The sequence below is a fragment of the Aquarana catesbeiana genome, linkage group LG04 (assembly GCF_042186555.1).
Source record: "Aquarana catesbeiana isolate 2022-GZ linkage group LG04, ASM4218655v1, whole genome shotgun sequence".
In the NCBI taxonomy this organism is placed as follows: Eukaryota; Metazoa; Chordata; class Amphibia; order Anura; family Ranidae; genus Aquarana; species Aquarana catesbeiana.
The window spans coordinates 74,976,891-75,553,606 of NC_133327.1; the positions used below are offsets into that span (position 1 = coordinate 74,976,891).

General features: G+C 42.7%; 2 protein-coding genes across 2 annotated transcripts; one reads left to right on the forward strand and one right to left on the reverse strand.

The window, feature by feature from the left end:
- Positions 1–32,134: 32,134 nt before the first annotated feature.
- Positions 32,135–408,237, forward strand: LDAH (lipid droplet associated hydrolase). Its single transcript, XM_073625332.1, has 7 exons — positions 32,135–32,240; positions 73,520–73,668; positions 116,979–117,113; positions 177,641–177,804; positions 284,311–284,551; positions 341,428–341,510; positions 401,550–408,237. The coding sequence occupies exons 1-7, from the start codon at positions 32,182–32,184 to the stop codon at positions 401,730–401,732; spliced, it is 1,014 nt and encodes a 337-aa protein (XP_073481433.1). The 5' UTR covers positions 32,135–32,181; the 3' UTR covers positions 401,733–408,237.
- Positions 408,238–451,912: 43,675 nt separating this feature from the next.
- On the reverse strand, positions 451,913–480,182 carry GDF7 (growth differentiation factor 7). The gene is made up of 2 exons (XM_073625333.1): positions 479,826–480,182; positions 451,913–454,253 (listed from the first exon to the last, which is right to left on the reverse strand). The coding sequence occupies exons 1-2, from the start codon at positions 480,157–480,159 to the stop codon at positions 453,340–453,342; spliced, it is 1,248 nt and encodes a 415-aa protein (XP_073481434.1). The 5' UTR covers positions 480,160–480,182; the 3' UTR covers positions 451,913–453,339.
- Positions 480,183–576,716: the final 96,534 nt, after the last annotated feature.

The window sequence follows — 576,716 nt, forward strand, 5'->3', positions numbered from 1 at the left end:
ATCCCTCAAAGATAAAGTGGCACCCAATATTTTTGACCCTCCTATTTCAAGACCTAGTTTCTTCTCTGAACTGACAGGATATTTCCAATGTAGGAGGTGCCAGGTGTGCTCGCTAAACGGCTGTAGGAGTAGAAGATCGGTGAATTTCACTTCTACCAGTACACGCAAATCTTTCACTATAGAGCCCTTTATCACGTGTTCTACCACGGGGGTCGTCTACCTGCTGCAGTGCCCCTGTGGCCTGCAGTATGTGGGCCGTACTAAAAGACCCCTTCAGGTAAGATTAAATGAACACATTAATAACATCAGGAGAGGATTCACCAAACACTCTGTATCAAATCATTACCTGACAGCTCACAGCAGAGACCCCACAGGGACCATTTTTTTGGGGATAGACAAATTCAGGCCCCATTGGAGGGGAAGTGTTTTGGTTCGAACCATCTCTAGATTAGAGATGGCCTGGGTCCATAAATTGAAGACTTATACTCCTTTTGGATGTCGATGTTAATTCCTTTATAGACAATTCCTAGGAAGTGAGGGTTAATATGTCACCATTAGTTCCTCTCCTATTTACACATCTTTATTTTTCATTTTGATCTTTCATTACGTACATTTTGATCTATACAGTGCATGTGAGGTTTGATATCTGTCTGTATAACTTAGAAAGGTGCTCTATGAATTTTTGTACTGTAAGTGCCCTCTCATTTCAGGGAAACAGTGTTTTATAATTAATTTTCTTTTATTTAATTATATCTAATTTTTTATTTAATTCACCATTTTTTTCATTAATTTTTTATACTTATCCTTTTGTGTGGCCGATTAATGGATAGGGGTTTGTCCATGATGACCCCCGACACTCTGGTCACTCAATGGATTATTTGAAACCCTGGAATATATTTATTGAGATCAATCAGGATACACACCGAAGACTCTGGCAGAGTTATGTGTGTGTGTTATATAATAACAGAAATATTTTATATATACATTAGTCTTTTAGTGATAGCAATTTATTATTTGATTACATGGAGTTTTTTTCTCCTCCATAAGTGACTTCTTTTACACTTCACATTACGTAATTCCTTTCATAGGGGTAATGTTTTGTATTTGCCCACAGTGTTTCCCTCAGATGAGATGGCGCTTCAATTGCTTCCTCTGTAATGAGATGCTGGCAATATGTTTATTTAAGAGGTGCGTCAGGGCGTTGCTCGTATCCCGTGACCACGTCCTGTTGTGACGAAACGACGTTGGGAGGAGGAGCTACGTCCCGACGACACCGCGATCTGTACACCCGGAAGACACGGGGAGTTCTCTAGCCGGCCGGAGTTCCTGTTATGCTTGTTTTTACAACTACTTTGTAAGTGCAACCTTTACTCTTTTATTCAATAAAAGCAGTGGATTTTATGCTATGTGGAGCCTTTATCTTTTTTATGGGGACCTAATCATTTTGATGTGATTGACGGAGTGAGTTCCGGGATTCGGATGACAACCAGTGTTTGCTGTACAGATCCCTGGCTGGGGTTGCAGCCATTCGCCCTATAGGTCTCTTTATTCCAGAGACCAACTTTTTCTGGTAAGAGGCAGCATTTTTGAACAGTGGAGGTTTGCCCACGCACCTTTTAGTCACTACAGCAAGTTTTGTTTCCACATTCACTCAGCACTGGGGGATATCCATCCATACGTCTCTTATAACATGCATGAACTTTATTAATCATTGTTCCTTTGGAAATGGACTTTTGGTTGATTATACAAGTTTGTTCTCAATTTTACACTGCATAATTTACGTTTTTCACAGGGTATATGTCTATTGTCTTTGCACAGTTCCTATATACTGTTGCATTTGGCATTAGTGTTCTGGAAAACATTTTTACTGTTCACATTTAACCACTCAATTTATTTGTTATTCATTAATTTTATTTTTTCTTGCATAGTAAACATCATTTGTTTTTTATATATCTAACATTTATTCTCATTTCACTGTGGTGTTTATAGACACTAGTATAAATCTTTTTTAACCATTTGTATTGAATTTACCTTTGTGATGCTATAGGCACTAGGTTGTTGCCACTTTCATTTCTTTAGCGCGACTTCTTGAATTATATATGATTTACAGTTTACTACCTTTAGTCGCAGCTCATTTTATTGTGTTAGCGCAGTATATATTTTTTTCACATCTGCAGTCTCTGATATCTGGGTAAGATGACTGTTTCAGGGGGTACGCACAGCAGATGCTCTCTTTTACATTAAACTAAACTCTAGTATGTTCATCATAAGTAATGTTTTCGGGTTTAACTAACGCATGTCTCCTTTATCACATAATTATATGATAATCGTCTCTTAATCTTCATCTATATGTACAATAAAGCTCCTGAAGAAACGGTGAATGTGACCCGCGAAACATGTTGAGCAATTATTATACAGATGATGTAAATGATTCAGTTGTTACACTTCGATGTGATTTCAGAACTAAGAGTCTTTGTTGATTATCATTGGAGTTTTTAATAATAAAGTGTTTTTTTTATATCTATCTATCTATCTATCTATCTAAGAGCGGGTCACTGACGATCCGCTGTACCCTCATCATCTGACTCTTTGGGATAGATAAAAAAACATTGGGAGGATGAAAACTATTGAAATGTAACAATTGGTTACGATCAGTGGGTTTCACATACAGATCAGTAGTGATCTGTATGCAAGGATAGCAAGGCATAAGTATTCTATACGAGATAAACTAACACAATTACCGCTGGCTAGACACTTTTTAGAATTTGGACATAATGTATCACAATTAAAATATATGGTCCTAGAAGGAATAGAGAAAAATAGGAGGGGAGGAAACCGTGAAATGATTTTGAAGAAAAGAGAGGTATACTGAATACATTTTTTGAATACTATTGCCCCATATGGTTTAAATTTGGATTTGGATCTTTATTTATTTGTTTGAATCCGTGATGACCATTTACTTGGACAAAAAATTTTCCTCAAAGAACTACATATGTGGGTATGTTTATTTTATACATGTGTGTATTTCTTACCGATTTATGAAACTCTTTGAAGAAAACGAATGGGGAGATAAAGTTATTGGCCGCTATTTGCTATATTTTGTGTTCATGGTAGATAACATACAGATACATAAGTACTTAATATAAAACGGATTTAACTAATTAACCATAATGATTCCATGTGTGATGTTTTCTACAAATCGGTATTTAAATGAATGATTGCAGTGAAACCTTCAGATGTGTTTTGACGGATCTTAGGAAGGGCGTAAGCATACTAGCCCGAAACGTAATCCATTCATATCTGAAATATATAGGCATGTGTTGCCACTATTTGTCTGGAATGATTATGCTTGCTTTATAATTTTCCTTCAAGACTATGTGAAATAAAGCAACAGAATTTTTAAGTGCAGCAACCTCTTGGACTTTTTCTTTATACAGTATATAAGGTCAGTGGGAGGACCTGATTGCTAGCACTAAATCGCAAGCTGGGTGCGGTTCTCCTCTGTGATTGAATATATATATATATATATATATATATATATATATATATATATATATATATATATATATATATATATATATATATATATATATTTTTTTTTTCAATCACAGAGGATAACTAGATAGATAGATAGATAGATATAGATATAGATATATTTTTTGTAATGAAAACCATTAATTATTTTACTCGTTCTGCACACTGCTCTGCCAACACAACACCATTTGCAAAAAGGCCACAATTTATTAGCCTCAAGAAGCAATCCTCAAACACCCTGCAGTATGTAAGTCTTCCATTATTGTATGGGATTGTGGAGGATGTGTACAAGTGTCTTATGCCACGTACACACGAGCGGACTTTCCGGCAGACTTGGTCCGGCGGACCGGACTCCGTCAGACAATTCGATCGTGTGTGGGTTCCAGCAAACTTTTTTCCCCAAAAGTCCGATGGACCTAGAAATAAAACATGTTTCAAATCTTTCCGACAGACTCAAGTCCAGCCGAAAAATCTGCTCGTCTGTATGCTAGACCGACGGACTAAAACTGACGCTAGGGCAGATATTGGCTACTGACTATCAACTTCCTTATTTTAGTCCGGTCGTACGTCATCACGTACGAATCCATCGGACTTTGGTGTGATTGTGTGTAGGCAAGTCCGTTCATTCGGAAAGTCCGTTGAAAGTCCGTCGGATAGTCCGTCGGACCAGTCCGGTCGAAAAGTCCGCTCGTGTGTACGCGGCATTACTGTTCATAGTTCAACTTTGGGGAAGCAAACACATTGTTGTAACTACTGACTATTACATAAAGAAGAATATCTAACAAAAGTTGTCCCATCTGTTCTCGTTAAGTGACAGCATTACGGCTAGCCCCACCTACACACTGGCACAAAATAAGAGTTCTTGTTTCACTGTCAGTTAATCACAAAATACCTACAGAAGTAAAAGGAAGGATAAGGATGATGTCCAAGGAGAACACACCTTTCAAAATAGGTCAGCAATGACAGGTCTCAAATTTGCATCCTGATCATTTATCAGCAACTGTCAAATGTGCACATACCTCGGCTTGAGACAGTTGAGAAACACGCTTTGCTATACGAGAGAGGTGAAAAAGTGGGAGAGAAGGTGTGATCGCATGGATTATGCACAGAAGAAAAAAAAATGGAAAACCTGTCTGTGTTTTTTTTTTTTTAAAGGAAGTTTCCAGGTTCATTAAATAATTGATGTAATATATATAATTACTACACAAGCCATTTTGTAATTTAATGTTATTAAAAATTACCTTTCCACTTCAATCTGCAGCCAGCTAGAATTTTGTAAAGCTGCCAAAGTTTTTCTTTTCCTTGTAGCCATGACAGCTGTGACCTATTTGTGTACAAAACATCTCCGAAATCTCATTCCCTGTTCTTTACAAAATTCTATACAGAAAGAGTGAGGTAATGAATCCCCATTACTGTCCTTTTGCTTATTGCAGTAAGCCTATTATCTATGGGGATATGTCTACAGGGTTACTGGAGGTGCTCCATTGTTACAGCACTGGGGCAAAACTTGTCATTTCTGCAGGTAGACGTACCCACTATGGGGAAGTTATTGCAGTCACTTGTCTTGGTACCTACAAAACTGAAACGGGTAACATCTGCAATTGGGCTTGAAAAACTATTTTATTACTAACTTCAAGTGGATTTTGTTCTCCAAAAAACTCCAAACTGATGATGATGATTGTTAACGTGACTTTTTTGCAAAATAAAAAAGAAAGAATCCCTACAAAAATGTCATACTTAAAGTAGAAGTCCACCCTAACACTAAAATCTCGAAATCTACAGGCATCCACAATCTAAGACTAACCTATCTAACCCTGTAAAGAAGAAATCACGATATATATACCTTTTTTTAATCTGCTCAGGTCCAGTTTTTAGTGACAGAAGCTCTGCAGAGGAGACAGCCGACAATGGCTGTGAAATGAATGGGAAGTGACGTCATCCATGAAGTTACTATGGGGCTTTCGTTGTCGGCTGCCTCCTCTGCACATGCCTCCACAGTAAAGCCGCAGCTGACAGCTCAGTGTGGGACCTGGAACAGAGCAGCTTCAAAAAAGGTATGTGTAACAATTTCTTCTTTACAGGGCTAGATAGGTTAGTCTTAGATCGTGGATGCCTGTAGATTTAGAGATTTTAGTGTTAGGGCGGACTTCTACTTTAATTGCCCTGTCCTGGTGTAACAATAGCCATAGTAACCCATGCAGATGATATAGGGACTAGGTTTGAAAGGGCCCCATTGGGGGGGGGGGGGGGGGGGCTGTTGAGGCAACTTAAACATATCCATCACAGTAATATTAAGGATTGCAAATGTTGCCGTTGACACTGACTGTACCCCTTGTGACATTTCCAATCAAGAATAGCTGGGGTCAATCCTACAAGAGAAGACTTCAATTCATTGTCGCGGGAGTCTGCCGCATTTGGCTGCAGGCTCACGGACATCCGTGAACGCCGGGCGATTTCTCGACTGAGCCTGTCACTCAGCCACCGCCAGAAGACAGAGCAGCTCGAGAGGACGAATGGAGTATGGCCGCAGCGACCGCTCAGGCTGCTCTGTCTTCTGTTGGTGGCTGAGTGACAGGCGAATGTGATGACGTCCCCGTCTGTTCGAGGTGGAGGACTGTAACAAAGTCCCGCCTCCTAGATAGACAGAACATTGATCCGATGATACATTGAATCAGTGTGATGTGTATCATAGGAGGCGGGAATTTGTTACAGTTCCCACCGTGATATTCAAATCCATTTCAGAGTTCTGTGTGATTAGGCTGTATTTCATGGGCACCTGTATAGCTTCTTTTAATTGGCACTGATCAGGCTGCATTTAATTGGTACTGGTATAGCTGCATTTAATTGGAACTGGTAAGGCTGCATTTCATCGGCACTGATCAGGCTGCATTTAATTGGCATGATCAGGCTGCATTTAAATTGGCACTGATCAGGCTGCATTTAATTGGTACTGGTATAGCTGCATTTAATTGGCACTGGTAAGGCTGTATTTCATTGGCACTGGTAAGGCTGTGTTAAATTGGCACTGGTACTAAGGCTGCGTTTAATTGGGGGGGGTCAGCGCTGGAGCAAAGCGTCACCTTCCTGAAATTAGTTTGCCACCTCCCTGAAATTAGTTTTTGCAGGTTGGGATATCTGGTAAGACACCCCCCCCCCCCCTGGCAGGCTGTGCAGTAGCTATCTTTGTAGTGTAGATATTTTGTCCTCTGAGTTTTTGGTCATCCTGGCCAGCACTGAAATTAACCTTGTATGCCTAACGCAGTCTTCCTCAGGCTGTAAAGTCTAATGTCCCGTATAGGGATGAGCCGAACACCCCCCCGGTTCGGTTCGCACCAGAACCTGCGAACGGACCGAAAGTTCGCACGAACGTTAGAACCCCATTGACGTCTATGGGACTCGAACGTTCGAAATCAAAAGTGCTCATTTTAATTTGCATGGTATTGTCCTAAAAAGGGTTTGGGGACCCGGGTCCTACCCCAGGGGACATGTATCAATGCAAAAAAAACTTTTAAAAACGGCCGTTTTTTCGGGAGCAGTGATTTTAATGATGCTTAAAGTAAAAAAAAAAAAAAGTGAAATATTCCTTTAAATATCGTACCTGAGGGGTGTCTATAGTATGCCTGTAAAGTGACGCGTGTTTCCCATGTTTAGAACAGTCCCTGCACCAAATGTCATTTTTAAAGGAAAAAATCTCATTTAAAACTGCTTGCGGGTTTAATGTAATGTCGGGTCCTGGCAATATGGATGAAAATCAGTGAGACAAACGGCATGGGTACCCCCCAGTCCATTACCAGGCCCTTTGGGTCTTGTATGGATATTAAGGGGAACCCCGCACCCAAATTAAAATAAGGAAAGGTGTGGGGCCACCAGGCCCTATATACTCTGAACAGCAGTATACAGGCTGTAGGTTTGTTGTTAAGTAGAATCTCTTTGTAATTTTGAACGGGTACATTTTTAACGTGTTTAGCTCCAGCCAAAAAATCTTTTTTAAGCTTTTTGGAAAACATAGGGAAGGGTTATCACCCCTGTGACATTTGTTTTGCTGTCTTTCCTCCTCTTCAGAAGATTTCACCTCACTTTTTGTCCCAATGGATTGGAAAGCATCAGTGGAAAGGAGAAATGTTTTTCCCATATTAACTCTTACAGGAGAGAATTTCCCTTCCTAGGGGTAGATTTATTCTCACTTCCTGTTGTCTCCTTCCGTTTGCAAGTAGGAGTTGTTTGTAAGTTAGTTGTTTGAAAGTAGGGTCCTGCCCTATATACTCAGCAGAAATTTGGGCCTTAGGTGTTGCTGTGGCCACAACACTGTAAGCCCTCACAGGGCTCTGCTGTGAAATATTAGATCAAGAATTGTAATTACATGCCCCTGTTGAACAGGAGCTGAAAAATTAGGCCTTAGGCACTGGTGCTGGTGCCACAACAATGCAACCCCTCACAGACACTCTAGTTGGAATGCAGGAACGAGCCCTGCTGCAAAGTATTGCATCAAAAATTGTAATTACACGCCCCTGTTAAACAAGGGCTGAAAAATTGGGCCTTAGGCACTGGTGCTGGTGCCACAACACTGCAACCCCTCACAGACACTCTAGTTGGAATGCAGGAACGAGCCCTGCTGCAAAGTATTACATCAAAAATCGTAATTACACGCCCCTGTTAAACAGGGGCTGAAAAATTGTGCCTTAGGCACTGGTGGTGGCACCCAGAACCAAAAATGTTCTTACAAGCTATCAGCGTGATGATTGAGGAGGAAGAGGATAATTACTCAGGGATAGTCACTCAGCATCAGCATAGGCAGTCTTTGAAGGGATCTGAGATTTCAAAAAAAATTATTCGGTTACATCAGCATCAGGTGCTTGGTAGCTGGTGGTGATCCAAGACTCATTCATTTTTATGAAGGTCAGTCGATCGACCGAGTCAGTGGACAGACGCACCCTGTGATCGGTTACCACGCCTCCAGCAGCACTGAATGTGCGTTCCGAAAGAACGCTGGATGCAGGACAGGCCAGTAGCTCAATTGCATACTGTGCAAGCTCTGGCCAGTGATCCATCCTCAAGACCCAGTAACCCAGAGTATTTTCGGTGGGAAAGGTGTCCAAGTCTGATCTTGCCCCTAGGTATTCCTGCACCATGTAAAACAGACGCTGGCGATGGTTGTTGGAACCGATCATACCTTGGGGCTGCGGACCAAAAAATTGTCTGAACGCATCGGTCAGACGGCCACCTTCTCCACCGCTCCTTCTTTGACTGACCGAAGCCTCAGCAACACGTTGTCCAGAAACAGGAGTTTGTAACCTCCCAGTCTCTGGGAACGCATTGCACAGACCTTTCTGCAAGGCCTCCCGAAGATGTTTCATCCTCTGCTCCCTCTGCGATGGCAAGATAAGGTCCGCAACCTTACCCTTGTAACGTGGATCAAGGAGGGTTGCCAGCCAGTATTGGTCCTTCTCCTTGATACCACGAATACGAGGATCCTTACGCAGGCTTTGCAGGATCAGGGAGGCCATGCAGCGTAGGTTTGCTGAGGCATTCGGTCCGAAGTCCTCTGGGTCACTAAGGACGACATGGTCCGCAGCCACCTCCTCCCAGCCACGTACAAGTCCATGTGTTTCTTGGGACTGATCCCTTAAAGACTGCTGCTGATGCTGAGTGCCAGGCTCCACCTCCATACTGACACAATCTTCCTCCTCCTCCTCCTCCTCTTCCTCCTCGTCCTCTTCCTGTGTGATCGGCGGGCACGCAGGAACACTGTCTGGATAAAGGGGGCCTTGAGAGCTAAGGAAGTCCTCCTCTTCCTGCCTCTGTTCTGCCTCAAGTGCCCTGTCTATTATTCCACGCAGCGTGTGCTCCAACAGGTGGACAAGGGGGACAGTGTCACTGATGCATGCACTGTCACTGCTCACCATCCTCGTGGCCTCCTCAAATGGTGACAGGACAGTGCATGCATCCCTGATCATGGCCCACTGGCGTGGGGAAAAAAAACCAAGCTCCCCTGACCCTGTCCTGGTGCCATAGTCGCACAGGTACTCATTGATGGCCCTCTGCTGCGTGTGCAGCCGCTGCAGCATGGCCAACGTTGAGTTCCACCTGGTGGGCATGTCACAGATTAGGCGGTTCTTGGGCAGGTTAAACTCCTTTTGGAGGTCCGTCAGCCGAGCACTGGCATTATATGACTGGCGGAAATGCACACAGACTTTCCTGGCCTGCCTCAGGACATCCTGTAAGCCCGGGTACCTGCCCAAGAACCGCTGCACCACCAAGTTAAGGACGTGAGCCAAACAGGGCACATGGGTCATTTGTCCCTGTCGGAGGGCAGAGAGGAGGTTGGTGCCATTGTCGCAAACCACCATTCCTGCCTTAAGTTGGCGTGGCTTCAACCACCTCTGAACCTGCCCCTGCAGAGCTGACAGAACCTCTGCCCCAGTGTGGCTCCTGTCCCCCAAGCACACCAGCTCAAGCACCGCATGGCATCTTTTGGCCTGCATACTTGCGTAGCCCCTTGAACGACTACGGAGCACCGCTGGTTCCGAGGAAGAGGCCATGGAGGAAGAAGAAGAGGAGGGGGTGGAGGAGAGAGGTGTGTCACAATCATTAGCATTTTGGAGGCGTGGTGGCGGAACAACCTCCAACACTACTGCACCTTGTCCTGCATCCTTCCCAGCTGCCAGCAGAGTCACCCAATGCGCCGTGAAACTTAGGTAACGTCCCTGTCCATGCCTGCTGGACCATGAGTCAGCGGTAATATGCACCTTACCGCTGACCGCCCTGTCCAGCGAGGCATGGACATTGCCCTCCACATGCTGGTAGAGAGCCGGAATCGCCTTCCGTGAGAAAAAGTGGCGTTTGGGTACCTGCCACTGAGGAACCGCACATTCCACAAACTCACGGAAGGGGGCAGAGTCTACCAACTGAAAAGGCAGCAGTTGAAGTGCTAGCAATTTTGCCAAGCTAGCATTCAGCCGTTGGGCATGTGGATGGCTGGGAGCAAACTTCTTTCGGCGGTGCAGCAGCTGGGGCAGGGAAATTTGCCTGGTACAATCTGACGTCGGTGTACCAAAATCAGATTGCCCACAAGTACGTGGCTGTGACACACCTAATTCTACACCATTACTCTCAGTGCAGGTCTCAGAGAGGACTGAAGGTCTAGTGGGGTTGGAAATCTCAGCTGATGAGGAGCAAGCAGAGGTCCTCTTTGTTCTTTGGTGTGGGTCTTTTAGATACGCTTGCCAACGAACTGCATGGCAGGTCAACATATGTCTGGTCAAGCATGTGGTACCCAAGCGGGAGATGTTTTGGCCACGCGAGATACGCTTGAGACATATGTTGCAAATAGCAGCGGTGCGATCTGATGCACTCGTCTCAAAAAAGGCCCACACCAAAGAACTTTTTGAATAACGCGCAGAGACTGCAGCGCCCTGCACATGTGGAGCTTTGGGGTGTGATGCAGTCAATGTGCTGCCCTTAGGCTGGCCCCTGGAGGGCATCCTGCCTCGTTGGTGATGTGCCGCCTCCTCCTCCTCCTCCTCTCTCCTATCAGGCACCCACGTTGAGTCAGTGACCTCATCATCCCCTCCCTCCTCATCACTGGAGCAAACCTGGCAGTATGCTGCAGCAGGGGGAGCATGACTGCCAGATTGCTGTCCTTCTTGGGCACCCCCTCTGTCCGTGCTCGTGTTACTGCCTTCATCGAGCTCAGTAACATCATCAGAGCCTTCCAAACGCTGGGCATCCTCCTGGAGCATGTACCCAACACTGTGGTCAAACAGTTCGAGGGACTCCTCAGGAGGACATGGTGGGGCTAGGGAAGGAGTCACTGATGACATTGAGCCGAGGGAAGAGGCCGCTGCTTTGCCAGACAAAGTACCCTGGGCATGGGTGAGATGAGGAGGATGAGGACGGCTTGGTCATCCACTCGACCAAGTCTTCCGCATGTTGCGGCTCAACATGGCCAGCTGCCGAAAAAAAGGCCAAGCGTGTCCCATGGCCACGTGCTGATGAGGATGCACCGTCTCCACGACCAGCACTAGACACAGAGCCTGCTTGCCCTCTCTTATTGGCTTATGACTGTCTGCCTCTCCTTCTTGGCCTTCCAGACATACTAATGGCCTGTAGCTGCACTAAGCTGGGATATATATATATATATATATATATATATATATATATATATATATACACAGTATATATATATATATATATATATATATATATATATATATATATATATATATATATATATATATATGTACTGATACTGCAGCTAGCAAAATCAACTGCCTGCCTGTAGTATGAGAACACCACCAACAGGTAGCTTTAGCTGAACACTGTGAGGTGGACGCACCCCACTAACTTGTAGGTTTAGCAGAACACTGTGAGCAGGACGCACTGCACTAACTGTAAATAGTCTAGCTGCCTGACTGTGGTACTAATAGGATCAAAAGAACACCAGCAATTTTCTTCAGGTAGCTGTATTTACTGTAACAAGACAAGCCTGCCAGTAAGAAGATAACAGAAACGGATCTAGCTGAACACTGTGAGCAGGACGCACCCCACTAGCTTGTAGGTTTAGCTGAACACTGTGAGGTGGACGCACCCCACTAACTTGTAGGTTTAGCTGAACACTGTGAGCAGGACGCACCCCACTTACTTGTAGGTTTAGCAGAACACTGTGGGCAGGACGCACTGCACTAACTGTAAATAGTCTAGCTGCCTGACTGTGGTACTAATAGGATCAAAAGAACACCAGTAATTTTCTTTAAAATACTGTAACAAGACAAGCCTGCCTGTCAGTAAGAAGATAACAGATAGCTGAACACTGTGAGCAGGACGCACTGCACTAAATGTAAATAGTCTAGCTGCCTGACTGTGGTACTAATAGGATCAAAAGAACACCAGTAATTTTCTTCAAAATGCTGTAACAAGACAAGCCTGCCTGTCAGTAGGAATATAACAGGAACGGATCTAGCTGAACACTGTGAGCAGGACGCACTGCACTAAATGTAAATAGTCTAGAAGATAACAGGAATGGATCTAGCTAAACTGAATACAGTGTAAATATATATATATATATATATGCAACACCTGTGATGCATATATATATATACACAATACACTTTAAGTGCAGCTAACTGACTGACTGTCCTGCCTAATCTAGCTAACTCAAATGAAATGACACTGTCTCTCTCTCTCTCTAAGCACACCGGAACACACTGCACAGGGCCGCCGTGCAGGCGGCCTTATATAGTGTGGGGCGTGTACTAAATCCCCTGAGCCATAATTGGCCAAAGCCTCCTTGGCTTTGGCCAATTATGGCTCTCTGTTAAGGCGGCGCTGTGATTGGCCAAGCATGCGGGTCATAGTGCATGCTTGGCCAATCATCAGCAAGCAATGCACTGCGATGCCGCAGTGAATTATGGGCCGTGACGCGCCACACGAATTTGGCGCGAACGGCCCATATCGTTCGCAATTCGACGAACGATCGAACAGCCGATGTTCGAGTCGAACATGGGTTCGACTCGAACACGAAGCTCATCCCTAGTCCCATACACATGATCTGATTTTCCAATGGGAAATGTTGGATGTGAGCTTGCTGGCGGTAAGTCCGGCGATATGTATGCTCCATCAGACTTTTGTTGTCGGACTTTCCGCCAACAAATGTTGGCTAGCATGCTCTCAAATTTTCCACCAACAAATGTGTGTTGTCTGACTTTCCGATCATGTGTACACAAGTCCGCCGGACAAAAGTCCAAAGTACAAACACGCATGCTCGGAAGCAGAAGTGGTCGGTCTTGTAAACTAGCGTTCGTAATGGAGAATTAACATTCGTGATGTGGCAAATTATGAAATCTCCAAATGCAGCGCACAATTCTCTTCTTCTTTGATGGGATATAATGAAGCTGCTTTGCTGGTGATAGTGATGGAGTTATTGCAAACGAATTTTCAAAAGCTTTTTTTTCTAGTGATATCAAGAATAATATTATTGTTTTTTTTTTTTTATATATATGTGCAAGTTACCATAACACCATTATCCCCTACTTTTTAAGAACAAAGATACAACTATGTTGGTGTCCCTTGTCAATTTTACATTGTATTTTTTTAAATGTAACTGCCTACTCCCAAACTGTCATTTGAAGTAAAACACATAGCCAAGTATTATTCTCCACAATTTTTTTTATTGTGCATTAAAAAAAATAAAACAAAATAAAATTAGACATGCTATCTGCCAATAGAACTTAACCAAAAAGTGCATTCTATGCATCCAAAAATATAGAAAATATACCAAATCAAATCATTATTCACCCAAAAAAATAATGTTAAAGTAATAACTCCAAGGCCAATAATAAATAACACGTTATCTCCTCCGATTCCGCATCATGGCTGGTTGACGAACGGCCGTTCAGAAAAGCAGAATCAACACTCACCAAACTTCTACTAACAAGAAATTAGCAGAAGGAGCCCAAAGGGTGGCGCTAAAGAGCTGAAAAACCACGTTGTACGTCACTACGTTCGTAATTGTTGGCCAACATTTGTGTGACCATGTGTATGCAAGACAAGTTTGAGCCAAACACACTTCGAACAAAATTCCACGGGTTTGTTGTTGGAAAGTCTGATCCTGTGTACGAGGCATAAGGGTATCTCCTCAGTAAAAAACTGACAGAAGTTTGTAGTTCTTTAAACCCAAATTTGTATTAGGGCTATAAAGTAATCATGTCCAAGAATTCTACAATGTCATGATAAAAAATATTGTGATGATCATTATTATTGCTAATGCAACTCTGGTGTTTTTTTTTTTCTTTTTACTGCCTTCTACACTACTGTTTTCAGCACTTGCTTGCTGTAGCAGTGAAAGAGTGGGAGGCCATAGACTTTAGTAAAAGTTAATTCCCTGCACTGGTGCCCCTTTCTTCCCTGACAATTTCCATGGCTCTGGTTACTAGTACTGTACAGTGCTGACTATGCTAAGAGCTAGGGGTGCAACGGATCAAAAAACTCACAGTTCGGATCGTCCCTCGGATCAGGAGTCACGGTTCGGAGCATTTTTGGATCAACAAAAAAAAAATCTCCCCCACTGTAATATCCACGTCATCTCCCCCACTGTAATAATATCCACAATCTGCCCCACTGTAATAATATCCACAATCTCCCCCACTATAATAATATCCACAATCTCCCCCACTGTAATATCCACAATCTCCCCCACTGCTGTAATATCCACAGACTCCCCCACTGTATATACAGTATGAGTATAGGAATTAGGAAGGAAGACTAGTGTTGTTTAGTCTTACCTTACAGAATAGAAGCCGCCAAGCCAGCCAGATCAGATCCACGAGTTGAGGGGTGATGACGTCAGCTCGCACCGAGGCAGCGGCGCACTCTGAGGAGCGCATGTATGCCGATCCGAACAGGTTGGACCGTTCGGATCACGGATTGGTGACGATCTGTTGCACCCCTAGTATTGGCAGGGTATGGCCGAGTATTGGCAGAGTATTGGCAGGGTATTGCAGAGTATTGGCAGGGTATGGCAGAGTATTGGCAGGGTATTGGCAGAGTATTGGCAGGGTATGGCAGAGTATTGGCAGGGTATGGCAGAGTATTGGCAGGGTATGGCAGAGTATTGGCAGGGTATGGCAGAGTATTGGCAGAGTATGGCAGAGTATTAGCAGGGTATTGCAGAGTATGGCAGAGTATGGCAGAGTATGGAGGGATGGCTGAGCATGGATGGATGGATCCATGGATGTGACTGCAATTTCACAGAGCAGCGCTGTGGGCACTACATATCCAGCCCACAGCGCTGCTGCCATCCGATCTCTCCTCTCCACTGTACAGATCAGTACACAGAAGGGAGAGAGGAACCGGCGTCATGACATTTGTTTGCTTACAAGTGATCGCTCCCTCATTTGACGGAGTGATCACGTGGTAAACGGCCGCCGGGTGTATCAAGGTGGCCGCCGCTCTGGAGCTAGGCCGAAGCCGCGGCCTTTCCTAAGGCCGAGGCAGCGGCGCGCTCCGCGGAGCACATGTGTGCAGATCCAAACAGGTTGAACCGTTTGGATCACAGATCCGTGACGATCCCTTGCACCCCTACTAACAGCTCTGTTGTTACCTGTCCTTTATATAGACTTACTTTATGCTAAGATCAGTGACAGTAGGGAAGTTGCTGGAGTCATCAACATTTTGCTATGCCATGATCCAAAGCTATGCCCTCAACACTGTGTAAAATGACCAGTTACACTTACTAACGGTGTTTCTGGGAAGTCTTCCAGGACGGCACACCTAAAAGGTGACTGGTCTCACCTGACTCACCTGACTCATGGCTCTGCGGATGACCTCTCTGGGCTCTAGGAGGGCCGATACTGCCCTCATCATATTGTCTACCTTTCCCTGTGGGAGTAACAGCTTTTGGGCTACAGAGCTGACCAGGAACCCCAGGTAGACCTTAGCCTGAGACGGAACTAACAAGTACTTTTCCTGGCTGATTACCCATCCCAAGGATTCTAGGGTGGTCACTACCCTGTCCAGGTTGGATAGTAAGAGTTATCGAAACTGGTTGAAGACTAGTAGGTCGTCCAAGTAGGGGATCAAGGCAATCCCCTGGAGGTGGAGATGAGAGACCACCTCCATGAGGACCTTTGTTAGAACTCTCGGGCTGGCAGAAAGGCAGGGCCCTGAACTGCCAATGTTGGGCGCCCTGTTCCATGAGAATTGTGAAACGCAACTGGCTCTGATGTTCCGGAAGGATGGGGACATGGAGGTATGCGTCTTTTAGGTCTATCGTGACCATAAAGACCTCTTTTAAGAGATGCTTCCTGACGCTGTATACGCTTTCCATGCGGAACTTCTTGTACCGCAGGTACTTGTTTAATTTTCGCAAGTTTATTATTAGGCAAAATTTTCCAGAGGGTTTTGGAACCACAAAATTGTGAGAATAGAACCTCCGTCCTCGTTGCTCTGTCGGGACCGGGATAATGACCTCCTACTCTGCCAGCTGTCTGATGCTTTCTAGAAGGCCGGTTGCATTCTGTTGGTCTCTGGATAGGTGGATTAGTTAATTTTGAGGGGTTGTGGAAAGTAGCTCCAACCTGTAGCCTTCTTTTATCAGCTGTAGGATGTAGGGTCTTCGAGTGATTTTCTCCCACTGGGTGAGAAAATGTGAGAGCCTCCCCCCTACCCTAGCATTGGCTGGTTCCTTGTTGGCCGCTCTTGGGCCAGAAAAAGGGAGGCCTCGTTTTTGCTTACCCTTTCCGAACCCTCATTTCTTGCCTGTGTCCTTTTTCTTCTTGAATAAGTTATTAGTCTGGGGGCCTCGAAAAAAACTTCCCTTTGTCTTTTTTGGGTTTCACCGGGAATTTTTTCCCCTTTACCGTGGACCTAGATAGGGCCTGATCTAACCCTGTCCCAAAGAGTAGAGAGCCCTCGAATGGCAGGCCACAGTCGTGCATTCGACGTGTGATCACCGCTGTCTCTACCGCTGTGTCCGCCAAGTATGCAAGTATGCCACAAGTATGCCACTGCCCTGCCGATCACCTCTAAGGAGTCTATAATCTGCATGGACTTGGCACCTCACGACACGTGATCAACTAGCTTGCTCACCCACATGTCAGCGTTCCTGATCATGCAGGCGGACGCCAAGGCTGGACTCATGGCTGCCGCGTTTGCCTCCCAGGCTCTGCATAGCAGGGTCTCGGAACTGCGATCCATTTTATTCCTGATATTGCCAGCATCCTTGAAGGAGAGATCAGATTGTTTTGACACCTGTGCTAGCGAAGTGACTAGCTTAGGGGTCTTAAAAAAAAAAAATCTTTCTTCCTCCTCTTCCCTGAAGGGGCACCTGCGTTTCCATGTCTTGAACTTCAGAACTTTCCTCTGAGATTCCTTTTATCCTCTCAAGATGATATCTTTGAGAGCCTTCAACTGACCAGGCCCCTATACATCCTGTCCTGGGCTGAGACTTGTGTCGTTAGTTCCTGGATCTCCTCTGAAGCATAAATTGCTCTGAGGAGTTATACCATATCATCAGCTGAAAAAATGTGCATGCCTGGCCTGGAATCCTCCCCATCCTGGCTATCATGGTCCAGATGCTCTCCTTCATTAGGTGATCTTTGCTCTGAGACCTCTGCCTCCTTCTCCTCCGAGTCCCGAGGGGCTGGGGCTCCTACGGGTACAGGTCGCCTACCCTGACTGTCCCACCTGTGAGGAGGAGCCCTCTGCTGGAGAGGGGTCCAGCCTCCTGCCTAGACCCTCAGGTTGCTTGGAAGGATTTGAGGGTTGCGAGCATTTGAGACTGCATGGAGAAGAAATCCTTCATGACCTGTGAGGTCTCTTTTCCGGACAACTTATGGGCCCCCTTCCCTTTACCCCTGCCAGGTGGGTAGACTCACCCCTGTGGTCTCCTCCTGTGCTGTATCTGTTCCTGCCCCCCCCTCTCTCTACATATTCAGGGAAAATGAAGGCTTCGCTGCCTAATGGCCACTGGCTGGGAGAAGAGAAGGATGCGGACTGTCTGCCCAACCTCTGCTCCACGAGAGAGACGCCGCCGCCATTTTCCTGGAGACCACCGTCCCTGGAAATGCCTCGTTCTTGCTAACCGTGGCCAGTGGCATCATTTCCGGTGTGAGGGGGAAATGCGTCACATGCGCGTCCCCCCTGCAGAGTGGACTCAGCCCAGAGCTATGGCCCTGCACACACGGGGCATCCAAGCCCCAGCGTGCGCGCAGGAAACTACTCCGCTAGCACGGCGCACGACCTGTGAATGGTCCGGCTGTCAGCCTCCTCACTTGCTGACACCCAGTCAGGTAAGAGGAGGGAACAGGAAAAGTGCTACCTGAAGTTCTGGGTACACCCCCTATGCGCAGGGTTCTTCAGCTCTCAGGGGGGCTCTTACAAGCTCTGCTGCCCCCCTGAGAAATGGGGAAAAAAAGAGCCCCCTGGGAAGGGAAAGCCCTACCAGAACCCATTAGCTTCCTTAGCCTGCAGTCTGGTTCCTAGGGGGAGACCTTTAGCCCTCGGCCTCTGGTCTAAATTAAAATAACAAACTGTTTCGCTGCACTTTGGGGAAACACGATCAAGAACTGAGGAGCACAGGGAGGGGTGGGGGTTTCCTGTCAGGTGAGACCAGTCATCTCTCAGGTGTGCCATCCTCGAAGACAACTGGAGAAAGAAAGCTACAACATCTGACACACTTCTGAGGTTGTAGCATTCCTGGTCTTATACTGAGCCATATACAGTTCCACCACCAACCATTATGAGGTTGATTTACTTAGACGGCTTTCACACCGAGCCTCGGGGGCGTCGGCAGTAAAGCGGCAATATTTTTAGCACCGCTTTACTGTCGTTTTAGCAGCGCTATTCGGCCGCTAGCGGGGCAGTTTTAACCCCCCCGCTAGTGGCCGAAAAGGGGTTAAATATGCCCACAAAACGCCGTCAGAGTGGCATTTTGCCGGCGGTATCGCAGTGCTGCCCCATTGATTTCTATGGGGAGGATCAGTGAGTTCAACACGCCTAAGAAGCTGCTGGCAGGACTTTTTGTGACGCCCTGCCAGTGCACCGCTCCAGTGTGAAAGCCCTCGGGCTTTCACACTGGAGTGAAAGGAGCCGCTTTTTTCAGGCGCTATTTTTAGTGCTGTAGCGCCTGAAAAACGTTGGCAGTGTGAAAGGGGTCTTAAGGCAAACAGACTGTGCACTTTGCTCCAGAGCTTAGTAAATGAGGTAAGGTTTCACTTTGCAAAGAGTACCCAATGTGCAAAATATTTTTTTTTTTAAAAACAGCATTTTTGCTTGCACATAAGCTTCTTCAGAGCTTCTGCTTATTTACTAGGCCCTGGAGCAACTGCACTTTGCAAAGTGTACAGTCTTTTTCCCTTTAGTAAACCAACCCTTTTGTTGCTATAGGGTACTGTAGTTATTTTGCAGTAGTCATGTCTTATAATACTTCCTCTATAAGAGATGGAGAAAAAAGGGACTAAAATATAGAAAACAATTATATGTACCTTTTCCTCACTCCAACTGGCTTCCACCAGGCTGTGTGACTGGTCCTCTGAAGCCACTTTCCTTCACGGTTCCACCAGTTCTTACTGAAAAATCTGGTGGGTACACACCAGCGATTAAAGGTATCCCACCAAATTTTAAAGTGCAATCAGTGGGTTAGGATAGATCTACTTTAAGTCTGCATATGCAGACAATTTAATAATGGTAACAGAAAAAAAAACATCTGTTACACAATATCCCTTTACTTATGATTCAAGGCTCTTTTTATTTCTTGTTTGCTTCAAAGTTGCAACCAGACAAATCAGATAAGCTCTGCAGTGATACATCTGTGTACAAACAAAAGAACCTGCTCTATTATAAGCCCCATTTCCAGGAATGGCGGCTATAGTCCAAGCTTTCACACCTGCAAACAAACACATCACATCCTCCAGTCGTGTTTGCTCACATTAAGCCCACTTATAACTCCAAATGTTCTGCCCCCCTGAGAGCTGATCCAGAGGACGTACTTTCACATTCTAAACTGCCCATGCCAAATTTAAACCATTTCCTGAGCTTTCATGGCAGACCATGGCACTCGCAAACTCATACCCACAGCAGCTTCAACATGTTCGAAGAAAAATAAACAGCTTGAAAAAAAATAAGTAAATCTCCCAGGCTTGAACTTTTACATTTTGTGCTAAAGAGGTACTTACAGGAAAAACCTTCCAACGAGAGTGACTGAATATTTGTTTTGGCTGGAATGGCATCTCTAAGCGGCATTTTGGAATTGGTTGGTAAATGAGCAATAATTCAGAGATTACATGAATAAGAAGAGAGAATAATGTTAGCCTCACTAAGGAATATGCATGAATAAACATTTGGGATTCATGTAACATTCTCAAAAAACAAAGAATCCATTTCATAAATACTCTTACATAATGTGCATCAGCTAGGATCATTACACTGGAGGATAGCTCCTGGTTGTCACGTTTTTGGGGAACATTCCACCAGAGTTTGCAAATCCTTTTTTCCACTTTAGATTTCTTTTAGATCTTAAATATCTAAAAAATAAAAACCACCAAAACAACATTGTGTTAAAGAAATATCGGCTTGTGCGTGAATGGTCTAGGTAGGGAACCAAAACGAGACTTTTATGCTCTGTTCTCATTTTCTCTAATGACCCAACCCTGATCCAGTATCCTACGAAGCTTTTCTATCACTATTAGACCAGAGAGTCCCCCTTCGCTTATAAAGGCCTACTGGACATAATAAGACCTTTGTTCAGTGCTCTAATTTTTCTACTTTGGAAACAAGAAAGGGGGAAATGTATACAACTAATACACTTGGACTTTAAATGAGATGCACAAGGGGAGATGCACCCCCATTCCTAATCTAAATTAAATATAAAGGGTTTGGGACTTTAAATGAGGCAGTTAATAACACAATTGTAAAAAGGTAAATGACACGTTTATTAACATGGGCAATGAAGACCCATAACAACAAGTAGGTACATAGAAGATAATATCCTGAACATGCGGAACACAGCAATTTAGCAAAATAAAAAACAATTACACATAAAATGGGACCATATAGGACAGTATAAACCATGTCGGAAACCACATATGCAATAAGGTAAGTATGGTAGGTTAACCATAGTAGATGGAAATTAAATATGGTAGTGCCATGTATAGGGTGGAGGCTGCATCATGTAAAGTTTGCTGCGTTTCATTGATAAATCAGACTCATCAGGAGAGGATGCTGCATAATCTATAAAATTACTGTATATACAGTGGGGACGTAAAGTATTCAGACCCCCTTAAATTTGTCACTCTTTGTTATATTGAAGCCATTTGCTAAAATCATTTAAGTTCATTTTTTTCCTCATTAATGTACACACAGCACCCCATATTGACAGAAAAACACAGAATTGTTGACATTTTTGCAGATTTATTAAAAAAGGAAAACTGAAATATGACATGGTCCCAAGTATTCAGACCCTTTGCTGTGACACTCATATATTTAACTCAGGTGCTGTCCATTTCTTCTGATCATCCTTGAGATGGTTCTACACCTTCATTTGAGTCCAGCTGTGTTTGATTATACTGATTGGACTTGATTAGGAAAGCCACACACCTGTCTATATAAGACCTTACAGCTCACAGTGCATGTCAGAGCAAATGAGAATCATGAGGTCAAAAGAACTGCCTAAAGACCTCAGAGACAGAATTGTGGCAAGGCACAGATCTGGCCAAGGTTACAAAAAAATGTCTGCTGCACTTAAGGTTCCTAAGAGCACAGTGGCCTCCATAATCCTTAAATGGAAGACGTTTGGGACGACCAGAACCCTTCCTAGAGTTGGCCGTCCAGCCAAACTGAGAGCGGTAAAAAAGAACCCAAAGATCACTGTGGCTGAGCTCCAGAGATGCAGTCGGGAGATGGGAGAAAGTTGTAGAAAGTCAACCATCACTGCAGCCCTCCACCAGTCGGGTCTTTATGGCAGAGTGGCCCGACGGAAGCCTCTCAGTGCAAGACACATGAAAGCCTGCATGGAGTTTGCGAAAAAACACCTGAAGGACTCCAAGATGGTGAGAAATAAGATTCTTTGGTCTGATGAGACCAAGATAGAACTTTTTGGCCTTAATTCTAAGTGGTATGTGTGGAGAAAACCAGGCACTGTTCATCACCTGTCCAATACAGTCCAAACAGTGAAGCATGGTGGTGGCAGCATCATGCTGTGGGGGTATTTTTCAGCTGCAGGGACAGGATGGCTGGTTGCAATCGAGGGAAAGATGAATGCGGCCAAGTACAGGGATATCCTGGACGAAAACCTTCTCCAGAGTGCTCAGGACCTCAGACTGGGCCGAAGGTTTACCTTCCAACAAGACAATGACCCTAAGCCCACAGCTAAAATAAGGAAGGAGTGGTTTCACAACAACTCCATGACTGTTCTTGAATGGCCCAGCCAGAGCCCTGACTTAAACCCAATTGAGCATCTCTGGAGAGACCTAAAAATGGCTGTCCACCAACATTAACCATCCAACCTGACAGAACTGGAGAGGATCTGCAAGGAGGAATGGCAGAGGATCCCCAAATCCAGGTGTGAAAAACTTGTTGCATCTTTCCCAAAAAGACTCATGGCTGTATTAGATCAAAAGGGTGCTTCTACTAAATACTGAGCAAAGGGTCTGAATACTTAGGACCATGTGATATTTCAGTTTTTCTTTTTTAATAAATCTGCAAAAATGTCAACAATTCTGTGTTTTTCTGTCAATATGGGGTGCTGTGTGTACATTAATGAGGAAAAAAAATGAACTTAAATGATTTTAGCAAATGGCTGCAATATAACAAAGAGTGAATAATGTAAGGGCATCTGAATACTTTCCATCCCCACTGTGTATATATATATATATATATGTATATATATATATATATATATATATATATATATATATATAAAGTAAAGGAGGTATCTGTAATGGTCTAAATGGAAAAACATGTTGTAAAAAATATAAAAGAAAATGAATGGTCTAACTCAAAAGACTTACATCCCATTAGAGGTTCAACCTGAGCGGTACTGGTGTGAGAGGGTCACCATATGTGCATCTGCAAATAAACCTTGAGATATGGTTGCACACCCACCTAAATTTTTTTAGGTCTTCACGGTCATCACTTTGCATGTATTCAATGCACATGTTTCACTCTTTATTTCACCATACTATATTCACTATATTCTAATGTCGACTTACTCTACTCTCTGGGTTTCCATGTACCCCCATTGGATATTGGTTTGCCTATACTTTCTAAAGCAGTGTCACCTGATTGGCTATATACAACAAATTTTCTACTTGCTTCCCATACCATAAAAGGTTCCCCTGGCCAGGGCCCTTCCCACTGATACAAGGACTCTTGTTGTGGGGCCCTTTAATATAGTCCCACAGTTGGAGCCTTTCACATGTTCTGCAGCGCGCCCCCTTCTTGCCATCTTGGGACCCCCACACAGTGGCGGAAAACACCAGGGCCCAGTTGCAAGCATGACCTTTGGGACTTTGGTAGTTCCGCCACCGGTGTCAGTTGTTTTTTTGCTGTACAATTTTTTAAAATTATTTTTTACAATTATTTTAGGAGCCCCATTGGGGGACTTTGGTGAAATATCAGAGATTTAAACAGACCTCTTATGTTTCACCTTTGAGACAAAGGAAGGAGATTGAGGACACCACCCCGAGTCTCCATCTCTTTAGCCTCAGCTGCACAGAGTAAATGAATGAACAAGAATAGCTCTGTACAGAGCTTCCTGTTCATTCACAAACCAAAGCATGTCAGTTATGAATGAACAGAATAAGTGATCGGTAGCGATCACTCACTCAGAAAAGTAAGGGGCCAGTAAATGGCTTAGTAACCTGGATAGGAGGGGCGGTGGGGGGCGGCATATAGAGGAACCGTTGCTCTCTATTTTCCTCCTGCAGACACTCAATGCCTGTGGGAGGGAGAAGAGGAGAAGCTGGCTTTCAAAGGCTACAGGAGGAAATGGTACAGGAGAGCCGCACATACGCCCTGGAGCATGGGGCCGGGTCACAATTGCGACCCCTACAGTTAAGCCCCTGCTCTACTCATAGAGTCCAGTGCTGCATCTACTACTCTAACTCTAAGCCCGGGTTCACACATATGCCTTGCGAACTGAAGCTCCGGTTTCACTGCGAAGATAAAAATCAGTTGTTCAGAGGTTCCTCTGTGTTTTAGCTGCGGATCAGTGAGCAGGGAGAGGGGGAGTTGTACTGAGAAGGAGAGAATTCATGTTCAGAACGGAATGCATCTGCGAATCAGATGCGTTCCCATAGAAGATAATGGGCTTGTGATTCGCACCACAATGCCCAGAAAACGCACACTTTTTTGTGCAATGCGCAGTGCAAATGCAACGCACATATGTGAACCAGATGCATTCAAATGAATGTAATTTAAAATGTCCTGCGAATTGAATGCGGTGTAAGCCGCATAGGTGTGAACGGGGGCTTAAACTACATTGAGGGATTGCTAAAGGCCCTTGGGAAGGTGGCTTTAGCCCTTTGCCTTAAAAACAGACTTACTTACACATGATCCTAAAGTTCAAGCTTCATGCACTCTTAGCTCATGGCACAGGATCATAATACATGTGTAGCTAATGTGACCTTCATGATTTTTATGTCAGACATAAAGAGACATAATATTGTCTCCTTTAAAATCACATACTCTTCCTGACTTTTCTGGAAAAGCAAAGAAAATGTGTTCCTTAAATCCTTGAACCTGCTGTCGGTCTACATCTCTCGGGGTACGCCTATCATCTCATGTGGGGAACCCTGTACACTTTAGTTAAAAAGTTCACATTGGAGTGATGCCTTGTTGACACATACAATATGTAGTACATCTCTGCAATATATGCACATTCATGTATTATGCATTTAAACGCCCTACTAGTACTACAAAAATTACTTGGGTTTCTGAGTCCTGTTATGGACTGACAACACACAGCTTTTTTGTGAATTCAGTATTGTCAGCCCTGCCTAGTTTTCTTTTGCCAAACTACTCGGACCCACCAACTCTCCTATCTACACAACATAAAGGCTAATCATTTTGTAGTTCTAGGAGGGCTAATGAATCTCTTTGAGATAACACAGGACATGCACACAACTCTTTCAACAGTTTATTTCAAAGACCAAAAAGGAGCAAATAAGAGAAGTTTATTAGTAGGGTTTACATGCACTTTAAGCAATGACAAAGTGAGAGTCGAATATACAAGGCTATAGCACAAATGTTTAAAATTGCTTTGGTCCATAGAAGTATACAGGTGCTGAAGTGGTTGAAGTACTCTATTAACCTGGGCATAGATGGAACAAAATTCGGCCAGTTCAGCAGAGACCGGACGAATTTCGATCTGTGTGTGGCCCTCCCTGTTTGACAGAAGTTATTTGTTACAATGACTTCTGTCAAATGGACTTGCTGGAAAACTTTTGTCAATAAGTTGCTTCAACTGCTGCCATCCCAACAATTGTAGGAGTCACTATTAGAATACAATGTCCCGGTGGGGGGCGGATTCCTCTATCCAGCCTTCTTGTAAGGATGGAGGAATCTGTCTGTTTCTATTGTTCAGCCCACTGGCATCTGTTTGGATCTATGCAACCTAAAGTCTCAGCAACTTTAAAAAAGGTTCCTGCACTACTTTGATGGGACTTGAGTGCCAGAAAGTGTAAAGCTGCATCAAAGTTGCATTAAAAGTCACACTCCAAAATCGTATTGGAAATTGTGCGACTTTAGAGTTGCACAAGTGTGAACAGAGCCTAACTGTCTATGATTTAGTATTTTAAAAATACATTAACCACTTGCCGATCAGCCGCCATACTTATACTATGGCAGGTCAGCTTTCCTGCGCAAACTGATGTACCTGTATGTCGGTCCGTGCATGTGAGATTGCAAGTGCGCGCCTGCCTCCGGCAACACACACCCACTGCGCGCTCCCGCTGGTCCGGCGGATTTGATGTCCACCGGCCGCCCACGATCACTGTATATAGAGGCAGAACGTTCTGACAGGAGACATCTCAGAGATCTGCTGTTCCCAGTGATCGGGAACAGCTATCTCTGTCATGTCCCAGGCAGCCCATCCCCCCTACATTTAGAACACATTTAACCCCTTGATCGACCCCAGTCTTAACCTCTTCCCTGCCAGTGTCATTTATACAGTAATCAGTGCATTTTTATACCCTGATCAATGTAATAATATCACTGGTCCCCAAAAAGTGTCATTTGGGGTCAGACTTGTCCACGGCAATGTCGCAGTCCCGCTACAAATCGCAGCTCACCGCCATTACCAGTAAAAACAATAAAAAAAAAATAAGTCCCTAAATCTATCCCATAGTAGCCACGATAACTTTTGCACAAACCAATCAATATACACCTATTGTGATTTTTTTTTTTTTACCAAAAATATGTAGAAGAATACATATTAGCCTAAACTGATGACAAATTTGTTTTTTATATATATTTTTTTGGATATGTATTATAGCAGAAAGTAAAAAAAAATATTTTTTTTTTCAAAGTCACTCTTGTTTACAGCGCAAAAAATAAAAACCACACAGGTGATCAAATACCACCAAAAGAAAGCTCTATTTGTGGGAAAAAAAGGACATCAATTTGTGTACAACGTCGCACGACCGCGCAATTGTCAGTTAAAGCTGCGCAGTGCCGTATCGCAAAAAATGGCCTGGTCATTATCCTTCCGGGGCTGAAGTAGTTAAAGCGGAGTTCCGCTAACCCCCCCCCCCCAGCAAAAAATTAGAAGTCAGCAGCTACACATACTGTAGCTGCTGACTTTTAATATTAGAACACTTACCTGCCATGGAATCCAGCAATGTCGGCACCCCAGCCAATGTTTCCATCGGCTCTCGGGTGCTGTCGCCGCCATTCGTAGTAAGGGAACACGGCAGTGAAGCCTTTCACCTTCACAGCCGGTTCCCTACTGCACGAAGCACGCTGCTCTTTCTGAATGACCCGGCGGCGGGGGAAGGAGGGGCCAAACTTCCGTGTGATCGTGCCGCGGTGCGATCTCCTGGAAGTGGGGACAGGTACCTGTCCTCCCCCCCCCCTCCAGTGGGGGGAGGAGTCAGATAAGTGGAGCTTCCACTTTTGGGTGGAACTCTGTTTTAAATACAATATTTAAAAAATATATTCATCAAAACAGGACTATTCCTCCCACCTGATTGGATGATTGAAGTCAGCACACTTTCACCTCATTCGCTAAGCTCTTTCCAAAGTGAATTTTCTCTTAGTTTAGTGAACGAGTTGAAAGGGGTGCTGACTTCAGTCATGCACCTCAAACATATTATGTATGAAGCGAGAGAGTATTTGCTGCGCAATGACTGCACTGAAAACTCGCTGTCACTACGAACATTTACTAAGCTTGATTGATTTGCCTCTCAAGCCCGAGAAAGTATACAGATGTAGAGCATGTTCTAATCATTGTTCTCTGTGAGTTCACACTGAGTCAACACATCAGTCAGGAAGCATACACCAGATTGCCAAACAGTTAAAGGATTTTTGAAGCACACAAGAGCAGAAGGTCCCAATGAATGAGGCTGAAGCTGCAGCCCCTGCTTCATGTCTACATCCTCTCCAGTGTCACATGTGGTTTATCGCTGCAGGATTTTCATCAGATGTGAAAAATGATTTTACAAATGGACATTATACATGAAATGTTATCCGTCCAAGGGGAAATGACTGAGTACGATTGTTTGAGTAGCCTTTTTTCTTCCTTTTCTTAAAAAAGATAAATGTTCTCTGGGAAGGATGAAACAGCAAGATACAATGACACAGTAGCAAATTACAATGTGACCGTATTTAAAGTAACTCTGGAGTGTTTTATAGCTAGTACAATTAAAGTGTTACTAAACCCAGGACCCTGCATCCACTATATCTGGTCTCCCAAAGTACACAGAACATGGAAAACAAATTATTTTAGTAAATATAAACTGCTAAATACCTTTTCTCATCAGCAGTATATAGCAGGTTTGTGACTTCTAGCAGTGTCCAGCCAAGCACTGGTTAAAGCTTGTAGGAGGAGTTTTCTGACAATCCTATGAGACTGCAAGACCCCTGTCTGGACAGTGCTGATTGGCCCTGTGCTGATCACATGTACGCTCCCAAGAAAAAAAAAAAAAAAACTCTCTAGCAACACACACCAAACTGAGCATGTGCAGCCTGACTCCATAGCCTCTGCATTATCAGAAAATTATCAGGGGACAGTGGAAGGAAGAGAGGATCTGTGCATACAAGATCAAAACTCCCTTTTACACAATGCAGAGGATTTAAGTGATTTTAAAGTTTGTTTTTATTTTCTATAGAAAATAATACATACCTGCTCTGTTGCAGTGGATTTGCACAGGGCAGCCCAGACCCTCCTCTTCTCGGGTCCCTCTTCTGTGCTCCTGCCCCCTCCCTCCTGTTCAGTGTCCCCACAGCAAGCAGCATGCTATGGGGGCACCCGAGCAGAGTCACAGCTCCGTGTGTCCATTCAGACACAGAGCTGTGACCCGCCCCCCCGCCTGATTGGCTGACTGACTTTGATTGACAGCAGCGGGAGCCAAAGGCACCATTGCTTTGTCCCAGCCAATCAGGAGGGAGAGTCTCGGATGGCCAAGACACTTGCAGACAGAGATGGGGCTCAGGAAAGTATTGGGGGGCGGAGGGCAGCTGCTACACACAGAATGTTTTTTTTTATCTTAATGCATAGAATGCATTAAGATAAAAAAAACCTTCTGACTTTACAACCACTTTAACCCCTTAGGTTCCACAGTGAGTATAACAAGCATGCTTTACTGCATATACAGACTGATTTTATTGTTGTGGGTTTAGTAAAACTTTAAAACTGAAATTCAGCCTTAAAGGGTAACTTCATGTTAGTGAAAAAAATAGAGCAAACAAGGACAAAAATAATATAGCATATACAAGCTATGTTGAAAAATTACCTTTTCCTTTTCAAATCTGCAGCCGCTGTAATTTTTGTAAAATTCAATGCAATATGGCTACCTGGAGGTGTTCTGTACACCATTGAGACCCCCAGAAATGTAATTTCCTGCATATGTGATTGGCTCACTGAAGAGACTAGTAGATATAGGGTGTTCTGGGAAAAATGATCAACAAGAACTACACCACAATGTGGGGAGGGGGGGAGAGAACAGGCAAGTAGTCCTGGAAAAAGCACTTCAACAGCACTCCAAGAAGAGGGAAGCAACTCTCTGGCAAGGACAAAATCACAAGCAGATGGCGCTTCTAAGCCGGTGATTGTCGGGGGTCTGCGGGCAGGGGGGGCTTATCGGAACCTGGAAGCCCCCTTTAACAAGGGGACCCCCAGATCCCGCCCCCCCTACATCTTACCCCAACCCATTTACCATAAAAGCAGTCAAAATTTACAAAAAAAAAAAAAAAACATGAGGCAGTTTTTGACAAATCCTTTATTAGTAAAATAGCTCTGAGCCGCCGTCTCTCCCGGCGTCGGCTCTCCCTCTGCCGTCTTTTTCCGCCACTGTTTTCTCTCTGTCATCTCCTAATGTCAAATACTGTAGCTGCTGAATTTTAATATAAGGATATTTACCTGTCCAGGGAGCCAGCAATGTCGGTACACAAAGCCAACCACTCCATTGGCTTTGGGTGCAGGCGCCGGCATCCTTACTAAGGGAAACAGGAAGTGAAGCCTTCAGGCCCGGAAGGATTTGCCCCCTTCCTGACCAGGCCATTTTTTGCAATACGGCACTGCATCGCTTTAACTGACAATTGCGTGGTCATGCGATGTTATACTCAAACAAAATTTATGCCTTTTTTTTTCCCCACAAATAGAGCTTTCTTGTGGTAGTATTTGATCACCTTTACGGTTTTTATTTTTTGAGCTATAAACAAGCAAAAAATAAAAATAAAGAGAGACAATTTTGAAAAAAAACACAATATTTTTTAATTTTTGCTATAATAAATATCCCCCCAAAAAATGTAAAAAAACAAAATTTCCTCATCAGTTTAGGCCGATATGTATTCTTCTACATACTTTTGGTAAACAAAATCGCAACAAGCGTATATTGATTGGTTTGCGCAAAAGTTATAGTGTCTACAAAATAGGGGATAGCTTTATGTCAATTTTATTATTATTTTTTTTTTTTTTTACTAGCAATGGCGGTGATCTGCGATTTTTATCGGGACTGCAACATTGCGATGGACACTTGACACTTTTTTGGGACAGTGACATTGATACAGCGATCAGAGCTAAAAATAGCCACTGATTACTGTATAAATGTCACTCGCAGGGAAGGGCTTAACACTAGGGGGCGATCAAGGGGTTAACTGTGTTCCCTAGGTGTGTTTCTAACTGTGGGGGGAATGTGGCTGACTAGAGGAGGAGAGAGGTCGTTGTTCCTACTTTGTAGGAACACACAATCTCTCTCCTCTCCCCTGACAGAACCGGGATTTGTGTGTTTACACACACAGATCCCGGTTCTCGCTCTGTCACGAGCGATCGCGGGTGCCTGGCGGTCATCACGCCCGCTGGGCACGCGCATTGGCTCCGGGGACACGCTTATAAAGCACATATAAACATTTTTATCTCTAAGGATTTACTGTTAAAAATACATGGTTTAGGGTATATCTGTTTTATTTTAAATCAGTAAGAACTATAAATCACTGATGCATTATGAGAAAAATGAAACGTATGCAAATAAAAATTCTTTTGTAAATAACTAACATACTTTGTACCAAAAATGTAATTTTAATGTTGGAGTAAATAGAACAAGCAGCAGAATAAAATGTATGTTTTCGTCACATTAATGGTACTTGTGTTCAAAATATTACTGATCAAACTTAAAAAAAATATTTTTTTCTCTTTTTCCCCTTGAAATGCAAATAAATTAAAACAATTCTAGGAGGACTTTAGGGTCATGAGAAAGCCCCGTTTGCCCCCCCCCCCCCCCAAATATATTTATCAATTCTTTATCATAAGTAATTACACAATTATAGACTCATGAACAGACACATAGCAGAATTGTGAAATATGGTCTGGTCCATAGGGGGGAAACCAGGTGTGAGAGCCGAAGCGGTTAAGGCCTCGTTAAGTTTTACAGAAACGCACTACAGTCCATTTAAAGTGGTTGTAAAACCTGTTACACCACTTTTCACTACAGGTAAGCCTATAATAAGGCTTACCTGCAGGTATCGTGAATATCTCCTAAACTTGCATTGTTTAGGAGATATTCACTGTATCCGCATGTCCCGACGTCATTGGAACATGCACACTGAAGAAACGGCCTGCTCATGCCATTTCTTCAGTAGCCGTGCCGTTACCGGAGGCTTCTGTGCGCATGCGCGGGAGTGATGTCACCGCGGCTCCGACCAATCACAGCACCGGAGCCCACAAACCTGGAAATAACTCCAGGAGACATGTCGCCGGACACAGCGTTGTGCAGGGACCGCTGCAACAGCTTCGATCTAAGGTATTTTATAATAAACTATTATGCGATGCATGCTAGCTCATTATGCCTTTGTCTTGCAGGTTTATTTTATTTTTTTTTGAGTTTACAAACACTTTAACATGGTTTCCTATGGGTTGCATTTTCCACCGATGCGTTTTTTGGAAAGGGTCAGGGACTTTTTTTCCCAACAGCAATATTGTGTTCTTGGTTCCATAGACTTTAATGTAAATGCATGAAAATAAAGTAAAAATACTGACGGTCAGCAACACTGGGTGTATACAACGGAGTGCATACATTTGCTTTACGCAAACCCTGATGCACGATTGCAGGCAAGTCGCCTCTTCTGATGCAATGTACAATGGCAGTGGGTCTGGGGAATGTGCAGGTTCTGCCCCTTGTGCAGCCATGCATGAGGACAAAAAGAGACAACTGAAGACAAAAGATGAAAAAGAGCTTCCAAAAGAGAATCAGTTATGATCTATGGTACAATAATTGTCCTAAGAAAACTAATTTGACTGTTATAGCCGTGAATGTCTGTAAGTGAAGACAATACAAACATATAAACATTGCAGGCAGCACACACAGCAGAGCACAGCACACACACACACATGTATCACCAGCAACCTAAGCTCCGCCCCTTCACCTGCTTTCGGTTTCGGTCTCGTCCCGACGTCACGACGTTGAGCCAGGTAGGCGTGTCTTGGAGGCGGCTGGAGGAATGTTCTATTCCAGTGTGCCAGGAGCTACATCCGGGGCACAGCGGGCGGAGAGTGACAGGTACTGTTATAATCCCTATTCTACACAATGTGTACAATGCATGGCTCTCATCCTCTCCTCAGCTGGCATGGGATCGCCCGCCTGTCATTGGTGCAGCCTGTGATTGACAGCTGTCATATGCGCAGCCTGAGGCTCCGCCTCCAGTGTTAGACTGACTGCTTTAACTATGGCAGTATGGAGATGATCTGATTGCACTGTGTGTATATTGTATTAGTATGTGGAAGTCATTCTGCGTGTAATAAGGGGCAGGCACCCTTTACCAATGCTCAGGAAGTCAAGCGGTGCAAATTGCTTTTGGCAAAAAAAGATTAGCCCCTGCCCTCCCCCTAATCCCTATAACAGAACTCAACCCACCAATACTCACCCTCCTCTTGTATCTGCTGCTGCCACCTATGACCCATCCATTCATTCATTCATTCATTCATTCATTGCCTATAACCCATTCATTGCCTATAATCCATTCATTCATTCATTGCCTATAACCCATTCATCCATTGCCTATAACCCATTCATTGCCTATAATCCATTCATTCATTCATTGCCTATAACCCATTCATTCATTCATTGCCTATAAACTATTCATTGCCTATAACCCATTCATTCATTGTCTATAACCTATTCATCCATTTATTGTATATAACCCATTCATCCATTCATTGCCTGTAACCTATCCATCCATTCATTGTATATAACCCATTCATTCATGCATTGCCTATAACCTATTCATTCATTCATTGCCTATAAACTATTCATCCATTCATTGCCTATAACCTATTCATTCATTGCCTATAACCTATTCATCCATTCATTGTATATAACCCATTCATTCATTCCATATAACCTATTCATTGCATATAACCCATTCATCCATTCATTGCCTATAACCCATTCATTGCATATAACCCATTCATCCATTCATTCCCTATAACCTATAATTCATTCATTCATTGCCTGTTGGGAGGAAGAGTGCCCCATTGTTGGTGTCAATAGGAGAATTGTGCCCCATTGTTGATATCAGTTGGCAAAAGTTTTCTATAGTACTGTAGAGGCCGGTGGAGGGAACCACAGCGCACAGTAGGGGAGCAGGCATCAAAATTACCCAGAAAGATATCACTGTAAGGCTGTTTCACACGGGGCTTCAGCTTGTATAAGAGCAGTGTGAACAGCAAGCTTTCACAAAGCATTTGCAGAGCTTTCAGCAAGCTTTTGTTGAAGCTTTTAACCACCTCTTGCCTGCCATATTGTGAATTGACAGACGGGTGGTGGCTCTCTCCTTCTGGGAAGATGTCAGATGACGTTGTTCCACTCTCGCCACACTTGCGTGCCCGCAGGGGCATGCAGCGTGGCGATCGGTGGTGCGCTCTGTCCCTGGGACACAGCTCATTGTCGATCTTGGTAAAGAGCCGATAACAAGGCTATTTATCCAATGACAGCTGATCACATGTAAACAAGGAATGCCGGTTATTGGATTTCTTCTCCTCACACTAACAGCGTGTGAGGAGAGGAGAGATAATCAACGACGTTTGCTCACAGGGGAGACCTACAAAGATAATTAGTGCAGCCCCAGCACTGATGCCAGTCAGTGCCACCTATCAGTGCTCTCCAGTGCTGCATATTAGTGCCGTCTCATCAGTGGCCATCAGTGAAGAAGAAAACGTACTTATTTACAAAATTTTATAACAGAAACTAAGAAAAACTTTTTTTTTTCTCAAAATTTTCGTTTTTTTTTTTTTTTTTTTTTTTAGCAAAACATCAAAAACCCAGTGGTGATTAATACCACCAAAAGAAAGCTCTACCTGTCTACCTGGCGCATGTCAGGACAAGTCTGATGATTGGAGGAGAGCAGGCTGGTTTCCCAGCATAGCTAGAGAACTGACTGTGGTGTGTTCTCCTGCTTAGTGTGGTCAGTTGTTAATAGCAAAGCAGAGGGACTGACAGGAACACCAGGGATTTCACACAAAGGAAGCAATACAAGGAGAACAGGATACTTTTTCTTACAAGTACATGATACAGCAGGCACATATCAGGAATATGAAATGATGGGATAACAAACGCTTTAAGCAAGCTACTAGCAGGCTTCAGAACTTGAAGCCTGCTAGCAGCTTGCTTAAAGTGGCAATCAGCACTCCCTTTGAGTTCTGTGTTCAGCATTTACAAACTAGACCTAAATGGTACTTTAAAGGCTTCAACAAAGCTTGCTGTTCACGCTGCTCTTATATAAGATGAAACCCATGTGAAACAGGCCTTATAGAGAGAGTCACCTCTCTCACAGCCCGCAGTGCCCAATACTGCTCTGATGTAGAGAAAACTTCTTTAGAAATTTGCTGAGAAATGAACACTTCTGATGTCCCTGTTGCACTCAGTTGTTCCCTCCACCAACCCCATGTCAATACTGTGTCCTGTATGGACCTGGGGAGCACAGAAATTTGACAATACTAGAAGTGACAGTTTCTTTTAATGGAATGACATACGGCAGCTCTGGCTGTGGAGGAAGTAATTATTTACTCTCTAGTTTACATTTAAAATGGAGCTTCAGGCTCCCCAAAAATAAAAAAAGTCAGCAGCTACAAATGCTGTAGCTGCTGACTTTTAATATGACACTTGCCTGTCAAGGCATCCAGCAATGTCCTCACCCAATCCGATTCTTCAGTTGGCTTCAGATGCAAGAGCCGGCATCTGTAGTATGGGAAACAGGCAGTGAAGCCTTGCGGCTTCATAGCCGGTTTGCTACTGTGGTTTCCTACTGCGCATGCGCGAGTCGCACTGCGCCTTGTGAATAGTCCTGTAGTCTTCTGGGACCTGTGATATGTTCCAGAAGACTTTCTTCTTCCAAATACGGCTAGTCGAGTTAATACCAAAGAGCTCAATTTTGGTCTCATTTGACCACAGCACTTTCTCCTAATCCTTCTCTCAATCATTTAGATGTTCACTGGCAAACTTCAGATGGACCTGTACATGTGTATTCTTGAGGAGTTGGACCTTGCGGGTGCTGCAGGATTTCCATCCATGGCAGCGTATTGAAGCTCCTTGATATAAATATGGATATTCAAAATCTCCATCACAGGTGACTGTGGTCCCAACTGCCTTGAGATCATTCACAAGCTCCTCCTGGGTAGTTCTGGGCTGATCCCTCACTTTTCTCATGATCATCCTTACTGCATGAGATGAAATCTTGCATGGTTCTCCAGACCGAGGGTGATCATTGGTTATTTTGTATTTCTTTCATTTGGGAATAATTATCCCAACAGTTGTCTCCTTCTCACCAAGCTTCTTGCTGATGGTCTTGTAGCCCATTCCAGCCTTGTGCAGGTCTACAATCTTGTCCCTGATGTCCTTTGAAAGCTCTTTGGTCTTGCCCATGATGGTTGGGTTTGAATGGAAGAAAGAGATTCTGTGGACAGGTGTCTTTTATACACATAACGAGTTGTCGTTAGGAGCACCTTCTTAAATTGACAGGACTAATATATGTACCACATGAGCACCTACTGTAGCCACTAGCCAGTCTGTGGGGGGCAGAATTATTGTTGGTTGGTAGGGGATCAAATACTTATTTTTCTCACTGAACTGCAACTCAATTTATAACATTTGTATCACGTGTTTTTTATGGATTTTTTATTGATATTCTGTCTCTATCATTTAATATACACCTATGATAAAAAATTATAGACCCTCCATTTCTTTGTAAGTGGTCAAACTTACAAAATCTGCAGAGGATCAAATAATTATTTTCCCCACTGTAGAGGCAGGAAAAAAAATTTCTTGAAACGCCATTAGAAGTGGTGTTGGTGATGCCCAGTGTGCATGGGGCCCAAACCTGTTAAGCTTGCTATAAGTCTTATGGAGTGACAAAACTGGCTTTCTTTTGTTGTTGTTGTAGTATGGCATGTTCATAGAGCAGGCCGCTGCCAGGACTAATCTCTGTAACCTCTAATGCCTCATACACACGATAAGAATATTGAACACATTTTTTTTTTACATGCTAGTCTCATATTGATAACCAATAGGTTACAAAAATTCTTGGACACAAAATACAACTTCAGAAATTATGTTTTGCAGTGTGGTCTTGGTCATGCAGTTTTTTTTGTACAAATACCATACTAATTACATGAAAATCGTTAGTTCTGTTATTGTACGAGAACATTTTTAGTGTTTGTCCCTTCTAATATTTTCACATGAACTGTCCTGATCGGCTCTCAAAAGCTATGTACTAATGATCAGATTATCGTACGATCGCTCCCAAAATGGTATTTTTCGTCCAGTTTTCTCATTGTGTGTACTAGACATAACTCAGAGATAGTTACTTGCTTGGTTATCAGAATGCTGCTTTCTGAATGGACTTTGCGCATTTGTTTTAGATATATCTTATCTCCTTTGTGTGTTAGAATATTATGTTCTCTTTGAATTAGTTCCATTATGTTCTTTTAACATATGTCTCAGCATGCAAAATTCTGCACTTTCTTGGTCTTAGGCCCCTTTCACACTGGGGCGGTAGGGGGCGTCGGCGGTAAAACAGCACTATTTTTAGCGCTGTTTTACCGCGGTATTCGGCCGCTAGCGGTGCAGTTTTAACCCCCCGCTGGCGGCCGAAAAAGGGTTAAAACCACTCGTACAGCGCTATTGCCGCGGTATAGCCGCGGTATAGCCGCGCTGTCCCATTGATTTCAATGGGCAGGAGCGGTGAATACACCGTTCCTTCACTGCTCCAAAGATGCGGCTCGCAGGACTTTTTTTACCGTCCTGCCAGCGCACCGATTCAGTGTGAAAGCCCTCGGGCTTTCACACTGAACAAACAGCGGAGGCTGTTTAGGGGCGGTTTGCAGGCGGTATTTTTAGCGCAATAACGCCTGCAAACTGCCCCCGTGTGAAAGGGGCCTTATAGATGTACCATTCAGCACCCTGTTGTGCTGAGGTTTTTGGTCCACACCCAGCCTTTCCACCTCTGGGAAATGTAGGCTGTAAAATAGTTGCCAACATAATAAAACCAAACTCCAGGTTTCCGTCACTTTAAAAGCTTGTTCACACAAGTGGTTGAGCTGCACTTATACTGCACCCAAATGCTACCCCCTTTAGCTGCAGAGGCTGGGGAGGTACACATATCGCAGCCGCAATGCTTTGCTTTGTGGCCTTGGCAGGAATGATACCTTTCTATTTTGACTGGCGCTATTGTCCTCTGGTCGTGACCCATGAATGGGGCCACTCTGCAACTGCCCCATAACCATGTGCATTGCACATGGTTGCAGTGCGCTAGTGCAGGGTTCAAGGGGTTAAAGCAAGCGGCAATACAACTCCCACTCACCGCCTGTCAGATGCTCTCTGAAGAGCATTTCAAATGCGGATGATTCTTCAGAGAGCAAAGGTAGTGTGAACAAGCCCTGAAATAGTTTTGTTTGGACCAAGCTGGCCCAAATGAACTATTACCTTCTATAACAGCTGCACCCGCTGTGAGTGATGTATGAACTGTATGTAGCATCAGCTGGGCTTCGGGAGCAAGACGGGAACTTTCTGTTCTACTCCTGGAACAAAATCAAGTCGGACTGAACTCTGCTCAGCCATTCACAGGAAGCTTTGTATTTTCAAAATTAATACAAGGCTTCTGTTGATTGAATGAGGTGGAGATTACAGTGTCATCCGTCTGCCTCTCCACCACAGCAGAGAAAGCCTTGTATTCATTCAGAAAATACAAAGCTTCCTCTGACGTCGAGATGACGTCACTATTTCAGTCATCTTTGCATCTTCAGTCACATCTTCAGCCTGGTGGCTTCCAGGTATGGATCCCTAGCCATTTCTATTGGCCGGGTCAGTAGTTTAGTCATAATGATATATTCAGTAATCTCTTCAGCCCGGTGACTTCCAGATATGGCTCTCCAACAATTTCCATTGGCCAGGCCGAGATGACATTACTAGTTCAGTCATATTGACATCTTCAGCCACATCTTCAGCCCAGCGGCTTCCGTGTATGGATCTCTGCCCGTTTCCATTGTTTTGGCCGAGATGGCGCCGCTAGTTCAGTCATCTTGGCATGCTCAGTCATATCTTCAGCACAGCGGCTTCCGGGTTATTGATCTCAAGCCGTTTCCATTGGCTAGGTCAAGATGACTTCACTAATTAACTCATATTGACATTTTCAGTCACATCGTCAGCCAGGCGGCTCTGGGTATGGACCCCCGGCCGTTGTCATTGGCAAGGCCGAGATGACGTCAATAGTTTAGTCATCTCGGCATTGCCGCAATTCTTACTTTGAGCTGCGTGTGCAAAGATCAGTGTGCGGTCAGGCCAGATGGGTAAGTAACTTTGATGCAGAAAAAAAAGCATCCCTTTTCGGCATTAAAAATCCTACCTGTTTGTATTTTTTCAAGGTAAAGTTCCACTTTAACTTGGCTTAGTGCGCAAATATGCACGTAGCATGTAGTAAATAGCTTTTTGTCTCGGTTTTTAGGTGGGAGGAGGGCTAATAGGTAGAGGTTAGTTCATTTTTGATGAAAGGTCCACTTTAAAGTGTATTTAAAGCCAAAAATTTAAATAAAATGATTTGGATGAGAAAAAGAACCATCTGTGAGTTTTTTTTTCAATTGCTGTCTGTCTCTGTCTCTGTCTTGGAAAAATATGTAGAATAATACTGCACTAGAGCTTCAAGTGTATATAGCTGCAACAAAAACTATCCAATATCTCCATAGTGCAAAAATGTGTATATATAAATAAGGTGCGCTGATAACATAAGTGATTCTAGTGTAACAAGTGAGAAAACACAAGAAATGCACTCTTGCGATAAAACCAAAACATAAGTAAAATCTATATATAGAAAATATATATGAAGAACTGTTGTAATTCCTACACCGTTCACCTGATTTGGATGTAAATACCCTCAAATTAAAGCTGAAAGTCTGCAGTTAAAGCACATCTTGTTTGTTCCATTGCAAATCCATTGTGGTGGTGTATAGAGCCAAAAAGATTAGAATTGTGTCGATGTCCCAATATTTATGGACCTGACTGTAGTTTTTTGTTCAACCTGTGGGCTATACAGCATGGATGGAGGAATCTCTTGCTGTAGCTATTGTACTCTGACAGCCGCAGGTGGCACCTGACACCCAAACAGTGGCTAATTGGATGCAACCACTGATCGGCAGACACTTTTGCGCCCAGCTTCTTTTGATCTTTGGAGGGATGTGGGGCGGGAGGTGGCTGACAGGGCTGCCAACATAGCGAATTTTATCTGGTACCTCAAATACCGGATGAAATTCATATGGTGTGTACCCAGTGTACAAGGGGCGGACTCCAGTTAGGTCAGCAGGGGATCTGTCTACTAACCCCCTGCCGATCAGTGCGGATGACAGGTCCATGTCTGCCAAGTTTATGCAGAGCGGACACGGACAGAGCACGTTCTGCTCTATGGGCAGCCGGATGTAAACGCACTCCGCTATTCATTTACACCCAACTGTCCTCCAGTCCCATCCACCTAGAGAGAAGGATCCCTTCAGTTTTCTTTTTCTTCTTTTAAGAGGACTGGATCAGATTGGAGGTAGGTGGGTGATAACAGACACAAGTCTATTTACAACTATCGGTCCATAGGGATGAATGAGGGGGTCTGATCAGGTCCGCCTGAAAAACTGACAGGCGGACTTGATCGGAGCCTTCACGTGAAAGGGGCCTTATACTTGCTTTATGTTGTTTCTCTGGGACAGGAAGTAAAGGGAAATCTCCACAAACAAAAAAAAAAACAGGTTTTAACCATTGCTGTCATATTTAAGGTTCATATTAAATACAAATGTAATAAAAGCATAATGTTCATGCTTGACCGCATTATAATGGTATTATGATAAAAACATGGGGTAATATTAAAATAGGTTGTATATCTTAATAAAAAAAAAATTCAGCCCTTGAGAATTGGGGTGAAAAGGTGGTGGTTTCACAGTTCTGTAATACAGACGATTTTAAAGCACTTCTGTAAAAATACGCGCATGATGAATTTGCCATGGTGCAAAGTTTTCCTTGAAGTTATTGACAGTTGCACGCGTGTTTTCGTTTGAACGGGGTTTCATCGTAGCTTGTTACGTAATGCCTGCAAATGTGATGACTGCTCCTTTCTCATAAACATAACAACTATTCCCCAATCTCAGACCATGAGAACAGCGGCCGCTGCGATCTGCCGCGAGATCTGGACGTCTTGGCACAGAGACGAGCTTTTAATGAGGAATGGAAAAAATGACTAGCTGTTTCTGTGCAGGTGGAAAAAGGTTAACACAACTCGCCTGTCAGATCTCGTTATAAAAATGTCCATAGAATGGAGGAGAAAACATACAAGACAGAAAAGAATGACCGAAAAGTAAGTGCTAATAGGGGCTTTCAGTCCCCCGGCATACCTGTGATATATTATCCTGCTTCTGTCACCAGGCTGTACAGAGACCTAGGCTGCCTCTGGGACTGACTGGTCATAAGGGCAGCGGTTGTCTTTGAAGAGAAATTTAGGGTTTCTCCATGTACACTATAGGACTATTCAACTTTGTGTTCTTTTTAAACAATAAAACAGTACCAACACGACCATTTTCATTTACATCTTGGTTAAAGGCCCACTCCAGAAACTAGAAAAAAATCTACACTTGCTTTGGGACCCCCCGAACTGCAAGGGTTAAATGCTCCTTGTGTCTAGGGGATAGAGTAACGGGCATGATTACTTACCCTTTTTCTGGCCAGCTTCGGTGTTGTCCTCTATTCCCTGAGGTGCTGGTCTGTAGGCAGTCCACATAGAATGCAGAACTATTAACTTTGCATTTTGTATGCACTTGGCCCTGTTACATATAACTGCGACAAAGGGTATTTCCCCATTATGGCAACCCTAGACATGACGTGCATTTAAAGAGGCCCTCACAACAAGGGTATTTTATTTGTTCTGCCAGAAGTCAGGCTTTAGCCCTGGTTCACACTGATGCCATTTCTAATACGAGTTGAAGCGCATGCCAAGTGAAATAACATATGTTTCTATGGAGCCCAATTCACATAAATGCAGTGCGACTTCGATCCGACTTTAAAAGGGTCCTTTGCATGTTTGGTGCAATGCAGTGCGATTTTGAGGTCCAATGACTTCAATGGACATGCATCAAAATCGCATTTGCATTTTTTTTTAACTGTTTTACAGTGCGATTTGTGCTGGTTGTTAGGAGTCGGCACCCACCGACGTCCTACCAACAAGTGACTCTTCCCTGCTGTCAGCAGCAGTCATGAGTCATAGGTTTTTAAGAAACCCGCCAGCTTCCTAACAATGATGAACCATCTGTGCTCTCAGTGGGGGATTCCCCGCTGATAGCAGAATGTAAACAAAAGAGCCAGCATAAGAAAAAAAAACAGTGCGGCCCTTAGGGACTGGTATGGATTTTATGGGGGGACCCACACCAAAAAAATAAAACAGAATGTATGGGCCTCGCCCCAAAAATCCATACCAGGCCCTTAGGTCTAGTATGAATTTTAAGGGGAACCCCAAGCCAAACAAAATGGCATGAGATTCCTCCAAATTCCATACCAGACCCCCCCAGGCAAGGCACCTTGTTCCCCATGTTGAGGAGGACAAGGGCTTTGGCCATCTGATATGGGATACGGATGCTTGTCAAACTGGTGATACACTGAATGACCAGTTTGAAGGTGGATGCAGGACCAAAGCCTATGGAAGTAATCAGCAGGCTCTGCCAGGCAGTGCCAGCAGTAGGAAGGATAGGTTGGATATATTCTATGTAGTCTGCAGGGTGTCAAATAGAATCTATGCAGTATTTTGAATTGAATCAATCTATCTCTAGTAGAGACAAGTTGTGGAAAGAGGTAATCCCAGATGTCCTCATCATCCAGCTCCACCAGCCAGGAGGATTGCAATTTATCCAAGCCATGATGCACAGTGGGCTGCAAGGCCTTATATATGTTCAAGAGGGTTTTTCGTAAGGGATTCGTCCCATAGGATCGATTCCATGTCAAATGGTCCTATTGTTAAGGGAGAACTCCCAAATTGTGTAAAAAAAAAAAAAAAAAAAAAAAAAAAAAAACATAGCAAAGGTGGAAGAACCAGAAGAAATGGGAGTTTGGGTAACTTGAATTTCCATGTAAGGCTAGGATCAGACATTGTCCGGCTACGGTTTGCAATCAGTTTTTAAAAGGAGTCCAGTGCAATTTTCTTCACCATTCTCAAAGTTTTGGCTTAGATATTGCATATCCCTAGTAACCCAAAGGAAGGCGTCCAGGATGGAGTGAAATTCAAGAAGATTAGGATTCATTCATAGGGGAGTATCGGGGGGAATACCACCTAAAGGAATTCTCAACAGAAGGGACCACCTGAACCCATGCCTTCACCACTGCATTCATGAAAATAGTGAGGGGGGGGGGGACCCTCATATTTAAACAAATATTTGAAATCAAGGCTATGCCAGTTGAAGAGTGCCTTTTAACCCAAAGTGTTGCTGCTGGGAGTGCCCGAAAACCATGTGTTTGCTTTTTTAAACATTCATTAGACTTTGGCAGGTTTTTCATTCACCTGTTTAAAGGTGTACTATATTGCGCTAATTTCTGAAAGTTCTAACTTTAAGGCCTCATGCGCAATGGACGTTGAACGTTTTTACAGCTGCTGTTTTTGGCTTCAGACGTTTTTTTCTACAGTCAATAAACTCTCCAGCATGTTATCCTATGTGTCCATGCACAGATAGGCTGTTATCAACTGTTTTTGGCTATAAAAAAACCCCCAAACTAGGGGTTGCTCTACCGTCAAAAAACGGCAAAAAACGCCAATAAACGTTCAAAACGCAGCTCACCAGCGGTTTTTAAAATGATTGATTCCATTGAAAAAATATGCTTAACCACTTCCCGCCCGGCCTATAACAGAATGACGGCTGGGCGGTGGTTTCGTTATCCTGACTGGGCGTCACGGGGGAACGAAGCGCGGCGACCAGGGACAGCGTGTGTGCCTCGGACATAGTCCGTTCCCAATCATGGTAAACAGCCAATGAAATTGGCTGTTTACCACGTGATCGGCTGTGTCCAATCACAGCCGGTCATGTTTCTCAACAATAGAGGATGCGTGCCTGATGCGCGCCCCCGGAAGTGTGTACTGCGGTGATCGGGGATGGCGCGTGTCCCTCGGACATAACCCATCCCCGATCAGGGCTGTTTACCACGTGATCGACTGTATCCAATCACAGCTAGTCGTAAGTATAAACACTACTGCGGTTTCAAGGGATCTCTCCTTTTTTTCTCCTCACACACAGATCGCGTGAGGAGAGAGAAGAGGAGATCTGAGATCTGTGAGTTACAATTTACTGTTTTTACTGTCTGCATAACACGGGCCCCCCTCCCCAATAAAGAGAACCTGTCACACAGCCCATCTGGATATGTCACAGCCCATCTGGACCTGTCACAGCCCTTCTGTCACACAGGCTGCTACCAGTACCGCCATAGGTACCCCCATCAGTATCATCTGGATCTGTCACAGCCCATTTGCATCTGTCACTGCCCATCTGTCAAATAGGCCTGCTATCGGTACCTCCATTAGTACCGCCACACAGGCCTGTCATCAGTACTGCCATCAGTACTGCCACACAGTCCTGCCATAAAGTACCGTCACACAGGCCTGCCATCATTAACCTGTCAGTATGGTCACACAGGCCTGCCGTCAGTACTGCAATCATTACCATCAGACAGGCCCACCAATAAGTACCACCATCATGTCTCAAAGGGTTTACACACCTGAGGAGGCATATGTCATCCTTACCATGTCGGATGATGAGAGCAGCGAGGAGCTCCCATCATCCGATTCTGGTTTGGAATACGAGCCAGTAGAGGGTAGTGGATCGGAGTCTGAGTCAGAGGAGGAAACCGTCCCTCCTAAAAGAATAAGGAGATCAGGACCAAGATCTGAAGACCTGTCTACCACCAGCAGCGCCAGACCCCAGGAAGAGGAGCCCAGTACCAGTATTGGAAGTACACACCCAACCCGAAGAATCCAGGCCCAGTGGTACCTTCTCGATGCCCTGGCAAACCCCTTATGGTTGCCTGCCAACATTTTCCACAATTGGATTATTTTTATTTATTTTTCCCACAAGATTTGTTGCAGAATATGGTGGACCAAACCAATTTGTATGCAGAGCAATTTATTGCTACCAACCCCAATTCATCCTACTCCTGCGTGTTCCAGTGGCGACGTCTCACACTGAGCGAATTTAAATTGTTTTTTGAGCCTTACGTTCAATATGGGGCTTACAAAGAAGAACGAACTTTATGCCTACTGGTCCACTAACCCCATCCGCCACATGCCGATATTTTTTGCTGTCATGTCCAGGACACGCTACGACATGATTATGTGTTTTCTGCACTTTAACGATAATTCGCATTGCCCTCCCTGAGATCATCCCAACCACGACAAATTGTACAAGATACGCCCCATAATAATTTCATTTTCCCAGCGATTTGCTGAAGTGTTTATCCCAGACCAAAACATTTGTGTGGACGAATCCCTTATACATTTACTGTCCGACTGCACTTCAAGCAGTATATCCCAAGTAAGAGAGCCAGGTACGGGTTAAAATTGAACAAACTGTGTGATTGAGCCACTGGATATGTGTATACCTTCCGGATTTATATGTGGACAATTACTATACTAGCTTGTCCCTTTTTCGACACCTTTACCGTAAACAAACACTGGTCTGCGGTACCTTAAAAAAAACGGAAGGGCTTACCACAAATTCTATTGACAAAAAAATTACAAAACGGGGAAACTGCTTATATGAGAAATGACGAAGTGTTGGCCATGAAGTGGAAGGACAAGAAAGATGTCCACATTCTGTCTACCATCCACAATGACACCTTGGTGGAGATCCAGAGAAGACGCTGCCCCGTTGTAAAGCCTGAATGTATCCACGACTACAATCTGTACATGGGGGGGTGGATTTAAATTATCAGATGCTACAACCCTGTTTCTCAACCCAAAAGTCCCGTTACTGGTAAAAGAAAGTTTCATTTAATCTGTTTCATATGGCCCTGTTTAATTGGTTTGTCTGCTACCAAAAAAGCAACTGAAAACCAACAAATCACCTACCTCAAGTATATTAAAGACATCATCACTGCCCTGATTTGCCAACAAGGACATGCCCCAGGAGGCATCAAAAGAAATGTCATGTATGCAGCAGAGGAGGAGTTAGAAGAGATACAAGTTATTATTGCCCCAATGACCCTCTGAACCTGGCCTGTGCATCTGAGATTGCTTCAGAAGTTACCACATATTCATTAGATATTAGTCCCCCTTCTTTTTAACAGACTGCAATTACCCCATTTCAAATACCTTTGTGGCTCATTTGCCTGCTACCATGTTTCTACCTTCCACTTTAACTGACCCTGGCCTGTTTACCGACAATGTCTTTGCCTGCCGTTTTAAACTACATTTCTGACTTCCACATGCACCAACCTCAGCCTGCTTATCGACGATGCCTCTGCCTGTCGTTTTAAACCACGTTTATGACTTCCACGTTCACCGACCTCGGCCTGTTCATCGACCATATTTTTGCCTGCCACTTGGACTGATCTTTTGGCCTTCTACTTTAGTACACAGGGTTCTGACATATGTGAGGGGCTTCAGAATAGCGTTCTGGGTAGAGAAAAACAGTTTTTGGTTTTCTGTGCTCCCAGAACAGGGTCTGGTTGCCTGGGGGCTTCAAAGAGATTTGGGTGGGAGAAGCCTCTACCCCTGTCCCCCTGGCCCTAAGCTTGATATTCCTTCCTGCTGCCTGGACCAATACTTTGGCTGTGTTGACCATATCGCTGCCTGTAATGACCCAGGACTTTATGGTCCATGTTTCTTCCTCCTGCCTGGACCAATACTTTGGCTGTGCTGACCATATCGCTGCCTGCTGCCTCTACTGACTAGACAGTAATTCTGCCTAGACATCTCTGCCTGCTACCTAGACCAATGCTTTGGCTGTGCTGACAGTATCTCTGCCTGTACTAACTATGGACAGTATTCCTGCCTGCTGCCTGGGCGATTGCTTTTGCTGTTGCTGACCACATCCCTGCCTGCTGCCTGGACCAATGCTCTCCTATGTGGACCACTGCACTACTAAAACCACAGGTAATCTTTTGTTATTTGATATGTACATGCTATGTGTTATGCCCTGTACACACGATAGGATTTTTCAATGGAAAAATGTGCGATAGGACCTTGTTGTCGGAAATTCCGACCCTGTGTAGGCTCCATCACACACTTTCCATAGGAATTTCCGACACACAAAGTTTGAGAGCTGGCTATAAAATTTTCCGACAACAAAATCTGTTGTCGGAAATTCCGATCTTGTGTACACAATTCCGACGCACAAAGTGCCACGCATGCTCGGAATCAAGCAGAAGAGCAGCACTAGCTATTGAATTTAATTTTTCTCGGTTCGTCGTACGTGTTGTACGTCACCGCGTTCTTGAAGCTCGGAATTTCCGACCAACTTCCGACCGTGTGTGTGCAAGACAAGTTTGAGCCAACATCCGTCGGAAAAAATCCCATGGATTTTGTTGTCGAAAAATCCTATCGTGTGTACAGGGCATAAGAGATATGAAAGGCCTTCAAAAATGTGATCGGTAGTCTGAAAATTATATGTGTAATTTATGCTCCTAGAACACCTGGAGGTGCTACTTTGATGTTGGACCTCTGTATGTGGCCAAGCTGTGTAAAAGTCTCAGACATGTGGTATCGCTATACTCAGGTGGAGTAGCAGAATGTATTTTGTGGTGTCATTTTTGCAATGTACATGCTATGTGTTGGAAATATCTTATAAATGGACAACTTTGTGTAAAAAAAAAAATGCGTTTTAATTTTTTTTCCAAATACGTCTGGAAAAAAATGAACCGTTCAAAAGACTCATTATGCCTCATAGATTATATGTTGGGGTGTTTGCTTTCCAAAATGGGGTCATTTTGTGGGCAATTCTATTGTCCTGGTGCTCCAGGGCCTTCAAAAGTGTAATAGGTGGTTGAGAAATGAGATGTGTAATTTATGCTTCTAGAACGCCTGAAGGTGCTACTTCAATGTTGCGCCTCTGTATGTGGCCAGGATGTGTAAATATTTCACACATGTGGTATTGCCATACTCAGGAGGAGTAGCAGAATGTATTTTGGGGTGTAGTTGCAAGTACGCATATGCTGTTTGTGAGAAATAACCTGTTAACCTCCCTGCCGGTATGATTATTTCGGATTTTAGATGCTGAAAGCGGTACAATTATTTTGCATGGAAATTTGGTGTTTTATATTGTAGGCCTGTAATTCTTAACAATAACACACTTAAATCTGTCCACCAAGAGTCTAGTAGATATCCCGGGTATGATGAAGTTTGAAAAAAACAAAAATTATAATATAATAAATAAATATAAATAATTAAAAAAAATAATAATATAATAATAATAAAATACATTTCCCCACGATTCACTATTGCTCAATTCTGCAAGTGTTCTAATTTACTATCTCTGTTTTCCAGCTGGTCTAAAGCCACTTTTGACGTAAAGGGACACTTTTTGGTTGCAATGGACAAGCTCAAGTTTCCAGGCAGAAAGAACAGTATATATAATATAAAACTGCATGCAGGGCATTGGACAAAGCACTGGGGACAAAAGTGATGAGAAATAATTTCATACAGTACTGTAATCTGTACAGATCTGTAATCTGTACAGTATGTGTTATGTTTTTTACTTTTTTTTTTAATTTGCCACCAGGCTCCGCCCCCATGCGTGCGACGCTCGCAGCGAACGGAGCCTGGCACAGAGAGGCTTCGGAGGTGACAGAGCCCGCAGACACAGCAGGGGACATCGCAGGATCCTGGGGACAAGGTGAGTAACACCGCACCAGGATCCTGCAATGTAATCCCGAGTGTGGCTCCGGGTTACCGCTAATGGTGCTGAAATTTAACCCCGAGCCACACTCGGGAAAACCGTCAGGGAGGTTAATATGACAAGTTTGTGTAGAAAAAGAAAAAAAAATTCTTAATTTTCCCAAGAATTGTGGGAGAAAGTTTACAACTTCAAAAAACTCACCATGCTTCTTGCTAAATACCTTGGACTGTCTACTTTCCAAAAAGGGGTCATTTGGGGGTATTTGTACTTTCCTGGCTTGTTAGGGTCTCAAGAAATTAGATAGGTCATCAGTACATCAGGTGTGATCAGATATGATCAATTTTCAGTGATTGGCACCATTGCTTGTAGACGCTATAACTTTCACAGAGACTAAATAATGTCCACTAATTTGGGTTATTTTTACCAAAGATATGTAGCAGTATAAATTTTGGCCCAAATTTATGAAGAATGGTGACTTATTTGCAACATTTTACAATAGAAACTAAAAAAAAGTGATTTTTTTTTTTCAAAATTTTCGCTCCTTTTTCGCTTATATCGCAAAGAATAAAAAAACTCAGCGGTGATTAAATACCTCCAAAAGAAAGCTCTATTTGTGAGAAAAAAATGATAAAAAATGTGTTTGGATACAGTGTAGCATGACTGAGTAATTGTCATTCAAAGTGTGAGAGCGCTGAAAATTGGTCCGGGCAGGAAGGTGCATAAGTGCCTGGTATTGAAGTGGTTAAAAACATTAAGGCTAAAAAACACTGAAAAATGCTTAAAAACATTAACACTAAAAAACACTATTGCAAACGCTAAAAAAGGTTGAAAAAACATAACTGAAAAGCTACTGCCGTTTTTATAACGTAATAATAACTTCCAGTGTGCATGAGGCCTAATGCCGTGTACACATGAGCAGACTTCTCGTTGGACTGAACTCCGAAGGACTTTTCAACGGAGTTCCGACGAAACAGACTTGCCTACACATGATCCCACCAAAGTCCGATCGTTTAGAACGTGATGACGTATGACCGGACTAGAATAAGGAAGTTCATAGCCAGTAGCTGCCCTTGCATCGTTTTTGGTCCGTCGGACTAGCATACAGCATTCGATAGGAGTCCTTCGGAAAGATTTGAAACAAGTTCTATTTCTAAGGTCCAAAAGGTTTTTCGACAGAAAAGATGCCATGAAGCCCACACACGATTGGAATGTCCGACGGATTCGTTCTGTCGGACCTTTGATGCCGAAAAGTCCGGTAGTGTGTACACGGCGTTAGGCCTCATGCACACTGGATGTTTTCACAGCTGCTGTTTTTGGCTTCAGGTGTTTTTTTTTTTTTTACAGCCAGTAAACTCCCCAGCATGTTATCCTATGTGTCCATGGACACATAGGCTGTTATCAGCGTTTTTTGGCAGGGGCATTTTCTGGCTGGGAAAAAACCACCAGAACTAGTGGGTTTGAAGAGGAGTTTTTCAGCTGTAAAAACGCTGAAAAAAAGCTTGCGTTTTTAATGCAGCATTCTAAAACTAAAGCCACTGGTGTTTTTATAAAGTCCAGTGTGAAAACTGGCCTGTCATTACCATGAGTTCAGGACAGACATTAGTGATCGAATTTCACTCAAGCTGATAGGAAACCTTTAAATCTGGCAAGGTCCAAACCGCTTGAAGAAGCCGTGACAACCAACCTGAAAAAGAAAGAAGGGGGGCGGGCAGGCAACACTTCTTTTGAGTCTCCCAGCAGGAACACTGTAGAAATTGAAGGGCACCTTCTAGTGCCTGTTGGTGCACTGATTCATTTGGAGATGCTTAAAGCAGACCTTCACCTGAAAACGAAAGTCGGCATTATTCTCTTCCAACCCCCAGCCCCTAACGAAACTGCAGTTTGTTTTAATTTCTTTCGGATAGCAAGTACTTTTTTTTTATACATGCTACCATTTCCTCAATCTTCTCCTGTCTGATTTTTTTTTCCGCCATCTGTTTCCCATTGTGGAGATTTCCCTTCACTTCTTGACCCATAGCCAAAACAGGAAGTACAAGGAAATCCCTGCAAATTCCTTGGGGACCTCCAGGTCACCAGAACTAGTGTATCCATTAGAAGATTTCCCCTCTATTACTTTTATGGGGACAACTCAAAATGTCTGGTCTTCAGATATCAACCCTGTTTGAAACACATCTCTGCATGTGAAATGCGTTAGCGTTTCTCCTGTCTGTATTTGATGACTCTTGTTGATTTTATCATGGAATAAAGATGATTGTTCTTCGGAGTGCAGCAGTCCGGGATTTTCTTGGTTACAACCCTGTTTGAGAGCCTGGAACAACCATCTTCAAAGTCTCACTATTAGTAAATTGGGCTGTCAATCAGAGTGATGTGCCAATAGCAGGTGGTGCAAAAGCAGGACCCAGGACAAAGAAGCTGGGTCCATACTTGCATATCAAAATAAGGAGGCATTTGAGGTACCTAGGGTGCTCATTGAGAATAACAGCATTTTTGTGTTGCATTTCTTACGTTTTCTAATTTTTTGTGTTGTCCAACCTGCATACAGCTCAGAATGAGCTTCCAGAGTCTGTGGGGTTGATTTACTAAAAGCAAATAGACTGTGCAAGAGCAGTTTCGCCAAAACTTAGTAAATGAGGTGAAGCTTCACTTTGCAAAGAGTACCCAATCACGTGCAAGGAAAATAAAAAAAAACAGCATTTTTGCTTGGATGATAGAAGTCAGCAGAGCTTCTGCTCATTCATGCTCAGTTCACACTTGTGCGATGCGGGAATCCTGCAAATCCACTGTGGGTTTCCGCATCGCACCCGACTCGCACGGCAGTTCACACTGCCATATGCGTACTGCCGCGAGTATCAATACATTGTTAATGACACCCCCATTTCAACTCGCATATTGCACTGCGAACTGTCAGTTTGGACATGAATTGGATCTCATGGGTGTGAACACCCAATGCGATCCGATTCTGGTGCGGACCAAAAAAAGGGTCCTGTGCGAGTTTGGTCCAAATGCAATGCAATATCAGCCATACTATCTATATGGCTGAAATTGCATCGCACGGACATCGCATGTGATTTGCACTGCAGTGCGTATCACATCTGATCGCGCACAGCTCAGTAGTGTGAACCGCCATTTACTAAGCTCTGGAGCAGCTGCTCTTGTGAGTGTGACTGGACTTTGCAAAGTGCACAGTTTATTCGGCTTTAGTAAAAAAAGAAAAACCCATGGTGTCTTCCCAAAGAGCGTATGGGAGTGCCCATTGCTGCTACATTGTCTGCAGTGCAAGGCAGGCTGCTTCAACTGACAGGCGTTTGGATTTTTTACAAGCCAATTTCTAGGGAAGAAATGTGTATTTTCTGCCAAACTTCATCGTAAAACAAAAAGCAGACCCAGGTAAACACTTATTAAGAGACCAGTTTTATTGCTGAAGCTTGTGATCTGAGAGGAGTCCTGTGAATTCCAAGTTCAACATACATTCTCTACCTGTGACATATTTGCTGCAAATTCTTAAAGTGGAGATATGCTAAAAAATTAAAGTGAGCCTCTGGTGTTACAGGGACACAAAGTGAGGGGGAATCTACCTATCCCCCCATGAACAGCAATAAAATCTTCTCCTTGGTTCAAAATCTTCTCAATTCCTCATTAAAGAAGTTTGGCTGGAGTTACACTTTAAGGCCGGTTTCACACATATGCAAACTGGATGCGGGTTTCCCCTCAGCATCCAATTCGCATGACAGGAGAGTGTGGCCGGCTTTCAATGAAGCCGGTTCGCAGAACTCCGGGGCAGCCGCGGCCCGCATTTAAAATGGGGCCTGTGCGTCTTCTGGTCCAATTCAGGTGCAAATTCATGCAAAAATTCGGACCTGATTCACGCCTGAATCAGTGAACAGAAACGCACTGGACACCGTGCTTTGAACTGAGGTCGCAGCGTATGTGAATGGAGTCTTAGGCTGAACTCTAGTATAAAATTCAGTTCACACCACAATTTTTGCATTCCAGCTGCATTTCTGCATGTGCATTTGGGATGCTTTCCTGTGCATTTTTTCCCGTCTTTTTTCATCTCAATTCAGGACATGTATGTTACTGCGTATTTGATGCAGAGAAAATGCAGCATGGTATACTTTTGTTGACTGCACTGGTGTGAACTAGGTCCATTGGAATACATGGAAAACGCTATGCATGTGTTTTTGATGAAGATTAAAATCGCACTGGACTGCATCTGGTGTGAACCAGTCCTAAGTAAATATAGTCTAAATGCAAGAGGCATGTGTATTCTTGATGTGTTTTGACTATTTCTTCAAGATCTGTGCAGCAATCCAGTGTGAAACGATACCTTGCAGGAGCTTCCTGTAATAAAGACCGCTCACTGCTGGTTTTTTTCCTTGTGCAGGGTGACTGGTCTGGTCTCTCCCCTATTCCATAGTTTTCTGTAGGCAGATTGTAGTGGGTGGAGTCTGCTGAGCCCCTCCCACAGTGATGGTGTCACTGCTACTTTTACAAAGTAATATCTGGTTTTGTAAAGGCATCTGGTGGATATTTTTGGGTGGCATCCCAATTGGTCTCTGAGTAAGAAGAAAAAGTTCTGGTTCTCAGAAAGCTGGGCAAGTACACTACTGCTAGAAAAGGAGCCCAAGGCACAGGGCACCAGTGGCAGATTTGCCAATAATGGTGTTCAATGGCAAATGCCAATTGAGCTTCACGGTGCAGTGAGCACAGGGCCTGACGTCCTCTAGTTGGTCCTGTGCTCACTGCCCGGCACCGTGGAGCATGATTGGCATTTGCCATTGAGCACCAGAATTGGCAGGTCCGCTACTGGCGCCCTGTGCTTTTCACAGATGACAGCAGGTTCACCCTGAGCACATATGACAGGCATCAAATGGTCTTGAGAAGCCTTGGAGAACGTTATGCTGCCTGTAACATCGTTCAGCATGACCGGTTTGGTGGTGGGTCAGTGATAATCTGCGGAGGCATATCCATGGAAGGACACACACAGACCTCTACAGGCTAGATAATGGCACCCTGACTGCCATCAGGTATTGGGATGAAATCCTTGGACCCATTGTCAGACCCTACGCTGGTGCAGTGGGTCCTGGGTTCTTCCTGGTACATGACAATGCCTGGCCTCATGTTACATAGTTACATAGTAGGTGGGGTTGAAAAAAGACACAAGTCCATCAAGTCCAACCCATGTGTGTGATTATATGTCAGTATTACATTGTATATCCCTGTATGTTGTGGTCGTTCAGGTGCTTATCTAATAGATTTTTGAAACTATCAATACTCCCCGCTGATACCACTGCCTGTGGAAAGGAATTCCACATCCTTGCTACTCTTATGCCGTGTACACAGGAGCGGACTTTACGGCAGACTTTGCCCGGCGGACTTTTCAACGTACTTTACGACGGACTTTCTGAATGAACGGACTTGCCTACACACAATCCACCAAAGTCCGTCGAATCCGTACGTGATGACGTACGACTGGACTAAAACAAGGAAGTTCATAGCCAGTAGCCAATAGCTGCCCTAGCGTGGCTTTATGTCCGTCGAACTAGCATACAGACGGCGGACTTTTGGACCGGACTCGATTTCGACGGATTCATTTAAAACATGTTTCAAATCTAAGTCCGTCCAACTTTTGAGAAAACAAAGTCCGCTGGAGCCCACACACGATCGAATTGTCCGACCAAATCCCGTCCGCCGGGCAAAGTCTGCCGTAAAGTCCGCTCGTGTGTACGCAGCATTACAGCAAAGAACCCTCTACGCAGTTTAAGGTTAAACGTCTTTTCTTCTAGTTTTAATGAGTGGCCACATGTCTTGTTAAACTCCCTGCTGCGGAAAAGTTTTATCCCTATTGTGGGGTCACCAGTACAGTATTTGTAAATTTAAATCATATCCCCTCTCAAGCGTCTCTTCTCCAGAGAGAATAAGTTCAGTGCTCGCAACCTTTCCACGTAACTAACATCCTCCAGACCCTTTATTAGCTTTGTTGCCCTTCTTTGTACTCGCTCCATTTCCAGTACATCCTTCCTGAGGACTGGTGCCCAGAACTGGACATCATACTCTAAGTGCGGGCGGACCACAGTCTTGTAGAGCGGGAGAATTATCATTTTATCTCTGGAGTTAATCCCCTTTTAGTGCATGCCAATATTCTGTTTGCTTTATTAGCAACTGTTTGGCATTGCATGCCATTGCTGAGCCTATCATCTACTAGGACCCCCAGGTCCTTTTCCATCCTAGATTCCCCCAGAGGTTCTCCCCCTAGTGAGTAGATTGCATTCATGTTTTTGCCTCCCAAATGCTTTATTTACATTTTTCTACATTAAATCTCATTTGCCATGTAGCTGCCCACTCCATTAATTTGTTCAGGTCTTTTTGCAAAGTTTCCACATCTTGCGGAGAAGTTATTGCCCTGCTTAGCTTAGTATCGTCCGCAAATACAAAGATTGAACTGTTTACCCCATCCTCCAGGTCGTTTATGAACAAATTAAATAGGGTTGGTCCCAGCACAGAACCCTGGGGGATCCCACTACCCACCCCTGACCATTCTGAGTATTCCCCATTTATCACCACCCTCTGAACTCACCCTTGTAGACAGTTTTCAATCCACGTACTCACCCTATGGTCCATGCCAACGGACCTTATTTTGTACAGAAAACGTTTATGGGGAACTGTGTCATATGCTTTTGCAAAATCCAGATACACCACGTCTACGGGCCTTCCTTTATCTAGATGGCAACTCACCTCCTCATAGAAGGTTAATAGATTGGTTTGGCAAGAACGATTCTTCATGAATCCATGCTGATTACTGTTAATGATACCGTTCTCATTACTAAAATCATGTATATAGTCCCTTATCATCCCCTCCAAGAGCTTGCATATTATTGATGTTAGCCTAACTGGTCTGTAATTCCCAGGGATGCATTTTGGGCCCTTTTTAAATATTGGTGCTACGTTGGCTTTTCTCCAATCAGCTGGTACCATTCCAGTCAGTAAAAATTAGGAACAATGGTCTGGCAATTACTTGACTGAGTTCCCTAAGTACCCTCGAGTGCAAGCCATCTGGTCCTGGTGATTTATTAATGTTAAGTTTCCCAAATCTAATTTTAATTCTGTCCTCTGTTAACCATTGAGGTGCTTCCTGTGATGTGTCATGAGGATAAACACTGCAGTTTTGGTTACTGAAGCCCCCTGATTCCCTTGTGAAGACTGAGGAGAAGAATAAATTCATGTGGCGAGAGTATGCAGCCAGTTGAATTGATACCATTGAATGACCCCCACGGTTGCCTGACCTAAATCCAATACAACGCCTCTGGAGCATTATGTTTCGGTCCATCCGGCACCGCCATGTTGCACCTCAGTCTGTTCAGGAGCTCAGTGATGCCCAAATCTGTGAGGAAATACCCCGGGACACCATCCGTCATCTCATTAGGAGCATGCTCCGATGTTGTCAGGCATGCATACAAGCACGTGGCGGCCATACAAACTACTGAGTACCATTTTGGATTGCTGCAATGAAATTTCAGCAAAATGGAGTAGCCTGCTGCATTATTTTTTCATTTAGATTTTCGGGGTGTCTTTGAATTTAGCCCTCTGTAGGCTGGTAATTTTCATTTCCATCAAACGATGTGGCATCCTTTCATTTGTAACATTACCCAGTCCATATCAGTATAGATATCCAGCATGATATTTTTCCCTATTGAGATCTGATGTGTTTTCAAAGTGTTCCTTTAATTTTTTTGAGCAGTGTGTATTCAGACCCCCTTAAATTTTTCACTCTTTGTTATATTGCAGCTATTTGCTAAAATCATTTAAGTTCATTTTTTTTTTATCTCATTAATGTACACACAGCACCCCATATTGACAGAAAAACACAGAATTGTTGACATTTTTGCAGATTTATTAAAAAAGAAAAACTGAAATATCACATGGTCCTAAGTATTCAGACCCTTTGCTCAGTATTTAGTAGAAGCACCTTTTTGATCTAATACAGCCATGAGTCTTTTTGGGAAAGATGCAACAAGTTTTTCACACCTGGATTTGGAGATCCTCTGCCATTCCTCCTTGCAGATCCTCTCCAGTTCTGTCAGGTTGGATGGTAAACGTTGGTGGACAGCCATTTTTAGGTCTCTCCAGAGATGCTCAATTGGGTTTAAGTCAGGGCTCTGGCTGGGCCATTCAAGAACAGTCACTGAGTTGTTGTGAAGCCACTCCTTCGTTATTTTAGCTGTGTGCTTAGGGTCATTGTCTTGTTGGAAGGTAAACCTTCGGCCCAGTCTGAGGTCCTGAGCACTCTGGAGAAGGTTTTCGTCCAGGATATCCCTGTACTTGGCCGCATTCATCTTTCCCTCGATTGCAAACAGTCGTCCTGTCCCTGCAGCTGAAAAACGCCCCCACAGCATGATGCTGCCACCACCATGCTTCACTGTTGGGACTGTATTGGACAGGTGATGAGCAGTGCCTGGTTTTCTCCACACATACCGCTTAGAATTAAGGCCAAAAAGTCCTATCTTGGTCTCATCAGACCAGAGAATCTTATTTCTAACCATCTTGGAGTGCTTCAGGGGTTTTTTAGCATACTACATGTAGGCTTTCATGTGTCTTGCACTGAGGAGAGGCTTCCGTCGGGCCACTCTGCCATAAAGCCCCGACTGGTGGAGGGCTGCAGTGATGGTTGACTTTCTACAACTTTCTCCCATCTCCCGACTGCATCTCTGGAGCTCAGCCACAGTGATCTTTGGGTTCTTCTTTTCCTCTCTCACCAAGGCTCTTCTCCCCCGATAGCTCAGTTTGGCCGGACCAAACCCAAACGTCTTCCATTTAAGGATTATGGAGGCCACTCTGCTCTTAGGAACCTTAAGTGCAGCAGAAATTTTTTGGTAACCTTGGCCAGATCTGTGCCTTGCCACAATTCTGTCTCTGAGCTCTTCAGGCAGTTCCTTTGACCTCATGATTCTCATTTGCTCTGACATGCACTGTGAGCTGTAAGGTCTTATATAGACAGGTGTGTGGCTTTCCTAATCAAGTCCAATCAGTATAATCAAACACAGCTGGACTCAAATGAAGGCGTAGAACCATCTCAAGGATGATCAGAAGAAATGGACAGCACCTGAGTTAAATATATGAGTGTCACAGCAAAGGGTCTGAATACTTAGAACCATGTGATATTTCAGTTTTTCTTTTTTAATAAATCTGCAAAAATGTCAACAAAACTGTGTTTTTCTGTCAATATGGGGTGCTGTGTGTACATTAATGAGAAAAAAAATGAACTTAAATGATTTTAGCAAATGGCTGCAATATAACAAAGAGTGAAAAATGCAAGGGGGTCTGAATACTTTCCGTCCCCACTGTGTATATATATATATATATATATATATATATATATACACACACACACATTATATATATATATCTGTTTATGTAGCTGTGTGCCTGGAGTTCATATTTAAATCTATACTTTTGTTCTGGAACATAACTTTAAACTTAATTTATACATTATATTGTTGCACAGCGGCATCAGCATGCAGTACGGGCACACGATACGTAATGCAGACACCTCCCCCCTAGAAAACCTTCGATCCCTCTCAATTTTCATTCTAATTATTTAGCATAAGAGGGGAAATCTATATTTACTGTAAGTGCATCCTTGCATCCACGGCTTTTATAATGCAGATGGCGTATGGCATAAAGAGGACCTTTGTGAAAGTAAACTTGGGATGACCAAGGCCTGGAAAAAATCTGCACTTTTTCTTTGACGACTTAATGTAAAAACAGCTGTATAGGCAGCAACGCGAAGCTTGAACGGCCTCCAAATGTGTTGTCTGGCGTCATGACAACACTTCTATAATTACAGATAGTCATGTGATCGGTTCGGACTTCAGAAAAGGTAAACTTTTTTTTTTTCTTCCCTCTTTTAATGAGGTTAGTGATGTAATAAAGACACCTGTTACCATTTCCAGTCTTGTTGAAAGGTCCCGTAAAGAAAAGCAGATTTGTCATCATTTATCTAGGTGACATTTATGCTTTTGATTATGTACCGGGATGGCTAGAAATATTAATATGTCTTCCATAGAAAACGAATTGTTTCCCAGCATTGTATATAATGTAAGCTGAATGCTCCACGGGATGCGAGTGATTGAAGTCTGAACAATGATTTGCCTGTACTGATTTGATTTCAGTATGACTGAAAGCAAGTTTCACCCTCCATATAAAAATTTCAGTCTTTTTCCCCCTTACCTTTGGTGCTTTGATATGCTGGAATAATATATCATCAAGCCCTGGCAGATCCAGCATGTTGCTTCTCTCTGGCACCGCTTTCCTACTTGAGGTCCTGTGTTGCGCCACCATCTTCCTTTTTACATCACAGGGAGCCGGCTGCCTCTTTGTGTGGCTAGGAGGCAGTAAAAGAGGCAGTTGAGCTATGGTTTTATTGTCCCCTACCACCCATCTGAACCAGGGCATGCAGCCACTAAGGGCTATGTAAAAATTAAACAGCATATCACATTTGGCAGGCTTTGCCCCTGCTGCTTGCAACCAATGTGAGTCTAAGGGTTTGCTGCATTCGTTGCATTGCATGTAATTGCAGCTCTGTGGTTCGGCATTTACAAGGTTACAGTGGGTATAAAAAAGTACCCCCCCTTTAAAATAATCACATCTTGTAGCTTTGCAGCCTGAAATGAAGACAGACTACGTTTTTGTTTTGGCCTGCTGTATTTACTATTATAACATCCAAATGAAAGATATAACACCAACATGTCAGAAAGAAATAAACAAAATTCAAAAACAGAATAACCGAGTTGGAAAAAGGATCACCCCTCTCAAAAAAATGACTTGTAAACTCAATCAGATGTAGCTAATCACCTTTTATAATGGCACACAAAGCCATTTGACTTTTAAGTGTGATCAGTTGTGGTAATTTTGATTAGCTCAGCATGAAAAGAGCTTTCCTGGAGCATTTCAGCCCCTGGAACGACGTTCATTTGATGGGGCCCCCATACAGTGGGCTCTTTCTACTGTGCAGGGGAATATAATCCCCAGGACTTTGGGAAAGCTTGAGGCGCACAGATCCATCAGAGATTCAGAGCTGTAAGTTTCAGGGAGGCCGATGATTCGCAGGTTGTTCCTGCTTCAGCGATTTTCTAAATTGTCCAATTTATCTGTATTGCTGGATTTGAGAGGCTTGGTGTGCTGCAGTGTCAGATTTTAAGATTTCTTCTTCCATCTCTGAGATGTGGTGCTCAGCCTCAGATATCCTGCCTGCATGATCCCTCAGCTCTTTGCGTATCTGATCATTGTCTGTTGACACTGCCCTATCTACCGCTGCTGTAATGGTGGGTAATAGCAGAGCCGCTACAGCCTGAACAATTCTGCTATATTCCTCCTCTGAGAGCGCGGGAGCTGAGCTGACAGGCAGGGCCGTGAAGCTTGTGTTGTGTGAGACTGTGCCATCGGCCATCTTGGGCGGCTGTGACTCTGCTGCCAGCCTGTCAGGGAGAGTACCTGGAGCGGAACCGGGGCCGCTGGGTATTAGAAAATGGTCCATACTCACTCGGTATGTGTGGGAGGCGGTGTTCTGCTGTGATTTTGTGTGGTATTAGCAGGCTTTGTAAGCTATCCCCTCTGGAGCCGCTGCCTTGCGTTCTTGTCACATGTGGCGCCGGAACCGTAAGTCAATTTACTGCCCCATTTCTTTTTTGATGGATTTTGTGCTTGAGAGGGCCATTTGTTGTTCAGCCACAGTTTGCCCTGAGAGAGAGCAGAACATACGACTGCTCTTATACCTCCATCTGTGTCTTCCTCCCCATCCATGTATGGTAAATAAGTGTTTGTACTTTGACATAAATGAATTATTGGGGAACAAAAACTGTTGTTGCACAGGGGTCCCCTGCTAGCTAAGTTCTCCATAGGCTTTAACTTCCTCTTTCAGTATTATCTTTGGTCAGAGATCCTGAAAACAGTTTCAGAATGTGATGCAAGTTACAACTTGTGATCTGCAGGTTTTGTTCCTGGTCATGGAAAGCATGGAAACTAGAAGCTCAGCCAAGTAGTTAGCATTTTCAGAGGACTGGCAGCAATGTACGCCTATTTTTATTTCCCTGTGCAATTTTTTTCAAAATGAAAAATGTTCCTGTTTGGAGTATACCTTTAAATCAACTGAAGAAAGCCGTTAAGAAAATCACAGCCATAGTTAGCGGCCCAACTACAAAGTGTTCGTGTGAGTTGAATAATCAGATATGCTTATTCACCATACTCTTATTACAATACTGTACAAGGGACCAATAAAGTCTTCTACAAACAAGCTTCACATTAAGCATGGGGTGAGAGGTGTTTGATTGATGGATAAAGCTCATTAGGGTCTCTAACATCGGCCTTTTTGAGGAGAAGAAAACCATTCTAAACCATTTGGGTTTGAGGTGTTAAAAACATCTCCAGGTGTTAAAATGTCATTTGGCAGTTAATGGCTGATAAAGTTTTCTCCATAAAAACAGGGGAGAGAATTCTGGAAGCCAAACTAAACTGAATGCTCAAGCGACAGGCGATAGAAGAGACTGCCATTGCCTTAAGATATGTTGTAGATGGCTGTGAAAACTGAATTCTGACTTTTTTGGGAGTAGAAAAGGGTATTGTGAAAAAAATCTGATCTAAATGATGATTTGTGTAGACGGCAATGAAAGAACAGTTTAGAGCTCTAAATACAGTTCCTTGCAAAAGTATTCACCCCCCCCCCCCTTGGCTTTTTACGTATTTTTTTTACATTACAGTAGGGTGACCAGACATCCCCGGTTTCTGGGGACAGTCCCCGGATTCAGGACACTGTTCCCGGACCAAGTCTGTCCCCAGTTTTGTCCCCGGATTGGATTTGAATAGGGGCTGGGGCAATTTCAAAGACAGCCCGTGCAGAATAAAAAGAAAAAATCTGAATTGCACCCCCCCTCCCCACCCGCCGCTCCTACTAGCTTATGGGGGTTTATTTTTTTCCATTATTTGTGCCCCTTTCTGATGATCATGTGCTGGGCGGAGCGGAGGGACTATTTCTTCAGTTTCGGGCGCATGCCCATTCAGCTCCACTCATGTTTTTCTGCCTTGGCTCAAGTCCCGGCCAGCCGCCTGCCTGCTTATCTCCTTGCTTTCCCTGGTGGAGTGATCTTCCTCTGCTCCCCACCCAATAGTAGCCGGGGCCGAAGAGTAAAGCCCCATACACACTATCAGATTTTCTGCTGATTTTTGTTTTTAGATTTACCAAAACCATGTAGTGCAAGGGCCGGCCTGATTGCATACAAATTGAAACTCCTAATTGGTTTGACCCCATATTATATGGTTTTGGTAAATCTGAAGGAAAAAATCAGCAGAAAATCTGATTGTGTGTCTGGGGCTTTAGACTTGACAGGCTGTAAGGCGGGCGGCGGAGACGGGCAAAGAGTCGTCGATTGCTGCCATTACAAGTAAAAAAAAAAAATACGTCCCCGGATTTCATTTTAAAAATCTGGTCACCTTACATTACAGCCTTTAGTTCAATGTTTTTTAATCAGAATTATATGTGATGGATCAGAAGACAATAGTCTAAGTTGGTGAAGTAAAACTAGAAAAATATATACATAAAACTATTTTTCAGAAATAAAAAAATGCCGCGTACACACGATCAGAAATGCCGCCAGCATAGCTCCGATGAGAAAATCGGAAGAACGTGACTGTGTGTATGCTCCATTGGTCTTTTGCTAGTTCTCTATTTTTCGGTCGGGAAAAGTTCCTATCTGAAAATGCGTTCGTCTGTATGCAATTCGGACACGCAAAAAAAATCACGCATGCTCGGAAGCAATGAACTCGCCGTAGTGTTGTACGTCACCGCGTTCTTGACGGTCGAAAGTTCAGAGAACTTTTGTGTGACCATGTGTATGCAAGGCAAGCTTGAGCGGAATTCCGTCGAAAAAAACATCCAAGTTTTTTCTGACGGAAATTCTGATCGTGTGTACGCGGCATAAGTGTCACATGATATGTCATTACATATACACACCTTTTTGAAAGGCCCCAGAGGCTGCAAAACCTAAGCAAGGGGCACCACTAACCAAACACTGCCATGAAGACCAAGGAACTCTCCAAACAAGTAAGGGACAATTTTGTTGAAAAGTACAAGTCAGGGTTAGGTTATAAAAAAAAAAATCCAAATCTTTGATGATCCCTAGGAGCACCATCAAATCTATCATAACCAAATGGAAAGAACATGGCACAACATCAAACCTGCCAAGAGACGGCCACACACCAAAACTCACGGACCGGGCAAAGAGGGCATTAATCAGAGAGGCAGCACAGAGACCTAAGGTAACCCTTGAGGAACAGCAGAGTTCTACAGCAGAGACTGAAGTATCTCTACATAGGACGACAATAAGCTGTACGCTCCATAGAGTTGGGCTTTATGGCAGAGTGGCCAAAAGAAAGCCATTACTTTCAGCAAAAAAAAAAAAAGTCACGTTTTGGGTTTGCGAAAAGGCATGTGGGAGACTCCTAAAATGTATGGAGGAAGGTGCTCTGGTCTTTTTGGCCATCAAAGAAAACGCTATGTCTGGTGCAAACCCAACACATCACATCACCCAAAGAACACCATCCCCACTGTGAAACATGGTGGTGGCAGCATCATGCTGTGGGGATGTTTTTCAGCAGTCAGGACTGGGAAACTGTCAGAGTTGAGGGAAAGATGGATGGTGCTAAATACAGGGATAGTATTCAAAACCTGTACCACTCTGTGTGTGATTTGAGGCTAGGACAGAGGTTCACCTTCTAGCAGGACAATGACCCCAAACACACTGCTAAAGCAACACTTGAGTGGTTTAAGGGGAAACATGTAAATGTGTTGGAATGGCCTAGTCAAAGCCCAGACCTCAATCCAATCGAAAATATGTGGTCAGACTTATGCCGCGTACACACGGTCGGACTTTTCATCTACAAAAGTCCAACGGACGCTGACGGACTAAAGCTGGCTGGTAATCCGATCGTGTGTGGGCTTCTCCGGACTTTCAACGGACTTTTTCAGCCTCAAATCCGACGGACTTTAGATTTGAAACATGCTTCAAATCTTTCCGACGGACTCGAGTCCGGTCGAAAAATCCGCTCGTCTGTATGCTAGTCTGACGGACAAAAACCCACGCTAGGGCAGCTATTGGCTACTGGCTATCAACTTCCTTATTTTAGTCCGGTGTACGTCATCACGTAAGAATTCGACGGACTTTTGTGTGATCGTGTGTAGGCAAGTCTGTTCGTTAGAAAGTCCGCCGCAAGTCCGTCGAAAGTCCGTCGAAAGTCTGTCGGACAGGCTGTCGGACTTTTGTAGCTGAAAAGTCCGACCGTGTGTACGCCCCATTAAAGATTGCTGTTCACAAACACAAACCATCCAACCTGAAGGAGCTGGAGCAGTTTTGCAAGGGGGATTGGTCAAAAATCCCAGGGGTAAGATGTGGCAAGCTCATAGAGACTTATCCAAAGTGACTTGGAGCTAGGATAACTGCAAAAGGTGGCTCTACAAAGTATTGACTTTAGGGGGGTGAATAGTTATGCACATTGACTTTTTCTGTTATTTTGTCCTATTTGTTGTTTGCTTCACAATAAAAAAAAAAAAAAAAAAAACATCTTCAAAGTTGTGGGCATGTTCTTTTGTTCTTTAGAGCTCTAAATACAGTGCCTTGCAAAAGTATTCACCCCCTTGGCTTTTTACGTATTTTGTTACATTACAGCCTTTAGCTCAATGTTTTTTAATCTGAATTATATGTGATGACGAATGACGATCATAACAAATAATCCCATAAACAAGAAAAAAACTAATGAACTGAAAACTAAATTAAACAAATTTTTCGGTAGTGCACATCAGGTTCTAAGGAGGCACTGTGTCTGCGCTCTAATGAGCCAGGCTGCATGCATCCATAGACACACATAGTGCTGGTAAGCCACACTCCAACTCCCCCCTCACAGAATGCAAATCCTCAAACAATCCATGGTAATTCCAGGTCGTGAGGCAACAAAACATGAAAAATGCTAAGGGGGTGAATACTTTTGCAAGGCACTGTACATAAAGGCCGTCATACTCAAAATTTCATCTGTCTCTCTCCCGATTGACTAACTGACTTAGATTGACAGCAGTGGGAGCCAGTGGCGCCTCTGCTGTGTCTCAGCCAATCAGGAGGGGAGTCCAGGATGGCCGAGGCACACATGCATATCGCTGGATAGAGATGGGGCTTAGGTTAGTATTAGGGGGCTGAGGGGGGGCTGCTACACACAGAAGGTTTTTTTATCTCAACGCATAGAATGCATTAAGATAAAAACCTTTGGCCTTTACAACCACTTTAAATTAACCAAAAATGTCTACCTAAACAATACAATCAGGTATATAGACCCTTGCAATACATAGTTGTTGGTAGATCTAAAGGAGATTGTAGTGTGTGTGGTTGAACTCCGGGCAGATAAAACAAAAATAAAGCGAAATACATATGCGTTATAAGCAGTGTTAAATTCATTACCAAAAATATTTATGTAGACAAAATGAACACTACTAAATTAAACTTTTTTTTTTTTTGCTGTGGTAGAAACATTTAATTTACAATATCTAATCCGTTTGTGTTTTGTGTTCACACTTTTAATATGCATTCTTTGTTTTAAATCGTTTTTATTGAAAAAAAATTACATTAAAAAACACACAAACAAGCAAGGACTGACATAACCAACATCTATGCAGTCCTTGTATTTACCTAATTTTTACAATAGTCCACAGCATGGTAAAGAAAAAAACAAACAAAACATAAATAGTCCACACTCCTTCAACAGAGGGATGTTTCCAAATTTTCTAATTTTTCCCTTTTTTCCCTTTCCCCCACCACTAAACCCCCGCCCAGCTTCCTTCCCCCCAGTCCTCCCATACCACATTCACCCCACCCATCATTCATACTATGCTCCTCCCACATCATCCATAACTTCCATATTTTTTCAAATTTTTTATAATTACTCCTTTTCTTATGTATATACTTCTCTCTACTGATTTCCTCCTTTACTTCTTTCACCCATTCTTCGATCGTCGGGGGTTCTTTTCTCTGCCAGTTCTTAGCTATGATCTTTTTCCCTTGAAACAGGCACCTAACTATTGCGGTCTGTGTGTCCCTTGCGATCTGTTGTTCCTCCATCAAGCCCAATAGACAGGTCTTAACACCCATGCCCAGCGATGTCTCAAATATGGTGTCTATTTAATCCACTATGCCTTTCCAATATCTATACAACTTGGGACATCGCCAGAACATATGCAGCAGATCTCCTCTCTCTCCTCCACACCTTTGGCACCTCGCATCTAACCTTTTACCGATCCTAAACAGTTTTAATGGTGTTAAATACACCCTATATATCAAATATAGATGAGAGACTGCCTGTGATGGAGAGAGGGAGACCCTGGATCCAGAAGACAAAACACACTCCCATTGACTATCTGACAATGGCCCAACCTCCTCCTCCCATTTTATCCTATTTTTGTCTTCCCCCCTGTCCCCCTGGACTAGTACACTCAAATTACTATATATATCAGAAATTAAACCTTTCGTAGATTCTGCGTCAACCAGTTTTCTCAGAGAGGCCATATCGCTCCATAGTAGCTCCTTTCCATTAAATTGTGCGTCTAGGGCATGCCTTATTTGCAGATACCTATAGAATGATCGGTTGGGGATCGCATATTCATTCACTAGCTCCTGGAATGTTTTCAGTCTCCCTGCCTTATACAGCTGCGGCAAACAATGGATGCCCTGGCGGTCCCACTCCTCGATCTTCCCCCTTGTTTTAAGTTCATTGAGCTTATTATTTTCCCATATTGGGGAGAACTCCAAAAAGTCCACAAACCCCATTTTTTTTTTTACCTTAACCCAGCTCTTAACCATCATCCGAGTGGTGGGACATCTAGTGACAAAAGAGTCCGCCTCCAGCGCTTCTACTATGGTATCATGATTGGTGTCATTTAGTAATACATTATTCCCTGCTACCCAATTCCCGGGCCTATTACTCCCTCCTACATGCTGGATTTGAGACCTCAGAAAGTAGCACCCCGGATCCGGCACTCCCAACCCACCCTTCTCACCTGGTCGCCGAAGCACCTGCAGGCCAATCCTTGCTACCCCACCCTTCCAAATCAACTCTCTAAAAATGCTATCCATTTTATTAAACCAGCGTTTGGGAATCCAAACTGGTGAGTTGTGTAGGACATATAGAATCTGCGTCATCCAAACCATTTTTATCAGGTTGCAGCGCCCTGCGACCGAAAGAGGAAGCCGACCCCACACCCGACATTTCTGTTTAAGTTTTTTCATAAGTGGAACTAGGTTTTCTGTATTATATTGTTCCGGATCCCTTGAAATATTAATCCCCAGATATTTCAACTGACTCACTACTTTAATTTGGGGAATTTGGTGTGGGAGGGGCTCCATCAGCGGGTCTATTGGCAATAATGCTGACTTTTCCCAATTAATTTTTAACCCGGAAAAATGTCCAAAGTCCTCAATTATCCCCATAGCCGTCCTCAATGAGTCCTGTGTGTCCCCCAGGAATAACAAACGGCTCCATTGCTAGGGCAAATAGGAGGGGTGACAAAGGGCACCCCTGCCTAATGCCCCTACTTAATTGAAACCACTCTGAGCACTCCCCATTGACTCTGATCTTAGCTCTTATCTTGTCATATAATAAACTCAGCCAATGGACAAAACTGGGGCCAAATTGGAGTTCTGCAAGTACCTTCCAGATATATTGCCATTCCAGGCAGTCAAATGCCTTGGTTGCATCTAGTGAGAGAAGAGCTCTCTTACCACTATTTACTATGGGGATCTGCATATTTAAATAAACTTGTCTTATGTTCGTGTTTGTAGATCTGTCCGGGATGAACCCGGTTTGATCTATATGGATTAACTTTGGAAATATTTTCTTTAGCCTTGTTGCCAGGGCTTTTGCCAGAATCTTCACGTCCGAACATAATAATGATATTGGCCTATATGATGTCACATCTAACGGATTTTTCCCCTCATCAACAACATTATTATAATGGCTTCTGTCATAGACGCAGATAGACTACTGTCCTTCATAGTCCCATTAAACACCTCCAAGAGCATGGGAAGTAAGATCTCCCCATATTTTTAAAATATTTCTATGGGTAGGCCATCGGGCCCTGGGGCTTTCTGATTTGCCATATCTGCCACAACTCTTTGTAACTCTTCAAGTGTTAATGGGGCCTCTAGCATTTCCTGATCTTCTTTCGCAAGAGGGGTTAACCTTAGCTGCCCAAAGAAATCCCCCATTGCCCCATCCACGTCTCTCTGCGCCAAGCTATATAGGTTTTTAAAGTATTCACTAAATTCTACTAAAATTTCCAGGTTAGTTTTTTTTAGTATTCCCTCTTTCCCTTCTATCGCTGGAATGGTGTTTGGGAGACCGTCAGCTCTAATAATCAGGGCCAAAGTCCTCCCAACACACTCCCCCTCACAGTCAAACCTCCGTTTTTGAAATAATTTTTTCCTCTCCATCTTTTCCAAAACCAATCTACCATACTCATTTTGACTCTCCACCCACGCCTCGTATTTAGGTGGGGTTGGTGACTCAACGTACTGTTCTTCCGCTCTTCTAACCCTCTCCTTTACTTTTAGTTCTTCTGTTTGTGATTGTTTCTTACTATGGGAAATTTTTTGGATTAGAACTCCCCGAAGGAAGGGCTTCAGGGAATCCCAAACTATCCCTAATGGAGCAGTGCCTAAATTTAAATTTACAAATTCCGCCAACCTTTCCTTAATGGTACTCATATCCTCAATAATCTCGAGCCAAAAGGGATTAACTTTCCAGTCACCCCTATTGAAACATCTCTCTCCCTCATCTTTTAACTCGATTGTCACTGGTGAGTGGTCCGAAATCCCCCTTGGCTCGTAGACTATATCTTCCACTACATTCAGAGCTTCTTAATTGCCCAACACTAGGTCTATTCTGGACAGAGTGGCATGTGTCCTGAAGTGACAAGAATATTGTCTCACCTCAGGATGCCTCCTTCTTCAGATGTCCACCAAACCCACCTCAACGCAATATTGTGAAAGAGGACTCTTGGGTGCTCCTCTACCGATGTTTTTTGATGGAAACCTACCTATTCCATTATCCATAGCCATGTTGAAATCTCCGACCGCTATAACCGGGACCCCTGAAAAACCCGCCAACATCCAGTCAAATCATCCAAAAACCTCCCTCCCAAATGGGGGAGGAATATAGATGTTAGCTAATACACATTTCCTGTTCTCAATTGAACAATAGAGAAAAATGTACCGTCCAAATACATCCACCTTACTCTGGCTGCAGGAGAAAGCCAGCCCTGACTTTATCAAAATACCCCCCCCCCCTTGAAAAAGAGGAGTGAGTAGAGTGATACTGTATCTGAAATTTCTTGTGATCCATTATCTTGATTGAATCCTTATCTAAGTGTGTCTCCTGCAGGCAGAGTATTTTGACTCTCCCCTTATCTGCCATAGAGAGAATCGCCTGCCTTTTAAAGTTATCTTTTACTCCCCGAACGTTCCAAGAGCATATAGTGATCTGTTTTTTTAAATTTCGGGGTCTGTTACAGCCACCTCCATCGTGCGTCATACAGTAAATCCCATGTCCTTATATCCCTTAGCAAAATTAAACCACCTCTTATTGTGACCCTTGTGAGTCTTATGGGTTAAGCTTCCACCTACCACTCTCACCCTTACCTCAACCTCAACCACATTTTTTGCATACATTCATGAAGTTGCTTTTTCATAACTGAGACATCTTGTCTCAAAGGAAAAACATCATCCTCCATCTGGCTAATCCTGTCTTCCAGGGCTGCTGTCCGGGTACAAACCACCTGCATTTCATTTTTTACCGCCAACAATTCAACTTTAATACTTTTCAATTGTACGGATAAGTCGGTGATAGATAATTTGCAGCTATTAACTACTAGGAAAATGTCTTTCAATGATGGCTCCTTCTCGACTGCTGGTACTACTGCACCATCACCTAACTCCACACCAGAATCCCCCTCCAACGTTCCACTCGCCCCTGGATCCAATGGTAAGCCCACAGCTGCACCCCCAATGGGGGCTAGGCTTCTCCTCCCAGACTGGCTAGGTTGGTGCTGCGACCCCCCTGCATGGCTGCTCTTTTTTGGTGTCGAGTTTGCAGACTGGTTTGGTGTATGGGCGAACCGTTCTAGTTTAGCGGCCGCCTGGCTTCCTTTTTCTTTGGGGTTTCGCTGTGCTAGGGCCCCTGTGCCTTCCTGCACTGACACTTCCTCCTGCCCCTTCTTTCTGGTCATGATGACCCAACTGCTTCAGCGTGTGCCACCCGGCAAAGTTACCACAGCCTCCCTCCCACTAAAAAACATTGCTTTTTCTTCACTGGCTGGGCGGTTAATAATGTCCTGACCGTGAGGGGGGGTTCACATTGCTATGTGGGATAACACCAACACTCCCTGTGTGTCCCCCAGCTCCCTCTGATGTGGGTCACCCCTCCAGTCCAGGGCTGAAGAAACGCAGATCTGCTCGGTTCACACAGCTGCCACCGCCGCTCACCCTCAATCCCGGGCAGGCGCGCTCCCCTCTCTTACACAGGCTACGCGCAGCTGTCAGTCCTCCCGGGAGAGCTTCGAGCGCATGGATTCTTCCGACACTGAGACCGGCTCTCCTGCCCTCCTTCCACCACGTCTGTCACATTGGGAGCAGCAAGGTCTGGGAGATCCAGACATACGGCATCTCCCTCTCCGCTCTACCCTGTAGTATCCAGCATGGGAGCGGGGATTGAGCAGGGACTGGGTCCGGCTGCACCGCTCTCCCTCACCTCAGCATCCGGTCACGCCCCCCCCCAATATGACTAAATTAAACTTTAATGTCAGAATTAACACTGGTTATAAGTGTGCCGCTCCTTGACTGCCCAATTACAGCCTGGGGGTGGGAGGTCAAGCAGGTGACCAGGCTATATTGCTTAGCTGCAGTAGAAAAAAAAAATCAGGTTGGCTGTGCATTCTGGCAGGTTTTGTTACTTTCAAGACCAGATGGACAGAAATACAAATCATTTGGCAGGTAAGACAGTTCCCATATATGTACCATATTTACCGTTATTTATACTTTTTTTCCCCTGAAAATCGGGGGCAAAGCAGGGGTGCGTGATATACGCCAACAGCGTACCTCACCGAGCCGTCATCTCCTCTCCACTCGGCTCCTCGGCTTTCACTCGGGTCTCACGTCACACACACACAGTCCCACCTCTGTCATCGGCATTGGACCAGTGTTCTGCCTATCACAGGAGCCGGTCCAATGCCGATGGCGGAGGCGGGACTGTGTGTGTGACGTGAGAGTCGAGTGGAGAGGAGATGACGGCTCGGTGATTTCCTGATTCAGGCTGCTGGTGAGGGAGATGCTGAGGCTGCAAATGACGGTACTTTAAAAAAGGCATTAATCAGGCTGCATAAAAAGGCATTAATCAGGCTGCATTGAGGACAATAACCAGGCTGCATTGATGCATTGATCAGGCTGCGTTGAGGACTTTATTTGGGCTGCGTTGAGGACAATAATCAGGCTGCACTGATGCATTGATCAGACTGCATTGAAGACTATATTTAGGCTGCATTGATGCATTGATCAGGCTGCCTTGAGGACTTTATTTGGGCTGCATTGAGGACATTAATCAGGCTGCAGATGCATATTGATGGGCACTGACCCTTAATTTGCTTCAAAATTGTTTATTTTAAAAATATATTTTTTCCTGAAACTTCCCTCTTAAAATTAGGGCACATATTATCCCCGATAAATATGTATTTAAACTGTGTATTGAGAGGTTTTCCTGGAGCATAGCTGTAGATGTGTTTCAATCCTCTTTGGTTCCTATAGCTGAGAGAAAGTGAAATGCAAACAAGATTCTCCCTGACTCCCAAAACTGTGACAGATTTAGTGCCTGTGCTACCCTTTATGAAAGATTGACAGCACCTGAGTGAAGCATACAACAGATCAGAGGAGGCTGCCTTTGTGAAACCTGAGTCCATCAGTGTCTCTGTAAGGCCTATTTCACACGATCAGTCTGATCGAGTCTGCCGGTCCCGATTGGACCCTCAATTCTCCTCTATGGGCAGCTGACTTTACACCCAGCTACCTCCAATCCGATTCGGCAAAAACAAATGATAGATCGGAGCGCAGTTGGGTGTGAATGGACAGCCAGTCCATATACATCCAGCTGCTCATAAAGCAGAGCGGGCTGTGTCCACGTCCGCTCTGCATAAGCTAAGTGGACACGGACCAGTCATCCATCTGCTCAGCTCAGCAGGGGATCTGTGGACATATCCCCCACTTATCAAACCGGATAAAAATGAATTCCGCCCCGTGTGAAGTGTGCCTTAAAGGGGTTGTAAAGGTATACATTTTTTCACCTTAATGCATTCTATGCATTAAGGTGAAAAAACTTTTGAAAATACCGCCGCCCCCAGCCCCCCCGTTTTACTTACCTGACACCTCGAAACTCGGCCGCTCGCTCCCGACCTCCATTCAGCCGATCAGCCTGGTCGCTGATTGGCTATAGTGGATGGATTGAAAGCAGCGCAGCCATTGGCTCGCGCTGCTGTCAATCACAGCCAATGACACGGCGGGCCGGGGCCGAGTGATACAGCGAGCGGCTATAGCCGCCGGCTATATCACGGGAGCGCGCCCGCATTAACTAACCACCATGCAAGAGAGCTTGCATTAAGGTGGTTAGTTATTGCGGGGAGGAGCTGAGACAGCTGCCGAGGGACCCCAGAAGAGCAGGTTCGGGGCCACTCTGTGCAGAACGAGCTGCACAGTGAAGGTAAGTATAACATGTTTGTTATTTTAAAAAAAAAAAAAATTTACCTTTACAACCCCTTTAAGTCTTGTTCAAACTTATGTCCAGGGGTAGTAAAAATAGACATCTTAGCCACGGTTTGATTGCGCCCCTGAACCCAACACAACAGCCGGAGGGGGTTGTACTGTATATATGCCACAGCCACAATGCTTTGATTTGTGGCTGTGGCAAAAATTATACCCCCTTTCGCGCTTGGTGGGCAGTGCCACCACCAAACAGAATTCATTCAAGTAAATGGGGCTGCACCGCAATGGTAATAATATGTGAATAAGCACACTTAAATGTGTTTAGAAATTTTTGTAAGAACAAAAGAAGTTTGCAAAGCCCAGAAACAACTGATCATCAAAACTTTAATTTTTTTAATTACAAGATCTATATGCTATTTTTTATTATATGGTTTTTACAATCTTTGGAGTGCTGCGGATGTTTAATTTTAGAAGACTCCGTACCAGAGCCTTTACCTTTTACAAGAATGGAAGCGGTGCAGAAAACTGTTAAGGAGTTCAGAAAATTCAGACTTGCCCATATGCTCCTGGGTGAGAATTGGGGACACTTTTGTACATAAGACCAATGATAAATGTCACAACCAGGGGTATATCTACCACGAGGTTAACTAGGTGTTTTCCCTGGCTGGCATTTTTCAGGGGGGGGCACATGTACCGGGATGATGCCTGCAGCTAGGTAAATTAGGTGGTCGTCTGAGGCCTTGCGCTCACAGGGGCCTCGCGGACACCTAATTTACCTAAAGAGCCGCCTCTGCTCCTAAACAGTCAAGATAGCTCTGTCCTCTTCCAGTGTCCCAGTGCACCTGCCTGTGATTGTAGGCCCCTGTCTCCCTGACCGCTCCCTCCACCCCACCCACCTAGGGCTCCACTGCAGGTGTCCCGGCTCAGTCCAGTGCCGATCCTTAGCCATGGTGGGCCAAGTGCTCCGTATTCTGCACTGACACTGCCTGCTGATCGGCTTCTCTGCTGCTATCTCCCACCAGGAGCTCCTCTCCTATGGAGAGTCCTGGGGGGACCACGCTAAAGCGGCGTTGAGGACAGCTGGATCTAGAGGGTGGTGCCCCTCCTTCCATGGATGCTGTGCCAGGATCTGTAAGTTCCACCACACAGGACATAAAGCAGAGCTGCTCTTACCCCCACTGCACATGGCTGGGGTGGGGCAAATTTAGATGGGGGGTGGGGGGGAGCGTACAATTTTAGTCTTGCCAAGGGCAGCACAAAACCAAAAAACACAACGGGCCATAACAAGTCTTTTGTCAAGGCTGTTTACTTGCACACATGGCAACCTTGTGTCAGACTACTTGCACTTGTAATACTTTTCAGCTGGGCAAAGAAAAAAAAAGTTATTCGATTATATAAGTCCACAGGTCTTTGAGCTGCAAAGCTATGTCAGAAGTATATTTCAAATAGTATACTAGATGTTTTTTTTCTCAGAGGAGGCAGTATTAATGTCACATCAGCCTTCATACCTCCAATGGACAGATCTGTAGCTTGTGCTGGTCTTGAAGTACTTTTTTGCTTGTTTCATTGATACTGGATTTTATTTCCTCCAGTAACCATCCATTTTTTTTTTCTTCTATTTTAGCAAAATGTTTGATGACCACATTCCCATTCATGATGAGTTCATCTACTGCCTTGGAGCTGCTACACAAGTTCTTAAATTTGGACCATGGAAGGACTTGAAGAAAACCACAGATGATTGCCCTCCGGAAATTCTGTTTCTTGTCATTCCTGGTGGGTGTCCTACAATACTATTTCATAAAAGGCATAAAAGTGCGATATTAGGAGTATTCTGAGTATTTCAAGTTGTCAAAGTGCACCAATTAGTGTTTGTGTTTATATTTTTTGTCCTTGTGTGACCACCTCTGAATGCATTTGGGTAAAGCAGACAGAAGTGATGGTTATATATGCATCGCCAACGAGTCATCTGACTTTTTTTGTAGCTCAAGCAACAATAATTACTTTTTTTTCCTACCAGTCTCCGATTTTTTAACTGTATATTTTCAGCGTTTATAAACCAGGCAGCCTGCAGAATCTGCTGCGAATCTGCTACTTCATACTACTTGGCCATGTCCGCCAGAATTGGAGAATTAAAATAGGGATCTGAGAATGATAGCTTTCCTGTATAGAATTGCTAAATCTTCTCACCTGGACAAATTAGACATGATTTCACAATAGTTCTTAATGGTTTTAGTAGAACTACAGTCCTTAAGAGCAGTGGTCACCAAACTTTGCACTTCACGGACCACTAAACTCACAATTTTGAATCCCGTGGACCACTAACATGAATTTTACATGCCTTATACACAAAATTCTCTGGCTCTGCCCCCCTCCCCCTGGATCACACTGCTGCCTTATACACACAATTCTACGTCTCTCTGCCCCCCTCCCCCTGGATCACACTGCTGCCTTATTCACACAATACTATGACTCTCTGCCCCCTCCCCCTGGATCACACTGCTTCCTTATACACACAATGCGCTGGCTCTCTGCCCCCCTCACTCTGCATCACACTGCTGCCTTACACAGACTCATCATTGGATCTCACCTCCTTATCCAGTGCTCAAACTCCGTTCTCTCTCCCACATCCTGCACTCTGCACTACTCCCAGTGCCTCCCCCTGAGCTCACAGGAGCCAGAACTATATAGGAGGCATTGGGTATCAATGCATGCTGACAGTATTGACTGTCAGCTTGCATTGAGAACAATACTGGGAACAACATTGGGAGGTATACATCCGCTACAATGTTGATTTGCGGCAGAACCCCTGGGGGCCACCAAAATTTTCTCATGGACCAACATTGGTCCACGGTCCACTGGTTGTCAACTGCTGCTAAAGAGGCTCTGAAAACACAGATAAATATGATTATTGCACTTAAAAAAAAACACTTATTTCCTATTGATATATTTGTTCAAAGGGCAGAAATTAGAAAAATAGAGAAATCAAAGGATCAGTATGACATCCAGGGAACTAAATTTTTTTTAATAAGAATTAACAACGCCAGCCTTAATTTTTTCTATGACCATTCTGGCAAGGCACTCTTAGAGTCTGCACTCAAGGCACCCCATTCTAAAATGTAAAAAAACTAAACTAATAGTTTTATATAATGCGGCGGCATCCACACATGTAGGACCTGTGGCTTTGTGTAACGAAAAAAGTCAGGCTTGATCCACCTGCTGGATTGTTGACAATTTTTGGGCAATTGGTGTATTAGGTTCTGTTCATACTCACTATGAGATTAGTTTTGTATATTCTGCTAAAAACCTGGTTGATGCTGCTGTTCTCTATCTCCACCCACTGTCCATGTCCCCAATGCAGGGATGTCCAAACTACGGCCCTCCAGCTGTTGTGGAACTACACTTCCCATGAGGCATTGTAAAACTCTGACATTCACAGACATGACTAGGCATGATGGGAGTTGTAGTTCCTTAACAACTGGAGGGCCATAGTTTGGACACCACTGAGCTAGGGATTTTGCAGAGCAGTGTTGGCAGCTCTGCACACGCTTAGTTTTCAGTGAGTTGAGCTGAGCATTTTCTTCCTATCACATCTGAGCAGCCCATGTGAATATAGAGTCACACGTCTGGGCGTATACACAGTGGTAAATTACAGAGCACTCCATCCCTCCTCCTCCATGCCCACTAATCATCTAAACACAATGGGGGAGGGATATTACATGTAAAGATTGTAGACCTACACAAGGCTGGAATGAAAGGGTGACAACAGTTGGTGCGATTTTTTGCAAATGGAAGAAACACAAAATAACTGTCAATCTCCCTTGGCCTGGGGCTCCATGCAAGATCTCACCTCGTGGAGGTCCAATGATCATAGGAAAGGTGAGGAATCATCCCAGAACTACACGGGAGAATCTTGTCAATGATCCCAAGGCAGCTGGGACCGTAATCGGCAAGAAAACAATTGGTAACACACTACGCCGTGAAGGACTGAAATCCTGCAGCACCTGCAAGGTCCCCCTGCTCTAGAAAGCACATGCACAGGCCTGTCTGAAGTTTGCTAATGAACATCTGAATGATTCAGAGGAAAACTGGGTGAAATTGTTGTGGTCAGATGAGACCAAAATCATGCTCTTTGGCATCAACTCAACTCGCCATGTTTTGAGGAGGAGGAATTCTGCCTATGAACCCAAGAACACCATCCCCACCGTCAAACATGGAGGGTAAACATTATGCTTTGGGGGTGTTTTTCTGCTAATGGGACAGGACAACTTCACTGCATCAAAGGGACAATGGATGGGGCCATGTAGCGTCAAATCTTGGGTGAGAACCTCCTTCCTTCAGCCAGGGCATTGAAAATGCATTGAAAATGGGTCGTGGATGGGTATTCCAGCATGACAATGACCGAAAACACATGGACAAGGCAACAAAGGAGTGGATCAAGAAGAAGCACATTAAGGTCTCCAGACCTTAATCTCATAGAAAATATGTGGAGGGAGCTGAAGGTTTGAGTTACCAAATGTCAGCTTTGAAACTTTAATGACTTGGAGAGGATCTGCAAAGAGGAGTGGGACAAAATCCCTCCTAAGATGTGTGCAAACCTGGTGGCCAACTACAAGAAACGTCTGACTCTGATCTCTGTGATTGCCAACAAGGGTTTTGCCACCAAGTACTAAGTCATGTTTTGCGAAGGGGTCAAATACTTATTTCACTCATTAAAATGCAAATCAATTTATAACTTTTTTTATATTGTTTTTCTGGATTTTTCATTTGTTGTTATTTTGTCTCTCACTGTTAAAATAAACGTACCATTAAATTTATAGACTGATCATTTCTTTGTTAGTGGGCAAACGTATAAAATCAGTAGGGGATCAAATACTTTTTTCCCTCACTGTAGATATATATATATATTTTTTATTAATATAAATACAGTGCCATCATCCACATACAGGAAGAGAAGGGACATTGTAAATTAAATAGTGTGTGTTTAGTATCTTTTTTCTTTATTACCTATTAATAATCTAAAAGACAGTTAATATATTCATCCCCATGACATAAATTAATAAAGTTCTCTCCTATGGTTCTGTATGGGTGTTGTGTTTGTCGCTGTTATTTTTGGGGAAAAAAGTAATATGATTTTCTGCTCTCACTTTGAAATTGAAATAACCTCACCAATGTTTTTCTTACATTCAGACCTCAGAAGTCGGCAGTATCACAATATCTCACCACATTTTCTTTATTTCTGAGATGTAAACAAGCTTCATTTTGTCATGATTTTCTTGTGTTTTTTTTAAACCAGAATGTTTAATCTCTGTGTGATAATGTGTGATGCAGAACATAAAGTTTTTGTCTGTCTTTTAAGGTTCTTTTTTTTCCTTTTTTATAATAATAATAATAATAAATTCAATCTGTCATGTTTTTTTTTTTCCTTTATGGTCGTCTGGCAGTATTTTTCAGCTTTCTTTAGCAGACCAAGTGGTCCAGCAAAAAGTAGAAGTTAGAGGGCCGAGGGTTGTGGGTGGCACTAAGGTACATACTGGACATGATGTCTTCAGTGCAGCTCAGTAATGCTGATCCTGATAAAGCCACAATCTCAGCGTTACTGGTAGATGCAGTGGCAAAGCCTCTTCAGTGTCACAGAGCCTGTTAACGGGGGTGAGTGGTGGGGTGGCGGTGAAGTTCCTCTTTAACATAAACTTGCTGCAATATCCTGTAAGAGCTGTAAGCTTGTGCCTTTTTTTGGTGTTGTCCCCCTGCATCACTGTCCAGAGCCCATTATGTATACCATCTCTTGGCCGTTAAAGGGTATATGGCCCTGGCAATATCCCATGGGTGGAGTTTGTGCCTATTGGTATGCAAATAGCGACTTTATTATTATTATTATTATTATTATTATACAGGGTTTATATAGCGCCAACAGTTTACAACTTGAGGGTAGACAGTACAAATACAATATACTTTAATACAGTAGGAATCAGAGGGCCCTCCCTCTCTTATAGTCTAAGAGAGGGAGGGAGGGTCAAGAGGTACAATAGGTAATACAGTGCATCCAGAAAGTATTCACAGCGCTTCACTTTTTCCATATTTTGTTATGTTACAGCCTTATTCCAAAATGAATTAAATTCATTATTTTCCTCAAAATTCTACAAACAATACCCCATAATGACAATGTGAAAGAAGTTTGTTTGACATCTTTGCAAATTTATTAAAAAATAAAAACGAAAAAAATCACATGTACATAAGTATTCACAGCCTTTGCCATGACACTCAAAATTGAGCTCAGGTGCATCCTGTTTCCACCGATCATCCTTGAGATGTTTCTACAACTTGATTGGAGTCCACCTGTGGTAAATTCAGTTGATTGGACATGATTTGGAAAGGCACACACCTGTCTATTAAGGTCCCACAATTAACAGTGCATGTCAAAGTGCAAACTAAGCCATGAAGTCCAAGGAATTGTCTGTAGACCTCCGAGACAGGATTGTATCGAGGCACAGATCTGGGGAAGGGTACAGAAACATTTTTGCAGCATTGAAGGCCCCTATGAGCACAGTGGCCTCCATCACCCGTAAATGGAAGAGGTTTGGAACCACCAGGACTCTTCCTAGAGCGGGCCGCCTGGCCAAACTGAGAAGGGTCTTAGTCAGGGAGGTGACCAAGAACCCAATGGTGACTCTGACAGAGCTCCAGTGTTTCTCTGTTGAGAGAGGAGAACCGTCCAGAAGAACAACCATCTCTGCAGCACTCCACCAATCAGGTCTGTATGGTAGAGTGGCCAGACAGAAGCCACTCCTCAGTAAAAGGCACATGACAGCCCGCCTGGAGTTTGCCAAAAGGCACCTGAAGGACACTCAGACCATGAGAAACAAAATTATCTGGCCTGGTGAAACAAAGATTAAACTCTTTGGCCTGAGTGGCAAGCGTCATGTCTGGAGAAAAACAGACACCGCTCATTACCTGGCCAAAACCATTCCTACAGTGAAGCATGGTGGTGGCAGCATCATGCTGTGGGGATGTTTTTCAGAGGCGGGAACAGGGAGACTAGTCAGGATCGAGGGAAAGATGAATGCAGCAATGTACAGAGACATCCTTGATGAAAACCTGCTCCAGAGCACTCTGGACCTCAGACTGGGGCGAAGGTTCATCTTCCAACAGGACAATGACCCTAAGCACACAGCCAGGATAACAAAGGAGTGGCTACGGGACAACTCTGTGAATGTCCTTGAGTGAGCCAGCCAGAGCTCAGATTTGAACCTGATTGAACATTTCTGGAGAGATCCGAAAATGGCTTTGCACCGACGCTCCCCATCCAACCTGATGGAGCTTGAGAGGTCCTGTAAAGAAGAATGGGAGAAACTGCACAAAAATAGGTGTGCCAATCTTGTAGCATCATACTCAAGAAAACTAGAGGCTGTAATTGGTGCCAAAGGTGCTTCAAAAAGTATTGAGCAAAGGCTGTGAATACTTATGTCCTGTATGTGTGAGTTTTTTTATTTTTCTGTTTAATAAATTTTCTAAGATTTCAAACAAACTTCTTTCCTGTTGTCATTATGGGGTATTTGTAGAATTTTGAGAAAAATAATGAATTTGATCCATTTTGGAATAAGGCTGTAGCTTAACAAAATGTGGAAAAAGTGAAGAGCTGGGAGAACATTCCTGTAACTGTGAGAGATGTGCTGAAGGAGAAAATAAATGTACAGTTGTTAGGTAGGGGCCAGATAGACTTCTCTGAAGAGATGAGTTTTCAGGGATCGTCTGAAAGTACACAAAGTAGGAGATAGTCGGACAGATTGGGGTAGAGCATTCCAGAGAATTGGAGAGGCTCAGAAGAAGTCCTGGAGGCAAGCATGGAATGAGGTGACAAGGTAGCTAGAGAGCAGGAGGTCTTGGGAGGAGGGAAGAGGACGATTTGGTTGATATTTTGAGACCAAGTTAGTGATATAGCGGGGGGCCAGGTTGTGGATGGCTTTGTAAGTTATTGTTAGTATCTTGAATTTAATTTGTTAAGTAGCAGCCAATGGAGGGATTGGCAGAGAGGAGTAGCAGACGGCAAGAGGATTGTAAGGTGGATGAGCATGTCAGCAGAGTTCATGATGGACTGAATGGGGGATAGCCTATTTAGAGGTAAACCAATGAGGAGGGAGTTGCAATAGTTAAGTTGAGAGATTACCAGGGAGTGGATTAGAAGCTTTGTGGTGACATTGGTTAGGAAGAGGCGTATTTTGGAGATTTTGCGGAAGTTGAAGCGGCAAGTTTTGGACACCGATTGGATGTGGGGCCGAAAAGATAGTTTAAAGTCGAGGATTATACCCAGGACCTTGGCATGGGGGGACAGGTTGATTGTTGAAACGTTGATTTTAATAGAGAAATCGGGAAAATGGTGGCACGTGGGGGGGGGGGGGGGGCGGTTTATCATGAGCTCAGTTTTGGATAGGTTGAATTCGAGGAAGTTATGTGACATCCAGGCTGATATGTCTGTTAGTAAGTTGGTGATACCTGAAGAGACAGATGGAGTAAATTGGGGGGTAGAGAGGTAGATTTCGGTGTCGTCAGCATAGAGATGATATTGAAAGCCATGGAAGGCAATCAACTGACCCAGGGAAGAGGTGTAGATTGAGAAAAGGAGAGGTCCAAGAACAGAACCTTGGGGGACTCTATAGTATTCCCCTTTGATCCTCCCCCAGCATAAAGGTTATGTTAAAAGGGCCCTATCAGTGCCCAGCAGTGCCATATCGGTGCCCAACAGTGCCCAATCCGTGCCATGTCAGTGCCCAGCAGTGCACCAATCTGTGCCATATCATTGCCCAGCAGTGCCATATCAGTGCCCAGCAATACCCCAATCCGTGCCATATCAGTGCCCCAATCCGTGCCATATTAGTGGCCAGCAGTGCCATATCAGTGCCCCATCCATGCCATATCAGTGCCCAGCAGTGCTCTATTCGTGCCATATCAGTGCCACCTCTGAGCCCCATCAGTGATCTACAGTGCCAGGTCATGGGAAATATATGTCCCTAGAATGCCTAAAGGTGCTCCCTGCATGTTGGGCCTCTGTATGTGGCCAGGCTGTGAAAAAGTCTCACACATGTGGTATCGCCATACTCAGGAGGAGTAGCAGAATGTATTTTGGCGTGTAATTTGTGGTACACATATGCCATGTGAGAAAAATAACCCGTTAATATGACAATTTTGTGAAAAAAAATAAATCTTCATTTTGAAAAGAATTGTGGGAAAAAATTACAATACGAAAAAAACTCACCATGCATCTTACTAAATACATTGGAATGTCTACTTTACAAAAAGGGGTTATTGGTGGGGGTATTTGTACTTTCCTGGCTTGTTAGGGTCTCAAGAAATGAGATCGGCTGTCAGTACATCAGGTGTGATATATTTTCAATGATTGGCACCATAGCTTGTAGACTCTATAACTTTCACAAAGACCAAATAATATACACTAATTTGGGTTATGTTTACCAAAGATATGTAGCAGTATAAATTTTGGCAAAAATTTATGAATAAAAATGACTAATTTCCCAAATTTCGGTCTTTTTTTATTTATAGCGCAAAAATAAAAACCCCCAGTGGTAATTAAATACCACCAAAAGAAAGCTCTATTTGTGTGAAAAAAAGTACAAACATTTCCTATGGGTACAGTGTTGCATGACTGAGTAATTGTCATTCAAAATGTGAGAGTTCTGAAAGCTGAAAATCGGTCTGGTTAGGAAGGGGGTTTAAGTGCCCAGTAGGCAAGTGGTTAACACAATCTCTTAGTGCTTCAAAACAGATTCTGTTGGCTTCCAGAGTGCCCAGAAAAAAAATCAGGTTCAACTATCACATTGACAAGCCAGTGGCTATGGTTCTTTTGCTTTAAAGTTTCAAGCCCATCTCAAGGAACATGCCTGAAGACAGAGGCTCCTGAAAAAACATCCTTCATCCATTGCCTTTCATGACAGATTGCCACCATTAGGGTTACAGATTCAGGAGACCACGCCTAGTTATTTGTGTTTTTCAGCCCTGCTCCGCCTCTCAAGGAGGATTACAGGTACACCTAGCACAGCTGAAAAATATCTTCAGCAGTTGTTCAACTAATTTTACAAGGTCTTAATGAGGGTGTTACGTTTACTTGAAGTTCTTTTTTTTTTTTATATCATTTTTATAGCCCTGCCTGTTGGCACCAGTTCTCGACTCTTCTTCTATTTCCTTGCCAGAGTTCCTGCTGTGTTTGATACAGCTTGGATTGCTTCTGGCGAAATGGCACCCAACAACACATTTGTGAAGGAAATTGGTGGTGTCTTGCATGTTACTGAGAGCTCGGGTTTCCTAATCATCTAAAGCGGGATGTCCTAACCTATTATGCGTGTCTTTTGTTTTCTCCGGCTGGATGTTAAACTCCCTGACAGACCGTTCTGTCCGAGAGGCTGTTGGGTTTCTTTGCGTTTCCAGCAGAACCTGCTGCGCCGGCCACATCTGGAAAGAAAGAAAATAAAAAGATAATGGCCAGACATTTCCATGTGATGACTGCATATAGGGAAACCACCAGTGTTACAGCAGCTACATGGAGCCTTGCTTTCTGTTTATTTTTACAAGGGATTTTCAATGTCTACCCCACCCCAAAGCAAATCATTTTGTTTTGATAGGTAGATGATTGAAGACCCTTGCTGTAAATTAAAAAAGTGGCATGTTTTGAAATGCAGAGCTGTTTTTTTCCTGGTTCAGAAATACTCAGCTGTGACACAAGATTTATTATTTTTACAACAGTTATATATTTGCATAACACTAGAATATTTTGTAGCTTTTGTTGCTCTTGTAAATTAGAGTAGGGCCCATGCTGTACACAGGCTGTGACACCATAGAGTGGCTTTCTCAAATCTGTGCAAATGTATGCAAACTGGGGTCTCTGTCTTTGTTGAAATATTAAAGCATTTTTTAAGTTGCTTTATTTGGCTGGTGAACAGGTTGAGTGCTGGGGAATGCTTGTGTTTGGTATATAGTTAATGGCCCGCTCCTAGCTTTTCCCATTTGTCAGATGCTCTGACAGCACAGTCTCCCTGCTATTATTTCTGACTCCTGTTGCCCACAGAAAAAGCAACAGTTTCAATTTAATGTCCCCCCAGCAGCCTATCTTACTTGCGGATATAGGAGAGCATGTGAATCCTCTCCTTCCCCCCAACATGACAGCGTCAGATTTATTTTGGCATCGCCATAATTTTACCGAAATAGAAATCTTTAATTTTACCTATTGGGTTGCAAAATTTACATTTGAAAACTTTTTTATTATTAAACTGAGCTTTTTTTTTTTGGGTCGGTGTTTAGATTATTTTAATTTGTTTCAATTTGTGTTCATTGTTTTTATTTCCATTTTCCATAATTTGTTTACTTTTTTAAATTTTAATTGAGATTTAATTTTAGTTTTCCTTTTTGTGAAAAAAAGTAAAGTAACAAGTCCAGGATAGTTGAAAGAAGCTTCTCTAACTAGCCCATTAAAAGCCCATTACATTCTTAAACATATTTAATTTTCCTTCCCCATTGACTCTAATGTATTTTTACAAAATGACAAAATTTCACTTAAATTTAAGGAAATAAAAGGTCTCAGTTTTGCTCATCCCTATTATGGATTGGCTTCTTAAGTACCAGCATCATCCCATAGGGAGCCTTCAGTTCTGTGTAAAGCCGGCCATACACTGATATACTCTTTTCATTCAGAGCCTGCAGGCTGAACTAAAAAAAATCAGAACAGATCTCTGGATGCAGCCGCTATTTGGATGACAATTTTCCATAGCCGTTTTTCAATCAAAGAGTGTTGGGTGGGAGGGGGTCAAGATGGCTACCCTTAACGCAAATTTTGGCTGGTTGATCAGGAACCGGACAGAAATTGCACTGTTTTTGACCAGCCTAAGTCCAGCGCCCAACACATTTTTTAGGTAGCAGATGCCTGGTCCCTACTGCAGTATGTGATTCTAACCATCCTCCCCCAGAGCAAAAGAGCTCCTTTCAAAAAAAGTAATCAGCAGGCAGTCTTATGTGGGACCTCACTTTTTTTTAGTCTGCTTGGTAACTATATATATATATATATATATATATATATATATATATATATATATATATATATATATATATATAGTCCCTTGCAAAAGTATTCACCCCCCTTGGCATTTTTTGTGTTTTGTTGCCTCACAACCTGGAATTAACATGGATTGTTTGAGGATTTGCATCATTTAATTTACAGAACATGCACACAACTTTGAAGATTTTTTTTTTATTGTGAAGCAAACAACAAATAGGACAAAATAACAGAAAAAGTCAATGTGCATAACTATTCACCCCCCTAAAGTCAATACTTTGTAGAGCCACCTTTTGCGGCTATCACAGCTCCAAGTCACTTTGGATAAGTCTCTATGAGCTACAATATAGGAAGGTTCCCCCCCAGTGGGGTTTTTCCGCAGCAGGTTTAGTAAATGAAATAAAATAAAGGATTCTTTATTGAAAAGTTGTCATCGTAACATGAACACATTGCCATTAAAATATGAGCTTTGATCGGGGTATATATTGCCATTCAAAAGTACACAAACGATGCAAACATAAAATTATACACATTATGTATCGAATGTCTGTTGTATAGGATTACCGATGCGTTTCAACCTGAATAATCTAGGTCTTCCACAGGGGATTGGTGTGCTGTTAAAAAATTGTGTTTTTAGCTTTTCAATTATCAACATAATAAACAAAGACGGTTTTTCATGTATATATGTGAAAGTTACATAGGATAACTTGCCACATCTTACCACTGGGATTTTTGCCCATTCCTCCTTGCAAAACTGCTACAGCTCCTTCAAGTTGGATGGTTTGTGCTTGTGAACAGCAATCTTTAAGTCTGACCGCAGATTTTCTATTGGATTGAGGTCTGGGCTTTGACTAGGCTGATCCAACACATTTACATGTTTCCCCTTAAACCACTCAAGTGTTGCTTTAGCAGTGTGTTTGGGGTCATTGTCCTGCTAGAAGGTGAACCTCTGTCCTAGCCTCAAATCACACACAGAGTGGTACAGGTAATATTTTCCCTGCATTTAGCACCATCCATCTTTCCCTCAACTCTGACTACTTTCCCAGTCTCGGCTGCTGAAAAACATCCCCACAGCATGATGCTGCCACCACCATGTTTCACTGTGGGGGATGTGTTGGGTTTGCACCAGACATAGCATTGTCTTTTGCCAAAAAGTTCAATTTTAGTCTCATCAGACCAGAGCACCTTCCTCCATACATTTTGGGAGTCTCCCACATGCCTTTTCGCAAACTCAAAATGTGCCATTTTGTTTTTTGCTGAAAGTAATGGCTTTCTTCTGGCTACTCTGCCATAAAGCCCAACTCTATGGAGCGTACGGCTTATTGTCATCCTATGTACAGATACTTCAGTCTCTGCTGTGGAACTCTGCAGCTCCTCCAGGGTTACCTTAAGTCTCTGTGCTGCCTCTCTGATTAATTCCCTCCTTGCCCGGTCCGTGAGTTTTGGTGTGTGGCCGTCTCTTGGCAGGTTTGCTGTTGTGCCATGTTCTTTGCATTTGGTTAGATTTGATGGCGCTCCTAGGGATCATCAAAGATTTGGATAGTTTTTTATAACCTAACCCTGACTTGCACTTCTCAACAACATTGTCCCTTACTTGTTTGGAGAGTTTCTTGGTCTTCATGGCAGTGTTTGGTTAGTGGTGCCTCTTGCTTAGGTGTTGCAGCCTCTGGGGCCTTTCAAAAAGGTGTGTATATGTAATAACAGATCATGTGACACTTAGATTGTACACAGGTGGACATCATTTCACTAATTATGCAACTTCTAAAGGTAATTGGTTGCACCAGAGCTTTTTATGGGCTTCATAACAAAGGGGGTGAATACATACCTACATGCCAATTATCAGTTTTTTATTTCTGAAAAATATATTTAAGTATATATTTTTCTAATTTTATTTCACCAACTTAGACTATTGTGTTCTGATCCATCACGTAAAATTCAGATTAAAAAAAACATTGAACTAAAGGCTGTAATGTAACAAAATAGGTAAAAAGCCAAGAGGGCTGAATACTTCTGCAAGGCACTGCATATACATATAGAGATAGCAATATTTGATCAATATATGTGCAGGCTGTGCTCATGTGCATTTATGAATCCATTCTGCAGACATACTGTATAGTACGTTAAAGGCTCTTTGCAATGTTATCCCTGTGCATGGGTTTCAACTGGGTACTCCGGTTTCCTCCTACACGCCAAAAACCTGCTGGTAGGTTAATTGGCTCCTGTCTAAATTGGCCCTAATATAAGTACATATAGTGGGGGAAATAATGACTTGTTCCCTGTAGATTTTGTACGTTTGCCCACTTATAAAAGGTCTATACTTTTTATCATAGGTGTATTTTAAATGATAGAGACAGAACATCAACCAAAAATGTAGAGAAAACACATGATACAAATTGAGTTGCAGTTCAGTGTGTAAAATAAGTATTTGATCCCCAAGCAAAACATGACTTAGTACTTGGTGGAGAAACCCTTGTTGGCAAGCACAGAGATAAGACGTTTCTTGTAGTTGGTGACCAGGTTTGCTCACATCTCAGGAGGGATTTTGATCCACTCTTCTTTACAGATCTTTTCTAAATCCTTAAGGTTTCTTGGCTGTCGCCTGGCAACTCGAAGTTTCAGCTCCCTCCATAAATTTTCTATAGGATTAAGGTCTGGAGACTGGCTAGGCCACTCCATGACCTTATTGTGCTTCATCTTGAGCCATTTCTTTGTTGCCTTGGAGGTATATTTTGGGTCATTGTCATGCTGGAAGACCCAACCACGACCCATCTTCAGTTTTCTGGCTGGGGGAAGAAGGTTCTCATCCAAGATTTTCAATACATGGCCCCATCCATTGGCATCCTCAATGCGGCAAAGTTGGTCTGTACATTTAGCAGAGAAACAGTCCCAAAGCATAATGTTTCCACCTCCATACATGACTGTAGGGATGTGTACTTAGGGTCATAGTCAGCCTTTTTCTTCCTCCAAACATGGCGAGTCCCCCTCCTCAAGAAGGCACATGTACAGTCATGCCAATGAACATCTAAATGTTTTGGAGAAGGATTGGGAGAAAGTGCTGTGATCAGATGAAATAAAAATTGAGCTCTTTGCCATTAAGTCGTCTTGCTGTGTTTGGAGGAAGAAAAATGCTGACTATGACCCTAAGAACACCATCCCTACAGTCAAGCACAGAGGTGGAGAGAGCTGAAACTTCGAGTTGCCAGCCAAGAAACCTTAAGGATTTAGAGAAGATCTGTAAAGACGAGTGGACCAAAATCCCTCCTGAGATTTGTGCAAACCTGGTCACCAACTACAAGAAACGTCTTACCTCTGTACTTGCCAACAAGGGTTTCTCCACCAAGTACTAAGTCATGTTTTGCTTGGGGATCAAATACTTATTTTACTTAATGAACTGCAACTTAATTTATAGCATTTGTTATATGTGTTTTTTCTGGATTTTTGGTTGATATTCTGTCTTTATCATTTAAAATACACCTATGATAAAATTATAGACCCTTTATTTCTTTGTAAGTGGGCAAACTTACAAAATCTGCAGGGGATCAAATAAGTATTTTCCCAACTGTATGCATGTAAGGTAGAAACGGTACACTCTAAGCTGCTTGAGAGCAGGCATTGATGTTAAAGGAGAAGTACAACCAAAGCTTGTTTGGCTGTATTTCTCCTGTGGATCACAGGAGTGCAGTTCGTTCTGCACTCCTGTGACCTGTTTTCAGCCAACAGTGGGCTGAATCCTGCTGTCGGCTGACATCACAGAGCCAGTCCTGGCTGGGTAAAGATCCAATTATATGGTCGTGATCCACCCAGGAGCTTGGACCGGTACCCAGCTCAGCCTCTGAGGGAGCCAATGAGAGCCTGAGCTGGATGCTCCCGCCCCCTCCACAGCCCAGTGCTCCAATGTGCATGGGGGGGGGGCAGAGTAGAGAGCCAGAGACTGACAGTTATGGCTGGGAGAACTGAGTGATCAGCGGTGTTTGATCGCTCAGTTCTCACCCTTAGAGATGGTGTAGGACAGATGCAGCATTGCATTGATGCTGCATCCACCTAGGTAAGTATGATTTAAAAAAAACAAACAAACCCATACTTCTCTTTAAATGTACAATATATAAAAAGCTGCCTACATTGTCAATACTATGTATATACCTGTAATAAATAAATCAACCAGGAGGTATGGACAACATTGATACCATTCAGATACCATCCAGACATCAGAGCGAGAGAGAGGGCTAGCATTTCTTTTGCAGTTCTCCCTGAGCAGCGTTGCTGAAAGGAGCATTGTGGGTTTCAAACTGCCAAAGGGCTAGTGTGACGGTAGCGTTCTGGCTCTCCAGTGTGCTGCAAACACAGGACAGTACAAAGCACATAGACTCATTAACTATATATAAAAAAAATGTAAAACATTTTTTCTTTACTTGTTATGCAACCTGACCGCATAGCAAGAAAAAAACCCTGAGCTTCCTATTGGACTTTAGTAATCCAATAGAGATTGAAAAGTAGGTGAAGCTGGGAACCAAGGTGCAAGAGTTCTTACCAGTGTTACAAGACATACAAGAAGTCACTGGATGGGTCACTCTGCTGGCATCTGTTCAGAAGTAAAATATCAGATATGAGGGGACTAAGACTTTGAAGAAGCATATATTTTCAACTCACAATGGATTTTGCTAAGATCTCAATAAAGTGTTAAGACAGGATGTGTCCTCAGTTACCACTGCAAGTAAAAGCCTGATGATATCCTTTGTGACCACATCCATTTTGTCTTATCCCACTAAGGAAGAGCTTTTCTATACATTTCTGCTTATACATGTCTCTGTTGACAAATAATCCTTACATTATAGCCCCTTGGGTCTCCAGCCGGTGCCAAAAATTGTACAAGCTAATAAAACATCAGGCAAAAATGGAAACAAAATGTAACAGATATTCCTTAATTTCTGATTACATGCACATAAATTATCATAGTCTATGAATTCAGAATTTTTTATATATCTTCTATAGATAAGTCAGTGATGAAGAAAAGTGAGCATATCCACTGTTCGCACAAAAGCCCATACATCTGATAAAATAAAAATCAGCCAGCATTACTCACCGTTTCTATGCTCTATTGCTGCCCTCTGCTGTTTTTTTAGTTCTCGCCAATGTGCCTTTTCCAGGCCTCAAAACTGTATATTTGCAATGTGAAATCCAAGGCACTGCTCCCTCTGACTGGCAGTCTCAAAAGATTTGTAATGAGATTTGGTGAGTTCTCTACTATGCTGCTCAATGTTCTCCTTGCTGGAGTTTCTAACATTAGGAAGCAACGCCCTGCCCCTACCAAGATGCAAATAAGTTGTTCAATATACTGTGTGCTATATGCCCTCATTCAACATGTACACACAACTACAGTGCTGTGAAAAAATATTTGCCCCCTTCCTGATTTTTTATTTTTTTATTTTTTAAATTCTTTATTTGCAAAGAGGCAGGAAAACAGCAATATACAAACATCAATAGAACGGGCACATCAGTTTTCCACATTTTACGTACAGTTCTACTGATTAATCCTTACTGACTAAGAATTCAACCTGATAACGTGTATAATCCTATACAGTTTTACCCTAGTTAACCGGTTTACAATTCAAGGAGGCCTGCTGTGCCAGGTTTACTATTATGTATTACCTCTTGTTGTATTTTCTTTTCTTAATTTTCTGTGTTCTCCCTCCCTTTCCCCTATCTGTATACCGTAGTATGCGAACAAAGATAAACTAAGAACGGAAAGAGAAGAAGACAAGGAAAGTATAGAGAGCGAGGGGAAGAGGGATGAGAAGGAGAGAGGAGAGAGCGGGAGAGGGAAAAAGAAACAAAAAAAAAGGGGGGGGGGAGTGGGAGAACCACCCCTCTCCAGCCACACCTACAGTGTCTCCACATTCAAATTCTCCAACTTACTAAATATCTAGGCCGCCAGCCCTGCATACTCTTCTGAGTAGAAAAATTGGAGCCAATAATACCACTTCTTAGAGAACTGTTCTCCACGTCCCTGGTCAATGGCCACGAGGTCCTCCATTTTGTGAATATCAACTATCTTTTTCAACCATACCGCAATACCCGGGGGCTCCGTCCTTTTCCAGAATAGGGGAATACAACTTTTCGCCGCCGTAATCAATGAGGGCAGGATTGATTTCCTGTATGCCTTGCTTGGTATTTCATGATGGTGTAATAAAAAGAATTCGGGGGTCTTGGGCAGCTCCCTATCTGTAAACTTCTGTGTGATCCGGTGTACTTCTGACCAGAAAGGTGCAAGAAGCCTACAAGACCAGAATATGTGAAGAAGAGAGCCCTCTTCCTCTCCACACCTCCAGCAAATATCCGCGCTCTGAGGAAACATCCGATGCACTCTGTCTGGTGTGTAATACCAATGTGATAGGACCTTGAATCCCGCTTCCTGTTGGGCCACACAGATCGAAGTCTTGTAGGTAAAGAGAAATATTCTCTCTGCCTGTCTCTCGTTTAGCTTTATTCCCAAGACTCGTTCCCACTTAGCTAGATAAGGAGGTCTAAATCCCTCGGGGGGTGAGATGAGGAGCTGGTAAGTTAATGAAATGGCATGGCGCAACGGCTCCTGCTCCGAACAAATAAGTTCGAATGCTGTCAGTGCTCGCAAGAAAGGTGCCGGTGAGGGCTGTGCTCTAAGAAAATGCGCTAATTGGACCTTTTGCCAAAAAGAAAGGCTCGCGAGGAGGGGATCATCCATTAGTTCCTCCGTGGTCATCCATTTCCCATTCCCAATGAAGTGACGGAGCTGAGACCTGTTACACCCCTTAAGAGCTTGGAATCTGGGTTCGTTCACTCCTGGGCTAAAGGCAGGATTATCAGTTACTGGGGTTAGTGGTGAGGGAGTGGGCACAATCGAGTGTTCTCTAAATATTTTTTGGGCCATTCGCCACGTCTCACCCACTGTAGGATGGTCCGTTATGCGGGCTGGTAAATTCTGCTGACACCACGGCAATCCCTCTAGCTCCACACCCGTCAAACACTTTTCTATTTGAATCCATTGTTTTAGTGTCCCATGGCGACACCAGTCAATTATTCTTGTCAAATGGCAAGCTGAATGATAGAGAGCCACATCTGGAAGAGCAATTCCACCGAGCAATTTTGGTAACCGTAGGATTGATTGGGCGAGCCGTGGGGGCTTTCTAGCCCAAATAAACAGGGTCAACTCCCTATTTGCTGCTCTTAGAAATGCCTTTGGAATCCTAACGGGTAGAGTCTGGAGATAGTATAAAATGCGGGGCATAACATTCATTTTTACTATGCTACATCTTCCAAACCAGGAGAACAAACCCGATTGCCACTTCTGAAGTTAACTTTAAAATTAGATAATTTACCGTATGCCCTGAGCTCTTACATCAAGTTAGGTGTGGAGACTAGGGGATTAGATATATAGAAGAGCAGGTCGTCCGCGAAAGCCGCTATTTTGGGAGACAAGGAGTCCTTCAGGTGTATCCCTGATATGTTAGGATTGTCTCTCACCGTACGGAGAAAGGGCTCCAATGCTAAGATAAATATTAAAGGGGATAAGGGACACCCCTGCCTTGTCCCGTTGGCAATAGCAAAAGGGGAGGATAGCAGTCCGTTTACTTTCACCTGAGCCGATGGTCTAGAATATATGGCTAACATCCAGTTCATCATCCTCTGTCCCAATCCTATGTGATATAGGGTCTCGATCAAGAAGGGCCAGTTCACCCTATCGAACGCCTTTTCGGCATCGGTAGAGAGAAGTAGCATCGGGATTCCCTTCATTCGTGCTGCGTGAATAAGGTTGATTGCTTTCGTGGTGTTATCCCTCGCCTCTCTGGAGGGCACAAATCCGACCTGATCTGAGTGGATAATTGACGGGATCCAATCCGATAATCTCATGGATAGAACTTTGGTAAAGATCTTTAGATCCACATTAAGGAGGGATATAGGCCTATAATTCTGGCAATACAACGGATCTTTCTCCTCCTTTGGAATCACCGAAATGAACGCCCGTAATGAATCCTGAGGTAGACTCGTCCCCTCCCCAGTGTCATTATAGGCCGCAAGAAAGTGTGGTGTCAGGATACCCCCGAATGTCTTATAGTATGTCAGCGAGTATCCGTCTGGGCCCGGGGCTTTACCTTTTTGCATACGGGTGATGGCCAGTGCTACCTCCTCCTCCGATATTGGTTCCTCCATAGTTGCTAATGCCTCATCAGGCAGCCGAGGAAGACCCGATTTCTGGATATATTGTCGTATAGCCTCCCTTTCTCTTACTTTATCACTAGCCGACAATTGTTGTGGAAGGTTATATAAAGAGGTGTAATATTTGCTGAAATGTTCCGCAATGTCCTCCGTACTATGTACTTTGTGGCCCTGTTCTCCCATGAGCTCAGGGATGAACGTTTGTGCCCTCTGGGCTCTCAAGGCCCTCGCTAGCAATTTACCACATTTGTTGCTGTGCTCGTAGAAAGTGCGTTTGCATTTCGCGATCACTGCCTTAGCTTTGAACATCGCCAGGGATCTCAATTGATTTCTCAGAGTTGTAAGCTCCAAAAGCGTTTGAGGTGCAAGGGATTGTTTATGTATGGATTCCAGTACCCTAATTTTATCTAAGAGGTCAAGGATTTGTTGAGACCTCGCCTTCTTGAGGAGAGTACCAATTTTTATTAGAATTCCTCTGATAGTGCACTTGTGTGCCTCCCATATCATCTGAGGTGTACTATCCGGGCCTACATTATCCGAAAAAAAGTTTCTAAGTTCCCTCGCCACCTCCTCCACCACCTCAGGCTCTTGAAGTAATGAGTCATTAAGCTTCCATTGCCATTGTTTAGGCACATGTGGTATGAAGTCTATGTCAACAAAGACTGGAGCGTGGTCTGAGAAAGTGATGGACCCTATAGATGCCGATGGTACCCTAGACAGCATGGATTGGGGTAGCATAAAAAGATCGATTCTCGTATAGGAATCATGAGGATGAGAATAGAAGGTGTAGTCCCTCTGTGTTGGGTTCAACACCCTTCACACATCGACCAGGTGAAAGGCATGAAAATTCCTTTTTAAGCGCTTGAGTGCTGCATAAGAAATTTGGGAAGTTTGCCTCGACGCGTCTAGGTATGGGTCCATAGTGAAGTTGAGGTCTCCCCCCAACACCACCGCCCCCTAAGCAAAATCTTGTAATTTCATCAGGATAGACTCAAGGAATCTAATCTGACCAGTGTTGGGGAGGTACAAATTCACTAGAGTTACCAAGGAGCTGCCCAAGGTTCCCTTCACCAGTAATGCCCGTCCCTCATTGTCATTCCACTGGTCTTTCAGTGTCCACGGCGTTGCGGCACGTATTAAAATGCTAACCCCCTTTGACTTAGATTCGGACGAGCACCCATGGTATGCAGTTGGGAAAAAGCGATCTCGAAGTCTTGGCATTGCATCGGCTCGAAAATGAGTTTCCTGTAAAAAGCATATATGGGCCTTCGCTTGTTTCAAATTAGCTAAGACCATAGATCTTTTCTCAGGGGTATTAAGTCCCTTGACGTTGATAGACATTAATCGGAGAGTATCCCTGGAGTCCATGGTGTAGACTAGGCTTAGGGAAGGGGTACAAATTAAAAAAAAAAAAAAGGGGGGGGGGAGGGGGTTGGAAAAGGTAAGTAGAAAAAAGCAGAAAGAAAAGGCAGAAAAGTCGAAAGTGGGTCACTAAAGTATCAGTGTACCCAGAAAAAAAAAAGGGGGGGGGGGGAGAAAAAACTAAAACGCCTATAGCGTTTGGGAGACTTAGTCTCAGAACACCCTGGGGGATTTTTTATTTTTTTGCAAATTTCTCACACTTAAATGATTCAGATCGTCAAGCAAATTTTAATATTACACAAAGATAACCCGAGTAAATCCAAGATGCAGTTTTTAAATGATTATTTCATTTATTGAGGGAAAAAAGCTGTTCAAACCTGCCTGGCCTCATGTGAAAAAGTAATTGCCCCCTCCCATGCTGAATCATGAATAAACTGTGATTAACCACAATTTTTTGGAAAGCTGAGTTGAATTTTGCCACTTGCCACACCCAGGCCTGATTATTCCCAGACCTGTTGAATCAAGAAATCACATAAATAGAAGCTTTCTGACAAAGTGAAGCACGCTAACAGATCACAAAAAGCCACACATCATGCCACAATCTAAAAAAAATCAAGAACAGATTAGAAACAAAGTAATGTACATGTATCAGTCTAGGAAAGGTTTCAAATCCATTTCTAAGGCTTTGAAACTCCAGTGAACCACGGCTAGAGCCATTATCCACAAATGGAGATAACTTGGAACAGTAGGGAACCTTCCCAGGAGTGACCGACCTACAAAAATTACTTCAAGAGCATGATGACGACTCATCCAGGATGTCATAAAAGAACCCAGAACAACATCTAAAGAACTGCAGGCCTCACTTGCCTCAGGTAAGATCAGTGTTCATGATTCAACAATAAGAAAGTGACTGGGCAAAAATTCCATCCATGGGAGAGTTCCAAGGTCAAAGCCACTGCTGACCAAAAAGAACACAAAGGCTCATCTCACAGTTACCAAAAAACATCTTGATTATCACCAAGACTTTTAGGCAAATATTCTGTGGGCTGATGAGACAAAAATTTAACTTTTTGGAAGGTGTGCGTCCCGTTACATCTGGCATAAAACGAATACAGCATTTCATACCAAGAACATCAAACCAACAGTCAGACATGGTGGTGGTAGCTTGATGATCTGGGGATGCTTTGCAGCTTCAGGACCTGGACGACTTACCATAATTGATGGAACCATGAATTCTGAGCTCTACCAAAAAATCCTAAAGGAGAATGTCTGGCCATCAGTTCATGACCTCAAGCTCAAGTGCGCTTGGGTTATGCAGCAGGACAATGATCCGAAACACAACAGCAAGTCCACCTCCAAATTGTTCAAACAAAGCAAAATTTAGGTTTTGGAGTGGCCTAGTCAAAGCCCGGACTTAAATCAAATTGAGATGCTGTATCATGACCTTACACAGGCCATTCATACTGGAAAACCCTCCAATGTGGCTGAATTAAAACAATTCTGCAAGGAAGAGTGGGCCAAAATTGCTCCACAGCAATGTGAAAGACTCATTGCAAGTTATCACAAACGCTTGATTGCAGTTGTTGCCGCCAAGGGTGGCACAACCGTTATTAGGCTTAGGGGGCAATTACTTTTTCACATAAAGCCAGGCTGGTTTGGACAGCTTTTTTGCCTTAATAAATGAAATCATCATTTAAAAACTGCATTTTGTATTTACGCGGGTTATCTTTATGTATTAGTAAAATCTTTTGATGATCTGAGTCATTTACGTGTGACAAATAAGAAAAAAAAAGAAAAAAAAATCAGAAAGGGGCAAATACTTATTCACAGCATTGTATATAAGCAACCATGGACTTTATGGAGGGACATATAGAAGCAAAAAGTTGTTATGCTTGGTCTTTTAAGGTTCCTGCGGTAAAAGCCAAGGAAGCAAGCTTTTACTAAACAGAAAAGCTCCACATACAACTGCAGAAATCACAATTCGTAGCATACAAATTATTACAAAATATGCCTACAGCATGCAGCAGCCAATTATCCTTTCTAGCAAATTAGCATGTACAATATGTATGCAATAAGTATACTAGACAGCTACTTAACTTGGGCCTTCCATTGATGGAATCTTCTCATGAATCCTCACTCCTTAGAGTCCAGCACAAAACATCTGTTTCCTCTGAAGTCTTCCAGCACAACCCTTCCTCCTCTGTCTCCAGATACAACTGTTTGTCTGAGCACATGGCATTGCGTGTTCAAATTCAACACACAGCCATTAATGTCTAGACCGCTGGCAACAAAAGTGAGTACACCCCTAAGTGAAAATTTCCAAATTGGGCCCAAAGTGTCAATATTTTGTGTTGACACAATTATTTTCCAGCACTGCCTCAACCCTCTTGGGCATGGAGTTCACCAGAGCTTCACAGGTTGCCACTGGAGCCCTCTTCCATTCCTCAATGATGACATCACGGAGCTGGTGGATGTTAGAGACCTTGCACTCCTCCACCTTCCGTTTGAGGATGTCCCACATGCTCAATAGGGTTTAGGTCTAGAGAAATGCTTGGCCAGTCTATCAGTTTTACCCTCAGCTTCTTTAGCAAGGCAGTGGTCGTATTGGAGGTGTGTTTGGGGCCGTTCTCATGTTGGAATACTGCCCTGCGCCCAGTCTCCGAAGGGAGGGGATCATGCTCTGCTTCAGTATGTCACAGTACATGTTGGCATTCATGGTTCCCTCAATGAACTGTAGCTCCCCAGTGCCGGCAGCACTCATGCAGCCCCAGACCATGACATTCCCACCACCATACTTGACTGTAGGCAAGTCACACTTGTCTTTGTACTCCTTACCTGGTTGCTGACACACACGCATGACACCATCTGAACCAAAAAGTTTATCTTGGTCTCATCAGACTACAGGACATGCTTCCAGTAATCCAATTCCCTTAGTCTGCTTGTCTTCAGCAAACTGTTTGTGGGCTTTCTTGTGCATCATCTTTAGAAGAGGCTTCCTTCTGGGATGACAGCCATGCAGACCAGTTTGATGCATAGTGCGGCGTATGGTCTGAGCACTGACAGGCTGACCCCACACCCCTTCAACCTCTGCAGCAATGCTGGCAGCACTCATACGTCTATTTCACAAAGACAACCTCTGGATATGATGCTGAGCACGTGCACTCAACTGCTTTGATCGACCATGGCGAGGCCTGTTCTGAGTGGAACCTGTCCTCTTAAACTGCTGTATGGTCTTGTCCACCGTGTTGTAGCTCAGTTTCAGGGTCTTGGCAATCTTTGCATAGCCTAGGCCATCTTTATGTAGAGCGACAATTCTTTTTTTCACATCCTCAGAGAGGTCTTTGCCATGAGGTGCCATGTTGAACGTCCAGTGACCAGTAAGGGAGGGGGAGCGATAACACCAAATTTAACACACCTGCTCCCCATTCACACCTGGGACCTTGTAACACGAAAGAGTCACAAGACATTGGGGAGGGAAAATGGCTAATTAGGCCCAGTTTGGACATTTTCATTTAGGGGTGTACTCACTTTTGTTGTTTAGACATTAATGGCTGTGTGTTGAGTTATTTTGAGGGGGCAGCAAATTTACACCATTCTACAACCTGTGCACTCACTTCTTTACATTGTAGCAAAGTGTCAATTTTTCAGTGTTGTCTCATGAAAAGGTATAATAAAATATTTACAAAAATGTAAGAGGTGTACACACTTTTGTTAGATACTGTATGTCCCTCAAAAAAGTCCATGGCTACTTGTATAGTTGTTTGTACATGCCTCTACCAAGATGTCTGTCTCCACACAGAGACCCAGTGCAAAACAAGGAATGATAAGTCAGTAATGGGGTAAAGATCAACTGAAATGGGACCACCGGAAATACTGGTGACTAGTTCTTTACCTTCTGCTTTTCTGGGAATAGCTTCCAGAATTCAGCTCCTCTTTTACTAACACCTTTGCTAGTAATCAATCTATTTGCAACCTGGAAAAATCACAATTTCGTGCTCTCAGTTGACACTGTTATGTCAGATACAATGGCATTATCAGCAGAAAAATATGGCGGGCAAAAATCGCAAAAACCACAGTCTTTTGAACGCCTTAGAAAAATCATTTGTAGTTTAGTGTCCTAGCTCTTTCCATTTGAGAAATATATACAGCGTACATATGTGTGTGTGCGTGTATGTGTATGAATGCATGTGTGTGTATATATATATATATATATATATATATATATAACACTTTATTTTAATTTATTGCATGCATTTAATAAAACAGAACCTTTACCATGGGGAGAAGTTATGTAATACCACTTCACCTATTTTGTATTAGGTGTCACTGCGATGCGGTATTCTTTTCAGTAACATATGTATGCGTTTGGTATAAATATGGTATAGAATAATGTTTCACACATTCTATGCATCATATTCTCAGCCTGTCACATATTTATGTTTACAGCACAATGGAAATGCAAGGTTTTTTCAGAACACCATAAAACATATTACCACATTGTGCTTTGGTCCCCAATGTCTGCTCACAGCGCATTTCGCAGGGTTTTGCATGAAATCACTGTGACTTCATTAAGGCCTTTGCACTGTAATGGGTTGTGTCCTTTGATAATGTCATAGCGATGTAATACCTTACAGATGTCCCAGCTGCTCTGGTAAATCAATGAGCGCAGTGTCCTAGGTGCTGGGATTTGCCTTCTACATATCTGCTAGATTACCTATTGTTTATTACAACAACAAGGGCAGGTGTTATCCCTCGAAGAGTGTAAAGAAATAACGGGGGAATATCAATGAATTGCATTCTGGAAACCATTCACAAAATAGAATTATTTCTTTCAATTTTAATATTAGGAAATAGCAAGTTTATAAATGTAGCTTTCAGTGCATTTACTTGTAGCAAAATCAAATTTTGAAGATAAAAGCCTTGCCTATAATCAGGCACTACAAGGTACTTACTTTAAGCTTTGTTTGTAAGAGAAGGCTATTCTTTGCGTGCCTTCTGATCCTGTTTCCATTTAGTTGCTAAGAACTGAATATCAACGACCGAGAGCTAACTCCATCATCCTCTTGTTGCTTTCTAACAAACGTCTTAGTGATTTTCAGAGGATTGCTGCAGACAGGGTTAGTTTTCACCTACAGGCTTAAAATAAATGGTATTACCAAAAGTATTGGGACATCTGCTTTTACACACACATGAACTATAATGGCATCCCAGTCTTAGGCTACTTTCACACTGGGGCGCTATTTTTAACGGTGCTATTCGGCCCCTAGAGGGGATGTTTTAACCCCTGCAGTGTATACACCACTCCTACAGTGCTGCAAAGATGCTGCTTGCAGGACTTTTTTTACCATCCTGCAAGCGCACTGCTCCAGTGTGAAAGCACTCTGGCTTTCACATTGGAGAGACAGGAGAGGCTCTTTACAGGCGCTATGCAGGCGCTATTTTTAGTGCTGTAGCGCCTATAAAGCGCCTCAGTGTGAAAGTAGCTTAAGTGTGTTTTATTATTATTATACAGGATTTATGTAGCGACAACAGTTTACGCAGCGCTTTACAATATAAAGAGGGAGACAATACGGTTATAATACAGTAGAATACAAGAGGATTAAGAGGGCCCTGCTCAGAAAAGCTTACAATCTAATAGGGTGGGGCAGGTGGTACAAAAGGTTGTAACTGTGGGGAATGAGCTGATGGAAGTGGTAAAAGATTAGTTGGAGACGTGATAGGCTTTCCTGAAGAGATGAGTTTTCAGGGATCGCCTGAAGGAAGCAAGAGTAGGGAAAAGCTGAACAGGTTGAGGTAGCGAGTTCCAGAGGATGGGAGAGGCTCTGGTGAAATCCTGGAGACGAGCATGGGAGGAGGAGACGAGGAAGCTTGAGAGTAGGAGGTCTTGAGAAGAGCGGAGAGGACGGTTTAGGTGATATTTGGAGACAAGATTGGTGATGTAGCTCGGGGCAGAGTTGTGAATGGCTTTGTATGTTGTGGTTAGTATTTTGAATTTAATTAAGTGTTTAGGGTTCACCGTTCAGTTGGCCCTCCCTTTGCAGCTATAACAGCTTCGTTTCTTCTGGGAAGGCTTTCCACAAGGTTTAGGAGTGTGTCTATGGGAATGTTTGATCATTCTTCCAGAAGCGCATTTGTGAGGCCATTAAGACATGGATGAGTGAGTTTGGCTTGGAGGAACTTGACTGGCCTGCACAGAGTCCTGACCTTAACCCGATAGAACACCTTTGGGATGAATTAAAGCAGAGACTGAGAGCCAGGCCTTCTTGTCTACATCAGTGCCTGACCTCACAAATGCGTTCCCGAAGAATGGTCAAACATTCCCATAGACACACTCCTAAAACCTTGTGGACAGCCTTCTCAGAAGAGTTGAAGCTGTTATAGCTGCAAAGGGTGGGCTAACTTAATATTGAAGCCTATGAACTAAGACTGGGATGCCATTAAAGTTCATGTGCGTGTAAAGGCAGGCATCCCAATACTTTTGGTAATATAGTGTATATAAGAGCTCTTTCAGACAAGCAACAAAAATAGCAGCAGAGCAGTGGTTTTACCGCCCCCTGGAACTGTCACAATGCAGCTGGACAGTACTGTACACATGGTGCAGCAACAATGCTTTGCTTCGCAGCCATGGGATTTTTACATCGGGTGCATAGTTTGACAAGGTCAGGGTGGTGCAAGGTTAAAGAGTTAATTCAGGCAGTGAGGTGGCGATATACCCTCTCCTTGCCACCTATCAAATACCCTCTTAAATAAAAATCTGAATATAGATCACTCTTCAGAGGGCACCACTAGTTTGAAAGAGCCTGAGGACCTCATGCACATGGACATTTTTTATTATTATTATTATTATACAGGATTTATATAGCGCCAACAGTTTACGTAGCGCTTCACAGCTTGAGGGTAGACAGTACAAATACAATACACTTTAATACAATAGGAATCAGAGGGCCCTGCTCCTTAAAGCTTACAATCTAAGAGACATTTTTTAGAAATAAAACATGCCTGGCATAAAAAAACAGTGCTTTCTTGTGCTTGGGAATCCACAGGTAGCTTGTACAGCCAGCCATAGAAGTCAATACCTGTGCAAACCTATACTCATGGAAATACAGATGCTTCTGTGCATTAGCATTTAGCCACGCATGCGCGCATAGTTTATTTTTCCTGAAAGCAAAACTTTGGTATACACATAGCCTAATGTCTGAAAATGTCTGCGTGCATGTAGCCTTAGAATGGAGATTGCTTTAACCGCTTGCCGACCAGCTGCCGCAGTTATACTGCGGCAGGTTGGCTCGGCTGCGCAAATCGCCATAGGTGTACGTCAGGCTCGTACACGGTTTTCTGTGAGCACGCGCGCATGCAAATTGACCAGCGGGGGAGCCAACAGCGGGTCTGGCGGACTCAATTGTCCACTGGCCGCCTGCGATCATTTGCCGCATAGACAGAACCGGGATCTGTCAAAATAAACAAGGCAGATCTCTGTTCTGACAGGGGATCCACACAGAGATCTTGTCTTTTTGCTATGCAGGAAGAAGGATCTGTGTGTTGTCCCAGGCAGCCTATCCCCCATACAGTTAGTAAACACACTGAGAGAACACAGTTAACCCCTTTGATCGCTCCTGATGTTAACCCCTTCCCTGCCAGTGCGAATGCAATGGTACAATGTCAGTGCATATTTTTAGCAATGATCACTAATAATGTCACTGGTTCCCAAAAAAGTGTCAAAAATGTCAGTTAGGTGTCCGATCTGTCCTGCTAAAAATCCCAGATCACCACCATTACTAGTAAAAAAAAAAAATAATAATAATAATAAAAATGCCATAAATCTATTCCCTATTTTGTAGACGCTATAACTTTTGCGCAAACCAGTCAATATACGCTTAATTTTTTTTTTTTACCAAAAATATGTAGCAGAATACAAATTGGCCTAAATTCATGAAGACATTCGATTTTTTAAATTTTTTTATTGTGTGTGTTTTATAGCAGAAAATAAAAAACGTGACTTTATGACTTTTCAAGTCATAAAGTCACGTGACATGTGACGCAACGCGTTGGAAGGAGCCAGCGATGTCATTCGATGTGCCTGTTCATTACACAGTGTATACGGTGTGAGGAGAGAGATCACGGTGAGCGACTGACTGTCTTTATGTGCTGTTACTTTGTATTACATGTGAGTGCATCCACTTATGTTTAATAAGGAGATGGATACAGTGTTGTGGTTCATTGCGCAATGATGTTTTCCTTTTTGGTTGCATGTATGAAACGTACTACTGGAGGATTTCAAAACAATCAGTTTGGTTAAACAGCAGTGCAGTGGAGAAACCTATGGTGCAGACAGCTGTCTAATGAGTGAATTAAGCACCCCGGAACCGTGATAGTTTTTTCCTAATGCTCATTTAGGACATTCTTGGGACCTTGTTTTATGCATTTATCCAGGACTATTATATGCCCTTATTTCTAGGATGATTTTATTTTTGAAGGTTGAAAATATATGGTTCTGCTATCTGCCTTAACACACATAAAAAATCTTTTTTTGTATTTCATATTAGGAAGTTAATTTTAAGTGCACTATTTATTGTTATAATTTTATTTGGGTTCAGTGTCGCATGACTGCGCAATTTTCAGCAAAAGTAGCTCAGTGCCGTATCTCAAAAAATTGCTTGGTCATTAAGGGGGGAAATCCTTCCGGGGCTGAAGTGGTTAAATTGACAGCTGAGCAATGATGATGTTAAAAATGTAGTAACTTGTAGCAACCAGTCATCTTCAGCTTTTCAGTAGATATACAGTGGGGCAAAAAAGTATTTAGTCATCCATCAATTGTGCAAGTTCTCCCACTTAAAAAGATGAGAGAGGCCTGTAATTGTCATCATAGGTATACCTCAACTATGAGAGACAAAATGTGGAAACAAATCCAGACAATCACATTGTCTGATTTGGAAAGAATGTATTTGCATATTATGGTGGAAAATAAGTATTTTGTCAATATCAAAAGTTCATCTCAATACTTTGTTACATATCTTTTGTTGGCAATGACAGAGGTCAAACATTTTCTGTAAGTCTTCACAAGGTTGTCACACACTGTTGCTGGTATGTTGGCCCATTCCTCCATGCAGATCTCCTCTAGACCAGTGATGTTTTGGGGCTGTCGCTGGGCAACACGGACTTTCAACTCCCTCCAAAAGTTTTCAATGGGGTTGAGATCTGGAGACTGGCTAGGCCACTCCAGGACCTTGAAATGTTTCTTACGAAGCCACTCCTTCGTTGCCCCGGCAGTGTGTTTGGGATCATTGTCATGCTGGAAGACCCAGCCACGTTTCATCTTCAATGCCCTTGCTGATGGGAGGAGGTTTGCACTCAACATCTCAGGATACATGGCCCCATTCATTCTTTCATGTACACGGATCGGTCGTCCTGTTCCCTTTGCAGAGAAACAGCCCCAAAGCATGATGTTTCCACCCCCATGCTTCACAGTAGGTATGGTGTTCTTTGGTTACAACTCAGCATTCTCTCTCCTCCAAACACGACGAGTTGTGTTTCTACCAAACAGTTCTACTTTGGTTTCATCTGACCATATGATATTCTCCCAATCCTCTTCTGGATCATCCAAATGCTCTCTAGCAAACCTCAGACGGGCCTGGACATGTACTGGCTTAAGCAGGGGGACACGTCTGGCACTGCAGGATCTGAGTCCCTGGCGGCGTAGTGTGTTACTGATGGTAGCCTTTGTTACGTTGGTCCCAGCTCTCTGCAGGTCATTCACTAGGTCCCCCCCATGTGGTTCTGGGATTTTTGCTCATCATTCTTGTGATCATTTTGACCCCACGGGGTGAGATGTTGCATGGAGCCCCAGATCGAGGGAGATTATCAGTGGTCTTGTATGCCTTCCATTTTCTAATTATTGCTCCCACAGTTGATTTTTTCACACCAAGCTGCTTGCCTATTGCAGATTCAGTCTTCCCAGCCTGGTGCAGGTCTACAATTTTGTTTCTAGTTTCCTTCGACAGCTCTTTGGTCTTCACCATAGTGGAGTTTGGAGTTTGTGACTGTTTGAGGTTGTGGACAGGTGTCTTTTATACTGATAACAAGTTCAAACAGGTGCCATTAATACAGGTAATGAGTGGAGGACAGAGGAGCCTCTTATGCCTCGTACACACGGTCGGACTTTCTGGGAAGCTAGGTCCGACGTACTTGCCGCCAGACTTCCGGCGGACTACCGCCGGACTTTCTGAACCCACGGACTTGCCTACACACGACCGGACTTTCCAGCAGACTAGGTCCGCCGCTCTTCCCAACAGACTTTCGGCGGAGTTACGGCGGACTTTCAGAATGAACGGACTTGCCCACACACTCCAAGTCCGTTCATTTTGAACGTGACCCGGGTACGACGGGACTAGAAAAGGAAGTCAATCTCACCGCATTTATCGGCGAGATTGACACCTTGCGAGCCCAGTAGCGGGGCATGTCAGGCCCTTAGGTCTGGTATGGATTTTAAGGGAAACCCCCTACGCCGAAAAAACGGCGTGGGGTCCCCCCAAAATCCATACCAGACCCCGATCCGAGCACACAGCCCGGCCGGTCAGGAAAGGGGGTGGGGACGAGCGAGCCCCCCCCACCCCAAAGCACCTTGTCCCCATGTTGATGAGGACAAGTCACATCGGAGCGCTCAGAGAGCGTTCCATCCGGAGAGAGCGTTGTGTCAACATCGGAAGAAGAGAAGGAAGAAGGCGGAAGACAGAAGGCAGAAGTCCGGGCCCCTGCTAACAAAAGAGCTGCAAAAGAGCAGAAGATAGCGGAGGAGCCCGGCAGAAGACCCGGAGAGCGCGGAGATGAACCGGAGAGACCCCTGAAGCCGGAAGAAGACCCCGGAGCTGTCTAATAAATTACTTTAAAAACCTGTGCAGTGTGTATTTTTTTTATTGCCATTTTTCACTAGGTGAATGGGTATGGGTACCATGTACCCCATACTCATTCACATAGGGTGGGGGGCCGGGATCTGGGGGCCCCCTTATTAAAGGGGGCTCCCGGATTCCGATAAGCCCCCTGCCCGCAGACCCCGACAACCAAGGGCCAGGGTTGTCGGGAAGCGGCCCTTGTCCTCATCAACAGCTCTTTTGTTAGCAGGGGCCCGGACTTCTGCCTTCTGTCTTCCGCCTTCTTCCTTCTTCCTTCTCTTCTTCTCTTCTTCCGATGTTGACACAACGCTCTCTCCGGATGGAATGCTCTCTGAGCGCTCCGATGTGACTTGTCCTCATCAACATGGGGACAAGGTGCTTTGGGGTGGGGGGGCCACAGGGCGCCCCCCTTCCCCAAAGCACCCACCCCCCATGTTGAGGGCATGCGGCCTGGTATGGTTCAAGAGGGGGGGGGGGCGCTCGCTCGTCCCCACCCCCTTTCCTGACCGGCCGGGCTGCGTGCTCGGATCGGGGTCTGGTATGGATTTTGGGGGGACCCCACGCCGTTTTTTCGGCGTAGGGGGTTCCCCTTAAAATCCATACCAGACCTAAGGACCTGGCATGCCCCGCGCTCGACGCAATAGGAAAATGTGTTTTTCCTATTGTAGCGAGCGCGAGATGCAGTACCCTGCCCTTGCGTCGTATCTGGTCCGTCGGACCAGCATACAGACGAACGGGCTTTCCGTCAGGAACTCAGTCTGGCGGAGTTACGACGTAAAGATTTGAAGCAGGCTTCAAATCTAAAGTACGTCGGATTTCCGACCGAAACGGTCCGTCGGAAGTCCGATGCAGACCACACACGGTCGGATTGTCCGCCGGATTTGGTCCGGCGGCGTCCGTCGGACTTTTGTAGCCGAAAAGTCCGACCGTGTGTACGCGGCATTAAAGAAGAAGATACAGGTCTGTGAGAGCCAGAAATCTTGCTTGTTTGTAGGTGACCAAATACTTATTTTCCACCATAATTTGCAAATAAATTATTTCAAAAATCAGACAATGTGATTGTCTGGATTTGTTTCCACATTTTGTCTCTCATAGTTGAGGTATACCTATGAGGACAATTACAGGCCTCTCTCATCTTTTTAAGTGGGAGAACTTGCACAATTGGTGGTTGACTAAATACTTTTTTGCCCCACTGTAATAAGGAAAGTTAATGGCCATTTAACATCTTTGGGTTATTGCACATTACAGTGTGCCTTTTTTTCATCTTCATGAAAATAGGTAAATATTGTTAACCGTGTGTCAAGAAATGTTAGCATTGTTGATTTAAAGTAATTCTTGTGGGTATTCCACGTTAATTAAGAAAATGTATTTCAGCCAAAAGCTTGCAGTTAGGAACTTTGCTGTTGAGTATTTTTTTATAATGTTTTATGCACCACTTTCTCTGCAGACTCTTTATAAAACCTTGAAGAGCCCTTGCAGCTTGTGCACATGTGTTTTTATTTGCATTATACATGATTTGAGGGATATTGCACTTGTGGTTTGGTTGCATTGTACCATTTAGATTAGATTCATTATTAACATTGTATTCAATACACCATTTTTACATGATAGTTCTCGGCATCACCAGCCACTTTATTAGCTACACCTTGCTAGTACCGGGTTGGACCCCATTTTGCCTTCAAAATTGCCTTAATTCTTAGAGGCATAGATTCAACAAGATGTTGGAAACATTCCTCAGAGATTTTGGTCCATATTGTAATGATAGCATCATGCAGTTGCTGCAGATTTGTCAGCTGCACATCCATGATGCGAATCTCACATTCCACCCAAAGGTGCTCTATTGGATTGAGATCTGGTGACTGTGGAGGCCATTAGAGTACAGTGAGCTCATTGTTCATGTTCAAGATTCTTTGTGACATGGAGCATTATCCTGCTGGAAGTCGCCATCAGAAGATGGGTACGTAGTAGTCAAAATGGAATGGACATGGTCAGCAATAATACTTAAGTAGGCCGTGGCGTTTAAATGATGCTCATTTGGTACTAAGAGGCCCAAAGTGTGCCAAGAAAATATCCCCCAAACCATTACACCACCACCAGCAGCATGAACCGTTAATACAAGGCAGGTTGGATCCATGCTTTCATGTTGTTTATGCCAAATTCTGACCCTGCCTTTTGAATATCACAATTCAAATTGAGACTCATCAGACCAGGCAATGTTTTTCCAATCTTGTATTGTCCAATTTTGGTGAGCCTGTGTGAATTGTAGCCTTAGTTTCCCATTCTTAGCTGACAGGAGTGACACCCGGTGTGGTCTTCTGCTGCTGTAGCCCATCTACTTCAAGGTTCGATGTGTTGTACATTCAGGGATGGTATTCTGCATACCTTGGTTGTAACGAGTGGTTATTTGACTTACTGTTGCTTTTCTATCATCTTAAACCAGTTTGTCCATTCTCCTCTGACCTCTGGCATCAACAAGGCATTCTCCTCCACACAACTGCCGCTCACTGGATGTTGTCTATTTTTTGAACCCTTCTCTGTAAACCCTAGAGATGTATGTAAATAAATGTGTAGTGCTAAAAATATTATCATAAGAACCTGGGGATGGTTCCAGGGAAGTGATTATACAATCCAAAACTATAGATAAATCAAAAATAAATGCAAACCTGTGCAAAATAAGAAAAACACGCAATCTAATTAACACAATGACGTGTAACTAGTGTCAAATACATACAAATAAATGCTAACTGAAGAACACATATAAGTGTTATAGACACACAAGGGGATGTTGTGCAATCCACGTGAAAAATATGAAGTGAAAAAAAATACAATGTAAAAAAATAAAAATTATTTTTCAAGGATGAAAAGTTATGCAGATGATGCAATGTGACAAAATGATCACTCCACAAGATAGAAAGTCAACAAATGATGGCAGTGTGATAATAAGTCCATATATATGGAACATCAAGGTGAAATCACAATATGGTCTCAAGTGAATTATCAATGCTTCATTCAAATGTTGGTGATCAAAACATTCAAGAAATTTAGCAACACCTGGGGTTGTGCCTCCACCGTCTAGGAATAAAGGGGATTCGGTACTCTTACCATGAGTTGTAGATCCACACGCCAGCGACTGTGAATCATACAAGCGTGGATGCAAACAGGGATTGCAGGTGACAAACTTCAATGAAGACACGCTCCAGCTCCTTCTCTGAAGGTCATCGGGTGTAGAGATCAGGAATGCCAGCAATCACCCACCACACTCTCCAAGCAATGATGAAAACAGCAAGGATAAAAAAAGAGAAAGAAAGTCTCCACATGGCAGAGATCAAAAATTGTGGGGTTTATTTAAGTAAAAAGTACTAACATCATGACAGATGGGTACAATAAAAAAAGTGATTACATGAGTGTATAAAAGTGCACAGTAGGTAGAGCTTCAGCAAACATTAAAAAGCCGACGCGTTTCATCAGAACGGACTTCAACTGGCCCCAGTTGAAGTCCGTTCGGACAAAACACGTCAGATTTTAATGCTTGCTGAAGCTCTACCTACTGCGCTCATGTGATCACTTTTTTATTGTACCCATCTGTCATGATGTTAGTACTGTGCACACCACAACGCACAGATGACTCACATCTGTGCATTGTGGAGCACTGCAACCTAAATGCATTGCAGTGTGCTACCTGTGCTTTTCAAAGTGAATAGCATAGCAACTCACTGTATTTCATGTGTTGTGCTAATGGTTGGTTGAACACACAGATTTACCATGCAGTAAGGCAAGCCACTGGTGTTACCACGGTCTTTTGAAGTTTGATTCTTTAGGTCACATCAGACCAGCACCATCAGGACCCTCTGGTCTGGTCAGCCCAGTTCACACTTGCAGCCCTACCCAGCTAAATCAGCTTTGACTGCTGTCATGTTACCGAAGACTCTCAGTAGCATGAGACTGCTACCAAGGAGGACTAGTCACTAATGACTTCCATAGTATAAGAAACTGCTGCCACACAGGGAAGCTATGTTGGCAGAGACGTCCATATTTATATGCAGAAAAGAAGAAGGCCACATATGCTCAGACCAGGACAGCACTCAGTCCCTAACACTTAGTAGAACCAGAAAAAAAACTGGTAAGTGGTGCCAAATGAAGTAAATAATATGTTAAAAAATACAAAATGTATTTCATATTACATTTAAAATAAGACGCATTTCAACATTGTATATGTCATCATAAAAACATACCCCAATATACATGTATTGCTGGTAATAATGTATAAACAAAATTGCAGAAGCACTGAAATACAAAAATATAGATGCACAGTAAGTTCCAATAATTGGGTAAGTATATCAAGGGTCACAGCAATGTGGAGAGACCTCCACAGAGTAGGTTCCCACCAGGAGCTGATGGCGAAGGGCAAGTCCGGGACCAGGACATACAAGGGCAAATGAAAAAGACCCTATAAAAAGTGAAACGTGACAGTAAAATAAAATTTGGATCAAATAAATTTAATAGTAGTTCACTTGCCCTCCACCATCAGCTTCTGGTTGGAACCTCCTCTGTGGAGGTCTCTCCACATTTCTGGGAACCTTGATATACTCCCAATTTATTGTGCTAACTGTGCATCTATATTTTTGTGTTCCAACTGATGTGTAAGTATGCTTTTTGCTTATCAGGGGACATACTCCTACTCCATTTTGAGTGGCCCCATAATGGAAATTTACTACTGTATAACTTCTTAAATATAATGTGTTTTGCTCATGACATGGTCTTCCCAAAGATACCGTATAACAAAGCAAATCTTGCCTGTCTCGGAAGTGGGCACTGTTCCACGAAATGTATAGAGACTATAGCTTTAGGAATATATTTCAATTTAGGTGCTTCTGCAATTTTGTTTGTACATCGTTACCAGCAATATATGCATATTGGGATATGTTTTTATGACATATACAATGTTGAAATGTGTCTTGTTTTAAATGTAATATGAAATACATTTTTTTAACATATTGTTATTTACTTCGTTTGGCACCACTCATCAAAAGTCCCATGGGCAAATCTTTATTGGTTCTACTATGTCCATATTTAGTTTCTTTTTGCAAGTACAATTTAGATGGCTAGTTGTGACCTCACTCAGTCTACCCTACCAAGCACTGGAAAAAGTTTCACAGATTGGGTCATGCACCTTGGAGTTAAGGAATGTATTGCGACTTTAGTTTCAACAGATGTAGATTGCTCTTATCATGTTGAGCTGACTTCTGCTTGTCCAGATGCTGTATTGTTTAATAGCTCTCACCAGCAGATGCTGGGTCAGCATTCTGCACTTGGCATATAATAATAGTCGATTTAGTAAACACAAGCTTCTGAAAATGTGTTAATGATATGCTTTTAGTGTCTCCAACAGAGCAAATGGTTCCATCATTAAATTATGGGGGTTTTTTTGGTTTCTAGAATAAACAGGTAACAATTTCAGCTGGCCTTAAGAATTGTGTAAATCGTTTTACTGCTTTTGTTTCAGGAAAGTTTACTTCCCTTCATTATGAGAGCAGTTTTGGTTTTTAAAGGTTGGACAGTCTGAGAGTATCCATATTTCTTTCATGCAAGGGATTATAGAGTTAAAACTCTGTCAGTGGGCTGTAAACATCACTCGAGATTGCGTAGTCCACAGCACTTACATGCCCTTTCATCTGTATCTGAAGTTTGTAAGTGTATCGAAAGCCAATTTTTTTTTTTTTTTTTTTTTAGTTTGTGAAGAAAGAGATTTTTTCTTTTAGAACCCCTGTCATGTTTATATTGGTGTCTACACATTTCAGAGATTTACCTTTACTAGTGGGCAGGGGTCACATTGGACAGGTACAGCAGAATCTCCTCAGTGGTGATGAAGACAGCATTTAAAATATAAATGTGGTTTAAACTCTACCCCATCTTATGTAAAACAAAATTAAAAAGGTTTGTTGGGTTTTATATATATTTGAAATGTAACTGCGCTGATCCAAAAAGTGCTAGTGCAATATTACCACTAAAACGGTGTCTGTACCATGTATACAAATGTTAAAACTAAAAAACTGTAAAGTACAACATATCAATAAATCAATATATAGTGCAAAATATCAAAACTCCAGAACATAGGTTTTTTTATAGTTCCCAAAGTCCACTTCAATTTATCATATAATTTCCATGTGCATATTGTGCACCAATTCGCATCCATGCTGTATAAAGGGAATTTTCACCACTTCATGTGCCACCACCACCTTCTGAAATGGGCACTCACTAGAACCTAGAAAAACTTGTGCCTTTGGTTTGTATTGTGATAACCACTCCACTTTCCTGGCGTTCCTTCAACTAGGCTGCCACTAGTTACTCCTCATGTCTTCATGCCAGTCTTGGTATCTCATAAGAAGTTAACATCCATCATTGCGCAACATACTTTGTATAAAATTCATTTTAACCAGTAAGATAACATCCAAAATGTATAAAATGTGCACTCAGAATTAAAGTGTCTTTAGACCGGCACTGAGTCTTTCCAGCAGTGTGTTTTAGGGTATATCTCCGCCGCTTCGTTTCCCAGGATCGGCGTGTGTTCCAAGCCTCGATCTGGTGTGGGTTAGGGACAGGAAGTGATGTCAGTGGTTACCCAGAAGCCTCCATGTTGTTGGGTTTTATGCAGTGTTCTAAGGTGCTTTATGTCAATGTTTATCTGAACTTTTAAGATGGGGTTACATAAGTCATTTGATTCTCTTTTCTGATGCAGAACTGCTGGATCAATAACCTAGTCCTTTCTATACAGCCTTCCATCTTCATCAAGAATTTTTTCTACCGAAGTTCTATGCTGGAAGTACTGGGTGAAGTCCTAGAACTCTAATGAGATCCCTCTAGAAACTGAGATATGCTTGCACAAAATCTTTTAAATTAAACTTGCTATTTGCTTAGTGAAAAGAGATAGGGGGAGGAGGGGAAAGTCAATGACATCAAATAAAAGACATTTTTGTCTGTAAGGAACATCAGTCACAGGTGCGATGGTCTGTACAAAGGTCGTCCTGTGAGCTGACAGGTGGGCAGCACACACACCTTACTTTCACTGTCCTCTCCAGATGATCGCTGGAGCTTGGGAACGTCTTCCAAGCTGGGAGAAATTGTCAGAGCTCCCGAGGGCGCGTTAATCCTTTCAAGAAATTAGAGAGGGCTCTTTTAAAGATAATACAATTTTGTGTCTGGTTGAAAGTGGATATTGTAATTGTACTGTTAAAGGGAAGAGGAGCTTGTGTGCAGGTCACTTCGAAATGTTGACAGTAAACAGTTTAATGCATTGCACAGGGGTCTCGCTTTCAGGAGCGGATCGCTTCAACTCTTCTCGCACTCACTTTCATAGGCGCGCTCCAGCCTGTGGAACATTTGCTTCTATTCAGCAGCTGTTGCTCTGCAAAATTCACATGATGAGGATTTAATGCCGAACATTTCCGACAAAATATTTGAAAAGACGTGGAAGTGCTCATTTGGACTTCAAGAAAAATACTTTGTAGCCAAAACAAATCCACAAAGTGCACTAAATTTAAAGGTGGCGCAGGGAGGTGGGGTGAGCCTACGGGTGAGCTAAGTCCTGGATTTTACAGTCCAAACAATAAGGGAATTTGCATCTCCTACTGTCTGAATTGCAAAAAATGTCTTTCATTTATATAGATTTGATTCTGGGCAAGGTGCAGTTTTCGATAGCTTTGTGACCACTTGCTCAAATATGCATCATTAAAGCCTAACTCCAGTTGATTTTTTTTTTTCTTAACAGAACAGTTACGTTTCTGTCAATCGTGTCTATTGTCTGTGATTCCCATTACTGAGATTTTCTCTCCTGTTCCTATGATGCCTGTAGAAGTGCAGGGTGTAGTTGTCACTGTACCGGGAAGGCACAGACACCAATAAAAACATTATCTCAAATTTGAACCCTTTCCTATTTTCTATAATTTTTTTAATTAATTTGTTTTGTTTTCCTGTTGCAAAGATTTTCTATCGCTTCCACTCCTGACATAGGGATCTAGAGCAGCCATCACTGGGCTTAAAGGAAAAATCTACTTTTGCTTGAAGACATTGATATACCTACAAGGGCTGTACCTAAAGTAGTGCAAAAGTAGGCATAACTTTTTTATTTGCTCATGGTACATAGGTCATTTAAATTTTAGTGTTAGTAGAATATCTCTTCTTCTATTTCATTGCAAGTAAATAATGGATTTCAAGCAGAAACAACGTGTGGTCAATGAGTTATTGACAAAGGAGGGTTGCAGGCTGTCCGACATCCACAGAAAGCAACAGAATGATACTGAAATGATACCATTGACAGAATGATACTGAAATGATACCATTGACAAGAGCAATGTCTTGTTATTGGTAACTCATGTCAATGGTGTCATCTCTATAAACATTCTGTAGCCTTCAGTGGACAGCCTGCACCTCTCCTTTGTCAAGAACTCAGTGATGGCAAGTTGCTTCTGCTTGGAATGCATTATTTACCTGCAATGAAAAAGAAAAAGTTACTATAGAGAAAATTACTATAAATAAAGGGTTACTCTACCAACATGTGAAATTTAACCCCTTCCCGCCGACCGTACGCACATATGCGTACTCGGCTTTCCGGGGTTATACCGGGATGATGCCCGCAGCTGCAGGCATCATCCCGGTACCGTTGTTTCCAGCGGGCGATCGGCTACCCGAGTATAACAACCGATGTGGCTAAAAGCCGCTCGGCTGTTATACCGGAGGAGCGGGAGGGGACATCCCCCCCCTCCCGCCGCCTCCCGCCACTGTTACCGGGCCTCCCGTGCGATCGGGAGGCCCGGTGTCCAATCGGGAATCTTCGGCGGCTGGGGGCGGGCTGGAACGAAGCTGTGAGTGGCTTAGTTCCAGCCTTCTTGTTGTAAACGCGGAAGCGACGTCATGACGTCACTTCCCGTTTACTCGGCTGCCAATGGCGCCGAATTTAAAAAAGTACACAGTATTCAGAATCGCCGTTTTCAGCGATCTGAATACTTTGAAATGTAAAGGAGGGATGGGGGGTCTTTTAGACCCCCCATCCCTCCATAAAGATTACCTGTCACCACCTATTACTGTCACAAGGGATGTTTACATTGCTTGTGACAGCAATAAAAGTAAAAAAAAAAAAAAAATTTTTAAACACAATTTAAAGTACAAAAATAAATAAAATTAAAAAAAAAAAAAAAATTTTTAAAGTGCCCCTGTCCCCGCGAGCTCGCGCAGCAAAGAAAACGCATACGGAAGTCGCGCCCGCATATGTAAACGGTGTTCAAACGACACATGTGAGATATCGCCGCGATCGTCAGAGCGAGAGCAATAATTCTAGCCCTAGACCTCCTCTGTAGCTCAAACCTGGTAACCGTAAAAAAATTTTAAAGCGTCGCCTATGGAAATTCATAGGTACCGTAGTTCGTCGCCATTCCACGAGTGCGTGCAATTATAAAGGGTGACATGTTTGGTATCTATTTACTCGGCGTAACATCATCTTTCACATTATACAAAAAAATTGGGGTAACTTTACTGTTTGGGTTTTTAAAATTCATGAAAGTGTCACTTTTCCAAAAATCTGCGTTTAAAACACAGCTACACAAATACCGTGTGATAAAAAATATGGCAACAATCGCCATTTTATTCTCTAGATTCTCTTCTAAAAAAATATATATAATGTTTGGGGGTTCTAAGTAATTTTCTAGCAAAAAATACGGATTTTAACTTGTAAACACCAAATTTCAAAAATAGGCTTAGTCATGAAAGGGTTAAACGCCTTATGTTAGGTCATAAAAGAAAGCTATGCCCACTTTGCATTACTTTCAGTACGACTCTTGTATATTTGTACTATGCAAGCCATCTTCTAAAGTTAGCTTTGCTTTACATCTCCTGCCAGTTAGAGCTGCACAATTAATCGCCAAGAATCGTTATCGCGATCTTTACTAAAGTGTTTCACAATTCTTTCTATGCAAATAATTCTCTCTGCTCTTCTGAAGCCACAGCCATCAAAAGAAAGGAAGAGAAAAACTGGGCAGTCTGCCAAGAATCAAAACATTCTTTATCAGTTGAACTTAAGTATAAACATTGTAACAATTTGTCAATGGCATACACTTTGTGTGTAAGTGAAAAATGTTTAACCACTTAAACACTAAACCTTTTTCTGACATTTGTTGATTTCAAGTTAAAATCTTTTTTTTTTTTTGCTAGAAAATTACTTAGAACCCCCAAACATTATATATATTTTTTTAGTAGACACCCTAGAGCAGTGATGGCAAACCTTGGCACTCCAGATGATTTGGAACTACATTTCCCATGATGCTCAACTACACTGCAGAGTGCATGAGCATCATGGGAATTGTAGTTCCAAAACATCTGGGGTGCTAAGGTTCGCCATCACTGCCCTAGAGAATAAAATGGCGGTTGTTGTAATATTTTATGTCACACTGTATTTGCACAGCGGTCTTTCAAATGCAATTTTTTTGGAAAAAAGTACTTTAATGAATTTAAAAAAAAAAAACTAACTAGTAAAGTTAGCCCATTTTTTTGTATAATGTGAAAGACTTTACGTTGCGAGAATCGTGAGAGAATTGTGATCTTTTTATTCTAAGCAAAAAAATTGTGATTCTCATTTTGGCCAGAATCGTGCAGCTCTACTGCCAGTTGTATTTTTCTGCAAAATATGAGCTTGTGATTGATCATCCCTACAGTCAGTAAATTGCTAGAAATCTGAATTGAGGCATAGTTCTCTGCTTGTTGTGAGGGTCTTCTACAAATCACTGGGGGCTGGTAGACATTGATGCTTGGTGCTACTGACAGTATTGGTGACATTAGCTTAGGAGTTGTCAGCGAGGTAGGCACAGCACAATTTTCAGAGCTAGAGTTGTCCCAGGGTTAAAGGGGGGTTATGTTAGTTTGGTATATATTTTCTTTTTGCTATAAGCAGGATTAAAAAAAAAATAATGAATTGATCCAACTGCAGTTATTTATCCAATACTGAAATATCAGCTCTGGGTAGAATGATCCTTGAAGAAGTTAAAGTGTTACTAAACCCACAACAGTAAAATATGTCTGTATATGCAGCATAGAATGCTTTTTATACTCACTGTGGAACTTAAGGGGTTACCCTCTGCATTGTGCAAAAAAGCTGTTTTTATCCTGCACTATCTAGCTAACACAGGCAGGGTAGCCGACCTGCACATGCTCAGTTGTGTCTTTTATGCTGGAGAGAACCATTATTTGTTCTCAGAGATACCCAGGTCACATGATATTGGCATCACACATGTGGGCGTGTATACAGGCTGCAGTGGAAATCTCCTCCTACCTGAACTCTCAGCACTAGAGAAACTGTGGTGTTTATCACTGACCGTGGTATACAGATCAGCCAAAAAGGTATATAGTGGCAATATTTTAATGTAAAAATCAGATTTATAAGCTGTGGGCACTGTGGGTGGGGGGGTGGGGGGGGGTGGGATGAACTATTTTCATATTACTGGGTTTAGTAACACTTTAAAGTAAATCTAAACTCCAACTAGATGACATTTAGGGATCGATTTTATAAAGGTTTTTGTACAGGATCCTTGAAGTTCTTCAACCCTGATTAATTTATTTTCCAATTTACAATACAATGAAAAAAAAATGTGAATCTTGGGTGAAGGTTGTAAGAATTTAGGGGTGAAAACATTTATAAATAGACACCCTAATATCCTAAATCACTATGTTTCAAACAATTGCCTTGTTGTTTTCTTTTCACCTATTTCATGCTTTTATTGCATCTCAGTACTGGTGATCTCTTTCATCCTCTTTGCATCTGCTTGCTTTCTACTGGCACTTGCGCCAGCACTGGCTGCAAATCTTTGCTCAGGACCAGCTTCTTGACATTGACAGCGGTGAACTATGCCTGCATAATTTATTTTGTACGGCAGCTTGTAGTCTCACTAGGGGAGCATGTGACAGGGTGACATAGCAGTAGCACGATTGGGAGCAATGCATAGAACATGTCACTTTTCAGCATTTGTTTGCATATATGAATTATTTATGAAGTAACAATAATTACCTTTATCACTATTACTTTATATGTCTGTTGCACCTTTAGCACCTGTTTTGCGCTCATTTATTTTGGAGCATATTTATTTATTGATATTACCATTATTATTTCATATGCCCATTGCACAGTTTATTTATGCACATTATGTTTGTTTATTTTGTGAGATATAGCACATATTGGGGTTATACATCTTTACATTCTGTTGTATATGTGCTGTATCTCTATGTGCCGGGATTAGGGCACGGTTAGCACACTCTAGCGCATCATATTTTATTTAATTGCATAGAACATTGTCACCCTCTTACAGGAAAGGACAAAACAAGGACCCTCATGGCAAAATGACCAGCTGCACGTGTATATAATTTTAAAAACAATTTTGAAATAAAAATAACTGGATTCTGTTTTTTTTGTATTTATGTTCCTGTAACCAGTATTTTCTGCAGTGCTTTAGACTCCTACATGTCCTTTTGATTGAACAACAGCCCCTCTTTTCCATACAACGTTTTTACTAGTCAAGTTGAGAAGTGATAACTAAATTTATTTTACTCCTTTTTAGGTAACCCTGGAATTGTAGGATTTTACAGAACATTCATGCAGTCCCTGTATTGCGGTTTTAACAAGAAATACCCTGTGTGGGCCATTAGCCATGCTGGTCACTGTTCACCGCCACCAGGAATGGACATGTCTGATGGTAAGGTTATTATTGTCTGTTTGTGTTTTGCGGTGGGTGAAGCACACAATATAATGAATATACTAAATGTAATACACAAGTCTGAATTGCTAGGAGTCAATAACCTATAAGGCAACAGAAGATTGCCACCATCATGTCATAAAAAAGAAAAATAAATAAAAATCCCTTAGCGCAAACAGAGAGTGGGTCTTGGACCCATTGTAGCTAGAATGTCAGTACATGAGATAGAAGTCAATGTGGAAGAAGTTCTCTTTATAAATGGCTGCAGCTCTTCTTCAATGAGGGTATTGATAGCCTCTGTGAACTTTAATTGAAAACTGAAGGAGAAGGCACTGCCATCCAAGTGTAACAATAAGATGTATAAAAACACAATGATTAAAAAAACAAGCACTCACAAGGGTTAAGGTGGTGCAGGCAAATCATCTGTTTCTTTCGAGAGCCGGTGACTTGGCAAAGGTCCGGGAGGGATGAATGCATCATCAGTCACCGCTGCTGTACAGGGGCGCAGGTACATGTCACCATGACATCTTATCTGGATGGCCTGGCAGGCTGTGGGCAGTCAGATGTCCGCAGTTCCAAAGAGCGGAATGGATGATGGTAATTGCCAGGCAAGTGGAGAAGTGAGGGAAGCTGTGGCTTGGAGCCATGCCAGGCTGGGATGCAGGCTGGCGTGAATGCTGTAGCTGGAAGGACATTGGGCTGTGATGACATCACGAGGTGGGTGGCAACATGTTTCGGAGCACTTCAGCTCCTTCGTCAAACCAAACAGCTTTCGATCATCCCCCCTTTGGAACTGCGGACATCTGACTGCCCACAAGTTTTTTTTTTTTGCATTAAACAATCATTTCAGTCTTCTGATCAATTAAAGCCCTTGCAGAGGCCCCCCGCCACAGGCCACCTGTGCTGAAAAGGTTTCATTACATCTACGGAGAGATGAGAAGGCTGCATTACTTCCCTTATCTCCCCGCTCCAGTGCTGTCCTTTTCTCCCTCCGACGTTCTAGGCTGTAGGCAGTCCTTCAGCATCATCACATAGAGTGCAAGGTTGTCGACCCTGCTTGTATGTGGAGGAGTGCGACCGCAGCCAGGAAAACCTTAAGAGAAGAGTCTGCAAGGTACAGGTTGCACCACTGAAGGGACAAGACTGGAGTGAGGAATAAGGTAAGTATTACACCTTATTCATCTACCTCTATGTAAAACAAGCATTTAACCCTTGTCAATTTACCCATCTAATAAAAGGCGTTCCCTATAAGGTGAGGGTTATTCCCTCTTAGACAATTCATATTTGTATTTCTAGAGCACTCTGTGTTATGGAAAAAGACAGAGAGCAGATGCTGCCTGTCTAGAGGTTCTCTTTGTGTAAATTAAACATTGGCAAGAGTCGTTTGATAAGGAAGAAATTACTTCTAAAAATTATTCACATATGTGCGTGTACATTTCAGATTGAGCAATTTAGCTATTTAGTGTTAACTACATAGGAGAAGAAGAGGCAGAGGAAAACATGCGGAAAAGAGCTTATAGGTCCACCTCCTGGTTATAACTAATACACACTAACAATATGCAATATTTTATATTTACCAAGCAAAAACAAATCTTCTTCATATTAAAGGAAATGTGTTCAAAATCATTATCCATTTACCTTTAAAGTGTGACTTGCAAAATGGTCCAGAAGTAATTTCCCTCTTCGAAGAGGATCATTTGCACATTCTTATCCAGGAACATTGTCTGAAGTCTGTATGAGAGCCTGTCCGACAGAAGAATGTTTATAGAGATGACACCATTGAACCATTGACAAGAGTCACCAATGACAACACTTTTCTCTTGTCAATGGTGTCATCTAAGTACACATTCTGTAGCTTTCTGTGGATGTCCGACAGCCTGCAACCTTCCTTCATCAAGAACTCAATGGTGGCACGTTGTTTCTGCTTGAAATCCATTATTTCGTTGGAACGAAAAAGAAGAGTTACACTTGAGCTATAAGATGCTATAAGTTATAGATATCCTAACTAGGAGGAACCCAACAATAAGTGTAAAAGATGGGGATGATTACATACTGTAAATCGGTCCCATAGGATGGATTGAACGCAACAGATTGAAATGAGTACATACAGTGGGGAAAATAATAATTTGATCCCCTGAAGATTTTGTAAGTTTGTCCACTTACAAAGAAATGAGTGGTCTATAATTTTTATCATAGGTGTATTTTAAATTATAGAGACAGAATATCAACCAGCAATCCAGAAAAAAACATGATACAAATGTTAAAAATTAAGTTGCAGTTCAGTGATTAAAATAAGTATTTGATCCACAAACAGAACATGACTTAGTACTTGGTGGAGAAACCCTTGTTGGCAAGCACAGAGGTAAGACAATTCTTGTAGTTTTGTCAGGTGTGCACACATCTCAGGAGGGATTTTGGTCTACTCTTCTGTAAATATTTTCTCCAAATATTTAGGGTTTCTTGGCTGTTGCTTGGCAATTTAAAGTTTTAGCTACCTCCATAACCTTTCTAGAGGATTATGGTCTGGAGACTGGCTAGGCCACTCCATGACCTTAATGTGGTTCTTGAGCCACTCCTTTGTTGCCCTATAGGTATCTTGTGGGTTATTGTCATGCTGGAATTCCCATCCATGACTCATCTTCAGTGTTCTGGCTGAGGGAAGAGGGTTCTCATCCAAGATTTTACAATACATGGCCCCATCCATTGGCCCCTCAATGCGGCAAAGTCAGCCTGTACCTTTAGCAGAGAAAAAGCCCCAAAGCATAATGTTTCCACCTCCATGCTTTGCTGTAGGGATGGTGTTCTTGGAATCATAGTCAGCATTTTTCTTCCTCCAAACATGGCGAGTCAAGTTAATACCAAAGAGCTCAATTTTGGTCTCATCTAACCACAACACTTTTTCCCATTCCTTCTCTGAATCATTTGGATGTTCATTGGGAAATTTCAGATGGGTCTGTACATGTGCCTTCTAAGGAGGGGGACCTTGCAGGCGCAGCAGGATTTCTATCCATGGCGGTGTATTGTGTTACCAATGGTTTGTTTGGTGACTGTGGTCTCAGACTGCCTTGAGATTATTTACAAGCTCCTCCCGTGTAGTTCTGGGCTGATCCCTCCCTTTTCTCATGATCATCCTTGCTTCATGAGGCAAAATCTTGCATGGAGCTCCAGACCAAGGGGGCGATTAATGGTTATTTTGAGTACATTTGTGCGTAATCACTCCATTTGTCTCCTTCTCACCAAGCTTCTTGCTGATGGTCTTGTAGTCCATTCCAGCCTTGTGCAGGTCTACAATCTTGTCCCTGATGTCCTTTGACAGCTCTTTGGTCTTGCCCATGATGGTTAGGTTTGAATGGAAGAAAGAGATTCTTTTATATACATAACAAGTTGTCGTTAGGAGCGCTTTCTTAAATTGACAGGACTAATCTGTGTACCACATGAGCACCTACTGTAGCAAGTCTGTGGGAACCAGAATTATTGTTGGTTGGTAGGGGATCAAATACTTATTTTACTCCCTGAACTGCAACTCAGTTTATAACATTTGTATCATGGTTTTTTTCTGGATTTTTGGTTGATATTCTGTCTCTTCTCTAATATTTAAAATACACCTATTGCCTCAGGCTATAATGGCAAAAAAACCTTTTTAGAGTCATATCTTTTTTTTTGATTATTGGGCCTTTGCTTTGTAGAGCATTAGTGAGTTGAGCTTGTCTCTCAGACTTTTAAGTTCTGTTTAGTTTATGGGCCCTTGAGACTTTTTTTGGATTGTCTGTAGGGCATGTATACGCTGTATGGTTTTTGCAAATTGGGAGGTTCGTTTCTTTTCTAAGGCCAATTCTTTCACTTTTAGTATCCTCCTTATGACACATTTTTGGGCTTTCCATAGGGTAAAGTTAGTATGTCTGGATTGTCATTTTTTAGCAGGAGCTGCTTAAGCTCTGACCTTATTTGATTTTGAAGAGGACCATCTTGTATAAAGGACTTGTTCAGTTTCCAGTAACAGGTTTTGGGTGTCACTTCGCCCAGTTGTAGAGTGAGTGTAATTGGGGCAAGCCTTATCTTTTAAACAGAAAGAAGCAAAAAAATTGTGAATGATTTGGCTCATTCTGACACTGCTGTTTTTTCTAGACCCACTTTTCTATTAATTTTTCCCATGCGGCTGCCATGAGCCTACCATTGAAGAGGTGCTTCCTGCTTCTATATCTGGGTCCCTGATGAAACTATGGATCAGTAGCAAGAGTTAGCATTAAATTCCTTTTAAGAATTTAAATTACGCATAATAGGCTCATGTGAACCTATAAGAACAGAAGGTACCTAAGAACGGTACTTAAGAACTAGGTCAGTACACTGCTATTTCTAATCAGGAATTTAATGTTTAAAGTATATATTTGACCTATTGCTTTACCACTTTAAACTGTGATGATTAATCCCTTTTTAGACAGCCAAGTTTTAGATTAAAAGGACTCTATCGGTGAAATATAAATTATAAAAAAAAGTTCCTAGAAGAGACTTTATACTTACCTATCCTGGCAGTTATTCATTGAATCTTCTCTCTGCTGTAGTGCACAGCCACGCAAAGAATCTACGGGACTTGGCAGAGATGCCCATTGCGTGTATGCACATGAGCCAGATACCCCACATGCACAGACATGTTGTGGATCTCTGCTAGTTCTCTGGGATAGGAAGTGAGGTAGGATTTACCCACTAAATGGCAGTGGTCATCTGGTTAAAAAGTGACCCACCCAGAGAGCAATTAAAAAAAAAAAAAAAAATGGCTGCGTTACTTCAAATTCTATCTTAGATTTCACTGAAAACCGGGCAAAGCCTAGATGTAATCTGTGACCAGCATGTAAGTCCCCAGTGAAAAGTCTGAGTCTGCTTACTGTTTTTTTATGATTAAAAGAGGAAACATTTGTAATTGTAAAAAATCATTAGTTAGGCTGCCATCTCTACACAGGAACATCGTTAGAAGCAGACGTTAAGTATGCGATGATCTTGTGTTTTTACTTGACAAGGCTTGACCATTTTCTGACGATTGCTTTAGGGCAAGTCAGTGTTTCTTGTTGCAAGCCCTGTTTAAAATACTGACCTGTCTACACTGATTTGGAAGAAATTACATACAGTTCCACAAGTAACCTCAGTCATAATATACACTTCATCTTTAATTTGCTAAAAACTAAACACAAATTATGCCGTTATGGGCAAAACAGTACATCAAAGCCTACCACTGGCACTCCTCTCAGGAAGCATTGTACTGGTGACTTCACCTGCAAACAAGCAATGAGAAATGGACTGCTAGATAATTACAAGGAAACTGTAGTCTTTTTAAAATAGATCCAAAACCCTAACTTGATGACATTTAGTTTGCTAAAACACTGCTGCCATGTTTTTTCCATAAAATACTGTTTTCAGTGCTACTGATCTCCTCCAGCCTTTAGGCTGCTTCCACCACTTCCTGTCTATGTGCGCAAGCTCTAGTGTTGGCTGCACATCCCTATACTGGGCTGATTTACTGATAGTGACAATAGTAAACCACACCAATGTGTGTCAGCACTGCTGCTTGTAGTCTTCACTAGGGGTGCATATGAGAGGGTGGCAACTCTGAAGTACAGTTGGAAAAAAGTTGTCACCCCATAACAGGAAGTGCCTGAGCTAAGACCTTTATAGCTGGATTACCAGATATTCTTTAACTGAGGTATTGTTCATACAAGGTTGATTGACCTGCATTAATCAACCCGGGCTTACCACAAGCACACTGAGAAAGCAATGGTTCTCTATATTTATGGTGTGCTTTCCGTTTTGAACATTCACTTCAACCCCTGCCCTCGAGCTTACAATCTACATACCTTTTCACACCATACAAGTGAGTTAGTGTGCAATGCTAGATTATTTTTCAACACACAAAAACGTGCTACTATGCACAGTATTGTGTTGCAACATGCTGTTATTAATATTATTATACAAGATTTATATAGCGCCAACCGTTTACGCAGCGCTTTACAATATAAAAAGGGAGACAGTACAGTCACAATAAAATACAAGTGGGTTAAGAGGGCCCTGCTCATAGGAGCTTACAATCTAATAGGCCGTTGTGTAAAAATTTAAGTGTAGTGTATTTTTGTTCATTTTAAAGTAGAACTAAAGCCCAAACTTTTCATTTTATTGAGAGTCTGTTTGTTTTTGTTTTTTTTTTGTTTTTTGCCATCTGTGTCTCATTGGGGAAATTTTACCACACTTCCTGTCTCATACTTACTGCAGGAACTGAGAGAAAATCCCTGATTACCACCAGGGTCACCAGAGCTACTGATCCCTTTGGAAAATTTCCCCTCTACTCTCTGTTCTGGTGACAACCCAAAATTTGGGAAATTCTTTCACTCTTGGTGATAACAGTCACCTGGATAAATAGAGATGAATGAATCACCTTAACTGGGCACAGATCACAATAAAAACCTGACAGGGTTTTAATCCCTCTCTACGTTATCCAAACCTTAATGATACAAGTTGTGCCTTTAGTTATACTTTAAATAAAGTTTAAAAAAATAACACACGTCCGCTGGTGTGAACAAGGGCTGAAAGCTGCAGATTTGAAAAGACTGAAAACAACTTTTGAAACAATATGTGTATGCATCCTTCTTTTTCCTTCAATGTTATCTGCATCTCCACTGGGTAGATTTGTACAGATTTGGTCCTGGAGACCCTAGTCCCTGAGAAAGAAACGGATAAGAAATTTTACAGCTTTGAACAGAACAAGAGGTGGGTCAGGAGGGACACCGTTTCCTGTGACAACTGTCAATTCTCCTTAGTTTAAAGAGATTTCTCCAGGACAGGAAGTCAAGGAAAATCTACCCAACAAGATACAGCTAAATAAATAAATAAACTGATGGGGATTTAAAGAAGTATAGCCAAAGCTCGTTTGGCTGTACTTCTCCTATGGATCACAGGAGTACAGTCCGTTCTGTACTCCTGTGATCATTTTTCAGCTGACAGCAGGCTAAAGCCCATTGCCAGCTGACGTCACTCAACCGGTCCAGGCTCAGGAAAGATCCTGACAGTCGGGATCCACCTAGATGCCAACCTCTCCCGCCCCTCCACAGCCCAGTGCTCCAGTGAGCGCTGGAGGTGCAGAACAGAGAACCAGTGACTGAGAGTCACCAGCTCTCTGCAGGCTGAAGACCAAGAGCTGAGCAATCAGCAGTGTTTTATTGCTCAGTTATCGGTTTTAGAGCTCCTGGGGGACAAATGCAACCTCGGAATGATACTGCATCCACCTAGGCGAGTATAAGTTTTCTGTTTTAATTAAACCCCTAATTCTCTAACCTTTATGGCAGTGTGTCTAAAAAAACTGGAACTAGCTGTAATTAGTATTTAGCTAGTTGTCCATAGACGGAAAAAAAAACGTTTGCAAAATAATCAGTTTTATCTGCTACATGCTATCTTGGCTAGTAACCTTAAGCCTAAAGTAAAGGAAAAAAATAAATCACCCTTACAGTGGGGACACCCTGCACTGCATAGGTTAAATGCTCTTGATGTCTAGGGGTACACAGAAAGGGAGTAAATACTTACCTTACTCATGGCCTGCTCTGATCACACTCCAGCCTCCTCCTGTACAATACAGGGGTAATAGCTGTGTATTGTATATTATGACGCCAATGCTCTGCCCACAGACCAGAGCCAGAAAAAGTGGGGTATAAGGTAAATTATAGCGCCTTCAATGTGCACCCCTTGACATAACAAGCATGTAACCCTTGCAATGGGCGGGGGGGTCCCTACTGCAAGGGTGCATTTTTTTCCCCTATAGTTGGGCTTTGCCGGCTCGTTCACACCAGCAGGCCGTGCTGAACACTTGGCTTCTGGCGTGCACTAGGGGAGGCACAGTGCATATGTGCCAATCCCACTATATCACACTGTTTACTTTTGTTTTTTTTTTTTTTTCAATAGAAGTTTATTGAAATGTCACTTGTGACATTTTAATACAGTTCTATTTACTGCAGAGATATTGCGTTGCAGTGGTTTGCATTGCAACCTGCTACTCTGAAAAAATGTACTGCATGCAGTACTTACTGTTTAGCGCACATCACTAGTGTTATCGGCCCTTATAGGAAATAAGGCATTTTGCCTTGTCTTGTGGTGGGACTATGCAGCTTCAGCTTCACCTGGTGTGAATGAGCCATAAGAGATCGTTTACACAGGGTGCTTTACCGTGGGCCCCATGCAGGTCTGTGTTTTCCCAGCATGGGCATGCACAGGTGTTGCTGCTGTTGTGCCCTAATATGGCATGTGCATGAGTGTGTGTGCGCACCCTGTATGTGCAAGTCACCTGCAAGTCATATTAGGACACAGTGGCTGTGTCCGTACAGCCATGTGTCCTAGTAGAAATGAATGGGATGCTGGCAAAGGGATGCATGCAACATCTGTGCATCTCCATGGGAAACGCAGCCCACAGTAAAGTTCCCCGTGTGAATGAGCCCTAGATGTTACATAAGTACACAGATTAAAATAAAAAATCTTCATACTTTCACAATATATGCAGGTTATCTACAGTGCTTCCATTATAAGGTAATAGAAATGAGAATGGGTCAATTAATAGACGGCTCAGCCCATTGTATGGGCGTGGCTGTTCACTGTAAACGTTGGTCGTTTTTAGTTTGTTTTGCCATACACAGATTCTGCAACTAAGCAACAAAGATGGCTCCCCCGGTGAAGTAAATGTATACACTATACCTCATGTTCTTCCGTAATTGCCATTCAGTCTGGTTATTTGAAACTGAAGCAGTGACATTTTCCTCGTTTTTTCATAAACATTTCTTCATGGATTTCCAAAACTGTGGTTAGTACCCTGAGCCCGATGTTTACCTGAGAGTGTGGAGATGTTCTTTGTTGTACACACTCAAAATGACGCGTCAGACTATGTGCAGTGAAATAAAACGTTTATAGGAAAGAAATAGGCGCACGTCATCTCAGCGGCATTGAATGATCTGACTAAAAGGAAAATGATGGAGAGACGTCAGCGGTGTTTTTTTAGAAAATGAAGGGCCATATATCTGGGAAGACAACGCTTCATGTGATGGAGTCCAGATATCTCAGGTTAATGTATGTGTAGAAAAAAAGGGATAGGTGGACTGGGTCCAGCACAGGGCTATCTTTATACTTGAAGTTGGGCAGCTTGCTGTGTGTATTGAGAGTTGAGTTTGTTGTGGGATGCACTGTGTAAGCCTGGCTATACACAGAGTGAATTTCCTGATGAACCAGACGAAATTCGCTCAGTGAGTGGCCCTGTCGCTGCTCTGCTGCCCAACATCGAAGGAGCCAAATGGAAAATTGTCAGGCAAACAGCACTTATCTCCAGGCAGATGAAGACACTGTTTGGGTATTTTGACAGCTGGCAGAGTCGGCTGTCAAAATACAATAGACACAGTGTATAGCACCCTTGTGTAGTGTCCATATGCACTGTATGGCCAGCTTAAAGTGACACTACAATGCCTTGAAAAAATATTAATACCCCTTGAAATTTTCCACATTTTGTCATATTACAACCAAAATCTTAAATGTATTTTATTGGGATTTTATGTAATAGACCAACACAAAGTGGCACATAATTGTGAAGCGGAAAGGAAATGATAAATGGTTTTCAACATTTTTTACAAATAAATATGTGAAAAGTGTGGCGTACATTTGTATTCAGCCCCCCTGAGTCAATACTTTGTAGAACCACCTTTCTCTGCAATTACAGCTGCAAGTCTTTTTGAGTATGTCTCTACCAGCTTTGCACCTCCAGAGAGTGAAATTTTTGCCCATTCTTCCTTGCAAATTAGGTCAAGCTCTGTCAGATTGGATGAAGAGCGTCTGTGAACAGCAATTTTCAAGTCTTGCCACTGATTCTCAATTGGTTTTAGGTCTGGACTTTGATTGGGCCATTCTAACACATGGATATGCTTTGATCTAAACCATCCCATTGTAGCTCTGGCTGTATGTTTAGGGTCATTGTCCTGCTGGAAGGTGAACCTCCACCCCAATCTCAAGTCTTTTGCAGACTAATAGGGCGTACACACGGTCGGACTTTGTTCGGACATTCCGACAACTAGGATTTTTTCCGACGGATGTTGGCTCAAACTTGTCTTGCATACACACGGTCACACAAAGTTGTCGGAAAATCCGATCGTTCTAAACGCGGTGACGTAAAACACGTACGTCGGGACTATAAACGGGGCAGTGGCCAATAGCTTTCATCTCTTTATTTATTCTGAGCATGCGTGGCACTTTGTCCGTCGGATTTGTGTACACACGATCGGAATTTCCGACAACGGATTTTGTTGTCGGAAAATTTTATCTCCTGCTCTCCAACTTTGTGTGTCGGAAAATCCGAGGGAAAATGTCCGATGGAGCCCACACACGGTCGGAATTTCCGACAACACGCTCCGATCGGACATTTTCCATCGGAAAATCCGACCGTGTGTACAGGGCATAACAGGTTGTTTTCTAAGATTGCCCTGTATTTGACCCCATCCATCTTCCCATCAACTCTGACCAGCTTTCCTGTCCCTTTTGAAGAAAAGCATCCCCACAACATGATGCTGTCACCGCCATATTTCACAGTGGGGATGGTGTGTTGAAGGTGATGTGCAGTGGTAGTTTTGCTTTTAGGCCAAAAAGTAAAATTTTGGTCTCATCTGACAAGAGCACCTTTTTCCACATATTTGCCGTGTCCCCCACATGGCTTCTCACAAACTGCAAATTGGACTTTTTATGGCTTTCTTTCAACAATGGCTTTCTTCTTGACACTCTTCCATAAAGGCCAGATTTGGTTGTCCTATGAACAGATTCTCCCACCTGAGCTGTGGATCTCTGCAGCTCCTCCAGAGTTACCATGGGCCTCTTGGCTGTTTCTCTGATTAATGCTCTCCTTGCCTGGCCGGTCAGTTTAGGTGGACGACCATGTCTTGGTAAGATTGCAGCTATGCCATACTCTTTCCATTTTCAGATGATGGATTGAACAGTGCTCCGTGAGATGTTCAAAGCTTGGGATATTTTTTTTTTTTATAACCTGACCCTGATTTAAACTTCTCTACAACTTTATCCCTGACCTTTCTGGTGTGTTCCTTGGCCTTCGTGATACTGTTTGTTCACCAAGGTTCTCTAACAAACCTATGAGGGCTTCACAGAACAGCTGTATTTATACTGAGATTAAATTACACACAGGTTGACTCTATTTTCTAATTAGGTGACTTCTGGAGGCAATTGTTTCCACTAGATTTTAGTTAGGGGTATCAGAGTAAAGGGGGATGATTACAAATGTACGCCACGCTTTTCAGATATTTATTTGTAAAACATTTTGAAAACCATTTATCATTTTCCTTCCACTTTTCAATTATGTGCCACTTTGTGTTGGTCAGCATAAAAAAACCCAATAAAATATATTTACATTTTTGGTTGTAACATGACAAAATGTGGAAAATTTCAAGGGGTATGAATACTTTTTCAATGCACTGTAAATTATATCTTTATTGTCCAAACAGAATGCATACACATCTGCTGCTTATTGCTCCTGTAATCTATTCTTCATGAAATCATTTCTTTATGTTTTTTTCTGCCTCCTTGTAACATCCTCTATGAGCTCCTGAACCTCTCTCCTCTTTTCCCTTACATCGTTTGTTTGGAATGTTAGTTGTGGTCGTGTGCACTGTTCTATGCTCACTACAAATCTCATAGTCTATAGTCCAGCTCAGCGAGCGAGAGAGGGTGGCTACATTCCTACATACAGTGGGAGCATGTAGAACAAATATAGCCACCCTCTCGGGCTCGGTTCACACCTATGCGTTTTTTATGGCTTTTTGCAGAAACGCACTGCAGTCCATTTAACATGGTTTCCTATGGGACACGTTCACATCTATGCTTTTTTTTTCAGCTGCTGCATTTTTGGAAAGGGTTAGGGACTTTTTTTTAAACCAAAAGATGCCTTTTTGGTTAAACAGACATCAATGGAGAAGATGCAGAAAAAAACGTAGTGCGTTTTTTTTCTGCGATTTGCATTTTGTGTTATTTTTAATCTGCCCAACAACAAATTGTCCAAATTAGAAAGAAACAAAAGCATAAAACATTCAAAATGCATCAAAAAACGTGGGAAAAACATATGTGCAAAAATGCAAAGCGCACTGGATCAAAAGCAAACTGCATAGGTGTGAACTGAGCCTAACAGGATCAGCAGCAAGAAAATAAAAAGGATTTTGGAGATTTGGTGGAGGCTGAGAACAATAGAAGGTTCCTTTTTAACCACTTCAGCCCCGGAGGATTTTACCTCTTCCTGACCAGAGCACTTTTTGCGATTTGGCACTGCGTCGCTTTAACTGACAATTGTGCGGTCGTGTGACGCTGTACCCAAACAAAATTGACATCCTTTTTTTCCCCACAAATAGAGCTTTCTTTAGTGGTATTTGATCGCCTCTGCGGTCTTTATTTTTTGCGCTATAAACAAAAACACAACAACAATTTTATCGCGTCTACAAAATAGGGGATAGTTTTATGGCATTTTTATTTATTTTTTTATTAGTAATGGCGGCGATCTGCGTTTTTTGTCGGGACTGCGACATTATGGCGGACAGATCGGACACTTTTGACACTATTTTGGGACCATTGTCATGTATACAGCAATCAGTGCTATAGGCAGTGATTCTAACTGTGGGGGGGAGGAGCTTCAACACACAGGACAGTGATCACTGCTCTCGATGACAGGCACGATAGGCAGAACGGGGAAATGCTTTGTTTACAAAAGCATTTCCCTGTTCTACCTCTCTGTGACACGATCGCGCACGCCCGCGACACCGCTTCTTAAAGGGGACGTACCTGTACGCCCTTTTGCCTACCAGTGCCATTCTGCCGACGTAAATCGTCGTGCGCTGGTCGGCAAGCGGTTAAATTAAATGCAAATTTAAAAAGAATTTTCCCCAAAACAAAAATGTAATATATTGCAGCTACCAGTCCTTAGATGTGGTGTCTGCATTAGTTTTCGTTTTGCAGGGCTTTTTTTTCCCCTTTTATTTTTCACTTGGTGATCCTGCAAGTAAGTCTGTTTTTTTTTTTTTTTCAAACTTCCTTTAACAGACCAAGCTGTCTAACAAAAGTAACAGTTGGAGGGTTGAGAAAAATGAATTAAAACTGACAAGGGTGCTTACAATGGTCATTCGTTTATGTAAAACCTTTATCCCAAAAAGAAATAAAAAATTTAAAATAACATCATTATAATTGCTTAAAAAGTGTTAGCTGGAGTTTGACTTTCATTTGTTAGTCAAGTCTATCTAAATCTGCTAGTATATAACATGCTACCCTCTCCCCAGACTGATAGTGCTCCTGTCCAAGGGCATCTCCATTGCTCCTCCACAGAGTAAAGGCATCTTAAGACAAGGTGAAAGTAAAGGAAAAAAGCCTAAAAAAAGGGAAACAAATGCAGCCACTACATTTAAGGATTTCTAAGCTGTAGTATGCAGTATTACATTTTTGTTTTGTAGTTTAAAGGGGTTGTAAAGGTAATTTTTTTTTTTTTTTAAAATAACAAACATATCATACTTACCTTCACTGTGCAGCTCGTTCTGCACAGAGTGGCCCCGAACCTGGTCTTCTGGGGTCCCTCGGCGGCTGTTTCAGCTCCTCCCCGCAAGCATTTACCACCTTAATGCGAGCTCCCTCGCATGGTGGTGAGTGCTTGCGGGCTCGCTCCCGTGATACAGCCGGCGGCTATAGCCGCTCGCTGTATCACTCGGCCCCGCCCCCCGGCGCGCCGCGTCATCGGATGTGATTGACAGCAGCGCGAGCCAATGGCTGCGCTGCTTTCAATCCATCCACTGCAGCCAATCAGCGACCAGGCTGAGCTGCAATGAGGACGAGCAGCGAAGATTCGAGGTGTCAGGTAAGTAAAACGGGGGGCCTGGGGGCGGCGGTACTGTCAAAAGTTTTTTCACCTTAATGCATAGAATGCATTAAGGTGAAAAAATTTTTATCTTTACAACCCCTTTAATATCATTTTGAGCCTAAGTAGTACACTTAAAAATCAACCTTTTTTCTGAAATTCCGCCGAAAAATAGTAGAGCACTTCCTGGTATATGCCCAGACAACCCTTTGCCTACAACCTCATAGATGTAGATCTACAGTGTGAGTTCTAAAGCAGTTACCGCTAACTGCTATTCTCAGGAGATTTGGAGTGAGATTTGTAGGTAACGCTACTGTGTTACTCCCCTGCTCAGTATCACTCAGCTTCACTAAAGCCAGACAATTTTCTTTCCTGCAACCACAGGTTGCACATACTGTAGCAGAGCGTCCCAGAGAGAGCCAGGAAAAGTCCTGTTCGGAGTTTATACATCTCCCAGGCTCCTCTCATATACAGTGGGGACGGAAAGTATTCAGACCCTCTTAAATTATTCACTCTGTTATATTGCAGCCATTTGCTAAAATCATTTAAGTTCATTTTTTTCTCATTAATGTACACACAGCACCCCATATTGACAGAAAAATACAGAATTGTTGACATTTTTGCAGATTTATTAAAAAAGAAAAACTGAAATATCACATGGCCCTAAGTATTCAGACCCTTTGCTGTGACACTCATATTTTTAACTCAGGTGCTGTTCATTTCTTCTGATCATCCTTGAGATGGTTCTACACCTTCATTTGAGTCCAGCTGTGTTTGATTATACTGATTGGACTTGATTAGGAAAGCCACACACCTGTCTATATAAGACCTTACAGCTCACAGTGCATGTCAGAGCAAATGAGAATCATGAGGTCAAAGGAACTGCTTGAAGAGCTCAGAGACAAAATTGTGGCAAGGCACAGATGTGGCCAAGGTTACAAAAAAAATTCTGCTGCACTTAAGATTCCTAAGAGCACAGTGGCCTCCATAATCCTTAAATGGAAGATGTTTGGGATGACCAGAACCCTTCCTAGAGCTGGCCGTCCGGCCAAACTGAGCTATCGGGGGAGAAGAGCCATGGTGAGAGAAGTAAAGAAGAACCCAAAGATCACTGTGGCTGAGCTCCAGAGATGCAGTCGGGAGATGGAAGAAAGTTGTAGAAAGTCAACCGTCACTGCAGCTCTCCACCATTCAGGGCTTTATGGCAGAGTGGCCTGACAGAAGCCTCTCCTCAGTGCAAGACACATGAAAGCCTGCATGGAGTTTGCTAAAAAAAACACCTGAAGGACTCCAAGATGGTGAGAAATAAGATTCTCTGGTCTGATGAGACCAAGAAAGAACTTTTTGGCCTTAATTCTAAGCGGTATGTGTGGAGAAAACCAGGCACTGCTCATTACCTGTCCAATACACTCCCAACAGTGAAGCATGGTGGTGGCAGCATCATGCTGTGGGGGTGTTTTTCAGCTGCAGGGACAGGACGACTGGTTGCAATCGAGGGAAAGATGAATGCGGCCAAGTACAGAGATATCTTGGCCGAAAACCTTCTCCAGAGTGCTCAGGACCTCAGACTGGGCCGAAGGTTTACCTTCCAACAAGACAATGACCCTAAGCACACAGCTAACATAACGAACTGACTGTTCTTGAATGGCCCAGCCAGAGCCCTGACTTAAACCCAATTGAGCATCTCTGGAGAGACCTAAAAATGGCTGTCCACCAACGTTTACCATCCAACCTGACAGAACTGGAGAGGATCTGCAAGGAGGAATGGCAGAGGATCCCCAAATCCAGGTGTGAAAAACTTGTTGCATCTTTCCCAAAAAGACTCATGGCTGTATTAGATCAAAAGGGTGTATCTACTAAATACTGAGCAAAGGGTCTGAATACTTAGGACCATGTGATATTTCAGTTTTTATTTTTTAATAAATCTGCAAAAATGTCAACAATTCTGTGTTTTCCTCATTAATGAGGAAAAAAATAAACTTAAATTATTTTAGCAAATGGCTGCAATATAACAAAGAGTGAAAAATTTAAGGGGGTCTGAATACTTTCCGTCCCCACTGTATGTTCAGGGATCTCTGATCCATGGTCCAGTTCGGGTCTTGGTCCTCTCTCCCGGGCTAATTTAAGCTCACCTGAGCAGACAACCTGTGTTCTTGGCCTGAGAACCTCAGGCAACTTCTGTCTAGGAGAGCAAAAGGTTGGTAAAAGCTTTTAAGCTGTGAATGTGGAAACTGTTAAGCTGTAGGCTTGCTCAGCCTGGTAGTTAGGCTCTGTAAATATTATATACTGTATTTATTGGCGTATAACACTCACTTTTTTACCATGAAAATCGGGTGCAAATAGCGTGTGCGTGTTATACGACAATACTTCAATTTTAGCTGCCTCGGAGGGGACAAGGAGGAGGGCCGGACGAGCGCTGTCAGATTACATACAGCGAGAATCTCCTGTTTACTTGGCAGGCTCTGTAATAGGAAGTCCTGTCTCCTGGGCCGCCATTGGACCACTGTTCTGACCACTGTTCTCTTTGTATGTAATCTGTCGGCGCTCGTCCCACCCCCTCCCTGTCCCCTCTAGGCTGCAAGTGGACGTCAGTCAGGCTGCACTGATGGCAATGGTGAGGCTGCTGCATTGAAGGCAATCGTGAGGCTGCATTGATGTGGATTGATGAGGCTGCAGATGGGCACTGACCCTTATTTTGCTCCAAAGTTCCTTATTTAAAATTTTTGTTTTTTCCTGAAACTTCCCTCTTAAAATGAATGTGCGTGTTATACGCCTGTGCGTGTTATACGCCGATAAATACGGTAGTTAGTGCCGAGACATGGCTAGGTTTTTGGTTGGCTATTTTTGTTCTTATTTGTTTTTGGAACACTGTACAGCACCTGTATATAGACTTGTATGTATCACAAATAAACACTGCACTGTTTGTCACTACCGCACTGGATTTGGTATCTGTGCCTGAAAGACTGCTAATCCCAGGCAGCTTTGTACCTGCTACCTGTCCTCCAAGTTACATATGGTAGAGAATGCGACCAGTTGTAGTAAGTTACTACTTAAAAGGCCAGTACCTAGAGTGACTAAACATGGAGGAAATCCTAAAACAATTGGTGTTATCCAACGCTGCACAACAGCAAGCCAATGCTATTGCACAGGAGCAAACCAAGGCGCTACAGATTGGTGCTGTACAGGAGCAATCGCAGAAGCTGTTTGAACAGCTAGCCACTGATGCAAAAGCGGATAGGAAAACCTTGACTGATGTTGTGGAGACGCTAGCACAGTGGTCACCTGCTAAAGTTGATGATGTTGGAGCCAAGTCCTCAGCCATCCATGTGGGTCGCATTCTTTCTAAGATGACTGCAAATGATGATCCAGAGGCCTTTCTGCTAACGTTTGAATGGACCGCTGAGAGGGAAGGTTGGCCTAAAACCCAGTGGGCAGGACTGGTCGCCCCCTTGCTGTCTGGAGAATCGCAGAAGGCCTACTATGATTTGGAGTCAGCAGAAGCGTGAGACTATGAAAAGGTCAAGCGGGAAATCCTGGCGCGACTTGGTGTCACCTTGGCAGCTCGAGCACAGCGGGTCCACAACTTGTTCTTCCAAGACGAGAGGCCCCCAAGATCGCAGATGTTCAACCTATTTCACCTGGTGAGGAAATGGCTACAGCCGGAGTCCCTGTCTGGGCCACAAATAGTGGAGCGTGTGGTCATGGACCGGTTCCTGAGGTCACTACCAATTTGCCTGCAGAAGTGGGTGAATCAAAGAGACCCCAACTCGGCGGACAACCTGGTGGAACTCGTTAAAAGGTACCTTGCTGCAGAGAGCCTGGTCACCACCCCTACAGCCACACAGACTTTCCACCCAAAGCCACGGTCTCCCCAGGCAACCGGTAAGACTGTTCCAGGGGAAGTGTGTGGTAAGCATGGCAAGGAAATAGGGGGAAGGATTTTTGGTGCCAGGACTGAAGTTTGGCGTCCCAAACAAGGGAAGCCACGGCCTGTCAGCAAACCAAACTGGGAAAACATCAGGTGTTTTCGTTGCCAAGAACTGGGACATGTTGCAGCAAACTGTCCATTGACAGATGAACCAATGCAGTGTGATCTATCTATTAGAAGGCAGTCTATGTTTGCTGCTGTTTCACGCACTGCAGCGCCAAATATGGGAAAACACGTGCCAAATGACTGTTAATAATAAGCTTATTATGGCCTTGCTGGACTCTGGAAGTCTAGTGACTTTGGTTACAGCTGAGATAGTTGAAACTGTGAATTTTCATGCTAAAAAAGTTGCTGTGATCTGTGTACATGGGGATACCCGTGAGTATCCTGTAGCCACTGTTCAGTTTAAAACTGGCTTAGGTACATTGACCCATCCAGTCGGACTTGTGCCCCACTTGGTGCACAAGGCCATCGTTGGTAGGGACTTCCCTAAACTTTGGGAACTGTGGGATCGTCCCGACATGGTCTCAGTAGCTGACTCAGTGGCAGAGCCAGAACTCCTGGCCACTACTGACAATGTGGGTTCAGGGGACTCCTCTCAGGGCTCCCTGGGTTTTCCTTTCTCAATTATGGCAGGAGAGCTGGAGGAGCCTGAGGAAGTCCCCACAACCAGTGGAGCTGGACAGCCGTCTGCTGAATCTGAGCCTATGTTGGAGTTTGCTGACCTAATGTGCACAAGGAAAATTTTGGTACCGAGCAGAGAAAAGACCAAACCCTTGCCAGGGCCTGGGAAAATGTAATAGTGAATAATGATGTACCTGTCGAACCAGGGGACAGGCTCTGTTTTCCTTATTTCAGCAGCAATGAGGATTTACTGTATCGTGAATGATGAAGTGGTTGAACAGTTGGTGGTCCCTAAGCCATACAGACGGATGGTGTTGGAACTTGCCCATGGGCACTTGCTAGGAGGCCATTTAGGGGTTGAGAAAACTACTGAAAGGGTGTTGCGCAGGTTTTACTGGCCCGGGATACAGAAGGATATTAAGAAGTATTGTCAATCCTGTCCTGTGTGTCAGATGTCAGCCCCACTACTCCACTTGCCCATTATTGAAGTGCTCTTTGAGAGGATTGCCATGGACCTTGTGGGTCCACTCCCCAAGTCTGTCCGGGGTCATCAGCATATCCTTGTAATCATGGATTATGCTACCCGTTACCCTGAGGCAGTTCCCACGTCTACTAAAAACATTGCCAAAGAGCTGTTGGTGTTCAGTCGTGTTGGCATCCCTAAAGAGGTCCTTACAGACCAGGGCACCCCATTTATGTCACGTATAACTAGGGAGCTCTGCAAGTTATTTAAGGTGATGCAGTTGCGAACCTTGGTGTACCACCCTCAAACGGATGGTTTGGTGGAACGCTTCAATAAGACATTAAAGAGCATGTTAAAAAAGGTTGTTGACAAGGATGGGAAAAACTGGGACTTCCTGATTACATACTTGATGTTTGCCATCAGGGAGGTTCCCCAGTCCTCTACGAGGTGCTCTCCATTTGAGTCGCTTTATGGGAGACACCCTCGAGGACTCTTAGATATAGCCAAAGAAACTTGGGAGGGGGAGCAGACACCCCATAAAAGTGTCATTGAGCATATCGCTCAAATGCAGGACAGGATTGCAGCAATCATACCGATGGTAAAAGAACACTTACTGCAGGCCCAAGCAGCTCAAGAGAGGATATACAACAGGGGGGCCCAACTCCGTGTTTTCTCACCTGGTGACAGGGTCTTGGTGTTAGTTCCCACTGTTGAGAGCAAGTTCCTGGCTAAGTGGCAGGGTCCCTTTGAAGTAATTGAAAGAGTTGGGGAGGTTACTTAAAAGATATATCAACCGGGAAAAAGGAAGCCCGAACAGATTTACCACATAAACCTGTTAAAACCCTGGAAGGATAGACTAGCGTTAACTGCGAGGTCCCTCCTGGTAACGCCTAAGGGTGCTGAGTCCCCTCTGATCCCTGAGGTCACGATTCCAGACACCCTGTCATATTTCCAAAAACAGGAAGCTAGAGAGTTCCTGATAAGGAATAGAGAGAAATTTCAGATTTACCTGGCACGACTTCAGCAGTTCAGCATGATATTGTTACTGAACCTGGGGTCCGTGTCAAGCTCAAACCGTACCGAATTCCTGAAGCGAGGTGAAAGGACATCAGCAATGAAGTTAAAAGAATGTTGGAGCTAGATGTCATTGAGGAATCCAATAGTGATTGGTCTAGCCCCATCGTGTTAGTCCCAAAACCAGATGGCACTTGGAGGTTCTGTAACGACTTCAGGAAGCTTAATGCAGTGACAAAGTTTGACACTTACCCAGTGCCCACAGTAGACAAACTTATAGACCGACTTGGCAAGGCTCGCTATCTGACCACTTTGGACTTAACAAAAGGTTATTGGCAAATACCCCTGACTGGTAGCGCCAAAGAGAAGACTGCATTTGTGACCCTGGAGGGTTCATTTTAATATAAAAAAATGCCTTTTGGGTTGCAAAATGCCCCCGTGACATTTCAGAGGGCCATGGACAGGACCCTAAGACCCCACCGACGATATGCCGCAACCTATCTAGATGACATAGTGGTACATAGCACTGACTGGGAGTCTCACTTGCCCCGTGTCCAGGCTGTCCGTGATTCCCTCTTCAAAGAGGGTTTTACGGCAAATCCAAAAAAATGTGCCATTGGTCTAGAGGAAGCCAAGTATTTGGGCTACACTATTGGCCGTGGTGTCATAAAGCCCCAAGTGAGTAAAATAGAAGCCATCCAGGAGTGGCCACGTCCTGCAAACAAGAAGCAGGTCAGGGCCTTTCTTGGCATTGCGGGGTATTATAGAAGATTTATCGCAAATTTTACAACTATAGCTGCCCAGTAGCAGAGGAATCTTTCCAAGTCCTGAAAAAGGCTCTTTGTGCACAGCCAGTACTGTACTCCCCCAATTTCTCCAAAGATTTTTTGGTTCAGACGGATGCGTCTGATGTTGGTATCAGGGCAGTACTATCCCTGTGGTGTACCTAAACAGAAAGCTCAATGAACATGAGAAAAGGTATGCAGTCATTTAAAAGGAATGTTTAGCCATAAAGTGGGCCGTGGACACTCTCAGGTACTATTTGTTAGGGCGCCAGTTTGAGTTAATAACTGACCATGCTCCCCTGAAATTGATGGCCCAAAAGAGGAGACTAATAGACGGGTGAACCGTTTTTGGCTCTACAGGATTACTCCTTCACTGTAAAACACAGGTCAGGTGTTGAGATGGGGAATGTAGATGCCCTGTCCCGTGTTCACTCCTGTTGGGCCACAGGTGTTCCAACCCTGGGGTTGAAACAAGGGGGGGATATGTAGCAGAGCATCCCAGAGAGAGCCAGGAAGAGTCCTGTTCGGGGTTTATACATCTCCCAGGCTCCTCTCATATACATTCAGGGATCTCTGATCCATGGTCCAGTTTGGGTCTTGGTCCTCTCCCTCAGGCTAATTTAAGCTCACCTGAGCAGACAGCCTGTGCTCTGGGGCCTGGGGCCTGGGAACCTCAGACAACTTCTGTCTAGGAGAGCAAAAGGTTGATAAAAGCTATTAACCAGTTGCCGACCGCCGCACGACTATATACGTCGACAGAGCGGCACGGGCAGGCAAAAGGACGTATATGTACGTCCTTGCCTGCCCGCGGGTGGGGGGTCCGATCGGACCCCCCCCCGGTGCCTGCGGCGGTCGGCAAATCTCCCCCGGCGATCGGAGGTGAGGGGGAGGCCATCCATTCGTGGCCCCCCCCCTCGCGATCGCTCTCAGCCAATGGGATCATTTCCCTGCCTCTGTATTGTACACAGAGGCAGAGGAAATGATGTCATCTCTCCTCGGCTCGGTATTTTCCGTTCCGGGCCGAGGAGAGAAGACTGCAATGTAAGTGCACCAACACACTACACACAGTAGAACATGCCAGGCACACTAAACACCCCGATCCCCCCCCCCGATCGCCCCCCGATCCCCCCCCAATCACCCCCCCCCCCCCGTCACAAACTGACACCAAGCAGGTTTTTTTTTTTTTTTTTTTTTTCTGATTACTGTATTGGTGTCAGTTTGTGACAGTTACAGTGTCAGGGCAGTGAGTGTTAGGCCCCCTGTAGGTCTAGGGTACCCCCCTAACCCCCCCTAATAAAGTTTTAACCCCTTGATCACCCCCTGTCACCAGTGTCGCTAAGCGATCATTTTTCTGATCGCTGTATTAGTGTCGCTGGTGACGCTAGTTAGGGACGTAAATATTTAGGTTCGCCGTCAGCGTTTTATAGCGACAGGGACCCCCATATACTACCTAATAAATGTTTTAACCCCTTGATTGCCCCCTAGTTAACCCTTTCACCACTGATCACTGTATAACCGTTACGGGTGACTCTGGTTAGTTTGTTTATTTTTTATAGTGTCAGGGCACCCGCCGTTTATTACCGAATAAAGATTTAGCCCCCTGATCACCCGACGGTGATATGCGTCGCCCCAGGCAGCGTCAGATTAGCGCCAGTACCGCTAACACCCACGCACGCAGCATACGCCTCCCTTAGTGGTATAGTATCTGTACAGATCAATATCTGATCCGATCAGATCTATACTGGCGTCCCCAGCAGTTTAGGGTTCCCAAAAACACAGTGTTAGCGGGATCAGCCCAGATACCTGCTAGCACCTGCATTTTGCCCCTCCGCCCAGCTCGGCCCAGCCCACCCAAGTGCAGTATCGATCGATCACTGTCACTTACAAAACACTAAACGCATAACTGCAGCGTTCGCAGAGTCAGGCCTGATCCCTGCGATCGCTAACAGTTTTTTTGGTAGCATTTTGGTGAAATGGCAAGCACCAGCCCCAGGCAGCGTCAGGTTAGTCCCAGTACCGCTAACACCCACGCACCGTACACCTCCCTTAGTGGTATAGTATCTGAACGCATCAATATCTGATCCGATCAGATCTATACTAGCGTCCCCAGTAGTTTAGGGTTCCCAAAAACGCAGTGTTAGCGGGATCAACCCAGATACCTGCTAGCAACTGCGTTTTACCCCTCCGCCCGGCCCAGCCCAGCCCACCCAAGTGCAGTATCGATCGATCACTGTCACTTACAAAACACTAAACGCATAACTGCAGCGTTCGCAGAGTCAGGCCTGATCCCTGCGATCGCTAACAGTTTTTTTTGTAGCGTTTTGGTGAACTGGCAAGCACCAGCCCCAGGCAGCGTCAGGTTAGTGCCAGTAGCGCTAACACCCACGCACGCACCGTACACCTCCCTTAGTGGTATAGTATCTGAACTGATCAATATCTGATCCGATCAGATCTATACTGGCGTCCCCAGCAGTTTAGGGTTCCCAAAAACGCAGTGTTAGCGGGATCAGCCCAGATACCTGCTAGCACCTGCGTTTTGCCCCTCCGCCCGGCCCAGCCCAGCCCACCCAAGTGCAGTATCGATCGATCACTGTCACTTACAAAACACTAAATGCATAACTGCAGCGTTCGCAGAGTCAGGCCTGATCCCTGCGATCGTTAACAGTTTTTTTGGTAGCGTTTTGGTGAACTGGCAAGCGCCAGCGGCCTAGTACACCCCGGTCGTAGTCAAACCAGCACTGCAGTAACACTTGGTGACGTGGCGAGTCCCATAAGTGCAGTTCAAGCTGGTGAGGTGGCAAGCACAAATAGTGTCCCGCTGCCACCAAGAAGACAAACACAGGCCCGTCGTGCCCATAGTGCCCTTCCTGCTGCATTCGCCAATCCTAATTGGGAACCCACCACTTCTGCAGCGCCCGTACTTCCCCCATTCACATCCCCAACCAAATGCAGTCGGCTGCATGAGAGGCATTTTTATGTCCTCCCGAGTACCCCTACCCAACGAACCCCCCCAAAAAAGATGTTGTGTCTGCAGCAAGCGCGGATATAGGCGTGACACCCGCTATTATTGTCCATCCTGTCCTGACAATCCTGGTCTTTGCATTGGTGAATGTTTTGAACGCTACCATTCACTAGCTGAGTATTAGCGTAGGGTACAGCATTGCACAGACTAGGACACACTTTCACAGGGTCTCCCAAGATGCCATCGCATTTTGAGAGACCCGAACCTGGAACCGGTTACAGTTATAAAAGTTACAGTTACAAAAAAAGTGTAAAAAAAAAAAAAAAAAAAAACACAAACAAAAATATAAAATAAAAAATAATAGTTGTCGTTTTATTGTTCTCTCTCTATTCTCTCTATTGTTCTGCTCTTTTTTACTGTATTCTATTCTGCAATGTTTTATTGTTATTATGTTTTATCATGTTTGCTTTTCAGGTCTGCAATTTTTTATACTTTACCGTTTACTGTGCTTTATTGTTAACCATATTTTTGTCTTCAGGTACAGCATTCACGACTTTGAGTGGTTATACCAGAATGATGCTTGCAGGTTTAGGTATCATCTTGGTATCATTCTTTTCAGCCAGCGGTCGGCTTTCATGTAAAAGCAATCCTAGCGGCTAATTAGCCTCTAGACTGCTTTTACAAGCAGTGGGAGAGAATGCCCCCCCCCCACCGTCTTCCGTGTTTTTCTCTGGCTCTCCTGTCTCAACAGGGAACCTGAGAATGCAGCCGGTGATTCAGCCAGCTGACCATAGAGCTGATCAGAGACCAGAGTGGCTCCAAACATCTCTATGGCCTAAGAAACCGGAAGCTACGAGCATTTTATGACTTAGATTTCGCCGGATGTAAATAGCGCCATAGGGAAATGGGGAAAGCATTTTATCATACCGATCTTGGTGTGGTCAGATGCTTTGAGGGCAGAGGAGAAATCTAGGGTCTAATAGACCCCAATTTTTTCAAAAAAGAGTACCTGTCACTACCTATTGCTATCATAGGGGATATTTACATTCCCTGAGATAACAATAAAAATGATTAAAAAAAAAAAAAAATGAAAGGAACAGTTTTAAAATAAGATAAAAAAGCAAAAAAATAATAAAGAAAAAAAAAAAAAAAAAAAAAAAGCACCCCTGTCCCCCCTGCTCTCGCGCTAAGGCGAACGCAAGCGTCGGTCTGGCGTCAAATGTAAACAGCAATTGCACCATGCATGTGAGGTATCACCGCGACGGTCAGATCGAGGGCAGTAATTTTAGCAGTAGACCTCCTCTGTAAATCTAAAGTGGTAACCTGTAAAGGCTTTTAAAGGCTTTTAAAAATGTATTTATTTTGTTGTCACTGCACGTTTGTGCGCAATTGTAAAGCATGTCATGTTTGGTATCCATGTACTCGGCCTAAGATCATCTTTTTTATTTCATCAAACATTTGGGCAATATAGTGTGTTTTAGTGCATTAAAATGTAAAAAAGTGTGTTTTTTCCCCAAAAAATGCGTTTGAAAAATCGCTGCGCAAATACTGTGTGAAAAAAAAAAATTAAACACCCACCATTTTAATCTGTAGGGCATTTGCTTTAAAAAAATATATAATGTGTGGGGGTTCAAAGTAATTTTCTTGCAAAAAAAAATAATTTTTTCATGTAATCAAAAAGTGTCAGAAAGGGCTTTGTCTTCAAGTGGTTAGAAGAGTGGGTGATGTGTGACATAAGCTTCTAAATGTTGTGCATAAAATGCCAGGACAGTTCAAACCCCCCCAAATGACCCCATTTTGGAAAGTAGACACCCCAAGCTATTTGCTGAGAGGCATGTCGAGTCCATGGAATATTTTATATTGTGACACAAGTTGCGGGAAAGAGACAAATTATTATTATTTTTTTTTTTTTTTGCACAAAGTTGTCACTAAATGATATATTGCTCAAACATGCCATGGGAATATGTGAAATTACACCCCAAAATACATTCTGTTGCTTCTCCTGAGTACGGGGATACCACATGTGTGAGACTTTTTGGGAGCCTAGCCACGTATGGGACCCCGAAAACCAAGCACCGCCTTCAGGCTTTCTAAGGGCGTAAATTTTTGATTTCACTCTTCACTGCCTATCACAGTCTCGGAGGCCATGGAATGCCCAGGTGGCACAAACCCCCCCCAAATGACCCCATTTTGGAAAGTAGACACCCCAAGCTATTTGCTGAGAGGTATAGTGAGTATTTTGCAGACCTCACTTTTTGTCACAAAGTTTTGAAAATTAAAAAAAGAAAAAAAAAAATTTTTTTATTGTCTTTCTTCATTTTCAAAAACAAATGAGAGCTGCAAAATACTCACCATGCCTCTCAGCAAATAGCTTGGGGTGTCTACTTTCCAAAATGGGGTCATTTGGGGGGGGTTTGTGCCACCTGGGCATTCCATGGCCTCCGAAACTGTGATAGGCAGTGAAGAGTGAAATCAAAAATGTACACCCTTAGAAATCCTGAAGGCGGTGATTGGTTTTCGGGGTCCCGTACGCGGCTAGGCTCCTAAAAAGTCCCACACATGTGGTATCCCCGTACTCAAGAGAAGCAGCAGAATGTATTTTGGGGTGCAATTCCACATATGCCCATGACCTGTGTGAGCAATATATCATTTAGTGACAACTTTGTGCAAAAAAAAATAAATAAATAAATAAATTGTCACTTTCCCGCAACTTGTGTCAAAATATAAAATATTCCATGGACTCAACATGCCTCTCAGCAAATAGCTTGGGGTGTCTACTTTCCAAAATGGGGTCATTTGGGGGGGGGTTGTGCCATCTGGGCATTTTATGGCCTTCAAAACTGTGATAGGTAGTGAGGAGTAAAATCAAAAATGTACGCCCTTAGAAATCCTGAAGGCAGTGATTGGTTTTCGGGGCCCCGTATGCGGCTAGGCTCCCAAAAAGTCCCACACATGTGGTATCCCCATACTCAGGAGAAGCAGCTAAATGTATTTTGGGGTGCAATTCCACATATGCCCATGGCCTGTGTGAGCAATATATCATTTAGTGACAACTTTTTGTAATTTTTTTTTTTTTTCATTATTCAATCACTTGGGACAAAAAAAATGAATATTCAATGGGCTCAACATGCCTCTCAGCAATTTCCTTGGGGTGTCTACTTTCCAAAATGGGGTCATTTGTGGGGGTTTTGTACTGCCCTGTCATTTTAGCACCTCAAGAAATGACATAGGCAGTCATAAATTAAAGACTGTGTAAATTCCAGAAAATGTACCCTAGTTTGTAGGCGCTATAACTTTTGCGCAAACCAATAAATATACACTTATTGACATTTTTTTTACCAAAGACATGTGGCCAAATACATTTTGGCCTAAATGTATGACTAAAATTGAGTTTATTGGATTTTTTTTAGAACAAAAAGTAGAAAATATCATTTTTTTTCAAAATTTTCGGTCTTTTTCCGTGTATAGCGCAAAAAATAAAAACGGCAGAGGTGATCAAATACCATCAAAAGAAAGCTCTATTTGTGGGAAGAAAAGGACGCAAATTTCGTTTGGTTACAGCATTGCATGACCGCGCAATTAGCAGTTAAAGCGACGCAGTGCCAAATTGTAAAAAGTGCTCTGGTCAGGAAGGGGGTAAATCCTTCCGGGGCTGAAGTGGTTAAGCTATTAAGCTGTGAATGTGGAATCTGACAAGCTGTAGGCTTGCTCAGCCTTGTAGTTAGGCTCTGTAAATATTGTATAGTTAGTGACGAGACACGGATAGGTTTTTGGTTGGCTATTTTTGTTCCTATTTGTTTTTGGAACACTGTACAGCACCTGTATATAGACTTGTATATATCACAAATAAACACTGCACTGTTTGTCACTACCTCACTGGATTTGGTATCTGTGCCTGCTAATCCCAGGGAGCTTTGTACCTGCTACCTGTCCCCAAGGTTACAATACACATACGTTTAAAAAATTTAGTGACTAATAAACTGTTTCTGGAATACAACCCCAATTCCAAAAAAGTTGGGACACTACATTAAAACAGAATGCAATAATCTGCAAATCTGATAAAGCCATATTTTATTCACAGTAGAAAATAGAAAACAAATAAGGTTTTTGAAATTTATGGCAGTAACGTGTCTGAAAAAAAGTTGGGACAGGGCAACAAAAAGCTGGCAAAGTAAAGCCTCGTACACGCGATCGGTTTTTCCAACGTGAAATGTTCGATGATAGGCTGTTGGCGGTAAATCCGACCATGTGTATGCTCCATCGGACAATTGTTGTCGGATTTTCCACAAACAAGTGGCTAACAGGTTTTCAAATTTTCCGCAGACAAATGTGTGTTGTCGGATTTTCCAAGTGTGTGTACACAAGTCCATCGGACAAAAGTCCAAAGTACAAACACGCATGCTCGGAAGCAAGGACGAGCCAGAAGCGGTCCGTCTTGTAAACTAGTGTAAACATTCGTGACATGGCAAATTATGAAATCTCCAAATGCAGCGCACAATTCTCTTCTCCTTTAATGGGATAATAATGAAGCTGCTTTGTTGGTGATACTGATGGAGTTATGGCAAACCAATTTACCAAGGCTTTTTTTTCTAGTGATATCAAGTATAATATTATTATGCTTTTTTTTTTTTGGGGGGGGGGGGGCAAGTTACCACAACACCATTATCCCGTAGTTTTTAAGATTAAAGAACTATGTTGGTGTCCCTTGTCAATTTTACATTGTATTTTTTTAAATGTAACTGCCTACTCCCAAACTGTCATTTGAAGTAAAACATAGCCAAGTATTATTCTCCACAATTTTTTTATTGTACATTAAAAAAAGAAAACAAATAAAATTAGACATGCTATCTGCCAATAGAACTTAACCAAAAAGTGCATTCTATGTATCCAAAAATATACAAAATATACCAAATCAAATCATTATTCAACCAAAAAAATAATGTCAAAGCAATAACTCCAAGGCCAATAATAAATAACACGTTATCTCCTCCGATTCCGCAACATGTCTGGTTGACGAACGGCCATTCAAAAACTGAATAGCGCGAAATGAAAAGTGCAAATCAACACTCACCAAACTTCTACTAACATGAAATTAGCAGAAGGAGCCCAAAGGGTGGCGCTAAAGGGCTGAAAAATAACATAGTACGTCACTATGTTCGTAATTGTTGGCCAACAATTGTGTGGCCCTGTGTATGCAAGACAAGTTTGGGCCAACGCCCTTCAGACAAAATTCCACGGTTTTGTTGGTCAACAATCCGATCGTGTGTAGGAGGCATAAGTGCTACTGACAAGAAAGAGCTGGAAAAACATTTTGCAACTAATTAGGTTAATTGTCAACAGGTCAGTAACATGATTAGGTGTAAAAAGAGCATCTTAGAGAGTCAGAGGGGTTTATTTACTAGAGTCATATTTACTGTTCACTTGTGTAGTTGTTCCAGAGCATAGTAAACGTGGAAGAGTGCTGTTGGCTTCCATCATCCAATCATGTGCAAGCAAAAATGCTGTTTTGTTTTTTTCCTTTCATGTGATTGGTTGTTCTTTGTAACGTGAAGTTTTACCTCATTTACTAAGCTCTGGCGCCAACTGCACTTGGAGAGTGTAACTGCTCTTTGAAAAGTGCACAATCTATTTGCTTTTAGTAAATCAACCCCAGAGTGCCTCAGAAGATAAGATGGGCAGAGGTTCACCAATCTGTGAAAAGCTGCGTCTAAAAATGATTGAAAAATTTCAGAATAATCTTTCTCAACATAAAATTGCAAAGACTTTAAATATATTATCATCTATACTACATAATATCATCAAAATATTCTGAGAATCTGGAGAAATCTGTGTGTGCAAGGGACAAGACCGAAGTGCAATATTGGATGCCATTATCTTTGGGTCTTTAGATGGCACTACATTAAAAACAGGCATAATTCTGCATGGGGTCAGGAATACTTCCAAAATTCACTGTCTGAACACAGTTCACTGTGCTATCCAAAAATGCAAGGTAAAGCTCTATCATGCAAAGAAGAAGCCATATCTGAACATGATCCAGAAACACCGCCATCTTCTCAAGGCCAAAGTTAATTTAAAATGGTCTGTTGCAAAGTGGAAAACTGTTCTCTGGTCAGACAAATAAAAATTTGACAGTCTTTTTAGCAACCATGAGTGCCGCATCCTCCGGACTAAAGAGGAGAGGGACTTTCTGAGTTATTGTTAGCGCTCAGATAAAAAGTCTGCATCTCTGATGGTATTGGGGTGCATTAGTGCATATGGAATGGGCAGCTTGCTCATCTGGAAAGGCACCATCAATGCTGAAAGATATATCCAGGTTAGAGCAGCATATGCTACCACCCAGATGATGTCTTTTTCAGGGAAGGCCTTGAGACAGGCCAGGACAATGCTAAACCGCATACTGCATCTATGACACCAGCATGGCTTCATAGTAGAAAAGTCTGGGTGCTTAACTGGCCTGCCTGCAGTCCAGACCCTTCACCAATTGAAAAATGTTTAAGCCGTTTAGGCACTATTCACAATGGCTGTAGCCGATGAAGTCACTGCACGTGGGCAGTGACGCTCTGGATTTAGAACACACTTATGCCCCGTACATACAATCGGACATTCCGACAACAAAATCCATGGATTTTTTCCTACGGATGTTGGCTCAAACTTGTCTTGCATACACACGGTCACACAAATCTTGTCGGAAATTCCGAACGTCAAGAACGCGGTGACATACAACACATACGACGAGCCGAGAAAAATGAAGTTCAATAGCCAGTGCGGCTCTTCTGCTTGATTCCGAGCATGCGTGGAACTTTATACGTCAGAATTGTGTACACACAATCGGAATTTACGACAATGGATTTTGTTGTCGGAAAATTTGAGATCCAGGTCTCAAATTTTGTGTGACGGAAATTCCGATGGAAAATGTCCGATGGAGCCTACACACGGTCGGAATTTCCGACAACAAGCTTCCAGCGAACATTTTCGGTCGGAAAATCTGACCGTGTGTACGGGCATTAGTGTGGCCTAAATCCAGAGGCTGTGCTGTGATGATGACTCCCATGCACATGAGCTGAAGTGACGTCATTGCGGTTCAACCATTTAAATGGTCAAACACCACAAACCTGGGAGGAAGACCAGGTGAACATTGGCACACCAGCATCAGTGGCAGCGTGCTGCTGGAGGGGCTCTGTTTTAAAGGTAAGTAATTTTATTTTTTTCCCCCTTTGAGTTTACTACTACTTTAAAAATTGAGTAGTTCAGGAAAATACCACATTATGGCCACTAGAAGGAGCTGACAGTCATAGTAAAAAAAGTATTTATTTCCTGTGATCATCAGCTCTATCTAGTGGCCATAATGCACTATTTTCCAGATTAACTCTATTTTGCATGAATTAATAACTTTTCACCTGGAAAGAGAATAGTCTAACTAAGATTCGATTCTACCCTCAGTTACACGGAACTAATGTACATTTACAGGATAAATAAATAAACAAATATATAGCTGGGCAAAAATAAACCCTTAACTGTTCCCTTATCTTTTAAGCAAATTCTACTGCTTGTCCACAGTTCCTTTGAAAATTTGATGTAGGTCATTTAAAAGAAAAATTGTGTGTGTGACTCTTGAAGACTGGGGTTGTACAGCCCTGCAGAATGGAATGTTGTTAACTTTCTATTAAAAGGTGTGATAATGGTTGATGACATGGAAGCCGCCAGCGGTGTCATTGGCCATCAGGCTGATATCAGACACTGGGGAAGTGGCAACACTTCAGCCTTATATGAACTGACTCATTGGTGGGAAGGTTTTCCCTGGACAGAGAAACATTGCCCTTAGGCCATCACTGTGACATCATGTGTGATATTAGTGGACATAACTCCTCATATTAACCTGACTGTTGTTTGGTGTCAGCTCTTACATCTGACCTTCCTCACCCTGACAATACCTGGCTGTCCCTTCTAGCAATTGACTAATGATGGGAAATTCCTTTACACCTTTTGTCTTCGAAACAGCTGTGCTCCAGAATGCAGTAAATTGTGATAGCCTCAGCAAGTAGCAATAAAAAGTAATAAGCGGTCCTTAGCATTGTTACGTACATCTTACCAATACAGTGCCTTGAAAAAGTATTCACACCCCTTGAAAATGTCCACATTTTGTCATGTTACAACCAAAAACGTAAATGTATTTTATTGGGATTTTATGTGATAGACCAACACAAAGTGGCACAAAATTGTGAAGTGGAAGGAAAATGATAAATGGTTTTCAAAATTTTTTTACAAATAAATATCTGAAAAGTGTGATGTGTATTTGTATTCAGCCCCCTTTACTCTAATACCCCTAAAATCTAGTGTAACCAATTGCTTTCAGAAGTCACCTAATTAGTAAATAGAGTTCACCTGTGTGTAATTTAATCTCAGTATAAATATAGCTGTTCTTTAAAGCCCTCAGAGTTTTGTTATAGAACCTTAGTGAACAAACAGTATCATGGAGGCCAAGGAACACACCAGACAGGTCAGGGCTAAAGTTGTATATCAAAGAAATAAAAGTGTAGCGCTATATACCACATCCACAAACGTGTGTATTACAATAAATAAGTACATATATAAATGGTGAATACTACCAAGATATGTATGACCATAATATGGATAGTGCCAAATAATTAATCAGTGTTGATCACATAAAAGATTAAATAAACAATAATACCTAGTTATCAGATGTGCCAGTGATTAGTAGAAACCCGTGCTGGTTCCATGAACCAAACATCAAACACAAAAAAATCATGAAACATAACAGTCCATATTAAGTATATAAAAATGTGTAGAAACAAAGCTCAAATATCATATAGCAGCGATCGTGAGGGGTCCACCCTACACGATCGCCACTATATGATATTTGAGCTTTGTTTCGTTCTTCCAAAATCCGTGCGGGTACTGCTTTTTCCACCATTTGCTGATGACATCTGACAAGACGTACTTCTTAGAACCAGTGGTTATTAAGCCTTTTTGACTTGTCTGGTGTACGCCATTTCAGGACAATCTGTTCCGGTAAGCCTCCTCTACTTCTGGTGTTGGCCCCGGCACTGATGTACATTCTATGCACACTTGTGGTCTTCCTTCTACCCACTCGCCAGATTTGGTGTAACCATCCATCTGTGAATTTGGGAGTTTTTTTCTACCATCTGGCCATTCATCACCCCCATAGAACTCTGCTGATGTTTTCTTCACTATTTCTCTACACATTTTTATATACTTAATATGGACCGTTATGTTTCATGATTTTTTTGTGTTTGGTTCATGGAACCAGCACGGGTTTCTACTAATCACTGGCACATCTGATAACTAAGTATTATTGTTTATTTAATCTTTTATGTGATCAACACTGATTAATTATTTGGCACTATCCATATTATGGTCATACATATCTTGGTAGTATTCACCATTTATATATGTACTTATTTATTGTAATACACACGTTTGTGGATGTGGTATATAGCGCTACACTTTTATTTCTTTGATATATATTTTTTTTGCCTTGAGTCTATAGGTGTGTTGGCTGCTATTTTATTTTTTTGGCCTAAACGTAGCGCTGTACTTAATTTTTATCAGGGCTAAAGTTGTGAAGTTTAAACCATGGTTAGGTTATAAAAAAACATCCCAGGCTTTGAACATCTCACAGAGATCTGTTCAATCCATCATCCGAAAATGGTTAGAGTATGGCACAACTGTAAAACCTACCAAGACATGGCCGTCCACCTAAACTGACAGGCCAGACAAGGAGAGCATTAACCAGAGAAGCAGCCAAGAAGCCCATGGTAACTCGGGAGGAGCTGCAGAGATCCACAGTTTAGGTGGGAGAATCTGTCCACAGGACAACTATTAGTCCTGTAGATTCCACAAATCTTTATGGAAGAGTGGCAAGAAGAAAGCCAAAGTTGAAAGAAAGCCATAGGAAGTCCCATTTGCAGTTTGTGAGAAGCCATGTGGGGGACAAAGCAAACATGTGAAAGAAGGTGCTCTGGTCAGATGAGACCAAAATTGAACTTTTTGGCCTAAAAGCAAAACGCTATGTGTGACAGAAAACGAATGCCCCGTACACGCGGTCGGATTTTCCGACGGAAAATGTGTGATAGGACCTTGTTGTCGGAAATTCCGACCGTGTGTAGGCTCCATCACACATTTTCCATCGGATTTTCCGACACACACAGTTTTAGAGCAGGCTATAAAATTTTCCGACAACAAAATCCATTGTCGGAATTTCCGATCGTGTGTACACAAATTCGACGCACAAAGTGCTCAGAATAAATAAAGAGATGAAAGCTATTGGCTACTGCCCCGTTTATAGTCCTGACGTACGTGTTTTATGTCACCGCGTTCAGAATGATCGGATTTTCTGACAACTTTGTGTGACCGTGTGTATGCAAGACAAGTTTGAGCCAACATCCGTCGGAAAAAATCCTAGGATTTTGTTGTCGGATTGTCCGATCAATGTCCTACCGTGTGTACGGGGCATAACACTGCACATCACCCTGAACACACCATTTTCTTCAGCAGGGGCAGGGAAGCTGGTCAGAGTTGATGGGAAGATGGATGGAGCCAAATACAGAGCAAGCTTAGAAGAAAACCTGTTAGAGTCTGCAAAAGACTTGAGACTGGGGTGGAGGTTCACCTTCCAGCAGGACAATGACCATAAACCTACAACCAGATCAAAGCATACTCATGTGTTAGAATGGCCCAGTCAAAGTCCAGACCTAAATCCAATTGAGAATCTGTGGCAAAGACTTGAAAATTGCTGTTCACAGTTGCTCTCCATCCAATCTGACAGAGCTCGAGCCATTTTGCAAAGAAGAATGGGAAAAATGTCACTCTCTAGATGTGCAAAGCTGGTAGAGACATACCTAGAAAGACTTGCAGCTGTAATTGCAGCGAAAGGTGGTTCTACAAAGTATTGAAAACCATTTATCACTTTCCTTCAACTTCATAAATATGTTCCACTATGTGTTGGTCTATCACATAAAATATATTTACGTTTTTGGTTGCAACGTGACAAAATGTGGAAAATGTAAAGAGGTGTGAATACTTTTCCAAGGCACTGTATGTTTATTGTTAAAGTAGATATAAAAACTTTAACAATATGACCTATAGTTTACTAAAGCATTGTGTAATATAAACAATTACAATTTTTATTTTTGGATAAAGAATTCTATACATAATCTCCTGCAGCCCTTTTGCAGCTACTTCCTGGCTACATGTATGAACTCCAGAATGGCTGCACGGCATTCCTAATGATAGGTCTCCAGGCGGTGGCAACAGTAGTCTATGCCTGAATAATGTAGGGGTGGGCTAATTTCATATAGCAGTACCACATCCAAATGATCAGATCACTAATATGAAAAATAGACTCAACACATCACAATATATAAAATCAAAACATAATTTTTATTAATATTACATTAAAACGTATTTCAAACTTCAATTATACACAAAAGCATTAATATATCCCAATAAGCCCCAGTACTAATATTTATCCTTCTCCAGCACACATTACCTATCAAGTATTGTTGAATTCACTTATATGGTCCTAAGACTCAATTCATCAGTATATTATTAGATACTGTATGCTAATGCGGTGGAGGAAGGAGCTTTTTTTTTTCAGTTTGTTTGTCGGAAATTATTGTGGTTCTTCAGGTGCATGGTATAGGCTAATCCTATGATAAATAAAAAAAATAAAATTACCATACAATATAAGCATTATATATACAAAGCTAATAACCTATACATACAATATGTACACAATACAGTTTTATTTTTTAGATTTAGCAGGAATTTTGTAAGTTATTTCATATTTTTGTCCGCTATTAATGATTTTATTGTATTTTTATGGAAAATATTGTTTTAATATTTTGGGGGGGGGGCTGTCAGGTAGGCTGTATGGGGCCCCATGATTTCAAACAGCAGTCCTGCTCGTGGGTACCTCAAGTAGTCTCATTTTTGTATTAGTAATGTGTTGAAACCATCCCTTGTAGCTTGGAAGCCCATGAGACAGAATAACAAACCAGAAGCGTGCTCCCAATGCTTGCGATTGTGGCTAAGAACCAAGGATTTTCTTTTTAAAGCATTCCCCGAATTTAATTACAACAGCCAATCAAGCAGTGGTTAAAAAGTAGCCGTACGTTCTATGCATGCACATTTTTTTTTCATTTTTTTTCCCCCTCACAATGGTTCTTTCACAGATGTTCTCCTAAGTTTGCCTCTGGCAAAATTTGTTAATTGTAGACCATTTTTAAGAAAACATGAGTGATCAGATCAAACACATTTTTTTTTTTATAATATGATCCCAATTAAATAATGTAGCATTACAAAATACCACAATAATAGAACAAGCATTAAACAAACCATAGCAATAAAGGAAAACTAAATGGTCCTGCTTATACATTTGCATACCCTTTGTTCCTAACATTGTGTACTACTCCCTTTAGCATCAATGACAGCTTGCAGTCCTCTGTGATAGAGGCCCTTTATTCTCTCATGTGGTAAAGCTGCCCATTTTTCTTGGCAAAAAGGCTCTTGGTCCTGTTAATTCTTTGGTTGTCTAGCATAAACTGCATGTTTGATATCTCCTTAAAGTGGTCGATTTATGTTGAGGTCAGGGGATAGTAATGGCCACTCGAGAACCTTCACTTTTTTCAGCTGCGTTGCATAAATGGTTAATTTGACTTTATGTTTCAGATTATTGTCACATTGCAAAGTCCTTATGGTCCCCATGCACATCTTCCAAGCTGACAAATGCAAATTATCTTCCAACATTTTCTCATATTATGCTGCATTTATATTGCCATTAACTTTGACTAAATTCCCTGAGTTGATGTAGCTCACAAACCCCCACTTCCCGTTATACAGCAGAGATCTATCTCTTCTTTTCTTGGTAGGGATGGTGTGCTCTGTTCATAGGTCTTGTTGACTGCTCTCCAAACATAGCTTCTTTGGTTGTGACCAAAACATTCATATTTGGTCTATATTCACTACAAACCTCTATCCCACTTTCAGATTGAAGGATATTGAGCGGGAGGATGCTCACAGGGCCATCCACGGCTCAAATTTTGACTGATTCTTCAGGAACTGTCCAAAACTCGCCCAATGTATGGCCAGGTTTGATGGATCCCAAGGACTGATGCTGTGGGAGAGTAGTTCGAGAGCACTGTAATGTACTGTATTTATTTCCTGTTTGGACCAATAACCGATTGTCTCACTTAAAAAGTACATTTTACTCATTGTAGTTGGGTTCAGCCTTGTTGTTGCACATTGATCACCTGCAAATCCAAATGAAAGACACAAAAGAGCATTTTTTTTTATCACAATTTTTGTTTTCCACTTTCAAAGTGCAAATTAGAATCAAAACTACACAGAATGCCTCAATTATGATTTGTATTTGCTTCCTCGTAAAACATGCTACCTGCCAATTGTAAAAAAAAAACAAAAAACAGACAACAGCGCCGCTACGCCACCGAAAATTAAATTGAGTACAAAGTGAGGTAAGTGCGGCTGTGGGACTCCAGTTGAAACTAGCATATACATAAAGAGAGAGAGAAACAGTGCAAAAATTAATTTAACAAATGAGAAGATAAATAAGAATAAAAATATAAAAACAAGACCAAAAACAAATAAAAATAAAAATAAAAAACAGTATATAAAAAGCATTTACTAATTGTTTGATGGATGAATAAATAATGTAGTAATGTATTACATTATTTATTCATCAATCAAACAATTATTAATTGATTTTTATTCATTATTGGTCTTTTTTTATATCTTAATATTTTTATATTAATTCTTTTTCATTATTCTGTTACTTCTCCATTTTAAGTTTCTCAGTTTTTAGTGGGGTTTATTTGCATTGTTTCGCTTCCTCTTTACTTGCCAATTGTGTTGTACCTGGACACTGACAGACAAATAAGTTTATCCCTTGTGCCTTTGGATCAAAAATGGAAGCCGTTAGAAAAAGTTCAATTTCAAGAGGAATGGCATAAGACTCTTGGTCTGTGTTCAAATACCAAGTGTAACATTAGTTCCATTCCAAATAAACCTTGTGCAGAACGATTTATTTGACTTGATTTGTTGTCAGAATTGTGTTGGTATCGTATTTTGAGCTATACATAATTGCCTCTCAATTGTTAAAATCTACAACTTGTTCTTAAAAATGTAAAATTAAGATTTTTTTGTAAGCAGAGGAAAAGATAAGAAAAACAATACAATACTTATTTTTGCCTTGATAACAATGATAAAGCGTTATAACCCCTGGTATGTTTTTATTGCTTTTTGTGTCCTGCTGGGGAGATTCACACTCTCTGTTTGTCCTAATGACTGTCTCCAGGACTGGAAAATTAGGGAAAATCCAAAGTTTTGAGTTATCACCAGAACAGAATTAGAGGGAGAATCTACCAATGGGTAAGCTGGTTTTAGTGACCACTATCTACTACAGGATGTCCTTTCACTTCCTATTGTTTTCCTTAAAGGAGAAAAAAAACAAAAACAAAAAAACGAGGGATTCTCTAGAACAGGGGTCTCCAAATGAGGCCCTTTGCTTGCTTTTATCCGGCCCTTGGGAGGCTATTCCTTCCATTGACACCAACAAGAAGGCACCATTCCTTCCATTGACACCAACAGTAGGGAACCAACGATGGGACACTATTCTCCTATCTGATACCAATAATGTGGTACTATTCCCACTGATACCAATGATTTGCACTAACCCCCCCCCACTGATACCAATGATGGGGCACTATTCCTCCCACTAATACCAATGATTTGATAATATACCTCCCACAGATACCAAATCTGGGTATTCCACCTTCTGCTGACTACAGGCACTATGTATTTTTTTCCCATTAACACCAAGATATGAGATATTGTTTATTCCTGCTGATGCTAGGACATTTTCTACTCCCGCTGGCCACTCCTGCCCCATCTAAAGCCTGAAGGACAGTAAACTGCCACTTTCTTTAAAAAGTTTGGAGACCCCTGCTCTAGAGGCCCCTGGAAAGTTTTTAGTGAGAAAATCAAAAAACTTACCTGGAGATAGTCTTTAAAAATGAAGGGCTCACTTCAGTGGTTTAATTGTTAGGGTCAGGTAGTGGGCTAGAGGTTAAGTGTTGGCAAGGCATTAAAGAAGAAATATCTCACATGTTACATCATTTAGTTCCTGATAGGACAAAGTACATGTATCACTTTGTCCCATCTTCCTAGGTTCCCTGAAACACTAGTTTTGTCCCCTTGGCATTGCCCGACAATGCAGCTATCAAGGAGACTGCTTTGATAGCGAGTGCTTGTCTACAGCTCCCAGCACTTGCCTGAGGCAAGAACCCCCATGAGGAATGCTGAGGGAGGTGAGTCTGACACACATTACTGCCCTCTGAATTTCTCGGGCATGTGCTGGTAGCCGTAGAAAGATGCATGTTATTAAAGCAGTTGTCTCCTTGCTGGTTGTGGTGACCTTGTGCCAAAGGGCAGGGGCTGTATGCGACATTGCAGCTAGTGTTACAGGACACGTAGGAAGATGGGACAAAGTAATACATGTACTACTCCTATCAGGAACTAAATAATGTTAAAAAAAATAGGCAAAGGGTCAGCCAACCTGCAATTGGATTTTTTTTATTTTGTTTTTGGTAGTCACTGAAGAGTTGAAACGTGTATTGTTGAGATACCTGCATTTCCTGGGTCTGCACACTTGCTTCAGACATTATGAGGGCTTCGCACTCTCCCTGTTGTAACAGGAAATGCCAGAACACAAAAGCCAGCGGTGCATCTAATACACCAAGGTGGACAAGACTTGAGAATGTTGACAGGGAGATCTCACTGTTAAAGTGTCCAAGCAATATAAGAAGCCAGTGGTTGACCTGGTTTCATGTAAAACTAAAGTAGAACTTTTATGTGGATTGTCCTTAAACTAAAGGTTCACCTTAAAGCTGTTGTAAACCCTCGTGTTTTTTCACCTTAATGCATCGTATGCATTAAGGTGAAAAAACACCTGGCAGTCACCAGCCCCCCATTTTATTTACCTGAGTCCCTTCATCTCTTCGGTGGGGACGTGTTGTCCCTGTCTCCACGGGGTCCCAGTTTTTGATTGGATAGATTGATAGCAGCCATTGGCTCCCACTGCTGTCAATCAAATCCAATGATGCAGGTGCCGGGGCTGAGTCCAGCATTCGTGTCTGTGGGCGCAAATGATGAACTCTGGAGCGCGCCCGCAAGGTAACCCCCTCGGGAGAGCGCTTCTCCTAGGGGGTTATCTGATGTGGGGAGGAGCTGCGAGAGCCACCGGGGGAACCCCAGAAGAGGATGTTCGGAGCCACTCTGTGCAAAACTAGCTGCACAGCCGAGGTAAGAATGACATGATTGTTATTTTATAAAAAAACGATCCTTTACAATCACTTTGATACTAAAATCTCTTAGGCTGGGTTCACATATATGCAAATTGGATGCAGGTTTTTCAGCTGTCAGCAGCGGCTTCTCTGTGGAGGTGGGTGCAAAGGAGGCAGCGGCAACGGAAGCCCATAGTAATTCTATGGGTGACGTCACTTCCCATTCATTTCACAGCCCTTGGCTTCAGAAAAAAAATGTATAACAATTAACAATTTCTTCTGTACAGAGCTAGATAGGTTAGTCTTAGATGTACATGCCTGTAGATTTAGAGATTTTAGGGTAAACTTCCACTAAGGATTCGAATTGGGGAGAATTGCCAAGAGAAAGATGAGAGACATGAGACCAAACAAGCATTCTGGTCTTCCATAACACCTCAACAGTGCCACAGGCTGATAGCTTCCATGCCACGCCGCATTGAGGCAGTAATTGCTGCAAAAGGGGCCCAAACCAAGTACTGAGTACATAAGCATGCTTATACTTTTCAGAGGTTCGATATTCTAAGTACAATCCTTGTTTTATTGATTGCATGTAATATTCAAATTTTCTGAGATTGTGGATTTGGGGTTTTCATGAGCTGTAAGCCATAATCATCACAATTATGACAAATCACGGCTTGAACTATCTTGCTTTGCATGTAATGAGTCTATCTCATATATTCGTTTCACCTTTTAAGTTGCATTAGTGAAATAAATGAACTTTTGCACGATATTCTAATTTTTTGAGTATCACCTGTTAGTTTGCCACTTTTTATATTTCAGAGCTTGAAAGTAGAACCAAATTGCAGACTGAGTGGCAAATCTCCTAACCAGTAGGCATTTCCAAATGGTGCTTTATTCAACAAATATTTTTATTGCTTCTGTAAAGAGACAGAACCTGTTATGGAGCACATATGAGCATTGCACAGTGTAAATAACACCTTTTCACTGTACTAGAGGCTTTACTCGCCCTAGGCCATGTGCTTTTCACAAAATGATATTCATAGGTGTTAATTCCCACCTGCAATGCACAATTTTGGAGGTCTGTATATTATGATTTTTGTTGGAATGCTAAAGCTTGGGATACTCAAGAGTTTTAGATTATTATTTTTACAAGGTGCAGCTGTTCTAATATTCACTGGGGGAGTCGAGTAAGGAAAAGCTTTGTCTTGAAGAGCTTTTTACAGTTAATTCTGAGAACCCAGGAGTATCTTGGTTAGGATGGGTGCCATTATGAGATGTGTTTTTTGTTAGGGACATAAAGAAATCATTTGCATGCCTCCACCCTTTACTGTTAAATGATGAATAAAGATTGTCTTGTACTTATCTTACCATATCAAATAGAAATGCATAGCCTATACCTTAAAGTGATTGTAAAGTCTTGTTTATTTCAAATTAAGAATAACAAACATGTTATACTTACCTCCTTTGGGCAGTTGGTTTTGCACAGAGCAGCCCAGATCCTCCTCTTCTTGGGACTCTTTGGCTCTCCTGGCCCCTCCCTCCTGTTGGGTGCCCACAAAACAAGCAGCTTGCTATGGGGACACCCAAGCCGAGTCACTGCTTCCTGTGTCTATTCAGACACAGAGCTGTGGCCCCGCCACCTTTCTATTCTTATTGGCTGACTGACTTTGACAGCAGCAAGAGCCAATGGCGCCTTGCTGCTGTCTCAGCCACTGAGGAGGGGCGTCCCGGATGGCCGAGACATTCGTATAACATCGCTGGAGCTAGAGGGACCTCAGGTAAGTATTGGGGGGCTGAGGGGGGCTGCTGCACACCGAAGGCTTTTTATCCTAATGCATAGCATTAAGATAAAAAAACTTTCTGACTTTACAACCACTTTAAGGTTATGTTTCATTCAAAATTTTAATTTAAACCTTAAGATGCTAACCATCAGTTTAGGAATTTAATTTTCAACCGGATATTGCTGTAGTGCTAATCCACACCACTTCTTTTTGTCAGTAGGTGCTCCTTTGCTGCCTTGTTAAAGTGGATGTAAACCCTCACATATACCCAGCCTCAGATTATACATAGGGATGAAACAAATCTCCCTACATAAGTTTTACATGTATATCTGCTGTCTTCAGCTTTATATATTCTTTAGAAAGTTCAGAACGTATTAGATTTTCTCTTCCTGTTTATCACTGCAGTGAAGCCTGGGCATACAGCCAAGATAGCTGATTGGAGGAAAGGCACACACCCCCTCTCCTCATAGGTAGAGACTTTCAGAGCTGTTCGTTGAATGGTTCAGTTCTGTGCTAATCTATTTATAGCATCTTCCCCAACACAAAATGCAGGCTGCTTTTATCTCAGTTGACGGAGAACTTGTCAGGAGTTATCAGGCTGATAGCAGAAGAATGGAGCAGCAGACAGATACAGGACATAGTGCTTTGAAGAGAGATACAGTAAGAAAGCACTGCAGATATATGTGCCTAGCTCAAATTTCATGAATCGGGTTTACATCCACTTTAAGCAATATGCATAGTATCAAACATGGAACAAGTTCAACAAACTATGCATAGAAAACAAAATTTGCTAATGATTTTTGGATAACTTAAATTTAGCTCATGAATCTCCATGTATATTTTAAAAAAAGCAGTGTAACGAAATTTGTAAACCATTTCCTTGTACACAACTGTTGTTATTTTTTGTGCTAACTGACGCTATTGGAAAATGTGACTGCGTCATCAAAAATTTCAAATGAACGGACCTTTTTTTTTTTTTTTCATTAAAAAAAAAAATTAACACACCCACTCAACAAGAACAAAGCATCAGGATAGGCTGAATTACAAATAATTGACCACATTCAAACGTTTTGTTGTAAAAGGATATATACTCCTCTTTATAATTTTGACTTATTTCAATGAAATCAAAAATGCTAAAAATGGATGATAAGTGATGATCTGGAAAAAGCCCTTTAATTGCTTTTGTGTGGAAGCAAAGTGAACATTTTTCATACTGTTTCTATACTATTACATTCAAATGTAGTTGTATTGTACATACATATTTTAGACCTGGGGCACCAACCTGCAGCACAAGACGGCTATGAATATGTTTTAACAAAAAAATGTTGATTTTTTTTGCAAAAATTAATTTACACTTTGCAAACAAATGCAGTAAAAGAAAATTTTGACAGTGTTTCTTTACTGAAATTTTATAAGTTTTATCTTCCCAAAGAAAAACATCCCACTCTTCATAAACACGCCTTATACGTGTCATCAGTTTTCCACAGCACCTATATTTGTGAGCAACTATTTTGAAGGATGTGGCACACAAAGGCCAAAATTAGAACCAAAATATCTGATGAGCACCTTGAAAATTCATTGAGAATTGCTACTACAGCCATCCAACCAGATACTGATGCGTTATTTTATCAAAAACAATGTCAAATATAGCACTAGTTTTACGTTGCCTTCTTTTACTTTTGTAATAAACAATATTACAAAAAAATTACCGCATTTATCGGCGTATAACACGCACTTTTTCCCCTTAAAATCAGAGGGAAATTGTGGGTGCATGTTATACACCGATCCCTGCTGTCTCTGAGGGAAGAGGGGCGAGCGCCGCTGAATTACATAGAGCCGCGATCTCCTGTGAACCCGGCGCTCCGTCATTCACAGCCACGCCTCCTGGCCCCACATTGGGCCACTGTTCTGTCTATCATATGAGCAGGGCCAGGAGGCGTGGTTGTGAGTGACGGAGCTCTGGGTACACAGGAGATCCCGGCTCTGTGTAATTCAGCGGCGCTCGCTCCTCCTCTTCCCTTGGAGACAGCAGGGATAGTCCAACCAACACTGGTGAGGCTGCAATGATGGGAATGGTGAGGCTGTAGATGAGCACTGAGCAGGCTGCATTGTTGGTCAATTTATAGGCTACAGATATGGACTGAACAGGCTGCATTGTTGGGCAATTTAATGACTGCAGATGGGCACTGAGCAGGTTGCATTGTTGGTCAATTTAATGGCTGCAGATGGGCACTGAGCAGGTTGCATTGTTGGTCAATTTAATGGCTGCAGATGGGCACTGAGCAGGTTGCATTGTTGGTCAATTTAATGGCTGCAGATGGTTACTGAGTAGGGTGCATTGATGGGCAATTTAGAGGCAGCAGATGGGCACTGAGCAGGGTGCATTGATGGGCAATTTAGAGGCTGCAGATGGTCACTGAGCAGGGTGCATTGATGAGCTGTGTCCCTAATTTTGCTTCTAATTTCTTTATTCAAAATGTAAGTTTTTTTCCCTTAAACTTCCCTCCTAAAATTGGGGTGCGTGTTATATGCCTGTGCGTGTTATACACTGATAAATACGGTAAGTTTTAATACTCAAATGGATACATCGTTATCAGGGATCGTTAACTTGTGATCTGCCTGACTTCTTCTGCTCATTAGCTATCCTTATTGTTAGTGTATTTTATGTGTGGCCCAAGACAATTCCTTTTCTTCCAATGTAGCCCCTGAAGGCCAAAAGGTTGGACACCCCTGTAGTAAACAAAAAAGACATTTTTTTTTAAAAAAGGATCCATTGCAAAAAATCTTTCACCTTGAGAAAAAAATCTCATTTTCAAATTTCAAGTCATAACTGTGTTAAATCCATTAACTATGTTTGTCAGTTTTCTCGAATGCAAATGGCAAACCACCTGTCATGATTTTGCATTCCTGGTGCTGGATACACGCAACAGAGAATTGGGTGTGAACAGAAGACAAGACGGGAACGAATGGCCTGGAATAGTAAAATAAAGAGAAGTAACACAGGGTGGGGTGTGACTTCATGTCACATATATGTCAGTAGTGGTAAATAATCACTCGTGTAGAATATTAGAGTGAAATGAAAAGCAGTATAACACAGCACAGTGCTCAAAGAAACTTGTCCACAGGTGTGGCACCTACCCAAAAACATTGCAGCTGATATGTTTTTCTTGGAATTCCTGGGGAAATTTTGTCAGGAGGACAGGTTCATGTGCACAAATGGAAAATCAATCTCTTGTTACAAGTAAATGAACTTGTTCTTTCATTGACCCTCTTACAAAGAATCTGCATATACAATCGCGGTGTTACAATTTGGAACCTAGTTTTATTTTTTGCTCTCTGTTCTCATGTTCTGTGCTTTTAATACTTGATAGTCTGGAGATCAGCCAATGCAACAAACTTGTAATCTTAACATAACATTGCATTATAAAAATGTATTCCGCTTGCGATTAAGGTACTGTCATATCAGGAAAATTGCCCTGTCACCTGTAATCCTTGGACTCCCTGACTGGTTTTAATGAGAACAGAATGGGTGGCTGCCTAGGGCCCCAGATTCCAGGGAGGGGGGGGGGGGGCAGGCATTGAGAATGAATACTAAAAAAAAAGTTACGAAGTTTAGCAATGTTTATAGTAAATCAATGTCAGGTTTGCAAGTCTTTGCACTTTTGTGGGTGCCAATCTTTGAGTCCCCCTACATTCATTGGTGCCTCTGCTGATCTCCACGTTACTACAGGGTACAGTAGTGATGTGCCAGCCATCGGTTGGAACCACAGCATACCGAGGGGGACCAGACATCTAATACTGCCGACAGTATTTTGGATACTGGGGATTGTTCATTTTTCTTAGTTCTTCAATGGAGCAAAGATCAGAGGACAGTACAGTGCAATATAGCATTTCTTCATATATGGAGATGTTTAATTGTCATTTTGGGGTCCGAGTCAGTAAAATACCCCTAAAAATTTATGATCAGGAAGGAATTTTATTGCAGAAAAGACACGCTATGTCTCTTCTGCAAAAAAATTAATAAAATCTTATCTTCCTCCTCACAGGATGCTTTAGAATGTGCATTGTGCATGTGCAATAGTTATGTTATCCTGGCCTGGACAGGCAAGATGGCCAAAGGCTCTAAACTTTGAATAAGCTGGGGAGAAGATAGCAGCTCTGGAGAGAAAGTTTGTGGACTTTGCATTGCTGAAAGGAAGATTAGTAATGGAAGGCTGAGTTTCACTTTAAAGGTATCCTCTAGTCACAGGGAGTACAGTCTTCCCACTTAGGACTTTAGCTTCAATTCAGCACTAGTCCACCCCACTCTATGATTTATTTATTTTTATTTTTTTAATATGTATTTCCAGCCATGTTGATATCTTTAGCAGTACAGGTCTGGTTAGTACATTTGGAGTTCTGGAAACTTTTTTTTTGGTGGCTTTACACAGAGCAGCCCCGATCCTCTTCTTCTCGGGTCCCTTACCGGTGCTCTTGGCACCTCCCCCCTGCCAATTGCCCCCAGAGCAAGCAGCTTCCAAGCAGGCTCATTCCAGAGCCGAGGCTCTGTGTGTCCATTCACACACAAAGCCTTGGCTTGGCCCTGCCCCCTCTCTTTCCTCATTGGCTCACTGGCTGTGATTGACAGCAGTGGGTCCCCCTGCTATCTCAGCCAGTGAGAAGGGAGAGTCCCCGGAGAGCCGAGGCTCTCGTGCACAGCGATGGATGGAGATGGGGCTCAGGTGAGTACTGGGGGGAGGGGGGGCAGAGGGGACTGCTGCACAAGAGAGGTTTTTTACCTCCATGCATTAAATGCATGGAGGTAAAAAACCTTGAGCCTTTATAACCACTTTGAGTGCAAATATATCTCTCTGTAGCTGCAGGATCTCTCACTTTTTCCTGTGCGACTTGCCCAGTGGATCAAAGTAGCACATATGCAACAGTCCAGATGACCAAGTTTCGGAGAGTTTCTTATTGGTGAGCTACAACTGTTGAAAAATCTTCAGCATTCATCCCATTTTCATTAGTGTTGGGGGCCTGGTTCCCCACTGTGCACTATGAGGGAAAAGGCATTCAACAGACCTGAAAATGTGTTGAATGCTGACGTTTCTTCACTGTAGCCTAGTTTGCTGATCAAGAGACTGAAAATCCAAAGCGTGGGTGGATGGCTCCTTTTCTTTCATAGATAGCTCCTATTTTAGTTTTATTATGTGGCAACAGAGTTGCTTTAACACCTTTCTTCTGTCTTCGGTTGGGTAGTTCAGAAATTTCCAAGTTGAATAGTTTATGGGAGTGATCACGATAACTTATCACAGTTGCAAGCGCTTATTATCACCCCCTTAGGATAGACCTAGATGGACCATATTGCAGCCAAGCTTAAAATTTTATGGCCAACCTTATTTACGCTCAAAGTGGGTTTCCATTGTATTATTATACGTCCCTTTGTTTCTCAGCCAGTTGGATTGTTGTCTATTGTGTACATGCCTGTGTGCGATGAAAATAGTACAAGGAAGGACAACGTGTTAGCCAACGGGAATTTCAGAGGTTTTGGAACATAATATAATATAAAAAAAGAAGATCCCCTTTGGCTAAACAGCCTCTTATCTCATTTATTAGTGTCTGCATGTGTTTCACTGTCAGTTCCAAACTCTGTTCAAAAGAAGGCATTCCGCGACCTCTGCCAGAACTGGAGAGGCGAATTGCACTGGGACAATGTTTTATTTTGTTCTATTTGTATTTTGTATATGACTTGTTGCATTTTCGTCGCTATTACTCTCCAATCCTGAAAGGCTGAGAGATTTATTAAGTATTATGCGCCGGGAACAGAAAGGTTGCTTTAGGTAATTTAAAACACGTTAACAGTAGACATAAAATAAAATAACACACTCGGTGTTAAACATATTAGTTCTGTTTACATTAAGTATTATTCAATTTTTATAAAGTGATGTGGAGATGTTGCGCAGATGAATAAACACAGTTCGAGAAAATATATTATCTGTCATTGAGATACTCAAAGCCCAAAACCTGGTGATGTTAGTTTATATTGTAGGCGATGCATTCCGAGCAGGGACTGTGCTCAAGTGACCTTTTGTTGTACAGCGGGAAAGAATTACATTGCATTAATGGAGTGACAGCTTCATCTAGAAAGGTCCTTTTTTTTAAAGCACAAGTTTATAATATTTTTTACATGTACCCTTTTTTTACCCTTCTGTCCTCCTTTTCACAAATTGTAATTTTTCTGTTATTGTGATCCCGCGTACAATTTTACAGGGGGTCCTGTACACACAGAGGAAATCCTTGAGTGGCTACCACTTATCCATTGTCTAATATGGTGCAAATTACATATACAGGCGGTCCCCGAGTTACGAACATAATAGGGACTGTAGGTTTGTTCTTAAGTGGAATCTGTGTGTAAGTGGGAACAGTAAATTTTTAAGTGTAACTTCAGCCTGTGCATGGATGTGGGATGTTCCGGGCGCTTCTGGGCATGCAGTTATGTTATCTGGGGCTCTTCTGGCCATGCAGTACATGTAGTACTGTGTGGGATGTGTCTGGCATTGCAAGATAGCTGCTCGGAGGTATCCAGGACCAGCGTGGAGCACAAGCAGCCGGCATTGAGGTCTGTTCGTAAATAGGAGTCATTCGTAACTCGGGTGTTCATAACGCTGGGACTGCCTGTAGAACAGGAAAGCAATGCATGCAGGCTTTATTTCTGTAATGCAGTGTTTAATTAATAGGGGGAGGGGGCAACCATGTTTCAGTACAAGGTCTGCTTTAAGTACAGTTGTTACATTCCTCTTGCAATGTATCTAAACCCAAAACCAAAAAGTTGAATATACAGTACAGTATTCATAACAAAATTTTTTTTAAATTTTGTTATGTTGCAGCCTAATACTACAGATGTTTAAATTCATTTTTTTTTCTCATTAATATACACTCAATACCCCATAATGACAAAGAGAAAACAGAATTTTAGAAATGTGTGCAAATGTGTGAAAAAGGAAAAACTGAAATATCACATTGGCATGAGTATTCAGACCCTTTGCAACAACACTTGAAATTTAGCTCAGGTGCCTCCCATTCCATTGCTGAGATGTTTCTACACCTTGATTGGAGTCCATCTGGGGTAAATTAAATTGATTGGACATGATTTGGAAAGGTACACACCTCCCTATAAAGGGTCTCACAGCTGACAATGCATACTGTATCAGAGCAAAAGCCATGAGGTTAAAGGAACTTCATGCAGAGCTCAGAGACAGGATTATTGCAAGGCACAGATATGGGGAAGGCTACAAAAAAATTCTGCTGCACTGAAGGTTCCCAAGAGCACTGCGGCTTCCATAATTCTCAAATTTAAGAAGTTTGGCACAACCAAGAGTTTTCCCACAACTTGTCACCAGGCCAAACTGAGCAATTGGGAAAGAAGGGCCTTAGTAAGAGAGGTGACCAAGAAACCGATGGTCACTCTAACTGAGCTCCAGAGATCCTGTGTGGAGATGGGACAAAGTTCCAGAATCACAACCATCACTGCAGCCTTCCATCTGGGCTTTATAGCAGAGTGGCTGGATGAAAGCCTCTCCTCAGTGCAAAACACATGAAAGCCTGCTTGGAGTTTGCAAAAAAGCACCTGAAGGACTCAGACTGTGAGGAACAAGATTCTCTGGTCTGATGAAACCAAGATTGAACTGTTTGGCTTCAAGCCTAATCATTATATCTGGAGGAAACCAGACACCGCTCTTCGCCTGCCCAATACCATCCCAACAGTGAAACATGTTGATGGCAGCATCATGCTGTGGTGGTGTTTTTCAGCAGCAGGGGCTGGGAGACTGGTCAGGGTTGAGGGAAAGCTGAATGGAGCAAAGTACAGAGATATCCTCAATGAAAACCTGTTCCACGGCACTCAGGACCTCAGATTGGGCTGAAGCTTCACCTTCCAACATGACAATGATCTTAGAGTGGAGTTCCACCAAAAAGAGTAAGCCATGCTTGTTTGCAACCTCCACTGCCACATTTGACACTTGGGGGGGGGAGCGGGAACCTGGTTCTGACAAGTACCCACTCCCATTTTTGTCTCAGATTGCCGTGGCGAACTGAGCCAGAACCCCCCCTCCTTCCCCCACAGTCTTCTGGGACACATCAGAGAGCTGGAAGACTATGGGACCATTCACAAGGCGCAGCGCGACTCACGCATGTGCGGTAGGAAACAGGCTGTAAAGCTGCAAGGCTTCACTTTCTGTTTCCCTTACTAGAGATGCCTGCACCTGAACCCGATTGAAGAGGTGCCCCTATATTAAAAGTCAGCAGCTACAGTATTTGTAGCTGCTCACTTTTCATTTTTTCTGAAGGAGCCTGGAGCTCCTCTTTAAGCACAGACACAGCCAAGACAACTCTGTGAATGTCTTAGAGTGGCCCAGCCAGAACTCTGACTTGAACCCTATTAAATATTTCTGGAGTAACCTGAAAATGTCTGTCCACTGACGGTCCCCATCCAACCTGACTGAGCTTGAGAGGATTTGCAAAGAAGAATGGCAAAAAGAATTGGCACAGGGCCAATCAGCACTGTCCAGACAGAGGGTCAGCGGTCTTACAGCCTCATAGGACAGTCAGAGTAGAATGGAAACTCCTCCTACAAGCTTTACTCAGACACTGATAGAAGTCACATGACTGCTCTAACTGCATATAATATTTACTAAAATAATTGCATTTCCACGTTCTGTGTACTGTGGGAGATCAGATATAGTGAATGCAGGGCCCTGGGTTTAGTAAAACTTTAAAGCGGTTGTAAAGGTATTTTTTTTTTTTTTAAAAAATAACAAACATATCATACTTACCTTCACTGTGCAGCTCGTTCTGCACAGAGTGGCCCCGAACCTAGTCTTCTGGGGTCCCTCGGCGGCTGTCTCAGCTCCTCCCCGCAAGCATTCACCACCTTAATGCGAGCTCCCTCGCATGGTGGTGAGTGCTTGCGGGCGCGCTCCCGTGATACAGCCGGCGGCTATAGCCGCTCGCTGTATCACTCGGCCCCGCCCCCCGGCGCGCCGCGTCATCGGATGTGATTGACAGCAGCGCGAGCCAATGGCTGCGCTGCTTTCAATCCATCCACTGCAGCCAATCAGCGACCAGGCTGAGCTGCAGCGAAGATGACAAGAACGTGCAGCGAAGATTCGAGGCGTCAGGTAAGTAAAACGGGGGGGCTGGGGGCGGCGGTACTGTCAAAAGTTTTTTCACCTTAATGCATAGAATGCATTAAGGTGAAAAAATTTTTACCTTTACAACCCCTTTAAGTACATTTGATATATACAGTGGGGCAAAAAAGTATGTAGTCAGCCACCAATTGTGCAAGTTCTCCTACTTAAAAAGATGAGAGAGGCCTGTAATTGTCATCATAAGTATACCTCAACTATGAGAGACAAAATGTGGAAACAAATCCAGACAATCACACTGTCTGATTTTTGAAAGAATTTATTTGCAAATTATGGTGGAAAATAAGTATTTGGTCACCTACAAACAAGCAAGATTCCTGGCTCTCACAGACCTGTATCTTCTTCTTTAAGAGGCTCCTCTGTCCTACACTCATCACCTGTATTAATGGCACCTGTTTGAACTTGTTATCAGTATAAAAGACACCTGTCCACAACCTCAAACAGTCACACTCCAAACTCCACTATGGTGAAGACCAAAGACCTGTGGAAGGACACCAAAAACAAAATTGTAGACCTGCACCAGGCTGGGAAGACTGAATCTGCAATAGGCACGCAGCTTGGTGTGAAGAAATCAACTGTGGGAGCAATAATTCGAAAATAGAAGACATACAAGACCACTGATAATCTCCCTCGATCTGGAGCTCCACGCAAGATCTCACCCCGTGGGGTCAAAATGATCACAAGAACGGTGAGCAAAAATCCCAGAACCACACGGGGGGACCTAGTGAATGACCTGCAGAGAGCTGGGACCAACGTAACAAAGGCTACCATCAGTAACACACTACGCCGCCAGGGACTCAGATCCTGCAGTGCCAGACGTGTCCCCCTGCTTAAGCCAGTACATGTCTGAGCCCGTCTGAGGTTTGCTAGAGAGCATTTGGATGATCCAGAAGAGGATTGGGAGAATGTCATATGGTCAGATGAAACCAAAGTAGAATTGTTTGATAGAAACACAACTCGTCGTGTAAAGCATGGGGGTGGCAACATCATGCTTTGGGGCTGTTCCTCTGCAAAGGGAACAGGACGACTGATCCGTGTACATGAAAGAATGAATGGGGCCATGTATCGTGAGATTTTGAGTGCAAACCTCCTCCCATCAGCAAGGGCATTGAAAATGAAATGTGGCTGGGTCTTTCAGCATGACAATGATCCCAAACACACCGCCCAGGCAACAAAGGAGTAGCTTCGTAAGAAGCATTTCAAGGTTCTGGAGTGGCTTAGCCAGTCTCCAGATCTCAACCCCATAGAAAACCTTTGGAGGGAGTTGAAAGTCCGTGTTGCTCGGCGACAGCCCCAAAAAATCACTGCTCTAGAGGAGATTTGCATGGAGGAATAGGCCAACATACCAGCAACAGTGTGTGACAACCTTGTGAAGACTTAGGCTATGTTTCCACTAGTGCGTCCCCAAAGTCGCGCGATTTTGCCGCGATTTTTACCGCGACTTTTTACCGCGATTTGAAGCAATGCCTGTATCTATGGACCTCAAGTCGCATCAAAGTGGGACCAAAGTAGTGCAGGGACTACTTTGAAGTCGCTGCGACTTGAAGTCGCACAGATATGAACGGTACTCATTGGAAATCATGGGAAACAATTTGTCATGCGACTTTTCAGTCCCAAGTCGCATGAAAAGTCGCACTAGTGGAAACAGAGCCTTACAGAAAACGTTTGACCTCTGTCATTGCCAACAAAGGATATATAACAAAGTATTGAGATGAACTTTTGATATTGAACAAATACTTATTTTCCACCATAATTTGCTAATACATTCTTTCAAAAATCAGACAATGGGGTTGATTTACTAAAGGCAAATCCACTTTGCACTACAAGTGCACTAAAAGTACACTTGGAAGTGCACTTGTAAGTGCAGTCGCTGTAGATCGCTGTAGACCTGAGGGGAAGCTATAAAATGAGGTGAAGCTCTGCTGATTTTATCATCCAATCATGTGCATGCTAAAATGCTGTTTTTTTCTTCCCTTGCATGTCCCCCTCGGATCTACAGTGACTTTACTTCCAAATGCACTTTCAAGTGCACTTGCAGTGCAAAGTGGATATTTGCCTTTAGTAAATAACCCCCCATGCGGATGTCTGGATTTGTTTCCACATTTTGTCTCTCATAGTTGAGGTATACCTATGATGACAATTACAGGCCTCTCTCATCTTTTTAAGTGGGAGAACTTGCACAATTGGTGGCTGACTAAATACTTTTTTGCCCCACTGTATATATATATTTTTAATACAGTTACAGGCATTTCTAACATTCTGTTTTCACTTTGTCATTAAGGAGTACTGAATTAATGAGAAAAAATGAACTTAAGCAACTGTAGTATCAGGCAGCAACATAATACATTTTTAGGTTTTTTTTCTCAGAATAACAATTTGATTTGGTAACACTGACAAATGTCTTTCTGATTTAAGTAAATTTTATTGATGGTCCCATTTTGGACCTAAGGTTTTATCTCACAAATGCGCTTCTGGAAGAATGGTCAAACATTCCCATAGACACACTCCTAAACCTTGTGGACAGCCTTCCCAGAAGAGTTGAAGCTGTTATAGCTGCAAAAGTGGGCCAATTCAGTATTGAACTCTATGGACTAAGACTGGGATGCCATTAAAGTTCATGTGTGTGTTAAGAAAACATCCTAATGCACATATCTCTATCTATCTATCTATCTATCTATCTATCTATCTATCTATCTATCTATCTATCTATCTATCTATCTATCTATCTATCTATCTATCTATCTATCTATCTAATTACATAAACACTCACCAGCCACTTTATTAGGTACCCCTCGCTAGTATCGGGTTGGACCCCATTTTGCATACAGAACTGGCTTAATTCTTCGTGGCATAGATTCAACAAGGTGTTGGTAACATCCCTCTGAGATTTTGGTCCATATTGACATGATAGCATCACACAGTTGCTGCAGATTTGTTGGCTGCACATCCATGATGCAAATCTCCCGTTCCACCACATCTCAAAGGTGCTCTTTTGGATTGAGATCTGGCAAATGTGGAGACCATTTGAGTACAGTGAACTCATTGTCATGTTCAAGAAATCAGTTTGAGATGATTTGAGCTTTGTGACATGGTGCATTATCCTGCTGGAAGGAGCCATCAGAAGATGGGTACACTGTAGTCATAATGGAATGGACATGGGGGGTTATTTACGAAAGGCAAATCCACTTTGCACTGAAAGTGCACTTGGAAGTGCAGTCGCTCTAAATCTAAGCGGTAGATGAGTGGAAGCTCTGCTGATTTTATCATCCAATCATGTGCAAGCTAAAATGCTGTTTTTTATTTTCCTTGCATGTCCCCCTCAGATCTACAGCGACTTTACTTCCAAGTGCACTTGTAGTGCAAAGTGGATTTTCCTTTAGTAAATAACCCCCATGGTCAGCAACAATACTCAGGTAAGCATTAGCATTTAAACAATGCTCAATTGGTACCAAGGGTCTCAAGGTGTGCCAAGAAAATATCCCTCACACCATTACACTACCACCACCAATCCCCACCACCAGCCAATCACCTGACTTGAATGCAATATGTCATAAAGACATGGATGAGCGAGTTTGGTGTGGAGAAACTTGACTGGCCTGCAAAGAGTCCTGACCTCAACCCGACAGAACATGGGATGAATTAGAACGGAGACTGCGAGCCAGGCCTTCTCGTCCAACATCAGTGTCTGACCTCTCAAATGCACTTCTGGAGGAATGGTCAAACATTCCCATAGACACACTCCTAAACCTTGTGGACAGCCTTCTCAGAATTCCCAGAAGAGTTGAAGCTGTTAAAGCTGCCAAGGGTGGACCAACTCCATAATGAACCCTATGAACTAAGACTGGGATGCCATTGACGTTCATGTTTGTGTAAAGGCAGGCGTCCCAATACTGTTGACAATACAGTATAGTGCATTCTAATAGCATTAGTGTTGTATTTAAAGCGGGGGTCCACCTATCTATCGTTTTTTTTTTTTTTTTGAGTTCATTCACAAACTTTTCTTCTCAGCATTACATACTCACATATTGTGTGTAATATGTCCGCCTGTGTCAGATTTCGTCGGAAAGAATAACTTATATTATTCACGGCAGGCGGTTTCCATCTTCGTTGTGGGCATTTGAAGCCCACAAGCATTTATTTCCTGGATGTGGTGAATGCTGTGCTCCCAGCATTCACCGCTCGTTCCTGCACATGCTCAGTGGCATCCTGGGAAGCCTGAGACTAGCTCCCAGGAGTCTGGAAGAGGCTAGAAACACGTCTACTCCCACGGGAGGAGAACCAGGAAGTGCAAAGAAGAATAGAAAAATATAAGGTAATTACGGTGATTTAAATTTTTTTAAACGGCATGTCAGCATCTAGGCAAGGAAGAGAATACATACAGATATTGTTCAAAATTTGGGTGGAACCCCCCTTTAATGCAAAATGAAGCATCCATAGTCCAGCAGCTGTTTTGGTGGCAAATACACTACATAGTACGATACACTGTATTACTCTACTGCAGAGGTCCTGGAAACCAAGCAGCAGCTGGACTACGAACAACCTGAGATGGATGCCTTATCCTGCAATTAATACATCACCAAGTTTCTTCTGCAAAGTTCATTGCTTTCAAATGTATCCAAATCTGACTTAAGAATTTTTTTTATTTTTTTGTAGAGTAGATTTAACTTTAGCCCCATCTCTGCCTGTCTACTTCACGGCAGCCAGACATCTGATTCAAGGATGTTGTTGTTGCTTCTTTTGTTTTTTAGGTTGCCAGCTGACAGATTTTTTTTTTTTTTTTTTTTTTTTTTTTTTTTTTTTTATCCAATAAAAACATACTGTCTTGGAAAATTCATTAAAGACCTATCTAAAAAAATGTTGTTTTTTTTTTTTTTTTTTTTTGTGAAAGCAGAGATTAAAATTTAGAATTCATGCTTGTTATAATATTTCTACAACTGGTTTCATGCTGGTTTGTAATGAGAAATTCATTAACCCCTTCCTGCCCACTTCACAAGGATTGGCGATCACTGCCATAGTGGTCACATGATCAGAACCCAATCCCGCTGGCTACCGATCTGTAGCTGTCTGTAACAGCTTGGGCTTTGCACTGAGAGCGCACAGTGAGCGCACTCTCCGCACGTAAACAGCAGCCACCCAGCAATCTATACGTGCAGCATGTGGGCATTGAAGCCCATCCCTATGCTACTGCACTTATGTTTCGGTGCGCTGTAAAGGGATTTAAAGCTCAAGTTTAGGTATGCATATTTTTGCAGAGTCACATTGGTCCAAGTTGGATTAATGTAAGTATGCATTTGGCATAACTGAAAATCACTGTAGTGGGCACTGCTAATACAGCGTTTGCTGCTGGCTTCTGTTCCATGCAGCTGTCCTGCTGCACAGTAAACACATGAGGTCACTTTCTTGACATAGGCACCATTCAGAGAACACTTTGCACTTTCTCTCTGAAAGCAAAGCATTCTCTGTTCAGATGAGGTGGTTGATTGTGACATCACCACCCTGCTGCTCTACTTGTCCAATCAGAAAATGCCTTGCATTCATCAAGAAAATGCAAAATGTGCCCCTGCACAGTGAGTGACCCCTTGTTCATAATACGGATGGGCAGCCGCTCAGCAAAGGACCAGTAAGCTAGTAGCAATCACTGCAGTAGCAGTACCTACTACAGTGATTTCCAGCTTCCATGCAGATCTTCCAGGTATGACATGTGCACACTTACATTGGTCCAAGCTGGACCAATGTAACTTTGCAAAAATATGAATACCTGAACTTCAGCTTTGAATCTGAACTCCAGGCACAGGAGCTTTCATATACCATATTTATCTGCGTATAACACGCAAATTTTTCCCCTTAAAATCAGGGGAAAATCGTGGGTGCGTGTTATACGCCGATCCCCCGCTGACTGTGAGCGGAGGAGCGAGCGCCGCCGACATTCATACATAGCCGAGTGTACTCGGCTAGGTTCGGCTAGCTCCTCTCACAGTCACGCCCAGTCCCGCCCTAAGATGGACATAACACAGGGACTGGGCGTGACTGTGAGCGGAGCTAGCCGAACCTAGCCGAGTACACTCGGCTATGTATGAATGTCGGCGGCGCTCGGCTCTGCCCACAGGTCTACGAGAGGAGCCGGGAGCAGCCGAGAGCTGCCGAGAGACACAGGACCGGCTCTGTGTCTCTCGGCGGCGCCATATTTAAAAACTGCAGTGACACTACAAGGCTGCAGTGTCACTGGGCAAGGCTGCAAATGACACAACAAGGCTGCAGATGACACTGAAAGGCTGCAAATGACACTGAAAGGCTGCAAATGACACTGGACAAGGCTGCAGATGACACTGAAAGGCTGCAAATGACACTGAAAGGCTGCAAATGACACTGGACAAGGATGCAAATGACACTGACAAGGCTGCATTGATGGGCATTTAAATGTAAGTTCTTTTCCTTAAAAAGTTTTTTTCCCTAAAATTCCCTCCTAAACTTGGGGTGCGTGTTATACACCGATAAATACGGTAAATGTTTTCCTTAATAGCCCCAAAGTATGTATATCCACTCTGTATGCTCCTGCAAACCCAGGTATTACTAGACATGTGCACAACAAAAAGAATTGTTTAGTTTCGTTTTGTTCCTTTAGGTTTCCGTTGATTCGTAACAATTTGTAATTTCGTAAGACGCGAGGTTCCATATTTGGACTCATTCGTATTTTCGTAACAGTTATATTGTCTTTGATATGAAATGATTCGTAATTTCGTTAGTCTAACGTTTCGTAATTTCATAATACGCGAGTTTTCATATTCGGACTCATTCGTATTTTTGTAACAGATATATTTTCGTTGATGCGAAATGATTCTTAATTTAGTTAGTCTAACGATTCGTAATTTCGTAAGACGCGAGGTTTCATGTTCGGACTCGTCCGTATTTTGGTAACAGTTATATTGTCTTTGATATGAAATGATTCATAATTCCGTTAGACGAACGATTCGTAATTCCGTTAGGCTAACGATTCGTAATTCTGTTAGGCTAACCATTCGTAATTTCATTAGTCTAATGATTCGTAATTTCGTAAGACGCGAGTTTTCATATTCGGATTCATTCGTATTTTCCTAATAGATATATTTTCGTTGATACGAAATGATTCTTAATTTCGTTAGTCTAACGATTCGTAATTTCGTAAGACACGAGGTTTCATATTCGGACTCGTTCGTATTTTCGTAACAGTTATATTGTCTTTGATATGAAATGATTCGTAATTCCATTAGTCTAATTTTCTTTGATTCAAAATTCGTAATTTTGCTAGATAATAATTTTCGTTTATTCGGTACACTACTCGTAACTTAGTAATTGTTACTTTTGTGAGATTGCCTTTTTCGTTGATTCGTACTTTTGTAGGGAATAAAGAATAATGCCGCGTACACACGGTCGGACTTTTCGACCGGACTGGTCCGACAGACTTTCCAGCGTACTTTCGATGAACTTTTGACGGACTTCCGACGGACTTTCTAACAAAAGGACTTGCCTACACACAATCACACCAAAGTCCGACGGATTTGTACGTGATGACGTACACCGGACTAAAATAAGGAAGTTGATAGCCAGTAGCCAATAGCTGCCCTAGCGTCGATTTTTGTCTGTCGGACTAGCACACAGACGAGCGGATTTCTGGGTCCGGCGGAGTTACGACGTAAAGATTTGAAGCATGTTCCAAATCTAAAGTCTGTCAGATTTGCGACTGGAAAAGTCCGCTGAAGGTCCGGTGAAGCCCGCACACGATCGGATTGTCCGCCGGCTATGGTCCGTCAGCGTCTGTCGGACCAGTCCGGTCGAAAAGTCCGACCGTGTGTACGCGGCATAATAGTCCTATACTTGCTTTTCTAATAAATCCTGTACTTACTCTAGTCCACTCCCTCAGTCACCAGACCTGACTCAGTCTCCTTCTCAGCTGAATCTAAGAAGATTTTTTCCGACGGATGTTGGCTCAAACTTGTCTTGCATACACACGGTCACACAAAGTTGTTGGAAAATCCGATCGTTCTAAACAGGGTGACGTAAAACACGTACGTCGGGACTATAAACGGGGCAGTAGCCAATAGCTTTATTCTCCTAAGTTATTCTGAGCATGCGTGGCACTTTGTGTGTCGTATTTGTGTTCACACGATCGGAATTTCCGACAACGGATTTTGTTGTCGGAAAATTTTATAGCAAACTCTCAAACTTTGTGTGTCGGAAATTCCGATGGAAAATGTGTGATGGAGCCTACACACGGTCGAGATTTCCGACAACGAGGTCCTATCACACATTTTCCGTCGGAAAATCCGACCATGTGTACAGGGCATTACACTGGATTTCTACACAGATCTGGAAGAAATACACAAAACACTAAAGTGATAATACATATGACTCTTGTATTTAGACAATATTTGCTTATCAGAGTTCAGCTATAAAGGTATTATGCAACCACATTAAGAACCACACAGTTCCTTTTAAGCAGAAAGTTTTACTAAACCCACAACAGTAAAATCAGTCTGTGTATGCAGTAAAGCATGTTTGATATACTCACTATGGAACCAAATGGGTTAATCTTCTGCATTGTGTAAAAAGGCTGTTTGATCCTGTCTTCTCTGATCCTCCCATTCTTCCACAGTCCCCAATCCTTTTCCTGTTAGAATAGAGCCTTGGGGGGCACTCTGCACATGCTCAGTTTGGTATGTATTGCGCAGGGCCAATCAGCACTGTCCAGACAGAGGGCCAGGGGTCATGCAGCCTCATAGGACATAGAATGAAAACTCCTCCTACAAGCTTTAACCAGACACTGATAGAAGTCACAAGACTGCTATATACTGCAGATGAGAAAAGGTACTTAGCAGTTTATATTTACTAAAATAAATTGCATTTCCATGTTCTGTGTACTTTGGGACACCAGATATAGTGAATGTAGGCTCCGGGGTTTAGTAACACTTCAGCATATGAATTTATGATCCACGGGTAATTTTCTTTGTATTTGTTCCTAGTATATGTGTATACTTGATGTCATCTGTTACAAATGGAAAACTGTTCTTGATGTTATGTAATTTTTGCCTTTTTCTTATTAAACAAAAAAACATTAACTTATAAAGTTAAAGTGTATTTATGGTCAAAATGTAAAATCATATATTCTTTTCCACATTTATTTCAACTATTTCTAGCTTACTCCTATTATTCGGTTTGTAAACTTTGTTTGTGAAGCAGTGACTCCCCCCCCTTATCAGAAGGTTCTGTCCAAGGATTCAGTCAGACAAATTGATCCCGAAGGAAGGGGCTTCTGCTGTGCTCTCTCTTTAGATAACCCATAGTACTTTCTGAATATTTTACCATTTATTAGATGTTACTTTGTAAAACAAAATTGTTTTTACATTTAATATGTAAAATTATAAAAAATACCTGTATATAAAAACATCAGTTTAAAAATGTATAAACCTTAAACAAAATTATAATAAAATAAACCCCAAACCATTATAGTTTCCCTATAAATATAAGTGTTTGCATTATTTGACAATCCTTGTTTAATTAACATTCATTTTAATTCACAGACTCGGTCCAGACAGAAGATGTGTTTGGCCTTAATGGACAAATCGAACATAAGCTGTCTTTCCTGCAGGAGAATATTCCAGCTGACATGAAACTGATTCTTATTGGTCATTCCATTGGATGCTTTACCATATTGGAGATGATGAAGCGATTACCTGGTCTTAAGGTAAGTCACTAGCTTTGGAAGAAGTCCACCTAAAAAAAGGGGAAGAGCTTTTTACGTTTTTTTGGGTTTTATAAAGTGTTTCTAAAGCTAAACTTTTTTTTAGTTTTGAGTAGAACAGAGAATAATTAAAACCCCTGTCCATTTTAAATTTTTGCTATTTGTGTACCATTGGAATGAATTATTTTTACTTCTTGTCCCATAGACAGTAATGCCACGTACACACGAGCGTACAATTTGAGCGTGTGTGGGCTTCATCGGACCTGCAGTGGACTTTTTCGGTCGAAAATCTGACGGACTTAAGATTTGAAACATGTTTCAAATCTTTACGTCGGAACTCCGCCGGACCCAGTTCCTATCGAAAAGTCCGCTCGTCTGTATGCTAGTCCGACGGATGAAAACCGACGCTAGGGCAGCTATTGGCTACTGGCTATCAACTTCCTTATTTTAGTCCGGTCGTACGTCATCACATACGAATCCGTCGGTCTTTGGTGTGATCATGTATAGGCAAGTCCGTTTGTTCGGAAAGTCCGTCGGAAGTCTGCCGGAAGTCCGTCGGATAGACCGTCGGACCAGTCCGGTCGAAAAGTCCGCTCATGTGTACGCGGCATAAGAGATAATCTCTTAAAAATAAGGAGAACAAATGCCCCCATTGGAAGACATTTCCTCTACTCCTGTTTCAGTGACAACTCTGAATTTTTCCCCCTTTCAGCCCCATTGACAATAGTTACCAGTAGGGTATTCGGACACAAGCCTGAACCCTTCTGAGCTATCCTGCCAGGAAGCTGTCAAAGCCAACAGCCAGTCATAGGTAGTGGAAGCATTCTCCTCTCCAGCCAGATACATGCAAGGGGCATGTATACATGTGGCTGCAGGGTGGGAAATGCCTCTGTTGCCTATGATTGGCTGTTGGCTTTGACATCTTCCCAGGGGGGATAGCTTATGTGAGTTTAGACTTATATCGATGTTAAAAGATAATAGAGAAAAATGCACCCATTATTAAAACCAAAAAACCAAATGGATTGCTTGCTGAACACTGCAGGGTGATTTCACCACACCCTTCAACCAATCATATTATGATATAGGATTCCATTTATGAAGCAGTAAAAAATATTCACTGCTCCGTTCTCCGGCATTCACAGAGGAGATCGTTCTCCTCTGGATGCCTGTTTTATGATGTGGTGTAGATAGCTTCTCCTTTGGAGGAGTGAAGCGATCTACAAATGCTTCAAACTGTGGAGAATGCCCCCTGATACTGGAATCTCGTGAGACATAACGAGATTACAGTACCAGATATTCACTGAAACACGAGGTGTCTGTTTATTAGGCATGGATAAATTATCACTGCTTAGTACACGGACACTCTCAGAGGAGACCGCCCACCTCATGTTAATAAAATATCTGTCCCCCCACACTATATATATATATATATATATAGATATATAGATATCTATATATATATAGATATATAGATATCTATATATCTATATATATATATAGATATATAGATATCTATATCTATATAGATATCTATATATCTATATATATATATAGATATATATATATAGATCATTTCAGAACTTTTTTCCACCTTTAATGTGACCTATAAACTGTATAACTCAATTGAAAAAAGGGGGGTGTAAAAGTTACAAAATAAAATAATGTGGTTGCATAAGTGTGCACACCCTCTTAGAACTGGATTGTAGCTGTGTTCAGAATTAAGCAATCACATTCAAACTGATGTTAAATAGGAGTCAGTATACACCTGCCATTCTTTAAAGTGCCTCTGATTAATCCCAAATAAAGTTCAACTGTTCTAGTAGGTCTTTCCTGACATTTTCTTAGTCGCATCCTACAGCAAAGCCATGGTCCGCAGAGAGCTTCCGAAGCATCAGAGAGATATCATTGTTAAAAGGTATCATTCAGGAGAAGGGTACAAAAGAATTTCCAAGGCATTAGATATTTAATGGAACACAGTGAAGAAAGTCATTAAGTGGAGAAAATATGGCACAACAGTGACATTACCAAGAACTGGATGTCCCTCCAAAATTTATGAAAAGCCAAGAAGAAAACTAGTCAGGGAGGCTGCAGAGAGGCTTACAGCAAAAGCATTAAAGGAGCTGCAGGAATATCTGGCAAGTACTGGCTGTGTGGTGCATGTGACAACAATCTCCTGTATTCTTCATATGTCTTGGCTATGGGGTAGAGTGGCAAGATGGAAGCCTTTTCTTACCAAGAAAAACATCCGAGCCCAGCTAAACTTTGCAAAAACACATATGAAGTCTCTCAAAAGCATGTGGGAAAATGTGTTATGGTCTGATGAAACCAAGGTGGAACTTTTTGGCCATAATTCCAAAAGATATGTTTGGCGCAAAAACAACACTGCACATAACCAAAAGAACACCATACCCACAGTGAAGCATGGTGGTGGCAGCATCATGCTTTGGGGCTGTTTTTCTTCAGCTGGAACTGGGGCCTTTGTCAAGGTAGAGGGAATTATGAACAGTTCCAAATACCAGTCAATATTGGCACAAAACCTTCAGGCTTCTGCTAGAAAGCTGAACATGAAGAGGAACTTCATCTTTAGGCATGACAACAACCCAAAGCATACATCCAATTTAACAAAGGAACGGCTTCACCAGAAGAAGATTAAAGTTTTGGAATGGCCCAGCCAGAGCCCTGACCTAAATCTGATTGAAAATATGTGGGGTGATCTGAAGAGGGCTGTGCACAGGAGATGCCCTCAGAATCTGACAGATTTGGAGTATTGAAGTCAGGATGTGCCATGCTGATAGACTCATACCCAAAAAGACGTGCTGTAATAAAATCAAAAGGTGCTTCAACAAAGTATTAGTTTAAGGGTGTGCACACTTATGCAACCATATAATTTTAGTTTTTTATTTTTACTTTCCTCCACCTAAAAGGTTTCAGCTTGTTGTTCAACTGAGTTGTACACTTTATAGGTCACATTGACCACAATGACCAGGCCATTTTTTGCTATACGGCACCGCGTTGCTTTAACTGACTTAAAGGGCTGACGTACAGCTACGGCGGCTAGCGGGAACGTGCCAACCTGCCGCAGTATAATGATTTATCTTTGTCTAATTTTTTTACATCACAGAAATCTGACATTTTAACAGGGGTGTGTAGACTTTTTATATCAACTGTATATATATTATCTCACAAAAGTGAGTAGACCCCTCACATTTTTGTAAATATCTTTTCATGTGACTACACTGAAGAAATGACACATTGCTACAATGTAAAGTAGTGAGTGTACAGCTTGTATAACAGTGTAAATTTGCTGTCCCCTCAAAATAACTCAACACACAGCCATTAATGTCTAAATCGCTGGCAACAAAAGTGAGTAGATGCCTGAGTGAAAATGTCCAAATTGGGCCCAATTAGCCATTTTCTCTCCCCGGTGTCATGTGACTCGTTAGTGTTACAAGGTCTCAGGTGTGAATGGGGAGCAGGTGTGTTAAATCTGGTGTTATCGCTCTCACTCTCTCATACTGGTCACTGGAAGTTCAACATGGCACCTCATGGCAAAGAACTTTCTGAGGATCTAAAAAAAAGGAATTGTTGCTCTACATAAAGATGACCTAGGCTATAAGAAGATTGCCAAGACCCTTAAACTGAACTGCAGCACATTGGCCAAGACCATACAGTGGTTTAACAGGACAAGTTCCACTCAGAACAGGTCTCAATATGGTCAACCAAAGAAGATGAGTGCACATGCTCAGCGTCATATCCAGAGGTTGAAGGGGTGGGGGGTCAGCCTGTCAGTGCTCAGACCATACACCGCACACTGCATCAAATTGGTCTGCATGGCTGTCATCCAAGAAGGAAGCCTCTTCTAAAGATGATGCACAAGAAAGCCCGCAAACAGTTTGCTGAAGACAAGCAGACTAAAGACATGGATTACTGGAACCATGTCCTGTGGTCTGATGAGACAAAGATAAACTTATTTGGTTCAGATGGTGTCAAGCATGTGAGGCGGCAGTCAGGTGAGGAGTACAAAGAAAAGTGTGTCTTGCCTACAGTCAAGCATGGTGGTAGGATTGGCATTGTCTGGAGCTGCATGAATGCTGCCGGCACTGGGGAGCTACAGTTCATTGAAGGAACCATGAATGCCAACATGTACTGTGAAGCAGAGCATGATCTCCTCCCTTTGTAAACTGGGCCGCAGGGCAGTATTCCAACATGATAATGACCCCAAACACACCTCCAAGATGACCACTTCCTTGCTAAAGAAGCTGGGGGGGAAAGGTGATGGACTGGCCAAGCATGTCTCCAGACCTAAACCCTATTGAGCATCTGTGGGGCATCCTCCAATGGAAGGTGGAGGAGTGCAAGGTCTCCAACATCCACCAGCTCTCTGATGTTGTCATGGAGGAGTTGAAGAGGACTTCAATGGCAACCTGTGAAGCTCTGCTGAACTCCATGCCCAAAAGGGTTAAGGCTTAACACACTTAGGGGTGTACTCACTTTAGTTGCCAGCAGTTTAGACATTATTGGCTGTGTATTGAGTTATTTTGAGGGGACAGCAAATTTACACTGCTGTACACTCACTACTTTACATTGTAGCAAAGTGTAATTTCTTCAGTGTTGTCACATGAAAAGATATAATAAAATATTTACAAAAATGTGAGGGGTGTACTCACGTTTGTGAGATATTGTGTGTGTATATATATCTATATATATATATAGATATATATACATACAGTATCTCACAAAAGTGAGTACACCCCTCACATTTTGAAAATATTCTATCTTTTCACGTGACAACACTGAAGAAAATTACACTTTGCTACAATGTACAGTAGTGAGTGTACAGCGTGTAAATTTGATCTACCTGACCTTGGCTTGGTATCAAGAGATCCCCAAGTTTTCCACTTTTTATTAAGTAAAGAACAGTACTGACTGGCATATTCAAGGCTTTGGATATCTTTTTATATCCTTTTCCATCTTTGTAAAGTTTCATTACCTTGTTACACAGATCTTTTGTGACAGGTGCACCCTGTTGGGGTCTGGAGTGCGCCGCAAGGTAGTGGACCCTACGGCTGACTGCTGCGGATGGAGCTCTAGGATATATAGGAGATCAGGTACTCTGTAGTGATCTGCGCAATTTCTTAAAGTAATAAAAACTAAAATTCCAGTGAATATAATAATAAAGTCCAATAAAGTGAAACACAACGAAAATGTCCAAACAAGTAAAAGTGAAATAGTTCTTCTGAAAAGTGACAACCAATTTTTCTTAATATGTGAATCTTCGCAAAAGCTGAATGCTCACAGATCGCTTACCTCCATTAGGAGTATAACGAGCCATGAGCCTTGAAAGTATCCTGTAGTGGGAATGGATACACCGCAGTGGGACTCTGTGTGATAGCTATACCGGGAGGTATTTTTAAGATGCTAGTGATGTCCAGCCAGGTTGTAGTCTCACTACGCTGATGGTGCACTGCTCCTTCAGACCCCACCATGACTGGATGCTACTCCGGTTCCAACCATTTAGGGGAAAGATAAAAGAAAGCCACTGCTTGGATGGTGGATGGTGGACTGTGGCCAGTCTTTGAGCGGTTAAATAAAAGACAGTTTTTTTAACATGATCAGTCATACTTTCAATATTAATGCCAAAATTTCACAATTTATGCCAGGGTATGCAAACTTTTGAGCACAACCGTGTATGTGTGTGTGTGTGTGTGTGTGTGTGTGTGTGTGTGTGTATATATATATATATATATATATATATATATATATATATATATATATATATATATACAATGGACACGGCAGGGGGACATGGTTACTGTCCTGGGGGGTCGAGGAAAGAGGAAGTCAAAAATCTTCCTCCTTTCCCCGGGATTCTCTCTTCTCTCCTCAATTCACCACCTCTGAGCTGGTGAATTCTGACACAGATCGTCAGTGAAGCGCTGAGATCGTAGCTTCATAAAATGGCTGTTTCTGTGTCAGTCAATGACAGCTTCTCAGTGTGCGGTGATGATCGAGGGAGGACATGTTGTCCCCCGATCATGTCTGTTTCATAAACCGTTAATGGTCTGAGATCAGCGGCGATCCTAGGGATCACCGCTGTTCACAGTTTCATAAACGGACACCATAGTGCAGCGCAACCCTAAACATATTAAAATATAAGAATTACCAGTATTACAGTCCGGGTTTCAGGTGGACTGAAACCCGGACACATGATTCAAAACCCGAACTGTCCGGGTGAATCCTGGACAGGTGGCAACCCTAATGTAGGCTGATATTGCTGGCTGTCAGGGCCCAAGAGCTGATACAATTAGCTTGTGATCTTCTAATCTTCCTACACAGCCTTCAATAGGAGCGCTTGTAGCAGATTCGGTAAACACAATGCTTAATATAATAAAAAAATGATTTGTATGTAGGTAGGTAATATATGAGCCATGTACATTTTATTATATTTTCCAGAAGTTGGCACTGCGCATACAGTATATCCAAGAGAAAATGGGTCCAGGTGCTCAGGAAATCATAAAGTACTGTATATATAATACAGTAGATAAGGTGGCACTCGTGGGGCTTGAAAGGTGAGCATTCGGTGATGAGGTTTATTTCGCCGAAGCACAAGGTCCTGAGGAGGACAAGCTTGTGCAATAATGAAAAGTTGAAATCAAACTCATCACTGCGTGCTCATCTCTTTCATTTGATGATTTAACCACTTGCTTACAGGGCACTTAAACCCCCCTCCTGTCCAGACCAATTTTCAGCTTTCAGCGCTGTCGCACTTTGAATGACAGTTGCGCGGTCATACAACACTGTACCCAAATTACATTTTTATCATTTTTTTTCGCACAAATAGAGTTTTCTTTTGGTGGTATTTGACCACCTGTGCAGTTTTTATTTTTTGTTAAAAAAATTTAAAAAGACCGAATTAAAAAAAAATATATATATTTTTTTATATTTTGTTATAAAATTTTGCAAACAAGTAATTTTTCTCCATCAATGATGTACGCTGATGAGGCTGCACTGATGGGCACCAACAGGCTGCACTGATGGGCTGCACTGATGGGCACCAATGGGCTGCACTGATAGGCACTGATGGGCGGCACTGGTGGGCACTGATAGGCGGCACTGAAGGGCATTGATAGGTGGCATTGGTGGGCACTGAGAAGTGGCACTAATAAAAGTAACATGTTTGCAATAATTTTATGATTAGGTGGAACTGATAGCTTGTAGTGATGGGCACTGATAGGTGGCAATGATGGGCACTGATAGGTGGCAGTGATGGGCACTGATGGGTGGCAGTGATGGGCACTGATAGGTTTCACTGAAAGGCAGCACTGCTAGGTGGCACTGATGAGGCACTGATTGGCACCACTGGTGGGCATTGATAGGTGGCACTTGTGGGCATTGATAGGTGGCACTCATGGACATTGATAGGTGGCACTGGTGGGCACTGGCAGGTGGCACTGGCAGGAACAGAGGAGGAGGCAGATGTGCCTCCTTCTTCTTCGGGACTGATGTCCCTTGAGCATAAGCCGGTGATCGGCTTTTTTTCTCCTCACGCTGTCAGTGTGAGGACAAAAAATAAAGATTACCGAGCTTTTGTTTACACACGTGATCAGCTGTCATTGGTTGACAGCTGATCACGTGGTAAGGGGCCGGGATCAGTGATCACCCAAGTCTCGGTCACTCGGTGATCACAGTGCGCCATGCGCTCCCTGCAGGGGGAGTGCGCAAAGGGGAGGACGTCCTATGACGGCCTCCCAGAAATTCAGGTCCGTGCTGTGGCCATCATCGGCTATAGCGCGGACCTCAAGTGGTTAAATAACAATTGTATTTACTATGTAAGCATCAGATGCTCACGTAAACTAACACAATGTCATTTAGAATGTCATTCAAGGAAATTGAATAAGAAAATTGTATAATGTATGGCCAGCATTACCATTTCACATGTGATATTAAAATCACGCTTATGTGAAATAATTTTAGTCAACAGACTCTGACATTTATATTTTGGGGTAAAGATCTGGGGCTATGCTAATATTGTAAAAGTTTAGCTGGAAAGAAGTACAGGAAAGTGTTTTTTTTTTTTTTAATTTTCACTTTTTCTTCCTAACTAACCACTTCAGCTCCGAAAGGTTTACCACCCTTCATGACCAGGCTGTTTTTTGCAATACGGCGCTGCCTTAACTGACAATTGCGCGGTCGTGCGACAATGTACCCCAAAAGATTTTTTTGTAATTTTTTTCCCGCAAATTTGGTGGTATTCAATCACCACTGTGTTTTTGTGCTATAAAAAAAAAAAAGACCGACCAATTTTGAAAAAAAAAAATATTTTTTACTTTCTGCTATAAAACACATCCAATAAAAAATCTAATTTCTTCATTAATTTACACCAATGTGTATTCTGCTATATATTTTTAGAAAAAAAATCCTAATAAGCGAATATTGATTGGTTTACGCAAAAGTTACAGTGTCTGCAAACTATGGGACATTTTTATATATTTATTTTTTTATTTATTAATAGTAAGGATGAGCCGAACAACCCCCCCGGTTCGGTTCGCACCAGAACATCCGAACAGGCAAAAATTTCGCAAGAACACACAAACACGGTGACCAGACCTGAAGGGTCTGGTATGGATTTTGGGGGGGACCCCTACGCCATTTTTTTTTAATTTGCCGCATTGTTTCCCTTAATATACATACCAGACCCGAAGGGCCTGGTAATGGACTGGGGGGGGGGGGGGGGGGCATGCCATTTTTTTAAATCTATATTGCCGAGACCTGACAATTCGTTACAGCCGCGATCAGTTTGAAATGACTGTTTTCCTTTAGAAATGTCATTTTGCTGTGGTACTGTTCTAAACACAAAAACTGCACCATTTTACAGGCATACTATAGACACCCCCCAGGCACAATATTTAAAAAAAGGGGAAGAGCTTTTTACGTTTTTTTGGGTTTTATAAAGTGTTTCTAAAGCTAAACTTTTTTTTAGTTTTGAGTAGAACAGAGAATAATTAAAACCCCTGTCCATTTTAAATTTTTGCTATTTGTGTACCATTGGAATGAATTATTTTTACTTCTTGTCCCATAGACAGTAATGCCACGTACACACGAGCGTACAATTTGAGCGTGTGTGGGCTTCATCGGACCTGCAGTGGACTTTTTCGGTCGAAAATCTGACGGACTTAAGATTTGAAACATGTTTCAAATCTTTACGTCGGAACTCCGCCGGACCCAGTTCCTATCGAAAAGTCCGCTCGTCTGTATGCTAGTCCGACGGATGAAAACCGACGCTAGGGCAGCTATTGGCTACTGGCTATCAACTTCCTTATTTTAGTCCGGTCGTACGTCATCACATACGAATCCGTCGGTCTTTGGTGTGATCATGTATAGGCAAGTCCGTTTGTTCGGAAAGTCCGTCGGAAGTCTGCCGGAAGTCCGTCGGATAGACCGTCGGACCAGTCCGGTCGAAAAGTCCGCTCATGTGTACGCGGCATAAGAGATAATCTCTTAAAAATAAGGAGAACAAATGCCCCCATTGGAAGACATTTCCTCTACTCCTGTTTCAGTGACAACTCTGAATTTTTCCCCCTTTCAGCCCCATTGACAATAGTTACCAGTAGGGTATTCGGACACAAGCCTGAACCCTTCTGAGCTATCCTGCCAGGAAGCTGTCAAAGCCAACAGCCAGTCATAGGTAGTGGAAGCATTCTCCTCTCCAGCCAGATACATGCAAGGGGCATGTATACATGTGGCTGCAGGGTGGGAAATGCCTCTGTTGCCTATGATTGGCTGTTGGCTTTGACATCTTCCCAGGGGGGATAGCTTATGTGAGTTTAGACTTATATCGATGTTAAAAGATAATAGAGAAAAATGCACCCATTATTAAAACCAAAAAACCAAATGGATTGCTTGCTGAACACTGCAGGGTGATTTCACCACACCCTTCAACCAATCATATTATGATATAGGATTCCATTTATGAAGCAGTAAAAAATATTCACTGCTCCGTTCTCCGGCATTCACAGAGGAGATCGTTCTCCTCTGGATGCCTGTTTTATGATGTGGTGTAGATAGCTTCTCCTTTGGAGGAGTGAAGCGATCTACAAATGCTTCAAACTGTGGAGAATGCCCCCTGATACTGGAATCTCGTGAGACATAACGAGATTACAGTACCAGATATTCACTGAAACACGAGGTGTCTGTTTATTAGGCATGGATAAATTATCACTGCTTAGTACACGGACACTCTCAGAGGAGACCGCCCACCTCATGTTAATAAAATATCTGTCCCCCCACACTATATATATATATATATATATAGATATATAGATATCTATATATATATAGATATATAGATATCTATATATCTATATATATATATAGATATATAGATATCTATATCTATATAGATATCTATATATCTATATATATATATAGATATATATATATAGATCATTTCAGAACTTTTTTCCACCTTTAATGTGACCTATAAACTGTATAACTCAATTGAAAAAAGGGGGGTGTAAAAGTTACAAAATAAAATAATGTGGTTGCATAAGTGTGCACACCCTCTTAGAACTGGATTGTAGCTGTGTTCAGAATTAAGCAATCACATTCAAACTGATGTTAAATAGGAGTCAGTATACACCTGCCATTCTTTAAAGTGCCTCTGATTAATCCCAAATAAAGTTCAACTGTTCTAGTAGGTCTTTCCTGACATTTTCTTAGTCGCATCCTACAGCAAAGCCATGGTCCGCAGAGAGCTTCCGAAGCATCAGAGAGATATCATTGTTAAAAGGTATCATTCAGGAGAAGGGTACAAAAGAATTTCCAAGGCATTAGATATTTAATGGAACACAGTGAAGAAAGTCATTAAGTGGAGAAAATATGGCACAACAGTGACATTACCAAGAACTGGATGTCCCTCCAAAATTTATGAAAAGCCAAGAAGAAAACTAGTCAGGGAGGCTGCAGAGAGGCTTACAGCAAAAGCATTAAAGGAGCTGCAGGAATATCTGGCAAGTACTGGCTGTGTGGTGCATGTGACAACAATCTCCTGTATTCTTCATATGTCTTGGCTATGGGGTAGAGTGGCAAGATGGAAGCCTTTTCTTACCAAGAAAAACATCCGAGCCCAGCTAAACTTTGCAAAAACACATATGAAGTCTCTCAAAAGCATGTGGGAAAATGTGTTATGGTCTGATGAAACCAAGGTGGAACTTTTTGGCCATAATTCCAAAAGATATGTTTGGCGCAAAAACAACACTGCACATAACCAAAAGAACACCATACCCACAGTGAAGCATGGTGGTGGCAGCATCATGCTTTGGGGCTGTTTTTCTTCAGCTGGAACTGGGGCCTTTGTCAAGGTAGAGGGAATTATGAACAGTTCCAAATACCAGTCAATATTGGCACAAAACCTTCAGGCTTCTGCTAGAAAGCTGAACATGAAGAGGAACTTCATCTTTAGGCATGACAACAACCCAAAGCATACATCCAATTTAACAAAGGAACGGCTTCACCAGAAGAAGATTAAAGTTTTGGAATGGCCCAGCCAGAGCCCTGACCTAAATCTGATTGAAAATATGTGGGGTGATCTGAAGAGGGCTGTGCACAGGAGATGCCCTCAGAATCTGACAGATTTGGAGTATTGAAGTCAGGATGTGCCATGCTGATAGACTCATACCCAAAAAGACGTGCTGTAATAAAATCAAAAGGTGCTTCAACAAAGTATTAGTTTAAGGGTGTGCACACTTATGCAACCATATAATTTTAGTTTTTTATTTTTACTTTCCTCCACCTAAAAGGTTTCAGCTTGTTGTTCAACTGAGTTGTACACTTTATAGGTCACATTGACCACAATGACCAGGCCATTTTTTGCTATACGGCACCGCGTTGCTTTAACTGACTTAAAGGGCTGACGTACAGCTACGGCGGCTAGCGGGAACGTGCCAACCTGCCGCAGTATAATGATTTATCTTTGTCTAATTTTTTTACATCACAGAAATCTGACATTTTAACAGGGGTGTGTAGACTTTTTATATCAACTGTATATATATTATCTCACAAAAGTGAGTAGACCCCTCACATTTTTGTAAATATCTTTTCATGTGACTACACTGAAGAAATGACACATTGCTACAATGTAAAGTAGTGAGTGTACAGCTTGTATAACAGTGTAAATTTGCTGTCCCCTCAAAATAACTCAACACACAGCCATTAATGTCTAAATCGCTGGCAACAAAAGTGAGTAGATGCCTGAGTGAAAATGTCCAAATTGGGCCCAATTAGCCATTTTCTCTCCCCGGTGTCATGTGACTCGTTAGTGTTACAAGGTCTCAGGTGTGAATGGGGAGCAGGTGTGTTAAATCTGGTGTTATCGCTCTCACTCTCTCATACTGGTCACTGGAAGTTCAACATGGCACCTCATGGCAAAGAACTTTCTGAGGATCTAAAAAAAAGGAATTGTTGCTCTACATAAAGATGACCTAGGCTATAAGAAGATTGCCAAGACCCTTAAACTGAACTGCAGCACATTGGCCAAGACCATACAGTGGTTTAACAGGACAAGTTCCACTCAGAACAGGTCTCAATATGGTCAACCAAAGAAGATGAGTGCACATGCTCAGCGTCATATCCAGAGGTTGAAGGGGTGGGGGGTCAGCCTGTCAGTGCTCAGACCATACACCGCACACTGCATCAAATTGGTCTGCATGGCTGTCATCCAAGAAGGAAGCCTCTTCTAAAGATGATGCACAAGAAAGCCCGCAAACAGTTTGCTGAAGACAAGCAGACTAAAGACATGGATTACTGGAACCATGTCCTGTGGTCTGATGAGACAAAGATAAACTTATTTGGTTCAGATGGTGTCAAGCATGTGAGGCGGCAGTCAGGTGAGGAGTACAAAGAAAAGTGTGTCTTGCCTACAGTCAAGCATGGTGGTAGGATTGGCATTGTCTGGAGCTGCATGAATGCTGCCGGCACTGGGGAGCTACAGTTCATTGAAGGAACCATGAATGCCAACATGTACTGTGAAGCAGAGCATGATCTCCTCCCTTTGTAAACTGGGCCGCAGGGCAGTATTCCAACATGATAATGACCCCAAACACACCTCCAAGATGACCACTTCCTTGCTAAAGAAGCTGGGGGGGAAAGGTGATGGACTGGCCAAGCATGTCTCCAGACCTAAACCCTATTGAGCATCTGTGGGGCATCCTCCAATGGAAGGTGGAGGAGTGCAAGGTCTCCAACATCCACCAGCTCTCTGATGTTGTCATGGAGGAGTTGAAGAGGACTTCAATGGCAACCTGTGAAGCTCTGCTGAACTCCATGCCCAAAAGGGTTAAGGCTTAACACACTTAGGGGTGTACTCACTTTAGTTGCCAGCAGTTTAGACATTATTGGCTGTGTATTGAGTTATTTTGAGGGGACAGCAAATTTACACTGCTGTACACTCACTACTTTACATTGTAGCAAAGTGTAATTTCTTCAGTGTTGTCACATGAAAAGATATAATAAAATATTTACAAAAATGTGAGGGGTGTACTCACGTTTGTGAGATATTGTGTGTGTATATATATCTATATATATATATAGATATATATACATACAGTATCTCACAAAAGTGAGTACACCCCTCACATTTTGAAAATATTCTATCTTTTCACGTGACAACACTGAAGAAAATTACACTTTGCTACAATGTACAGTAGTGAGTGTACAGCGTGTAAATTTGATCTACCTGACCTTGGCTTGGTATCAAGAGATCCCCAAGTTTTCCACTTTTTATTAAGTAAAGAACAGTACTGACTGGCATATTCAAGGCTTTGGATATCTTTTTATATCCTTTTCCATCTTTGTAAAGTTTCATTACCTTGTTACACAGATCTTTTGTGACAGGTGCACCCTGTTGGGGTCTGGAGTGCGCCGCAAGGTAGTGGACCCTACGGCTGACTGCTGCGGATGGAGCTCTAGGATATATAGGAGATCAGGTACTCTGTAGTGATCTGCGCAATTTCTTAAAGTAATAAAAACTAAAATTCCAGTGAATATAATAATAAAGTCCAATAAAGTGAAACACAACGAAAATGTCCAAACAAGTAAAAGTGAAATAGTTCTTCTGAAAAGTGACAACCAATTTTTCTTAATATGTGAATCTTCGCAAAAGCTGAATGCTCACAGATCGCTTACCTCCATTAGGAGTATAACGAGCCATGAGCCTTGAAAGTATCCTGTAGTGGGAATGGATACACCGCAGTGGGACTCTGTGTGATAGCTATACCGGGAGGTATTTTTAAGATGCTAGTGATGTCCAGCCAGGTTGTAGTCTCACTACGCTGATGGTGCACTGCTCCTTCAGACCCCACCATGACTGGATGCTACTCCGGTTCCAACCATTTAGGGGAAAGATAAAAGAAAGCCACTGCTTGGATGGTGGATGGTGGACTGTGGCCAGTCTTTGAGCGGTTAAATAAAAGACAGTTTTTTTAACATGATCAGTCATACTTTCAATATTAATGCCAAAATTTCACAATTTATGCCAGGGTATGCAAACTTTTGAGCACAACCGTGTATGTGTGTGTGTGTGTGTGTGTGTGTGTGTGTGTGTGTGTGTATATATATATATATATATATATATATATATATATATATATATATATATATATATACAATGGACACGGCAGGGGGACATGGTTACTGTCCTGGGGGGTCGAGGAAAGAGGAAGTCAAAAATCTTCCTCCTTTCCCCGGGATTCTCTCTTCTCTCCTCAATTCACCACCTCTGAGCTGGTGAATTCTGACACAGATCGTCAGTGAAGCGCTGAGATCGTAGCTTCATAAAATGGCTGTTTCTGTGTCAGTCAATGACAGCTTCTCAGTGTGCGGTGATGATCGAGGGAGGACATGTTGTCCCCCGATCATGTCTGTTTCATAAACCGTTAATGGTCTGAGATCAGCGGCGATCCTAGGGATCACCGCTGTTCACAGTTTCATAAACGGACACCATAGTGCAGCGCAACCCTAAACATATTAAAATATAAGAATTACCAGTATTACAGTCCGGGTTTCAGGTGGACTGAAACCCGGACACATGATTCAAAACCCGAACTGTCCGGGTGAATCCTGGACAGGTGGCAACCCTAATGTAGGCTGATATTGCTGGCTGTCAGGGCCCAAGAGCTGATACAATTAGCTTGTGATCTTCTAATCTTCCTACACAGCCTTCAATAGGAGCGCTTGTAGCAGATTCGGTAAACACAATGCTTAATATAATAAAAAAATGATTTGTATGTAGGTAGGTAATATATGAGCCATGTACATTTTATTATATTTTCCAGAAGTTGGCACTGCGCATACAGTATATCCAAGAGAAAATGGGTCCAGGTGCTCAGGAAATCATAAAGTACTGTATATATAATACAGTAGATAAGGTGGCACTCGTGGGGCTTGAAAGGTGAGCATTCGGTGATGAGGTTTATTTCGCCGAAGCACAAGGTCCTGAGGAGGACAAGCTTGTGCAATAATGAAAAGTTGAAATCAAACTCATCACTGCGTGCTCATCTCTTTCATTTGATGATTTAACCACTTGCTTACAGGGCACTTAAACCCCCCTCCTGTCCAGACCAATTTTCAGCTTTCAGCGCTGTCGCACTTTGAATGACAGTTGCGCGGTCATACAACACTGTACCCAAATTACATTTTTATCATTTTTTTTCGCACAAATAGAGTTTTCTTTTGGTGGTATTTGACCACCTGTGCAGTTTTTATTTTTTGTTAAAAAAATTTAAAAAGACCGAATTAAAAAAAAATATATATATTTTTTTATATTTTGTTATAAAATTTTGCAAACAAGTAATTTTTCTCCATCAATGATGTACGCTGATGAGGCTGCACTGATGGGCACCAACAGGCTGCACTGATGGGCTGCACTGATGGGCACCAATGGGCTGCACTGATAGGCACTGATGGGCGGCACTGGTGGGCACTGATAGGCGGCACTGAAGGGCATTGATAGGTGGCATTGGTGGGCACTGAGAAGTGGCACTAATAAAAGTAACATGTTTGCAATAATTTTATGATTAGGTGGAACTGATAGCTTGTAGTGATGGGCACTGATAGGTGGCAATGATGGGCACTGATAGGTGGCAGTGATGGGCACTGATGGGTGGCAGTGATGGGCACTGATAGGTTTCACTGAAAGGCAGCACTGCTAGGTGGCACTGATGAGGCACTGATTGGCACCACTGGTGGGCATTGATAGGTGGCACTTGTGGGCATTGATAGGTGGCACTCATGGACATTGATAGGTGGCACTGGTGGGCACTGGCAGGTGGCACTGGCAGGAACAGAGGAGGAGGCAGATGTGCCTCCTTCTTCTTCGGGACTGATGTCCCTTGAGCATAAGCCGGTGATCGGCTTTTTTTCTCCTCACGCTGTCAGTGTGAGGACAAAAAATAAAGATTACCGAGCTTTTGTTTACACACGTGATCAGCTGTCATTGGTTGACAGCTGATCACGTGGTAAGGGGCCGGGATCAGTGATCACCCAAGTCTCGGTCACTCGGTGATCACAGTGCGCCATGCGCTCCCTGCAGGGGGAGTGCGCAAAGGGGAGGACGTCCTATGACGGCCTCCCAGAAATTCAGGTCCGTGCTGTGGCCATCATCGGCTATAGCGCGGACCTCAAGTGGTTAAATAACAATTGTATTTACTATGTAAGCATCAGATGCTCACGTAAACTAACACAATGTCATTTAGAATGTCATTCAAGGAAATTGAATAAGAAAATTGTATAATGTATGGCCAGCATTACCATTTCACATGTGATATTAAAATCACGCTTATGTGAAATAATTTTAGTCAACAGACTCTGACATTTATATTTTGGGGTAAAGATCTGGGGCTATGCTAATATTGTAAAAGTTTAGCTGGAAAGAAGTACAGGAAAGTGTTTTTTTTTTTTTTAATTTTCACTTTTTCTTCCTAACTAACCACTTCAGCTCCGAAAGGTTTACCACCCTTCATGACCAGGCTGTTTTTTGCAATACGGCGCTGCCTTAACTGACAATTGCGCGGTCGTGCGACAATGTACCCCAAAAGATTTTTTTGTAATTTTTTTCCCGCAAATTTGGTGGTATTCAATCACCACTGTGTTTTTGTGCTATAAAAAAAAAAAAGACCGACCAATTTTGAAAAAAAAAAATATTTTTTACTTTCTGCTATAAAACACATCCAATAAAAAATCTAATTTCTTCATTAATTTACACCAATGTGTATTCTGCTATATATTTTTAGAAAAAAAATCCTAATAAGCGAATATTGATTGGTTTACGCAAAAGTTACAGTGTCTGCAAACTATGGGACATTTTTATATATTTATTTTTTTATTTATTAATAGTAAGGATGAGCCGAACAACCCCCCCGGTTCGGTTCGCACCAGAACATCCGAACAGGCAAAAATTTCGCAAGAACACACAAACACGGTGACCAGACCTGAAGGGTCTGGTATGGATTTTGGGGGGGACCCCTACGCCATTTTTTTTTAATTTGCCGCATTGTTTCCCTTAATATACATACCAGACCCGAAGGGCCTGGTAATGGACTGGGGGGGGGGGGGGGGGGCATGCCATTTTTTTAAATCTATATTGCCGAGACCTGACAATTCGTTACAGCCGCGATCAGTTTGAAATGACTGTTTTCCTTTAGAAATGTCATTTTGCTGTGGTACTGTTCTAAACACAAAAACTGCACCATTTTACAGGCATACTATAGACACCCCCCAGGCACAATATTTAAAGGAATATTTCATTTTTATTGTTTCACTTTAAGCATTTTTAAAAGCACTGCTCCCGAAAAAAACTGCAGTTTTTAAAGCTTTTTTTTACATTACATGTCCCCTGGGGCAGGACCCGGGTCCCCAAACCCTTTTTATGACAATAACTTCCTTATAAGCCTTTAAAATTAGCACATTTGATTTTTCATGTTAGTATCCCATAGACTTTAACGGTGTTCCCGCGGCATATTATTATTATTACAGTATGCTCGGGCTGAACCATTCGCCCATTCCTAATTACTAGTAATGGCGGTGATCAGCGACTTATAGTGGGACTGCGATATTTGGGCGGACAGTTGGGACACTAACTGACACTTTTGACGCTTTTTGGGGACCAGTGACACCAATACAGTGATCAGTGCTAAAAATATGCACCGTCACTGTACTAATGACACTGACAGGGAAGGGGTTAACATCAGAGGCCAGCAAAGGGTTAAATATGTGCCTGACCAGTGCTTTACTACTGTGGGGGAGGTGCTTATACTAGGAGAAGGCATGGATCTATGCCCCTGCGTAGCAAGGACACAGGATTCATGTCTTCTGTAGTGGCAGAACGGCAATCTGCCTTGTTTACATAGGCAGACTGCTGTTCTGTCTGTATCCTGAGGCATCGGCGGGAGCTGGCGTACATTGAGTCCACCGTACGCGTCAATCCGCCGCTGCCCCAGGCCCAAGAGTGCCAGATCATGTACTTGGTACGTGATCCGAGCCACCCTGCCACCATATATTTACAGTATACGGCAAGCGGTTAAACTAAAAAAATAATAAATTATACGCATCCAAACCTACTATCCAATGAAAGCGCTATCAGTCCAAAGAAAAATGATGTATATGTGTAGACTACACACAAAGCTTAAAAATATAAGTTGTCGACCTGAGACAGCAGTGAAACCAACAAAATGCTCTGGGACTCAAAGGTGTTATAGATGAAAACGCCCAGCCCAGGGATTCAAGTTAAGAAGTGATAATCCACAAGATTATCTTTGTAAATTCCCTGGTATATACAAAATACAGCAGTTGTCAGTAATATAATATACAGTATACAAAGTAAATTTAAATCCTCCTTAAAATAAATGCTTAAAGCTGAAGTTTAGCTAAAAAAACAAAAAAAAAGGACTTGCACCTTTAGTCACATCACTTACCTGTAATGTAATATGTCCCACATTGTGCAGGCAGCTGGATCCAGGACAAATCTTCACTGCAGGGATGCCCCGTCCTCTTCCTGTCTCTGAACGTCCGGTGCTGCAATGGTTAATAACTTTGGGCAGTACAGATGAATTGAATTGAAGAAAGTTCCTTCACTGAATACACTGTTGTAACACAATCTAAATGGGAAGAAAATCCTGTGATTGATCACTCTCCCCCATTCACAGATCATGTTATAAAAAGTGTAATCAATGAAAGAACTTTTCTCAATGGAGGAGGAGAAAGGAGGGGGCATGTTCCCATCGGACCAACCTTACTGCTGTTTTGCCTAAAGACCTGAAGCTCTTCACCATTGCAGTGCTGGAAGTTCTGCCCAACGTGGAACATACTCCATTACAGGTAAGTGATGTGACTGGAGCTGTAGGGATATTTTTGCAGCTAAACTTAAATAATAATTAAACCCACATCATAAAAACTATGATTAAATAGTGTATTATATGCTGTTCATACTTACTCAGTCACTAGTAGATTTGTTTTCTGTATTCTGCAAAAAACCTGGTTGATCCTGCTGCTCTATATCTCCATTTTATGTTCATGTCCCCAATTCAGCTAGGGATTTTGTGGCTGTGGTGGTAACTCTGTACATGCTCAGTTTTCAGTGAGTTTCTATACTGAGCATTTCCTTCCTATCACATCTGAGCAGCCCATGTGACTATAGAGTCACACATGTGGTCTTATACACAGTGCTAAATGACAGCCCACTCCCTCCCTCCTCTTCCATGTCCGCTAAACACAATGAGAGTTGGATATTACATCTTGATTGATGGAGGCTTCACCCCTTGTGACTGGTAGAAATCCACCCATACCATGGTAATGCCAAAAATAATAAAAAATAATAAAGATTTAATTTTAAATATATGTTATTTATTTTTACTCTGTATTCCAAAGGTTTTTTTTTAACATGTGGCCAGCAACAGAGGACTAGAAGTTCCTCCTGCTTATGTTTCCCTACAGACAGGCTGGGAATAATGTAGGTCATTTGACAGCTGCTTATCGATTAGGAAAAGGTACTTATAAGTTTTTTTTTTTATTATTAAAATAATTACAGTGCCATCATCCACATGTAGCGCTTACCCCCGAAGGAGCGGCTGAATATTTTTTATATCCATAATTCACGTTTACTACTCAACCTTCGCAGCCCATAGATTTAAAAATCACAGTTCTTAATGCTTTTTCTTAATGCTTTATTCAACAACATAAACTGGGATGGGAGAAGGACTTCCTTTGAGATGCTCTTCTGTTACATTATCATCTTTCATGAATCATACAAGAAAATCTGAGTACAATTGCGGACGGTCAAGAAATCATTTCTCAATGATTTCTTAAATCAGGGATGATGGAAGTAGACTTACTAGAGAATGAGTTGATAAAGAGTCACTCTGAATAACTTCTTCATCTGGATAACTTTAAAAGAACGATTCATATCTCTACATGTGTGCTTGCAGCTTCACCGCTACCTTTTTACCACTACTTCCCACCGACATGGTACTTCCAAATTAGGCTAAAGGAGAGCAAATCTGAATAACTCCTCCCGCTTGACTGATTGGAATCCCAGGCAATGCTGAACTCAAAGTCATAGGCCATCACTGCCCATCTCACTGACTTGTGCACCAACAACCCTCAGTCTCTGGCAGTACCTTTCCCTTAGGCTTTCACTCAGGTGATCGATACTCCATGTGCCACTCATAAACGATCAATCGCCCAGTTTCCTTCCGCTTTGTTGCTACTTCATCCGCAATGTTCCACAGTTTCCCTTATCTCTTTGTGGCCCGTTCCCCTCCCCGCAGGGGGGCCTGCAACATCCATGACTACACGCGGCAAGATGTCGTCTGTTCCTCCATGAGGACTGGATCTCCATCCTTCTCGCTAGGGTGAAGCTCCGTTGGCTCCCCGGAGGGGAAAACCTCCAACTTCCCCTCCGGGAACCAGGCTGGCTCTCTCGCTCCTCAGAGCAGGACTGGACTCGAACTCCCGGGCACCATGTGACCCCCCTTTTTATATGAGAGTCCCGGGATTACCAAGCAAATTAATGATTGGCCGAGACCAACACATAAACACCTGTCACTCAAATAAAGAAATCACACAATACAGGCCTGCTGCAAATAGCATCAGCCTGTCTAAATTTACCTGTATCAGAAAGCTATCAAGAAAAGGTCACCTACATAAAAGTAGGTGCCCGCTACACACATACAGAAAGAGAAGGAATAATGTACATTAAACAGTGTGTTTAGTATTAATTTTAAGCTTTAAATAGTCATAACTTGTGATAATAGAAATGAGCGTGTGTATCCATTTGCATGTATTATATTTTGCTATAGGAAGAACAGTGAAAAATTCCAGTTGATTTATATGTAAATTGTAGAGATTAGCGGAGACCACAAAAAAAATGTTTTTGTTATCTCAGAGAGTCTTATATTTATTAAACGCTAAGTTCACCTTTGGAATATGTTACGTTCCACACATATGTAGGGTAGAATATGTAACATGTTCCAGCTCTTCCCCCCAATCCCCTCCCCCTGAGACAGCAGGTGGCGGATCTTCTCCCCACACCCACTGTCACGTTGAAAAAACAGCACGGCTGTATATTGCTCTTTCCACACAGCCACATCATTTGTTCAGACACCTGTGAATGAATAAACTACAAGTGCTGTCTTCCACCGTGGCAGACTGAGTTTTAGTTCCAAACAGCCTGTACAGAGGGCTGAAAGCAGGAGGAGCCCACATTGCACCCATGATCTACTGATCACAGATGCAATGTTTTTCAGGCTCATGCAGGAAAATATAATAAATACATATATTTTTCTGCAAAAATATGCGCATTTATTATTTTTTCAGTAAAGGGTGAGCTTATCCTTTAAAATGATGATGCTTTTGTGACCATTGTAGACCAAAAGATCCATTGAATTTGATACACAGGAGAAGAATGCTGTAACCCATTGTACTGTATAAATAGACTGGTCCAAGAAAAGTGCTCATTCATTGTGTGCAGAAACTGCTTAGTTCTTGTGTGGCTGGAGCGTTCAGAAATTGAAAACGTTTATTCCAGCTTCTCTTAACAATAGATAATATTTCATCTTAGCAGAGTGTTGTGCAACCTCTTTATTATGGCCAATAAAAGTTTAACTGCAAACTTGGATGACATATGAAGTGTAATAATCAAAAACGTGTGTTTTAGGTCTCTCTTATTTTTGCTGGAATATGGGTCCCCTCTAACATTCTGAACAAGATATGTGTATGTTAGTAGCAGAGCTAGTGATTTTTTTGTATCCTATGGAGCTCAGCTAAGCGGCTGTCATTGCATCTCACTTGAGGGATGTACAGTACAAGCCTTCGTATAATTACAGTTGAAGAGTTCACAATTCTATAAAAAGCTGAGAAACACAAATCATTTTTCTAGACAATAGTTCACGGTTGGCTGTTAAGAGATGACTTAAAGAAGATTAACATAGTTAACATATTTAAAATAGACCGTCTTTAATATTAATCTGTAACTCACTTTATAGGTTATTCTGTACCCAGCTGCCTAGGTGCGTTGTATACATCCTATGTTACTCAATACACTTTCAATAAAGGCAGGTGCCTATTGCAAGCTAAGTTAGGAAAGGAGCCTATGTTGGGTTGGACAATATTCACTGTGAGCCAGGCTGACCCAGGCTCCACATCGTCTCTCTTTATTTCGGGGGAAAATTCCCCTCTATCAGAGAATGTTAATGCTGCAGCACATCTGCATAAACTGGCCAGCTGCAAGTGACCTTTTTTTAGCGCCCATTCACACTTAACATGAGCATATTTAGGCGATTTAGAGATGTTTTTTCTTTGGACGTTTTTCCATGCAACTCGTAGTACAGGAGCAGAGATCCTACGTCTTTGGCCCCCATATACTTTTAAATGTGAGCGCTTGAATAATGCGTGTAAAAATGTAGTTTTCAAGTATTTTCAGGGACTCCATACACACATAATTTTGCCGAAAAGAAGCTCATGTACTTTGCTGAGCTTCATGTGTCAGTCAACAAGTGCCACAGTACTCAGGAGTGAACAAGCCCATTGAGAATAATGAGTCTTCATCTTGAGCCTAGTCAGACTTCAGGGGCTAAAGGGTACACTCATCCTAAGATGTGGCTTTCTATACAACCCACATAAACATACAAAAAACACCGCTCATGTACATATCGGAATTATGCACCATTATTTCTAAAAGATGACATGGTGCTCCAACCAAGGGACATTTACATATACTGTATATGATAAAAGCATTTCTCTGTTAGAGCTCAATTGAACCTTTCTATATTGTTACTGTAATGATGTTAAAGGGTAACTCCACTTTCGTAAAAAATATTGCATTTACAATATATTGTATATGAATGTTATTAAAAATTACTTTTCCTTTTCAAACTGCAGCTCTGTAATTCTCTATAAAGTGCAATGCAGTATGGCTACCTGAGGGTGTTCTGTACACAGAATGTGTTCAGAATGCCCCCCAGAATCATAATTTCCTGCTTGTGTGATTGGCTCACTGATTTTCCCAGAAGTCTGCACCAGTGGTGGCTGGTGCTCAACTATTTTTTTTTTTGGGGGGGGGGGGGGGGGCAAACCCCCCCCCCCCAGATTTGCACTCAACCAACCCCCAACCCCCCCCCACGGTCATGGCGCAGTGGCTTCCTCGTCTTCTCATCCTGGTCAACCCGATCCACCCCTCCTGTCCTGATTGGCCAGGAGGAGAAGCCGGAAGACATTAGCAAATGTGGATTCACTAGTGTCACAAGTGGGCCGGTTCGAGGCGCAGTGCTCTGTGCCCTGAGCCCAACCCTTTTCAAGCCAATTAGAGCCTCGGGCTCTAATAATGTGGCTTGTAAAAAAAAAAAAAAACCTCATAGAAACCTATGAGTTTGGCTCCCATATGCAGACTAGGGGGGTTTCGCACCTTATGGACTGGCTGCTCCTGGTCTGCACTAAGATACAAGTCAGATTTCAGGCATTTCCTGCAACAAAAATGTCATTTTTGGCAAGATTATTTCAGTAGAAAATCACAGCTAAAGGGATGCAGGCCCAGCAATTTTCCTCATTAGAGCCCTGCAGGTGCAGCAGCTGATTGATGATTATGAAACCACACCCGTACAGTGTTTTTTTTCCAGAATAACTAAAGGTAGGAATCTGCAACAAAGTTTGTTAAAATCCTTGCAATGTACATAGATCACCCAGAGGTGTTTTTTTCTCAACAAAAGTGGATTTACTCTTTAAAGCTTGCCTTAAACCGTAATAAAGCTTCTTTTTATATATTTTTTTAAACTGCTATTTGCTGCAGCAAGGGCTAAAATTCCCTCTGCTAGCAGGATGTTATAGAACCGGACCTTTATTTAACACAGATCGCAGTGGTCCAGGTCTCCAGTGGTCTGACCCTCACCATGCATGGTGCTCCTGTGATTGGAGCACTGGTCAGAGAGCATGTCAGAAAGGGGGCGTAGCAGAAGCTTTTCTGAAAAATAAATGTAATAGCAGGCATCTTGTGATGTCAGCTCTTAGACCGGACTTTTAAAAGTTTAAAATGGAGTACAAATTCACTTTAAACATCTAACATACTGTGGATACCAATTCTGTTCAATAGTGGTTTACCTTCATCTGTACATGTACATTAGGGCTGTGTGCATGTATTAGCTGTATCTGGGTTGCTGTTTTCCCATTTATTTTTGTTTATTTACTACTTAATCATTATTTTTTTTCTACTTTTGTGTAAGCTTATATTTTATTTGTCAAAAGGGGACTTGTGATCACTTTGTGATATTATACACAAGTCTTCAGAAAGTGACAGGTCTACCTACAGGAGGCATCAAGGGTCAAAAATAACTACTAATACCTCCTTCCTGTGTTGTGCAATAGATATTGGGGACAAAGCATCCCAATCTCCCCCTCACCTGGTGCTTGTACCCTAAGCAAGAACACTGAAGTGTTCAGGAACAAGCGCTTCAAGAATTAAATCATCCCAAAGGAGATCAGTGAACATGTCACAAAAATCTTTCAATCAGTCATCCTGAAACCAGCTGGCCCCTCTCAAAAATAATGTGACTGAGATGACCAAGGGATGCCAGCCCGTGCTGTGTTCCGAGTCTCTATTTCGAAGACACTGAAATGGTCGATCACGGAAACCCTTACAAGTTTTAACCCTTCCTTACTCTAAAACTTTGGAACCAATAAAGCATACTTGCACATTATGGCAGACTTACCCCCTAGTGTGTCCTACTCCAGCAGTTTGAGGTCCACCCTTTCTTTTGTTGCTCCAGCTACGACCATCTTCTTTCCTTCTTCTGAATCCAGCGTCTTCTCTCTTTGGCCATTGAGCGGCCACTGATATGCGCTAGAGTTAGTGTCCCAGCATCTGGCTCCATTCTTGGCATCTTACAGATGCTGGGAAGTCTCTTACATCAAAAAACTTCTATTAGAATAACAACAACCAACTGAGACCTAACTGGTTGCTATGGAAAGCAGATAACCATTGCTACTTTCAATGCCATATGTTTGCCTTCAGTGTCTTGAGGCAGCTCTCCCTACTACACACCTCAAGTATTATTACCGAAAAGACAGATCTTTTATTTCTATTTGTTGTGGAGCTCGGTCGCTGGGTGGATATTCCCCAGCCCTGCTGACGTGCGAGGTAAACCCACATTCTTTATATGTGGGATGACTGAGGCTGAGATACTTCATTAAAAGGTTCTATATTGGATGGTGCTGTGGAAGAACACAGTAAGTTCATTGAGGAACACAAAGGAGTATTGAAGAAATATCAGCCTGGATGTGAAAAGTCATTGTGTTATTTTAGCACCTTCTAAATTACAGAAAATTCTTGTGTGCAAGGCACTCCTACAATAGCAGAAATATTAGAACTCATTCCTCTTTCCACCAGGAATGCATACTGTACCTCCTGACCTTTGTGGAATACAGTGCAGGATTTCTAATCGTTCTTCATCCATAGTGATAGGTTAGGTTTCCATGACCATTCACTGTCTGATTTACCGGCAAAGATATTAGCAATTAGGCTTCATACTCTTTGTAGTATAACTATATCTAGATAGCCGACTTTTAAAAGGTAGCTCCAACAAAAACGAAAATAATTTAATTTTGGTTGAATGGATGTTAATTGTATGCATGTAAAGTGTACAGATACAGTATATTCTATATTGATTTTTATCATGCTCCACAAAGTATATTGAAGCACATCAATGTCTAACTCATAAAGGAATTCACAGACCAGTGTTCCTGGTATATTCATACACCAGAAGAGGAACTGAATTGTAGAAGTTGTGCCTAAAAAAAAAAAAAAAAAACAAGCAAAGAGCAAAGGACTGGTATTTGCAGTATTGCAAGCAGGCCTTTCCACATTACTGGTATACCATGCGTTGTTCTGAACTGTTTCTCTGTGTGGACACCACAGTAGTGACATCAATAAAATATCATTCTAAATCTCCTGATACAAGCAGTCAGAGGCAGCAGTACCTCAGATTTCACACTGCAGATATACAGCACTCACATACGGGGAAGGGCACTGCTGTTATTATTTAGGAGGAATTCCAGGCAAAAGGTAGAAGTTTGTGGGTACTGATTAACATTTATATGATGTTCCCTATAAATCTTTACTTTGCTGATTGTACAGTACAGGGCACATGCTTGTTTAAATCATTACAAATGGGTTATGTGCCGCTATCTTCAGGTGATTGGACATGGGCAAAAAAGCTGAAGGAGCACTCCGCCCCCATAGAACCCCTTCTATTCTACTCCCAGCTAGCTTCAATCTTTTGCTAGTGTTCTTAGGTGATGGACCTCCTCTCTACAGAGAGAAGCTTAACATCTTACACACAGGGCCGGACTGTAATGTTGCTTATGCACTAGATCCTGTTGCAGGCACCCCACTTGGCACATAGTGAAATTTGTGGATCTAGCCGCAGGGTTCTTTACAGGTCCAGGTATGTCTGGTGCAGAGTCCTGTTCCTTAAAACACCTGGAAGGGTATGCCCATCATGGAGGGTGAAGACAGGAAATTCTTAGTTTCCCTTGATTTCTGTGTTTTTTGTGATAAGGGTAGAAGCCTTTTAAACATTAATGCCATCAGGATGCCCTTTTCCTATGCACACCCTTAGGGTTGTGGGTCCACCGCTGACCACTTGCTGGTCATCACAACAATAGACCAGGTTAACAGATCCAATTTTTTTTAAATTTGGCACCATTATCTCTTTAGACACGCCTTGGGAAACTACTGCACCTGTGTGCAGGTCTCTGATGATGCCTTGTGCGTCTGCGCAGTCTCGATGCCTCTGCTCATATGCGGCACAGAGCATTCACTGCACCGCCTGGCCTCTGGAGACTTAGTGCACCCATGTGCCCCTGCCTCTTCCTGTTTGGATGAAATCTCTGAGCTGGCAACATCTCCCAGTCTATTCAATAAAATGAAAAAATTTTAAGAGCAACAACCGGAGTGCGGATCATTTTTTCTACATCTCCCAGTCTCCCCTTTTGGGCACATAGGCAATTTATTTTATCATACCTTGATAAATAAAATAAATCAATCAGCGCAAAAAAAAAAAGAAGATTCCGCGTGTCGGAGCAAACTTCAGGAAAAAATGGTGAAAATAATTTTTTTTTTAAGCCAACGGATAGAAATGGGTACATCCCATTAGATACTTGCCATCACAGCACTTGGCTTTGCAATATCCCTAGAGGCCAATTTATCTGTGTTAGGCGAAATTGTGCTTTGGACTCTGACTATCAAGCTCAATCACAGGTTCTTACTGATAGGTTCTTCCAAAAAGGCCATCAAAAGGAGAAAACTATTGTGGATCGGGATGAAATAGGGAAAGTTGACAGACATACGTTAGTTGCTGATTGTAATAAGGGGGTAAATAGGAATGTTAATAAACAGGAGTACAAAAATATCCTTGACTATAATGTACAGTATAAACAATTTAAGCGAATTGTTCTGAAACACTGGGCTGTTCTCAGGAACGAGAGGATTCTTGGTGCTGTTCTCCACAGTCGTCCCCGTTTTATTTATAGACAGGCAGCGACTCTGCGAGATGTTATTGCACCTGGAGTGGTAGATCCTCCAATTATAAGAGAAAATATGATTTTTTTCCTTTTTGTTGGGTTTCTATGCCTGCGGGAGATGGCCAGCCTGCAAACAATGTAAATGCAATATTAAAAAATGTTAAGATTTTGTCTCTACCTCTACAAGTCGGAGGTATCAGATAAAAAATCTGATCACATGCAACACACAGAGGGTGGTTTATATGCTGGAGTGCAAATGCAGGCTCCAGTATATTGGTAGGACCTCCAGGCCCCTTAGTGTGCGCATTGAGGAGCATGTGAATAATATAAAAAAGGGACTAAGATCTCATAGTGTTTCAAAGCATTTCAGATTGTCACAATAGGGACCCCAGGGATCTCAAATTTCGGGGCATTGAACACGTTGCTAGACACTGGCGGGGGGGGGCAATTACATTCGCTGCCTTACCCAGAGAGAATCTTTATGGATTTTTGAGGTTAATGTACTCTGTCCTGAAGGGTTAAATATTTAATTTGATCTAAATTGTTTTATTTCTGACAGATAAATTTCCCCTTTTTTTGAATTGTATTTTTTTGTAGTATCTTTCTATTTATGGTTTATTAATGTCTATTTATTGTGATGGAGGTTTTTGGGGATTCGGGAAGACAGCGGGTGGTGTTCGATTTTTAAAATATATTTTTATTTATATTTTTTTCATGTTCAACGAGTATTTTTATATTCAGCCACTAGGAGTCAATGTTGTGACCTACAGGTTTATTTCTTGTGTATTAAAGGGGTTGTAAACCCTCGTGTTTTTTCACCTTAATGCATCCTGTGCATTAAGGTGAAAAACACCTGGCAGTGACCGGCCCCCCAGCCCCTCCGTTTTACTTACCTGAGCCCTGGAACTTCACGCGGCGGAGATGCGCTGTCCCTCTGCCCAGGGTTTGGGCTTGATTGGATAGATTGATAGCAGCGCAGCCAATTAAATCCAATGACGCGGATGCCAGGGGGCGGGGCCGAGTCATACATTCGGCGGCTATGGACGCTGAATGATGGACTCAGGAGCGTGCCCGCATGGTAACCCCCCGGGAGAGCCCTTCTCCTAGGGCAGTGATGGCGAACTACATTTCCCATGATGCTCATGCACTCTGCAGTGTTGAGAATCATGGGAAATGTAGTTCCAAACCATCTGGGGTGCCAAGGTTCACCATCACTGCCCTTGGGGGTTATCTGATGTGGGGAGGAGCCGCTGGGGGACCCTAGTGGCCACTCTGTGCAAAACGTGCACAGTGGAGGTATATATGATATGTTTGTTATTTAAAAAAACAAACCCTTACAATCACTTTAACAATGGGAGATTTTTCTTTGTCTGCAGGAGTACTGCATGATAAAGCTTTTTACCATGCCGTGGGAGTGGCTTAGCCGGGCTTCCTGATCACGTAAGGGTATCCATGACGACTTGACATGGTTTTAAGAGGACAGGTGACGCGTGCAGGCTCCACCCCGCTGACAAAGTTCTTTGAACAGAACGCATACGGAGGAGGAGCCACATGCTGGTGTCACCCGCTGCCGTTCTGTATCTCCTGTACCACCAGCTACACTCTGGTAATGTGTATTTACAACAGATATTGTGAGTAGCAAATTTTAACAGTGTGCACTTAGATCTATCTTTGTTCTCACCTCTTTACACCCTGGGGGAGTCAATGGGAGTTCCTGACTGTCTCTGGAGGATTTTTCCCTAATGGGACCAGCTTTACTGACCATCTGTTAGCTCAGTGGTCTGTCATTTGAGGTGAGCAAAGCGAGTGCTTTGAAGGTGGAGGGTTTTTCACCATTTTTACCTGAAGTGTGATCCGACACACGGAATCATCTTTGGTGATTGCTGGGATCTGTAGTCCTCCTCCTAGTACATAATTATTTCATGCGCTGCACCCTTTTGTATAAAGTTATCATACCGGACTTCTGCGACCCACAGTTGGTTGACACTGAGGGATTACCCTCCCTCCATTACTGCTGCTGAGTTGTGAATACCCCTCTGGAGATAAAATTCAGGAACATGGCAGGTCATTAACAGAAAGAAAAAAGGGTCATATGGACTTGCTAGTTCGAACTCCAGTTTTTAGTCCAGTTGGGGTGGTAGTTCCTCTGTTCAGGGCTCTAGTAACCTGCCTTCCTCTGGTCATTCATCTGGTCCTCCAGCCACTCTATCTAGTCTTCTCTTTTTTTACCTAGAGGGGAAGTCACAACTGTGCCCCTCTAGCCTCCCCTTCTGACTCTGTCTTTGATTTAAGCCAAAACATGAAGAGGGGGCAGATATTGATAAGTAGAATCGGTCACTCTCTGAAGCATCGGATCAGGACGACAACCTAGTACTGAGATTGCAGCAAAGCTAAAGTAAACTATAGCTACCCTTATTGATGCTGTAGTGTTGAAGCGTTGCAACAGACTGATCACTAATAGGTGTCAAGTACAGGGTCACTTAAATTCCCTAAACCAGCCAGGACCTTTGTTGGCCTCACCTGGAGTGTTTGGTCCAACAATATCCTATTGGAAAATGTTTTCTTCAGAAGTGGGCACTTTGTGTGGTAGATCTTGCCATCTACTGTCTTAGTAAGGTCCTCACTGTCCCCGTGGAGGATAATTCTATGTGCACGGTAAATACAAGATTGGAGGTAATCATTTAAAGCTCTTTATTGAAAGCTCATCAGTCTCTAGAGGGGCAGCTCTTACATAAGGAAACAAAGCTCTATTTCTTTACATGAGTGGTCTACATACTGCAGCCCGTGGACTTGTCTTTAACTGGCCCTTGGGACACTGCTTATCCTACTGATGTGAGGCACTATTCTTTCCACAGACACTAACAATGAGGTGCCATTACTTCCACTGACACTAACAGTGGGGCACTATTCCTCCCACTGAAACCATCGATGGGGCACTATTCCTCCCACTGAAACCATTGATGGGCCACTATTCCTGCCACTGATATAAGCGATTGAGCACTATTCCTCCTACTGACACCAACGATAGGGGCACTATTTACCCCACTAATATCAACAATCGTACACTATTGCTTCCACTAATACCAGTGGTATTAGTCATTATGGTCATTCATGCCTGTGAACTCTTTTCTGTACAGTCAGGCCAGCGGTACCTGTACAAATTCCCACCCTTTAATCTCTTTAAAAAAGTACAGGAAAATACCCGTTCAACTACCAGAAATCCAGTGAGCTCCATCATTTTCTTTCCCTTTGACACTCGTACAAAAAATGAGTGGTCTGGCTGTCACCGGAACAGAAAGGCACAGAAAAGCAAATGCATTGTCTGACGTTCTAACCCTTCCCCACTCTACTTAAAGTATGCTTTTTCACTTGATTGTGTCCCCATTGGAGAGAGAGCTCATCACTTCCTCTCCAGAATATCCAGCAGGTAGGGGAAACATTCGTAACAGGAACATACAGACAGCAACAAAAAATGACAAAATCTCTAACCCTTCCCTATAGAAGTTGTTTTTAGAACACAACATTTTGCCTAGTTTTAGTTTTACTTTTTCTTAATAATCCTTGTTTTTTTCTTCAGTGATCCTTACATGAACTGCAGTATTCCGAGAAATGGATGAATTGGTAGTTGTTTTTTTTTTGTTGTTTTTTTTTTTCTTGTGGGTCGAGCAGAAGACAATTAAATGTTTTTCTCATATTAGTTATTGTGGCTGGGACAAGACGTCATCAGCTCATATTGTTTCAAAAAACAAATTGGTCTCCTGTTTGAATGGCTCATCTGGTATTCTTCTTGGAGGGAACAAACTCCCATTCACATTCTATGACTAGTAGCAATTACCAACCTTACCACAAATTTGGAAGACCTCTACGGCTCAAAATAATTTACATGGGTCCTTAGCAACTACTGATATTCCCCGGATTACATCAGTCATCAGCAATCTTTGTCATCTGCTCATATGCAATCTTTGATCATACTGATTTGCTAACTGCAGGAATAAATGTTACTGTTATACAGCCTTGTAAAGGTTTTTCCAGGTCCAACTTAAACTAAAAAAAAACTATACAAAATACAACCTGTGATCCCATCATTCTGCATGTTAAAGCCAAACTCTAAGCCGATATTAAAGGCAGACAATAATGCAGCGCTATAATCGTTAATACATCATTATATGTATTTTTAAAATGAAATCAGTGTTATGCCGCGTACACACGAGCGGACTTTACGGCAGACTTGGTCCGGCGGGCCGGACTCCGGCGGATAATTCGATCGTGTGTCGGCTCCAGCGGACTTTTTTTTCCCAAAAGTTCAACGGACCTAGAAATGAAACATGTTTCAAATCTTTCCGACGGACTCAAGTCCGAACGAAAAATCCGCTCGTCTGTATGCTAGTCCGACGGACTAAAACCATCGCTAGGGCAGCTATTGGCTTCTGGCTATCAACTTCCTTATTTTAGTCCAGTCGTACGTCATCACGTACGAATCCGTCAGACTTTGGCGTGATTGTGATAAGTCCGTCTGTTTGTAAGTCCGGCGCACCTACGCTACAAAGTCCGTCGGAAAGATCATCGGACCAAGTCTGCCGTAAAGTCCGCTCATGTGTACGCGGCATAAGTATCTAAATGTAACTTGTTATCAGCATCTTGCAGTCTAATGCATAGTCTTTACAGCAGAACTTAAAGGGAGGGCTAACCAGCACAAGAAGTCAGTCAGGTGTAGCATTCTGATAGGAGGGCAGAGTGACAAAAAGATGAGCCCTTCAGTGTGCTGCTTCTCCTTTCACTGCCTAGTCACAGAGTGGGAGTAGGGAGTAGACCTGGAAGTGAATGTAAAACTATTTTTAAGAGTTTTGTAAATCTTATGGCTTAATGACAGAAATACAATCCTTTTGGCAGCTCTTATGTATATTTAATCTGTGTATTGGGCTGTTTGTTTAGTATTCAGCTTTAGCAATATAAAACTGTATTTATGTAAAAAGTACCGGTAACTGATAAATTTTGCCTTTTATACATCCTTCTGTGCCTTTAATACATCCTCCTGTGGTCTTCCACTATGTTAGAAGAGGGATTCTTCTGTCACAAGTATATAAAGTAGAAGCATTTGCTACAACTTTAAATCCCAGTGTTTATTCCTATCCATGGAATCTCAAGCTTACTTTTGAGGCAGAAAGATTCTACCCTACCCTACCCAACACTTAGTGAATCCCATTGGTGATGCTACGAATGTCCTGATATTCAGCAGTTTCCCAAAGGCATACCGGGGGGCAGTGAGGTGACCAGGCTTGTCCTGCTTAAGTGTCTGTATGAAGAAAGTGGTTCCCAGGCTAGATTCAGAATACTTTATAAATCCCATGGGGAAATTACTAAAATACAATTACATTCAACAAGAAACTACAAAGATCACAATAACAAGGCACAACAACAATAAAAAGGATGGGAAGTGTTATCATTATGGGGGATTTTAATTATCCAGACATAGACTGGGCGGAGGGAACCGCGCATTCATTTAAGGCTCGCCAGTTCCTTAGTGTCTTGAAGGACAATTTTATGGGTCAGATGGTAGACGCACCAACTAGAAATAAAACATTACTAGATCTACTGATTACCAACAATACAGACCTGATAACAGATGTGGAAATACGGGGCAATTTAGGTAACAGCGATCACAGGTCAATTAGTTTCAGTATAAAACACACAAATAGGAAACATGAAGGGAACACAGAGACACTGAATTTCAAAAGAGCCAACTTCCCTAAACTACAAACCTTGCTAAAAGGCATAAATTGGGATAAAATATTAGGAACAAAGAATACGGAGGAGAGATGGGTTTGCTTTAAGAGCATATTAAATAAGGGCATTAGCCAATGTATCCCATTGGGTAATAAATTTAAAAGAGCGAACAAACATCCTGGATGGCTTAACTCCAATGTAAAAATGCATATAAAAGCAAAGGAGAAGGCCTTCAAAAAATACAAGGTTGAGGGATCATCCTCAGCATTCAGAATTTATAAACAATGCAATAAGAAATGTAAGGGTGCAATTAGGATGGCTAAGATAGAACATGAAAGACACATAGCGGAGGAGAGCAAAAAAAATCCCAAGAAATCCTTTAAGTATGTAAACAGTAAAAAAGGGAGGACAGACCATATTGGCCCCATAAAGAATGAGGAAGGACATCTGGTTACAAAGGATGGGGAGATGGCAAAGGTATTGAATTTATTCTTCTCCTCAGTCTTCACGAGTGAATCGGGGGGCTTCAGTAACCAAAACTGCAGTGTTTATCCTCATGACACAACACAGGAAGCACCTACATGGTTAACAGAGGATGGAATTAAAATTAGACTTGAGAAACTTAACATTAATAAATCACCGGGACCAGATGGCTTGCATCCGAGGGTACTTAGGGAACTCAGTCAGGTGATTGCCAGACCGTTGTTCCTAATTTTTACAGACAGTCTATTGACTGGAATGGTACCAGCTGATTGGAGAAAAGCCAATGTAGCACCAATATTTAAAAAGGGCCCAAAAAACATCCCTGGGAATTACAGACCAGTTAGCCTAACATCAATAGTATGTAAACTCTTGGAGGGGATGATAAGGGACTATATACAAGATTTTAGTAATAAGAATGATATCATTAGCAGTAATCAGCATGGATTCATGAAGAATCGTTCTTGCCAAACCAATCTATTAACCTTCTATGAGGAGCTGAGTTGCCATCTAGATAAAGGAAGGCCCGTAGACGTGGTGTATCTGGATTTTGCAAAAGCATTTGACACAGTTCCCCATAAACGTTTACTGTACAAAATAAGGTGCGTTGGCATGGACCATAGGGTGAGTACATGGATTGAAAACTGGCTACAAGGGCGTGTTCAGAGGGTGGTGATAAATGGGGAGTACTCAGAATGGTCAGGGGTGGGTAGTGGGGTTCCCCAGGGTTCTGTGCTGGGACCAATCCTATTTAATTTGTTCATAAACGACCTGGAGGATGGGATAAACAGTTCAATCTCTGTATTTGCAGACGATACTAAGCTAAGCAGGGCAATAACTTCTCCGCAGGATGTGGAAATCTTGCAAAAAGACCTGAACAAATTAATGGGGTGGGCGACTACATGGCAAATGAGGTTCAATGTAGAAAAATGTAAAATAATGCATTTGGGTGGCAAAAATATGAATGCAATCTATACACTGGGGGGAGAACCTCCGGGGGAATCTAGGATGGAAAAGGACCTGGGGGTCCTGGTGGATGATAGGCTCAGCAATGGCATGCAATGCCAAGCTGCTGCTAATAAAGCAAACAGAATATTGGCATGCATTAAAAGGGGGATCAACTGCAGAGATAAAACGATAATTCTCCCGCTCTACAAGACTCTGGTCCGGCCGCACCTGGAGTATGCTGTCCAGTTCTGGGCACCAGTCCTCAGGAGGGATGTACTGGAAATGGAGCGAGTACAAAGAAGGGCAACAAAGCTAATAAAGGGTCTGGAGGATCTTAGTTATGAGGAAAGGTTGCGAGCACTGAACTTATTCTCTCTGGAGAAGAGACGCTTGAGAGGGGATATGATTTAAATTTACAAATACTGTACTGGTGACCCCACAATAGGGATAAAACTTTTTCGCAGAAGAGAGTTTAATAAGACTCGTGGCCACTCATTACAATTAGAAGAAAAGAGGTTTAACCTTAAACTATGTAGAGGGTTCTTTACTGTAAGAGCGGCAAGGATGTGGAATTCCCTTCCACAGGCGGTGGTCTCAGCGGGGAGCATTGATAACTTCAAGAAACTATTAGATAATCACCTGAATGACCGCAATATACAGGGATATGTAATGTAATACTGACACATAATCACACACATAGGTTGGACTTGATGGACTTGTATCTTTTTTCAACCTCACCTACTATGTAACTATGTAAATGACCAATAACCGCAAATAATACCACATAAAAAAAGTATTAATACTGTACGGTAATCAACCATACCATCTTATTAAAATATTGCATAGAATATATAACACTGATTGAAATAATAACAGAAAATCAAACGACCAACATGCAAATTACACCACTTTCTCTGACATTACCCAGAAATCATTACACCAATATAAATTAAAAACTACACAAATATCTGAAACATAAATCAGATTCTAGGCTTGTAGGACCCTGGCAGCAAGGACGAGGGCGCGAACCAGGAGAGAGATTTTTCTGCCTAGATCTGTAGGAAGTGATTTGGTTAGACCCTGCAGGGAGAGTCACTGTTTTTGGAGAGAGAGTGATTGCACCTAAATGTGGACATGAACCGTGAACTCTGAAGGAGAGAGGTGCAGTCTGACAGCAAAGCAGATGACCGACAAGATCACCAGGGAAGGTATTGGCCTAATCTTAAAGAGATCAGTTAGCACAATGTTAATGAGACTAATAGTGGTCAGGACATCTATGCAACATTAGAGTGGTGAGAAGCCTTTTGCCCATTTCCGTGTTCCCAAAATTTGTCGTTTTAAGATTTTGTTACCCAAAAAGGGGACTACAGCACTCTTCCCTCAACCTTTTATTAGAAAAGGATGCTTTAGGAGCATGCCTACTATCCTATCATTACAAGTGCCCTCACTTGGAGGGTGAATGCTGCAATATAGAGTCCAAAGGTCTCACCACACTGGCCAGTGGCTAGGCACGGCCTAAGAATAGTAGACAGGCCACACTGTTTATCGCATCCTCTTTGTTCTACTTTGGGTTTTTTCACTACTGTGTTTCATTAATGTCAGTTTCGTCATTCCCCTCTCATCTGCCTAGTTCATTTTGTCAAGGCCCTTCACAGGCAATAAAAAAACATAGACTTTTATTTTAACCTTGTTTTTTCCTGTGTTTGATATCTGGTGATCCCTGTCATAGTTGAAACTATTTACTTCCCTTGCAGGGATTATTCCTGCTTAAAGTGTAAATCCACCCTAATGTCGCGTACACACCATCGGAATTTCCGTCAGAAAAACTTTGGCTGGTTTTTCCGACGGAATTCCGCTCAAGCTTGGCTTGCATACAAACGGTCACACAAAAGTTCTCCAAACCTTCGACCGTCAAGAACGCGGTGACGTACAACACTACGACGAGCCGAGAAAATGAAGTTCAATGCTTCCGAGCATGCGTCAAATTGTTTCTGTGCATGCGTAGGAATTTTGCACGTCGGAATTGGTACAGACGCTCGGAATTTCAGATTGGAACTTTTTCCGGCTGAAAAATTGAGAACATGCTCTCAATCTTTTGCTGGCTGGAATTCCGCCAGCAAAAGTATAAAATGGAGCATAAACACGGTCGCATTTTCAGACCAAAAGCTCTCAATGGACTTTTGGTGGCGGAATTTCCGCTCGTGTGTACGGGGCATAACAATAGTAGACAGGCCACACTGTTTATCGCATCCTCTTTGTTCTGCTTTGGGTTTTTTCACTACTGTGTTTCATTAATGTCAGTTTCGTCATTCCCCTCTCATCTGCCTAGTGCATTTTGTCAAGGCCCTTCACAGGCATTAAAAAACATAGACTTTGTTTTAACCTTGTTTTTCCCTGTGTTTGATACCGGGTTAACCCTGTCATAGTTGAAACTATTTACTTTGAACTTCCCTTGCAGGGATTATTCCTGCTTAAAGTGGAAGTCCACTCTAACACTAAAAGCTCTAAATCTACAGGCATCCACGATCTAAGACTAACCTATCTAGCCCTGTAAAGAAGAAATCACTATACAAACCTTTTTTGAAGCTGCTCTGGTCCGGGCTCCAGCGATGGAAGCTCTGCAGAGGAGACAGCCGACAACGGCTGGGAAATGAATAGGAAGTGATGTCACCCATAGAGTTACTATGGGGCTTTCGTTGTCGGCTCCCTCCTCCTCACCTGCTTCCACAGCGAAGCCTGGACTGGACCAGAGTGGCTTCAAAAAAGATATGTATAGCGATTTCTTCTTTACAGGGCTAGATAAGTTAGTCTTAGATCATGGATGCCTGTAGATTTAGAGATTTAAGGCTGGGTGCACACTATTCTGAATTTGATTCAGGTTTCCCTGCATCCAATTCACATGACAGGAGAGTGTGACCGGCTCCCAGTTCTGTCCTGCGCGTCTTTGGCTCCATTTCAGGTCCGAATTCTTGGCTGAATTCGGACCTGAAATATTGAATGGGGAGTCGCAATTGCAAGTCGCAATGAAATCAATAAAAAGTAGTGCAGGAACCTTTTTCATAATTGCTGCGACTCACACAAACAATTCCATTGCCAGCAATAGGGTGCGACTTGTCATGGGATTTGGAACAGTTACGTCGCATGACAAGTCGCACCTGTATGAACAGGGGCTCAAACTGCTTATATTCAGAAAAAAACAAATATTGTGCACTCCAATTAGAGAACATATTACTTCACATATATAAGAAACTTTTCAGTAAAATAGAGTGGATAACACTGTACGTTTGTTAAATCCTTTTTGATCTCTGTGAGCTTGTTTATATCCCATTATTGACGTTGTCAATAATGTGAAAAATGCTAGCTGGAGTTTGAATTTGTTTGTTACAGTAAAGCTTGCTATATACTAGTATAATTTTGTTTGAAAAAAAAAAAAAAAAATTTTTTTTGGAATGTTTATTTGATTTTTTTAAATATTTAGTAGGCTCAAATTGATGATCATTTTTGACTGACCAAGGAAAATCAAAGGAAATTTTTCTCCATCAAACAAAATTCGAACTGTATTAAGCAGTCTCAAAATATGAACATCAATAGTGACTTCATTTTATTTTGAGACAGCTTAAAATGTTACTAAACCCAGGACCCTGCATTCACTATATCTGGTCTCCCACAGTACACAGAACATGGAAATGCAATCATTTTAGTAAATATAACCAGCTAAATACTTTTTCTCATCAGCAGTATAAAGTAGTCTTGTGACTTCTATCAGTGTCCAGCCGTGCACTGGTTGAAACTTGTAGGAGTTTTCATTCTCTTCTTACTGTGCTATGAGGCTGCATGACCCCTGACCCTCTGTCAGGACAGTGCTGATTGGCCCTATGTCGATCACATTCACCCTCCAAAAAAAAATAAAAATAAAATATCTCTAGCAATACACACCAAACTGAGTATGTGCAGAATGCCCCCAAGGCTCTGTACTATCAGAAGCTGGATTGGCGACCGTTGAAAAAGGGGAGGATCACAAACCACAGGATCAAACAGCATTTTTAAACAGTGCGCAGGATTAACCCCTTAGTAGGGTTGTCCCGATACCAATACCGAGCATTTGCGTGAGTACTTGTACTCGCACAAATGCTCCGAATGCCAGATCCGATACCCGGGAGAGATGAATAAAGCGACCTGGCGCAACCGGAAGTCAGCGGGCGGAACAACGGAAGTGACGCTCCGTGTCGACGTCAGCAGTTGGACATCCCAATGTCCATCTTGGTACACCCTGCACTCAGCCACAGTAAGCTAGCAGCGCACACCCAGCCCATATAGTTCGGGCTTGGTGTAACAAGATGGCTGCTTTTAATGCGGCTGAGTGCAAGCAGTACCAAGATGGGCGTCACAGACAGCCTTTCTTCATGGCATGACAGTGCCTGCCCAAGCTCAGTGCCCAATGCCCATAAGTGCCGCCTATCAGTGCCAGTGACCCGTCAGTGCCATCTATCAGTGCCAGCGCCACCTGTCAATTCCATCTATCAGTGCCAGCCATCTATCTGTGCCAGCCACCTGTCAGGGCCACCTATCAGTGCCAGCCACCTGTTTGTGCCAGCCATCAGTTCCATTTGTCAGTGCCAGCCATCAGTACCATCTGTCAGTTCCAGCCATCAGTTCCATCTGTCAGTGCCAGCCATCAGTTCCATCTGTCAGTGCCCGCCATCAATGTCATCTGTCAGTGCCAGCCATCAGTTCCATCTGTCAGTGCCAGCCATCAGTTCCATCTGTCAGTGCCAGCCATCAGTGCCATCTGTCAGTGCAAAAAAGTATCGTTAATTGGTATCTGCGAGTACTTGGTCTTAAAGTGGTATCGGGACAACCCTACCCCTTAGGTTCCACAGTGACCATGACCAGCATGCTTTACTGCATATACAGACTGATTTTACTGCTATGGGTTTAGTAACAATTTAATACTAATTGCTTTAATGGTACTGCACTATTGTATTTTTGTTTTGGTGTGGGTGTATCTAACCATTGTTGCAAGGAGCCAAACACATTGCTATAGCGCGGATTTATACCACAATGCTTGCTAAAATTTTACTTGTGAATATGTTTTTTATGGGGAAAAAAATGTACATATTGTAATGCGCATGTACATCCTGGAATTGATTGTAGAGTTTGAAACATTGGCATGGCAATCAAACAAATTTTTTCAGGGTTTGTCGAGTCCATATTGGTACTTTGAAATGCCGTGATGAACGATTTTTCTGGATTCCCATACGAACGCTTGAACGAAACTCCACTGGGGTCCAGCTCAAATAAAAAAAAAAACAATAACTGACTAATGGAATCCTCTGGTATTAGAACTGTTACAGGGGCCTCAGAAAAAGAAGAACTTCTGTGTTCATGCCAGTGACAGACTGCAACCTTTACCCCATCTTTGCTTTCGCCCATACTACTACTTAAATGAACACACACACAAGTTGCGCAGTGAACATATTTCCTACTGTGCTTGACAAGCAAATCCAGATAAGTTAAAAATGATTAAAGTGCAATTTCTGAAGGACAAGTACTAAAAGGTTCAGGAAAAAAATGTGTTTCTGGAACAGATGCGGACCGATTACTAGGGTGACGGAGGGCGCTTGGTTTGGTAGCAGCTGGTGTGGCAAAGGTTGCGTAACCGCTCGCCAGATAATGCCAGAACACTAGCTCAGGCCTCCTTTTGTGAGTAACAAGTACCATTAGTGTCAGCTTAGAGAAGCTTGAGGTAATTAATCACTCAGTGTTAAATGGAGAGGGACAGAATGCATGAGGTGAAATGTAACATTATATTTAAGACAATTCTAATAGGAACATGTGAGACAAGGTGGCCTAGTTGCTAACACAGATACTTAACATGGCTCTACAAGTGGAAGGTTTTTGTTTAACCCTATTGACCTTTGTGTGAAGTTTTAGGAGGGTCAGCAATGAAACCACCAGCTATGAGCTGTGCTGGACTGTAGCAGACTGCCCTGAACATGATACTTTACTTCAGGATCATGTGATCCTTGCCTGGAAGAATGGAAACGCTTCAGCAAAACTGCTTGAGAGTTAAACTACCATATGCCTAATGTATATGTTAAAGATGAACTCTAAGCAAACAGCTGAATGCAATGATGAAAAACATATACTCTATATTACCAAAAGTATTGCGACGCCTGCCACACACACATGAACTTTAATGGCATCCCAGTCTTATGCCCCGTACACACGGTCGGATTTTCCGATGGAAAATGTCCGATCGGAGCGTGTTGTCGGAAATTCCGACCGTGTGTGGGCTCCATCGGACATTTTCCATCGGATTTTCCGACACACAAAGTTTGAGAGCTTGCTATAAAATTTTCCGACAACAAAATCCGTTGTCGGAAATTCCGATCGTGTGTACACAAATCCGACGGACAAAGTGCCACGCATGCTCAGAATAAATAAAGAGATGAAAGCTATTGCCCACTGCCCCGTTTATAGTCCAGACGTACGTGTTTTACGTCACCACGTTCAGAACGATCGGATTTTCCGACAACTTTGTGTGACCGTGTGTATGCAAGACAAGTTTGAGCCAACATCTGTCGGAAAAAATCCTAGGATTTTGTTGTCGGAATGTCCGAACAAAGTCCGACCGTGTGTACGGGGCATTAGTCTGTAGGGTTCAATATTGAGTTGGTCCACCCTTTGTAGCTATAACAGCTTCAACTCTTCTGGGAAGGCTGTCCACAAGGTTTAGGAGTGTGTCTATGGGAATGTTTGACCATTCTTCCAGAAGCGAATTTGTGAGGTCAGACACTGATGTGGAAGGTGTTCTATCGGGTTGAGATCAGAACTCTGTGCAGGCCAGTCAAGTTCCTCCACCCCAAACTCGCTCATCCATGTCTTTATGGACCTTGCTTTGTGCACTGGTGCGCAGTCATGTTGGAACAGGAAGGGGCCATCCCCAAACTGTTCCCACAAAGTTGGGATCATGAAATTGTCCAAAATGTCTTGGTATGCTGACGCCTTAAGAGTTCCCTTTACTGGAACTGAGGGGCCAAGCCCAACCCCTGAAAACAACCCCACACCATAATCCCTGCTCTACCAAATGATTTGGACCAGTGCAAAAACAAGGTCCACAAAGACATGGATGAGCGAGTTTGGGGTGGGGGTACTTGACTGGTCTGCACCTGGTCTGAACTCAACCCGATAGAACACCTTTGGGATGAATTAGTGGGGAGACTGCGAGCCGGGCCTTCTCATCCACATCAGTGCCTGACCTCACAAATGTGCTTCTGGAAGAATGGTCAGACATTCCCATAGACACACTCATAAACCTTGTGGACAGCCTTCCCAGAAGAGTTGAAGCTGTTATAGCTGCAAAGGGTGGGACAACTCAATATTGAACCCTACCGACTAAGACTGGGATGCTATTAAAGTTCATGTGTGTGTAAAGGCAGGCGTCCCATGCCCAACCACTAAAAAATCAACCCCACACCACAATTCCCCTTCCACCAAATGATTTGGACCAGTGCACAAAGCAAGGTCCATAAAAACATGGATGAGCGAGTTTGGGGTGGGGGAACTTGACCGGCCTGTGCAGAGTCCTGACCTCAACCCGATAGAACACCTTTGGGTTGAATTAGAGCGGAGACTGCAGGCCAAGTCTTCTTGTCAAAGATCAGCGCCTGACCTCACATTAGTGCTTCTGGAAAAATGGTCAAACATTCCCATAGACACACTCCTAAACCTTGTGGAAAACCTTCCCAGAGGAGTTGAAGCTGTTATAGCTGCAAAGGGTGGGACAACTCAATATTGAACCCTACCGACTAAGACTGGGATGCTATTAAAGTTCATGTGTGTGTAAAGGCAGGCGTCCCAATACTTTAGATAATAAAGTGTATAATGGATTTGTGTAATCTGCCGAAAGGTTTGTATTCCTGTCCATTCAGTTCTGAGATTTACACAGCTCTACCATCACAGCTCTGTCTGAGAAGACAGGAACCCTGATTTTTTTTTCTGCTGCAGTTAAAGTGTTATGTACAGTTAACATATTTTGGGCTCTGATCACAACTCAGTTTTTTTCTAATTCCCTTAACCTTCTGTTTTGCTGACCAAGTGGTCACCAAGACAAAGAGATGGGTAAATCTCCACAGCAAGGACACAGATGCAATAACAAGGGCAGGGCTAACCCTAATCTTACTCTATCCAAAATGAAAAAAGGGTATTTCACGCACTTTAACCACTTTTCTACAAGGCATTTTTTATATCTTTGCACATGTGTTAAAATTTGCATTTTATTTTCTAGAAAATACTTAAATAATAAATCCCCAAACAGTTATATATTTTCTAATAGCAGGGCCCCTGTAGAATAAAATGGTGGCAGCTGCAATTTTTTAAAAGAGAAGTATGGGAATTTTTTTTAGGATTCATACCTAGGTGGATGCAGCATCTGACCCCTGCCGACTCTAATGCTTCGTACACACGATCTGATTTTCCGACAAAAAATGTTGGATGTGAGCTTGTTGGCGGAAAGTCAGATCGTGAGTATGCTCCATCGAACATTTGTTGTCGGACTTTCCGCTAACAAATGTTGGCTAGCAGGTTCTCAAATTTTCCGCCAACAAACATGCTCAGAATCAAGTACGAGCCGGAAGCGCTCAGTCTTGTAAAACTAGCATTCGTAATGGAGATATCACGTACGTCTTGTACATCACTACATTCGTAATTGTTGGCCAACATTTGTGTGACTGTGTGTATGCAAGACAAGTTGGAGCCAACAACCTTCGAACAAAAATCCATGGTTTTTGTTGCCGGAAAGTCCGATCGTGTGTACGGGGCATTAGACTGAGAACCGAGCAATCAAACACTGCCAATCGCTCAGTTCTCAGAGCTCCCTGAGCAGAGAGCTGCTGACTGTCAGTCACCGGCTCTCTGCTCTGACCCCCCCGCATGCGCTCATTCAAGTGCTGAGCTGTGGAGAGGGTGGGAGCGGCCAGCTCAGGCTCTCAGCTGCTCTCTGAGAGGCTGAGCCGGGTGCTGGTCCAGGCATGTTGGTGGATCCCAACCCTATGGTCGAGATCTTTCCCGAGCCTCTGAGACATCAGCTTCAGACCCCATTGTCTGCTGAAAATGGGTCACAAGAGTGCAGAACGAACCTTTAAGATGCACAATATTTGTGAAACTGTTCATCAAACACATAGCAAGCACAATACAGTACCCATTTTTTGTGAAATATAAAAGACAGGGTTGTGCTGAGTAAATAGATTCCAAACAGGTGTTATGTGCATTTAGGAAAGCCAAGCATTTTTCTGCGCAAGAGCTTTCCACCTGAATGCACTGGTTGTAAATGCTCCTCTTCTAATATGCATGTAAAAGCCTATGTGTACATGGACACATAGCTAACCAGGTGCTTTTACAGGCTGAACAAAAAATTAAACACCTGTAAAAATCTTTTTTTAAGCCCAGTGTGTTGCTCACATTTAGACCCCTTTCACACTGGAGGCATTTTTCAGGCGCTTTAGCGCTAAAAATAGAGCCTGTCAGGTGCCTGAAAAATGCCTCATCTGCAGTCCCAGTGTGAATGCCCGAGTGCTTTCACACTGGGGCGCTGCGCTGGCAGGACATAAAAAAAAAGTCCTGCAAGCAGCATCTTTGGGGCACTTTAGGAGCAGTGTATACACCTTCCCTAAAGCGCCCCTGCCCATTGAACTTAATGGGCAGCGCCGCCGAAGCGCTTGCAAAGCGCCTTAGCAGCACCACTTTGCGGGCGCTTTTAACCCTTTATTTGGCCGCTAGAGGGGTTAAGAGTGCCCCACTAGCGCCCAAAAAGCTCCTCTAAAATGACTGCGCCAAAAAGCGCCTCTAAAGCGGCCGCACTGTCAGTGTGAAAGGGCTTTCAACCACTTTCCGACTGTCTGTAATGTACTGCGGGCAAGCGACTGGTGTAGGCAAAGTGACATGCCCATACCTCATTGCCTTCTTCCAGGTTTCGGGCGCATGCAAAAGCGCAGGTCCCAGCCAATGATTCACAGCTGGGACCTGCTGATCGAATGTGTACAATCACAACTCTGAGCTCTGTGTTGATAATTGACACAGAGCTCTGTACAGAGGGAGCGATCTGTCAGTTTCTCATCCCTGCAAAGCAGGGATGAGAAACTGAGAGATCTAGTAGTAAAAGCAGCACACTTTACACACATTACACATTTAACCCCTAGATGTTAACCTATTTCCAGTCAGTGCCATTAGTACAGCTACAGTGTATAGTATTATCACTGATCACTGTATTAGTGCACTAGTGTCACGTACCTTACTGTGGAGTCTGAAATGACGAGGGTGGCCTCTTGCACGGTTCCGGTCCTAACACCCCTGGAGGTGGAGACAGGGATGCTAGGGCAATGGAAGGGTGCAGGTGCCTGTTGGCAGGATCAGGAACACCGGAGCCTTAGAGGTGCTGGTGAGATGTTGATCCTGGATTGGTTCAGGAAAAGTCCAACAGGAGAACTTGCAAGGTCAGGAACAAGCAGGAGTCGGCAACGTGCTGGCAGGAAGGTACACAATCGATAGGCAGGTTCGTAGTCAGGGGCTAGCGGAGGTTGGCAATGGGCTGGCAGAGAGGTACAAGATCAGAAGACAGAGCCGTGGTCAGGAGTTCAAGCCGGGTTCAGTACAGGAAGCAGAAGTAAGCAGAGTTGCAGGGATAATCCAAAAGAGTAGTCAGGAAGGCCAAGGTTTCAGGATCAAGGTTCAATCAAACAGCAATCAAGGATACAGGAACTAGCTGAGACAATCCAGCACTGATACTAGTATGCTGATCCTTTAAATAGGGCGCCCTGTGCTGTGATTCGTTGGCGTGCGGACGTGCCCACGCCGACGTGCACTCGTTCGTATGAGAGTACTAACGTGCGTGCCTGGTCCGGGGTTCACACGTTCGTGCCGCACGTCTGGCTGGCGCACGGAAACGAGTGTTTGTAATGGTTCTCTGACATTGCCCCCTCCTTACGGGCAGCCTCCGGATGCCCCTCTGGATCCTTCTTTCTGGATGAGAGCGATGAAAGGCTTGTATAAGCCTTGGGGCATGAAGGTTTGCTTCCGGTTCCCAGGAGTTTTCTTCTGGGCCAAAACCTTTCCATTTAATTAAATATTGATTATGTCCTTGCCTTTTTCTGCAGTCCACAATGGTCTCGATCTCGAACTCCTCCTCTCCATCCACCATTATGGCCTCTGGGGGCCCCATTTCACGTCCTTGGAAAGGGATTAACCACGTCAGGTTTCAGCAAGGAAGTATGAAACACAGGATGTATCTTGAATGTGTCGGGAAGTTCAAGTTCATACGCCACTGAATTGATCTTTCTCTTGACTGGGAAAGGTCCCATATATTTAGGTCCCAATTTCCTAGACGGGCAGGCCAGTTTCAGATTGACTGTCGAAAGCCACACACGGTCACCCACTTTCAAATCCAGTTCTCCTCTCCTCTTTCTGTCAAAGAATCTTTTATTAACCTCCTGTGTCCTGGCAATGGTCTCTCTCAGCACCTGGTTATTAGTAGCAAGGAAATTTAGTCTGTCCTGAACAGCTGGTAACGGAGAGTCTGGAATTAGCGTTGGCAAGAAAGAGGGATGGAACCCATAATTAGAGAAGAAGGGAGATTGGTTGGTAGCTGTATGGGTAGAGTTGTTAAATGCGAATTCCGCCAAGGGCAATAGTGAGGCCCAATCTTCCTGGGAAAAAGAGGTAAAGCATCGCAGGTATTGTTCTAGCGTTTGGTTGGTACGCTCAGTCTGTCCATTGGACTGGGGATGATAAGCTGAGGAGAAATTTAGTTTGATGCCCAGTGCTTCGCACAGTGTTTTCCAAAATCTTGAGGTAAACTGCACTCCATGATCTGAGACAATGTCACTAGGGATTCCATGCAATCTCACCACTTCTTTAATAAAAACTTCAGCAGTTTCTGTTGCTGATGGGGTCCCCTTTCATGGGGACAAAATGTGACATCCTGGAGAGGCGGTCCACCACTACAAAGATGGATGAAAATCCTTCCGATGGAGGGAGCTCTACAATAAAATCCATCGCAATCTTATCCCAGGGTCTTTCAGGAATGGGTAGTGGTCTTAATAATCCCCATGCTTTGCTTTTGCTGTTCTTGTTTCTGAGACAAATTGAGCACGAGCCGACATATTTCCTGCAGTCCCTTGCTAAGCTGGGCCACCAAAAATGTCTCTGGACCAAATCCATGGTCTTGTGTCCCCCGAAATGGCCGGCCAGCGGGTAGTCATGGCACACTTGTAAAATAGTAGTACGCAGATTCTGTGGTACGAAAATTTTATTCCCCTGCCAATAGATCCCATCGTCTTCTTGAAGGTTCATATCTGGAGGCAGAGAGATTCCCCTGGATGCTTGACGTATCTGTGTCATTAAATCGTTTTGTGTGAGCAAAAAATTCCCAGCCTGTAATATGGTATCCGTTTGAGGTGGAACCTCGATTTCCGTGAACATACGCGACAACGCGTCTGGTTTCACGTTCTTGGATCCGGGTCAGTAGGTTATATGAAAACTGAAGCGAGAAAAAAAAAGAGCCCATCTTGCTTGTCTGGGTCTGAGACGTTTAGCAGTCCTGAGATACTCTAAATTTTTGTGATCTGTGAAGATCAGTATTGGGTGTGTTGCTCCCTCCAAGAGGTACCGCCACTCTTCCAGGGCCGATTTGATTGCCAACAGTTCCCGGTCCCCCACATCGTAGTTCCTTTCTGAAGGCCCTAATTTCTTAGAGAAAAAGGCCACAGGGTGCATTAAAGCTTTAGGTCCTTGGCGCTGAGACAGGATGGCCCCTACAGCGCTCTCTGAAGCATCTACTTCCAGTATGTATGGAAGGGCAGGATCAGGGTGCTTCAATACCGGGGCAGAGGAGAATAGTCTCTTTAATTTGTCAAAAGCAGCTTGAGCTACCTCTGTCCACTGAAAGCGGTTCTGTTTTTTGGTGAGCTGAGTGATGGGCATGATGATACCCGAAAAGTTTTTAATAAATTTGCTGTAAAAATTGGAGAAACCAATAAACCGTTGTACCCCTTTCTTGTCAATGGGAGGCGGCCAGGACATTATGGCTGCGACCTTTTGAGGATCCATTGCCATCCCTCCTGTAGAGATTACTAGTCCGAGAAAGTGAATGGTCTGCCGTTCGAATTCACATTTCTCGGCCTTGGCATAGAGTCCATTTTGTCTTAACCTAAGAGGACCTGTTTCACATGGTCACGATGTAGTTCCAGGGAAACCGAGAAAATCAGAATGTCGTCTAGATAAACGATCATAAGTAAGTCTAGGAAGTCTCTGAAAATATTATTTACGAAATGCTGGAAGGTTGCTGGTGCTTTACATAACCCAAAGGACATAACGAGGTACTCGAAATGGTCAAACCGCGTCCGGAAGGCCGTTTTCCACTCATCACCCTTTCTGATCCTGATCAAGTTGTAAGCACCTCGTAGATCCAACTTGGTGAAAATCGTTGCAGAGCGGAGTCTCTGGAGTAATTCTGGAACTAGAGGCAGGGGGTAGCGTTTTTTAACGGTAATACGATTTAGTTCCCTGTAATCCACACACGGCCGGAGTGAGTGGTCCTTCTTTTCAACAAAGAATATTCCTGCTCTGGCTGGAGAAGTAGAGTGTCGGATGAACCCCTTTTTGAGGTTCTCGTTGACGTAGTCTTTCAGGACCAAGAATTCAGGTTCCGAGAGGGGGAAAATTCGGCCAAAGGGGATTTCTGCCCCTGGTAAAAGTTCAATTGGGCAATCGTAGGCCTGGTGGGGAGGAAGGGTGTCTGCTTTCTGTTTATCAAAGTCATCCAGGAAATCGTGGTTTACGGGTGGAACAAGATCTTGGGATTCGGATGTGGGTTTGAGACAGCCAACAACTGGTACTGAGTGGTGGAGGGTTTGGAGGCAGTTATGGAGGCAATAGGCAGACTGAAAGACCACCTTGCCAGTTGTCCAATCGAGCTGCGGGTTGTGTGCTTGCAACCATGGCATTCCCAGGATGATTGGGAAGAGCGGTGAGGATATCACGTCTAGGCACAACAGTTCTTGGTGGTTGGGTGAGATATCAGCGGGCAGAGGTTGAGTTTCTTGAATGATGGGCCCAGATTTGATGTTGGACCCATCAGCTAGTCGTATGGACAATTTGTGTTGCTTGGGACGTAGAGGAATCTTGTTTTGCAGGGCGAAGGCATGGTCGACGAAGCAACTACAGGCGCCTGAGTCAACGATGGCCTGGACCTGGAGTGCCCCTTCCGGAAGCTGTAGGGAGACAGGAACAGCAATGTGAGTTGATCTTGATAGAGCCAAAGCACAAGGATCAAGAGAAGGAGAGACACACTTACAAGTCTTGTTAGGACACATGTTGGTGTAATGACCGGCTCCTCCACAGTAAAGGCAGAGATTATTCATACGGCGGCGCTGCTTCTTTTCTGGTGTCAATGGGGCACGAAGCAGGCCTAATTGCATTGGCTCGGGAGCTTCAGTGACTGGAGCAGATAGTGGGGTTGCAGGAATAGGTGGGTGGCTGGGTACCCTAGGTAACATCCACATGGGCCGGTATTGGCTGGTTCTTTCAGATCTTCGCTCCCTCAGCCGGCGATCGATCTGAATAGATAGCTGAATCAGTTCTTCAAGAGAATTGGGGACCCCTACCCGAGCTAGTTCATCTTTCAATGCCTCTGACAGTCCTGAGCGGAACTTAAAACGATGAGCGGCGTCATTCCACTGTGTGTCGGAGCTCCACCGTCTAAAGTCTGTAACATAGTCCTCCACAGGCCTACGGCCTTGCTGTAGTGGTGCGCTGAGGGTCATCATAAAGCTTAGCCATTTCATCCAAAAAAGAGTCCATGGTGCCTAGCAAGGGACTAGCTTGTTCTAATAGATGGTGAGCCCAGGTCTGGGGTTCTCCCTGTAGCAATGAGATGATGAATCCCACCTTGGTACTTTCCAAGGAGAAGGTGCGAGGCTGAAGTAGGAAATACAGATGGCAAGCGTTTCTGAAAGCGCAGAATTTACTGCGGTCTCCCATGAATCCTTCTGGAGCAGGAACTCGTGGCTCTGGGGGTGGCACCACTACTGTGGGAGTAGAAGTTGAGATCGATGATGCAGGTGCTGCGGCTGTCTGGCGTGCCGAGGTGCTTGGAGAGAGAGACTCTACTCGTTGCTCAAGTCGCTGATAGCCATCCTGCAGGCCCTGGACTGCTTGAGTGAGGTTTGCAATCTGCTGGCACAGAGCATCCATAGCTGAGGCCCCCCTTTCAGACTCCATTTGACTGGATTGTACTGTCACGTACCTTACTGTGGAGTCTGAAATGATGAGGATGGCCACTTGCACGGTTCCGGTCCTAACACCCCTGGAGGTGGAGACAGGGCTGCTAGGGCTACGGAAGGGTGCAGGTGCCTGTTGGCAGGATCAGGAACACCGGAGCCTTAGAGGTGCTGGTGAGATGTTGATCCTTGGATTGGTTCAGGAAAAGTCCAACAGGAGAACTTGCAAGGTCGGGAACAAGCAGGAGTCGGCAACGTGCTGGCAGGAAGGTACACAATTGATAGGCAGGTTCGTAGTCAGGGGCTAGCGGAGGTTGGCAATGGGCTGGCAGAGAGGTACAAGATCGGAAGACAGAGCCGTGGTCAGGAGTTCAAGCCGGGTTCAGTACAGGAAGCAGAAGTAAGCAGAGTTGCAGGGATAATCCAAAAGAGTAGTCAGGAAGGCCAAGGTTTCAGGATCAAGGTTCAATCAAACAGCAATCAAGGATACAGGAACTAGCTGAGACAATCCAGCACTGATACTAGTATGCTGATCCTTTAAATAGGGCGCCCTGTGCTGTGATTCGTTGGCTTGCGGACATGCCCACGCCGACGTGCACTCGTTCATAGGCGGCACAGTGGTGTAGTGGTAGCACTCTCGCCTAGCAGTAAGAAGGGTCGCTGGTTCGAATCCCAACCACGACACTACCTGCCTGGAGTTTGCATGTTCTCCCTGTGCCTGCGTGGGTTTCCTCCGGGTACTCCGGTTTCCTCCCACACTCCAAAGACATGCTGGTAGGTTAATTGGATCCTGTCTAAATTGTCCCTAGTATGTATGAATGTGAGTTAGGGACCTTAGATTGTAAGCTCCTTGAGGGTAGGGACTGATGTGAATGTAAAATGTATATGCAAAGCGCTGCGTAAATTGACGGCGCTATATAAGTACCTGAAATAAATAAATAAATAAATAAAATAATCCAAAAGAGTAGTAAGGAAGGCCAAGGTTTCAGGATCAAGGTTCAATCAAACAGCAACCAAGGAATACAGGAACTAGCTGAGACAATCCAGCACTGATACTAGTAAGCTGATCCTTTAAATAGGGTGCCCTGTGCTGTGAATCGTTGGCGTGCGGACGTGCCCACGCCGACGTGCACTCGTTCCTATGAGAGTACTAACGTGCGTGCCTGGTCCGGGGTTCACACGTTCGTGCCGCACGTCTGGCTGGCGCACTGAAACGAGTGTTTGTAATGGTTCTCTGACAACTAGTGATGTCAGTGGCAGTTAGTCAGTTCCCCCCAGCACCAGTTATGCCCTGTACACACGGTCGGATTTTCCGACGGAAAAAGTGTGATCGGATTGTGTTGGCGGAACTTCCGATCGTGTGTGGGCTCCATCGGACTTTTTCCGTCGGAATTTCTGACACACAAAGTTTGAGAGCTTGCTATAAAATTTTCCGACAACAAAATCCGATCGGTTAATTTCCGATCGTGTGTACACAAATCCGACGCACAAAGTGCCACGCATGCTCGGAATAAATAAAGAGATGAAAGCTATTGGCTACTGCCCCGTTTATAGTCCCGACGTACGTGTTTTACATCACCGCGTTCAGACCGTTTGGATTTTCCGACAACTTTGTGCGACCATGTGTATGCAAGACAAGTTTGAGCCAACATCCGTCGGAAAAAATCCATGGATTTTGTTGTCTGAATGTCCGATCAATGTCCGACCGTGTGTAAGGGGCATTAGTGTCAAATTGCCTGCTGCACTATCACAGTCCCATTATAAGTCTCTGATCACAACCATTAGTTGTTTAGAGAAAAAAAAAATATATAAATATATATATATATATATATATATATATATATATATATATATATACCATAGTTTTCTACGCGCTATAACTTTCACGTAAACCAATCAATATACTCTTATTGTGATTTTTTTGTTTATCAAAGACATGTAGCAGAATACTTTTTGGCCAAAATTTATAAAGAAATTAGATTTTTTTTTTTTATCGGATATGTGTTACAGCAGAAAGTAAAACAAAAATGTTTTTGTTTTTTTTTCAATTTAAATTTTTCCGTTTATATCGCAAGAAATAAAATAAATGGTGATCAAATACCACCAATAGAAAGCTTTATTTGTGTGAAATAAATAAATATAAATTTTGTTTGGGTACAGCGTTTCATGACCGTGCAATTACCATGTAAGTAGCGCAGTGCTAAATAGAAAAACATGGCCTGGTCATAGGGGGGTAAAATCTTCCGGAGCTCAAGTGGTTCAGATAATAAAAAATGATGTAAATGCAGAGCTGCATTAATTTGCATTTTTTTACATGTACCTGGAGTTTACGTTTAAGAAACACAAAAGGGGGGTATGAAATATAACAAGGGAATTGCATTGTAGATATGTAAGAGAGAATATGTAAAAGTGAGACCAGTGTTGAGTATGAGATTATTATACATAACCATACCCACCAGAAGTACCAAAGTATAGAGTGTCCAGTATCAGTGAAAGACTTTTTCAAATAAATCTTTGCTGTTTCGTCTTCTCTGTAGAAACATTCAGGGCCGGGTTTCCAGCAATACTTTAGGTTTTCACATCATGTAATCTGAGATCATGAAGCAGGCTTGTGCTGCCGCATTTCACTTTAGATCTTCGAGTCTGTTTTGGATAACCAGATATCGGCTGGAACACTTGACAGATCCTTCGTAATGCCTCAAAAGAATGTTTCTGTTATCTATTGAACTAATTATCTTATCTCCATCTGCGGTAGTACAATAGTGACAAAGGCAACTAAGAAAGTTTAAAATATGATGTTTTTACACACATCTGCTTGCTGAATCTCTTTTTTTATGTCACGTCATTATTCATATCATAAGGGTTTTTTTTTAAATAAAACTGAATGTATGTACAAATTAAAGGGAACGTACAGTCCTTTCACTGATGTTTTAAATATACAGTTTAAATATACAGTATCTCGCAAAAGTGAGTACACCCCTCACATTTTTGTAAATATTTTATTCTATCTTTTCATGTGACAACACTGAAGAAATGACACTTTGCTACAATGTAAAGTAGTGAGTGTACAGCTTGTATAACAGTGTAAATTTGCTGTCCCCTCAAAATAACTCAACACACAGCCATTAATGTCTAAACTGCTGGCAACAAAAGTAAATACACCCCTAAGTGAAAATGTCCAAATTGGGCCCAATTAGCCATTTCCTTCCCTGGTGTTATGTGACTCGTTAGAGTTACAAGGTCTCAGTTGTGAATGGGGAGCAGGTGTGTTAAACTTTGTGTTATCGCTCTCACTCTCTCATACTGACCACTGGAAGTTCAACTTGGCACCTCATGGCAAAGAACTCTCTTAGGATCTGAAAAATAGAATTGTTGCTCTACATAAAGATGGCCTAGGCTATAAGAAGTTTGTCAAGACCCTGAAACTGAGCTGAAGCACGTTGGCCAAGACCATACAGCGGTTTAACAGGACAGGTTCTAATCAGAAGGCCATGCCATGGTGGACCAAAGAAGTTGAGTGCACGTGCTCATCGTCATATTGAGAGGTTGGCTTTGGGAAATAGACGTATGAGTGCTGCCAGCATTGCTGCAGAGGTTGAAGGGGTCGTCCTGTCAGTGCTCAGACCATACGTCGCACACTGCATCAAATTGATCTGCATGGCTGTCATCCCAGAAGGAAGCCTCTTCTAAAGATGATGCACAAGAAAGCCCGCAAACAGTTTGCTGAAGACAATCAGACTAATGACATGGATTACTGGAACCATGTCCTGTGGTCTGAGACCAAGATAAACTTATTTGGGTTCAGATGGTTTCAAGCATGTGTGACGGCAACCAGGTGAGGGGTATAATGACAAGTGTGTCTTGCCTACACTCAAGCATGGTGGTGGGAGTGTCATGGTCTGGGGCTGCATGAGTGCTGCCGGCACTGGGGAGCTACAGTTCATTGAGGGAACTATTAATGCCAACATGTACTGTACCTTCAGAGACTGGGCCACAGGACAGTATTTCAACATAATGACCCCAAACACACCTCCAAGACGACCACTGCCTTGCTAAAGAAGCTGAGGGTAAAGGTGATGTACTGGCCAAGCATGTCTCCAGACCTAAACCCTATTGAGCATCTGTGGGAAATCCTCAAACGGAAGGTGGAGGAGTGCAAGGTCTCTAACATCCACCAGCTCCGTGATGTCGTCATGGAGGAGTGGAAGAGGACTCCAGTGGCAACCTGTGAAGCTCTGGTGAACTCCATGTCCAAGAGGGTTTAGGCAGTGCTGGAAAATAATGATGGCCACACAAAATGGGCCCAATTTGGACATTTTCACCTAGGGGTGTACTCACTTTTGTTGTTTCAACATTAATGACTGTGTGTTCAGTTATTTTGAGGGGACAGCAAATTTACACTGTTATACAAGCTGTACACTCACTAATTTACATAGCAAAAGTGTAATTTCTTTAGTGTTGTCACATGAAAAGATATAATAAAATATTTACAAAAATGTGAGGGGTGTACTCACATTTGTGAAATACTGTACACATAGAAGAGTTCAGATGGATGTAAATGACATGATCAATGTGTGTCAGTGTTCAAAAGGTAACTACAGTATACTTAGACCCAGAGTCTAAGGACCCTGTCAGTCTTTTAAGCGGGCTCGATCGGACCACCCATTGCCCTCTATGGAGCGGCAGATGTAAACGGACATATGTCCGTTTACACCCGCCAATCCGATCCTATTTGCTATAAACCAGACAGATGGGGGATTCGTTCCCCATCTACTGATCAGATGACAGTCAGATGTAAACGGAGAGGCGGTCTATTTACATCCCACTGCCCATAAAGGACAGCGGGCTGTGTCCATGTCCGCTCTGCATAAGTGGACCGGACATTGACCTGTCATCCACCTGCTCAGCAGGCATTAGCAGGCAGATCTGCTGGAGGAGTCCGCCCTGTTGAAAGAGCCCTTAGGCTAGCCATACATATTCGATTTTTGTTTGAACGTTAGTGCAAAATTCAGAAAGTCTGAAAAATCTGATGATACCATCATTGAGTCAACCAATTTAAGTCGAAAGCTCTTAAAAATTTAGTCCAGATCTGCTATTTGAAAAGATTCTCAGATGTGTTAAACAGGCTTCCTTTATTAATTGTGAAATCAAGGCAAGAATATTGCAAAGCAAAGTTTATTTAAATTCATAAGTATATTTCATACTTAGAAGTATATTTACAGTATATATACTTTGTGTTTGTCAGAGAAATATATTGTGTTATTGGGCTGATTATTAAGCTCAATGTGGTAGATGCATTCTTAATATGTTGTGCCAGTCCAAACTGCACATAAAGACTTCCTGGCCTATGTTTTTTTAAAGGAAACGCAGGGGCATCATCTTCACAAAGCAAAACAATGAAAAATACTAAGCCACCTGGCTATGCTTCAGCCGCATGGTCATTTAGGACATATGAATGAAGTGTTACAGGTCTCCTCCTCTCCATCAGCCTGAAAATTTAACAAACATTCACTCCACTCTTATTTATCTTCCTATCTGCATGTCTCTTTTTACCTGACATTATCAAAAACGAATGCATTCATCACACAGTGAGCTGCATTATATTACAGTGTTGCTCTTTTAGGTACACTTTAATCACTTCCAGCCAATTCTGATTCTTCGCTCCTACATGTAAAAACCATAATTTTTTTGCTAGAAAATTGCTCAGAACCCCCAAACATTATATCTTTTTCTTTAACAGAGACCCTAGGGAATAAAATGGTGGTCGTTGAAACTTTTTATGTCACACAATATTGTCCACTCAAAGTCCAGAACGTCATATGACGGCCTACGGGCGGGAAGTGGTTAACTAATGACAAATTGCAATAAAGTGGTTGTAAAGGCAGAAGGTTTTTTTATCTTAGTGAATTCTGTGCTCATATTTTTGGGTCATGTGATTAATTTGTCTGATTCTGTTGAAGGGCTTTCTGATTCCTTTATTAAACAACAAAAAACAAGAGAGCAGCACCATCTAAGTGCGTAATAAAAACAATTTATTATAGGACAGACGATTTTAAACTCACAAGATTGTAGAGATTACAGCGCATGTAAAATGATATAGGAATTCATCCACTCCTGGGGGGGAAGGCGGTCGGCTCACAGGTGGAGAGGCAGCTGATGTGCACTGGTGGCTCCCAATGCCTCCTGGTTCTCAGATTTGGCTCAGGGGCAGCTGGACACGTCACATCCGGATGGTGAGAGAGTGGGGCAGAGCGCGCGTTCGGAGCATGCGTGCTCCTTCATCAGGCAATTTGATTTAATCCCACTGCACTTAGATGGCGCTGCTCTCTTCTTTGTTTTTTACTGTCTACAGAGCCCCTTCTAGCTTGTTATGAGCCAGCAGCCATCCAAAGTCAGCCCATCTGTGACCATCTACACACCTCTTGCTGCATTTGAACTCTCATGCATGGACTCCCCACTATAGAGAGTAGATTATTCGCCTATTTCTCTCTATTTGAGCTGAGAGAGCGCACATGAACATATGTATACAATATTTCTGTGCTTGATTCCTTTACTCCCTTCTCACTATAACCTTTATAGTTACTTTCTGTAAGGCTACTTTCACATTGAAAGTGCCCGACGTTAAAGCAGTAAATTGCTGCTTATTTTAGGGGCACTTTACCATCGTTTTAGCGGCACTTTTCGGCCCCTAGCGGGGCTCTTTTAACCCTTGCTAGCAGTTGAATAAGGGTTAAAAGCACCATGTTGCAGCGCTGCCAAAGCACTTTGCAGGCACTTTGGCAGCGCGGCCCATTCATTTATATGGGTAGGGTGTTTTGGGAGCGGTGTATACACCACTCCCAAACTGCCCTAGAGATGCTGCTTGCAGGACTTTTTCTAATGTCCCGCAAGCGCACCATCCCAGTGTGAAAGCACTAGGGCTTTCACCCTGGGGTGGCATGGGAGGCGTTTTTAAGGCACTTTACAGGCGCTAAAACGCATGAAATGCACCTGCAATGGTTATGCCGTTTCACACGATCAGCCCGCAAGGATCTGCTTGTCCGTTTTGCAGGTGGATCTGAGCGGGCCACCCATTGACAGAAACCTTCATGAAAGGATCCAAGAACTAAAGAGTTTAGGGACAAATGTATTGTTTAACGTAAAACAATGACTTTGTAGCATAGTGAAATAATGTTAGATTTCTAATTTAGGTTCCTAAATAGGCTTTTATATATATATATATATATATATATATATATATATATATATATATATATATATATATATTTTAACTGTACATGTTTGTCATTGTTATTATCAACGCCTTAGCAACATAAAGTAACATTTTTTTTTATGTAGGTGTTTTGATTCTTTAATTTACAATGAACCTCACTGACCAGGTCGAACCCTGAAATGAGCCTTTACCGTAATTCATTCAGATTTAACATTTTTTTCTGTAAGTTTTTCGTTTTGCCTAATTTGCTGCCAGGCCTGTACAGGTGTTAAGCTGCGTAAAAAGTTCTTGTGTAAAAATAATTTCATAACTTATGAACATCTGGCTCTGCAGAAACAGGATAGAAATGTCTTGTTTTTAGTTGTTGATCTAAAGACAGAGATTTGAAAGTTGTCTTACCCCCTGCAGACACTTGCTCATACAATTCATCTTGGCGGTTCTGAAATGTCATTTTTTGTAATGCTGGATAAATATTTATCCAGTGTGATCACTCACTGAAAAATGTTAGATATATGGTTGGGTAATAGACGGAACCATAGAACTTGCTGTATCTTTTTGTTGGCACAAAAATGGTTTGTAGAAAGCATTTATTGACTGGGCAGTCATTTTTTGCTTTTGAGTGAAATCTTACCAAAAGTGGGGATATTATCGTTATTAATAAACCATCCGGACAGGGGATCTATAAATTAAGTAGGGCAAAATCAACAGAGCTTTGTTTTACAAGACATTTCAAAGAGCAATGGTGTGCTGTAACCCTTGGCAGCCAATAAAAGCAGATTCTTGCAAAATGATTTGGAAATGATTGTTTACAGAAGAGCTATGCTCTATTGTTAAAGTGACCCTATTCCTGATACTAATTTCAAAATAAATGTGTTACCTGTGACATACAGTTGTGCTCATACGTACATACCCTGGCAAAATTATTTCTTGGCCATTTTTCAGAGAATATGAATAATAACACAAAAACTTTTCTTTTACTCATGGTTAGTGTTTGGCTGAAGCCATTTATTATCAACCGACTGTGTTTACTCTTTTTAAATCATAATGGCAACAGAAACTACCCAAATGACCCTGATCAAAGGTTTACATACCCCAGTTCTTAATACCGTGTATTGCCCCCAGCTTGAAGTCTTTTATGGTATTTGTAGATGAGGCTCTTTATCTTCTCAGATGGTAAAGCTACCCATTCCTTTGGGCAAAAAGCCTCCAGTTCCTATAAATTCTTGGGCTGTCTTGCATGAACTGCACTTTTGAGATCTCCCCAGAGAGGCTCAATGATATTGAGGTCAGGAGACTGAGATGGCCACTCCAGAACCTTCACTTTATTCTGCTGTAGCCAACGACAGGTGGACTTGGCCTTGTGTTTTGGATCATTGTCATGTTGGAATGTCCAAGTACATCCCATGCGCAGCTTCCTGGCTGATGAATGCAAATGTTCCTCCAGTATTTTTTGATAACCTACTGCATTCATCTTGCCATCAATTTTGACCAAATTTCCTGTGCCTTTGTAGCTCACATATCCCAAAAACATCAGCGATCCACCTCCGTGATTCACAGTAGGAATGGTGTACCTTTCATCATATGCCTTGTTGACTCCTCTCCAAATGTAGTGTTTATGGTTGTGGCCAAAAAGCTCAATTTTGGTCTCATCACTCCAAATGACTTTGCGCCAGAAGGTTTGAGGCTTGTCTTTGTGCTGCTTGACGTATTGTAAGCAGGATGCTGTGTGGCATTTGCGTAGTAATGGCTTTCTTCTGGCAACTTAACCATGCAGCCCATCTTTCTTCAAGTGCCTCCTTCGTGTGCATCTTGAAACAGCTACACCACATGTTTTCAGAGAGTCCTGTATTTCACCTGAAGTCGTTTGTGGGTTTTTCTTAGCATCCCGAACAATTTTCCTGGCAGTTGTGGCTGAAATTTTAGTTGGTCTACCCGACCGTGGTTTGGTTTCAACAGAACCTCTCATTTTCCACTTCTTGATTAGAGTTTGAACACTGCTAATTGGCATTCCCAATTCCTTGGATAACTTTTTATATGCCTTTCCTGTTTTATACAGTTCAACTACCTTTTCCCGCAGATCCTTTGACAATTCTTTTGCTTTCCCCAGGAATCAGAATCCAGAAACATCAGTGCAGCACTGGATGAAAGATGCAAGGGTCTGTCAGGCGTCCAGAAACTCATTGACCTTTTATACACACACACTAATTGCAAGCAGATCACAGGTGTGGATGGTTACCGTTAATATCCATTCAAACCCCTTTGTGTCAACTTGTGTGCATGTTAGGCCACAATCACCAGGGTAAACTTTTGATCAGGGTCATTTGGGTAGTTTCTGTTGCCATTATGATTTAAAAAGAGTAAACAGTTGATTGATAATAAAAGGCTTCAGCCAAACACTATCTATGAGTGAAAGGAATGTTTTATGTTATCATTCATATTCTCTGAAAAATGGCCAAGAAATCATAAATTCTGCCAGGGTATGTAAACTTATGAGCACAACTGTAAGCTTGAACATAAAGATTCTCCACCTCAAGTCGCTCCTGCTTACATCCACATCAGACCTGGCGATTGGGGGTTATACGAGCTGTTTCTGCTCACACGCCAAGTGCTTAGAAGAAAGTCACCTCTAAGAGCGGTGGTCCCCGATGAGGTCTGTTAGTGGTCAAGCTTGTGGATACCATTCCTAATAAATTTGGACATCTGTGATCTCTCCAGTGTACAGTGGCTTTCTTAGCACCTGTAAAAGAAGAATGTTAATACTTACCTCTGCTGCTGCCTTAATGCCACTGTGGTCCCTTGAAGTAGGCTAGATAACCAGCACTTCTGAGAATGTCATTCCCCTTTGTCCCCAATAGTTACTGTCTCCTTTTGTTGATCTCCACATCACTAATGAGTGTTGTAGGGATGTAGAGGTCAGCAGGAGGAATGGTTGAGCATTCCAGGGTACAAAGGAGATGGATGCTCCCAGATTTCGGGGAACGTTTCCCCAGCAACAGAGAGGTCTTTGGCAGAGCAGGCAGCAGATGAGGTTTGATTTTACAGTCTTCTTTTTAGGTATCCAGTTTATTTTTTATTTAGGTTTACAACAGGGTCACTCCACAATGGCATAGGCTGACAAAGTGCAGTGCACTGAGAAAAATTAATTTTCCTTGCTAAAATGATGCTTGCATCTTTTTTTTTTTTCTGCAAGCACCAACATGGCATATTGGTGTAAACTGACATGATTGAGAACAAGGCATTTTGTTTGTCTAGGCATTAGGACTATGTTGACCAACACAGCTCATCACAGCTGGTAAGAACAATCCCTGAGGGCTCAATCACACAATATGCGGTGACCTGTGTTTTTCTGCACAGAACAGCACAGGTCACCACTAGTGTACATAGATTCACACTTGGCATTCCGGGGCATTGAAATAACACACACATATTCAGTGGAACTCCAATGCAGCTCAGACACACATGCGCTGAAAATCTGTATTTTTTTGTATGTTCTTGTGTATTGGCAGCCCATTCAAAATGGGCTGCCTTAACACTACATACATTAACATGCAACATGCACAAGAATGGCAAAATGTTGGCAAAAAAAAAAGACTGATTTTTTATTATTTTCTTTGACTCTTTCTATTTTATACAAAATTGCTAAATCATTTTTTGAGTGGCAATCTACTATATATACAAAGAATGATGGAAAAACTTGCCAAGGGTACACAGCATTTGTTTTTATGCTAATAATATGCATTCTAACATTTGTTCCCGTTTGGACTCTGATCATTCTCACAAGTGTCTCGAACTAGTCTCAAAAACAAACTGAATGCACCTGAAAGCAAGCTGCACTTGCTTCAACACAGGTCCTTCTCTGTAACCCCTAAACCTGCTGCCTCCCACCAGCCCTCTGAACAATGTGAGGCAGAGGTTGAGTTCCTGATGATGTGACCGCTGTGATTGGGAGCCCTTCTACTGGCTCCCAAATGTAAATGGTAACCGGTGATATCTTGGTCAGTGTGCTGGAGCATGCAGTAAGAGTGCTCTCACAGTGGCGCACCATGGACGCATATGTGCAGCAGGTATGTGTTTGTCAGAAACCATGAAATCAGGCCGAGACCGAAGTACAGTTAAATCACACTTGTTTAATAAAGAAAGTAAAAAGAACAAACGTAGTCAAAACATAGCCAAAGTACAGTAACCGGAACGGATAGTCAGCCAAGCCAGAAGTCAGGAATCAATGTAGTGGAACAGCAAGCAGGATCTGGAGCCAGAAGGGATGTCAGCAAAGCAAGTCTTGAACAGGATCGCAGGAGTTTCTGTTTGATGTTGACCAATGCGAAGGCAGAGATCCTCTGGACTGGACGACTTAAGTATGCAGGACTGACGAGCAGGATCATCAACAGCTGAGTAACTGTGGAGAGATAGGAGCTGGCAATTAGCCGACAGCTGAGCGGCCAGCTCAGAGAAGGAAGGGCTGAGCCCAGCCCTGACAGTGTTAAGGCCCTGCTGTCGCATATATGTGCAAGGAAGTCAGCAAAAGGCTGATGTCCCCCTCCTTAATAGCATATAATCTTCTTTCCTTCACTGTCTTGCCTCTCTGTTCAGTTACCATTAACAAATAAAAAGTACCTGGTGCTTCAGGTTATTGGGGGAGCATGTGACTCTACCACCATTTCCCATATGTAGCAGGGCTGGTGCTTGGTGATAAGCTCAGTGCGGTCACAAAGGATCATTCACAGCCCTATATAAGCACTTACAAGAGCAACTAAGAGTTTACAGTGGGTGACTTCCTTCCCTCATTCCCAGGTAGATGAATTGAGTGACAGGGCTGGAGAGGAGGACTTTAAAGCTAACATTTTGCTTTGTCCAAACTGAGCCCCCCTTTAGCATTAGAGGAAAGTTACAACATTGTGTGACAATATGGCAGCAGCCTAAGAGCACTTTGAAATGTTTCTGAAAGGAATTATACAAAACTCCAGTTCAAAGCTAACTCACAGATTCTTTTTAATTTTATTTAATGGATTTTCTCTTTAGGAAGATGAGCTACAATTGGAAAATCCAAAAACATTATTTTGTGAAAAAAAAAACACATATATAATATAATAGTAAAAAGTAAATAAAATATGCCATTAAAAAGAAAAAAAGGTTTAAAAGGGAACCAATATTTAGGCAGTTCTGCCTTCAACAGAAGGGTCTATAGCTTAAAAGCAGCAGGTAAATAGAGGATTATGGGAGATGACAGGAATGTATATACAGCTTGAATTTAACTGACTATGGCAACGTTTTACATGGTTGAGTGCACACGTGCCTCATGCTTCTCTACAGTTTCGAAACTTGTATTTTTATTTTCTGTAGCCCTGTTGCTCTACGTCATGCTGAAACTGATCTCTTTGCGAATTTATTATTGTTTTTCTTTCATGAAAAAGTGTCCTTTCTAGGGTCAAATTAGAACAGCAATCCCAGACCGAGGTGGTAGCCAGGCTTCAGTCATGCTTTCCTCTGGAGATTTGCAAAGCAAGCAAATTGGAATTCACAACAATTCATAACATATTTGAACAGAAAACATTACTGCGTCCATATTAGGTTGCATCTATAGCCTGATGTGGACCTGGCCCCAGTACAATAGCCATTTCCTGCTTAAACGTTGCCTGCAGTTGCAGCTATTCTCAGATACATCTTGTCTGTTGGCACCTGATAGAACTCTCTCTTTCTGCTTATCGCTTCATCCATTTTCTCTTCCTGTGGGCTTTTTATAGCCTAAGTTTTAGGAAACCAAATATAATGGGGTATATAAAGTTCACATGTTGCTTTCTAGACAATAAGATCAGTTAACTGAAACCTAATTGAAGTTGGGTTTTTGAATTAAAGAAATAGATATACAGTTAGATAAGCATTGAACCAAGAACTGCAATGGCTATACCATTCATAGTCTTACCTCCACCGTCCAGTCAAAGCAGTTGTGCAGTGTTTCTAAATATGACTGTGCAGTTCAGTAGGCACCATTGTAAGAGTAAAAGCCTTTATGTTCCATTGTCCATTGTCTTTACTGTTTTCATTTTCATGTCTTGGACCATTATTGAGCTACCTTGGACAGACAAAGTACAAGAATTACTTGCTTGCTTGATAGTTTATCTAATATGTAAGTAATGTCTGTAAACTGAAACACCTGGATTAATTGTTGGGTGTAATAAACTAGGTAGTGTATCTTATATTTATCTATTTCTAGACAGATTCATTAAAATTATTTTAGATATTATTTTGTGTCGCCCCGTCCATGAAACACTTCAACCTGTATGAGTGCTGATTAAGTATTGAATGTATACATTGGATCTGTAGAGTAGTCTTATGTTTTAGTGTACTTGCTGTACATTTTTTCATAAGGATTTACTTCTTTACTTCTTTTACAGTTTTACAATAAAAGGATGGTTCTTACAAATATATCATTTTTATATAACTATAAGTCATTTCTCGAGGGTACAGCTAAAATCCCATATGTGGTGGGTGCTTCCATGGTATTTTTTATTGGTGGGATGGTAGCCCTGATGAAAAGAAACAAAGCAATCCTTGGGTTCAGCAATCTACACATACAATTTACCCATTTTACTAACCAACAAATCCTCAACTGAAAACTTGTTCGCTGTAATATTTTTTTTTTTCAAGCACTAAAATCATTAAGTGAAATATATACTAGTGGTAAGTATATAGCTTCTTTGCTCTCTATTAGGGAATGCATTTGTCCAGGTAGAATTGTTCCAACATTTTTCAATTAGTGCCTCCCATTCTCATTTAGACTGTTTATTAGACCGATTTTCAGGTGTTGGGAGAGGTATCTCTGTAGTTTACAGGAGGATACCCCAAAGTGGACCTCCATGCAATGTTATTTTCTTTTATTATCCACATGCAGCATGAATTACTGTTGTCAACTTTCTGAGCTGTGTCATGGGATTAGAAATGGTCTGGAGAGAATTACAGATATTTTATTAAGTAGTTTACATGGTGTATGTGTGTTTAAGAGCTTTGTTTATCTTCCTGCCTGTTGAGTATGCTTTGGCTTCAGCATAGTGGCAATGCATCCTGAATATGCAGTTATGTGTTGCCTGGAGTTTACCTTTAATGTACTCCGAGTTATCCTTCCACTTGCAGGAGGTTTTACAGGTTCCTCCCGTGTAAGTAATACAATACCTCATAACCTCCAGAGATACAGTGATAATATATTTGTTCCAAGTTATGATTTTCCTGTCAGTATTCATTATGGAAGCAGGTGGAAGAGTGCTTAATTATGCTGGCTCAGAATGACTCAGAATGCGAAAAATGAGAAGTATTTGCAGAAAATATGGTTAGTGTTAAAAGTTCAATTTTATTTATGAAATGTGTTTTTAATGATATATTGGCGATCACATGCCTCGGTTCCAGTGGCTGGTGCAAGATGAGAGAAGTCTCTGCAGCACTAATTCACTGAACTAAAACTAGCCATCACCAACGTACTTATTGTGAGAGATCTTTTCTTATCTGTTGTAGAAGAAGAATCATATAAACCTTACCAGCTGCCTAAATAAAAGCCACAATAACCACTTTTGGAAAAAGCTAGTTACCTAACTGACTAAAAAAGGGAACTGAACCCCCCCCCCCACACACCCTTTACAGCCAAGGAAACTGCCATTTTAGCCTCTGTTTGATCTGCAGTTATGTTGCTGCACGTGTGATCAGTTGTGACGACAGATGGGATGACTTGACAGTTCACTTGAAAGATTAAGCAACTGTGACAGTTATCGTTCAAAGCATACTTAGAATGTAACTGTTTGGGAAACTGTTTAATTGATGAGTTTAGTTCTGCTTTAAGTACTTTGAGGAACTGGCAAGTATACAGATCAGAAAAGTCAGCCAGGCAAATAGTTTTTTTAGAAGATGAGGTCAACAACAGAAGCTCTCATGTTTCTCTTGCGATAGATATATACACTGATCAGCTATAACTTTATGATCACCCTCCTAATATTGAGTAGGTGCTCTCTTTTGCCACCCAAACAGCCATGACCTCTCGATGCATGGACACCACTAGACCTCTGAAGGTATGCTGTGGTGTCTAGCACCAAGCTGTCAGTAGCAGATCCTTTAAAGTGTCATTAAACCCAGACTATAAAAAACTCTCATTACATGCTATATATCAGAGTGTTCATACAACTAAGCCACTAAAGCATTTGTTTTGTGTAGATTGAAATATACCTGGTTGATCCTGCCCTCAGCTGTCCCTCCCATCTTCTCTGAGTCATCACTGCAGCCTGAGATTGTAGACCAGCTGGTGTCCTCTATGGAGCGTGCTCAATTTCAGTTCCCTTCTAAGCTCTTCATTTCCTAATTTTTCTGTGCAGCCCACATGACTATAGAGTCACGCGTGCAAGTGTATACACAGTTGTAAATGATACTTCAATCCCTCCTCTCCCATGTTCTCCTCTCCTATGTCCTCCTATTGCTAAACACTATGGAGCCGGGATATAGTATGCTGATTGATTACATTCACTAAGAAAATCACAAAAATGCATTGTTTTAATATAAATCATTATTAAATATATTTAATGTAATTACTAATCTATAAAGTAAAAAGAAGAACCTTGGGTGCAGATGCTGTCTGAACAAAGTGAAAGTTAGTGTCAATCATCTTTTATTCCCCCTTCACCATATTAAAGAGGAAGTCCAGCCTCCTTCAGAAAATATTAAAAGTTAGCAGCTACAAATACTGTAGCTGTTGACTTTTAATATTAGGACACTTGCCTGTCTAGGGATCCTGCGATATCTTCACCCCAGCCGTTTTTTTTTTTGGCTCTCGAGTGCAGCCACCACCATTGCATGTAAGGGAAACTGTCAGTTAAGCCTTGCAGGCTTTACAGCCGGTTTACTACTGGGCCGGCGATGGGGGAAGGAGGAGGGTGTGAGATCACAGCGATCACATTTTAAGGGGCCCAATTAAACCCTGGCTCAGTGGTATCCCCACTCAGTAAATCCCCAGCTAATTATTACCCCTGTTCAGCAGATCCCCAGCTTATTAGTACCTTAATTTAGCAGGTCCACCTCTTTACCGTATCCTCGTTCAGCAGATCCCCTTGCCATTAGTATCCCCCAGCTCTGCTGAATCTCCAATCAGTAGTAACCCCCAGCTGTGCTGATCCCCCACTCAGTAGTAACCTCCAGTTCTGATCCTCCACTCTCTCTCTGGTCCCCACTCACCTCCCACTATATTTCTCCCACGCTGCTCAGCACGTGTGACATCTGCTATTTTCTCCTGCTTCAGTCCCAGAGCTCTGCTGATCCTCTGCCACTCGGTCCTCTTTTTCAGGTCCCCACTCACCTTCTGCTATAGCGTTCCTAATGTCTGCTAGTTGCTCCACTCCAGTCTGGACCCCACTCACCTTCCTGCCGCTCCACGCTGCATACCAGATGTGATGTCTCCACCAGACACTTCCAGAATATATACACAGAATATATAGAACCAGAAGTGACTGCTGATTGTGTCTTTCTGGTCCGCTTGTTGGCTTCCCACTGCATCCTGGGATATCACATACCTGCAATACTTCCAAAACAAAGTGACGTAAGGCTTTTTAAAAGCTTTTAAAAGCTTCAGATGCTGTAAGTGAGCTTTGTCTAATGCCCCGTACACACGGTTGGATTTTCCGACCGAAAATGTGTGATAGGACCTTGTTGTCGGAAATTCCGACCGTGTGTGGGCTCCATCATACATTTTCCATCGGATTTTCCGACACACAAAGTTTGAGAGCAGGATATAAAACTTTCCGACAACAAAATCCGTTGTCGGAAATTCCGATCGTGTGTAAACAAATCCGACGCACAAAGTGCCACGCATGCTCAGAATAAATAAAGAGATGAAAGCTATTGGCCACTGCCCCGTTTATAGCCCCGACGTACGTGTTTTACGTCACCGCGTTTAGAACGATCGGATTTTCCGACAACTTTGTGTGACTGTGTGTATGCAAGACAAGTTTGAGCCAACATCCGTAGGAAAAAATCCATGGATTTTGTTGTTGGAATGTCCGAACAAAGTCCGACCGTGTGTACAGGGCATTAGACTTCTATAGAGGCTTTGGTTTAATTTTTGAAGCAAAGTAAACACTATGTATGAATAGAACTCTAAAGTAGCCTTTTTATTTAGTGACAGGTGCTTTCATTGGCATTCAGAGTGCTTCAAAAAAAGCATTTCCAATGCCACAATTTTGAGCAAGTGTAAACGAGCCCTATCAGCTCTTGCAGCCAGCATTTGGTGTGTCTGCATTTGCTTTTTTTTTTTTTTAATTATGTCACCCTATCTCTTATGATATACTATGAAGAGCCTAAAAAAAAACATTTGTAATATCTTCTGCTGTTTTGGTCACAATTCAGAAACTGTTAACAAATGATTGGGAAGTGCTGGGCTTTCTTGTTAGAAAGCCGAGCTTGATAGCCAAAAAATGTCATGATAGCACCTTGTATTACATTTTTATTTGTAGACTAGAGATTTTATGATACATGTAAACAAAAAAGAAAACTGTGATAAAAATAAACAAGAAACATTCTAAATTTGTCTCTAATAGGGCTCTTAAAACCCTGCCTTCTCCATACAGGTAATAATTAAGGTCTTTCCTGTATATATATCTTTTTTAGATGTTTGCAAACTTTTGTTTTACTATTTTAAGTCATCTATGATTCTAATGTCATGTCCACATAGACTCATACCAATTAAATGTGAAGCACGTTTAAGTAAAATTTCTAAACCAACCATAAAAATATTTTGGTGAAGAAACTTTTATTTTACTGCCTGTTCGAAAATTACGCTACTTAGCCTTAAAACTTCTTGTAAATTTAAATTCAAACTTTCCACATCCACCCACAGACTAGGCTGTAACATTTTATATTATCCACAATGGTTTGCATTGGACCAGATGCAAAGGGGAATAATGATGGAGGGATTTGGGTTTTGCAAGTGTATTAGATTTACAAAATGTGAGGTCTGTGCGTATGTTATGGAATTTATCTCCAACAGTTAGAATCAGCAATTATGGGTGAAACGCTACGTGGGAACTAGTGTTTGAGACCAGGTGACTTTTAACTGATCAGATGTTGAAACAATATTTGCTTCTTGTTTTGTTAGTGATTTGTAAAAAAAAAAAATAAAGTGTGAATGTGTATATATATAGTATAAATACTATACAAGGTATAAATACTGTATATACAGTTGCCCCCTCTTGATACTGAGTTATATATGACAGTATATCCTAATGTAACATGGAACACTGTCATGAAAGGGGAATCTTAGAAATATATAAAAAGGTAAACTTGTGTAGCGCTGGTAGATTTTTCAGTCTACCGCCTATAGGTAAATTTAGTGGGTCATCTGTTCTGTACATAGTTCAGATTCAATCTAATGTTAGATTAGCCTCTGTTCCAGCTTGGCTGTGTTGCGTGCAGATCCACATTGTGCCTGTGGGTGTCGTTGTCATCATAGGTCAGTGTTGGAAAGCAACAAGCTGAAGTGTATGAGTGCTCTTCTGTCCCGGAGATAACTCGGCGGAGGTGGTCCTCCGAGTTGCATTCTGGGAAAGGGTATTTATGGGACAGACGCCATGTTTTGGGGAGTCTTTTTGCCTTGTGGCCATCCTGGCCTAGAGGTATGTGTCAGTGAGTTCTATCTCATAGCCCTCTGGTCTGGAGGGTTGCGTTGCTGCAGCCGTGCGGGTAGACCCAGAAGCCTGTCTGGGGCCTGCTATAGCTGGGATGGTCCTGTGCTGTCTGTCCTGCGGGAAGAAGCTGGACAATCGGGAAGATACAGGGAGGACCCATCTTGGAAGAGACCATGCAAGGCTGGTCTTAAGAAGGGCCTGGTGACTCGATTGGAGGACATATCCTAAACTACCCTATCGCACAAGTACTGCCGGGTCGGCTTAAAGGTTCTGGTACTGTGTTTGCTGTTCATCGAAAACTACTACATCCTGTGGCAGAGGATCGTGTGAGTTTGTTTCATTCAAGTCTGTGGCAGAGACTTTTGTTCGTGCTGCGTTCTGGCTGCTAGGTTAGTGAGAGAGACCTATCCAGGCGGGCAGAGATTTAATCCTAAGCTGAGGATACATTCATTCTAAAGGTTTAAATTCCTTGATGCTACGCCAAGAAAAGGTATTTTAACTTCCCTGCAACTCTCCTTCTACCTCTTTCCTGCTACTTCTTCCAGTTATCTCCCATTAAAGCACTGGAAAAGTACTCAAGTGACTGGTGCCTACATTGTCTTATAGTAAGCTCAACGGGGACCCCTAGACCCGGTATTGGTGAAATTACAGGTAACAAGGTGACGGTAACAGCCCGCTTTAAATCAGCAGCTCCACTGTGAGTTAGTGCTACACTTGTATGTACTAACTGGAGAAAAACCAAAATCTTTAGTGCTCTCTTGGTGTTTCATTAAAGCTGAACATGGTGGTTTTTAAATACTTTCTAAAGTAGTCAGATACTTATACTAGTTGCACTCTTTAAGATGTGTCTGGCTTTCTGCTTTAAAGATGTAAACCTAATCACTAAAATCTCATATAATCTTTAACATGTCAATGTAATTTCTTAATAGTACTAATACTAGTACTAATAGTCCTAATACTACTCCCGCAGGAGCTGCTGGTATTCTGGGTTATCCTGTCATTCCCAGTGGTAACCCACCTGTAACTGGACCCGACAATACACAGACATACCAATAAAATTATTTTTTGGGCTTCATTAAGGCAGAGATAAGCCCTGTGGCAGAGCGTTGGATGAACAAATTTGTTGCAAACAATTTGATACAACAAGTAAATGCAACAGTTGAATAACAGCAGACTGATTCAAGAATACAGTGAAATAAAGAGGACTGATATTCCTTTTCTTTACTACCTCATCAATGCTCATCCATGTCCTTATGGACCTTGCTTTGTGCACTGTTCCAAATCATGTGGTGGAGAGAGGATTATGGTGTGTACTTGTTTTTCAGGGGTTGGACTTGGCCCCTTATTTCCAGTGAAAGAAACTCTTAAGGCGTCAGCATTCCAAGACATTTTGGACAATTTCATGCTCCCAACTTTGTGGGAACAGTTTGGGGATGGCCCTTTCCTGTACATGACTACACACCAGTGCACAAAGCAAGGTCCATAAAGACATGGATGAGAGAGTTTGGGGTGGAGGAACTTGACTGGCCTGCACAGAGTTCTAACCTCAACCCTATAGAACATCTTTGGGATGAATTAGAGTAGAGGCTGCGAGCCAGGCCTTCTCGTTCACATCAGTGCCTGACCTCACAAATGCGCTTCTGGAAGAATGGTCAAACATTCCCATAGAGACACTCCTATACCTTGTGGACAGCCTTCCCAGAAGAGTTGAAACTGTTATAGGTGCAAAGGGTGGACCAACTCAGTATTAAACCCTACGGACTAAGACTGGGATGTCATTAAAGTTCATGTGCGTGTAAAGGCCGGTGTTCCAGTACTTTTGGTAATATAGTGTGTTAGTCCAGATCGGCATTGCACACTGCTGGGACTTTTCTGAACGTTGCCCACATATGGATGGGGAACAAGTGGTGAAAAGACTGTTCTATACCTGGGCAAAAAGATGATCACTTAGCTAAAGACATATATTATACAAAGAGAAATATTACACAATAAGAGTCATCCCCTAAACATCAAGCAGTGGTCAAACTGGCCCTGTGGGTTGCATATAACGAGTGCCAGTGCTGGGTGGTATGATCTGGATATGGATTACATCATCATATAATAATGTTATAATCTTTTGCTAGACCCTTGCAGGCAGTTCTGTCAGCCTGTATCATCTTACATTTGGTTCATAGAAAATTTGTATTCATCAGTTTGCAAGATAATCAGAAATCTTACACAGAAACTAAACAGTTTTTTTTTAATACTGATTTAAAAGCTGTGCCAAATGGAAAGTGTATTTCACTAAAAACAACTGTCATGGATTGCATAATAAATATGGGTAAATGTTGGCACACATTAACAAACAGAGAAGCATCATCACACCTCTAACATATTAAAATCTAGTGACACTATCTGTTGTTATATGGTATGAAATGAATTAAACTAGCTATGTCAGATTGGTATATTTGGACTGCACATAACCTTATTTCACCTTTGGCTAGTTCAGCAGTATGGGTGCAGTCAAATTGGAAAGTGAAGCCTTTAAATTTCCCCGAAAAACACAGCCTACCACTACTGAGGTCTTCATGTTCTCAACTAGGCATTGTTGTCAGTGCCCAGTTTATTTGTTGGATGCCTGCAGGTCCACAGTAATGATCAGGTCGATGCCCCTGAGAAGCTGTAAACTCTGCTCACCTGTGGCTTGTTTGAATTGGGAACCTGAGTCCTTTTTTTATATTAACTACATTGTTCAAGAGGAAAGGGTCATATGGGAGATTTTCTTCTAATTGTTTAAAGTGCACATGTACCCAGACTGTGGGTATAAATGTTTTTACATACTGTTTTCTTAACATGCAGTCAAAAAGCTATAAAAGATGCCATGACTGACATCTATAGCTGCCGGTACTGTGAAGTTATTCATTCTTAAAGATCCCCAAAAAATTATGATAAAGACAAAATAAAGTTGTGTTTCAGTCAATTTCAAACAGCTTAGAAACGTGCTGTGGGATTACATTAGAGGGCTAGCATGCTACAAAGATGCTCTGTGGAATATATTGCCTCTGTTGTTAGCTGTGAAGATCAACATCTCCTTAATGTATATAGCTACAAAGGTGAAGGGGGCTAAGTGCCTTTTTTCCATAAAGCATTTTATTGCTTCAACTCTTATTTCAAACTATGTAAATGCTTTACTGTTCATAGTCTGGCCATAGGTTCACTTTAAAGCCTAAATCCAGCATCCCACCTGTACGGTTTCCCACACCTAATAAACGAAAGAATATCTTAAATTGTTGCTCAGGAATGGTCGACTTGAAGGTGAACATTGTTTTTAGCTCAGGTGCAATGTATTTGATCACTTTAGAACAGTATTGTTGGCCTTGCATTCCCTGAGTAGGTGAGCTTGTACAATTTAGCCAGGTAAAGTTGATAAGAAGTGGACAAGTCCCACTCATTCTCCTATGCCCAGACCTTTCAATCAACATGCTTTGTCATAAATTTCCCCTTTTATTTTTTTTGTTTTAATTGAACACATTGGGAAGTCTCCAAATTCCATATTAGATTTGGACGAATCCCTATAAAATAACTATTTTTTTACTAACTCAATTTATGAGGTTCACTAATAAAATTAAATTTATCAGAATTTACAGGAATTAGGGAACATAACTGCATACACATTTGATATGGAAATACTTTCTATAATGTAAGTGTGTGTGTATATATATATATATATATATATATATATATATAATATATATATATATATATACAGTTAGGTCCATATATATTTGGACACAGGCACAATTTTAGTTTTGGATATGGGCTGAAAGTGCACACTTTCAAATTTAATTTGAGGGTATGTACATCCAAATCGGAGAAAGGGTTTAGGAATTACAGTTCTTAAGAATAGCCATCCCCCTTTTTCAAGGGACCAAAAGTAATTGGACAATTGAATCAAAAGCTGTTTCATGGCCAGGCGTGGGATACTCCTTTGTTATTTCTTCATCAATTAAGCAGGTAAAAGGTCTGGAGTTGTTTCTTAGTGTGGTATTTACATTTGGAATCTTTTGCTGTGAACCTACATCATGCGTTCAAAGGAGCTGTCCATGCAAGTGAAACAGGCCATTGTAAGGCTTCAAAAACAAAACATATCCATCAGAGGGATAGCGGCAACATTAGGAGTGGCCAAATCAACAGTTTGGTATATTCTGAGGAAAGAAGAACGCACTGGTGAGCTCAGCAACATAAAAAGTCCTGGACATCCACGGAAGACAACATAGTTACATAGTAGGTGAGGTTGAAAAAAGACACAAGTTCATCAAGTCCAACCTATATGTGTGATTATATGTCAGTATTACATTGTATATCCCTGTATGTTGTGGTCATTCAGGTGCTTATCTAATAGTTTCTTGAAACTATCAATGCCCCCCACTGAGACCACAGCCTGTGGAAGGGAATTCCCTATCCTTGCCGCTCTTACAGTAAAGAACCCTCTACGTAGTTTAAGGTTACACCTCTTGTATGCATTAAGATAAAAAACCTTCTGTGTGCAGCAGCCCCCCCTAATACTTACCTGAGCCTGTCCAGGTGTTCGGAACTTTCCCTCCTTATTGGCTGAGACAGCAGCGGGTAGCATTGCCTCCCACTGCTGTCAATCAAAGTCAGTGAGCTAATCAGGAGAGAGAGGGGGTGGAGCCGGGCCTCTGTGTCTGAATGGACACAGAGCAGCAAGCTGCTTGCTGTGGGGGCACTCGGCAGGGGGGAGGAGCCAGAAGCATCGGTGAGGGACCCGAGAAGAGGAGGATCTGGGCTGCTCTGTGCAAAACCACTGCACACAGCAGGTAAGCACACATGTTTGTTATATTTAACCAAAAAAACGAGACTTTAGTATCTCTTTAATAAAAGTGCAGGCCAAGCCTGCCTGGACTATTCCTGGATGTCCCTGTCTTGTGTGTGGTTTACTGCTGCCAATAAAAGCATATCATGTCATAGTGAATTCAGCATTGGGTTCACACAGGAGCAATTCCAGAAACTGCATGCAATTTGGACAGGAATAGCACTGCATACCTGTTCAAATTGCATGCCATTCTTTGCAGTGTGATTTGCGGAAATTAATTTTGTATAGATGCAAATTGCACAGAAAAGTATTGGTTTCCGTATTGTTACCGGTATTGGTGTATCCCTAGTTCTCACTAGAATAGGCATCATAGTAACATTTTAAAACAGCAAGTTATATTGTCCAGTGCCAACCACAATTCCGTTGCTTTCTAAAACAGTCTGTCATGAGAGGGTTTACCCATTGGTGGCGCTATCGGTCTCTTGGATCGCAGTACCAGTGTCCATCAGCAGGTGTCTTCCAACACCTAGGACCTGCAGTAAGAGGTCTCTCCTGCTGGTGGCACTGTTGCATCCTTGGGCCGTAGTACCGGTGTCAACCAGCGGGTGCACTCTGGCAGTGTGGAGCAAACAGCACACACTGCGCTCAGCTGTGACATGAGGTCAATTACCACAGCCTTATAAATACCCGGCAAGCCCTCATAGGCTTGCCTTGGTATCTTTCTCCCTGTGCCTTGACCTTGCTGCCTTATCCTGATTGTGAACCTGTTCTGTCCTGCTCTGCTCTGATCCGATCCGATCCCTATCCCAGGCTCATCCTGCTCGTGTCCCTCCTGATTCCCTTGGATCCCTACCCTGCAGCTTTACCATCCATCCTCTCCCCTTCCTGCTGGTTTCCCGTCCTTACCCATCTGCTGACCTCCTGTGTATGACCTTGGCCTGGCTTTGTTTACGATTACGGTATCTCCATTTACTTGTATATTTTGTTGTTTGTAGTGGGTTTGTTGTGTTGGTTTTGCACTGTTTATATTCCTTTTACTTTTCACTTGTTTAATAAACACCATTATTTCACTTACATGTGTTTCTGGTCTCCTCTGTGCAGTCCACCCAGTCTGGTCAATTAGATTCTCTGACAGTATACCAAGGCCATCCCTGACCAGACGTGGCTGCATTGAGGAAACCATCCTGGTTTATCGGGTCTGCTAATATGGATTTCGATGAAATCCTTTATTATTCTCTGCTAGCAGAAGAGGATGGTGAATATTGTCGCCAGATTTTAAAAGGGTGGACTAGTGACAGGCTGTTGGAAACTATCCGATCAGCTCATTCCCTAGTGGATCAGGGGTATATGTCTTTTGAAGATGTTCAGCCCCTGATCCAGTTATGTGCAAAACCAGCCCTGTCATGCATTCCCAAGGGAAGTGATGATTTTTCGCCCCCCTTCAATTATGGCCAAGTTGAATCCCTGGTTTGGTTATTAGAGGATGATCCAGCCTATTTTATGGAACATTATTCCTCCTGTTCACAGCAAGTATTGTCTAATTGCATCCAGTCGGTGCAATCCTTGATTAGTCAGGCTGTGTGTGAATCAGCGTTTGTTCAACCTGTGCTGCAGGTGTGGTCAGATCTCCTGTCTTTAGCTAAGCCACAATATTCCAGCCCTGCCATTAATCATCTGTCTCCCCAAAAATGTATCTCCCCGTCGCCTATGGCAACCTCAGCTACAGCCCAGTTTACTCAACCCCCTACCAAATACTACTACCCAGTCTCCAAGTGTAGCACCTATCCCGCCTTCAATCCACCTGTCTCTTCCCCTCCACCTGTAACAGTCCCACAAAACCCCTCTCTAGCTACAGTTCCTTGGTCTTCCTTCGATCCAGCTACTTTCTTTTCTTTCAGCCCTGCACCTACATACAAGACTGCACGGGCTAAACCAAAAAAGAAACAAAAATTCTTTCCTACCCACACGATCCTGCCAGTAACCCAACTTGCTTCCACACCAACTAACCCACCTGATTCTGTCAAACCTCTGCCTGCTACCCAGCCTGACAGTCCAGTGCCTGCTACCGAGCCTGATGCGCCAGTGTCTTCTACTCAACCTGTTGTGCCAATGCCTGTGCCCGCTGTCCAGTTTGATGTCCCTGCCTTCCAGTCTGGTGTACCCACCTTCCAGTCTGATGCACCCGCTCTCCAGTCTAATGCACCTGCAATCCAGTCTGATATGCCTGCCTTCCAGCCGGATGTCTTGAAGCTTGCCTTCCAGCCTGAAGTCCCGGTGCCCGCTTTTCAGTCTGTGCCCGCTCCCCAGTCTGATGTCTTCATGCCCGCCTCCTAGCCTGATGTCCCGAAGCTTGCTTTTCAGCCTGATGTCTTGGTTTCTGCCTTCCAGTCTGGTGTGCCCACCTTCCAGTCTGGTGTGCCCACCTTCCAGTCTGGTGTGCCCACCTTCCAGTCTGATGCGCCCGCTCTCCAGTCTAATGCACCTGTTATCCAGTCTGATATGCCTGCCTTCCAGCCGGATGTCTTGAAGCTTGCCTTCCAGCCCAAAATCCCAGTGTCCATGTTCCAGTCTGACGCCCCAGCGACTATTGACCAGTCTGATGTACCTGCTGTTCTGCCCGATGTGCCAGCGCCTGTGTCTGCTGCCCAGTCTAAAGTTCCAGCACCCGCTGCCTGGTCTGATGTCTCGGTGCCGGCTTCCCAGTCCGCTTTCCAGCCTGATGTGCCAGTGTCTGCTACTCAGCCAGTTGTGCCAATGCCTGTGTCCGCTGCCCAGTTTGAGGTCCCAGTGCCTGCTGCTCAGCCTGAAATCCCAGTGTCCATGTTCCAGTCTGACGCTCCAGCGACTACTGACTCCGATGTACCTGTTCAGCCTGTTGTGCCAGTACCTGTTGTTCTGCCTGATGTGCCCACTGTTCAGCCTGGTGAGCCTGCTTTCCGGTTTGATGTGTCCATCCTCCAGCCTGATATCCTGGTACCTGTCTTCCAGCCTGATGTCGTGATGTTGGTATCCCAACCTGAGGTTTCGGTGCCCGTGTCCCAACCTGAGGTTTTGGTGCCCGTGTCTCAGCCTGAAGTTTTGGTGCCCGTGTTTCAGCCTGGAGTTTTGGTGCCCGTGTCTCAGCCTGCTGAATCGGTGCCCGTTACCCAGTCTGTTGAATCGGTGCCCGTTACCCGGTCTGCTGAACTGGTGCCCGTTACCCAGTCTGCTAAACCGAAGTCCGTCACTTGGCCTGTCAAGCCAGTATCCGTTATCCGGCTTGCCGAACCAGTGCCCGGTGTCCAGCTCGCTGATTCGGGGCCTGTTACCCAGCCCACTGGGCCGGGGTCCGTTACCCAGCTTGCTGAGCCGGTGCCTGTAATCCGGCCTGCCCTTACGGTGCTCGCTGTTCGGCCCAATGTTCCAGAGCCTGCTGTCCAGCTCGATGACCCGGAGCCTGCTGCCCAGCTCGATGACCCGGAGCCTGCTGCCCAGCTCGATGACCCGGAGCCTGCTGCCCAGCTCGATGACCCGGAGCCTGCTGCTTAGCTCGATGACCCGGAGCCTGCTGCCCAGCTCGATGACCCGGAGCCTGCTGCCCAGCTCGATGACCCGGAGCCTGCTGCCCAGCTCGATGACCCGGAGCCTGCTGCCCAGCTCGATGACCCGGAGTCTGCTGCCCAGCTCGGCTTGTTCCTGTCTGCTGCCCAGCTCGGCTTGTTCCTGTCTGCTGCCCAGCTCGGCTTGTTCCTGTCTGCTGCCCAGCTCGGCTTGTTCCTGTCTGCTGCCCAGCTCGGCTTGTTCCTGTCTGCTGCCCAGCTCAAGTTGCTCCTGTCTGCTGCCCAGCTCAAGTTGCTCCTGTCTGCTGCCCAGCTCAAGTTGCTCCTGTCTGCTGCCCAGCTCAAGTTGCTCCTGTCTGCTGCCCAGCTCAAGTTGCTCCTGTCTGCTGCCCAGCTCAAGTTGCTCCTGTCTGCTGCCCAGCTCAAGTTGTTCCTGTCTGCTGCCCAGCTCAAGTTGTTCCTGTCTGCTGCCCAGCTCAAGTTGTTCCTGTCTGCTGCCCAGCTCAAGTTGTTCCTGTCTGCTGCCCAGCTCAAGTTGTTCCTGTCTGCTGCCCAGCTCAAGTTGTTCCTGTCTGCTGCCCAGCTCAAGTTGTTCCTGTCTGCTGCCCAGCTCAAGTTGCTCCTGTCTGCTGCCCAGCTCAAGTTGCTCCTGTCTGCTGCCCAGCTCAAGTTGTTCCTGTCTGCTGCCCAGCTCAAGTTGTTCCTGTCTGCTGCCCAGCTCAAGTTGTTCCTGTCTGCTGCCCAGCTCAAGTTGCTCCTGTCTGCTGCCCAGCTCAAGTTGCTCCTGTCTGCTGCCCAGCTCAAGTTGCTCCTGTCTGCTGCCCAGCTCAAGTTGCTCCTGTCTGCTGCCCAGCTCAAGTTGTTCCTGTCTGCTGCCCAGCTCAAGTTGTTCCTGTCTGCTGCCCAGCTCAAGTTGTTCCTGTCTGCTGCCCAGCTCAAGTTGTTCCTGTCTGCTGCCCAGCTCAAGTTGTTCCTGTCTGCTGCCCAGCTCAAGTTGTTCCTGTCTGCTGCCCAGCTCAAGTTGTTCCTGTCTGCTGCCCAGCTCAAGTTGTTCCTGTCTGCTGCCCAGCTCAAGTTGTTCCTGTCTGCTGCCCAGCTCAAGTTGTTCCTGTCTGCTGCCCAGCTCAAGTTGTTCCTGTCTGCTGCCCTGCTCAAGTTGTTCCTGTCTGCTGCCCAGCTCAAGTTGTTCCTGTCTGCTGCCCAGCTCAAGTTGTTCCTGTCTGCTGCCCTGCTCAAGTTGTTCCTGTCTGCTGCCCTGCTCAAGTTGTTCCTGTCTGCTGCCCTGCTCAAGTTGTTCCTGTCTGCTGCCCTGCTCAAGTTGTTCCTGTCTGCTGCCCTGCTCAAGTTGTTCCTGTCTGCTGCCCTGCTCAAGTTGTTCCTGTCTGCTGCCCTGCTCAAGTTGTTCCTGTCTGCTGCCCTGCTCAAGTTGTTCCTGTCTGCTGCCCTGCTCAAGTTGTTCCTGTCTGCTGCCCTGCTCAAGTTGTTCCTGTCTGCTGCCCTGCTCAAGTTGTTCCTGTCTGCTGCCCTGCTCAAGTTGTTCCTGTCTGCTGCCCTGCTCAAGTTGTTCCTGTCTGCTGCCCTGCTCAAGTTGTTCCTGTCTGCTGCCCTGCTCAAGTTGTTCCTGTCTGCTGCCCTGCTCAAGTTGTTCCTGTCTGCTGCCCTGCTCAAGTTGTTCCTGTCTGCTGCCCTGCTCAAGTTGTTCCTGTCTGCTGCCCTGCTCAAGTTGTTCCTGTCTGCTGCCCTGCTCAAGTTGTTCCTGTCTGCTGCCCTGCTCAAGTTGTTCCTGTCTGCTGCCCTGCTCAAGTTGTTCCTGTCTGCTGCCCTGCTCAAGTTGTTCCTGTCTGCTGCCCTGCTCAAGTTGTTCCTGTCTGCTGCCCTGCTCAAGTTGTTCCTGTCTGCTGCCCTGCTCAAGTTGTTCCTGTCTGCTGCCCTGCTCAAGTTGTTCCTGTCTGCTGCCCTGCTCAAGTTGTTCCTGTCTGCTGCCCTGCTCAAGTTGTTCCTGTCTGCTGCCCTGCTCAAGTTGTTCCTGTCTGCTGCCCTGCTCAAGTTGTTCCTGTCTGCTGCCCTGCTCAAGTTGTTCCTGTCTGCTGCCCTGCTCAAGTTGTTCCTGTCTGCTGCCCTGCTCAAGTTGTTCCTGTCTGCTGCCCTGCTCAAGTTGTTCCTGTCTGCTGCCCTGCTCAAGTTGTTCCTGTCTGCTGCCCTGCTCAAGTTGTTCCTGTCTGCTGCCCTGCTCAAGTTGTTCCTGTCTGCTGCCCTGCTCAAGTTGTTCCTGTCTGCTGCCCTGCTCAAGTTGTTCCTGTCTGCTGCCCTGCTCAAGTTGTTCCTGTCTGCTGCCCTGCTCAAGTTGTTCCTGTCTGCTGCCCTGCTCAAGTTGTTCCTGTCTGCTGCCCTGCTCAAGTTGTTCCTGTCTGCTGCCCTGCTCAAGTTGTTCCTGTCTGCTGCCCTGCTCAAGTTGTTCCTGTCTGCTGCCCTGCTCAAGTTGTTCCTGTCTGCTGCCCTGCTCAAGTTGTTCCTGTCTGCTGCCCTGCTCAAGTTGTTCCTGTCTGCTGCCCTGCTCAAGTTGTTCCTGTCTGCTGCCCTGCTCAAGTTGTTCCTGTCTGCTGCCCTGCTCAAGTTGTTCCTGTCTGCTGCCCTGCTCAAGTTGTTCCTGTCTGCTGCCCTGCTCAAGTTGTTCCTGTCTGCTGCCCTGCTCAAGTTGTTCCTGTCTGCTGCCCTGCTCAAGTTGTTCCTGTCTGCTGCCCTGCTCAAGTTGTTCCTGTCTGCTGCCCTGCTCAAGTTGTTCCTGTCTGCTGCCCTGCTCAAGTTGTTCCTGTCTGCTGCCCTGCTCAAGTTGTTCCTGTCTGCTGCCCTGCTCAAGTTGTTCCTGTCTGCTGCCCTGCTCAAGTTGTTCCTGTCTGCTGCCCTGCTCAAGTTGTTCCTGTCCGCCGCCCAGCTCAATGACTCTGACATGCCAGCCGTCTGCTCGGATGTGCCCACTGTCATCTCAGACGTACCCACCGTCCAGTTTGATGTACCCGATGCCCGGCCTGATGTGCCCTCATCTGTTCGGTTGGAGGCCATGAACTTTGGACAGATGCACCTTGTTGGAGCGTCCGGAGGCCGCTCCTTTAGGGGGGGGTACTGTCATGAGAGGGTTTACCCGTTGGTGGCGCTATCGGTCTCTTGGATCGCAGTACCAGTGTCCATCAGCAGGTGTCTTCCAACACCTAGGACCTGCAGTAAGAGGTCTCTCCTGCTGGTGGCACTGTTGCATCCTTGGGCCGTAGTACCGGTGTCAACCAGCGGGTGCACTCTGGCAGTGTGGAGCAAACAGCACACACTGCGCTCAGCTGTGACATGAGGTCAATTACCACAGCCTTATAAATACCCGGCAAGCCCTCATAGGCTTGCCTTGGTATCTTTCTCCCTGTGCCTTGACCTTGCTGCCTTATCCTGATTGTGAACCTGTTCTGTCCTGCTCTGCTCTGCTCTGATCCAATCCGATCCCTATCCCAGGCTCATCCTGCTCGTGTCCCTCCTGATTCCCTTGGATCCCTACAATGCAGCTTTACCATCCATCCTCTCCCCTTCCTGCTGGTTTCCCGTCCTTACCCATCTGCTGACCTCCTGTGTATGACCTTGGCCTGGCTTTGTTTACGATTACGGTATCTCCATTTACTTGTATATTTTGTTGTTTGTAGTGGGTTTGTTGTGTTGGTTTTGCACTGTTTATATTCCTTTTACTTTTCACTTGTTTAATAAACACCATTATTTCACTTACATGTGTTTCTGGTCTCCTCTGTGCAGTCCCCACAGTCTGGTCAATTAGATTCTCTGACACAGTCACAGGCATAGGGGTTGATTTACTAAAACTGGAAAGTGCAAAATCTTGTGCAGCTGTGCGTGGTACCCAATCAGCTTCTTAGGCTCCGTTCACATCTCCACGGTGGAATCGCCACGATTCGCAATATCAGCAAATTGTGGGACGCCTGTTTGTGTTCCCGTTGCATTGCCTGTTAATTTCAATAGCACACCAAACGCGGTGCGATGTTCCAGCGATTCGTCGAGCAACAATCGCGGGATGCCTGTCCCCAAAAGAAAGCACACTTCTTTGGGCAATGGGCGTCCCGTGATTCTATTTGTGCGATTTTTACTGCGATTGTTGCCCCTATACGCCAAGATGTGAACCAAGCCTATCGCCAGCTTGTTCAATTAAGTTTTCACAAAAAACACCTGGAAGATGATTGGTTGCTGCTCCAGATTTTGCACTCTCCAGTTTTAGTAAATCAACCCCAAATTGTCTTTCCATTTTAAAACATCTCAGACCCTTGATGGATCGCTTTTTGAAGATACTTAGCACTGGGATATATTGATTTTTAAAAGATTATAAAACCAGCAAAACTATTATTAATTTAGTATGTGGACCTATTTATTTAAACAGAGTAGTCATAAAAAAAGTTAAATCTGTAGTGAAATAGAAAAAATGGTAATAAGTTTGTTGCCAAGAGATTCTAAAGTGTAGAAGATCAAAGTCAACAATAGCAAGAGCAGCCATGTCAAACTCTAGTTGGAAGACTCGTTTACATAGGAAACAAATTCATCCAACTAGAGATACACGTATATAATTTTTTAGGTAAATATAGCATTGTCATTGATTTCTCTGCATACTTCCATATTATTATGTTTCAAATCGGCCAATACGTGGAACTTGACATTTCAGCGTCAAAGAAAACGGTTCATGCTGGCAGCACTTTGTCTCTTGGTAAATATCCTATTTGGTTGTTTTTGATTTCTTGACATGTTTTTGGCCAATCCTTGCCATTTCGGTCAATGTATAAATTTGTTTTTTTTATTAGATTTTTGTTTTGTTTCTGTGTCAAATGTTCTGCAATGTTATAAGCACATGCCTCGGTACTGTGTGTTTTTTTTTTCAAAGCTATGAAATATTTTCGTCCTGTGCCAACAATTCTTACTGGCCATGAAAATGCAAGCCAATGATAACACACAGGTAATATATCTAAACCCAAGAGCTTACTTGGCACACAATCGGTCTTTAGCACACACCGTTCTCCAGGACACCGATCCTCAAAATGGTCCTTAGATACTTGCCGAAAACATTTAATCCCTCTTGTATTGTTACCGAACATCTAAGGCAAGTCAATTTTCTGAACTGTTAAGAGTTTATAATTCTAGCCCTTGAGCAAAATCTGAATAAAAAAATAAAAATTCACAGGCAGGCATTCTAATGTTTAACAAATATGTTTATAACCCAAGTAGCTCCGGCTTATAAGTGTATAGATTTCAAACAACAATATGGAACGTGTTACAGCCTTGCCTTAGAGCGACACGAATGTGTTATCCTAGATGGGCCCACTTTGATGCTAGAGAAATGGGAGAGAATTGTGTCTGTTTTGTCATGTGCGTTAACTTGGATGGCCTCTCAGCACAGCTGTGTTAATAAAGCTAAGAGTATTTCCTTGACCCCAGTGATTTTGCCTCCAGGTCTCGTCATGCTGAGCAGAAGCAATTTTGATGAATGTGACACACTGTCAAATTTGGACATTATATTACTGTTAAGTACATCATTATGTTATCTGACAAAAATGTAGTAGGTTTCACCTAACAGATATAATAATTTTTTCCCCTCCCTCCACCCAAGCTAGAGAGGAGAAAAGGAAAGCAAAGCAAGGGATGTACTCAGATATATCAAAGTTAGTGTTAACTTTTGACAGACAAACAGCCTTTGCTCTTCGTAAATCTTCTCAGGGTCTGTTTTATATATATAATGGGTATGTCTGAAATTTCCTCTGCTGCTTATTTTATAGTGTCTATTTTTTTTTTTTCTAGGGGACTGTGGAGAGCCTGCCACATCTGTCCTCCTCTTCTAAAAACGTTAGTTCCATGGCTGTAATGCTAATCGCTTGGCTTCAGCACTTGGAGTCAAAATCTGTAATATGCAGTTGAGAAGTCCTGATACCACTTTGACTTTGATGACTTGCAAGCTTGTTCTAAATCGATGTCATAGAGAATATTGGAGCCAGAACCAGTCACATAACTAGCATTTTCAATTGGAGGTCTGCAATGGAATCCTGTCTTCTTTCTCTAATTGCAGGTTTCCATTAAAGACCATCTCTTCTCATCCCTCCCTCACACCCACTCTCACTAATTCATCATATTTTTTTACCCCAAATAATGCCCTTGAGAAGCTTTTTGTACTCCCCTAAATTTACTGTCCAGGTCTCTTATGCCGCGTACACACGGTTGGACTTTCCGACGGGCAATGTTCGATGTGAGCTTGTTGTCGGAAAGTCCGACCGCGTGTATGCTCCATTGAACATTTGCTGTTGGAATTTCCGCACACAAATGTTTGAGAGCAGGTTCTCAAATTTTCAGCCAACAAAACTTGTTGTCTGAAAGTCCGATCGTGTGTACATAAGTCCATCGCACAAAAGTTCACGCATGCTCTAATACAAGCGGAAGGAGCCGCACTGGCTGTTGAACTTCCTTTTTCTTGGCTCATCGTACATCTTGTACGTCACAGCGTTCACATGCTCGGAATTTTTGGCCAACATTTGTGTGACCGTGTGTATGCAAGACAAATTTGAGCCAACATCCTTCAGAAAAAAATCCACGGTTTTGTTAACGGAAAGTCCGATCGTGTGTACGCAGCATTACAGTTGCTTCTTCTGGGTGTCATTACTGGTGGATCCAATATATAGTATATCTTTTCCTGAGGTCATCATGTTGCTGAAGTCTTCCTGACAAGTAGTTGGGGTGGGAGCAAGTGTTTCCCGGAGTTTAGCTTTAGCGTTACAGCTAATGTGAGATATAGCTGTAAATGGAAAGTGTTCCAAGGACTCAGGCTTTTACCCACTTTTATTAATCAAACATCAGTGTTCTGCCCTCGCACGGGTTGTTTAGCAAAACAAACAAGCATCTGTTGGCCTCCTGGCCCTTTTGCCGCATAAATCTTTATTTGACCTTAGGATATAGGTGCCCCATTATCAGGCTCCGTGCCTAACTTGTTTGTTCAGTCACCAAAGTGGACCTCTTGTCTGCTCAAATAGAAAATGCTTCTTGCTTAGCTTAGGCACACTGGTCAGTTTGGACATGAACTGCCTTTCACAATTTTAAACGAAGCAGCCTGTCTGTTTAGGCCTGACAGATCTGGACCTGCACTCCCTACATGTCACTCTTCAAGCTGCCTTTGAAGCACACAGTACCAATGACTAGACTAGAGATTACTGTCTTTTTTAGGCAGACGGTTACACAATCACAGGAAGCATCAACAGCGCCCCGATAGTTCACTGAGAACTACAAGCCAACAGCTAAAAAGTCTGTCAGTACTTGTATTTCTCCCATTCACAGAACTCTGTGAATGAATGATGCGGCCAGGTGAGCAGAGCCCTGAATGGCCTGTGGTTTTTAAAAATGATGACAGCAGGTACGGGGAGAATATCCCCCGCTTGCTGTCACAACAGGGGATCAGGAGGGGGGTGCAGAGCCGGCTGCAACGGTAACATGTTACATGTTACCTTGAATATGGGTGTAACATGTTACAAAAGATCAACTTATCCTTTAAGAATGCTTTCAGAAATAGAAGTGTTAATAATTTATTTGACAGAAGAGAAGTCCAAATCAAACCATTATTTGGTGTGACTACCTTTTGGCTTCAAACCAGCATCAGTTCTTTTAGGTACACACAGTGCTTGTGCACACAGGTTTTGAAGGAATTCGGCTGGTAGGTTGTTCCAAACATCTTGGAAAACAAACCACAGATCTTCTGTGGATGTAGGCGGCCTCAAATCCTTCTGTCTCGTTATATAATCCCAGACTGACTCAATGATTTTGAGAATCAGGGCTCTGTGGGGGCCAAACCATCACTTCCAGGACTCCTTGTTCTTCTTTATGCTGAAGATAGTTCTTAATGACATTGGCTGTATGTTTGGGGTCATTGTCCTGCTCTAGAACTGGGGACTAATCACATGCCTTCCTGATGGTATGACATGATTGATAGCTGCCTGTATTTCTCAGCATTGAGGACACTACTGATCCTGACTAAATCCCCTACTCCATTTGCAGAAAAACAGCCGAAAACGTGCAAGGAACCTCCACCATGCTTCACTGTTGCCCGCAGACACTCATTATTGTACTGCTGTCCAGTCCTTCAGCAAGCAAACTGCCTCCTGCTACAGTCAGATATGACAAATTGTGACTCATCAGTCCAGAGCAACTGCTGCTGTTTTTCTGCACCCCAGTTCTTATGTTTTTGTGCATTGTTGAGTCACTTAGCCTTGTTTCCATGTCAGAGGTATGGCTTTTTGGTTACAATTCCTTTATGAATATCACTTTATCCAGATTGCCCTTCTGGAAGCTCACATTAGAGATCTGGAGGAGAAAATTGCATCACTGGGCAGAACTGACAACCTTGAAAGGGATTTTATACTCTCTGAGCATGTGGCTAGTGTGGTTAATGGGTGAAGGGGAAAGTCAGGATTATCAGGTAGGAAGATGGGTTAATATAGTTAGAGGGAGTGGTAAGGGCTCACAGAAAAGGAAGACCAGCCCTGGGTTTGAGCACCCTAACAGATTTGCCAAGTTGGGTGAAGATGTGGGGGTATCAAGCTCAGAAGTGGTAGCCCTAGATGTCACTGCTCCACCTAGGAGCAGCCCATCTAGTAGGAGTAGTGAGGGGAGTGCAGGTAGGCCTAGACAGTTGGTGTCAATAAGGGATTCTATAATCAGAAGGACTGTTTTCCTGGTGCCAGGGTTCGGCATGTGGTGGCTTGGGTTGATAAATTACTGGGAGGGGCTGGGCATGACCCAGCTGTCTTGGTCCACGTTGGAGCCATTGACATAATATATGGAAGGTGGAGGCTCCTTAGGAACCAATTTAAAGAACTTGGCTTCAAGTTGAAGGGAAGGACCTCCAAGGTGATATTCTCTGAAATCTTGTCCGTGCCATGTGCAATACAGGAAAGGCAGGGGGAGATTAGAGAGCTGAATTCATGGCTAAAGACCTGGTGTAAGAAGGGAGGGATTTGGGTTTTTAGAGCACTGGGCTGACTTTTCATTAGGGTGCATTCTATATGCTAAAGATGGTTTGCACCTAAATGGAAAGGGGTCTACTGTGCTGGAGGAGTATTTAAACAAGGATTGTGAGGGGAGGGTGAATTAGATTATAATGGGGCAGACAGAGGTCATTGCCTATTGGTGAGTTGAATAGGGAAAGATGGAGGTAGGGCTATGGCAGATGATATGAAGGTTTCTATGTTACAAACAACTATTGGAAATGGTACTATTTGTACTAAAATAAAAAATATGCAACATACGTTTGCAAAATGTGACAATGAATTAAAGTGTTTGTTCACCAATGCCAGAAGTCTTTCAAACAAAAAGTTTGAGAGACAATTCGCGATTTTCAGCCTCGTGCTTTTCAGATCGTTACTGCTCTTCAGTTTGTGCTTGTGGGTTCGTATCTGGTTTTCAGTGCGTGTAGTCAGTTCGTATCTGGTTTTCAGTGCGTATTTTTATATTACGTATTTGATTTTCAGTGCATTCTTGTCCGCTCGTTTCTGATTTTCAACTCGCTCTTCTCAGGCCTTTCTGATTTTCAGTGCATTCTGTTAGTTCGTTCTGACCAGCCGTCCGTTTTGAAGCCATGTTGGGGGTATGTACTCATCGTAGAGTTCGTGCTGTGCAGGGGTTTGGTGTTGGGGTTCTTACTTTGACCCAAGCCTAGTCCATGAACAGGGCGGGGAAGGGTTCATGGACGAAGAATTGGTTGCTTCAGCGTGACCAATTCTCTCATATGCCTTTGTTGCTGGAGATCCGTGAGAATAATCCTGATGATTTCAGGAATTATCGCCAGATGACGGACCCCGTTTTCACCGTTGGCTTTGCTGTCCCCTTATATTACGAAGCAGGTCACCTGCATGCGGGAAGCCATCACTCCAGAACAGAGGCTAGTCGCCACGTTGCGGTACTTGGCGACAGGGAGAAGTCTGCAGGACTTCAAGTTCTCAACAAGCATCTCCCCCCAGGCTCTGGGGATCGTTATTCCAGAGACCTGTTCTGCCATCATTCAGGTCCTGCAGAAGGACTATATTAAGGTAAGATTTCTCCTTTAACATCACATTATATGTATTTAATGTTTGCTAATATATTGTATTTTTTTCATCATTCCCTAATTACCATGATTGTAAAATACTGTGCATGTCCTCTTTGTCCTCATGCATGCTGGAAGTTTTTAAAGTTCCTTTTTTGTCCTTCATGCATATTTGCCTTCACTAACCTCCCCAGCATGCTATCCTGGGCCCATACACACCTAGCCTAGTCACTTAACAATGTATTTTGTCAGCTCCATAGTAGTACTTTACCTTAAACATCCCCTAAAATGTGTACAAATGTTATTTGTGTGCCTTAATTCAGGCAGAGTGCCAGAGGTTTTTTTGGGGGATCCCAAAATCATTTGGAACCCTCCCTCCCCCAACCGCTAAGTCAACCGATACCAATCCTCTATCTGCTGACTTTGCCAAACCCATACACACTATACCTACCTCTTTTGTGGTCATATTTATGGATGAATTAACCAAAGCATGTAGTGCAAGTGCCTGCCTGAATACTTTCAAATGGTACTGTTTAAAGTTTTGTTCTCTTATTATCTTGATAGTTAATTGCAGAATGTAAAATCTGCTTCAATTCGTACAGTGTGTATTTATATTTTTGTATTATGACACTTCTTACCTGTCCAATGGGCTGCCAATAGTGTAAAGTAAGGAGGGGCTGGCCAAAGTAATACACATTATGTATGCATTCCGCTCTCAATGAAGTGGACAGGGTTACCTGTCCAAAACATCCCCCCCTAAAATTTTTACAATGGGCCATCAGAGGGGGTGAGGAATCTGATAAGTGGACCTTAGATTTTTTTTTTTTTTTTAAATATTCCTTCAAATAAATGTTATACTGATGTTGTCCAAGAATGTTTGTGTCTAATCTACTTGCAATGTTATGTGCAGAAGTACTAATTTTTTTTTACTTGTTTCACAGTTTCCTTCAACGCCACAGGAATGGCAGACTGTGGCTTCCCAATTTGCCCAGCGGTGGGACTTTCCCAACTGCGGAGGGGCAATTGATGGGAAACACGTCCACATAGTCCCACCCCCCAACTCGGGGTCATACTATTACAACTATAAGGGGTTTAATAGTATTGTGATGTTGGTGGTGGTGTTGGCGACATATGAGTTTCTCTATGTGGACATGGGGAAGAATGGTCGGATGGTGGAGTCATCGCCCAGACCGAGTTCTATGGACGGCTCCAAAGTGGTGGCTTGGGATTGCCACCTCCAAAAGACAACGTGGCTGGTCTGCCGTTCGTCTTTGTCGCTGATGAAGCGTTTGGGCTGGGTGATCACCTGATGTGGCCGTTCCCAATGAGGACCCTCACCCCGGACCAGAGGGTTTTTAACTACCGGCTGGCCAGAGCCAGAAGACTGGTGGAGAATGCTTTCAGGATAATGGCCAGCCGGCAGGGCAGGACTTAGGGTGGTGGGGGCCCCTGGGCTTGAGTCACTTTCGGGCCCTACCTTCTATACATAAGCACAGCTCTATAAAACAGAAATAGAAAAGGACAAGGTGCGCCAGACTGAGTGCAGTATTAACCAGTTACCAACCGGCCCATAGCCGAATGACGGCAGCAGGGCAGTTGGATAACTCTGGGATCACGTCATATGACGTGATCCCGGAAAACCACTCCCGCGCACCCCCTGGGGCGCGCACACGGGAACATCTGCGGACTTTTACCATGTGATCGCTCCGTCAAATGACGGAGCGACCACATGTAAACAAACCGGCGTCATCTCATGACGCCGGTTCCTCCCTCCCCTCTCTGTACCGATCGGTACACAGGGGGAGGGATCGGATGGTAGCAGCACTGTGGGCTGGATGTGTAGTGCCCACAGTGCTGCTCAGTGACATGTGCAGTCACAGCCATGGATCCATCCATCCATGCTCAGCCATCCCTGCACTACTCTGCAATTCCCTGTGCAATACTCTGCAATTCCCTGTGCAATACTCTGCAATACCTCACAATACTCTGCAATACCCCGCAATACTCTGCAATACCTCACAATACCCTGCAATACTCTGCAATACCTTGCAATACTCTGCAGTACCTCACAATGCTCTGCAATACCTCACAATACTCTACAATACCTCGCAATACTTTGCAATACTCTGCAATACCCTGCAATACTCTGCAATACCCTGCAATACTCCACAATACCCTGCAATACTCCGCAATACCCTGCAATACTCTGCAATACCCTGCAATACCTCGCAATAATCTGCCATACTCTGCAATACCCTGCCATACTCTGCAATACCCTGCCATACTCTGCAATACCCTGCCATACTCTGCAATACCCAGCCATACTCTGCCATACCCAACCATACTCTGCAATACTCTGTAATACTCTGCCATACTTTGCCATACCCAGCCATACTCGGCCATACTCAGCCATACTCGGCCATACTCGGCTGTACTCGGCCTCTGTATGTGGCCAGGCTGTGGAAGTCTCACACATGTGGTATCGCCATACTCAGGAGGAGTAGGAGAATCTATTTTGGGGTGTCATTTTTGGTATGTACATGCTATTTGTTAGAAATATTGTATAAATGGACAACTTTGTGTTAAAAAAAATGCGTTTTAACCACTTCCCACCCGCCGGTCGTCATATGACGTCCTTGACTTTGTGCGGGGATATCTAAATGATGCCCGCAGCTACAGGCATCATTCAGATATCAGTTTTTTCAGCCGGCGATTCCCTACACCATAAGAATGTTCATAGCGGCTGTTCCACTGCTTGATCCTTCTTACGGGAGGCGAGAGGGGACGTCCCCCACTCCCGCCTCCCTACGGTGCTTCCACCGACTCACTGCTACGATTGAAGCCAGGATTGTTTTTTTTTTTTGGTTTTATTTCTGGTTTTCCAGCCTAGAGGTGAGATGTGGGGTCTTATTGACCCCATATCTCACTGTAAAGAGGACCTGTCATGCCACATTCCTATTACAAGGATGTTTACATTCCTTGTAATAGGAATAAAAGTGATCAAAAAATTTATTTTTTGGACAAAAGCATCAAACTAATATAAATAAAGTAAAATGAACAATAAAAAAAAAACATTTTTTCCCCCGTGTCCCCATGTGCTCGCATGCAGAAGCGAACGCATACGTAAGTCCCACCCACATATGAAAATGGTGTTCAAACTACACATGTGAGGTATCGCTGTGATCGGTAGAGCGAGAGCAATAATTTTGGCCCTAGACCTCCTCTCTAACTCAAAACATGTAACCAGTAAAAAATTTTAAAGCATCGCCTTTGGGGATTTTTAAATAGCGAAGTTTGGCCCATTCCACGAGCGTGTGCAATTTTGAAGGGTGACATGTTAGGTATCTATTTACTTGGCATAACTTCATCTTTCACATTATGCAAAAACATTGGGCTAACTTTACTGTTTTGGTTTTTTTTAAAGCACAAAACTGTTTTTTTTCCCAAAAAAAAGAGTTCGAAAAATTGCTGCGCAAATACCGTGCAAGATAAAAAGTTGCAACGACCGCCATTGTATTCTCTAGGGTCTTTGCTAAAAAAAAAACATAAATAATGTTTTGGGGGTCTATGTAATTTTCTAGCAAATAAATGATGATTTTTACATGTAGGAGAGAAATGTCAGAATTGGCCTGGGCATTCCAGAACGCCTGAAGGTGCTCCGTTCATGTTGGGCCTCTGTATGTGGCCACGCTGTGTAAAAGTCTCACACATGTGGTATCGCCGTACTCGGGAGTAATAGCAGAATGTGTTTTGGGGTGTAATTTGTGGTATGCATATGCTGTGTGTGAGAAATAACCTGCTAATATGATAATTTTGTGAAAAAAAAATCTTGATTTTGCAAAGAATTGTGGGAAAAAATGACAACTTCAAAAAACTTATCATGCATCTTTCTAAATACCTTGGAATGTCTTCTTTCCAAAAAGGGGTCATTTGGGGGGTATTTGTACTTTTCTGGCATGTTAGGGAAGAAATTAGATAGGCCGTCAGTACTTCAGGTTCAATTTTCAGATATTGGCACCATAGCTTTTGGACTCTATAACTTTCACAAAGACCAAATAATATCCACCGATTTGGGTTATTTTTTACCAAAGATATGTAGCGGTATAAATTTTGGCCAAAATATATGAAGAAAAATTACTAATTTGCAAAATTTTATAAAAGAAACAAAGAAAAATGCATTTTTTTTACAAAATTTTCGGTCTTTTTTCTTTTTATAGCGCAAAAAATAAAGAACCCAGCGGTGATTAAATACCACCAAAAGAAAGCTCTATTTGTGTGAAAAAAAGGACAACAATTACACAGTTACAGTGTTGCATGACTGAGTAATTGTCATTCAAAAATGTGAGAGCACCGAAAGCTTGGTCTGGTTATCAAGGGGGTTTAAGTGTCAAGTGATTAAAGAACTTCTGTTTAATTGGACAAGACAAAACAGCCAAATGGCTACTCACAAAAGTAGATAATATATAAGTGTAAAAGTGGGGGATACTGTACTGGTATTCGTCCTGGGTCCACGATTAATAAAAGCAATAAAAATGGATAAAATGATAATTACCGTATTTATCGGCGTATAACACGCACCCCAAGTTTAGGAGGAAATCTTAAGGAAAAAACTTTTAGGAGGGAAGGTTAAGGAAAAAAACTTACATTTAAATGTCCATCAATGCAGCCTTGTCAGTGTCAGTGTAGCCTTGCCCCATTGTCATTTGCAGACTTGTCAGTGTAGCCTTGCTCCAGTGTCATTGCTGCCTTGTCATTGCAGCCTTTCAGTTTAAAAATGGCGCCGCCAAGATACAGAGCTGGATGTCCTGTGTATCATGGCAGCTCTCGGTGGCTTTCGGCAGCTTTTGGCCGCTCTCAGCGGCTTTCAAAAAGAGCGGGGCCCCCTATTGGCCGGGGCCCATGGGCTTGAGCCCAGTCAAGCCCAATGGTAAGTCCGGCACTGCCAGCCGGTTCCGCCTATTCCTTACGTTAATCAACATGGCGGAATATAAACTTAACCGTATAATCCTTTCATGCTGCATTCTCCACAACTTTTTAACCACTTCCCGCCCGCCCTATAGCGGATTGACGTCCGGGAAGTGGTTGTGTTATCCTGACTGGACGTCATATGACGTCCAGCAGGATAACATGCCGCAGCGCGCCCCCGGGGGCGCGCATCGCGGCGATCGGTGGAGCGGTGTGTCAGTCTGACACACCGCTACACTGATCTTGGTAAAAAGCCTCCGGCGGAGGCTCTTTACCACGTGATCAGCCGTGTCCAATCACGGCTGATCACGCTGTCAATAGGAAGAGCCGTTGATCGGCTCTTCCTCACTCGCGTCTGACAGACGCGATTAGAGGAGAGCCGATCGGCGGCTCTCCTGGCAGGGGGGGTCTGTGCTGATTGTTTATCAGCGCAGCCCCCCCTCAGATCACCACACTGGACCACCAGGGATCGCCACTAGGACCACCAGGGAAGGGGCAACATGTGGATGGCCAGGTATGTACCCCATGGCCATCCACATGTGCCCAGTGTGCCCAGTCAGTGCCAATCAGTGCCCACAAATGGGCACTGATTGGCACAATTATGTTGCAGTGATGCCCAACAATGCCACCCTTAGGGGCATCACTGCAAACAACCAGTGCCGTCAGTGCCACCCATCAGTGTCCATTCATGCCACCTGTCAGTGCCCATCCGTGCCCATCAGTGCCCATCTATCAGTGCCCATCCATGCCCATCTGTGCCAACTATCAGTGCCACCTATGAGTGCCCATCAATGCCACCTATGAGTGCCCATCAATGCCACCTATGAGTGCCCATCAGTGCCGCCTATAAGTGCCCATCTGTGCCACCTATGAGTGCCCATCAGTGCCGCTTACCAGTGCCACCTATCAGTGCCCATCAGTGCTGCCTATCAGTGCCCATCAGTGCCGCCTATCAGTGCCCATCATCAGTGCCCGTCAGTACCACCTCATCAGTGCCACCTCATTGGTGCCACCTCATCGGTGCCCATCAGTGCCGCCGTATCAGTGCCAGTCAGTGCCCGTCAGTGCAGCCATATCAGTGCCCGTCATTGAAGAAGAAAACATACTTATTTACAAAAAAATTTTAACAGAAACAAAGAAAAACTTGTTTTTTTTCAAAATTTTCGGTCTTTTTTTATTTGTTGCGCAAAAAATAAAAACCGCAGAGGTGATCAAATACCACCAAAAGAAAGCTCTATTTGTGGGAACAAAATGATAAAAAATTTGTTTGGGTACAGTGTAGCATGACCGCGCAATTGTCATTCAAATTGTGACAGCGCTGAAAGCTGAAAATTGGTCTGGGCGGGAAGGTGTCTAAGTGCCTGGTATTGAAGTGGTTAAGGAGAAATTTGACGAACTATGTGGCCTCATTTGGGCCTGAGGCCGAATTTCAAGACCAAACTCTGATGGCGCTTGAAGCTGGCTATCCTGGCTTGCCCCCTCAAAGCACCCGCAAAGTCAGTTTAAAATACATGGAGTACTTTGCGGGTGGGGGACATTAATATGCCAGAAAATGTTTAACAAACATTTTTTAAATAAATTTGTATTTTAAACTGAACAATATTTCCTTTGATTTACTGCTTGTGTTTCTTTTAGCTGTCTCCTAGGTTATCCAATGAGCTTTTCTTTTTGGCCCTTTTCTTCAATAGTGCAAATGTAATTTACTTGATACATGAGGTGACAATCTCTTTTTCAGCTAACTATTATGTTGTGGGTCTGCTACACACACACCTTGTTTTTGTTGTTAATGTATGTAATGCATTACTGATAAAAATATTCATCATTTTCAGCACCATGAATTAATTTTTTGGAGTAAAGAAAATGACTTTGCACTACAAGTGCACGTGAAAGTGCACTGAAAGTGCACATGTAGTGCAAAGTGGATTTGCCTTTAGTAAATAACCCCCATTGTCGCTGTAAACACCAACTTACTCAAAAAAACTGCTATTGAGCATTGAAAGAAGAAGCCACACATTGTTGAGTAGAAAAATTTTTACTCGGTGCTCATGATTAGAGAAGGGTTTTTGAACAAACCAACATATTTTTAGAAAATTTTTTTTTTTTTAGACGTAGAAATATCCCTTTTTGTGGTAAACAGGCATGTTTTTAAAAACATAAAACAATATACAGGAACTTGCAAAGTTCAACTTTGATAAATTGAAGGCAATATCAGACATTAGTATGTCCAAACTGTGTTGATATTGCCTTCATCAGATGGGGTGGTTTTGCTTTCTATTATTATTAATAGTAATATTTTCTTTTGTGCTTACTGAAGTTAAAGGAATCCAGCCACTTTGAAAAAATTGAAGATGTACTAATACACTGGTTGGAAGCTAAACAGTGGGGACCTTGAGTGGAGAGTGTGAACAAGTTTTGCTTTTGACTGCTGGTGACTGCTGTGTTGCATTTTTGGGTTCTTTTGGGGGCTTTTCCTTTCAGCTTTTTAACACCTTTTTCTGTCACTTTTTAAACATCTTTTTTTTTTCTTTTCTTCCTTCAGCCTATTAATTAAGGGGTGTGATTAATTGGTCACAGGTGCTTGAGGTCTATATAACTTTCTGTAGAACTAATTTTGAGCCTGCTGGAACTTAGACCGAGTGGAAATGGACTAAGTGGTGAATTAAAAACCAGAGTTGAAAACAGGAGGTTATAACGGAGTCAAAGTACCTGTGTAGTGTCAGTGTGTACCTGTGTATTATAAGTACATGAGTGCTGCAAGTGCTTGTGGGCTGTATTTAGGGCTGAAACAACTAATCGATTAATCGACAACTAATCGATTATGAAATTAATCAATTACTATTTTCATTATCGATTCATCGGCCAGTAACATAATGGGGTTAAAAAAACTAAAATGAGCCCTTTATAGTACAAAAAGAGCAAATAATCGCTACTGTAAATATTACTTTCACAGTTCTGCAGTAAAAAAATGAACCTCTTACTTTTGTACTATAAAGGGCTAAATTTTTTTTTTTTAACCCCATTATGTTACTAAATGTCTTAGACCTGGTTCACATCTATGTGTTTTTTGGTGCTTTTTGCAGAAACACACTACAGTTCATTTACATGGTTTCCTATGGGACACGTTCACATCTATGCTTTTTTCAGCCGTTGTGTAATTGGAAAGTGTCAGGGACTTTTTTTTACACAAAACGGTGCTTTTTTGGTTCAGTATACTTCAATGGAGAAGCTGCAGAAAAGCATGTAATGCGTTTTTGCAGCAATTTGTGCTTTTTAATCTGCCCAACAACAAATTGGCCAAAAAAAATGCAAAAACGCAAATCGCAGCAAAATCACGTGCACAAAAATCAAAATGCACAGCAAAAATCACTGCAGAAACAGATCAAAAGCAAACTGCATAGGTGTGTACTGAGCGTTATGCTGGCCACACGGATCAATTTTCAGACGAGAATATTCAGACGGAAAATCTTTGTACATTCGCTGAATGAAAGAATGTCGTTGAAAATGTCTGTTTTTAAAATGAATGTAATTTCTGAACGAAAACCACATACACTGTCTGAAAATTCCTTTGACCAAGAAGTTTGCTATTTCCAAATTTTCCCGTCACTGTGGTTGAAAATGAATGTCGATTTGACCCCGCTGATAAGAAAATTGAATGAACAGATTCTGGTGGTAGAGGACTCAATTCTTAGAAGGACAGAAAGGGCAATCTGTAACAAAGACCTGAAGTGCCGAACTGTATGTTGTCCACCGGGTGCTCGGGTTCGGCACATCATGGACCTGGTGGACAGATTACTGGGAGGGGCTGGGGAAGACCCAGCTGTCATGGTGCACGTTGGCACAATGACAAAGTCAGAGGCAGATGGAGTGTCCTAAAGAACGATTTTAGGGACTTGGGAGCAAAATTGAGGAAAAGGACCTCCAAGGTAGTAGTCTCAGGAATACTACCATACTTCGAGCCACACCAGAAAGGCAGAGGAAGATTAGGAAAGTAAACAAGTGGCGGAGGAGCTGGTGTAGTAAGGAAGGGTTTGGATTACTGGAGGACTGGGCCGACTTCTCAATCGGTCCCCAATACTATAGAAGGGATGGACTGCACCTAAATGAAGAGGGTGCAAATCTTCCTGGAGTGAAGATGAAGAGCGTTTTTTAAACTAGATGACGGGGGGGGGTCCAGAGGTAGAGATAGTCATTCAAATTCGAAATCCACCTCATTTGTCATTGGAGGAGTAGTTTTTTAAGGTCTCCTCCTCTAGGGGTTTGGTGGAGACGGTCCAATACCAAAACTGATACCTTCGGAAAGCGTTCATTATGGACTAAAGCTATGTGGCGACCCCAAGGAAAATCTGGATATTTTGTTTTCATAGCTGCTATGTGGCGATACAGGCGCTTACATAGTTTCTGGATGGTTTTCCCCACATAATAACAGCCGCACTCGCACTGTAATAAATACACAACGAATGTGGTCTGACAGTTGGCATAGTGTTTGGGGGAGAAGATCCATCCGTTAGGAAGGCGCGGGTTTTTGTCTGTATTGATATACCTACAATAGCCACAAGAGCCGCAGGGAAAAGTACCGAGAGTATTACAGGGGTCACCACGAGTCAGTCCTTTGAATTCGCTTTTAACTAAGCGGTCGCCAACTGACGTATTACGTCTAAAGGTGACTAAGGGGTTTGGGGAAACAAAGGGGCCCACTGTTGGGTCATTGGTTAACACATGCCAATACTTGGTCAGGATGTGTCTTAGCTCGGTGTGTTCATTTGAAAAGGTGGTAATTATCCTAGTATAAGGATTGGTACTAGGGATGGATTTGTTCTGTGGTCGTAGCAAGTCCTGTCTATCGCAATTATTGGCTTTGTTGAAGGCTCTTTTTAGGCATCTATGACTGTAGCCTCTATCTAGAAGACGATTTTTTAGAGCTCTGGCTTCTCGAAGGAAATCGTCATTATTGGAGCAGTTGCGTTTGATCCTAAGAAATTGACTGAAGGGGATGGAATTAATTAGCGGTCTCGGGTGGAAGCTATCAGAATGTAGAATGGTGTTCCCTGAGGTGGTTTTGTGGTGAAGTTTGCAAGCTAGGGAATTATCTGAGTCTTTAAATATCTCAACATCTAGAAATGTTATAGATGTGTGATCATAGATCATTGTAAAATTTAGATTAAATTCATTACAGTTTAGGATGGTTAGAAAAGTGTGAAGTGGATCAATCGGTCCCTCCCAGAGGACGAAGATGTCATTGATGTACCTGCCGTACCATAGTGATGTGGCGCAGGTACATAGAGAGATCCTCATCATCGAATAAGGTTTTTTCCCATTCCCCCAGGTACAGATTGGCGTAGCCAGGGGCACAACAGGTGCCCATGGCTACTCCCTGCACCTGAAGGAAATATTGTACATGGAAACTGAAAACATTGTGTCGGAGTATAAAGTCCAATGCCTGCAGTATAAACTCATTAAACGTTTTTTCTGTAGGAACAGTTTGAAGTAGAATTTTTTGAATACAGGCTAAGCCCTTATTGTGTGGTATGGAACTATACAGTGTTTCTACATCGATGGAGACCAGGATGGTATGATCCGACACCTGGACTCCATAGATGATTTGAAGCAGGTGGGTCGTGTCTCTTACATAGGACAGCAAGGAAGACACTAGTGGTCTAAGATGTTCGTCCACTACTTTTGAAAGGTTCTCAGTGATGGATCCATTTCCCGACACAATGGGTCTACCTGGGGGATCCCTTTGATTTTTATGAATCTTGTGGAGGGAGTAAAATGTGGGGATAACCGGAAATGAAGTCCGGATAAATTTCCACATTTGATTAGAGATTATATAGTTATTAAGTGCTCTGTCAACGAGGATGTAGAATTCCTCGTTAAACAGAGTAATTGTTTCAAATTTGATAGGTCTGTACCAATCGACATTATTAAGTATTTTCATTCACATTGATATGTACTTGTCATTATTCATCAATACAATATTTCCACCCTTATCTGAGGGTTTAATGACCAGATTTGGGTTTTTGGATAGCTCGTTAAGGGCTGTTTTTTCATTAATTGTTAGATTATCAGGTAAGCTAGAAATTGTGCTCATGCTTTTTATGTTCTGAGTAGTTAGTTTTAAGAAATTAGCTATACCATGGTTGGAGCTCGGAGAGGGATAAAGATCAGATCTTCTCCCCCAAACACTACGCCAACTGTCAGACCACATTTATTGTGTATTTATTACAGTGCGAGTGCGGCTGTTATGTGGGGAAAACCATACAGAAACTAAGCGCCTGTATCGCAACATAGCTATGCAAACAAAAAATACAGATTTTCCTTGGGGTCGCCACATAGCTTTAGTCCATAATGAACGCTTTCCGCAGGTATCAGTTTTGGTATTGGACCGTCTCCACCAAACCCCTAGAGGAGACCTTAACAAACTACTCCTCCAACGAGAAATGAGGTGGATTTCGAATTTGAATGCCACCTCACCCCCAGGCCTAAACAGAGTACTAAGCTTTAAACCTTTTCTACAGGGTTTCACATCAGGGGGCTATGAAGGGGATCTGTGACTGACTAGATATATTCCACACCCATGTTGATCAGTATTAGATTCCCTTCACCCCTTTTGTCACACAGTTGAGTTATAGCTAGATATGCTCTATGTTACCATGAATTCTAATTTGAATGCTGTCATACAGATGGTCTTGGAGCTATATATATTTCTATATTTGTATCTATGAATGTGGTCTATTATATAGTGTTTATGCTGTACAATGTTGAAATTATTATTAGCTTCACCTTGGACATCTGTACTGTATAACCTATAATACAGTATTCATGATGTCTATGCATTATCATGTATATTTAATCATGTATGGCCTTCACTCTTTACGTGTATTTCATTTTGTTGTTTAGTTCCACTCCTGTTTTCAGTCTCCTATACCAGGCCACCTGTACCTTTTTTATTTTTATTTTACTTTCTTCACCAGTAGGGATCCATCACCCCACAGCGCGTCTATTTGCTGCCAGATGCCATATTGATTACCCCCGGCACGGGTAGGCCCCACACCCTTTGGTTTGGGGCCTTACTCAGGGCTCCTGGCAGTCCGTTTGATGCACCGTTCGCGCATGCGCTGCTCTACGGACCTGCCTCAATTGTGCCCTCCTCTCTCGTGTTGGCGGCGCTCCGACCTCTGACGTCATCGCTCCTTATGACGTGGTGACACTGGACGCCGCCACGCCGAGGGAACAGCATTCGGCGCACAGTACCTTGCTGACACTCCAGTCAGATGTTGGAGATGTGACGCCGAACTTGGTCCGGCCCCCTCCCTAATACATAACACTGTGATTGCGGTATTCCCCGCCCATCATAGACGGGGTCGCCCCTGTTCAGCTGCTATTTCAACTCCCAGGTGCTAACACTTCTGTGTTGCACACCTAGACTGCACATCTAGGAGGAGGGTGATTTCTATTGCAGACCTAATCATTAATAAGTACCTGGCTTTGTTACTCTACCTTGTCCCTATATATTTTTACATCTTTGCGGCTCACGTAAACTCTTACATCTTACTTATATTATGGACATGATCATTGGTTTGTTCTGTGAGTGTATCTTTTGGTCACATTGTATATGTCACAGAAAAAACTTCTGGCAAGATTTGTACAGGGCCCTTGCTTAAGTCATTTGACTTTTTTTATTTGGATACATTGTAAGTTGCCATTTAATGACCCCCTCATACCCCTCTTTTTCTCAAAACAACTCATATATATGTGAATTTATCATATATTTGTTTGTAGTTTTTGGCATTGCAATATCGCCTAATTGAGTATGCGATTATAGATACTTGAAGTCTTGAAGATTCCCCTTTTCATGATTTTGAGTTCTGTTTTAGTTTTACTTTATATATTGAGTTTATACTTACACTATACCGCATATTTATATCTAGGGACCTACACCCCTTTCCTCTTATGCTGTTCCTTGTGGACTCTTGTGGCCTGGCATAACCGATGCATCTGTGGGGTAGTGCTGGACTCCATCTAGATACACTGAAGGAATTTCAGATAATCTCTAATCTGTAGCTCTAAATATACGAGCTCACATATCGCTTCACTTCTCTAAAGTAGATGTGACTGGTATTATGGAGACTGGAACTCGGAGTGCCATCTGATAAACCATCAAGATTTGAAGAAGGAATTGTACTTTTAAAATCCGAAACATGTCGGGTTTCTATAATATCATGTATATGTGTGCTTCTTTACCCTAGAGCCTTCATTTACATGGCATAGGAATTTTGTATGAGCTGTTCATTTTTTTTTAAATCTACCTTATTTTGTATATTTCAAATAAAGAATATCTTAATTACTTTTGGGTACCTTGTCATACCAATCACATCACCCATTACTTCCCCTTTAATACTTCACCTCCCCCTCACCCATACAATCCCTGGGACTTTTCTTCTCTCATTCCTTCTGTGATGGAGGAGGGGAGGGGTGGGCATAGCAGCTGCAGTGAATCTCCTGTTCAAGATGCAGAACTCAGAAGGGTCAGCGTCTCTTTCCTCAAGAACTACAGTATTAGCTGTCTTCCGGCAGTACGGTATAGCTGTCAAATATAAATAGAGCTAAGCCCAGGAGGTTTCATGCACCCTGGTGGACTTAACTTCTAGTGTGCCTTCATTTTTTACAAAGGAGCTGAATTCCTGGAATTCAGCTTTACCTTTGTCATATAGAGCTGGTGATACGTTTAAAAAAATCTGTTCTAGTTGTTAAGTACACTGAAAATGCAACATACCTTATTCTTTTATTTATTAGTACAGTTGTGCTCAAAAGTTTGCATATCCTGGCAGAAATCATGACCTGTTGGCATTAATATTGAAAATATGACTGATGATGCCAAAAAAAAATCCTTTATTTAAGGATAGAGAATGAAGCCATTTATTATCACATAGTTGTTTGGCTCATTTTTAAACCATAATGATAACAGAAATTACCTAAATGGCTCTGATCAAAAGTTTACATACCCTGGAATGTTTGGCCTTCGTACAGAGACACAAGGTGACACACACAAGTTAAAATGGCAATTAAAGGCTAATTTCCCACATCTGTGGCTTTTTAAATTGCAATTAGTGTCTTTGTATAAATTGTCAATGAGTTTGTTATCTCTCATGTGGATGCACTGAGCAGGCTAGATACTAAGCCATGGGGAGAAAAAAATTGTCAAAAGACCTGCGTAACAAGGTAATGGAACTTCATAAAGATGGAAAAGGATAAAAAAATACATCCAAGGCCTTGAATTTGCCAGTAAGTACTGTTCAATCACTTATTAAGTGGAAAATTTGAGGATCTCTTGATACAAAGCCAAGGTCCGGTAGACCAAGAAAGGTTGCAGCCACAACTTCAGGTTTACCTGACCTTGGCTTGGTTAGAACAAAAGCGGTTTAACCTTATACTGCATAGAGGGTTCTTTACTATAAAAGCGGTTAGGATGTGGAATTCTCTTCCACAGGCAGAGGTTTCAGCGAGAAGCATCGATAATTTCAAAAACTATTAGATAAGCATCTGAATGACCACAACATACAGGGATATACAATGTAATACTGACATAAAATCACACACATAGGTTGGACTTGTGTCTTTTTTCAACATCGCCTACTATGTAACTATGTAACTGCCAGAAGTATTGTTCAGGATGCAAAGAAAAACCCACAGGTAACCTCAGCAGAAATACAGGCTGCTTTGGAAAAAGATGGTGTGGTTGTTTTTAAGGAGCAAAATACGACGATACTTGAACAAAAATTATCTACATGGTCGAGTTGCCAGAAAGAAGTCTTTACTGCGCCAATGCCACAAAAAAGCCGGTGAGGCATGTCAAGGTGTTGTTGGTCACATTGTAACTGGGCTTTTTTGTGGCATTGGATCAGTAAAGGCTTCTTTCTGACAACTCGACCATTCAGATCATTTTTGTTCATGTATCGTATTGTGCTCCTTAAAAACAACCACACCATTTTTTTCCAGAGCAGCCTGTATTTCTCCTGAGGTTACCTGTGGATTTTTTCTTTGTATCTTTAACAATTCCTCTGAAGTTTTATCTGCAATCTTTCTTGGTTTACCTGACCTTGGCTTAGTATCAAGAGATGCCTGAATTTTCCACTTCTTAATAACTGATTGCACAGTCTATACACATACATTCATTTCAAATTAAAAAGCCACAGATGTGGGAAATGTAACCTTTAATTGCTATTTTAACCTGTGTGTGTCACCTTGTGTGTCTGTACCAAGGCCAAATATTCCAGGGTATGGAAACTGTTGATTAGGACCTTTTGGGTGATTTCTGTTTATCATTATGATTTTAAAAGGAGCTGAATAACCGTATAATAATAAATGGCTTCATATGATCACTATCCTTCAATAAAAGTTTTTTGGCATGATCAGTCAGATTTTCAATATTAATTTCAAAATTTCTGCCAGGGTATGCAAACTTTTGAGCAAAACTGTATATGTACAAATTTTATGTACTGTACTCCTAACACTGAAGTATAGTGAGTTGAGATAAAATATATTAGCAGGTGGTGCCAAGTTCTGAAATTTTTTTCAAGGGTTGCTGCTGGGTAAAAAACAAAAGGTTGAAAAAAGATTGGTCTGGCTATTATAGAACTCTCTGAATTTCATTAAGGCCAGTTATGCAGCTTCATGAATTGCCTGTATGTGGATGCCTAAATGTCAGAAAACATTGTAAAGTGAAAGTCTGTGCCTGTGCGTAGAGCTAGGGTTTTACAAAGTGATTGTTATCTGTACTTTGCCCTCTAGTGGCACATTTTTACACTAGCTTTCTTTTCAGATGTGGTCATATTTTTAGCCAGAACTAACTGACAAGAAAAGGTTATTTTATTACAATCAACATAGATCAAGCGATATAAAGACCCTTTCTCCCGGAAATATGGAAACTCTCCTTTGCATGGGGCTACACTCGCACTGTAAGGATTGTCTGTGCATTTAATCTAGGGGAGACGGCGCTCCCCTATGCTCCAGGTGCTATGCTCCCTGCATCAGTCTTGATGATGAGAGAAGATGTCTAGTAGAGCAGAGAATCGTGGGTTTTTTTTTTGCCCACTAAATTTTTTATAAAGTAGGCAAGGCTTTGTGACTTTGTCAGGTTTTTCCTCCATTCCAGGGCGTAGTTAAATTTCTCCTCACTTTATGTCCTGGTGAGAATGGTTTTACGTGACAGGAAGTAAAGGAATATCAGCAACAGGGACAGATAACAATGGTGTTGAATTGTCTTCATGTGTACTCGATCCTTCTGACAGTAGAGTGGTGCAGTCCAAACTTCTTAAAAATAGGATTTTAACCATTGATATGTGCAGCCTATTGCATTAGGGTGTGCACCCCAGAGCACAAACAGACATACCTGTATATCAGCAGAGCAGAGGATGGTGTTAGTAGAACAACAATTGGTGTCAGTAAGGCAGTGCACAGTGTCAGTTTTCTTTTTTTTTTAATTATTTTTAAATCATTTTTTACAATATTTTTTATTCATTTTTTTTAGGAGCCCTGTTATGGGGCTTTGGTAAAGTATCAAGGGTCTAAACAGACCCCCGATGTCTCACTTTTGAGACAGAGAAAGAAACTGAGGACAAAGATTCCCCAGTCCTTTTCTCTCTGCCTGCACTAAACATAGTTTACTATGGTTCAGTTAAGAATGAAGACTGGAGAGATCGGTACAGGTCACTCACTGTGTTCATTCAGAAAAGGAAGGCCAGTTAATGAAATATTTACCAGACCCTTCCCCACTACTGAGAGGAGAGGAGGGAAGCTGGCAGCACTGCAGGGGGGAGACCGGAAGCATTGGGAATAATAACAGTACAGGGTGATTAGGGTGTGCCCGGGCACAACCCGCACACCCTGTGCGCACGACTATGATTTTAATGTTTTCCAGATTGGTGAGTATCAATAACTGATTTTCAGAAGTCCTTAGAGTTTGCTAAGTCATTACACACTTTACCTAAACTTTTGTTAACCTCCCTGGCGGTATGATTATTTCGGATTTTAGGTGCTGAAAGCGGTACAATTATTTTGCATGGAAATTTGGCGTTTTATATTGTAGGTCTGTAATTCTTAACAATAACACACTTAAATCTGTCCAAACAAGAGTCTAGTGGATATCCCGGGTATGATAAAGTTTAAAACACAAAAACATAAATTATAATATAATAAATAAATAATAAAAAAAAAAAAAATTAATAATAAAATAAATTTCCCCACGATTCACTATCGCTCAATTCTGCAAGTGTTCTCATTTACTATCGCTGTTTTCTAGCTGGTCTAAAGCCACTTTTGATGTAAAGGGACACTTTTTGGTTGCTATGGACAATCTCCAGTTTCCAGGCAGAAAGAACAGTATATATAACATAAAACTGCATTCAGGGCATAGGACAAAGCACTGGGGATAAAAGGGATGTGAAATAATTTCATACAGTACTGTAATCTGTAAGATTACAGTACTGTATGTGTTATGATTTTACACTTTTTTGAATTTGCCGCCAGGCTCCGCCCCCGTGCGTCGCGCCGCTCGCAGGGAATGGAGCCTGGCACGGAGAGGCTTCGGAGGAGGACGGAGCCCGCAGACACAGCGGGGGACATCGCAGGATCCCGGGGACAAGGTAAGTAAAGCCACACCAGGATCCTGCGATGTAATCCTGAGTGTGGCTCTGGGTTACCGCTAATGGTCCTGAATTTTAACCCCGAGCCACACTCGGGAAAACCGCCAGGGAGGTTAAAGTCAAACTTGGCGAAAAACCACATTTCTGTTCTTTAAACATGACAGGGCCTCCCATGATCTCATTTGATTATCATGCCATTGATTGAAACACTTTACTCTAATTTTCCCTTCAAAAGAACTGAGAAACCTAAAGGTTTCCCATATATTCCCAGACAAATATAGTATATAGCTCTGGATTATTCTCTTCAGTAAATAAATTAACAAGGACAATTCCATTGTTTAGGTAAAGTGGATGTAAACCCTCACATATACCCAGTGAACAGCCTCAGATGATACACAGAGATATCTGCTTTCTTCCCCTTTCTGCACTCTTTGGAAATTTAAAGGCAGATTGTGTTAAAAAATCTTTCTTCCTCTTTCAGCAGTGGGTGGGGCATCTGCACTTACACAGTGTGAGAGCTGATTGGGGGAAAGGGACACCCCCCCCCCTCCACATAGGCCACAAAGGAACATGCAGAGCTGAATTGTGAATAGACAAGCTTCCTGTTAATCTCCCTCTAAGCTCCCTCCCTGACACAAATTGTCAACTGCTGTTATTACATGTGTCGGAGAACTTGTCAGAAGTGACTAATGCTGATAACAGAGGAATGGAGCACCAGAGAGAAATGGCAATTAGAGTTTTGGAGAGAGATAAGTAAACACTACAGATAGATGTGCTTAGGTCAACTTTCATGAATAGGGTTTACAACCACTTTAAGGTTCTCGTTATCTTGTTTTGGGCCTGTAAATAAAAACAGATCATACTTTAGGCCATATTTATGCAGAAATATTGAAATTTTGCAAAGGAATTTACATTCTCTAAAGCACAGCTGTATGTAGCCAAACACTCAAATACGGTCTGTCTGAAAAGAATGTGATGATACATTGGTAACACCATCTGTCTGAAAGAAGAACTGTATTGCCATGGCAGCCAAAGAAATTACAGTGGCCATTTTCCATCTTACAAACATTTTACTAATCTTTTTTTTTTTTTTTTTTTTTTTTTTTATGTTTTTCAGGTTTTAAAGTCAATTTTGCTGTTTCCTACTATTGAAAGAATGGCCCAGTCACCGCAAGGCAAGATCATGACTCCGATTCTGTGCAGCCTACGATACATTGTCTACATGCCCCTGTACCTGCTCTCTTTCTTGCCAGACGTTGTGAAGGCATCCCTGGTGAAGTTTGCCCTACGTGGAATTAAATCAGTAGATGAAGCTTCAGTGACTGCTTCGCTGGACCTCTTCAGGGTGGAATGTTCTGGTGAGCAATACATCAGCCACTTTGGGTCACTAGGAACCAGGAGTGGAGGCATTTCTGTTCTACAGACACTTGCTCTGTTCTTTGTGCATTGATTTGTAGACAAGAAACATAGGCCAGGACACAGGATAGAAAGACTGCTATATTGTTAAAATAAAATGCAGCTATTACTACAGCAAGCTTAGATTGTCAAGGCCTACCACAAGCAGTTGGAGAGCCTTACCGCTCCACAAGTGGTAGGCCACAGCCTGCTCCCATGGTGTACAGCAGAGATTAACAACTTTTGTCAAATTCTAACCCACATTCCACAGTGTAGTAGTGGTGAGCCACACACATTAAAAGTCAGCAAAATACTTTAGGTAATAAGCATGCTAAATGCTAAAATTAAAGGGCAAATCAAAAATCATATATGTCATTCATCTGTCTCTTGTTTTAACACAACAGTTTTCTTAGTACAGACAGGGCCAACCACAGCCCATCTGTACCATGTGATTAGCTCTGGCCAATTACAGCCAATCACAAAAAAACAAACTGGATGAATCGATTTCATTTAATAAAATACTTGCTTATAGCAATAAAATTCACTGCTATAAGCGATCATGTAAAAAAAGAAAATCCTCATCACTTTCTCTGTGGACCCTTTAACTTTCCTACAAACTAAATAATAAACACTGATTTGGGTTATTTTCACCAAATAAATGTAGCAGAATAACAGAAACAAAGAAAAACACTTCTTATCAATTTTCAGGCTTTTTTGTTTATTTAGCAAAGAATAAAAAAACAAGTTGTGATTAACTGCTCCAGCCCCGGAAGATTTGGCTGCTGAATGACCAGGCCATTTTTTGCGATTCGGCACCGCGTCGCTTTAACTGACAAGTGTGCGGTCCTATGGCACTGCACCCAAAAAAAATTGACGTCTCACAAATAGAGCTTTCTTTTGGTGGTATTTTATCATCTCTGTGGTTTTTATTTTTTGCACTATAAACAAAAAAGGAGCGCCAATTTTGAAAAACACTATATTTTGTACTTTTTGCTATAATAAATATCCCCATTTTTTTTAAAAAAAGCTATTTTTTTCTCAGTTTAGGCCGATATGTATTCTACTACTTATTTTTGGTAATAAAAATCGCAAAAAGCATATATTGATTGGTTTATGCAAAAGTTATAGCGTCTACAAAATAGGGGATATATTTGTAACATTTTTATTATTATTTTTTTTTTTTACTAGTTATGGCTGCGATCTGCGATTTTTATCAGGACTGCGACATTATAGCTGACACATCGGACACTTTTGACACATCTCTGTGTTCTAACTGAAGGGGGGAGGGGGCTATCTAAGGAAGATCACAGATCGCTATTCATACTTTGTATGAACACACGATCAGTCTTCTCTCCCCTCAGAGAACCGGGATCTGTGTGTTTACACACACAGATTCCGGTTCTCTGTGTGTCACAAACAATCGCGGGAGCCCGGCGGTCATCGCGACGTAGTTTGGCCCAGCCGTGCCATTCTGCCGCAGTAAAACTGCGGCGGCTGGTTGGCAAGTCATTAAATACCACCAAAAGAAAGCTTTAGTTGTGTTAACAAAATAATAAAAAGTTAGTTTGGGTACAGTGTTGCATAACCACGCAATTGTCATTCAAAGTGCGACAGCGCTGAAAGCTGAAAATTGGCCTAGGTAAGAGTCAGAAAAAATGAAGCTGTCAGTGCCCACTCTACTAGTGCAGCGGTCTGGGGATTTTTAAAAAAAACTGCTTTCTTCCTCTTCTTTCTTTAGGGCTTCTGATTGGTTAGCTCCATCACGTGGCCTCTTTGACCAATCAGAATCACTCTGATTTGTCCCGGAAGCCCTACAGAAAGAACAAGAATGGGGATTTCACATTCCCGGACTGCTGCATCGGCTGCATGGGCACTGACAGCTTATAACCCACAAAGGTAAGTACAAGAGACACTGAGGTTTAGGGGAAGGGCATAGGGGGTGTGTTCACCTTTTCATTTTTTTAGAAAAGGTGGACTTACGCTATAAAGGTTCAGCAGATTAACCGCTTCCCACCCGCCCAATGTCATGTGACGTCGTCGGATTTGAGCGGTGATATCTGAATGATGCCTGCAGCTACAGGCATCATTCAGATATCTTCTTTTTCAGCCGGCGATTCCCTTCATCATAAGAACAATCATAGCGGCTATTCAGCCGCTTGGTCATTCTTATAGGCGATGTCCCCCCCTCCCGCCGCCCTCCGGTGCTTCTCCTGGCTCGCCCCTGCCTTTGGCGTACCAGAGAAGGAACAGACCGGCACCGGATGTTTACCATAGATATTTCTGGTGGGCCAGATGGTCCCTGGAGTCTCTGATTGTTCGGAGGCCAGGCGCGATGTTATGACATCACGCCCGGCCTCTGCATTTGAAAAAATGCCGCCACCTCGGCTGGGAAGCCAGGATCTTTTTTTTGTTTTTTGTTGTTTTGATTTCAAGCTTCCCAGCCTAGAGGTGAGATCTGGGGACTTATTGAACCCAGATCTCCCTGTAAAGAGGACCTGTCACGTACTATTCCTATTACAAGGGATGTTTACATTCCTTCAAGAAAAACAGAAAAGGAAGGCGCGCACACCGAGTGCATTATCAGAGATAATTTAATAATATAACATTTATAAAAGTGAGTACTCACAAGATGCAACTGACAAAAAGCCATAAACACAGTGCATGGACATGCAAGGAACACAGGGTACAGCTAACGCGTTTCAGGGGCGCATCCCCTTCCTCAGAGCTGGGCTAGTCTCGTACACCATGGGCATGCACTTATATAGTGAATGATGAGATTGAAAATTGTGTGTCAAAAATGGCCACACCCTCAAAGTGTGGGAGAGCACAATTTTTTTTTTTTTAAACCCTCCTTTAAAAATACACAAATAAATAGATACATGATGATTCATTCTTCAACTCTATGGTGAATTGCACATTCTTTTATATTTGGTCAACTGAAAGGTCAAATGCATACAAATGTAGAAGCACATATGTAAGAAAAGGATGCAGGATTGATAAGTGGGTCAGTCCTTGTCTTACCTCTCAATGCCTGAAGTAGCTGCAAGGGGAGGGGAGGGTTTGGACACTCAAGGTGTCCGCACACAGGATCACCCGACCAGAAGCTTCAGGAATGCCAAGAACGGGGAAAACCCCGACAGACGCCAGTGGGATGCAGTACGCCGATCAGGGGACAGCCAGTGACACACGGGCACCTTGCCAAACCCCAAGGAACCAGCGCAGTGCCAAGGGGAATAAACAGTTCATTCTCTGTATTTGTGGATGATACTAAGCTAAGAAGGGCAATAACTTCTCCACAGGATGTGGAAACCTTGCAAAAAGATCTGAACAAATTAATGGGGTGGATATGTATTTGTATAACTGTTTTAAAGAAAAAAGTTTAACAAAGAAAGATTGAAAACAAATTAATGGGGTGGGCAACTACATGGCAAATGAGGTTTAATGGAGAAATGATAGGCTGAGCAATGGCATGCAATTCCAAGCTGCTGCTAACAAAGCAAACAGAATATTGGCATGCATTAAAAAAGGGATTAACTTCAGGGATAATTCTCCCACTCTACAAGACTCTGGTCTGGCTGCACCTAGAGTTTGCTGTCCAGTTCTGGGCACCAGTCCTCAGGAAGGATGTACTGGAAATGGAGCAAGTACAAAGAAGGGCAAGAAAGCTAATAAAGGGTCTGGAGGATATTAGTTATGAAGAAAGGTTTGCAAGCACTGAACTTATTCTCTCTGGAGAAGAGACACTTGAGAGGGGATATGATTTCAATTTACAAATACCATACTGGTGACCCCACATTTTGGATAAAACTTTTCAGCGGAATGGAGTTTAACAAGACACGTGGCCACTCATTAAAATTAGAAGAAAAGAGGTTTAACCATAAACTACGTAGAGAGTTCTTTACTGTAAGAGCGGCAAGGATGTGGAATTCCCTTCCACAGGCAGTGGTCTCAGTGGGGGGCATCGATAGTTTCAAAAAAATATTAGATAAGCACATGAAGGACCACAAAATACAAGGATATACAATGTAATACTGACATATAATCACACACATAGGTTGGACTTGATGGTCTTTTTTCAGCCTCACCTACTATGTAACTATGTAACTTCCTGGAAAAACCAGATGACGCCGGATGACAACATGTGACGTAATTTCCGGGGCAGGAGCGGCGCAACGGTGTCCCCTAGGATATGAATGGGCAAAGATAGATGAAAAAACAGTGTCTTAAAGATGTTTCAAAAAATATTCCAAAAAAACTCTTCAAAAATATATAAAAAAAGATATATAACAAATTACTCTGACCAAACTGAGCGAAAAGAAAAAATGTATTTTTATTTAAGTAATTAAAAAAAAAAATTATATGTGTGTGTGTATGTATATATGTGTATATGTGTATGTATATATGTGTATATGTGTATATATATATATATATATATATATATATATATAATTAAATAAAGAATAAAATCCGGTGGCCGACAGAAAATAGGAGGAACTCAGAAGAAAGGCAGTGAGCCAGGTCCATCCAACATAAAGCCAACAGTGCCTTATGCTTTTTCAGTCCATCAGTCACTCAACAGTGTCATCTGTGCTGAGGAATCTCCCATTTGAGGGCTCTAGTGTTGTAGGAAAATATTATATGTGGGTATTCTCCACCGAGATCCCTGTCTGACCAATGTTATTACAGAACCCGATCCCGTCATTTTCCGTAGACCGAAAAACTTAAGCGGACATATTGCTCCAAGCAGAGTCCACAAACCCAAAACTGCAGCCAACCAATGTTGGAGAAGTTTATTTGACCAAAAGGGGAGCTTTAGGTGTTGTCTCCCCATTTGTGGAGCTTGCCAATACATGTGACATACGAAGAAGGTTACAGGTAGTGACAGTCAAACCCATGCCATTCGGCAATTCATCAATTGTGGTTCGCAATTTTTAGTGTATTGCCTGATATGCCCCTGTGGCCTTCTTTACGTGGGCCGCACCATCCGAGCCCTACACACACAGTTTGGGGAGCATAAAAGGAATATACTTAAACGTGTCGACAACCATTCACTACCATTACATTTTTTGCATCAACATGATCATAATCCATCTGGTCTTAAGCTACTTGGCTTGGAAATTATGGGTGAGGATGCCAATACTGGCAGGCGCTTTTGGATTCTCTGTAGAAGAGAAACCTTTTGGATACATTGTTTAGGAGCTTTATCACCTAGGGGCCTGAATGTGGGTTTGGATGTTCAGATTCCTATGTGACCCCCCTGTCCTTTTTCCCCCCATTTGTCCATTTTCTTCCATTTTTCATCCTTCATGTGGGTGTCCCTCCAGTAGCACATTTTACCAACATGTTCTTTTTTTTTGGTTTCTTTCTTCTTTTTCATCCAAGTATTTACATATACTTACATATTTTTATTGTCATTTTTATTTTTATCCTTACATATAGTTGTTATTAATTACCAATAACTATATTAACACGCTTTTATAGATTTTATTGGAGGGTTGGCTTTCATGTACTTCAGGGCTCAGCACTATACATTAATTGCTAAACATTGGGGAATCATTATATAGTGTGCAAAATCCTTCTTAATATTTTTAACATGTATTTTTATTTTTTTATTTAATTTCATATAATCAAACACAGCTGGACTCAAATGAAGGTGTAGAACCATCTCAAGGATGATCAGAAGAAGACAGTACCTGAGTTAAATATATGAGTGTCACAGCAAAGGGTCTAAATACTTAGGACCATGTGATATTTCAGTTTTTCTTTTTTAATAAATCTGCAAAAATGTCAACAATTCTGTGTTTTTCTGTCAATATGGGGTGCTGTGTGTACATTAATGAGGGAAACAAATTAACTTAAATGATTTTAGCAAATGGCTGCAATATGACAAAGAGTGAAAAATTTAAGGGGGTCTGAATACTTTCCATCCCCACTGTGTGTATATATATATATATATATATATACACATATTTTTATTTTTTTATATAATATTTTCTTTTCACTCAGTTTGGTCAGAGTAATTTGTTATATTTTTTTTATATATTTTTGAAGAATTTTTTTGGAATATTTTTTGAAACATCTTTAAGACACTGTGTTTTTTCATGTATATTTGCCCGTTCATGTCCTATGTGACAACGATGCGCCCCTCCTGCCCTGGAAATGACGTCACATGTTGTCATCTGGTGTTTCCAGGAAGTGAATTCCCTCTGGCACTGCGCTGGTTCCTTGGGGTTTGGCAAGGTGCCCGTGTGTCACCGGGTGTCCCCTGATCGGCGCACTGCATCCCGCTGGCATCTGTTGGGGTTTTCTCCCTGTTCTTAGCATTCCTGAAGCTTCTGGTCAAGTAATCCTGTGTGTGGACACCTTTGAGTGTTCAAAACCCCCCTCCCCCCGCAGCTACTTCAGGCATGGAGAGGTAAGACATGGATTGACCTTATCAATCCTGCATCCTTTTTTTACATTTTTTTTTGTGCTTCTACATTTGTATGCATCTGACTATTCATTTGACTAAATATAAAAAGAATGTGCAATTCACCATAGATTTGAATGAATCATCATTATTTATTTTTGTACTTTTGATGGAGGGTTTTTTTTGTGCTCTCATGCCCCTTTGAGGGTGTGGCTATTTTTGATAAACAATTTTCAATCTCATCATTCCCTATATAAACGCTTGCCCATGGTGTACGAGACTAGCCTAGCTCTGAGGAAGGGGGTATGCCCCTGAAACACGTTAGCTGTACCCCGTGTTCCGTGCATGAATTACCCCATATGAAGAGGGCAGCATCCACCTAGTTCGGGGATACCGATATATACCTTTTTGCACCACCATTTTTTCTGACAGCTCCTACTCCTCACCTTGGAAGACCTGTTAGGCTGTAAATGACTGTGTTTTTTGTATGTTTACATCCCTTGTAATAGGAATAAAAGCGATTAAAAAAATGTAGAAAGAACGCATCAAACTAGAAAAATAAAAGTAAAATTAACAATGAAAAAAAATTTAAAAATCTAAAGTGCCCTGTCCCTGCTTGCTTGCTCGCTTGCAGAAGCGAACGCATACGTAAGTCGAGCCCACATATGTAAAAGATGTTCAAACTACATATGTGAGGTATTGCCGAGAATGTTGGAGCGATAGCAATAATTATAGCACTAGACCTACTCTGTAACTCAAAACATGTAACCTTTGGGGATTTTTAAGTACTGAAGCTTGGCGCCATTCCACAAGCGTGTGCAGCTTTGAAGCAAGACTCTATTTACGTGGCGTAACATCATCTTTCACATTATGCAAAAAAATTGGGCTAACTTTACTGCTTTGTTTTTTTTTTTTAATGTATGAAACCCTTTTTTTTTTTTTTTTTTTTTTTATGTGTTTGAAAAATTGCTGTGCAAATACTGTGCAAGATAAAAAGTTGCAACAGCGGCCATTTTATTCTCTAGGGTCTCTGCTAAAAAAAACATATATAATGTTTGGGGGTTCTATGTATTTTTCTAGCAAAAAATGATCATTTTTACATGTAGTAGAGAAATGTCAGAATTGGACTGGTAGGCAAGTGGTTAAAGGCGACTGTACAGTCGTAGGAAGTAAAGTTATCTTTTTCCCCCCTGATCTACCCTAAACTAACCCGTTCTTCCACCTATACCAAATATATACCTACTTCAAACCGAATCCACATCATCTCTGGACAAAATCTTCTTTCCACTGACCATCCCTGCACAGTAAAACCCCATAAATATCTATAAAGTTGTCTTTAGAGCATCTCCTGTAAAGCATGGACATGGCCAGGAGAAAACAGGATTTTGTCCAGAGAAGCTAAAAATTTCTGTGGACCATGAAGAAAGGCTGCATTCATACCCGAGCATAAGTGCTTATTGGTGATTTTGGAACATTTTTTTCCTTGGTATTCAGGCTTCAGTGGTTTAATTTTACCAGTGGAAGGAGGAGGTGGTCGTTATTGCTTGAAATATGCTTTTTTCAGACATTTTTCTGGTTCTTTAATTCAAGTGTATGGAGCCATAAATTTAATATTCTGCTTCCAAAATCGCTCATGTACCTTTTAGAGCTTTAGGCATTGAGCTACAGGCACCTGAGCACTCCTATGTGAACAGGCACAATTTAAAAGCATTGGAATTCAGTTGAGGAGCATTTTGGAGCTTTGAGCTTAAGCAACAAAATGTTCAAGTGTGAATCAAGTATACATCTGGGAATGAGGGGGGGGGGGGTTCAATTTAAGTGCTTAGGAGAAGGGCTAGAAAGTTGGAAAACTTCTATAAACAAACGCATGAGCTTGTAATGGTATGGAATAATCATTAGCAGCCCCAAGAATGGCTCTAAACACCATGATCCTAAGCCAAGTGACTTATCTTGTGTCAAGTCGGAAGCAACATTGAGCCATTTAGAGCCCACTTTGTCTTGTTTTAAAAAGGTGACAACAACCCATCCAATGATCTTTGCCCTGTTCTCACTAGTTTAAAATATAGGTCACTGTTGGAGACCATATGTTACTACAAGGATAGCAGCAGTACAGATATAAGAGTTGATCATATGGGCATCAGATTGTAGCTTTATGGGGAAGGGGGGCTGTAGAGCATTTCCTGCCCTGGTTGTAGTCACTTTAGATATGTGTTGGCCAATAAAACGACTGCTTCTAATGTTTGTTTGGCTTTTTTTCCTTCTACAAGCATCATATGTCTGTGCTTACTAAATGTATGCAGCTTTCAAAGTATTCTAGTTATTAATGAATGCCAGATTTGCAAGTCTAGAGAAAAACAGACTCCACAAGCAGGGCCAGATATTGTTTAGGCATTTTTATTGAAATTAATTCCATGTTCGTACCTTATTTTTAAGCAAGGTTTGTTCTCTGCAAATGTGTAATAACAATATTTGCATATTTTATTCTCAACATAAATGGTCTACCATTTTGCATTTGGAAAATAAATGTGAAAGCACCACGAAGCTGTTTAGTTGCAACAGTGCCACCTTGTGATTGAATTATCACAACATGCCACTTTGGGGAATATTGCAAAAACTCAGATGCATATTTAAAAACCTCTAATACTTTCAAATTCATTAACATATTTTCTTTCTATTTTTTTTTTTTTTTTTTTTACTGAAACCACTACTTACTGTACTGAGCAGACAGCATGGCAGCTGAACATTGAAATTAAACTTGTAGTAGTAGTGCCTTCCCTCTGTAAGCTCACAGTTGGTACACTATTTATTGGTTTCTGAAAATGAATGGTCATGACTATTTTAAGCAAAACTTTGACGCATGACGTTTTTGGCTGAAAGAATAGGTGAAAATGGAAATTGATCCTGTCAGAAATCCAGCAAGCTCATAACTTCATGTGCACTCACATGCAGTTTTATCAGCCTTTCACAGTTCACTTCTGTGAACTACAGAATACCTCCCTACTTTGCTACCCTAACCATAATGCTCCTTAATAGATGCATTACAGGTATTGTGCATTGTCACCCCAGGGCAGGAAGTATGGTACTAGCAGGGTCACCAGGTGAAAATAAAGGTAAAGAAGACTGAATACAGTAAATGATTCAACCCCCACATCTAATGCCCTGTACACACGACCAGTTTTGCCATCGGAATAAACTCTGAAGGTTTTAACGACGGAGTTCCGACGGAATTCCGCTTGCATACACACAGTCACACCAAATTCCGACCGTCCAGAACTCAGTGACGTACAACATGGACGACGGGACTAGAAAACGGAAGTTCAGTAGCCAGTAGCCATTAGCTTCCGCCTCGTACTTGCTTCAGAGCATGCGTCGTTTTTGGTGCGTTGGAACAGCATACAGACGAGCATTTTTTCCGATAGGAATTTGTTCCGTCGGAAAAATATAGAACATGTTCTCTATCTAAGTCCGTCTGAATTTTCAACAGAAAAAGTCTGATGGGGCATACACACGGTCATGATGGCGCTCACTCGTTTCCATGACACTGCTGGGCGGAAGCGACGTCAAAACGTCACTTCCGTCCACGCCTCTTAAAGGCATATTTTTTCAAATGTCATTTTTCTAAATGACTTTTTTTTTTTTTTTTTTTTTTTTATTGCATTTTAGTGTAAATATGAGATCTGAGGTCTTTTTGACCCCAGATCTCATATTTAAGAGGTCCTGCCATGCTTTTTTCTATTACAAGGGATGTTTACATTCCTTGTAATAGGAATAAAAGTGACACAATTTTTTTTTTTTTTAAACAGTGTAAAAATAAATAAAATATTGTAAAATAAATAATAAAAATAAAAAAAAAAATTTTTAAAACCCCCCTGTCCCGACGAGCTCGCGCGCAGAAGCGAACGCATACGCGAGTAGCGCCCGCATATGAAAACGGTGGTCAAACCACACATGTGAGGTATCGCCGCGACCGGTAGAGCGAGAGCAATAATTCTAGCCCTAGACCTCCTCTGTAGCGCAAAATATGCAACCTGTAGAATTTTTTAAACGTCGCCTATGGAGAGTTTTGAGGGTAAAAGTTTGACGCCATTCCACGAGCGGGCGCAATTTTCAAGCATGACATGTTGGGTATCAATTTACTTGGCGTAACATTATATTTCACAATATAAAAAAAAATTGGGATAACTTTACTGTTGTTTTATTTTTTATTCAAAAAAGTGAATTTTTTCCAAAAAAAGTGCGCTTATAAGACCGCTGCGCAAATACGGTGCAAAAAAAAGTATTGCAATGACCGCCATTGTATTCTCTAGGGTGTTAGAAGAAAAACCATATATAATGTTTGGGGGTTCTAAGTAATTTTCTAGCAGAAAAACCTGTTTTAAACATGTAAACACCTAAAATCCAAAACGAGGTTGGTTAAAGCGATACTAAACACACATTGTTCAATTTACATTACCCCTTTTTTTCTGTATGTGAATGATGGCAGTGTCATTTTTTTAATAAAAAAAAAAATCCGAGTACCTTTTTTGTGATCGCTATATAGCTATCATATGACCCCGCTCTTCCCAGGCTTTCTGCAAGGAAAAATAAGTAGGAGGAGTTTCTAGTCCTCTGCTGCTGGTCACATGTTCAAAATAAAAAAAACAGCCTTTGGAATACAGAGTGAAAATAAATAAAAATATCAATAAACTGTTTTGAATTTGAATACAAATCTATATTTGAAATCAAATCTTTAAAATTTTGTGGAAATAACATGGTGTAGGTGAATTTATGCCAGTCACAGGCTGTGTCACGCCCCTCCAGCCTGTGTCCTAGAATAGGAGGGAGGTGAAGCCTCCATTAATCTAGATGTAATATCCCACCCCCATTGTGTTTAGCAGGTTAGTGGACATAGGGGAGAAGAGAGGGAGTGGGCTGTCAATTATCACTGTGTATACACCCACATGTGTGATGCTATGGGCTGCTCAGATGTGATAGGGAGGAAATGCTCAGCATAGAAACTCACTGAAAACTGAGCATGTGCAGAGCTGCCAACACTGCTCTGCAAAATCCCTAGCTGCATTAGGGACATTGACAGGAGGAGGAGATAGAGAACAGCAAGATCAACCAGGTTTTTTGCAGAATACAGAAAACAAATCTCAAAGACATTGAGTGAATATGAACAGCATCCAAGACAACATTTATTGATCTTTTTTACAATGAAGTTTTAGTGACACTTTAATCAAGGGCTTCCAGTGGATATCTATTTCCTGTAAGAAATTATACTATGTCTGTTTATGGGTTGGGTTTACAAACACTTTAAATCTATTGCCAGCTATAGTTTTCTAATGTTCCGTCTTGCTGCTTTTCCAAGCAGTTTTGTCTCTTATTACGATACTTGTAGTAACCACGCGGCTTCAACAAGAACAGTCATCCACTTAGCACTCAGGAAGTGGAAGTGACTGGAATGCATGTGTCAGTATTCACATAGCACGATGAAGTAAGAGTCTGCGGTGGTGTTTGCTAAAGTCCTTGCAATGTACAGTATATAAATGATCATCAGAAGAGTTCTGTTTTCTCAAGAAATGTAGAACTTTACTTCCAATAATTATCTCTTAGTTGCCTGGTCTGAGTCCAGGTGCTCGTTAACCAAATTAAAAGTAAGAAGCCATCGTGATTTATGGTTTATTGTGGCTTCAGCAGGCATCCAGGGAGGAGTCTTCATGCGACTGTTCCCAATCTTTGATGGAAGATTACTAGTGTAAGAACAAATGATGTAATGTATGAAGAGTATTCAAACGAAAGTGTTTTTGTTTAATTTCCAACAAGCATTGTTCTATTGTCTGTTAGAAAATTAAAAACAGGGGGAATTTAACAAGGCCATCACAGAGGAAAATCCTTGCCTTTTTCATGTTGGATCACTTGTGTGGAGTTTAAAAAGTTTTTTACTAATAACTAGCAGTGCTTATAAAATGACGTTGACAGAACAAATACTGTAGCACCAAGTAGGCCGTTGGGGTGGTGAGCATCTAGGTGCTCTGAACAGAGGAACACTGTAGGTGCTGGATTATGGTGTGCCAGCTGGCCTTGGAAGACCACCAGATGAGCAGACTGTTGGGGCTGTAGAAAAAGGATAAGCTGTCAAGCTGTGGTACTCCAGTCCAGCCACAGATGGCCAGTTTCCTCCTAAAGTGCTAGACCTCCTCTGCACATGTAAACAGCACTAACAGATTGTTATACACGCTGCAGCTGACTTTTGGCCCAGTGGCTGTACTAAATACACCAGAAAAAAGTAAGATCAAGTATGCAGGTAGAATTTAATTTGGGAATGGTGATTTGAGGGCTGGTTGCAGCTTTAAAAATAATCAGTCAAGTGTAATCATGCAGGAATTTTAATATGCAGTTTTTAATTTTACTGTGTAAGATTACTTATGAAAGACTGATATTTTCGCTTAGCTAACTTTGTCTATTGCATTCTTCCTGCTGTCCCTGCTGCCTGTTAGGGGTTGGTAGTGTTGAGTAGGATGTGGCAGCTTCCTTGCTGCCCCTGCTTCCTGGCAGTGGTGGTATGTAGGATGCTATGTCCTACCAGATGTCTCCACTTCCTCACACTGGTGCTCAGTGGACTGTTGCAGCCTCCTAGCTTTCCCTTCTGCCTGGTGGTAATAGTCGGGCTGCTGTGGCCTGCAAGCTGTCTGATGATAAGCCAAGTCCGGTAAAACTCTCCTTTCCATGTTGGCAGTGGGCAGTCTGTTATGTAACAAAATAAAGCCAACTTAGACATTTCCTGCTTCTTGGCCACCAGCACCAGTTTCCACGGCCTCTACATGACTTTAAGAGAAAAGGTGGTACTAGGTGCCATGCTTTTCTAGTGATTGAGGACATAGTAATATACCCGGCGTCCTCTGTTGGCATCACCACTCCTAACATTCTGCTGTCACACTCTCCAACGCCTAGGATCAGTGAGTTGTGTTAAGAGCCAGTCAATGAGCAATAACTGTCATATGAATTCATAGTGTTGGTGGGATTTTGGGAGGTTGGACCTGGATTGCCACACCCATGTTTGAGATACATTTATAAAGATTATTGATGGGTAAAGATAAATGAGAAGTCCACTCCCTTGCTGTTACTAGGCTAATTTTGCTTTATAATTATTTATTATTGCACTGGAGACATGTCCAGTGCATATGGCATGTAAAGAAATACTGCGAATAGTGCATGGACAGAGCTATGGATCTCTATTGCAAAATACAGAAGAAGCTTTATGAGGAAAACCAGTGGGGGACCAAATTCTGTGGTTCTAGAAAAGATGGTTTCCCAAAAATATTAGAAAATAAAAAGATCAGGAAATCCACAAATTTCAAATGTTGGCTACAATTCTCCAGGTTCATGTGAGGGCAGGATGTTATCTAAAATGTGCCTTTGAAGCCCAATGTGACAGAATTAGACATGTGTAACCTGTTGCTGGAAAAACACTGGCATTTTGCTAGTAATTCAAAGTGAGTCACCCGCACCTGCAGTGCCTTGTCCGAGGGTACCAGCAAGAAAAACTTCACGTCCGTTGATCCAGTAATTTTCTTCCTAGCTTGATTTTTATCCAAGACTTTGCCCTGTGACCATCCTGCTGTCATTAACTTTTCCTGTACTATCTCTGGAACCATTACACTTTTTCCATCTCTGCCTCAGTAATTTCTCTCAAAGTGTTTCTTCAGGTTATTAAAGAACGTTTGGTCTCTGCAAGAGGTCTATGAGTGATGGCAGATGACCTTTCCTCTCTTCCTGTGGTTTGTTTATTATCCGTTTCTAGTGACGAGCTGAGGGAGAGGGACCCAAGCCAAACCTTTTTCTCAGACTACCTCTTCAATTCCGTTCAGCAAATAACTCCTGCGGGACCTGAGCCAAACAACATTTCAAAAAATGACAGTGCTGGGCAGAGTGTGCACAGGATGCAGCTCATTTTAAGTGCAAGGCACACAGTGCATATAAGTGCTACCAATATTGATATAGCTTGTTAAATGGGCTGCAAGAGTGTAGCTCATTTTTGTTATGTCAAAGAGCACCTGTAATGTTGTAGAAAAGGTATGGTGCAAAAAAGGTAGGTAGGGAATGCAAGTGCTAATCCTTCTTTTCTTTAAAAGATCTGTACTGTGGAGATTGTACCTAAAAAAGCCAAGCAGACACAAAGATCTAATCACCAACATTGCCAATAGGTTGCTTGCAGCTGATCCTTTCTTCATTACTGACTTGCCATGCCTTGTTGTACACCTTGTCTTTGAGTGAAGACAGCTTGTCTGTCTGATGGCTGACTGGGGTAATTATAAAGAGGAGAGTCAGAGAATGCACAGATCCATACATAGATGAATTAAGCAGAAGCTTGCACTACAGGTCTTCAGGTACAGATTCCTCTTCAGCAAGGTTAATGTGGTTATAAAGGCTAATTTTCTTTTTCCTAAAATAAAAAAGAATTATACTTACCTGCTCTGTGCAATAGTATTGCACAGAATGGTCTCTTACCTCTACTTCTGGGGTCCCCAGCTAGGGACAAGCTGGCTGCTATTGGGGCACTCATGTGAGGCGTTATATGTATGTCCATAGACACACACTCTGCCCCGCCTCCTGTTCCCTCCTGACATAATTTGATCAGCAGCCAATGGCTCCTGCTGCTGCCTTTGTGACTTGTGAGATATGCTGTAGAAAGGCACAGCATTAGATTGGAAGAGGAAGTAATAATTTAGAGGGGTGGACAGGAGGTATACAACTACTGGGATTTTTTTTACCTTAAAGTGCTGGAAACTCCATTCATGAGATTTGACCTAGACACATACATCTGTAGTGTTCACTTATCTCTCTACAAAGCTCTCAGTGCCCTTACTTTCTGCTGCTCCGTTCCTCTTTTATCAGCAGAGTCACTTCTGCCAAGTTCTCCGACAGAGGAGATAAAAGCAGCTGGAAATTTGTGTCGGGGAGGGAGCTTAGAGGTAGATAAGCAGAGAGCTGGTCTATTCACAGCACAGCTCTGCATGTTCCCTTGTTCATCTGCCTATGTGGAGTGGGGGGGGGGTGTCCCTTTCCTCCAGTCAGCTCTCACACAGTGTAATCCCAGACTCCACACCCACTGCTGAATGAGGAAACACGATTTCCAACACAAGCTGCACTTTCCAAAGAGTGTAGAAAGGGGAAGACAGCAGATATATATGTAAAACTTATGTAGGAGGATTTGTTTCATCTCTGTGTATCATCTGAGGCTATTCACTTCACTTGGGTATAGGAGAGGGTTTACAACCACTTTAATGCAGGGAAAGAATAACTTAAAAATATGTCTTGACTATAGAACCACTTTACCAATGAACAGCATATTAGTGATATTACCAAATCTTGTGGAACTGGCAGTCACAGGTAGCAGTACCGTATGAACCCACATTGCAGATACAGCTATTAGGCTCACGGTACAGGAGTTCTACTTTTCAGGAAGAATTCAAGACAAAAGGAGTTGCTTAAGTATATAATAAACATGTCAAGATGTTCCCTATAGGATAGCGGATTTTCAGTTTTTGAATTCAGCTACTTTTTAACTAGGTTTGCCAAAGTGTTGTCACATTTTCAAGAAACTGAAACACAGTTCAGACCCACTTTTTACAGTCCCTTATCCTTGCTACATTGCAAATAGGCAATCAAGTCAAGCACAGTGGAAACATCAGTTATTATTTAGATATATGTAGGAGTTATCAGTTTAAAGTGAGTGATTCAGCTTGCACCTTTCAGTGCCTCTTGAACCCAGGGCTCTTTAATAACCAATTAGTAGCTTTGGTAAGAAAGTCCTCTTTGCCAAAGGGCAGGACTTGTGTTTGTGTATAGCCACTGATTGGCTAACTGTACTAGACGATCATTGCCTCTTCCCCAACACAATAGGACCAGTAGGAAAAGAGATCCTAAAACTGCTAAAGGTAAGAATTTCTAAATTCTGAGAGTTGTTTATTAGATTCAGTTTGAGAATAGTAAAGGTGGGGGTGTACTGTTTAAAGTTCCTCTCTGGACATTAAAAAAATGATCCTCCCCTCCTACACCACCCACCCCTAGCGTATCACACCTTTTAAATTGAAATAATATAAATACGACCACAAATACTCACCTAAAACATTATTTGTGTAAAAGACTGGGTCCAATTCTTCATTTCTCCTCTGGAGCCTCGCATCTCTTCCTTGTAATGAACGCAGTGTCTATTCATTTCTGAAGTTTTTCCTGGGTACTCACAGAGTCCTTTGGTTTTAAAGGGCTTGGTTTATGATTTCATGAAGAGGAGGTAACATGATCAGTTGAGGTAATGGAGGTATCACTAGTCCAAACTTTCTATAGAGACGTCATAAGTAATTATGCAATTTTTGTTTGGTTCAGGTAATAGGAAAGCAGATTTTTTTTCTTTTTTTCCTGGAAATCAACTTAAAAATACATTTGGCATTTTGTTATATGAAATAATTTCTTTACAAATAAATATTTAATGCAGGATCTAGTTATGGTTTTGTAGAGCATTCTGGCTTTTTCAAGAAAAAAAACAAATCACTAGCTTATCACTTTGACTTTCTCGGGCAAACCAGAAATCCAGGTGAGAAGGAAGCTTGTCCCTCTACTGTCTCATTCAGCTCTGTATAAGTTGAGCTGCTGCTATTGTAAGGTTACCTGTTTTTAAAATGAAATCCAGGGACAAATTACTGGCCACTAAGGATAGGCCGAATGTACCTGGGTTTGCTTCCAGGTGGGTTCAGTGAGCTTACTGAAGTTTGGCTGCCGAGTCTGGACCTCATTGAGGTCAATGGTAGCCGAATGTTAAAAGCCAGAAATGGCCATTTTCTAGGCTAACAGACAATGGATTAGCAACAAAAGGCATGGGTGCTGGGCAATGCCCTGGAGGACATGTACCAAAGCAAAAAAAAAAAGTTTTTTACATTCTGTTTGACAGGGAGTAGGGATATTAAACTGTAACATTAAAAATGCAACATATTTTGCAGACATTTGCAAAAAAAAAAAACCTGCCTAAATTGCCAGTAAATAACCACTTTGGATGCTTACTTCTGTTTGTAAACAACTCATCCCGGGTTTTTTTTATACTTTAAAGGGGAAGACCTCCTTTAACATTAGCCCCCAGATACTGACCCCCAGTAAACAAAAAAAGAAAATGTAAACAGTAAATAATGACACCACTATTTTTAACAAGCTCTTATATATAAAAAAATCCCACAATATACATTATCAATCATGTCATGCAGCGATGCAAATCCACGTCAGTCACAATGAACAATGCTCATCAAAAGAAAAAAAATCCCGCTGGCACAATCTGCTTCTGTCACTCACTCATACCAAATGCTCATGTCACTAAATGTAAACAAATGGGTGGGGTATCCCAGGTGATGTCATTGACCCAATATGGGTCAATGACAGCAGTCTGCTTCCCCTTTCATATATAAGGGTCTGTCCCCAGTGTCAGAAGCCATGAATCAGACTGAGACAGAAGTACAGTTAAATCACACTTGTTTAATAATAATAAAAAGGTAAACAGTAAACGTAGTCAAAACATAGCCAGAGTTCAGGAACCGGAACGGATAGTCAGACAAGCCAAAACATCAGGGTGCCAGAGCTGAGCGTAGTAGAACGGGCTGACGAGCAGGATATCATCAACAGGTGAGTCACTGTATGGAGAAAGGAGCTGGCAATTAGCCGACAGCTGAGCAGCCAGCTTTGAGAAGGAAGTGCTAAGCCCAGCCCTGACAGTACCCCTCCTCAATGACCCCTCACCTTCGCAGGACAACCAGGCTTGAGGGGAAAACATCTATGGAAATAACGGAAGAGGACATGTACGTCAGAGGATGAAACCCAAGAGTGTTCCTCTGGACCGTACCCTTTCCAATGCACCAGGTACTGTATGCACCCACGGAACCTATGGGAGTCAACAATAGACTGTACTTCATACTCCTCATGGTTCTCAACCTGTACAGGGTGAGGACGAGGCACCGAGGTGGTAAAGCGGTTGCAGACCAAAGGTTTTAATAAGGAGACATTAAATACATTTGAGATATGAATATTAGAAGGAAGGTCTAATGCGTAAGCCACTGGGTTAATCCTGCGCAGAATACGAAAAGGCCCAGTAAATCGAGGTGCGAACTTCAGAGAGGAAACACAAAGTCGGAGTTTGTGAGATGACAGCCAGACCCTGTCCCCAACCAGGTAGGAAGGCACAGGCAGGCGTCTGGGTCAGCATGGAGTGTGTACCTATCATTAGCATGTCGCAAAGCCTCCTAGACTTGTGCCCAAGTGGAACAAAGACCATGGAGATGCTCCTCTAATGCAGGAATACTCTGCGGAACAAACAAGTCAGGCAACATGGAAGGTTGGAAACCTTAGTACACCATAAACGGGGACAATCGGGAAGCAGAAATCTAGGCACTATTGTGAGCAAACTCCGCCCACGGTAAGAAGTCTGACCAGTTGTTATGATGGTCAGAAATATAGCAACGTAGGAATTGCTCCAAGGACTGATTGGCTCGTTCTACGGCCACATCAGACTGCGGGTGATATGCAGAGGAGAAAGCAATCTGAATTCCCAACTGTGCACAAAAGGCTCGCCAGAACCGGGACACAAACTGACTACCCCTGTCCGAGACAATCACCTTGGGTATCCCATGTAAGCGAAATATATCCTGAGCAAAAATGGAAGCCAGTTCCTTAGAAGTGGGCAACTTCTTAAGTGGAATACAATGGGACATTTTCGAGAACCGGTCAACCACCATAAGGATAACTGTGTTGCCCTGGGAGTTGGGTAACTCCACAATGAAATCCATAGACAAGTGGGTCCAGGGTCTCTCTCCATTGGGTATTGGTTGTAGGAGGCCCACTGGAAGCTGTCGTGGAGTCTTACTCTGAGCACACATGGAACAGGCATCTATGAAGGCGGTTACATCAGCACATAGACTAAGCCACCAGAATTGTTGGGAAATGGCCCAAAAGAGTTGATTCCTCCCAGGGTGGCCAGCAGCCTTGGGAGAATGGTAAGTCTGGAGCATGGCAGTACGGAGACTCTTTGGGACAAAGCAGCGGTCACAAGGTTTCTCAGGAGGAGCATGGACCTGAGCGGCAAGACAAAGGAAAAATAAGACTGGTGCGAACCGTAGCCAGAATACGATCAGGAGGAATCACAGGGACCGGAACCGACTCCATCTTGGAAGTGGAGGAAAATTGTCGTGACAAAGCGTCAGCCCTTACATTCTTAGTACCGGGTAAGAATGAGACAATGTAATTGCAACTAGACAAGAAAAGAGCCCTTCTGGGAGAGAGGCGTTTAGCCTCAGACAAGAATGTGAGATTCTTATGGTCAGTAAGAATGAGAACCGCCACAGTGGTACCTTCGAGGAGATGTCTCCACCCTTTTAGGGCTAAAATGATCGCTAACAGCTCTCTGTCACCAATCTCGTAATTGCACTCCTCAGGTGACAATTTCTTGGAAAAGTAGCCACAAGGATGCATAGTGCTCTCAGAGGTAGGACGTTGAGACAGAAGGGCGCCAACTGTAGTCTCAGAAGCATCAACCTCAAAGATAAAAGGTAATATAGAATCAGGATGTGACAACACAGAAGCAGAAACAAAGGCAGCCGTGAGACTCTCAAAGGCCTTAATGGACTCTGGAGACCAACTCTGGGTTACCGTCCTTTCTGGTCATATCAGTCAGGGGCTTGACCAGTGATAAGAAGTTATGAATAAACTTCCGATGATAGTTGGCAAAGCCAAGAAAACGCTGCAGAGGATGTATACCCACGGGTCGGGGCCACTGTAGGACTGCTGAAAGTTTCTCTAGGTCTATCGAAAAAACCAGCAGTGGAAATGACATAACCCAGGAATTTAACCTCTTCACGATGGAATTCGCAATTCTCCAATTTACAATAGAGATTGTGCTCTCTTAGTTTCTGAAGCACACGACAGACATCTGTGTGGTGGCTCTCCAGGGTCTTGGAAAATATGAGGATATCGTCGAGATAAACCACCACACATAACTGCAACAAATCTCGGAGGACAAGACTTCAAAAAGTGACCTGCCTGGCCAAAATAAAGGCACAATCTCTCCCTCCTCCTAAGGAAGTAGTTCTCAACTCCAGTCCTCGGGACCCACCAACAGGCCACATTTTAAGTATTACCTTGGGGAGTTGCAGACTAAAATACTGCAATCACTGAGCAGCAAGTGATTTCACCTGTGATGTATTTCAGCTATCTTTCAAACCTGGCCTGTTGGTGGGTCCTGAGGACTGGAGTTGAGAACCACTGTCCTAAGGGTTCTCTCATCCACAGAGAGACACGTGAAGCCCAAGTGCATGGGTTCATCTTCACACTTACACTCGGTACCAGGAGGCATGGGAGGTGAGGGAGGCAAGGGTGGGACTGCAAAGTTTGGAGACAAATGTACAGGAGGCTTCTGCAAGCACTCCTTAAGTCTGGAGTCAATGGGGATGGCAAACGTGATCAACTTCTCCAGCTCAGTGCATATATCTCGGGCTGCTATCTCATCCTTGATGGTATCCGAGAGGCCTTGAGAAAAAGCAGCCACAAGGGTCTCATTGTTCCAAGCAACCTCTGCTGCCAGAGTATGGAATTCAATGGCGTAATCGGCAACAGTTCTCGTACTCTGATGGACATGAGGCACTTGGCAGCAGAAGCGGAGTGCGTGGAAACGTCAAATACCCACGATCTCTGGGTAACTCAAGACAACAGGTTTTTGCGTCTCTCATAGAGGGTTTGCCCAGGCCAAGGCTCTCTCAGAAATCAAAGAAACCTATTGCTTCTGTCCGTGGGAAATGCCTGGGGCAGGATCTCAAAGTATATCTCAACCTGGTTGAGAAACCCTATGCATTGGACTGGATTGCCCCCAATTCGATGAGGAAGCGGAGCGGAACCAGACATACCTTTTTATAGAGGTAATATTCAAGGCGTGTGTCTGCACAGACTAGAGCAGCAGCAGGGAAGGCCTGCAACACAAGTTGTACCAGAGCAGCCACAGTGGGAGATTCCAGGTCAGCCGTGTGACTCAGGAGCGTTTGTAACGCCATGGCAAACTGATCCATGCGGTGATCCTGCTCATCCAATCTGGAAAAAATATTACCAACAAGTGGATTGACTGCATCTTCTGAATTCATGGCCTTCGCCTACTGTGGGAAACCATGAATCAGACTGAGACAGAAGTACAGTTAAATCGCACTTGTTTAATAATAATAATAAAAAAGGTAAACAGAGTAAACGTAGTCAAACATAGCCAGAGTACAGGAACCGTAACAAATAGTCAGACAAGCCAAAACATCAGGGAGCCAGAGAACAGCGTAGTAGAACAGCAAGCAGGATCTGGAGCCAGAAGGAATGTCAGCCAAGCAAGTCTTTAACAGGAACACAGGAGAGCGTCTCTAGAGATGTGACCAAGGTGAAGGCAGAGATCATTTGGGCTGGACAGCTTAAGTCAGCAGGGCTGACGAGCAGGATATCATCAACAGGTGAGTCACTGTGGAGAGAAAGGAGCTGGCAATTAGAGCGGCCAGCTTTGAGAAGGAAGGGCTGAGCCCAGCCCTGACACCCAGCAATAGCAGCCATCGGGGCCTTATTATATGCTAGTTATATACTATGTGTGTATATAGATATAGATACAGTAGATATATATATATATATATATATATATATATATATATATATATATATATATATATATATACAGTGGGGACGGAAAGTATTCAGACCCCCTTACATTTTTCACTCTTTGTTATATTGCAGCCATTTGCTAAAATCATTTAAGTTCATTTTTTTTCCTCATTAATGTACACACAGCACCCCATGTTGACAGAAAAACACAGAATTGTTGACATTTTTGCAGATTTATTAAAAAAGAAAAACTGAAATATCACATGGTCCTAAGTATTCAGACCCTTTGCTCAGTATTTAGTAGAAGCACTCTTTTGATCTAATACAGCCTTGAGTCTTTTTGGGAAAGATGTAACCAGTTTTTCACACCTGGATTTAGGGATCCTCTGCCATTCCTCCTTGCAGATCCTCTCCAGTTCTGTCAGGTTGGATTGTAAACGTTGGTGGACAGCCATTTTTAGGTCTCTCCAGAGATGCTTAAATGGGTTTAAGTCAGGGCTCTTTCTGGGCCATTCAAGAACAGACACGGAGTTGTTGTGAAGCCACTCCTTCATTATTTTAGCTGTGTGCTTAGGGTCATTGTCTTGTTGGAAGGTAAACCTTCGGCCCAGTCTGAGGTGCTGAGCACTCTGGAGAAGGTTTTCGTCCAGGATATCCCTGTACTTGGCCGCATTCATCTTTCCCTTGATTACAACCAGTTGTCCTGTCCCTGCAGCTGAAAGACACCCCCACGGCATGATGCTGCCACCACCATGCTTCACTGTTGGGATTGTATTGGACAGGTGATGAGCAGTGCCTGGTTTTCTCCACACATCCCGCTTAGAATTAAGGCCAAAAAGTTCTATCTTGGTCTCATCAGACCAGAGAATCTTTTTTTCTCACTATCTTGGAGTCCTTCAGGTGTTTTTTAGCAAACTCCATGCGGGCTTTCATGTGTCTTGCACTGAGGAGAGGCTTCCACCGGGCCACTCTGCCATAAAGCCCCGACTGGTGGAGGGCTGCAGTGATAGTTGACTTTCTACAACTTTCTCCCATCTCCCGACTGCATCTCTGGAGCTTAGCCACAGTGATCTTTGGGTTCTTCTTTACCTCTCTCACCAAGGCTCTTCTCCCCCGATAGCTCAGTTTGGCCGGACAGCCAGCTCTAGGAAGGGTTCTGGTGGTCCCAAACGTCTTCCATTTAAGGATTATGGAGGCCACTGTGCTCTTAGGAACCTTAAGTGTAGCAGAAATTTTTTTGTAACCTTGGCCAGATCTGTGCCTTGTCACAATTCTGTCTCTGAGCTCTTCAGGCAGTTCCTTTGACCTCATGATTCTCATTTGCTCTGACATGCAGTGTGAGCTGAAAGGTCTTATATAGACAGGTGCGTGGCTTTCCTAATCAAGTCCAATCAGTATAATCAAACACAGCTGGACTCAAAGGAAGGTGTAGAACCATCTCAAGGATGATCAGAAGAAATGGACAGCACCTGAGTTAAATATATGAGTGTCACAGCAAAGGGTCTGAATACTTAGGACCATGTGATATTTCAGTTTTTCTTTTTTAATAAATCTGCAAAAAATGTCAACAATTCTGTGTTTTTCTGTCAATATGGGGTGCTGTGTATACATTAATGAGGAAAAAAAATGAACTTAAATGATTTTAGCAAATGGCTGCAATATAACAAAGAGTGAAACATTTAAGGGGGACTGAATACTTTCCATCCCCACTGTATATATATAGTGGGGACAGAAAGTATTCAGACCCCTTAAATTTTTCACTCTTTGTTATATTGCAGCCATTTGCTACAGTAATTTAAGTTAATTTTTTTCCTCATCAATGTACACACAGCACCCCATATTGACAAGAAAACACAGAATTGTTGACATTTTTGCAGATTTATTAAAAAGGAAAAACTGAAATATCACATGGTCCTAAGAATTCAGACCCTTTGCTGTGACACTCATATATTTAACTCAGGTGCTGTCCATTTCGTCTGATCATCCTTGAGATGGTTCTACACCTTCAGGTATGAAAAACTTGTTGCATTGTTCGCAAAAAGACTCATGGCTGTATTGGATCGAAAGGGTGCTTCTACTAAATACTGAGCAAAGGGTCTGAATACTTAGGACCATGTGATATTTCAGTTTTTCTTTTTTAATAAATCTGCAAAAATGTCAACAATTCTGTGTTTTTCTGTCAATATGGGGTGCTGTGTGTACATTAATGAGGAAAAAAATGAACTTAAATGATTTTAGCAAATGGCTGCAATATAACAAAGAGTGAAACATTTAAGGGGGTCTGAATACCTTCCGTCCCCCCACTGTATATATATATATATATATATATATATATATATATATATATATAGAGAGAGAGAGAGAGAGAGAGAGAGAGAGAGAGAGAGAGAGAGAGAGAGAGAGAGAGAGAGAGAGAGAGAGAGAGAGAGAGAGAGAGAGAGAGAGAGAGAGAGAGAGAGAGAGAGACACTTTGCTACAATGTAAAGTAGTGAGTGTACAGCTTGTATAACAGATTGGGCCCAATTAGCCATTTTCCCTCCCGGTGTCATGTGACTCGTTAGTGTTACAAGATCTCAGGTGTGAATAGGGAGCAGGTGTGTTGAATTTGGTGTTATCGCTCTCACTCTCTCATACTGGTCACTGGAAGTTCAACATGGCTCCTCATGGCAAAGAACTCTCTGAGGATCTGAAAAAAAAAATTGTTGCTCTACATCAAGATGGCCTAGGCTATAAGATTGCCAAGAACCTGAAACTGAGCTGCAGCAAGGTGGCCAAGATCATACAGCGGTTTAACAGGACAGGTTCCACTCAGAACAGGCCTCGCCAAGGTCGACCAAAGGAGTTGAGTGCACATGCTCAGCGTCATATCCAGAAGTTGTCTTTGGGAAATAGACGTATGAGTGCTGCCAGCATTGCTGCAAAGGTTGAAGGAATGGGGGGTCAGCCTGTCAGTGCTCAGCCCATACGCCGCACACTGCATCAAATTGGTCTGCATAGCTGTCATCCCAGAAGGAAGCCTCTTCTAAAGATGATGCACAAGAAAGCCCAAAAACAGTTTACTGAAGACAAGTAGACAAAGGACATGGATTACTGGAACCATGTCCTGTGGTCTGATGAGACCAAGATAAACTTATTTGGTTCAGATGGTGTCAATCGTGTGTGGCGGCAACTAGGTGAGGAGTACAAAGACAAGTGTGTCTTGCCTACAGTCAAGCATGGTGGTGGGAGTGTCATGGTCTGGGGCTGCATAAGTGCTGCCGGCACTGGGGAGCTACAGTTCATTGAGGGAACCATGAATGCCAACATGGACTATGACATACTGAAGCAGACCATGATCTCCTCCCTTCGGAGACTGGGCCACAGGGTAGTATTCCAAAATAAGGACCACAAACACACCTCCAAGACGACCACTGCTTTGCTAAAGAAGCTGAGGGTAAAGGTGATGGACTGGCCAAGCATGTCTCCAGACCTAAACCCTATTGAGAACCTGTGGGCTTCCTCAAACAGAAGGTGGAGGAGCACAAGGTCTCTAACATCCACCAGCTCCGTGATGTCGTCATGGAGAAGTAGAATATGACCTGTGAAGTTATGATGCACTCCATGCCCAAGAGGGTTAAGGCAGTCCTGGAAAATAATGCTGGCCACACAAAATATTTACACTTTGGGCCCATTTTGGACATTTTCACTTAGGGGTGTACTCACTTTTGTTGCCAGCAGTTTAGACATTAATGGCTGTGTGTTGAGTTATTTTGAGGGGACAGCAAATTTACACTGTTATACAAGCTGTACACTCACTACTTTACTTTGTAGCAAAGGGGTGTACTCACTTTTGTGAGATACTATATATATAAAAATATATGTATTATGTGTGTGTGTGCGTATATATGTGTGTATATATTGTAACATCGGGGGTTCATTTAGCTTAAAGGTAGAGCTTACCAGTGAGCTGAGTCCACGCCAGATATGCAGTTTCAAGGGCTTGTCAGCCCACTTTTATTAAAGAAAGAAAATGTCCGATAACAGAAGTGTTGCCCACACAGGGGTTTCAGCTTTCCACAGCAACAATGTAAGTTCAATCAGAAATACCAAGCCACCTGGCTCTCTTTAGCAGCACTGCTGCTCAAACTTATGCTTCAGCCCTCTCGGCTCTATAACAGATTTCCTGTACACATGCTTCAGCCCTCTCGGCTCTATAACAGATTTCCTGTACACATGCTTCAGCCCTCTCGGCTCTATAACAGATTTCCTGTACACATTCTTCAGCCCTCTCGGCTCTATAACAGATTTCCTGTACACATGCTTCAGCCCTCTCGGCTCTATAACAGATTTCCTGTACACCCAGTACCTCAGCACTCTTTTCCAGCCCACAGGCTTAGACCCTCTGTCTGCTCTGACAGACAAACCTGTGCAGACATGCACACTTCTCCCTTGCTTGCCTGGACTCCTCGGGAGGGTGGAGCCCAGAACTATGGTCAGGTGTCTACAAATAGCCCAACACACACCTGACCAGTCAATCTGCTGGTGGATCTCAAAACCTGGAGAAAGCTGCAAAAGCAGTTTTCTCCAGTCCACATTTATGCTCTGAAGCCTTGCCTCAAGCAAATGTGCATACCCTATTTCCACTTTAACCCCATTTTCATAGCGACAGGGACTCTCACTATTACATATCCCCCCCCTTTGTTTCGATCCGGAGGGAGGAACACCAGCACCAGTCATGGTTGGGACACCTCTGCGCTGGCTGTCAGCCACGTAGGCCCAACCTTTTTTTCGGGTGCGCTTCCAGGTACGTCCCACCCTGGATCTTAACAGGGTCCTACATTTCCCTATACTCAGCCTATTCCCTCTGTCCTTGGGGTTCCTGAGCTCACATTTCTTTTCTGTTGGCCCCCTGCCTTTCCTGCTACTTCCTTCCAACTCAGTTTCCTGATTCTGTAGAGAACCTCCTCCAGACACTACGCCTGATGAGTAACCACCTTTTCCCTCACTGGTACCCGTTTTCCCCATCACAATAGGTCTCTTGGGTTTACCAACTCTTTTGCCTCCCCGCTTCAAGTTTCCTGGTTTCCCAAAACCTCTCTCAGCATTACTGTTCTGAGACTGTAGGGGGCCTATTTTTATGGTGTTTTTAACGGGACTCCTCCTCTTATTTCTGGTACCTGACTCAGCAGTCACTAATTGTTTACCAGGTTTACCTGTACCTTTGGACACCACATTATAATGTACCATTAACACATTACTTGATTCATCATTGACAGACATTTTCAAACCAACATTACACCTCTCAATGTTGCACATGTCACCAATGCCTTTTTTTTCAGCATTTGCTAGGGCAGAGTCTGCAGAGGGCACACATACCGGAGGGCCGCCATCACCCACAGGAACCTCACAGGATGTCACCTCCCCTGGGTTCACCCACTCTGCAGACAGCTGTCCTACCACTTGACCTTTAATACCACCTGGATTTCTATCCAAAACCGGAACAGGCGAGCTCTCGTCTGATCCGCGTACCAACCTTATTGCACTTTTTACCCATTTCCCTGTCTCAGGGACCATATCAGGTTTGTCACATAAACCTATTATTGGACTGGTGACCCCAGTCTCTTTAACCACCTCTGTCTGAGCCCCGGTCAGGATTTCTGCTGTTTTCTGGTCCATGCTCGGCCCTTCCATCTCACGTGGTTTTTCCACCGGTGCAGTATACGCGCCCTTCACCGACAACTGACCAGCACCACCCTGGACCATAATCGCAGAAATGCTTCCCATCGGGCTGTTAGGAGGTGAAACCTCAGACATTGACTCATTTTTAGTTTCTCCAAAGCATCTCCCATATACCATTTTTTCAGGAATTAACCCAGCAGCATACCCAGAAGCAACTTTTAACAAGAGTAATACTTTCAAGAATAAACCATTCCTGTCTTGTTCTCCTTTGTTCTGTACAGCCTGCCATTTAGTGCTCCACCTAGTGGTACTCCACAGTACCAGGCCATCTGACTGTGGAGGAGACACCCCAATATAGATTGGCTGTACATCCCAAAGTTTAAGCAGCTCCTTTAATGCTTTGGTTACAGACCAGACCCTTAATCCTAGACCCAAGTCCGTTCTGGGGACTTTCATTACATTGGGAATGCAGAGAGACTCATTGGCTGAGACTTGAGAAGTTGCAATTGTCAAACCAACATCCTCCCAGCTGGAGGTAACCACAGCCTGGTGCTCACCCAGAGCGCTGCCAGGTGCTGGACTCATACCCAACTTCTCAGGTTCACCATCAGTGAACGGCTCCAGAACATTACCAGTGACAACGTCACTTTGACACTCCATGACAACCTCAGTTTTGTGCATAAAAACCTCATCTATCAGGGAGATAAGATTTTTACTCCAACTATCCCAATCCATTGTTTGTGCGCTCCATTCACCTGTACTCCTCAGAACCGATCCATCCGCCCAAGGGGACACATAACAGATGGGCTCAGGCTCATTACACAAATCATTGTGAATCATGTCAGCCTGTGGTAATACATGTTTTAACACAGAAGGTTGCAATATACCATGTTCACCACCTTGCTCGGCTGGTGCTTCATAAACCTCACACACCTTTGCATTTTTCACAGGTTGTGTTAACCCACCATTTACCTGCACATTTTTAGTACTAGCAGTTTGCACTAACACATTACCATTACACGGTACAGTTCCACACTGTCCCACCAGAGTGACATCGCAGTTGTCCAGGGCAACCTCCGGCTCCAATAAATGAAGTTCCCTGGAGATGTCTAGGGACAACTGTAATGTCTTACTACCAGTTGCTATGGGCAATGGCCCATTTTTGACTACAGCTTTTGCTCTGCAAGAACCTGGGGGTTTCCCAACAGCAATACATTTTCCATAATCATCAACATTGACAGCATTTGTACCTCTTGCAGGCTGTCCTAGCCCACCGCCAACTTGAGACTGGCAGACATTAGACACATCACTATTTTCCTCTTGAGATGCACACACAGGTGCAGGTTTGACTTTAACCCCTGCCTCCCCACTGCACAGGGTACTGCACAGGGACAAGTCACCCTCAAGAACACATTCAGTGGCCCCACTAACTGGGGTCACTCTCACATCATCAGGGACAGTCTTGTAACCAGTCCTTTTATACCGGAAATCAACAGTTCCAGCCACCATTTCATTAAAGACAGTCTTACCCACCGCAGTAGTTGGGGTCACCATCTTCATTTGAGTACGTTGTCTTATGAACCAATCCTCTGCTGCACTTTTACTGGCCAACTCCCCCTGGTGGCCACGGGATGAAACTACAGCAGGCATCTCCCACTGTTTAGCACCACCTGCCGACACAACAGGAAACTCCTTCTTGTTGCTAGGGGTGACTGCAAACATATTTTTACAGGAATCTGGGCCCGCAGATAAAGACCTTTTCTCAGCAATATTATCTCCAGCTGAATTCCAGAACCTAGGACAAGAAAACATGCCACGCCCCAGCTGGCCACATTCCAGGCATGGTACTGGACGACTTTTTCCCAGAGCGCTTCTCTCCTGGCGATTCCCAGCTGGCTGGAACGCACAAGCCTCGTTGCGGGGGCGCTGAGCCAAATCTCCTCTGCAGCTTCTCCTGTCCGGCACCACTTTCACTCTCGTCGCCATGGGAGATCGCGCTCTCCCAGCAGAACTTTGCTGGCTCTCTCCAACATGATGTATCGGCTTCTCCTGAAGCCACTTGCCACGATCCTGGTTAGACATACCCCATGGTACACAGACAGCCCGACTGGCTTCCTCTCTGTTGCTACGGGCAACCACTCTTGGTCTCAGCCTTTGATCAGCCTCTCTCTTTGTAAATAGCATGGGCTTCTCTCTGCTGGATCCTGACACGTTGACATTTTTTTTACAATAGCTACTGTTTTAACTGCAGCAGCGTTACCAGGGGCAACAACACCTCTCTTCCAGTTATGGACATCCAGCCGCTCTCCCCTTACACTGAGGGTTGGCTTTCTTTCCTCTGTAGCTTTGTCCAGCGCTGCCAGGTGCCGTTTGCACCAGTCCACAGCCGATTCAAACACTGGTGGACTTTCCATATTCGCAGTCACTCCACTGCACTTTTGCGGCCTCCAGCAAAAAATGAAGTACTGTCACTTTAGAGCAAGTTGCTTTTCACTTCATGCAAGCTTTCCTCACCTGCACAGTGCACACACAGATTGTGCTGTCTCATGCACACAAACACAGTTCATAGCAGGAAAAAAATAAGTTTGACTTTTCATTCACAGGTACACCACCTGCAACACGCAATGCCTTTTGCCTGGCTGCACTTCCACACACAGCCAATAGTTCCTGACTTGAACTCACTGTGGAGCAAGGACCCGGATTCCACCGTCTTCTGCCCGCATCCAACAACCACTTGTAACATCGGGGGTTCATTTAGCTTAAAGGTAGAGCTTACCAGTGAGCTGAGTCCACGCCAGATATGCAGTTTCAAGGGCTTGTCAGCCCACTTTTATTAAAGAAAGAAAATGTCCGATAACAGAAGTGTTGCCCACACAGGGGTTTCAGCTTTCCACAGCAACAATGTAAGTTCAATCAGAAATACCAAGCCACCTGGCTCTCTTTAGCAGCACTGCTGCTCAAACTTATGCTTCAGCCCTCTCGGCTCTATAACAGATTTCCTGTACACATGCTTCAGCCCTCTCGGCTCTATAACAGATTTCCTGTACACATGCTTCAGCCCTCTCGGCTCTATAACAGATTTCCTGTACACATGCTTCAGCCCTCTCGGCTCTATAACAGATTTCCTGTACACCCAGTACCTCAGCACTCTTTTCCAGCCCACAGGCTTAGACCCTCTGTCTGCTCTGACAGACAAACCTGTGCAGACATGCACACTTCTCCCTTGCTTGCCTGGACTCCTCGGGAGGGTGGAGCCCAGAACTATGGTCAGGTGTCTACAAATAGCCCAACACACACCTGACCAGTCAATCTGCTGGTGGATCTCAAAACCTGGAGAAAGCTGCAAAAGCAGTTTTCTCCAGTCCACATTTATGCTCTGAAGCCTTGCCTCAAGCAAATGTGCATACCCTATTTCCACTTTAACCCCATTTTTATAGCGACAGGGACTCTCACTATTACAATATATATATATATATATATATATATATATATATATATATATATATATATATCATATATGTATATACATACACACTGTATATATATATATAATTTCTGTCATTGAATATGCAGGTTGTGCTAGTAGGGGTATGGTTAAAGTAGTTGTAAAGTCAGAATAATCAATAACTGCCATCCCTCTGTTTTATCAAGATTTAAAGTGCTTTGTGTGCCTTTTTTAAAAAAAAATCTAATCCTAAATACCTTCTCTCACATCACCACTGTACTGTCAGGTGTCCTTCGCTTTCCTTCCCTGATCTAAGGAATGCGGAGGGAGAGGCTGAAATTCCCCTCTGACATCAGCTGGTCAACAAAAGGAGATCATGTGACACCACATCGGTGCTGTGCAAAAAAAGGTATTTAGGATTAGAAAAAAAACAATCACACTGTACTTTAGATCTTGATAAAAAAGAGGGGGTGGCAGTTATTTAGGTATTTTAAAGCCACAGGGAAAAGCAGCAGGAGGGGAGGTGCAAGGAGGAGATCGGCTCCCACACACAGGATTCAGAACTAATAGGCAGGGAGAGGGAAAGACTCAGAGAAGAGAGCGGGATGATGGAGGTATACTGTATAAACTGACCACAGTATCATGGATCAGCAGCCATGATTACCGTGGTCAGCAGACACAGGGGGACACAGGAACATGCAGGATCAACCAGGTATTTTACAGCATAGATAGGGCCAAATTACACGCCACAAGCACTATGCTATAGATCATGCATTAAAGGAACAGAAGCTTTTTTTTTTCCCTTGTAGGGTTACAACCGTTTAAGTAAAACCTGAGCCTGAGTGGGTCATATTCACACAGGGAGACCAGTAAGAAACCCACAAAGTTGATAAGAAAGGGAAAAACAAGATTGATAAAAAGGAAAGCAGCCTGCTGGCTGCAGATGGTACATAAAATATTCATTGCATGTGTCCTGTCTTCCAAACTAAAAAAGTATATATATATTTCTGTTCAATTATATAAAATATTACATTTTTATTCATATAGAACCATATCAATAAAATACAAACAAAAACTGTTTAATGTAATATTATACTTTTTTTTTTAGCAGAAAATGCAAGCAGTTTTAAATTGATATTTCAGAATGTTTCTTTTGTTTAGGTGGTTCATTTTGCATGCCTATAGGTGCATGAGGTGTTCCACACAATGTCAGGAAAAAACAAACAAAATAAAGACAACCTATATTGTTAATATACTGGCTGTAAATTTCTAAACAACTTCATGGGATAAGACCCTACATTATATGGATAAAAGTTTGTGGATGTCTGACTATAACACCCATATGAACTTGTTACACATCCCTTTCCAAAGCCATGAGCATATGAATTTGACTACTTCTACCCCTTTGTGGGTGTAATGGCTTCCAGAGTCATGCTGGCCTCCAGAGTCATGCTGGCCTCCCCCAAACAATTGTGACAAGGTTAACAGCACACAATTGTCCAGAATATCTTTGTAGGCTGTAGCAATAACAGCACCTTTCACTGGAAACATCTGAACTCAATAATTCAGAGGGATGTCCATAAACTTGTCATGTGGTGAGAGGACAAAGTCATGGTCAAGACAATCAGCAAGCATCACTGCTGTCATCACTACTGTTGGGAAGGAAAAGAGATAATGGGGTTGATTTTTTTAAAGGCAAACAGTTCACTTTGCAAGGGAAGTCGGACTTTGTAAGGACATTTTCCCAGAGCTTAGTGAATGAGGTGAAGCTCTACTGACTTCCATCATCCAATCTTGTGCAAGCAAAAATTTTGTTTTATTATTTTCCTTGCACGTGATTGTGTATTCTTTGCAAAGAGAGATTACACCACACCCACTAGGCTATTGAGCAAATTCCCTTGCAATTTGCAGGTTCCTTTGCCAAGTGTCTGTTTGACTTTAGAAAATCAACCCCATTATCTCCTTTCTCCCCCAACAGTAGTGATGACAGCAGTAGTGTTTGCTAAATGTCTTGACTTTGACTTTGTCCTCTCACCATATTCAGCATATGGCAAGTTTATAGGCAAACTATTTGCCTTTTGTCAGGGGGGCACCCACCAAAATAAAATTGCAAAGAGTTGTTTACCTCCTCTTTTTGCAGAATACACTAGAATAGCTTGTTTATAAATAATAACAAGAAAAAAGTGTTCTTGATCTAAGAATCCTCCCTCAACAGCTGGAATAAAGTTTGAGTGATACATTTTGGGTGGGCGTCTCGTCAATCAGACCCGTGCATATTGGCTTAATAAAACACACACTTGTACAACATGTAGGAAAGTTCAGTTTTATTAAGGACTAACTCTTCAAATAAAATCTATGTGCATTGTATCAACACTTTCCTTAGAAATGTTTCATTTAAAAACTGGGATCCAGTTAAAACAAAATTAGAGGGGGTGTTGCGGCTAAGCACAAATCAAGCCACTGATTGTTCTGTTTGTTCCGACCTCAGTGGAACAAGTAATGAATAATATGAGGAACACAGGGTGCGTGTTTATCACAAGCAGTTGGAGAAATTAAAATCAGATTGTGGACCTCTGTTATTAGCAGTTCTCGGGATAGCCAAAACTATTCATTGTGTCCAGTAGGAATTGTTAATCTTTTTTGGTGTCTGTGTTGCCTGTGGGGTCAACAGATGGCAATAAAATATTTGCGTAGAGCAGTTTGGACCAGCATTGTTGGCAATTGACTGCTGATTCGGTTCTCCTCAAACTAAACTTTTTTTTTGCCTTTTGGACAATAAAAACTTAAAGTGGACCATCACCCTTCCCAGCCACTTCTTCATCAATGGACCAGCTGTCTTTTCTGCTGGCATATGCACCTGGCCTTTTGATAGTGTGATATGGCCCATGCACATTACTTGGGGGCTGGCTGTAAGAATCTGGAAGAGACAGCTGGCCTCCTGATGACATCACAGATAATTGGCAAATTCATGGTATTCGATATCAGGATAGAGGAGCCAAAGTTTGCTGGTAACTCCACCAAAAACTGATTATTTTAAAGCTGAAGTTCTATCTGCTTATATTTTGCTTGCCCTGCTTGTTCACCTCCCACCTTATGAACTTACTAATGACATTTTAAATAAGATCTTTCCATTTTGATTTCATGCCTTTCATGCCTATGTTATGCAGGCAGATCTTGGCTGGTGGTAGAGCTATCAGGGTGTGTACCTAGTTTCCTGAAAACATCATAGCGCCTTCCCTGAGTACTCCGATAAGAGCCCTCAGCCCTTATGCAAGCAGTGGGTTGGGATTTGGGAGGAATTATGCAAATATCAAAATGCCTTGATGGATGGATGTCAGTTTACATTGGCTTGCAGACTGCCCTAGGCAACACCAACATGTGATTCTGAGCCTCCATGATTGAAAGAACAGAAATCCAGTGAATGAATTGGGCAGGCTAGGGATAGTAAGGCTAGGAAAGATGCTGGATGGCCTCCAGCCAGAAAATTAGGCTTGGGGACAGTGAAATCAGAATAATAATTTTCAGTACAGTAAAGGGGCTTGTAAACCTGTGCAGTACCAAAGAAAAGGCTTGAATAACATCAGATGGACAAAGGTTGTTTAAATTATCTGCCATCTTCTTGACACTCCAGCAGAAAGATTACCTCCAGTAGTTCCCTTTTGCAAGGACATAACAGGTGTGTTCATCTCCTATTGGATTTTCCAATGGGGTTTTTTTTATTGTTATTATTTTACTTTTAAGTAAATCCCAAAGAGCTTGTCACCGACATTTGGCCTTTTAGTGGTTTCAGCAGGTAGTTATGGTTTGGGAATACAGCAAGAGGCATCTCGTCATTGAGCTTAAACTTACAGGCAGCCTCCAAGAACTACACAGTCAGTTATGGGTATAGTATGGCACTAAAGAAACGATTACTAGTAGGACAGAAAACTGGCTCCATTAACACTTGTATGACTCCAAAGTCGTGCAACTTTGGAATGCAACTTTGATGCAACTTTGGGTGCGACTTTGGTGTGACTTATTGTCCCTCTGCAAAGTCGGATCCACTGTTGCATGTAAAACATTCAGGTACGACTTTCTTGCAACCTTTTAGGGTTAACATTGAAGTCTGTGGCCCCCCAGTTGCATTATAGTCTCACCAAAGTAGTGCATGACCTACTTTGAAGTTGCTATGGCTTTAAGTCGCACATATATGAATGGTTATCATTGGAAAACATGTGGTATGACTTGTCATGCAACTTTGATGTCCAAAGTAGTATGACATGTCGCACAAGTGTAAATGAGGTTACTGTGAAGTGAAAAACATACAGTTGCATATAATAGACTAGTACGCTGAAAGAAACCATAGTGCTGGGTAATTTGTGCCTAAAAAGATTATTGCCTGGAATACTTAAACAGCACAGTAGAAACACTGTGGAAGTCCATAATTTATTGTTGGTTGACACTAGAATAAGGAGATTGTCCTCAGGAATGTACAACTTTATTGTGCAGAATTTATGAAGGAAGTTGCAAACACAAGAAACTCTGTGGTTACAGTATTTATATAAGGTTTACATTAAGATAAGGCCAAGTTATCCCAGGAAGATTGTAAAAATGTTGCAGTGAAGTCATTAGCTATTATTTAACTGGTCTGGTGGATGTGATTTCCTATCTGTGTTAATCTGTCCATCGTCATCTGTTCTGGAAAATGTGACTCTGGGCAAAATAAGACACACAAGCACTGGTGACAAAGATGTTGTACCATGCATGTATTGTATATTAATGATTATTCAGGATATGTCCACTATATAAAGTATTTCCAAGGTTCTGCATGGCTTGTGCAATTAGTAGGCTTTCTTCAGTAGTATATAGATTAGGATAATACCAAATAGAGAAGCCAGTTTTTTTAAAAACATTTACTTAGGCATAGAAATAGATCAGGAACAATATAATACATCAGATGTCCCAGATTAACACAGCAAATGTAGAGTGGTATTTTGAACCACTAGCAGGAGGTTATAGTGTTATTTGAGTTAATTTTTTTTCAATGTTTAACCACTTCAGCCCTGGAAGAATTTGGCTGCTCAATGACCAGGCTATTTTTTGCGATACTGCACTGCGTCACTTTAACTGACAATTGCACGGTTGTGCGACGCTGTACCCAAACAAAACTATTTTTTTTTCCCACAAATAGAGCTTTCTTTTGGTGGTATTTGATCATCTCTGCGATTTTTATTTTTTGCTTTATAAACAAAAAAAGCATCAATTTTGAAAAAAACACTATTTTGTACTTTTTGCTGTAATAAATAGCCTCAATATTTTTTTTAAAAAGCAAATTTTTTCCTAAGTTTAGGCCGTTATGTATTCTACATATTTTGTTAATAAAAATCGCAAAAAGCGGATATTGATAGGTTTGTGCAAAAGTTATAGCGTCTAGAAAATAGGGGATAGATTTATGGCATTTTAATTATTATTATTATTTTTTTTTACTAGTAATGGTGTCGATCTGTGATTTTTATCGAGACTGCGACATTATGGCGGACACATCAGACACTTTGACACATTTTTGGGTCGATTGACAATTATACAGCAATCAGTGCTATAAAAATGCACTGATTACTGTATAAATGTCACTGGCGGGGAAGGGGTTATCACTAGGGGGCGATCAAGGGGTTAACTGTGTTCCATATGTGTGTGTTCTAACTGTGTGGGATGGGACTGACTATAGGAGATGAGAGATCGTGGTTCCCAGCTCGTAGGAACTCACAATCTCTCTCTCCTCTCCTCACAGAACTGGAATGTGTGTGTTTACACACACAACCCTGTTCTGCCTCTTGTGCCCACGATCGCTCGTGGCCGGCGGTCATCGCGACCGTCGGTCACGAGCATCGGCACCCACGCTCTGCAGCAGGGGCGCACACGCGCCTGCTATCCCGCTTAAAGGGACCGACGTATAGCTACGATGGTTCGCGGCATCATGCCGACCTGCTGCAGTATGACGGCGGCTGGTTGGCAAGTGGTTAATAGCAAAAGAAAAAATAATTAAAATTTTAACATGGAGGTAAAAGAGCAAGGTTTTCAAGTTACTCACCGTTCAAGTGTCATAAAAGTGTCACTAAACCCAAGTCATAAACTATCAATAAATGGTGTATTGCATGCTGTTGACTATGAGTTTAGTTTAATGTATTCTGCAAAAAACTTGGCCGATCCCGTTGCTCTCTATCTCCCCCTTCTGTTCATGTCCCCAATTCAGCTGGGAATTTTACAGCTGTAGTGGCAACTCTGCACATGCTCAGTTTTCATTGAGTTTCTATGCAGAGCATTTCTTCCCTATCACATCTAAGCAGCTCATGTGACTATAGTCACACATGTGGGCATATACACAGTGCTAAATGACGGCCGCTCCCTCTCTTCTTCTCTATGCCCACTAACCAGCTAAACACAATGGGGGTGGGATATTATATGTAGATTAATGGTGGCTTCACCACCTTCTTATTCTAAGACACAGGCTGGAGGGACGTGACACAGCTTATGACTGGCAGATATTCGCCATGTTATTTCCACAAAATAATAAAGATTTTATTTCAAATATATATTTGTATTCCAATTTAAGAGTACAGGCATATTATTTATTCATTTGTACGCTGTAATCCAAAGGCATTTTTTTTTTTTCATTTTGAACATGTGACCGGCCACAGAGGACTAGAAGCTCCTCCTACTTATGTTTCTCTGCAGACAGGATGGCAGAGAGCTGGGTCATGTGACAGCTGTATATCACATAAGAAAAAGGTACTTTGTTTTTTGTTTTTTTCATTATTATTAAAGTAATTACAGTGCCATTATCCATATATAGGAATAGAAGGGACAATGTACATTAAACAGTGGGTGTTGAGTATCTACAGCCAGCAGTTCATATGTATAAAGCAATGTAGCAATAAGCAACTGTATGTAGACCATGTTAAAATACTATTTCCAAATACCGTTATATCTTCTTAATGTACCCTGTTTACTTGATGTTATTTCAGCTGCTCTGCACTGCACTGTGGGATTAGGGGCAAAGCAAGCAGGAAACCTTTCCCGCATCCTGTAGACATCACTGCGGGAAATCTTTTTATTTTCCTGTTCCCGGACAGAGCAGATTGGCGCTGCCGTGAGCACGTGGGTTAAAAAAAAAAAAACAAAAAAAACACAGTACTCAATAAACCACATGGTAGCCGTCATTTACTATGCAAAATAGCATCTGTAATAGTGCAGACTTTGCAGAAATTTGGTTGTATCCACAATCTCTGCAAATCAGTGCTGGATCCGACTCAGTGTTTGATGTATTTAAACTTGATTTTAGCTATGGCCCTTTCCAGGGCCTTCCTCCCTACAGACAAGTTCCTGACTCTCTGTTCCCATGTGGGTACCATGTAGTCCAGTACACCACCTGGAGAAAGGATGGTCTTTTCACCTGGAGATGTTTTAAGACATCCAGGTTTAACAGCATGGACAGATTTATTATGTAGAAAAAAATGATCCACTCTCCGGTTGTTGCTCTTAAAATTTCTTAATTTTATTGAATAGCCACAGTGAACAAACGCAGATTAAGTCAGTTGACGCGTTTCAGCCTATAAGGCCTTAGTCATAACCACGGACCATGGACAGATTTGTTGCCAGGACCAGTGATCATGGAGTAGACATGTGCATGACAAAAAAATGTGTTTAGTTTTGTTTTGATTCGTTAATCTAGTTATTTTGTTTAGTTAAATTCTGTCGATTCGTTCAATTAGTTTTTGGAAATCGTATTCAGAATTTTCAAATTTTCTTTGAATATACCGATTTTTTTTCGATTCGAAACAAACAAATCGATACATTTTCAAATCGGTCGTAACAAAAATGTTCTATTTTTTCAATTCGAATGCAGCAAAGTGAACAAACACAAGAAAAATCTTCATCAAATGATTACAATGACTCTTTAAATCACCTTTGCCTTAACAAAAACAGCATTATTTCGAAATGGTACTCTAACAACACAGTCTTTGATTTCAGCAATATGTGTAGTGAGAATTTGACTGAGTTCAATGTAAAATTCGATTTGAATTCCAGTCTGAATTTGTGAAATTTGGACGAATTTCGTTACGTTATTCAGAGCATTCGGTAAAATTTGTTTATATTGTAATTCGGGTATTCGGATATATCCGAATAACGAAAAATTAGTCCGAATGTTAATTCGGAACGAAACAAACCACACATGTCTACCATGGAGCCTTCACAGCGGATGCCCCATTGACTCCGTGGGATCAGTTCTGTTTGAGCTACGCCTTTCCTCTGCTAGTTTTCTTCCTCCTCTGCTTCTCAGGATCGAGAGAAAAACCACAGGAGGACATGGTACTTAAACTTGATTATTAACAGACTCTGTTGGCCCTACAGGATCAGTCACATCTTTTATCCTGGGGCTGGATCCTCATCCAGCTTCTCGGTCTCTGGCCTTCACCGCATGGCTGTTGAAGTCCAAGGCCCGTGGAAAAATGATCTATCAAACTTAGTCAATCCTACACTCCTGAAAGATTGGAAATCAATTTTTTGCAAAGTGTATCATCGCACCCAGAAGGCCTACTTATATGGTACAAGGTAGGTCTATTTCAGGAAGTACTCTGTGGGATGAATCCTGTTTTTCTCCAGTCTGGTCTAAATCGGCATTTGGCCTTAAGTACCATTAAGGGTCAAATTTGTGCCCTGGCTAGTGTTTTCTACTTGCCTCTCACTCATTGGTGAAGACCTATGTGCAGTGTGTGTCTTACATTGTTCCACCCATATGCTTCTCAGTGACTCAGTGAGACCTCAACTTTGGTTTTAATGGTTCTTCAGAAACCAACTTTCGAACCTTTAAGGGATATTCTCCTGTCTTCCCTCTTACACTAGATTACCTTCCTCGATCCCTTCCTAGTATTACACAGTAATAGGGTTGTCTTGAGGCCTTAATCCTCTTTTTGTCCCAAGGTAGTATTCTCCTTCCACCCTAACCAGGGCATGGTGTGTCCTTCCTTATGTATTGCTCCATAACATTCCAGGGATAATTTTGTCCACTATGTGGATGTGGTATGTGCTGTGCGAGTCTACCTCTCAGCTACAGTTTCCTTTAGACTATCAGGTTTTCTCATCTGTCCTAAAGGTTCCCCTGCCTCTTGTTCCACCATTTCCAGGTGAATTGGACAAGTCTTTTCCCAAGCCCACAGTGTGAAGGACAAGGTTCTTCATTTTCTCTGACAGTGCTTCGTGGGTTTTTCAGCATCATGCATCTATTTCCCATATCTGCAGGGCTTCCACCTGTATTGTGTTCAGTTTTACTAGGTGTGGGCTGCTTCAGGCTTCTCTCTGCTTGCCTTTGCATTTATTACATGGGCCTGTTGGCATTTGTTGCTGTGTTGCCCACCTGTCAGTTGCGTTGCTTTTGGACATCCCAAACATCAAAGACTAAGTTCTTGTGTATTATAAACTATAATCTTTCAATGGTGTACATTACAGGACACAGGTCCCTCTCCCTTGTCCTTTGGAGTCACACCTTATTGCTTTCTACGAACCTGATGCTTGCAGTGAGTGGGACGGGCTATGCTAGGGCTGTCCTTACAGCTTTGTTTGCCAGTACCCGATCACTATGTAACTATGTAACCTGATGGAATTTAAAAAACAGCAGGGGTCGAGAGACCAGGATGAGGGTAGGGCCATTTAGAAAAAACTTCCTCCCATGTCTATGCAATCCTACTTTAAGCATTGAAGGATAGAGGGCCATTTGGCTTTATCTCCTTAGTGTCAAGAACCATACACCAGACGGAGACAGAAAATGCAGTTAAAATCACACATTTAATGAATTGGCAAAAATAAAACAGTTCAGGATCTATGCCAGAGCAGGTAATAAGACGAGCTGGGGTCAGGAAACCAGAAGTCAGCATAGTCAGGAGCAAAAATCAGGAACAGGAATCAGAAGGAAAGACAGACAGGACAAGTCATACACAGGAACACAGGAAGGAACACATATGGGGAACATAGATAGCTAAACTGCTTAAATAGCAAAAAGGGTCTGGCTGTAGGCTGGACTTGAGAGGCAGGTTTATGGTAACCAGGTGAGTCACTGAGGTAACAAGGAATGGCTGGTAATTAACCAACATCTGAGCAGCTTCTGAGCCGTGAAGAAAAAGAGCTGCTCGTTAAAGAGGAGCTCCAGGTTCCTTCAGAAAAAAATATTGTAGCTACTGACTTTTAATATTAGTACACTTACCTGTGCTGGAATCCAGCGGTGTCTTCATCCCACCCGATTTTTCAATCAGCTCTCAGGTGCTGCCGCCACCATTTCTCGCAAGGGAAACCAGCAGTGAAGCCTTGCAGCTTCACAGCTGACTCCCTAATGCGTGAAGTGCACTACACTTTGTGAATAGCCCAGCAGCGGGGGATGGAGTAGGGGGCCGAACTTCTGGGTGACTTTGCCGCAGTGAAGTCACCTGAAAGTGGGAGCGGCTACCTGTCAAAATCAGGTACCAGCTCTCCCCTGAAAGGTGCCAAATGTGGCACCAGAGGGGGGGAGGTAGCAAACAATCGGAGCTTCCCCTTTTGGGTGGAGCTCCGCTTTAAGTAGCAGGAGCCCAGCCCTGACAGGCCTTATGCAGATCTGCAATCATCCTATGTTCTTCTGCATGGGTATAAACCAGATGAACTTGAAATCTAATTTTTGTAACACTACTTTAGAAGCGAGCTGAAGCTAGGACCTGATATCTCCAGAGGAGTGGATTACATCAGCCCACCTGAAGCAGTATAAACTGCTTTGTGAAATTTCATTGGTTGTCTAGCATGATGTAGATGAATGTGATGTTTGTGCTACCTTATTATATAAGCACTTTATTTAAAAATAAAAAAGCAGTAGATGACACATAGAGACAAACATCATCTTTAGACTACCAGGGTATTCATTGTTTGGTACTCTTTATACATTAGTTGAATTCAGTCTTTCACTGCTGCTCAGTTGCTTTGCCTGTGCTAAGTGTTTCTGTCAATATAAAACATGTTTTCTTGGACTGTAGGCATTTCTGCTTTCATATGACACCACTGTGTATCCATGTTATGTCACTAAGGACCCCAGATGCTTGGCCAAACAAGACTGTGTAGTGCGGGTTTTACATTTAGAAGGAAAAAAAAAAAAATTGGCCTGAAAATGTGACAGCAGTGGATGGAATAACAGCACGCTAGTCAGTTACTTATTGTTTAAGACATAAATGTCTTATAATATGTCGAAATTAGCACACTTGAGACTTTTAGGTTTTAATGGAGCTGATCACATTGGTGTAACAGAAGCTTGGCACTTGTTTGACAGATGAGTTCCAGACAACGTTAAATGGAGGAATTACTAATGTATTTAAAGGGGGATGTCCGCCAAAATTATAGTTAACATTTCTGAATGTTTTCAGTCTTTAAACAGGTAATTGACTCTCTTTATTCATTTACTATTTGGCAACGTAATGCTTATTATTTTTTTTTTATTACCGTGCCTAATTCCTATCCAGGCAGCTTGGTTGCTATGTATGAAAGATTTTGGCGGCCTGTGACCAGAGCAAGTATGAGATTCACTGTTGCTGATCTCCGGCTGAACCAATTTTTCAAATATAGTGTGGATTTTTGTTACATAAAGCACTATTGGTTGGCATTTTATGTTGCTTGGAGCTTATTTGCCAGGTTGGACAGGTTCTTTCTAGAGTAGAACATCTCCAGTCCCCTCGCTAGCCCTTAACCTATTCTAAGCAGCAGGCACCCAAGGTGTTTACAGCTTTGGTGTAGAGATCATGTCCGAAGCTGACTGCCAATGCCCAGTAACTTCACATAGACTTGATTGGGTCCTTACTCCAATAGTACAGGAATCAAGTGATATATATATAAAACAGCCCTGACCCGCCAAGGAATAGACGCCACTAGACCTGTGATATGCTGTGGTATCTGGCACCAAGCCTTCAGTAGAAGAACCTTTAAGTCCTGTACATTGCAATGTGGGGCCTTCATCGATTTGACTTGTTTTTCCAGTACATCCTACAGATGCTCGATTGGATTGAGATCTGGAGAATTTGGAGGCCAAGTCAACACCTCAAGCTTGTTATGTTCCTTAAACCATTCTTGAACTATTTTTGGAATGTGGCAGGGCCACTGTCATCTGGAAATACAGTTTCCATGAAGAGGTGTACTTGGTCAGCAGTACTGTTTAGGTAGGTGGTATGTGTCAAGTAACATCCACATGAATGGCAGGACCCAAGTTTTCCCAGCAGAACATTGCCCAAAGCATCACATCCACCCCCTGAATCCTGGTGCCCTCTCTACCCCAGATAAGCGACGCACATGTATCCAGCAGACCAGTGCTTTATTTTGGCCTAGGCCAACAAGGCCCAGGCCTAGGGAGGCACTTTTCAGGGGGGCTGCAAAAAAAGCCACCCCCCTCCTTCCGAGTCAGCCCATTCACTGCTGGGGTTGCTGGCTGCAGCGTTCGGAGAGTGTCTCTCTCATGGAGCAGACTCTGTATGGGCTGAAAGTTCCCCCCTCCCCTTCGCACAGACAGGAGAGCAGAGAGAGAGCTTGTCAGTTTCTCCTCCTGTGTTCTGGTCCCAGACTCCCAGGTGCACATGGAGACACATCAGGGTCCGTCAGATTGTGGCTTCAGCAGGCAGACCCAGCTACGTTCTGTATATCCTGGAGGGGGTGAGAGTAAGATACCAATCCTCACTGTCTCTCCTTGCAAACCTCATGCCACTGCTTATCTGTGCTCCAGCTTTCCCACTTTGTTTCTCCTAACCCACTGTTATCTAAAATGGGGACTCTTTGGCACACCCTTTGTGTCCTTGGTGCTAGGAGCAGACTGTGCTTTTCTACTCTGCATCAATGGACACATGTACACTGTTGCTTACCTAAATGGTTAACTCTTTACAGCTTAACATCTGCAGGCTGGTGCTTCTGGTATAAATGGCATTTAACACCTTAGTGTTTGCTTGTATATGTGGTTACCTTTCATAGTTACCTATATGGCTAATGCTGCCTTCTGACATATGAAGAAAAGTGTAATTTCTCAATATAGATCAGTCTGGATTTTTAGTGTCCATCCTGCTGACTACATTATAGGCCCCTTTCGCACGATCGGCCTGATCGGATCAACCTTTCCGTTTTTCAGGCGGATCTGAGCGGGCCACCCATTGACTTCTATGGGCAGGCGGATGTCAGTGGAGATGTGTCTGCTGACATCCAGCTGCCATCCGATCCGACAAGATCCGCTCAAAACAGATGAATGGCAATACGTTCGCTATCCGTCCAGCGGATAGGATCAGATGAAAACGGACAGGCGGTCCATTTTCATCCGATCTTCCTAGAGAACAGCGGGACTCTCACAGGTCTGTCTCCACACAGTGAGCGGAGACGGACCTTTCATCTGCCTGCTCAGCGGGGATCAACAGATCGATGCCCTGCTGAGCTAGCAGAGTCCGTCCAACGGATCCGCCCCGTGTGAACCCAGCCTAAGACTGATGGATATTTCTTTTTCTTTTTGTCTCTAACTACATATGTCTCTTTTCGGAGTGAATGCAGTTTGCTGAAAAGGCCAATAAGTTTGCCCCAACTCCTTATGATCTATCCAATCTCAGTTGTGCCTGCCCCACCAGCTGCGCCCATACTCCGACCCCTGATGCACACACAGACACACTTTTTGAATGTATGTTAAGGTGTGCAGGACAGATGGCAAATTGGAGTACATGCACATTAGAGGCTGGCAAATTGCTGAGTAAGTCTAAACACCACCTCCTCCCTAGACAATTACACTAATGCCCCCTCTGCTGCTCTGATTGAAAAAGACTGCCACTCCTCTGAAAAGCAATCCACACATGAATTGACAGGCAGTGAGGAGGCTATATGCTGTCTCCTCACCACCTGTATTAAACCCCTAAGTGCTGCAGAACAGACCCTTTTATTTGAATGGGTTGCATTTAGTAGTAGTGGGTTATAATTCTTGAAAGTAGGTGTGTAAAGTAAGAAAGACTTGTAGGGGCCCCAGTCCATTACTTTGCCCAAGGTCCCATGATGCTACTAAGATGGCCCTGGATGTGTGGGCGGGAAGTTTAAAGCCCAGCAGCCAGAAGAAGAAAGCTGCCAATAGCATATGCGTTACCATCCATCCACTGTGCGATGGGCACTGGTGAGGCTGCATTGATGGGCACTGGTGAGGCTGCATAGATGGGCACTGGTGAGGCTGCATTGATGGGCACTGGTGAGGCTGCATAGATGGGCACTTGTGAGTCTGCATTGATGGGCACTAATAAAGCTACATTGATGGGCAATGATGAGGCTACACTTGGTACCCAGGTTTAATGTAGAAAGAGGTGGAGCCTAAATTGGAAGGGGTTTTTGCTTACATATGGCAGGGTGGGTCTTAAACAGGAATTGGTGTGGCATTGGCAGGAAGGGGGGGGGTCATATTTAAATTAGGGGGTGCACGAGTTTAGTCGGGCCTAGGGCAGCACAAAACCTAAATACACCACTGCAGCAGATCACGTGGTGTAAAATAAAACGTGATTCACCAGACCAGGCCACCTTTATCCATTGCTCTGTAGTCCAGTGCTGATGCTTATGTGTCCATTGTAGGCACTTTTGTTGACTGACCCAGGTCAGTATGGGAACCCTGACCGTTTTGTGGCTACATAGCCCCATACACCATGCAATGCTTATTTTTTCAGCTTTTAATACAACTTCAGGGACAACATGTTTACTTGCTGCCTAATATACCCCACCAACTTTCAGATGCCAAGAAGATAATCAGTGTTATTCACTTAACCTGTCAGTGGTTCTCAACCCCTTCCCAACCACCCCACTCAGATACACTGCTTCAGGGTGACCACTCTGCGCTGGATCACGTATCTGATACGTGATCACCACTTCCGGGTAGGGGGGCACACCCGCCGCCCCTGCTGTGCTGTGATTTGTTACAGCACAAGCCTATCAGTGAGTGCATGCCAAAGTTTGCTTGCCAGCATCAGCTGAACGGCCCCGTCATTTAGGGAGCTTTGTGTTGTAAACAGGGAAAAAAACCAGCAAGATCGCTTAATAAAAGCAGCACATAAAACACACAGTAAACATTGTTAGGCACACATTTAACCCCTTGATTGCTCCTAGATGCTAACTCTTTCCCAGCCAGTGTCATTAGTACAGTGACAGTGTATAATATTAGCACTGATCACTGTATTATTGTCACTATTGATGTTAGTGTCAGTTAGTGTACCCCGCAGCCAGCGTCAGCTAGTGTCAGATTGACCACCACACTATCACAGTCCCACTATAAGTCGCTGATCACCACCATTACTAGTATAAAAAAAAACAAATTCCAGTATCTATACCAGACGCTATAACTTATTGGGATTTTTTATCTAGCAAAGACATGTAGCAAAATACATTTTGGTCTAAATTCATGAAGAAATTTGATTTTTTTTTTTTACATTTTTTTTCCAAATAAATTTTTATCGTATACAGCCTATGCCTTCTTTCAACTTGGGTAAAGTAAGCCTCTCAAAGCTTAATCTAGGGTGTGATTTACCGCAAACAAATTCCATGCAAGCTCTGTGGTAGGAGGCATAAAAGGCCTGTGGTAATCTTATGGGTACAGCTTGCATTACGTATAATATTTTCAGGAGAATAATGGGATTTTTGACTTACCGTAAAATCCATTTCTTTGAGTTCATTGACAGACACAGCGCTCCTTTATTCAGAACCATAGGGTTATACCGCCCACTACAGGAGTAGGACACTAGGCAGAAAAAAAAAGACTTGGCTATGCCTATGGGCAGTCCTAGGTGGTGTACACTCCCCTCTCTGCTATAGGCCTTCAGTTTAGTAACAAGCAGTGTCAGAAGTATTAAAACTCCTCGCAGTGCCAAACATGAGGGGTGGGACAACCAAAAAATCCCAAGGCTAACACAAGAGCCAACAGGTAACAGGAGCTCAACACAGAACAAACTGGAGCCCAACCTGAACAATCCACCTTCAAGAGGGAATAGACCCTCTAAACAGCAGCCTGCAAAACCTTGCGGCCAAAAGAGGCATCCGCAGATGCCAACACATCCACTTTGTTGAACTTTGTGAAAGTGTACACCGATGACCAAGTGGCCGCCTTGCAAACTTGCGCAACGAACGCCTAATGACAGAAGGCCCAAGGGCACTGAGCACCCGAGAAGAATGCGCTGTAACAGGGAAAGAAGGAACCCGATCCCTGACAGAATAGGCCAGAGTCATCATCTGTCTGATCCATCCAGAAATGGTCGCAGAAGATGCAGATAGCCCCTTTCTTGGCCCGTCCATGATCACAGTGAGTCTGACCTCCAAAAAGACTCAGTGGCTGCCAAATACACCCGAATCCCCAAAACCAAATTCAGGGCAGATAAGGCAAATTCCTTAGGATTGTTGACCAGAGACACAAGGAAGGCAACACAATGTCCGTATTCAATGGGGAATCCAAGGAAGGAACGACGGAAAAGGGCGAAGAACCACCTTAACCTTGTGTAACACTGGGTAAGGTGTACAGCAAGATAATGCCACTATTTCGGACACCCTGGGAGCAGAGGTGATAGCCACCAAGAGACCACCTTCCGAGACAGAGTAAGTAGTGGAATCTCCTGAATATATTGAAAGAGAGGCTTCTGTAGAACCGAAATCACCAAGTTCAGATCCCACGGTAGTAGAAGAGACCAGACTTTGAACCGCTTGAATAAAAGGTACGCACCAGGGAGTGCAAGACCAGGGGATGCTGAAGAAGACCACCCAGGCTGACACCTTCCCCTTGATGGTACTTGAGGCCCATTCCTGCTCAACCCCCCATGAAAGGAGGCCGGAATCAGAGCCACTGAGAAAGAACGAGGATGAATGCCCGGTGACTCACACCAGGATATATGCGCTTTCCATATCTGGAGGTAGAACCTCCTAGGAGGTAGACTCCCTAGCCATCAGCAGCGTCAGAACTGCAGCACCTGGCTCATCACAGCCAGGACGTTAAAACCAACGACTCTAAAGCAGGATTGAAGAATGGCCCTTAGGCCAGTAGATCCTCCCTGAGAGGCAGTCGCCAAGGAACGCCGGTTACCAGGCGCACCCGGTCGGCATACCCAGACCGACGGGACCCATCCGGAGCCACTAGAATGACCGGAATCCCCACGGTCGTGATCCTGCGCAAAAGCCACAGCAGAAGCTGGAGAGGAGGAAAGGTGTAGAGCAAACGTTACCGGCCCCATGGCCACCAGAGCGATTGAGGTGCCCATCAGAGGATCCCGTGACCTTGCCAGAAACCTTCGTACCATTCTCTTGAGCCAGGACGCAAACAGATCTACCTCAGGAGTGCCCCATCGGAGACATATCTGATGAAACACGGCCCAGTGAAGGGCCCACCCCGTGGTCCAACCCTAGCCGACTGAGGCATCCGCCTGTCAGTATTCCACTCCTGGAATGCGCACGTCGGAGAGGGCCGGAATAAGACATTCTGCCCACCGGAGGATACTGGCAACTGCCAGGGCTGCCACCACCTTATTTGGCCCGCCCTGATTGACATAAGCCACCGCCATTGCATTGTCTGACTGGATCCGTAGGAGCCCCCAAAGTCGATCCGTCCATGATTTAGACATAGTCTGATCACTAGAAGTTCCAGGATATTGCTCGGTAGTCAGGATTCCACCAGTGTCCAACGACCCTGAGCAGAGTTCAGTCTCAGAACACCTCCCCACCTGGACAGACTGGCATTGGTGGTCACCCTGTTAAATACAAGGGGAGAAAGGATTTACCCCACCGAAGAACCGGAGAGCAAAGCCACCAGACCAGGGAACCTCTGGTTTCCTGGCTCAGCCGAATCCGATTGTCCAGAGATCTTGGGCACTTGTCCCATTATGCCAGGATCTCCCTGAAGGGAGCTTTTATGGAACTGTGCAAATGGAATCGCCTCAAAAGGTAGATACCATCAGACTCAACACCCACATGCAGGTCCGCAAGGAGGCCCACCTGCCGGACAACAGTAAATGAAAATGCAGCATGCAACATCTGGAGTTTGCCCAGGGGAATGAATGCTCTGGCCAGAGTTGAAGCTCCCGGTCAGGCTCAGATAATCCAATGTTCTGGAAGGGGCCAAAGCAGTCTTCAGATAGTATAGCAGCCAACTGAAACCTGTCAAGGTCTCTATAGGAGCTACGTTGCCCCTCGAGGGCCCACATAGGGGATGCTGACTGAGGCCCCACACAGGGGGCGTCGACAGGTGCCGCCCGCAAAGCCGTGAACTAAATTACAGGAGAGCCGCTGCAGGCAGTCTCCAAATAGCGGACGTCCAGTCACCCGCCTCCTAGGCCCAACCACTGCAGCAGGTGGGCCCAAGGGATACCCCCCAGTAGCAACCCGGAGGGTGGAAGGGGGGGGACAATGTGTCCAAAAACACCTAGGCCAGAAGCCTGGGCCTCACCTGAGGGGGGAAGAGGGGGGGGGGGAGAACCCCGGAGTATCCCATCCCAGGGAGTACCCGCGCCCCACGTCCGGGGAAGGAGAGGAGGGGGCCCCGTACTTACCGATCCAGTGAAGCGCGCGTACTTACCGATCCAGCAAAATGCTCCCAGACAGATCCCCTCGCCACTGAAGTGGGGGGCTGTCGGCCATGAGAAACACTGCGACTCAGGTTGAGACCCGGTCGTGTGCGACCTTGCAAGACGTTTAACTCGCAGGGCCAGCCCCCGTTCAGTGGGGCTATGTCACGGCCTACCTAGCACGTAGCTGCAGTCTGCACGCGCTCACTGGCCAGACTGGAAAGACCACTGGATCTTAGTGTTCAGCCCGTCACCCAGCCCGGCAGTTGATTGTAGATCACCAGAGAAAAATCCAGGAAAAAATAAAATAACAAACAAAAAATTCCCAGGACTAGAGATCCCAGCAGGGAACTAGGTCCTTACTCCTGACTAGGCAGAAAAAAACTGAAGGCCTATAGCAAAGGGGGGGGGGGTGTATACCACCTAGGACTGCCCATAGGCGTAGCCAAGTCTTTTTTTTTCTGCCTAGTGTCCTACTCCTGTAGGGGGCGGTATAACCCTATGGTTCTGAATACTGGAGCGCTGTGTCTGTCAATGAACGAAAGAGAAATGTATTTTTACTATCGACGCTCTGCCAAACCATGAAAAAAGACCATGACTTCAAATCACTTTGAATGTTTTGAAGGATCGCAAGGTAGTTTTTGATATACAAGTCATATATTTTGGAGGGTAATTGAATCCGAGATACGTGATCGAATCGCGACTCCATCTGAACAGGAAGTTCGCTTGACATTGTGCGAGCATGTCTTTCTTTAAGTATATATTCAGTGCTTCTAAATTTCGAGAAGTTTATTTGTAGGTTGGTCAAGGTTTTAAATGTGGTGAATTCTTTGAGCATGTTTGGTAACGCAACGTGTCTCTGTCAGAAATAGGAGAATGTCATCTGCGAAACCAGCTAGCTTATAGGTAGCCTTGGAGATCGAGACACCTTTGATATTGAGGTTAGACCTAAAGCGTTAAAGTAGAGGTTCAAGGGTGAGGACAAATAATAATGGGGAGAGAGGGCATTCCTGACTTGTACCGTTTGATATCGAGAAGGCATTCGATAGGTGGCCATTGACTTGGACCTTGACAGTTGGGGAGGACTACAGGACTAACATGAATTGTAATATACGTTTAAGTAAGCCAATCGCTTTGAGGGCTTCCAACATATAGTCCCAGGCCACTCTATCGAATTCCTTCTCTGCATCCAGGGACAAAAGAATCCTCTTTGTTGTGCAGATGTCAACCAGTTGTATATATTAGTGGCCTTTATGATGTTGTCTCTCGCCTCTCTGTACGGTATGAAGCTCACCTGCTCTAGCGAGATGAGTTTAGGCAATAAGGGTAGAAGACGGTTGACTAGGACTTTGGCAAAGATTTTGAGATCTACATTTAATAAGGATATCGGGCGATAATTAGTGACTAGTGAGGGATCTTTGTTTGGTTTTGGGATCACTGTTATGTGTTAGGAGATCTTGGGGTGAAGGGGTGGAGGGGTGGAGGGTTGTCAGACGTAAGGGAGTTAAATGCTCTCAGGAAATGTGGCTTAAGCGAAGCTATAAAGGTTTTATAATATCCCGCCGCCAAGCCATCCGGGCCAGGGCTCTTTCCAGCTTTCAAGATTTTTTACATTTTTTTATTAAATATGTTTTATAGCAGAAAGTAAAAAACATTTTTTCAAAATGTTCTGTTTTTTTCGTTTATATCACAAAAAACAAAAAACACCCTGTGGTGATCACTAAAAGAAAGCTCTATTTATGTGAAACAAAATGATAAAAATGTCATTTGTGTACAGTGTTGCATGGCTGGGCAATTGCCAGTTAACCACTAAACCACTGGGCCATAGCCGAATGATGGCTACAGCACGGCTCGATAACTCTGGGAGGGCGTACATTGACGTCCTCCCAGAATCGCGCTCCCGCGCTAACACGGTAAAAGAAATCGCGGATGGCGGTAAATGGCTGCTGACAGCGGGCGTTTACCACGTGATTGCTCCGTCAAATGACGGAGCGATCACTTGTAAACAAACCAGCGTCATGACCGGTTCCTCTCTCCCCTCTCTGTACCGATCGGTACAGTGTGAGAGGCGAGGGGGAGAGATTGGTTGCAGCAGCGCTGTGGGCTGGATCTGTAATGCCCACAGCACTGCTTTGTGCCCATTGCAGCCTCATCCATCCATCCATGCTCAGCCATTCCTCTGTCATACTCATCCATCCATCCATGCTCAGCCATCCCTCTGTCATACTCGTCCATCCATGCTCAGCCATCCCTCTGTCATACTCATCCATCTATCCATGCTCAGTCATCCACACTAAGCAATACTCATCCATCCATGCTCAGCCATCAATACTCAGCAATACTCATCCATCCATCCATGCCCAGTCATACCCAGCTGTACTCAGCCGTACCCAGCCATACTCAGCCATCCCATCCATACTCAGCCATTCACATTTATGGCTCAGCCATGCTCCGCCATCCCCACCCATGGCTCATCCATCCCCATTCATGCTCATCCATGCCACATCAGTTCTTATCCATACCACTACAGTGCCTCACAAAAGTGTAATTGGTAGTCAAATTAGATTTGAGAAATGTATGCCCCTAGAACACCTGATGCTGCTCCCTGCATGTTGGGCCTCTGTATGTGGCCAGGCTGTAGAAAAGTCTCCCACATGTTGTATCACCTTACTCAGGAGGAGTAGGAAAATCTTTTTGGGGTGTAATTTTTGGTATGTACATGCTATGTGTTAGAAACATTGTATAAATTGACAACTTTGTGTAAAAAAAAATGTGTTTTCATTTTCTTTCCACATTTTCCAAAAACTTGTAGAAAAAAATGACATGTTCAAAAGACTCATTATGCCTCATAGATTATACGTTGGGGTGTTCAATTGTCCTGGTGCTCCAGGGCCTTCAAATGTGCAAGAGGTAGTCAGGAAATTAGATATGTAATTTATGCTCCTAGAACGCCTTGTGGTGCTCCCTGCATGTTGGGCCTCTGTATGTGGCCAGGCAGTGTAAAAGTCTCATACATTATTATTATTATACAGGATTTATATAGCGCCAACAGTTTACATGTGATATCACCATACTCAGGAGGAATAGCAGAATGTGTTTTGGGGTGTAATGTGTGGTATGCATATGCTGTGTGTGAGAAATAACCTGCTAATATGACAATTTTGTGGGGAAAAAAAGAAAAAAAAACTTTATTTTGCAAAGAATTGTGGGAAAAAAATACAACTTCAAAAAACTTACCATGCCTCTTACTAAATACATTGGAATGTCTACTTTCCAAAAAAGGGTCGTTTGGGGGGTATTTGTACTTTCCTGGCTTGTTAGGGTCTCAAGAAATGAGATACACACCTGCAGGCTGAGTGAAACAAAATATCAGGTTCCTCCCACTGCGGATATTGTGGTCAGGCAATCAGTACATCTGATTGGATGTAGCTGCCCTTTTGCCAAAACTTCATCCTTCCAGCTTCTTTGATTCCATCAGAGGATTTCAGGCCGGAAGGTGCCAACACCCACAAAGCAAATTTCGGCAAGTTCATTAGCAACTGAAAAAAGCATGGTGTATGGCTAGCTTAACCTAGAGACATTAAAAAACAAATGCAAAACAGCATTTATATAGTATACACCCCATGGTCGAGCAAGTTGGGAACTTCCTGGACAGGCTGTCACAGTGAGAACTTCATTGGATATAAAAACTAGATAACTCAGGTTGAATAATTAGCACCCTGATTATTACATGTATAATATTGTGTGTAGTGGGGAAGGGATTTTTAAAGTGATTCCATTAAAGATTCCAAAGGAATTTAAAAAAAAACATTTTATATTTACCTGCTCTGTGCAATGGTTTTGCACAGAGCATCCCCGATCTTCCTCATCTAAGGTCCCTTGCCAGTGTTCCTGGCTCCTACCCCCTACGGAGTGCCCCCGTAGCAAGTCATTTACTATAGGGGCACTTGTGCAGGCTTAATCCTGAGCCACGCTCTGTGTCCAATGACTAAAGCTCTTGCTTAAATGCGTCGGCAGTTTGGTTTTTAATGCTCAAATGTAGCCAATACATTTTTTTTCATCAAGGACTTTGGAGTTGCCGGTTCTTCTCTCTTACATATTGTATCTAGTGTGGGAAGACACACGGAGCCTTGGCACTTGTGCTGCAGACATCACACTAGGATTGGATTGCCTCTGTTGAGAGCACTGCACCTTTCATCTTTCCTCACAGACTTCTCCCTCTATATTCCAGATTATGGAATTCAGAGAGGGAGCCCAGGAAGGCAGCCTTTAAACAAGCAGCTGCATTAGCGGGAATGAGCAAACCATCAATGGACTGTAACCAGAATTGCCACCCAAAAATAAACCTGAAAATTAGGAAGAGTCACCTTCCCAGCAAGCCGGGAGATGCAAACCTTCCCAACATTTCTAAGATGTCTTGTTGCCATCAATTCCAAAATTGCCTTATTTTTTTCTTAAAATGTTACATTTTCTCAGTTTATACATTTGATGTTTTTTATTTTTTAATGTGGATACAAAAATGAGTTTATGAGACTTACAAATCATTGCATTTTGTTTTTATGTAGATTTTACAGTGTCCCAACTTTTCTGAAATTGGGGTTGCAATTCTGGTAAATAAAATCTAATTTTTATTTAATGTAGCTTTAATGCCCAATGAAGTTCAAGCTGTATCCAGCCACTTGCAAAAGTCCAATTCTGGTGGGACTTAACCATTAAGAAGCTATTCTTTGGCCCAAAGCTTTATAATTCACTGGCCCTCATTAATCCCAGACATTCTACCGACTTCATTTTTTCACCCAGTATTTGAGAGGAAGAGGATGTACTTTTTGCTACAAAAAAATAAAAATACAGACTCTGAGTGCTTTCATTTTATTGCATTTTCCCAGGAATACACCATTCAATTATTTCAACAATTAAAAGGACTTTCTGTGAAATACTTTTGTGTTTACTTTATTGAAACCAAACAATAGGTTTTAAAGTGAATCATATTAAAAGAAAAGATCATGCAAACCAGCTTTTGCATCTTGTGCCTGATTAATCCTTAAAGTGATACTAAAGTCTATTTTTTTCTCTCTTTTTTTTTTTTCTTTATAAATAAAAAACATGTTATACTTACCTGCTCTGTGCAGTTGGTTTTGCACAGAGCAGCCCAGATCCTCCTCTTCTTGGGTCCATTGCTGATGCTCATGGCCCCTCCCTCCTGTCGAGTGCCCCCACAGCAAGAAGCTTGCTATGGGGGGCACCCGAGCCCAGCCGCAGCTCCGTGTGTCCATTCAGACATGGAGCCACGGTTCAGCCCTTCCCCTCTCTCTCCTGATTGGTTAACTGACTTTGATTGACAGCAGCGGGAGCCAATGGCACCACTGCTGTGTCCCGGCCAATCAGAAGGGAGAGTCCTTGCCAATGCATTAGGGTAAAAAAAACCTTCTTCCTTTACATCCACTTTAAGGTGCAAGGAATACCTGAGTGAGAGCATGCATGATATTTAGTGGTGTTCTGTATGTCTGCAAAAACTATGCTTAGAATAAGAAAGGTTTATAAGTGCTGGGTCAGTCAGATTAAATGCAGGGTATTTAAAGAACTGAATTTAAAATGGTTGTAAACCCTGTTACACCACTTTTACCTACAGGTAAGCCTATAATAAGGCTTACCTGTAGGTACTGTGAATATCCCCTAAACTTGCACAGTTTAGGAGATATTCACTGTATCTGCATGTGCCGAGGTCATCGGCACATGTGCACTGAAGAAACGGCCCGTGTGTGTGTTAAACAAGGAGCAGCCCGTAGTGAGGCACAATGGCCTAAAACATAAAGAAAAACAATATTTCATACTTCGCTCTCTAAAAAAAATCTAATATAAACCATACATTAACAAACCAATATATAGTGTATGCAAATACAAAATTTATAAATATCAAAATATCTATGTGTAATGTCCGTATGTCTCCAATCAGTGAAAGTGATGACTTCTTTAGTAGTCCATACAATGGGGTGTGAAACCAAAATGTGCCTTCTTCCACCAGCCCCTAGGTAAACAGCCTACTTACCAGACGTACATGACACCCATCACAGGTAGTCATAATGAGCATTTAAAGCAGAGATGTATCCTTCAAGGAAAGAGAAATGGCCCACAAAGATGCACACCCACCGGGCATGGGTATGGTAAATATTGGGCATTGTTTTAGTGGTTTTTAGATCAGCCTATGAGCCGTTAGCAAGAATTGCATTGGATATCCTATTATGGCGGCTGTATCTTTAGGAGGATTTGACAGGTCCGATCACATGATCCCCTGATGACGTCAGACGTTTCTGATGAAACACGTCGGGTAGTGCGTGACACTTCCCTTCCACCATCCTTTGGAACGCAGGTGGAATGCGATCGGCGTCCCTGCTTGTTTTTATGGGCTCTTATTGATCAGCAACATTGTAAGTGTTATTCCTTTAGCAGTGATGCAAATACATTTACAAACTGCACTATGAGAAGCTTCTTTTCTTCTTCTTGATATATGTGACTTACCATACCCATGCCTGGTGGGTGTGCATGTTTGTGGGCCGATTCTCTTTACTTGGAGGATACATCTCTGCCTTACATGCTCATTATGACTAATTGTGATGGGTGTCATGTACGTCTGGTAAGTAGGATGTTTGCCTAGGGGCTGGTGGAAGAAGGCACAATTTGGTTTCACATCCCATTGTATGGACTACTAAAGAAGTTATCACTTTCACTGATTGGAGACATCTGGTGGTGGTGTACGGACATTACACATAGATATTTTGATATTTGTATATTTTGTATTTCACATCCACTATATATTGGTTTGTTTATGTATGGTTTATATTAGATTTTTATTAGAGAGCGCGGTATGAAATATTGTTTTTCATAATATAAAAGTAGTGAATGCACTACTTTATAAAATGCACAGGAACCGGTGCAGGCAAACTCTGTGCGCTTGTGACTTGCGTTTTGTGCGCACATGAGTTTTCTAGTACATGTAAGGTATTTATCTCAACTGTAGTCATTGGATAACCATGTATGGTTCATTTAGTTTTTATGTTTCAGGGCCAGAACATTTATTTCCTTCTATTAGTTTTTATAATAGATCTTATCTTTTATTTGCAGTAAATGCCATGTACATGGGAAGTCAAGAAATGCTTAAAGTCTTAGAGAGAGATGATGACACTATTAAGTACAATTTAAACAAGGTAAGCATTTTCCTTTATTACAAAGTAGAAAGAGACAATAGAGTACTGTCTGTGATACTTTTTTTATTTGCACTAAAATACAATTTTTCAGGACAAGCTTTTGGGGTATGTCCCCTTCTTCAAGGTCCCAGCAGTACTGATTCACAAAAGTTTTAGCTGAATGGTAAAAAATACAATCCCTGAGGGAAAGGAAAAAAAGAAAAACACCCAAACAATGTACATGGTAAGGGTAATATAGCTAGCATACTGTAGTTTGAGATAAGACAGAGGGAGAGCTATAAACAGGGGGGTAAAGAAAGTGTTGTAACCCTTCCGTACATTGCTGCATATTACAGAGGTCAAGCAGGAAAAACCACAGAGTGCCAAGAGCCAGAAACAGAGGAATCTGATTGGTTGTGAACTGTATTTAATCACACATGTACATCATCTTTCACCAGGGAGGCTCCATATAAGCTTTCTTTTCAAATTCCCTTTCGATGCCTAATACCAAAAGTAGTAGTCATTACACAGAAGAGGCTGTCCTCGGATACAATTTTTGTTCTATTCTCTACTCCACTTCTGCTGTTCCTCAAGACCAGTAGACATTAATTTGGGTACCACAACATAAATGACCATTATAAGACCTACACTGTCACATTCCTTAGCCCTTTGGCATCATATTTTTTTGTTATCATTCCCAGAAATTGTATCTTCAGTGTAAATGAATCCAGCCTTGATCCCTGTACCCCACAGAGGTCATTAATGGATAAAAAATGTATTTCTGAGAATAGAAGGTATTATCCTAAATCATGAAATTTTTTTTCTATGACCTATTTTTGACCCATACTTTCTGAATCAGAACACTTTTGAAATAACTAAATTGTGACTACAGTTTAACAAATCATTTTAAAGCAATGTTACTATCTTGAATACGTTTAAAAACCCGTATAAAAATCACTCATGAGGAAGACCAGATGTATACTAATTTTACTCCAAGATCAAACTGTCTTATATGAGATTCTACTAAAAATAAATGTTGATATTTTGATGGCAAGTACTAATTAACTGAATATATACAATATAATTAAAATAATAATAGAAGCAGGGATTAACTTCTGAAATTAGGTGGTACTTGATCCAATTGTCTAATGAAAGATCCAGGGTCTCACTTTATCATTTATAGGGAACAATGTACTATATCTGTTTGACATACTCCTAAGTATGCAGACTTTGGATCAAAATATAGTGGTTTATAAATTCAATTATCCATCTCAAACTGCATAAGTTACAAAATAATCCTATTCTGGTCATTACTACGGCCCTCTAGAAAGCAATCATTACGCTTTTTAGTAGCTGAGATAACAATTATTCTTTCTTTAAAATCTTTCAATATTCATTTTGAATGATCAATCTACAACTTTTCATATCATGAAATAAAAACTTACTGTACATACTGTGGTATACCTGCTGATAAGCATCATTATACAAAGTATGTATTCAATGTTTTGATTATTAGAAGGAAGGGCAGGGTACACTGTCACAAAGACCGCAATTGCTGAACAATTTGCTGTTTACCGGGTGCTCGGGCTTGACACATTATGGATCGGGTTAACAGATTATTGTCATTAGTACAAATGACAAAATTAAAGGAAGGTGGAGCATCTTAAAAAAAAAAAGAAAAAAAAAAAGATTTTACAGAATTGAGTACCAAGTTAAGGAAAAGGACCTCTAAGGTATTTTCAGAAATACTGCCTGCATCATGGGCCACACTAGAGAGGCAACAGGAGCTTAGGGAGTTGAACAGGTGGCTGAGAAACTGGTGTAAGAAGGAGTGATTTGGGTTCCTGGAGAAGTGGGCTGATGTGGGTTACTTGCTCTACTGTAAGGACGGACTGCACCTAAATGGGGAGGGTGCAGCTCTGTTGGGTAAAAGATAGTTAGAAGACATGGGGATTATTTAAACTAGGAAAACTTGGAGAGATCAGAAAAGATGCCATATGGAGAGGAAGGGTTTTACAGGGGAACAAGATTTAAGGGGGCGTGGGGCTAAAACTAGAGAGAAGGTAAATTGCATCCCCTACGTCCAGTACAAAAAAGTAGTGGAACCAAATTATACTGTAACTCAAATGAGTGGCAATAGAATAATAAACGCTAATACAAAATTAAAAGGTATGTTTACAAATGCCAGAATCCTGTGAAACAAAATGGATGAACTAGAACTTTTGTTATTCAAGCAGCCCTTTGACTTTGTGGGAATATCAGGAACCTGGGCTGAAGAATATCAGGAACCTGGGTAGAAGACTGTCAGGGAATATCTTCAATCTCTCCCTCACCTCTGGCATCTTCCCTGACGCTCTAAAACATGCACTGGTCACCACCATACTCAAAAAGCCGTCCTTGGACCCTACCAATCTTAACAACCTACGCCCAATCTCCTTGCTCCCCTTTTCCTCTAAACTCCTTGAACGCCTGGTTTACAACCAACTGAGTGACCACCTCATTAAAAACAACCTTCTTGATCCCCTTCAATCTGGATTCCGCCCTCAACACTCCACAGAAACTGCTCTTTTAAAACTCACAAATGACCTACTAACTGCAAAAACCTATGGACACTATTCTGTACTCCTACTTCTGGATCTTTCAGCTGCCTTTGACACGGTTGACCACCCCCTCCTCCTCAAAAAACTTTACTCCCTCGGTCTCCGTGACTGTGCTCTTCAGTGGCTCTCATCCTACCTATCCCAACGCACCTTCAGTGTCACTTACAATTCTACTTCCTCCACTCCTCTTCCCTTCTCTGTCGGGGTCCCCCAAGGTTCTGTTCTTGGACCTCTTTTATTTTCAATCTACACCTCTTCCCTGGGTCAGCTGATAGCCTCTCACGGCTTTCAATATAATTTCTATGCTGATAACACGCAAATCTATCTCTCCACCCCTCAACTCACTCCATCAGTCTCTTCACGCATCACTAACTTACTAACCGACATATCTGTATGGATGTCACACCACTTCCTCAAACTCAACTTGTCCAAAACTGAGCTTATAATATTTCCTCCCCCACGTGCCTCTTCCCTTGACTTCTCTGTCAAGAGCAATGGCACAACCATCCACCCGTCCCCACATGTCAGGGTGCTAGGTGTTATCCTGGATTCTGAACTCTCCTTTCAGCCCCATATCCAATCACTTTCCAAAGTTTGCCGCCTCAACCTCCGCAACATCTCTAAACTATGTCCCTTTCTAACCAATGAAACCACAAAGCTCCTGATTCACTCGCTGGTTATCTCTCGCCTTGACTACTGCAACTCACTCCTCATTGGCTTACCTTTAAACAGACTATCCCCCCTGCAGTCCATCATGAATGCTGCTGCCAGACTTATCCACCTTACAAACCGCTCAGTGTCTGCTACCCCTCTCTGCCAATCCCTCCATTGGCTGCCACTCGCCCAACGAATTAAATTCAAAATACTAACAATAAGTTACAAAGCCATCCACAACTCTGCCCCCAGCTACATCACTAACCTAGTCTCAAAATACCAACCTAATCGCCATCTTCGTTCCTCCCAAGACCTCCTGCTCTCTAGCTCCCTCATCACCTCCTCCCATATCCGCCTCCGGGACTTCTCCCGAGCCTCGCCCATCCTCTGGAATTCCCTACCCCAATCTGTCAGACTGTCTCCAAATTTATCCACTTTTAGGCGATCCCTGAAAACTTTCCTCTTCAAAGAAGCCTTTCCTGCCTCCATCTAATAACTGCACTATTTTCTCCATTAGCTCATCCCCCACAGCTATTACCCTTTTGTATAACTTGACCCTCCCTCCTAGATTGTAAGCTCTAACGAGCAGGGCCCTCTGATTCCTCCTGTATTGAATTGTATTGTACTTGCATTGTCTGCCCTAATGTTGTAAAGCGCTGCGTAAACTGTCGGCGCTATATAAATCCTGCATAATAATAATAATAATAATATCAGGAACCTGGGCTGAAGAATATCAGGAACCTGGGTGGAAGACTGGGCTGAAAATACAGAAGGATAACCTTTATTTCAGAGAGACCGAATTGGCAGAAGAGGTGGAGGGGTAGTTATGTACATGAACAGCAATCTGTAAGTGAGTTTGAGAGATGGAGAACTATGAAGAACTGTGATGAGTCATTATGGCTGGAGCTCCATAGGAATGCAACAAATAGTAAGTTACACGTGGGAGTATGTTACCCTAACATAAATGGTGAGGAAGAGTCTTGGGTCCTTTCACCAACTGAAATGGCTGGGAAGCAGGTCAATGTTATTATGGCAGATTTTAATTATCCTAATACTGATTGAGCAAATGGAATTGCACAATCAACAAAGGCTTGTCGTTTCTTAAACTTATTGCAGGACAATTATATGGAACAGATGGTGGAAGCTCCAACAAAGAAAAATGCTCTGTTGGATCCATTGATGTCAAGCAACTCGGAGCCTATTAGAGATGCATATAGATAGAGACAACTTTGGTAATCGTGATCATGTTGTAATCATATGTACAGTAAAGAGAAGCACCTTGGTACGACAAGAGCTCTAAATTAAAAAAAAAAACTCAATAAGTTGAGGTCCTTACTGCGCGACACTCATTGGAACTAGATATTTGCAACAAAGAGCACACAAGGCATGTGGGAGTGTTTTAAAGATGACATAAACAAGTGCATAAGTCATTATATTCAAAGGGATAACAAGCATAAAAGAACAAAATGAAAACCTGTATGGCTTAAAGCGTTTATTACCCCAACACTTCATATTCCTGATATGTGCCTGCTGTACCATGAACTTGTATGAGTTAGTATCCTGTCCTCTTTGTATTGCTTCCCCTGTGTGAAATCCCTAGTGATCCTGCTATCTTTCCTATTAAAAACTGACCACACTAAGCAGAAGAGCCCATCGTGGTCAGTTCTCTAGCTATATGATGTGAACACTGTGTACTCTCCTCCAATGTTCAGAGTTGTCCTTACAACCCCCCCCCCCGCACAGCCATTTACTGAGAAGCTCAGTGTGCTGCTGCTTCTCCTCCCCCCCATCCCCCCAGCTCTTACACAGCTGAGAACAGAGGGAATGTGATCATTTAAAAAAAAGGGAAAAACTGTATTTATAATGTTTTTTTTTTATACCTATATAAAAATGTTTTGCCTTTCATTTCTGTTTTAAAGTGAATCGGTTACATTGTTACATTGTTTTACATAGAAATTTGGCGTTTTATATTGTAGGCCTGTATATCTTAAGAATAACTTAAATCTGTCCAAACAAGAGTCTAGTAGACATTCCGTGTATGATAAAGTTTGAAACATGAAATCATAAATTATAATTTATAATTTAATCAAATCAAATCGCTGTCATCACTTTCGGTGTCTGATGACAAATTTCCCAACCAATCACTATCGCTCAATTCTGCAAGTGATTCTTTTTTACTATCGCTGTTTTCTAGCTGGTCAAAAAATGCTTTTGATGTAAAGGGACACTTTTTGGATGCCATGGACATTCTCAAGTTTTCAGGCAGAAAGAACAGTATATATAATATAAAAGTGCACGCAGGGCACTGGACAAAGCACTAGGGACAAAAGGGATGTGAAATGATTTGATACAGTAATGTAATCTTACAGATTACAGTGTAATGTATGTGCTATGTTTTTTGCACTTTTTGCAATGCTTGCAGGGAACAGAGCCCGACACATAGTACATCGGGCAGAGGACACAGCCCGCAGACACAGTGGGAGGACATCGCAGGATCCTAGGGACAAGGCAAGTAACTTTGCCTGGATCCTGCGATGCAGTCCCGAGTGTGGCTCGGGGTTACCGCAGGAATACCACTAGGAAGGTTAAGGGACCAGGATCTGTATTATTTTTTTGGGTTAACAAACACTTTATCTATAAAAATAAGGTCTGTTGGAGTTGATGAAATTGTATGTACAGTGGTAGGAAACTGGTTACATGAACGGGTCCAGAGAGTAGTGATAAATGACTGAAAAATCCTCTCAAACATCTAAAGTTGTGAGTGGTCTACCTCTGGGTTCTCTCTCGGAGCTAAAGCTGTTGCATTTCTTTTATTAATGATAAAGAAGTTGGAATCAAGAGCTCAAATTTATTGTTTGCTGACGATAATAAATTATGTAGGGATACATTTGGCAACAGGATATAGCATCATTACAGGAAGACCTTGGCAACATAGAGTTTGAGCAGTTACATGGCAGATGAGGTTCAATATTGTAAAATGTAAAGTTTTGCACTTGGATGTCAAAAATACCCATGCAAGGGGATCCCCTGGGAAAATCAGTGATGGAAAAGAATTTGGGTGTGCTTGTAGATCACAGACTTGGGAATAGAATGCAATGCCAAGCTGAAGCTAACAAAGCTAGCAAAGTACTGTCATACAATAAAAGGGTATAGATTCCAGGGTTAAATCAATAATTCTATCCCTTTACAAAACACTAGTTCGGCCCCATCTTGACTATGCAGTTCAGTCATGAAAAGACATTAGTATTAGAAAGAGTTCAGCGAGGAGCAATGTTTTGCTTTGCGTCTTTTAAGGTTCTTTGCAGTAAAAAGCAAGGATGCATAAAACCCTCTGTAGTATATTACTGTTTTACTAAATAAAAAATGCTGCATGTACAATTGTATGAAAAACAATTCATGGCAAACCAAGTATCACATAATATGCATACATTACAGTATACACATGCACAAACTATATATACTTCCCAGCACATTAGCACGGATAATGTATACAAAAGGGATACACTAAAAGTTACTTAACTTGGGTGGTGAATTTAGTGCCATCCCCAGATAACTTTCCTATTTTCAGTCTTTCTTTATGATGAAGTCATCTTCCAGAAGCCAGGATCTCTTACAGACTGCTTCTTTTTTCTTAGAGTCCTGCAAAACTACTTCTGCCCCTTTTTCTCTAACATATGTTTCAAGTGCTTTTCCCTCCCCCTACTTCCTGCTAACCTCATTAACTGTAGCATGAACCCATCCAACAAGTTCATTAGCATATGAATGCCATTCCATATATTTATGCTACACAAATCACTAAAATAGTCATAGCAGCACAGGCAACAAAATTAGTAAGAGGATGAAGGACATCAGCCATAAGGAACGATAAAAAAGATTGAAATGAGCAGCACTATGGAAAAGAAAATTCAATATGAAATGTGAAAAAAATTAATACAATTTATAACCAACTTGGAAAATATGCAAGTGTCACTTATATTTCATAATATGACAAATGACCATAAAAAGTCCCATAGAATATGTATGATTCTTGAATCAAGAATCAAGTCATCAATGTGCACATGCTGATAGGCAATAATACATCCAGTGCTCCAAAACGTGGGCGTGATTCACGCCCCCTTCACACCGCGCGCTCACCAGAACTGCATGACCCAAAGATTTAGGGTACTATATCGTTTTAATAAAGATGTTATGACTCCACCACTTCACTTCACCAACTCTGGCCCCCTGGCTCCACTCCTAATCTCCTAATCCAAGATGGTGTGGAGTGGATAGCTTGCTTTTAACACAGGTACAGTTTAGCCTTGGTGTCAGGTCACCTGAGGCCAGGTTGGGGAGAAGTGCCTACATGAAGGAACACCAGAAGAAGAAGACGAGAAGTTGATGTTTCTGGGTCCAATACTCCACCTTCCAAATGTATTAGACCCGAGCATTTCCCGGAGGAAGTGAGCAGGAGTCACGAAAATGTCCCTTGCCCCCACAATAGAGACACAAGCCCAGAGTTCTGCACCTAGCACATTCATTGGGGGGGTTAGTCTGGTCCGGCCCAGCTGAATAGGTTCCTCAGCAGGCAGAAGATGCTCCACGGGATGAAGGGAGGAGAGCTCAGACTGGCTAAGACCCAGGGAGTGCTGGTGTCTTTTTTCTAGGGACCTCTCCTGAAAACGAATGTCGATCTGATTACACAAGGAAATTACATCGTCCAGACAAGTGGGGATGGCTCTTCCTGTTAATTCGTCTTTCACTCGGTCAGAGAGGCCATGTAAAAAGGTTGCAACCAGGGCCTCATTGTTCCAGCTCAATTCAGCTGTGAGGATACAGAACTGAAGAGCATATTGTCCCACTGAACAAGATTCTTGGCGAAGACGTAAAAGGGCACTAGCTGCTGAAGAAACACAAGCCGGCTCCTTGAAGATGTTACGAAAGAGCTTCAAGAAGTCGGGCAGGCTGGAAACCACCGGATCATTCTTCTCCCACAGGGGGGCAGCCCAGGCTAAAGCTTCTCCGGAGAGGAGGGAAATTATGTAGGCTACCTTTGCCCGATCAGACAGAAAGTTTTGAGGCTGGAGCCCAAAATGAATAGTGCATTGGCTGAGGAACCCCCTGCAGGCCTTGGAGTCCCCAGAGAAACGGGACAGAGCTGGCAGTTGTAGTGAATGTGTGTCTGCGACTGGTGCAATAGGTGCAGCCGCTGATTGTACTAGAGGTTGCTGATTCGGGGTTCACAAGGAGGCCTGAAGCTGTGGGAAGCCCGATCCTTGAGGAATCGCATCACCTGAGTCTGATTCGATTCCTGGGTCTCAAGTCTGCGGACTATGCCCTGCAATGGATCATCTGCAGGAAGCAGCACGTCAGCCGGGTCCATGGCTGATCAAACTGTCAGGTCACCTGAGGCCAGGTGACAGATGCACACCATTGGGGTCAGGAGTGCACCGCTAAGGTAGTGGACCTTACATTTGACTGCTGCGGATGGAAGTCTGGGTGGTTAAGGAAGGCAGGTCCACTTTATCACCAACACGGATCCCACAGGGAGCTAGAGCATAAGATTACCCAGGGTGCGGAGTCTAAGAGCCAGCAGGTGTTCACCAGAGACTCTAGTGGTGAGGATGGACTGTGCTGCAACTGGTTCCAGGTCGCGGCCCCAGCTCACGCTCACAGTAGGCTACAGGAGGATAGAGAGGAAGCAGCAGCCCAGGATAACAAGAAATAATAAGGAGATAAACCAAAGGTCGGGGCACCTAGCAGACAAGGATAAACATAGAACACGCCAAAGGTCAGGGTCACAAGCAGGCAGAGATAGTCGAGAACAAGCCAAGATCGGTAACTCGAATCAGACATAGAAGACTCAGCAAGTTGCACACAAAAGCTAAATACACAAAGTTGATCAGCAGGGCTGGCTTGCAGTGCACAGGTTAATATATAGTTCTCTGATAGGGGCTGGGGTGGAGCCATGCTTAGAGGAGAGATTATTTAAGCAGCCAGGTGAGAGTGGCTGGCCTCTAAGGTGAACACATGGAGGAGAGGTAAGCTGACAAACACTACTGCATATTCATGACAATTGGATTTCGAAAAGTGTTCTTTACTGTTAGAGAAGTCGAAAATGTGGAGCTCCTTTCCTCATGAGGTGGTACTGGCTGAGAGCATTGATAACTTCAAAAAACTTTAAGATGTCTTCTTCAGGAAGCAGAACATATAGGGCTATGGGAATTGTTAGAGAATAAAAATTGCACACACAACACACAGATACTGTAGGTTGAACTGGATGAACCTGTGTCTTTTTTTCACCTTTATAAATTATGAAAACTTTATTAAGTGCTGCCAAGTATATATTGACTCCTGGCATTCACATGGATAGTGTTTCTACAGGTTGATCTCTTTTCTATTTGGGTGTTAACTCTTCGCAATAGAATATTTAGCATTTCTGTGACTGTATTCATGCACCTTATGGCTGGTGGTCCTTTTTCTCTTTTCCCTAAAATGTATTTTTATAATTAACATTTATTTTTCCTGGACATGAATGTGAACTACATATTTATTAAAAAGAAGGGGAAGGGCTGAGGAGGCTAGGTTAGACCCTCTGGCAAAATCTACTAAAGCAAATAAAAATTATCCCAGAAGAATTATAAACAAAAGGTGACTGCTATTAAATTCAAAGATTGTCTGTTAGTTCGCCCCATTTGTGGAGGTCCCCTACACCTCCCAGTGACAGTAATTATTGTGATAGGATGTAAGAAGAAAATTCTCAGATGAGAAATGAGCAGCAATAAAGCCATGTATGTTTGAAAACATAATTAGTTCTTATGGTCATTAGATGTTCTAAGAAGCTTTTTAGACACAAGCTCTTTATGACTTGTAGAGCTGGCCAGAATTTAAGGAAAAGTCAGTCTCATTAGATCATTAACATGGCGAGCTGTATTCACTAGTACTTTGCTGAAGTTATGGGATGTGAGATCTCTCATTACAGCACATCAAGCATTTACTTTGACTATTTAGTAATTCAAGATGCTGTCCTGGCAAATTTGCCACAATAGGGATTCTCACTCAAAAATCTAGCCATATAGCTAAGTTATTATTATTCTCCCCTTGAGGCATGGTTACTCTCCCCTTGAGGTTACTCTACTGATGTCTCTAAAATGTATTCCATTGTTTAAATATACAACTTGGACTTCTTCTTCAGTATGTTTTTATTTTGCTTGCCGAGAAATTGTATTTCACATCAAGTTTTATATTTAAATTTATTTTACCCAGTGATATTTTAGGTGTCATCCCTAAGTGTAACGTCCAACTCTATCCATTTTTGTTTTAGCCTTTAATAGGTTGGGACAGGTTTAGAACTTCTCCACTAAAGAAAAAGCTTCCAAGAGGTGCTGGGATTTTCATATGAATTCATAAAAGGTAGTGAGAGGACAAAACATTAAGAGGTCTTGCCCAGGTTAGGCTGCTTACAAAAGACAGGGTTACCCTCCTGTAGGTAACTAGCAGGTTACCAGAATAAAACATGCACCAATGGAAGGAGCGCCAGACTAAGTATAAGTCCAAATTAATTTGTTGGTTTATATTATGCAAAAACAAAACATTTCTGAGGCCAGAAGAAACTCCCCTTTCATCAGGACTACTACACAACAATATAATATAATACGTTGGTGTAGTAGTTAGCACTTTCACCTAGCAGCAAAAGGGTCGCTGATTCAAATCCCAACCATGACACTACCTGCCTGGAGTTTGCAAGTTCTCCCTGGGCCTGTGTGGGTTTCCTCCAGGTACTCCGGTTTCCTCCCAGAGACATGCTGGTGGGTTAATTGGCTCCTGTCTAAGTTGGCCCTCATATGTGTATATATAAATATGAGTTAGGGACCTTAGATTGTAAGCTCCTTAAGGGCAGGGACTGATGTGAATGTACAATGAACATTTAAAGCGCTGCATAAATTAACGGGGCTATATAAGTACCTGAAATAAATAAATAATAAGTAAATAATATAAATAATATAACCTCAAACGCATTCATTGTTTTTATTGTAAATCAAAAAAATTAAAGAGGAACTGCAGTCTGCTCACATAATCTTTAACCACTTGACCACTGGGCACTTAAACCCCCTTTCTAACCAGACCAATTTTCAGCTTTCGGTGCTCTCACATTTTGAATGACAATTACTCAGTCATACAACACTGTACCCATATGAAATTTTTGTCCTTTTTTTCACACAAATAGAGCTTTCTTTTGGTGGTATTTAATCATCGTTGTTTTTTTATTTTTTGCGCTATAAAAGAAAAAAGACTGAAAATTTGGTAAAAAAATGAATTTTTCTTTGTTTCTGTTATAAAATTTAGCAAATTAGTAATTTTTCTTCGTAAATTTTGGCCAAAATTTATACTGCTACATGTCTTTGGTAAAAATAAGTACAACTTGGTGTATGTTATTTGGTCTTTGTGAATGTTAGAGAGTCCAAAAGCTATGGTTCCAATATCTGAAAAGTGATCACACCTGAAGTACTGACGGCCTTAATTTCTTGAGACCCTAACATGCCAGAAAAGTACAAATACCCCCCAAATGACCCCTATTTGAAAAGAATACATTCCAAAGTATTTGAAAAGATGCATGGTGAGTTTTTTTGAAATTGTCATCTTTTCCCACAATTCTTTGCAATATCAAGATTTTTTTTTTCTTTTTTTTTTTTTCCCAAAATTGTCATATTAGAAGGTTATTTCTCACACACAGCCTATGCATACAACAAATTACACCCCAAAACACATTCTGCTATTACTCCTGAGTATGGCGATACCACATGTGTGAGACTTTTACACAGCGTGGCCACATACAGAGGCCCAACATGCAGGGAGCACCTCTAGGCGTTCTGGAGCACCCAGGCCAATTTTTATATTTCTCTCCTACATGTAAAAATAATCATTTATTTGCTAGAAAATTACATAGAACCCCAAAACATTATATATATATATATATTTTTAGCAAAGACCCTAGAGAATACAATGGCGGTTGTTGCAACTTTTTATCTCGCACGGTATTTGCGCAGCAATTTTTCGAACGCGTTTTTTGGGAAAAAAACTGTTTTGTGCTTTAAAAAAAAACAAAACAGTAAAGTTAGCCCAATGTTTTTGCATAATGTGAAAGATGAAGTTACGCCGAGTAAATAGATACCTAACATGTCACCCTTCAAAACTGCACACGCTCGTGGAATGGTGCCAAACTTCGCTACTTAAAAATCTCCATAGGTGACGCTTAAAAATTTTTTACCTGTTACATGTTTTGAGTTACAGAGGAGGGCCAAAATCATTGCTCTCGCTCCAACGTTCGCAGTGATACCTCACAAGTGTGGTTTGAACACCGTTTTCATATGTGGGCGGGACTTACGTATGTGTTCGTTTCTGCATGCGAGCACGCGGACAGGGCGCTTTAAAATTTTATTTTTTTTTATTGTTCATTTTACTTTTATTTATTTTAGTTTGACACTTTTTTCCCCCAAAAAAAATTTTTGATCACTTTTATTTCTATTACAAGGAATGTAAACATCCTTGTAATAGGAATATGGCATGACAGGTCCTCTTTACAGTGAGATATGGGGGTCAATAAGACCCCACATCTCACCTCTAGGCTGGGAAGCCTGAAATAAAAAAAAAAAAAAAACGATCCTGGCTTTGATCGTAGCGGTGAGTCGGTAGAAGCACCGGAGGGTGGCAGGAAGGGGGGGGCGTCCCCTCTCGCCTCCCATAAGAACGATCAAGCAGTGGAACAGCCGCTATGATCATTCTTATGGTGTAGGGAATCGCCGGCTGAAAAAGCTGATATCTGAATGATGCCTGTAGCTGCGCCCATCATTCAGATGTCCCCACACAAAGTCAAGGATGTCATATGACGGCGGGCGGGAACTGGTTAAAAATTGCGGGGTATTGCAGAGTATTGCAGGGTATTGCGGAGTATTGCGGGGTATTGCGGAGTATTGCGGGGTATTGCAGAGTAGTGCAGGGTATATTGCAGAGTATTGCAGAATATATTGCAGAGTATTGCTGGGCATATTGCAGAGTATTGCTGGGCATATTGCAGAGTATTGCTGGGCATATTGCAGAGTATTGCTGGGTATATTGCAGAGTATTGCTGGGTATATTGCAGAGTATTGCAGGGTATATTGCAGAGTATTGCAGGGTATAGTGCAGAGTATTGCAGGGTATAGTGCAGAGTATTGCAGAGTATATTGCAGAGTATTGCAGGGTATATTGCAGGGTATATTGCAGAGTATTGCCGGGTATATTGCAGAGTATTGCAGGGTATATTGTAGAGTATTGCCGGGTATATTGCAGAGTATTGCCAGGTATATTGCAGAGTATTGCCGGGTATATTGCAAAGTATTGCCGGGTATATTGCAGAGTATTGCTGGGTATATTGCAGAGTATTACCGGGTATATTGCAGAGTAGTGCAGGGTATATTGCAGAGTAGTGCAGGGTACACTGCAGAGTAGTGCAGGGTATATTGCAGAGTATTGCTGGGTATATTGCAGGGTATATTGCAGAGTATTGCAGGGTATATTGCAGAGTATTGCAGGGTATATTGCAGAGTATTGCTGGGTATATTGCAGGGATGGCTGACATGGAGGGATGGATGGATGTGACTGCAGTTGTCACTGAGCACCGCTGTGGGCACTACACATGCAGCCCACAGCTGTGCTGCCATCCGATCCCTCCCCCTCTCCCCTCACATTGTACCAATCGGTACACAGAGGGGAGGGAGGAACCGGTGTCACCGGTTTGTTTACATGTGATCGCTCCGTCATTTGATGGAGCGATCACATGGTAAACGGCCGCGATCAGCGGCCATTTACCGTGATGCGCTGGGTCCTCTGAACCCGGCGGTCACAGAAGTTCTCGGGTGCGCGTCCCAGGGGGGCGCGCGAGAGCAGGATACTGGGATGACGTCCCACGGATGTCCACCCAGAACTAGTCGACCGCGCTGCAGCCGACTTTCGGCTATGGCCCGGTCGGCAAGTGGTTAATAAAAACATCTATGCCATTCTGAAGCTTCCCTCCAACCACTTTGCAAATTATTTTATATATACTGTGATTCTTTACTTGCCAAATATGCTGCAGAAATCTCCCTCCACTAAGTCTGGCTGCATCCATTTTAACTGTGGGCAGCTGAAGCTGCTGCCTGTTCACGTCCTGGATTTACACAGACACACAGAGGCACACCTGCAGCTCTCATTGGCCCTCTTATGACTCATCCCCCTCCCTTCCTGGCAAACTCTCACAAAAGAGAGAGAAAGAGTTGTGCACGATGTCATAAGCCTAGGCATTTACCAGACAAGAAACAGGAAGTGGGCTGTATAAGGTATTTACTGGCAGAAGAAAAATGTTTCCAAACTATCCTAAGTTAAAACAACAAGGGCAGAAGATTTAATAGATGGAAAGTTGAAAAAATGACTTAAGGTCCCCTTTAAAGTGCAACAATAAAAATGGAAAATTCCCATAAATATAGTGCCTGGAGGGTCCCCTTAGTCTGCTTGTAAAGTGGCGCATCTGTACCGCGTATAGAACCTGCTGCAGCAAAAAATGACATTTCTATTGAAAACAAATGCACAAAATAACATTTGGTAAATCGGGTGTTGATATTGCACAGGTGTGAGTAATAATAAGTGATCAAAAAAGCAGCTGGCAATCACACAATAGAACAATCTGTGTAAAAACATAAAAACCCAACAATTACAACGCTATGTGAATGATGATGAAGTGCAAACAAAATATAAGTGACAATGATCAGTCCATGAGAGTGCCCATAACAAGTATACAGTATATGATGAAATCCTTCCAATCGTGTCCAAAGGATAATAGACGGCCATACACCCAAGTGCACCTTTCACCGTGATAATACAAGAAATGCCCTTACCAGATATCTAGACTCCACGTTATAGGAGTCTAGTCTAACATGGATTCACACATCATGAAGGATCCATCCACTGAGTATGAAAGAGGATAACATGGCAGCCAACTGTGCTGATTTTTCACTCTCTCTTATGTATATTTTATAAAGAAAAGAGAGAATCGCCACATAGTGTAAAACCGTGGTGGTTTTATTGAAAAACTTTCCACAAATCCAATAAAGTGCAACATATGGATAAAAAGTTCCTAAGTTAAAATCTGCAGATCACGATTAAACTGGCATGGTATAGTTGGACATACTCTGCCTTACTAGTTTCGTCATATATGACGTCATCGGGGGAAATGCCCCTGATGACGTCATGTATGACGAAACTAGTAGGGTGGAGTCTATGTCCAACTATACCACGCCAGTTTAATCGTGATCTGCAGATTTTAGCTTAGGAACCGGCGTCCCGGCTGTACCATGATTAAACACAGCAGATGTCGATCGAGAGTGCCAGCCAATAGATTAGAACCGGCACCGGTGATTGTCATGAATTTACACAGGATAGGGCTCTGCCTATATAAACAAGGCAGACACTATAACTTTTGCGCAAACCAATCAATATGCGCTTATTGGGATTTTTTTTACCAAAAATATGTAGCAGAATACATATTGGCCTAAATTTATCAAGAAATTTGATTTTTTTTTCCAATTTTCGTATTGGGTATGTTTTATAGCAGAAAGTGAAAAATATTGTGTTTTTTTTTTTTTTTGTTTATTTTCTTTGCAAAATTGTCAGTCATTTTTTTGTTTATATCGCAAAAAAATAAAAACCGCAGCAGTGATCAAATACCACCAAAAGAAAGCTCTATTTGTGGGAAAAAACGTCATAAACCTTTTTTGGGTACAGTGTCGCACAACCGCGCAATTGTTAGTTAAATGAACGCAGTTCTGTTTAGCAAAAAATGGCCTGGTCATGGTTGGGGGGGGTAAATCTTTCGGAGGTCAAGTGGTTGATAATAAAGTTGTGTCCCAATTATTATCTTTATTGCAAATGTTTCAACCAGGTTATTTGCAAGGGTGCAGATTAAAGTAATAAAAATGTTCCTAGTGCACTGCAGTCTTTTGACTTATCCTGATGTGGTTTGACTATAAAATATAACAAACAGTTCTTTGTGGAAATCAATACATTTTGTTTAAAGGCAGAAGCATAGTAGTCCCACCCTTGTTTACAAGGGGCTATGATGAGTGTTGCTAGTCAGTGGGCCCCAGTCAAACAAGGGGTTGTTTTTTTTTTTATTTTTACTTTGGAAATCCCAAGAAATATTCTTCTTTCCTATCCGGGAAATTTTACTCCAGAGCGCTTACTTGCTTTGGAAAGTTTCTCTTTAACTGTTTAACTGGGTAAAAGCTTTTAGATGGGAAAAAGGGAACTGGCAACCTTTTTAATTTGTAGTTTATAGACAGGGCAAGTGGGTTAAAATTATACGGGTTGGAAGTTTATAAAAACAAGTAATAAAAGCCAAGTTGCTTTACAGTTGGCAAGTTACTGCTCTGAAAGAAAAAAAAAAAATTTATAGTGTTTAGTAGTTACAGCGATCATAAGTTAAAAGCCAATCTTAACACCTGGTTGTGCCAACGCCAATGAAAAAGAAAAAAAAAGTTATTGCTGGATCATGCCTTCATCTTGTGTTTTAGGGCTGATGGGAGATGAGGCACTAAATTATTCCAATCTCACACTGAGCGCAGGTTTAGGAATACTTAGTGCTGGCAGCCGACTGATTGAAAATATTTTCCTTTGAGATCCGGTGTTCCCAATATAGCTGCGCTAATTAGTTCAATAAATGTTAGCTCCCACTCCTTCCATGGTTCACTACATTTTATATGAGACAATTTAATGTAGCATTGTGTTTATAATGGGAATTTTCTTATTATTTTGATTATTTAGCAAGTTTGTTTTAACCTCCCCGTTTAAGGCCCCCTTACAGTCACGTTGCAGTATTTTGCAGGTTAACGCTATTGGATAGGGTGGATAAAAATCAATAATTTAAAAAATTTTTATTTAAATCTGATTTTTTATTTAAATCGATTTTTTTAATTTCTTTTTATTAAAATTATTTTAATAAAATGCTTTTGGAGTAAAAATCTATCTAAATATAGTTTTCTATTTAGGATACATTAATAATTTTAATTTATTCAGCATGAAATGGAGCTTAGTTATGTAGCATGAGGCTGTATATTCTGCAATAGAATGTAAGCTCTACGAGCAGGGCCCTCCTGTACCTTTTGTATTGAAATGTACTGTAATTGTGTTGTCCCCCCTATACATTGTAAAGCGCTGTGTAAACTGTTGGCGCTATATAAATCACGTATAATAATAATATAATAATAATAGTTACATTTTTGGTAAGCTCATTCAATGAATCCAAGCTCTGCAAGCTGAGATAACATGCACTGCATTGATGCATTCACACATTTTCACATTAACCATGAGATAAAACAAAGTTCAGATATGTTTCTTTATCCCATTGTTTTGGAAATCTATGTACACTACAAACTGTATGATTGAATTAGTTCTTATATCGCTGCTTTACTAACCTGACAGCTTATTATTCTAAATAGGAAACCTTCATTTTGTTTGCAAATATTAAAGATTCTAACTACCAGCAAGAATGAGTCCTTACAATTAAAGAGCACCTGTCATTTCAGATCCATCATGGCAGCGCCTGTTAGCGGACATACACTCACCTGCTGCCGCCACATCCCTCACCTTGTTGTGTCACTGCCGCATCACCACCCAACCCATTAAAGTGAATGGGACAGTCAGTGAGTCAACAGCGGGTCAGAGGAGGAGCCACTGCGGGACAGAGATGACAGTTGCTCTTTAAAAATTATGATTTAAATCGAGTTGATTTAAATCAAGCTTTTTTTTACTAGTGATTTAAATCATGATTTAAATCAACTTGAATTGAATCAAATCCACCCTGCTAAACCCACAACAGTAAAATCACTCTGTATATGCAGTAAAGCATGTTTGTTATACTCGCAGTGGAACCTAAGGGGTTAACCCTGCACAGTGTGCAAAAAGGCTGTTTGGTCGTGTCTTCTCTGATTCACCCCTTCTTCCACAGTCCCCTATCCATCTCCTGATAGTAAAGAGCCTTGAGGGCACTCTACATATGCTCAGTTTGGTGTGTATTGCGAGAGAGTTTTTTTTTGGGGGGGGGGGCGGCATGTGATCAGCACAGGGCCAATCTGCACTGTCCTGACAGGAAGTCAGGGGTCATGCAGCCTCATAGGACAGTCAGAGGAGAATGAAAACGCCTCTAACAAGCTTTGACCAGTGCTCGGCCGGGCACTGATAGAAGTCACAAGACTGCTCTATATTGCTGATGAGAAAAGGTATTTAGCAGTGTATATTTACTAATGCTGCGTTCACACGACCGGACTTTACGGCAGACTTTGCCCGGCGGACTTTTCTACGGACTTTACGACGAACTTTCCGAATGAACGGACTTGCCTACACACGATCAACCAAAGTCCGACGGATTCGTACGTGATGACGTATGACCGGACTAAAACAAGGAAGTTCATAGACAGTAGCCAATAGCTGCCCTAGCGTAGTTTTTTGTCCGTTGGACTAGCATACAGACGAGCGGACTTTTCGACCGGACTCGAGTCCGTCGGATAGATTTGAAACATGTTTAATTTCTAGTTCCGTCAAACTTTTGATAAAAAAAAAGTCTGCTGGAGCCCACACACGATCGAATTGTCCGACGGACTCTGGTACGCCGGACCAAGTTTGCCGAAAGTCCGCTCGTGTGTACGCGGCATTTCACTTTAAGGAAGCCTGTTCATTTAGAATTGAGGGGAATCAACAGAATCCATGCACCATGTTTTTTCATGCAGTGCACAGTATGTGCGATGTGGTGTGCTGCAATGCAGGTCCATCAGCACCTACTGTACTGTGCGTCGGGGTGCCATACAAAATGAATGGGGCTGCAACACAAAGTACCGTTCGTTAAAGTGTGTTGCAGTGACGTGTGACAAGTTAAGCTCACCCCCTCAGCCCACACACTTTTTACTGTTTGTAGAACTGAAGGGCGTTGGCCATTCTTTTTATATTAGAACTAAGGGCTCGTTCACACCAGCCATATGCTATAACGTGTGCCTTGCGGTGTTTTATGTAGGGTCAGTGGGAGGCAGTGCAGTGTTAAAATCCATCACGCTGTTTTCTTTTTTTCTTTATTTTCTTTACATGTCCCAAAATGACACTTTGGAGTTGATTTACTAAAACTGGAGAGTGCAAAATCTGGTGCATGGTAGCCAATCAGCTTTTAACTTCTGCTTTTTCATTAAGGCCCCTTTCACACATGCGGACCGTTTATTTCATCCGTTCAGTCACGTTTTTTACAAAGAAAAAAAGATTACATTTACATCATTTTCTCATCAGTTATTTTTTACATCCACTACCAATGCATCCGTTTACATCCGTTTTTTTTCGTCTGATCTGTTCTTTTCTAACGGAAGAAAAATAGGGCTTTCATCCGTTCCAAAAAAAAGATGTTGACGGAAGCAGATGTAAGCGGATGTCAATAGATGATTATCCATTTACATCTGTTTTTCCATAGAGATGCATTGATGTCCGTTTTTCATCCGTCAACTGATGGAAGAAAACGGACAATCGGTCCACATGTGTGAAAGGGGCCTTAGGCTTTAACACAAAATATCCTGGAAGCTGACTGGTTTCTATGCACAGCTGCACCAGATTGTGCACTCTCCAGTTTTAGTAAATCAACTCCTTATTTAACTGTCGCACAGCAGTGCGATGACGTGGCGAGTTGCACTCCGTGAAAATGTATACATTTTTATGCAGTGCACACCACCAAACAAATAAATAATAAACATATGGTGTGAACAGGAAACATTGAAAACAAATTTTTCTTATGTGCCCTTGCATTGAGCCTGCATTGATCCTTTCAGTTCAACAAAATGGGTATGAACCAGTCCTCAGAGTGTGTAATTTTGAGCTGAATACCAGGCAGATATAAGACACAAATGTATGCAGCTCTGTAGTCAGCTGTGCTGCATTGCTCATGTGCATCTTGGAAACATGCTGATAGGAGCGAGTAGAGTGTTGGAGAAATGATCTCAGTAGTCGGCTGCTTCTCCTTTCACTATCCAATTACAGGCTGAGGACAGAGACGAGACCCGTGTTACTTAGGCTGCTTTCACACTGGGGCGTCGGCGGTAAAGCGCCACTTTTTTATAGCGGCGCTTTACCGACGTTTTTGCTAAAGTTTACGGCCGCTAGCAGGGTGCTTTTAAAAAGGGTTAAAATGACCCGCAAAGCGCCACTTTTTTATAGCGGCGCTTTACCGACGTTTTTGCTAAAGTTTACGGCCGCTAGCAGGGTGCTTTTAAAAAGGGTTAAAATGACCCGCAAAGCGCCACTGCAGCAGGACTTTGCAGGCGGTTCGGCGGCGCTGCCCATTCATTTCAATAGGCAGGGGCCTATACCCCGCTCCTTCACCGCTCCAAAGATGCTGCTTGCAGGACTTTTTTTTACCGTCCTGCCAACGCATCGACTTAGTGTGAAAGCACTCGGGCTTTCACACTGAGACTGCAGGGGAGCCGTTTTTCAGGTGCTTTACAGGCGCTATTTTTAGCCCAAAAGTGCCTGAAAAACGCCTCAGTGTGAAAGGGGTCTAAAAGCAGAGCTCCACCCAGAAGGGGAAGCCCCGCTTATCAGCCCCCCCCCCTCCATACCACGTTTGGCACCTTTTGGGGGGGAGAGGGGAGCGAGTAACTGGTTTTGACAGGTACGCGCTCCCATTTCCAGCTGTGTTTGCCAGGGTGAACTCAGCCAGAAGCTCAGCTCCCCTCCTCCTTCCCCCGCAGCCAGGCTAAACAGAGAGCGTGGCATGCTTCACGCATGCGCAGTAGGGAAACGGCTGTGAAGCCGCACGGCTTCACTACCGGTTTCCCTTAGTGGAGATGGTGGTGGCAGCAGAAAAATCAGCTCTTGTAAAGACACCACTGGATTCCTGGACAGGTAAATATCCTAATATTAAATGTCAGCAGCTATAGTATTTGTAGTTGCTGACTATTATTTTTTTTCTGCACGAGCCTGGAGCTCCTCTAACTGAGGCAGAGAAAAATCACATCTCTTGTCCTGCATACAGAGCTGTGTAAACTTTAGAACCAGATAGAGAAACCTACAAATCCTTTATCATTTATGTATTTCATATGTGTATTTTAGTATCTGTGTGTGGAGTTCAACTTTAACAGCTTAGTCTGATGTTCTACAACCCCAACTAATGCCGCGTACACACGGTCGGACTTTTCGTCTACAAAAGTCCAACGGACGCCGACGGACTAAAGCTGGCTGGTAATCCGATCGTGTGTGGGCTTCTCCGGACTTTCAGCAGACTTTTTCAGCCTCAAATCCGACGGACTTTAGATTTGAAACATGCTTCAAATCTTTACGTCGTAACTACGACGGACCCCGAAATCCGCTCGTCTGTGTGCTAGTCCGACGGACAAAAACCCATGCTAGGGCAGCTATTGGCTACTGGCTATGAACTTCCTTATTTTAGTCCGGTGTACGTCATCACGTACGAATCCGTCGGACTTTTGTGTGGTCGTGTGTAGGCAAGTCCGTTCGTTAGAAAGTCTGCTGCAAGTCCGCCGAAAGTCCGCAGGAAGTCTGTCGGACAGGCTGTCGGACTTTTGTAGACGAAAAGTCCGACCGTGTGTACGCGGCATAAGATGCGTGAAGGTAGGAAGATTATGATGATAGATTTTGAAAAGTATCTACCAAGCGTGTTAACCAAAACATTAATACAGTGGGTTTATGAGGTTTAGATATTTCATACATTATGACACACTCTAAATTATGAAAATAGAACACCTGTATCTAATAAAACAAAACTTGTTAATGAGTAATTTGACAAATATATAATTGGAAGGTTCTGACTCAAGCAGTATCACAAATGAAATTCTAGTAGACACATTACAAAAAGAGCATCTAATAATTTAATTGTGGGCTAAGCACTAAAAAAAAATTGACATAACACAAAGATTAAATTTATTGCATTGCAGAGCCCCAATAGAGTATTTTCTTGTGGTAAACAATAAAAATATAAGCAACCTAAGAGGTTATTGGTAGTTGGCGCAGTAACAGCAATGCTAAACTAGTCATTTCCAATAGCAGTTGTGCACACATCTCTAATAAAACACAGCTTTTTATATTAAATGTAGTAAATAAATTTAAGCTAAGAAAAATAAGGCTTAATTAAAACGTATGATGACATATGTCTGGTCTAAGCAGCTAATGGGTTTCATATTGTTTAAGCTTCATGGATTAAAAGAGGCCATTGTGATTTGTTTTAGAAAAATTATAAACTCAGATCTGTGGCATTTACAGTAATTAAATGGCTTTAGAGATTCTAAAATCATAAAGAAATACAAATACTACCAGGGATGGATTCTTTTTCTATCTGCTGCATAAAAGACAAATATAATTAAAAAAAAGACAGACTGTCCATTGAAGGATGAGCGCCTTTATTTTTTTTTTTTCTTTTGGAGGATCATCACCTTGTCTGGTGGAGGGGTTTGGAAGACTCCGTGACCTAAAGGCTGCATTCACACCTGAGCGTGTTCACCTCGTAAAACGCTTGTAAAGCGCTCATCTCAAAAGTTCCAATACGCCCAACAAGCAAAATCCCATTTATTTAAATGGCCCCTGTTCACATCTCAGCATCCTGTCACCAGCAGCAAAAAAACGATGAAAACGATACGCTCAGGTGTGAATGCAGCCTTAGAGCTACTTAATGTCTACTGGGGAGAATTTACTTTGAAGTAAAATAATTCATCTGGGATGGTGTGGAAAGCAGAAAAATTTGATTAATTTTGCCTCACCTTAATGCAGTGTAAGATCATAATCCAAAACCATAATACAAAATAACGGTGTAGTTATTTTCTCTAAATAAGAGGTCTCCTGAAGGTGGCTTGATAAGCACAAGCTACTGGTTGGGAAGTATGCAAATGTGGTTTGCTTGGGTAGAAAAAATAGGTTACCTGTAAGTACTTATGATTGCAATATTCAGCATTCTAATGCCGCGTACACACGAGTGGACTTTCCGGCAGTAAAGGTCTGACGGAACAATTCCGGCAGACATTCCAGTCGTGTGTGGGCTTCACCGGACGTTCATCTGACCTTTTCTGTCGAAAATTCCGATGGACCTAGAAATAGAACATGTTTCAAATCTTTCAGATGGACTCGATTTCTATCGAAAAAAACGTTCACCTGTATGCTATTCCGACGGACCAAAAACGACGCAAGGGCAGCTATTGGCTACTGGCTATTGAACTTCCTTTTCTAGTCTGGTCCTACGTCATCATGTTCGAAACGATCAGACTTTGGTGGGATCGTTTGTAGGCAAGTCCGTTTCGTCAGAACTCCATTGAAAAGTCCTTCGGAGTTCAGTCCGACGAGAAGTCTGCTCGTGCGTACATGGCATTAGAGAAGGTGGATGATGTGCTTAAGAAAGTACAGTTTTTTGGCAGTATACTTATGTGAGCAGTAACAGAGATGCAAAGTAAGGGGTGTTTGCAAAGAACTGCCTTCTTGACCTGGACCCAAGCTGACCGTATGTTGGTTTATATGCAGTATAACCACTGTGATCTTTGAACACATAGGCCTTGTTCCAGGGGAGGAAAAAGCAGTGTTAAAAATGGGCGTAAAGCCATGTTTTGTAAACTTGTTTAGATACGTCAAGCACTTGGGCATTTATTCCATTGGCCAAATTCTGGCCATTAGAATGAATGAACACTCAGGCACTGAATGCGCCTAGCGCTTAAATGTTTTTACACACGTTTAGACTTACGCTCCTTTCCTGAACGCTTTGGCACTGGGGTTTTCATCTTCCTCTTAAAGCTCCTACCTGTAAATGCCTATGTGTGCATGGACACATAAGCTAGCATAGAGAGGCAGAAGAAAAATTACAAAAATTACATGGGACCTAAAGACCTAACTCCCTAATGCAAGTAAAGTAACCGGGTAAGTGCAGTGAAGTGAAGAACGCAAACTACATTGGAGACAAAACAACCTTTCCACAAACAAATGGCCTTTCTTGCCTTCCTAATGACTACCCATTGAGAGACAACTTTATTTGGAAATAGAAAGAGCAGGAGGAGGACCAGTGATCAACCACAAAAGCTGTAGTCCATATTTGCATAACAGAACACTCAATATTTTAAGGAGCTCTAGCACCTGGAGGGGTTTGCTGTCATTCTCTCTGACTCGGCCAATCAGAGGAATCTTTGTATTCTGTCACAGAAGCTGCCTATGAATGGCTGAGCACCGCTCAGACCAACTCTGCAATGTTCCACGTGTGAAAGAAATAGTTTCTTTGGACCAGCTTGGTCCAAAGAAACTATTTAAAGTGAAAGGAAACATGAAGATCAGCTTTAATAATCCTAGGAGAACTATAAATCAGCTTTCCCTCTTTCTCAAATCACCCTGGAACGCCTCACCCTGCACAGGTAAGAATCCCTGAGTACTTTAAAGGATAAGTTCACTTTTTATAAAAAAATTTTAAAATGCACATTTTGTTGCAGGTTTTTTTTTTTTTTTTTTGGGACTTGCAAAGCATTGCACCAGTGATCAGATCTCCTTCAGATCTCTCAGTGTATCTGTGTGCCTGTACATTCCGTACGGGCAGGCAGATACAATCTTACAGGAAGAATCAATGAATTACAGCTTCACAGTGCCATGGTAGTTCATTGAGAACTACAAGCCAACAGTCGCAAAGGATGTCGGGCTTGTAGTTCATTCACACACACACAGATGTGTGAATGAATGATGCGTTTGTGTGGGCAGAGTACCTCACTGCCATGCTGATTTCCCCCGTACTGCTATCACAGGGAGTGTGGGCATCGGGCAGCAGCTGCATACATTGGGAACGTGTTACATGTTCCACCCTAAAAACGAGTGGAGCATGTAACATGTTTACAAAGGTGAACTTATCCTTTAACTGCTCTTGTTGTCCCTCTTAACCCAAACAATGAGGATATCATATCTCATATGCAGACCCCATCGCTAGCATCCTGTACACATTCAAATGGCAAAACTTGTTGGATATCTATGACAGTGCACACATTATCTGGTAGTAAGAACTTGTCTCCATTATGGGTAAGCATATTAACAGAGGCTTGTGAGAAGCTCTAACATTCATAGACCATGACAGTTGCCTTTAAGAACGAGCAATGGCTCTGCTACAACACATCCCAAGTTAGTTAAACCATTCTTTTTTTTTATATAGAATTATCCTTAATTTATATTTCTTGTGGACTTGGTATTCAGTGGTTGACTAGAGTAGAAGTCCAATACCTTGATTTTTGAGAGGTAGACAAGGACAGGATAAATAAATTCTCAAAACCGGAGTTGGAAAATCTGTCCATAATAGGACCATTCCACCTCATTATGCCAGTTTAAGCAGCACAGAAAAGCAATTTTGCCCATATATAATCCCAGTCTTCCCATGATCACCTTGGTTCCTGCCACCGTAAACACTGCTTTCGTAGCGCCTCCAGCAGTAGACTGTAAAAAAAAAAAACTATATGGCAAGATGCCTTGCCTCATGCCTCCCCTAGAGGGTGCCACCTGTGAAAAAATGTGCACATTGCCAGATGCTAGGAACAGTAATGTAATATATTTTATGGATATTACAGAAATAATACTGAAGAATTATTCATTGTGTCACTGTTTAAATTACTCCAAGTTGTTGCTCTCTTTCTGTTTTGTCAACACTTTTTTAATTCATTCCACACTTACCAGATATTCATTAGTGAAGGAATGGTATTAATTTAAGGATTCTATGGCCTCTATGTAATATCCATGTATTAATTTCCCAACACACCAGTAATATTTAGCAGTTGTCTAAAGTAGATTTTTTTCTGTGAATTATTGCTTTGCTTGTGTGCACTTGTCTGCACAAATGGTGGCAGAAATTTAGAACTTAACGTCATTGCACGGCAAGCTTTTGCTTGATAGTTATGACCTGAAAGAGGACCATTATTGTGACAGCTATGCCCAAAAAAATATGCAGAGGGCAAAAGGCTAGTCACCAGTATTGTATAAAGGCTCCCTGCAGCTGATATGTTCCCCAATACTAAGTTTCCATACAGTTTTCTGTCACTGTATGGTGGCTGCCATCAGGGTAGAGGAGCAGTGCTTTGCTTTCTTATGCCCCCATCCCCTTGACTGCTGATCTTCTAATAACAGGTAGGTTAATATTTAAAGTGGAAGTAAAGGCTAACATGTCTGGTTAATAGTGCTTCCTCCCCCTCATATCTATGCTATATATTATTTGTAAAATAGTTCTGTGTAAATACTTTTTTTACCTTGCTTTTGGTGCAGTCACATGATAAAAGCTGTGGCTCCCCTGTGTCAGTGAGCGCATAATTGAGCCATCTTGCTTTGTCCATGCGTTGAGACTAAGTTGCCCAACGCATGTGGTATGAACCAGCTTTAATGAATTATGCCGCGTACACACGATCGGACTTTAGGCATACTTGGTCCGGTGTACCGGATTTCGTCGGACAATTCAATCGTGTGTGGGCTCCAGCGGACTTTGTTTTCTCAAAAGTTTGATGGACTTAGATTTGAAACATGTTTCAAATCTGTCCGACAGACTCGAGTCCGGTCGAAAAGTCAGCTCGTCTGTATGCTAGTCCGATGGACAAAAAATGACGCTAGGGCAGCTATTGGCTACTGGCTATGAACTTCCTTGTTTTAGTCATCACGTAGGAATCCGTCGGACTTTGGTTGATTGTGTGTAGGCAAGTCCGTTCATTCGGAAAGTCCGTCATAAAGTACATCGAAAAGTACCCCGGACAAAGTCTGCCGTAAAGTCCGCTTGTGTGTACGCGGCATTAGTAAAACAAGCTAACAAACCAGGATATGTATCTGTTTTACAGTCACATGGACAAAAATAGGGTGCCTTAAGCAGCCAAAGTTGTATAAATTGAACCTACTGTATGTCTACCTTAAATTATGCAACTATCAATGTGGTATCTAGCATCATTTATGAATAGTCAGATAGATGGTAGAGCATTATACAAGGTTAGTAGATGCCGAGTTATAGAAGTTTTTCAAAATCGGAGAGAAATCTCTCTACTTCCATTCTTCAGGAATGGGGATGTTCCACTTAGAACCCCGAAATGAGCAGTTCCTAAACTATTAGTATTTGGCAATTCATCCTGGCTTTCTTTGGAAGTTTATCCTGTTTTTAAAAACCCATTTGTTTTCAAGGTGGGTCGTGTCTAGCACATGATGCTGGGTTGAGAAGCAATGTTTTCAATGAAAATAGTAAAGTGATTTCGCGCTTCAAATCTATCACACCCAAAAATAAATATATATACATCTATATAAACAAATGATATTGTACAGGCATATAATAGCAGTGCAAAAAATTGTAAAGTGCTCAGTATAATAAAGTGATTATCCAAAGTGCTGATGTGCTTAAATCAATCCAAAGTTTATAAAGTGCTTCATCCACTGGGACCATATAGTGGAGGGAAGGGGTGATGGTGATGTTATAAATTGAAGGGATCCGGTGGGACCTGGCTCTCTAAACTCTCACCTTAAATAAGGTAAATCAAGGCATCAAACAGGTTCTTAGTTGGGTGTTGTATGGTGCCATTCAGGTGGGACTTCTCTGGTGGTGCAAAGGTATTCCCGATAAAAAGCATCTATCAGATACTTTGCCCACCTGGGCTCCACCGGTCCGGTGGAATAAATAGGGAAGGGGGAGAAAGAGACCTCCAATGGTGTAGTATATTGAGTGAAAATGCTATTTATTCAAAATTAAAAGTGGACTCTTACATTTCAAAAGATTAAAAACAGCATAAAAGCATAAACAAGCTGAGGAGCGGCGTCTGAGGCGCCTCCTTACTGACTTCCGGTTTCGTCTGCTCTCTGCCACGCTGCTCTCTGCCAGACGAAACCGGAAGTCAGTAAGGAGGCGCCTCAGACGCCGCTATTTATTCCACCGGACCGGTGGAGCCCAGGTGGGCAACCCCCTTTTTTTCCTCTATCTGATAGGTGCTTTTTATCGGGAATACCTTTGCACCACCAGAGAAGTCCCACCTGAATGGCACCATACAACACCCAACTAAGAACCTGTTTGATGCCTTGATTTACCTTATTTAAGGTGAGAGTTTAGAGAGCCAGGTCCCACCGGATCCCTTCAATTTATAACATCACCATCACCCCTTCCCTCCACTATATGGTCCCAGTGGATGAAGCACTTTATAAACTTTGGATTGATTTAAGCACATCAGCACTTTGGATAATCACTTTATTATACTGAGCACTTTACAATTTTTTGCACTGCTATTATATGCCTGTACAATATCATTTGTTTATATAGATATATATATTTATTTTTGGGTGTGATAGATTTGAAGCGCGAAATCACTTTACTATTTTTATTTTTCTGAGTGTAAGTGAACACTTTAGATTTTGCTGCAGTCCACAGAGACATCATCACCATCCATACGTTTTTCACCATTTATATTATTTTCTATTTCAAGTCATCATATATTGACTCAGTACGTTACTCATTTAGCGCGAGGGACTACACTACACATAATGTTTTCAATGGTAGTCTTACAGTGGCATGCAAGATTTGTTGGCAAATGGGCAGGGTTTATATTTTATGTAAGCACACAATGATGAGGTGTTATTGATAATGTATGACTGCTCCTTTCGTCATGAAAAGATGGGCATAGACAGTAGAAAGCAATTGGTACACAAAATCCAACTGACTCACAATGTTTTTTGCCAGTTCCTTCCCTTAATAAGAAGCATCGGAGAAGAAAGGATGAGCCACACACAGATACTGTAGTTCTGGTGTTGGAAAAAACTGTAGAAATCTGGTAAGGTTTTCTAAACTGCCTGACTGTCCCATTCATCAAGAACTAATTTATTTTTTAAGGGTCTTGTTTATTTTTCACCATCTGCCAATAAAGTTTGTTAAATAAACAAAATTAAGGACAGTAAACTGTATGACTCTCCTTCAAAACCCTGGGCTGTATAGTTTTACAGATTAAGTGATTTTCTAACAATTATTAGTCCTCAGTGAGTAAGAACCATTGTCCTTGGAGCATAGTTTGTGATGTATCTAAAAATGTACACAATTGTTTGACCGTATGTTTGTGGAACATGCATCAAAAACTACACATTTTAGATTCTCAATAATCAGGATTGGTGTGCCACTGGTGAGCATACAGGTTTATACCATAGAGAGAATAAGGGGGAAGAGCGCATGACCTAAATCTGGGTGAAATTATGTGCTGACTGAAAACGGTCAACAGCCATCTCATACTTTAGTTTCTATAGGAAAACAGTGTCTCTGAACCTGGTTCTTCAAGTCATATTTGTTTTTGTAGACCCATGAAAGGAAAGCATGTGATTAGGAAGACTTATACCGCATACACACGATCGGGATTTTGGTCGGAAAAAGATATGGTGGCTTTTCCAACGGGATTGTGCTCAAGCTTGCCTTGCATACACACGGTCACACAAAAGTTCGCTGAACTTTCGACCGTCAAGAACGCGGTGACGTACAACACTACGACGAGCCGAGAAAATGAAGTTCAGTGTTTCCGAGCATGCATCGAATTGTTTCCGAGCATGCGTAGGAATTTTGTGCGTCGGAATTGCTACAAACTATCGCATTTTTGGGTAGGAACTTTTTCTGACCGAAAAATTGAGAACACGCTCTCAATTTTTTGCTGGCTGGAATTCAACCAGCAAAAGACCGATGGAGCATACACATGGTCGCATTTTCCGACCAAAAGCTCTCATCGGTCTTTTGCTGGCCGAATTTCCGATCGTGTGTACGGGGCATTTGAAAGAAAGGCTTCCCAAACAAAATTGTCAGGGGATACATCTCCATTAGTCTTTTTTGTCACTCCAATCTGTGTATAGGGTAGAAAACACCATGCTGTAAATAGATGTATAACCGTAATCCCTGTTTTTATCTGATTAAGCAATCGTACTGAACTAATAAGCAATCCAATCAAACCAGTGTCAAAAAAGTATTGCAGTCATTCTCTAGACCAGTAGCCTCCCTACCTCAGCCTACGGGCCAGATGTGGGCCTTTGTTTCCCTTTATCCGGTCCTTGGGGCACCATTCCATTCACTGACACCAATGATGAGGCGCCATAACTCTCACAGACACCAATGATGGGGCACCATTTCTCCCATAGACACCAATGATGAAGCGCTATTGCTCCCAATGATACCAACAATGGTGGACTATTTCTTTCACTAAAACTAAGATGGTTCATTGTTTACTCCCACTGATGCCTGGGCATCTTCTACTTCAGCTGGCCATAGTCTGCCCCCTAAAGCTTGAAAGACAGTAAACTGGCCCTTTGTTTAGAAAGTTTGTAGATCTTTGCTCTAGTCCATGGCCAATCACAGAAAGACTAAGTAATAAATGTGTGTAATACATGCTCAATAGTGAATGTTCTAGAGCTTTATTGTCTTTTGTCCCACACCACGGATCCTTCTCATATAAGAATCCATTCCACTTCACTTGATTTTCAGGCAGATTGGGCCTGCTGCCGATGACATTGGTGGCGTATACAGTAAATATCTCCTAAATGGTGCAATTTTAGGAGATATTTACAGTACCTATAGGTAAGCCTTATTATAGGATTACTTATAGGTACTGTAAAGGACTAGCGTCAAATGTAGAGCTTTAAGGACACCGCCACTCGCTGGTTCTTCTTTTTAAGGGCTTTGTTTGCCCATTTTTATTAAAATCAAGTTCAACAAACAACATAGGTTTCCTTCGCAGGGGTTTTCAGCTTTCCTTTTTACATCAACAAAAATGACATTCAGCCTAGTTGGCTCTCACTTGCAGCACTGCTGCTCTGTCCTTACACTCCAGGCCCTTGTCTGTCCTGTACAGACTGTTTCACCAACCAACCACCTTGGTGCATATAGCTAGTAGTCTCTTGCTGCTCTGGCTCCCACATGGAGCCCTCCTGACTCCTGGTACTCAGACTTCCTGTCTGCCGGGTTGGAGCCTAGAACCATGGTCAGGTTACTACTAAAAGCCCAGCACACACCTGACCAATCTAAGAAAGGAGGAAACTGAAAAGCCGGTTTCCTCTTCATGTTACAAGCTCCCTGGAGCCCCTCAAGCCGCCTGGTTGAGAATTCTGGGTCACATCCTCCTTCTAGACCCTGGCAGGGCAACGATCTGCCACAGTACGAACAATACAGGAAGGTTTACTTCCTCTTTAAGATTTCTTGGCCATCTCTTGGCAACTCAAAAATCCAGCTCCCTCCATAAATTTTCTATAAGATTAAGGTCTGGAGACTGACTAGGCCTTTGTTGCCTTGGCAGTATATTTTGTCACGCTGAAAGACCCATCTTCAGTGTTCTGGCTGAGAGAAGAAGGTTCTCATCCAAGATTTTACAATACATGGGCTCATCCATTGGCCCCTCAATGTGGCAAATTCGGCCTGTGCCTTTAGCAGAGAAACAGCCCCAAAGCATCATGTTTGCACCTTCGTGCTTGACTATAGGAATAGTGTTTAGACATGTGCAGGATGAAAAAATTTGTTTAGTTTAGTTTTGTTTCGATCCATTATTAAACTAAATTTGTTTAGTTAAATTTGTTGCATTCGTTACATTCGTTTTCGGGATTCGTTTAGTTTTGTATTCGAATTCGAAAAAATTGTACCGCATTCGAAAAAAAAAAACGATCAAATTGGAAAAAATTCTACCGCATTCGAAAAACAAACTATCAAATTCGAGTAAATTCTACCGCATTCGAAAAAATTTGACCGAATTTGAGAAAGTAAACTATATATAGCCATTTTGCAAAATTCAAATTTCGTATAGAATGAAATCTGGTTCCAAAAGAAAAGATTAGAATAGAATAGAAAATAATATAAAAGAATAGCATAGAAAAACAATAGAACAGAATAGAAAAAAAATATAATATATTCTATTCTAATCTTTTCTATTCGAATTTGAATTAATTCTGTACCAAATTCCAATTCCGGAAGATGTTTATATATATATATTTTTTTTTTTTTTCTATTCTGTTCTATTGTTTTTTTCTATTCTAGTCTTTTCTATTAGAATTCGATTTCATTCTATTTCTATATAACCATTTTCTTGAAATTTGAATTTCGTATAGAATGAATTCACATTCAAATAGAAAAGATTAGAATAAAATAGAAAATAATAGAAAAATAGAAAAGAATAGCATAGAAAGGCAATAGACCAGCATAGAAAAAATATTATTTATATATATATATATATATATATATATATATATATATATATATATCATCTTCCAAAATTTGAATTTCGTATAGAATGAATTCGAATTCAAATAGAAAAGATTAAAATAGAATAGAAAATAATAGAAAAACAATAGAACAGAATAGAAAAAAATATTATATAAAACCATCTTCTGAAATTGGAATTTTGGATAGAATGAATTTGAATAGAAAAGATTAGAATAAAATGGAAAATCATAGAAAAGAGAACAGAAAAAAAATTATATATATAGATAGATAGATAGATAGATAGATAGATAGATAGATAGATAGAACCATCTTCGGAAATTTGAATTTCATATAAAATTAATTCAAATTCGAAAAGAAAAGATTAGAATAGAGTAGAAAAGAATAGACTAGAAAAACAATGGAACAGAATAGAATAAAATATAATATATATATTATATTTTATTCTATTCTGTTCTATTGTTTTTCTAGTCTGTTCTTTTCTACTCTATTCTAATCTTTTCTATTCGAATTTGAATTCATTTTATACGAAATTCTAATTTCAGAAGCCATCTTCCGAAATTTGAATTTCATATAGAATGAATTCAAATTCGAATAGAAAAGTTTAGAATAGAATAGAAAGGAATAGCATAGAAAAACAATAGAACAGAATAGAAAAAAATATATATATAGATAGATATATCTATCTATATCGCTATAGATAGATATATCTATCTATAGCGATATAGATAGATATATCTATCTATATAGATATATATATTATTCTATTGTTTTTCTAGTCTATTATTTTCTATTATTTTCTTCTATTCTAATTCGATTTCATTGTATATGAAATTCGAATTTCGTATGATTTCGAATAATTTTGAATAGAAAAGGTTAGAATAGAATAGAAAATAATAGAAAGAATAGAATAGAAAAACAATATAACAGAATAGAATAAAATACAATATATGTTTTTCTAGTTTATTCTTTTCTATCATTTTCTTTTCTATTCTAATCTTTTCTATTCAAATTTAATCTAATTCTATATGATATTCGAATTTCTAGTCTATTCTTTTCTATTCAAATCTTTTCTATTCGAATTCAAATTCATTCTATATGAAATTTGATCTTCAGAAGCCATGTTCCGAAATTCGAATTTCGTATAGAATTAATTTGAATTTGAATAGAAAAGACTATTATAGAATAGAAAATAATAGAAAAGAAAAGCATAGAAAAACAATAGAACAGAATTTAAAAAATGATATATATGTATTTTATTGCTTTATTATTTTATATTCTATTGTATTGTATTTTTTAGAAAATCGATTTCTATTGTTTTCGAATTCGATTCAAATTTGTTTTCGAATTTGATTCGAATTTGTTTTCGAATTCGTTCGGTTTTTCGGATTTGTTTAAATTAGTTACTTTTGTAATTCGGAAATTCGGATGCATTTGAATTTCTGAATAATGAAAAATTCATTCAAATTTCGGAATGCAGATGTCTAATGCCCTGTACACACAGTTGGATTTTCCGACGTAAAAGTGCGATCGGATTGTGTTGTCGGAAATCCCGATCGTGTGTGGGCTCCATCTGACTTTTTCCGTCGGAACTTCCGACACACAAAGTTTGAGAGCAGGATATAAAATTTTCCGACAACAAAATCCGATCGTTTAAATTTAAATTAAATCGTGTGTACACAAATCCAACGCACAAAGTGCCACGCATGCTCAGAATAAATTAAGAGACGAAGCTATTGGCTACTGCCCCGTTTATAGTCCCGACGTACGTGTTTTACGTCACCGCGTTCAGATCGATCGGATTTTCCGACAACTTTGTGCGACTGTGTGTATGCAAGACAAGTTCGAGCCAACATCCATCGGAAAAAATCCATGGATTTAGTTGTCGGAATGTCTGATCAATGTCCAATCGTGTGTACAGGGCATAATAGTGTTCTTAGGGTCATAGTCAGCATTTTTCTTCCTCCAAACACGGCGTGTCAAGTTAATGCCAAAGAGGTCAAATTTGGTCTCATCTGACCACAGCACTTTCTCTCAATCCTTTTCTGAATCATTTAGATGTTCATTGGCATGACTGTACATATGCATTATTGAGGAGGGGGAACATTTTCCCATTGACACAAGCTAGTGGACACCATATAGCAGTCATAAGTCATACAGTGCCTGGAAAAAGTATTCACACCCCTTGAAATGTTTCCTTTTGTCATGTTACAACCAAAAACATAAATCTATTTTATTGGGATTTTATGTGATAGACAACACAAAGTGGCACATAATTGTGAATTGGAAGGAAAATGGTAAATGTTTTTCAAATTGTTTTGCAAATAAATATGTGAAAAGTGTGGTATGCATTTGTATTCAGCCCCCCCTGAGTGAGTAGGACAGGGAAGCTGGATAGAGTTGAAGGTGAACCTCCACCCCAGTCTCAAGTCTTTTGCAGACTCTAACAGGTTTTCTTCTAAGATTGCCCTGTATTTAGCTCCATCCATCTTCCCATCAACTCTGACCAGCTTCCCTGTCCCTGCTGAAAAAAAGCATCTCCACAGCATTATTCTGCCACCACCATGTTTCACGGTGGTGTGGTTGTGGTGTGCTCAGGGTGATGTGCAGTGTTATTTTTCCGCCACACATAGCGTTTCGCTTTTAGGCCAAAAAGTTACATTTTGGTCTCATCTGACCAGAGCACCTTCTTCCACATGTTTGCTGTGTCCCCCATATGGGTTCTCACAAACTGCAAACGGGACTTCTTATGGCTTTCTTTCAACAATGGCTTTCTTCTTGCCATTCTTCCATAAAGGCCAGATGTGTGGAGAGCACGACTAATAGTTATCCTGTTTTACAGGTTCTCCCACCTGAGCTGTGGATCTTTGTAGCACCTCCAGAGTTACCATGGGCCTCTTGGCTGCTTCTTTGATTAATGCTCTCCTTGCCCGGCCTGTCAGTTTAGGTGGATGGCTATTTCTTGGTAGGTTTGCAGTTGTGCCATACTCTTTCCATTTTCGGATGATGGATTGAACAGTGCTCCGTGAGATGTTCAAGGCTTGGGATATTTTTTTATAACCTACCCCTACTTTAAACTTCTCCACAACTTTATCCCTGACTTGTCCGGAGTGTTCCTTGGCCTTCATGATGCTGTTTGTTCACTAAGGTTCTCTAACAAACCTCTAAGGACTTCACAGGACAGCTGTTATACTGAGATTAAATTACACACAAATGGACTATTTACTAATTATATAGGAATAAAGGGGGAGGGTGGGAGCATGGGGACAGTTCCTGAGGCAGACCAAACATACACTCTGACCCACAAGGGTTTTTGAATGGACTATCTGGGTACTGATACACAATAATAATTTTAGCGTAGAAATTATATTATTTATTACATATAAAAGACATACATAGGTCTCAATATAAAATTTCAAAACAATGTACAAATACTCAAAGATTTCCCCAAAAAGTATCTGATGGAATTTTCTCAGATTAACCAGTACTCTACTAGTTTCATGATACATACCCCACTTCGTCAGGAGGAATAATCTAAAAACAAGTAATATAGTAAGACACAAGACAAATTACAGAATATACAAAAGCATATTAACAAACGTAATACTCAGCAGTAGCGCTGGTAAATTGCTTACCCAGCAGATCCACAGCTAGGAATGATCCCCAGCTACTGGGGTTCCCCCCACGGCAGGCATGGGGAATTTGTGCAGAGAATGAGTCTAGATAAGAAAAGGAATATAGATATCCAATAGAGGGAAAAGAAAGAAGGTATGTGGAAAGGGAGGAATAAAGGATGAAAGGGGGGGGGCAGAAGGGGGAGAAACAAGTAGGGGAGAGAGGAGAAAAAGGGAGGGGTTGGGGGAGAGGAACAAGGGAAGGGTTGGGAGAGAGGGAAAAGGGAGAAAAAGGGGGACAGAGAAGAAGGGGGAGGAAGGGGCGGAAGGAGAAGGCAGGTGGGGGTAAAAAAGGGTAAAGGGAACAGGGAGAGAGAGTATAGGGGGGGATAGCCCCTTAAAGAGGCTATCACTGATTAAGGCCTGCCTGGGCTGCCTTGAAGGTCTGAGGGTGAGATCACTTCTGTTCTGCTGAGCACAAGCAAAACTCATAAGTTTCAACATTTTTTTTCTCTTTCACCTGAATCCCAGTAACCCAAAATTGCTAAATCCCACTGCTTAATTTTCTATACGTGAGAATTACATCGGATACCCTTTTTCTATTCGTCCAATCACAGTGCCCAGTGCAGCAGCAGTTACTCACATCATGTGAATCCAGAAGTCCTAGGAGGTTCTATAGACAAGTTTCAAACTGAAAACATACCAACACTGGGAATCAAATAGCATTTCTGTAACATTTCACGTTTTCATGATTCTCTGAAATAAATCGGCTCAGTGAGGAGGAACTTTTCCAAATCATAAGCCACCTCAGCCAAAAATGTCAAAGCCTTTGCAACACACTATACTAATGAACCATGGCGTTTGGAATACAAATGAGATATGCCCACAGGGACAGACAAATCAATGTAATAATTATGGCATATCGCCCCTTGCCGAGCCTCTGTAACTTTTGATTGACTTCTGCGGCAGCATAAGTATTTATCCCCTAACGCAGATTTCTTCTCACCTCCAAGGGTTTGTGTATAAAAGAATGAATACTCTCCCCAGAACAGGGGTTTCTGGTTGTCTTGCTGCAACTTCTGTGGTCTCTGAACATATGTTCTACCTTCAATGAATATTTTTGGAGATCAGCACCACTCGTAAAACTATTGGCTCTCATTCCCTGTCTTTACAGAAAATCAAATGTCAACACCATTCCAATCTTTTTATGGATGTGTTTGATTTATTGCCAAAACAGTTAAACATGCACTCATTAAATGCTTAATCTATTTCATCCAAAAACATATTTTAAAAATAACCCAGGAAAATCACTTATGGTGTTTAAAACATGGACCCTGATATCATGCTATAAATGGTATTCGTTAAAAATTTGCTCATACTGTTCCAAATCCTGTAGTTTTTCTTTTCAAATTGTTGTAGCTTTGTTGTCACATAATCCACCATACCCATCCAACAATACTTCACGTATACATACCTTTGGTTACCTGTCCAACAGCAATAGTACAGTGAACTACAGGCTCAAAGTTGACCTCATTGGACATTTTACAGATCTGTTTGTAGGACAAAACTCCTTAAAATATTTGGAATGAGTTGAAGTCATACAATTGTAATTTCTTCCAGGTTTTCTGGTGTATGCAACATCTTACTACTCTTGCTGCAATTGTACCTTCATTTCAGTGCTACAATTAGTTAAAGAGAAACAGTTGTATATTATTATAACTGTATGGTAACAAGTATCTGAAAGTAATTTAAAAGAAAAAGCTATTCACACCTCCCTAAGACAGAATACAGTAAGTTACCCATAGAATGGTTTAAAGAGGATCTGCACCCGCCACCCCCGTTTTTTTAATTTTATTTCACCCCACCCCCACCCCCTTTTACCTTAAGGTGGTATCTGAAGATTTCAGATACTCACCCATCCAGCGATGTCACACTGAGATCCTCTCCTGCCTGGCCACAGCTGTGTCCTGCGCCGCCATGTTCTTTCTGATGTCATTGAGAGGTCTACCGGCTCTTCCCGATGATGCTTCGATAGACCCACCCTCTCTTCCTTTTCTGAATGGAAAGCTATGCCTCCTGTGATATGTGAGGTGAATATCTCAGGAGGCGCAGTGAGCAGTGTGCATGTAATTCGCTTAAAGTGACTGACATGCATGGGGAGGCAGGGTCAGACATTTTTTATCCAAAAATAGGTGAAAAAAAAGAAAAGAAATGTGCATTACGTACAGAAAGTGGAAGGCAGGGTGGAGTGGAGGGGAGTAGCGGAAGAGGGTGAAGCTCTGCTTTAAGTTCACAGTCTAAGCTGGGATATAATCATGCACAGGCACTGTGTTGCAGATGTCTGCTCATCCCTACTCACAGAAACCTGCTCCAGCCTCAAAGTACATCCCTTTCTGGCCACCTCACCTTTTACAGTGTATCCCTCCCCAGCCACCTAATAATCCATTCACAGCAGCTGCAGCAGAACTTGGTGAGGAAAAAGCTCACAATCTCACAAGTAGCTGCAGATGGACCAGGAAAAGTGCATAGGAAGCCAGCAGAGGAGACCCCGATGTCATCAAAGTGACCACTGTCACTACCTTGCTAACAACAGCTGTGCCACCTATTCCCGCTTATAGTCTGCGAAAGATACTGCACAATTATTGCTATCATTACTTGACAGTTCCTGCTGTCACTGTTCCATAGTCCCCACTCCACAGACCCTGCTGTTCCCACTCCACAATCCCTCTTATGTCCATTCTATAGTCTGGGAAAAATACATTACACATTCTTTGCAGACTTAATTCACAATCACCTCTACAAGGCAAACAGCATTTACTCCTCGTCCCTTTTATGAATAATCTAATCACAACTCATCCTTATCTGTATTAATTTGAAATAACCAGCACCACGGCTCAATGCTATCCCAATCACAGTGCACTTACACCTGCAAAAGCGTATTTACACCTCACTTCTATATGACAATCTATATGTTGAGTTGTCACCATAACGGGAGTATCAGTAACATATTTCAACAGGGGGGGGTTGTTTTGGTGACAGCCAGGGTATTCCCCACACTTCGGAGAGATTTCCTAGCAGTTTTTGTATTAACATAATAGGAAGTGAAGAAAAATCACCGCAATTGGACACATGAAAATACAACTAGAGAGAGGTTGTAAACCTGCCTTACATTATCCAAAAAGAAAAAAGTTATTGTTTTAAATATAGTGGTGCCCTTCAGGAAATGTTGCTTTGAGATCCCATGGCAGTTAATGACGTGATCTCAGCTGAAGCGGAGGCTCTGATAGGATGGTTAGGATTGCTTTAAAACTGAACTTGAGCCTTACTTTTAGTCTAACCCAGTCTGGGCTGGACTGGGACAAAAATTTGGCCCTGGACTTCATCCAGACCGGCCCACTTTAGTTTTACAAACACGCACAAAAACAGTATATAAACTATACGCAATTGCGCAAAAAAATAAATAAAAACATTCCACCGTAAGTATAAGCTGCTTTTTTTTTTTTCCAACCACTTCAGCCCCGGAAAGGATTTGCCCTCTTAATGTCCAGGCCATTTTTTGCGATACGGCACTGCGTCGCTTTAACTGACAATTGGGCGGTCCTGCAATGTTGTACCCAAACAAAGTTAACGTCCTTTTTTTCCCACAAATAGAGCTTTCTTTTGGTGGTTGATCACCTCTGTGCTTTTTATTTTTTGCGCTATAAACAAAGAGCGACAATTTTGAAAGAAAAAATTTTTTTTTTTACTTTTTGTTCTAATACCGATATATATATTCTTCTACATATTTTTGGTTAAAAAAAAATCGCAATAGGCGTATATTGATTGGTTTGCGCAAAAGTTATCGCGCCTACAAACTATGGGATAGATTTAGGGACTTTTATTTATTTTTTTATTGTTTTCACTAGTAATGGTAGCGATCTACAACTTTTAGGGGGGCTGCTACATTGCGGCAGACAATTCTAAAGCCCAAATGACACTTTTTTGGGACCAGTGACATTATTACATTGATCAGTGCTATAAAAATACACCAATCACTGTACAAATGACACTGGCAGGGAAGGGTTTAACACTAGGGGGCGATCAAGGGTTTAAGTGTGTTCCCTAGGTGTGTTCTAACTCTAGGGCGGATGGGCTCACTGGGGCATGACAGAGATCACTGTTCCCGATCACTGGGAACAGAAGATCTCTGACATGTCCCCTGTCAGAACAAGAATCCTTGTTTACACTGACAGATCCCCATTCTGCCTCTGTGTTAGACAATCGCGGGTCGCCGGCGGACATCGAGTCCACCCGACCCTCGGGCACGCTCCCGAATCGCAACTGCGCCTGCGATTCGCACAGCGCTGCCAACCTTCCGCAGTATATCTGCATGAGCTGGTCGGCAAGTGGTTAAACTCTAGAGAAAAAGATGCATTCCAACAGTACAGATGCCTTTTAGAATGACATGTGTAAGTTGTATAAAAGTTATAGGGCATAGGACAGAACATAAATCTGTCCTCCAAGTTTTACAACATTTATTTTTCTGTATGAAAAGGTGTTAACTAAAAATATACTCTCTCCGTCCTTACTCACCTCTTTTATTATTTCACTTAGAGCCGGTTCACACGGGGGCGACTTGTCAGGCGACCTAGCCGCCTGACAAGTCGCCTCCCGTTCTGTACAATGGAACCGTTCTAATCGGAGCGACGCAAGTCGCTCCGACTTAGAAGAAAGGTTCCTGTACTACTTTGGGGGCGACTTGCATAGACTTCTATACAGAAGTCGTCTTGCAAGTCGCCACGGCAGTCGTGTGCAGGTCGCCTCGGTGAGGCGACCTGCAAGTCGTGCCGCTTCTAATGTGAACCGGCGCTCATTCTCCTCTGCATTTTTCTCCTCCTTCCTTCCCACATCACTGCGTGAAGTGGGAGGGCTAACGTCATGCAGGAACATTGCTACAGCCTCACTAGCTGGAATTTCAGAAACTGGCATTGCTGCACAGCCATTGACTGCCTTTCATCAATGCAGTGGCGCTAAGGCTGAGGAGGGTTTTGCACTATGAAGTGAGGTGATGGGCAGTGCAGATGACAGGTCTCTCCCATACCTGCCGACCAACCCTGATGACCATCAATGCCCCCCCCTTCACTTGTTATTAGCCAGTCTCCTTTATTTCTCGTATAGGCAGTACAGCAGTGCTCAGGGATAGGCACGGACCAACGCTGTGGGGGACAATTTCCAAAGTACAGACCATAGTAAAGGACACCAAGGTACATTTCAAATTAAAGCCATCAAAAAACACTCTGTCTACTCTGTGGCCTAGTTCTACAAGTACAAATAAGTTTTAAATAACATTTATATAAAGACTGCTTGTGGTATATATTAAAAAAAAAAAAATATATATATATATATATATATATATATATATATATATATATATATATATATATATATAACCACAAAATGCAGCCTCATCAGTGCCCATCAAATGCATTCTCACCAGCGCCCATCAAATGCAGCCTACCAGTGCCCTTCAAGTACAGCCTTATCAGTGCCCACCAAATGCAGCCTTATCAGTGCCCATCAATTCAGCCTCACTGTGCCCATCAATTCAGCCTCACTGTGCCCATCAAATGCAGCTGCACTGTGCCCATCAATGCAGCCTCACTGTGCCCATCAAATGCAGCTAATTAGTCTGTGCCCACCAATGCTGAGCCCCTCAGTCTCTGTGCTCATCAATGCTGAGCCCCTCAGTCTGTGCCCATCAATGCGGCTCCTCAGTCTGTGCCCATCAATGCTCAGCCCCTCAGTCTCTGTGCCCATCAAAACAGCCCCTTAGTCTCTGTGCCCATCAATGTAGCCCCTCAGTCTGTGCCCATCAATCCTGAGCCCCTCAGTCTGTGCCTATCTAAGCTGATACTGAGCCCCACAGTCTGTGCCCATCAATCCTCAGTCTGTGCCCATCAATGCTGACTCTGAGCCAGCCCCTCAGTCTCTGCCCATCAATCCTGAGCCCCTCAGTCTGTGCCCATCAGTCCTGAGTCCCTCAGTCTGTGCCCATCAATGCTGACTCGGAGCCCCTCAGTCTATGTCCAATGCAGACTCACCAGTGCCTGGTTCACACAGAGGGTATCTCCAGCTGTGTCACGGAGTCTGAATTCTTCAGCGGCGCTGTAACAGCGTCCCGCCTCCTACACCGGCTCCTCCTGTGATAGACGGAACTTCCGTCTATCACAGGAGGAGGCAAGACTCTGTTACAGCGCCGCCGAAGAATTCAAACACAAGCTCCATGACATGTCTGTTTCATAAACAAGAGGAGGAGGAGGGAGGGGACTCGGGGAGAACTCTGCAGTCTGCATTTGGATCGGCCAGCCAGTGTCTGTGTACAGACACCTTGCAGATCTCTGGCGGTGCTCAAATTAATGGCTGCGTGAGCTGCGCAGCCATTACTTTGTCAGGCTGTCACTGAAACCAGGCCAATGAGCCATCGGCCCACTGGGAAACTCCCGGTAGTCCTGATGGCCTGTACATGCCTAAGCACGTCATGGATCCACAGTAATGTTTGTCTGTCTGCTTACCTCCCCATGTGTTCAGCTTGAGAGACCAGCCACCCTTCACCTGGTTGCTTAAGTAATCTCTTCTCAAAGCATGGTTCCAATCCAGGCCCTATCAGGGAACACTATATTAACCTGTGCACTGCAAGCCAGCCCTGCTGATCAATTTTGTGTGTTTGGCTTCCATGTGCTTTTTGCTGTGTGTTCCACATCTGATTCTAGTCAGACGTGGATCTTGGCTTGTTCCTGACTGTCCTTGTCTGCTTCATATCCCGAACTTGGCGTGTTCCTTGACTATCCTTACCTGCTTGTTGCCCCGACCTTTGGCTATCTCCTAACTACCCTTTGTTGACGCAGTCTGCTGCTTCCTCTCTACCTTCCTGTACTCTACCGTGAGCGTGAGCTGGTAGACCCTGGGGGTCGCGACCTGAAGCCAGACTGCAGCTAAATCCATCCCCACCACTAGGGGCCTCTGGTGAACACCTGCTGTGTGATCCGTGTTGGTGCTCCAGAATACCTGCTTTCCTGAATCACCTAGAGCTCCATTCACAGCAATCAGCCATAGAGTCCACTAGCTTGCAGTGCACTTCTGACCCCAACGGGGTGCATCTGTCTCCTGGACTCAGGTGACCTGACAGCACAGTTGTATAGAGTCTTCTCCTTGTAGCGCTTTCCCTGATTTCCAGAGGCTTGGTGGTGACCCCCAGAGTCAGGGAGGGCTGACATTCCTCCTCAGGGTGCAGGTTACTAAGCATAGTGGGTGTTGTGCAAGGTGGAAAGATGGGTGCCAGTCACTTTTAAAAATGAACAAAGAGTTTTATTTCTCTGTGGGAGAGGGGGATAGGGCACAGGACACCCTTAGGCAAATACAATAGCAACTTGGCAGACTCCTTGAACAAAAATAGAACTAGGCAGACAGCAATACAGAAAAAGGGCCTTTAAGCTGAATGCAGCGATCTGTATTTTGTAGCAACTGCTGTCTCCTATTGCAACAACTTTACTCAAGCTTAGCTCACAGCTACCCACTGGATTCCTCGAGCTTAGCTCACAGCTACCCGCTGGATTCCTCAAGCTTAGCTAACAGCTACCCACTGTACTCCTTCAAGCTTTACTAGCAGCTACCCACTGTACGTCTTGGACGAGTTCTCTCCTGAAGCTTTCCCAGCTACTTCACAGTCCCCGGTTGATGACGAGTCTCCCCTGGTACTCCACCAGAACTCCATTACTTTACACCTGCAAGCCAAATAAAACCTGCATCATTTCCTAGCTGGAGGATGTCCATTGTTATGTAAACCTTTCCTCTGTGATCATGCTGTCCCTGGCCCACACCTTTTTATTCATTGACTTTCAGCTTTTTTTTTTTTCTTTTAATTTGGTGGAGGATGCGGGTATTAATCCTGCTACCTCTCACATGCTAATCAGCTTTTTCAATCATGGATACTCTGCGTCACGTGTGTGTTACCTATAGCAGTCTGCATGCAAATGCAGCCTGCCTAGAACCACCAACTCCTCCAGACTGACATTTACAGATCAAGGCATTTTGATATATGCATAAAACCTCCCAAGAGCCAGCCATTACTTTCATTAGGGCTCCTGAGAAAAGTACTTATGCAGGATGTTTTCAGTAAGCTTTGCACAGGACCCTGCCAGTCCTTCCCACCCAGGGCTGGTGCAAAGATTTTTGATTCCCTAGGCGAAACCTCATTTTGCCACCCCCCCTTGGCTCTGCCCCTAACTCCACCCCCTTTGCCCTGCCCATGTAACACATGTGACCTACCTGACCATTACACTGACGTACCTGACCCCTACACTAGCCCACCTACACTGACCTACCTGACCCCTACGCTAACCTACTTGACCATTACACTGACCTACCTTACTCCTACACTGACCTACCTTACAACTACACTGACCTACCTGATTCCTACTTCCTGCACTACTCACACTCTCCCCCCCATCCCCGACACAGTACGATGTAAATTGGGAGATCCATCCTCCTTACCTCATCCATCTCACCATGGCTCTTCTTAGCACTGGGCAGGGAGTATTGTTTAGGGGTCCCCACCAGGACCATTCAGCAGCTCCTTGATGTCCCCCTCTGGGAGGTCAGCTAGCAGGCACTGCACATCTCCCAATGCTCCCATGATCTCCACCAAGCCCCGCCCCCTCCGCTGTACTCACACACACAGGCTGCACCAGAGGGACATGCTGGAGCAAAAGGAGTCCTGTTCAGGTAACGCTGTTCAGGTATTAATGTGAGGAGAAGTGACAGCGGGGAGCTCAGTGGGACACATCGGGCGATTGGCTGCACCTGCAGCGGATGTGTTCTCAGGACAGCCAGCACTGAACAGGGGCTCACAGCGGCCAGGAGAGACCAGTACACGCCTGGGGCTTCACCGGGACAGAGGCCGTGGCTGCGCCCTAGGTGGTAGTGATCCCTAGGCAGATGCCTAGTTTGCCTAGTGGCAGCACCGGCCCTGTTCCCACCAGCTACCATCACAGAGACCCAATGATGATGTCACTGGGTCTAAAAATAAAGTATGTAATGAAAATGGAAAGGTTTTAATTAGTAATTTATTTAACATGTTGATGAGGAGAGTAGGGAGGAACCTGGGAAGGCAAAATATAAGAAGGTTAAATGCCAACTTTTAGAAAATTTACTGTTCACACAGGTCTAGAAGGCATACCTACAAATAGGGCTCTTTCAGACAAGCGGTATTGTTTACCACAGTTCATCGCTTTTTAGAGGGAGGTGTAGCAACAGCTGGTAGGCATTCAGGATGCGATATGGAGTCCTCCTGCCATCAATTTTTTTTTTTTTTTTCTTTTTCAATTGCAGAACAGCAAAGTTAAATTGCTGGACAGTGCCGCCTGTCAAATTCTGCAGCCTGAGTTCAAATTGCCACAAAGGATTGTGGCCATGGCATGTGTACAGCCCTATCAGGTTGTAATGTTAAAATTTCATACATTTTCATGGCTCAGCCACATGTTTTTACTGCCCTTGGCCACTAGGTTGAAAGAGCCCATAGGAAAATGATCATGAAAAAGGTAGCTTACTGTGGGTGTAAAATTCACACAGAGAATTGCCGTCCGGTAAACAATGCTGGAATAAATCAGTGCGATGAAATTGCCAGTAGAGAGTTGACCTTGCAGCTCTGAGTCCTTTGATTTATTACTCACCAGTAATACTATCTACGTGCAGTTTGTATGTTCTGGCCATATTTGTTTTAGTTTTGTATTTGCTTCTGTTTAAAAAATTGATTGATTTCCATATGAAATGACTGTAGTACAAAATTGTCTGACAGTGCCAGGGACATATAATTCTGCATGCCCCATAGTGCATAAAATCTATCAATAGGCAATAATGTAAAAAAAAAAAAAATGAAAAACGCAGTTTCCCTTTAAATAATAGTGTTTATATTAGAACATCCATAATTATACATTTAAAAGGTTCACTGAAAATATTCAACAATCTTTAGACTGTGGATTATTTTATGTTTCTTTCACATCAATTTAAGCGTTTCCTGCTGCTCAGAAGACACAACACATATAGAATTATATAAATTCCTATAAAAATATGTAAACAATAAGACAGCTAAAAAATAGTTAAGCAGAAAAAAAAAAGAATGGCAGTGCGCAGTTCATCACAAAGTTGTAATAGCTCCTAATTGTAAGGATTTATTGTTGTTCTATTATTATTTTAGCAGATGCCCCAGCTCACCAGCGCAGATGTATTGAAATTGATAGATGCATTAAAAATAACATATTTTTCATGTGAGCAGCTGCTAAGTTCTGACTAATGTATCATAAAAATTATGGGCAGCATCTCTGCTAACATCTGTTGCAATCTTTGTTTTGTCTGTTCTAAATTATTTACATGAAATCTTTTCTCTAGAATGTGCACGTTAACCAGCCTCCTATGCAGGCTGCTTCCACCTCCTTTGGACCCAGTATTTTTTGAACCCCTCGATAACTGCAACTGTCTACCCAGCAAGGAGCAGACAGATTTAGAAACTGTATCCGAGTTTAAAATACAAATGATCAAGGTTGCAAAATGTAACCGTTTTCCCGGAAAGAGTAATTTAATTTGACTATGCTGGTAATGGAGCAGGTTTTAGTCTAAGTTCACATCTATGCGGCTGTGCTTGATGCGTTTTTCAGGCACGTTTTTCAGTGCATTTTGTGTTTTTAAACCAGCGTTTTTTATGCGTTTTTAAATGAATGTTTTCATGCATTTTACGTTTTACTTTTTTTTTTCTTTTATCTCTTTAAACACACTGTAAAACACACTGTATATAGCTAGTTGCTAAGGAGGGGGCTGGGAAGCTGGATGCCGCGCCCTTAGCAACTGATAAGTCATCAGCTGTTAGCGGGGTTCCCTGCTGAAAGCTGAATGTAAAAAAATTTAAATTTGCCGGCAAAAAAACGGCATGGGGTTCCCCCAGGTCCATAGCAGGCCCCATCAGGTCTAGTATGGATTCGGAGGGGACCCCCCATGCCAAAATGTACAAAAAAAATTGGTGTGGGGTCCCCCCCAAAATCTATACCAGACCCTTATTCGAGCAATGCCACCCGGAAGGTCAGGAGCGAGCTCCCCCCCTCCTGAACCATACCAGACCACATGCCCTCAACATGGGGGGTGGTTGCTTTGGGGCAGTGGGGGCTCTGCACCCCCCACACCAAAGCACCTTGCCCCCATGTTGATGAGCTCAAGGGTCTCTTCCTGACAACCCTAGCCGGTAGTTGTCGGAGTCTGCGGGCGGGGGGCTTATCGGAATCTAGAAGCCCCCCTTTAAGAAGGGAGCCCCCAGATCCCAGCCCCCCCTATGTGAATGGGTATCGGGTACATCGTACCCCTACCCATTCACCAAAAAAAGCAGTCAAATACAATAAAAACACAAGAGCCGTTTTTTGTCAATTTCTTTATTAATGACGCTGTCTTCTCTAGCCCTCTCCTCCTCCAGCTGTTTCTTCCCGCTGTCTTCTCCTTCCCGCTGTCTCCTCCTCAAGCTGTCTCTTCCTGCTGTCTTCTCCTTCCCGCCATCTCTTCCTGCCATCTTCTCCTCGAGCTGTCTCTTCCCACTGCCTTCTCCTTCCCACCATCTCTTCCTGACGTCTTCTCCTCGAGCTGTCTCTTCCCGCCACCGCTGTCTCTTCCCGCTGCTGTCTTCCTCGCTGCCAGTTACACCCCCAAAAAATGTAAAAGCCGCTCTTGTTCTGTTGATGTCTTCATCTGTTTTGTTGTGGCCCGCTCTCTGACGACTCTTATATAGCAATGGGGCGTGGCCATCCGATGACATCACCCGGAGAGCCTTGTCACAAGCGGTGGGCTCTCCGGGTGAAGTCATTGGATGGCCACACCCCATTGCTATGTAAGAGTCGGACGACAACAATACAAAACAAGAGCGGCTTTTTAAATTTTTTTAGGGTATAACCGGTGGCGAGGAACAAGAGCCCCCCTGCCCCAAAGCACCCACCCCCATCTTGAGGGCATGCGGCCTTGTATGGTTCAGGAGGGTGGGGGGCGCTCGCTCATCCCCTCCCTTTCCTGACCTGCCGGGCGGCATGCTCAGATAAGGGTCTGGGATGGATTTTGTGGGGGACCTCACGCCATTTTTTAAAAAATGTTGGCGTAGGAGGTCCCCTCCGAATCCATACTAGACTGAAGGGCCTGGTATGGACCTGAGGGGGAACCCCACGCCGTTTTTTTAACATGCCGGGAATTTTTTTATTTATTTATTTTTTTACATTCAGCTTTCAGCGGGGAACCCCATTGACAGCTGATGTTTCATCGGTGGCTAAGGACGCAGCGGCCGGCTTTCCAGGCCCCCGCTTAGCAACCAGCTATATACAGTGGTAAAATAAGAACCACAAAGCGCAAAACACATCAAAAATGCACCACGTGCGTTTCTGGTGCAGCTCCATTGAAGTCTGTTAGCCACAAATCGCGGGAAAAAAGTCCCCATCTCTTTCCAAAAACGCTCCGGCCACAAAACACATAGATGTGAACTAGTACCATAGGAAACCATGTTAAATGGACTGTAGTGCGTTTCTGCAAACTGCAAAATGCTCCAAAAAATGCATAGGTGTGAATGTAGGGTTAGAAGACATCACAGTGCTTCCACTGTCCACATTGTGTGCATTTGACTTCTCTTGTTAGCGATGGTCTGGTGAAGATTGTGTTGGAGAACCCATTTGATAATGGCAAGTTTATCATTTTTGTGCATAAATGAACAGATATTCATGTGAGTTTGAATAATATCCATTGGATTGGGCAAAGAATGGTATTGCCTTTATTTGCCTAAAGCTGGCAATTAAATAGAGCTTTCAAACTCTCAATTCCAGCAATTGATTATATAAAATGGTGGTTTTGACCAACTGCAGGGATTGAAATGCCCTGAATCAATTTGATCTTTCAATAAATTTGTATTTCAATTCGATCTTTCAATAAATTGTATTGAAGATGTCAATTTATTGCAAAGTTATGACTTCACAGTCAACTGAATAATGGTTTTCGATCAAACTTGTGAGTGAGAGAGTTCTTGGTGATCACTTGCAATTGTATTTCCAGTTAGAAACATAGAAAAGTGACTGCAGAAAAAAGATAGAGCAGTCTATTGAGTCTGCCTGTTTTTTATTTTTTATTTATTTTTGTACGCTTTTTTTATTTATTTATTTTTTTACGTTAACTTTTTTGTCTATGTTTGTCCCAAGCACGTTTGCCATTTACCGTTGAATGGCTCACTACCTCTGCTGGAAGGTTACTCCAAGCATCAACTACCCTTTCAGTAAAATCATACTGAAAGTTCTCAAATTGAATGAACATCGCCATGTGTATGACCAGCTTAATGGTCACAAACCGAAAGTTTTAGATAATTTCAACAAGGATGTACAAAAGCAGCCAAATAGTTTTAGGCTTACCTTAGGAAAGGTTAACCCCTGAAAAATTGACAGGTCTCATTTTCACTTCTGTAAACTGTATTCAACTTTCTGTTCCATATGTGCTATCATTCTATATTTATATGTATATGTGTATCTTTTTTTTTTTTTTTTATTCTACATGTGCTCTGCTTTGTTCTGTTACTGTATATGCTGGTATTTTATCTTTTGTTTTATTGACAGATTTCTGTCATTCCATTGGTCTGTATTGCACTATACTACACAAAAGTTCACACCATAGATGAAACCATATTCTATTGGTATATTTTTGGAGAATACTTTGGCATATATTTATATATATATATATATATACTAAAAGGTTCAAGCACTGCCCCTCTTAACATATCTTCATATACAGCGGGGAAAATAATTATTTGATCCCCTGCAGATTCTGTAAGTTTGCCCACTTACAAAGAAATGAAGGGTCTATAATTTTATTATACGTGTATTTTAAATGATAGAGATGGAATATCAACCAAAAATCCAGAAAAAGCACATAAAACAAATGCTATAACTTATCCACTTGCCAACCGGGCCATAGCTACAGCGTGGTCAGATAACTCTGGGAGGCCGCCATATGAAGTCCTCCCAGAATCGCACACACATGGGAAATCTCTGTGACCGCCGAGTCTTCCAGACCCAGCATGTCACAGATCAGGATAAAGGGCCAATGACAGAGGCCCTTTACCATGTGATCATACCATCCAATGATGGCGTAATCACTTGTAAACAAACCGGAACTTGTCCAGTTCGGCTCCTCCCCTCTCCTCACACCGATCGATACAGCATGTGAGGAGAGGGGGGAGCCAGGTGCAGCCGCGCTGTGGGCTGGATCTGAAGTTCCCACAGCGCTGATCTGTGCCCAGCCATGGCTCATCCATCCCTCCATGCTCTATCCATGGCTCATTCATTCATCCATCCATGCTCCATCTGTGCTCCATCCATGCTCCATGCGTGCATCCATCCATCCATGCTCCATGCGTGATCGACGTCCCAGAACAGCCGCCATCGCGCACCCATGGCCGCAGCTCTTTAACCATGTAATCGGCTGTGTCCAATCACAGCCAGTCACATGTAAATACGGAAGTGACGTGAAACCTCACACTGACAGAGTTTGTGGCGAGGAGTGCCGATCAGCGACATCTCCTCACAGGGGAGACCTGGGCAGGTAATCAGGGCACAGATCATTAGTGCCCTGATTACAGGAAAGCCCCAGCAGTGCCCATCAGTGCCACCAATCAGTGCCTATCAATGCCACCAATCAGTGCCAATAAGTGCCACCAATCAGTGCCCATAAGTGATGCCAGTCAGTGCCACCCATCAGGGCTGCCCATCAGTGCTGTCCATCGGTGCAGTGCCGCCCATCAGTACTGTCAATCTGTGCCGCGTATCAGTGCCCACCAGTGCTGCCCATCAGTGCCACCAATCAGTGCCCATCAGTGCAGCCTCATCAGCACCCATCAGTGAAGGAGAAAAATTACTTATTTACAAAATTTACTGACAGAAACTAAGAAAAACTTTTTTTTTTTCAAAATTTTGTCTTTTATTCTTTTTATTTGGAAAAAAATAAAAAACTCAGCAGTGATTAAATACCACCAAAAGAAAGCTCTATTTGTGTGAAGAAAGTGAGAAAAAAATAAAATTGGGTACAGTGTTGCATGACCACGCAATTGTCATTCAAAGTGTGACAGCACTGAAAGCTAAAAAAATGGGTGAAAAATGGGGTGAAAGTGGTTGGAACAAGTGGTTTTTGAGTTACTGTTGCCTTTCTATGATCTCGAACCAGTCTGCCCATTCTCCTCTGACCTCTGACATTAACAAGGCATTTTTGTCCACACAACTGCCGCTCACTGGATATTTTTTCTGTAAATCCTAGAGTTGGTTGTGTGTGTGAAAATCCCAGTAGATCAGCAGTTTTTTAAAGGATAAGGTCACCTTTGTCACTTTTTAAATTTTTTTCCTAATTTCCAGCCCGCCTATGTACCAATATACCATTAACCACTTGACAACTGGGCACTTAAACCCCCTTCCTAACCAGACCAATTTTCAGCTTTTGGTGCTCTCACATTTTGAATGACAATTACTTAGTCATGCAACACTGTATCTATATGAAATTTTTGTCCTTTTTTTCACACAAATGGAGCTTTCTTTTGGTGGTATTTAATCATTGCTGGGTTCTTTATTATTTTTTGCGCCGTAAAAGAAAAAAGACCGAAAAATCTGTAAAAAAATACATTTTTCTTCATTTCTGTTATAATATTTTGCAAATTAGTAATTTTTCTTCATATATTTTGGCCAAAATTTATACCGCTACATATCTTTGGTAAAAATAACCCAAATCGGTGGATATTATTTGGTCTTTTTGAAAGTTATAGAGTCCAAAAGCTATGGTGCGAATATCTGAAAATTGATCACACCTGAAGTACTGACGGCCTATCTAATTTCTTGAGACCCTAACATGCCAGAAAAGTACAAATACCCCCCAAATTACCCCTTTTTGGAAAGAAGACATTCCAAGGTATTTAGAAAGATGCATGGTGAGTTTTTTGAAGTTGTAATTTTTTCCCACAATTCTTTGCAAAATCAAGGTTTTTTTTTTTACTTTTTTTTTTCCACAAAATTGTCATATTAGCAGGTTATTTCTCACATACCGCATATGCATACCACAAATTACACCCCAAAACACATTCTGCTATTACTCCCGAGTACGGCAATACCACATGTGTGAGACTTTTACACAGCGTGGCCACATACAGAGGCCCAACATGCAGGGGAGCACCTTCAGGCGTTCTGGAGAACCCAAGCCAATTCTGACATTTCTCTCCTACATGTAAAAATCATTTATTAGCTAGAAAATTACATAGAACCCCAAAACATTATATATATATGTTTTTTAAGCAAAGACCCTAGAGAATACAATGGTGGTTGTTGCAACTTTTTATCTCGCACGGTATTTGCGCAGCAATTTTTTTAACGCGTTTTTTTTGGAAAAAAAAACTGTTTTGTGCTTTACAAAAACCAAAACAGTAAAGTTAGCCCAATGTTTTTCCATAATGTGAAAGATGAAGTTACGCCGAGTAAATAGATACCCAACATGTCACCTTTCAAAATTGCACGCGCTTGTGGAATGGCGCCAAACTTTGCTACTCAAAAATCCCCATAGGCGACGTTTTAAAATTTTTTACTGGTTACATGTTTTGAATTACAGAGGAGGCCTAGGGCCAAAATTATTGCTCTCGCTCTACCGATCGCAGCAATACCTCACATGTGTGGTTTGAACACCGTTTTCATATGTGGGTGGGACTTACGTATGTGTTCGCTTCTGCATGCGAGCACACAGGGACAGGGGCGCTTTAAAATTTTTTTTTTTTTTTTTATTGTTCATTTTACTTTATTTTAGTTTGATGCTTTTTTCAAAAAAAAAAAAATTTTTGACCACTTTTATTCCTATTACAAGGAATGTAAACATCCTTGTAATAGGAATATGGCATGACAGGTCCTCTTCACAGTGAGATATGGGGTCAATAAGACCCCACATCTCACCTCTAGGATGGGAAGCCTGAAATTAAAAAAAAAAAAAAAAAAAACGATCATGGCTTCGATCGTAACGGTGAGTCGGTAGAAGCACGGGAGGGGGGGACATCCCCTCTCGCCTCCCGTAACAACGATCAAGCAGTGGAACAGCCGCTATGATCGTTCTTATGGTGTAGGGAATCGCTGGCTAAAAAAGCTGATATCTGAATGATGCCTGTAGCTGCAGGCATCATTCAGATATCCCCGCACAAAGTCAAGGACGTTGTATGATGGCCGGCGGGCGGGAAGTGGTTAAAATGCATTTTTTTTTTTAACACAAAGTTGTCCATTTATACAATATTTCTACCACATAACATGTACATACCAAAAATGACACCCCAAAATAGATTCTCCTACTTCTCCTGAGTACGGCAATACCACATGTGTGAGACTTCCACAGCCTGGCCACATACAGAGGCCGAGTACAGCCGAGCATGGCTCAGCATGGCAGGGTATGGCGGGGTATTGCAGAGTATGGCGGGGTATTGTGGAGTATGGCGGGGTATGGCGGGGTATGTAGGGGTATGGCGGGGTATGTCCGAGTATGGCGGGGTATGTTGGAGTATGGCGGGGTATGTTGGAGTATGGCGGGGTATGTCGGAGTATGGCAGGGTATGTCGGAGTATGGCGGGGTATGTCGGAGTATGGCGGGGTAATGCGGGGTATTGCAGGGTAATGTGGGGCTTTGCAGAGTATTGTGGGGGTATTGCAGAGTAATGTGGGGTATTCCAGGGTAATGTGGGGCTTTGCAGAGTATTGTGGGGGTATTGCAGAGTAATGTGGGGCTTTGCAGAGTAATGTGGGGTATTCCAGGGTAATGTGGGGCTTTGCAGAGTATTGCACAGCATTGCAGAGCATTATGGATGGCTGAGCATGGATGGATGGATGGCTGGATGTCTCTGCAGTGCTGTGGGCACTACACATCCAGCCCACAGCGCTGCACCCATCCATCCATCCCCCTCTCCGCTCACAGTGTACCGATCGGTACACAGGAGGGGAGGAGAGGAACCGGCGTCATCAGATGACGCCGGTCTGTTTACATGTGATCGCGCCGTCATTTGACGGCGCGATCACATGGTAAACGGCCGCGATCAGCGGCCATTTACCGGGATCCTTGATCCAGAGGACCCGGCGGTCACGGATGTGTTCGGGTGCGCACCCCAGGGGGCGCGTGAGAGGGGAATTCTGGGAGGACGTCATAGTACGCCCTCCCAAAGTTATCCAACCGCCCTGCAGCCATCATTCAGCTATGGGCCGGTTGGTAAGTGGTTAATGTACTTCTTTTGCAAAAATGTCAAAGCTTTCCATTAAATCTACAGACATTTACTTCACTCGTCCTCATCCATGTTTCCAAATGTATCCATTGCTTCTGCCTTACTTCCTGGTCAGGCTTTAGGTCATGACACAGGAAGGAGTTGACCAGCTGACTTCATTAGCACACACTGTGCATCATCCACCCTCCTACCTACCCACCCATTCCCAGGTGCACGTTTTTTAAATTACATGCAATCAATCAGTGATCACCCGTCTCACTAAATACACAATATACAATCACATTGCATAGTGTATGGCCATCTTTATGCAAGTACATAGGAAGGAGTGGATAGAAACTCTCAGCTGTCAAGCCCCATTCATATCTCTGCATAGCGGGAACTCATATTCTTCCCACATGCATTTTTTTAGCGAGGTGGGGAGGAGTTTTGGAACATTTTCACTCATCACACATAGGGCAGCCCACCCACCTGAATGGGCTGCCCTACACGCAACAAGCACCCCAAAGAAGCTTCAGAACTTTTTTTAAAGCGGAGCTTGGTGGGTTTTTTAATGTGACTTTTGGTACAGCACATTTCTGAAATGCAAGAAAATGCACAGATGTGAATGGAGCCTCATTGTTGTGTTATCGCACCAATTTCACTTTCAGGCCCCATTCACATCTAGCATAGTGGGAGCGCATGTTTTGTGGCTCGTTTCTTCTGTGACACACATAGGGCAGCCCTTTAATTACAGTTGGCTGCACTACATGTTGCTCATGATACATTTTGGCGTTTTGTTGGTTGCATGTTTTTTACTGTGCATTTTGCAGCATTTTCCACTCTTTTTTTTCACATGGCAAAATGTGTGTTTGCTTCTGTGTTTGGTGTCCCGTTAACAATTGGCACTGAAAGTAACTAGTAATTTTAGGTGTATAATCATGGCCATTAACTATACAATCTGATTGTACAATCTCCTTTAGATTTACCAAATGTATATAATAGGAGAAAACACCTATCTAGCCAATCACTCTGTATCCAATCAGGCATGCTCTTGCAGTACATAGTTGATGGTAGATCTAAAGGAGATTGTACAATCAGATTGTATAGTGTATGGTGAACTTTACAGAACCCAGGGCACACTTCTCCTGTTTTCAATACTACAGCTCTGTACACATAGACTGTTATCTCGTCTCTCATCTCCTGCACACTTCAAAATGCCAAATGAAAGAGCTATGCAAGATTAAACTTAAAGGCTCACCTTTTTTTATTTTTTTTTTTATAAATTCCAGGTCTCCTATGTGCCAATATACCATCAGCCTAGGTTCACACTGAGACTGGGATTGAAATCGTGCACGTTCAGCTGAACTCGTACAATTTCATACCCACATGTCAGTCCAACTTCCGGAGCAATTTCAGAGACATCTGTGCGGGTTCCTGCACAGATTTCTATACAAATTGCACCCCGAAGTCGCCAAAAGTATTCTTCTCCTATGGATCACAGGCGTGCAATTAGTTTTGCACTCCTGTGACCCGTTTCCTTTCTCTGCTGACATCACAGAAATCAGTCCAGGCACCACGTCATCCCGACAATGGAAGTCTGGTTCCGCCAGGGGCCTGGACTGACACCCGTCTCAGCCTCTCAGTGAGGCACTGAGAGCCTGAGATGGCCGCTCCGCGCCCCTCCACAGATCAGAGCTCCAATGAGCGAGGAGGAAACAAAGCGGAGAGCTGCTGATTGACAGTCTACAGCTCTCTGCTCAGGGAGCTGTCAGAACTGAGCCATCGGCGATGTTCGATCGTCGGTTCTCAGTGTAGAGGCGCCAGGGGACAGATGCAGCATCGGACCCATGCTGTATCCACCTAGGTAAGTATGAAAATGAAAAAAAAACCTTTACTTCTCTTTTAAACCATGTAAATCAAATGATTAACAGCTTCTACAGACTACTGACACCAGAGGATGAAAATATTTTATTAAAATAGGGTGGTTCCACAACTTTCACATTTTCCCACCCTGTCCTTGGAGAATCAACATCTGCCTTGACAAATTCCACGGTGATCAGATTAAAGGAGTTGTAAAGTCAGAAGGTTTTTTTATCTTAATGCATTTTGTGCATTAAGATAAAAAAACCTTCTGTGTGTAGCAGCTCCCCTAATGCTTACCTGAGACCCATCTCGATCCAGCGATGTCCACAACTGTCTCAACCATCCGGGACTCCCCTCCTCATTGGCTAATACACAGCAGCGGAGCCATTGGCTCCCACTGCTGTCAATCACAGTCAGTTAGCCAATGAGAAGAGTAAGGGATGGAGCCGAACCGCAGCTTCGTGTCTGAATGGATACACGGAGCTGTGCCTCAGCTTGGGTGCCCCCATAGCAAGCCACTTGCTGTGGGGGCACTCAAAGAGAGGGAGGGGCCAAGAGAGCCAAAGAGGAGGGTCGGGCTGCTCTAAGCAAAACCACTTCACAGAGCAAGTAAGTATAACATGTTTGTTATTTTTATTAAAAAAAAGGAGACTTTACAATCAATTTAAGGTTATTGTGCTAGTTGTGTTGATTTACAGTAAATTCTGGGGTATGTTTTATGAGGAAAGGTTGCAAGCACTGAACTTATTCTCTCTGGAGAAGAACGCATGAGAGGGGATATGATTTCAATATACAAATACAGTACTGGTGACCCCTCAATAGGGATAAAACTTTTTTGCAGAAGAGAGTTTAACAAGACTCGTGGCCACTCATTAAAATTAGAAGAAAAGAGGTTTAACCTTAAACTACGTAGAAGGTTCTTTACTGTAAGAGCGGCAAGGATGTAGAATTCCCTTCCACAGGCGGTGGTCTCAGCGGGGAGCATTGATAGCTTCAAGAAACTATTAGATAAGCACCTGAATGACCACAACATACAGGGATATACAATGTAATACTGACATATAATCACACACAGGTTGGACTTGATGGACTTGTGTCTTTTTTCAACCTCACCTACTATGTAACTATGTAACTATGTTCCCGACACTCATTAGTGGCTTGGATAAGCTGCAAAATGTCTTCAGCATTTCAGAACAAGTCCAGTTGAACTACTACTAGACTATACTATGCATGCTACCAGTACATCGTAATTCCTTGGTTGGATGTGGTATATGGTATAACGGAAGAAAAGTAAAATATAGAAATCCCTTTCATGATTTGTGGCTAAAGAGTGCATATTTAGGTATAATATAGTTTAAAGTGTATGTATAGTGAGAACGTTTCTTACCTTTTTGTTTTTTTTTTGCATAATACTGGGATATGATTTATGTAGTTACAATAACAATAAAATAGGTGTATGTAGTAAAAAGACACTTTGGTCCCTATAACATATTCTCACAGCATGGGCTGGTAGGTCTGGCCTAGCTAAGGGTGGATTCCTGTCAGCAAAGCCAAGTGACCAAAATATTGGTTTTGGAAGGGAAGGGCCTTGGGAGGTGTTACCATTTTGTAATAATTTTACTTTCATTCATAATAAGCAGCAGCTTCATTATTTAAGCATTTTAACTGAAAGTCGTATTCCATGACTGTGCAAATACCAAAACAGAACATTGTCATGACATTCCATTTGTGTTCTCTGGAGAGTGGGAAGAGAAACTTAACCAAATCATACTAAATTTATGTCTTGATGTTTCTAAGAATACCATCTGCTTAATCATTCTGCTTAATTATTCCTTTGATGTGCTTTTGATTTAAATGTCAGTACAAGCCATGCATAAGCAGGCACTAGTCTATAAATTTTGGGAGGTGCGTTGCCAGTAATTACTCATTTGATAAATATGAATAAGTGGAGCTTTTATGTGTGGATTTACTTGTTTGGCATATAAACGGGGATGTCGCACTCTAAATTCAGTACTTTGCAACCATAAAGTAAAGAGATTTCACATGCTAGAAGTGTAAGAGCTGAAGCTGTAAACAGATCTAAGAACTAGGAGACCAGAGACAACAAAGCTTCCTCTCTTCTGAAATCATAGTTTATAGTCAGTAATCTGGATTTATTGGGTACCACGTTTACCTCAATCTACATTTACCTCAACTATAGTTGTACAAAAATGTTTTTGTTTTTTGTTTTTAATTCACTTAGCAAACAGCAACTTCCAAATTTATATGCTCACATGTTCTTTTTAATAAACCGCTAAAGAAAAAATGTTTTTCCTAATAATACACCAAAACTGATGGACGATGACAAATGCAGAATGGTGCTAACATACAAAAAGAATACATACAGTACTTGTCCAGGTATGTCTCGCTCACCTTAGTCAAGGCTCGTTTTTGATCATAAAGTAAAAAGGTTAATGTCCAAAATGGACCTAACATCCCCTGGCAGTGGGTGAATCTTAAATTATACAGGGAATATTTTTTCTAGGATTTATTAATTTCAAAAATTATCAATTTGAAAAGTCATTTCCCTCTGTATGTATTGCCATTTATGGATTTATGGTATTTAAATATACCTTCTCTGCCTTTAAGAGCCTTCCTTCAATTCATATGGGTTTTAAAGTAGATGAAACCCCAAAAAAACCTAAAATCTCATATAAGCTTTGACATGGTAATGTCAGTTCAAAAGTCATTTTTAATATTTTTAAGTCTGCAGCTTTCATTAAAATAATACCTGGGGATCCTGTTATAAAATTCCTTGTTCTAGCATTTCTGTTCTAGGGTGTCTAGGCATTCTATCCCTGCTGTATGGGCTTCCAATGGAGACTACAAGTGGCTAATTCAACACCAGGGGTCTACATTTAGTCAGGGCCTAAATTTAGTTATAAACAAAAAAAAACAGTTATGCTGCTGGCTCCCTCATTAGTTAAAATTTTCCTCCTCTAGCACCCTCCACCAACACTACTATAGTACAGCTTCAGGTAATAGATGAGGTAGATGGAAAAGGCAGGCAAAGTCTGCGTGTTCGATATGTGCGTATGACAGGTCCCTCAGCTCTAATAACCACAACCGCACCAGAAGGTGGAAGGAGCAGCAGTTAACAAAGCCAGGGACCTCTTATATGCACTCATCAAGAATACCAACTATGCCTAGCCTTTCTGCCCACCTCCTCCATTCATAGAAGCTGCACTATAGCAATGAAGGCAGGAAGGGCAAATAAATGAAAGGTCCACCTCCTCTATTTGTAGGTCGCTAGATCGAGGAAGATTTCAACTAATGCACAAGGGACGCATCATATTTGATTTGTATGAAATGTCCTTTGCGCTAATTTTATTTTATTTTTTTTTTATTTACTAAGCTTAGGTTTTAATTTACAGTTTTGAGACTATGTGAAAACTCTTCACATCAGAAGTTACTTTTCATGCAAAAATATTTCAGGTTAAATGCTTTCGAATCTAGATATACATTATAAACAAATTATATCAATACATTCAATATGTGTGAGCTATATAGAGAATGATAACATTGCTGAATTTAGGTCATGTGCTTCCTCTTGTTGATTACCAATATCAACTTCCACTTGTAATCAGAACGTATGTGTGAACATTCATAAAATATTCCAGGCTCTGCCTCCAGGACTTTGGCAGCCATGTTGCCTTTTAAGTACTTCAGACCTGCCATTTGTTTTTATTTTAACCAAAGCAAAAAGTATTATGCATAACTAACACATACATAATGTTGTATTTAGCTTGAAGTCCTAACAATACATTTGTTTTCCTCTTTCCTCAGCTAATCTTCTACTACGGGGCCTCTGACCACTGGTGCCCGGTCCAGTATTATAAAGACCTGAAGAAGGACTTTCCTGACGGTGATATCTGGCTGTGCAGTAGAGGAATCAGACATGCCTTTGTTCTGGACTCTAGCAAAGAAGTAGCCTCCATTATCGTAGACATGTTAGGAAAGGTATTATAGGTACATTGTATTAAAGAACACCTGTACTGAAGTAATAGACAGAGTGCTGTCATGGAGATGGGACGGTAGACACTCTTCTTGGTTTTACTAATAATAAATATAATCTAATACTGATTGACTCTAGATCCCCACAATCAGTCATTAAAAACAGTTTGTAAGGCTGGTTTGTAATCACTGGTATCATACAGGATATAGTTAATAAAATTCTACCTCCTGTCTTACAGTTTCAACAAACCAAGTCTTACCCAATATATGCCACAAAGAAGCTGTCTTCCATTACATAAATCAGTTTTATTGTACATAAATCATATAACAAAAAACCCAGGTAAAGTTTAAAAGAACCACACTCAAACCCACCTCCGCGCAGAGGAAAACTATAATTGTATACACGTCCCATTGTTGGTGGAGTATAGAAAAATGCCTCCACCACATGTAAAAAAATGCATCTGTTGCTCTCATAAATAAATCAGCACTGACCTAGTTCCCACTAGACCAAAACTATCATTTCATCTCACCTCACAGTGCTATGCGGCCTGCTTTGTCAACTGTCATTTGGCATGCTGGAACATCACTGCGAACAGACACGCATTCACAGTCTAGCAGATCTTGATCTTAGGCTCTATACTGCTCCAAATCCCTAGTGTAGCTTGAAACAGGCTCCTCTCCAGTGTTTCCGGACACATCTCACCCAAGCTAAAGAAGAGACTCAAACTGATCAGCATTTTTCAAGAGACTTGCACCATAAGGAGTTGAAGCAGAGCTAAGTTTATCAGGTCCACTAGGAGATTTTGCCATATTGTGGCAGTATAATAAGCATATTTACATATTTTGGCACTCTTACCTTGTAAAGTGCCCTTCTCTAGTGCTGCAACATCCACAAATGAATGAAATTGGGTGTAGGGGGCACTCCAATAAAAAAATATATACAATTGACTATATGCGATTAAGTGCTCAAATACTTAGAATACCACATTGGATTCAAAAATAAAGTGCACAGTGCCACACATAAAAATGCATAGACAGTGATAAAAATATGACATACGATAGAACAATAGGAAAATAGTAAGGTCAATGATCAAAGTCCCAAACACAAAAATCTTCTGTGTTGATATTTTTCTAAACAATGGAGATAGTGGATAATCCTTCACCAGCAGAGAAAATTACACCCAAAGTGCTCCGTATGTGAATTCTGCTTACCAGATGGTGATGACCCCTTTAATTAAAAAGCAGGTCAAATGCGCTTTAGCAAGATAATGCTTGTTGCAATGGTGGAGAATGTAGATGCAAAAAAAAACCCTCCACCGCAAAGATCATAGATGGGATATGTAAAAAATGTAAAAGGAACCCATAGTGTAATCCTGTTTATTTAACATCCACAAACTTCCTCATTGATCTGTCACTGGTACTTCCATCTCTTCTCTGTCTTATTCCGTGATTAGGAGTCTTCAGCCACCTTAATTGGCTGGGCCAGGATGACATAACTCCTGAACATGCGCACAGCAGTTCATCCATACTGAAAAATATTGTTTAGTTGCCTGGATCAACCTCCGGAATTACCTAAAATTGATTAGCAAAAATGTACATAAACATTCATCCACATGACTAGCATGGGATGCAGTTCAGGTTACCCTATGGGCATACAAGAAAAAACAAAGAGAATAGAGTTCTCTTTAAGAGGGCAAAAAACCCAAATACTATGAGAAATACAACTTAATTTTATTATTGCAAAAAATATGAACAGCACACTGATTATTCAATTAAAGAAAAAGGGGGCAAAGATAAGTGGCTATCAGAGACCCATTAAAATAAAGACAACGCTGGATGGAGTGTCAGCATGATATGAACAGCTGACGACCGGCTTTTTCCTATTCCGGATGGTGCGCAACCATATCTACGGTAATCAACACATAGCGAGGAGGTATACTCTCTGGCAGAAGCACGGCTAAACACGGACTGATGTCTTCAGTTATCAACCTTCTGGGGTAGAGTTTTGCTATATGAGGACCACGGATACCTTCCAGATGGTGAGAAAAGTATTGATCCATTTTACATCTGCTTACCAGGATGTGTTCCCCTAGCTCCTAGCTCTCCCCCTGCTGCTTTTGCCACTAAATGCCGCTGTCTCTGCGCTATTTACCCAAGGTTTGCAATCTCAATTAGCTGGTCTGCTGACTGTATGTGCTGCTTAGTTTGCTTATCAATACGGTTTGGTTTTTATGCCTACCGATACAGCTGAACTCACATAGTCTTTGAACTTCCATTAGCACTTTCCATCCATTCATCTATAACCTATATACCACGTCTATGACCGATGCTTAAGGGAACCCTTGCCACCAGGAACCCGATTTGCATTATGTTATTTAATTAACCCTTGTGTCATCGGCAGTAGTGTATGGTGATTGTGTTATGTATGTGTGATGTATAGCCGCAACTTCCCTTGTTTTTAAACTCATAGACAACGTTGTCTCTATTTTAATGGGTCTCTGATAGCCACTTATCTTTGCCCCCCCCTTTTTCTTTAATTGAATAATCAGTGTGGTGTTCATATTTTTTGCAATAATAAAATTAAGTTGTATTTCTCATAGTGTTTGGGTTTTTTAAAGAGAACTCTATTCTCTTTGTTTTTTCTTGTTCATCCATACTGGCATTTTACAGACATGCATGGCTGACAGTCTACAATTTGTAAAAACCATAACACAGGCAAGTGGAAAGGATTTATAGCAGAAGAGACAGGGGGAGATTTACTAAAACTGGTGCACACAGAATCTGGTGCAGTTGTGCATAGTAACCAATCAGCTTCCAGGTTTTATTGTCAAAGCTTAATTGAACAAGCCGAAGTTAGAAGCTGATTGGTTAGTATGCACAGCTGCACTAGATTCTGTGTGCACCAGTCTTAGATAATCTCCTTACAGAGTCTCTTCTACCATAATTACTGTATCTATCTGCTAGCAGGTTTTTACATTTAAGGTTTGGTTCAGCTTTAACCAAATTACTTCAATAAACTAAGAGCAAGTGGCATAAGAGTATGGTTCTTTTTGTATCTGACTAGTTTAAAGCTGTCATTTAGGTCTCAGTCACACGAGTACTCAGGCCTGTAGACCGTGCATGGGCCATTTGTTTTTCCAGCCTGAGCCACCAGGTGCTGCATTCTGGCAGCTCATATAAGTGTATGGAGGCTGCATGAATACAGCCACTTGTTCAAATTTGATAGGTATCCAGGTAAGCAGCCCCAAACTCGGTTTGGGGCCACTCACTTGCACCCACACGTCTGTTAAATTGGGATGAGCGGCTGTGTCCATGCAGACCCTGTTCATCCATACACTTACATGGGCTATCTGCAGGCAACACCAGGTAGCTCAAGCCACATAAACATATTCATGGTATTAGGACTTCAGTGCTGTGTGAATGAGGCCGTACAAGGTAGGTAGAGCTTGGTGGTACAGGAGGTGGGGCTTAGTTACAGCAGACAAGGCTATACCAATAATAAATTAAGGGCAGTGTCTACCTTCCCTACCTGCCTCCTTTACAGTATGATTGTCTACATAACTAAACATACATAAAAACAGTCATGGTTGGGTTCATATAAGAATCTGAATATTTAGTCTTACATCCTTACACTTTCCAGGGTTATTTATGATATATTTACATTTGCCCCCTTATTTAATTTGAAAGATCACCTAAACTTGCCTCAACTGTTATATATAGGTATGTTTCTTTCCTTTACTGAAAGCTGAACTGCAGCTTTAAATACAGAATAAACATAACGTAAAAATAAAAAAATGGAAGCTCCTCTCTGGTACTGTCATCCCCAAATCTCCTCTTCAAAGTCTAGTGCTGCTCCTATTCTGGATTGAATGATGTCCAGAGTCATTCAGCCCACTTCCTGCGAGCCCAGGCTGACATGGACATGCCCCCTCCCCGCAAGTGGATGCAGCATCACAGCAATCTGGGCTCACAGTAGAAGGACACAAAGAATGGCTCTCACATCACCACATTAGCGCCATTCTCCGCTTAATGGAGGACTGTCCACTACTGCAGAAGGAAAAGAGGATTTGACACATCATGTGACCGACCAGATGGTGACAGCTCAAAAAAGATATGTATACTGAGGAGGGTGGGTGCTCTACTGTGGATACAACCCAACCAAAAGTTGGGCTTAAATGTGAGAACCAGGCAGACAGAAAAAAGAAAGTTAAATAGGGCCAGATAATTTAAATATTTCATCAGTAAGCCTGCACAAAATTTCAGATTCATGCATAAATCCTGCTGTGACTAGTTCTCTTTAATAGAAAAAAATAGAAATATTTAAAAATTCCAGTTTGAGATTAATTTTTCATCCGTTATCCATTTTTTATCCATTTTCTAGCTATGTTTTTTAATATTTTTTTATTCATAATTTTTCTAGTTTTTTATTTTTTTTTAACCTTGTTTCTTGTCGATTCTTCTTCATTATTTGTTTTACATCTATTTCCTTTTAGACTACCTAAATACTTGGTGAAAACAGAGAACTAACGTAGCTAGGTTACTAAGTAATAACAATATATGACATGGAAGTGAGCCTGTACTACATGTGAAAGCTGAACTCCGGATACAAAATCTTTCATTTTAATATTTCCTTAATAGCCACAAAGGATATATATCCACCAATTGCCTTTGCAAACCCCAATATTACCTTGTAAAGGTAGAGGCATCATCATCACTGTGTGGTATGTTGACTGTGCAGAGAGCAGAATTGTGGGAGGAACCCAACGGGTCCAACCACTACAGGCCGCCTGCAGAAAACTACAGGAGGGGGCGGAGACAAGACCAGTCACCCTGCACAAGGAGAGAGCAGCAGTGACCAGTCTTTATTACAGGAAGCTCCTGCACAGAGGAAAAGTTCCACACTGGATTACTGCACAGATCTGGGAGAAATACACAAAGCATGCCAAGGTTCAAATGACAATACACATGCCTCTTGTATTTAGGCAATATTTGCTTATCCCAGAGTTCAGCTTTTTTTATAAAAAGAAAACGTCCTGCCTAAAAACAGACACCGCCAAAACCTACATTTTTTATCAGCCAGAAAAGCTTCCTCTGTGCCCCTCTCTGATTTCGTTTTTCTCTCATACCAGGGCTTGACTTTCCATGACTTCCTGCCTAAAGATGGCCTTGCACCGTTAGAGAGCGGGCTGATCAAAAAATAAAAGAAATAGATTCCTCCATCCACACAAATGATGTGGATGGACATGTCCCTTCAACAAAAGTTGTTTAAACAATAGACTTCTATTGAGTGGGCAAGTCCACACGATGCCATGTGCAAAAACAGACGACAAAGTGAACCAAAAAAGTGCACTAGTTTGTGCTGTATGGCCCCCCCCCAAAGAGAAAGGACCCTTCCCTGTTATCCTGGGGTGGAAGAATTTCGATAGGGCCAAAAGTCCCAGTGGTCCCCTCTCCTTATGATAAGCCAAACACTGAGTCCTAGATTAGGGGCTCTCCCTAAGAGAGACCCCCAAGGCAGGGTAGGAAGGAACCTAAGGGCCACACATCCTTCCCTTAGACTTCAGGATAGGCCTGAAGACCCACACCCTGAGTAAAAAAAGAGACAAAAAATCAGTGCAGTGACATGCAGTGAGAAAAAATTAATATTGTGTCACTGCAAGACAATGCTGTGGCATCATGCCCTAGTACTTATTCTTACAGTAGGGTCCCAAACCCGTAGGCATACTAATAGCACCCCTGGGTCACCACTGTCAGGGGGCACTGGCACCAGAGGCTCACTGCTTCCCAGCCCCCAGCCAGACAAAATGAGCCTCATTCTATAAGAAAATAATTCCCACTTAGGGAGAGCTTGCCTACAACCAGGGGCAAGCCTAGGTGCACCTGGCCAGATTCAACCTAGGGGTATAGGTTCCCCCTACCCACAGTACCCACCTTACTGCATGCATAGCTGCCTAAAGAAGCGCCAATGTTCTGTTCTGAAAACTGATAACGGATACTACACTTGATCTGAGCCAAAAGATCAGTAATGCCATTGCACTTTGATATATTACCTCAGGGGTCAGCAAGGGTACTATCATTGAACAAGAAGACAGTAATTGAGCTAAGCTAATGAAATCAAGGAAATGTCAGAGAACCCAGTACCAGAGAGAAACCAAATCAGATAGGTGCACGTGCAAGGCTTTTATGGCTATAAAGGAAATAAAAAATCTTGTGGCATCCACTGTTAAGTGTTACGTTCACCTCTAAATATTTAAAATGGAGTACAGGTTCACTTTAATGTCTCATCACCAGCAACCAATTAGAAGCTGGAAGAGGTGGCTTTCATTTCATTCATAGCGGTGTAAACACTGAGCACTCGATGGTTGTACTGCTCTCTCTTCTCTTCTTTTTGTAGATGAGTGACAGTAAGAAAAGGCAAAATATGATTAATGTTAATGCTGTATTTATATGTAATTTATGATAATGGTATTATTGGTTATGCAAAATAGCAATAAAATACATTTATTTACTAAATGTAAAATTTTGTTTGTTTTTTTTTTTTTTGGATCACAAATTTAACACAGTGGCTTTTAGTACCACAATATAAATTTGATGTAAACTCAATCAGTAAAATCTTATATAACATGTTAATTAAAAAGTCCAAAATTTCCAATATTTTTAAATCTGAAGCATTGATTAAAATAATACCTGGTGATCCTGCCATTAGGGTCCTTATTCCTGTTAAGAGGGACAGAGTTTTGCCCCGTCTCCCAATTTTATTTCTGCCTTTTCAATGTGTGACGGGTTCTCGTGATGGAGACAAGCACATAGTAAGCAGGTCCAGTAGTGTCACCATCAGGAAGTAAGCCAGCACTGAATTGTACTCAGGAAGTGGCTACAAAGAAACACCAAACGCACTAACTGGTAATGTTGCTATTTGCCTGATGTAGAAGGGAAAAAAAACATTGTTAATTTTTTTCTTTTTTTTTTTTTTTACGAGTCATCAATGTTATTCAGACCTGCCTTGGAAGTTTGAATGTAATTGGGGATGCATGAAGCAGAGAGACATGAAGGTGCACAGAACTGGCACCAGGTAAACGCCGGCTGCACAGAATTATACAAAAGCTCACATTACGGTAAACTCAGAGAATGTTTTGATCTTAGCTCAGTTGCTGGGCAGTAACTTGGATTTCACCTGTTGCCTGGAATTGCTCTTTAGAGAGATCCTACTAGAGAGTGGAATATAACGCGGTTGGGATGTTGGCTTTACACAGATCCTGTCACACTGCCCTGAATGGCAAGGTGACAGATTGTGGTATTTGATCACCTCCACGGTTTTTATTTTTTACACTATAAACAAAAAAAAGACTGACCATTTTGAAAAAAACAATATATATATTTTTTACTTTTCAGTTTAAAACATATCCAAAAAAAAATGTAAAAAAACAAATTTCTTCATCAATTTAGGCCAGTATACATTCTGCTACATATTTTTGGTAAAAAAAAAAAAAAGATCCCAATAAGCGTATTTTGCACAAACAATATTCATTATGGGAGGTATATTATTTTTTTACTAGTAATGGTGGCGATCAGTGACTTATAGCGGGACTGTGATATAGATATTACAGTCAGGACACTGACAGTTTTGACACTTTTTGGGGACCAGTGACACTAATGCAGTGATCAGTGCTAGGGAAGGGGTTAACATCAGGAGCAATCAAAGGGTTAACTGTGTGCCTAGCCTGTGATTCAGTGTAGTTGGGGGGGGTGCTTTTACTAGTGGAAGGCATCGATCGGTGTTCCTGCTTTACAGGAACACAGGATCCATGCTTTCTGTACTGACAGAACAGCAATCTGCCGTGTTTACATAGACTGCCATTTTGGCTGTGTACCAAAGCATCGGCAGGTGTTGGTGGACATCAAGTCCACCGTATCGGCCGATCAGCTTCTGTTGTGTTGAATCAGCAGAAGCGGGCCACCGGCGGTGCACGCACGTGCCCCAGACCAAAGAGTGTCAGGACACATACGTGATCTGGCACAGAGCGGTCACTCTGACGCAGTATATATACAGTGGGCAGTCCGCCATTAGTTTTCTTCCTATGCTGGGATCACCATTGAGGTATTTGTATATCGCTATCATATCTCCTGCTCCAAGTGATATGCCAAATGATGCTACTTTATATGCTGAAACTAAAAGGGTAATCTCAGTGTTCTGAAAAGTTAATTGATGCTTACCCAGACGACACGGGCACTAATCTATCTGTCGTTTCACTCATGTGTGCCATAAGTTTTGTGCATCAAAAAATGTGAAAAAAACTGATTCAGTCATGCTGAGCTTTACAAATAAATTCAGAAGACATTGAGTGTGCATCTCCAAACATAGGTATTGTATTGCATTGCATATACTTTTACCATTAGTGATCACAATTTGCGGAACTCAAGCATATCAATCCCAACAGAACAGCTATACAACAAGACAAGCTGGATGCCAAGTATAGTAGCAGATTTGATACACCAAATTGGATTTGAGGACTTGATCAAATACTTTACAATTAAAACACCCAGAAGAAAGCATTTTAAATGTTAAATGCATATTAGTGTATTAGTAAGTAATTTGCTTACAGGGTGTTAAATTCAAACTGAAAAACCGTTAAATTCAAAGTGTGATTTATTTTTTTTTCACTAAAAGGGTTTTGAGTAAAGTAAATTTTTCATTTTGTTAAAATCAAAGTGTAAATTTGTAATCATCTAAGTGAGAATTTTTAATAAATACATGGTAAAAATAATTCTTTTTAATTATTATTTAACAAATAAGTGATTTCCCTTGTAATTTCCAAATCAAAGGCATCAGTCAATTGCTTGATTTTGATCCATGCCCAATCTGTTAAATAAATAAAATTAAAAAGTGTGCCTATAGTTCTGCCAAATAGTTTTGCCCAATCATGCAATTACTTTAGATTATAACCTAATGATCATAATTCTATCCTCAATCCATAGAAATTTGATCCGACCGGAGACTCCTGCTCAATAGAGAAATTATTTTATACTTTTGTAATGTTTTTGTCAAGTTGTAATTCAGTTTTATGTCTCTCCAGCAATGTAGATTACACACAGACAGGGTTTTTATTGCAGTTTAGATATACTTTTGAGTGAATTACAGCTTTTTCATTGCTAGTCTGAACACAGTTGACTTCCTGCCATTGAAATTTTGGCTGCACACTAGGCCCTGAAGTGACACTCGGGAAATGTGTAAATTGTGTGCTGGGTGGAGAGTTTTGGGAAGGTGAATCTGACCCAAATGAAGAAAGAAAAACTGTTCAAAGCAGGAAAATAAAGAAAAGATTTGCAGCATAAATTAGCTGTTTGCCAACAGTGGTGAATAACCCCAGTATATTACTCTATAGATAAAAAGAGTTGGAAAAAACATCACCGTATCCAAAAAAGACGTGAAGGTAGAATGATTTAAAGAGAAATTCCATCTTGTTCCATTATGTTTTCAAGCAGCACCAAAATGGCCAAATTGGTGTAATTTTGACATCTATTGAATGCGAAAATATTAAAATACCCATGCTGCGGTAGATAAATAAGGAGTAAATGCTATTCTGGGCTCCCTGCAGTCCTTCCCACACAACCAAAAAGCAGGGTCTTTGGTCATGTGATCTCTTCTGGAGGGGATGATCAGCAAATCTGAACCCCTATCCCTTTTAGCAGAGGTCCCATGACCAAATTGCTTTGGCTTTTGGCTATATAAGCAGCAATGAAGGGGGGCTGGAGCAGCCTTTTCTCCAGAAAAGGTAAGTATTTCAGCCCTTCTATTATCTTTAAATGGAATAGCAGGAAAAGAAAAAAAAAATATTTATACTTACCTAGATGGTGATCAAGGCTGCAATTGTCCCCCGCCGGCTCTACAGCAAAAACTATTATTATTATTATTATTATTATTATACTGGATTTATATAGCGCCGACAGTTTACGCAGCACTTTACAACATTAGGGCAGACAGTACAATTACAATACAATTCAATACAGGAGGAATCAGAGAGCCCTGCTCGTTAGAGCGTACAATCTAGGAGGGAGGGTCAAGTTATACAAAAGTGTAATAGCTGTGGGGGATGAGCTAATGGAAAAAGGACAGGGGGGACAGGAGGAATCCCACTCCACCTCCCTTGCGTCCATTAGGCCTAGGGGAGTGAGTCCAGTAAAGGCCGCCCTGGGATAGGGAAGCAGGAGAAGGGGTGTCAGATTCGTGGAGCCAGGTTTCAGTGACAGCAAGTAGATTAATAAAGGAATTAGTGACAAAGAGGTCATGAACAGCGTTGAGTTTGTTGCAGACAGAGCAATTGTTCCAGAGGGCACAGGGGAGGCTGGCGTTGGGAAGAAGAGGAATGGAGACTAGATTGCGACTACTGCCAGAGGGTGTAGGGTGATGGTGATGGGTGTGTTGGGTACAGTTAAATAAGGGAGGCCCAGGGTTTGGGGAAATATCTCCAGCGGTTAGGAGAAGCAGAAGAGTAAGGGAGGTAAATATGAGAATACGATTTGTATGAGGGGACATGCTTCAGTATCCTGGGGGGGTTTGTTAGCAAGTGGGCTTAGAGTTAGAAAGAGGTGATGAGTGCAGTAATAGGGGGAGGGGAGAAGTGAGGGTGATATGTACAGATTGTGGGGTGGAGCAGAGGGGTGAAGAAAAGAGAGTTTGAGGAGAGGGGCTGCAATTGTGAAGAGGAGGAGAGGTAAAGAGTGCATGTTTCAGAGAGGAAGGTGAGATAATATGGAAATGAGGTCACCTGCAGTTTACTGTGGTTTGCTTTGTGCAATTTGCTGAAGTGCAAGAGCGGAAGTGCCACTTATTTAAAGAACCCCACTTCTTTGGAAGATCCCCCTGTATGTGCAGCCCCCTGTATGTGTTCCCCGTAAAGAAGGCCTTGTTTTTATACTGTGTTGGGTGTGGATTGAATCTGGCAATTAATCAATCAGGAGGTAATATTAGGCACACAGCTAGCAGAGCAAAACTTTCACACCACAATCAAACTGCAGGCGGACCAAAAAGCCAAAAGGGAACCCATAATTTAGGTAAGACTTAATAGCTAAATAAAAATTGAAATAATGTGAGCATGGCTACAGATGGAGTTGAAACAGCGGTGACAAGCAGATTTACCAAATATGCATGTAAGTAGTCAGTCAATGTTCAGTTTAAGGTAGATGGAAGTATAAACGCAGATTTACCAAATATGCATGTGAGCAGTCAGTCAATGTTCAGTTTAAGTTAGATGGTATAATTCGGATTTACCTGTGCAGAGAGAAGAAAATGTTCAGATGGATGGTGCAAGAGCGGAAGTGCCACTTACTTAAAGAACCCCACTTCTTTGGAAGAACCCCCTGTATGTGCAGCTCCCTGTAAGCGATTAAAGACCACTGATGGCTCAGTCTCGGGTCCGCTCTGAGCACAGATATGTGACTGCCTGTCACCGCTCTGTGCTCTGCCCCTCCAGCGCTCCCTGGAATGCCGGACTGTGGAGGGGACGGGAGCTGCAGCTGGCTCAGCCTCTCATTAGCATGCTGAGAGGCCAAGCCAGCGGGCAGTCAGGCATGTGAGCAGATCATAACTTTATTGTCAGGATCTCTGTAGAGCCTGGACCAGATCTGTGACATCAGCCAAGGGTGGACTTTAGCCCACTGTTGGCTGAATCTAAGTCACAGAAGTTCAGAACTAAGTGCACTCCTGTGACCCACAGGAGAAGTAGGGCTTATATAACTTGTCTAATAACTAATAATTTGTCCCTACTTCTCCTTTAACCCCCTCAGCCAATGACTGATTTGTTTCCTCTTCCTCAACATAGAGATGACCTCAGTGAACTGCCATTTTTTTGATCAATTACAAATCATAATGGGTCTTTAATCAATCCTGTTTAAAAGCTGAACTCCAAGCATGAAAACTTTTGTTTCTAAATATATTGTTCAATGGCCACAAAGGATATAAATCCACTTTCTGTGCACCTCTACAAACCAGTTATTACCTTGTAAAAACAGTGTCATCATCACTGTGCTGCATACAGGCTGTGCAGAAAGAAGAGCTGTGGGTGGGACCCAGCAGCCTCCACCCACTACAGGCTGCCTACAGAAAACTACAGGAGGGGGCGGAGACAAGACCAGTCACCCTGCACAAGGAATGAGCAGCCCTAACCAGTCTTCATTACAGGAAGCTCCTGCACAGAGGTAACATTTCATACTGGAAAACTGCACAGATCTGGAAGAAATAAACAAAGCACACCAAGATTCAAGGAAGAATACACAAGCCTCTTGTATTCAGACAATATTTCATTATCCCAGAGTTCAGCTTTAAAGCTGTCCTTCAAGCAGACTTCTAAGCACACAAAAGAAATCAATATATAGGAGCTTGTACTGCAATGTTTGACCCTGTTATTTACAATAATTGTGCGTATTCTGCTGGCTGTATTGTCGATTGGTAGACAAGCTGTTTGACACTTACTCTTTATTGTCATCTTCTGTGTATCTCTAAATAAAAAAAATATATATAGGAGCTGTTTTACCTTCCAAAGGATTTGTATTTTTATTCAACTAGTTCTGAAATTTACACAATTATATTACACAGCATAGCCCTGTCTAACAGGGCACAAGACCTGTTTTTTTGTGTGCTGCAATTATGGACCACAGGTCTTGTCCCTAAGCCAGCCTGGACAGTGAAGGAGAAGCAGCAGACTGATAGACTCATCTCTCTGTCACTTGACTCTGTTTAACTCTTTAACATCAGATATACACTGCATGGATCACAAAAGCAGCTGTAGAGTATACAGAGGTAAGACAGTTTACAGACATGTAATTCAATTGACACTTTTGCTGTTTGCATATACAATACCGGAGCTTTCAATTTTAAAAGGCATAAAGGTCTTTGTTTTTTATCCCAAGGCAGCCAGTCACACAACCAAAAGCAGTAGCACTGGCCCTTAGAGCTGTGCTAAAGAGGACAATTAACCAGTCAGCTTTCAGTACCTGATAACCTTGGACACCATGTTCCTGGGCCTTCCAGCATGCCGATTGAAAACCCAGCTTACACACAGCAAACCACTGAAAGCTTGGCTTGCATCAAAAGAACAGAGCTTTTTTTCCTGGCTAAGGCTTGTGGCATGCTAATGAGTGGGAACAAAAATTCATTCCACAATAATTCTTGACAGAGATGTAAAAAAGGTTTTCCTAGAAAGGTTTGTAGATTTCCGAAATCATAACAGGATTGAACATGGCACAGAGAGTATGTAGCAAAGCTATTCTTTCATATCGTACACAGTATATACCCTGCAGACGCAGGGTTTCGGGCAGGTGGTGGGTCCAATGAAGGAGCGAGAGAAGCCGGCAGGGAGGCAGCTGGACAAAGGGAAGGCATGTAACTCATGGAGGCCTGACCTTAGTCTTAGGTCCTCACAGGCACAGACAGCGGAAGTGACAGCAGAGCAAAGGAAAGGTGACTTTGTACTAGGAGGTCGACATTAAAGTAAACCTGTTGTTTTGCCTGTCATGTGTAAAGCACACATTTGCTTCAAAAATATTGGTTCCAACAGTGAACTCAGTTATCTGGATCACTAGGTAGTGAGGGCTCTGATCTTTGCTGATGTTGCAATTTCTATGGAGAACTTTTTTTTTGGATTTTCCGTGTTCCTTTCAAGTGGAAATTAGAATTTGTGAATTTGAAATAAACATACCAATTGCCTCAGTCATCATGAGTGCAGACAGAACTTCCACCAGAAGAAGTGAAGAACAAAACAAACCTTGGTTTCTGCCAATACTTCCAGCTGTTGACTCCCATGGCTGATCACTCCAAGCATCTGTACTTTGGGAACCAGCGGCATTCATGCTTCTGAGTTCACCAAATGCTAAAAAAGCTTAGATGGGACAAAACTATTTCTACAAACTGACTAAAGGACATGTTAAGAGAAGTTGCCACCAACCCACACTTATGTGCTGCTTTTACTAAAATATAGAGTTGACCATTTTCCAATATTCCACATGGATAAGTGAACAAGAGCTTTCATGGAGAGAAATAAGGTTGTATTGCTTTAATATAATAGTTTTCATTAAAGCAATGTGCTTTCTAACAAAAAAAGTGTGAATAAAAAAAAACTGCACCTAAAAATTTCTAACCTCTGACTTATCGCTAATTGTAAAGTAGGCACTAATGGTGGCCATACAAACTTCGATAAATGATTGATTTATTTTCTGATCAATCTCTTCTGTTTGGAATAGCTTGTCTATAGTTGACAACCTATTTGATCAAAATGACACATACAGGCAAGTGGATATTGATAGTTGACACGATCATAATTTGAGATCATAATTTATTAATCTCATCTCTGTTTCCGCCATGTAAACATATAATTTAATCGTTAAAAAAAATAAGCAAAGTATTTCAGTGCTGCCAATTGATGCAAAACAACCAATAATATTCCACCCTTGCCGATCAACACAGTTTGATAGAATCGAATCCAGCTTCCAGGTTTTTTTCTTTATCAAAGCTTAATTGAACAAGCTAAGGTTAGAAGCTGATTGGTTTCTATTCAGAGCTGCACCAGATTTTGCACTCTCCAGTTTTAGTAAATCAACTCCATTGTCTCTTACCATCTCAGTGCTTCAGTGCAGAGTATTTTTAACAATAAATGTCCATTTTTCTGCATTTTAGTGCATAGAGAAACCCAGAGAAGTGAACAGCAACTTATCAAAATATATGTAACGTGTTTTGATACATTGGCAACAGGTTTTAAAAAGCCTAGGTCAATTGCTTTTAACTCCAAAAAACACATTGGCAATAAATGTCAGCACATCCATAACAAAAGTTAATGCACAAAGGCAATGCATGTTGATGACACTGCACCTCCATAACACTACCTAAAATGTACCTCTACCCACACGCATAGACCTAAATGGGCCCTTAAAATAACACAGGTTATTCCTATTACCATCCCATCTAACAGTATCTAGACATAGAGGCTGTTGTAAACTCCTTTTCTTTTTCATACATCATGGGACACAGAGTTAGGCTAATATTCATTACCTACTGGGTTATACTCTATCTCCAGTTGAATGAACACTGGTAGAACAAAGGTCTTCATACAGGAAGTTAGCCCCTATATAACCCCTCCCACACAGAAAGCACTTCAGTTTTTTTTACCAGTGTCTGCAAGGTGGATGGCATGGTTTGTGTGAGCTCTCTGAGCTCCAGGTCTCTAGTCTCACAAACGGTTCTTAACCACTTGCCGATCGCCGCACGCCAATGTACGTCCTAAGTTTTGGAGGCTGATATCGTTGTTATGGCAGCAGCTAGCCCCATTTTCGTGCGGCGGTCGGCTTTCAGATAAAAGTGGTCTCTGCGGCGGATTCGCCGCGAGATCACTTTTATCAGTGGCGGGAGAGGGCCCCCCCTTCCCGCTGCGATCCGGTGCCCTCCGCCACTTACCGGAGCCATCGGTAGCGGCGGAGGTGATTGCGTCTGTCCCCTTGCTGTGCCTGGAGATGAGTGAGGGGAAGATGGCGCCCACTCGTCTCCATGACACTGCAGTCAAAACGTCACTTCCGCCCATACGTCTTAAAGGCACATTTTTTTCAATGTCATTTTTTTAAATGACTTTTTTTTTTTATTGCATTTTAGTGTAAATATGAGATCTGAGGTCTTTTTGACCCCAGATCTCATATTTAAGAGGTCCTGTCATGCTTTTTTCTTTTATAAGGGATGTTTAAATTCCTTGTAATAGGAATAAAAGTGACACAATTTTTTTTTGTAAGACAGTGTAAAAATAAATAAAATCATGTAAAATAAATAAGAAAAATAAAAAAAAATTTTTTTAAAACCCCCCCCGTCATGACGAGCTCGTGCGCAGAAGCGAACGCATACATGAGTAGCATCCGTATATGAAAACGGTGGTCAAACCACACATGTGAGGTATCGCCGCAATCGTTAGAGCGAGAGGAATAATTTTAGCCCTAGACCTCCTCTGTAATGCAAAACATGCAACCTGTAGAATTTTTTAAACGTTGCCTATGGAGATTTTTTAGGGTAAAAGTTTGACGCCATTCCACGAGCGGACGCAATTTTGAAGCGTAACATGTTGGGTATCAATTTACTCGGCGTAACATTATCTTTCACAATATAAAAAAAAATAGGGCTAACTTTACTGTTGTCTTATTTTTTTATTCAAAAAAGTGCATTTTTTCCAAAAAAAGCACGCTTTTAAGACCGCTGCGCAAATACGTGTGAAAAAAAGTATTGCAATGACCGCCATTTTATTCTCTAGGGTGTTAGAAAAAAACAATATATAATGTTTGGGGGTTCTAAGTAATTTTCTAGCAAAAAAACCTGCTTTAAACATGTAAACATCTATATTCCAAAACAAGGCTGGTCCTTAAGTGGTTAAATGAATCAAGGGATTGACTGATTGGATCCATTTGACACAGGCTTTATATGCTTAGATAAATGGTACCCGTGCCTCACAAAGAAGACTCAAGATCCAGCGAGGTTTTGCCTGTAATGCGGCCTCCGGGCGCTAGACCCCGCAAAGTAGAATCCTGGACACCACAGCGCTAAGGCATTCCTGCAGGGTGCTGTACAGGTCCAAGGGAGTGGACCATAAACATGAAAAGGGTACCCAGTCCTTGAAAGTCCTCAAGTGACAGGAACCCGCCCTGCACCTGGACGGTTTAGTGAAACCCCTTTACTATTATTGTGGGGTGTCCCAGTGATTGTAACAATCAGTCAAGCTAGCTAGAGGCTGGACACTTATGTGCGGTGACCATACAGGGGAGTTTTGGGCTAGCTGTGGGTGTTTGCAAAGTGTACCTTTTTTGCTTGTGTCTGGCTGTTTATCTGTATGATGGCGCACAACAGTGCACCATTTTGTCTTGGTTCACCATGGTGAACGTGCGTTCGCAAGAGTGCCGCTGTGTTCAGCAGTTGTTTGGCGGCCAAGGTGAACGCGCATTTGCAAAAGCACCGCTGGATTCAGCAGTTGTTTGTTTGACGGCCATGGTGCACGCGGCTTCACCGCAAATGCACAGTAGCCTTTATCTGGGCGCAGGAGTCGTGTCATACGCAAATACAGCCACACCCCTTCGCCAGAATCACATGGGTGTGCACGCATGCACAGAACCTTCCGGCGCACACCCAGCTTGTTTAAGCTGTATAGGCCAAGCATGCGATGCTTCCAGAAGGCAGCTGTGGGACACAGAGCAAGCTCTGAACAGGCACTTGCAGCGGTTCATTCTTTCCTTACTGGGTCATGTGAGTCACCAAGTGTTGCTTGGCAGGCTAAAGGTGCTTAGCAGGATTGTTACATAGGGGCTTGGGAGCCCTATTAAAGGGTCTTCCTTTTAAAGTGTTTTAATACTACACCCAAGTACTCTCTTTTTGTGGCGGGTAAATGTCTTCAAGAAAGCTGGACTAACACTATAGTACTATAGTGTCGTCAGTAGTTCCTGATGAACCTAGTCGTATCCCTAATGTTGTATCCCCTGAAAGACCAGAGGCTTCCGGACAATCTGAGCCGCTTCCCTATCTGGTATTGTGCCTACAGTCCAGCTGCTGCTTCACCCTTTATCACTGAGGATGAACTGTCCTCGGCCCTAGTCGGGATAGAGCACAAGATTGCTGGCATGATTGCCTCCATCCCGTAGGGTAGCAGGAAGCGTGACAGATCCCCCCCCCCCCGGAGCCTCCTATTCTGGAGCAGGAATGGGTTGGGGATGGGGAAGGGCTTAAAGCACAGGACTCTGTGGAGGGCCCGGCAGATGAGTCTGCTTCCGAGCAATCTGGACAAGAAGATATTCAGTTGATGTCTGCCTCTCAGTCGCAGAGGCTTTTGATCCTGACTCTGACCCAAATGGTTTGTTCTGCCCTTAAGTTGCCTCTTGCAGAGGTGATTGAGCCCCCCTGGTCCTCTTTGGGATCCCTGAGGCCTCTTCAGGCCGGACAGGCTTTCCCTCTACACCCCCTGTTGGAACAGGTGGTGTATGCTGATTGGGAACATCCTGACAGGATTTTTGTTCCTCCTAAGAGGTTTTCCCTTTTATATCTGATGGATGAAAAGTTCATTAAAAAATGGAGCATGCCAACAGTAGATGCAGCAGTCTCTTCCTTAAACAAGAACTTAACTTGTAAAGCCTTCTTTTTCTTTGGCCTGTTCAGCCAGCTGTTGCAGCAATTTGTATCTGCCAGTCCGTAAAGGATCAGGTCAAACGGCCTGATAGGCCTAACCAGGAGGATGATCTGCCTGAAAGTAAGACAGATATTTCTCGAGCACTGTGTTTTGCTATTGATGCCTTAAAGGATTCAACACAGCAGGTTTCTCGTTTGGCTCTCTCATTTGTACATATGTGCAGACTCTTATGGCTTAAGAACTGGTCAGCCGAGCTACCTTGTAAAAAGTTATAGGCAGGTTTCCCTTTTCATGGGGAACGTTAATTTGGTGATCATTTGGACAAATATATCCAAAAGATCTCCGGAGGGAAGAGTTCTCTACTTCTTGTGAAAAAAAAGCACCAGGCGCCCCTCGTTTAAAACCTCTTGGACTGCTTCCTCCAATCTCTCAGCGTCAAGGCGGTTCTGCCGCCAACAAGGTGCTAGGGCCACAGGGGCAAGCCCCAGGGCCAGAGGAATCCCTGGGTCCAAGATTCTTCTTAACTCAGCACCAAGCCCTCCTTTTGAGGGGATGCCCCCACTCCATTGAGTGGGGGAAGGCTGCTGCACTTTGCGGACATTTGGAGAACAATAATTCAGGACGAGTGAGTCATCTCAATTATCTCCTGCGGTTACAAGCTAGAGTTGCGGGGGGTTCCCCCTTAAGGTTTTTAAGATCCAGCATTCCCTTGGATCCTCCAAAAAGGAACTTATTGCTTCAGGCACTGCATCATCTAGTACATCAAGGAGTGATTGTAGAGGTCCCGGTATCTGAAAAGGGCACAAGGTTTTACTCAAACCTGTTTACGGTTCAGAAACCAAACGTGGACACAAGGCCCATTTTGGACCTAAGATCCCTGAACAAGTATCTACTGATACAGTCCTTTTGGATAGAGTCTGTCTGCTCAGTAGTAGCGTCACTCCAGAGGGGAGACTTTCTACCCTCCATTGATATAAAAGACACGTATTTACACATACCTATCTTTCAGCCTCATCCGATGTTCCTACATTTTGCAGTAGGGGAACGCCATTTTCAGTTTGTGGCTCTACCTTTCGGGCTAGCTACAACTCCCAGGGTGTTCACAAAGGTCCTAGCGCCAGTACTGGGTTTTTTAAGGGCCAAAGGGATGCTGGTGCTCTGGTATCTGGACAAACTCCTAGTTCCATTCCAGGCCTTTACAACAAGACATCTTGTTGGCCTGGACCAGAAGAGGAAAAGTCCTGGATTATCCAATGTGCTTATCTCCTCGGGCACGCTTAAGCCTAAACTGGTGGTTGCAAGATCAGAACCTGCGAAAGGGAGAATCCTTTCTCCCGGTAACTTGGAGAGTACTGACTACAGATGCCAGTCTCTCAGGCTGGGGAGCGACCCTAGAAGGGTTCACAAATCCGGCGAAATGGTTAGGGACAGAACAGATCCTGCCCATCAGCGGAATTATGGGCAGTACAACTGGCCCTACGGTCCCGGATGGTGGAGCTTCAGGACTGCCATATCAGTGTTCAATCCGACAATGCCACTGCAGTGGCCTATATACACCACCAAGGGGTACAAGGAGTCATTCAGCTCTGAAGGAGGTGAACCACATACTAGAGTAGGCAGAGGGACATGTGCTGATTATATCGGCAATCCATATCCTGGGAGTAGAGAATTGGAAGGCAAATTATCTCAGCCGCCAGCAGATCTGCCTGGGGGAATGGTCCCTACATCCAGTGGTGTTCCAGGAAATTTGCCAGCATTGGGGGTGGCCAGAGGTCGACCTATTGGCATCCAGATTCAACAACAAGCTACAACGATTTGTGTCCCTATCAAGGGATCCTCTGGCAATCGGGGCATGCAGTTCCATGGAGACAGTACTCCCTGGTTTATGCTTTCCCTCCGATCCCTCACCTTCCACATTTGTTGCGCAGAATTTGGAAAGAGGGGGTTCCAGTCATTCTGGTGGCACCAGCCTGGCCCAGAAGGCCCTGGTTCCCAGAGATTGTGAGACTGACAATAGACGGGCCATGGACACTTCCACATGGCCCCCCGATCTACTGTCTCAAGGTCCTATATTCCACCCCAATTTACAGTCTCAAAATTTGATGGCTTGGCTATTGAAGCCAGGGTGTTAAAGGACCCTGGCATCTCGGGATCAGCAGTGTCTACCCTAGTGAATGCTAGAAAAGCTGTCACTAGGAAAATGTATCATAAGGTCTGGAAGACTTATATTGCTTGGTGTGAAGCCAGAAAATGGCATTCTCGGAAATACGTGATTGGGAGAATTCTCTTTTTTTTTTTACAGTCAGCTGTAGAAATCAAATTGGCTTTGAGTACAGAGTACATCAGAGATCAAGTTTCGGCCCTATCAGTATTCTTCCAAAGGCCTTTAGCCTCCCATTCACTGATCCTAACCTTTATGCAGGGGGCAACTCTTTTGCTTCCTCCCATTAGGTCACCTATGTGTCCTTGGGACTTGAACTTGGTGCTGTCTGTGTTACAACCATTTGAACCTATCAATGAAAATTCCATTAGACTTGCTGTCACGCAAGCTAACCTTCCTGATGGCTATCACCTCGGCTAGAAGGATGTTGGAGTTGGAGGCTCTTTCATGCAGGGAACCATACTTGATCCTTCACCACGATAGGGTCGTGTTGCGACCTGTTCCATCCTTTTTGCCAAAAGTGGTGTCGGCCTTTCATTTAAATCAGGACATTATGTTGCCTTCTTTTTTCTCTCAGCCTCGTTCGGCGGAAGAGAGACGACTGTATTCTTTGGACATTGGGCAGTCAAGGTTTATTTGTCTACATCTGCGGAGATCCGAGGATCAGACTCCTTTATTGTTTTACCAAAAAGACCCAAGAAAGGGCAGGCAGCTTCAAAAGCTTCCATTGCCAATTGGGTCCGTCAATTGGTCATTCAGGCCTACGGTCTGAAACATAAAGCTCCTCCCTTTAGGGTGAGCGCTCATTCTGCCAGGGGTTTAGGAACCTCCTGGGCTTTTTGCCATTAGGTATCTGTGGCTCAGATTTGTAAGGATGCTACCTGATCTTCACTGCATACGTTCAAAAAATTTAATCAAGTGGATATTCAAGCAGCCAAGGATTCCGCTTTCGGCCGCAGTGTACTGCGGGCTGCCGTATAAGTTCTGATGGCCATTGTTTGCAGGGTCTCCCTCCCCTCAAGGCTATTGCTCTGGGACGTCCCAGTAGGTAATGAATATAAGCCTGACTCTGTGTCCCATGATGTATAAAAAAGAAAATAGGATTTTTTCATCATACTTTTAAATCCTTTTCTTTGAGTACATCATGGGACACAGAGATCCCTGTGTGGGAGGGGTTATATAGGGGATCACTTCCTGTCTGAAGACCTTTGGTCTACAAGTATCTATTCACCTGAAGTATAACCCAGTTGGTAATGAATATTAGCCTGATTCCATATCCCATGACTCAAAGAAAAGGGGTCATGGCGGGTAGACAGGAAGGGGTAAAACCCTTAGGCATGTGCAATCACATGTGATTACAGGTACTGAATTATATCAAGGTAAAACAATTAAAAAGGCTTGTTTTGTTTGTTAGTTCTGGATAGAGTAGAATTAGACTCTGTCAGTTTGTATTGCTGTCTGTGTACTCATTGATTCTATTTGTCCTGATGGCCATTGTCATAGAGAAAGAACATCAGAGGGAATCCAAAACTTTAGAGTTGTCCCAAGGAATGGGAGATATGGCAAAATTGTCCAATGTTTCGGGGACAACTATCCTGACATTGGATGATTTCTTATAAGTTCCTGTTGTTTTTTGGGGACAAGAAATAAAGAGAAATTTCCCAAATATTACCATAAGGTAAAGAATAAACAGACAGGTGTTAACCCTTCTCTACTCTATCCAAAACTAAGAAATATGTCTTTGTCATGCATTCACTTAAGCTCAATTGAATGTCAGTTTAAATCCATTAAATACATTTTAGATGACTCAAAACAAAAGGTTTACATATTCACCAGGAGACATGTCGGACTTCTGCAGAGAGACTTTATTCAAAGACTGGACTGGCCCATAGAGCTCTCTCCAACCTCGCAGTCTCACTTTGGCTTATGCCAAAAGTCCATGGCCACCGTCTGCAGTGGAAGGAACTTAGAACTGAAGGTTTGCAGTCACATGAGCACACATAAAGCATCAATTTAAAGATATTCCTATAGCAATTCTTTAATAATGTATAATACGACTGACAAAGCGCTGTTAGAAGTGCCATTGGGCCATTTGTGGTTTAGGTTTGTTGATGCATAATGTATCCAAACCCAAAACCAAAAATGCATTATAATGCAGCTTACAGACAATGTTTGTTTATCCTGCCAGAAAGACAGTGTCCTTGTCATTTCCTGTGAGCTGAAAAGAAACAATAAGCAATGTTATCTTTTTTGTGTAAACTACTGCTCTCATCAATCCTCCATGTAATGTTTGAAGTTCAGCCTGTATGACAATTATGTCTCCTTCCATTGATACCATGGAGAAGTAGGGGGAGACACAAAGGTGTTGATTTACCAACACTGGAGCATTCAAAATCTGGTGCATGGTAGCCAATCAGCTTCGAACTTCATCTTGTTCAAATAAGCTTTGACAATAAAACTCGGAAGCTGCATCAGATTTTGCACTCTCCAGTTTTAGTAAATCCCCCCCCCCCCCAAGGGACAACGAAGGTATTATTTGCAGCATTACCGGGTGAAAATAATGATACACTGTAATTTCTCTTTATAGTTTAAAATTCAGTAAAAAGAATATAAAAGCAGATTTCTTTCACATATAAATATAAAATGAAAAAGACTATAGTTCCTCTTTAAAAACCTTGTTCCTTTTTAATCATGGGGTCTCCGTATGGAAACCTGTTTGCTAATATTTGTTGGTGTCAGACTATAAGGCTTTAGTGACAATGCTTAAAGTTAAATTTTGTGCACCACAAAAACAAAATACCTTTGCAGTGCTCCACCTCCATTGTTCCAAGGGTTATTATTCTTTTTAAGTCTAGGGGGTTACATAAAGAGGATGCATTACTTATATGACTTACCACTCCTGCTTGTTCTTGTCCTCTTCTCCCCAAACTCCCGTCTGTGAGCAATCCCTCAGCATCATCACCTACAATGCAGAGCTATTAACCCTGTATTGTACGTGGTGTCGGGGAATGTGCAACTGAGAGTAGCTTAGAGAGGAGGCTCTGGTGGACAGGTTGCATCGTTGGAGAGACCTTGCTGTAGTGAGGAAAAAAGGTAAGTGTGCAGTTGGTTCTGCAACTCCCTGAAGAGCATTTAATTCTTGCAGTGTGAACATGCTCAAGGTACATTCTTAGTGCAGGGATAAATCAATGCCCATGTGCATGTGCTGGAGTTATGTCATCCTGGCTTAGCCAACCAAGATGGCCGAGAACTCCAAACCTGAAAGAATCCAGGGAGAAGAAGTGAGTACTATCAACAGAGCTTGCAGATGTGTATTGGAAGGTTAATTCCACTTTAAGTCATAAAGTTGGGTTTCAGGGTAATTGTAAGGGTTAGGTTAAATGTTGAGGTCAGGATAACTGCTAAGGGTAATTTTAGGGCTATAATTATTGTAAGGATTTAGTGTTAGAGCGAGATGTGGGTTACCATCCAATCATAAAAAAAAAACACCCCTAACTTTACCTGTCCATAAGATATATTGCTGTGTCCACAAAAAAAAAAAAAAGTTGGTGTCACAGGGGTTCTTAACCTATTGCGACCAGGGCCAGGAAAAATTTGTATAAAACCTTTCATGCCCGAACAATAAAAAAAAAAAAGTTTATACTCGCACAACAATAAAAGCATCAGAATACAAAATATGTATTAAAATCCTGGAAGGCTCTGGATGGGGCTGGGTTTCACTGTAGGAAGGTGAAGATTCTGGTGGGGGTTAGTAGACTTGGTGGCCCTGTAGCGGATTACATTTTTTGGAGGGAGCTGGGACAACTTTGGTGGATGAAGTATTTCCAGCTGTCCGGGGCTTAGCAGGTGAAATTAGGGAGACTGCAGGGGCTGAAGGGTGCTGTGGGAAACTGTTGAGGACACTAGGGGGCTGTAGGTTTGCAGCAAGCTAGGGGGCACTGTGGAAGGTTGGCAGGCACTGTGGGGACTGGGAGGAACTGGCAGAGGTTGAAGGACACTGTAGGTGACTATGGGAGGTTGGGTGGCACTATGGGAGTTGGGAGACACTGGGATTTTGGGGGATCTGCAGCTAGCTGGAAGCCCGGGAGTATATCATCACCTTGGTGCTGCAAAGGGGAACAGTGCTAAGTGTCAGTGCTGAGCCCACTCAAAGGTGTGAGTGAAGCAGAGACCAATTGGAAGAGGTGAGTATGAACCTTCTTATGGAGTTTGCCCTGCTCTGTGCAGTGGCAGGTGGAGCATGAGGCTGGGTTCACACTATTGTAAATTGGGTGCGGGTTTCCCCGCATCCAATTCGCATGTCAGGAGACTGTGACCGTCTGTCAATGAAGCCGGTTCACACAGCCCCGGGATGGCTGCGGAGCGAATTGCACAGGAGTCCTGTGTGTCTTCTGGTTCGTTTGAGGTTCAAATTCAGCCAAAAACTTGGACCGAAATTGGAACTGAAATGGTAAACAGGGACGCACCGGACTCCTGTTGTGAGCTGCTCCACACGGCAGTGTGAACCCTAAGTTGAAGTTGTTGAGCTCAGTGAGCTAGTGCACTGTACAGTTACAAAAGTTTTGGTTTAATACAAAAGAAGTGTTCGTAAGCAACTTTGGCTTGTCTATGTTTTAGGGGTTTATTGGCAGATGCCGTTAAAAAATAACTTGTAGGTAGGCAACTCTGGTTCGGGAGAGTTAAGGAGCTAGGTTTCTGCCCTGTACACATGGGATTTTTTCCGACGGATGTTGGCTCAAACTTGTCTTGCATACACACTGTCACACAAAGTTGGTTGGAAATTCCGAGCGTCAAGAACGCGGTGACGTACAAAACATATGACGAGCCGAGAAAAATTAAATTCAATAGCCAGTGCTGCTCTTCTGCTTGATTCTGAGCATGCGTGGCACTTTGCGCGTTGGATTTGTGTACACACGATCGGAATTTCCGGCAACAGATTTTGTTGTCGGAAAATTTGAGAACCAGATCTCAAATTTTGTGTGATGGAAATTCCTATGGAAAATGTGTGATGGAGCCTACACATGGTCGGAAATTCCGACAACAAGGTCCTATCACACATTTTCCATTGGAAAATCCTATCGTGTGTACAGGGCATACGAGTTAATGTCGCGGTCATTTTTGTGCATTCTTTATTTTTATGTTTTAGGCACTGAGGGTCCTGCTCTAAAAAACTAACAGTGCCAGGGTTTCGGTGCTGAAAAGTTGTGTATAACTTATACAGTATAGGTGTAGGGGGGAAACCATATTTGATCATAACCTGTGCAGGCTCTGCTTTCTACTTGTTAGAGCTATACCATGGCTGTGACTTACTGATCCTCTGGTCTCACCGCAAGTCATTTAGACAGCTCAGTCTGACATGACACAACAGACTCTGTGCAAACTCCAACAATATAAAACATCCACAACTTTATGGGTAGCAAGAAACACATTATGATATTTGAGAGAGCATAGTTGCCAACATTGAAAAAAAAATATGTGGGACACTTTTTTGGCTGTAGGCGGAGCCGATCAATAATTAGGAGGCGGGGCATTCATTTGTGGGCGTGGCCTAGCAAAAATTAATAGCTGCGGCGCGCGGAGCGCGCCGCGGCGAAAAATGGGCGTGTCTTGCGTGGAAAGTGGGCGTGTCTTGTGTGGAAAGTGGGCGTGTCTTGCGTGGAAAGTGGGCGCGGCTTAAATTGGCGTGGCTCAAGAGGGTGTGGTTAAAGTCTGAGATGAATGAGGGATGGAGAGGGAGAGGGAAAGGGGGAGAGAGGAATGACGGGACAGCAGCCCCAGGTCCTACACAACAATAGAAATATGTGTATTCTAGAAAGTTTAACAATCAGCAGATAAAGATACTCCAAACACCTGGTGTTAACGCTTCAATCATCCCGGCACCATGATTGTTATGGTGTCAGGATGATTGAAGCGCATTATTTCTATTATTACATTGTAATATAAAATTAAATCATTCAACTCACCATAATGCCGAATCAGTGGGATCCCTGAGCGTGTCACTAGCCACGTCGCCTGCCACCAGCAGAGTCTGTCCTTGCATCAGGTGCCCCCGCCAGAGTCTTTCCTTGCATCAGGTGCCCCCGCCAGAGTCTGTCCTTGCATCAGGTGCCCCCGCCAGTGCAGCCCCCCCTCAGTTAGTGCAGCCCCCCCTCAGTTAGTGCAGCCCCCCCTCAGTTAGTGCAGCCCCCCCTCAGTGCAGCCCCCCCTCAGTTAGTGCAGCCCCCCTCAGTGCAGCCCCCCTCAGTTAATGCAGCCCCCCTTCAGTTAGTGCAGCCCCCCCCCTCAGTTAATGCAGCCCCCCCTCAGTTAATGCAGCCCCCCTTCAGTTAGTGCAGCCCCCCCCTCAGTTAGTGCAGCCCCCCCCTCAGTGCAGCCCCCCTTCAGTTAGTGCAGCCCCCCCTCAGTTAGTGCAGCCCCCCCCTCAGTGCAGCCCCCCTTCAGTTAGTGCAGCCTCCCCTCAGTGCAGCCCCCTCAGTTAGTGCAGCCTCCCCCCAGTTAGTGCAGCCTCCCCACCTCAGTTAGTGCAGCTCCCCCCCCTCAGTTAGTGCAGCCTCCCCCCCCCTCAGTTAGTGCAGCCTCCCCCCCCCCTCAGTGCAGCCCCCCCTCAGTTAGTGCAGCCTCCCCCCCTCAATGCAGCCCGGCCCCCGCTCAGTGGAGGAGCGGCCGGTGTTCTGCCGAGAAAGTTCCCCTCGGCAATGGCGGACCCCCTGTACTGCGCAGGCGCAGCGCTTGCGCAGTACGGGGCTGGGGAACTTTCAGGAAGACACGGCGCCGCTCGCTTCAGTGGAGAGAGGAGGGGCCGTGCAGCCAAAGAAGCCGCTTCATTGGCTGCACGGATCGAGCCCCCTTCCCCTCTCCACTCAACACTAGAGGCAGCTAGAGCGGCGGCGCCGGCCGCCATTTTTCTGGAGCCCGCTGCTCCAAAAAAAAAAAAAAAAAAAAAAAAAACAACATTCCCGATTTTCCTTATGGAAAATCCCGATTCGGGACACTCTCCAATTCGGGACAAGGTCCCAAAATCGGGATTGTCCCGGGAAAATCGGGACTGTTGGCAACTATGAGAGAGGCAGTTTTTATTCACAGTACAAAGAACTATTTTTCTTAAGATTATAAAGCTTTCAGTTCAAACTGAACTCTAGGCAAATTGTCTTACCTTACCTGACCATCCAGATATTTATACAGTCCTCCCAAACGGTACCAAGTGAGTTTAATTACCACCTTAATCAGCCACAGAACCTGTATAATTAATATGTGTTTGGGTTTAAAGGGATGAGGTGGCAACCATACTGGCCACTTTCCTGCCTCCAGCTTTCTCTCTGTTCCTCTCAACATGTTCCTTTTCAGCACATGTAAATTCGGGACACCCAATTAACTCCAAATGCTACCCCACCCTCTCCCAGTCTGAGTGCTGCAGTACAGATCATTACAACTGCTCGCATTCAGGCATTTGCATTTAAAAAACCTTTTACGGTTCTTTTAATAAATACAATAATTGGTATTCTTAGCATTTGTTCAGCTTTAAAGTGACACTAAACCCTAGTTTATGAAAAAGAAATGTATTGAAGTTTGTGTGCCAAACTTAACTATGTTGCTCTCAGGCTCCTCTAAATCTCTAAATTCCTTTTTTTTTCCTTCCTGTTAGAGGGTGGCTACATTCATTCTCCATGGTCCCACTGTATGTAGGAACTTAACCACTCTCCCTTGCTTGATTCCGAGATGGACTGTGGACTATGGAAGTTGAAGTGTACATAGAGCAGTGCACATGACTGCAACTAAGGTACACTGCCCGTTACAAACATACAAAAGATAGGAGGAAAAGGAGAGGTTTGGGTGCTCATAGAAGACATTACGTGGCAGAAAATCACAGCATGATTTAATGAAAAATAGATTACAGGGCCAGTAAAGCGGAACTTAACTTACCTAAACAACAATTTATTACCCCCCCCCACCTCTTACAATAAATAGTTCTAGCATTTGTGTATTTTTTTTTACTGTTTTGTTGTTTTTTATGTTGCAAGGCAGCACTTTGAGTTTCCAGCCTTAGCTGGGCTCCGCTGCCTGTTGGGATTGCTACGTCACAGTTATCCCAGGAGGCAGTGGGGTTAGGGGTGCCACCTTTTCATCAAGTCAAACCCGAACACTTTAACCACTTCAGCCCTGGGAGAATTTACCCCCTTCCTGACCAGGCCATTTTTTGCGATACGGCACTGCGGTTTTTATTTTTTGCGCTAAAAACAAAAGCACCACAGCCCCCTTACATAAGATATGACACCAGAGCCCCCTTACATAAGATATGACACCAGAGCCCCCCCCCCCTTACATCAGATATGACAGCAGAGCCCCCCCTTACATCAGATATGACACCAGAGCCACCTTACATAAGATATGACACCAGAGCCCCCCCTTAGATCAGATATGACACCAGAGCCCCCCTTACATCAGATATGACACCAGAGCCCCCCTTACATCAGATATGACATCAGAGCCCCCCTTACATCAGATATGACACCAGAGCCCCCCTTACATCAGATATGACACCAGAGCCCCCCTTACATCAGATATGACATCAGAGCTCCCCTTACATCAGATATGACACCAGAGCCCCCCTTACATCAGATATGACACCAGAGCCCCCTTTACATCAGATGTGACACCAGAGCCCCCCTTACATCAGATGTGACACCAGAACCACCCTTACATCAGATATGACATCAGAGCCCCCCTTACATCAGATATGACATCAGAGCCCCCCCTTACATCAGATGTGACACCAGAGCCCCCCCCTTACATCAGATATGAAACCAGAGCCCCCCTTACACCAGATGTGACACCAGACCCCCCTTACATCAGATGTGACATCAGAGCCCCCCTTACATTAGATGTGACACCAGAGCCTCCTCTTACATCAGATATGACACCAAAGCCCCCCTTTCCCCCTGTACTCACTGATCACTAACTGCAAAGAAGTTCCTCATTTCTCTTTCCAGGCTCCACACACTCCGTGTTCATTCCTCGGCAGTGCTGCTCAAACTTTTCAGTCAGTGCCGCTCTCCATTGCCACATGCAGGCTGGAGGGAGGAGAACATCTAATCCTCTCTCCAGCTATGAGCCATGATCCTAATGTGTGTAGGGGGGCTCAAAACCGGGCACATGATTCAAATCCTGGACTGTACGGATAAATCCCGTACAGGTGGCAACCCTAAGTGGGGTTGATTTACTAAAACTGGAAAGTGCAAAATCTGGTGCAGCTGTGTATGTCAGCCAATCAGCTTCTAAGCTTCAGCTTGTTCAATTAAGCTTTAGGAAAAAAACCTGAAAGCTGAGTTTTATTTTTTGCAGATCTGCACCAGATTTTTTATTCTTCAGTTTTAGTAAATCAACCAGAGTGTGTGCTAAGCTGCAAGATGGCGGCATATGTGCGGTAGATTTCCATGAATGCATGCAAATGCACTATGGTGCCCATCCACCAGAAGATAGCAGCATCTCTGCACAAGCGCAGTGCTCTGCCACGCGTGCACAGATGTGCCACTGGTCTCTGACATCTCCTAAATGCTTAGAAGAGATCAGCAACCCATCTGCACATGCGCCCTTTTTTTTTAATGGCGGTGCATAATAGGGCTGGGGCAGTAATTTAAGAGCAGCTACGTTTTCTGTAATGAATGTGTATAGATTCTTTTTGGAGAATAAGGATATCATTTAGTGTCACTTTAACACTTGTGCCCTACTGATCCATTTCCGGTGAAAATGTTAATGATAGATCCACTTTTATATTCCCTTGCAATGCCACTGACTACTTACTATGAAATAAAACTACTAGTAAATACTTTTCTTTCTGCAAAATACCTTCTTATGATTATCAGATGTTTCAACTTTCAGGCTAATCAGAATTTTATGGAGCAATTTATTACTTCCTCTTAGAAACAAGCTGTGCCAGGCATTTATTCAGGACCTCAAGCAATGTCTCTGAAACAATAAAAGCATTTCTTAAGGAAGAAGAAAATAGTGTTTAAGTCATTGTTAATTGTTTTTAATTGAAATAAGTCATGTACACGTCCGCAATAAATGTCCTACAGTCTGCTGTGTCCCTGGTTTATGTTAGTTGTTTCATTACAATTTATTATGATATATTTCTAGAATGGGCAGCTTTGCACTTTAGGCTGTTTTTGCTCCTGGAGAATCAAGGGTCTTGGTAGAAACATTTGTTTGTCATAGAGGTTTCAGTTGTCTTTCGTTATGTTCCCTTCCTAGTCCAGAGATCGTCATGCTATGTCACAGTTCATGGTAATTACAGCTCATTTCTGGTATTGTTGCTGCAAGGTACAAGTTCCCTACTTGGAGCGTGCACAGCTATGTCATAGAGAACAGACACGCAAGCAGCCTCACATTGACAGCTCAACTAGGACTAGGGGTTCCTGGAGTGGGCTGACCCCAAGGCATGCTGATTACCGGACTAACAAAATATACACTTTAATATAAACACAAAGGTTGATTTACTGTGTTGGCATCTCTAATTTAAAGGGAGAAAAAAATATTTTTTTGCATAAAATGTTAAAGTATAACTATAGGCAAAACTTTTTTTTTTCATTTTGGATAGAGCAAGTGATGGTTTTAACCCCTGTCAGACTTTTTTTATGCCATCTGTGTCCCATTGTGGAGATATTGAGTTTAAATCTCTACAAATTAATGGAATTCCTTGGGCACCCCCAGGTCACCAGAACTAGTGTCTCGATTGGAAGACTTCCTCTCTATTACTTTTCTGGAGACAACCCAAAATGTGTGCTTTTTCTTTTACTTTCAATGATAATGGTAAATAGGGAGAATTTAATTAACGGGTGCAAAGAATGCAAAAAAAAAACCCACAAAAAAAAAAATGACAGGCGTTCTAATCCCTCGGCACTCTATCCAAAACTAAAAAAAAGTTTTAGTTATACTTTAACCTCCCTGGCGGTATGATTATGTCAGATTTTTGCTTCTCAAAGCGGTACATTGTTTTACATAGAAATTTGGCATTATATATTGTAGGCCTGTAATTCTTAGGAATAACTCACTTAAATCTGTCCAAACAAAAGTCTAGTAGACATCCCGGGTATGATAAAGTTTGAAACATAAAATCATAAATTATAATATAATAAATAACTATAAATAATTATCAAAAATAATAATATAATAATAATAACATTTATTCAATAATGTAATCAAATCGAAAACACTGAAATTTGCTCAGTTGCAGAATTGTCACTGTCGTCACTTTCAGTGTTTGATGACGGATCTCCCCACAAATCACTATTGCTCAATTCTGCAAGTGTTCTAATTTACTATCACTGTTTTCTAGCTGGTCTAAAACCACTTTTGACATAAAGGGATGCTTTTTGGTTTCCACGGACAATCTCAAGTTTCCAGGCAGAAAGAACAGTATATATACTGTAATATAAAAAATGCATGCAGGGCATTGGACAAAGCACTGGGGACAAAAGGGATTTGAAATGATTTCATACAGTAATGTAATCTTACAGATTGCAGTGTACTGTATGTGTTCTGTATTGTTCACTATTTTGAATTTGCTGCCGGGCTCCACCCCCATGCGTCGCATCGCTCGCAGGGAAAGGAGACCGACACACAGCGGGAGGACATAGCAGGATCCTGGGGACATGGTAAGTAACTTTACCTGGCTCCTGCGATGCTATCCCGAGTGTGGCTCAGAGTTACCGCTTTTGGTAATGAAACTTCACCCCGAGCCAAACTTGGGAATATCGCCAGGGAGGTTACTGTCAGATTAAGATAAGTTGTGTTTGCATACGTAGAAATTATCATGAGGATGCCATTTTCACAGGTTTGTGTTTATTAACTCTTCACACAAGTGAAAGCAAAGATTGCCCAGAGCATGCAGATTCTTTGCTGGGACCTAGGAAGAGGAGATTTATTAACTTTTATTTTTAACAAATTTAAATTTAATACATTTCCCTTTTTTTTACATTTTTTTTTTCTTGAAGGAGCTAGATCTAGACAGTAGTCTCTGTGGAGGGAGCATGTGACAGGATGACAATGAGTCTCAGACTGGCTATTGCATTGCCACTCTCATTGCTCATGTTGTCCCAATACCCTGAGAGGAAGTAACTCACTCCCTCCTTATCTCACTGTCAGCCACCCCATTGGAACTACAGGGCAGCACAGTGGTGTAGTGGTTAGCACTTTCACCTATCAGCAATAGGGTCGCTGGTTTAAATACCGACCACGACACCATCTGCCTGGAGTTTGCATGTTCTCCCTGTGCCTGCGTGGGTTTCCTCTGGGTACTCCGGTTTCCTCCCACACTCCAAAGACATGCTGGCAGGTTAATTAGATCCTGTCGAAAAAATTGGCCAAATATGTGTATGTGTTTGTAAGCACGTCGGGACCCCATGGGGTAAAGGAAGGTGCTATACCACAGATGGACACCGGTGGCAAAAAGCACCCTGAGCACCCAGCAGCTCATTCCCCACAGTTACAACCTTTTGTACCACCTGCCCCACCCTATTAGAGTGTAAGCTCTTCTGAACAGGACCCTCTTAATCCTCTTGTTTTTATTGTATTATAACTGTTTTGTCTTCTTTTTATATTGTAAAGCACTCTGTAAACTATTGGCTCTATATAAATCCTGTATAATAATAATAATAATAATAATGATAACATTGTTATTATTATTATTTAGTAATTGGTTTCTATTGCAATTTCTTTTTTTTTTGGGGGGGGGGGGGATAACATGACCTCAAGAGCATCTACAGTCCTTCTGCCTTTTCCTCCCTCTAGTGCCGTGGGGAGCAAATTCATCATGTTAGGTGACCACGGCACCAGAAACAAGGTATTTTTGAAGTGTATAGTGAATTGTGACGTAGGGCATTGCTTTTATTGGTGCATTTGCTGATGACCCATGTAAAGTTGCCTGAATGAGTTCAATGACACTATGAACTAAAGTGAAACTTAGCTTTGATTTAAAAAAATTAAAATTACAATAAAAACAACTAAAACAACTAAAAAAAAAAAAAAGAGTTCCTATGCACATGCATGGGAGTCAAAGTGTTTGTTACCCAAAAAAAAGAAAAAGGATCCCGTTCCTTTAAAGCATGAATAACAGCATAGTGCTTGTGCTGTGTAATTTGACCCCCTTCTGTCACCTAAAATATCTGGCTGATCCTACCTGGTTCTGCCCTCCTCCCTGTAAACTGACCACGGTTTATTATGGCTGTTGAGCCCTGACACTGTGGTCAGTTTACGTGCCTCCATCGTCCGCTGCTCTTCTCTGTCCTCCTCTCTCCTCCCAGCCTGTCAGCTCTGTGTGTGAGCTGCCCCTCCCCTTCTAGCACCGTTCTGAGCAGTATAAAACTGCTCACAATCATTGTCAGCCCCTCTGCTAGGAAAACATGTACTATACAGCGTATGTCGTTTTTTTAAATTCTTCTTCTAAATGCCTTATTTCTCCTCTCCGATCAGCGGTCATGTAACCGACCGTCACTGTCTTCCTCCGATGTATGCACTACAGAGGGTTTTTTTGAGGGGTGTATTTAGGGTAGTTTATTTATTATTTGTTTGTGGCTTTTCCTTTCCATGTGCATTTGATGATTATTTGTGTATTGTTGCATTAAATGTTTTTTTATACATTCTGTTTTATTTGTGTACTGTTGCAGTAAATGTTTTTTTATATTTCCTGTTTTATTTTCCAAAAAACCCCAAAAAACAAGAAACATATATTAATAAGGGGGATTTTTTTTTGGCACAAGAACAGGTCCAGTATGGTTGAAAGGAGCTTCCGTAACCCTCAGAAAGCCCTCTTAATTTTGCCTTCTCCATTGACTCCAAGACAATCTAATGTTTTCCCCCAAAGTTTTGGGTGAAAAAAACTCAGAGAGGTAGTGGCCATAAAATACATTGACATGTGACAGAAATCTGACACATGGTATTAGCCCCATTAGTCAGGATATGGATAGATTGATTGGAAGAGTTCTGTATTACCACCTGCTGGTCGAAGGCGATATTGCAAATAAAATCTCTGGTTCTTCCAAGGGGTGACTTTTACATTTCCACTTCCCCACCACCTTTAGGCATGAATTTCATCAGTCTTGCCCCAGCAGACAATTTACAAAAAGCCCGCTTCAAATCTTTGAAAAATATAAATTATGATATATTAGGCAACCATATTCATCATGAAAACTGTCTCATATTAAGATAAATATATGTCAGAACAAAGGTGTATTAAAATTAAACCAACAGCACAAAAGTGAACACTGTTTTTTAAATTTTTTTTAGATATAAATGAGAATGTCCTCTGCTTACTATAAATAATTGTTTCTTATATTAATAAAAAAATAAATAAAACAGCTCTTTTGTTTATAGATATATGCATAGGGGACCATTCATGCTTGATGTGTTTCCAGCCTAATGCCCCGTACACACGGACGTTCGGACATTCCGACAACAAAATCCTAGGATTTTTTGCGACGGATGTTGGCTCAAACTTTTCTTGCATACACACGGTCACACAAAGTTGTCGGAAAATCCGATCGTTCTAAATGCGGTGACGTAAAACACGTACGTTGGGACTATAAACGAGGCAGTGGCCAATAGCTTTCATCTCTTTATTTATTCTGAGCATGCATGGCACTTTGTGCGTCGGATTTGTGTACACACGATCGGAAATCCCGACAACGGATTTTGTTGTCGGAAAATTTTATATCCTGCTCTCAAACTTTGTGTGTCGGAAAATCCGATGGAAAATGTGTGATGGAGCCTACACACGGTCGGAATTTCCGACAACAAGGTCCTATCACACATTTTCAGTCGGAAAATCCGACCGTGTTTACGGGGCATTATAGTTTAGCTCAGTGATTACAGAGAAGATTTGAAAACTTCAGAAGAAAGTAAATCTTGCATCGGACCATTTTTCCTATCCAGTAGATGGGGAACTCTTTTCATGTAATGCCCCGTACACACGGTCGGACTTTGTTCGGACATTCCGACAACAAAATCCATGGATTTTTTCCGATGGATGTTGGCTCAAACTTGTCTTGCATACACACGGTCACACAAAGTTGTCGGAAAATCCGATCGTTCTGAACGCGGTGACGTAAAACACGTACGTCGGGACTATAAACGGGGCAATAGCCAATAGCTTTCATCTCTTTATTTATTCTGAGCATGCGTGGCACTTTGTCCGTCGGATTTGTGTACACACGATCGGAATTTCCGACAACGGATTTTGTTGTCGGAAAATTTTATCTCCTGCTCTCCAACTTTGTGTGTCGGAAAATCCGATAGAAAATGTCCGATGGAGCCCACACACGGTCGGAATTTCCGACAACACGCTCCGATCGGACATTTTCCATCGGAAAGTCCGACCGTGTGTACGGGGCATTGGAGGGTCTTTTCTGATTTGGAGGTTAGGGAGAAACACTATTGGGTTGGGCAATGTTCAAGAATGAAAATTTAATATTTTGCAGCTAACCAGACCTTAGATGAGGTGGTATTCAGAAACCCAGTGTCCTTGTAACTTCCTGCTTGAATCAAATTCTCACGCACTTCTATCAGGCTTTTTGTTTTTTGGAATTACAGAACACCTCTCCCACATGTTGTGAAGATGAGGAGAGGCGGAGCTGTTTGTAGCACAAATCAGGAGAGCTTTTATATATACTATATACAGTGCAGTGACTGAGCATTCTTAATCTAGGGCAGGAAGTGTTTTACTGTCGGAATGAACAGGTGAAAATAAAGTGAATATAAAGCTTGAAAAAAAGAAAACGACTGCCACCACTACCACATCTAAGGACCGGTAAGCTGCAATATATTTTTTGTTCTTGGGTTTAGATGGGCTTTAAGAGAACAATATCCTCAAGTAGATCTGGGATTTGTTCAATTATTGTCAGAATGCTGGGAGAGGCTATATTCAGTGTAGGGAGAAGTGGGCAACCTTATCAGCTCCTGTTGGAAATAGGAAGAAGTGCCCCTGAACCAAAGATAATTTTTAGAAAAGTATTAGGGTGAGAGTATGGCCCCTTAAATGCCTTTATAAATTACCATTCAAACCCAATAATGTGGAGAGTTGAAAACATGACAGTCTTTTAAAGCCCATCAAAGGCTTTTTTTTAGCATCTTTGCATGGTTTGCCCAATCTACAAAGTCTACCAGGCCTACACAAACCCAAACTAATCAGCATGGATATTTGTTTGGCAAAATACGATTGAAGCAAAATAATAAAAGTTTGGAAAATAATAGGAGGGTAACCCTTGACTTCTTGGACATGGAAGCAGGCGGGGCCGGTACAAGGATTTTTGTCTACTCGGGCGAAGGTGAATTTTGCCGGGGCTAAGAGTCTGGTGTGTGAGGGCCAAGCCTGTCTTTGACAGAAATCACCGGCCAGGATGGACAGGACAGATCTCCGGACCCCTCATCTCTGTGTACTCCATGCCCTGCCAGTGATCAGGGATGGTAGATCAGTTATGGGTGAGCAGTGATTTGTACAGTCATGGAAGACTTCCTCCTCCTTCTCCCACTCCTCCCTGCAGCTGGGCTCCTCATCCTGCACCCCTTTGTGTCCACTCCATCTTCCCATGCACATTTCAGGCATCTCCCAGGTCTCAGATGTCCCCCTGTCTGTCAGGAGCCCCCCTGTGGGTGCAGATCCCTAGTCACCCTCGTTGTCTTGGTTCCTGGCTCAGGCCCTGCACAGATGGTTTACCTTCTTATTGTTGCAGAGTCGGGTGAGTATGGCGACCCCCCTGATCATTGAGGAAGGTGAGTTTGCTGGCCAGCTTATGTTGACTGGGCTGCAGCACAGAGTGGCACAAGCTGCCTGTCCTCCACTACAGGAGCCAGCGGTGGCCTCACCAGGAGAAGAACTGAGCTGAGGAGATGGCTGTGGGAAGGAGGGAGAGGGAGGGGGGTTTGTTATAGGAAAGGGGAAGAACCGCCCCTACAACTCCTATGCCCCACACTGTAGAAAGGCCCTTCCTTTCTGTCCAGATGTGGGATCGTCCACCCCAGAAACCTACCTCTGAGTTCACAGGAGCCAGAACTACAGAGGAGGCATCAGTTATCAATATGTCGCTGACTTGTATTGACTGTCAGCATACATTGAAAACAACATTGGGCAGTATACATACAATGTTGATTTGCGACAGACCCCCTGGGGACCACCAAATTTCTTCTCGTGGACCATCAGTGGGTCACGGATCACTGGTTGGCAACCACTGCTTTCGAGAGTACATTGTATGTTGTTTCTTTATATCTCTTAATATGTTAGCATAAAGTGGCTCTCCTAGTAGAAAAGTTGTTTTGTCACATAAGAGGGAGTTTTCTACATGGGCCAATTGCGATGTCAGTCTGTGAAGACTTTTATATATGTTAGAGCAGCCTTTCTCAACCAGGGTTCCATGAAAATCTAGGGTTCCTCCAGAACCAGATGTTCAGAGGTTGAAAGGGGTTCTTGTGCAATGAACACTTTCTGACTTTCAACTATGATCTTTTTAACTGCCTTTCAGGGGAAATTCTCCACACTCCTTATAACCATGTAAGAAACATTATTCCTAGTAACAATCACAATACTGAGAGCTTTAGACATGTTAATTATTAGCAATGGTTCTCTGAGATCATAAAGTTATTTCAAGGTTTCCTCCATATTGAAAAGGTTGAGAAAGACTGTGTCAGATTGGAGAAGTTAAATTCTTTTTTTAGTTGGCTAAGCTTCTGTATGACATTTTATTTTTTCTGATGTCTTTTCTTTTTGTGTGTAATGGAGTAGATGAACATTTTCTCATATGGTGACCTTTCACACTGATGCATATTCAGAATTGCCATTTACAGAAAAAAAATGTTTGTAGTGAAGGGTAAATCAGGGGCAACTGCTGGGTTTTGAATGCTGCCTTCTTGGTTCAGTATTGCCAGTTCTGCAGGGACTGGTAGCAACCAATGCATCCAAGGAACGCTGAGAAAGCTCTACTGTGCACACGTCTTCTGTATTCTTCAGCTTGTTTACATGTGGTAACACATGTGGTAACACATGTTAGTGTGTCCAGTAGTTTGCTGGCAAGAAATTATTGGCAGTCTCAGGTTGTTTATTGTTAAGTGTAGTTTGTTCCTTAGGGTGCATTTGTGAACAGTACTCTTCATCAATGTCCTGGCTTGTACTGTCTTTTGATTTTACATCTTCTTAAAAGTTTCATTTTTGACCTGTCTGGTATTGATATACCTAGTTTTAATCTCTGGCCTGTCTATGCCTCCCCTGCCTCCCTGGTACTGTGCAACTCTTCAGGTATTGACCTTGGCCTTTGAAATCTACAATTTTTCCAGCCTGAACCCTTCCATAACCCACTGGGGAAAGAACGCAGACTAAAACTCAAGAACAGGCAAAGTTGAAAGGTGGCTGTTATAGGGGAAGATTGTAAATCGGTGGCCATCTAAAATGAAGGACGGTTGGCCACTTACACCCATGCCTCCCAACTTTCTGAGATGGGAATGAGGGACATCTATTAACAAAAGTATGTAGGCCTAGGACACACCCCTGCCTAGCCCCCCTTAAAGTAGAATTGTACAAAAAAAAATTGGTTTAACCCATAAGTGCTTTTTTTACCCCTACTATTCCTTTATATTGGCTTTTGGAATTTACAAATGCAGCAATTTAGAAATAGGATGACATTTTTGATAGATAAGTAGTACATTTTATATACAACTATATAGTTCAGAGCAAAATAAGGGACAAATGAGGAGGAAAGAGGGACAGAAGCACTTTGTTTCGAATGAGGGACAGTCCCTCGAAAACAGGGACAGTTGGAAGCTATGTACGCCTACTTTAATAAAGTCTATAAAAACTGGCGTAATGTTCTGTTGTGTGTTCTGTGCTTGGTATCTAGAACTTTTTAGGGCAAAGGAGACTTGTTTGTGTCATCAAACTTCAACATCTAACAAGATCTAGTATGGCTCCAACCACACCAAGGCCCAACAGAACATTACACTCATAACTATGTACACAACAATTATATTGCCCTGCCAGTCATCCATTCTTATCAAGAGCAGAAGCAAAAATCTGAAAAGACCTCGAAGATATAACAAAGTTATGGACAATGAATCTCAAAAATTCTACAGCTGAGCTTAAGTCGGATTATCATATAGGTTCAAGACATACATTTCTTTGACATATAAACTCTTATGCCCTGTACACACGGTCAAACATTGATCGGACATTCCGACAACAAAATCCATAGATTTTTTCTGACGGATGTTGGCTCAAACTTGTCTTGCATACACACGGTCACACAAAGTTGTCGGAAAATCCGATCGTTCTGAACGCGGTGACGTAAAACACGTACGTCGGGACTATAAATGGGGCAGTAGCCAATAGCTTTCGTCTCTTAATTTATTCTGAGCATGCATGGCACTTTGTGCGTCAGATTTGTGTACACACGATCAGAAATTCCGACAACGGATTTTGTTGGAAAATTTTATAGCAAGCTCTCAAACTTTGTGTGTCGGAAATTCCGATGGAAAATGTGTGATGGAGCCTACTCACGGTCGGAATTTCTGACAACAAGGTCCTATCACACATTTTCTGTCGGAAAATTCGACCGTGTGTACAAGGCATTAGAAGTAATATGCTTCCTGAGCAATGTTCAAGTTCTGTGTGCCAACAGAGATTCTGAAATAAGTTGCTTTGAGCAAATATTTTGAGTTTTCATGATGCCAAATGGAGAAGTACAGTAAGTCTCCTACTAATTTCTAAAATGTGAGTGTGGTTTTCTGGTCAAGTAACTACGCATAAAATGCTTCTAATTTTACACAAACATGGGGCTGCTGCTGTAAACAGGAAATACTCTAGAAAATAGTTTTCATGGGGAGTAGCCAAAAAAATATAATCTTAATTGATGCCAGTAGCTTCTACCATTGTGTGGCTGATAATGAATTGTAATGGGTCTTCTCATATTAAACATGTTCTGTGTGGTATTAACTCTATAATGCAAGAGATCAAATAGACCCAAGTATTAATATAGTAACAGAAGTGTGCGAAAGACAAAATATAGTGTTCGTGGAAAATTCTGACTCATGTGTCCCTATTTGGAATACTTCAATGATCCATCAGTCAGATAAAATCATAAAATGTTCCAATATACTTTATTTGCCAGAGACAGTTTTTTAAAAGCCACATCATTTCATAGATACTGCGGTTCTTATCACAGTCTTCTGAACCTAGCCTACAATGTCTCACTGTTTGGTTACAACTAAAAACTGAACTCCAGGCTTAATTTTAGTCTTGCACAACTGTACAAGGTCTTTTTCTGTACTGAGATTGCGTACTCTGTTGACTTACTGCATTTTTATTGAACACTGTGAGAAACTCATAGGGGATGATTTACTAAAGGCAAATTGACTGTGCACTTTACAAAGTGCAGTTGCACTCTGAAAGAGCAGTTGCTCCAGAGCTTTGTAAATGAGCAGAAGTTCTGCTGACTCCCATCATCCAATCAAGTGCAAGCAAAAACGCTATTTTTTTTTTTTTTATTTCAATTGCATGTGATTGGGTATTCTTTGCAAAGTGAAGTTTTACCTCATTTACCAAGCTCTGGAGCAATTGCACTGCAGAGTGCACAGTCTAGTTGCCTTGAGTAAATCAACCCCATAGTGTGCATTAGAAGCTTTTAGAATATGTAGCTACAGTCAGATAAAGCCAAACTCAGGTGGGGGGAATCTGACCCTCTAAGCATGTTTAAGCAAAGCTAAAATAGTATATGGCTACAACTACCTACAAAGATTGGGTGAGCGTAAAGGTGTAACCCAACTTCCAAAATACCTTTTATCTGAAGAATCTTTGCATAATCACACGCTTTTCATTGTAGATCGAGGGGGAGCTCTAAGCAAACATCCTTAGCGCAGATATATCAGGGGTATGAACTATAGTGATAGGCCAGGAATATTCAACCCAGAAAGAGCTGCCCTACTGTATGATGAAGAAACCAAATACAACGCAATGTTTACTCATAAAATATTTAATAAAAGTATCTGTACAAAATATTTAAAAATGGGTTATAAAAGAAGATTATTTAGCAAGGTTTAATTGACAAAATATATCCCACTATATAGTATATAGAGAAAATATAGAATGATAATTTACATTTCAATATGTACAGTCTTTGAATACATACAATGCATTTACATCCTTGTATTTTTCTTCTTCCTCTGGTTGACTAACTGTATACATTTCAAAGTCCAAGACCCCCTAGTGTAGCAAGAATATATATTAAACAAAGACTTGTTCACCTACATTATATTAACACAGGTAGAAGAGGCAAAAGACACTGGGAGGTCTGCAAAATATATTATTCCATCCAAATTGTGCTGCAAGTCAATTGAAATTCCCACAGCTGTGTATTGAAATGTTACTATGCCTTGTACGATAAATAAATTAGACAGGTTTGATAAATAAGTTTGCTGAGATTTTTAGAACATTTTCTCCTGTGAGTCACTGAAAACCAAATGTTCATAAACATTTTAATAATAATCATTTTAAAGGCCTGTAGTTAAAGTGGAATAACCCTGTAATATAACTGTCTTCAGAGGCAAGGACCAAGGCACTAATACAATATATATAAAAAGGGAGATATTAAAAAGGGTTTAGGCTGCTCTGATGCTTCTGTTCAGTAGGTGCTGATGTTTAATGAGGAACAACAGATGGTGAGATGTGCCCATCTTTGATCACCATGCATAGACCTAGTGTAAAGGAGACTGCCACTGTGGCTACAGTGCATTTAAGTTGGAAATCACACACATTTCCAGCTTTGAGGGCCCATTCACACTTAAGCCTTTTGTTGCAGTCATTTAATGCACATGTGTTAAGGCATGATGTAGCACGTCATTATTTCCTTATGAATAGGCTGCCAATACAACGGATGTAAAAACATACATTACCCTTTTTAAAAATGCAGTGTACCACAATGTATGGTATTTGAGTTGTCATGGGATCTGGTGGGTTAGGCATTTTGCTCTACTATATAATGCATTTGGGTGCCACAAGTGTAAATGGTTCCTTAGCGATTTAGTTAGGTGCCCTATTTTTGGGAGCAAGAACTTTTGTCAGCACTAATAATTCCAAGTAATTGCTTAACAATATAGCATTTTTTTCCATGTAAAAGCTATACAACCATGTCCTACCATGAATTCAACATGCCTAAGGAAATCAGCAAATCATTAGGGATGTTACAGTAAATCTTTTAAATAATAAAAATACTGAAAAAAAGCACTGAAAGGATAAATACCTCCACAACTGTGTTATATTTCATTAAATCTTTAGACAGCATGATTTTCAACCTAAAGTTTAGGCGGAAGTTTAGCTGGAGCTCAATCTTGGTTTGTCATGTAGAATAATCATGGTTCGATCAGTAATCTCACTAACTCCATGTAGTAAAAATCATAACGATGCAATGGATGGGGGGGGGGGGGGGGGGGATATAGGCAATGCACAATGGTTTCAAGGTGTATGTTGGAAGGGTCATGTTGAAAGCCTACACTAGTTGTACCATTAGGTGTGGCATATGCGCTGTTGTCATTCTGTATCTCAGAACATCACTGTGAAACTAAACCTATCCACATACACGGAGAGTGGAGCTTATAAGTGGCCTACCAATACTATATATGTTCTACCAACGCTACTAGTCTCCTTTAGATCATGCTCTCTGCACAGACAGAAAGATGAAAAGCATCATATGGGACCTTTTCAGATACAATTCAGTTTTTTCACTGTGGCTGGTTTTATCCTTTAGTGGTCAGAGTTAAATGGTGACCATTCCAATGCACAGGAACTGTTAATGTTAATGTTAAACGTTTACATCCATTAATCTTGTTTACTTCCTCAGCATTCAGGTCTACGTATATATTATATGCCATATGGTAGTATTAGTAATACTATATTGATAAAAGGACCTTTAGATAAAAAAAGAGTCAGTTTCAAAGGTTTTATCTGAGCTACATGGAATTTATACAGTTGACTTATAAAGGAAATAGCAGCATCTTCTATGGCTATATTTTCATAATAATCAGATTCCTAAAGAATCTGCCACTGCCATGAACTGTTGAATGTGGACAGAGAGAAACTCCACATATCATTAACTGTACATGGTGGATCTCATGGTGACCCACCTGCACACTCTCACCTTCCAGAGTCATGTGGTTTTTAGACATCCTTGATGGTAGACAATTTAGGTCACAGTACAGTCCCTACCAAGTTACCTTGCACACTCTATAGTAACACAACTAGTAATAAAAGCTATATTTTACATTGTAAATTATTCCACAGATAGGGGTTTGATCATCTAAACATGTCTTGATAAACATAAATGTTCGTTTGGAATGTATGATCCTATGTCTGTGGGCACCATTAGAAGTTTGATACAAACATTTTTCCCTCAATCTTATGTCCTCCAAGACTTAGCTGTACAGGTAACAAAGTATGTAATGGCTATCAGCCCCCAACACTGTAGCCCTTCACTAGTGTTTGTGCATAGAAGAGAGGTCCAGAGGCCTGCACACATTCGTAAGTATTATTTTAGTGTACAAGTGCTATAGCTATGGCTCAAAGACATTGACAAGACACGCATCCTTTACATGCAACAACACCACTGCACACAGCTGGTGCAATTGATTACCCTCATTCAATAGTTAAAGGCTTATTTAATATTAATCTTATTAAATGTGTGCATAAAAGGTTTCTCAGAATCTTTTTTAAAGCAAAACATTTTTTTTTTTATAATAAAGGAAGTGAGGAAGGGTCAGACTTTCTGTCTGGGTTTTATTGCTATCTGTGCCCCCATTGCTGAAGCTCACTCTTCTGTTTGTACAAGTGACCATTGTCACCAGTAAGAACATGTCAAAAATGTTAATGTTGTCCCTGACACACGAGGAAGCGGAAATGTTCAAATGGGGACAGGTGATCCAGGAAGGGTTTTTGCATGCCAACTCTTTGGGGCTGGGTTGGGCAGCACTGCCCAATGAAGTCCCAAAGCATAGACAAGGTCTTTATGTCCTATTCCTTCAGTTCCCACCAACATACTCCCCTCATTTTGGGAGGTTTCCGCAAACTTCCTATAGTATCTCTGGAACAGGATGTACACAGACAGCAAAAAAAAAAAAAAATCCTAGCAGGGGTTTAACTCTTCTCTGCTCTATCCAAAACAAAAAAAAAAACTAAAATAAAGCATCATTAATATTAAATATACACTTTAATACAGCCACACATTATACCTGTGATAGTAGTAGTAGACAAGCCATTCCTTTTAAAGAAGCTGGTAAGGAGATCTTGGTTTTACAGATCCTCATGGTGGCTCGTGGCTTTCTATATACAGTGAAACCATAAAACAAAAACAAAGGGCGCACCAGCCTAGTTCATTATCCTCAAAACATATCTTTTATTGTTAAAAAGTGGTAAGTGATATACTCACAAACCAGCAGGTACATCAAAGCTTGTCATAATACAACATCGTCAAGACCTCAATACATCACATCTCATAGCGAAACAATGAAAATCTGACAGGCTAACGCGTTACGAGGGACTTCTTCCTCAGAGCCTTCTCCCTCAGAGCCAAAGGAAAAGGGCAAGTCCCCGAAATGCATTAGCCTGTCGGATTTTCATTGTACCGCTATGAGATGTGATGTATCGAGGACTTGAAGATGTTGTATTATGACAAGCTTTAATGTACCTGTTGGTTTGTGAGTATATTACTTACCACTTTTTAACAATAAAAGATATGTTGTGAGAATAATGCACTAGGCTGGTGCGCCCTCTGTTTGGTTTATGGTTTCAGTGTATCCAGACTTCCCCAGTCTTGAGAGGGCAGTGAGGTGTGGCATGTCCATAAAAGCCAGGACGTGAATATAGGCAACTACTATCTCTGGGGAACACTCTCTAGTGCAGGAGGTTGTACTTGTTTTTCTATATAAAGTACCTGTAATCACCTCCTGTATAACCACTTACATAGCTGTGGGGGCAAGAATGAAAGAGGAAATATTATAGCTCTGAATCTGCTAGTGCTGCTGTCATCACATCCAAGATGCGCCCAGCAGCAGTCTAAGAGCTTTTGCATGTCTACACAACTGAGGCTTTTACATCTAAAAAACGTCCACTGAATACTTTACATGCACATAGAATCTTATGGAAAGATTTTTGTCTAACATAATGGTCTCGCAACAGGGTCTCTTTAATTTTCAATCTTTCCAGCAGCATATAATAACTTTATCTTTACTACCAACTGCTCCATTCAGCTGCTGGAAGTGAATGGAAGAAGAAATTCTAGTTAGAGCTTACACAGCTGAGGTTGTGGCTGTCAACCCCATGTGACAATAACTGAACCAATTGCTAATCACCAGCACTTTCACATAAAAGGAAGAGGAGTGACCTACATGCTCCTTTATACCTAATGGCGCATTGGCCATTTGGCTGTACGTACTCTCTAGGTGTGGGTGCTGGGAATGCTGGCTTTTGATATCCATGAGTATAGGCTCTGACTTGCTTTTACTCTTCAGTACAGGCGGACACTGGATGAAAGGCCCTTTCTTCTCCCTGGGCATTACCACAACAACACTGGACTGAAAATCAAGATTTCTGTGTCAGGTCAGTAAACCATTTGCAGAATTTGAGTGTGATGTTGTTGAATTCCATCTCTGCTCTACAGGACCAGCTGGGAGCTTTCCCAACCTATCCCTCATTATATACAATAGAATACCACCCTCGGTAGCTATACTGCAACTGTGTGAGTGGGCAGCGCTCATCATAGGGGACTACAGGAGGAAAAGTCTTGCAATCTCAACTCTGAATTAAAACATATTCTTTGTTTGCTATAAAAGACATTCTAGACTAATGTCATTGGCAGCCAGAAAGAAAAATAGCTATTTTACAATCCAGAAATGGTAGTACGTCATTAATAAGAGTATATTAGAAATGCAGAATTAGGAAAAATAAAGAAACGTTTTGAATTTGAGAGTTTTCAACAAACGCGATGGAAAAGAACAGAAAAAGATTGAAAGAGTTACATTGGTGACCCTAAGATTTGGTGTATAAGCCCTAAAATATATCTAATGCTCCTGAGTCTCCAATATATGAACATAGTTTGTGTATGGAGTGTTCCAGCCAAGCCCGCATGTCATTGTCCAGGTGTTTCCTGCACTATAGTCCAAGTCTTGCCCTAACCTGTATAGAGATTAACGCAGTATATCCTGTAGAGACACCAAGCCCTTCCCTCCAACATTGACCTGCACTGCAGCCATTACTGAATCCACCCCATAGACAGATGAGGTCACTTGGCAGGCTATGTCAAGCCACTCACACGAGATTCTTAACAAATAAGGAAAAATATTCTTTTGGAAATTAATTTGTTGATATACCTGAGACCTACACTTCATCCAAAATTGTAAAACCCAGGAAACATTATACACAAGAAAACAAAAGTCTTATTGATAACCAGACACAAGTGGGTGTGTGAAGAACTGACAGGTGGACCTGATCAGAAAGCCGATGAGAAACCAACCTAAAACTGGAGCGCTCAGAATCTGGAGCAGCTGTGCATGGTAGCCAATCAGCTTCTAACTTAACAAAAAAAAAAACTGGAATCCGATTGGTTTCTCTGCAGAGCTGCACCAGATTTTGCACTGTCCACCTTTAGTAAATCCCCCCCCCTCCCCATTGTGTCTTAAGGGGTATACACACTATGAGAAAATCTATCTGATTCAGAATTTGCAAACAAAATTTTCCAAACGGTACAAACTCCAAACATTTTCTCGTACGTGAACAGAATGAACAATAGCGGACAATTTTCGTATGAGGAAAATCAAATACCAAAGACTGTGCATGATCAGAAACAATTAGCAACAGAAAAAAAGCCTTTGTCGTACGAGATTTTTCGTACATTATTTCCTTCCTCGGTTCCGCCTTGCTTTTGAAACAAAGAAGAAAATCAGACGATCATTTGCCAGATTTTCTCATAGTGTGTACCAGCCTTTAAGTCCCAAAAGATGCACTAAAATCTCAGCTATTTGCTACGGAGAGCAAATTTTGGCAGCCTGCCAGCCCTCAAAAAAAAACACACAGCTGGAGTTTCTAGCTGTTAGTGATGGACTGAAACTGGACTCAAAGGCTTTTCCCTAAACATTATGGTAAAAACAGGCAATTGATCCAGGTTTTTACTGCCCACCTACAAAATAACATGGTGGCTTCTCAAGTCTTTTTATATTGCTGCGGCTGTGGTGCTTCACTTCGTAATGCAGCAGATTTAACTTGGCATTTCACATTTTTCGGCAGTGGCACTTGCCAAATGCACCCATTAAAGGTAACGAAAGTACACTGTAGCCATGTGTCTACTGCTTGGCATGCGGTTTGTTGGGAAACAAAAAACAAGCATTTAGCAGGTGGCAGTATTGCCTCCTAAACAACCTGTAAACTGTTGCTCAACCACCTCCAAAAAGCAATCCACCATGGAACACTTTTCAGACTGGCAGTAGAGAGTGTTGCTCATGTAAACAAGCCCTAAAGGTCCTACAGTAGGTGTTTACCACTTGAGTACCAGCCCACCATACTCCTTCATTATCATGTTTTCAGTGCTGTGATATTTTGACTGACAGTTACTCAGTCATAGAACACTATACCCAAATATATTTTATAGAATTTATTGGTGAGCTTTCTTTAGGGTTTATTTAAAGTGGAACTCCAGCCCCCCCCCCCCCCCCCAAAAAAAATGAAAAGCCAGCAGCTAAAAATACTGTAGCTGCTGACTTTTAATATTAGGACACTTACCTGTCCCCGGAATCCAGCGATTTCACCACCCCAGCTGATTTTTAAATCGGCTCTCGGGTGCTGCCACCGCCATTCCTTGTAAGAGAAACCAGCAGTGAAACCTTATGGCTTCACTGCCAGTACCCTACTGCTGCGCTTTGTGAATGGCTCAGCGGTGGGGGAAGAGAAGGAGGGGGGCCGAACATCTAGGGGACCTAGCCGTGGCTAGGTCACCCAGAAGTAAGGATGGGTACCTGCCAAAAACAGTTACCCGCTCCCCCCCGAAAGGTGCCAAATGTGGCAGCAGAGGGGGAGGAAGCAAACCCCTTTTGGGTGGAGCTCCATGTTAATAACCACTGGGTTTTTTATATTTTACAATATATGGCAAAAAAAGACCAAACAAAAAAAAATTTGTTAAACTCATTTTCTGTTAAAATAAAATGCCAGGTTATTACAGTTGTACAAACACCTCCAAATTACCCCTTTTTGGAAAGTCAATTTTCGGGAAATGATCAGTGTTGCCTCCTAAACACTGCAGTCTTTGTTGTGATCTTTGAGAATGAAATACTTTACAGAACAAGCAGCTAGAGAGGTGAGAGGTGGCTTGTTTTAAAGCTCTTTTACTGTAGGATAAGAATATGTATATATATTAATGTCTATAGTTTGGGCACATGCACACTTTAAAACCTGCCCTCATGACCAACCTATACGCATGCTGCACTCCCTGCTGATCAGTTCCTCTGTCAGAGCCATTGGGAAGTAATCAGTGCTTCCAGGTTCAGAGGAACATGTGACCAACCCCATCATGTAGTGTCTGGGGGCTGAGTGGATAATTGCAAGCCTTGAACATTGTCACATGAGGAGGCTTTGACATTCTAATTGCAGAGGAACTGTGCGCTTTGGGAAAGTGGTTTTTAAGGTTGGTCAGGGGTGGGCTTTAGGGGAGACTGAAAGGCAGCAGGAAAGAAATGTATTTTTTTCTCTTATTTCTCAGATTTCCGAATGTCTATCATCATGATGCGGTTGCATTAGGAGGAAAAGTAAACAACTGCATTGTTGGCACTGTTATGCACCCTCAGGAGTCCAACCCTCGCACAGCAGGTGTCCACTGAACCCTGATACTCAAGCTAAAGGGTCAGACTCAGCTAATGAAAGCAAAACTAATTAAGGGGAACCCATAAATCATTCCTAATTTAACCTATCTAATTGTAACTACATAATAATAAAGGCCTGTAAACACGATAAGAAAATCGGAAGTAAAATTTTGTACGATCGGCCGATTATCTGATCGTTGGTATAGTGCTTTCGACCGCCGATTCCGACTTTTCGTACGACACAAAACCTGAAGGTGCATGCCATAAAATTTTTATGGAACACAAAGTCTGATTTTTCTTTAATTAGTACAGTTTTCGTCTGAAAAAAATCATAAGAGCACAACTACGCATGCTCGGAAACTAAAGAATACAGTACAAAACAATTCAACACATTAAATCACTTCCGAAATTGTATTCTGTCGTACGAGATTTTTCATAAGATGAGTAACCTCTTAATTTTCGATATGAGACTAGCAAGCTATAAAAAAACGGCGATTATTCGTCCGATAATCTAATCATGTGTACCAGGCTTAAGATTCTTGCAACATACCAGCTATTATCACATCTGAAAATTAGGGAAACAGACATTTTAAATGTAATTGAAAAACAAACCACTTTTTTTTTTTTTTTTTTTTTTAGCTAAATCATTAGCTAAATTAGCAATATGATGATGCTGATGCATTGTCCACTGAGTGGGCAGGTGGCACAGGAAGGTGCAAAACTGATGTAGGAAATGGGTGGTGTCACCTGCCTGAAGAGAATTACAAATCCTTTTTTTTCCTTTTTTTTCTTTGCAGAAAAAGGTGACTCTATGGGGTTGATTTACTAAAACTGGAGAGTAACTGCACAATCTGGTGCAGCTCAACACAGAAACCAATCAACTTCAAGGTTTTATTGTCAAAGCTTAATTGCACAAACTGAAGATCAATACGGATTGGCTACCATGAACAGCTGCACCAGATTTTGAGTGCTCCTGATTTAGTAACCCCCCCCCCCCCCCCCCCATGCATTTCAATGTTGTAGCTGTAATTCTGCTTTAAGGAAAAATACTTTATGGGAAAAATCATTAAGTACCTCTAAATATAATATGTATGTGATAGGTCTTAAAGGTACATACATTTCCTAGAGTATTTATTTATTTATCCTTCCATTTATCTGCTGCTCCACTAGCTAAATACCTATAGCTATATATAAACCCATCTTCTGAATGGCCCATAATAATGCAAGCCACTGTGTTCCTGGGTTCCAAGGACCACCCTACCTCTTAGTTCACCCCAGCCTCACGCATACACACTGGAACATAAAAAGGAACTTGCACAGCACAGAAGTTTCCAATAGGAGGTTGCAATTCTGAACAGAAATGTGTGCGAATACTTTCCCATTAAACAAATGGGGAAGATCTCTGATTTTATCACAATTGCAGTGCTTCCTGGTCAGCATTGGGAATTTTTTTATTGTTTTTAGGTGTGCCCCAGTATTGCTCTGTAAATCCCCCAAACCGCTTTTATTCCACATTTAACACTGCAAGACATGGCAGCAAAACTCTCACTTTCTAAACAGGAAGAATGATTTTTTTGGTTACGTATCTTACTCCATTATTTTTATATAGGCTTTTTAATGTTATCATAAATATTGATGTATTCAGTGCCAAGATCTTCAGCAGCACAGTAGAAGGTAAGGATGTACAGGGGCTGTAGCAAAGTCAGTTAAATGGGTATAGCTATAGGAATGAGATCCCTGCACAAATGTGCCTGGCGATTAATAGAAGGGATAGATACAAGTATGGAAGATATAACAGTAGAACTTGGCAAAGCATTAGTTGTGGAAAAAAAACAGAAAATCTTCTCTTGGGATATTAGATGTTGTGGATCAGGATTACCCTTTGCCCTGAAAAAGATGTGCTAACTTGGAGGATTACTAAAAATTTACTGTCATCGGGAAAGGCATTCAAAAGGAAGGAAGTAGTATGAGAGAAGTCTTGGAGATGTGTGAGTGAGAGCTGGTAGCCAAAAAGGAATAGAAACATCTCATGTGGTGATAATGTAGTATGTCTGTGCTCCTCAGAGGAGGTAATAGATTGTTTGGGGCTTCAAATCTTGCTTATTCCCTTGAGGAACTTTAGACACACCGTGTACTGTGTAGAGGGAAGACAGCTGTGTCCACAGTTTTCATTTGGCAACAAGCAAAGGTTCAACTGTTCCCACTGGGCACAATGAATAATTTAAGGACCTTTACAACCATAAAGGAATAAGATACATAATAAATACCACATAGAAAGCACATTTGTTCTACCTTTCCTTACAACATCAGGTTACACTTTAAACCTGAAAGAACTGTTTAGTGACATACAGGAGAATCTTAACACTTTGTGGTCTACCTCTGTTTGCCTTTTCATATCTGAATGTTTTTCTTTCTAATAAAAAAAGTACAGAAAACACAATTCTTGGCAGTACTTAGGTAAGTGCTACCTGCAACCACAGTTTTCTACAACCATGTCTTCATACTGTTTGTAGACCACGTTGTTGCCAGAGTCTATGTATAGAATACTTATGGGGCTGAGTTTGGAAGGGACACAGCAGCTGGGTGGTGTGGACTCAGGGTCCATTGAATTCATTAAAGTCTGGATTATGGCATGGTTGGTAGGCTCCAGATGGGATCTTAGCGGAAAATCACACATACCCTCGCAATGGTAAGCTTCATAATCCAATGGGGCTATTATCCAGTCATCCCATCCAAGCTCTTTGAAGTTGACATGCAAGGGCTTCTTACTACACCTTGTTTTAGCCCTCTTGCCTTGCCCTTTGTTGTGACTTGTCCTTGTTGGCAACGTCGTCCTTTTCCTTCTTCTTTTAATGATGGACCTTTGGTCATGATCGGGAGGATCTAATCCTTTAGGGTTCTCCATTGACCTAATTTTGTCCCTTATCTCCTTGAAAAGATTCTCCTTCCTCTTAGAATAGGAGGAGACAACCAGCAAAGCTTTTTCTGGTTCTGCTAAGCCCAGGCGATTAAATCCAAGCTGGGCCGGTGATAAGTATTGTTCTGCGAGATCAGAGACTATCTTTAAGGTAAAGCACAAAGGCTCACCAGGACTCTTCCTGTTGTCCATGGCTTTCCATACATTAAATACTTCCCATTTGGACAAGGTGGCCATCAGGTCAGCAGAAAGGGAATCTACGAGGATGGGCTCCTGCCAAGTGGTTGCACAAGTGTAAAGATGAAGGTGAACAACATTCCCGGAGTCTGATATTGCAAGGCTCATGTTTTCAGGTGGTTTGTGTAAAATCCTTAGCTCAGCACCCACAATCTCATCCAAGGACGACAATGTGCTGGTGTCAAACAGGTAATTCTGCTCCAGGGACTGAAGAGGAACTTTATCTGGAAAGACATAAACACAGAAATGTATTATTCAAATTAATTTATTTGCTGCATATCTGTAGCACTGAAATTCCATCATAGAGTATAGGGGAACCATGACATTACCCTCTGTTTTCTGAAGGAGGTTACAATGCCCTTACCAGTTTTACAGTTGCAAGCATATAACTACTCTACATGCAAACAGGTAAATACATAGATGAAATATACAGTAAGTATGAGAACCGTTTTACCTGGAATAACATTAATAATTCTGTTCAAGCAGTCATGTGTTTACCAGCCTAGTGACATGACTATTTTGTTTTTCACCCATGCAGTTTCCAAGGTCAAATGTCCTATCACTGGACAATGAATCTGCAGTGTGATACAGCTAAAGGCTAAGGGTTTACTGTCCATTGCGCAATCAAGTAACGTAGGAAGCTAAATATGAAACAACTAGCTGGTTGTATATTTTGGAAGAAGTGTATAAACCAAAAGACTGACCAAACACAATTTAAAATTCGTTGACATGTAAACAGAAATCAGCTGTGAATCTAGCTTGTCTGACTGGGGTTCTTCTTTAACCTCTTAGCATGTATTTTTTATATTTTGGAAGAAAATCAAAAGAGCACATAAAAAAGTAAAATTCATACAAATCTCTGAACTAACATGCAAACTTCATGCAGGTGTTATGATGTGAACCTAGGATATCAGTGCCACATGGCAGGTTTGTTAAACACTAAATCACATTGCTAAATGCTTAGAAAGGTTGGGGAACCTTCAGATACTGACTGTCATCATCCACTCTAAACCCCACTATAAAAGTACATATTACAATATAACTAATGGTTTGTATGAATTATAAATCAGATTTACTTTGTATTCCTATACATTGACGGTTACCCTTTGAACTAAGGATTAGTCTAATGCCCTGGTGCCCAAACTGTGTCCCCAAGGGCGGCATGTGGCCCTTTGGTGTATGATGTGCGATACTCAGACCTCAGCTGTCTGTATTGGGAATGTTGAAAGGGTAAAAGAATTGCCACCTAGTTTCAGCCAATCAGGAAAGGCCATAGGAGCCACTGCACCATTTCCAGGTGTGGAGGAGAGAGATGCATGTGGCGGGAACACCAAGATGGCGTATATTCGTTTCTTTGGGCATGAGGCAACTAGTGGTACAAGCAAGTGTTGGCTGGAGATATCCTGACCTTCTGCCCAAAGCAACTGCTGACTCATACAGGTGTGTGGTTGGCACCTCAGGGAGGCTTAGCCCTATGCAGCAAAGATGGGGCAGAGCACATCGCCATTGTCTGAGGAAGATGGCAATGGGTCACAGTCAAGCTGAAAGCCTGAAGTCGGTACAGACACTGTGGAGAGTTACTGTTGAAACTATTGCCGAGCAGCCTACAACCCAATATCTTACAGGTAGACAGGCTATTGCATGGATATGCCAGAACCTGCACACAAGTTTCTTAAGAGTGGTGGTGAAGTGACGGAGCAGCTGATAGGGCCAGGATCAGTGGTTGTCAGTCATACAACTGTCTACAGAGTAAGACCCTCATCTCCACCTATACGAGGTCGCAGCCAGAGAAGACAACAGTGGGGGTTGCCACAGCCATCAAGGCCATCAAAGAAACAGTGGACATGAAAGTTCCAGACAACAGCACTACACAAAGACCAGACCCATTGAAATGAAAATTCCCCACACCTTTGGCAGAAGTTCCAGAGTATAAATAGGACCTGGAATGTGAGAAGATCCATTCATAAAGACAGAGTTTTGGTCAAGAAAATGGGTCGTAGAGTGGAGTGGTCCACAAACATCTGCATGGAAAGCTGGTCCAGGTCCCAAATCCTGATTTCTACTGGTAAGTTGTCATCAATCATGAGAATTTCTTCTTTGGTTCATTAACCTTCGGTGTGGTCCTTGTATGGTTAGTGCCGAATATGTTTGCTCTCAAGCTCAATATTTCAGGGAACTGAACTGTTGCTCAAGCTCAAGGTGAAATCACCTTACATCAAATCCCTTCCCTCATATCCTTACAATTTAGGGAAAGGGAACGTCAGCAAATGTCTGGATGCAAGCTGAAGCCAAGTTTGAGTGGGCAACTGCTGTGACATTGGGTAATTATTTACCACAGTGGTCTCCAAACTGTGGCTTAGGGGCCAGGTGGGGCCCTTTGCTTACCTTTATCTGGCCCTTGGGCACCAACAATCGGGCACCATTCCTTCCACTGACACTAATGATGGGGCACTATTCCTTCCTCTGATATCAACGATTTGTACTATTCCCCCCATTAATAGCAATGGTGTGTCATTGTATACTCCAAGACTGACATCAACAATGTTGCATTATTCCTCCCACTGATACCAATGATGGGGCACTAATCCTTCCCCTGATACCAACAATTGACACTATTCCTCCCACTAATATCAATGATGTGTCATTGTATACTCCCATTGAGGCCACAGCATTTTCTACTCACACTGGCCACATTCCAGCCTCCAGAGAGTCTGAAGGACAGTAAACTGACCCTTTGTTTACAAAGTATGGAGACCCCTGGTTTACCATATTAAGGAAGTTTTCACAAGGGGAGGAAACCTTGTGAAGTTCTTGTACACAAAGTTGTTCTCAATCTTGCTATGTGAACTGAACTGTTGCTCAGCATAGGGAGCAACTCTTGTCACTTTCTCAGAGGAGTCTTTAGTTGCTCAATGACAGATGCTGTTGCCTTGGCGGAAGGTAATGGCTCATTAAAAAAAAAAAAAACCCATAAAGAAGTTTATGTTCTATTTTGCAGAGGATGGATCCCTTGCAATAGTTTCTGAAGTGATGTTCTAAAAGTTTCTGCTCTTGTCAATGGCATATTTGCTCTATTATTTGAAAAAAAGAGGAGTTTGTGCTCCTGATGTGCCAGGAAGGGAATTACCTGCTAATGTCGGTCTAGCTGGGCGCTGCAATTCCTCATTTGTCTTAAGGACTTTGGTTACCAGAGCCAAGACTCATTCTACCTCAAAGGACTTTGTGACTTTGTGCTAGTGTATTATTCTTGGCTAGGGAATAGCACTGTTATGCAGAGAATGTAATATAGTTAGCATAGATAGCTTTAGTTTAGATAGGATGCATCTTTCTGCTTTGTTTCTCAGGGCTCTGGAGGACTCTGAGGCAAGATTCCTGTTTCTACTGTATATAATTTATTCAATTAAAGTAAAACTTATATGTGCTCATTACAGTGGCGTAGTGTGGGTTGTCAGCACCCGGGGCAAGGCAAGTAATTTGCGCCCTCTAACCTAGCGGACTTTTAGCACTCCCGAGTCCCTTCAAATACAATAGTATTGACCTACCTGATTCCTATACTGACCACTACACTAACCTACTTTATTTCAACACTGACCAACCTGATTCCTTTACTGACCATTACACACTACACTGACCACTATACTATACTGCCCACTACACTAAGAACTACACTGACCACTATACTGTTCACTACACTGACCACTACACTGTCCACTATACTGTCCACTACGCTGACCACTATACTGTCCACTACACTGACCACTATACTATACTGTCCACTACACTACACTGACCACTATATTGTCCACTACGGTGACCACTATACTGTCCACTACGCTATACTGTCCAATTTACTGACCACTACACTGAGAACTACACTGTCCACTACACTATACTGTCCACTACACTACACTATACTGACGACTATACTACACTGAGAACTACGCTACAGTGACCATTACACTGTCCACTACACTACACTGACCACTACACTATACTCTCCACTATACTGACCACTTTACTGTCCACTACACTATACTGACCACTACACTGTCCACTACACTATACTGACCACTACACTACACTGACCACTACACTGTCCACTACACTACACTACACTACACTGACCACTATACTGTCCGCTATACTATACAAACCACTATACTACACTGTCCACTACAGTGACTATTATACTATACTGTCCACCATACTACACTGACCACTATACTACACTGTCCACTACACTAAGAACTACATTGCAGTGACCACTATACTGTCCACTACACTATACTGACCACTATACTACACTGTTCACTACACTGACTACTATATTATACTGTCCACTACACTGACCACTATACTACACTGACCACTACACTGACTACTATACTATACTGTCCACTATACTACACTGACCACTATACTACACTGACCACTATACTACACTGACCACTATACTACACTGTCCACTACACTGAGAACTACACTGCACTGACCAATATACTGTCCACTACACTATACTGACCACTATACTACACTGTCCACTACACTGACTACTATACTATACTGTCCACTACACTAACCACTATACTACACTGTCCACTACACTACACTGACCACTATACTACACTGACCACTACACTGACTACTATACTATACTGACCACTATACTACACTGTCCACTACACTGACTACTATACTGTACTGTCCACTGCACTATACTGACCACTATACTACACTGTCCACTACATTGACCACTATACTACACTGACCACTATACTACACTGACCACTACACTGACCACTATACTACACTGGCCACTATACTACACTGACCACTACACTGACCACTATACTACACTGTCCACTATACTACACTGACCACTATACTACACTGACCACTATACTGCACTGTCCACTACACTGGGAACTACACTGCACTGACCACTATACTGTCCACTACACTATACTGACCACTATACTACACTGTCCACTACACTGACTACTATACTATACTGTCCACTACACTATACTGACCACTATACTACACTGACCACTATACTACACTGACTACTATACTATACTGTCCACTATACTACACTGACCACTACACTGACCACTATACTACACTGACCACTATACTACACTGACCATTACACTGACTACTATACTATACTGTCCACTATATTACACTGACCACTACACTGACCACTATACTACACTGACCACTATACTACACTGACAACTACACTGACCACTATACTACACTGACCAATATACTACACTGACCAATATAGTACACTGACCAATATAGTACACTGTCCACTACACTGAGAACTACACTGCACTGACCACTATACTGTCCACTACACTATACTGACCACTATACTACACTGTCCACTACACTGACTACTATACTATACTGTCCACTACACTACACTGACCACTATACTACACTGACTACTATACTGTCCACTATACTACACTGACCACTACACTGACCACTACACTGACCACTATACTACACTGACCACTACACTGACCACTATACTACACTGACCACTACACTGACCACTATACTACACTGTCCACTATACTACACTGTCCACTACACTGACCACTATACTACACTGTCCACTACACTGACCAATATACTGTCCACTACACTATACTGACCACTATACTACACTGTACACTATACTGTCCCGCCTACAGTCTTCCTACACTGACACTACATATACGGTGCCCCTCTCTTCTCCCCCCCCCTCACCTTCTTGTCCTGCATCAGTCCGGAGGATAGGAGGAGGAGGAGGAGGAGGAGAAGACAGCGGCCCCGGCGGCTCACACTTTCCAGTGCTTGTCTCCCCCGAGCTCCGGCCGCTGTGTTAATTGTTTCCCAGCGCGCTGTGATTGGGCGTATGGGGGTCATGTGTGGAGGCGGGACTCCAGGAGTAACTGTGATCGCGGATGGGCCAGCCCCACGCCGCACATGACCCCCATACGCCCAATCACAGGGTGCCAAACAATTAACATGGTGGCTGAAGCGCGGGGGACACAGGAGATTAAAATTAGGAGGTGGCACGAAATTGCGCCCCCCTAAATGTCGCGCCCGGGGCCACGGCACCCCCCGCACCCCCCACGCTACGCCACTGGCTCATTATGCTCACTAAGGGCATTATAGTATATTGAGTCCACTAGGGGAAATGGTTCAAGCTAATAATGACTTATGGACTCTAAAGTAAGCTGTTCATATTTACACTAGTCTATTGCTTAGGATGTAGCATTTAGGATAATAGGATGTTCTATGATTTTCTGGAGAGTAATCATAATAGGGATAGTGCTTCAACAACTGTATTGTTTAGTAAAGATGTATATATTAACTTGAGTAGGATGTATAATTTAACACTGTTTTAGTTGAAAATGGTGATACTTCAGATGTACTGACATTTGACTTTTGAATGTGATTACTCTTGTAATTAGTAATAGGAATTTAGTAAGATAGGCTGTACATAATAGTCTAAGTTGCTGGTTAGAGAAAACCTAATCTTTTGATTCATGGATCAGCTTTGAAGTATATTGACACTGGAAACATAATCCTTGAATATATTCTTGTAACAAATTTTCTATGCTGTGAATTATATTATGTTTATATTACCATCATGTGGAATACCACATGTCTTATTGTTAATTATTAGCTTCCGCTCACCCCATCCCTGTTAGTGGGGTGTTAGTGGGTTACTCCTTTTTGTTTTTTAAGTATTTTAATAGGAGCTATCTCGCTCGGCCCATGATGACAGGGCCTATTTGTGGTGGGGCAGTGAATGTAGCTCCACCCTAGATTGGTGCTAGGTTAGGTAAATATAGCTATTGGCTCATTGTAATCAGTTGAGCTGCATGTAGTTGTTTTCATCTGTCCTTTGTTTCACTGGCTGTAGGGTTGACTGCCTCCCCCTGTCTGTCTGGAAAGGTTCTGGAGGATAGTGGGCTGGGAGAGTCAAATAGGCAGTTGAATATTTATGCAGCCCTGGTCAATCCCTGGGGAGAGATACCCAGATGATGGCTGGGAAGGAGCATAAATACTCTGAGACAGAGAGCAGAGGGGTTCTTGTCCTAGAGTAGGAGATCCCAGCCTGGAGGGCTACTGCCCTCCTGGCAGGCTTGCCATGTGTCTGCTGTTCATCGGGGTCCCAGCTAGGTTAGCCTATTCTGCTGAAAGTTGCTGGAGCTGACTGAGGGACATTTGTCTGGGTAACTGGTCTGGTATCACTGGAAAAAGTGTCTGGAAGATATTGGAAGTAGGCATCCAACTATCCAAGGACATTAGTAAATACAGAGTGAGAGAACTCTGAGACTGTGGGCTGCTGTTATCCCTTAAGTGCTAAAGTCAATTTGCTCAAAGGAGACATTGTGCCTGGTTTCCTGGTATAGCTCAGTCCACTAACTGCGTGTGCAAGGACTCTGCTCACAATAATAGGAGGAAGGTTGGTGTCTTCAATTTGCTACTAGAGTTACTGGAGCATCCCACAGTCGCCCTACTATTATCCAAGTTCAAGTTCTGCAAAAAAAGAATCAGAAAAGCATACCACTAGACTGTTCATTGAGCCAAAGGAGTGACTGTGACTGTGTTCCTGGCTGCGGATTAGGGGTGAGCAGAACACCCCCTGGTTCGGTTCGCATCCAGAACATGTGAACAGGCAAAAAATTTGTTCGAACACGCAAACACCTTTAAAGCCTATGGGACACGAACATGCATAATCAAAAGTGCTAATTTTAAAGGCTTATATGCAAGTTATTGACATAAAAAGTGTTTGGGGACCTGGGTCCTGCCCCAAGGGATATGTATCAATGCAAAAAGAAGTTTTAAAAACTGATCTTTTTTACAGTGAAACAATAAAAGTGTAATATTCCTTTAAATTTCGTACCTGGGGGGTGTCTATAGTATGACTGCAAAGGGGCGCATGTTTCCGGTGTTTAGAACAGTCTGACAGCAAAATGACATTTCTAAAGGAAAAAAAGTCATGTAAAACTACTATCGCTAGCGCCGGCTATAATGGATTGACTTTTAAAGGGTGTTCTGCAGCTTTCGAATTTGCAGCGAACCCCCCAAATTATTCGCTGTTCGCCTACTGCGGATGCAACTATGGGAAAAGACCCTAGGGACCTTAAACTGCTTGCTCCTGCAGGAGTGAGCACTACATGCCAATACTAAATCCCCTCTGAATGTGGCCATTCAAATTATTATTATTATTTTTTTTTTTTTTTTGCTGTATTCAGAGCTTCAGAGATTTAAATACTGTATTATCATGTTTGTACATTAGTAAATTATTAGGATGGTATTATTTGGCTTTGGTAGCCTACCCCAACATATTATGCATCATTTTGGGGACACATATGGTTTTGGTAGCAAGTTTGAAAACATTTTATAGGTAGAAATAGCAAAAATTTTGAAAAAAATTTATTTCCATGTAATTTTTCCTAACGTTACATTAATTTGTGCAGCCCCAGCTATTCACCCCAAAATATTATCTACAAAGCCTTCTGACTAAAATGATATTACATAAATACTGTATGATTTTTATGTAACAGCGAAATAAAAAAACTCACAGTGAAAGTCTGTGTTTTGATTTAGGAAAACTTTTTTCCAGTTTCAAAGTTACATTGCGACACCCGTGGAAAAAAAATCAGTTTGAGTAAATTATTAGTTTAGGATAAGATCAAGTTGGTGACGTGATTGCTACATTTTCACATTTTTATCCACCAGTCTGCGCAAACTCAGTCTCATTTCCTTGCTCACAATTACATCCAAACTTCTAGAATGCTTAGTCTAAAACCATCCAAGCTGCTACCTCACTGATAACCTTCTCGACCCCTTACAGTCTGGCTTTCACCCACAACAATCCACAGGAACTGACTTCCTAAAACTCAGGACTAACTGCTAAATCTAATGGCCATGATTTAGTACTCCTTTTATTCTGCTGCCTTGACACATATGGCCACCCGCTCCTTCTCAAAAACTCCACTCCCTTGGCCTCAAAGACTCGGCTCTCTCCTGGTTCTCCTCCTACCTCTCTAAGCACTCCTTCAGTGTCATCTAAAATTCTACCTCCTCTTCTCTCCCTCTGTTCATAAGGGTCCCCCAAGGCTGCATTCTGTGGCTCGTTCTATTTCTTATCTACACCTCCTCCACTGGTCAGTTGATAACTTTGCGTGGCTTCCAAAACCTTTGCTATGCTAATGACATGCAAATCCAACACTGCAGTCCTCAACCCACCCCTTAAATCTCTTCATGCGTTACTAATATACTAAATAAATGATAAATTAGTATGGATGTCGTGCCAATTCCTCAAACTCCACCTTTCAAAAACCGACCTCACAGAGCTCAAAACTGTTTTTTCTCACATGTTGTAATGATTCCCTGTATGTTGCCCAGTTGTTGCCAATGTACTGAAACACTTCTCTGTGTGCTGCTGAATTAGGGAAATGTCATACTTGCGATCCAATTGCGGCGGGATCTCTAGTTAGGACATGGCAGAGAGGTAACACTCTCCTGCTTGCATGTGTTTCTCTCTTGCAGGCTGGATGAGTGAGACACCCCTCTCTTGCCAGCAACTTCCATTTTTAAGCTGGCAAAGCTTGTGAGTGTTCTGCATAATGAAGAGATCCTGGTTCTGGTGACTTCATGATGAGAATCGTAAATATAAAATTAACCTTATTTGTACTGATCCCTAATTTGTTGACCATGTAATAACAATTCCCCATTTGTTGACCACATATTGCCCGTTTGTTGCCCATGCAGAAGCGTAACTAGAACCTTCAGGGCTTTGGTGCAAGAAATCATAAAGGGCCCCCCTGACCCCCAGCAAAGGCACCCCACCACAGTGGCGGAACACTAGGGCCTGGTCGCAAGTGTGATCTTTGCGACCCTGAGAGTTCCGCCACTGGTGTCAGTAGATTTTTAATTTTGTTATTTTATTTATTTTTATTATTTTTTACAATTTTATTTTATTTATTTACTTTTTTACAATTTTATAGGAGCCCCATCAGGGGGCTTTGGTGAAATATCAGGGGTCTAAACTGACCTCTGATGTTTCACCTTTGAGACAGAGACAGAGAAAGGAGATGAAGGACACAATCTCCTTCTCTGCAGCCTTAGCTGCACCGAATGAATGGACAGGAATAGCTAAATAGAGAGCTCCCCGTTCATTTACAAACTGAAGCATAGTAAACACAGTTTACAGATCATTGACTCTATTTATTAAAACAAGGATGGGGCCAGTATTTACCGGCTCCTTCCCTGCTCTTCATCCTGACAGAACCCCCGCAGCAGGGAGAGGGGAGGGGAAAACCTGGTAGTGCTGAGATGAGGGGGGCCGGGGGAGAGCACAGGAGCCTGATTACAGCAGGAGGTGGATAGGAGGGGTTGTAGGGCCCCATGTAGAGAAACTGATCCCCTCTGCTTTGCTCCCGCAACCGCTGAAAGACTGCAGGAGGAGAATGGAAGAGGATCAGGTCCTCTATTTGGCGCCCCTCCTATCCAGGTGTATAGGGGGCCTCATAGGCCCCATGCAGCATGGGCCTGGGTCACAATTGTGACACCTGTACATACGCCCCTGTGCCCATGTATTATAATGATCTTCAGTTGACCACATATTGTAAAACTTGCCTATTTGTTGCCCATGTATTGTAATAATTTCCAGTTTGTTGCCATGCAATGTAGTGATTCCCTGTTTGTTGCCCACCAACTGGAAGTATTGTCCTCATCTTCTACATATTTTAGTGGTTTGCTGTTTGTTGCCCAGTTATTGTAACAATTGCCATTTTTTGCCTGCGTCTTGCCAAGTCATTGATGTTTGTTCGGAGGACCATAATACTAAAATGTTATCCACTGTAGGCCTGTCACTATTAAGCCATGCTGCATCTCACTTCCCTATGTGACAGATTCTCTTTACAAGCCACCCAACACCCTTTAGTTTCTCCATCACTGTATTTATCGGTTGACCTCCCAGCAATACCCAGTACTTACAGGCATGGTGGAGCATGTGACTTACTCCCAAAATGCAGTGCTTGGGGCTGAGGGATGAATCACCAGGCCTAAACATTGTCATATAAGGTGGGAAGAAGCTCTTTAACCCCATATAAGCTCCAACACAGTATGGAACGAAGCTTACCCATAATTGAGCTCAGGGCACTGACAGATGAAGGCAGTAGTGGAGTAGCACAGGGAAGATGTCAAAGAGAAGGTTGGCCTGTTAAGAGAACCTGTCATATTTATTAAATATATGAGTTTTTAAACTGTTTTAAATCTGTTTATATACAGTATATACAGCATATAGAATCTTTGTTTAACAAATAAGCATTTGCAGCTTGAGCTATCCATCTTTGTGTACAACTAGATTTTCTCTACAGGCTGTAAAGAGATGGCATCTCCACATGTGAAAAGAAGACAAGAGCGCCACCTCCTGGCTAAGAAAGGGTAAACTTTAAGGATGCAATATTTTGTGTTTACCTAGAAACAAGAAAACATTTTCTATTTTTTTGTAGTCCTAATTATAAACGAAAAGACAAAACTTTTTTTTATTCTTTTTGTATAGAATAAGGAAGGGTTAAAGCTGAACTTCAGCCTTACCTTCAGTCTTGCCCAGTTGTACAGGCCCCTCTCCTGCAATAAAATAGCTTACTCTGATTTCACTGCACACTGTGAGCTACTCTCAGTCTGCATTCGAAGCTGCAGCAAGTCAAACGGAGCCTGCCTCAGTTCCAAACTGCAGGATGTCCTGCATCATCTTACCCTTTCTTCCCAAGTCTGACTGTCCATGGCTCACTCCTGTCTTTCATTGGATTTCATTTTTTTTTCAATCATGGAGGCTCAGCACACGTGGGCATCACCTAGGTCAGTCTGCATGCAAATGCAATCTGCTTAAGGAACCCTCACTCACCCAGGCCAACGTCCACCCATCAAGACAATCTTATATTTGTATATATATATATATATATATATATATATATATATCCCAAAAGTCAGGCCATCGCTTGCTTCAGCGTTGGGGCTTCTTGAGAGGTGTACTAAGGCAGGGTGCTGTGATGATTTTAGGAAGCTATGTACAGCACGCTGCCATCCCCACCCACCAGCTGCATGCTTTGCATAGAAAAGCACAGAGACTCAGTGATGGCATCACTGGGTCTAATATACGGTAAGTAATGAAAGAGGAAAAGTTTTATTTAAAAATGTCAGCATGTTGATGAGGTGTGAGAAAGAAGCCAGGGAAAGCAAAGAATAAACAGAATAAATATCAGCTTTAAAAACTCTGAATTTCGAAATCCTCGCAGGACCCCTTCATCAGGCATATGAGGTCACATGCCTGATGAAGGGGTCCTCTGAGGCTTCAAAATGTTGCTGTTTGCTGTAACATTGTGATGGCTGAATAAAGCTTTGGACCCATTTTTTGGAGACCCGTGGTGTGCTGGTGACATTCCTCGTTCTGTCTGCTCTGGATGGAGGAGCAACAGAGACACCTTTGGGCGGCAGCATTGTCAGTCTGGGGCAGTGGCATAGCTCCCATGGCAAGGTAAGTATTTACACCCCTTGAGTCCCTACCACTAGAAAAAAAAGTGTGTGTGTGTATATATATATATATACAGTATCTCACAAAAGTAAGTACACCTCTCACATTTTTGTAAATATTTTATAATATCTTTTCATGTGACAACACTGAAGAAATTACACTTTGCTACATTGTAAAGTAGTGAGTGTACAGCTTGTATAACAGTGTAAATTTGCTGTCCCCTCAAAATAACTCAACACACAGCCATTAATGTCTAAACCGCTGGCCACAAAGGTGAGTACACCCCTAAGTGAAAATGTCCAAATTGGGCCCAATTAGCCATTTTCCCTCCCTGGTGTCATGTGACTTGTTAGTGTTACAAGGTCTCAGGTGTGAATGTGGAGCAAGTGTGTTAAATTTGGTGTTATCACTTTCACTCTCTCATACTGGTCACTGTAAGTTCAACATGGCACCTCATGGCAAAGAACTCTCTGAGGATCTGAAAAAAAGAATTGTTGCTCTATAGAAAGATGGCCTAGGCCAGTGATGGCGAACCTTGGCACTCCAGATGTTTTAGAACTACATTTCCCATGATGCTTATGCACTCTGCAGTCTAGTTGAGCATCATGGGAAATGTAGTTTTAAAACATCTGAGGTGCCAAGGTTCTCTATCACTGGCCTAGGCTATAAGAAGATTGCCAAGACCCTGAAACTGAGCTGCAGCATGGTGGCCAAGGCCCTACGGCAGTTTAACAGGATAGTTTCCATTCAGAACAGGCCTCGCCATGGTTGACCAAAGATGTTGAGTGCACATGCTCAGTGTCATATCCAAAGGTTGTCTTTGGAAAATAGATATATAAGTGCTGCCAGCATTGCTGCAGAGGTTGAAGGGATGGGGGGTCAACCTGTCAGTGCTCAGACAATAGGCCGCACTCTGCATCAAATTGGTCTGCATGACTGTGGTCCCAGAAAGAAGCCTCTTATATAGATGTTGCACAAGAAAGCCCACAAACAGTTTGCTGAGGACAAGCAGACTAAGGACATGTATTACTGGAACCATGTCCTGTGGTCTGATGAGACCAAGATACACTTATTTGGTTCAGATGGTGTCAAGCGTGTGTGGTGGCAACCAGGTGAGGAGTACAAAGACAAGTGTGTCTTGCCTACAGTCAAGCATGGTGGTGGGAGTGTCATGTTCTGGGGCTGCATGGGTGCTGCTGGCACCAGGGTAACTACAGTTCATTGAGGGAACCATGAATGCCAACATGTACTGTGACATACTGAAGCACAGCCTGATCCCCTCCCTTCGGAGACTGGGACAGGGCAGTATTTCAACATGATAACGATCCCAAACACACCTCCAAGATTACCACTGCCTTGCTAAAGAAGCTGAGTTATAAGGTGATGGACTGGCCAGGCATATCTCTAGCCCTAAACCCTTCTGAGCATCTGTGGGGCTTCCTCAAACAGAAGGTGGAGGAGCACAATGTCTCTAACATCCACCAGCTCCCTGATGTTGCTATGGAGGAGTGGAAGAGGACTCCAATGGCAACCTGTGAAGCTCTGGTGACCTCCATGCCCAAAAGAGGGTTAAGATAGTGCTGGAAAATAATGGTGGCCACACAAACTATTGACACATTGGGTCCAATTTGGACATTTTCACTTAGGGGTGTACTCAATTTTGTTGCCATTGGTTTAGACATTAATGGCTGTGTGTTGAGTTATTTTGAGGGGACAGCAAATGTACACTGTTATACAAGCTTTACACTCACTACTTTGTAGTAAAGTGTAATTTCTTCAGTGTTGTCACATGAAAAGATATAATAAAATATTTACAAAAATGTGAGGGGTGTACTCACTTTTTTGTGAGATACCTTATATATATATATATATATATATATATATATATATATATATATATATATAGTACTGTGCAAAATTTTCAGGCAGGTGTGAAAAAAGGGTGTGAAGTAAGAATGTTTTAAAAAATATATATTTTAGTTGTTTATTTTTATCAATTTACAAAATGAAAAGTGAGCGAACAGAAGAAAAATCTAAATCAAATCAATATTTGGTATGACTGCCCTTTGACTTCAAACCAGCATCACTTTTTACACTTGCACACTTTGCAAACTTGCACAGTCAGGGATTTTGTAGTATTAGAGTCAGGTGTATGATTAACCAATTATACCAAGCAGGTGCAAATGATCACCAATTTCATATGTAGGTTGAATCACAGTCATTAACTGAAACAGCTGTATAGGAGGTTTAAAACTGAGCGAGGAACAGCCAAACTCTGTTACTAAGCTGAGGTTGTGGAAGACCGTTTCATGACACAGGTCATACACCATGGCAAGACTGAGCACACCAACAAGACACAAGGTAGTTATACTGCATCAGCAAGGTCTCTTCCGTGCAAAAATTTCAAAGCAGACTAAGGTTTCAAGATGTGCTGTGTAAATTCTTTTGAAGAAGCACAAAAAAATGGGCAATGTTGAGGACCATAGATGCAGTAGTTGGCCAAGGAGACTTAATGCAGCAGATGAAAGTCACATCATGCATATGTTCCCTTAACATCGGAAGATGTCCAGCAGTGCCATCAGCACAGAACTGGAGAAAATCAGTGGGACCCAGGTGCACCCATCTACTGTCCGGAGAAGTCTGGCCAAAAGTGGTCTTTATAGAAGAATTGCATCCAAAAAGCCATACCTCTGACATGGAAACAAGACTAAGCGACTCAACTATGCACAAAAAACATAGGAACTGGGGTGCAGAAAATTGGCAACAGGTGCTCTGGACTGAGTCAAAATGTGAAATATTTGACTGTAGCCGGAGGCAGTTTGTTCACCGAAGGGTTGGAGACAATAAAGAGTGTCTGAAGGCAATAGTAAAGCAAGGTTGGGGCTGTATTTCTGCAAATGGAGATGCAGATTTGGTCTGGGTCAATGGTGTCCTCAATGCTGAGAAATACAGGCAGATACTTATCTATCATGCCATACCATCAGGGAGGAGTGTGATTGGCCCCAAATGTATTCTGCAGCAGGACAACAACCCCAAATGTGCAACCAATGTCACTAAGAACTATCTTCAGCGTAAAGAAGAACAAGTAGTTATGGAAGTGGTGGTTTGGCTCCAACAGATGGGATTACATGAAGTAACTGAAAGATTTGAGGCAGCCTACATCTGTGGTTAGTTCTTCAAGATGTTTGGCACAACCTACCTGCCGTGTTCCTTCAAAAACTGTGTGCAAGTGTAAGTGGCGGCTGGTGCTCAAAATTTTTTTTGGGGGGGCGCAAACAAACTGAAAAATTCTTATAAATACTGAAAAAAAAAAACATCAAATGCAGCCTCTGTGCTATCAATTGCAGCCACAGTGCCTATCAAATGCAGCCACTGTGCCCATCAATTGCAGCCACTGTGACCATCAAATGCAGCCACTGTGACCATCAAATGCAGCCACTGTGGCATAAAATGCAGCCACTGTGCCATCAATTGCAGCTACTGTGCCATCAAATGCAGCCACTGTGCCCATCAATTGCAGCCACTGTGACCATCAAATGCAGCCACTGTGGCATCAAATGCAGCCACTGTGCCCATCAATTGCAGCCACTGTGCCATCAAATGCAGCCACTGTGCCATCAAATGCAGCCACTGTACCCATCAATTGCAGCCACTGTGCAGCCATTGTGCCCATCAATTGCAGCCACTGTGCCCATCAAATTCCATGACTGTGCCCCATCAAATGCAGCCAATGTGACCCTCGCCCGCCTGCCATCTGATGGTCACTTACCCCATCTTGGTGGCGGGTCAGGCAGCAACGAGCTGTGTCCTCTGTGTGTCTCTTCTTGCTTCCTGCTAGGCGTCCAATAGCAGCACCTGTCCTTTCAGCCAATCAGGTGATGGGTATCAGACCCGTGCTACCTGATTGGCAGAGAGGCGGTTCGGTGTTAGAAAAGCAAATATTCATTTGCTTTTCTATCACATCTGGGTGGACTCCAAGCGCAATGCTCTGCGCTCCGAGTCCACCTTTTTTGAAGCCTATTAGGGCCTATGGCTCTAATCAGGTGCTTAAAAGAAACACCCCCGCCTCTGTAATTCAGGCGCCTGGTGTCCTAAAAGGGGCCAGACACCTCAATAGGGGGTGGCGGCGGCATCCTTGGCTAGATTCATGCAATGCATCAATCTATCCATCTACATAGAGGGGGTGGCTGGAGCGAGGGGGTGGGCCGTCCCTGCAAGTGTGTCTAGAAGAATTGATGCTGGTTTGAAGCCAAAGGGTAGTCACACCAAATATTGATTTAATTTAGAGTTTTCTTCTGTTCGCTCACTTTGCATTTTGTAAATTGATACAAATAAACATTTAAAATATATATTTTTGAAAGCATTCCTACAGCATTTCTTCACACAGTACTTTATACATATATAATTTTACATTACAGTTTACATTTACAGTTGGTAAATCCCTTCCCTTATCCCCAAATCCTCATCCCCGTCCAGCACAAATCCACCCCTTTACCAGAAATCCCCCCTCCCAGCACAAATCTTCCCATGAAATCCCCCCTTCTAGTACAAATTGGACCTCCCAGCACAAATCCTCTCCCCCTTCTAGCCCTAATTCTCCCTCCTCCAACTTCCCACCCCCCTTCTAACATAAATCTTCCCCCCTCCAACCCCCCCTTCTAGTACAAATTACCCCCCCAACCAACCTTCCTTCTTGCACAAATTCCCTCCCTCCCTAATCGCCCCTCCTCCCTCCCCCAGCACAAATACTTGTACTGTTCCCGTCACTTCTCCTAGCAAAAATCTACCCCCAGCACACATCTTAGTTAACTATCCCACCCCCTTCAGGTCATATGGCTCCCACTGCAATTTTCCCTCCCCGAAACCCTGAAACAGACCTCAGATCACCTCAGCGCAATACAGGGAGACATCCCCCTTGCCAGCTCCTCCTCTTGTGCATAATTTACATCAGAGCAGAGGAAGAACCTGACTTCCCTCAGCTATGACATGTATTGGTAAAAAGGTAGTTGGTGTCGAGAAATGCCACCTGCTGCAGAGGGGGGAAACATGGCGTTGGGATCCGAGAAACTCCGCAGGAGATGCAGGACAGGTGCCCTGGGTGTCTGGCATTAGTGTGCTCCTAAATATAAACAGAAAAGTCAGTGCTACTACCCATACATCACATAGATAGCAGAGCGCCCAGGTGCTCGATCCACAGTCACTGGCTGATTAATGTGGAAAAAATGATCCGCACTCTGGTTGTTGCTCCTAAAACTTCTTCATTTTATTGAATAGCCACAGTGAATAAACGCAGATTAAGTCAGTTGACGCGTTTCAGCCTAGAAGGCCTTAGTCATAACTAAGGCCTTCTAGGCTGAAACGCGTCAACTGATTTAATCTGCGTTTGGTCACTGTGGCTATTCAATAAAATGAAGACATTTTAAGAGCAACAACCGGAGTGCAGATCATTTTTTCCATACTAGTGTGCTCCTGCCAGGTGGATTTGTGGAGCCAAGTGTCTGAACTCGTTCTGGCATTGCGCTCCAGGACTCATATCCATGTAACGCGCTGAAATCCTGGGATGGTCCCCCCCGGAATTCAGGACGGTTGGGAGATATGATTTTGCATCCCTAAGAATTTTGTGCCCAGGGCAACCTCCCTTGTGGCCTCACCCATGCTAGGCCACTGGTCTGTGGAAAGAGTAGTGTTAGACTAGCAGATTAAGATGGACCTGACTAACAAATTAAAGCTGAACTCCAGCTAACACTTTTAAAGCAGTTACAGCAACATTTTTTTTTTCTCTTTTTGGATAAAGATTTCACATAAATAAATAAAAGCTGGCCATTGTAAGCACCATTGACAGTGGTAAATGGCTTGTCTCAACCCTCTAACTGCTAGATCAGCAGGACAGCTTGGTCTGTTAAAGGAAGTTAAAAAAAAAAATAACAGACTTACTGGCTGGATTGCCAGGTGAAAATAAAGGAAAAAGGCTTAAAAAGTAAAAACTAACACAGCCACCACACTTAAGGATTGCTAAGCTGCAGTATAATAAATTTTGTTTTGGGGTTTAATACTGCTTTAATCAGTATGAAATTATGGACAGCATGAAGGTGGCCACACACGTTGCAATCTGATTGTGTAATCTCATTTAATTGTACCAACAACTATGTGAAATCAACCCCCTGCCTAAACATTGGGGCTGATTTACTAAAGAAGTAGAGACTTTCCATGTTGCAAACTGAATGCATACTTAACTTAGTACATAGGGTGAAGCTTCACTTCAGTCATCCAATCATGTGCTAGCGAAAATTCAGTTATTTTTCTAATTTACCTAGCACACGATTGGGTATTAAGAGAGAACATAGGTTCACTTTATTTCCCTCCATTCATTTCCTGAAGTGAACAGCCTCTACTCCATTGGTTCCCAGAGTCAGTCTTCGAGTTCCCTTACGTACGGTAAAATAGATTTAAAGCACCTGTATAAGGTGGTGATAATCCTGAAAACATGACCTGTTGGGGGCACCTGAGGACTGAGGTTGGGAACCACTTCTCCACTCCTTCGGTAAATCTGCCCCAACATATAGTTACATCATCTAGGTAGACCCTAACACTACATAGTTTTCAGTAAAACAAAAGCTGGCGATCCACATTAACATCTGACTGTACAATCTCTATACAATTACCTTACACATGTAGTGTCAGGGTCAACCCAAGCCATCCATACAATCAGGTAGGCCCTCGACACATATAGTTACTGGGAAATCTTAAGTATATTGTACAATCTGATTGTAATGTGTAGTGTGCCAGCTTTAGAATATTTTTTTTTTGATCACTGTATTAGCCAATTGTCCCATTAAAGGCATTACGCAGTCCCCATCCCAGCAGGCAGTAATTCCAGCTATGTGTGTGTAGTCAGGTGAGGATACCCAGAGGTGTGAGCTCTGCAGAATGTACACACACTACAACAGGCAGAATTTCTATCTGATCCATTCCTCCCCAGCCTGACATTCCTGCAATGCTGGAGATAAGGAGCCCTTTGAAGGGTCATCTGGATTCATTTTCTATTAAATGGGGAAGAGATAGGTCAGAGCTGGCCTCATTAACCCTTTCCTGCGAAGGAACTGTTCACCAGGCAGCGCACTCACTGGTCGCCACCAGTCCAGGGTGGCACACAACTGGTTAACAATGCCTCCTCTCTTCTATCAGTTTATTACAAGCCATCTCCACATACTTCTTCCTGGATCTACTAAGCCTGATGAGCCAGTTCACTGGCTGGATTTACTGCCTGGTGCTGCCCTGCACATTGTGACCTGTCGGTGAACATGAGCAGTGAGGTGTGAATGCTGGGGATACTGGGATACCCATATATCCTATACAATGTGGTGTATTGGCTGGGAATACTGGGATACATATATTTCCTATATATTGACGTGATTGCTTTTGGGGCTGGGATACATACTGTATATATTCTATATACTGAGGTATGATTGCTGGGATGCCTATATATCATATACAGTGAGGTGTGATTGCTGGGATACATATATATCCTATACATTGTGGTTTGATTGCTGGGGATCCTGGGATACATATATATCCTATACAACACGGTGTGATGGCTGGGATACATATATATCCTATATATTGTGGTGTGATTGCTGGGGGTGCTGGGATACATATATATCCTATACAACACGGTGTGATGGCTGGGATACATATATATCCTATACATTGTGGTGTGATTGCTGGGGGTGCTGGGATACATATATATCCTATACAACATGGTGTGATGGCTGGGATACATATATATCCTATACATGGTGGTGTGATTGATAGGGGTAGTGGGATACATATATATCCTATACATTGTGGTGTGATTGATGGGGGTGGTGGGATACATATATATCCTATACATTGTGGTGTGATTGATGGGGGTGGTGGGATACATATACAGGTATATCCTATACATTGTGGTGTGATTGCTGAGGGTGGTGGGATACATATATATCCTATAATGTATATATCCTATACTTTGAAGTGTGATTGCTGGAATACCTATAGTATATATCCTATACAATGTGGGATACATATATATCCTATACACTGAGGTGTGATTTCTAGTATTCCTATACATCCAGTGCAATGCAGTGTGATTGCTGGGATGAATACTGTATATATGCAATACACTGACGTGTCATTGCTGGGATACTGATATATCCTATATATTGACATGTATTTGCTGGGGGTGCTGGCATTAATTTATATCTATATATTGAGGTGTGATTGCTGGGATACCTATATATCCTATACATCATGGTGTGATTACTAGGGGTGCTGGAATATAGATATTGTCTATATATTGATATGTGATTGCAGTGAGGTGTGTTCACTAGAGGTGCTGGGATACATATATATCCTATACAGTGAGGTGTAATTGCTGGGATACCTAAATATCATATACAGTGAGATGTGATTGCTGGGATACCTATATATACAATAGGGTGAGATGTGATTGCTGGGACACCTATATATCCTATACAGTGAGATGTGATTGATGGGACACCTATATATCCTATACAGTGAGGTGTTATTGCTGGGACACCTATATATCCTATACACTGAGGTTTGATTGCTGGGATACCTATATATCATATATAGTGAGATATGATTGCTGGAATACCTACAGTATATATCTTGTACAGTGAGATATGATTGCTGGTATACCTATATATCCTATACAGTGAGGTGTGATTGCTGGTATACCTATATATCCTATACACTGAGTTGTGATTTCTGGAATACCTATATATCCTATACAATGAGGTGTGATTTCTGGAATACCTATATATCCTATACAATGAAGTGTGATTGCTGGGATACCTATATATCCTATACAGTGAGATGTGATTGCTGGGATACCTATATATCTTATACAGTGAGAAGTGATTGCTGGCATACCTATATATCCTATACACTAAGGTGTGATTGCTGGGACACATATCTATCCTATATAGCAAGATGTGATTGCTGGAATAATATATCCTATACAGTGAGGTGTGATTTCTGATATACCCATATAGCTTATTCTTATATAGCGAGGTGTGATTGCTGGGACACATATAATTCCTATATAGAGAGGTATGATTGCCGGGACACATATATCTCCTATATAGAGAGGTGTGATTGCTGGGATAATATATATCTATTAGATTGTAAGCTCTTCTGAGCAGGGCCCTCTTAATCCTATTGTATTGTATTATAACTGTATTGTCTTCCTTTTATATTGTAAAGCGCTGCGTAAACTGTTGGCGCTATATAAATCCTGAATAATAATAATAATAATAATAATAATATCTCCTATATAGAGTGGTGTGATTGCTGGGATAATATATATCCTATATAGCGAGCGGTGATTGCTGGGATAATATATATCTCCTATATAGAGAGGTGTGATTGCTGGGATAATATATCTCCTATATATAGCCAGGTGTGATTGCTAGGATAATATATCTCCTATATAGCCAGGTGTGATTGCTGGGATAATATATCTCCTATATAGAGAGGTGTGATTGCTGGGATAATATATCTCCTATATAGCCAGGTGTGATTGCTGGGATAATATATCTCCTATATAGAGAGGTGTGATTGCTGGGATAATATATCTCCTATATAGCGAGGTGTGATTGCTGGGATAATATATATCCTATATAGCGAGGTGTGATTGCTGGGATAACATATCTCCTATATAGAGAGGTGTGATTGCTGGGATAATATATCTCCTAGATAGAGAGGTGTGATTGCTGGGATAATATATCTCCTATATAGAGAGGTGTGATTGCTGGGATAATATATCTCCTATATAGCGAGGTGTGATTGCTGGGATAATATATATCCTATATAGCGAGGTGTGATTGCTGGGATAATATATATCCTATATAGCGAGGTGTGATTGCTGGGATAATATATCTCCTATATAGCCAGGTGTGATTGCTGGGACAGTGAGGTGTAATTTCTGAGATACCCATATATCTTCCCATATGAATATCTTCCCATATATATCCTATACAATGAGGTGTGATTGCTGGGATACATATATATCCTATACATCCTGTACTGGAAAGATGCAGGAAGAATCCATCTGGGTTTTATCTGAAAACAAATGAATCGATTTGTCATTCTTGACACGGTAATAAATTAGGGGGATATTCCGAATATTCCATTGTCTGAATAAAGTAGTCATCATCCTTCCTTGGATCGGGGATTCCATGAAATGACAGGTCACACACATCTTTACATCCAACAAAAAGGAGATATGTGGGGGGATATAAACATGTCATGTACATGTATGTATGGAGGAATGGTGATCGCTGGATAATTACGAATAGATATTCCGATTTATACTTTAATAATCATCTGCAAGTACATCCTCCCATTGAAAACCATCAATGACATCGCCCGATTATAACGGATTAGAATTATAGAATACTTCCTATGTGATCTCTGTGTGACAGCATGCAGCGAGCGCTGTATGGGACAAAGAATAACATACAATTCTAATATATACTAAAATGTGTATTAAATTCATTCGGCTTCCTCCACCCCGGCAACAGGATCTCAAAAATGATTTTTGTAATAATAAAAAAAAAGCTCAAGAACAACATATATATATATATATATATATATAATTGTATACTTCGTGATAGATTCTCTACCTGTTCTCTATACATTGCACAACCTTTGCTGCCATGGCTGGGGTCACAGGTGTGCAGCACAGAGCATACCCACCATATATGGTCATCCCAGTGACAGCTCTGGGGCTGAGACTGATGGAAGTGGGGGGCAGTAGAAGTGTCATTAAGCAGAGGCAGGGGGAGGTGACACTGTAGCAGAACAGGGCACTTTGCCCCTCAGGTTATCTGCAGGGGGAGAACCTGCTGGTGGGAATGGGCTGAGTGCTGAAGCTCTCCATGGTGACAATGTGAGGCTTTGCAGGCATCCTAACCAAAATCTCCACGATTGCAATATAAAACCAACAGGAGGCGCATCAGGTCAAGCCAATCCCAACCACACAGGAAGAGAGGACATATGGACACAGGGATGCCTTTCTACCCCTAGGTGCAATGTTCCCACCAGAAGGAGCAATAAATGCGGCCAGATGAGGGAGGAGAACTCTACAGCAACCACAGATGTCCCAGCAGTAACCTGAAATCCTCTATATTTAATTTAGGACATTGTGCCTTCCACACAAAAAGCTAAAACAACCATTAACATGTAACATCATAGCAAGAAACAACAAGCAATAAAATACTCCAAATACACAAGAGCAGGGGGATGAGCCACCATGCACTCCATCTTCTCTAACCGGTTTATTCATAGCAATGCACACAAATCACTAACCACCCAACTCATCAGAAGTGATTCCTTAACTCACTACAGAATACTGAAATGTGGATGCTTTAGGTTTCTTCATTTGCCCTGTTATATAATTAGGATTGCTCTATTGATATATATAAAGGAGCGATAAAATGCTACACGGATAGGAAAAGCTGTAAATAAATGACCAAACTCTCTCTACAAACCTCAGTAACGTTATCATGCAGTCTAAAAGGTAAAATGATATAAAAACCTGAAAACAATATATAAAAGGTAGAAAAATATATAAAGCTAAAACAACTTGAAGCATCAGTGGTTAGCAAAGTGCCATGCTGGCATATGCATGGTGATAAAACACCAACAAAATTCACTGCACCTATTACTTAGCTAGTAACACTATGACGTATTTGCAATGAATTAAGTCTTACATACACTAAAGAAGCAAGACCGCTAAAATCCACAGCAAAAATACTATCCTATATTCATTTCTCGTAGTAAAACGTGCAATAAGCATGCTCTATATGCTTATTGCGCGTTTTACTATGCATAGAGCATCACACTCATAGAGCATTCATAGAGCACCCATAGCACCCACTCATTGAGCATGAAGCCATTGGCTTAGATACTTGATAGATAGATAGATAGATAGATAGATAGATAGATAGATAGATAGATAGATAGATAGATAGATAGATAGATAGATAGTAAATCAATATCATTATTCTTTATAGTACATGTAATATATATATATATATATATATATATATATATATATATATATATATATATATATACATACTATCACTACTCTATAGTACATACTGTAGATAGATAAATTGATATAATTATGGTACATTTATTATATATATATGCCATCACCATCACTACTCTATTACATACTGTAGATAGATAGATAGAGATATCTCACTATTCCCTGTCTCTCTTTACAGTACATTTTAATAGTTCATTTATTTTTATAGTACAATAGTTATACATATATATATAGATATAGATATCGATATATATATATAGATATCTATATTTATATATATCTAGATATAGATATATAGATATATTTATATATCTATATCTAGATATATATATGGTTAGGGGTCTTAATCAATTCTCTTTAATGATATACGTATATATATATATATATATATATATATATATATATATATATATATATATATATGTCATCTCTACTCTTTACAATACATTGTAACACATGTTAAGGTCACCCTAAGCATACACGGCTAAGCTAATCATCATCCAGGGTATATATTCATTAAAAAAAACACTCACAGGGGGCCACAGCCCAAGTCTATTACGGGATTGTATTTATAAATATTACAATGTGTCATTGCAGTATATATATAGTTATTTTATGCAACTATTAGTGAAATACCAAATCAAGTTGTGGATTTAAGCAGTCGATATGTAAAGCCATATAGGGGTCGGCAGGACCCGGCTATGGACTGGGCAGGTGTCACCTATTCCATGGCATTGCTTGCTCTGGCTATTGCCATCCTGATGCCCATTATTACCTATAGAAGTTGGCTGGGCTTGTGACAGGTGGATCGTATGGAGATTTCAGATCTTGCTAAAGACCGGTGATATGGATATCCCCGTTAAATAAAAAAAATGGTTTATAGATGATTGAACACTGTGAATATGTTGTCTATGGGCAGATAAGACGACCCAAGTTGGCAGTGCCCCTGGTAGAATTATTATGCCACCTGGAGATGTCAAATTATTTGCTAAAATGTATACATTCATTAAATAAGGTTGTTGTTTTTTTTTGTTTTTGTTTTTTTGTAAGTGAGTGTGATTTAGAGAAGGCTCTGCCATAGACACCAATACCCGACCACCCTGACATAAGACTCACCGTGCCCCTGGTCCACGAAGCTGGCTATCGTGTTGGCAGCTGCCCTGTCCCGGGTGCTGTTGCTGTGCAGCCCTCTGTGCCCTTTGCGGGATAGTCTCCTGTAGAGGGACAGCATGTATTCATGGGGCACCACGGCAGCCCTGGCACAGTTGTCCTTCCTGGAGGTGAAGTGGTGGTGGGTATCCCTATGCGGATTGCCAGTCTCCAGCACCCTCCTGGCGGTTCCTTGCCTGTGTGCAGAGGGCAGCACTGCTGCAGCCTGGGGGCTCTGAGCAGCCCAGAGCCAGGCGCTCCACAGCCCAAGACACAGAGCGGCAGCCTTCCTTAGATCCATTTTATCAGTGCACTCTGCTAGGGAATGAGAGACTTGGAGGGGGTTTGATGACTTTGGGAACTCCCCCGTTGCTTTCCTAAGATTGTCTTAATAACCTGCTGCGAGGGGGAGTCAGACAGGATCGATGGCGCCCTCTAGTGGGCGAGAGAGGGTACTGCTGAGACAATACCTGCGGCTGTGAACTTTCCAATCTCCTGGTGGGGACCAGTCATCCTGGAATTTTGGAGAATGACTCAACAGGCTGGCCATTTCTACAAAACAATGGCTGACAAAATCCTTATGACTCTTTTATGCTCTTCTTCTTCCCATGCTGGCCTTAGGATTTTTTTTACTTTAAGGCCAGCATTTAAAAAAACAAAAACAAAACAAAAACAAATAATATAATAATACTATAATAAAAATAACAAGAAGAAGAATTGCACCCATAACGATTCATAAAAAAGTCTACACACATATATATATATATATATATATATATTTGCATTGGAGATACTGTGATCAGTGGATTGTGAACCCCTTTACCTTAGTGTATTCACTCTGCAGACTCTGGTGTAAAGGGGAACTCTGATGTAAGAGGTTCTCTGGTCACCATAGCCCCCCACATCAGAGTTCCCAGCATCCCTCCTTACATTAGAGTCAGCAGAGTTCATCCTTACAGTGCAAAGGGAAGCTTTGCAGACTCTAAGGTAAGGAGGAACTCTGCAAACTCTGATGTAAGGGGGGCTCTGGTGACCAGAGAACCTCCTACATCAGAGTTCCCCTTTACACCAGAGTCTGCAACATTCTCCTTACATCATGGTCCTCAGTGTTACCCTTTTCATCAGGGTCTGCAGAGTTCCCTTAACATCAAGGTCAGCAGAGTTCCCTTCACATTAGGGTCAGCAGAGTTCCCTTTACCTCAGGGTCAACAGAGTTCCCTTTACCTCTGGGTCAGCAGAGTTCCCTTTACCTCAGGGTCAGCAGAGTTCTCTTTACATCAGGGTCAGCAGAGTACCCTTTACCTCAGGGTCAGCAAAGTTCCCTTTACCTCAGGGTCAGCAGAGTTCCCTTTACATCCGGTTCTGCAGAGTTCCCTTTACATCAGGGCCAGCAGAGTTCCCTTTACATCAGAATCTGCAGAGTTCACTTTACATCAGGGTCAGCAGAGTTCTCTTTACATCAGGGTCAGCAGAGATCCCTTTACATCAGAATCTGCAGAGTTCACTTTACATCAGGGTCAGCAGAGTTCCCTTTACATCAGGGTCAGCAGAGTTCCCTCTACATCAGGGTCAGCAGAGTTCCCTTTACACCAGAGTCTGCAGCATTCCCCCTTACATCATGGTCCTTAGTGTTCCCCTTTTCATCAGGGTCTGCAGAGTTCCCTTTACATCAAGGTCAGCAGAGTTCCCTTTACATCAGGGTCAGCAGAGTTCCTTTTACCTCAGGGTCAACAGAGTTCCCTTTACCTCAGGGTCAGCAGAGTTCCTTTTACCTCAGGGTCTACAGAGTTCCCTTTACCTCAGGGTCAGCAGAGTTTCCTTTACTTCAGGCTCAGCAGAGTTCCCTTTACATCAGGGTCAGCAGAGTTCCCTTTACATCAGGGTCAGCAGAGTTCCCTTTACATCAGGGTCAGCAGAGTTCCCTTTATATTAGGGTCAGCAGAGTTCCCTTTACATCAGGGCCAGCAGAGTTCCCTTTACCTTAGGGTCTGCAGAGTTCCCTTTACATCAGGGTCTGCAGACTTCCCTTTACCTCAGGGTCTGCAGAGGTCCCTTTACATCAGGGCCAGCAGAGTTGCCTTTACCTCAGGGTCTGCAGAGTTCCCTTACATCAGGGCCAGCAGAGTTCCCTTTACCTCAGGGTCTGCAGAGGTCCCTTTACATCAGGGTCTGCAGGGTTCCCTTTACATCAGGGTCAGCAGAGTTCGCCCTTGCACTTCAGTGGGGAACTCTGATGTAAAGGGGGCTCTGGAAATGCTGGGAACTCTGATGTAAGGGGAAACTCTAATGTAAGGGCAGGAAGGGGGCCCACTGCAAAACATGTGAAAGGGTCCAGCTGCGGGACCATAATAAAAGGCCCCACAACAGGAGTAAAGTGCCCCAGGATCAATGGGAAGGGGCTTGGGTTAGGGGGGCCCTTTATGGTTTCTTGCACTGGGGCCCTGAAGGTTCTAGTTACACCTCTGGATTGTGGGTGCAGTGCTTTCTCTCCTGCAGGCTATTTCTCCAGCTGCGGGTCTGTACCGAGTTAAGTATCAAGGGACTACAAGTGCTGTGAGCTCACTTGTGCTCCACCATTTAAAAAATAAATAAATAAATAAAGAATGCATCCACACTGATTAATAAAAAATGTGCCTTTAATATTTTTTTGCAATGGAGTCTGCAAAGCATTGCCATGGTGATGAGTAGATCGCAGGTGCAGTGCTCGCGCTCCTGCAGACTATTTCTCCAGCCATAGGTCTATACTGAGTTAGGCATCAAGAGACTAGCAGTGCTGTGATGTCACTTCTGCTCCACTTAGAACTATGGGTCTGCTGTGGTGGAAGATGGGACATATAGTTTTGTCAATCACAGATAAACCGTGAATGAATGACAAGGTTGTGCAGCCACAAACAGCACACCAAACAATAGCCAGCAGAAAGGAGAACCCTGCTATTCAGGAAAAGGGGGGCATTATGGTATAGGGGGACTCCAGAATGTGACCAAGTTTGATGTTGCTCACTAAATATGGGTGTAACATGAAACATGGTCTGCGAGGTGGTCCTAGCTATTCAAGTAGAACTATGGGCAAAATAAAAAATGACCATAGCAATATTAGTCAATAGCATTAAAAACAAAACCGCAGTTTTTTTCTGGGTTCTCCCTGTAACAAAGTTTTTTTTTTTTTACAATGTGATCCTGCCAGTATTTTTCCACTTCCTTTTGACAGGTCAAACTGTAAAGCAGAAGTTACATATGTTAGGACAAAGCATATTTTTATACCCAGCCCCATGCTCCAGGGGGCCCGTCTGGCCCCCTTGTACAATTGTATAGGGGGGAGGGCAGGGGTGGCATATAAAGGAATCATTCCCCTCCATTTTTTTTCCTGCAGCCGCTGAATACCTGCTTCTCCTCCTCTCCCTCCCACAGGCGTTCAGCGGCTGCAAGAGGAGAAAAATGGAGATTATCGGTTCCTCTCTATTCCACCGCCTCTCCTATCCCTTTTTTCTGCTGCTCCCAGGCCCCTGTGTTCTCTCTTGGCCCCCCTCATTCCCCCGCAGTTCTGCTGAGTTCCCTCCTCCCCTCTCCTGCCAATTGCTGCGGGGGATGGAGAGCGGGGAAGTTGCTGGTAAATGTGTGATTTACCGACCTGTTCCTTGTCTGAATGAATAGAGTCAGTGATCAGTACTGATCACTGTCTCTGTCCATTCATAACTGAAGCATAGTAAACTGTGTTTACTATGCTTCTGTTTGTGAATGAAGGGGAAGCTCTGTACAGAGCTATCCCTGTTCATTCATTCTGTGCAGCTGAGGCTGCAGAGAAGGAGATTGAGGGCTGTGTCCTCTATATCCATTATCTGTCTCAAAAGTGGAACATCAGAAGTCTATTTAGACCCCTGATATTCCACCAAAGCCTCTGAATGGTAAAGAATAATAATAAAAAAAAAAATAACAACTGACACCAGTGGCGGAACTACCAAGGTCGCAAAGAATGCACTTGTGACTGGGCCCTGGCGTTCTGCCATCGGGGTCAGAGGGAAGGGCCCCAATTATTTTTTTATAATACTATTATATTCATATGTTTTCATGTGCAATTGCTGAGAAGCCAACAGTGGAAAATCAGCCACGTATCCATCTTCTTTACTCAAGTCTGGGCCAAGTTTAACAGTAAACTTTCCTAATATTAGCAGGGAAGCCCTGATCAAATGACATGCCATTTTCCAGCAAATGTAACAGCACAAGTATTATTCATTTGATACTTTTTAAGCGTTTGTAAATTAAAAAACAAAAATGTAATATATTGCCGCTTACCAGTCCTTAGATGTGGTGGCTGCATTAGTATTCTATTTGTTTTCCTTTATTTTCACCTGATGATTCTGCCAGTATCACACTTGCAGGTCTAGGTACCAACCCTCACACAGCCTACTGTATTAGGAAACAAAAACAGGATAGGACTACAGGACTCCAGCCCTCTACTCCATAATATGGTTGGGGGTGTTCTGTAGTTTTCTGAGAAAGCTGAAAACAATGTACCTAATGACAGTCAGTACAGGCAGTTATCAGCTCAGAGAATTTTTTTGTATTTAACACTTTCATGGGTGTATTTAACAGACCAAAAGGGACCAAATAAAAAAAGTTAATTTTTAGGTTTACATATACTTTAAGGGGTTTCCAAAAAAAAAAAAAAAAAAAAATATCCAGGGCTTATTCATCCTGTAAAACTGCATGTACACTTGTTCTGTTCGAATGGGAGCAAATTTGAATGTTACTAGACTCTTTTCTCTCCAGGGTGAATATTTTTCATTCATACAGAATATATATAGATACGTTTTCACCATGTCAGAGATTGGTGTGTTGTTGCCACATCCCTGTTGTATAGGAAAAAATGAAACCTCCTTGCTTGGGACTTTGAAGGCAACAGTGACATAAAGTAAAGTAAAAAAGCTTTTAATATTACACATAAAATTTGATCATACAAGCATGTAATGATCCGTTAAAAACAAGACATAACAAAAAACCAAAAGAACAAAAACATAACAAAAACGTAACAAAATTGCATAGCAAGCATAGAATTTTATCATAAATACTCTCCGATTATTGAAAATCTCCGGACCCAACGCATTTCTGGTTCAAGCCCTTCGTCAGGGGTATTGGATAGGAGAATATGTAATCATAATTTGTCATAAGGTAAGCAAAAGCTGATCTGAAGGAGTATACTGTACTATGCGAACAGAAGAGGTTGATGAGACACTGCAGAGGATGGCGTCACTGGAAGCCGATTGACACTGCCCCACGGGTTCAAACAGATGTCTTGTGGGGGCCCTCCATGAACTGGTTGGTCACAGATCAAGGTGGTACATGAAGTGCAGCGGAGGAATTATGAAACGGTAATCAATCTGATGATTGTTGAGTGATGCTATCCAAGCCTCAAATATAGCCTTTCTTAGTCCATTTGTATCACACTTAGGGTCAGGAAACACCCCTCCTTGTGGTTAATGCTGCTCATCCGCATCTGACCTCCATCTCCTCCGGCAGTGCTATGAATAGAGTGAATCGGGGAAATACAATTTAATGTCCACTGGATGTAGCTGCTGATCACAGGAAATACATTTTTTCTTTTTATCGTCAGCTCCATCTAGTGGTCATAATGTGATATTTTCCTGAACTACTCTATGAATGAATATAATTTAACCCGGAGGGAAAGTAGCCTAATAATATTTGATTTTGCCTCAGTGTCTGCTTGTTTCCAGCTTCGCTTTCATCTCTCTTTTTGCTGGCTGCCTATCGAGAGTGAGTTCAGCACCTGCAGATGTGACCTAGTATTCCACGGGAGAGGCATCTCCTGGTTTGATGACCTGATCAAGTCATGCTTTTATCAGTTTCTTTTATTCATTTTTTTTTTACTTGCACTGTTCAGTGCAGTGGGGGACATTTACTAAAACAGGTTCAAACAGAATCTGGTGCAGTTGTGCATAGTAACCAATCAGCTTCCATTTTTGTATCGTCAAAGCCCAATTGAACAAGCTGAAGTTAGAAGCTGATTGGTTACCATGCACAGCTGTACCAGATTCTGTGTGCACCAGTTTTAGTAAATCTCTCCCATTGTGTTTTGCTTTTTTTTTTTTTTAGATTCAATTATACTGTATGGCTTTTGAACATACAGTTCTTGCAAGAATAAGTAGTCCTGCCTAGTTTCCTATGAAGATTGTAAAGAAAGCAAACTGGTTATACAGGAATCTTCAAACTAGCAAATAATAATAAGCATACAACATTCATAAAAAGTAGTTACAATACAACCACAATAGACTGAAAAATCCTTCAGACAACGTTGTCCTATACAGTCACACCACACTCTGCTGCATACTAGTGGCGATGAATTGCATTGCTTTCCTGGCTGCCTGTGATAGACATTCTTATGGAAGTTAGAGGCTTCATTTTGGTGAGTACTGTGGACTTTGGAAGGACCCTATTAATGTGGTTGAGGGGAGGCCCTATGCTCCTTTGATATCCTTTTCAGCACTGTAATGAGTCAGTTATTATGTCAACCCTCTTGGACCCAACAGCATTTGTGTTACTTGTTATTATTACCCAAGAAAAGGAAGGAATAATACCGTCCATCAGCAATGAGTGGCCACCAGTGCCCCCCCCCCTCTCTATCTATGATGGGATGTTTGGGTGATCACCCGTGTGCCTCCAGATGATGCTTTTGCCCAATGCATGTAGGAAGTCTGTGGCTAATACCTCTGAAGCTCTGACTTACAAGTTTTGCTTCATTTGATGTTCTAGATCTCCTTTTCTATAATGCCCCCTGAAGAAGAACTTTAATTGGAATGGTCGAAACGCGCTGGGACTTTTGTATGCATTCATTGACAGTCTTTTAACTGTCATTATGTATTTCTTTATTGATTAATCATCCAAATATAGGGATCACGATAATATTGTTAAATTATAAAATAATCTGCGCAAAAGATCAAAAATTTGTGAAATAAAGTAGACACCAAACAATTGTGATACAAATTGTCGAACAATATATGCATTCAAAGGTAGTGCTACACATAAATGAATAATTCATAATCCAAAATGCACTTCTGGAAGAATGGTCAAACATTCCCATAGACACACTCCTCAACCTTGTGGACCACCTTCCCTAATCAAAAATTTGTCAAATATATTAATAATACAACATTTAAAGTGCAAAGTGCTTCTGCAATAGTGCACAAGCACTTTGCACTTTAAATGTTGCATTATTAATATATTTTACACATTTTGGATTAGGGAAGGCGGTCCACAAGGTTTAGGAGTGTGTCTATGGGAATGTTTGACCATTCTTCCAGAAGTGCATTTGTGAGGTCAGGCACTGATGTGGACGAGAAAACCTGGCTTGCAGTCTCTGCTCTAATTCAACCTAAAGATGTTCTATCAGGTAGAGGTCAGGAGTCTGTGCAAGCCGGTCAAGTTCCTCCACCCCATCTCCTCCGGCAGTGCTATGAATAGAGTGAATCGGGGAAATACAATTTAATGTCCACTGGATGTAGCTGCTGATCACAGGAAATACATTTTTTCTTTTTATCGTCAGCTCCATCTAGTGGTCATAATGTGATATTTTCCTGAACTACTCTATGAATGAATATAATTTAACCCGGAGGGAAAGTAGCCTAATAATATTTGATTTTGCCTCAGTGTCTGCTTGTTTCCAGCTTCGCTTTCATCTCTCTTTTTGCTGGCTGCCTATCGAGAGTGAGTTCAGCACCTGCAGATGTGACCTAGTATTCCACGGGAGAGGCATCTCCTGGTTTGATGACCTGATCAAGTCATGCTTTTATCAGTTTCTTTTATTCATTTTTTTTTTACTTGCACTGTTCAGTGCAGTGGGGGACATTTACTAAAACAGGTTCAAACAGAATCTGGTGCAGTTGTGCATAGTAACCAATCAGCTTCCATTTTTGTATCGTCAAAGCCCAATTGAACAAGCTGAAGTTAGAAGCTGATTGGTTACCATGCACAGCTGTACCAGATTCTGTGTGCACCAGTTTTAGTAAATCTCTCCCATTGTGTTTTGCTTTTTTTTTTTTTTAGATTCAATTATACTGTATGGCTTTTGAACATACAGTTCTTGCAAGAATAAGTAGTCCTGCCTAGTTACCTATGAAGATTGTAAAGAAAGCAAACTGGTTATACAGGAATCTTCAAGCTAGCAAATAATAATAAGCATACAACATTCATAAAAAGTAGTTACAATACAACCACAATAGACTGAAAAATCCTTCAGACAACGTTGTCCTATACAGTCACACCACACTCTGCTGCATACTAGTGGCGATGAATTGCATTGCTTTCCTGGCTGCCTGTGATAGACATTCTTATGGAAGTTAGAGGCTTCATTTTGGTGAGTACTGTGGACTTTGGAAGGACCCTATTAATGTGGTTGAGGGGAGGCCCTATGCTCCTTTGATATCCTTTTCAGCACTGTAATGAGTCAGTTATTACGTCAACCCTCTTGGACCCAACAGCATTTGTGTTACTTGTTATTATTACCCAAGAAAAGGAAGGAATAATACCGTCCATCAGCAATGAGTGGCCACCAGTGCCCCCCCCCCCCTCTCTATCTATGATGGGATGTTTGGGTGATCACCCGTGTGCCTCCAGATGATGCTCTTGCCCAATGCATGTAGGAAGTCTGTGGCTAATACCTCTGAAGCTCTGACTTACAAGTTTTGCTTCATTTGATGTTCTAGATCTCCTTTTCTATAATGCCCCCTGAAGAAGAACTTTAATTGGAATGGTCGAAACGCGCTGGGACTTTTGTATGCATTCATTGACAGTCTTTTAACTGTCATTATGTATTTCTTTATTGATTAATCATCCAAATATAGGGATCACGATAATATTGTTAAAATATAAAATAATCTGCGCAAAAGATCAAAAATTTGTGAAATAAAGTAGACACCAAACAATTGTGATACAAATTGTCGAACAATATATGCATTCAAAGGTAGTGCTACACATAAAAGAATAATTCATAATCCAAAATGCACTTCTGGAAGAATGGTCAAACATTCCCATAGACACACTCCTCAACCTTGTGGACCACCTTCCCTAATCAAAAATTTGTCAAATATATTAATAATACAACATTTAAAGTGCAAAGTGCTTCTGCAATAGTGCACAAGCACTTTGCACTTTAAATGTTGCATTATTAATATATTTTACACATTTTGGATTAGGGAAGGCGGTCCACAAGGTTTAGGAGTGTGTCTATGGGAATGTTTGACCATTCTTCCAGAAGTGCATTTGTGAGGTCAGGCACTGATGTGGACGAGAAAACCTGGCTTGCAGTCTCTGCTCTAATTCATCCTAAAGATGTTCTATCAGGTAGAGGTCAGGAGTCTGTGCAAGCCGGTCAAGTTCCTCCACCCCAAACTCACTCATCCATGTCTTTATAGACCTTACTTTGTGCACTGGTCCAAATCATTTGGTGGAGGGGGGATTATGGTGTGGGGTTGTTTTTCAGGGGTTGAGCTTGGCCCCTTAGTTCCAGTGAAGGGAACTCTTAAGGTGTCAGCATACCAAGACATTTTGGACTATTTCATGCTCCCAAATTTGTGGGAACAGTTTGGGGATGGCCCTTTCCTTTTCCAACATGACTGCTCACCAGTGCACAAAGCAAGGTTCATAATCACATGAATGAGCGAGTTTGGGGTGGAGGAACTTGACTGGCCTGCACAGAGTCCTGACCTCAACCCAATAGAACATCTTTGGGATGAATTAGAGCAGAGACTGCAAGCCAGGCCTTCTCGTCCAACATCAGTGCCTGATCTCATGAATGGGCTTCTGGAAGAATGGTCAAACATTTCCATAGACACACTCCTAAACCTTGTGGACAGTCTTTCCAGAAGAGTTGAAGCTCCTTTAGCTGCAAAGGGTGGGCCAACGCAATATTGAACCCTACGGACTGAGACTGGGATAAAGTTCATGTGCGTGCAATGGCAGGTGTCCCAATACTTTTGACAATATAGTGTATATCTTAAAGTGGATGTAAACCAGATTTGTGAAATTTGAGCTGGGCACATACAGTATGACCTCTTTCACACTGAGGCAGTTTTCAGGCTTTATAGTGCTAGAAATAGCCTCTAAAAGTGCCTGAAAACTGCCTCCCATTCATTGCAATGAGTGCTTTCAAACTCGGGCGGTGCGCTTGCGGGACATTAGGAAAAGTCCTGCAAGCACCATCTTTGGTAGCTGTCTCCTGCTCCTTTCTTCTGTTATCAGCCTGATAACTCCTGACAAGTTCTCTATCACATATGATAAAACAAGCCTAAGTTTTGTGTTGGGGAGGATGCTATAAATAGATTAGCACAGAACTAAACAATTCAAGGGACAGAGCTGAAAGTCTCTACCTATGAGGAGAGGGGGTGTGTGCTTTTCCTCCAATCAGCTATCTTGGCTGTATGCTCAGGCTTCACTGCAGTGATGAACAGGAAGAGGAAATCTCCTAATATGATCTGAACTTTCTAAAGAATATATAAAGCTGAAGACAGCAGATATACATGTAAAACGTATGTAGGGAGATTTGTTTCATCCCTGTGTATCATCTGAGGTTGTTCACTTCACTGGGTATATGTGAGGGTTTACATCCACTTTAAGCCTTATTAAAGTCCCAAAGGGGAATTTTTTTTTCTTTTTGGTTCGTTGTTTACTTATATTCCACCAGTTACATCTGAAGGTTGAATGAGTCAGATACCAAATTGTGGGCAAAATATCCCTCACTACTTAATGTGACCATGGCCAATCTCAACAACGTTCAGTATAAGACCATGTAGTACAACAACCACTGAAGATTGTTCACTAGCTATAAGCTTCTTGCAAAGGGTCTGTAAGAGCAAGCCACCACACTTGTGTATGGTCGCCCATCTATGAGTGGGCACGTTCATATGTACATCTTGTGGCATGTGCATGGGCACACATGCACGCTCACCACGTATAGTGGCGCCAAGTGGGCTATTTACCCTACGTTCACACCTATGCGTTTTTTAGTGAGTTTTGCAGAAACGCATTACAGTCCATTTAACATGGTTTCCTATGGTACTAGTTCACATTTATGCCTTTTGCGGCTGGTGCATTTTTGGAAAGGGTCAGGGACTTTTTTCCCGTGATTTGCGGCTAACAGGCTTCAATGGAGCTGCACCAGAAATGATTTTGCAGCCGGTGCGTTTTTGGAGAGGGTCAAGGAATTTTTTCCCACCATTTACGGCTAATAGACTTATAGATAGACTAATATATAGAGTAATAGACAATGGAGTTGCAACAGGTTCCCCCGCTGAAAGCTGAATGTAAAAAGAAAAAATTTGCCGGTAAAAAAATTTGTTAAAAAAACGGCGTGGGGTTTCCACCCAGGTCCATACCAGGCCCTTCAGGTCTAGTATGGATTCCATACTAGACCCTTATCCGAGCATGCCGCCCGGCAGGTCAGGAAAGGGAGGGGACAAGTGAGTACCCCCCATCCTGAACCATACCAGGTCACATGCCCTCAGCATGGGGGGGTGGGTGCTTTGGGACAGGGGGGCTCTGCGCCCCCCAACCTAAAGCACCTTGCCCCCATGTTGATGAGGACAAGGGCCTCTTCCCGACAACCCTAGCCAGGTACTTGTCGGGGTTTGCGGGTGGGGGAGTTTATTGGAATCTGGAAGCCCCCCTTTATGAAGGAGGCCCTAGATCCTGCCCCCCCTATTTGAATGGGTATCGGGTACATTGTACCCCTACGCATTCACCAAAAAAGCAGTGAAATATAATAAAAACACAAGGGCCGGTTTTTGACAATTCCTTTATTAATAGCTCTGTCTTCTCTAACCGTCTCCTCCTCGAGCTGTCTCTTCCCACTGTCTTCTCCTTCCTGCCGTCTCTTCCTGTTGTCTCCTCCTCAAGCTGTCTCTTCCCGCCGTCTTCTACCCAAACCATTTCTTCCCGCCGCCGGTGCCGTCTCTTCCCGCTGCTGTCTTCTTCCTTGCCGCCGGTTAACTGCTAAAAATTTTTTAAAAACCCGCTCTTGTTCTGTTGATGTCTTTATCTGTTTTGTTGTCGCCCGCTCTCTGCCGACACTTATATAGCCATGTGGTGTGGCCATCCGATGACATCACCCAGAGAGCCCGCCCCTTGTGACAAGGGGCACAGGGCGGGCTCTCTGGGTGATGTAATCGGACGGCCACACCCCATGGCTATATTAGAGTTGGCAGAGAGTGGGAGCAACAACAAAACAGATAAAGACATAACCAGAACAAGAGTGGGATTTAAATTTTTTTTGTAGCAGGTAACCGGCAGCGAGGAAGAAGACAGCAGCGGGAAGACACGGTGGCGGGAAGGAGAAGACAGCGGGAAGAGACAGCTCGAGGAGGAGACAGCTAGAGAAGACAGAGCTATTAATAAAGGGATTGTCAAATACTCACTCTTGTGTTTTTATTACATTTCACTTTTTTGGTTAATGGGTAGGGGTACAATGTAGCCCCCCCCGCCCCAAAGCACCCTCCCCCCCATGTTGAGGGCATGCCACCTGATATGGTTCAGGAAGGGGGGGGTTTGCTCATCCCCTCCCTTTCCTGACCATGTATGGATTTTGGGGGGACTCCACGCTATTTAAAAAACAAAATTTGGTGTGGGGTGAGGACTCCCCTCCGAATCCTTACTAGACCTGGAGGGCCTAGACCCATGCTGTTTTCCTTTGCAATTTTTTTTTCTTTTTTACATTCAACCTTCAGCGGGGAACCCCGCTGACAGCTGATGTCTCATCGGTTGCTAAGGATGCGGCTTCCCGGCCCCCTCCTTAACAACCAGCTATATACAGTGTGTTTTACAGTGCGTTTAATCACTTACTGGAAGATTTGGTTCCTTAATAACCAGGCCATTTTTTAAGATACGGCACTGCGTCTCTTTAACTGACAATCGCGCGGTCATGCAATGCTGTACCCAAACAAAATTGACGTCCTTTTTTTCCCACAAATAGAGCTTTCTTTTGGTGGTATTTGATCACCTCTGCAGTTTTTATTGTTTGTGCTATAAACAAAAAAAGAGCGTCAATTTTGAAAAAAAAAAACAATAATTTTTACTTTTTGCTATAATAAATATCCCCAAAAATGTTTTTTAAAAACAAGTTTCTTCCTCAGTTTAGGCCAATATATATTCTTCTACATATTTTTGGTAAAAAAATCGCAATAAGCGTATATTGATTGGTTTGCGCAAAAGTTATAATGTCTACAAACTATGGGAACGATTTATGGCATTTTTTTGGCATTATTATTATTTTTTTTTTACTAGCAATGGCGGTGATCTGCGATTTTTACTGCGACATTGCGGCAGACAGATCGGACACTTCTGACACATTTTTGGGACCAGTGACATTTCTACAGCGATCACTGCTATAAAAATGCACTGATTACTGTGTAAATGTCACTGACAGGGAAGGGGTTAACACTAGGGGGCGATCAAGGGGTTAAATGTGTGTTTACACGCACAAATCCCTCTTCCTGCTCTTGTGCACGCGATTGCGCATGGTCTGCGGCGATCGTGCCTGCTAGCCACATGGTTTTCGTTCCCCGCTTTTGCAGCAGGCGCCCGCCCGCACCTGCTATTGCCGTTACAGTCTGATGTATCCATACGGTGATTTGCAGGAACAAACCACTTTGTTGCGTATATTGGCATGAGCCAGTCGGGAAGTGGTTATGGAGAAAAAAAAATACGTAAAACGCAAAATACATGAAACTGCATACAGAAACGCATTAAAAACGCTGGTTTAAAAATGCAAATTACACTGAAAAATGTGCCTGTAAAACGCATCAAGTGCAGCCGCATAGGTGTGAACCTAGACTTAAGCCTGACATCTGCAGGACTCCATGCCCTTTGATTTAGCATCTGACCCTGATTGAAAATAATTAATGTCTGGTGCTGCAACCCACATCAAACAAAAGGAGTTGCGCGTTCCAGGACAGACGATGCACATACTGTCCACAACTGTAGATGAAGAAGTAAAAGTCTGGCAGCTTGAAAGAACTTGGATAAAATTCCTAGAAGCTTTATTAACAATCCAATAAAACACAAGAACCCATATAGTAACAGTCAGGTTGACACGTTTCAGGATTTGTTTCATCTCTGTGTATCACCTGAGGCCACTCACTTTACTGGGTTTACAGCCACTTTAACCACTTCAATACTGGGCATTTTCACCCCTTCCTGCCCAGGCCCATTTTCAGTGCTGTAACATTTTGAATGACAATTGCGCGGTCATGCAACACTCTACCCATATGACATTTTTTTCCTTTTTTTTCCCTACAAAAAGAGCTTTCTTTTGGTGGTATTTGATCACCTCTGCGGTTTTTATAAACAAAAGAAGAGCGACAAAAAAAACACAATATTTTTTACTTTTTGCTATAATAAATATCCCATTAAAAAAATAAATAAATAAATACATTTTCTCAGTTTAGGCCGATATGTATTCTTCTAAATTTTTTGGTAAAAAAATTGCAATAAGCATATATTGATTGGTTTGCGCAAAAGTTATAACGCCTACAAAATAGGGGATAGATTTATGGCATTTTTATTATTATTATTTTTATTTTTTACTAGTAAAAACTAGTAAACTAGTAATGGCAGCGATCTGCAATTTTTAGCATGACTTTGACATTGCGGTGGACATATCGGACACTTTTGACACTATTTTGGGACCATTCACATTTACACAGCGATCAGTGCTATAAAAATGTACTGATTACTGGGGGCGATCAAGGGGTTAAATGTGTTAAAAAATTTATGAAACAAAAAAATGGAGTGATTCCTACTGTGGGGGGAGGGAACTGACTTGGGGAGGAGACCGATCAGTGTCCCTATATACAAAGAACACGCAATCAGTCTCCTCTCCCGTGACAGGACGTGGATCTGTGTGTTTACACACACAGATCCATGGTCCTGCTCTGTAACGAGCGATCATGAGTGCCTGGCGGTCATCACGGCCGCCGAGCACGCGCATCGGCACCTCGGTGACGCGCCGGCACGTGCGCCCCCAATACCATGGGAAGCCGAGGACATCATATGACGCCCACCCAGGATGGGATGGTAGGGAAGTGGTTAAGGAACATGGCACAAAGTAGGTGTTATTAACTAATCACTAATTACTAAGTGATGCAAAGACGTTATTACTAGCTTCTGACTAACACCAAGGCAGATGCTACTAACTACTGAGCAGCACAAAGGGGATGTTAGTAACTACTAACACAAAGAGTGTGTTATTTTCTTCTGATTAATACAAGGTGGGTGCGACTAACTACCGGTAACACCGAGGTTGGTGTTACTAACTACTGGCTCCCACCAAAGTGAATGTTACTAACTGATGACTAAAACGAAGGAGATGTTATTAGCCACAGACACCACATTTTGTGTTTTATGTTTTCCAGTCATGAAAGTATAGAAAATAAATTGCAATCATGCACTAAATTGTGCAATAAGCCTGTCGCCAAACCAGAAAATCTGAAAATGAGAATGAGAAAAGGAAGAAGCAGAGGTTATGTTCAGTGTATTGGAACATGAAATAAAATTCAGTTTTTACAGAGCTACAGGCAGCTTAAGTTCTATGCTGATCTGTGATCCCTGCCCCCTGACCCTTCCTATTGGTTCTTTTATGTAATAGGCAAGTCTCATGAGGCGAGGGGCGGGGTCTAGCTCAACTGCGATAGGTGAAGTTGAGGTTTCCATATAATATATCCCTGGATCTACCAATTATTTTTACTTGCGTTTTTTTTAAGAAAGGAGCTTGATGCTGAATAGATTTGCACTGTTTGTAAAGGCTGGTTGATATACAAAACCCACAGAAACAAGATGTTGAGGTTGATTTAGTAAAGTAGTAGAGCATGTTCACTTTACAGAGTAAATTTTCACTTAACTTAGCAAATGAACTGAAAGCTGTGCTGACTGCAACTTCCTATGCTAATTCCCATGTCCCGGCCTATGCTAAACTCTGAAATGCGTTGGCTATTTTTTTAATTGTAGCCCTTTTAGTGGAAAGAAATTGCTTTTGGACCTCTTAGCAGTGGTATGGCCCTTCAATTTCAATTCTCATTACATTATTGTTAGGCAGTGCCAAACTACGGGTGCTGCTCGATGCTCCAATGGGTTCTCTTCTAATGTCAACTGCTGGGAGTGCAGGCGAGGACGGAGCTTGTCCCAGCTCCATGGTTACAATACAAAGGGAGAAGAGTCCTATAAGCCACACATCACTACAAAACTATATATGTAGAAAGTGAAACCAGCCTCAGCCTGGGATTCATCCAGGCCACACTCCCAACGTGTTTCACCCCACCCACGGGACTTAATCATGGGGATAAAGATTCCATGCACAGGGGTGAATAAATGTGCCATTGGCTGCCACTTAATTCATGAAAATGAGTATCAAGTGAGTGTTTGCCTAACACGGGAATAGTGAAACATGAAAGCCTGGCATGCAGCCATTTAAATAAAGGTAGATAGTATGGCTGAACTTGCACAGGGCCCTTTTTTTGGTCCGCAGCAGAATAGGATCGAATGGGTGTTTGCACCCATGCGATCCAATTCCTGTCCGAGTTTGCAGATCGAACTATGATATGCAAACTGATTTGGGGGTGTCATTAACTTTTAACTGACACTCCCAGCAGTTCGCATAGGGCAGTGTGAACTGCCGCCGGGAGACATGCGACTTTCTGCCCCTATGTGATGAAAAAAATAAAGATAAAATTTAAGTAGAAAAAACTCAAGCACATAAAATCCCCTCCCCAAAAAAATTTGTAGCCCCCCCCCACATATAGGCATTTACAAATGTAAAAGCACGTGTCGGGGCGCCTACTCCTGAAAACGTTGATTGCAATGCACATTACATATCGCTGCGCATGCTGGAACAAGAGCAATTATTCTAGCATCAGACCTCCTACGTAATGCTATACTAATGACCTATAGGGGGCTTTTAAAACATTGCCTATGGAATATATAGGGTAATGAAGGTTGTCGCCATTTCAGAGGCGCACGTAAATTTGAGGTTTGATATGCTGGGTTCAGCTTACTCGGTGCAACCTCATTTTTTATATTTTACCCATAAATTGGGTCATTTATTACTGTAATATCTCCAGGGTATCAGATTTCAGAAAATATATCATGTTTTGGGGGTTTTATGTAATCCTAAAGTGGTTGTTACCCAAAGAGATAAAATCACTGCCAGACCCTCTCTTGTATACAGCAAAAACACACGCTGTGTTTCTTTAAAAACAGTGCTTCTAAATATCCTTTTTCACGTTATCTTCAGGCCGGTCACGTGACTCCCCGCCGCTCTGCTACTCTGATCCAAGGCTACAGCAATAGGGGATATAATCTCCCTCTGACGTCAGCTGGGAGGTCACGTGACTGCCGTGTTGGCTGCTCAGTCCCTCCTGCTATAGCCCTGGATCGGTGTAGCGGAGTGACCAGGAGTCACGTGACCGGCCTGAAGATAACAGAAAAAAGGTATTTTGAGGCACCATTTTAAAAAAACACTTACAGGGTGTGTTATTGCTAGATACAGGAGAGGGGCTGCCAGTGACATTTCTAAAACTTTTATACTAATAGCGGCAGGTGGCGGAGACTGCTCACACATACACCGAGCTGACAGGCAGGGAGGGGGGGGAGAGGACAGGAGGAGGACAGGAGAGCTGCAGATGACGGAGGCACGTAAATTGACCACAGTGTCAGGGCTCAGCAGCCATGATAAACCGTGGTCAATTTACAGGGGGGAGGGCAGAACCAGGCAGGATCAGCCAGGCACAAGCACTGTGCTATTTAACCTGCTATAAGGGAACAGGATTTCCCCCTTTTTTTTCTTTTTTAGGGTTACAAACACTTTAAGGCCTAAAATGATTTTTTTTAAACGTGTGCAAAAAAGGGAAAACCGGCTCTGGCAGCAAAAGGGTTAAAGGATAGGTTCAACTTTTGGAACATTTTACATGTTCCACCCATAAAATTTGATGGTTAAAAAAAAGCTGGCTTCTAACTTTTTTTAGCTGGCCCTTAGATTCAAAGCAAATTTAACAAGCCCTGCAGTAAACTCACCTGAATCTTCATAGCCACCTCACGGCCATCCAGCAGCCTTGGTGTACCTGACCAATAGAGGCTGCTGCAAAGGGTCGCTCCTCAAATTATGCCAGTTTGTCTCTCCAGTCAGGGTCCAGTTCCTCCTCTAGGACATTCTGTGAAAACAAAGGAAAAAATAAGTCCCCATTATCCTTCTGGACAAATATAACCTTAAAATTGACAGAAAACCTGGAATTGCGGCCACACTTACGTCATCTGCCAGGCTGGCATATAATCTGCACTCTGTCTAACCCTCTCAAATACCTTCTGCAGCTGTGGACTAATGAAACTATTATCTGTGGATCAAACGGATACAAAAATGATAAATATATATGTTTTATTTACCCAAATATTCAAGAAGCAGCAAGAGGCTCAAAAAGAATAGAATAACAGAAAGAATTAAAGAGGAGCAGGGAGATCCTTGCACTGCGGGTCCTCATGTGCAGCTTTCTTTCCAACAACGAGAACAATGAGTGCCACACAATGGTAACATAATCAAACCTAACTCCAAATCTTGTGAGGCTAGCAGTCAGAAGCAGTAGTGCCTTAGATCAACCTTTTTCAACCAGGGTGCCCAGGCACCCTGGGGTGTCTTCAGGTTCCCTCGGGGGTGCCTTAGCAAAAAAATGTAAATAAGCCAGCAGGTAGATCTAGCCTGCCTTTTAGTTACACAAAGCCACAGGTTTTCATTATGCACCATTACACCCTTGCCAGCATCCCAACAACCAATGACTTAATCAGTTGATAAGGACGTCGGGCGCCTGAACATCATCCTTTTTTGCTAATTCCCTGTCCCTTTTCATCAGCACTAGGGTCACATTGGCTGAGTGAGGGAGAAAAAAACATAGGGAAAAGAGAAACATTGGACTACTAGTCAGTACCAGTGTGCAAGGGTGTATTTGCTTTTGAAGAATAAATAATTTGTAATGCTGGGTGTCCTATGTGTGTGGATGTTGCTTTGTTATGTAAAACTTAATTTTTTAAAATTTAGAATGGGGTGCCTTGAGATTGTTCAGAATTTTGAAGGGAGCCTTGACTGAAAAAAGGTTGAGATACACTGCCTTAGATGATCTTACACTTCAGATATACAGGTATATATGAGGCTCATGGTGCAGGAAGTGCACTGCGATTTTTCAAAAGGAATTCAAGACAAAAAAAAAAAAAGTACTGCTTAGGCACAATAACATTTTCTAAATATTCGGTAGTAAACCCACGATTGTTCCTGAGGCAGACAGAATGGTGGTCTGCCTATTTAAACAAGGCAGATCGCTGTTCTGCCAGAGGGGAAGATGGAGATCTTGCGTTTCTGTCAAGCAGGAACACAGATCTCGCTTATCCCCGAGTCAAAAGCACCTCCCCCACAGTTAGCAAGCACTCCCAGGGAACATATTTAACCCTTTGATCGCCCCTGATGTTAACCCCTTCCCTGCCAGTGTCATTAGTACAGTGACAGTGCATTTTTTTTTAGCACTGTATTGGTGTCACTGGTCCCCAAAAAGTGTCAAATTTGTCACAGTCCTGCTAATAATCACTGATCTCCGCCATTACTAGTAACAATAATTTTAAAAAAATGTTCTTAAATCTATCCCATAGTTTGTAGATGGTATAACTTTTACCAAAGATACGTAGCAGAATACATATTAGCCTAAATTGATGAAGAAATTAGATTTTTTACATTTTTCTAAATTGGCATGATTTATAGCAGAAAGTAAAAAATATTGTTGTTTTTTTTTCAAAATTGTCGGTCTTTTTTTTTTGTTTATAGCGCAAAAGATAAAAAACGCAGAGGTGATCAAATACCACCAAAAGAAAGCTCTATTTGTGGGAAAAAATTACATTAATTTTATTTGGGTACAACGTGGCTGTCAGTTAAAGTAACACAGTGCCGTATCGCAAAAAATGGCCTGGTCATGAAGGGGGGTAAACCTTTCCGGAGCTGAAGAAGTTAAAGGGTAACACCACTCTCATAAAAATATAACAAAAGAAAAAAAGGAAGAAAAGAGAAAAAGGAAGAGAATTTAAAAAAAAAAAAAAAATTGTAATTTTAAATTTCTTCAACCTGTCACTTTTTGGTCTGCTGTATATAGTTGTATGCACTATTTATGCTGATTAACCACTTGCCGACCAGCCACTGTATATAAACGGCGGAAGGTTGGCTCGATTGCGCAAGCCGCCGTACCTGTGCATGTGACACTGTGGGCCCGCGGGCACCCACTGCACTCGATGTCCGCCGGTAATCCACGGGGATCTGCCTGTGAACGGGGATCTGCCTGTGTAAATAAGGTGGACCCCCGTTCTGAATGGAGACATCATGGAGATCTGTTGATCCCAGTGATCGGGAACAGCGATCTCTGTGATGTTCCAGTGAGCCCATCCCCCACACAGTTAGAACACACCATGGGGTACACAGTTAACCCCTTGATCGCCCCCTAGTGTTAACCCCTTCCCTGCCAGTGTGCTTTATGGATTGATCAGTGCATTTTTTTTAGCATTGATCAGTGTAATAATGTCACTGGTCCCCAAAAAGTGTCACTTAGGGTCTAATTTGTCCGCTGAAATGTCGCAGTCCCACTAAGAATCGCAGAAACATTAAAAAAATAAAAGAAATCCATAAATCTTTCCCATAGTTTGTAGACGCGATAACTTTTGCGCAAACCAATCAATATATGCTTATTAGGATTTTGTTTACCAAAAATAGGTAGCAGAATACATATTGGCCTAAATTGATGAATACATTTTTTTTTTGGATATGTAATATGTAATATAGTCGGTCTTCTTTTGTTTATAGCGCAAGCAATAAAAAAAAAAAAAACAGCAGAGGTGATCAAATACCACCAAAAGAAAGCTCTATTTGTGGGAAAAAACGGATGGGAAAAAATGAACATCAATTTTTTTGGGGTACAACCGTGCAATTGTCAGTTAACGCAGTACCGTATCACAAAAAATGGCCTGGTCATTAAGGGGGTAAATCCTTCTGGGGCTGAAGTGGTTAACTGACACTGCCATCACCAGCAACACTAATACAGTGATCAGTGATAATACTATACACTGTCACACTGGCGGGGAAGGGGTTACCATCTCGGGGTAATCATCGTACATGCCCTGAACCCGGAAAGAGGAGCCGACATACAGATCCTATATCTACAGAGATTGTACGGTCAGATTGTAATGTGTAACTGCTGCCTAGAGTCCTTTTGCTACTAGGACGCTGGCAGATAATAGAGTGTATTTGTGTTGTAGGCCTGTAAGGGATCGTTCACAAACACGGTAGTTCGCTTTTCAGAGGCGTTTGACAGGTGATATGTTTCCTTCTCAGCACCTGATTGATTCCCGTTCTTGCTTTACTACCACGCTGCAATCACATGCATTGCTTGAAGTGCAATTGCAGTGCCGCTCCATAGAACATTCAGGTGGTGGCACAGCCCGCCATAAGTGATAAGCTGTTTAAGTTTTTCCACGACTGTACAGCACGGCATTGCAGCTGAGGCATGTGTGCAAATGTGAGCCGCTCTATGTTAGTGTTCAGGTGGGAGGTCAGGGAGCGGTAAAACTGTGGATCAATCATCTGGTTTTACTCCCCCCTTGGCTTTAGGCTTTGTGTGAAAGAAGTCTAAAAGTGTATCACAAAAGTTGACAGCATAAAGGCTTTTTCAAACATGAGTTTAGGGGGGTAAAAACCTTGTGGCTGAGCCACGCTTTTACTGCCCTCCCCCTCAACTGTTTTCCTCTTTATCTTCAGAGGCAGCAGCCAGGGGTGCACACATGCTGCGTCCGTGGCAGGAATTATATGCCCTGTCACTTTCAGCGGGCACTGCCACTTGTGATTGCAACCCACAGGTGAATGAGGTCACTCTGCAAGCGGTTGTGTTGCACTAATGTGGTGATCAAGAGGTTACATTACAGTACCCCCATAGATTAGTTGTCCTATCAGATTGTCCCCATGGATTAGTTGCCCATCACAGTGGCCCCACAGAGAAACTACCCTATCACAGTGCCTCCATAGATGCATTACCCCCATTAGAGTGCCCCGTAGATTAGTGGTCCCCATCAAAGTGGAATCATTTGCCCCTATTACATTGCTCCATAGATTAATTGCCCCATCACAGTGCCACTATAGATTGGTTCCCCAATCAGTGTCCCCATACATCAGTTGCCCCATCACAGTGCCCTCATGCATTATTCGCCTCCTATATAATACCCCCATAGAATAGTTGCCCCCATCAGGGTACATATATAGATCAGTTCCCTATCATAGTACGCACATAGATTAGATGCCCCATAAATAAGTTGCCCCCATCAGAGTATCCCCATAGAGAAGTTATGTAGATATTTGCCAGCACACCAAGGATCATCAATTTCATCCAAACGGTTTTTATTCAAAGAATAATCACATCACAAAACGGTGTAGTACAACGTTTCGGAGCCACGCAGGACCCTTCGTCAGGCATGTGATGACCCCCCTTATGAAGGGGCCCTGCGTGGCTCTGCATTGTTGGTGTGCTGGTGAATATCTACATATCGCATGGGCTCCAGTATCCAGCTGGTTGTTGCTACAGCACCCAAAACTTTCAGAGCTCATTCCAGGAACATGTGCGTTGGGAATATGGAGTGTGCCCATAGATAAGTTACCCCCATCACAGTGCCCCATAGATTAGTTGTCCCATGAGAGTTTCCCCATAAATAAGATGCCCCATCTAAGTGTCCCCATAGATTAGTTGCCCCATCAAAGTGTCCCCATAGATTAGTTGCCCCATCACAGTGCCCCATAGATTAGTTGCCCCATCACAGTGCCCCATAGATTAGTTGCCCCATCACAGTGCCCCATAGATTTGCCCCATCACAGTGCCCCATAGATAAGTGCCCTGTCCCAGATGTCTCTGTAGCCTGGCAGGCAGGAGCCGGGAGCTGGGAGGACATACCTGCTCCAGAGGACGTAGGACACATGTGAGCTCATTGGTTACTAGGGACTCTGGTTTCTCTAGCAACCAATGACTGCTGTCCACATGGACCTGGACTTGTGGATGGTCCGTCATTTTAATAAAAGCTCTATGAACCATGGATCCTGTATGGGGGGGTGGAGCCAGGGACAATTGGTGGGAGGAGACTCCTGTAGTCTCTTGGTGTATGAAGGAAGATAACAGAGGATTCATATTGTGGAGTGGGCGGAGCAGAATAGTTAGGGGCAGGGTGGAGGGAGTATGATTTAATCTCTCTACCGTAGTGTTCTGGGGGAGGTGCTAGGAGAGGGAGACAGCAGCTGTCCCCAGAATTTTAGTTTTTTTGGTATAGAGTAAGGGAGGGTTATAACCCCTGTCAGTTTTTTGCCATCTGTGTCCCCATTGGGGAGATTTCCATTCACTTCCTGCCTCATAGTCAAAACAGGAATTGACTGAAATCCCCAAAAGTGGCAGAATCACTGGTTGTCACCAGAACTAGTGTCCCCAACACTGATATATATATATATATATATATATATATATATATATATATATATATATATATATATATATAATATCTACACTCACCGGCTACTTTTTTCTGTATACCTTTTCAATTAAAAAAAATAAAATAAAATTAGCAAAGAGCATGGCAGCCACAAAATTAATTTATGCATCTAGATGTATTGAAGACAATTTTCTGAAGTTATTAATGGTAAAAAATGTGGGATGGGTTTTGGTGTTAGATGGGATGGTGGCAGGATTTCATAAACTGCTTATATACGTCTATTTTCACACACAACGTTCTCTAGGGTATAGAGATAATCGTGATAAAATGGAGAAAATATCCACTGAGCGGCAGTGATGTGCAGAGGTAGCTTTCACACTGGGGCGGTGGGGGCATTAGCGGTAAGGTTTTAGCAGCGATTTACCACTGGTATAGCGGGGCTATTTGGCCACTAGCTGGAAAGGGTTAATAGAGTCCGAACAGCACTGCTGTTGAATTGCTTTGCAGGCAGTGCCCATACACTTCAATGGTGGAGAAGGGGTGTATAATACATCGTGCCCCCACCGCCCCAAAGATGCTTTATTTCCCGTCCAGCAAGCACACCGCTTTAGTGTGAAAGAACTCAGACTTTCACACTGGGGATCATTGAGAGGCGCTTTTTTTAGTGCAAAAACACCCGAAAAGTGCCTCAGTGTGAAAGGGGTCTTTGTGATTTTTTTTGGGGGGGTGGCATCAAACCTGGTCAACTCACTCAACCCACCCTGTCGCTCGATCATCACTTTGCTCACCCGTCATCTGCCAGTTTCACACTTATCCCATCCAAATTGCCCCCATCAAAATTGCTCCATTATACTGCCATCATCAAAATTGCCCCATCATATTGCCACCATGAAAACTGCCTCCATCCATACAGCCCCCATCAATATTGCCACCATCAAAATTGCCCCAATCAAAATTGCCCCATCAATATTGCCCCCATCATATTGCCACCATCAATATTGCCCCATCAATATTGCCACCATCAAAATTGCCTCCATCCATACTGCCCCATCAAAATTGCCCCCATCATATTAACACCATCAAAATTGCCCCAACAAAACTGCCCCATTAAAATTGCTCCCATCAAAATTGCCCCCCCTCAAAATTGCCCCATCATACTGCCCCATCAAAATTGCCCCCATTAAAATTGTCCCCATCATACTGCCCCATCAAAACTGCCCCATCATACTGCCCCATCAAAATTGCCCCATCATACTGCCCCCATCAAAACTGCCCTCATCAAAATTGTCCCCATCATACTGCCCCATCAAAATTGACCCATCAAAATTGCCCCATTATACTGCCCCATCAAAATTTCCCCCCATCAAAATTGCCCCCATCAAAACTGCCCCATCATACTGCCCCATCAAAATAGCCCTATCAAAATTGCCCCCCTCAAAATTGCCCTATCATACTGCCTCCATCAATATTGCCCCATCAAAATTGCCCCATCAAAATTGTCACCATCAACATTGCCCCATCATACTGCCCCATCAAAACTGCCCCATCAAAATTGTCCCCATCATCCTGCCCCATCAAAATTGCCCCATATTACTGCCCCCATTAAAATTGCCCCATCAAAATTGCCCCACCATAATGCCCCATCAAAATTGCCCCCTCAAATTTGCCCCCATCATACTGCCCCATCAAAATTGCCCCCATCAAAATTGCCCCATCATACTGCCCCCATCAAAATTGACCCATCAAAATTGCCCCCATCAAAATTGCCCCATCATGCTACCCCATCAAAATTGCCCCCATCATATTAACACCATCAAAATTGCCCCATCAAAATTGCCCCCATCAAAATTGCCCCCATCAAAATTGCTCCCATCAAAATTGCCCCCCCTCAAAATTGCCCCCATCATACTGCCCCATCAAAATTGTCCCCATCATACTGCCCCATCAAAACTGCCCCATCATACTGCCCCATCAAAATTTCCCCATCATACTGCCCCCATCAAAACTGCCCTCATCAAAATTGTCCCCATCATACTGCCCCATCAAAATTGACCCATCAAAATTGCCCCATTATACTGCCCCATCATACTGCCCAATCAAAATTGCCCCCCCATCAAAATTGCCCCCATCAAAACTGCCCCATCATACTGCCCCATCAAAACTGCCCCATCAAAATTGCCCCATCAAAATTGCCCCATCAAAATTGCCCCCATCATACTGCCCCATCAAAATTATCCCCATCATACTGCCCCATCAAAATTGCCCCCCATCAAAATTGCCACCATCAAAATTGACCCATCAAAACTGCCCCATCAAAACTACCCAATCAAAAATTGCCCCCATGAAAATTGCCCCTATCAAAATTGCCCCCATCAAAATTGCCCCATGAAAATTGCCCCCATCAAAATTGCCCCATGAAAATTGCCCCCATCATACTGCCCCATCATACTGCCCCATGAAAATTGCCCCATCATACTGCCTCATCAAAACTGCCCCATCAAAACTGCCCCCATCAAAATTGCCCCATCATACTGCCCCATCAAAATTGCCCCATCAAAATTGCCCCATCATACTGCCCCATAAAAATTGCCCCCATATAAATTGCCCTATCATACTGCCCCCATCAATATTGCCCCATTAAAATTGCCCCATCAAAATTGCCCCATCAAAATTGTCACCATCAAAATTGCCCCATCATACTGCCCCATCAAAATTGTCCCCATCATTCTGCCCCATCAAAATTGCCCCATATTACTTCCCCTATTAAAATTGCCCCATCAAAATTGCCCCCATCATAATGCCCCATCAAAATTTCCCCCTCAAATTTGCCCCCATCATACTGCCCCATCAAAATTGCCCCATCATACTGCCCCCATCAAAATTGCCCCATCAAAATTGCCCCCATCAAAATTGTCCCATCATACTACCCCATCAAAACTGCCCCCATCAAAATTGCCCCATCATACTGCTCCATCAAAACTGCCCCCATCAAAATTGCCCCATCAAAATTGCCCCCATCAAAATTGACCCATCATATTGCCCCTTCAAAACTGCCCCATCAAAATTGCCCCATCATACTGCCCCATCAAAATTGCCTCATCATACTGCCCCATCAAAACTGCCCCCATCATAGTACTCTTTTATAAATGATTAGTAGAGGCTGTCCCCTCCCCCGGGCTCTGTGTAATCAGAGCCAAGATGTTCCAGCCGCCTCCCCCATCGCCAATCACCATGTATAAGAAGCTTTGGTAACCATGGCAACAAAAGCCTGGTTACCCTTTTTTAAAATGGCGCTGGCAGCCACCTTGCTTTGCGTCATTTCTGATTTGGCAATAACGCGATGCTACGGCCCATGCATAAACCATGGAATTGCCATTGTGGGCCTTATTGTTGAAGAAGAAAAATTTCAATTAGGGGAATTAAAAGAGAAAATAGATACTAGTGCCCGTGACTTAGATCCCCTAAAAGATCTAGAGGAATTCACTAGGCAAAATGACATCCTCAAAAAGGAAATTGAGAAGGTGCAGTCTAACCTAAAAACAACTAAGCAATCAAAATTCAGAAGGGATCTGGCTGATTTTGAAAAAGATCAGGTGTTCAGTTTGACCATAAGGAGGGCAAGGAGTGGCTCAAGCAGGAGAGGACAGAGATCAAGATCAAGAGGTAGGCAGGATAGGGCCAGAGATGAGCTAGTTGATGATGGGACTCCTAAAGCTGTCACTTTTTTAGAGCAAGAGGGGACGGTAGTTCAGGAAGACCACCCCCCCACTCTGAGGACCACACAAAGTCAAAAGGCAAGCACCCAGAACAAGGAGCAAACCTTAAGAACAGGGGCAGGGTCGTGTACACGCAGCCAGAGAAGGTAACAACAGTTCAGGATTCATTAGAAACAGATATGAAAATCATTAACCTCTCGACCTTCCCTCTTGCCCCAAACCATATTAGTTTGCTTCAGAAGGGAATGTCTTTCTCACCAACAGCTAACATGGACGAGTTCTCAGTCTATAAAGATGTGGCCCTCTTTCTAAGGAAGGTTTTCTTTAGATCCTTATACCAAAGTAAAGATGCATCAACCCATGGGAAAACACAACGAAACCCAGAAGATCAGCATATTCTAGATATTTTAAACGCTCTACTGGAAGAAAGTGAAAATCCAACCGCCCCGAGTTGTCCCACTAGACAGGGTGGCGGATATGGTAATACGCTCTACCAGAATGCCTCCGCTTAGTAAAAATCGTTGGCTCTACCTTTTTTTGGAAATGGTCCAGAAAGACTTAAGCAAAATGAACTGGACCCAAAAGGGTAAAGACAACCTGACTAAGGAAGAGCGAATAGCATTAACGGAGCTAGGGAAAGCCAAAAACATTGTGTTCAAGAAAAGCGATAAAGGAGGGAATGTCGTCCTCATGGACGACAAATTTTATGAGATGGAGGCCAAACGGCTGTTAGATGACTCGTGAACGTATAGAAAATTAGATCGGGACCCCTTCCCAAGAGTGGTACAGAATTTAAACAGTATTCTTACTGAGGCAAAAGAGGCAGGTAAACTCAATCAAAGGGAATTTGAACATCTATATGTAAAGGAATTTAACATACCCACTTTTTACATTATCCCTAAGGTGCACAAAACCTTGAGAAACCACCTGAGAGGCCAATTGTTTTTGCAATTAAGGGACCATTGGAGAGAATTGGGGTGTACTTGGACTCCCTCCTCAAGGAGATGGTCACCAGTCTCAGATCGTATGTACAGGACACTCGCCATGTACTATCAAAGATTGCCGAATTGGGGTGTACTTGGACTCCCTCCTCAAGGAGATGGTCACCAGTCTCAGATCGTATGTACAGGACACTCGCCATGTACTATCAAAGATTGCCGACCTGGAGATCAATGAGGACTTCCTCCTTGTAGGTGTGGATGTGGAGTCCCTGTACACCTCAATTCCACACCATAGCGGTGTTCAGGCAGTCAAGACCTTCCTTGAATTGAGCTACCCCGAATTTGGACCTCAGAATGAGTTCCTGATAGAACTATTAGAATTCGCTCTGAATAATAATTTTTTCCAATTCTCCTCACATTACTATCAACAAATTAGAGGCACTTCAATGGGGGCCGCATGGGCACCTGCATATGCATGCCTCCACCTCGCATTATGGGAAGAGGAGGACGTGTTTACGTTACCTATGTACTCAGACTACATACATACTTGGCTGAGGTACATAGATGACGCACTCATTATCTAGAAAGGCACCAAAGAGGAAGTACACACTTTCATAGACCTCTTAAATGAGAACGATCGCAACATTCACCTAACATATGTGGTCGATGAAAAACAAATACCCTTCCTTGATTTACTGATCTCTTCTGAGAACGGAAAAGTATGCACACTCACTTTTCGTAAAAAGACATTGGCCAATACCCTCTTAAGGGCTGACAATCATCATCCACCCTGGCACAAAAATGGGATCCTGGTTGGACAATTCCTAAGAATTAAAAGGAACTGTACCCAAAAAAGTGATCTCAAGAGGGAAAATGCTGATCTATATAAAAGATTCCGGGAAAGGGGATACTCTCATGGCCAGATTCGAAGAGCCAGAGTTAAAGCAGCATGTAGAAATAGAGAAAGTCTGCTTGATTTGAAACTTAAACCTAAAATGAAAAAACAGACAGACCCTGGCCCGGTAAGAATGATTACCTCTTACGGTGGCCAGTGGGAGTCAGTACGAAATATCCTAGAAAAACACTGGGGTATTTTGCTCAATAGCCCAGGTATGAAGGATATTGTGGGAACTTCACCCAACTTGGTGGCCAAGAGGGCCAGAAATCTAGGTGATATTTTAATCCATTCGGAATTTGTAAGGGAGCCGAGCTCCGACTGGCTATCCGAGTATCCCAGGAGCAAAGGAATGTTCCCATGCAATCCGTGCCAAATCTGCCCATTTGTGGACAGAACAGCAACTTTCCATGATGTACATGGACAGCAATTGTTTGAGATCCACAATCTTATAAACTGTACAACCAGTAGAGTAATTTATATGCTCACCTGTCCGTGCCCAAAACAGAACAAAGATGCTTTGAACCTATAAGAGACGACACTACGGTAACATCTGAAACGATAAGTCAAACTTAATTTCAGTCCCTAGCCCCGCCTAGTCCAGACGAAGCTACGCTAATCAGTTAGCGAAACGCGTTGACGTCACAGAGGTCACGTGACGCCAACCTACGGCAAGCCCGCACCGACTACACGGGGAGATAGGAGATGCGGCTCATGCGCCGGCTGCACGGAATGGGTATCGCATCTCACCAAGATCCCTAGATGTACACTAGCCCAGTACCCTCAATGATTTTACCAAGAATGGATGAGAGCGGATGAGATTGCCCCATCACAAATGAACCACCATGAGGACAGCTGATGTGAAGGGCTTGTGATTCACACTAGGATGAGACGGTACATCCAATGACTAAGCCGAGCAAGCCGAGTATGGTAAAGTACTGAGATCTCCCTTCTTTCTCACCTTGTGTTATTAGAATCAATGACAAATCCCATAATTTCAGTTCATTTATAAGACTGTCAAGATACTCACTAGTTACTTGGATAGCTATCCAGCATGAACAGTCCAGCGTAGGTCAGACAGCTGCTATACTACGAGTGAACTTTTTGATTACCATTTATTAACATACTGGATTCGAGCTACTTGCTCTCAGGACATTTGCAACATGAAACATCTATGCTTACAGCTTTAATATGCAATGGAAGGCAATGACTATTAGCAACCATGAAGTAACACCAATTACCTGCAGACAACAACATTCTGGCATAACAGGATTTTAATCCGTGATATCATATCTATTATCCAGATTGAGATGTCTCTATTTTTCACTAACTAGCAATTAACTAATTTCCAGCAGCAACAATTTCTAATTTTTGGTTCATATGTCGGATATTATGCTCTTAAGAGAGCCCCCGGGGGGCCGCTCACAGTGAAGTTACACAGGAACCCATGATTGCATTGGAATTAGGGTGATATTCCCCTCTCTCATTTATGCACTGGTGTCCACATACGAGTTTATCGCACTGTAAATTCACTGTGAACGGTGGTTGGTGTCCAGACTATCTGTGTTGGAGGTGTCTTATATGTTTTTTATGTTGATGTCCCTATATATGTGTTTCTTCTCCTTTTTTCTTTCTTGTATGTCTGTAGATTTTTACCCTCCTGGAAGATATTTCCTTTTGTGAGAACCTTAGGGAGGATATAAAGTGAAGCTGTTTCTATTATTTAGGTGTACTTTATTAACTTTTGTAACATGTCCCCAATTTGGGTTCAATAAAATTTGATATTTTTATAGAAACATACCTAGGACAGACTTTTTGTTGCGGAAGTAGCCGCTTTGCGATGCTGGTAGACATACCAGGATCTATTCATTTGTATGCTACGGCCCAGCTATGCCTATTGCCTCCTGGGATTGATGACAAACATCTCCCAGGAGACATTGCAGAGCAGAAAATGAAGTGCTCGGCCATGGCCGAGAGGAGAAAATGAAGATTTCAATCTTCATTATAACAGTGAGTTTAAAAAAAAAAAAAAAAGATATGCCAAATCATTTTCAGCACACAAAGCGACTTGGGATGCCGAGGACTTCAAAAAGTGGGTGGAGCTCCGCTTTAACATATGGGGGAGAAATGGGGGAAAAAAAACTATTGGTTTGGTAGTGAAAGGGTTAAAAAAAAGAAAATAATTTGGTTTGGCCATAAAAGAGTTTCAAAAAAAAAACTTAAAAAAATCTTTGTTTTTCATAGAAAGGTTAAAAAATGAAAAAATATGGTTTGGCAGTGAAATGGTTCATAAATCAAAGGAAAAACATTTGACTTGGCAGTTAAATGGTTAAAAATGGGGGAAAATATGATTTGGCAGTATAATTTAACATATGGGGGAGAAATGGGGAAAAAATGATTTGGCAGTGAAAGGGTTAATAAGTGTGTGTGTGTGGGGGGGGGTTTACTTGGTTTGGCAGTTAAAGGGTTGAAATAAATGAACAAATATAGTTTGGTAGTGAAAGGGTTAAATCTCATTCACAATAACATGTTCTTCCAGGAGCCATATCCCTATTAGAACCCTATACTGACCCTACAGGCTGAATTCACAAAGTTCACAAATAAGGACGTGGCTCCTTTAAGAAAAATCGTCCATTTTTTTTTTTGCCGAGTCATCATGAGATTTAAAAAAAAAAAAAAAAAAAAACAAAAAAAAAACCTCTGCCTTTGATATCATCGGCTCAGCCACTATAGGCAGGTGCAAGGAAGGCAGGGAGTTAGTGTTCACTGACCAGTGAAGACGTGTTTTTTGTCTCTCCTGAGATTTTTTTGCGATTTTATTGGATTTGATTTAATTCAATTCAGTTTCATTGTGATTTCTGTTGTACATTTAAAGCGTGTTTCTTTATTCTTAATAATGAACCGATTTAAATGTAATCAGCTTCTTTCTCTGAAAAACACCAAAGAGGAACCCAGCAAAGGAAGGGCAGCTACTATGATAGGAAGTATCAGTGACCAGCCTGCAGATACCCCAATCAAAATGAAGAGGACCCGGGCATTTGTGCGCCGCTGTTTCAGAGCCGTTGTTGGATTTTTCGGTTCCGACTGTAAAGCCAATGGACATCAGGGGTATACAGACACCGAGATTGGTAAGTAATATGGATAGCGATAAAACACCAGATTTCCGCGCTTAGGAGAAAGGAACTGCAGCCCCTCTAACAAAGAACATCACCTCAGAGAGGTTCAAAGGACAAAGAAGATCTATTTCAGGGGAATTGACGCTGTTCAAAAGTGGTAAAAATAATGACAAAAAAATACCAAGTGTGTATAAAAATGAAAATAAAAAAGTAAAAAAAGTACCCTCTGTGTTATAAATCTAAAACAACTCACAATAAAGTGCAAAGTGCTACAAAGTAGATCTGGAAAAACGGTAGATGAAGACGAGGCAGTTGGCCGAATTGCATAACCAGTCAAGATATGGACTCCACTAGACCTCTGAAGGTATGCTGTGGTATCTGGCCATCTACCATCACATATATAGAAAAATAGGCCTACCACTCTGTGTTGCATGCATCAGGGAGCAGGAACCGACTGAAGTTTTATCAACAAGGGCATACGAACTCAGCGTTCGTGGATTGGTGCCTATGCTCATTTTTAAAAAGTGAGTGCATTGCTTTACGATCCGTCCCTGTCCCACTGTGTTCATTGTGGAGTTACACTATATATATTTTCTATGCACTTTTTTTATATGGTTTTGAACATCTACCACTGGGACCGTCTAAGCTACATATGGGATATCCCTTCACCTTTGCATAGTTGCCAACATTGAAAAAAAAAAAAGTGGGACACTTTTTTGGCTGTAGGCGGAGCCGTACATTAATTAGGGGGCGGGGCATTCATTTGTAGGCGTGGCTCAGCAAAAAAGTAATAAACGCATCACTGCAAAAATGGGCGTGGCTTCCGTGGAAAATGGGTGTGGTTTATGTGAAAGTAGGTGTGGCTTATGTGAAAGTGGGCGTGGCTTAAATGGGCGTGGCTCAAGAGGGTGTGGTTAGAGTCTGAGATGAATGAGGGATGGAGAGGGAAAGGGGGAGAAGGAAAGGGGGAATGACGGGACAGCAGCCCCAGATCCTACACAATAGAAATATGTGTATTCTAGAAAGTTTAACAATCAACAGATAAAGATACTCCAAACGCCTGGTGTTAACGCTTCAATCATCCCGGCACCATGGTTGTTATGGTGTCAGGATGATTGAAGCACATTATTTCTATTATTACATTGTAATATAAAATTAAATCATTCAACTCACCATAATGCCGAATCAGTGGGATCCCTGAGCGTGTCACTAGCCACGTCGCCTGCCACCAGCAGAGTCTGTCCTTGCACCAGGTGCCCCCGGCAGAACCTGTCCTTGCATCAGGTGCCCCCGGCAGAGTCTGTCCTTGCATCAGGTGCCCCCGGCAGAGTCTGTCCTTGCATCAGGTGCCCCTGGCAGAGTCTGTCCGTGCATCAGGTGCCCCCGCCAGAGTCTGTCCTTGCATCAGGTGCCCCCGCCAGAGTCTGTATAGACCCCCTCAGTGCAGACCCCCTCCATCAGTGCAGATCCCCTCCATCAGTGCAGACCCCCTCCATCAGTGCAGACCCCCCTCTATTAGTGCAAACCCCCCCTCAGTGCAGCCCCCCCTCTATTATTGCAGCCCCCCCTCAGTGCAGCCCCTCCCCTCAGTGTAGCCCCCCTCTATTAGTGCAGACCCCCCCTCAGTGCAGCCCCCCTCTATTAGTGCAGCCCCCCCTCAGTGCAGCCCCCCTCTATTAGTGCAGACCCCCCTCAGTGCAGCCCCCTCTATTAGTGCAGCCCCCCCTCTATTAGTGCAGCCCCCCTCAGTGCAGCCCCCCTCTATTAGTGCAGCCCCCCTCAGTGCAGCCCCCTCTATTAGTGCAGTCCCCCTCAGTGCAGCCCCCCCTCTATTAGTGCAGACCCCCCCTCAGTGCAGCCCCCCCTCAGTGCAGCCCCCTCTATTAGTGCAGCCCCCTCAGTGCAGCCCCCCCTCTATTAGTGCAGACCCCCCTCAGTGCAGCCCCCCCTCTATTAGTGCAGACCCCCCTCAGTGCAGCCCCCCCTCTATTAGTGCAGACCCCCCCTCAATTAGTGCAGACCCCCCCTCAGTGCAACCCCCCCTCAGTGCAGACCCCCCTCAGTGCAGACCCCCCTCAGTTAGTGCAGCCCCCTCAGTGCAGCCCCACCTCAGTGCAGCCCCCCCTCAATTAGTGCAGCCCCCCTCAATGCAGCCCGGCCCCCGCTCAGTGCAGGAGCGGCCGGTGTTCTGCCGAGAAAGTTCCCCTCGGCAATGGAGGACCCCCTGTACTGCGCAGGCGCAGCACTTGCGCAGTACGGGGCTGGGGAACTTTCAGCAAGACATGGCGACGGCGCCATGTCTCCATGTCTTCTGCTTGCTTCAGTGGAGAGGGGAGGGGCCATGCAGCTAAAGAAGTCACTTCATTGGCTGCATGGACAGAGCCCCCTTCCTCTCTCCACTCAACACTAGGGGAAGATAGAGCAGCGGCGCCGGCCGCCATTTTGCTGGAGCCCGCTGCTCCAAAAACAAAAAAAACAACATTCCCGATTTTCCTTATGGAAAATCCCGGTTCGGGACAGCCTCCAATCGGGACGAGGGTCCCAAAATCGGGATTGACCGGGAAAATCGAGACTGTTGGCAACTATGCCTTTGCATTCATCAGCCTACCTGTGATCTGTGATCAGCCTAAGCTGTACACCTTACAGCACTAAGGTGAGATGCTTGCAGACACAGAGGTGCTATCACTGAAGATTTTTTCTGGTACACGTACGCTCTTTGGTGGTGGGATTGTTTTACATTCACCTTATATGGACTGTTTTATTACACACTTTTTTTGATATTTTTTCTGTCATTTTGCAATTTTTTATAAACCTTGACAGTTTTTCTTGGACTTTTTATATCAATGATCATGTAGTTATATGATACACATGTTTGCTATATAATTATTTTTTCTTTTGGATTACTCTACTACACCAGGTATCATTATGTGACACTATTTTGATTCCATGTATGTACACTTGGTTGCTTTACCACATACCACTGCAGTTTCCACCACCACATCCTATTTTAGCCCCTCCCACACCCCCTTCTTTCACAGCGCAAGTATGATCTTGCCCCTAGGTATTCCTGCACCATGTGAATCAGACACTGGCGACGGTTGCTGGAACCGATCATACCTTGGGGCTGCGGACTAAAAGATTGTCTGAACACATCGGTTAAACGGCCACCTTCTCCACCGCTCCTTCTGTGACTGACCGAAGCCTCAGCAACACGTTGTCCAGGAGGACCAGGAAATTGTAACCTCCCAGGCTCTGGAAAAGCGTTGCACAAACCTTTCTGCAAGGCCTCCCAAAGATGTTTCATCCTTTGCTCCCGCTGTGACGGCAAGATAAGGTCCATAACCTTACCCTTGTAACGTGGATCAAGGAGGGTTGCCAGCCAGTAATCATCCCTCCCCTTGATTTCACGAATACGAGGATCTTTCCGCAGGCTTTGCAGGATCAGGGAGGCCATGCAGCGTAGGTTTGCTGAGGTATTCGGTCCAGAGTCCTCTGGGTCACTAAGGACGACATGATCTGCAGCCACCTCCTCCCAGCCACGTACAAGTCCATGGGTTTATTCGGACTGTAAATGATCCCTTGAAGACTGCTGGTGATGCTGAGTGCCAGGCTCCACCTCCATGCTGACACAATCCTCCTCCACCTCCTCCTCGTCCTCTTCCTGTGTGATCAGCGGGCACACAGGAACACTGTCTGGATAAAGGGGGCCTTGAGAGGTAAGGAAGTCCTCCTCTTCCTCCCTCTGTTCTGCCTCAAGTGCCCTGTCCATTATTCCACGCAGCGTGTGCTCCAACAGGTGGACAAGAGGGACAGTGTCACTGATGCATGCACTGTCACTGCTCACCATTCTCATGGCCTCCTGAAATGGTGACAGGACAGTGCATGCATCCCTGATCATAGCCCACTGGCGTGGGGGAAAAAAACATGCTCCCCTGACCCTGTCCTGGTGCCATAGTCGCATAGGTACTCATGGCCAATTTTGAGTTCCACCTGGTGGGCATGTCACAGATTAGGCGGTTCTTGGGCAGGTTAAATTCCTTTTGGAGGTCAGCCAGCTGAGCACTGGCATTATATGACCTGCGGAAATGCACACAGACTTTCCTGGCCTGCCTCAGGACATCCTGTAAGCCCGGGTACCTGCCCAAGAACTGCTGCACCACCAAGTTAAGGACGTGAGCCAAACAGGGCACATGGGTCAGTTGTCTCTGTCGGAGGGCGGAGAGGAGGTTGGTGCCATTGTCGCAAACCACCATACCTGGCTTAAGCTGGCATGGCGTCAACCACCTCTGAACCTGCCCCTGCAGAGCTGACAGAATCTCTGCCCCAGTGTGGTTCCTGTCTCCCAAGCACACCAGCTCAAGCACCGCATGGCATCTTTTTGCCTGCGTGCTTGCGTTGCCCCTTGAACGCCTACGGAGCACCGTTGGTTCCGAGGACAAATCAGCACAGGAAGAGGCCATGGAGGAAGAAGAAGAGGAGGGGTGGAGGAGAGAGGTGTGGCAGAATCACCACTAGTAGAATTTTGGAGGTGTGGTGGCGGAACAACCTCCAACACTACTGCACCCTGTCCTGCATCCTTCCCAGCTGCCAGAAGAGTCACCCAGTGCGTGATGAAAGACAGATAATGTCCCTGTCCATGCCTGCTGGACCATGAGTCAGCGGTAATATGCACCTTACCGCCCTGTCCCGCGAGGCCAAGACATTGCCTTCCACATGCCGGTAGAGAGCCGGAATCGCCTACAGTGAGAAAAAGTGGCGTTTGGGAACCTGCCACTGAGGAACCACACATTCCACAAACTCACGGAAGGGGGCAGAGTCTACCAATTAAAAAGGCAGCAGTTGAAGTGCTAGCAATTTAGCCAAGCTAGCATTCAACCGCTGGGCATGTGGATGGCTAGGAGCGAACTTCTTTCGGCAGTGCAGCAGCTGGGGCAGGGAAATTAGCCTGGTACAATCTGACGTCGGTGTACCGATAGCAGATTGTCCGCAAGTACTTAGCTGTGACAAACCTAATTCTACACCTTCATTCCTCTCAGTGCAGGTTTCAGAGAGGACTGAAGGTATATTGAGGCAATTCAGTTCGCATAGGTAGCACTATACAAGTCACTCATTCATTCATTCATAGTGGGGTTGGAGATCCCAGCTGATGAGGAGCAAGGAGAGGTCTGCTTTGTTCTTTGGTGTGGGTCATTTAGGTACGCTTGCCAACGAACTGCATGGCAGGTCGACATATGTCTGATCAAGCATGTCGTGCCCAAGCAGGTGATGTTTTGGCCATGCAATATACACTTGAGACATATGTTGCAAATAGCAGCGGTGCGATCTGATGCACTCGTCTCAAAAAAGGCCCACACCAAAGAACTTTTGGAATAACGCACAGAGACAGCAGCGCCCTGCACATGCGGAGCTCTGCAGTGTGATGCAGTCAGTGTGCTGCCCTTAAGCTGGCCCCTGGAGGGCATCCTGCCTCATTGGAGATATGCCTCCTCCTCCTCCCTCCTCTCTCCTATCAGGCACCCACAGTGAGTCAGTGACTTCCTCATCATCCCCTTCCTCCTCATCACTGGAGCAAAGCTGGCAGAATGCTGCAGCTGGGGGAACATGACTGTCAGATTGCTGTCCTTCTTGGGCACCCCCTCTCTCTGGGCTCATGTTACTGCTTTCCTCTAGCTGGGTACCATCATCAGAGCCTTCAAAACGCTGGGCATCCTCCTGGAGCATGTACCCAACACTGTGGTCAAACAGTTCGGGGGACTCCTCAGGAGGACATGGTGGGGCTAGGGAAGGAGTGACTGATGCCATTGAGCCGAGGGAAGAGGCCACGTTGGCAGCTGCTTTGCCAGACAAAGTACCCTGAGCCTGGGTGAGAGAGGATGAGGAGGATGAGGATGGCTTGGTCATACACTCTACCAAGTCTTCGGCATGTTGCGGCTCAACATGGCCAGCTGCCGAAAAAAAGGACAAGCATGTCCCACGGCCACGTGCTGATGAGGATGCACCGTGTCCACGACCAGCACTGTTGCCTCTAGACACAGAGCCTGCTTGCCCTCTTTTATTGGCTTGTGACTATCTGCCTCTCCTTGTTGGCCTTCCAGACATACTAATGGCCTGCAGTGAGATGTAGCTGCACAAAGCTGGGATGTGTATATATATACTGATTATACTGCAGCTAGCAGAATCAACTGCCTGTCTGTAATATTATTAGTATGAGAACACCAGCAATTGTCTTCAGGTAGCTTTAGGTGCACACTGTGCAGAGGACACAGTACACTAATGCCGCGTACACACGGTCGGACTTTTCACCTACAAAAGTCCGACAGCCTGTCCGACATACTTCCGACGTACCTTCGGCGGACTTGCGGCAGACTTTCTTACGAACGGACTTGCATACACACGACCACACAAAAGTACGACAGCCTAGTACGCGGTGACGTACACCAAGTCCGACGAGACTATAAAACGGAAGTTCAATAGCCCGTACGACACCCTTTGGGCTCCTTCTGCTAATCTCGTGTTTATCTCGTGTTAGTAGAAGTTTGGTGAGAGACGATTCGCGCTTGTGAGACTCGTATTTTTCAGTTCGTTTTAACTGTTGTTCAGTCTGTGCTTGTGAGGTTTGTATCTGCTTTTCAGTGCGTTTGGTCAGTTGGCATTGAGAAATCTTTGTTTTATTGGCCGCTCGTTCCTGATTTTCAGGTCGTTCTTCACAGGCCTTGCTGTTCTTCAGTGCGTTCTGTTTAGTGCGTTCTGACCAGCCGACCGTTTTGAAGCCATGTTACCTGTACGTACTCGTCGTAGAGCTCGTGCATTGTATGTGCTTGGTGCTGTAGTTTATTCTTCAGCCCAAGACCAGTCCATGAACAGGGCGAGGAGGAGTTCATGGACCAAGAATTGGTTGCTTCAGCGTGACCAGTTCTGTCACATGCCTTTGCTCCGTGAGATCCGTGAGAATAATCCTGAGGATTTCAGGAACTTTCTCCGGATGACGGACCCCGTTTTTGACCGTTTGTTGGCTTTGCTGACCCCCTATATCAGCAGGCAGGATACCTGCATGAGGCAAGCCATCACTCCGGAGCAGAGGCTGGTCGCTACCTTGCGGTATTTGGCCACAGGGAGAAGCCTGCAGGACCTTAAGTTCTCGACAGGCATCTCCCCCCAGGCTCTGGGGATCATTATCCCAGAGACCTGTTCTGCCATCATACAGGTCCTGCAGAAGGACTATATTAAGGTAAGATATTTTTCTTTTATTAGCATCACATGTTCTTTTATGTAATCTTTGATAATGTGATGTATTTCTTGCTTCAAACACTACTTACCATCATTGCAATATAGTGTGAATGTCCCCTTTTTATCCTCACACATGCTGCAATTTTTTCCTGTTATTTTTTGTCATGCATGTATATTTTCCTTCAATAACCTTCCCAGCATGAAGTGATGGGAACATATCCACCTAGTCTACTCATTTTGAATGTATTTTGTTTGAGTGTATTTAGTGTGCTGCTAATGAGCAATTATCTAGATTTCACAACTCCCCCACCCCCCCCCACCTAAACTCACTCCAAATAGTGTGCTGCTAATGAGCAATTATCTAGATTTCACAACTCCCCCACCCCCCCCCCCCACCTAAACTCACTCCAAATAGTGTGCTGCTAATGAGCAATTATCTAGATTTCACAACCCCCCCACCCCCACCCTCGTTAAAATTTGCTTGAATGTTCTGTGGTGTTGATTTGTCTAAAGCAAATATATGTTGCAGTTTGCAAAATGCATGTGCACTCTACAAGTGCATTTGTTCCAGTGCTTTAGTAAATGAGCAGAAGCTCTGCTGATTTCCATCATCAAATCATATGCAAGCCTCAAAGTGTTTTCATTAATTGCCCTTGCCTGTGATTGTGTACTCCTTGCAACATGAATGCCTTTTTACATTACCTCATTTACTGTAAGCTGGTTAGCAACTGCACCTGCAGAGTGCGACAACTGCAGTCTTGTAGCCTTTTTAGTCCCTAAATTCCTGCGTGTCCTAAAAGTAATTTTTTTTAGGGATTTCACAACCCCCTAAAATGTAATCAATGTTCCATCAGAGGGGGTGAGCAATCTGATAAGTGTGCCTTTCCATATTAGTTATTCCAGAAGAATTAAATTATTGAATGTTATACTGATGCTGGGGAATAATGTTTTTAATTGTCTAATTTTCTTGCAATGTTAGCTTCCAAATTAATTGATTTTGGTTTTCTTGTTTGATTCCCCAGTTTCCTTCAACGCCACAGGAATGGCAGACTGTGGCATCCCATTTTGCCAGCCGTTGGGACTTTCCCAATTGTGGAGGGGCTATAGATGGGAAACATGTCCACATTGTGCCACCACCCCATTCGGGGTCATATTATTTTAATTATAAGGGGTTCCACAGTATTGTTTTAATGGCGGTGGTGTCGGCACACTATGATTTTTTATATGTGGACGTGGGGAAGAATGGCCGGATGTCGGATGGAGGAGTATTTGCCCAGACGGAGTTCTGCCAGCGTCTCCAGAGTGGTGGCCTGGGATTGCCACCCGATGAGGATAACGTGGAAGGACTCCCCTTTGTCTTCATTGCCGATGAAGCCTTCGCTCTCAGCAAGCACCTCATGAGGCCATTCCCCCAAAGAACCCTCACCCCGGAGAGGAGGGTTTTTAATTACCGGCTGGCCAGAGCTAGAAGAGTGGTTGAGAATGCGTTTGGAATTCTGGCCAGCCGGTTCCGCCTGTTTCAAACAGCCATTAATTTGGCGGAATACAAACTTAATTTTATCGTTTTATCGTGCTGCATTCTGCACAACTTTTTAAACAAGCATTCTACCAATTATATAGGCACAGTTGGGCCTGAGGCCGGACAAATAGAAGCCAACCTTACAGGCCTGGATACTGTCCGTACTGGCTTGGCCCCCCAAAGTGCCCGTCAAGTTAGACAGCAATATGTTAATTATTTTATGGGTAGGGGGGCCATTGCAATGGGCCAGGATATATAATTTTTTACAATAAAAAAAATATTGCGGAAATCTGGCATTATATTTATTGCTTGCCTTTCTTTTGGGCTGTCTCCTAGGTTATGGTCGAGCAGTTGTAGTGCCAACTGTATTTTAATTTTAAAAATGTCTAAATAAGCTCCATTGCCACTGTAAACAACTTTTTTACAATTATAACCAAACTGATACTGAGCCTTGAAATAACAAACCACACATTTTTTCAAATCCTATAAGGAGATGTTTTTATTAATGGTTGTTATGCATTCAGTTCTGCATTTAGTATAAAATGTTCATAGACAAAAATATAATATCTTAATAATGTAGCAAAATATAATTATATTTAAATATTTCTACCTAATCCACAAAACAAACAGGCTTTTTTTTTTTTTTTTTTTGGAAAATCAAGTTTTGTTTTTTTTTTTTTTTTTTAAAAGCAAGTTTTTTTTTTTTTTTAATCAAGTTTTTTTATTTATTTATTTTTTTTTTAATCAAGTTTTTTTATTTTTTTTTTTTTTAATCAAGTTTTTTTATTTATTTTTTTTTTTAATCAAGTTTTTTTATTTTTTTTTGGTTTTTGAAAATCAAGTTTTTTTATTTTTTTATTTTTTTTTAATCAAGTTTTTTTTATTTTTTTTTGGTTTTTTAAAATCAAGTTTTTTTATTTTTTTTTGGTTTTTTAAAATCAAGTTTTTTAGTTTTTTTTGGTTTTTTAAAATCAATTTTTTTATTTTTTTGGTTTTTTAAAATTATTTTTTTTATTTTTTTTTGGTTTTTGCAAATCATTTTTTTTTATTTTTTTTTGGTTTTTTAAAATCACTTTTTTTTTTTTTTTTTTTTGTGTTTTTTAGAAAATCAAGTTTTATTTTTTTGTGGATTTTTGAGGTATTTACGAGAAACAGCCCTCCTTTTTTACATTAGGTTAAACAGCCATTTATGTTCTGCCAAAAAAAGAAAGAGAAGGCCCAGAATGGGGTCAGCAAAACAGGAAATGAAGGACATGATTGATGTTTTGGGGTTTAAAAAAGGGCATTTAGATTCGACCCAAAACATCAATCATGTCCTTCATTTCCTGCTGCATACGATCCAGCCGATTACGCATTTCATCAATGTCTTTATTCCAGGCCATTATTTGACCAATTAGCCGTTGGGCACTTTCAGAGGTGAAATAGTCACTTCTTGTTGTTGTACCTAAAGTGGAATGAAACCAAAAAATGTCTTTAGAAATATGCACACATACATAGTTTACCTTACCATAAATAAAGCTGTTGTCTCAGACACTGACCTGGTGGGGTGCCCATGTAGCCTAATTCCTCCACATCCTCGGGGGTGGCACTGTTGCTTGAATGAAGCACAACCAGATCCCCTAAAATAGAGTAGACAAATTACATTAAACAAAAGGCAGCCATGCATAGATTAACGTAAGCTGGTGTGTCAGACACTCACCTGGTGGGGTGCCCATGTCGCCCACCTCTCCTTCCTCCACATCCTCAATGGGACTTGGGCTGATTTCCCAATCATGTTTTGCTTGGGGTGGACTGTCTTCTTGTTGTTGGCTGAGTGATTTTTCCCCTATGTGAAAAAAAAAATTAGTAATCTAATTAGCACACAGATATTTTAGTACATAGTAATTTTCCAACATTTGTAGTGAAGTGGTTTGTGTAGAGTTCCTATTTTACCTCAATATTTAAAATTATAAAGACATATCGGATAGATAGATATCAATATCTCAAAATATAGTTAATAATCTTTTGATCTCTCTCTATATCTGGAACAAAATCTCTAAATATCTAACTAAATGTAAAGCAAAAAAATTAAGATAACTTCAAATATTCAAAAAGAATGTTTTACATTTCTATATCTATCTATCTACCTATCTCTATATTTATCTCTCTCTATATATTTCTCTCTCTCTCTCTCTATATCTATATATCTATATCTATATCTATATCTATATCTATATCTATCTCTATATATCTATATATATATATATCTATATATATATATCTCTATATATCTATATATATATATCTCTATATATCTATATATATATATCTCTATATATCTATATATATATATCTCTATATATATATATCTCTATATATCTATATATATCTATATATATATATATATATATCTATATATATCTCTATATCTATATATATATATATATAGATATATATCTATCTATATATATATCTATATATATATATATATATATATATATATATATAGATCTATCTATAGATATGTAACGAGGTTTATTAAAAGATCGTTTAAAACGATGAACAAAAAATCGGATAGGAAGGAAAAGCACATGGAGCAGTATACAAGGTAATAAACACAAGAGAAAAACACGACAAGTACTTACTTTTTTTAAGAACTTTCCGGATACGTCGGTATTGATCCGGCTCCCTGAGTTTCAGGTCAGACCATCTTTTTCTCAATTGATCTTTGGAGCGCTGGACCCCAAAAGATGCCTGCAAAGTCTCCACGACCTTCGCCATTATTTTGGCCTTGCACAAATTTGGCCGTGCGTACGGCCCATAATTGCCATCATAGTCGTCTTTGTGAAGAATGGCCACCATCTCCACCATCTCTTTAAAACTCATATTAGAGGCCTTAAATCTAGGCCTCATAGATTTCGTTGACGTTCCAGCCTCCGGGCTGTCTCCACTACCTGAGGTCGTCAACATTTCAGGTGTCTCCGCCATTCTTTAACTCCTCTAACAAAAAATGGGCGGAGAACATGAGTTAAAATCGAACGTCAGGGGCGGGCGACGCAGGCGGAGTTTCACACATGCGTAGTGTATAAAGAGGGGCCTTGCGCACGTGTCGTACGTACGTTCTGTGCGTCGAATTAGGGGGCGGAGAACATGAGTTAATTTCGAACGTCAGGGGCGGGCGACGCAGGCGGAGTTTTCACACATGCGTAGTGTATAAAGAGGGCCCTTGCGCACGTGTCGTACGTACGTTCTGTGGTAGGTGATAGTGGACCAGGACGTTACAAAACGAAGGTAATTTTAGATATATATTTTTTGGGTTTTATGGTCATGACTTTGTAGCAAGCGGCCTATATGGCTTGATAGATTGATGAGGCCTACATAGGGAGAAGATGATGAGGGGTTAGCAGAAACCTATAATAAAAGTGTTTTTTGTCTTGTGACTTCATCTTTTCCAGATATAATGAATCCCCTATTTAAGGATCCAGAGTTCCTTACAGCTTTTATTTCGAAATATCGAGAGATGAGGAATTTGTGGGAGGTGAAACACCCTCAGTATTATGCAAAGCATGTGAGGAAGTCAACGCTGGAGAGACTTCTGGCCTTTGTCCAGGCGACCATCCCGGAAGCAACAATGGAGACATTGCTCAAGAAAATTGGGGTCTTGAGGAACATGTATAAGAGGGAGCATAAGAAGATCCAGGAATCAAGGAGATCAGGAGCATCAGCAGATGATGTTTATGTACCCAGGCTGTGGTACTACAATCAACTCTGTTTTCTGGATGACCAGAATGAAGCCAGGCCATCACTTTCAACCCTTCCCTCCACCCTTCCCTCCACCCTTCCCTCCACCCCAGCAGAGGCTGATGAGGAGCAAGCTGGGTCTTCCATCCTGGATGAACCAGATATGACCATCTGGAGTCAGGTAAATTATTTTAACAAATATTTACTGTACTAATATTAATGATGTTAACTGGATGTTATAATTGTCTAAAATAATTTGGCACTCAAAATTGTGTATACATATCAATTGACAGTAGTGGCTAAATATGTTTGGCACCTGCTTGAAATAATTAGGGTGTCTGATTAGACTCTTTTATTAAAGAGATGTATTCACATTGAATTTGCTAGTCATGAGAAGCAAACTGTGTGTCATTGATGAACCCAAAAAAATATACTCAAACTATTGTCCTTTTTTTATACACAGGATGAGTCCATCCAGGAGGAATGTGGGGAAAGTGGCAGGCAGGAGGAGACCGGGCCCATGGACAGCCTGGAGGAGGCCGGATTCACCATCATCCTGGAGGAGGCTGGGCCCAGTGTCAGGCAGGAGGTGGCTGCTCCCAGTGAGGTGGCTGCTCCCAGTGAGGTGGCTGGGCCAAGTGAGGTGGCTGGGCCCAGTAGGAGCCTGACCGAATCCCAAGTGCCTCCCCTCCACCTTCCCAAAAAAAGGGCCAGGAAGGGGATGGTCACACAGGACGCATCCCTGCGCCTCATGCAAGAGGCCACCCGTTTTTTAAGGAGCCCCCCCGAAGCAGAAGAATCCTATGGCTGCTACTTAGCCAGCAGGCTTCTTCAGATGGATTGGGAGCAGCGCCTCATTTGTGAGCGCCTATTTGGGGAAACAATCCATAAGGGGCTGCAGGGCACGCTAACACAAAACACCCAACTACATGAGGCAGCCCCCCCTCCTCCTCCTCCTCCTCCTCCTCCTCCTCCTCCTGCCACAACTGAAACACCAGAGCCACAGCCTCAAAAGAAGGCTACAGGGAAGGCTGCAGGGCAGCGTGGAGGAAAGGCTGCAGGGAAGAGAAGAAAGTGATGACCTGGGTTCAGTCTGGTCTGACAGAAGACGCAGGCTGTTGTAGGACCACAGTCTGGGGACATCTAGATCATCTGCTGGTGCTGTTGATCTCTGGGATTCTTGGACCAGATTGTGCTCCCTCTTATATGGACTCCGCAAGATCCCAATTTTCTGGTACACCTACTTTTTCCAGCGTTGACTTCCTCTTTATTTTATTTTGACCATGAATAAATGGATCTTTTTTGAGTTTAGCAAAAGACTTTATGTGTTTTCTTTTAAATCATTGATTTTACACACAATGTTAAATTAACAAGGGACAACAATCTCATTGAGTTTGGAAAAAACACACCAAAAATACATTACTAATGTTAATAATGTTCAAGTGGTAAGTCTTGAAAATAAAAAAAATTACATAACCAAAAACGGTGCTTTGGGTTAACTTTATCTAAAAACTAAAAAAATAATCACTATAAAAAAAAACAGAATAATGGGTTCTTTGTGGTAACTTTACAAACCTAAAAAAAAAAAAAAAAAAAAAGGGGAAAAAGTATTATTAGTATGGAAACATTGTTTTTAAAATGCATACTATATCATTCATGAGATCAAAGAGAAAAAGAATCCAGAAATCAGTTTGGGAGAACTCTGATTATGAACAGCAAAACACCTTCGTTCTTTAGAGCCTTCGTAAAGAAGAAATAAAATGCGCTGCATTCAACGATCACAGATTTTGCAGCGTGATGAATGTGCTACCTACAATACGAACACTAGTTTTACTAGACCGAGTGCTTCCGTTTAGTTTTTGCTTATGAGCATGCGTCGTTTTTTTGTCCGTCGGACTAGCATACAGACGAGCGGACTTCGGGGTCCGTCGTAGTTACGACGTAAAGATTTGAAGCATGCTTCAAATCTAAAGTCCGTCGGATTTGAGGCTAAAAAAGTCCGTTGAAAGTCTGGAGAAGCCCACACACGATCGGATTACCAGCCAGCTTTAGTCCGTCAGCGTCCGTTGGACTTTTGTAGACGAAAAGTCCGACCGTGTGTACGCGGCATTACTGTAAATACTGCAGCTGCCTGCCTGTGGTATTAATAGGATCAGAACACCAGCAATTGCATAGTTGCCAACATTGCAAAAAAAATTTGTGGGACACTTTTTTTGGCTGTAGGTGGAGCCGTATAATAATTAGGGGGCGGGGCATGCATATGTAGGCATGGCATAGCAATAAAAAACTGTGCCACTGCGAAAATGGGCGTGGCGTACGTGGAATAGTGGGCGTGGCTTAAATGGGCGTGGCTCAAATGGGGTGTGGTTAGAGTCTGAGATGAATGAGGGATGGAGAGGGAAAGGGGAGAGGAATGAAGGGACAGCAGCCCCAGATCCTAACCACAATAGAAATATGTGTATTCACCTGGTGTTAGCGCTTCAATCATCCCGGCACCATGATTGTTATGGTGTCAGGATGATTGAAGCACATTATTTCTATTATTACATTGTAATATAAAATTAAATCATTCAACTCACCATAATGCCGAATCAGTGGGATCCCTGAGCGTGTCACTAGCCACGTCGCCTTCCTTGCATCAGGTGCCCCCAGCACAGTCTGTCCTTGCTAGCTGCTGCCATAACAACAATATCCGTCCCTAAAAAAGGGACGTATATGTACATGCGGTGGTCGGCAAGTGATTAACCACTCATTTTGAGATTTGGTGTTTACAAGTTAACCACTTCAGCCTCGGACCATTTGGCTGGCCAAAGACCAGAGGACTTTTTACAATTTGGCACTGCGCTGCTTTAACTGGTAATTGCAATGTTGTACCCAAACTAAATTTACATCCTTTTTTTACCACAAATATAGCTTTCTTTTGATGGTATTTGATTGCGATTTTAATTTTTTGCGATATAAACGGAAAAAGACCAAAAATTTCGAAAAAAAAAAGATATTTTCTACTTTTTTTTATAAGAAAAATCCAATAAACTCAATTTTAGTCATACATTTAGGCCAAAATGTATTCAGCCACATATCTTTGGTAAAAAAAAATGTCAATAAGCGCATATTTATTGGTTTGCGCAAAAGTTATAGCATCTACAAACTGGGTACATTTTCTGGAATTCACGCAGCTTTTAGTTTCTGACTGCCTATCTCATTTCTTGAAGTGCTAAAATGGCATGGCAGTACAAAACCCCCAAAAATGACCCCATTTTGGAAAGTGGACCCCCTAAGGAAATTGCTAAGAGGCATTTTGTTCATTGACGGACACAGCTCCATTCTCTTGACCGTAGGGTTATATCTTCCTCATTTCAGCAGAGACTAGGCAGAACATGCATTGCATACTGTATGAAAAAAACAGAACTATACAGTTCCGCCCAGGGGGCGGTCCCTCTGATATAACCCCTCAGCCTGCCTCCTGCAGCTCATTACGTCAACAAGCAGTATAACATAATTAAAAGGAGGGGTGGGTGCTGTGTCCGTCAATAAACTCCAGAGGAAAGGATTTTACGGTGAGTACAAAAATCCTATTTTCTCTTTCAGTCATTGACGGACAGAGCTCCATTCTCTTGACCGTAGGGACGTCCCCAAGCAGTGTCATAACGAGGGGTGGGAACAGCAAAACAGAACTTCACCCACAACCAGAAGTGCTCCCCAAACGGAGGAGTTTCCCTCTGAATCAACTGCAGTAGAATCTGCGGGCGACAAATGCATCAAACTGCATGGACAACAACATGAACTTTGTCCAACAAAAGAATGTTAATTGCAACATTACACGGCCCCCTGCAGAACTTTGCGGCCAAAGCAAGCATGCGAAGATGCGCTTACATCAACCTTGTAGAACATGGTAAAGGTGTGAACGGACGACCCGCCTTACACACTTGGGAAACTGACGCTTGACGTCGGAAAGCCCAAGAAGTCCCAATTGCTCTAGTGGAATGGGCTGTGACAGGAAAGGGGGGCACCTCCCCCTTCAAGGCGTAAGCCTGGACCACGATCTGTCTGATCACCTGGAAATGGTAGTCGACGAGACCGCTAGCCCTTTTTTCGGACCCGCCACCGAAACAAACAGTGAATCTGACTTCCGGAAGGGAGCCGTGGCAGACAGATATACTCTTAGAGCCTGGACCACGTCCAGGGAATGGAGGGCCACCTCTTTAGGATGTGTCAGCTTAGGACACAGAGATGGTAACACAATGTCTTCATTGAGATAGAAGGCCGAAACCACCTTCGGCAAAAAAGAAAGTTGCGGACGCAACACCACCTTATCCCTGTGGATAATCAGATAGGGCGACTTGCAAGACAAGGCCGCCAGCTCTAAAACCCTCCTGGCAGATGTAAAAGCCACTAAAAAGACCACTTTCTGAGACAGGGTCAACAAGGGAATTTCCCTGATGTTCTCAAGCGGTTTCTGAAGCGCCGACAGCACCAGGTTCAGATCCCACGTAGGTAGAGGTGGACGCACCGGAGAAACTACATGCCGGACCCCTTGCACAAAAGTGCATAACAACAAGTGAGACGCCAGGGGTCGTTGACAAAAAACAGCCAAAGCTGAAATCTGTCCCTTAACGGTGCTCAAGGCGACGCTAGCCACCGAATAAGTACGTGGGCGCCACCCGATCTCCTCACACATGGAGATATAAGCCTTCCATGTACGATGATATACCTTCCGGGAAGAAGATTTCCTTGGCCTCAGCATAGTGGAAATGATCGAGTCCGACAGACCTCGGTTCCTTAGAACCTGGCTTTCAACAGCCACGCCGTTAAAGCCAGTGTCGGTAAAGCAGGATGAAGTATCAGACCTTGTGATAGGAGGTTTTGCACCAGCAACTGCCAAGGAGCATCCACCACCAGGCGTATCAGGCCGGCGTACCAAGGGCACCGAGGCCAATCCGGGGCAATCAGTATGACTGGGATCCCCTCGGCCTCCACTCTGCGGAGCAGACGTGGTAACAGTTTGAGCGGAGGAAAGGCGTAAATCAGCCGGTATTGCTCCCATGGAGCCACTAACGTGTCTGATGCGTCCGCCCAAGGATCTTTTGTCCTGGACACGAACCTCTGCAGCTTTCAATTGGCCTGAGAGGCCAGAAGGTCCACATCTGGTGTGCCCCAAAAAGAGATTGATCGGAGGATATGCCCACCATTAGAATACCTCCCTTCATCCACCCACTTCTAATGATGGGCATACATGCACCGTTTTGTTTTTAACTGTGGTGGTGAAATCACCTCCTACAGCGCTGGAGTCACGGCTTTATGTATCGTGGAAGCAAACGCTGTTGCTGACAAGATAAAAAAATCTGCGCTGCAGCCGAATGGTGTACCTGCTAAGCAAATGATGGTTAACAATAAAACAAAGTAACATTGCAGTATAACAGTAATGCCGCGTACACACGGTCGGACTTTTCGTCTACAAAAGTCCGACAGCCTGTCCGACAGACTTCCGGCGGACTTTCAGCGGACTTGCAGCAGACTTTCTAACGAACGGACTTGCCTACACACGACCACACAAAAGTCCGACGGATTCGTACGTGATGACGTACACCGGACTAAAATAAGGAAGTTCATAGCCGGTAGCCAATAGCTGCCCTAGCATGGGTTTTTGTCCGTCGGACTAGCATACAGACGAGCGGACTTCGGGGTCCGTCGTACTTACGACGTAAAGATTTGAAGCATGCTTCAAATCTAAAGTCCGTCGGATTTTAGGCTAAAAAAGTCCGTTGAAAGTCCGGAGAAGCCCACACACGATCGGATTACCAGCCAGCTTTAGTCCGTCAGCGTCCGTTGGACTTTTGTAGACGAAAAGTCCGACCGTGTGTACGCGGCATAAGACTTACCATACCTGCAAAGCAAATACAAAAAAAACATAGTAAAAAATAAAAAATTTTTTAATGCAACCTGTGCCTAAAATATATATATGCCGAAGCATGGCGGCATCCACCCCAAAAGTTAGGAGCAAATCGCTCCTCCACCCCTGCTGCCCCCATGCTTCGGCATATATGCTCTTTTTTTTAACTTTGGTGGTGAAATCACCTCCGACAGCGCTGGAGTCACGGCTTTATGTATCGTGGGAGAAAACGCTGTTGCTGTCAAGATAAATAAATCCGGGCTGCAGCTGAATGGCGTACCTGAAAACAAAAAAATGGTTAACAAGAAAACACAGTAAACAGTAAAGTATAAAAAAAAATTACATTCCTGAAAAGCAAACATGATAAAACATAATAACAAGAAAACAATGCAGAATAAAATACAGTAAAAAAGAGCAGAACAATAGAGAGAGAATAATAAAACGACAACAATTTTTGTTTTTTTATTTTATTTTTCTTGCTTTTTTTTTTTTTTTTTTGCTTTTTTTATTTTTTATTTTTTATTTTTTTACACTTTTATTTGTAACTGTAACTGTACGGTTCGGTTCCAGGTTTGGGTCTCTCAAAATGCGATGGCATCTTGGGAGACCCTATGAAAGTGTGCCTAGTCTGTGCAATGATGTAGCCTATGCTAAAACTCCACTAGTGTATGGTAGCATTCACCAATGCAAAGACCAGGATTGTCAGGACAGGAGGGACAAAAATAGCGGGTGTCATGCCTATATCCGTGCTTTCTACAGACACAACATTTTCTTTGGGGGGCTCGTTAAGTAGGACATACGGAAAATGCCTCTCATGCAGCAGGCTTACTGCATTTGGATTGGGAAGGATTGGATTGGGAAGGTGAGGTGGAGCACCGTCTGGAAACAGAAGGGCTCTGATGATCTCTTCCTGGAATTTAAGGAAGGATCCAATCTGTCCTGAAGCTCTGTATAGCACATGAGCGTTCAGCAAAGCCAATTGAAATAAATAAACAAACACTTTTTTATACCAGCCTCTGGCCTTACGGGCAACTAGGTACAGCACCAACAACTGGTCGTTAAGGTCCATCCCTCCCATATTTTGGTTATATTCGTGGAGACAGAGGGGTTTCTCCACAACACCAGTCGCAGTAGTAATTTGGACCGTCATTACTGCATGAAGGGAGGTAAGAACGGAAACATTCTTATTATCCCTCCACTTCATAGCGAGCAAGTTATTACACTTCAAGCAGGCTCTCTTCCCCCGCCTAAGACGGGAATCTACAAGCCGCTGGGGAAAGCCCCGGCGATTAGATTGCACGGTGCCACCTGCTCCAATCTGAAGATCAAACAAGTGACTAAAAAGTGGCACGCTCGTGTAATAATTATCCACATACAAATGGTACCCCTTTCCGAATAAGGGTGACACCAAGTCCCACACAATCTTGCCAGCGCTTCCTATGTAGACAGGGCAGTTTGTTGGCTCTACGTGACTATCTCTTCCCTTGTAAATCATAAAACTACATGTATAGCCTGTGGCCCTGTCACAGAGCTTATACATCTTGACACCGTATCTGGCACGCTTGCTAGGAAGATACTGTTTGAATGACAAGCGGCCAGAAAACTTAATCAGGGACTCATCAACGCAGACAACTTGATGGGGAGTAAACAAGTCTACAAAACATTGGTTAAACTGTTTTACAAGGGGCCGAATTTTGTACAGCCGATCGTATCCAGGGTCTCCACGAGGACGACAGAGTTCCGTGTCATTGAAATGCATGAACCGCAAGATCTGCTCGTATCGTGCCCTGGCCATGGAAGCAGAGAACACGGGCATATGGTAAATTGGGTCAGTGGACCAATATGACCACAACATACTCATTTTAACTACGCCCATGTCAAGGGATAGGCCCAGAAAGGTCTTAAATTCGGAAACCGTAATTGGTTTCCAATCTCTGGCAAGGGAGGACTGGGGATTAGCGGCGATGAATTGACCAGCATACAAATTACTTTGGTCCACAATAGATCTATAGAGATCTTCGGTGGAAAACGGCGAATAAAAATCAAGTGACGTAAAATCAACTGTTTCCACCTGAATGCCGGGTTGGCCAGGGAATGGGGGAAATACGGGTGCTGCAGAAGTGGTGGGCTCCCAATTAGGATTGGCGAATGCAGCAGGAAGGACACTATGAGCACGATGGGCCTGTCTTTGTCTTCTTCTTGGTGGCAGCGGGACACTACTTGTGCTTGCCACCTTGACAGCTTGAACTGCACTTATGGGACTTGTACGTCACCAAGTGTTACTGCAGTCCTGGATGTACGACCAGGGTGTCAGAGATATCTGGAGTCGCTGCTGTCTACAGGATCGTATTCTGAGCCTGAATCTGACAGATGAGTGACTTCCTCTTCACTATCTGTCAAGCTCAGAAACGTGTAGGCCTCTTCACTACTGTACCTTCGATTTGCCATTTTGGGCTCTAAATTTACTGGTACAGTAGTGAGACTCACAGGTAAAAAAGCTCCTAGACTGTCAGCAAATGTAACAAACGCTGCCAAAAAGACTGTTAGCGATCGCAGGTATCAGGCCTGACTCTGTGAACGCTGCAGTTATGTGTGTTTAGTGTTTTGTAAGTGACAGTGATCGATCGATACTGCACTTGGGTGGGCTGGGCTGGGCAGAGGGGCAAAACGCAGGTGCTAGCAGGTATCTGGGCTGATCCCACTAAAACTGCGTTTTTGAGAACCCTAAACTGCTGGGGACGCTAGTATAGATCTGATCAGATCAGATATCGATCCGTTCAGATACTATACCACTAAGGGAGGTGTATGCTGCGTACGTGGGTGTTAGCGGTACTGGCACTAACCTGACACTGCCTGAGGCAACGCAGACCCTATCTGACATTAAAACCTAACTTATATTACCCACGGGGCAATCAGGGGGTTAAACCTTTATTGGGTAATAAACGGCAGGCATAAAAAACAAACTAACTAACCAGCGTTACCCGTAACAGTTATACAGTGATCACTGGTGAAAGGGTTAACTAGGGGGCAATCAGGGGGTTAAAACCTTTTTTAGGTAGTATATGGGGGTACCTGACACTTTAAAAAGCTGACGGTGAACCTAAATACTTACTTGGCTAAGTAGCGTCACCTGTGACACTAATACGGCGATCAGAAAAAAGATTGCTTAGTGACACTGGCGACAGGGGGTGATCAAGGGGTTAAACCTTTATTAGGGGGGTTAGGGGGTACCCTAGACCTAAAGGAGCCTACCACTAACTACCCTAAGACTTATAACAGTCACAAATGACACCAATGCAGTAATCAGTAAAAAAAACCACTGCTTTTGGTGTCACTGTGACTAGGGGGTGATTTGTGTGCCTGCGCGTTCTACTGTATGTGTAGTGTTGGTGCAAACGTACTCACTATGTCTTCTCTCCTCAGCGCCGTAACGAAAAGACCAACACGAGGAGAGATGACATCACTTCCTCTGCTTCTGTTTACATTACAGAAGCAGAGGAAGCATTCCATTCGTCAGGAGTGATCGTGAGGGGGTGGCCATGAATTGGTGGCCTCCCTCTCAGCACTGATCGCTCCTGTAATGAATCCGACCGCTGTAGACACCGGGGGGACCCGATCAGACCCCCCCCGCTGGGAGGAAGTGACGTACAGGTAAGCCCTTATGCCTGCCCGTGCCATTCTGCCAACGTACATCGGCGTGCAGCGGTCGGCAACTGGTTAAAAACTTTATTTTTGCTAGCAAATGACTTAGAATCTCCAAATATATATATATATATATATATATATATATATATATATATAATTTTGGCGGTCGTTGCAATACTTTTTGTCACATCGTATAAGCGCACTTTTTTTGGAAAAAATACACTTTTTTGAATTAAAAAATAAGACAACAGTAAAGTTAGCCCAATTTTTTTTATATTGTGAAAAATGTTATGCCAAGTAAATTGATACCCAACATGTCGCGCTTCAAAATTGCACCCGCTCGTAGAACGGCAACAAACTTTTACCCTTAACCATTTCCATAGGCGATGTTTTAAAAATTCTACAGGTTGCATGTTTTAAGTTACAGAGGAGGTCTAGGGCTAGAATTATTGCTCTCGCTCTAATGATCGCGGCGATACCTCACATGTGTGTGAACACTGTTTTGATATGTGGGTGCCGCTCACGAGCTCGGTGGGATGGGGCGCGTGTTTTTTTCTTATTTATTTTAGCTTTTATTTTTAATTTTTACACTCTTCTTTAAAAAAAAATTATGTCACTTTTATTCCTATTAAAGGAATGTAAACATCCCTTGTATTATATAAAAAAAGACCTCAGATCTCATATTTAGACTAAAATGCAATAAAAAAAGTCGTTTGATTAAAACAAAAAAAAAAATGTTTTTTTAAGAGCTATGGGCAGAAGTGACGTTTTGACGTCGCTTCTGCCCTGCAATGGTATGGAGATGGGTAGGGGCCATCTTTCCCTCACTCAACTCCATACCACACACAGGAACAGACGCTGCCAGCAGCTCCGGTAAACTGCGGAGGGCATCGGAGCGTGGCAGGAGGGGGCCCCTCTCCTGTCGCCCAAAAAAGTGATCTCACGGTGAATCAACCGCAGAGACCACTTTTATCTGACCGCCCGCTAAACAAAAAAAATACCGGGGTTATGGTAGCTAGCTGCTGCCATAACAACGATATTCCTCTTCAAAGTACCGGCTTGTTAACAACGGCGGGTGGTCTGTAATTGGTTAAAGACAGAGTTAACAGCAGAAATAACCCCTTGGCAATAGTGATGAAGTTTAGGACATCTCCATAACATATGTATTAAATTAGCCAGCCCAATATTACATCTAGGACAAAGAGGGGTATCTTTACGCTGCCATTTAAACAAATATCTTAGGGGTATGATAAGTCCTGTGTGAATTGAATAGTTGGGTTACTTTCTGTGTGGAAGATAAAGAGACCATGGGCAGTGTGGACAATGCCGCCTCCCAATGACCATCCGATATGGGACCTAGATCTCTTTTCCATAGAGGACGTGGCTGCATCCATGCAGCTGTGCGTTCTAATCATTTTTAATGGACTGCCTGCATGTAGCACCTGAAAGTTACAGATGCTGCAAAAACGCCCCGTTCATGCTATACAAACAGCGCTAATTAATTATCCATGAGCGTTTTATTATGCACCATCCCTTTAACCTAAGTGCTGTAATTAAAAAGTGTCTGTGCTCCTAAAGCCGGCGATATACAGTTAGAATTTTGGCCAGTTCAGCACGGACCAGCCGAGATTCTGAACATGTTTGGGCAGGCTGATTACCGTCGGATGTTTCATGCGATTATTGCCAGACAACCAGCATCTTTATACGAAGGCCAACAATAGTCCTCTTTGTGTCCCTGTCATGTTGAGTTTATTCATTGTCCCTGGCACAAGAGTTTTGAACTTTTCTCTCTATAATTTGATGTTGTACAAAACAAAAAAAATATATAATAATGTAGGTGCTAAATCTAATTCCTCTTTTTTTTATTGAAGATGTACGCGGTATTAACTGTAGACAAGGCTCACACGGCATACCTGTCATCTGTCACATTCAGACTCCACCAGAGTGCGCCCCAGGCAAGGCCATTCCACCAGAGTGTGCCGCAGGTGAGGCCACTCCACCAGAGTGTGCCCCACGTGAGGCCACTCCACCAGAGTGTGCCCCACGCGAGGCCACTCCACCAGAGTGCGCCCCAGGCGAGGCCACTCCACCAGAGTGCACCCCAGACAAGCCCACTCCACCAGAGTGTGCCACAGGCAAGGTCACTCCACAAGAGTGTGCCCCAGGCGAGGCCACTCCACTAGAGTGCACCCCAGATGAGGTCACTCCACTAGAGTGCACCCCAGATGAGGCCACTCCACCAGAGTGCGCCCCAGGCGAGGCCACTCCACCAGAGTGCGCCCCAGGCGAGGCTACTCCACCAGAGTGCGCCCCAGAAGAGGCCACTCCACCACAGTGCACCCCAGAAGAGGCCACTCCACCAGAGTGCGCCCCAGGCGAGGCCACTTCACCAGAGTGCGCCCCAGGCGAGGCCACTCCACCAGAGTGCGCCCCAGGCGAGGCCACTCCACCAGAGTGCACCCCAGGCGAGGCCACTCCACCAGAGTGCGCCCCAGGTGAGGCCATTCCACCAGAGTGCACCCCAGAAGAGGCCACTCCACCAGAGTGCACCCCAGACGAGGCCACTCCACCAGAGTGTGCCCCAGGCGAGGCCACTTCACCAGAGTGCGCCCCAGACCCTAGACATGGCCACTCCAACAGAGTGCGACCTAGACATGGACACTCCACCAGAGTGCGACCTAGACATGGCCACTCCACCAGAGTGCCACCTAGACATGGCCACTCTACCAGAGTGCATCCTAGACATGGCCCCTCCACCAGAGTGCAACCTAGACATGGCCCCTCCATCAGAGTGCGACCTAGACATGGCCCCTCCACCAGAGTGCGACCTAGACATGGCCCCTCCACCAGAGTGCGACCTAGACATGGCCACTCCACCAGAGTGCAACCTAGACACAGAGAAACCAAAACGTCATGTTCGCTTTATGCTTCCTCCAGGGCATGAAGATGATAATCGACCAAGGCGACCCCACTTCTACATCAAAAAATAAAACGTCGTGTTCACTTTATGCTTCCTCCAGAGGATGAGGACTGTTTATATACATACAAAAAATAAAAAATTCCCTCACTCTATTCTTAAAAAGAGACCGAGATCAGGAGGCGACAGAAGGGTTAATTTCAGCTCACCGGAGGATACACAGTCAGAATTTTCTGACACAGCTGAACAGCAGTCTCCTGTCTCCTCAAGAGGTTCAGTCAGCTCATTTTTTTCCAGAGAGGAGCCATTACAGAAACCTGCAACAAATTCTCAAACATCAACACAGCCACCAGATCAAAGAGGAAAAAGAGGATGAGGCGGGGGTCATCATACAAAAAACACAGGCTACAAAAGATATCCAAGGAAAGCCAAGAAGACACAGAACTTGGTACAGACTTTTCTAACAATGTATTGAACCTGTCAGGCATTGAATTAACCAAGCATGAACTTTCTGTTTTGTCTAAAGGCTTGTCTTTTGTCCCTAGTACACATTTTTGTCTTTTTTTCCACCATACTGGATATCAATCATTTTGTAAGAAATCTAATGCTTAGGAAACATTTCAAGGATATACCTTCTGATAGTGAATCCACAGTGTGTCACAATGTTCAAAATGAGACCACCTCCTTCAGATTTGATTATTTAGTAGCAAGGTCTGCATTGGAGAGTCTGCAAGCAGAATCAGAGGGGGGATCTTTAGGCATAAAGGAATCAAACATCAACATGGGGGATAAATATTTTTACCCTGTTCAAAACAGGAATGACATTGTTGATTAGTTTCAGAATATTGTGGAATCAGAATTGGTTAAAATGCAGGAATTGTGTCAACAAGACAATAATAGAAATAAAATTAATTTGACCAAGCAAGAAACCACAGCCTTAAAAGCCTTGAAAATGAGATCTGACATAGTGATTCGACAGGCAGATAAGGGGGGTACTGTAGTGATCCTAGATACTGCTAGTTACAAACAGGAAGCACTCAAGATAATCCAGTGAAAGGTCACCCTATAGTTGCCGGCATAGGATCACTATTGGAGAGATTAGGAGAATGGGTTGATCAATTTCTTCAACCGCTTGTTGTCCGTCTACCTGGGTTCATAAAGGACACTGGACATTTGTTAGCCCACATGCAGGAATTTTTTTGGTCCACAGAATGCATTTGGATCACCATAGATGTTAGATCTCTGTATTCCTGCATTCCTCACTCTCTAGCACTGTTAGCCATCAAACATCATCTTTCATGCTACAGTGGTTACAGTCCTAATGTACGTGAGTTTATTTGTAGAGCAGTAGAGTTTCTCCTGGCACACAATTTCTTCATGTTTGATGAATGATTCTACATTCAGAATCAAGGTGCGTCCATGGGGGCTAAATTTTCCCCCTCTTTGGCGAATCTTTACATGGGCTGGTGGGAAGAATCCACTTTATTTGCCCATGGTAACCCATTCAAAACCAACATTGCCTGGTATGGTCGTTTCATTGATGATCTGATTGTAGTATGGCATGGATCGAGTGGTGCCATAGGTGACTTTATGAAATATATTAATACCAACTCCCTAAACCTGGAGTTCACCTGTGTGCACCACCGGACCCAAATAGACTATTTGGATTTGACCTTGACGGGGCACCCAGATAGCAACACAGTGACTTCCAGAACTTTTAGAAAGCCCTGTGCAGGAAATTCCCTTTTATTGGCCAATAGCTGTCACCCCAGTCACACCATCAAATCTTTGCCTACAGGTGAATTCATCAGGGCCAGGAGAAACTGCTCGACAAATAAGGATTTCTTGCAAGAATGCACAGCGATTCAAAAGTGACTCAAAGAAAGGGGCTATAGTACACGATCAATAGCTAGAAGTCAAAATATAGCATTTCATAGAGATCAGGTGGAGATGATTCAGAATAGTGGCACAACTAAACACAAACAGTGTAGGGATTACAACAGAAATAAAGTTAATTTTGTCACTACTTTCTCTTTAGAATACAACAAAATCGTTGCGATTCTTAAAGCGCATCTCCCCATTTTGTATGCTGACAAGGATTTGTACTCTGTTATCCAGGGCGGTTGTCAATTTTCCAGTAGAAGAGCCCCCAGTCTGGGAAGTATGTTGTCACCCAGCTTGTTTTGCTCCCAGAAGTCAAACAAATCGCAGTCCTGGCTTTCCACTGTAGGTTCCTACATGTGTGGCCACAACACCTGTAGGCAGTGTCACAGACATAAAAAAAGCACCTCAGTTTTTTCTTTTTCTACCAAGAAAACATATACCATCAAACAGTATATAAACTGCAACTCTAAATCGGTGGTATATGTTATTCAGTGTAGTGCCTGCAGTCTACAATATGTTGGGTGCACTATACACTCATTGAGAGTTAGAATCTGTGAATGACACTACAAATACTAATGCTAAAAATATCTCAAATGTGTCAAAACATTTCCGGGAATTCCATCATTGTAATCTTGACACTTTTTCCTTTTTTGGTGCTGAACAGGTTAAAAAACCCCCAAGAGGAGGTGACACTCATCATATTTTGCTCAAGAGTGAACTATGGTGGATACATACCCTCAATACTATAAAACCGTATGGTTTGAATGATAGGATGGATATAAATCTTTTTTTAACATATTGGCATTTTTCAACATAGTTGCATTGTTTGATACATTTATCGCACCATTTTGAATATGCTTTATTTGTTCATGATATGTTTCTCATGTGCCTGCTGTGCTTCTCTTTCTTTTCTCCATGTGTTTTGAATTGTTTTGATTGCTCTGATTAGGATGCACCCGCCCTATTTGGAGTGCTTACTCTGTTATAAATATCAGTTTTTAAATCAAACATGTATGCTTTGATGAAGGCTTCTTAGCCAAAACGCATCAGCGTAGCCTGTACCCGTGTACCCATGTAACCCAATAAAGGACTTTTATTCAAGAGCATCCGAGTCACCAGCCCTTTTCTGATTCAATTCCTCCAGAAAGCGATGATGACACGGAGACTCCACGAAAAAGTGGCGCTCGCTGTCAGAAAGAAAAAAAGAAAGAATAAAGGAAAGAAATTCAAAGACCAAAATTGTCATCACCCCCCCCTGCAGAAGAACCCTTGATGATGATTAAGAAAAGAAAAAGAACCAGCAAAAGAAACAAAAATAGAAAAAATAAAAGACAGTACGAGTTGGAGCTGCTGTGAAGGGAGGTTGGAAGCCAGTAGATTTTTTCTTTCCTGCAGGCATGTGTTGGACCAGCTGTGAGGGGAGGTTGGAGCCCGGAAAACTTTTCTTTTCTGCAGGCGTGTGTTGGACCGGCTATGAGGGGAGGTTGGAGGCCGGTAGACTTTATTTTCTGCAGGCGGGTGTTGGACCGGCTGTGAGGGGAGGTTGGAGGCCGGTAGACTTTTTATTTTCTGCAGGCATATGTTGGACCAGCTGTGAGGGGAGGTTGGAGGCCTGTAGACTTTTTCTTTTCTGCAGGTGTGTGTTGGACCGGCTGTGAGGGGAGGCTGGAGGCTGGTAGACTTTTTCTTTCCTGCAGGCGTGTGTTGGACCGGCTGTGAGGGGAGGTTGGAGGCCGGAAGACTTTTTATTTTCTGCAGGCATGTGTTGGACCGGCTCTGAGGGAAGGTTGGAGGCCAGAAGACTTTTTATTTTCTGCAGGTGTGTGTTGGACCGGCTGTGAGGGGAGGTTGGAGGCCGGTAGACTTTTTATTTTGCATGTTTTGGAACTTGCTTTTTGCTAAAATGGAAGGTGATTTCTTTTTTTTGCAAATATAATTAATTATATTAAATTTCAAGAAAGGGCAAGGCCCAAAGTATTACAGCAACAACATTCAAACAGATGAGGTCGCAGCCTCATATCAGTATATCATATTGAGTGAAGATGTACACTAGAGCTATTATTACGTGTGTTGAAGATCCTTCAGATAAAATTCTTAGTTATCTCATATTTTCACATCTCCTTGTGCTGTAGGTAACTTATGTATAGTTGTTATTAAGGGAATAGGGCTACCCGTTCTTGTTTTCCATTTTTCTTTTAAATAATAACAAATACTTAGAAATTAAGAAGGAAGATAGAGAAGGGGTAGCTAGAGGAAAGTGAGAAGAGCGGGGTAGGAGGGATGGTGGTTAGGTACAGCTATGGCTTCGGCCAATAGGGTCATTTAGTTACTTGGGGTTGTTTGGAGGCTCATGTCCCAAAGAGGGCTTTCCCCTCATCTGAGAGTACAAACATATTCCAGAGGCTCCAGGTTTTCGTGTAGGCCTCGTGTCTGTTTTGTGATGTCAGAATCAGATCCTCCATCTTTTTTATATCTTCCACTTTCTTCAGCCCAGTCGCAATGGTCAGCGGATATTGTGGTTTCCAGAGCAAAGGGATGCAGGATTTTGCAGCGTTTAGCAAGTGGCGTAGTATGGACTTTTTATAGATTCTAGCGGGGATAGTTGATATATGTAGCAGAAAGAATGCCGGGTCATTAGGAATCTTAAAATCTGTAAATTTTTGGGAGAAAACTGTCAGTTTAGGGCAGGCCCAGAAAATGTGCAAGATTGTCCTTACTTCCTTCTGGCATCGCCAGCAATGATCTGGTGTGTCGGGGAAGATAGTATGTAATCGACTGGGCGTTAGATACCATCTTAGTATTTTAAAATTGGTTTCCTGAATTTTAGTGCACAGTGATGATTTGAGGGAGAATCTTATCATATTTTGTTTTTGGGACGCAGTGAAAGTACGGTGGAAATCTGTTTCCCATTTTGCTAGTCAAGATAGTTGTGGTTGTTCCGAAGGGGTGTTCAGGAGTGCATATGTTTTGTACTTGAGGTAGTGGGTCGGTGCCAGAGCAATAATCCTCAAAAGTGGTCTGCTGACAGGTGAAGTTCTGGGGGTTGTGGATAGACTGGAGGAAGTGGTGTATTTGCGCTGCATTCCAGAACGTGAGTTGAAAGGGGCCTGCAGAGTCCATTAACTCCGGAATGGTGGGCCACCTTCCCCCAATCACAAACCTGGAGACGTGTTCACAGTTGCCGTTTCTTAACGTTTTGAATTCTGTGGGTGATAGACCCGAGGGAAAGTGGGGGTGCCCTAGGATCTGGGTCAGTGGCGACTCTTTTGTCATTAGAGAAGCTAGTAAAGTGGCCTGAGAACATTGTCGCAGCATGTTTCCTATCAGTGGGTGAGACTTTAGTTCTTGTGGTAGGGAGTCGCAGTACCATAGTGCACTTTTCAGGGGAATAATAAGTTGACTTTGTTCTATCTGTACCCAGAGTTTTGACTCAGAGTGACATCTCCAATCTATGACCCTGCCAAGGTGGATTGCTTGGTAATATTTGTGAAAATCAGGTAGTGCTAGGCCACCAAATTGTTTTGGGAGGCATAATTGAGTGCAGGGTGTGCAAGTTTTTTTTATACGCCCAGACAAAGCGGGTGAACAGAGCTTGGACCTGTTTAAAATAAGAGAAGAGTATCCTAACAGGTAGGGCTTGGAAAAGGTATACATATTTTGGTAAAATGCTCATGTTTAATAGGTTACACCTCCCAAACCATGAGTGCAGGCCTTTGTGCTATTTGTCTAATAACCCCCGGGTCTTAGCCAGTAATGGTGGGTAGTTGTGTTCATATATATGGGAGAGGTCAGACGGTATGTATGTGCCTAGTTTTTCAATGTTGACGTCGTCTATTTGAAACGGAAGTTAGATTGTATAGTTGGGAGAGTATGCAGTGGTAATGCTATTCCCATGGCTTCAGATTGGGAAAAATCTGCTTTGTAGATATCAAATTCTCTAAGGAGGTTTGGCAGTGATACCACCGGATTTGTTAACGAAAAGAGCAGGTCGTCAGCATAGGCGGAGATTTTATGTTGGGCGTTACCGACTGTTAAGCCCTGTGTCTCTGAGTTTGATCTAATAGTGGATAAAAATGGTTCTAAGGAAAGGGCAAATAGGAGAGTGGATAGAGGACATCCCTGCCTCGTTCCATTCTGTATTGGAAAGGGGTCAGAGACAACTCCGTTCGCTTTCACTTGGGCAGTTAGGTTGGAGTATATCTTGACTCTCCGACCAAGCATCATCTCCCCCAGGCCAATATGCTGAAGCACTGAGAACATGAACGTCCCATTCACCTGGTCGAATGCTTTTCGGCGTCAGCGTTTAAGAAGACACATGGGGTGCTTGTGGACTTTGCAATATGTAAGAGATTCAGTACTTTGTATTGTCTCTTGCTTCTCTGGAGGGGAAAAAGCCGACCTGGTCGAGATGGATTCGTTTCTGGAGGTGCTGTGCCAGTCGGGTAGCCAAGATCTTAGAAAACAACTTAAGGTCCACATTCAGAAGTGATGGATATGGGCCTGTAACTACCACAGGATGCTGGGTCTTTCTCTTCCTTGTTAATTACTGAGATGTGGGCTCTTTGGTGAAATTTGTGTCAGAGCCAACTGCGTTAAATAGTGCGACCATATGCGGGCCCAGTATCGGGAGGAGTGTCTTATAGTACTGTACAGTATAGTCACCAAGGCCTGGGGCTTTCCCCGGTTTCATTGCTCCTATGGCTTGTTGAAGTTCCTCTAGAGTTATTGGGAAGTCTAATTCTTCCCAGATTTCAGGAGAAAGAGAGGGAAGTTGAGAGGACGCAATATATTCCTCCATAGCCATTTGAGGTGTTGGCTCATGTGGTAGGTTGTATAGATGGGAATAAAAAATCTTTGAGTTCCCGTGTGATTTGTGTGGGGAGGACCACTTTTTGACGTCTGGGCATGACGATTTGAGGGATTTATGTGGAGAGTTCATGTTCCCTGACCATTTTCACCAACAGTTTCCCACATTTATCCCCGGATTCGTAGCTTGTTTCGCGGAATAACTGTATAGCCGCTTTAGCCTTGTAATGTAGTAGATCTGTAATCTGTTTGTGCAGTAACGCAAGTTCATTCTCTGTAGAGGGGGAGGTGGCGTGTTTGTGGCTAGCTTCAGCAGTGGACAATTTATGTAGTAACCAGGAAAGTTGTTCATTGCGTTCCCGTTTAATACGTGATCCATACTTAATGAGAACCCCTCTAAGGACCGCTTTATGAGCTCCCCATAAATTGCCCAGGTCACAGTCCGGTTGATTATTTGTTTGAAAACAAAAGTTTAACTCCCTAGTCACATCTGCTAGCACCTCGGGGGTCTGCAAGAGGCCCTCATTAAGATGCCAAAAGTGGCGTCTGGGCGATGATGTCCCGGATAGTGTGTATGTCAAAAAAATAGGTGCGTGGTCAGACCATGTTATATTGCCTATCGATGAGTCACTCACGGCATGTAGTTGAGTGTGGGGGGATCAAAAAATAGTCTATTCTGGTGTAAATTTTGTGGGGGGTAGAGTAGAATGTGTAATTGTGTTCTCCTGAGTGCTGTAGATGCCACACATCGATCAATTGGGCTCTGTGTAATGATTTAGCTATAAGTTTCAGGGGGCCCGGTGGGATGGATGAGGTACCCGAAGAGTTATCCATCAAAGGGATTAGGGGGGTATTAAAGTCCCCACCAAGGATCAATTGTCCCACTGTAAATCCCAGGAGCTTTTCTATCACACCATCAAGGAAAGTGTCTTGGCATTCGTTGAGGGCATATATAGTTGCTAAGGTCACTTGAATTTCACCTAGGAGTCCCTTAAGGAAAGCATAGCGTCCCGAAGGCATTTCCATGGGAGTTTACTGGACAACAATATGGAGTATGGAGACCCCTTTTGACTTGGCTGTCGGGTTAGTAGAGTGATATGTTAGAGGATAGAATCTATTTTGAAGGAATGGGAGTTTGTCGTTTTTAAAGTGAGTCTCTTGTATGAAAGCGATATCTGTATGGGACCGCTTTAGGTCATGGAGCAGCATGCGTCTTTTCTCGGGTGTGTTGAGACCTTTCGCATTAAGTAACATCACTTTAATGCTGTCCATTGCCATAATGTGAGGGGGTAGTGAGGGTGGGGGGGTGAGGGAGGGTAGGAAAAAGGGTTTAGAGAAGAAGAAAGCAAATATTTGATCAAAGGAGTTATAAGGAGCAGGGCTTACTGCCCTAAAGTCTTTTCATTTGTTTTGTCAGCAAATAACCACTAGGAGGCGATAAAGGGCCCCCCAGGAGGATACGCTATCCTATGTGGGAGAGAGGTTGGACAAGGCTCAAAAGGTGAGGTCCCAGCCCTCCCACCCACCCCAGCAAAAAAAGAAAAAAGATAATAGTGCAAGTTTTGTCCACATTGTAAGAAGAGAACAAAGGCAAACATTTGAACATAGTAATGCAAGTAACTGAGGGTCCACTCATAGTCTCCGTGTGTCTCATGAGGTGCGTTTCTTTGGTGCTCCTGGCAGTTAAATCCCGTGTAGGGGTCCGTAGTGACCCCAAGTAGCTCACGACCCCGGGTAGGTAGTCATTTCCAAAATTGGGCACCTCACGATGGTGTAGGGCTGTGAATGGAGACTCATTTCCCCCGTGTATGCATATACAGTTTAGAACATACATTTTGTCATAAGCATGTCAACATATTAGTATGGCATATTAGGTATCCAGTTTAAAACATCTGAGAGAGGGGTGCCCCTTCTCTCACCGTATGCAATTTCACGCTCTCCCAGCAAGTCTGACAGTGAGCCGGTCCTCCCGCGGATGACCATGACTGGTAGCAGTCACTGAGAGGGGGGCATCCTCTCCATCACCCTCTTGGGGCAACATCAGTACCCCTCCAGACCCCCCGGTCTCTGGAAGTTAATTCCCCCACAGGTTAGGTGTATACTAGTCCCATCTCCTCCAGTGCAGTTCCAGCAGAGAGGGGGGTGTGTGGCACCACATTCCCCCTCCCAGGAGGGTGTATGCAGTAGTCTACAGTTTAAGTCCCATTATTGTTAACACTGTGCATTGCTTAATGTGATAGGTAGCATGGCAGTTCTGCAGGCAAAGTTCCATGTCTCATAGTGTCTCTGGCAGGGTATCAGATGAAAAATTGAGGCATAAAAGACCTCCAAGATGGTTGCATGGGGTAGGGGGAGTGTGATCTCCGTTAATTACCGTGGGCGATGGGATTCAGTGCCTGTGGGAGATGGTCTCCAGTTTGTAGACAGGGGCATCCACCCGTTACCAGCAACAGAGGGTGTCTCTCCAGGAGGGGGTTCTCAGTATGGGAGATTGTTCCAGTATCTCGCACGAAGGGTCAGCACGTGAGCTAGGGTAGTATTCCAGTGGAAGGGGGGTCAAATGGGTCAGGGGATAACTGGATCAAGTGCAGTTTCAGTGAGAGTGGCTTAAAGTGCGTTGAATGGGGGTAATGTGCTCAGTATATGGGTGGATTATGACTCGTGTGCGTCCTCTGGAGATGGTGCTTTCGGACGGCGGCGGCTTTTTTGCGGCTTGGGTGAAAAGGTTCCCCCACTTGCGGATGGGTTTGGGCGGCCAGAGAATCATGGGAGGAGGGTCAGCCAATTTGGGACCGCAATCGGGTCTGCACCCAAGAAGGCAAAGAGCGCCGCTAAGGAGTACGGTGTGCGGAGGGTGAAAGATCTCAGGTCTTTGCGAAAAGTCACCGACAGGGGGTATCCCCATCTGTACGTTTCATCCATCCTTCTGGCCAGGTCCAGGAGCGGTCTTGGCATGGCCCAGAGCTGCAGAGTGACCCTTGAGAGATTTGGAAGGACTTTAACAGCAACCCCATCAAATTCCAGATCTCCCGCATCCCATGCCTTGCGTATGATGTGTTCCTTGTGGATATCATGATGGAGCCTGCAGATCACATCACAGGGCCTCGTGGGATCGGTCGGTCTGGGGCCAAGTGCCCTATGGATCCAGTCCAGTTCCACATGGTCTGGCAGTTCGACCCCCGCTATGCTCCGGAAAATGTCAATAGCTGTGTCGGACAGATCTTCCACCCCAGGCCACGGAGCCGCAGGTTGTTTCTGCGACTCTGGTCCTCCATGTCCTCGAGGTGTAGCTGTTGGTTCACCGCCCTCAATTCTTTTCTGTGGGCCGCCTCCACTTTCCCGATGAGGGCTTCTATTTTGGCTTTGATTGAGAGTGCCTGCAGGAGGGATTGCAGCTCCGTCTCTGCCCGATAGGTCAGGGATGGGGAGTGCAATAGTCCCCAGGGGCCGAGTGGAAGGCTGGCGGGATGCCGTGGTATGTATTGGAGCCTGAAGAAACCGCTGGTGAAGCAGGCAAGTCGTGGGAGGCCTGGCCCCTCGTCAGGTCAACACGTACGTCTGCCATCTTGAGCTCCGGTGAGTTCAGCTGTGAGAGAGTTTAATTAAACGCTGAATTTCGCTCGCTGAATGAACTGGAGGTAGAGGTTTTGCACGTATATTGTTCCTTTTTGCCGTCTTCTTCTTTGAGGAGTACATAGTTTGCAATATCTAGCTGAAAAAGCCTGGGTGGATAGGAGATAGTCAGGAGCTCAGCAGACACACGTCTCTATCCGGCCATATCCAGACCACGCCCGGAAGGTGATTTCACATATGACTGCAAATATATGCAACCAATACCTCTGTTTTTTTTTATGAATTCGTTGAACTAGTTTAGACTCTCAATTAATTTATTGCTATGTATGTCTCCATTTGGAAACAACATTAGAGTAGAGTTAGGGACCGTACTTTGCAGAGGAGCCTTGACGTGGCAGTGCGGCTTCACATATATTTGCAAATGTATTCAAGGTAAACCAAACACAAACTGTTCAAACACTGTAAACTTTTCTTTATTTTGCTGACTGGCTGGTAAAGTGTTCCGGTGGATTCTGTGTATTGTATTGTTCTGTGAACTGCCATGCTCAAGCACTGAATCACACTTTTGAGCGTTATTGCAATACAATATCACATGTTACATGCTTAGTGTGTTGCAGTGCCATTAATGATCAATAATACCTTAGCACATTGACCCAGCGCACTTCCAACACATTCAGTGCTTTGAAAAAGTATACCCCTTGAAATTTTCCATATTTTGTCATGTTACAACCAAAAACGTAATTGTATTTTATAGGGATCGCATGTGGCACAAATGGCACATAATTGTGAAATGGAAGGAAAATGATAAATTGTTTTTAATTTTTTTTACAAAAAAATATCTGAAAAGTGTGGAGTGCATTTGTATTCAGCCCCCCTGAGTCAATAGTTTGTAGAACCACCTGCAGTTATAGCTGCAATTCTTTTTGGGGATGTCTATACTAGCTTTGCACATCTAGAGAGTGACATTTTAGTCCATTCTTCTTTGCAAAACAGCTCAAGCTCTGTCAAATTGGATGGAGAGCGTCTGAACAGCAATTTTCAAGTCTTGCCACAGATTCTCAATTGGATTTAGGCCTAGACTTTGACTGGGCCATTCTAACACATGAATATGCTTTGATCTAAACCATTCCATTGTAGCTCTGGCTGTATGTTTAGCGTTGTTGTCCTGCTGGAAGGTGAACCTCTGCCCTAGTCTCAAATCTTTTGCAGACTCTAACAGGTTTTCTTCTAAGATTGCCCTGTATTTGGCTCCATCCATCTTCCCATCAACTCTGACCAGCGTCTCTGTCCCTGCTGAAGAAAAGCAACCCCACAACAGGATGCTGCCACCACGTTTCACGGTGGGGATAGTGTGTTCAGGGTGATGTGCAATGTTATTTTTCCGCCATACATAGCATTTTGCTTTTAGGCCACAAAGTTCAATTTTGGTCTCATCTGAAAAGAGCACCTTCTTCCACAGGTTTGCTGTGTCCTCCACAAGGCAAACGGGACTTCGTATGGCTTTCTTTTAACAATGGCTTTCTTCTTGCCACTCTTCCATAAAGGCCAGATTTGTGGAGTACACGACTAATAGTTGTCCTGTGGACAGATTCTCCCACCTGAGCTGTGGATATCTGCAGCTCCTCCAGAGTTACCATGGGCCTCTTGGCTGCTTCTCTGATGAATGTTCTCCTTGCCCGGCCTGTCAGTTTAGATGGATGGCCATGTCTTGGTAGGTTTGCAGTTGTGCCATACTCTTTCCATTTTCGGATAATGGATTGAACAGATCTCCGTGAGATGTTCAAAGCTTGGGATATTTTTTTATAACCTAACCCTTCTTTAAACTTCACCACAACTTTATCCCTGACCTGTCTGGTGTGTTTCTTGGCCTTCATGATGCTGTTTGTTCACTAAGGTTCTCCAACAAACATCTGAGGGCTTCACAGAACAGCTGTATTTATACTGAGATTAAATGACACATGGGTGGACTCTATTTACTAATTAGGTGACTTCTGAAAACAATTGGTTTACCTAGATTTTAGTTAGGGGTATCAGAGTAAAAGGGGGCTGAATACAAAAACACGCCACAAATTTATTTGTGAAAAATGTTGAAAACCATTTATAATTTTCCTTCCACTTCACAATTATGTGCCACTTTGTGTTGGTCTATCACATAAAATCCCAAAAAAATACATTTACATTTTTGGTTGTAACATGACAAAATGTGGAAAATTTCAAAGAGTATGAATAGTTTTTCAAGGCACTGTACAGTGTATCTGAAAAGTATTTACAGCGCTTCACTTTTTCCTCATTTTGTTATGTTGAATTCATTCTTTTTCTCAAAATTCTACAAACAATACATGTTTAAACTGAATTTACCACAGGTGGACTCCAATCAAGTTGTAGAAACATCTCAAGGATGATCAGTAGAAACAGGATGCATCTGAGCTCAATTTTGAGTGTCATGACAAAGGCTGTGAATACTTATGTACATGGGATTTTTTTTCGTTTTTTTTTTTTTTTTGTTATAAATTTGCAAAGATTTCTAACAAACTTCTTTCATGTAGTCATTATGGGGTATTGTTTGTAGAATTTTGAGGAAAATAATGAATATAATCCATTTAGGAATAAGGCTGTAACATAAAATGTGAAAAAAGTGAAGTGCTGTCAATACTTTCCGGATGCACTGTACTGTATGCATTGCTGTGCACCACAATGCACATCAACACACAGACATTGTGCTGGTCAGATTTTTTTGTCTGTTCTGAACACAACAAAATGGACAGCTGTAGCATTACATACTATTCTTGCATGGTTTCTGTTTAGTGATCAATCTCTACAACACGACTGAGTAAATCTGTTAGCTTCTGACAAATGTAACTGCTTTCTTTAGGCACACCACAGGCTCACTTTAAGCCCTGACCTAAAGCCAAACCAAAGTTTTATTTTCAATCAGCTCAGTACAAACCAAAGGCATAATCCCCGATCTCTGTAAAGATTCGATGGCACAGCTCTTTAACCATGTGACTGGCTGTGTCCAAACACAGCGGTTCACATGTAAATGAGGAAGTGCCGTTAATCAGCTCTCCTTGCCTCACACTGACAGAGTGTGTGGTGAGGCGTGCCGATCAGCGGTATCCCCTCGCAGCAGAGACCAGGGCAGGTAGAGCCCCATTTACAGGAAAGCCCTAGCAGTGCCCATAAGTGATGTCTTTCAGTGCCTGCTCATCAGTGCTGCCCATCAATGCTACCTATCCATGCCGCCCATCAGTGTCCACCACTGACACCTATCAGTGCCCCCTATCCATGCCGCCCATCAGTGTTTACCACTGACGCCTATCAGTGCTCACCATTGCCGCCTATCAGTGCTCACCATTGCCGCCTATCAGTGCTCATCATTGCCGCCTATCAGTGCCCATCAGTGCGGTATATAAGTGCCTCCTCATCAGTACAGCCCATCGGTGCCCATCAGTGAAGGAGAAAAATTACTTATTTACAAAATTTACTGACAGAAACTAAGAAAAACTTTTTTTTTTTTCTCCAAAATCTTCAGTACCGTGTTTCCCCGAAAATAAGACCTAGCGTTATTTTCCAGGAGGGCTGCAATATAAGCTCTACCCCGAAAATAAGCCCTAGTTTAAAATTCTTGTAAAATCCTACAACCCACTCTATTACAGTAGTATATAATGTACAATGTGTGTGTTTCTGTAATATAATTGTTGGGAAAAGAGCTCAAACGGTTCACAGAAGCGCAGAGCGGCGCTATAACAAAGGTATTTGGCACAATTGTATTACAGAAACACACACATTGTACATTACATACTACTATAATAGAGTGGATTATAGGATTTTACAAGCATTTTAACACAGTTCACACTAGGGATTCCTGTCAGGCAGGGAGAGAGAGCGTAGGGAAGACAGCACCTTACATGGTAAGACCTACCCTGAAAATAAGCCCTACTGTGTCTTTTGTTGCCAAAATTAATATAAGACCTGGGCTTATTTTCGGAGAAACACGGTATTTTTAATTTTTTTTTTAGTAAGAAAAAAAAACCCCAGCAGTGAATAACTACTTCAGTACTAGGCACTTTCGACCCTTCCTGCCCAGGACAATTTTCAGCTTTCGCGGTCATGCAACACTGCACCCAAACTAAATTTTTATAATTTTCTTCCCATAAATACAGCTTTCTTTTGGTGGTATTTGATTACCACTGGGGAGTTTATTTTTTGCTAAACAAATTTAAAAAGACCGAGATTTTTGAAAAAAAAAAGTTTTCTTTGTTTCGGTTATAAAATTTTGTTTTCTCCCTCACTGACGGCAAACTGATGGAGGCAGCACTGATAAGGTGGCACAGATAGGCACTGATAAGGAGGCACTGATATATGTACAATTGATGGGCACTGATAGGCGGCTGTGATGGGCACTGACAGGCGGCACTGATGGGCAGCACTGATGAGGTACTGACAGGTGTTACTGCTGGGCAGTGATTGGCACTGATTGGCACTTTCATTGGCACTGACAGCTGTTATTGATGGGGCACGGATTGGCAGATGATGGGCACACCTGATGGGGACTGTGCTGATAATCAATGTACTGATTATCAGCACAGATTCCCCCCTCTGACAGGGAGAGCTGCCATTCGGCTCTCCCAGTCAGAGCGAAACGAGGAATGCTGTTTACCGGCACTTCCTGGTTCGCACGATGATCAGCTGTGATTGGTCACAGCTGATTACGTGGTATGGAGCCTCTGTCAGAGGCTCCAAACCACGATTGAAGATGCAGTGTGTCAGACTGACACACAGCACATACGATCGCCGCGCTACACGCCCCCGCGGGCACGTTATCCTTCTGGACATCATATGACGCCCACTCAGGATAACAGAACCACCGCCCAGCCATCATTCTGCTATAGGCTGGGCGGGAAGTAATTAAATACCACCAAAAGAAAGCTCTATTTGTGTGAAGAAAATGATGAAAAATTAATTTGGGCACAGTGTTGTATGACCGCGCAATTGTCATTCAAAGTGCGACAGCGCTGACAGCTGAAAAATGGCTTCGGCAGGAAGGGGGTGAATGTGTCCTGTATTGAAGTGGTTAAACAGCAGCCCGACTAGAAAAGCCTGTGCTCTGACAGCATGCTGCAGGAAAGAAAGGTCCCTTGCTCTACATGGGGAAGCAGCAGTCTCTCTGCAGAGGTCCAGCTTGCTCCCTGAAGGGTCAGAGCTAGAGCTCTCCAAAAACAGGGAGCTTGAGCTCTATTGATTGCAGTGCTATATCTCAGACTCAGCAGGGGGCATGTTGGACCTCTGCAGAGAGATAATTGCTTCCACATGGAAAGCAAGGGCCCCACTTTGCAGCTGCTGGCAGGTTGTGGCTGTTTTTCCAACTGCAATACACTGAACTCCTTTTTGGCATGATGTACCTGGAACATACAGAATTTAGCTGATTTAAATGAAATGTTAATTTGGGTTTTAATGGAGTGTCAGGAGAGTGAAAGGAAGGAGAGTATGCGCACCTGAAGAAGGCGGCAGTAAAAATGTAATATATTACAGTTTACCAGTCCTAAGATGGTGTGGCCACATTAGTTTTCATCTGATGATCCTGCCAGTAACATACTTCCTGTCCTAGCGTGACAACGTTCATTCGCTGTACTGTATGTATGGAAAAGTATCATAGGCACCCTTGGGCAAAAAGTGTGTTAGGACTATAGGACACCCCCTCCTGATCTTCATAACATAAGGGGCAGGTGTTCTGTAGTCTATAGAGGAGAACTCAGCAGGGCTGAAAAAAGTTTTCATTTTGGCAGCAAATTTCAATTTAGTTTTATGCCCCGTACACATTCCAATGGAAAATGTCCGATCGGAGCGTGTTGTCGGAAATTCCGACCGTGTGTGGGCTCCATCGGACATTTTCCATCGGATTTTCCGACACACAAAGTTTGAGAGCAGGATATAAAATTTTCCGACAACAAAGTCCGATCTCGTCAATTCCAACCGTGTGTGGCCTGTTCCGACGCACAAAGTGCCACGCATGCTCAGAAGAAATTCCGACACAGAACAGCTCGGTCTGGTAAACTTAGCGTTCGCAATGGATACAGCACTTTCGTCACGCTGCAATGTTAAAAATGGTTTAATACAGCGCACTCTCTTCTTCTTTATAATGTGACAAGAATTAAGTAGTTTTGCTGCTCATATTCACACACACTTCTCACAAACTTTTTTGTTTTTTTTCCTTGGGATTCCCTGAATATATTGTTATTTGTCACATCGTTCAAACATTTTTTTTTTTATCTTTTTGGATTCAAAGCCATTTTTCTTTTCGATTTTATGTTTGTATTTTTTCAAAGGCTGATCTTTGTTTAATGTTATTTTTAGTTTTACTCTAGACTATTTTTGTGTGTGTTTTGTGTGTCAAGTTACCACAACACCATTATTATCTTGTATTATTTAATCTCAAGGAGGTTGCTTGGTGTTGGTGTCCCTTGTTAATTTCACATTGTATTTTTGCAATGTACCTGAATCCTCACAAACAAACTGTCCTTTTTGAAGTAAAACACACATAGGCAAGTATAATTCAAACCAAAAATCCTTTATTAAGGGCTCAGAACCAAACAAAGAGGGAGGCAACGCTGGATAAACAGGAGAAATTAGCGAAGCCTGTGACCCCCAGGGCAGACATCAATTCTTGAACATCAAAATTGGTGGCCTGAGGAGTCCATATGTAAGGGAGTGCAGTCTGGTCCAGAAGTCCCAGAGATCCGGAAAGCAGCAGATGACATCTGTGTCCCCAGGCTGTGGTACCACAAGAGGCTGCATCTTTTGGCCGACCAGACTGGATCCAGGGTCCTCACTTTCTGGTCTTCCTTCCACGCTTCATTCTGGGCTGTGGCTGTGCTGTTGGAGATGTGGCAGGAGGAGGAGTAGGACCTGGAGGAAGAGGAGGACTAGGAGGACCTGGAGGAGAAGGAGGAGGAGGAGGACCTGCAGGAGGAGGAGGAGGACCATGTGTGAGTTCACAAAGGTGTGTATCAGATGTCATTTGGGCCCTCATCCCCTTATTAAGAGCCTCCAATATTAGCGACTCACACATGAGTTGTTGTCCCTCCTCCATCCTCTGCATTTTAGAGGCAATGATGGCAGCGAAGTCATCCTCCACGGTGTGTGGTGCTCCCAAGGCCTCTGTAGCCCTCCAAAAGAGGCCTATGGCAGCCTCCTCTAGGGCACTCCTCCTCCTGCCACTTTCTCTTTCCAGGTGTAGGGGAGGGACCGGCATATCAGGCAGCCGGCTCGGCACGGCCACCTCCTGGCTGAGACTTCCCTGTGTATGAAAAAGGGACATGGTTTTAGTTTTTGCATCATCAATCACAATCATAAATTAGTACTCCAAACTAACATCTAGTTAACATCATTGATTGGACAACCAGCAATATTTAGAGGAATGCTATACCTGGCTCAATCTGGGCTCCTCCACATGTTGCTGCCTGGAAGGCCCAGGTTGGGCGTCAGAAGCCTCAGCTGGAGGGGAAGGAAGCGTGGAAGGAAGAGTGGAGAGTGATGACCTGGGTTCAGTCCGGCCTGCCAGAAAATGCAGCCTGTCATAGTACCACATCCTGGGGACATAGATGTCATCTGCTGCTCCGGATCTCTGCGAATCCTGGTCTTTCTGGCGCTCCCTTACATATGTGCTCCTCAGGCCACCAATTAAGATCTTCAAATATGTGATGTCTGCCGTGGGGATCACCTGCTTCACAATTTCCAACAATTGATCCAGCGCTGCCTTCCTCTTTGTTTGGTTCCTGTAATGTGGATGGTTGATCTCCCACAGACAAGGCAGCTCCCTGAACATTTCAATGACGATTGCCATGAAGTCTGTATCATTCAAGATATCCATTTTCACTGCAAGAACACAACACAAGACAAACCCTAATTTCACGCCAAACTCTACTAATCTTGTTACAATATAGGCCTCAATGTAGAAGCAGTATAGGCACAAGTATGTCTCTTACCTTCGTTCTGACGATCGGCGCCTCCAATGCTCCTTCCTCCGCTCACAGATCGTACGTAATACGCACGTGTGGTACGCTTTATACACACTGCGCATGCGTGTAACTCCGCCCGCCCCTGACGTTCTTTCTAGTCTATTCCCCGCCCCTTTTCGTTCTGCGCAGTGGGGGAAGAGCACATGGCGGATACACAGCAGGTGCGTGCTAATTACAGGAACGAGGAGGAGGAGGAGGAAAGCCCGGATCCGGACACGTCCCGATCCAGAAGGAGAAGATTTAAGGCCACAAATATGTCCTTTGGGGAGATGTTGGAGATGGTGGACATCCTGAAGAAGGCCGACTATGATGGAAAGTATGGGCCTTACCCCAACCCCAATATCAGAAAGGCCAAGATAATTGCGAAAGTGGTCAAAAGTCTGCACCGGAATTTCGGGGTACGACGATCAAAAGATCAGCTCAGGAAGCGGTGGTCGGACCTGAAATTAAGAGAGCCCGAGCAGTACCGAAAGATCCGGAGAGTGCTGCAAAAAAGTAAGTAGTTGCTGTGTTCCTATTCTTTTTGTCTTTATTACGTTCGTGCTGCTCCATATGCTTTTCTTAATTGTTGTTTGTTTAAAATGTCAATTTTAATGTTCATGGGCCCATGATTCGTTCGTATCAAACATTTTTTTTCGGCCTCTAAAACACCATTGATTAGGCCATATGCATTTTCCTACATTTTTTAGGGCCTACTTGGATGCAAAATCTTTGGTTGTGTAGATGGCTTTGTTACTAGAATGAAATGAAAACTAGATTCTGTGTAAGGAGAGGACACTCAGCAGCTGTTTTCACATCTGGACGCTGGAGCACTAGTGTGGGACACAAGAACACCCTTTTTATTAGGGGGCCCACACAGGTGCTCCAGTGTATACTATAGGGAGGTCTCCATCTGTGAAGCTTGTACAAAACAGGTAAAGTATTGCAGGTTGACAAAGGACACTAAAAAAGCAACATCTTTGAACTCTGCTAAAATTGACAATTGTACCCCACTTCCAAGCAATGTTTCCTATTTATAGTTCTGCCATCAAATATCTGTGTGCTAATTATACCATTTTTGTTTTACATAGGGGAGAAAAGACTCGGAGGACACCCCTCATCCGAGGAGACCAGAGACCCCCTACCTCTGGAAGAAGGTGAAATACCCCCAACCCAAGCTGAGCAGGAGGAGGAAGAAGACGTGGTGGAAATTGGCACCACAACAGGTGAGTGTCTGCGACCACAGGCTCAGGTAAGAGATGGATGCCGGCAGATTGTTGATACCTGTTTTTGTTTGGTTTCTCTCTTTTTAGGTGATCGTGAGGTTATGGATCCAGATCCTTTCACATCAGAAAGTGCCCAGATCCTGATCGGGGAGAACATGGGGTGTAATTTAGAATTGGAAAACATCAAGAAAAAAATCAATGATGTGATTCAAAAAAATAATAACATCATTGATGTTTTGGGGCTAATTTAAAACCCCACAAAATCACTTTCTTTTTTTGTGTGGTACAATCTTTTAAATTTTTGAGCGATGTTTTGAAAAGCCAAATTTGGAGGATGCACACAGTGTGCCAACATGTGCTATCTGCCATCACGGGAGATCAATGGACGCGTTTTGGGGGTGCAACCCCTTCCTCAATAATAAAGTAGTGGTGAGGAAGGGTTTGCTCCCACAAAACACGTCCCTTGATCCCCCGTGATGGCAGCTAGCACATGTTGACATTCGTAAATTGGTGTGCATCTTCCAAATTTGGCTTTTCAAGGGGTGACTTCACCCCATCTGAACGCAATATCAAACACAGTTCCTAAATACTCATGTCTGATATTGCCTTCAAGTTTTACCATATGTGAACTTTGTAAGTTGAAGATTTTTGTCTTTCTTGTTGGTTTTACACAGGCCTGTTTTATCGTAAATGGACATTTTTATTTTTGATAATGCCACCCCCAAAATTGTTATACAACAAACATGTTGGTTTGTTTTAAAAACCGTTTCTAAATGCACATGTGATTGTGCAGCTATTAAAAAGTTTGTTAATCAAGAATGTGTGGATTATTGTCTCAACGCTACAACACTTTTGTTGTGATGTAATTGCTGTTTTCTTAGAAAATGGTGGTTATTTCCTAAGGGCAAATCCTCTTTGCACTACAAGTGCATTTTCAGTGCAGTTTCAAGAGCACTTGTAGTATAAAAAGTGTCTACGCCTTTAGTAAATAACAGCCAACAGTGCTTTGTATAAGGTTACACAACCACGCCATTTTCAGGACTCCACACATTGCTGTCAGGGTCAGCTAAAACAAACACAAGCAGTAAATGTCACCAAAGATTAAATTTGTTTTTTTTATTTGCTAAATGCTTCACAAATTGTCTGGCATATTGATGGCCCCCCTACCCGCAAAGAACTCAAGGTATCTTAACCGGACATCACGGGCACTCAGGGAGGGCAAGCCAGGACGGCCACTTTCAAGCGCCGTCAGGGTTGTATCATGTAGATTTCTGGCCTCAGGCCCAACTGAGCCAGCATAGTTGGCAGAATGTTGGCGTAAAAAGTTATGGAGAACACAGCATGCCAGGATTAGATGATTATGTTTATACTCCGCCATATGGATGGGTGTCAGAAATAGGCGGAACCAGCTGGCCAGGATTCCAAATGTGTTCTCCCCCAGCCGGTAATTAAAAACCCTCTGTTATGTTGCCACATAAGATGGTCCCCCAGCGCAAATGCTTCATCCGCAACAAAGACGAATGGGAGTCCTTCCACATTGTCCTCTGGAGGTGGCAAGTCCAAGCTGCCATTCTGGAGACGCCTGTAGAACTCCGTCTGGGCGATGACTCCACCATCGGACATCCGGCCATTCTTCCCCACGTCCACATACAAGAAGTCGTAATTAGCCGACACCACCGCCAACATCACAAGTCCCACCGCTGGGCAAAGTGGGAGGCCACAGTCTGCCATTCCTGTGGCGTGGAAGGAAACTGTTGAGGAAAACAAAAATAAATTAGTATTTTTGCACATAAACATGGCAAGCAGATTAGACACAAACATTCTTGGCCAACCTCCAGATAGCATTTATTAAGGGGAAATTAACACCAAAGTATAAGGTACACCTATCATATCCCCCCCCCCCCCTCTCATGGGCCATTTCTAACATTATAGGCGGGGGGGAATCTTGGACAGGTAACCCTCTCCACTTCATTGAGAGATGAATGCCTAAATACAGGGTATTACTTGGAACAGCCCCTCCTTAGTTAAACTATTGGCAGCCCACTGGACAGGTAAGAAGTGAGATAATACAAAGATATAAATACACACTGTACACATTTGAGCACATTTGGACATTATGATATTACCTATCAAGATAATAATAGAATACAAAAACTTTAAACACTACCATTGGAAAGTATACAGGTAGGCCCTTGCACTACATGCTTTGGGGAATTCATCCATACATCTGACCAGTAAAGAGATGGGTGTAGTGTGTATGGGTTTGGCAAAGTCAGCAGATAGATGATTGAAGATAGATAGAGAATTGGGATCAGCTGACTTAGCAGTTGGGGGGAGGGAGAGTTACTAAAAATGATTTGGGGACACCACAAAAAAAGCCTCTGGCACTCTGCCTGAATTTAAAGCACAAATCAGATTTCTAAACATTTTAGGGGGTGTTTGGGGTAAAGCACTACTATGGAGCTGATAAAATACATTGTTAAGTGACTACATGAGGTGAATATAGGGGCAGGAGAGCATGTTGGGGAGGTTATTGAAGGCAGATATGTATGAAGGAGTACAAAAATAATTACATAAAAATCCAGCATGAATGAGGACAAAGGGAACATTCACAGTATATTCCAATCATGGTAATTAGGGAATGAGGAAAGATATACAATATCTTAGCAAACATTAAATACAATAAAATGTGATATTAAAGGATAAATCTTACCTTCATATACTCCTTCTGCAGGACCTGGATGATGGCAGAACAGGTCTCTGGGATAATGATCCCCAGAGCCTGGGGGGAGATGGCTGTTGAGAACTTGAGGTCCTGCAGGCTTCTCCCTGTCGCCAAGTACCGCAGGGTAGCGACGAGCCTCTGCTCCGGAGTGATGGCTTGCCTTATATAGGGGGTCAGCAAAGCCAGCAGACGGTGAAATACGGGGTCCGTCATCCTGAGAAAGTTCCTGAAATCATCAGGATTATTCTCACGGATCTCACGGAGCAAAGGCATGTGAGAGAACTGGTCACGCTGAACCAACCAGTTCTTGGTCCATGAACTCCTCCCCACCCTGTTCATGGACTGGACTTGTGTCAAGGTCAGGACCCCAACACCAAGCCCCCGCACAGCACGGACTCTACGAGGAGTACGTACACGAAACATGGCTAGAAAACGGTCGGCTGCTCAGAATGAAGTAACAGAACGCACTGAAGAACAGCAAGGCCTGTGAAGAGCGACCTGAAAAACAGTAACGAACGAACAAGAACACAATGACTACTTAAAGTCACGCGGAGCTTGCTTGCACGCACTGAAGGGCAAATACAAACCCACAAGCACAAACTGAACCGCAGAAAACGATCTGAAAGCCACGAGTCTGAAAAAGCGCGAATCGTCTCTCACCAAACTTTTACTAACACGAGATTAGCAAAAGGAGCCCAAAGGGTGCCGCGCTTGGTTCTGAACTGGCCTTTTCTAGTCTCGTCGTACGTGCTTGATGTCACCGCGTTGTTGGCGATCAGAAATTCCGACAACTTTGTGCGACCGTGTGTACGCAAAACAAGTTTGAGCCAACATCCGTCGGAAAAAATCCTAGGATTTTGTTGTCGGAATGTCCGAACAAAGTCCGACCGTGTGTACGGGGCATTAGTCTTAGGACTAAAATGGCATTTTAGTTTTAGTCCCATTTTAGTCTTCTGCAATATTTTAGTTTAGTTTTAGTTTAGTTTAGTCGTATTTAGTCGACTAAATCTCCAGTACATTTTAGTCGACTAAAATTTCCAGTACATTTTAGTTGACTAAAACTCATTCTAAAATCTAATGAGTGTAAATAAATTTAAATGCATTGGTGAACATTTCTCTACAATATCCAAACTCATTATATACTGTTGGAGTGAAAAATCTAATATGTTATTATTTATGGTATTGAGGTATGAACATGCACTACAGACCAGTGTGAATTTAGTCCCATATTGGTCTTAATTGTTTTCGTTTTAGTCGTATTTTAGTCGACTAAAATAGTGTTCATTTAAAATTTAAAATTTTTTAGTAATTTTAGTCGAAGAAATGAACACTGGCTGACAATACTGCTTGAGGTTTCAGTGCAGCAGAGGCACAGAGCACGGGAACACACAGGCTTAATGGATTTCTGGCAGGTATTTTTTATTAATTGGACAAAATAGGAGAAGTTCATTGTTAGGGTTTGCATATCCTTTAACCCATTAATGTATTCCACACGTCGGCAGCACTGGAGGTTTTACACACACTCCCTCCGCCATGTCCTTTGTATCACCTGTACAATTAAAGGGCCAGTCCATCCAAAAGGGATATTTCAGTTAAAAGTGGAGTCTGCTGGTCTTAGTTGCCCATGGCTTCTTATGTCTCCTGTAGTATCATCACCTTACAATAGTTTCTTACTCTATTCCTGCCCACAATGAGGTGCTTCGATTTCTCCTGTTGCATGCACCATCCGATGAATCGCTCATCTGGGAGAGTCATCCCTCCATGTAATGGTTGGAGTAAATGTGAAGATGTGGGATCTCAGTTCCAGACATCTCATCACAACATGTTATGTTAGATACAGTTAGGTAGTATAACGCTCCTCCATCTATGTGACCCACAACAAAAATAACAGGCGCCGCTCAAGGCTCCACCAGATCCTCTTGCATGACAAACCACTAGGAGTGCTGACAAGGACAGAGCTTGTCTCAGCTCAAAACATCCAGGAGGGAAATACAGTCCTAAAAGTCACACATCACAGCAAAACCGTGAGGAGGCATATGCCAGCCTCAGCCCAGGCTCCAACCAAGCCATGCCCCTCCAATGGGTTTCACTCTGCCTCCGGAACTTAATCATGGGGAATTAAGGCACCTCCATCTATTACTGAATGTTTTGGGTGGAGTGACCCTTTCAAAAATGACCACACATACCATTTTCCTATATAACCATAACATTGCCTCTGCTCTGGTCTTGTTCAGGAAATCAGCACCAACCGACAGTCAATATTCTCAGCATTGGTGCCAGTTGACACAATAATAATCCCCAACATTGCCGTCAGTGGGCACAAAATTAACCACCAATGTTAGTGTTAGTGGATGCAATATTAACCCCTAACATTGGTGTCAGTGGACACAGTAATAACTCTCAGCATTTATGTCCGTGGACACAATAATATCCTGGTGCTGGATATCTGCAGGAGACATTCGTGTTAGTGGTAATAATAAGGCCTGACATTTGTGCCAGTGGATGCAATTATAACCTCGACTTTTGTGTCAGTGAATGGAAAAAAAGCCCCCTACATTGGTGTCACTGAATGCAATATTAATACCCAACATTGATGTGGACACAATATTAATCCCTAACAATGGTGTCAGTGGAGACAATATTAACCTGCAACATTGGTGTCAGCGGACGCAAAATGAACCCCCAACATTGGTGTCAGTGGGCCCAATAATAACCCCCAACATTGGTGTCAGTGCTTGATGACACAATAATAACCACCAGCATTGGTGTCAGTGGACGCAATACTAATCCTGAACACAGGTGTTAGTGGACCCAATAATAACCCCCAACATCGGTGTCAGTGGACACGATAATAACCTGGAGATGGATATCCGCAGGGGCCAGTTGACTCTCCTGGGAGACATTAAGTGTTGCATTTGGGTACCTACAGCTGTCATTCCTCTCTCCTTGTGTGCTAAGTATTAAAATCCTTGAAAACACACTCAAAGTGACTGACGCTCAATGTTTCCCAATCCCCTTTAGCTTTGGACTACTGGGGTAAAAGTCCACCCAGGCACTATGGGTCCCTCAAATGCCCGTGGGCATTGGGGGGGGGTGGTATGCTACAGACACAAACCCTTAAATCTGGCACACACAATGAATGATAGTCTGTTTTTTTTCTTATTAGCCTCCATATCGAAAATGAAGAGGTTAACTAAAGTTCGAAAATTCTCGAACGACAGAATAAAAATTTAAAAGTGATGAATATATTGTATTGTGTTTGTATTGTATTTTCAGACAAAAGTTGTACTGGTTAAATGAAAATCGTATGATCTGGTATTGTACAAGAACATTTTTCATGTTTGTCCCTTCGGATAATTTCAGACGAAAGCTGTGTACCAACGATCAGATAATCGTACGATCGCTTTGAAAGTGGTATTTTTTTGTACGATTTTCTGATTGTGTGTGTACGGTCCTTTAGTCAGCTGGTAAAATCAGATCTGTCCACCAAGTTATCTTCACTACTGTAGATGAATTCAAGTAAAGTGATATAGACACGGCAGACACATCCAACCACAGATGCCTACAAGATAGTCTTCCGAAGGTTATCAACAAGTGATCCACAAAGAATGTCCCACAAGAGTTTATTTAGTGGAAAGTGAAGACATCCAGCCCGATGAAGTGGAATATTATAGTATAAGCTAAATAAAGTCCATATGTGTAATATGGATCATTCCAAACAGCAAAGACCCCAAGAAGTGGATCATGTGTTCCACAGTCACTGTACAAGTCCGTTCAAGAGTACATACATGGGCGGCACAGTGGTGTAGTGGATAGCACTTTCGCCTAGCAGTAAGCAGGGTTGCTGGTTCGTATCCCAGCCACTACACTACCTGCCTGGAGTTTGCATGTTCTCCCTGTGCCTGCGTGGGTTTCCTCCAGGTACTCCGGTTTCCTCCCACACTCCAAAGACATGCTGGTAGATTAATTGGATCCTGTCTAAAATTGTCCCTAGTTTGTATGAATGTGGGTTAGGGACCTTAGATTGTAAGCTCCTTGAGGGTAGAGACTGATGTGAATGTACAATCTATATGTAAAAGCGCTGCGTAAATTGATGGCGCTATATAAGTACCTGAAATAAATACATATATGTGATACTCGTCATTAAAAGGGTTGTCCAGCATGTCAGCCACAAATAAATATAAAGTGTAAATATCTTTTCCTTTTCTTATTACTTCTCCCATCTTTACATCTACCACTGTCATAAGATTCTTTCCTATTCATAAAAATGATGTACTTCCTATTTGGGGATCTGGAATATTTTTTACAATTTACATAGTTGGTAAGGCTTAAAAAAAACACCAGTCCATCCAGTTCAACCTGTGGTGTGCGAGTGTGCTTGTGTTTAACCCCTTTCACACTGAGACGTTTTTCAGGAGCTAAAGGGCTAAAAATAGCGCCTGTAAAGTGCCTGAAAAATGCCTCCCCTGCAGCCCCAGTGTGAGAGCCTGAGTGATGTGCCGCGTCCCACCGACAGAACACACCACCGATCGCCACGCCGCGTGCCCCCGAGAGAGTGGGGCGACTTCATATAACATCGTCCCAGAACTTGAGAGACAATACAGTGGGTGGGAAGTGGTTAAATAAATGCCAACTTTGCCCTGAATGATTGTTACCCTTGTAAAATCCCAACATCCACACTCACCTTCTGTCTTCTTCTCCCCTTTCAGGCTCGATTCACATCTATGCATGTTGCTTTTGAGAGTTTCTGCAGTGCTTTTTGCGGTGCTTGCTGTGTTTTTGAACATGCGTTTTTGCTGCGTTTTTACCACGTTTTTCCCGCGTTTTGCGTTTTTTCTTACAGTGTTTTATTTTATACTGTATGCAGTGTTTAAAAAAAAGAAAGAAAAAAAAGACGCAAAACGCAGCAAAAACGCAGGAAAACCGTGGTACTTGCGTTTTTGGATGCGGGTCCATTGAATTCTATTACATACAAAACGCTGCATTTTGCATGAAAAAAAGTCCCCGACCCTTTCCAAAAATGCAGAGGCACAAAAATGCATTGATGTGAACATATTCCATAGGAGCCCAGGTTAAAAAATTCCCATGCATTTCTGCAAAATGCATCAAAAAACGCATTAGTGTGAATAGAGCCTCAAAGACTGTTTTGCTACCTCAATCAGAGCACCAATTCCAAGGCTGACAGCTAGACCTGTGCAATGAGATCACGAGAGAGACACAAATAAAACTAGCATTTAAAGATTAGGAGAACAAACAGAATAAAGCAATTTCCTCAAGAAAACAAAATTACCCCCAAAGTTTGCCATGCGGCTGAGACGGGATGCAGGAACCTTCCTCTCTCGAGCCCTGTCGCTGAGCTGTCAATAAAACATAATACTCATGGTAAGGAGGAGTTGTGGCTACAGAATTCCAGGCACATAAAATGCTAATAAACATATCAGTATGAATGTTGCACTACTTCCTAAAACTTGATCTGTCAAAAATAGAGCTCATAATATCCTCCCCTGTACAACTTTACCATTACGCAACTTTTAGTCCCTCCCATCCTTTCAGTGTCACATCCAATAAGGTCACAAAATCTTGGAGCATTTACTACCATAACATTTCCAAAGTTTGCCCCACCATAACCAACGATACCACAAAACTATAATTAATTCCCTGGTTATTTCCCAACCCTCAACATTTGCAACTCCCTCCAAGTTGGCCTACCTCTACACAGGCTATCCCCTCTTTAGTCTATCATTAATGCTGCTACTAGATTCAACCACCTTACTAACCGGTTGATCTGTGTCTGTATAAAATTCAATATACTAAAAACCATACAGAGCCCTCCACAACTCAGCCCCTAGCTACAATCACCAACCTCATCTCAAAATACGATCCAAACTCTCCCTTCCACACCATATTAAGACCTCCTGCTCTCTAGTTCCCTTGTCCTCCCATGCTCACCTCCAGGACTTCTCCAGAGCCTCTCCCATCCTCTGGAACTCCTTACCCCAATCTATCTGGCACCCTCCTACTGTCCACTTTTAGGCAATCCCAGAAAACTCATCTTTTCAGGAAAGCCAATCCTGCCTAAAAAAAAAAAAAAAAAATGTTCTACCTTCTTCATCAACCTATCCCTTACAGTTATTACATTTTTTACATCTTGCCTTTCCCTTTAGATTGTAAGTTCTCACTACAAGCAGAGCCCTCCTAATCCTCTTGTATCAAATTGTATTTATAAAAGTCCCGATTCACACTGATGCGAATCCTATGCGGATTATATTGATTCAAAAGGCATGGATTTGCATATCATCTGAAAAAACATGGTTTTCAATGAAGGCCATTCACATCTATGCAGTGCGATTCTGATCTGGTTAAAAATAGGGTCCTGTGCCTGTAGTTTAGTTCGGTGCGAATTTCATCTCCAGCTATGCCAAACCCCCTCAGAAATTGCATTCATTCACATTAGAATCGCGCTTGTCACAACTGAAATCATGCTGTGAAATCTCGGTGTGAACCGAGACTAACTGTTCCATCTCCCTTTATTTTTTTAAACTGCTGGCACTATATAAATCCTGTATTAGAATAAAAACGTATTATTTTGTTTTCACTTGTTTTATTGGAATCAGTATACAGTGAGTGAAAAAAAAATTTGCTCCCCTGCTGATTTTGTACGTTTGCCCACTGAAAAAGAAATGATCAGTCTATAGTCTTAATGGTAGTTTATTTTAACAGTGAGAGACAGAATAACAATAAAATAAATTCAGAAAAATGCATTAAAAAAAAATTGGTTTTCATTTTAATAAGTGAAAGAAGTATTTGATCTCCTATTAATCAGCAAGATTTCTGGCTCCCAGGTGTCTTCTATACAGGTAATGAGCTGAGATTAGGAGCACTCCCTTTAATCTCAGCTTGTTACCTGTATAAAAGACACCTGTCCACAGAAGCAATCAATCAGATTCTAATCTCCCCACGATGGCCAAGACCAAAGAGCTGTCCAAGGATGTCAGGGACAAGATTGTGGACCTACACAAGGCCGGAATGGGCCTATAAGACCATCGCCAAGCAGCTTGGTGAGAGGGTGACAACAGTTGGTGCAATTATTCATAAATGGAAGAAACACAAAATAACGGTCAATCTCCCTCGGTCTGGGGCTCCATGCAAGATCTCACCTCGTGGAGTTTCAATGATCATAAGAACGGTGGGGAATCAGCCCAGAACTACACAGGAGAATCTTGTCAATGATCTCAAGGCAGCTGGGACCATAGTCACCAAGAAAACAACTGGTAACACAATACGCAGTGAAGGACTGAAATCCTGCAGGGCCCGCAAGTTCCCCCTACTCAAGAAAGCACATGTACAGGCCCCTCTGAAGTTTGCTAATGAACATCTGAATGATTCAAAGAACTGGGTGAAAGTGTTGTGGTCAGATGAGACCAAAAATCGAGCGCTTTGGCATCAACTCTACTCGCTGTGTTTGGAGGAGGAGGAGGAATGCTGCCTATGACACCAAGGACACCATTCCCACTGTCAAACATGGAGGTGAAAACATTATGCTGTGGGGGTGTTTTTCTCTAAGGGGACAGGACAACTTCACTGCATCAAAGAGATTATGGATGGGGCCATATACCATCAAATCTTAGGTGAGAACCTCCTTCTCTCAGCCAGAGCATTGAAAATGGGTCATGGATGGGTATTCCAGCATGACAATGACCCAAAACACATGGCCAAGGCAACCTGGAGTGGCTCAAGAATAAACACATGAAGGTCCTGGAGTGGTCTAGCAAGTCTCTGGACCTTAATCCCATAGAAAATATGTGGAGGAAGCTGAAGGTTCGAGTTACCAAACGTCAGACTCAAATCCTTAATGGCTTGGAGAGGATCTGCAAAAAGGAATGGGAGTCCCTCCTGAGATGTGTGCAAACCTGGTGGCCAACTACAAGAAATGTCTGACCTCTGTGATTGCCAACGAGGGTTTTGCCACAAAGTACTAAGTCATCACATAGGATCTATAAAAAACTAGAACAACTAAATGGGACTTTAAATGAGAACGCAGGGCAACTATCGCCCAGCGCCTCCATCCCTGGCAATTTGATAAATAAAAAAGAGAGAAGGGTGGGACTTTAAATGAAGTTTGCATCCCTAGAGGTGACACGATGCAAATGAAGGCGGACAGTACTCAGAATATTAAGGCTATGAACATACAAACCATTGTAGAATCGTTATTGAGCAATCACTGATTTATTGTACAGAGTTAACGGTAATAATGGTATTCACACAGTAAAATAGTGACAGAATAGATACATAGTTTAAAACATATACAATATATACCAGTGATAATGATAGCATAGTATATTGATATCAAGGTTGGTTCATGCTGTACATATGGTAAAAAGCAATTCACTTTCATTGAAGCGTGTCTCCTTGGTGGGAAAAATAACTGTAGTTATTGATACAGTCCAATTGGTAAAAAGAACAGTTGGTAGTGTTGAAAGGTAGGAATGATAAGGCATCTATTGGCTCTACGCGTTTCGTGGCAACTGCCACTCATCAGGAGCAAAAATGAGAGAAATGTCTAGGTATAGAAACACATAATTAGTTTGTGTAAAGTAAACAACGGATTGAGTTATGTAGGGAGAGGAGAAAGGGGGGGGAGGGGTATTGTCCCCATTTACCACGAACACTTACAATAGTGCCAATGAGACTGGACATGGGTATGGAGAGCCGAAATCCGGCCGGGCAACAAACATCAGTCCCGGGAGCTGAGGTGGATAAACCCAACCAAGGATGGATATCAGGGGGAGACAGAATACCTAGGGGGTGGATAAGCAGAATGTGTGAAAAGTGAGGTGCAGAAATGGTAGATAAATGTAAGAAAATGTAGGGGCGGGGGAGAGAGGTAAAAATAATTATAACATTTATATAATAATAACAATTATATAATACAATAAACTAGTGGGTAAAATAAAATGGTGATAAGGTAAATAAATATTTGGAAAAAAGGTAATAAAAATGAAGTGTGAAGGCTGTGAATGTAATGGAAGGGTATAGGAAAGGTGGGGTCCGGTGAGATACCTAGAGGTAACAAAATGACTTGTTTGATAGTAATGGGGTAGTGTAGAAAAATAGGAGGTTAAACAGAGAGCCCCAAGGGTGGGCAAAGGTCATAGCACCAAAGGGAAATGGGAATAGAAAAAGATTATATAGGAACGTGGAAAGATAGTGAGGGAAGTTGGTAGATATACCTAGAAGCTTAATAAAGCTGGTGAGGTGAAATGGTTCCTCGTGGTGATGGATTCCAAGCCCTGAGGGAGACTAACTGGCCCCGAGGGAGTATATATACTCCACTTGGATGGTTGGTGTCCACCAACGGCACGCTAAAACAGCCTCAAGGAGAGGGGAAGTTGGCGCCAGAAAGCAAAAGGGGCGGGACCCGCCCGACCCCGTCTAGCGCCAATCACCTCATGAGAGGCGTCAGGTGGAAAGGTGGCGTCAACACGCCAGCGTCATTGGAAGCGACGCAGCGTGAACGGCGTCACCGGCGTGACGTCGATGCGCAATTGGGCGTCCCCCCGATCCCTGAACAACCCCCTGAGGAGAGAGGGGAAAGGGGCGGGCCCCAGGAGCGCATCGCAGCTCCCGGAACTGGGCACGTCCCGGCTTGGAGACGGCCCAAGACACAACCATAGCCCAGCAATCATAAAGCAGCACAAGAGTGAACATAACAATAGTGGTAATTCTAAAATGTCTAAACTGCTCTACACCTATAGTAAACATATAACTCAGTGTACATGGTAGACACAAAGGTGTTTGAATAGCTAGACATCTGGTTAAATGTAACAATGGACAGTACCATTATAGGAATAATAGATAAAGATAGGGCGCAAAACTTTCATCCCTGTTATGTATACACATAGGATCTATAAAAAACTAGAACAACTAAATGGGACTTTAAATGAGAACGCAGGGCAACTATCGCCCAGCGCCTCCATCCCTGGCAATTTGATAAATAAAAAAGAGAGAAGAGTGGGACTTTAAATGAAGTTTGCATCCCTAGAGGTGACACGATGCAAATGAAGGCGGACAGTACTCAGAATATTAAGGCTATGAACATACAAACCATTGTAGAATCGGTATTGAGCAATCACTGATTTATTGTACAGAGTTAACGGTAATAATGGTATTCACACAGTAAAATAGTGACAGAATAGATACATAGTTTAAAACATATACAATATATACCAGTGATAATGATAGCATAGTATATTGATATCAAGGTTGGTTCATGCTGTACATATGGTAAAAAGCAATTCACTTTCATTGAAGCGTGTCTCCTTGGTGGGAAAAATAACTGTAGTTATTGATACAGTCCAATTGGTAAAAAGAACAGTTGGTAGTGTTGAAAGGTAGGAATGATAAGGCATCTATTGGCTCTACGCGTTTCGTGGCAACTGCCACTCATCAGGAGAAAAAATGAGAGAAATGTCTAGGTATAGAAACACATAATTAGTTTGTGTAAAGTAAACAACGGATTGAGTTATGTAGGGAGAGGAGAAAGGGGGGGGGAGGGGTATTGTCCCCATTTACCACGAACACTTACAATAGTGCCAATGAGACTGGACATGGGTATGGAGAGCCGAAATCTGGCCGGGCAACAAACATCAGTCCCGGGAGCTGAGGTGGATAAACCCAACCAAGGATGAATATCAGGGGGAGACAGAATACCTAGGGGGTGGATAAGCAGAATGTGTGAAAAGTGAGGTGCAGAAATGGTAGATAAATGTAAGAAAATGTAGGGGCGGGGGAGAGAGGTAAAAATAATTATAACATTTATATAATAATAACAATTATATAATACAATAAACTAGTGGGTAAAATAAAATGGTGATAAGGTAAATAAATATTTGGAAAAAAGGTAATAAAAATGAAGTGTGAAGGCTGTGAATGTAATGGAAGGGTATAGGAAAGGTGGGGTCCGGTGAGATACCTAGAGGTAACAAAATGACTTGTTTGATAGTAATGGGGTAGTGTAGAAAAATAGGAGGTTAAACAGAGAGCCCCAAGGGTGGGCAAAGGTCATAGCACCAAAGGGAAATGGGAATAGAAAAAGATTATATAGGAACGTGGAAAGATAGTGAGGGAAGTTGGTAGATATACCTAGAAGCTTAATAAAGCTGGTGAGGTGAAATGGTTCCTCGTGGTGATGGATTCCAAGCCCTGAGGGAGACTAACTGGCCCCGAGGGAGTATATATACTCCACTTGGATGGTTGGTGTCCACCAACGGCACGCTAAAACAGCCTCAAGGAGAGGGGAAGTTGGCGCCAGAAAGCAAAAGGGGCGGGACCCGCCCGACCCCGTCTAGCGCCAATCACCTCATGAGAGGCGTCAGGTGGAAAGGTGGCGTCAACACGCCAGCGTCATTGGAAGCGACGCAGCGTGAACGGCGTCACCGGCGTGACGTCGATGCGCAATTGGGCGTCCCCCCGATCCCTGAACAACCCCCTGAGGAGAGAGGGGAAAGGGGCGGGCCCCAGGAGCGCATCGCAGCTCCCGGAACTGGGCACGTCCCGGCTTGGAGACGGCCCAAGACACAACCATAGCCCAGCAATCATAAAGCAGCACAAGAGTGAACATAACAATAGTGGTAATTCTAAAATGTCTAAACTGCTCTACACCTATAGTAAACATATAACTCAGTGTACATGGTAGACACAAAGGTGTTTGAATAGCTAGACATCTGGTTAAATGTAACAATGGACAGTACCATTATAGGAATAATAGATAAAGATAGGGCGCAAAACTTCCATCCCTGTTATGTATACACATAGGATCTATAAAAAACTAGAACAACTAAATGGGACTTTAAATGAGAACGCAGGGCAACTATCGCCCAGCGCCTCCATCCCTGGCAATTTGATAAATAAAAAAGAGAGAAGGGTGGGACTTTAAATGAAGTTTGCATCCCTAGAGGTGACACGATGCAAATGAAGGCGGACAGTACTCAGAATATTAAGGCTATGAACATACAAACCATTGTAGAATCGGTATTGAGCAATCACTGATTTATTGTACAGAGTTAACGGTAATAATGGTATTCACACAGTAAAATAGTGACAGAATAGATACATAGTTTAAAACATATACAATATATACCAGTGATAATGATAGCATAGTATATTGATATCAAGGTTGGTTCATGCTGTACATATGGTAAAAAGCAATTCACTTTCATTGAAGCGTGTCTCCTTGGTGGGAAAAATAACTGTAGTTATTGATACAGTCCAATTGGTAAAAAGAACAGTTGGTAGTGTTGAAAGGTAGGAATGATAAGGCATCTATTGGCTCTACGCGTTTCGTGGCAACTGCCACTCATCAGGAGCAAAAATGAGAGAAATGTCTAGGTATAGAAACACATAATTAGTTTGTGTAAAGTAAACAACGGATTGAGTTATGTAGGGAGAGGAGAAAGGGGGGGGGAGGGGTATTGTCCCCATTTACCACGAACACTTAACATACAATGGTTTGTATGTTCATAGCCTTAATATTCTGAGTACTGTCCGCCTTCATTTGCATCGTGTCACCTCTAGGGATGCAAACTTCATTTAAAGTCCCACCCTTCTCTCTTTTTTATTTTTTAAGTACTAAGTCATGTTTTGTGAAGGGGTCAAATACTTATTTCACTCCATAAAATGCAACTCAATTTATAACTGTTTTTAAATGCATTTTTCTGGATATTTTTGTTATTATGTCTCTCACTGTTAAAATAAACCTACCATTAAAATTATAGACTGATCATTTCTTTGTCAGTGGGCAAACATACAAAATCAGCAGGGGATCAAATACATTTTTCCTTCACTGTAAGCACCTGTCCTGAAAGGTACAAGTTATGTACTGACAGATAAATTCAAATCCAATCAAATCATTGTGTGAATCAGGCTCATTACCTGCTACAGCCTCTCATCTTTACAATACATTAGGCCTTCATTTTTTTAACCGCTTTCAGACAGCCCTGTAGCAGTTTTACTGCTACAGGGCGTCAGATTATGTATGTACAGTCAGGTCCATAGATATTGGGACATCAACACAATTCTAATCTTTTTGGCTCTATACACCACCACAATGGATTTGAAATGAAATGAACAAGATGTGCTTTAACTGCAGGTGTAGGAATTACAACAGTTTGTATATGTGCCTCCAACTTTTTAAGGGACCAAAAGTAATGGGACAATTGGCTGGAGTTCATTTCAAGTGTGCTATTTGCATTTGGAATCTGTTGCTGTCAACTCTCAATATGAGATCCAAAGAGCTGTCACTATCAGTGAAGCAAGCCATCATTAGGCTGAAAAAACAAAACAAACCCATCAGAGAGATAGCAAAAACGTTAGGTGTGGCCAAATCAACTGTTTGGAACATCCTTAAAAAGAAAGAACGCACTGGTGAGCTCAGCAACACCAAAAGACCCGGAAGACCACAGAAAACAACTGTGGTGGATGACCGAAGAATTCTTTCCCTGGTGAAGAAAACACACTTCACAACCGTTGGCCAGATCAAGAACACTCTCCAGGAGGTAGGTGTATGTGTGTCAAAGTCAACAATCAAGAGAAGACTTCACCAGAGTGAATACAGAGGGTTCACCACAAGATGTAAACCATTGGTGAGCCTCAAAAACAGTAAGGCCAGATTATAGTTTGCCAAACATCTAAAAAAGCCTTCACAGTTCTGAAACAACATCCTATGGACAGATGACACCAAGATCAACTTGTACCAGAGTGATGGGAAGAGAAGAGTATGGAGAAGGAAAGGAACTGTTCATGATCCAAAGCATACCACCTCATCAGTGAAGCATGGTGGTGGTAGTCTCATGGCGTGGGCATGTATGGCTGCCAATGGAACTGGTTCACCTGTATTTATTGATTATGTTACTGCCGACAAAAGCAGCAGGATGAATTCTGAAGTGTTTCGGGCAATATTATCTGCTCATATTCAGCAAAATAACTCATTGGATGGCGCTTCACAGTGCAGATGGACAATGACCTGAAGCATACTGCGAAAGCAACCAAAGAGTTTTTTAAGGGAAAGAAGTGGAATGTTATGCAATGGCCAAGTAAATCACCTAACCTAAATCCGATTGAGCACACATTTCACTTGCTGAAGACAAAACTGAAGGGAAAATGCCCCAAGAACTGAAGACAGGTGCAGTAGAGACCTGGCAGAGCATCACCAGGGATGAAACCCAGCGTCTGGTGATGTCTATGCGTTCCAGACTTCAGGCTGTACTTGACTGCAAAGGATTTGCAACCAAGTTTTAAAAAGTGAAAGTTTGATGAATGATTGTTAATCTGTCCCATTACTTTTAGTCCCTTAAAAAGTGGGAGACACATATACAAACTGTTGTAATTCCTACACCGTTCACCTGATTTGGATGTAAATACCCACAAATTCAAGTTTAAAGTTTTAGAAGGTGGCTTTTGTTCCACATGGTCCCACTGTATGCAGGAAGGTAGCCACACTCTCTTGTTCGCTCCCAAGATGGACTTTGGACCATGGGTTGTGTAGTGTGCCTAGAGCAGTGTACATTTATAACTGTAACTAACATGTACTACTCAGTGGCGATGTGTCCATTAAGGACGCACGGGCACAGCCCTCTCTCTCCAGCCACCCCCCTCTATGTATCATGGATAGATTCCCTGCATAGCATGAATCTATCCATGGCCTCCGCTGCCACCCCCTATTCAGGTGTCAGGCCCCTTTTCGGACAGGCGCTCGCAGTTCACCCTGGTGTGTTAGAAAAGCAAATGAATATTCGCTTTTCTAACACTGAACCGTCTCTCAGCCAATCAGGAATTGCGGGACTAATGCCCATCACCTGATTGGCTGAAGGCACAAGGGATCCCATTGGCTACCTAGCAGAAAGGTAAAAAGAGACGCACGAAGGACACAGGAGCCGCCACCTGACCCACGCTACCCGTCCCACAGCTCGCCGTCATCACCCGCTGCCTGACCCGCCACTACGATGAGGTAAGTGCCGTGCAGACAGCGAGCGGGCGGGCGGGTGTCACAGTGGCTGAATATGATGGGGCACAGTTGGCTGCATATGATGGGCACAGTTGGCTGTATATGATGGGCACAGTTGGCTGTATATGATGGGCACAGTGGCTGTATATGATGGGCACAGTGGCTGTATATGATGGGCACAGTGGCTGCATATGATGGGCACAGTTTGCTGCATATGATGGGCACTGTTAGCTGCATATGATGGGCACAGTTGGCTGCATATGATGGGCACGGGTAGCGGTATATGATGGGCAGAGTTGGCTGCATATGATGGACACAGTTGGCTGCATATGATGGCCACAGTTGGCTGCATTTGCTTGGAATAGTTGGCTGCAAATAATGGGCACAGTGGCTGCATATGATGGGCAAGGTGGCTGCATTTTCTGGGCACAGTGGCTGCATATAATGGGCACAGTTGGCTGCATATGATCAAGGCCGGTGCTACCACTAGGCAAACTAGGCAACTGCCTAGGGCGCACTGCTGCCTAGGGGCGCCCGGCCATTGGTTCCCCTCCGTGTCTGCATGCTCTGCAGTCTACAGCATGTAACTAACTCAGTCTCAGGCAGCTGCTCCGTCCGACTGGTAATGTAATTAGTGGCGCAATGCATCACTGGAGCCAGCTCTAGAGGAAGCAGAGCCGATGCTTCCTGTACAGCGGCACCTCCTGTCACATGGGCAGGGTAAAGGGGGTGGAGTCAGTAGTAGAGCCAATGGGGGCGGCAAAATGAGATTTCGCCTAGGGTGTCAAAAATTCTTGCACCAGCCCTGCATATGATGAGCACAGTTGGCTGCATATAATGGGCACAGTGGCTGCATTTGATGGGCATAGTGGCTGCATATGATGGGCACAGTGGCTGCATATGATGGCACAGTGAGGCTGAATTTGATGTCTTTGTTTCAGTATTTTTCTGAATTTTTCAGTTAGTTTGCCCCCCCCCCCCCCCCCACTGGTACTACTCCTTCTAATAGGAAGTGAGGGGAAAAAGCTCATGGAGGACATCTAGAGCCTAGGGCTTCCTCTCCCCCTCCCTCCAAATCCCCCTTCCCAGCGCAAATTGCCCCCAATCCCCCCTCCTAGCACAAATCACCCCCCCTCTAATTTCCCCTCCTAGCACAAATAGCACAAATACCCCCCAATCTATTAGCAAATCCCCCCAACAAAGATTTCCTCTCCTAGTACAATTCCCCTCCCCCTCCAACATATCACCTTTTCTAGCAAAAAAACCCAAATCCCCCCTCCTAGCGCAAATCCTCCTCCCCCCTCCTAGCACAAATCCTCTTCCCCCTCCCAACAAAAAAATCCCCCTAAATCACCTCTCCTAGCACATTCCACCTAAATGTCTCCTTCTAGAACAATTCTTGCCCCCTGCCACCTCCCAAATTCCCTCTTCCAAACACAACTCCCCTCCCCCTCAATCTACTCACCCACCTCACATGATACCACAGTGCCCAGGCCAGCCGCCCATCCTGCCCACCCTTTGTGCCGGACCTGCTAAGAAACTATTTAATGAAAAATAGATAACAGGGCCAATAAATAATGGATGTGTATGGATTATGTTTGGAGAACAGGGATATGGTTTAGTGTCACATTAACATAGCTCCCAACTGTCCCTGATTTGAAACAAAGTCCTTCTGTCCCTCTTTCCTCCTCATTTGTCCCTCATTTTGGTCTGATCTATATAGTTGTATATAAAATTCACTGTTTATTTTTCAATAAGTGTTTCCCAGTGCTAAACTTTTCATCCAATTTCTAAATTGCTACATTTGTAAATTTCAAACGCCAATATAAGTGAATATTAGTGGTAAAAAAAATGCACTTGTTGATTTAAAGCGGAGTTCCACCCTGAAATTTTTTTTCCATTAACAGACTCTTTTTAACCTAAATAGAAACATTTGGAGGAATTTTTTTTTATATACTTACCAGAATCTCCTTGTTGCTATGTAGTCCACCTAATCTGCCACCTCCTGGTCCGCGGAGCTCCCTCGTCACTTCCTCCCTTACCTATGCTCCTGGTCCGCGGAGCTCCCTCGTCACTTCCTCCCTCTCCTATGCTCCTGGGAAATGATGTGTCATCATTTCCCAGGAGTCTGTGGGCAGTACTGTGATCAAAAATCGCGCTATTTCCTGACATGAGGTGACGCCGCCCGTTGTATGGCAACTTTAGAAACAATTCGCGCTACGGCCGCCAGTGAATCACACATGCCCAAGACGAGAGGTGCATGCTGGGTAACCTCTCCTACGCTTATCCAGGAAGAGTTAGCAATTGGGCTTCACATGCCCACAATCATGATGGCAACGGCCACAACAGGACGGAAAAACTTGTGAGTAGTAATTTAATATTTTAGCAACATCCTTTTTTTAAATTGTATAATCATTTTTTTATTGAAGAATGAATTATGCAGGGATCATTAAAATAAAAAAAGAATGCGGCCGGAACTCCGCTTTAACTAATCATTTTTTATGTGTGCAATTCTCCTTTAAAGGGGC

Bases quoted from the DNA above. Each gene is read 5' to 3' on its own strand.
- LDAH (XM_073625332.1), top strand. From the start codon at position 32,182: ATGTTCTATTCCAGTGTGCCAGGAGCTACATCCGGGGCACAGCGGGCG. The intron at 32,241-73,519 runs GTACTGTTATAA...CTTCTATTTTAG, and splicing joins CAGCGGGCGGAGAGTGACAG to CAAAATGTTTGATGACCACA. The intron at 341,511-401,549 runs GTAAGCATTTTC...CTCTTTCCTCAG, and splicing joins TTAAGTACAATTTAAACAAG to CTAATCTTCTACTACGGGGC.
- GDF7 (XM_073625333.1), bottom strand. From the start codon at position 480,159: ATGGATCTAAGGAAGGCTGCCGCTCTGTGTCTTGGGCTGTGGAGCGCC. The intron at 454,254-479,825 runs GTGAGTCTTATG...ATGTCTTTCCAG, and splicing joins CTTCGTGGACCAGGGGCACG to ATAAAGTTCCTCTTCAGTCC.